This window comes from Biomphalaria glabrata, chromosome 6 (genome assembly GCF_947242115.1).
Source record: "Biomphalaria glabrata chromosome 6, xgBioGlab47.1, whole genome shotgun sequence".
Lineage (NCBI taxonomy): Eukaryota > Metazoa > Mollusca > Gastropoda > Planorbidae > Biomphalaria > Biomphalaria glabrata.
This window is the reverse complement of record NC_074716.1, coordinates 20,195,029-20,771,744: the sequence shown is the minus strand read 5'-3', so window position 1 is coordinate 20,771,744 and position 576,716 is coordinate 20,195,029. Positions and strand designations below refer to the sequence as shown.

Sequence of the window (576,716 nt, the reverse complement as noted above, 5' to 3'; positions counted from 1 at the left end):
CATTAGCATACAGGTGGAGGCGGGAGCATGCACACCACAGCGAGTCGCGGCCCTTACAATTAATAATATTCTATTCTGCTCCCCCCCCCCCCCAACCCCTTTCTTTTTTCGGACCCTAAACTTATCCATAAATCTGACTGCAGAAGTTTGTCATCTATAAATAGCTGTTTGCTGTACCAGACACCACAGAGTGTGTATACGTGTGTGTGTGTGTGTGTAAGTGAGTGTGTGTGTGTGTGTTTATACACACGCTATGACAGCATTGCGTGTTTATGCTGTGTGTATTACTCAAAGAAACAAACAACACAATTATGGCTGTCTACAGCTCTGTGCGTGTATGGGCAGAACGGTTCACTTCTCTCTGAACAAATTAGTCTAACAGTCTAACTCTAATCTCAAACCTAAACTATTCAAAAGTCGGCAGCCAAAGTCCTGAAAATTAAGTTGAAAACCTTCTGAAGCTGTATACGGAATCATATTGATGGAGTTGATAAACTTGGCCGGGTGGGGGGGGGGGTGGTACTGTGACACAGTAATGTTTTTTACTTTGCATCCATACCGACTTTTTTTAAACTGCTGAACTGTTTATCCAGTTGATTAGTTTATGGAGATCAATGTTCCAGATTTCTAATATGAACATTTTATTTTCCAAACATTATGATCCTAAAGTGGAACAAAAACCCTAGACGGTGTGACATGGCTAGTAAACAATTAAGCATGTCCTTTACTTTTGTGGAAGTTTTTAAACATCATTTTCATTTTTTTTTACAAAACAATTAAATCAATTAGATACTCATTATAAGACATCAGTTAGGCCAGGTTCACATCTAACTTCACATTCACTTTCATCTATCTCTTGGTCTGCTGGACTTGGGGCGCCACACAGGATCTGTCAGCCTTCTTTCTCCATTCTTCTCTGTCATTTGCCTTTGATAGAATTTCATTATGATATTCTTTCTGAAAATATTGATACCTGCCTTTTTACCTGCCTGGGTGGGCCTCTTCTGGTAGAATTTAATACCGATATTCTTCTGAAAATATTGAAACCTGTCTTTTTTCCTGCCGAGGTGGAGCGATTCGGGGGCCGATTTTGAGTTTGTGTTTCCACACAAACTGTCTTTGTAACCTTGTTTTTAATAAATTAAAGAACAATATTCCTACCATAAACTCTAGACGGGCAATTCTGTCACTTTTCATTGAATGTCAAACATATTAGTGACCCAATAATCTCAGTGATCAAACTTATCAGATCTAGGGGTCTTAACCACAGGCAGTTCCAAGATGTACTTAAGGATTTGGAAACAAAACATTCCGATGTTCGCTACCACAGTAGTGTCCCCTGGCTTACCCTGGGCAACGTATTGAGAAGAATATGGGATCTCAAATGCTCAAGAAAAAAATTCTTATGTTCCTTGAAGGACATTGATTGTGTAATTGCGACTTTGTTACTAATATTTCTAATGAAGAGTGGAAGAAAAATTTCATGTTTTTCCTAGGAAGTATTGCAATGGGTTTTTTGCACATGAAAAGTATGTGCATGTTAAATCTTTTCAAACAAAGCTATTATATATATATATATATATATATATATATATATATATATATATATATATATATATATATATATATATATATATATATATATATATAAAGGCCTATTATACAGGGCTTTTTTGTGATGGTACGCACCAGTACGGCGTACCGGTACCTTTTTGAATGTGGGGAAAAATTATTACTCTTCTTGAATCTTGACGTATATTATTAATTTATTAATAGTTAAAAGTTAGGCAATCAATCACTGAGTACCGGCATCTTTTCTTTTTTTTTCTACAAAAAAAAGCACTGCATATATATATATTATATATGGCCCCCATTTACATTTTTTTAATGCGACTCTTGATAGAAAAGGTTGCCACCCCTGCTCTAGGTCAGTTGTCTGATCATCAGATCTTAAGAATAAGGCAAATCATTTTTGGTGTAGTTTGTAAAATTCAGTCCAAAAAAAGTTGACCTCTGGAGCACACACTTTTTACATTATGTTTAGCCAGAATGTTTTTAACAAATATTTTGTAGGAAGAACACACACAAAAATAAATGTTACACGTTTTCTCGAGTAGTCCAATGTTCAAGATATTAGTTTTGATCAGGAGACAGTTGTAAGGTTTAAAACAAGATCGTTTTAAGTTAGTTAAAGGTATGCCATAAGGCAGGGTGGCCAACCAATGGTGGGTTAGGGATTGCAAGTGGCGCACTACACCCTTGAGATGATAGAAAGAAAAAAATGTCTGATCATAAAAAATATTTAAACCGATCTTTAGAGAATACATTAATGGAAATTTAACTCAATAGCTACTCTGATGTCATAGACACACATGGTTTTAATACTACTGGGACTCAATAGCTCCTCTGATGTCATAGACACACATGATTTGAATACTACTGGGCACCAGGCCCAGAACACCAAAAGCAAAGGATATTGCTTCCGAGTTTCAAATTTTTAGATAAGAAGGGAGGCTGGGAGGGAGGAGAGAGAAGGAAAAGTTTAGGTCACTCAAAGGGAATAGCAAAAGTGACACAGTGACCAACATGTAAGTTGTAAGTGTAAGTGTTTTAGACCTTAGGCGTGACATAGGGACCAATTAATATTTTGGTCTTTGACCTGGTGTATGCCGCCGGACAGGGGAAAATAGATGTGGTGTGCTTTATTCTACTACATTTGAATAAATTTATATTTGGTGGAAAGATTATTAAATGCAAATGAATTTGTTGTAAGAAAGAAAAATAAGTTACACTACATACTGTCATGTAATGAAAAAGAACTACAGGGACGCTTTATAAGCAATAGTCCAGTGAACATAAAAATTAGCTGAGAACAAAACACAAAACTAAACAGTGAAGTAAGATACAGGATGATTCAAGTTAGAAAAGACCAAATATTGTCCAACTTGAGAGAAAAGGTTCGAGTCCCCGAAACCTGACAATTTTTTCGATTGTACTTTAAAACAAGACTACGTGGGGTTCTTCCCCTTCTCCCACCAACACTGCACAAACATGAACAAAAGAAAACAGACATTGATATAAGTGTCAGTCAATGGAACATTAATTCTTAGACATTTCAAGTCCATTATAAATCCATTGTTTGTGAGCGCTATTTCTCGGATAGCAGAAGACATTCTATAAAATATGAAGATGCAATAGAAGAACATCAGAAGATAAAATCTGAAGTTGAAATAGAAGAACATCAGGGGATAAGGTTTAACTCGGATTTTTGCTAAGAATATGTGGTCAAGAAAAAGAGGATATAAAAGAGGTGAAAACTCTTGTCCAGAGAAGTTGTGAAAGGAGCAATACATTCTACACATTCGTTCTTTTGGTTGTCTCAATGCAGACATTTACAAGACAGATTGGGGAACTTTCTCATAATCTGAGGATTCTCTTTCTTTTTTTCCTTGAAAAAATCTGCTGATGTTTGTGATGTTGCCAATTAAACATTTTATAAAAGGAATCAATAATAATTGTAAAGGATTTGTTGACCTTAATCAATTTCATACAAAATAAGACAGCCTGTTGTGTAACTGAGTTGATTTTCTGCGTGTGTCCAGCGTGTCAGAAGGTCATGTGCAGTGTGTCACTGTGTGTGTGTTTCATGTCCAGAGTGTGTGTGTATAGTACTTCAACAGTGTTATGCCAGACGTGCTGGTTTCATTCACTGTTTACTGTAGTCTCATTTTGTCGAATAAAGCCGTGGTATTGGTAGACTAGTATTTGTTGTTTCATTACACAGCCCAATAATATTTCTTATTTTATATATTGCAGACGTTACATCGAAAAATAAGATAATTACGTACTATGCATTTCATGTGTCAATCCAGTCATGCAAGTTAATCAATGACTTATAAACTCTGTCAATAGTAGACTCGTGTTTGGAAAAGTATCAATTAAATTTTTTTCAACTCTTAAGTATCTGTATTGATGGAGCACCGCCAATGATTGCTAGATGTACGTGAACAGTCACCAAAGTGATGCCTGTCGATTCGGATCATCATTCAGATTCGAGCAAACATGTTTATCCATGAAAATAATCGAAATATAATTGAGGTCGCGATTGTCCGGTTCAAATGTGATTTCTCCTATGCTTTCAGTTGTGAATTGAAGTATTAATATTTCAGATTGATTGAAAACAAGAAATAGTCAAATCTCATTAAAAGTTCACTTGCCTGTATAAGAAATAGATTTTTATTTTAAAATGTAAACAATGTTCATATTTAATTAGTAGTATATTCAGAAAGAATTCCAATGATCAATGCTAGTTCAGACATGTCCATAGAGTAAACACAACACTTTGTTTGTGTGTATAAACGTGTTCCTCTACAGCCGCTACTTTTGCCCATACTATCATAAATGTTTATGATTTTGATAGAAACTGTTCTACTGTGTAAAACTACAAACATCTACAAATATTCATATTTCAAAGGATGTACACATTTGCGTGGCGCATCTAAATTAGGAATAAAAAGAATTTGCGAATGGAAACAAAGGTTCGCCACCCCTGCCTTAAGGATATAAGATAAGATAATTTTATAATATAATTATAAACTGAAAGAGTGTTTCATTAAGTATGGACATAAGCGGGCGCCATGATTAAAGAACTTTTAGGGTAAGAAATGTGAATAAATTGTTTCCCTAAGTATTTCCAGTATAAATCACAAAGGTAACTCTGACTTTGTTTTTAATTCACTGCGTATATGTGTGTTCTGTGTGTGAGTGTGTGTGTGTACAAGGTAGGTAGAACGATTGGTTGGATAAAGAACCTAATTCAACTTTCATTGCTTCACCTTGTGAATCCATTGATTTCAGCTCACCACAAAGATAGATTAGACCCACATCAATTGATCTTCGAGTTTTAACCCAAGATCTACATTCATACTTGGACCAGATTCAATCCATTTCACATGAAACATAACTAAGGCTATGCATATTTAAAATCTTAACTCACAGCAAATACAGGCCAAACTATGAATTTTAAAGCGAGGCTAAGTTCTGTGCAAAATACATTTTAATGAATGTATTCAAGCATCTAGTATTTTTCCCCCCATTACATTTACAAAAGTCCCATTGTGTCTTCGATGCCGTCGGGCTGTCTTGAATGAAAAGACAAACAGCATTCATCCACATTCAAGGCGTGGGCTCCATTTTCGGCATTCATCGGGGCGGCCATGTTTATCTGCTGTTATTATAGTTATTTGTAGTTGTCTCTCTTTGTTCCTTACTGACGCCGCCCTTTCATTCTGTGTGTCTGCACGTCGACTTGGAGGACGCTGTAGGCGACACTGGTTTAAAGTTAATCTAATTTAATGTTAACAAGCAGTGGTACCCAGTTACAGGAGACAAATGTAGTGGTACCCAGTCACAGGAGACACATGTAGTGGTACCCAGTCACAGGAGACACATGTAGTGGTACCCAGTCACAGGAGACACATGTAGTGGTACCCAGTCACAGGAGACACATGTAGTGGTACCCAGTCACAGGAGACACATGTAGTGGTACCCAGTCACAGGAGACACATGTAGTGGTACCCAGTCTCAGGAGACACATGTAGTGGTACCCAGTCACAGGAGACAAATGTAGTGGTACCCAGTCACAGGAGACACATGTAGTGGTACCCAGTCACAGGAGACACATGTAGAGGTACCCAGTCACAGGAGACAGATGTAGTGGTACCCAGTCACAGGAGACACATGTAGTGGTACCCAGTCACAGGAGACAAATGTAGTGGTACCCAGTCACAGGAGACAAATGTAGTGGTACCCAGTCACAGAAGACAGATGTACACAAGTCTAACGAGAAATGATATCAATTAAGACAAAAATCTGATTTCGCACTAGCTTGCATTTCCCTGATGTCGCCCCTGGTCATGAACCAAACAAAACTTGATGACGGCATTGTGAAAGTTCCTCAAAGAATTTATTTAGAGCTGTTTTAAAAACAATTTAGTCACAGAGTTTTAGTCAGAGAGTTTTAGTCACAGAGTTTTAGTCAGAGAGTTTTAGTCACAGAGTTTTAGTCAGAGAGTTTTCGATGAAGTTTGAGATTTTTTCCCCTAACACTTTTAAGGCCAATCAATCCAGCAATGTCTTCTCACGCCTCTTCCTTACCACTCACACACACACACACACACACACTTATTCTAGTCTTTTCCTTTCAGTCTTTTTTTCTTTCTATTTCTGTAGCTTCAAAGTCATTCAATTAGTCTTTGAGTTAACTATTTTGTAACTTCCCTCTCTCTCTCTCTCTCTCTCTCTCTCTCGTCCTTATGAAACTGTTTTTTAATATATTCAATACATATATGTAAGTGAAGAAACTTCAGGAGTTACTAAAAGTTCAAGGATAACCAAGACCGACGAATATCCTCTATCCTCTACTTCACTCGCAAGTAAATCTAGTAGCAGCCATGAAATTCCGGAAAAATGGAAAGTCAGGCGGAAATGACAACATTCCTGGTGAACTTTTATAGGCTGGAAGAGAAGCTACGATTTTTTATTTAAACCACCAAACATACGCTTCATTTCATTGTCTGAACCCTTTTCAAAGTTATCATTTCCTCCAAACTAGAGGGCACTCGAAAACTTGACTTGTATAGACTCACCGACAAAATCTTCTTCTGATTCCTATATTTTCTTTATCCTACCTCTACAATAGGTTTAATCTAGGAGAATGTGTGCAATGTTTCAGTCTATCATAAAGCTGCCAGTAATATTTGTCTCTAGAAACTTATCTGCACTTATAGAAATGGTAAAACCTTGTGCATAAAAGTTAGCTCACCAACAAATGGTTTAGCAAGAATTACTGAACGCTTGTAGTCTAGTTCTTCTGAACAAATTTCCACATATCTGTTGATAAATCACGAGTCTGTAGACAAGGTGGGGGTATCAATACATCAATGCAGTGCAAAAATCAAATTCTCGTGAATCTGTAGAATGTCGAGAAACCAATGCAGTATTAAGACTCGAGGCTGATCTTCGAAAGCCCCAGGACGATGATCCAGTAACTGGAGCCAGCTAAAAACGATACTTCAGGACGTGACGGCCAAAGTCGTGGGATACTGCAGTAAACCCAAGAGAGACTGGTTTTATGAGAACAATACCGCAATTCAAGAACTGTTAAAGAAAAAGCACAAATACTATCGCTCTGTTCTTGCAAACCCTAATGATAACGCAGCCAGAACTCTCTTTAAAGCGTCTTTTCACACTCTGCAGTCAAAGTTCAGAAAACTAAAACATAATTGGTGGCTTGAGCTGTCCGTAAACATGCAGAGACATGCTGACACTGGTGACACACGCTCTTTCTATGAGTCGCTTCGATGTGCCTATGGCCGAACTTACCAGACTACAGCACCGCTAAGATCATCCGATGGTTCTACCCTATTAACTAGCAAGGCGGACATACTAAATCACTGGACAGAACACTACAGTATGCTGTTTGGTGATAAAAGACTATCGCTATCTTCTTTGGCGTAATGCTGGGTCAAATGAGGCAGCGATTGCATGAAGGCATATACATCCGGGTTCGTTTAGACAGCTATGTGTTCAATCTTAGTCGTCTACTATCCCATATTAAAACAAAGGAGATGGTCATAACGGAGCTTTTCTATGCCGTTTATTGCGCCCTGCTAGCTCACAATGAACATGATCTCCAGAACGCGGTACACGAATTTGCATATGCTGCCGTCTCTTTCGGTCTATCTATAAACCTCGGGAAAACAGAAGTCATGTTCCATAAGTCACCCATTAAAACATAATCAGCCCAAGGATCATCGTAAACGGACAGCCACTTAACGTGGTAGACCACTCCACATATCTAGGTAGTATAGTGTCAAATGACGCCTCACTTTCAAGGGAAGTTGATAACCGTCTGGCCAGGGCCAGTAGCGCTTTTGGACGGCTTCAGGCGAGAGTTTGGCGGATCCGGTATGGGAGACGAACGTATGCCAAAGGCATTCTTTTTTTGGTGAGCTAAAAGGTGGTCGACGTAACAGAGGCGCTCCACGGAAACGCTTCAAAGACCAGCTTAGGCGTCAATTTTCCTTGGCTGACATAGAAGAGAGCACCTGGTTGCATGCGGCCTCAGAACGAGACAGCTGGAGGTCACTCACGAAGGCCGCGGGATACACATTTGAGACCAGAAGAAAATCCGCTGCCGAGGAGAAACGCAGACGGCGAAAAGAAAATCTAAATCGACCACCTGCGGACAATGGTTATGCTAGCCCTGGATGTGGCAAAATATGTAGGTCACAGCTGGGGCTGCGCAGTCATAGGAAATATTGCACTCCTCACTAATCTTCGGACTCGAAGACAAGCCATATTATTAAGACCAAAGTCAGAGGTGAACTAAATACAACGTAACTGAAAAATTCCAGAGAAATGGGAAATATAAGTTTAGAAACTTTTTTAAATTCTGCTATTTAACTTCAGGTTACAAATACATGCAGATGGTGCCATGGGCGTAGCCAGGATTTTTTTTCGGGGGGGGGGGGTTTGGGAGGGATTCCCCACCCCCACCCCCCCACCCCCGCAGAAAAAAAAAATATATATGTGTGTGTGTGTGTGTACATAATTAATCTTTATTACATTCTGACCCTTTCGAAAGACCTCCCGCCCTTGCTAGCAAGGGGGTCTGGGGGAGTTTGCAGTGCTCCCCCAGCGCGGGGCGAAGCCCCGCCGCCGAGCACTATTTCTGGTATTGAAAGCCAACAAAATGCATATTCTGAGGTATCTACAGTGCATTATCTTGCTATTAAAAATTTTTATTTCACAAACCTAATGTGCTATTCTTACTGACTTAGACCCTCTCGCGCCGTTCGGCGCATTTTCCGGCAAGCTGTTTCCGCAACTCTTATTATCTAATTATTGTATTAATTCATTTTGTCGGAGAACATGTCCCGCAAAACCTCATACGAAGCTTTGTCACAATCTTACTAAGGATTCGACTCCCAGTTCGACATATGATTTCTTTGATTTAGACCCGATCTCTATGACTGACTCCTAAAATCTGTCTTAGCCATCTTTGTTGAGCCACATTTAATGTTTTTCAATTTCGGCAGAAGACTATTCACACTTTATTAATGGAGCCCAAGCCACTGGTAGACATTTGTATCCTTTCTAGACTACGCTCTTGGAATTACATGCCTGTATTTCGCTTTAGATTTTATATCGAAAAGGAAATTTTTTTCGTCAAATCATCTGTTGAGGGGTTTTAAACTAAAAAAATCTCTGGAGTTTTTTTGTTGTTTTTTTTTTAATTCAAAACCCCATTTAGCTACGATCATAGAATTTGGTGACTGTTGTTTGCTTTAAAATAATATTGAAGAGAGAGGTTTTCAACTCTAAACGCTCTGTAGGGGAATTTTAAACTCAAAACACAAATCATTATATAAGAACAATCTGGTATAAACTTTGTCACATGTAAATTATGAGTGAGTCTGGTGCGAGTGTACATCTTGGTTTCTTATAGTTATAATGTCTTTTCTGTGCTGTTGGAATTTGGGGATTGTTGTTTGCATTTTTTGTTTTGTTTTGTTTTATAGAAGAGGGGGATTAACTGCAAAAACCTCTGATAGGGGGTTTAAAATTCAAAACCCCCTGTAGGGGGTTTTAAACTCAAAGCCCCCTGGTAGAGGGATTTGTATTTTAAAACCCCCTGATAGGGGTTTTTTAAATCTCAAAACCCCCTGGTAGAGGGTTTTTAACTCAAAACCCCCTCGGCTGTGCTGTGGTAAGTGATGATTTAGTATTAAAATCTCACCTAAAATAAACAAAATGAAAGCAAAAATCAGTCACTTAATTCCTCGGGGGGATTTCATTTCGGGGGGGGGGGGGGGTTGAACCCCCAAGAACCCCCCCCCCCCTGGCTACGCCCATGGATGGTGCCCTCTTAGATAGTAGCAATCAATAAAACAAGAATATTTACAAAATTCTAAATAATGTTTAGTGTAATCAATTTTCTTTCACGATCTGTTCATTGTTTTGAGTGCTGGTTTTATTATATCAAACTATTTTCAGCCATGATTTGACATTTATTTTGTTTTATTTACTTTTTTATAGCTACCAAGTGTTATTGTTTTTATTATAGCTACCAAATTTTTGTTTTCTCCTTAATGTATTTGAGTTGAATATCAAGTGTTGCGTGTTAGATTAGAGGAGCGAGAGAGTGTTTGCAATGTACTCACTAATAATCAATCATTCTCATTGCTTTCATCAGTACGCTATCATAGCTCAGTCAAGAAACTATTACAAATCTGTGAGTGTAAAGAAATTGTATTCTTTATACAATCACTATATGAGCGGACTTTAATAGCAGGAACAGGTTTCCTGATTGCGGGAATGTTAATTTTTTTTAATTTTATTATTTTATTTATTTATTTTGTAAAAAAAATATTTAAAAGCTTCTTATATGATTATCATTACCTTACGACCATTATAAAAAACAGAATAACCGAAAAAATTGTCTTCATTACATAGTTGTGGTTCCTAATGTCAGGTCATCTGCCCTTGTCAGTGTCGCTGTAGTGTAGAGTCAATTGAAGTGTATTGACCTGGAACAAATGAAGGGGCTTGACTCCACTTAACTTGCTGAGAGACGGTGGCGGTTAATGACGTCTTTAGTTGGACTAGATGTCTTGGTCTCCTGGAAACCAAATAACAACTTACTTTTTACAAGTGTTAGCCAAAAAAAAAAGCAAATGTATCCTACTGCTATGCTTGAGGCATCATGGTAAAAAAGAGCCATAAGCATAAAAAAAAAGTAATAATTTAGTGAATCGTTGTATTGAGCTCATTCCAACTCACTCAATCTGGCTGGAATCTTGTACGCATTAATTCTCACATTTCCTATTCTCTGATCAAGTAGAAACTTTGCACAATTATTCATTATCGATGACAACACATACATCAATTTAAAAAATTAACCAAATAGTTAATCACTTAGTCGTAATTAGGCCTTATTATTTTTTTTTCTTTTATACAGAGACAGTAGGGCCTTGTTTAGAGAATTAGGTCTCGTTCACACCCCAACCAATGATTTAGCAAGAATTACAGAATGCTTGTAGTCTAGTTCTTCTGAACAAATTTCCACATATCTGTTGATAAATCATGAATCTGTAGACTAAGAAGGGGGGGGGGGGCGATAGATTAATGCAGTGCAAAAATCAAATTCTGGTGAATCTGTAGAATGTCGAGAAACCAATGTCAGAGGTGAAGTGAAATGAGAAATATCATAAACTTTAGGTCAATCAAGTCATGCGTGTTAACTAATTACTTCAATTCTGCCAAGTCATTGACTTCTTATACAAAACGGTTTATTTCAATCATCCTGATCTGCTGTTTATTGCTAAAAAAAAAAAAAAAAACAAGAAAAAAAACGCTACAAACACTATCCCATAATATAAGGAAAACCAAAATGGAAAAACAAAAGAAAATATGGTAATCTAAGCTTGAAGATTAAGCGGTTATGTAAGCTGTCTAAAGTAACAAAATACTCTGAGAGGGTAATGACAATTGACTGAAGGATACCTTCAAGAAGATTCTCGTTGCCTGTCAGAGGGCGGTACTGCTGCAGACCTGCCACATCACCAGAAAATTCCTCAGGGAATACTGTAAAAGGGACTAAAATGAATTTTGTTTATTTCTAAGGGAGCTTGACCCTGGCAGTGCCAGAGAATGAATATTAGTTGTTTTTTTTTTTACATAATAATAATAATAAAAACAATAATAATAATTATAACTTATAAGCAACGTAAAAGTGCTCTATAAGATAAAATTATGTCAGTTTTTGTGTTTTTTATTGTTATTTCTTTCATTATTCTTACGGTATAGAATCACTCGTTGAATGACATGTATCAATAGTATACGATGACATTAAAGTGAATGATTCTTTATTCATCATATGCAATCCTTAAATCTGGGACAATAACTTTGGGTGATTGGTCTGGTTGCTAATTATCCTACGAATTATTAATCTATGATGCTGTATACCTCACCAGCAAGTGGATGAAGACTTTTCCAATAATTTAAAGTAATTGTGAAAATTTGACCGAAAACTGATCTCGATATCCTGACAAGATACATGAATGACCAATGACACTGACTTTCAAAAGACTAGAAGATTGAGGACCTCGTTCTGGTTTTGTAGAATATTTGTATTACACAAATAACAAACTAGTGTTTAAGAGGGAAGACATATTAGGAACTCCATTTATTACGTAAACACAAGCGGTGTTGCACTGACGCGCTAGTGTGCAAATGTACATATATTACTATTATGTTACATCTCTCTTCTTTAATTTAGAAAATCTATTTATCAGAATAACTAACAAACTAGTCAACTAAAAAGTCTAATCAGTTCATCACAAATCAAGTCTCTTGGGTTTGTTAACTATTCTGCCTGAGCGTGTTACATAAGGTTCATTTGGTCTAGAGGTGTTAGAAGAAGCAGTGTGTAGTGGCGGCTCAAAATCTAGTGTAGTTTGTAATCTTGGACTCTCTAGATTTAGTGGTTCTGGTTGTTCTGAGATGTCATCTGGAAAGTCATAAATATTGTCAAATCTGTTTGCTTTCTCAGAAGACTTTCTGATGTGTATTCTGTTTCTTCTGTAGACCTTATTTCCACTTTTGACATTATACGATCTAGGCTTAGAATGCTTCGAAACTACTGTTCCTGGTTTCCACTCAGAATTAAGTTGCATTCTGACTGCCGTTCCGTTTTGTAGTGGATTATGACTCTTAACTCCTTTCCTCTTATCATAACAATGTTTCTCAGACTGTTTCTCGGAGTCAAAGTGTTTCTTCACCACCTTGAGATCTGGTGTCTTGGTAGGTATTAGCGGTTCTGACACATTTTGATTCTGTTGTTCAGCACACCTGCTACAATCCCTAACTGTCACTTCAATGTCTGCATTCATGCCTGGCCAATACATGACTTCTCTGGCTCTCTGCTTACACTTGACTATTCCTAAGTGAGACTTGTGAATCAGATTTAGCATGTATTTACGTAAGCTTGGTGGCATGACTATTCTCAGACCTTTGTATATAATACCATCCGAAGTTGATAACTGGTCTCTTGAATCCCAATACGGCCTGACTTCAATTGGAGTCTCGCTTCTTGTGTCTGGCCAACCAGTCATAATTACTTCCAGAAGCATTGAAAGTTCCTTGCTTGTACAGTCTTTAATTTCATTGTATTTCGAATCACTTACAGAGATCATATGCACTGAATCATCTGTAAATTCACATGTCTGTGTATCAGTATTTGGTAGATGTGCACGAGAAAGTGTATCGGAGATAAACATTTCCTTGCCTTTTCTGTAACAGACTTTCAGATCATACCACTGCAGTCTTATTAGCATCTTCTGTATTCTCATTGGTGCTGACAATAGAGGTTTCTTGAAGATTTGCTCCAGAGGTTTGTGATCATTATAAACTGTTACTTCTTTACCAAATATGTAGCAGTGAAATTTGCTTGTACTATACACAATTGAGAGCATTTCCTTCTCAATTTGAGCATATCTTGTTTCTATATCTGTGAGAGCTCTTGATGCGTATGCAATTATACGACCTTCCTGGAGTAATACTGCTCCCAGTCCATCTTTACTTGCATCACATTCTATCTCTACGTTCTTGTTGACATCATAATATGCTAAAACTGGAGGGTTTGTACAAAGATGTTTCAATTCTTTGAAACTCTTGTTTTGTTCATGATTCCATTGAAATTCTATATCATCTTTTAGAAGCTTTCGTATTGGAGCATCTGCTTGACTTAGATAAGGAATAAATTTTGCTAGGTACTGAATTAAACCTAGAAATCTTCTGATTCCATCTTTGTCTTGAGGAGCTGGCATGTCAATAATTGCCTTTATCTTTGCTGGATCTGGTTCTAAACCTTTCTCTGACAAGATATGGCCCATATAAGGTACTCTGTTTTGCCTTATCTTGCACTTGTCATAGTTCAGCTTTAGATTGTACTTCGTTGCTCTTTGCATGACTTGTTTCAAAATGTGATCATGATGCTCAACATCTCTACCAGCTACTAGAATGTCGTCTATGATGACATATGCTCCTTCAATTCCTTGAAGCATTTCATCCATAATTCTTTGGTAAATTTCTGGCGCTGATTTGATACCAAAAGGTAATCGTAACCATCTATATCTTCCCAGAGGTGTGTTGAAAGTTGTGAGAAATGAAGATTCTCTTTCAAGCTTTATTTGCATAAACCCTGACTTGGCATCGAGAACTGAGAATATCTTCGAATCTGGAATATTAGTGATCACATCTTCAATAGTTTTCATCGGGTGATGTTCCCTTCTGATTGCTTTATTGAGATCTTTTGGATCAATACATATTCTAACTTTGTCATTCCTGAACGAAACAACCATGGAGCTAACCCATTCAGTAGGTTCATGTACGGCAGTAATAAATCCATCAGCTTGCATTTCTTTAAGTTTTTCTTCAACTTTATTGCGTAGAGATGCTGCTAAGCGACGTGGTGGATGAATAACTCCTTTAGCATTTTCCTGTAACTGAATCTTGTATTCTCCTGGCAGTGTTCCAGTTGTTTTCAGCATTTCAGGAAATTCTCTTTGTAACTCGTCTTCTGCCTTGGATTCTATGCTGTCTATCCGTTGTAGTAGTCCTAAACATTCTGCTGTGTCACCACTCAAAATGTTCTCTTGACTAATGTCTACTACCTCAAACCTTGCTTTCACCTCTTGGATATTATTTTTCAAAGGTAGCACTACTGCTCCTAAAGTCTTAATAACATGATTAGAGTAAGACTTGAGCGACTTTGCTGAATAAGCAAGTTTTACTTTGTCTTTGAGCTTTTCAAACTCTGACTTGACAAGAATGTTACATCTTGCACCAGTGTCGATACGAAAAATTAATGTCTTGCCATGCACGACTAGTTTTACAGTCCACTTGTCTTCGACGACATTGATGTTCTCAATATTACCCTTTCTATACTGGCTACTTGCAGTGCTAACAGGTATAATATTTTCATCACTGTGACTGTCATCTTCTACTAGATTGACGTTGCGTCTTTTTCTGCACATTTGAAACCAGTGGTTTTTCTTCTTGCAGAAATTGCATGTGGTTCCTATTGCTGGACATTTTCCCTTTTCGTGGTTCTTGCCGCATTTACTACATAATTTATCTGAGTTGTCTTTAGACTTCTGCTTGAGTACATTGTGTGACCCTCTCTTGATCGCTAGAACTTCTTGGCCCCTAAACATTTTCACTTGGCTTTGCGACATCTCATATTGTTGTCCTATTTCTATAGCCTTGTTAAGGGTCAACTTCTGTCCCTGATCAAGAAGTCTTAATTGTACCTTTTCGTGTATGACTCCACTAATGATCAAATCAATAAGCATATCGTCTGGGTTGTCATACTCACAGTCCATAATGAGAAGCTTTAGGTCTTTAACAAAGTTATCAAAACTTTCTCCTTCTACCTGCTTTCTCTGATGTGCTCTAAATCTAGACACTCTTTTATTTTGTCTTGGCCTTATGTAGTCTTCTATTTTCTTTAATAGCAATTGCGGATCTCCCTCTTCACTATCAGTAATATTTAGAGTTTTGTAAACCTCACGGCCTTGCTGGCCTATCCACATTCCCAGCCATCCGGCTTTTTGTTTACTATCGGCACCAGCTAACGGTCCTTTGAAACAAAAGCTCACCTGCTGTTGAAACCTTAAAAACTCTTGATACAGATCTTTAGCATTCCAATTCAAGATTGGTTGCTCAAAATAAAAAGAAGCCATTATTAGATTAATAAAAACCTTTGTCTGGACAGCTTTTTAAGTTTTATTCTGACACCATGTAGAATATTTATATTACACAAATAACAAACTAGTGTTTAAGAGGGAAGACATATTAGGAACTCCATTTATTACGTAAACACAAGCGGTGTTGCACTGACGCGCTAGTGTGCAAATGTACATATATTACTATTATGTTACAGGTTTAACCCATGAGGAACATGCACACTTTGCGTGTTGTCTGTCGTGTGTGTTGTTTTCTTGGAAAAGTCTCACAGTACATAATGATCAATTTGGGTTCAGTCACACTCAATTTACTGTATGGGGCCCAAAGTCATATTTCTGAACCCCCGCCCACAGGTACCAGGTGATATTTTTTTTCCTGATCAACTACATATTACACAAAGTGATCATCTATGATGTGTATCGAAGTTTTTCCTGCTACACACATGGCCTTCCTTCATGGGGTTTTGAGTTTAACCCCCCCCCCGCGCCAGCGGGGTTTGAAGCTAAAAAATATATCTTCAATATAAAAAAAAAGCAGCTTACGCACTCAAAATGCGATGAGCCTTGCCAAAAGGGGTTTTGAGTTTGATGCTAAAAAATACCTCTTGAATATAAAAAAAGCAAATTACACACTAAAATTATTTGAGCGTAGCCAAGCCAATGGGGGGTTTTGAGTTTAAACCCCTCTCCTGCAGATGGCTTTTATTAAAGTTTAAAACCCCTCCAGAAGGTTTAAAATTCCGCTACAGAGCGTTTTGAGTTGGGAAACCTCTCTCTTCAATATTATTCTAAAGCAAACTACAGTTACCAAATTCTATGACCGTAGCTAAATGGCGTTTTGAATTAAAAATAAAGATAACTCCAGAGATTTTTTAGTTTAAAACCCCCAACAGATTATTTTGACGATAAAACTTCCCTTTTCAATATAAAATCTAAAGCAAACTACAGTAACCTAATTCCAAGAGCGTAGCCAAGAGAGGTTACACATTTCTACCAGTGGCGGGGCTCCATTAATAAAGTGCAGTGAGTAGTCATCTGCCGAAATTGAAAAACACTAAATGTGGCTCAACAAAGATGGCTAAGACAGATTTTAGGAGTCAGTTATAGAGATCGGGTCTAAATCAAGGACATCCTATGCCGAACTGGGAGTCGACCCCTTAGTAAGGTTGTGACAGAGCGTCGCATGAGCTTTGCGGGACATGTTCTCCGACAAAATGAACTACGCATCATAAGAGTTGCGATGGCATCCTAGTACAATTTGGCCCCAAACTTTCATGGAGGTCCTCAGAGCAGGTGGGAAGAGGCTTCAGACATTACCAGTGACTGATTTTTGTGGAAACAGCTTGCCGGCAAAAGCGCCGAACGGCGCGGGATGGTCTAAGTCAGTAAGAATAGTACATTAGGTTTTTGAAATAAAACTTTTTAATACCAGGAAAATGCACTGTAGATACCTCAGAATGTGCATTTTGTTGGCTTTCAATACCAGAAATAGTGCTTGGCGGCGAGGATACGCCCCGCGCTGGGGAAGCTCCTAGTGCTCTCCTAGACTCCCTTGCTGGCAATGGTGGGGAGTCTACAATTTTTCCACTAACTCCAGGAAGAACCTATTCAATGGCACATTAAACGTCTTCCGAAGGAATGAAGAGTCAGAATGTAATAAAGATTAATAATGTACACACACACATACATACTTATAACATTTTTTTCGCCTGGGGGGGGGGGAGAAAGAAATCCTCCCAATTCCCCCCCCCCCCAATCCCGAATAAAATCCTGGTTACGCCCATGCTTTCTTTAATCCATATTTTGTCTAGAACGGAATACTTCTCACATTTGGAGTATGTTTCGGAACACTGTTTATTTGTTTTAGGTTAGATGTTTGTTTGTATCTGTAAAAAAACTATGTAGATCTAAACGTGTCTAGGTTCCTATCTCAGGGGCAGCTTCATGTGGGGACAATAGACCAGGTCACTAAGTAGTCACATTGGTGACCTGTCTGATCACTTCTTCTTGTTCTCAAATGTTGTGATAGTCTTCAGACAAACTCAAACAGAATTCATTTAAATGTGATTTAAATGTGATCTTTTATTTTGTTTCAAGTAGAGTTCAATCAAGGTCAGTTCAAAGTTGACAGTAATTTTATAGAACTTAATTTGTTACCAAGAAGAACTAATAAAAAAACTTTTCTGCATTTACTTGGAGATTAATTCACGTTTAGGCCTATCAGTTGATTACTCCAGTAGTTCGTGGAACACCTAGTCAGGCTTCGAGGAACACTAGAGTTCGTGGAACACAGGGAAACACTGTTTCTATGAAATTAACTTATAGTCATGTGACTTAGCTTGATGCACCAAGATAACTCTCTAAAACTATAGCCTGATAGAAGGAAGTTTTCTTGTGTTTGGTCACATTGGCAGTATTGGCCAACAAACAACTGATCTTTCAATGACTGCCTGATCATTTTGAGCTTATGTTTTCTCTTATTCAGGTCACATACATGACCTGCCCATCCTCTAGATACTTGCTGATTTCATAAGAAATAATAAAACGTATGTAAACAGAGGACCAACACTTTGACAGCACCAGGGGACAAACCCTACACTATTACACAGACTACTTTGACAGCACCAGGGGACAAACCCTACACTATTACACAGACTACTTTGACAGCACCAAAGCACAAGACCTACACTATTACACAGACTACTTTGCAAAGCACCAAAGCACAAGACCTACACTATTACACAGACTACTTTGCAAAGCACCAAAGCACAAGACCTACACTATTACACAGACTACTTTGCAAAGCACCAAAGCACAAGACCTACACTATTACACAGACTACTTTGACAGCACCAAAGCACAAGACCTACACTATTACACAGACTACTTTGCAAAGCACCAAAGCACAAGACATCCACTATTACACAGACTACTTTGCAAAGCACCAAAGCACAAGACCTACACTATTACACAGACTACTTTGCAAAGCACCAAAGCACAAGACCTACACTATTACACAGACTACTTTGCAAAGCACCAAAGCACAAGATCTACACTATTAGAACACTGCACTACTGCGGATGAAAAACATGAAGTCTCTTCATTATGAATATTAGTCACATAGTCACGGCCAATGTCCTTCAAGGAATATAACAATTTCTTCCTTGAGATCTCTTATTCTTCTCAATACCTTGCCATTGCTAACCTAGCATGTACTGCTGTGGTACCAAAAAAAACGGAATGTTTAGTTTCCAGATCTTCATATACTTCTTGGAACAGCTTGTGATTAAGTCCCCTAGCTCTGATACGTTTGATCACTGAGTAAATTGGGTCAATAACATTCTTGATATTCAATGCATCCTTGAACAAACTTTCCCATGTAGAGGTTAAGGGTGTTCTTTCATTTATTAAAAAAAAAGTTTAAGCCATGGCTCCATCAGTTGTTAAATTTGTCATCTTGTTCCAAACCAACCCAACAATTTCAAAAAAGTTCTTCATAATATTAAATAAATACTGGCCTGAGTTTTTGTCTTTGACTAAATATTTCGAAATATTGCCAAAAAGAATAATCTTCATTTACTTTAAACGTTTTAGAATGACGTGTAGAGACAATGTTAGTGATAAGAATCAGAAGCTTCATAAATTTATATAGATATTCAAAATTATTTAATTTTAATATAATTGCATTTTTTATATTTTTAATCTGTGGGCTCACTGGCTTTCTGTAAGTGTCCACGGGCCGCATGAAACACTCTGGCGGACCACATGTGGCCCGCGGTCTGTATTTTGCCCACCCCTGATGTAGGGTATTGTATTAGGATAAATGTTAAGATAGTAGAAGTGCTAACTGTATTTAGGTACAGTATGTACCTATGTTCCAACAACAAAATTCGGTTTACGACGCGACGTAGGGAAGAATCACCGACGTATCCCGAGGACCCCTATGTTGGATATAACTCAATGTAACCATTCACTGGTGGTATTGATTTCATCGATGATGGTGTTAGACTAATCTTTGTTTATTCTCTGATGGTGTTGAGATTGTTCTTTGAAAGTGTCGCATTTGTTGTCTGGTAGTGTCGCATTTTTTTATCTGGGAGTGTGGAATTTGTTCTCTGGTAGTGACGCATTTGAATTCTATGGTAGTGCCGCATTTGAATTATATGGTAGTGTCGCATTTTTTTATCTGGGAGTGTGGAGTTAGTTCTCTGGTGTGTCTCATTTGAATTCTATGGTAGTGTCTCATTTGAATTATATGGTAGTGTCGCATTTTTTTATCTGGGAGTGTGGAATTAGTTCTCTGGTGTGTCTCATTTGAATTCTATGGTAGTGTCGCATTTGAATTATATGGAAGTGTCGCATTTTTCTCTCTGGGAGTGTGGAATTTGTTCTCTGGTAGTGTGGAATTTCTTCTCTGGTGTGTCGCATTTGAATTCTCTGGTAGTGACGCATTTGAATTCTATGGTAGTGCCGCATTTGAATTATATGGTAGTGTCGCATTTTTCTCTCTGGGAGTGTAGAATTAGTTCTCTGGTGTGTCTCATTTGAATTCTATGGTAGTGTCGCATTTGAATTATATGGAAGTGTCGCATTTTTCTCTCTGGGAGTGTGGAATTTGTTCTCTGGTAGTGTGGAATTTCTTCTCTGGTGTGTCGCATTTGTTCTCTGGGAGTGTCGCATTTGTTCTCTGGTAGTGTCGCATTTGAATTCTATGGTAGTGTCGCTTTGTTTTCTCTGGGAGTGTGGAATTTGTTCTCTGGTAGTGTCGCATTTGTTCTCTGGGAGTGTCGCATTTGTTCTCTGGTAGTGTCGCATTTGAATTCTATGGTAGTGTCGTTTTGTTTTCTCTGGGAGTGTGGAATTTGTTCTCTGTTAGTATCGCTTTTGAATTCTATGGTAGTGTCGCATTTATCTCTCTGGGAGTGTGGAATTTGTTCTCTGGTAGTGTGGAATTTGTTCTCTGGTAGTGTGGAATTTGTTCTCTGGGAGTGTGGAATTTGTTCTATGGGAGTGTGGAATTTGTTCTCTGGGAGTGTGGAATTTGTTCTCTGGGAGTGTGGAATTTGTTCTCTGGTAGTGTGGAATTTGTTCTCTGGGAGTGTGGAATTTGTTCTCTGGTAGTGTGGAATTTGTTCTCTGGGAGTGTGGAATTTGTTCTCTGTTAGTATCGCTTTTGAATTCTATGGTAGTGTCGCATTTATCTCTCTGGGAGTGTGGAATTTGTTCTCTGGTAGTGTGGAATTTGTTCTCTGGTAGTGTGGAATTTGTTCTCTGGGAGTGTGGAATTTGTTCTCTGGGAGTGTGGAATTTGTTCTCTGGTAGTGTGGAATTTGTTCTCTGGTAGTGTGGAATTTGTTCTCTGGGAGTGTGGAATTTGTTCTCTGGTAGTGTGGAATTTGTTCTCTGGGAGTGTGGAATTTGTTCTCTGGGAGTGTGGAATTTGTTCTCTGGGAGTGTGGAATTTGTTCTCTGGTAGTGTGGAATTTGTTCTCTGGGAGTGTGGAATTTGTTCTCTGGTAGTGTGGAATTTGTTCTCTGGGAGTGTGGAATTTGTTCTCTGGTAGTGTGGAATTTGTTCTCTGGTAGTGTGGAATTTGTTCTCTGGGAGTGTGGAATTTGTTCTATGGGAGTGTGGAATTTGTTCTCTGGGAGTGTGGAATTTGTTCTCTGGGAGTGTGGAATTTGTTCTCTGGTAGTGTGGAATTTGTTCTCTGGGAGTGTGGAATTTGTTCTCTGGTAGTGTGGAATTTGTTCTCTGGGAGTGTGGAATTTGTTCTCTGTTAGTATCGCTTTTGAATTCTATGGTAGTGTCGCATTTATCTCTCTGGGAGTGTGGAATTTGTTCTCTGGTAGTGTGGAATTTGTTCTCTGGTAGTGTGGAATTTGTTCTCTGGGAGTGTGGAATTTGTTCTCTGGGAGTGTGGAATTTGTTCTCTGGTAGTGTGGAATTTGTTCTCTGGTAGTGTGGAATTTGTTCTCTGGGAGTGTGGAATTTGTTCTCTGGTAGTGTGGAATTTGTTCTCTGGGAGTGTGGAATTTGTTCTCTGGGAGTGTGGAATTTGTTCTCTGGGAGTGTGGAATTTGTTCTCTGGTAGTGTGGAATTTGTTCTCTGGGAGTGTGGAATTTGTTCTCTGGTAGTGTGGAATTTGTTCTCTGGGAGTGTGGAATTTGTTCTCTGGGAGTGTGGAATTTGTTCTCTGGTAGTGTGGAATTTGTTCTCTGGTAGTGTGGAATTTGTTCTCTGGTAGTGTGGAATTTGTTCTCTGGGAGTGTGGAATTTGTTCTCTGGGAGTGTGGAATTTGTTCTCTGGGAGTGTGGAATTTGTTCTCTGGTAGTGTGGAATTTGTTCTCTGGGAGTGTGGAATTTGTTCTCTGGTAGTGTGGAATTTGTTCTCTGGGAGTGTGGAATTTGTTCTCTGGTAGTGTGGAATTTGTTCTCTGGGAGTGTGGAATTTGTTCTCTGGGAGTGTGGAATTTGTTCTCTGGTAGTGTGGAATTTGTTCTCTGGTAGTGTGGAATTTGTTCTCTGGTAGTGTGGAATTTGTTCTCTGGGAGTGTGGAATTTGTTCTCTGGGAGTGTGGAATTTGTTCTCTGGGAGTGTGGAATTTGTTCTCTGGGAGTGTGGAATTTGTTCTCTGTTAGTATCGCTTTTGAATTCTATGGTAGTGTCGCATTTATCTCTCTGGGAGTGTGGAATTTGTTCTCTGTTAGTATCGCTTTTGAATTCTATGGTAGTGTCGCATTTATCTCTCTGGGAGTGTGGAATTTGTTCTCTGGGAGTGTGGAATTTGTTCTCTGGTAGTGTGGAATTTGTTCTCTGGTAGTGTGGAATTTGTTCTCTGGTAGTGTGGAATTTGTTCTCTGGTAGTGTGGAATTTGTTCTCTGGTAGTGTGGAATTTGTTCTCTGGTAGTGTGGAATTTGTTCTCTGGTAGTGTGGAATTTGTTCTCTGGTAGTGTGGAATTTGTTCTCTGGGAGTGTGGAATTTGTTCTCTGTTAGTATCGCTTTTGAATTCTATGGTAGTGTCGCATTTATCTCTCTGGGAGTGTGGAATTTGTTCTCTGGTAGTGTGGAATTTGTTCTCTGGTAGTGTGGAATTTGTTCTCTGGGAGTGTGGAATTTGTTCTCTGGGAGTGTGGAATTTGTTCTCTGGTAGTGTGAAATTTGTTCTCTGGGAGTGTGGAATTTGTTCTCTTGTAGTGTGGAATTTGTTCTCTGGTAGTGTGGAATTTGTTCTCTGGTAGTGTGGAATTTGTTCTCTGGTAGTGTGGAATTTGTTCTCTGGTAGTGTGGAATTTGTTCTCTGGTAGTGTGGAATTTGTTCTCTGGTAGTGTGGAATTTGTTTTCTGGGAGTGTGGAATTTGTTCTCTGGGAGTGTGGAATTTGTTCTCTGGGAGTGTGGAATTTGTTCTCTGGTAGTGTAGCATTTGTTTTCTGGTAGTGTCACATTTGAACTTCTTTGGTAGTGTCGTATTTCTTTTATGGTAGTGTCACATTTAGAGGCTCGGTGGCTGAGCGCTAAAGCTCGAATCCTGGTGCATACTGGGATTTTTAAACTCGGGATCTTCGGGCGCCTCTGAGTCCATCCAGCTCAAATGGGTACCTGACATTACTTGGGGAAAAGTGAAAGTGGTTGTTCGTTGTGCTGGCCACTTGACACCCTCGTTAACCGTAGGCCACAGAAAACAGATGACCTTTACATCCTCTGCCCTATAGACCACAAGGTCTGAAAGGGAAACTAGTGTCACATGGATTTTGTGGAGGCCCCTACATCTTTTCGAAATAAAGATGGAATTATGCAGAATTATACTTATAGCTAAAAGCAGGCCATAGTTTAAAAGAAAGAAATAGATTGCTTGTAAATTGAATCTCATTTTCCTTTTTAAAAAAATATTAAATATGCATTTTTTTTTACATTTTTATCTCCTATGTGGATTGTGGAGGCCCCTTTCTTGTGTGGTTGCTCCACCTGCCCTCCCTTAAATCCGGCCCTGATCCAAGTGATACTACACATTGTTTGGATAAATGCTTAACAGTTTATCAACTTTCACCATATCCTATTAAATTTAAATGAACACTTTGTTTACTAATGAAACATTGTAGGCCTATTTGTCTTCATTTTTCACAGCGAGTATAGTCACACACTTGCACAGAAACTGTTTGGTCATACCTAAACTGTTAGAAGAAGTGAACACATATTGTCAATAAATCTATAGAATGTAGAATGACTAGTAAAAAATAATTTCTATTTTTTTAAATAAGAGATAACTGACGCGGATATGTTTCTCTACTACATGTCATCTTATGGGTATTATCATTAAAAAAAAAAAAAGCCATTAAACTATAAAACCCCTTTTCGAATTATCACACACACACACAGAGTAGCGCACACAAGCACATTCAACTATTCTAAGGTCTTCATGTTTTCTAAAGCCTCATTGAGGAAATACTTCTTTTCAAATTGATTCTTTATTTGATGGTATCTTCTAAAGATTTGTTTCTTATCCCTCCCCTCCCCACGCCAAGAAAAAAAAGTCCCCCCCCCCACACCTTTTCATTTAACTCTCATTCAGTTTGGCTTCTGCCTCTCGTCCTCTCTTCCCCTCCCCTTCCCCTCCTAACCTTCCCTGTATCGCTCCATGGAGTTTTCTTGGCTATGACATAGTCTCTTGATAAGACTTTTAAGATGAGCCTGAGAGCGCGTGCGTTATGTCTTTAAGACTTGCGCACTGCCTATTGTTCTCAATGCACCTTGAGTAGACTGGGGGGGGGGGGGACCTTGAGAGAAAAAAAAGGGGGGTGTAAGGGGCGATGAATAATAGGGAACCTGCCTCTTGAAAAATCTTAGAATTTTGAAGCTTGCCAAATGCTCACTCTCTGATATCGTCTTTGTGTTGTAGACTTTTGGCGTGGCTGGCCGTGCCATAAATAGCCTCATCTTCTATAAATGACCTAAGGAAAGGACCTAACGAACAAGAAGCACTAGTCTATGTGTACCCACGTTTTGATACTCACAATGACACAATCTATTTAACTGGAAGCCACATTACATTTCTTGGACATTCAAAAAATTCGTTCGACATCGTGTGTGATAATTAAAATATTATAATAACCAGAAGTGAAAAAAAATTAAACTTTTAGGAATAAAGGTTAACAGACAATTCATCGTTATAGGTGTATGGCATTTTCCAATGGGCTAGCTATTATTATACACGTGTGAGACATTCCTATGATGTACTGATTTATTATAATATAAATTGTATAGAAGATAAATCGATCTTTTCTGAAATGTGAATGAATCATCGATGCGAAGTTTAATTGATATTCTACGCACATTGACTCTGCATCTTGCTCTATATGCTGCTATAGTGGTTCTAATTTCTTACAAATATTTCCACTACTGGATCATTACATTTGTGAAACTTACCTTGGATTCCTAACAGTTTTGTGTATTTTCAAATTAAAGTGAAAAAAATGTCTGAATTGTCTAAATATCCCTATGACAGAGGTCAGTGCATACAAGTCAAAACTGAAGATATTTCGTTTAGCCATGAACTTGACTTTCAAACTAATCCTGCATTTCGCTTTTGTTTTTCACGTAGCCCACAGAGTTACTCCTCTTGCATGTATACTACAAGTGTGTCTAATCCAACCTCTTACAAGGAAAACAATAGCCCCGCATGCAGACGCAGACTAGACTTTAGCAACACTGCCTTTTTTGATGAAACCAAAATTGGACCTTTGGCCGTTGCCAAGCGTAACGAACGAGAGAGGAACAGAGTTAAGCTGATAAACATGACGTTTCACACCCTCAGGCAACATCTACCCCACCTAAATAGTGTCTGCAAAGGGAAATCCAGAAAACTCAGCAAAGTTCAAACTTTGCGTTCCGCCATTGCCTATATACGACAACTTCAGGAGCTGGTGCATGCCAGACAGGCCGGTCACGTGACAAAGCAAGAAGATCCGCACTTTGGAGACGACGACGCCCAGTCTAATACAGACATTTCGGACAGTCCGATGTCAAGACGAGTTGACAACATGGCGGACCTCGGCAAGTCAATGGCTTATGCTTACAATGATTTCAGTAAGTTGGCATCGCAAGACCAGCTTCCAATGATGTCAGCATCCTCTCCTTCTTTTCCCGGCATCTCTTTTGATTTGTTGGTCAAATCAGACGAGGACATCTTGATTAGTACAGATGACGATGTCTTGATTAGTACAGATGAGGATGATTTTGTTGATTGGTTATAGAAAATAAATATTTTTTTTATTTCTATCCAATGATTGGTAATAGAAGGTAAACCATTTTTTTTTTCTATCCTAGAAAATAAATATAGAAACATGGTATGCAAAATAAGTAGCCTACATGTTTTCCTATAAATTCTAAGTTAATGATAAAGCCCACTAGAAGTTGGTAATCATTCTTGGGAGCAGTTTTATTGAAAGTAAGTGAAAAAAAACAACACATTAGCGGGTGTACGGCCAAGGTATTATAATATATGAGCATTACGATTTGCAGGATGTAATAAGAATAAAGGGCCCAGGCCAAAAAAGATCCTAGAGCCAATCAAATATTTTGAAATAAGAACTGAGAAGCAGAAAAAAAATCATAGAGTGTAAATAGACTACTTATTAAGGTGGAGAGTTGGGAAGGGAAAGGGAAGTGATGCTCAAATTTACGGGTCGGTCCAAGTTATAAGAAAAAAAAAGGGAGGAGGCAAAATAAACAATATATAGTCTAGGAACTAGGAACAAATCAACGGGCGTAGCAGGTAGGTAATGCTAGTCATATATATGTGTTTAATTATGGATGAATACTAAGCTTAGGCTAAGTGATTGTATATACTGTGCTCTTTGGCTAAGTTCTGTCGTTCTTGTTTTTTCCCCTTGTTAGTTTCACTACTCTTCTGCTTAAGAGTAGAAATGTAGCAATAATGTAATGGCAATATGTTCGTCCGGAGATTAATGATGAATGCAGTGTTTCAAAATGACAACGCAAACCCATTTGATAGGTGTATGTATATCTAAACGTGCATTAGGAAAATATAGATTTATATGGGACTAATATATAATATTTAAGACAAATTTACTCATGATTTACTCTTTATCTACTATGTTATTTCTATTTTTGTAACCTATTTTTTTTCTTAAATTATTTTTTTATATTTATTTTTTACCCCCCCCCCCCCCCCTTAACACTTTCATATTAAAAGTTTTGCGTACGTTATAAGCCTAGCTCAAACTAGTGAGTTTCCTAATCTCTGCATTAATTGGTATGACTTTTTGATATATTGGGCCTCCGCGGCTAAAATTAAATTGTGTAGGGTCAATCTAGTTTTTAAAAAACTAACTTCCAAATTCTGGGCCATATTTGGTGTAGACTTTGTGAATCTCATGTTGATATGCCTAAACTTTTTTTCAATTCCTGGGCCAAGATCAGTTTGGTGTTAATCATATAATAATCCTAACTGCCTGGATGACACTAGATCAAGACAACGTTGGGTCTGCGTTCAAGCATGTTGCTGTGGACCTTAAAGACCTCTGCCTATATGCCGGTGCTCACGAGGGAAATTCGAAGCTCGATATATGCATCCAGAAGTTTAGCATGAACTGTATGTGCGGCGCATCGAACAGAGAATTTAGATGCCAAGAAAACCATCAACAAAACATTTGTACTTCTGACATCATCATCGACATTGGCATAGACAAATGTCAGTCAATCCAGGCTAAATCTGAACTGGAAAGAGGAAGAATTCTTTAACTTGAACTTGAAGAGACCTATCTCCTGGACGTTAGACTATTAGCTAAGGAACACCGCGGCGCATTGGAATTCATTAGCAACGTGGCTGCATGCGAATCTGAAGTTTCCTTGAGAGGCACCTGTCGGGAGGGTCTGCTGAAACAGTGTGTCCAATCAATGGCTGTGTTTGCGAAAACAGTGTTCGTCTCTATTTCTTTGTGTGTCAACTAGGCGGCCACGTCATCGTCTCAAGAACAGCCAGTCAACCGGAGAAAGAGAAAGCGGCACCGGAGGAAAACAGTGCGGATTTGATGGCTTCTTGGGGAACACCTGAGCTTTCAAACCTCTAATGCAGTGTTTCTTTTCGGGAAGAAAAGTGCTAAGAAGGGGGCAATGTTATAACCCTACCATGCACACCGCCATCCAAGATAGTGCAGAAGGTGCGCACTATTAGAAACTAGTGTAGGGAGGGTATTTGCATTAGAAGAGAGAAGGATTTCCGCCGAAGTCTAGAGCTGATGAAGATGCTGTGTTCAAGGCAGACGTTATATGTATGTATGTATATATATATTTATATATATATATATATATATATATATATATGATGTCCTTATGTAAATAAATATCGTTGCCTCCCCTTAAGTTCTAACAATTTATTAGATCTAGATCCTCAACAAAACACTAACAGCATTTTTAGTTTTCAAAATTATATTCCTATAAGACAAGTCAGACCAGACCTATATATAGATCTATATCTTTTGTCTTCTTTCAGAACAGAAGATCGCTCAGGTGTTTTCATTCCATGTTCTGAACAACGAGAAGCATCTATCAATGACAAGAATCTAGATTTATCAAATCAATATTAGGCTACCAATTATAAGTTGTCTTCATTTTGAAGAATTATTTGTACAAATCAAATGTTGATTATTGTAAATAGATGTCATGAGTATTAGTATCTGGTCTATTAGAAGATTGTTGAAATAAATGTGTAACACTTGTAATATTCGATCGAGTCGGGGGAAGGGGGTTAAAAGATGTAGAGAAAAAAAAAGGTCTACTCCCAAGATATGTAGGAATCAAAGAGATGTAGAGGAAAAAAAAAAGTTTCTACGCCCAAGATATGTAGGAAACAAAGAGATGTAGAGAAAAAAAAAAAGGTCTACTCCCAAGATATGTAGGAAACAAAGAGATGTAGAGAAAAAAAAAGGTCTACTCCCAAGATATATAGGAAACAAAGAGATGTAGAGAAAAAAAAAACGTCTACTCCCAAGATATGTAGCAAACAAAGAGAAAGAATTTTAGCCTACGTCTTTGATTTGTAGGACATGTTGATAAAGAATAAAGGCTAAGCAATGGTCTTTTAGTTTTATTGATTTCTTACAGAATATGGCTGTAGGCCTGGGATTGTAAAAAGGCTATGAAGAGGCAGATTGCTGGTTGTGATTTTATTGTTTTAATTCTATGAGCCATGCTTGAAACTTTATATTTGAATGCGATGTAGGCCTTTGTTAAAAATGTTCAATAAGAAGGTCTATTGTAAGACATTCATTGATTTGTTTAAATTCTTACTGTTACAGTTTTCTTCATTTCATCACAATTATTTAATTATAAATCAACAATTACAATTATACAGTTTTTCGCAACTGTATAAATATCCCCCCCCCTCCCCCCCAAGTAACGTAACACTTTGTTCATTCAAGTAGCTTGGCTAACCTACACTTTGTTCATACAAGTAACCTGGCTAACCTACACTTTGTTCATACAAGTAACCTGGCTAACCTACACTTTGTTCATACAAGTAACCTGGCTAACCTACACTTTGTTCATTCCGTACCCTGGCTAACCTACAATTTGTTCATTCAAGTACCCTGGCTTACTGTTCATACAAGTACCCCGGCTAACCTACACTTTGTTCATACAAGTACCCCTGCTAACCTACACTTTGTTTATTCAAGTACTCCTGCTAACCTACACTTTGTTCATTCAAGTACCCCAGCTAACCTACTATTTGTTTATTCAAGTACCCCAGCTAACCTACAATTTGTTTATTCAAGTACCCCAGCTAACCTACAATTACTTTATTCAAGTACCCCAACTAACCTACAATTTGTTTATTCAAGTACTCCTCCCAACCCTTCGGGTAGCCTACACTTTCTTCATTCTACTTCGCAAAAATAATTTTTCTTAATTGTACAAGTGCCAAAAAAAAAAGCTTGAGTCTCTTTTCCATCCAAGGGGAATAGGACATCTGCTTGTTTTAGATGGAGACTTTAAGATTGTTTCTGTTCTGCTTGTTTTAGATGGAGACTTTAAGATTGTTTCTGTTCTGCTTGTTTTAGATGGAGACTTTAAGATTGTTTCTGTTCTGCTTGTTTTAGATGGAGACTTTAAGATTGTTTCTGTTCTGCTTGTTTTAGGTGGAGACTTTAAGATTGTTTCTGTTCTGCTTGTTTTAGATGGAGACTTTAAGATTGTTTCTGTTCTGCTTGTTTTAGATGGAGACTTTAAGATTGTTTCTGTTCTGCTTGTTTTAGGTGGAGACTTTAAGATTGTTTCTGTTCTGCTTGTTTTAGGTGGAGACTTTAAGATTGTTTCTGTTCTGCTTGTTTTAGGTGGAGACTTTAAGATTGTTTCTGTTCTGCTTGTTTTAGGTGGAGACTTTAAGATTGTTTCTGTTCTGCTTGTTTTAGGTGGAGACTTTAAGATTGTTTCTGTTCTGCTTGTTTTAGATGGAGACTTTAAGATTGTTTCTGTTCTGCTTGTTTTAGATGGAGACTTTAAGATTGTTTCTGTTCTGCTTGTTTTAGATGGAGACTTTAAGATTGTTTCTGTTCTGCTTGTTTTAGATGGAGACTTTAAGATTGTTTCTGTTCTGCTTGTTTTAGGTGGAGACTTTAAGATTGTTTCTGTTCTGCTTGTTTTAGGTGGAGACTTTAAGATTGTTTCTGTTCTGCTTGTTTTAGGTGGAGACTTTAAGATTGTTTCTGTTCTGCTTGTTTTAGATGGAGACTTTAAGATTGTTTCTGTTCTGCTTGTTTTAGATGGAGACTTTAAGATTGTTTCTGTTCTGCTTGTTTTAGATGGAGACTTTAAGATTGTTTCTGTTCTGCTTGTTTTAGATGGAGACTTTAAGATTGTTTCTGTTCTGCTTGTTTTAGATGGAGACTTTAAGATTGTTTCTGTTCTGCTTGTTTTAGGTGGAGACTTTAAGATTGTTTCTGTTCTGCTTGTTTTAGGTGGAGACTTTAAGATTGTTTCTGTTCTGCTTGTTTTAGATGGAGACTTTAAGATTGTTTCTGTTCTGCTTGTTTTAGATGGAGACTTTAAGATTGTTTCTGTTCTGCTTGTTTTAGATGGAGACTTTAAGATTGTTTCTGTTCTGCTTGTTTTAGATGGAGACTTTAAGATTGTTTCTGTTCTGCTTGTTTAAGATTAGATGTTGACTTAAAGATACACTGTGTTCTACTTATTTTAGATGGAGACTTTTAAGATACATTATTTCTGTTCTTCTTGTTTAAGAATATGGTCTCAATGTGTATCTTATTGTAATGGATGTGTCATCTGTTAGCCATTGGGGAAAAAAAAAGACTTCATGCAGTGATTCAGACTTTATTTGACCTACTCTAGTTGGTGGACATATCTATATTGGGATGTTGTGCAATAACAAATGTTCTATAGTATAATCTAAATATTTGTCTTCTAATGAACTTTCATTTTGTCATTTGTCAAAACTACATTTTGTTGTTTGTCCATTGACTAACATGTACATTTTGTTGTTTGTCCATTGACTAACATGTACATTTTGTTGTTTGTCCATTGACTAACATGTACATTTTGTTGTTTGTCCATTGACTAACATGTACATTTTGTTGTTTGTCCATTGACTAACATGTACATTTTGTTGTTTTTCCAAACTACAATGACTAACATATTCATTTTGGTACTGATAGTTTAAAGCTTGATATGTAAATATATTTTAAATTGAACATTAAATATGCATGATAATTTTATATTGTTGTTATCAAAATCAAAGACTATTACTAATATAACTTCCTCTGACAATAATTTCATTACTCTAATAGTAATATCCTTTATGTCAACTCCTGGAATGTGATGTCACTAGCAGATTAAAAAAAAAAAACATTGATTAAAGAAAACACAAACTAAAGGCAACAATTTGTTCATTTCAAATGCTAAAGAAAACACTAAATTGTTGAGATTTGAATGACTACTAGTGAATGTTTCTGTAGTGTACCAAAAAACAAAAATTGATTTGTCCAAAACTTCTAGTTGTAGTTTTAAGGACATTGTCCAGTCATCAGCATTAAATCAAGAGTTAAATCCCATTTATCTAGAGTTTTGTCAAGTCATTTTAATAAAAAGATGTCAAAAAAGTTATAATTAAATATTAAAATCTTACTTTATATTGCTACGAGTTAAAAAAAAAAGAGTAAATTCTACAAAACAATCTACCCAGATTATCCTTGGATGTTCCAGTATTTTACTTTTATATAATGCTAAATGAAACCAGATTATAACAGAATCTATTAGTTGTAATTTTGGCCAAATTGAAACCTGATCCAAACAGAATCTACTAGTTGTAGTTTGGGCTAATTGAAACCTGATCCAAACAGAATCTATTAGTTGTAGTTTGGGCTAATTGAAACCTGATCCAAACAGAATCTATTAGTTGTAGTTTGGGCTAATTGAACCTGATCCAAACAGAATCTATTAGTTATAGTTTGGGCTAAATGAAACCTGATCCAAACAGACTCTATTAGTTGTAGTTTAGGGTTACATTGACAACAAGAATCAACTTTTGATGTCAATATAACTATAGCCACTGTCGAAATAAAAGTCTAAATATATGTCTTAAAATGACTATAGCCGCTGTCCAAATTAAAGTCTAAATATATGTCTTGAGAAATACAAAACACTCTGAGAATAATACAAGATAATATTTTTATTCACATCCATGAGAATAATACAAGATAATATTTTTATTCACATCCATGTACACACTTGTATCACTTAAACAGCTTTCATCATTAGAATTGTGTTAAAGTAAATACATACACGTTGAGCACATTCAATGTCATAGATGTATACATACATACCTGTTCAGTCATCAATCATGCATACAAATGAATGTCAAGAAATATACATTAAATTATATATTCAATCATACATCAACTCATAATCTGTCTTTGTCTTTATCATCATCATCATCTTCATGTGACATAACCATTGCAGCATTGGCTGTGGCTGGCCAGGAAACATTGTAGGTACCCTGTTCACACAAAAAATAAAATATATGCAATAGTGAACATGATAATAATAATAATATTTATGTCGAGACACACCTTGTATTTATTTTTTTTTTAGTTCTGTTTTAGAATAAGTTCATAAATGAACTAAAAATAGAACCTGGCTAACATTACCTTATCATCTGACACAGCATCTATCTTGTCATGAAGATTGGCCCTTGACTGAACTATGGCCTGATGTACAAACATTTCTCTCTGTGCCCTTTCTTCCATTCGAACTCTGTTAATATTCATTTGAGCCTCGACACGACTAGCTGCTAATGCCTTAAATATACAAATGATGGTCCAATTATGTTTTAAAGCATATGCAAAAATACAATTAAATCTCTTTACAATTTAAAAGAGTAATTTTTGACCAATAAGATATGTTTTCATTCTAATAGATATATTCCAATGTCAATACATTTTATTAAATGGTTAACTTTCACTGGGTAATATAACCATATACAGTTTAGCAAGGGACTGTAAAAAAAAAAAAAGTAAAGTTTCCCCTTTCAGACCTTGCCATCTTTGGGGCAGATGATGTTATGGTCATCTGTTTCTATGGCCAACGGTTAACAAGCAGGGTGTTATGTGGCCAGCAAAACGACCAGCCCCCTTTACTGCCCCAACTAAAGTCAGGTACCCATTAGAGTTGGGTGGACTCAGGGGCGCCCTAAGAATCTTGAAATTCCAAATCCCAGTCTTGACCTAGATTCAAACTCAGGACCTCAGGTTCAGAAGCCAAGCGCTTAACCATTCGACCACCGTGCCCCCTAAGGGACTGTAAGATACACTTTAATATAACAGTGTTTGATATGATAAAGTTTGAATGGACATTGTAATTAGATATGCAAGAACCAAATACAAAAAGGTTTTATACCTCTTGCTTTTCCTTTTCCATCTGTGCTCTCTGTACTTGAAGGGCATTCTCTTTGGCAATAATACTTTGTTGCTTCACTTGATCTATCATGATCTTGAGTTGTTGGGCTTGTTGTAACAAATTGTTGGCCATCTGAAAGAGAAAAAATAATAATAATAAACATATAAGTAGCTCTACAGTAATGAGATACCTAGTAATAGATTTGAAAGTTTTGTGAATCTTCTACTTGTTAAACAAAAAACAACAAAGTTATTTAACCAATTTTAATGAAATTTGGAGAGAAGGTGTTCTTTATCTCAAGACAAACACCATAAATGTATGTTAAAATTCCCAAACCCTAACTAGATATTTATAAAATTTAAAACAACACCATCAGATAATCCTGGTTTAGATTTATCTTCCTATCTTATAGATTACAAACATTACTGCAATAGAGAAGATAATTTTTTGTGGATATAGCCTGCATATGCATATAAACCAACAAATTACAATATAAGTAAAAACAAAATCGCACAACCGACACCCTTATGATGCTATCGGGCTCCAGCTGTTGTTCCAACAAGTGACAAATATCTGTTAGACTGTTGTATACTGTTTCGACAGAAAGTTGCTGGCCTAGTTATCTATTGGAGAAAGTTTTGCTGCAGCAGCTGAGCTGGGCCCCTACAATAGGCCTGTTTATGCATCGCTGATGCAACAGGGGTCTTCTTGTAATTCGAATTAACTTATATAGTGTGCAGCAAATGCAATTAAAGTGTATTAATTATACTCAGTAATCAGTAGAGTTGAGTCTAAAAATGCTAAAGCGTAAAAACTGATTTTCAGACCTAGCGATTTATAGAGCAGATGAGGTCATCCATTTCTTTTGGCCAATGGTTTAACTAACAGGCTGTCATGTGATGGAAAGAAATGCTCCAATTTGATTCCCATTTCTGTAATTTTTTTTTTTTTGTAAAATTTCTGTATCTTGTGTTGTTTTTATTGTTCTATATATTATGCAATCATCTTCAAATAATCGGACTTTTGTTCCTGAACTAATGCAATTTGGTAGATCATTTATGTAAATTAGAAACAGTAGTGGGCCCAAGACTGTTCCTTGAGGTACACCTAAGTTTACTATTAAGATCTAATTAAAAAGTTGTCTATGCTATTTACAACCCCTTTTGATCATGATTAAACCTGCTACTCAGACTGTCTCCCTCTCACACTCAAGGGGAAGAAAGTTTTAGAGCATTACATATTCTGAAGTAGCAGTGAGGTCAAAGGTCAGGAATGTGTAAACTGAATGAATATTATGCAGAGACTGTAGAATTTGTTAGAACTCTAATGCACACTAGGTGCCCTTATGATGTAGCTATACAACATTTTGTTCAATATAAACAATTTTTTTTTAAATATTGGAAAATTAAAAATGTATTATTTGTTGACAATCTTAATCTTTATTAACCAGGGAGCCAAGTATATTATTCACCAATATAAATATATATGTATGTATGTATGTATGTATGTATGTGCATATTTTTAATCATGATATTCAGTGAATTTTTAGTCTAGATTACATGCATCATATTTTGTGTTGAAAGATTAATTGTTAAATCAACAGCCTTTATGAAAAAAAGTTAAGGTTAATAATAATGTTTTTGCTTTGTTATTACAACTGTAGACAAAAAAAATACGGATGAAAATTCATTTAGCACATACAATCTCTACAGCCTTCAATGATATTCCTAGACATCATGGTAGATTTAAAATGCAACTCTTTGGTTAGTAATAGTACCAGAAAATTAATAGCTATGATATTTCTAATGTTTCTATTATTGATGTATGTAGCAAGCATGAGACACCACATTCTTATTTTCTTTATACCCAACCACCTCATTTGTGATGCTGTCACATTAAAATACCCTTACAATTAGTCTTACATCCTAGTCCTTTGCAAGCACTTGGAAATAGTCCTTTTTTTTTGCCTTGATAGCCTACATTACAAGGCTAAGTCTTTATTTGTAGCAGATGAAGGCTTTAGTGCATAAATACATTACTTTTAATTTGCTCCAGAGGGTTTCTTATAAGGTTCACATAGGTCTCACCAGCCACACAAGCAGGCACAAAATCCCAATACAAAGCCCTCAGCCCCCCTGGAGGACAAAAGTGGTCATCACTTAACCATGATGATGATAAGGTGTAAACCACCCCAGCAAACAATGAATTCCTTAAAAAAATCCAAAGCAAACCACTTAACCTTACACAGACATGCCTACAGTCCCGCATTATGCGGAACCGTCCCGCAAAAGCATAAAAAAAGTTCACATGTTCCGCCGTTCTGCATTCACGATTTTTTGTTCCGCCAAGTCTGAATTCCGACACACACACACAAAAATCGCCGATTTTTCATTATTTATTAATAATGCGAAATGAAAATACTGAATGCAAAATAAAATATCTAGGTCTGTGTTTATTGTTTACATTTCATCTCCTCCCGGACCCGGTGTGTCCTAAATTTATGAAGATACGGTTGAGCTAGATCTAGACATAGATCTAGATCTAGTACTCTAATAAGCCAAATGTTCCATTCAAATCCCTTTCTTTTCTCACAAGTGACAATGGCTCTACTAGTCTAGACTAGATCTAGATTCTAGACTATTCAATAATTCATTATTCAACTATTCATTCATCATTGTCTTGATTTATGTATGGTCTACTATCTATGGCAATCTATGTGACACTATGTCTATGGTTACGGTATTGTCACTAGATTCTAGATCTAGTATAGTATTGTCACTATTCTAACACTAACTCAACTGGTTTCTTAGGCTTAGGTTTCTAATTACATAGAAATCTAGAATCTAATCTATCATCTTCTAAGTCTATTTCAATATAGATCTAGATTTAGTATCATCTAGTGCTAGTCCTACTTTTAGATCTAGAAACTAATAATTAATTTAGACTGTAATAATACTAATAAGTAGATCTATTCTAGTACTATACTTTACTATAGTATATATAGGCAGTATAGCCTTATTTAGGCCTTAGCCTTACTGACACTGTCACTCACTGTAGTGTGTCTAAGTTAATTAATTACATTTAGGTCTAGATCTAGGTCTTTAATAACTATTTTTAAAAAATCCTTTTCTTGGATTACTTAGACAGTATGTATCATTATTATGTAATAAATTTAGTTCTCAATAAGTCTATACTATAGATCTAGACTATAGACATTAATATTTAGATCTATAATATTATTATTATAATCTGTGTTCTTAGACTTAGAGGACTTATATTAAATGTAAGTCTAGACTAGTAAGTCACTAGTAGATCTAGAACTAGAGACAACATCTAGAGTGATTAGAGTAGAGCCATAGAAAAGGATAGATAATCAAGTAGATCTAGAATAATCTAGATCTAGTCAGTAGATTTAGATCTAGTAGTAACAAATAAAAATAGTAACATTTGAGTCTAGGTCATTAGAATACATTTTAGTTAGAATTCATCATTTAGGAGTTAGAACTATTGATTTCAAATAAAGGACATAATTATGAATTAAAGGTTTTCTTACTTTTAATTATAATATAAACATCTAATTTATAAGAAGCAAACTAGTATTGTTATTAAAGTAATTATAATTGAAGAATATAAACATCTAATTTATAAGAAGCAAACTAGTATTGTTATTAAAGTAATTATAATTGAAGTTTTATTTATATTGCGTACAGTATGGCTGACTAACATAAAAGCGTTTATGTTCCACATTGGGGCCCAAAATTCCACATTTTCAACCTGAGTGTTCCACATTCTGGGTCTTGGGGGTAGGCATGTCTGCTTACAGAATATTGAACTTACACAAATGTGTACCATTGATCAACAGCAATCCTAGGTTACAGTTGAAAGAGAACAAGTTTGGTCATAAAAAAAAAGTGTAATATATTCACAAACCTCTTCCAGTTGCCACCAATTCTTTTGTTCCATTACATCCATTGTAACAAGATGACTTTGTTTTTGATTTGTTTGTGCCAGAGTGATAGGTGTCATCATTACAGCATCTTATAAGAAAATATATTAATGTTTTAGATGTCATTATTATACTATCAAGTAAAGGAAAGATAGTTATTACACCATTAATTAATTTTAACATTTAAAGCAAAAAATTAATGAATTTTAACATTCAAAGCAAAACTAACTATTTTAACCAATTATCATATAAAAAAACAACAACACTGTATTTGTAAAATTACACCATTTAAAAAAAGAAAATAATGACCATCATATTTAACCAAAAGAGACATTGTAAAAAAATTACAAGCTATTTCTAGTCTCTTAAAACCATATTTTCCAACAGCTAATGTCAAATCAAAATCAATAAAAGCTGAATTAGGAGTTTTAGACTACTATAACTTACAATATTACTTTTCAGTCATTTTCAGAAATGCAGGATTGCAAGTCTAATTCTAGACAATCTTAATCTACAAAAAAATTTAATGTTTGAAAGCTTGTACAAGCATGTTTTTATTTTATGTCAGTTTGATGTCATATATATGTCAATTTGAGCTAAAATTTAAAATAATAATAATAATAATAATGAAAACATGACCTCCAAAAAAAAAATGCATAGGGTGAAGGAAAAAACTGCATGATTTATAGCTAACCATTCAGTAGTTAAGGAGTTAAGAAAGGCTTTAAAGAAATAAATCAAACATCAAAGACATACTAGATAATGCTTTCTGTTCCACTTGCTTGAGATAAGTTTCCTCATTGGGCCCCACAATAGTCATGCCATAAAGACATCCACCACCTGAAACCAAATTCCCTTGAGCATCAGTTGCTACAATATGGACCATTTCTCCTTTATTATCAGGGGTGGGATGTAATGAGACTGTGGCTGTAGGTTGAACTGATCCATGTCCTGATACTACAGGTAACATCACTTGCTGGGCACCTAGTCAAATTGAAAAGAAAAACATGAATAAATTAACACTCTGTTCTAACTTGTTTGTTTTTCCTCTCTACTTGATAATCTAAGATGTCGCTCCTCTAATATTTAGTGTTGTCCTTAAAATCACTTATATTGAAGGTTCCCTAATCATTTAATTTTTAATAACTTAATTACTTTAACAAGTGAGACAAAGACAAGACATTTAATACATTTTTTTTTCATTTATAAACAAAACTTAAAATTGAAACATAGAAAAGAAAAAAGTGTATAAATATTATACTGACAATAACAAAACTATACTTGTTTTGTTTTTTTAAAAAACTATGTTCTTGAAAAACGAAGTAAAACAAAATGCATCGATCTCTAATATAGTAATACTCTTCATCCATCCATCACAGTGGAGCTATGGCTCATGGAGTGCCAAAACCATTCTCATCAGTTGCAATATATATATATATATATATATATATATATATATATATATATATATATACAAGTTAAGTAGTGATTTCAAACATCACACTGTCAGCTAGGCAACCATTTGTTTTTACAAAGCTTCTATCAACTCACTCTGTCTTTCTGTCTGATTGGTAAAAAGTTTGTCCACATTTCTCCCATACACAATCTCGGATCAAACTGAAATTTTGCACAATTATTTCTTTTACCTGACAACACAAGAATCAAAAACAAAAATTAACCAATTAGTTAATTAACTATCTGTAATTAATTATTTGTTTAGTATCTTGAACAAGGGAAAGAAATTGTACTTGACTGAAGTGGTGGTATAAGTTGAATTAGTCCCATTTATAGGTTGTTGTCTGAGGCTTAGTGAACACAAACATGAAAAAAAAAAAGATAACTAACAATCTTCCATATTCATATGCTCTTCCCTAGCAGAGTGGTTACCGTGTTGGCTTGAGAAATCTGAAAAAGCTTTAACCCACTTTTTTGAAATAAAAAAGTTAAGTAAAGTTCTTCTATCAGAACTTGCAATCTATTTTTTAATAATTACATTTAAAAACAATCACCCAGATACCCCGTTCTTTCACCCCACCCCTTTCTAACTGGTCCAGACAAGTAATAGGATCATAGCGTATTGATAAAAGCATGACATTGCACTAAACCAAAAAAAAGTGGTAAAAATATTTCTAATCACACAGATTTATTATTGTTAGTCTAGTTTACTTCACTGATATAAACTGATTGATACACTTAATATAAGGTTGTTTTTTTTTTAATTATTTTTTGTTATTTTGCTTGTTAAAACTCAATAGTTAGTGGCAAATGTGTACTTAATGTTATATTACTTACACTTTCTAAAAGGAAATATATAACTAAATAACAGTTGCAACAATTTTATTTTATATTTATTGGAGATTTACATCTATGGCAGATAACTATACATAGCTAGAAATTTTATTGTATAGATCCAATGTACAGAAAATAGGCAGTGTTGACTTAGCCATGTAATTTAAAAGGTGTTTAGCACTTTAAAATCACATTTCTAAACTCTTTATTTGTAGTACAACCCAATTTTTACTATTTAGTTGGCAACAATGATCTTTTAATATAGCATCCTTTACATGGTTTAGAATTGAAAATATTTCATGAAAATATCCAATTTGTAAGCTTTGTTGCCAACTAGGAATTTTAAGTCTTTTTAACTGCAACATAAACGATTGATTACACAATTTATATAATACATATTGACATGCATAATTCCCAAAGTTTTTTCAGCAGTTAACTTTAAAACTACTTCTTAACTCTTTATATTTCACACAAAATAGTACTTGATTTTGAAAGTGATTAAAATATGAATAGTAATAGTGGGGCTCTTAACAAAGTGAACTAAATTAATTTATATATAGAGTTGTAACATTGCAATAAAAAATACCCATTTATAGCATGAGAATAAACAAACCTACTCTGATCAATTTCTATCTTTGGTACACTCAATCCAAGTTGAGAAGGAATAGACGATTTCATGGAAACAGAAGGTATGCGACTTCTTTTATTAGGAGATATGATAGGTTCATTTTCAGAATCTTTTTTCCTTCTCTTGTATGGCACAAACAAACGTACAGGTCCAGTCTAAAAATAAAATATAAAGCTAACATTTCTTCAGAAATATAGATCATAAACAAATCTAGTCATTCAAAATATAAAATCCTATTTATAGCACATCAAACATCTGATTTAGGGACTAAATTGGGGTTATGTCAAACTTGTCAAAGTTATTTCAAAAGGTCAAATCAAAACTGAATTTCTTTAAAATCCCTCAGTGAAATCTACATCACCAGAACATTCTTCATTCACCACAGAGAAAAAAAGAAAACTAAAATATGTATGGTATCACAGACTGTAACTGATTTCAGTGTTTCATCGTCAGTAGAACTTTACTATTAGTGATAACACTACAGTCTAATATCTCTCAGCCACATGTTTTAAAGGTACTGATAGAAGGTGCTGGCTACATTGATGGAGACATCAGCTTAAAAAGTGAAACCTAATTGGTAAATCACTAAGTAAGAAACCATGAGTTCAGGTGTAGCTAAACCAGTTTTTGAATTATATTTAAATAAATGAGCTAGCAACATAATTATACTTGCAATTGATACATATTTAGGATCTAAGTATTTTATTAAAACATATTAATATTTTATCCTTAAATATTTTTTGGATGACAACTTTTTCTCCCTTGACTTTTTTTTTTTTATTTAGATATATATATATAATATATATATGAAAAGGCTTTTTTTTTTTTTCATACTAACACACCATTTTCAAATCAAAACTTTTAAAATGTATATATTGTAAATATAGTGGTTGCATATAGATAGAGTAGCCTATGGAAATGAATCATTTTGTATTTTGCCTGAAAATGTCAGGCATTCTATTCCCACTTTGCTGACCACACACACACACATGTATAGAATTTGTTTCACTTACAACAGCTTCATCATCACAGCAAGAGGCACAAGTACATGATGTAGCATGAGGCTGTAGAATATTATCTTCTATAAGACACTGTAAAGTTCGACCTCCATATCGAATACTTCGCTTCCAGTCTTTACTACTAGCTCTCCCAGCAACAGCTTCAAATTCATTAGGTGTGTACCATTCATTATCAGAGCTTTTAATGCACTTTCCCCGACCACCTGCATGTTAGAAAGGACTAAAAGAATTAATTACAAATAGGCATAATTATAGATTCTTATAGATCATTATTAATATTAATAGTGTTTTTACTTAATCACAAGCAGTATCTTCATTAAGTAATAGTATTAATTAATAATAGTATTAATCAATAATAAAATGATTATAGTTCTATTTTAAATAATATTGTATTACTTAAATTCTTAAAATTAAATCACTTCTGTTTCTACTAACAGTAACTGGAATTTATAAGAGATCCCAAATAGAATGACTGGTGCAATGGGACATGTTCCAATATGTTGTGACCATGTGAAAAGTTTTTAGACATTTCAACAACTTCAGATTTATAAGATTCAACTTTAGAGCTTAAAAAAAAATAATTAATATAATTTCTTAAGGAGGTGCAATTGAAATAAAGGTAGTGTACTGTCACACTGCCTGTTTACTTCTACAGGGTTGGTAGCACTTTTTCATGACAAAATTTTAGGAGATTATATGAGTTTTTTTAAGGGGTGCTGTGACAATTTGCGTTTCACCAAATCTCTCCACTTTTCAGCAGCTGTTCTTAGCAGGATTACAAAAGAGAGGCTGGTCTACTCTTTTATTAAATGTTATCCATCCAGCTTTTGGTGATCGTTTCTTTGTGCTCCCTCCATTGTAAAACAGAATTATTGTAATGAGCATACAATGAATACTCAACACTAACAGCTTCATATTAACATCACTGGTACATTGGTTCAGTGGATATTATTTTTAAAAATAAAGGCATTGTATAACAACGCAATCTTAGCATGACACATGTATGATACATACTAAAGTAATAATTATTTTTTTTACACTGTGTCTTTTATGCTAGATCTAAATTCTAGAACAGACAATGTGTTCTAGTCCTATCCCTTTTTGTGGAAATGTGGATGGGAGAACATATTTGGGAGATTTCTAAACATTTGAATGGTCATTACTAGACTGAGGTAATTCCAGCTTTCCATAGCCTTGATGTGACACCTCTGTGAAAATGTCTGCTCGTAATACTCCTAAGCAGATCTATATCTAGGCAAACAATGGCTAGCAAACCTGGCCCACCTCAGTGTTGTTTTTTTTAACTCTTCAAAATGGGGATAAAAGAGAGGCCTGATCACTCAGTCCAAAAAGTCTCCATGTCATTACACAAAGTGACAGTCATGGGAGAGCACTGAAGTGGAGGGACCCTTTAGACTATTTTATGCTTTTTTTTTAAACTATCAATTTAGTTTAAATGTTTGTCAGGGAGACAAATAAATATGATGCCAACTTTCTGACCAACAACAAGAAAGATCCATGGGTCATAAATGGGTGGCTGTCACTGTGGACAAAATGTAGGTGTTTGTTTACATGGTATTGGGGGAGGTGGGAAGAAAAGTAGACAAATAATGTGACAGAAGTGTCTGAAGGGTATCCTTGGACCTTGTTTCCCCAATCACAAGTATTAAGAGATTCAGGCCTTAAAGTAAACTTTTGTTTCGAAAAAAAAAATGTTTGGAAATTTTGCTAATAAATTATGCAAATTAGCTTAGCTTATTTTAATAAATGTTAATATTTCAGATGGATTCTTTAAGATTGTATTAGATAAAGCTCATTCATTTCTCTTCAATAATATATTATATATATAATTATTATAATATTATATATAGTTTTGAGTATATATATATATGTAAAGTAATTAGTTTATTTGTTAAGAATTTTTTTGTAAGAGAAGTACTTAGTCTGGAAATAGTGCTCCGTCTTTTTGGCTAAAAATGCTAAAAATCTCTGTCTTAAGAGGGTTAACTTGTACAAGTACAAAAAAAAATATTTTTTTTTGGTCAAAATAATGTTTAATAAACATGTATTTATAAATTGCTTTTGTATGTTTTGTTGTCTTTTAGATACTAAAATTTTAATGATGATGTTTATTTTTGCTTTTAGCATTAAAGAAAACATTGCATAAAAATACATGAACACTGAAAAAAAAAAATGTGTTCGATATTGTAACATTTTCTAAAATGATAAACTTTATTGAACACCCCCTATAACTTGAGTATAACTCTAAATAGGTTTAATGGGAAGCAAGGGAAGTGAAATATATACACATGTTTTCCTTTCAATCCTGAATCCAAATATATATAGGAATATAGGATTATTAAATAGGTCTTGCTTGGCTAACGCACCATGGGGCTATACAGTAGCCTTAGTACCGGAAGCACCCCCATTTATGTGAACACACATTCATACTGAATCATACCAGTGTACTTTATTCCCTAGTAGAAAAACTATCTTGCATAGGAATACAAAAATAAATGTGTTAAAAAAATAGAAAAATGGAATGTGCATCATAATAGTTAATACCACAGTTTTTCTGTAATAACCATCAAAATAAAGATGCATTAATAAAAATATGTTGAGATGTCCGAAATGGTATACAAAAGGGGGGTGTTTGATATGCCATCATATGGCAGCTTTACTCCAGATACTGAGACGTATCTCTCAGAGATATGTCATAGTCATAGGTCTAGTAGAATAAGTAGATCTATCATCTAGATCTAGAGTAGTGACTATACTGTATAGTCACTATAGTGACTATACTGAGTCTTACTGACTATAGAGTTAGATTTAGATCTTGAGTAAAGGTTCTATTTTAGATCATCTAGTATAGATCTACTGATCTATCATCTAGTAGTAAATAGTAGATCAGATCTAGTAAGTTAGTTTTGTTAGTACTAGACGTCTAGTCCTAAGTAAGTAGTAGACTCTACTCTACTAGACTCTAGTAGAGTAAGACGTGTACAACTATAAGTTAGTATAAGTATGTTATCTAGATCTATGTATAAATTAAATATAATTTGTAGCAGAGTAAGAGATACATATTTTACATATAGATCTATGTATTATTGTATAATTTGTATGGAATGTCTATTAAAGCTAACCTGATCCGAACTTGGATTTGTAAAGCTCGCCATTTGTATGTTTACATCTGACGGGCAGTACTTCATTGTGCACAGAATCGTCCCATTGATACCGAAATCCTTTTTCTTTACTGAGAGGAGTGGCAGGTGTAGGGGGAGGGATAGGTGTTGTTGGTGTTTTTAAGCCACCGCTTGCGTCCGTTAATTGTTCAAGAGTCTGATCATGAATTACTATATGCGTGGTTTTAATGCCCCCAGCAGTAGATTCCTGATATTGCTGAGCACTAATTAGGCCTTGAGACGTTGCTACAAATACATGATCAGCTGACAATGAAGGCGATGTGACAGCAACTGTTGATACTTCTGGTGGAGTTTCCGTACCATGCTGATGCTCGTCAACGAAAGCTGAATCGTCACCATTCGGAATATCTCCGGCGATGTCAGCTTCACTCATCGCCAATGTAGTCTTATAGTGAAAAGGCAATATAATCACATTCTTTCTTCATATTGTCGACTCACGATGTAAAAGCCCATATTAAAAAACAAGTTATTACTGATTTTTACTGTTATAAACGTATCATAAAACAAACATGAAGCTAACTTTACGGAAATCTCCGCTGTTTTCCGAAATATGGCGGAGTGATGTACCGGAGAAGAATGTTAAATTTAGTCTCGAATCTAAGCTCTTAAAATATTTAATGTTTTACTTTATTAAAGTTATTAAATATAATTTATAAAGAAAATATTTTATTTTAATTTTCGTTATATTAATGAAGGTTGTATAAATCTAATTTACAAGTTATATTTTTCTGAAATTTTGTTCCGAGGCTATTATTAGTTCACTACACAACACAAATGGCGTAAATATGGCGTTATCACAAGATGAGCACAGATTTTTTTCTGTAAGTTTTCCTGAGTTTTTAACCTTTGAAAGCTCAAAGAAGAACTCAAGCAGAAACTCGCCCTTCATATTAGTCTAGATCTAGTAAAGTAGCTAGATTTCTTAGATCCATTAGTGACTCCTAGAGTAGATGCTCTACACTAGTCTACACTCTATATAATAATATAATAATCTAAATTCTTAGACTTAGCCTAGACTTAGGACTTAGACTGACTTAAACTTAGACGTCTTAGAGATATATAAAATAATATATTATATATAATAATATTAATATATTATAATAAAAAATATTAAATAATAAATAATTTTAAATTAACCAATTTTAATGTATAGTAACAATTACATACATAATAATAATAACATAGCCTAGTATACTAGATATCTAGATTTATACCTAGTATTATTAATTTAGTTTTAGACTATTTTAGTATTAAAAATTACACACATTGGTTATAATTATATAATTATATTAGAGTATTTAGAGATAATTATTTATTAAAATTAAATTGAGATAGATCCAGCATTTCTTTGAATTTGAAAATGGACCTCATTCACCAGTCGTAAACAAACAACATTTACTTTTTAGCCACTAAAATGTTGTTTATGATTGATGAATGAGGTCCATTCTAATCTAGAATCTAGACTAATCCTAGAGTAAAGTGTGAAGTTGAATCGCATTAAGCCTGCAGGCAGCCATTTTTACATTTGGATTTTTATAGCACCGTAATGGTCTGACCTTTGAAAAAACTGATGGTATTTCTAAATTCCTCGTCCAGTTGTCTATAAAAACAGATCCGATTTAATGTATCTCTAGGCTTAGCTAAAAATAAATTTGAGGTTAAAGAGGTGTAGGGTGGGTATTGCCAAGCGTACTTTTCCTTGATTGGATTTCTCCCCTAGTTAGTAAGCTCGATCGGGCTGATGGAAGGCTCGCGCAGATCAAAGAAAATATATCTAAAACATATTTTAATCTTTTTTTTTCTTTTTACTCCAACGCAAGAACACCATCCATTGCCACCTTTCCCACGCTCCACAACTTCAAATCTAATAGTCTCTTTGAGCTGATGAGCCATCAGACTTAAAAATAGCCATAAGCCCATGACCCATTTCCTTCACTACCGGGAGGTAAAAAAAAAATAATTCCTCACTTCTGGAGTTTGAGTTAATCGTGAACTTAGCCTTTACAAGGAAAAGAAAATGATATGTGTCGGAAGTGAAGAAAAAAGGTGCATGTGCAGTAGTAATATATAGTAATAATTTGGTAAACATTCAAAGAAAAAAGTTTTAGCAATAAAAAGTGAACTGATTGAACATCTACACAAATCGGGGCGATCGAGCTTCGCACTTTACTATAAGTCTAGAATAGAAAGTAGATCTAGAATTAGAATATGATTCTAGATCTAGACTCTAGTACATCTGACTTATTTAGGTAGTCTCCAGACTGTCGCTGTGTCTTAGACTCTAGAGGACTAGACTCTACTCAACTTCTGACTACCTTTAGTTTAGTTAGTCACACAGTTAGTGTTTTGGGGGAAAACAACCACTTTAATGACTTTATTATCTTGACTTGAGTTGTTGAGTGAGTGAGTATACCTTTGCCTTTGGGAATAATATCAATATCCCCTTTTCTTAAAAAAAAAACCCATTTCAGTGGATAGCATAAAAATAAAACATACACTTATACACTCTTCAATGAAACATCACATTTAAAAATCAATGTTCAAGAGTTCATAAAGAAACAGTCATTGAATCTTGTGGATTGTCTGTGAAAAATAAGCTTTAGTCATTGAATCCTTTCAGTCTTCAACTGATCCATTGGTCGCAGGGAATGATTAAGTAGTTTGTTGATTGTCGCTTCTAAAGTTAGCTTGTAATGACCTATGGCAGGCTATGGCTAATGTTTTTTTTATTGAGTTCTATTGTCCCGTGGGTTGTCATCAGTATCAGGAAATTATGCATCTTGTTGTTGTTTATCTGTTTGGTTTAATATGCACTCAGTTTCTTTGGTACACTGCACCATTGTCACCTCAAATAATGAAAATATATTTTCTCTGATTTACTTGGAACTGGATTCTTCCACATCTCCATGTATGGTATTTACATCAGTTCCACTGTCCATTTGAAACCTTACACGATTACCATTAATTGTCATATCTGCTGTCATCCTTTTTCATTTTGCATGAACCATTTGTTTTAGATCATCATGACTCCATCTATTGTGTCTGACTGGACTGGATGTCATCAGACATTTTCTCTGACACCTGCTGAATTTCATTTTGGCTCATTGAGGCAAAAGGATGTCTCCATTAGGCACATTTTATCTCATTCAGGGCACTTCTTCTTTAATGTATTCATGAATCCTTCCACAGTACCTGCATTTTCCTTTCCATACGTTTGTCTTTGGTGCAGGGTGTCCGTGGCCTCCTGGAATTTCAGAAAAAATAAAAAAGTCCTGGAAATCTCCTGGAATTTTAAAATATCTCCTTGAATCTCCTGGAATTTCGCCGATCGAAAAAAAAAAAAAGGTATTAAAAAAATTGGCACCGTTGCTGCGGATGTGCCGTCGCGGCGGAAATAGATTCGGAATGAGCATTTCCGAGTTTGCGCAGAATGTGTATACTGCTCCTTGACAATAGATAGATCTAATCTATAGATTAGTATTGTTATCGGATCGCTTTTTCACTGAGCACGTTGATTTCATCCAAACTACGTTCCATAAATTTTTACGGGCTGGCTGTGTCAATAAGCTGACCAGTGACGCGTCTACGCCGCCTTTCACCCACTTGTGAATCGTGTTCTCGTGATTGAAGATGGCCTTGGCTAAAAGCAAGGGCCTTTCACCTGGCATTATAATGATTATTTTTCTGAAGGGCCCTCCCTCACCTAAATTCTTGTTGTAACAGAATGTTTTTGCGTAAATCATCTAGACTCTAGCTAGAAATAGTATCTAGATTTAGATCTAGTGAAGATAATTCACACCTAACTTGAAAATTTCATGAATTTTAGTCAATTTAATGATCTCGATACATCTAATGTCTAGATTATTCTAGAAATACGCTAGATTCTAGATTTACGCTAAATCACTAGCTCTTGAATGTAGTGAAGCCTAGAAAAACTTGCAAATTTTAGTGACTTAAATTAGATCTAGAGTCTCGATTTACGGTAGATTAGGTGAAGATAATTCTCACATAGCTGTGAAAAGTCCGCGAATTTTAGTGACTTAGATCTAGAGTCTAGATTTACAGTAGATTAAGAGAAGATAATTGTCACACATTCGTGAAAAGTCCAAAAAATTTTGTGACTTAGATCTAAAGTCTTGATTTACGGTAGTTTCAAGGAAGATAATTGTCACACAGCCGCGAAAAATCCGCGAATTTAGTGACTTAGATCTAGAGTCTAAATTTACAGTAGATAGGTGAAGATAATTCTCACACAGCCGTGAAAAGTCGCGAATTTTAGTGTCTTAAATTTAGATCTAGACTCTAAATTTTACACTACATCATCAGAATCTAGTGAAGATAATTCACTCACAGCTGTGAAAAGTCCACGAATTTTGTGACTTAGATCTAGACTCTAGATCTACTGTAGATTTAAGGAAAATATTTCGCACACAGTTGTGAAAGTTGAAAAAGAAATTGTGCTTGGGAAAAAAAAACGCTAATAGGTCTAATACCCCCCCCCCCCCCCCCCCCCCGGCCCCCCAAAAAATAAATCCAAAAGCCATTATTTAGTAAGCAAATGCCAACTAAACACACAAATAGGCCTGTATGTTACAGGCTCTGTTTATGAGGAGGATTTAAGCACAGTTAATAAAACAATGAAACATTAGGCCTATATACACATACTGACATAGGAACTAAAAATGTAGCCTACATTTCCACCACAGAAAAGCCAAATCTAAGAATGTTTCTTATTTAAAAAAAAAATGGAATAGCAATCATTTGTAATGTTCTTTAATAAATCTTTGAAAAGAAAAATGTTTGTTTGAGGTTTTGGGATGACAGTCAAGTTGTTACTAGATTAAAAGATTCCGAAGATTAATAATAATAATAATCAACTATGACTTTGAATTTTATGTCCTGGAATTTTAAAGTTTCTCCTGGAAAACTCCTTGAATTTCATATTGACTTTGGTGCAGAAACCCTGTTGATGGTGTTGCTACTTTCTCAATGATTCGAGGGTGGCTTGTATTCGTCTTATCTGTTTACTGACAGCATAGGCTCTGCAATTGTCTCTGCAATGTTAGATTACTATCTAGTAATAATTTCATTTTGAGACATTCGTGCATAACTCTGAGAACTATTCTGTCTCTAATTAAGCTATCTTCAAACCTACAAGTTTTTGCTTTTCTTCTCAAATTTGAAATGTACTTTTCGATGTCCTCGCCTTCTTGCTGTTCACGATTATTGAAAACATGGCACTCATAAGTTTCATTTGTTTTTTCCAATGCAAAAACATTCAAATTTTGTTCAATATTTCTTTCATCTTTCTTTCTTTTCCTATCTCAATTTCAAGACCTTCATATACGTCCATCGCTTTTGTTCCTATTATTGTTAGAAAAGTGGCCACTCTGACCTCCTCTGATTCTTCCACCAATTTTGTGGTTAACTCATAGTTTCGCCAGCTCTTGTGAAACTTTTGCCAATTCGCTGCCATGTTACCTTCTACAACGTGCAGCTTGGGTACAGTAAGGAAATTTCTACCCGCCTTTATAATTAATATAGAATCTACTTAATACTGCAAATAATACATCTTTATCTATTGATAAATGATTACCTCTGCTCATTAATATGCCCTTGCCTCCATGTTAAATAATATCTAGGTTCATATTCAACAAGTAAACAACTAAGATATCTTGAACGAGTGCAGATTTCTAGATCTAAAAATCCACACAATGATTTAGAATCCAGATCTCTACATCTGATCACGAGTTTGAGTGTTAGACGATAGACATGCCATTAGATTTAACTCACCTAGTTTTTGGTTTAGTGATATTATTGTTTTCTGATAAACTGAATGAGCCTTGAAAATCATGGCCTTTGAAAAATGGTTAGTGGAAAGACGCTTTAAACATAGAAAGAGGTGCTTTTGTCTCTACTTGTTTAGAAGCTGTTGATTTAAAGATATTATTCTTGCTGTACATGGTAGGCTCTACTATAAAACAAGTTTTATATTTGTTTAATGAATTAGTATGTTTATACAAAATGAAAATAAACAAAATTCAAACTCGACAGGCTCTTGGAGCAGGAAAAGGTGAAGAAAATGAACTCATTCAAGCACCAGAAGAGGAGGAAGATTTTGATATTTTAAATGATGAAACATTTGGAGACTTGGGAGATGGTAATATTTGTTTTTCTTTAATCAATTACAAGTGTTAGAAATTGAAAATCTGGAGGTTATACTAAAATGTATTTTATCTAAAATATTAAATTTATTGTAAATAAAGCAAGGTTCCCACATGTCTTTGAATCCCTGGAAATTTATATATACATGACATAAAAAAAATTAAGTCTGGAAATGCCTGTTAAATCAAATTTGGAGACTGGCTAATTGCTTGCAATCTTTTTAAATTTTCACATTATTAACAGTAACAAAAAGTTTTTAGTGTTTTGCTTTGGACTATTTTTTATCTGCATTATTTTGTTTAGAATAGGGTGAATAGATTGAAACTACTGACCCTAAACAAAATTTAATGCATTAGTTTCTTGACCTAACTAGAAAAAAAAACAGATATGCTGAAATAATATATATATATTTGTGATTATTTAAATATATTTGTCAAAATAATCTGTGAAACATTTGCACCTGCCATCAAATGATGTAGGTAACATTGAATTTTAGGTCCTAATCTTGTTTGTTGTTGTTTTTTTATTTAAAAAAGTGTTAAAATTAATAAATGTCAATGCTTGTAATATTATAATAATAATTATTGAATTTTTTCTGAAGTTGGAGAGTTTGATTGGGAAGACACTCACAAACGAACAGAAGAGTTGGAGGACTCCTTTATTCCTGATCATCATGGAGAACTTACTAAAGACTCTGGTTTTATCACCATGGATAGAGGCTATTCTACTGCAACTCAGGAAGTATGAGACATCAATAGCAAATTACTTCATAATCTACATATGAAACAAATATTCTATTACCAGTAGCTAGTTAGTTTATTTCATCATACAGCACCCAGACTTTTAGGTGCTTAAAAAGATCTATAGTATAGTTTTTTTTTTCTTTTATCAGGTGAGAATGTATGTTTTTATTTTTATTTAGAAAATCATTTTTATGATGTAAGTTATATATTTATTATTTTCTCTTTCTTTTAGGAAGAGCTGGAGCAATCTATCAGTCGGCTCATGGTAGATGATGTAGATAGCAAAGGGTTTGATGTAAATGGACAGCCAATCCCAGGGGTAAAAATAGGCGGCTTATTTTTTTTTGTTGGCATGTTTCAAAACACACACACCCAAACAAAACATTTTAGTTTATACAACTAATTGTTTGAGTTCATTACACTTACCTGCTTGAAGTTCATTGACAAGTGAAATAAAAATGTTTATGCATGAGATTTATATTTCATTTGCAAGAATTGACTTTCTGATATTCAGATGTTATGATTTGGTTATACTAATGATTTATTCTATAACATTTTTATTACTTCTTCTATACTAATGAATTTGTTTTTGTTTTTTAACATTTTTATTGTTACTTCTAGGTCATGAGAAAATCTCATCTGGATAAACTGTTTGGTCCTAATTCACCTCCTGGATATATGGATTTGGAGACGCTGGTGTGTGCTTATAGTTAAACTTGACCATTGTGTGGGAAATAATAGCATTATGTAATATCATTAGAGTTAACAGAACTGTGTAGTACCATTGAGTTAAAATAATAGTGCAGTTAGAGTTAATACAACTTTAAGTACCATAGATTTATTAGAATAGTGCAGCTAGAGATATAGAATGAAACTGTGTAGTACCAAGCAGCTAGAGTTAATAAAACTGTGTTGTACCATAGAGTTAATAGGGGTAATTAAACTGTGTATTAATAGAATAGTGAAGCTAGAGCTAATAAAACTGTGTAGTACCATAGAGTTAATAGAATAGTGCAGCTTGAGTTAATAAAACTGTGTTGTATCATATAGTTAATAGAATAGTGTAGCTAGAGTTAATAAAACTGTGTAGTAGCATAGAGTTAATAGGGTTTATTAAACTGTGTATTACTGTAGAGCTAATAGAAAAGTGCAGCTAGAGTTAATAAAACTGTGTAGTAGCATAGAGTTAATAGAATAGTGTAGCTAGAGTTAATAGAACTGTGTTGTACCATAGAGGTAATAGAATAGTGTAGCTAGAGTTAATAAAACTGTGTTGTACCATAGAGGTAATAGAATAGTGTAGCTAGAGTTAATAAAACTGTGTTGTACCATAGAGGTAATAGAATAGTGTAGCTATAGTTAATAAAACTGTGTAGTACCATAGAGGTAATAGAATAGTGTAGCTAGAGTTAATAAAACTGTGTTGTACCATAGAGGTAATAGAATAGTGTAGCTATAGTTAATAGAACTGTGTTGTACCATAGAGTTAATAGAATAGTGTAGCTAGAGTTAATAAAACTGTGTTGTACCATAGAGGTAATAGAATAGTGTAGCTATAGTTAATAGAACTGTGTTGTACCATAGAGTTAATAGAATAGTGTAGCTAGAGTTAATAAAACTGTGTTGTACCATAGAGGTAATAGAATAGTGTAGCTATAGTTAATAGAACTGTGTTGTACCATAGAGGTAATAAAACTGTGTTGTACCATAGAGGTAATAGAATAGTGTAGCTAGAGTTAATAAAACTGTGTTGTACCATAGAGGTAATAGAATAGTGTAGCTAGAGTTAATAAAACTGTGTTGTACCATAGAGGTAATAGAATAGTGTAGCTAGAGTTAATAAAACTGTGTTGTACCATAGAGGTAATAGAATAGTGTAGCTATAGTTAATAAAACTGTGTAGTACCATGCAGCTAGAGTTAATAAAACTGTGTTGTACCATAGAGTTAATAGGGTTAATTAAACTGTGTATTACTGTAGAGCTAATAGAATTGTGCAGCTAAAGTTAGTAAAAGTGGGTTCATCATCATCATGTGTCCTTTGACTTTCATACTAGGGGTACTGTGATAGTTTGCATAACCTATTTCCTCCACTTTTCAGTTCAGCAGCTGTTCTTAGCAGGATATCAAGAGAAAGGCCAGCCCATTCTTTTACGTTATCCAGCCAGTTTTTCTTTGAACAACCCTTTCTTCGTGCTCCCTCCACTGTACCTTGAAGAAGATTTTTGATAGTGAGCCATGTCTTACAATACGACCAAACTAGCTCAGCTTTCGTGTCTTCGTGGTATTGAGGAGTTCCTTTATTTTGCCAGCCAGAGTTTTGACTTGTAAAAGTACAACTCATTTGTCTTCTTTTCCTGCTATCTGATACCCAGCATTTTTCTGTAGCATTTACTCTCAAAGGCTTGAAATATTCATTCAGTGTCCTATTTTCACAAACATAGAGGAGTACATAGACCACTAGCGAAAAACACACTTTTAATTTTACAGACTAGCTGAAATTACTCTTCAGGTATTTCAATAAGGTGACTTCTTATAATGTTTGGCCATTCAACAGTTTGCAACAACTCATACTCATACTATCTCCATTCCTAGCAAGTATTTGACTCTTTTCAGCACTACTTTCCATGCCAACAGCTGCAGTATCCAGTTTTAAAGCAAGATCTTTTACCTGGTCTGCATTTTTTCCAATGATATCTAGATCATATGCAAGCCTGAAATTGGAAATAAGCTGCCCATTTATGGTCAAGCTCAGAGAAAATCCTTTTAGGAGTTTCCATCTTAATATGCTCCAGAAATAAGTTAAAAAGAGCTTGGGAGAGAATGCATCCCTGCTGCTCTATGGATGTCCTAAAACTTTCTCCAATTTGTTTGGTCAGAAGTACTGAGCTATTCACATTTTGATATTGGGCTTTGATAACATCAATAATGTTTTTATCTATTTCAAACTCTCATCACTTGCCACATGCTGAACCCAGTCAAAAGCATTTTAGAAGTCTATGAAGTTGTGTACCAATTTCTTTTGGTGTTGAAAGCATTTTTCATTAAACAGTCCAATGTTAACTATTAGTTCACAGTGCTTCTACCTGCTCTGAAGCCTACATGTTCTTCGGAAAGGACCTCCTCAGTTTTTCTCTTGAGTCTGTTGAGAATTGGGTGATTCATCAGACATATCGTTCTATTGTTTTTGCATTGTCTTGGGCAGTGGAATAATTTGTGTCTAATCTTTTGTCAAGTTTTTTTTTATTCCTTATTTTCTGACAGATTGTGTGGGTTACAATAGAGTTAATAGAATTTTGCTGTTAATAAAACTGTGGACTATAATTGAGTTAATAGAATTACACAGTTAATAAAACTGGACCACAATAGAGTTAATAGAATTTATGCAGTTCATAAAAGTGTGGTTTACAGAGTCCATAGAATGGTGCAGCTAGAGATAATAATACTGGAATACAATAGTGTTAATAACACTGCACTACAGCGTTATCACTCTTTAGATTACAATAGAATGCAAACCATCATCTAGTATAGTGGAGTTAATAGCTCTTGGTGATATCATAGAATTAATACAAGCTTTGCAAAGTAACTAACTATTTCTTGTCTGTGCTGATTGGAAAAAAATGTCATTGGCTTTACCTAAATGTATTTGAATAAGCATATGTGGTTATTCATTACATACACTAATTTGTGAAACCAGCAGATTTTTATTTTATTATATCTTGTCTAACATACAAGTCCACAATGTCCAGATGATTTGCTTTACTGTTTCAATTGGCTGTCTAATCAGTAACTGTGATCTTGTATTTAAAAAAAAGTCATGCTTTGGGCTTTATTATTTCTCACATGATTTATCTAGTTTTTAAAAGGCTTTGTCTTTATGATCCCATGTGTAAGCACATTTCCAAGCCTGTGACTTCATCTAGAAACTGACTAACACACAGTAGTCTGACATATAACCCTTGTTCCTAGAACCTGCAACTTAGGTTGAATTTAGATTCATTCTTTTTTTTTTTTTTTTTTTTTAAGTTGTGTTTTTTTAACTCAACCACTAAGTTGTCAGTGTAGAGAAACTAATCTTGTCTAAAAGCATAACAACATCATCTTAATATAATTTAGAAATTAATTTTTTTTAAATGGGACATTCCATGGTGACATTTTTACCTGGTTTTTGTGAATCCTCAGTCGAAAGAAGTCATAAAATACTATTCCTTCATTTTTGATTTTCAGCTGGAATATAAATTTAGCTTTATAAGAGAATATGGGAAAAGATATTGATGAAAGTTACACATTTCTGTTAAAAATTTCTTTGTTTGCTATTTTACATGTATTTGATTTTTATTTTCCTTCTGTAGTTTTAGCTGTTTTCAAATCCTACTAGTAGTAAGTTTTGTTGAGTAGAATCAATTTGTTTGTAATCCAATTGAGATTGAACAAGCTTGCTCATGCTTCTCTCACAACTTTTTAAAATTTTACTTTTCTTTTTTTTTAATTTTAAGCATTCTCCAGGAAAAAACATATGGGGATCGCCATCTGCAGACAATCACTTTCAAAAGCCAGTCAATAATGCTCTGCAGGCCTTATTTGCTTCTGCTAAACAAGCTGCTTTTAGAGACTTTCCAGGGGTAAGGTTTAAATAGTCTTCTTATAGTTGCACCAATAATAATAATAATATTTAAATTTATGTAGTGCTGTTAACCAACATAATGTAGGCTCAAGAGGCTATGTGAACATTAAAAACAAGAGTGAAAAGGACAAACTAATCTAAATCAAAGTGAAATATGTTTGTATGAGATTTGCTCAATTTTTTCTTTAAAAAAAAAAAGATTTCAAAACCAAAAAAAAATTAAGTGTTTCAAACCATCGATGTTGTTTCCTTCCCTTGGAGTTATTCAACCATTCTATTTGCTCATTAGGTTTTCAGTGACTCCAGTTCTACTCCAGTCCAAATACCAAATTTGCCTTTACCATCTGAAGCTCAAACTTTAGCCGAAATAGAAAACAGCATGCTTGCTCGTGAGCATCATAAACCTCGAGTGCTGACCTCCGAAGAACTGGAGCGTCAGCTAAGGGGAGAGTCTCCAATACATACAGATCAGAAACCATACTCGCTGCCTGTACAGATTCCTCCTGTTGGTACATCTGTGGCTTTCCGAAAACAGGTAGTGTTAAGAAGTATATATGGAATTGTATCTTAACATCTTTTTAATACAATTAAGTTGTTTTTTTTTTATATGCTCTGTAATTGCACTTCAAAAATGTACTTTTATATCTTGAACAAAGCATAGTACTTAATTATATTTAGAGGAAAAAAAGTACCCTTTACTATTGTTTCTAAACTAATTGTATTAGTAGGCCACTTTGTACACTACTTATTTATTCATTTGCTAAGATGTGGATTAGCAAGATAAACATTTTAGTCATATATCTAATATTGTATTTTCACTAGACGTATGTAGAACATTTTATGGGAACAATTGTAAATTTAAAGATGGACTAAATATTTCTACATGATGTTTTTTGTTTCTGGGCCCTCTAATCATATATATTCCTAAAATACCTTTGACTGACTGATTCATATATGTATGTATCAAGAGATCTCAGCCACTGCCATACATATTCGCATGAAATTTTGCATACAGGTTCCTTTCACATCTTACGTGCTTGCTAAGAAATGGTTTTAATATATTACAGCCTGAAAGCCAGTTTGCAAAAAGCCCAAAGCTTTCTATTAAACCTTTGTATTTTATTGTTCATTATTTCCCTAAAAGGCATAAGTTAAAGTGATACTAGAATTTATGGCTGAAAAGTATATAAGTGGGGGGAACATTCTAAAAAAGATCATTCCACTTCAAATGAAAAGTCTGGTAGAGAACATAACAATGCTCAGGATGTAAAAAATAAAAGGAGGTTCCAGAGAGAAATAGAAGGAAAGAGAGTTGGCTATTCCAACTCAGTGTTCAGTGTATCAGATATTAGTGAAATGCAACCCGCTTATTGAAAGTTCAAAAGAGGGAAGGATGTTCCAGCCTAAACAGTCAGCTGTGTACAGTGGAATGCTAGTCTTTTATAAAAATATCATTTTAATTATAATAAACATCCCAATTCTTCTGGCCGAAAAAAATCATTAGTGTAAAAAAAATATGTTATTGAATAATCATTGTCACATTTTTATTCTTATTATAAACGCCTGTGCTGCGTCTGCCCATCCCCCCTCCTTTTTAAATAAGATCATGACAAATAGACTGCAGATTGTCATGCCAAACCCAAAATACTAACGTTAAAGCTGAAATGAATTTTTTTTCCCTTCAGGATACACCTATGATGGGTCAGATAGGAGCAAAACTTGCTAATGGAGGAAGTTCACCTATCAATATAATAAGATCTCCTCCAATGGCATTACAAGGTTTTCATGGTAAGAAGAATAAAGGGGGAGAATGTTCATAAAAAGAATAGTATGATGATTTCAATAAATGTAGGTAAATATCATTGATATGGTATACATAATTGATGCCTTTATTACTGTATATCATAAGAAATTTAGGTCCAATAATTTCTTTAAAAAAAAATATTTTTTTACTTGTTCTCTTGTTTAATATTTATGTCTCTTAATGACTTGTTTTCAGAATCTCCTGTTGTAATAGGCCGATCCCCTTCTCCATCATCCACACACTTTATGCCTCCATTACCAATGATATCTCCAAGTCTATTGCCACCTTTTCCACCTGTGTTAATGGGTATGTGGATACAGAACTTTGAAGATCAATTAGGAAGTTCAATTAACTTTTAATTCATATAACATTAGAAGTAGATTTCATTCCAAAGAGCAAGTAATGACAAAATGTGTTTAATATCTTAAGAGCAATTTTTGTTACCATTTAGCTAATTGCCTGTTTGGAAATGCATTGTCGAGACCTCCACCACCTGCAGGACTTCCACCCATCCCCAATTCTCCATTTGGAAGCCCAACTGCTGCTTATATATTACCTAGGTAGGTGCAGCATTATTGAGGCATATTTCAAGATTATGATGATATTTATAATGTCATGCTCAATTTTTCAGATAGAGCTCTAATGGAAACATTGCTATAAGTATATAAATAGTTGAACTTGGGAAATAATATTTTGTTATAAATATAGTTAGCCACTGCACAATGCAGTACCATATTTTTTTTATTTTTTTTTTATAGAGTGGACATCACTACAATTTTAATTGGCTCATTTTAATTATGTCTACATTTGTAAAAAAAGAAAAATGGTTGCTAATGATCTGTGAATTTGTTATACACTCAAAAGAAATTTGTGATCTTAATTTTTTTAAAATCTAAAACAAAACATTTTCCATAGTCCTGATAGCCTCAATATATTAAAAAGAAGCAGCTATAAAATCTGCAAATATTTTTTTAAAATTTTCCTTTGATACTGATGGCATAATATGGATACTGTCTTAACATCTTCAAATTGAATCTGCATTAATTGTAAATTTGAGCCAGATCAAGTCACCATACATTTGTTGTACTTTTAGTACTCAGTTTTTGTACCTCTTTTAAATTTAAACCAATTTCTTTTTGTCTGAAAAAGTTCAAGCTGAACATGTCTTAATGCATTGCTTTTACATTGTTTAGACAAAAACCTCCACTTCCTTATCAGCACCAACAGCAATACCCAGGGCACCATTGGGATGGAAATCATGTAGACTTCAGAGGATCAGGTGTTTACAGCAACCAGCATGGAAGAGAGCATCAGGATTATAATGTTCACAGAGGACCTGGTCAGCATGGTCATTTTAACAGGTACATTAGGTCTTAGTTCTTGTGTTTTGTGTCTATATTTCTGATTACCATTAACTCATCCGCAGCAAAGTGACTATCCAGAAAACTGAAAAGCCTCTCTATCAGATCTTGTTTTTTTATCTTACCTTTGTTTCTTGACTTTTGTTAGAGTAAACTTGAATCTAATTCTATTTTACTCCTATTAAAGTTCTCTATTCAATTCCTTTTAATTTGATACAAATATCTTGACTTGAGTAATACCATTAGTTAAATCTCTTAACTTAGACACATTCCAAGACAGAAGACTTAAAAAGTAAAATAGCAATATGTAATAGATAAAACACTGAACCATAACTTACAAATACAAAAAAACATCACTATCACTCAGTAGGACACAAATAAAGGCAAATTTCTTATTGCATGTGCTAGTACACATTTGTATAATTGCTTCTTCTTCACTAGTGTCATTGTCAGTGGGAAAGACTAAATTGTGTAAAGGAGCATGCATTTTAGACTGTTCCATGAAGGAGCAAAGCAAAGGTGTTACATTCTTAAGAGATACTTAAATTCATGCGCCACAAAATGTTGGGTGGGGGTTTCATTAGAGGTTGTTTTTAAGTCCTAATGAACAAAAAAAAACCTTAGTGTAGATAAGCACAGGTATCAGCAACATTCTTCCTCTACCAGCATTTTGCTGCTGAGCTGTAAGCTCTTTTGCAGTCTGTGCCAAAAAAAAAATAGCTTGCCATACAGTATGTTGTTGTGGAAATAGGGTCTGTCTAAGGTGAATTAAATAGGAGCATTTAAAGAGGGTACGATTGACAGTTTCATAAGGTGCCTATAGTCTACACCTTAATCAGCTATATCTAATGAACCATTGTATTTAAAGTTCTCTATGAATCTGAAACAATTTCTTTATTGATCATTGTATAAATCTTTTGTTTGTAGACATCATACACAGGACTATCAAGATAAAGATATGGAAGATGAATATGCTGGCTTGATGACCAAGAAAGAGAAAGATTGGATCATAAAGATTCAACTAATACAGCTTCAAACAGACAACCCCTATTTAGATGATTATTACTATACAGTAAGTGTGCTATGTATGTTGCTTTGGAACTAATTAAGGGCCCACTATTATGTTCAGCTATAAACTGTTTTGAAACAAAACTAATTTACCTTTTTTTTTTCCTCTAAGTTCTTCCTTGTCAGCCCTTTTTTTTTTTAGAAAAGTCAAGAAGTTTCAGTTCTTCCATTAGTGATACAACTATTGAATGAACAAAAACATTCAGTTCTTCCATTAGTGATACAACTTTTGAATGAACAAAAACATTGAGTTCTTCCATTAGTGATACAACTTTTGAATGAACAAAAACATTTAGTTCTTCCATTAGTGATACAATTTTTGAATGAACAAAAACATTCAGTTCTTCCATTAGTGGTACAACTTTTGAATGAACAAAAACATTTAGTTCTTCCATTAGTGATACAATTTTTGAATGAACAAAAACATTTAGTTCTTCCATTAGTGATACAATTTTTGAATGAACAAAAACATTCAGTTCTTCCATTAGTGGTACAACTTTTGAATGAACAAAAACATTTAGTTCTTCCATTAGTGATACAACTTTTGAATGAACAAAAACATTTAGTTCTTCCATTAGTGATACAACTTTTGAATGAACAAAAACATTCAGTTCTTCCATTAGTGATACAACTTTTGAATGAACAAAAACATTTAGTTCTTCCATTAGTGATACAATTTTTGAATGAACAAAAACATTCAGTTCTTCCATTAGTGGTACAACTTTTGAATGAACAAAAACATTTAGTTCTTCCATTAGTGATACAATTTTTGAATGAACAAAAACATTTAGTTCTTCCATTAGTGATACAATTTTTGAATGAACAAAAACATTCAGTTCTTCCATTAGTGGTACAACTTTTGAATGAACAAAAACATTTAGTTCTTCCATTAGTGATACAACTTTTGAATGAACAAAAACATTTAGTTCTTCCATTAGTGATACAACTTTTGAATGAACAAAAACATTCAGTTCTTCCATTAGTGATACAACTTTTGAATGAACAAAAACATTTAGTTCTTCCATCAGTGATACAACTTTTGAATGAACAAAAACATTCAGTTCTTCCATTAGTGGTACAACTTTTGAATGAACAAAAACATTTAGTTCTTCCATCAGTGATACAACTTTTGAATGAACAAAAACATTCAGTTCTTCCATTAGTGGTACAACTTTTGAATGAACAAAAACATTTAGTTCTTCCATTAGTGATACAACTTTTGAATGAACAAAAAAATTTAGTTCTTCCATTAGTGATACAACTTTTGAATGAACAAAAACATTTAGTTCTTCCATTAGTGAAACAACTTTCGAATGAACAAAAACATTTAGTTCTTCCATTAGTGATACAACTTCCGAATGAACAAAAACATTTAGTTCTTCCATTAGTGATACAACTTTTGAATGAACAAAAACATTTAGTTCTTCCATTAGTGAAACAACTTTCGAATGAACAAAAACATTTAGTTCTTCCATTAGTGATACAACTTCCGAATGAACAAAAACATTTAGTTCTTCCATTAGTGATACAATTTTTGAATGAACAAAAAAATTTAGGATGCTGACAGAAAAACTAAACTAGATCAAAAAGTGAATCTGAAGAAATGCAAATTCTTATTTTGATTCTCATTTTCCTAGTACTACACTATGAAGAAAAAGCTGGCAGATCGAGAGAAACAAGGTGACAAACAGAATAATGAGCTGGAACTTTTGATCCCTAACATGGTGAAGATTGAACCCAGAACTTACACACCAGGTTGGTTTCAGTGTGCTAGTATCATAGTGCAGTATAGTCATCCATTCTAAAAGCCAATAATTGCCTATGAGGAGATAAGTTAGATGACATAAATAGTTTATTGGATCAGCTGTTGTCAAAATCCTTGTGAATGATGCTATCAAGCAGTCATTAATGAAACTTGATCAGTTCATTTTTTTTGTTGTTGTTAATTGGACTTTTCCCCACATTATTGTGTGTTTGAGACTATGTCCACACAGTAACTAAATAAGAATGAGTGATCCTCCTAGTGTGTTTCTTGTTGGATTGAAATTGATTCCCATGAGTCTTACAACCAATGATTTCATCATTCTTTTTATTTGTTTTGACTTACAATAGATTATATTTGATTCAACAGCTCAATTTGAAGGTTCGTTGGGACGGCTTACTGCTGCCAGTGTACATAACCCTAGACAAATAATAGATATTTGCCGCACTGTTTCTCCCACAAATGAAGAGACTACTCCCAAAAGTGTTAGTAAAGAGTTGCGGCGCTACAGACAGTTGTTGATGGATATTGAAAAGGTTGGATACTATCATAAATGCTTCTCCTTCAGTAAACATGCATAGCACAGAATAATTATTGATCTTAGACTTAGAAGTGCATAATTTACCATATTATTAGAGCTGCTTTCTTTGTCACACTTTTTTAAAATCTTGTATAGACCTTTCAATTGATTATTGGATTGAGATCTATTTTGAAGCTAATGATGATTTTCAGGGTCATTTTGATATTAGTATATATAGTTCATCCATTGTGGTTTGACCACTTTTGTCATCCAGGTGTTGAAGGCTTTGCACTGGGGTTTTGTGCCTCCTCTTGTGGCTGGTGAGACCCATGAGAGCCCGAAATGTTAGTCTGCACACTGGTTATTTCAGCTGGAGCTAATGTCATTGGCCTTAATTTTTTTCTTTGACACATTTCTTCTTGCAGCGCTGTTCTCATGTCTTTGCAATTTGTGAGCCCATTTTCAGTCCGATGCCATGATAAGTATCTTGTGCTTCCTTCTCCCAGAAAAGCTCTAAGAGTGTCCCTAAAGCATTTTCTATGTCCACATTGTGAGCGCTTCCCTTTCTTTAATTCGGGATGAAGGAGTAGTTTAGGGATGTGGGAGTCTTCCATTCTGCTGATGTGCCCATATCAGCTGAGACTGGGTGTTTTCCAGGCCCGCTCTTTGAAGGACTTCAGTATCAGGTATTTTTTTCTTGCCAATTAACATTCAGCATTTTTCTGAGACATATCATGTGAAAATATTCAGTTGTTGTTTTTTTTTGCATGTCTTCTGTATATTCTGAGGCATAGAGCAATTTTGGGAGGTTGACAGCTCGATAGACCCCTATCTTTGTACTTGTGGTAATTTCTCATCTATTCCAAACATTTTAAGACAGACTACTATAAAGTATGCCCTGGCTTTGGCAATAGGGAAGTCAATTTCATTATTCATGTTTTCGTTTCGGGAGAGTGTGCTGCCAAGGTAGATGAATCTGTCCACTGTATTTATTTCCTGTCCATTTATCTTAATGCTTGGATCAGAGTAGGCTTTACCTGGAGCAGGCAAATGTAAGACTTCCTGTCTTTTTTTTTATGTTTATAGTGAGTTCGAAGTCTGAACATGCTCTTGAAAAGCCATTGACAATGCCCTGCAGATCGATTTCAGAGCAGGCATTAAGAGCACAGTCAGCAAATAGCAGGTCCGTGATTGTTGCTGATTTTGTTTTTTATTTTGCTTTGAGTCGCCTCGGTTTGAATAGGCCACTGTCAAATCTCTAACATATATTTATTTCAATTCTATGTCTATTTGGACTAAGATAATGTCAGCATAGAGGAGAACATGGTACTGAACTGTGTGAATGCTAAGACACAACTTTGTTTTTACCCATTTGATACTGTAAAGAGTTCTGATGGTTCTCTGCTTTTGTTAGGTCAACATTTTTTTTTTTTGGAACTGCCTTGCTGCAAAGATAATGTCAATGGTTCCACATTCCTTTCTGAAGCTGCATTGGCTTTCTGATAGTAGTCCAAATTCTAGATGAGCTGATTTAGTAGGATACATGCAAGGATATTCCCAGCAATAGGGAGAAGAGATTTCCTCTGTGGTTGTCGCAGATATGACGGTTTCCTTATCGCTTGTAAAGATGGACGATTGTGGTATCTTTTAATTCTTGTGGTATTGACTTGTGGTAAGAACAGCTCATAAAGTCTTTCAATCAGGGCTCATCCACCTTTTTTGTAGATCTCTGCAGGAATAGAGTTAGCTCCTGCGGCTTTTCCACTTGCAAGCCGTTGAATGGCAAGATCAATTTCCTTTAGCATAGAGGGTCATCCATTTTCTCATTTATTGGTACTTGCTATAGCCTGTTTATGGTCACATCATTTATAATGGAGAGTGTATTGAGAACCTTTTTAAAAATGCTTGGTCTAGTGTTTCAAGATTTCTTCCTTATCTGTCAATAGTTTTGTCTCATTAGTATTTAGTAGGGGGAATGAGCCTGAATTTGTGGACTCATAGACCTCATTTATGGCTTGGAAGATGTTCTTCATGTCATGCCAAGGGCTCATAGACCTCATTTATGGCATTGAAGATGTTCTTCATGTCATGCCAAGGGCTCATAGACCTCATTTATGGCATTGAAGATGTTCTTCATGTCATGCCAAGGGCTCATAGACCTCATTTATGGCATTGAAGATGTTCTTCATGTCATGCTAAGGGCTCATAGACCTCATTTATGGCATGGACGATGTTCTTCATGTCATAGACCTCATTTATGGCATTGAAGATGTTCTTCATGTCATAGACCTCATTTATGGCATGGACGATGTTCTTCATGTCATGCTAAGGGCTCATAGACCTCATTTATGGCATGGACGATGTTCTTCATGTCATAGACCTCATTTATGGCATGGACGATGTTCTTCATGTCATGCTAAGGGCTCATAGACCTCATTTATGGCATGGACGATGTTCTTCATGTCATGCTAAGGGCTCATAGACCTCATTTATAGCATGGACGATGTTCTTCATGTCATAGACCTCATTTATGGCATGGAAGATTTTCTTCATGTCATGCTAAGGGCTCATAGACCTCATTTATGGCATTGAAGATGATCTTCATGTCATGCTAAGGGCTCATAGATCTCATTTATGGCATTGAAGATGTTCTTCATGTCATGCTAAGGGCTCATAGACCTCATTTATGGCATGAAAGATTTTCTTCATGTCATAGACCTCATTTATGGCATGGACGATGTTCTTCATGTCATAGATCTCATTTATGGCATGGAAGATTTTCTTCATGTCATGCTAAGGGCTCATAGATCTCATTTATGGCATGGAAGATTTTCTTCATGTCATGCTAAGGGCTCATAGATCTCATTTATGGCATGGAAGATGTTCTTCATGTCATGCTAAGGGCTCATAGACCACATTTATGGCATGGAAGATGTTCTTCATGTCATGCTAAGGGCTCATAGACCACATTTATGGCATGGAAGATGTTCTTCATGTCATGCTAAGGGCTCATAGACCACATTTATGGCATGGAAGATGTTCTTCATGTCATGCTAAGGGCTCATAGACCTCATTTATGGCATTGAAGATGTTCTTCATGTCATAGGCCACATTTATGGCATGGAAGATGTTCTTCATGTCATGCTAAGGGCTCATAGACCACATTTATGGCATGGAAGATGTTCTTCATGTCATGCTAAGGGCTCATAGATCACATTTATGGCATGGAAGATGTTCATGTCATGCTAAGGGCTCATAGACCACATTTATGGCATGGAAGATGTTCTTCATGTCATAGACCTCATTTATGGCATGGAAGATGTTCTTCATGTCATGCTAAGGGCTCATAGACCTCATTTATGGCATGGAAGATTTTCTTCATGTCATAGACCTCATTTATGGCATGGAAGATGTTCTTCATGTCATAGACCTCATTTATGGCATGGAAGATGTTCTTCATGTCATGCTAAGGGCTCATAGACCACATTTATGGCATGGAAGATGTTCTTCATGTCATAGACCACATTTATGGCATGGAAGATGTTCTTCATGTCATAGACCACATTTATGGCATGGAAGATGTTCTTCATGTCATAGACCACATTTATGGCATGGAAGATGTTCTTCATGTCATAGACCTCATTTATGGCATGGACGATGTTCTTCATGTCATAGATCTCATTTATGGCATGGAAGATGTTCTTCATGTCATGCCAAGGGCTCATAGACCACATTTATGGCATGGAAGATGTTTTTCATGTCATAGACCTCATTTATGGCATGGACGATGTTCTTCAAGGTTGTGCTTGTCAGTGGATTCCTACATTGTTTCCACTTTCTTGCTGAGCAAGGTATCTTGCATTCGGCTGTTTTTGTACATTTTTGCAGATGTTGATAAATATAACTTTGATGGGCTAGGTTTTTGGGTTGTTCAAATGCAATTTATAGGGCTTATGCTTTACATCAAATAGTTCTTGTATCTCAGTACTGTTATCATCTAACCAGTTCTGATGCTTTCTCTCTAAAGGTTCCAGTGTGCTTAGTGCTAATATTTTGATACTAGTAGAAGTGAAGTGACTACCTTCATAGAAAAACATAATAATAGGGTTAATAAGTCACAATCATTTGCCATTGCTTGCATAACTTTGTCAAAGTCAAGACCTATGTACATACCATTGAGTCATACAGTTTGTAATTTATGCATTCCATATTTGTTATATACAAAATTTATATACATTTATAAAATGTATATTATATTTTTATATAATGAAGTTTTGATATATTAGTCTTGTTTGTTATATATACGCTTTTGTGAACAGTACCAAACTTAATTTGTTTAATACTGGTTGATAAATCCACAAAGTATTATATTGCTTTGTGTATTATGTTCTAAATAATTGTATATTCTAAGTGTCAGCAATTCTTAGGCAATCAAAATGTCAATAAAAAAACAATCAGGTAATGTAGGCCCACTCTGTACCTTTAAATTAAGATGCCCTGTCATGGAAGCCTTAGTTGTTTTTTTTTTATTTATTTTTTTTATTTAAATGTCCATAATGTGATTTGAAATCTTTTTTCTCTGTTTGCAGGGTTTCAATGTGATTTTGGATATTGATGACATAGAGAAAAAAGTACTTGCTCTGCCCAATGAGAACAGGTTTGTAAAGTAAAGGTTGTTTTGTTTTGTTTTTTTGTCAAAGTAATTTTTTCCAAATAGTTGTCATGCTTCACTGCACATTTTGGCTACCAAGTGTGTAGTGGAGCCTGGTCATGTGATGAGACAAGTTATGCATGTTCTGGTTCATTGGAAGAGTCTGGAAGTCATTGAAGGTATAATTATGTAACAAATAGTGGCTCACAAAGAGAAAGTTCTAAGGAAGAATTAAGAATAACATAATTGTCTAGAAAAGTCTTTTTGGGAGATTATAATTGGAAATTGAGGCAAGATATTAAGTTTCATTGATCATCAGTTTTTTAGTCATTTGATCAGTAATTATTTATGGTTTACAGTGCTTTGTTGAACATATTTAAGTCATTAAACTCTAAGCCAAATGTTTTAAACACTGCGTTTCCTCTGTATGGTACCTCCAAACTTGCAGATGTTAGGTAACTTTGAGATACAAAAGTCTTAATTGATAGTGTGAACAACACAACTCTCAAAAATGTTGACACTAGATACCACACAGATTAGACTAGACTAAAATATTTCTCATTTATAATCTTAACAAGTGAATGTGACTTTGGGAAACTGTGCACCACTACCTTAAATCCCTTTTTCAGTGCTTTGCTTGAATGATGGAACAAATACTGTTAGACATAAAAGCTATATCATTGGTTAATTCTAATGTCTGAAGATTTGCCAATTTTACATTTGTATACCTTGTGTTAGAAAATAATTTAATTTTTTTGTTATATTTAGGATGCCCTTATTTGAGGAACGTATAGAGAAAATACAAATTGTTTATGATTACTTTATGCAAGACCAGACCTATAAAAATTTTGTACCAACACTAACTGTAAGAAAAGGCCGTAAACTTTTAGCCAGATTAATGCCTCTGTTAAATAAGGTGAGTTCTTTCTTTTAGTTGCTACCCATTCTTCTTTGCTCATTCCACTCATTTAACTAGGAGGCTAGGAGTGATTTTTACTTAAGGCTTTTATTATAGTTTCAACCTGTTCTTGTCCTCATTAACAGGTCCAGTGGTTATCTATTGTTACTGTACTGCTATCACATTTACCAGTCTTGATTAAAAAAGACCAGGAAGAAGAGGTAAGCTAATATATATATATATCTTCTTCGCTCAACAGTTTGGACGAGCAAGAAGTAAAGAAAAGATCACTCTCTTATTTCTGCGCATAGTCACCCCACCAAGAAAACAACAGGGGGGGAGAACAAGTGGGTATTCACACGTCGCTACGGATGGCTGCGCGCTGGATTGTCAAACCCTGCCTGCTCCCATCCCCCTTCGTCCTGCGGGAGGTTTGGACTAAGAAGTAAACTATCTTCAACTCTGAAGGAACATACAAAAACGTAAAACATTTTACAAACACTAAATAGCAGCGCCGGACTTAACCATTGTGACCAAGAAGAGAACAAGTAATCTACAATGTATATTCACCCGTCACTAAGCATTGTGGGGACCTATGCGAAATGGATTTCGCAGGGCCAAGTTTGGGTAGGAAAGCGGACAATAAGTGAAATTTAAGAGTTTATATTAGAAAATAAATTCGTCTATGCATTTTATTCATTCTTTACTACGTACACAATTACTTTACGAGCCTTGCGTGTAGCAAAGTCATACAGTATATCATAATAATTCTGTTTCCTACATAGATCACGCTCAATAGCTTGAATTACCAAATGTTTCAATGTCTTTCAAAATTGAAGGCCTCAAGTAATTCTTCATTAGTTTGAGGCGCACGAAGCTTCTTTCACCAGATTACATAACTACAGCTTATGCATAATGTCGTTTTTATTTATCGCGCGTTGGATTTTGTCTATATATTTCCGTATATTTTAAGGACTTTTTCGTATATTTTGCAATTTTGGGAGATTTCCAGAAGCTCCTGCTAAATTGACAAGAGGGCGCGAGAAATCTGTTTTAAGTTATAAAATGGTTTAATTTGATAATTAATCCTTGAATTAGCGCGGGTCCTATGAAAGTGCGGGGCCCACTGCGGTCGCATAGGTTGCAGTGGCCTATGGCAAATAGCGGCGTATGCTACGCTGCCGGTTAACTAGTAGTAAATATAACTGCTATTAGTTATTGCTTTTTAAATTGGACATTTTTTTACATTATGCTACTGTATCATTTTAATAAACTATCCAAATATATTGATAAGATAACAAATAAAATGTTATAATTGTATTGTCAACATGCCAACTATCTATTATTATTTACATTTCAAAACCTCAAATTAATTATAATTGTAATAAATGCTTAGTGAAAAGTCACAGCAGTACATTGACAATCATATCAACTTTAAATTACCCTAATTAATGTATCCTTGACTAATTTTAAAAAGGTAATATATTAGTCTTTGCTAATACAGTAGGAATTGTATTTATTTATTTGGAAGAAAGTCCAAAAAGATTGGAAACAATAAAAATGAGATCTTAGTCAATTTAAAAAGAAACATTTTTCATTTCAATAGCATCACACATATTGTTTGTTTTGTTTGATCAAACTTTCAACTTCATCTTTTTTTTGTCTCTTTTTTACTTATTTTAACCTGTTTTCTGCACCCAGTCAAGTGTGACAATAACTTTTATTTCATTATTCATTGAATACTTTGAATCATCACAACCATAGCTGGTTAGTCTGATTGCAATATGATTCTAAAAAGTGCTCTCAATAATCATGAATTACTCAACAAATTATGGATAATTGATTTTCTTCTATAATAAAGCTTGTCCTATTTAAAAAAAATTTTTACTTAATTTCTATGGAGACAACTTGCTGCCTAATGTGCTGAAAGTATCAGTAGAATCTAAGTCGTAGTAAAGAAAATAGTTCAATCCTTGGCAGATAACCACGCTCAACTTTACAGTGTGTAATATTTCTTGAAGTTTTGTTTTTTTATTTCTACAATTTCTACATTAGTGACCCATACATTTTTTTTTTCTGTCTGAAAAGAGCATTTGTGACTTGCAGTATCCTAAATGTTATAGTATAAAAGCTTTTGATAGGTGCACTGTGCTGATATGTAGCTTGTTGTATGTTAGCACTTTTTATTCAATTATTGATTTGTGTTTTTGTCAACAGGGCTTGCAGGTTTTGTTACCTCCACTCTCTCGCCATATTGCACAATGTGATTTAGAAGTTTTGGTTCATTATGCTGCAATACTACAGAAGCATCCACAACAGAATATAGAAGGTCTTTCACTTCTGCTGCACAACTCAGTAAGTCAATTTTAATTAGTTGACTCTGTCAGTATTAGGTCAAACAATCTTAATTAGTTGACTGTCAGTATTAGGTCAACAATCTTAATAAGTTGACTCTGTCAGTATTAGGTCAAACAATCTTACAGTGGTCTTTCAATAATGGCAGGGTTCACATTTTAGAGTACCTAGTGAAAACCTGTGAAGTCAGGGCATGCAGTCCTTGGGATGAGGGCATCATGTAGCCAGCACATAAACCAATTGCCTTTAATTTTCCCAACTAATATCATTAGCTGTCACAGTCAGCAACTATTGTATTTGAAATCTTTTGTTTTATTTAAAATTGTTGCTGCTGAATTGATCATTCATTCTATTCATTCTCCCTGTTTTCCCAGTTTGGTATTTCTTTGTTATGTTGTCTGATCAAGGCTGGAGAGGATTACTTTAGGAATACATCACCTGTGGATATAGATAACCAGTTCAAGACTCAATGGTAAAGATTCACTTCTAAATCTACATAGATTACAAGGAAATAATATATTAGTTATCCCTAAGAGCTTGTGCAAAGTCCTGTCTATAAGTAAACAGTAGGCAAGTCATATTACTTAAAAATATGATATACTTTAAACAAATGCTTATTGATATTCAACTAGTTACATTACTGTTTATTGACTTAAAACAGATTCATTGATAGAGAATATGATGAGCTTTTTTTCATTGATAGAGATTTGATAGATAAGCTTTACAGAATAATAATAATAATAATAATAATAATAATCTTTATTATCCGTAAGGAAATTTGTCTTACAATTTGTGCATTACACCAAACAAAAAACATTATAACTATAAGAAACCAAAGTGTACATTCACACCAGACTCACTCATAATTTACATGTGACAAAGTTTATACCAGATTGTTCTTATTTAATGATTTGATTGCCAGGGGAACAAAAGAGTGTTTGTGTCTGTTTGTCTTTGCTATCGGTGTCTTGTATAAAACCATGAGTATTTTGTAGCAGAACTGAGTATTGTTATCCTTTATGTTTTACTGTTATATTATGGACAAAGTAGAGAAATGTTTTCCATGCATTCTTTCAATTGACTTTTTTTTTTTCTTTGTAGGACTCAGTTCATAGAAGAATTTGTTATGAGTTTGGAAAGTGTACCTAAAGAGGAACTTGCATGGCCAGATACACATCAGCCACAAATTGGAGATCATGTAGACAGATTTATAAACAATAAGTTGATTGGCTCTGTGGAAGACAAATTGGCACATTTTTCAAAGCCCCGCCCAAAGACCACCATTGAAAAATATGATGAAGGCAGTTAGTGCCTTTTTTTTTTAATTGTTTTAGTTTTTGTAAAAATAAAACTGCAAGTTTTTGTCATGTGTTTTCCAGACACTAATTTTCTATTTGTCATGTACAATTTCATTTGATGAATTGATGCAGATGAATTTCAACATGAATTAACATTGAATTCTATTTTTTTCTTTAAATAAGGATGCATTGTTTCTATGAAGCCATTGATACAAAATGTTCAAGTATCAAAAGCTTCCAAAGTTACCATTTTGGTTGCAGGTTCCTGTTTTCAAGATGATAGATTTTAAAGATAACATTATGAATGATAAGAATAAGGTTCCCCGCCTCCCCCACCCCCCTACTTTGGTTCACAATAAAAACGTGTTACTCATTGGTTTGATAGAGATAGTGTCTACTCTCTAAGCTCATTGGTTTGATAGAGATAGTGTCTACTCTCTAAGCTCATTGGTTTGATAGAGATAGTGTCTACTCTCTAAGCTCATTGGTTTGATTGAGATAGTGTCTACTCTCTAAGCTCATTGGTTTGATAGAGATAGTGTCTACTCTCTAAGCTTTCTTGTTTCATCACATTCAATCAAACTTTTGTGTTTGTTCCTGTTAACTTTTAATGTCTGACTGAGGATCATGTCAAAACTCACCAAATTGAAACTGAAACAAAAGATCTGAAGTTCACTGTGTACATCTATGCAAATAAACAAAACAAAAAAATAATAATTTTACAGTCATTGTAACTAGATACATCAGTGGACAAGTTGTCACATTTCAAATACATTTCTGAATATTTATTGTAACTTTTTTATATCAATTTAAAAGTCAAGGGCAATTTTCCTTGTAAACTTTTTTTATTAATTTTTTTTTTTAATCCTAGTTTCTGTTATTTTGTAAACTCTAAACAATTATGATTAGAGACTTGTAGACTTCATGAAGTTGAGACTTGTGCAAAGAAACATCTGTGTCTTTAGAGGAAATAGAATTGCTTTGGGAATGATTTTCAGGATGAATTGTTTGTTTCTATTTCCCAATCAGATCATCTGTTGTAGACCTAGACAATAATGTCAGTCAATGACTCACCTGATCTTGTATATATTAAATTACTTTGTTCTTATTTTCTTGGATCAAGTGTGTGTGTGTGTGTGGAAGGGCATGTAGTGGATGTAGTGACTGCATTGCATTCACTGTCACTTTGTTTGGAAATTCAAAGTCTTTTATACTAATATAAATTTCTGTGGGACAGAACCTATGTGTACAATTATGTTCAATGAATTCTGTCCAATGTGTATGAACTATGAAAGTCTTGAAATAAATTAGAGTTGTTACCATTTATTTCTTACTGCAGATTCATTGGAAGAAAACACTGGTGAAAAAAAAAAGAAATCTCATATAGTTCTTTTTTTTTTTGTTGTTGTTGTTGTTGCTTTATTTCTGTGTAGTTGTGTTGTTTGTTTTGCTTTGGTACTTTAATTAGTTGTTTGTTATTTTTAACGAATAAAAAAAAAAAAGCTGAACTGAATGTGGACCTTTAACAGACAAATGAATGACTTCTGTAATGCTCTAGAACAGGGGTGGGCAACCTTTTTCTATCGAGGGCCACATTAAAAGATTTTTAGGAATGGGGGTCCGAATACATATAGGCCTATATGTATTTACAACTTAGAAAATATACATGTATACTGTATTAAATATTTACATCTTTTTTAACACTACCAATTGAAGAATTACAACAAGATTTAGCGATTTCTGAAACTAATTTTACGAATATTTTTTTAAAATTTTGTTATGGCCTTTTTTCATCACAGCAATTCGGTTGTGCTGTTGTACATTATGTAAAATATTTAATTTTACACTCGTGCATAATGTTCTGGAACTGTGGTGGAACTAGCTAACTAGTTGTTATCCTTGTGACTGCTGTTAAATTACAGTCTATCAGCATCGAGTTAGTCTTACACTTATTTTTTTTTTCAAACAAAAAGGCTTGTTCACGATTTATGTGAACCCAAATAATGTAAAAATTTAGCATCAAGTTTTTTTTTAAAGTGTGGAAATACAGCTTCTGGCACCCATAAAACTCCCATGGAAGGTCTTACTTAGATTGAAGGTATTTCGTCTGGAGCTGAAATAGCTTCTGCACAAAATGGTGAAGTGAGGATAGTGAAAACTGGTATCAAGATCTTGATGTCTTAAAATTTGCATTGCAAATTCAACAAGTCTTGTACTTTTCAACCATTTTACTAGAAACTTTTCAGCAAAGGAAAATGATTAAACATGTTTTCCTTTTCTTGCTGGAGAAATGGGAAAGTTTTGTTTGGAAAGATGTACATACATTTCATGAGCAAACAACCCATTGATATGATGATTATGAAAAACATCAAGTCCGTCTTCAACTACTCATTAGAAATATTAGTCACAAAGTCACAGTCGATGTCCCTCATAGAACATAACAATTTCGTCCTTGAGATCCCATAATCTTCTCACTATAGTACCCATGCTGACCCAGCGGATACCACTGAGGTACCGAACATCGGAATGTTTTGTTTTCACACCTTCGAGTAGCCTACTTCTCGGAACTGCCTGTGGTTAAGGCGTCCCGATACATGACGTTAAACTGCTCTCCTCTTTCCTTAGCACTTTTGGAGCTCAAAAGTGCCCTACTTCTTTTCTATCATTGTGTCTGCCTCCTCTTTTCCTAAGTCTGCCTTTATTGATCATCACTCTGTCTCCTTATCTCTAAATATCTCACTACGTCCTAGACCAGTCCGTTTGCCGTGGACTGCGACGGGTAAGGGGGGATAAAGAGATCCTGGTGTTTGAGTGGTGGCTATCTGAGGATAAACCACCACAACACAATACTTTGGCTCCAAGTTCCCCTAGACCTGAGGCCCAGATGGCCCGCTCTGGGTCAATCGGCTGGTCATGCCGAGCTACCAGCATAGGTCGAAGACCTATGCTGGAGGGCGGTGGCTGGAGGGTCAATCAGGGAGCTGCTGTATCGGACACATGTCGGACTTCCGAATGGCCCGTCCCCTTGTTGGACTCGATGGCGGGTGGGGAGCACAGGTGCCTAATTAACAAGAATATATATGGACAAAAAAACACACACAAAATACTTGCCCCAGACCTATGTCTCCCTATGTCTGGGCAAGAAACATCGAATTGATGATAAAAAAGAGGAGGTCCCAAAAAGCTGTGCCACCTGGCCATCATTTCTGGTGGTTAGGTGCACAGAGGAGGGAAAAAGCCTGACAAAGTTGAGCCCTTTTATTATCTATAAGGGACTCAAGTCAGTAGTGGGAGAGCCCAAGAGTGTGTCTAAGCTACACAAATCAATGGAACTCCTTGTAGAAGTAGACAGCAAGACACACTCTGATGGGCTTTTAAGATGCAGAAAACTCTGTGATCTCCAAGTGGAAGTCATGCCACACAAGAGTCTGAACACCAGCAGAGGTGTAATCAGCTCTAGGGACCTACTGGAATGTTCCGAGAAGGAAATAGTGGAGGGCATTGAAGGAGTCACCCATGCCCAGCGCATTACCAGGCGCAGGGAGGGTGAGGAGGTCAAAACCGCCACTATTATCCTCACATTCGGAACTAGGACACCGCCAGAGTATGTGAAGGCAGGATACCTACGAGTTCCAGTGAGGCCCTACATACCTAACCCCATGAGGTGCTTCAAGTGCCAGGGTTATGGACACGGCGCGGCAGTCTGCCAGAGGAACACTGTGTGTGCCAGATGTGCTGGAGAGGGTCATGAGGACAAGGGCTGCACAGCCCAGTTCAAATGCCCAAACTGTCAAGCTGGCCACTCAGCCTACTCCAAGGACTGCCCTGTGTGGAAACAGGAGGTTGTCGTGCAGGAGTACAAGGCAAGAAACGGATGTACCTTTAGCCAGGTGAAATCGGCTGTACTGGCCCTACCCAAGGGCCAATTCGGCTTGACAAAGACCTACGCCCAGGCTGTTGCTAAGATAGGAAGATCCATAGCCACACAGACGGACACAATGACCCCACCACCCCCTCCTCCTCCTCCTCCAACTCAGAAGAAAACACCGCCAAAGAACACACCTCTGAAGAAACAAGAAAGCCCTGTTGTCATGCTAAAGAACAGGTTCTCTGTGCTCGCTGACTGTGGAGACTGAGCAGCATGTCAAAACCAATACTCCGGGAGAACCCGGAGACATCATGTCTGACACAGGTTCTCCTCAGAGAACCTAGCCAGACACCCCAACCTCTACCGAGTTAGAGGTTGACCAACTCCCTATGGGGAGAAATCAAAGCGGAGAGGATGCCCGAGGTGAGAGAGGAGGAAATAACCTCCGCTCTAACCAGAGGGATCTCCCCTCTCTAGAGAGAAAGACTTCTCCCAAAAGGGGGTTGTCCTCCTCTCCATCCAAACTCAAGAATAAAAATACCAAGGTCACTGGAATAAAGGGAAACCCCTCCGGGGGCCTCCCAGGGCCAAATAGCTCCAAGTAGGTCATCTAGAATAAGCCATGGATTCCAGAATTGTACAGTGGAATTGTAGAGGCCTCAAGGCCAATTACGAGGAAATGCAGCTACTGATGGACTCTGAGACTCCTGTAGCTGTCTGCTTACAGGAAACATTTCTGAAAGATTGCATCAGCTTCCGAAGCTACCGTGCTTACAGCAAGAATGTTGAGGATGCAGAGAGAGCATCGGGTGGAGTCTGTATCCTTGTGAAGGATAGCATCCCCCATGAGAGGGTAGAACTACAGACCACACTACAGGCCGTAGCAGCTAGGATAACCCTTCACAAGGTTATCACTTGCTGCAGCCTGTATCTACCACCAGGAGCTCCATTAAACCCAACAGACATGGAGGACCTATTGAAACAACTCCCCCGGCCTTATTTAATTCTTGGGGATTTCAATGCCAATAACACGATATGGGGATCCAACAATACCGACACAAGAGGTCGTATGCTGGAGGATATCTTCCTCCAACATGATTTATGCATACTTAATGATGCATCACCGACCTACTTGCACCCAGGAACTGGATCACTCACATGCATTGACCTCACCGTATGCGTCCCCGGACTTCTGGACGACTTTAAATGGTCAGTTAGCAATGATCTACGGGGAAGTGATCACTTCCCAATCATCATTACTAACAATCTCCCTTCATTAGGACGACCTCAGCGGTGGAAACTGAATAAGGCCGATTGGGAACAATTCCAAAAAAGATGCTCCGAGGATATCACAGAAAATATCCTCGATGAACAGAACCCAGCTGATACCTTTGCTAGCAAGCTACTAAGTATAGCCAGGAAAATTGTACTCCTAACCTCAGCAAATCCAAAACGGCCTAGCAAACCATGGTTTGATACAGCTTGCAAAAGTGCTATTGGCGATAGGAAAAAACGACTGGCTGCATTTATAAAGAATCCTTCCCAGGAAAACCTAAAGCTATTCAGGATAGCTAGAGAAAAGGCTAGACAAACCATACAGTCAGCCAAAAGGAATTCCTGGAGAAGTTTTGTCGGCAGTCTGGATGCCAAAACTTCTGCTAGAGCGGTTTGGAAGGCAGTAAGGCGAATCAAAGGGAAAGAATCAAATGCAATAGGGCATTTGAAAAACCAAGGACGAACTGTCACGTCCCCCAGAGAAATAGCTGACTGCCTTGCATCCTCAATAGCAGAAAAATCATCCACTGCACACTACACGCCAGAGTTCCAAAAAGTCAAAACCAGGGAGGAAAGACACCCCATTGACTTCAGGTCAGAGAACAATGAAGACTACAACAAACCGTTCTCGCTTGAGGAACTGAGGGAATCGCTGGACAAGTCACATGACACAGCGCCTGGAGAAGACGAAATCCATTACCAGTTCCTCAAGCACCTTCCCGAACCCTCATTGGCAGTTCTGCTAGGGGTCTATAACTGTGTGTGGCAAACAGGCGCTTTCCCAAACAGCTGGAGGAAAGCCACAGTTATACCGATACCTAAACCGGGAAGAGACGGCTCTGACCCAGCTAACTATCGACCAATAGCACTAACAAGCTGCATCTGCAAAACCATGGAAAGAATGATTAACAGTAGGCTGGTCTGGTACCTGGAAAGGAATAAAGTGATCTCAAACTACCAGTGCGGATTCCGGCAGGGGCGGACAACAACTGACCACCTGGTAAGGCTGGAAGCTTATATTAGAAATGCATTACTCAGAAGAGAACATCTAGTAGCTGTATTCTTCGATATAGAAAAGGCCTATGACACAACCTGGAAACATGGCATTCTACGTGACCTGGCGCTTATGGGGCTTAAGGGACACCTCCCCCGTTTTGTGGAGGAATTCCTGAAAGATCGAAAATTTCAGGTTCGAGTGGGCAACTCCGCTTCTGACACTCATGACCAGGAAATGGGTGTACCCCAGGGCAGCATTCTGTCAGTCACCCTGTTCAACATTGAAATAAATAGCATCATAAATGCGCTGTCCCCTGGCATAGAGTGCTCTTTGTATGTTGATGACTTTGTCATTCTTACTTATGGGAAAAACATGAACACCTTAGAAAGAAAATTACAGTTATGTTTAAACAAAATTCAGGGTTGGGCAAACTATAATGGTTTCAAATTCTCAGACTCCAAAACAGTTAGTATGCATTTTTGTAATCTAAGGGGAATACACCCAGACCCTGAACTATTTATACACAAAAAAAAGATCCCTGTCGTGAAAACTACAAAATTTTTAGGCCTCACCTTAGATTCCAAATTTAATTTTCTCCCCCACATTAAGGAACTTACGAAGAAATGCCAAAAGTCATTAAACATACTAAGAGTACTCAGCCATACGGACTTGGAAGCTGACAGAGATACCTTGCTGCTGCTCTATCGGAGTCTAATTCGATCCAAGCTAGACTATGGATCCATAATATATGGAGCAGCAAGGAAGTCGTACCTAAAAATACTGGAACCAATACAAAATGCTGCCCTGCGTCTCTGTCTCGGCGCGTTTCGTACATCACCTATCCCAAGTCTCCATGTGGAGGCTGGAGAACTCCCCATGGATATAAGAATGAAAAAGCTTGCAATGCAGTATATAGTCAAGCTAAAAGCCAACCCCACGAACCCTGCTTTTGACTCCATATTTAACCCCACAGAGGTAGAATTATACAATCGAAGGCCTAACGTCATACAGCCGTTGGGCCTTCGAATGAGAGAACCCATCCAAAATTTAACCCCACCCATTGACCAAATCTCTAAAATAGAAACCCCTCAGAACCCTCCTTGGCTAATGAATAAACCCAAATTAAATTTATCCCTCCTCAATTTCAAAAAAGAAAATACAGACCCAAGCATACTACAAGTCCACTTTAGGGAACTGCAGGAGAGCTAAGGAGATTGTGGCACCATCTACACAGACGGATCCAAAATGGAGGGAAAGGTCGCGTGTGCCTGCTCCATTCGGAACAAAACAATCTCCCGTAGACTCCCTGATGGCTGCTCCATCTTTACGGCTGAATTGCACGCAATATTGCTTGCACTTATGGCCGTAAAAGCATCAGAAAGGAGGACATTTATAATCTGCTCCGACTCCAAATCTGCATTGCAAGCTTTGGGGCGGATGAAGACTGACATCCCATTGGTACATAAGAGCCTGAAGCTGTTGGACCAAATAACAGCCGACCGTAGGGATGTCACCTTCATCTGGGTCCCCTCCCATGTTGGCATTGAGGGAAACGAAGCCGCAGACAGAGAAGCAAAGAGAGCCCTAAATCATGCGGTGTCAGGAACCCAAATTCCCTACTCGGACCTGAGACAAAGTATTGCCTCTGCCACCTATCGAGAGTGGCAGAACCGATGGGAGGCTGAGACTCACAGTAAACTCAGGCAGATTGTGGTGGATGTCAGGTGGCGGCCCACATCTAAGGGTCTGACAAGGCGTGGTAGCACGACCATGTCCAGACTTAGGATTGGCCACACCTACATCACGCACTCTTTTGTACTGAAGAAAGAGGAGCCCCCACTTTGTGAGTACTGTGACTCTCGCCTCACCGTGGAACATATCCTCGTTGATTGCCCCAGATACCAGGATGTCAGGGCGAAATATTTTAGAGCCACTAATTTAAATACACTATTTGATAATGTCGACCCTGGGAAGGTACTGGGCTTTATCCGGGAAGTGGGGCTATCTACGAAGATCTGATTTATGAATTTGTGAACATGCACTATTTACATTAGATTTTTACCAAATATTTAAATTTTTACTACCTTTACTATTTTAACTGTGAATAGACCTTGATTTTAATGATATGACTGTATAGAATCTGGCCCTGTTGTTTAGAGAGAGAGTAGTCCTTAAGGGACTGCAGGCACGACATGTCCTAAATTGTGCCGATGTGCCTCAAATCAAACCTGTGGTTAAGTCCCCCAGCTCTGATCAGTTTGATCGCTAATAATTGGGTCAAGAACATGTTTGTCATTCAATGCAGTTTTGTGCAAACTTTCCCATGTAGAGTTAATAGTTGGGATATTGTTTTTTAATTATTTTTTTTTTAAACGCTTTACTTATTCAAAGCACGGGCTCCATTAGTTGTTACACTTGCCATCTTGTTCCAAGCCAACCCAATACTTTCAACCCAGTTCTTCATGGCATTGAATAAATACTGGCTTGAGTAAATGTCTTTGACTAAATGGTTGGCAATATTGCAAACAAGCATAATCTTTATTTGCTTTAAACTTTTTAGAATAACATGTAGAGATAATGTTTTTTAGGCTCTTCATCATAAGAGATAAGAAGATATTTTAATTTAATTTTTTCCCTTTATTATATGTTTAATCTGTGGGCACACCTGAATTCTGTAGGTGTTCGCGGGTGCATAAAACACTCTGGCTGGCCACATGTGGCCCGCGGGCCGTAATTTGCCCATCCCTGCTCTAGAACAGTGTTTCACAAACTGAATAGGTGTTCCATGAACTACTGAAATAATGAACTAATTTCTGCTAAATGCTCAGAATGTGTGAAGTGTGCTAAATGCTCAGAATGTGTGAAGTGTGCTAAATGCTCAGAATGTGTTAGGTGTGCTAAATGCTCAGAATGTGTGAAGTGTGCTAAATGCTCAGAATGTGTGAGGTGTTCTAAATGCTCAGAATGTGTGAAGTGTGCTAAATGCTCAGAATGTGTGAGGTGTTCTAAATGCTCAGAATGTGTGAGGTGTGCTAAATGCTCAGAATGTGTGAAATGTGCTAAATGCTCAGAATGTGTGAAGTGTTCTAAATGCTCAGAATGTGTGAAGTGTTTTAAATGCTCAGAATGTGTGAGGTGTGCTAAATGCTCAGAATGTGTGAGGTGTTCTAAATGCTCAGAATGTGTGAGGTGTTCTAAATGCTCAGAATGTGTGAGGTGTGCTAAATGCTCAGAATGTGTGAGGTGTTCTAAATGCTCAGAATGTGTGAGGTGTGCTAAATGCTCAGAATGTGTGAGGTGTTCTAAATGCTCAGAATGTGAGAAGTGTACTAAATGCTCAGAATGTGTGAGGTGTGCTAAATGCTCAGAATGTGTGAGGTGTTCTAAATGCTCAGAATGTGTGAGGTGTTCTAAATGCTCAGAATGTGTGAAGTGTGCTAAATGCTCAGAATGTGTGAAGTGTGCTAAATGCTCAGAATATGTGAGGTGTGCTAAATGCTCAGAATGTGTGAAGTGTGCTAAATGCTCAGAATGTGTGAGGTGTTCTAAATGCTCAGAATGTGTGAAGTGTGCTAAATGCTCAGAATGTGTGAAGTGTGCTAAATGCTCAGAATGTGTGAGGTGTTCTAAATGCTCAGAATGTGTGAAGTGTGCTAAATGCTCAGAATGTGTGAGGTGTGCTAAATGCTCAGAATGTGTGAAGTGTGCTAAATGCTCAGAATGTGTGAGGTGTGCTAAATGCTCAGAATGTGTGAGGTGTGCTAAATGCTCAGAATGTGTGACGTGTGCTAAATGCTCAGAATGTGTGAAGTGTGCTAAATGCTCAGAATGTGTGAAGTGTGCTAAATGCTCAGAATGTGTGAAGTGTGCTAAATACTCAGAATGTGTGAGGTGTTCTAAATGCTCAGAATGTGTGAAGTGTGCTAAATGCTCAGAATGTGTGAAGTGTGCTAAATGCTCAGAATGTGTGAGGTGTTCCGTTAAGAAAAAAAGTTTAGGGAAACACTGATCTAGACTTTGGGCATGGGAAATGATGGATTTCATAATTCTGAAAGAGTTCACATGCAGTGAAACACTTGTCTTTGAATGACATGAACTAAGGCATAAAAGTATAAAATGGGAAAACACGTTCGTTTCAAATACACTATTTAATAGGTGTCATCCCACGCAACTGTATTTCTAGCCTCTATTTGGAACTTTATTTTGGTCAATATTGTTCCTCTCTAGATCTGTTTATCCCTTGTCTTGAATGGCGCGCTGGTACGCGTCGGCGTTATATCAGAGTTATAACATTAACATAACAAATTGCAATCTCTCTGTAAGATACAACTTTCATTTGGATAGAATCTACTTGAACGAAAGAAGCAACAAATAGGCTTTATAAACTCGAGAGAAGTAAAAGAACCGAAGATTCAGCATAAAATAAAACACAGAATATGTTAGACTATGAAATAATTGCAGTAAAGATATTATACTGGGTATAAAGATTCCGTCAGCACTTAACTGGATGGATGCCTGGTCGTGCTGTTTGCGCGCTGGACTGTCGTTCAGATTTATCGATGGTCCAGGGTTCAAACCCTGCCCGCTCCCATCCCCCGTCGTCCTGCGGGAGGTTTGGACTAGGAAGTAGTTATCTTCAACTCTGAAGGAACATCCGAAAACATGTCAAACAAACAAGGTAACTGGGTTATTTGAAAAATCAAAGAAGCTTTTTGCGAACCAAGACAGTGTTCGAAAACCTTGTTTTATCCCAAACGGACTAATGCTGAAAATAGTGCTGAGAATAGATTGTTTGTACTGTTTCATGTGTATACAATCTTTTCAATATCTTTTTTTTACAGCGATGAATGTTGTGATTGGCGCAACACCCATAGAATACGAAGTCATGAAGAACAGCTATAAGAAATGATGGAACTGGAACACGTTCTTAAACGGCTAGTAGAAGTTTACTTTTCATAGCAGATAAAGAAACATTTGGTTCCCCTCAGGGTGGACTTCAGAAAGTCATAATGACTCTAGCACAGAAAGGTTTACTTTTCATAGCAGATAAAGAAACATTTGGTTCTCCTCAGGGTGGACTTCAGAAAGTCATAATGACTCTAGCACAGAAAGATTTACTTTTCATAGCAGATAAAGAAACATTTGGTTCCCCTCAGGGTGGACTTCAGAAAGTCATAATGACTCTAGCACAGAAAGGTTTACTTTTCATACCAGATAAAGAAACATTTGGTTCTCCTCAGGGTGGACTTCAGAAAGTCATAATGACTCTAGCACAGAAAGGTTTACTTTTCATAGCAGATAAAGAAACATTTGGTTCCCCTCAGGGTGGACTTCAGAAAGTCATAATGACTCTAGCACAGAAAGGTTTACTTGTCATACCAGATAAAGAAACATTTGGTTCCCCTCAGGGTGGACTTCAGAAAGTCATAATGACTCTAGCACCGAAAGGTTTACTTTTCATAGCAGATAAAAAAACATTTGGTTCTCCTCAGGGTGGACTTCAGAAAGTCATAATGACTCTAGCACAGAAAGGTTTACTTTTCATAGCAGATAAAGAAACATTTGGTTCCCCTCAGGGTGGACTTCAGAAAGTCATAATGACTCTAGCACAGAAAGGTTTACTTGTCATACCAGATAAAGAAACATTTGGTTCCCCTCAGGGTGGACTTCAGAAAGTCATAATGACTCTAGCACAGAAAGGTTTACTTTTCATAGCAGATAAAGAAACATTTGGTTCCCCTCAGGGTGGACTTCAGAAAGTCATAATGACTCTAGCACAGAAAGGTTTACTTTTCATAGCAGATAAAAAAACATTTGGTTCCCCTCAGGGTGGACTTCAGAAAGTCATAATGACTCTAGCACAGAAAGGTTTACTTGTCATACCAGATAAAGAAACATTTGGTTCCCCTCAGGGTGGACTTCAGAAAGTCATAATGACTCTAGCACAGAAAGGTTTACTTGTCATACCAGATAAAGAAACATTTGGTTCCCCTCAGGGTGGACTTCAGAAAGTCATAATGACTCTAGCACAGAAAGGTTTACTTTTCATAGCAGATAAAAAAGCATTTGGTTCCCCTCAGGGTGGACTTCAGAAAGTCATAATGACTCTAGCACAGAAAGGTTTACTTTTCATAGCAGATAAAGAAACATTTGGTTCCCCTCAGGGTGGACTTCAGAAAGTCATAATGACTCTAGCACAGAAAGGTTTACTTGTCATACCAGATAAAAAAACATTTGGTTCCCCTCAGGGTGGACTTCAGAAAGTCATAATGACTCTAGCACAGAAAGGTTTACTTTTCATAGCAGATAAAGAAACATTTGGTTCCCCTCAGGGTGGACTTCAGAAAGTCATAATGACTCTAGCACAGAAAGGTTTACTTTTCATAGCAGATAAAAAAGCATTTGGTTCCCCTCAGGGTGGACTTCAGAAAGTCATAATGACTCTAGCACAGAAAGGTTTACTTTTCATACCAGATAAAAAAACATTTGGTTCTCACGGTGACAATGTCCATGGAGTACTTGAACTTGTAACAAACTTTGCTCCTTTTCTCGCTAGCCAGATACAAACTTTGGCATAGAGGATAAAGTCCCACGTATTTCTAAAACAATATGCGATTTATTTAAATAATGGCAATTTAAGAAATAAATGCCGAGACAGTCATGTCCATCAAATACAAGAGTTTGCAGTAAATAATATTGAAGATGAACAAGTATGTTAGATATATTCCATATGATTGTCCTCTTTCTCTGAATCTTGTTGGTAAATAGGCCTATAGTGCAGAAATGGATTGCAGTAGAATTGTTTAAGAACTATATAATTTCTTTTAAGATTTATTATCTCACTATCTATATAGCCTACTTCTTAATTGTTATAGTCGACCAATCTGAAAATCATATTTAATATTGACATGATATCTAAAGGCCTATATTTTAAAAAGGGTCCATATCTCAAATAGCTTAGTAGGGCGACGAAAACCTGTCATTAGGCTATTATAACGAACTTAAGAGATTCTTTTATTAATAACCTTGCTTTTAAGCATAGAGTATTATGCATTATATTGTTTTGTAGATCGAACTACACTCGTTAAATACATAATTTATTAAGAGCTTTAAGATGTTGCTTATATAGGGCCTAAGCACGAAAGCACGAAGTGTATCTAAACTTCATTAAATGGCGCACTAATATTAAGGTTGATAACCCACTGCTGGTTATCATTTAAATACCTTCAAATGTATTAGATCTATTTGATAGTCGTAGATCTCTATGCGTGTGCACGGCGGCGTTGAATAGATCTGTGTGTATTTCTCTTAGTCAGTATGGGCGAGAGCGCTCCAAAATCAATGATTTCTTGAGCTCAGGTTAGTGGCCTTAGTGTAAATATTTTCATTCATTGAGACTCGTAGAATATCAGTATCTTGTCAGTTCAATCATTTAGTAAGTGAATGAATACATGCTGTATTTAATGAAACTTCAATTATAAAAATACCGGAAGAATTTTTTTTCTCTCTATACGAAATAATCAAAGAATAACTCATGCGTGTTTTCTTCTAAATTGTTCAAATCAAGCATGACACAGAAAGAGCGAACCGCTTTGTCATGTCGCAGACGACTCCGTTCTAGAGATTTCTTTGTTCTGCTGCATCGATGAGAGGGTGAGTAATACGTCTTCATGTCGCGAGCAACGCACTGGGAGTGAGCCTGCGATAGCACTGGCCGTCATCCTCGCCGTGCTTTCTCTCTCCTTCCCTCCCCTGCCTCTCTCGTCAGATAGAATCTATCTAGTAGATAATTGAGTGGACTAAACGACAATGCTTCCCGTTTCTTTGAGTTCGGATTAGACTTGAGAGCCAGATCTAACTCCAGTCAGAAAATCATTTCTTTTCAAGGTAAACAAAAACACACGTGCACAATTTTATGGAAATTATGGGATAATTTTAATGAAAGAAAATAGAGGTAATGGATGAGTATAATGTAATTTGATGAACACAATATAGGCCTACTTTATAGAGACTAATAAGCATGACTGAACCAATCATTTGTAGGCCCTATATTGTACTTTTTGTTAGCCCCATGTTGTAATGCAATTAAACCTCTCATCAATTAGAATTCTAGCCATCACGGTTCTCAGTCTATTATGCGTAGCTAGAGATATATCTAGTTTAATTTACTTAAATTTTACGCTTGTAGGCATATTTTGCAACTTTGATTAGGTAAAGTAATTGCATTATTAAATAAAAAGTTATAAGGTTAGGCCTATTTTAATGATTTTTATTCAATTTGGTGAATAATTGATAAATAGGGAAATTCAGTCACAGTTTAAAAAAAAAATAAGCATATTGATATAGGGCCTAAATTATAGTTTACTTATAGAGGACAAAAAAGAGTGCATATTGATATTGAAAACTTCATCTAACCAATTGACAAAGAAGTCAAACTATTCAAGTTGTGCTGTTGTCTCTCAGCCTAGTTATGAACTTGTAATCTTCTTAAGCTGCAGCAGTAATCAATAAGTATAGACTTCTAGATGGCTATATATTAGGCCAAAAACTTTTAAAACATCATAGCCAAATACAATGAAGGCATTTCTTTTGTGTATTTACTTAAACCAAGGGTCTTTGGTCATCATTGTCATATGATGGATGATGACCTGCAACCACCATGATGCCATGTGACATACAGTTCTATCTGATGGTTTCAATGATTCTCAAATACTTTTTGCCTTGTGGAGGTATATGTCTTTTTTTCAGTTATTTTTATCAATCATTTTTTTTTAAATTACTTTGATGATTAGAGGCATGTAGAACTAAACATTTCTAGCCAAGAAAGAACAAAGTACATCTATAGCCAGATAAATCTATTGACTACAGAACTGCATGCCATTGCTCAAGTTTTTATTTTTAGTAGTCTCACAGCATATCATAAGATCCTTTCTTTTACTGTACTATTGCATGCCATTTGATCAATTCTTTCATTATTGCATGATTATCAATGTATTGATCCACCACAGTTCTGCATGCCATTCAATTAATATTTGTACTGTAGCATGTTCATTAGTTATTAATTTGAATACTGCAGATTTACATGCCATTTGATCAATTCTTTTACTGTAGCATATTCTCATTTGATACATTTTAACTGTACTGTACTGATATTTTACTCTAACACTAATTATCATTTGGAACACTCAAGTACTGCAATCTATTAAATATTTGTTTGATCAGATTTTCTATTTGGTTTAAAAAACATTTTTTTTTCCACTCTTCTATTATAAAAATTTGTTTTTTTATCATTATGCATATAATAAAATCAGAAAACCATGTCCAATATCTGTGAGTTAGTAAGGCCATAGTCTAAAATAAAAAAAAACAAAATTGAAAAAAATCAATTTCTTATTTATGAAGCATATAATTTATCATTCTATTCATTAACTATTGATGCTTCACTATTGCAAGGAGTCTTTCCAAAGAGCTTTGCACAATCCAGTTCTTCTATTAACAGTCCAGCTTATATTTGTACTTAGGTTGATGCACACATTTTTCTTGTATGTCTATTTAATTATTCTATTCCTTAATGAAGGGAGGTGCAGTGGTAGAGTGGTAAAGCACTTGGCTTACAAACCAAAGGGTCCCAGGTTCGAATCCTAGAGAAGAGTGGTATTTTTAATTTCGGGATATTTGGGGCGCCTCTGTGTCCACCTAGCTCTAATGGGTACCTGACATATTAATTAATTAAAATTAAGGGTGGTTGGTTGTTGTGCTCTTTAACCATAGGCCAAAGAAACAGTGACCTTTACATCATCTGCCCTATAGATTGAAAGGTCTGAAAGGGAAACTTTACTTTAATCCTTAATGAATACAAAGACACAGTTGAGTCAAGTGTGGTCATTTGGCAAGGTGGACTTGTAATAATAAACATTAAATATCTACAGTCTGCACATATATATCTAATATATATATATATATATATATATATATAAGTGTGTACATGTGTCAACATTTATGTGGTTGAGCTGACAACAATGAAATGAAATATTCGTATCTTTCAGGCACACGAAGTTGTGAATACAAATTTAGTTATTTAAATGGTGCTGAAGGAAACTTTAGCAGTCCAGGCTTTCCAGAATTTTATCCCCCCCTTCTCAGATGCACTTACTTATTTGATGCCTCTAGAAATGGAGGTGTAGAAATCAAATTTGATGCTTTTGAACTTGAAGATGAAGGAGAAGGTGAAGACATGTAAGTTTAATTATTTTCAGGTCTACTTACAGGCTTAAGAACAAAGCTTAATTTTTATTAGAGTAATATATCTTAAAAATAATAAAATAATACCAATAAGTTTGATTTAAAGGACAAAGAAATTAGATATATAATTATATGTTGATCTTTTCCTAAAATATAATTAGGTATAAGTCTTTAACTGGCTTGTTTATTTAATGAATTGTTGTTTTTTTTGGGGGGTACAAGTTCTAGTTAACTCTATGTTTAAAATTTCCCAACTCATCTGTTGCTACATTAGTATTTGTTTCTCATATTTTATATGCTTACAATCAATACAAATAACATATCTGAAACATCAAGGGGAAATAACTTTTATTCTATTTGGTCCTCAATTAAAAAAAAAACAAAAAACTATAACATATATATAGCTTCTACAATAGTCAATTAAACTCCTAAAGCCACAAACTCTTTGAATTATTTTCCCTCTATTGTGATAATTAGCATGTTTGATATTTAAAACAAACATTTTGTCAGTTGCAGGTATGATTATATTGATGTCTACACACTGGATTCTCAAGGATTTAAAACATTTCTGAATAAATTCTGTGGAAGAAAAATTCCTCAAGCAATTATTTCTCCTCAGTCAAAGCTTGAAATTGTATTTGTTACAGACCACTGGCAAAATTCTGCTATAGGATTTCTAGGCAGATACCATTTTCTTGGAGAAGGTAAATTGTTCAATTTGTAATTTAAAATTACCAATAAATAAAACAAAATGCATTATAGGAATAAAAAAAAAGCTTTTTTTTTTTAAATTGATTATTAGCAAATAATTCAAGTCTTGGAACAAAATTGGATTTAAAAAAATAAGGATGTGACTTTTTTTTTGACAAGGCATTACATTGTGTCTTGATATCACCTTTAATTAAACAGGAAACTAAAAATATCTTACTAACCCAACGTACAATGTGGTGGTTTATTACTAGCTCAGTACTGCTGTCTTTGAACCAAACTGGGTTAAGATGAATCAATATGATAATGTGTCCTTGAAGTATAGCTCCAGAATTGAAACAATGTCAACCCTTTCATGTGCCTAACACACTTTCCAATTCTATTTGTAATTGTGATATGTTGTAATATTTCAGATTGGCAGCCATTTGATCACAAGCCCACTAAATGTGGCAGTGATAGTTTATCAGGAATAGCTGGATTCATCCAATCCCCGAATTATCCAGGGATTTATCCACAGAATGTTAATTGTTCTTGGGTTATAAAAGTAGCAGAAAAACAACAAATTCTTTTAAGAGTACTGGAACTTGATATTGGCCAAGACTGTAAGTGTTGTTTTTTTTTAATTGTGTCAACTGCCCCTTTTTTAAATTCCTAAACTTTGTTAGTTAAACATTTACTGTCTGTTTACATAGTGTGCTATTCAAATGTAGAATATGGAGATTGTGGAATGTAAACTATTTCAACCAATAGGATGACTTGTCAGAAGTACCAGCAGTCTACAAAAAAACTACTTGTAGAAAAATGAGTTGTTTTAATTACTAAAAAAATAAATTGATGCTGTAAATTATATATAAAAAAAACTTTACTTAAAAATAAGATTTGTAAAAGTCTTAAAATGGTTCCTTTTTAAGAATTAAAGATAGTTTCTTGCTGCCAGATCACTAGAATTTTATTGCTTTCTGTTAACATTTTAGAAAGGAATCCTGTTTCAGTGGTGACATTTTAAATGGAAAGGCTCTAGAAATGTTCCTTATTATTATGGAAAAATAAATCTAAATGTTTTCTGATAAGCAAATGACAGGCTATGTAGCATTTGAGATATTCTTCATTTATGACTCAAACTTATCATATTTCAGTTATTAATTTGTTTGATTTACTACCCAAGTATTACTTTTCTGTTTTTTTCTCAGCACAATGCCATGATGCTAAATTATTCTTATACAATGGCTATGCAACAACAATGAGCTTACAGACCAAAGAATGGTGTGGTCAGAAGACAATGTACAATCCTGATGAACTAGAGTATGTGACAGTCACAAATAGATCTGTTCTCAGATTTTTATCTGGTTCAAGCAGCAACAAAAGACATAAGGGATTTAAACTTCTTTGGATGGCAGTCAGTTTCCCCAAGTACCCAGCAGGTGAAATTCTTTTGGTCAATTTTAATTTAAGAAAACTATGAAGCAAATACATAAGTCTATATTTTACAAGTAGTAAACAAATGTTCACTCTCAAGTTTGTTTAACCTATATCTAATAGGCTTTTCTAAAAAGTATGGTTTTTAAAAAGTTGATATCAACTTACTCTGCCTAGTAAAAAGTTTTTACACATTATTTCTCCGACTCCCAATTTTGGACCAAGCTGAAATTTTGCACAATTATTACTTTTACCTGACAACACAAGAATCAATGTAAACAATTAACCAATTAGTGATAAATTACTGGTAATTAATTATTTTGTTTGGTATCTTGAACAAGGGAAAGAAATGTACTTGACTGAAGTGGGGATATAAGCTGAATTAGTCCCCTTTGTAGGTCACTGCTTTAAAGTAAGTTTAAATCAAACAATACATAACTTTACAATCTTCTATAGTCATATTCACCTCCCTAGCAGAGTGGTTAGAATGTCGGCTTGAGGAGGCATGATTCATAAGTTGGAATTCAGTTCGTTCCCTTTTTTTCATTTTTTGTAATTGCTTTTAAAAACTAATTATGGTAAAAATCTACCCAAATATCCTTTCTTTCTCCCCCCTCCCCATTTTCCTAACTGATCCAGACAAGTGATAGGATCATATGCCTATTGAGAAAGCTAAAAGCATGAAATCGCTAACAACAACAATTGGTAAAAAATATTTCTAATTGCACAGATTTATGTTTGGTCTAGATCTAGTTTAAGATTGTGAAGTGCATTGATTTTATCCTCAGAGGTCTGTAAAACCTTTGAGTGTGAAGGAGGAAAATATTGCCAGAGTGGATTGCCATGTACAAAGTTACCTAAATATTGCATTTCTAAAAAATTGGTTTGCGATGGAGTCTACAACTGTGGACCTTATGATGACAGTGATGAACGCAAATGTGAGTTTGTTTTTTTTTAGTTTAAGCCAACTTAGTTGGATGTATTGCACAGCCATGGCTGTGGTTCTTAAAATATTAGACAAGAGAGCTATTCCTAAAGTACATCTGTGTTGCAGTTTTTAATTTTGAAATTAGACCTTGAAAATGATATTGTCTTGTTGTAACCTTGATCATTTCTGGTTTTCAGGTGAAAGAGAGATAGTGATCATTGCCACCTGTATAAGTGTTCCCAGTCTAGCAATAGTACTGTTGGTTGTATTTGTGATTTATTGTTACAAAAGTAAACGAGTAAAGAAATCAGTTTCACAAGACCAACATCTGACACACAGTCAGAGTCAGGTCAGTAGTCACCATAAAATTTGGCTTAAATTTGAGACTTAGGTCACTAGTGACTAGGGGTGCACCGGATAGTCGCTCCGGCTTCTGCCGAATATCCGGCATTTTTTACTATCCAGTACTATTCGGCTCCGGTCGGATATCACTACCGGGTAGTAAACTGGATAGTAAAAAATACACCTATTTAATATGCATAAAGTGGACCTCGTTCCATTAATATCTGATGTAGAATGTATTAATGTTTATATTAAAACAAAATAATGTGCTTAAAAATAGAGCCATTATGAATATGCACCAAACATCGTTTATTATAAAGACAAGGCGTGTTAATAACTTAATATAAATAGAAATGAAACTTTACATCATAAATGCGCTTTACATACAGATCAGCAATGGCTGACTTTTTTTTCAATTTGTCTTGACCTTTGAGTAGGTTAGTTAACATGTTAAAATGCTACATTCCTTGACTACGTCATGCTGACCAGACGTCTGTCTAGCTGTGCGGGTATATTTCCAGAGGTAGAGATGAACAACTCCCACCCCTTTTTATTTGTTTAGTCCATCACATTGAGTTTTTTTTATAGGCAGGTGACAACAAGTTAAATGCGATGGACGTAGGTTTAATGTCAGCGTATTGACACTCTCTAGAGGTCACACCTTTCGAGGGAATTGAGTTTGTTTATTTAGTAGTTAATCTTTATTACGGAGGCTGGACTACCATAGCCACACCTCTAAGGTAACCAGGTATAATTCCAGATGAACAACTCCCTCCCCCTTTTATTTGTTTAGTCCATCCCATTGAGTTCATTGATTGACAGGTGACCACAAGTCAGATATGATGGACGTAAGCACTCTCTAGAGGTCACTCGAGGGAACTATGTTTGTTTACTTAGTAGTTAATCTTAATTGGGTGGGGGGGGGGATGGACTGTACTTCAAGCCAAACATCTATACGGGTATCCGGACAAAGAGTTATTTGGAGAAAAATCTTAATCACGTGGTTGGGCTAGAGGCCACACCTTTTCAAGTGTGCCGAGTTACTTGAACATAAATCTCAATTAGTAAGCTGGACTAAAGATCACACACACACCTAAACGAATGACCTTTAGCTACACAGAACTCAAACAGCGAGATTATATAGCCCAGTAAGCCAGTAACTAATTATTTAGTAGAAGACACGACCAGGGCTATCTTTCAATGCAGAGCTAAACACCCCCTACTCTTTATTTTATTTCTTTGGTTCTTGACACCCAATTTATTGATAGTCATTGACCATTTTTTAAGCCAGAATGAAAAAACGCAACGCGCTAACAAAGGATATTACACTGTCAATAAATATTACGGTTAAATAATTTTTCTAACGTGTTAACTTGAATATTATTCCTGCAAATATGTGTCTTGATTTGATAATAATATTCTTAATAATTTGTGACAGTCAATTAACTCCTTGTTATTACTATTTTTTAACTTAAGATGCGTACTTAGCCACTGTGTATCAGGCTAGGACGACTTTTACACATAAATAATGAAAAACCTTACAGTAAATTTTAAAATCGCATAAAATAAATTGAATAATAGTACCGCAGTTAGGTCTAGCAAACAAAGAAAGTGTAAAGTGTAAAGTGGAGCGTAAAAACAAAACAACCCTTGACCTCTAACTAGTGGACGGGTATAATTTATCTACATGCTTGACTGACCATGCCAATGTGTTATCTTTTTTGACTGACACCCAACTCTATTGCGTGCATATGCTCAAGGAAAAAACAATGCATGATGGTTAACACAAACAACTATACACACTACACTAGGACTACATGTGTAGGCTCACTAGGTATATCTGACCAGGGTGTTGTTCTGAATTTCATGAACACATACATCCGACCACTATACAAGGCAGATTGCACTTTACTTATGAGATTTATATCAGTAACTAGTTAAATATATACTAACATTATTTACATTGACCTTCCTACACACATCCTTTACAGTTGGTGGCATCGTACATACACACAGACACACTCATGCTTTACAGATTTTTAGAAATAGGGCCTACTGTTTGAATAAATCAATCAGTAACAGAGTTTAAAACAATAACGTATATAAAAGGAAAATAAAACCAACCAATATAGGAATGTTATTTAACAGTTTCGTAAAATGTTCAGCAACACAAGCTATTAACAAGACACATAGGTATCTGGCTCCGGCCCCGGCCGAATATCAAATTTTACTATCCGGTCATATCCGGCCCCGGCCGGATATCAAAAAGTACTATCCGGTGCACCCCTACTAGTGACAAACTTTACCTTGCATTTGAGAGTCAGATCAGTAGTGACATAAACTTTACCTTAAACTTGAGAGTTACATCAGTAGGTTTGGAAAATGTGTACAATAATTGACAAAGAGTCAGGCTAACAGTCACAGAAAGTTAACAAATACATATTGCCAAAGTTCATTCAGAGAGTTGAGTGCTTTTTCTAAAGCATCAATAGTTCCACAGTGTTAAAGCAGGTCAGGCATTTCGGCAAGACCACTACCTAAGGCCACCATGCCTCTTAATTCAAAGTCATACATCTAGCATTCAAAAAACCAGTACTTTTGAATGGATAGGATAAAAAAAAGTGAAGATAAGAAATACAAATGTATCAATGTACAGCTTGAACATCACAAATACAGTCATCTTGAAAGATGTGGCAGCTTGACCATCACAAATACAGTCATCTTGAAAGATGTGGCAGCTTGACCATCACAAATACAGTCATCTTGAAAGATGTGGCAGCTTGACCATCACAAATACAGTCATCTTGAAAGATGTGTCAGAAAGAAAGGAGGACAAATTAATTTAGATCTCAAGCTGAACTTATTCATCTCATCTCTGCCTGTGGTCCCTTCTGGGGCATAGGCCACCATCAAGCTTCCACCAGGCATCTTGGTTCTGGGCGAATCTCTCCAACGTTCCCCATGTCTTGCCAATCTGCTTGGCATCTGCTTCTAAATCATGGCGCCATGTATTCTTAGGCCGTCCCCTCTTCTTCTTTCCTTGGGGGTTCCAGGTTAGGGCTTGCCTTGTTATGTTGGACGCAGGCTTGCGAAGGGTGTGACCTATCCATCTCCAGCATCTCTCTGAAGGATATATACTTCAATGAGCTGCTGCTTTGTTCTTTGCCACAGTTCCTCATTCGAGATCCTAAGATGGTGAGGTTGTATCGCAGTTGCCACTTGTGCTGCCTTCCCAGTCTCATACATGGTCCAGACATTCCAAGTACCGATGGTGGTGGTGGTCCTGGTAGAGATGATGGTTCTCGACCTGTTGGCTTTCAGATGACTCTAGCTTTCACCGACATGCGTCATAAACCTTCCAGCTGGAGGTCCACCCTCTCTCAGATCCATGACTTCTGTTGATTAGCTGTTTGGTGTTTCTGTAGCTAGTGGTTTTTCTACAGGGTAGGGTAGCTAGCCCTACGCTCAACCCTCCTCCTTTCTCAGCTGGGCTTGGGACCATCACATGGCAGAGTTTGAACTTATTTCTTTTTTGATAGAAATATAAACGAAACTGCTTTGATTGTTTTTATAATAGATTGATATTGTAATGCTTTGATTGTTTTTATAATAGATTGATATTGTAATGCTTTGATTGTTTTTATAATAGATTGTAATTGTTTTAAAATTTATCCACCATTGTTTCTACCATTTAACATTGTCCAAGGCTTGTTGTTGAAAAATTCTATAACATTTATAAATTCAAAATGAATAAATATATTTTCCAATTTCTTGTAGTAATATTACACAGCAAAATAATCTACCTAAATAAACACATTCTTAAAATTAAAGTCATGAAAATATTTTGTTCAAATGAAACCCATTTTCTACTTCTCTAACTAGGGTACAACATCTCATGAATCTTTCAATCGTCAACTGATATTGCAAACAAGTTTTATAGATGGTGCCAGCTCTGCTATTGTTGATAATACTCTTCTACCTGATATACTGGACCTTGACCAGGTCTGCTTTTAGAAATAATTGTAACATGTTGTCTATGGATTGATGTGAAACATACAAATTGTCTTGTTCGCAAACAACAACCTAATTCTATGGTGTAATAATAAAAAAAGACCAATGTCATTGTGACACAGTGAGTTGGTGCCTGCCTGTTTAACTTCATTTAATTATTTAACAGTTCATGATTCATCTTTTGCATCCAAGTCTTTTCTTAAAATATATATAATAGCTATTCATTGTGATGCAGAAGCATATATCTTTGTACAAGCTAATCTATTTAGTGGGCAGCTAAGGTGCTGATTTTAACACGTAATTCATAAAGTTTAATATTTTTTTTTAATATAGGATCTCAACTTTCCAAGTCCTAGTGCTTCTCTGGATGGTGATACTAGAGGTCACAAAAAAAGGCCTTCTTATCACATGATGCAACAAAATTATGAAGACAGTCACCTCATCATTTCTAACACATGATCAGTCTGATTCAAGTCTAGTAGACACCATTTTAATATTTTTAAAGCATGATTCATTCAACATGATAACAGTTGTTATAACTTATGAAATTGTACACTATTCAAGTTGCAGCCTCAGTATACATTATGTAAGTCATTTCATGTTAATGCTCTTGTGTGTTTTCTATGCTTTGTTAGCATTTCAGTATTCACCAAAGTTAGGGAAATATCATACAATACTAAACATATTTATGAAAATAAGATATTTAATAATTATATTGACACAGTAACATCCTTTCATAAACTTTAATGTTTGTATAATAAGTATATATATAGTTCTTTTACTGTTAATGGATACCATGATCAACTAGTTCAAGATTGGAATCTCATTTGTATTGGACATTCCTGACATTTTCATTGCAACTGTTTCTTTTCTTAAATGTATGTAGTGATAAGTTAGTAGTCAGCATCAATACAGTTCCACCATTTATATGAGATTTTTTTTGAGTTATCTGTCACCAATATGTCCAAGTTTTCACAAGTCACTATTAAGTTCTAATGAATCCTAGTCAAGATGAATGTATGATGTACATATTAATTTATTTCTTTGTAACTTACGTTTTAGTAGACAAAGTAAAATGCACTATTCTAGTCACCATTAGAGTTAGAGGATTGCATTCCCTTTGACCTCAGTCATTATTTGTTGCAATTCAACCCTGATGCATATTTACAGTTTCTGTTGACCATAACATTTGAACCTTTTGCATTTCCTTTTTTACTCTTAAGCCAGAATTCAGTTTGTTATCTATAGTGTAATTGTAGATAATAATGCTCTTGTTATCTATAGTGTAATTGTAGATAATAATGCTCTTGTTATCATTAACTATACCTGCAGCATTGGTTGTACTTTCTAAAATGACATTCAGCTGGATTTTTAACGCAGCAATTCATCATCATTCATAAGTTTTAAATATTATCTAATTAGTTCTAATGAAGGCTATCATTACGTTCTTAAGAACTAATTATCAATTTTAGAAAAGAATGAACATTTTATTTATTCAAATAGAAAATAATGAAAATCAATACTGATTTCTTCCCCGCAATGATAGATTCAGATGGCATTCTTGCAAATATCAAGACATATGTAAGAGTGGCTGTACTTGGGTTCGACTATTGGGGAAGATAGGGATTTTGAATTTCAGGATTTTTAGGGCACCCCTAAGTCCACCCAACTCAAATTTAGTTGGGAAAAGTAAAGGCAGTTGGTCATTGTGTTGGCCACATGACACCCTGCTCATTAACAATGGCCAAAGAAGAAGATGACCTAACATCATCTGCAAGGTCTGAAAGGGGACCTTTACTATCAAGACATTTCTAAATCAAAACAAAACCTAAACATTGGTAACAGTTGATCGTAGCTACCAAAATGTTGAACAGATTAATTTAGCATCAAAGAAAATATGTTCTCTAAATAGATAATTGATTGTAGAAAAAAATTATTGAAAAAATTTAGAAGATGAAATTACAGTGTGATTTTTTTCATCTGCCTGGCAGCCATTCCTCACAAACTATATTGCAGTCTGAATGATAAATAGGAAATATGTGTGAACTCAAAAGGGTGAAATATAATTTTATTAATTTGAAAACAGACTGCATCAACAACTATAGAGGAACTTTTATAGATAAAATGTTCAGAAATCAAATGTGTATTTTGTAAAGCAAACTAGCTACTTGTTTCTTTGCACAGTAGGTTTAGACAATGTATTTATAGATGATGTTTGCAATACATTTATATTTCACATTTAGTTTTATTTTTTTAATCCTTGTTCCCAAAAGGAAATACATTTCTGGGAGACATGTTTGTGAATATGTTTGGTCCAGAGTTTATTTCATAATTTGTTGTACTCCTATTTTTTTTATACTAGTTGATTTTTGAAAATATTTCCTAATAAACAATTTTTGAACAATAAATTATTTTGGTTTGTTTGCTTTTACTTAAAAGAAACTGACAAACTTTAATGTCTTTTTATTACAACAGGAACACTATTCTTATCATTTTAATAATCCAAATGCAGGTGATTCATAACATAGAGATTCCTAGCTGATAGATTTTTTAAAATCAAAGACTTGTAAATGGAAAGCAAAACATCACACACAATTTAAATATAAAAAAAACATACTTCAATGATATTTGATGTAAATGTATTTTTTTTTGTTTAAGTCTTTTAGGCAACTTTTATCAAATATATCATTTCATGAAAGTCAGGCAAAAAAGAAAATACAGACATAATACAAATTAAATACACCATGTTTATCTTTCATAAATTCTCCTGAAACTCTTGATACTATTTCTAGAATAATCATGTAATCATCATAAATCAACACCTGCTTTTTGACCAACACTATTATTATTTTATATAGCCAAATGAAATACAAACGTCAGTGATAATGAACAGAAACTATCCAAATTGTATGAATCAACACTTTAGCCCCAAGTTAGAGATAACTCTACTTGTGGGTGTACAGGTAAACATGGATGATAAATAATATCACAGATTCTGTTTATTAGCCATAAAATTTATTGAAAAACTTATTCTCAAGTAATGTGATTCAATCTTGTCTCTAGAATAAACATAGGGTATTCTAATTTTAAAAACAAAATTTTGAGCTCATCAAATAAATGTAATCTATTCAAGGTTAAAGGATAGATACTGTAATATCTATTGCAACTAAAATTGTCAATACACTAGGATTTCAAAAATAAAAACTGTCAGTGAGAAAGTGAATTTATATATTTTTTAAATATTTAAAATATCTAAATAATGTTAAAATCAACATTCTAATATGTCAATAATAATTAAATTTTGTTGGACCAAACACTATTCTCTCAAAAACAAATAGAAAACTATAAATTTATAAAAGATAATAATCTTAGGACAATTAAAAGTATAACATGATATATAAAATAATTTAGCTTGAAATATATAAATATATATATTACATTATTAACATTCTCTTGAACTTTGCTCTAATTATTTTACTGCAATAACATTTATGACTAGTTATATATATATATACAGAGAGAGAGAGATTAAATGTTTTGTATGTAATATAAAAAAAAAAAATTATAAATTATTATAAATATTCATTGAGGTTTTAATATTTGCATAAATGTTAGCAAAACAATTAGAATACCGGTACTAATTTTAAAAATGAAATACATAAGTTTTCATATATTGAAGTTGATATTTTGTTTAAATTTTTTAGATCCATTTGATGGTGTAAAAAATGCACACAGTTCAGAAATATAGACAATTTGTTTCTCTTTACATGCTGGATATAGAAACATATAGAAAAAAAGAAGTAAATAAATTATTCCTAGGCAGAGTTTATTTTGGCTCTTTCAACAAGTCCAGTACATCACTAGAAGCATTAATTTGGAAGTTTTCAAGATAATTTCTACTGTTTGCATCAGCATTTTCTAAATAGTATCGATAGTTGACCATCATGGTACATGATCGATTAAGACCATTGAGTGAAGTATCAGCAAGGAAATTTATACGCCATAATACAGCTCCATTCCCAAGGTGAAAATTTGCTAAGAAAAAAGGGTTAAAAATCTCTTACTCAATTTATATAAAACTTAAATAACAGGATCAAACATAAATTTCTTTATAGCCCTTACTTAAAACAAGTTTCACTAAATATTAATTGGTGCCACTTACTTGGAAAAAATAGTCAATACTATATATTAAGCTCTATCATTGGTTTAATTAAGCAAATTTATGTTTGAAACCTAACAAAACAAACATTTAACTGAAGCATTTGGTTTTAGGTTTCAAAAACACCTTCATCTAATCCAAGCATATCCTTTGCTGGATATAACAAAAAGAAAAGAAAAACTTACCAACAGGATTCAGAGCAAGGTTTCGTCTCTTTTGTTTATACAAATACTGAGCACAAAGTCTCATCAATGGCACTTTCATGACCTGTGTCAGGACAACAAAGAGAATATCATTGTACACAAGTATAGTAGTGGTCAAATTACAATAGGTTTTAGTTGATTCTTCTATCAAAATGATGAAAAGTTGAAACTACAATTAACAAAACTATGTTTAACTTTGACCCACATTTAGCTAAAGTTACACCAGTATTAAACTAAACATAAAAACACTCCAGGACATTAGAGTAAAAATTAAAGTAAAAGTATCACGTAAAACACAAAAAAAAACATAATTTACAAATACAAAATCATAATCTAATAAAACACTCAGAAAGATCCAAAGATAATGGCACATTTCAAACTCCATATCCTAGGGAGAACTCAAGTAAATAACTCTTTCTTTACAATTACCATTTGAGCATGGAAATTGTTGCCTAAATCACCCAGGAAATCCAATAATTTACAATTACCCTTTGAGCATTTAGAACAATATATTTATGGTGATAAAATGTGCAACATATTAACTGGAAACCATGAGGTGATGGTGACTATGTCAATTATGTGTTAATAAAGAAATATATTTGATAAAAATTATCACCTGCATTAATTCTTTATCTCTGTACCACTCATGTGATACAATGAGGTGCTTAAATTTATCCAAAGGTGGACTGCTACCTAACCATTTGTATCTGGCTAATGCTTCCATCTCACTTGGGTATAAAATAGGATCACCTGCTTCTGAACCTGGTTGTAAAAACAATTCATATTCTCTTAATTCAATAGTATATTATTTTTCAGGAACTGTCCCTAGATTATTAAATTCATCTATATAAATATTCTGCTCTTATGATTTATTACAAAATAGCTACAAAAGTTTGAAACTTGGCATATACTAGTAGAAAGTTTGAAAAGGGTTAACAATAAGGTAGGAATTCATTGTACAGGTTCATATGCATAGATTTTCACAGCTTAAGTGCTTATATTTTTGTATACAAGGTGTCTAAAATAAAAAAGAAATGACTTTCCACTAGAGTTTTCAGCATGATTTTTGTTCTGATTCTAGAGATGTGGATATAGTGAAACCAGAAACTCTCCTAATTTGCTTTGAGAAAGTAATCTACCAAACTTGTTTATAATGCTAAGAACAATCAAATGGAAGTTTGGTTCAAGAAACAAAATAGTACACTTAGAACAATAATAGTTTTGGTCCTGGTGGTCTTGGTTAACAAAATTTGCTGGTTTCATTAATCATTGGTCCAATTCAACACATTTAGTTGTAATAAAAAAAAAATAGATGAATTGATAAAAAAAAAAAGGTTCCTAAACTGCAGGGTCTGGATTTTGAATTAAAATGCTATTTAATGAAGGATTTGTAAAGTATCTGTGAGTAGACTCAGCTATGTGAAGGTGTAAGATATGAAAAGATTGGAATACATTGATTAAAATGATGATCGAGAGCTAAAATAGCTATACATAGAACATGTGAGGGTTTGTAAACAAGAAGTAGAACTTCAGGGCATTTTGCTCCTGTGAGGAATTAAACTTGGCTGCATAGAGTCAAATTGTACATTCTTTTATGCAGTTGTTTGCACTCATTGCTAAAAAGAGCACAACAGCTGACATTTATCTGCTATAGAGGCTTGATATTTTAGGGGAAAGTGAAGATGGATGGTAATTGTGCTGGCTATAGAAACAGGTGAACAAGTATGCCCATAGCAACAGGCGAGCTTTACATCAAGTATGGACACAGCAACAGATAAGCTTCTCATAAAGTGTTACCACAGCAAGAGGTTAGCTTTACATCAAGTATGGGCACAGCAACAGATAAGCTTCTCATAAAGTGTTATCACAAGAAGAGGTTAGCTTTACATCAAGTATGGACACAGCAACAGATAAGCTTCTCATAAAGTGTTACCACAGCAAGAAGTTAGCTTTACATCAAGTATGGACACAGCAACAGATAAGCTTCTCATAAAGTGTTACCACAGCAAGAAGTTAGCTTTACAGCAAGTATGGACACAGCAACAGATAAGCTTCTCATAAAGTGTTACCACAGCAAGAAGTTAGCTTTACATCAAGTATGGACACAGCAACAGATAAGCTTCTCATAAAGTGTTACCACAGCAAGAAGTTAGCTTTACATCAAGTATGGCCATAGCAACAGGCAAGCTTTACATCAAGTATGGACACAGCAACAGATAAGCTTCTCATAAAGTGTTACCACAGCAAGAAGTTAGCTTTACATCAAGTATGGACACAGCAACAGATAAGCTTCTCATAAAGTGTTACCACAGCAAGAAGTTAGCTTTACATCAAGTATGGACACAGCAACAGATAAGCTTCTCATAAAGTGTTACCACAGCAAGAAGTTAGCTTTACATCAAGTATGGCCATAGCAACAGGCAAGCTTTACATCAAGTATGGACACAACAACAGATAAGCTTCTCATAAAGTGTTACCACAGCAAGAAGTTAGCTTTACATCAAGTATGGACACAGCAACAGATAAGCTTCTCATAAAGTGTTACCACAGCAAGAAGTTAGCTTTACATCAAGTATGGACACAGCAACAGATAAGCTTCTCATAAAGTGTTACCACAGCAAGAGGTTAGCTTTGCATCAACTATGGCTAGAAAACTACTAGATGGTTGGATATGCAGAAGACAAATACAGATGCAGTCTTTAATGCATCATGCCACTAGACTATCTGATAAAACTGGCCTCTACCAAAAGACAAAACATTCAACGTTTTCACCACCTTCCCCCTTGGTGTCGCCCAAACATTGAAAATAGTGGACCCATTAACCAGTAAGCTAAGGCATTCATTTAAGGACCTTCAAATACTAGCACTGAAGACCATCAATGCCTTCAAGCCAAGTGCCATTTTTGCATTTACTGATGGGTGGGCATCAATAAACTCTGGAAGAGCAGAATATGGAGCCTACATTGAGTTTCTTGGCTCAGTTAAAATCTTTGGACATGTGGTAGTGTTTGCAGTTTTGATGCAGCGATCTGTGAAGCCTTAAAAGTTGATGACTCTCTACTAGGCTAGGGACATGTAAGAGCAACACAGAGTCACTTAGAACCTATACTATAGGCTTGGCAAAGTCCTGAATCATGGCCCCTCCAATACCAACACTGTCATCATGGCTTCACACAATATAAACCAAAGCTATGGCACCTCTGTAATAATGCAGTGGGTACAGAGTCACATAAGTGTGACTGGCAACATAATTACTGACTCCTTGGCCCACAAGGGAGAGCTAACACCACCTACGGAGCAGGGTGTGAGTTTCCAACATGCTCTGGCAACAATCCAAAAAATAGAAGCACATCGGGTGCCCTAATCACGTTTCCCGATGGTAGAGGCTGCCCAGGCCTGAGCAAGCTATTATAGGACTGTGCAAGACAGGCCAATGTCCCATGGACTCATATTTCACACAGCTCAAGTGAAACTTCAACTCACTGTGCCCCTGCTGCAGGGAAGAACAAGAAACCGTGTCTCATATGCTTTTTGATTGCCTCAGACTTGCTGATCTCCGTCTTGACAGGTCTGGGAAACCACAAATCCTCGACCTGTATGTTGACATACATACATGTACTTCGCAAAACAGCAGGGTTTCTGTCCAGGGCTTTTGCAAGAGATGATTTGAACCCCTCACTCACATGGAGTTTGATGATGATGATGATCAACTATGGCCATGGAAATAGGTTAGCTGTATAGCAAGTACCTCATCAACCCTTAGGTCTTTTTTATTTTCATTTTTTTAAATATGTAAATAGCAAAATATGAGAAAATATTCCCACCTCTTCTATTTAGATTTAAAAGAAGCCAATCCCTGAAACCTGGTATAGGTGACAAACTTGAGAACTGGCTTAAATCTGGAAACTCTGACTTGAGTTTTGAAACAACAGATTTGATTAGATAGTAACCTAAATCTATACCTTGTAAACCTAAAAAAATAGTTAGAAAGAATATAATAAATTATTGTTTAAAACAAAATCATAAAATATTTACAGTTTTTTTCATTTTTCATTAATATATGAATCAATAAATTGGAGGGCTATAGTGTTCTTTTTTTCTATTGGTAAGTGAGCTAAAAAGTAATCAGTACTTTGTGCACAAATGAAAAAGTCCAGACAAAGACATGACTATTTAGAAAGAGAATCTTCTGCCTCAAAGTAAGAAGAAGTCATTAGGGAGTCAACTGTTGTAAGACAAGAGAAAGAAAGGAATCCTTCCTCCTGCCTGATAACTGGCCCATGGTCCGGGAACAACACTGGCGAGTGGGTTGTTGGTCTGAAAAGTGAATAGGCAGAAAGGACCAGTACACCTAAGAACTAGGCTCTATGTGTGAAACCTTGGCTTGACAGTTATTGTTTGTGCTGCTATTCAAATAAGCATCCATTATCTTTTTAATTCACTGAGTTGCCTCTCTTAAAGTTATTACAATTGACTGGACCATTTACCTTTTTGTGTAGATGTTATAGAATAAAAAATGGCTGCTTTCACTAATTCTGGATCCTCAGTGTCAGAGTTGAAATTCATGTTATCAGAGTCACTTTGCCTAACATTCTTCTCATCTAGTCCTGAAAAATATTCTAATCCTTTCCCTATAGTCTGGTCATCAGCTATAGATGAGTATCTCAATCTGACATTTCTAAGAATACCCTGAAACATAAACATACACAGCATCTAGATGCAGTCTTGATGTGAGGGTAATATTGATACTCATATATGGATCATGGCATATTGACACCATCTTGATGGATTAGGGCTTAACATGAACAAAAAAATAGATACAAAACATATTCTGATAAAAATAATTAAAGTATGTTAATGTAATGGGCTAGAAATTATTTAAAGTATGCATTAATTTCTGTCGTATATTATTTCCATATTTTATGCCATGCTTTTAGGTTTTTTTTGTAACGCACTGAAGCCACATTTGCAGAAGTATTTTTCTAGGGAAAAAAAGACAAGGAAGATAACTTTTCACAACTTAACAGACAATCTTTCATACAAGACTTAAAGACAAGTGAAAACATGAAATCAGAAGCAATTGAAAATAATAAAAAGTCCAGAATGGAAACTAAAAAAAATAATAACATTTTTTCCCAAAAACTAACATATCAATCTCAAAATAAAATGGAAAATGAAACAAAAAAATTATGATAAAATTGTAATAGATATAGGTAGGTTCAAACAAAATAAAAAAATGAAAATGAAAAAGTTCAAATAAAAAATCTTTGAACTCATATTTTAATTTCCATTCTTCTACTAGAGAGTTCATTTTTTTGTACATCTTCTAAAAAAATTGAATTTTAGGATTTTTAGGGTGCCTTGAACCCAGCCAACTCTTATGGATAGCAGAAATTAGTTTGAAAAAAGTAAAGGAGGTTGGTCATTGTACTACTGGCCACATGACACATGTAAACACTGGGCTATAGAAACAGATGACCTTCACATTATATGCCCCAACGATTGCAAGGTCTGAAAAGAGTACTTTACTTTTAGTAAATCATTTCGTTTGTTTTTGTTAACAACAACTAAAATACAAAATAGTTTCAAATATAACAATTTTTTTGTAAATGTACAAAGCTTACAAACTCACTTGAATACTTGACGAGATCTCCTGGGTCAAAGCTGTATGTAATACTACAACAGGTTCTCTGGGCATACTGCTGTGAGTAAATATATAGCAGCGTCGATAGGGACCCACTCTCCTCTTTATATCTTCCCAATTTTTGACTTTGTGTACAGCTTCATACATTGACACCTGAGGAGAGTTGAATCTTATACAATCATCAATAAACAAGAATTTTTGTCCAAAATGGTTGTGGTCTCATTGGGCTGACTTGACAATATGAAGAGCATAAAAAAATCTCTAACCTTTTCCACCAAATCGCATGATGCAGTCCACGTAATTCTTTCTAAGTTTAACAATCCAACAGTGAACCAGAGCAAGAGGAGATCTCTCAATGCTGTGTTTAGCTCTTGATAAAGGACACCATTCAATTCAGTCTGATCCTTCTGTCTGAATTTCTATTATAAAGTTAATAGCAAGCATAAACTTAAGCTTGATAATAGTTTATATATTTATAGTCATTACATCCCAAAGTTCTCATATTTTGATAATTAAATTCAACTATTTTAGCAGATCAGAAAAAAAAGCTTAATTTGCAATAATAAATCAATAGGTCCATTTCACAAGTTTATACAAAATAATCTATTCACTAGGTAAGAAAGGTAAAACTATGATGACTTACAAGAACATCTGCTCGAAGATCCACCAGAAATTTGACTCCATCTTTTACTTTTCCAATATGTGAAAAAAGAAGCTTAAATTTAGGTTTTAAGGCCTGACGCATTCTTTCTGATGATGCTAGTATTTGCATCTGTCCCCTGTCCTATATAAACAAATTAAAAATATTTAAATACAATTTTTAATTTCTTTTTTTTTTTTAAGTTGATGGATTTTACAAGGCTATAAACTATTTTTAATTTAATCACATGATGCAGTTTAATTGAGAATCTTTTTTTTTTAATTCCCTAAGATTTTAAAATCATTTTACTGATAAGAACAAATACTGTCATTTTTATGCAAATTTGAGATAAAATGTAGCTATAATCTATATATATAATTCTCTTCTTTGCTTAACAGTTTGGATGAGCAAGAAGTAAAGGAAAGATCACTCTCTTATTTCTGCGGATAGTCACCCCACGAAAAAACAAGAAGGGGGGGGGGGAGAACAAGAGGGTATTCACATGTTGCTGGACTGTCAAACCCTTCCCGTTCCCATCCCCCTTCGTCCTTCGGGAGGTTTGGACCAAGAAGTAAACTATCTTCAACTCTGAAGAAACATCCAAAACATATAAAACATTTTACAAATAAACATTTTACAAACACTAAATAGCAGCGCCAGACTTAACCATTGTGACCAACAAGTCATGGAAAGAGAACAAGTAATCTACTATGTATATTCACCCGTCACTAAATAGCAGGGCCGGACTTAAGCATTGTGCAGACCTATGCGAAACGGATTTCGCGGGGCCAGGTTTGGGTAAGAAAGCAACAATAAATGAAATTTAAGAGTTTATATTAGAAAATAAATTCACCTATGCATTTCATTCATTCTTTACTACCTACAGAATTATTTTACGAGCCTTGCGTGTAGCAAAGTCATAAAGTATATCATAATAATTCTGTTTCCTACATAGATCACGCTCAATAGCATGAATTACCAAATGTTTCAATCTGTCTTTGAGAATTAATGACCTCAAGTAATTCTTCATTAGTTTGAGGCGCGAGAAGCTTCTTTCACCAGATTACACAATTATGGATTATGCATAATGCCGTTTTTATTTCGAAGCAGGATGTTTTGGCGCCGCCGTTTTGGCCCCGCCGTTTTGGCGCGAAGGTCGTTTTGGCGCCAGCCGTTTTGGCGACGGGACGTTTTGGCGCGATATACATTATGTACGTTTATTGTATTATTTCTTTTAAAAGAATTATTCATATCTATGTTTTGCATGAGTGTTTGTGTTAAGACATATTTTTCACGTATTAAATGTAAATGTGTGTTTGTGTTTCACATCATTTTATTTAATAAACATTTTGGCTTGTGTATGTGTGTTTATTAAGAGGCACACTTTTATTTTCAAAAAGTTTTTTTAAGATATTACTTAAAAATTTAAAAAAAAAAAATAAAAAAAAATGAAACGATGATAGACTAAAAATTGATGCAATTATTTGTTTACATTAACATTGGTTTATTTAATGACTTTGGTATGTAGACTTTGGGCCGCTCTCGGAATTAAAGATTAAGGATTATAAATTCGCACCTAGGGATGTCAAGTGGAGTGCTAGAAACAGATTATCGTCTTACGCGTGAGAGAGGGGAGGGGTGGAGGAAAGAGTATATACAAGGAGTGAAATGTGAGCAGAAGAGAGGGGGCGGGATAGGTGTCACATGTAATGACCATTCCCAAGGAGATGATCGCCAGACGCATGACGCCAACGACCAGTGCTCGGTGCTGGTCTTGTCTTCATTTGTTTAACTCTACCTGCGTCAATGCGAGATGTGTCACCCAAATCACCCCTACCCAATTTCTCAAAACATATCTTTTCAAAGTATCTTAGTGTCGTGAATTTGTTTCTATCTATTGTCGCCCAGAGTGTTTGTTTATATTGGTGGATTCACGTCAGAGTTTGTACTGACCACATTCCGAGTCTTGATCTTTACTATGTGTGGAGTTATTGTCGTCATTCAGCGTAATAGAGCGTTAGATGTTTTGTTATATTACAGTGTGAGACTTAGCTAATTCGTATATTACACTAATGTCAAATAAAAAACTAAATCTTTTGGAAAGAAATCCAAAAATGTCATCCAGTGCGATTAGCAGAACTCACATATAGCATGTCATAACCATTCAGGAATCTGACTTATTATAGGCCTATATTCATGAAATAAGCAAAACCTTTATAATTAAAAAAAAGAACAATTCGCTGAATGGTGTTAGAATTCATACTATACATACAATATTATGGTAGAGTGAAATAAACATTATTATAAAAGTTACGTGCTTATTAAATTATCGTCAAATGATATCTCGCGCCAAAACGTCCCGTCGCCAAAACGGCTCGCGCCAAAACGTCCCGTCGCCAAAACGGCGGGGCCAAAACGGCGGGGCCAAAACGTCACGTACCGTTTTTATTTATCGAGCATTGGATTGGTGAGTGACACCCCAAAATGACAACTTTTGTTTATATATTTCCAAATAATGTAAATTACAGTTTGTTCAATGATTTGACAAAGGAACAAAAGAGTTCTTGTGACTATTTATTTTTGTGATCTGTGTCTTCTATCTTATTTGTGATGGTAAAATGTTAAGGTCATGGTGATGTCTTAGACTTCAAATTATAAATAGAAACTGTCAAGAGTTGTTTCGTAGAGCAGTGCTGCCTCTTAAAGCTTTCTTAGCAATGTTTACCTCAAATAGGTGTCCAAGTATCTTACTAGCAGCACTTAGAATTTTATTTTAGAAGTTTATTTTTATTTTTACAAAGATTAAATCAACTCACTCTGTCTGTCTGTCAGGCCAAAAGTTTGTACACATTATTACTGTAAATGCATTAGTAAATTATTTGTAAAAGAAATTCTAAATCTGAGATTTACATGCTGATTCATGATTAACTTACTTCATAACTAGTCTAATTTAGATAATATGACAAATGATAGCATAAGAAGAAATCCACAATAGAAGATATTAGTCCTGGAAAAAAATCATAAAGAAAGTACAGTGAACTGAAGACAAGCTCCAATCAACACACACTAAAGACCTACTCATAGGCAAGCCACATAGGACTTGCAGTAACACAGGGACCTTGCTCATTCAAATTTTAAACTAATTTTTGTTTCTATCAGAAATTGTGTAGTTACAGGATACACCAAAAGGACACAATGAAATATGTTGTTCTAGTGTTCTTTTAGATAGACTCAACTTGATGTCATTTCTATTGACCATATTGTCATTGTAGGTGAATAGAGTGTAGAAGCATGTGAGCATCATTTCTCTCAATAACAACTGTCTTTTAATGCTACTATCATATGTTTCATATTGATGCCATTATAAATTTGTTACAGTACCTATATTCAGAAATATCTTCCTAGTATTTTAAGTTTGAAAAAAAATCAAGAAATGTTACCTATACTGAATCTAGACAATATTTTAAATTTTATTTATAATTTATGTGAATAGTAAAACTTGTATCTGTGACTTGAAGTAGTCCCTCTTTTATACCAGCATTATTTTAGTTGAAGTTATAAAAAACTTGATAGTTTGTCATTTTATATATATACATATATATATATATATATATATATATATATATATATATATATATATATATATATATTATAAATACTAATAGACACTTTATACTCCATCACAAATGCTGAAACCAAAAAACTGACAAAGTCTGGGATACTTTCTTAAAAACACCTTCTTCATAAAATACTAATTCATCATAAATAATAGAATTTATTTTTTGTTTCTCAACCTTTTATTTGTAGGGCTTTTGTTTGACCTATCTTTCATGTTCTAGCATGCTCAGTGTGCTATGGTCTAATCTCTTTTGGACCTGTAGGGGAAGGGGTACCTGGGAGAAGGTTTCTGTGTTGCCTTTAGTCCCTCAGCAAACACAACCTAACTCAAGTTGGGATAGGAGCTCAATTCCACTAGATAAGTAGCCAAGTTGTTTTTACCAGACACATCCTTATCATAATGCTTTCATAATGTTAAACCATTAAGTTAAAGAGTAATGTTTACATTTCACACTACTGAGCTTGCTCTTTCTGTAATGTGTACACATGGACTTTGAGCAGGAGGGGATTTTATCGCTGCCACCCAAACAGAAAAATAACACTGAACACAAAACCCACAATGCCATGTGGCTATACCTAAATATTGGAAAGGCTACATGACTCAACCCTGAGGAAAAAACAGAAACCAGTGACCCTGAGGCAGTTTACAAGAAGAATCATATTCAGTTTAAGACTCAAAGTAACCAACAAACACAAAGTAATATTTAGATGAATTTTCTACTGTCTATAAAGGAATATATATGTAATACAAACACTTAAGACATAGTTTTATTTCAAAGCAATTTATGAATCTAATTCTCTATTTTTCTTATTTTTGACAAGTGTAAAAATAATGCAGTCTATTTATGGTAAATTAAATTTAGAAGGTATCTACAAAGAATGTTATCAACAGAATTTTTAAATTAAATTCTGAGATCTTTTTATCTTTGAGTTATTTACCTGACCAGAGAGAGCTGCATTTAGCACAGCAACCACATTTTGAGTGTCTATTCCATAATTTCTAGCCAGGTTACATAGCAAAATCTCTTGTTCATCTGGTGAGATGGTTTTATAATATCTGATGAAGTTACTGCATTTTTCCTTAAAGAATACAGGGATGAAATGGAAACATTGGTTACTCATGCAAAGTTTACTGAAAGAAACATTTTTAAAAATTCCTTTTCCACATTTAAAAATATATTTTTAGATGTTTACCAATTCAAGCATAATTTTTTTTTTTAAATGTGTAGATTACAAAGTTGAAAGGGTCACTATACCATAAATAATGTTTCATGCTCTGTATGCCAGTTTGAACAGAAAGACACTTTCTTATTACATATATGGAAACATAAATCTAGTAGACACTGCTGAGTTTGTATTTCCATGACTTTTAAAAGGGAGGATTTGTCTCTAGCCCTCACTCAAACAATGATCAGCAACTAAAATCTGAGTTATTAGTACTTTTATGACTGTCTTTTGTGCATGCTAAATATTCTAGAGCAAACACAATTTTTTGGAATATTGAGACAATTAGTGAATTAAACTTTATTTTTTTTAATGCACTTAAAAGTGTTTTAAATGCTTTTTTTTTTCAATAAATTTAATTAAACAATCATAAATTACCTCTGATGTTAAGAGATTGGCATTTATATCTGAAAATGTTGTTTGCAAAATGTTATTTCCACTGTGAACTTTTTTCCCATTGATTAGATATGTCAACATATCTAACTGACTAGCTGACTGTCTCTGGGATGCCTGAACAAAAGGAAATAACAACATAACCAATACATTTTAATCTACACTTCAATAAATATTTTCAGAAACAAAATGATAAAGGAGTTAGAATGAGACAAACATTTTTTTTTTTTACGTATGTTTAAAAAAAAAAAAAAAAAAAAAAAAAAAAAAAAACTCACAATGCAAAGCAACAAAACATATCCATATTTATGTATAGATATTCAAATACAATTTATAAAGGCTTGTATTGTACCTAACTTTATTTAAGTCCCTGCCCTCTATTCAAACCTAGCGATTTATAGGGCAGATGATGTAAACACATTGGCGGATCGGGAAGGGGGGGGGGAGTACATCTACTGCCCTTCTCACCAAAACCCTTTGAGTGGAAGGAGGGGGGCGGTCCTATTTTTATGGAGAAATCATAGTTTGTGAACAAAATTAGTTGAATTACAATATAATTTTTATATTATGTCACTCCACTCTGGTATCAACCGATTCAGTGTGTGTGTGGGGGGGGATTGCATCTACTGCCTCCCCACTCTAGCCCTCTGAATAGGATGAATAATGAGCTGTAGATGTCAGGATAATGTGTTTCTGCAGCAAAGAATGCAAAAAAAGGCTTGGCGTTGGGGCTTTGCCCCTAACCCACTGGGGGAGCCTACAGTGCTCCCCCAAACCCTGTACTTGTCAACATGACTTTTTTTTTTTTTTCCACTTTGAGAAACACTGAGTTCTGGATCCGCCAGTGTGTAAACATCATCTGTTTCTGTAGCCAGCAAAATGACCAACCATATTTACTTTTCCACAACTTATGTAAAGTACCCATTAGAGCTGGGAGGACTCAGAGGTGCGCAAAGATCCTGAAATAAAAAATCCCAGTCTTCACAAGGATTCAAACCCAGGACCCCCAGTTCAGAAGCCAAGCGCTTTACCACTTAGCCACCATGCCTCCTAAGCTACTAAAGAATCATTCATAATTTAAGTTTATGGACTAATGGGCAGGGGATGTCCATGTTACAAGACATGAAAATATTCCCAAAACAGATTCAACACCAGCTGCGATAACTTATCATCTTGTACATTCTATTTCTTGCTATGGATGTCCTTACCAAGCTAATATTTCACCTAATGATAATATTTTGGTAGCTTTAAGCAGAGACTGTCACAACATATTTGTTCTTCGCTTGAATATCTTTGTTAGGCTCAATAGAAAACATGGTAACACAGCCAATGAAACAAAAACCTATAAAATTTAATATCCCCTCTCCAAGTACAATGCTTCAATGTAATAAAGTGAATGTATTCAAATAAATGATTACTGAATTGAATGCTTCACAATTAAAACTTCCTCCATTCTTTATTTAGTTAAATATCAGCTCTGTACTTCTGGAAGCTACAAGAAAACATTTCCATTTTCTAAACTGATATATATATATTTTGTTTTTGGAAATCCCTGCCTCCAACTTTCTATAGCTGTGTCTGTGACGTTGCATCATAATTAAAATTTTACTTACATTAATGACCAGTTTCAAGCCTGTCACTATTTTCTTTGAACAAAATGCAAGAGCCATGATCTAATAAGTATAAATTGAGAAAAATAATAATATATTAGAGTCTTAAGTCATTAATAGCCATCAACAGCATATCAATATAATAAATAGGATCTTGGAACAACTAATAGCAAAAATACATTATGCATATTAAATTGTTTTATTTTTTTTTATTTCAGTAATCTAACAGAAGCACGATATAGACGATAAAGTTAGACGAAAATATCTTATAATAATTATAATGTCCTAGAAACATACAGACTCATAATGATCAGCAATGTTATGAAAGATAATTTCATATTTTGATTTAGATTTGATGGTTATTGCTGACAAGCCAATGTTTGGGGGTAGGGGGTGAGGGGCAGGGAGCTCAGACAAGTAATTTTTCTGATTAATGAATAACAATCTTAATAAGGTTATTAAATTTTACAATATTTACATAGATACTTTATGTAGAGTTAAGTCTTTCATCACAAATCATTGTTAGGGTTACAAGATGCCTGCATGCACATAGGATGACAAAAAGAAGGACAAATGAAACATGAAAAAGTAAACTTTAAAAACTTAGCTGAGACCTAGAGTGTCTATGAAGAAACATGTCAGTCATTTCAGAGCAGTTCAACTAGTACAACATCATTTCTTAGACAAAGCAACTTTTCACATTAGTTTTTTATTCATAATGATTTTTTATTTGCGATTTCAACCCAACCTTTTTTATTTTAAATAATTACAAGATTAAACTTCTGTTTACTTTTGTGCATAATTTCCACCGATTCTAGTTACAACTGGTAAAGTATCAGACTTTAGATCAGAAGGTCAGTGGTTCAAATCTCTAATCGTACAATAACTTTTACAAAAAATAATAATGAGTTTTATTGCAATTAAAAAATTGATGATGTTTGAAAGCATCACAGAGACTTTTGAATATTTAAATAGAATGCAACAAGTCAAAGAAAACTCATATATATTGTATGTAGGACTATTTTCTAAGGTGTATAATTGTGTGTGTGTGGGGTGGGGAATAAGTGATATTGGTCATCAAAGTCATTAGCAAAAAATATGTGTTTAGGAGGAGTAGTGTTATGCAATTAGATGTACCAGATACCAGATGATAAAATTCAAGTGTATTGAGGAGCAGGGTGGAGGGCATGAAAAAAAGGAGGGGGAGAGAAAATATTGTTGAAATGAGTGCAGTTTTATTAAAAATGTGAACAAAATAAGGCACAATATATCAAAAGTTTTCTTCAAGGTACAGTGGAGGGAGCATGAAGAAAGGGTCCTCCAAAGTAAAGCTGGCTGGATAACATTAAAGAATGGAGCAGCCTCACTATTGATATACTGCTAAGAACAGCTGCTGGCGGAAAAAAAGTAGGGATTTGGTTTCGTGAACTGTCACAGCACCCTTATGACAAAAGTCAAGGGAAAGATGATGTTGAATAAGAAAGAAAAAATTATATAATTATTTTAATTAATAAATGGGCAAAGCCTTTTGGCCCACTTTGGCCTATGGGTAACTTAATAATGTTTTATATTATAAATATTAATATAGAAAGGCTAAGAATATAGATATCTATGGACATAGATGATTAGATTTAGATCTATCTGCTTAGGTCTACTTAGAATCTAGATCTAGTATAACTTTAGACTTTAGTAATATAGATCTAGTATTATTAGATTAGAGTACTATATTGTCTACAGACCAGTACGTTGAGTTACTTTTAGTACTTTTACTAAATTACTAACTACTAGTCTAGAATCTAGCTAGATCTTAGTCTTTAGATTATTATTATATTTATATCTATAGTAGTTTATTTAATTCGAACATTACATGAATTCAGACATTCACTGTTTTTGTGGTCATTAAATAATTATTTTAATATTTATTATAAAACTAGCACACTGTATAATGTGCTTGTGCATTTTCCAATGATTCTAACCCAATTTCCTTCCATTTAGCTGTCTTTTTATGTAAGAAAAACGAATTTCAAATTTGTTAGTCAGGTTGTTGTTTTTTCCTATGTTACCCGGATGACTTTACCTCTTCCTAGATTTATTTTTTGATTGGCTAGAGTTAAGACTATATTTGGTCAAGTCTATACTAATGAGTCCGGCAATATTTATTCTGTTTTTGGAGCTGATTTATTTGATTCATAAGCCAAGTTGTTTGATTCCATTAAAAAAAAAAATTAATAGGGTGTCTAAATTAAATTACGATTTTCTTACCAAAATTTATTTCGGACAGCCAGTTTTGGACATCACTGTTAATGATCTTATATTATATTTGTTTGTTTGTTGTTTTTTTAATAGAGAATAAATGGACAAATGTTTGGAGTGAGCTTGTTACATTGAATGAAGTTAAATGCTTAGATCTAGACCTACTAGAGATTTATATTGAGAGAATATAGAGGATTCAGTTAGGCAAGAATGGCTATCCTAACCTTTACTATACTATAAAAGATCATCTGTATTAGAAATGTATTAAATTAATAAACAAAAACCACAAACATTCAACACACATATAATCATGCAAACATAAAAACATGAAAAATCTTAATGATTTAATGAGAGGGATCTTAAATCCAACCACAAAGTCACACACTTAACGGGATGTACAGAAACCTCGTGCTGCTGAAGTTTATGTCATGTTAAGAGCTTACATAGAAATAGTATTTGGTATTATAAAGATGCCTGGAAAGATTTCCAAAGATATTGAGTATTATGAGAACTGTTCTGGTTTTCGAAGCTGACAGTGTCAATGGAATCTCCAATCGCGGAGCCTGGGGAGGTTGTCCCACTTGCCACCCCCTAAGGCCGCTACTGGGCATAGGCGTAGCCAGGGGGGGGGCAATAGTGTTCCCTTTTTCTTCTGAGGGATCTTAAAATTTAGTTAATGTTAATATAGAATTAAAATCTGAGTTTATTGGTGTCTAAATATAGAGACTGTCCGAAATAAATTATGGTGTCTGGAATCAAATAATGTGGGTCAAATTTTTCCGAATTAAAAATGAAAACACACGGCCTCTTGACCTTGATTTCCTTAAATATAATAACAAATATACAATTATATAGGTTAAGGGTACAAATATAACTTATTATAATATAAGTAGTCTTCCCTATTCTCCTTTAACTAAATAAGATTTTGATACTTCATTTTCTTTTCTATGTCGAACCATTGTAAAATAATGCACTGTCAAAGTCAAACTTTCAAATTTGGGCCTATAATATGATTCATGAATAATGAATATATGTATAGCCGGTAATCATGAAGATGAGCGTCAAAAATTAATGATTTGCCGAAAATTCAAAATTAAAACAAAAATACAATTAATAAATATAAATTTTTTTTTTAAAAGATTTTCTTGTAAAACAGAGAACTTTTATATTTATATGACATCAACAAAAAGCATTAGCGACGTCAATGTTGCTCAGCACGCTGCCATTTTGTTTACAATGATGTCACAGAGGTGTTGCCAACTTAGTATTCTGAGATTTTCTTTTTGTTACACTTGCTTAAACCGGTGATGCACGCTTGTTTGTAGGCGTAAATTATATAATTAATTATATAAACTCTTTTTTTTTCTAACAATTATATTAATAAAGTTGCAATAACACAAATATATGCTGAACTTGTTTTTTTTTTTGTTAATTTGCTTTTTTTTTTTGTTAAATCTATATAGCCTATATATATATTATGTTTTGTTCTGTTGTATTTGAGTCACTGGTAAAATAGTAATCCTGTAGTAGTTTCTAATATTTAGGTGATTTTGGCCAATATAGAGCTAGAAAAGATGACATTGTGACCCGCTTCTACTGAGCCACGGATAAAAGAATCGGCCATTTAAGAAGAAAGTCAAGCTGTAGTAGCCGTGTTAAAAAAAACAACGTAGAAGGAAATCCAAGTCTAGTAACTAAGTAGCTAGTAGTCGGTCGACCTGAGAGTTGTTACAAGTCTAGTAACTAAGTAGCTAGTAGTCGGTCGACCTGAGAGTTGTTACAAGTCTAGTAACTAAGTAGCTAGTAGTCAGTCGACCTGAGAGTTGTTACAAGTCTAGTAACTAAGTAGCTAGTAGTCGGTCGACCTGAGAGTTGTTACAAGTCTAGTAACTAAGTAGCTAGTAGTCGGTCGACCTGAGAGTTGTTACAAGTCTAATAACTAAGTAGGCTAGTAGTCGGTCGACCTGAGAGTTGTTACAAGTCTGGTAACTAAGTAGGCTAGTAGTCGGTCGACCTGAGAGTTGTTAGAAGATTTTAGAAAAGTAGCGATGTAAAGAGAAGTGATTAGGTCACAGTAGAAGTCACGTGAGAATTTAAGCAATTATTAAAGTCTGTATGAAGTAATTGACTAGTTTTATGTGTTGAAATTGATGTGCTCGTCTTTAATAGTAGTTAAGTATCTGAGCAACAAGCTGCTAAGAACATGTAGATTTCATTTCACATCAAGACATATTTCATTGTATATTTCATAGACAAGATATTTTGGGTGTTCATGGGCGCCCGCAGGTTTTTTTGCAGGGGGATGCAAGTTACCACCTATGGCTCAAAGTCGTAGCTTCAATTTTTTCCCCCGAGCATATTAAAGAAAAGAACTGGTGTCCCCTCCCCCCCCCCACCTATGCGATATTAATTTCACGGTAAATGCATGACGCGTAGGACGTATTCATCTTCTTTTTTGAAGTATGATATAAGATAAGAAGATAAATAGGCCTACTTGTTTCATGCTCTTGCATCGTTTTAGGATGTAAACAAAACAGGTTGAACTGAGCATTAGTATTGCTTGAAAAGAGAGATGTTAACGAAGAAAATAACGAATCCAGATACGGACAGTAAAGCAGTGTTCTTTAATAATCCCAAAATCAAAAAAAAAATGTTTTTTGCTTGGTGTGTCTGTCGACTACAAATTATCGGCAGCACTAAGTCATTACCTAGTTTGTCTGCCAATAGTCTCGCCTTCCTCAAGATGCCATCCCTGAAGTGTTCCTAACCATGGTCAGTTTGGTTTTTGATTATGTAATTAATGTGACTGCTGGTGTGAGCGGCCACTTATGCTAAGATGGACAGACTGCAACGTACAACACGGAAACTGGTTCAAGAACAGATGAATAATTGATTACAATTAAAACACACATCAGAAGCACACGAGAAGCAGGCACTGATTACAAATAAAGCAGTTTGTCTGGTTTCACTTATAGTAGGCCTAACTATTTTAAAAACTTGTTTCGGATGTTCCTTCAGAGTTGAAGATAATTACTTCCTAGTCCAAACCTCTAGCACGACGACGGGGGATGGGAGCGTGCAGGGTTTGAACCCTTGACCATCGATAAATCTAAACGACAATCCAGCGCCCAAACCGCACGACCAGGCAGCCATCCAACTTAAAGATCTTCTCAAATTGACAGCTGACTAGAATTTTTCATCCAGAGAAAAAAAGAAAATAACATTTTATCATATTCTAGGCCTTTACTAAATATAATGATAGCTATAATTATGTGCAAATGAAAAAAAAATCGTCACGACTACGTGCTACAGAATTTTGAATTGCAAGCCCATAATAAAGCGTGCATGGCCGGACATGAACTATAGATTAGCTTATTCCAGTTCATTACAATTATATAGCTTATCCTCATAAACTTTATTTCAGGGAAATCACTATATGCTAACCCTAACCTTAACCCCTAACCCAGACACCAGAACATAACATCTGGCATAGGTCTCTGTCACATACACGTTTGAGATTCAATGTGACATGAAGTGAGTTAATAGTCATTTGACTATCTCGTACCTTATTTACGAAGAAATAATTGGTCTGTATTTGACCACGGGATGAAAACCTCAGTTACCTTTTGGATTCCTGAGAGTAAAGAGATGTATGTGTGTATTGTGTAAGAGATACGTGATGTAATATAAATGGGTTCTAAGTGATGTATTTACATGGCTGGAGTTGCCAAGTTATTATGCACTATTTTATTATGATTATTAAACGTTTTGTCTGTTGAGACGATGCTTGCTTCTAAATATATGTGTTGTGGTCAAATTACTCAGTGAACATAGTGGCACTACGCAACAACAAAATTGATCAGGATAAAGTTATTTAATGTTTGCACAAAGAACATTCTAACAAGGCCAGAAGAGGCCCTAATGCTATACAAATAAACATTTGCGTTATCAGCATATGTCAAAGATATGACAGTTTCGAAACAGCTTATGGACCTGATGTAATCAGAAGAAAAAGGGAACACTATTGCCCCCCCCCTGGCTACGCCTATGCCCAGTAGCGGCCTTAGGGGGTGGCAAGTGGGACAACCTCCCCAGGCTCCGCGATTGGAGATTCCATTGACACTGTCAGCTTCGAAAACCAGAACAGTTCTCATAATACTCAATATCTTTGGAAATCTTTCCAGGCATCTTTATAATACCAAATACTATTTCTATGTAAGCTCTTAACATGACATAAACTTCAGCAGCACGAGGTTTCTGTACATCCCGTTAAGTGTGTGACTTTGTGGTTGGATTTAGCTCTGAGAATGTCAAATGGTAGCACAACGAATAACGTGATGCAAGAAAAATTAGAAAAGTAAAACTGCTGTAGCGTGCAGTCTTAACAAAAATTCTAGCGATTGTACAGTACCTTTAAGAAAACAACACCGCATATCGTGGGAGAACAGAGAAACAAACGAACAACGGTGATAGCCGAAGTCGACCCAACCATGCAAGTACATCTTCGAAGAATTAAGAACGCCGAGGCTCACGGCCATTACATCGGACATAGGATTCAAAACGAGCATATGAACATTATGGCATCAGAAGTAAAAGGGAACATTATTGATAAAATCAAACTTGCAAAATATTTTCCTGTCATTCTTGACTACACACCTGATGTTAGCCACAAAGAGCTGATGTCCCTTATATTGAGGTTTTTGGACGTATCCCAATGTTGATAACTTAACAGGAAAGGGGTTTGTCATGGCGCTTCTTGCTGCGCTGGTGAACGTTGGTCAGGACATCGCCAATTGTCGTGTCCAGGGATACAAATACAATGGTGTAAACTTGAAGGGAAAGCACCAAGGAGTTCAAGCACACAATATTCGCATCAACAATCGACCAGGGAACATGAAATGCACCAAGATCAGGAAACATGAATAGGACCAAGATGTCTGTGTGTAGTCGCTGAATGAACTCTTTATGTTGTCTGTTGTATTTATGTGTATTTTTCTGTTGTGTTGTCTTTATATGAGAAACGAGTCCTTGTAATCACAACAAATTTCCGTAAGGATCAATAAAGCAGTCTTAGTCTTAGTCTTTTGCGCTCTTCTTGCAGCGGCCATAATCTTAACCTTCAGAGTGTTTAGCAGAAATATTATTATGTAGTTTGTTGATTGTTCATGAACAAATGTCTTAATCATTAGTTACGTTGATTAAACTTTAAGGCAAAATCTATCATAAAGTACATTATGTAATGTAGTCAAACGGCCAATAGTACAGTACATACGTAAGGTACTATGTTTTGTAGCAACAATAAGACCTACAGCATTAGAGGCGGACGAGACATTAGCGTGATGTGATATGGATATATAGCCTACACTTACGGCTTAGGGCCCGCGCACTGCTAAGGCCGCCTCTGCCCATGCCTCCTTCAGTGAAGTCCAATAGGGCGTCGGCGCCATAGGCGCCATTATCCCGTTGATGGTTAGAAAGGCTTTTATCCAACCACCAGGCCTGGACATGGGGCTCTTCACCCCTGTCCTGTCTGAGGCCTCCAGAGTGTCAAAGTCCGATAGCCATCAACAAATACAAGGCAGGACTATTACAGTAGGCCTACAGACGCAAGTATCTTTTTTCCATAAATTGTGAGAAGTCACCTTCCAGGAGCTTCTTGAAAACCAGAAGACCACGGAAAATCTGTTATAAGTTATAAAATGGTTTCGTTTTAATAATTTAAACCTAGGATTAGAGTGGGTTCTATGATAGTGCGTGGCTCACTGCGGTCGCATAGGTTGCAGTGACCTAAGCCAGGCTCTGAAAAATATCGGCGTATGCTACTCACTGTATAATAAGCTTTTTTTTTTTTTACATAAATTAATTTCCCTTTTTAACATCGTTTACCGTACTTTCAAAATACAGCAAGAGAAATAAATAAATAGAAATCGCTAATTGACAAGCGTGAGAGACATAAAAGGCTTGGGCTTGTGATAGCTACATATAAAGAGGCTCAAGGTTCTCAACATCAGACTCAAATCAGAGTTGTGCTTAATGAGCAACTAAAAGCATTACTGAAAACATTGTCCCTGGATACCTCCCCCCCCCCCCCCAGTGAGCGTGAAAACAGATTGGACCATAGTGCTCTGAACATGCTATAAGCATGAAAAATGCTCTTTATGAAAATAAAAACTATTTAAAATAATATGGAATCTGGTCTAGCAATTCATAAAAGCTATTTTTTTTAAATCTCAATCCAGATCTTGTCCTATAAAATACAGACGTAGGTAATTCACACAAAAAGTATTTACTCAGAGAATGTAATAATTCATAATTCAGTGACAATGAAAAGCAACATCTATTCAGCACACACAAAAAAATGATTGCAATAAATCTTTAAAAAAAGAACTATTTTATTGTGGTCTAAATTATTTTGTCTAACATTAATACATCTGTACATAATGGGTGTTTCTCATTTTTAGTTGGCAGCACTTAATGATGCCAAAATTATTTTTGATAAACAAATCTGGATTTGTTTTTGGCCAGGAAGAGACAACAAGGAATGTCGCGAAAAATAATTTTTGATGCTCACATTCATGTTTACCTGTCTAGCCTACTATAGGCTATAGATCTAGATAGAGTCTAGTAATAAGTATACCGTTATTGACTTATTACTATGATAACTATGTAGATCTAACTATTATTAGTCTTAAGTTATTGGCCGTTATTATACGGTTATTATAATTATAGGTGTCCAAATAGCATTCTATAATATAATATACTCTAATATAGATATATTGCTTAGTTGGACGCTAACTTTAGTCAACTCAATGACACTAAACCTAGAGTAGAGATCATCTAGATTAAATGATCATGATCTAGTAGATGTAGCTTTAGTCTAGATCTAGACATCTAGAGACTAATCTTTGAGCTCTATTTATCAACAATGCAAAAATTGCTTCTTTCGATTGAAGAGCTAAGCCAGTGTGGCCAGTTCTTCATAGAAAACTTTTTCGAAAGGTGAAAATCGCCAATATAGATCTATATATATCTATCTCTATATATATTTTGTTTTCAAAAATTAAAATAAGTGAAAAACTTCTAATAGAGTTTTAAAAATCTAAATGTCAAAATAATATGACTATGCTGCACTATGCATTTTTGTATAGAAAGTTTGGTCATGATCCTCCTCAAATAATCTAGAATCTAGATACTTGCTTATTTTATCGTGCAACGATATTGTATATAAGTGTAGGCCTAACTTTTACAATTTTAAAAATCATTTGTTTAAAACTCGACAACTAGACTCTATATTTCTTTAAATAGCAATTAAAAAAATGACCAGCATTTATTTTTGGAAAAAAATCATATTTTTTGTAGATTTATTCTAGACTAGACTTTTCTAGTTTCTTGTTCTTATTAGTCTAATTACAGACGTCATTTCAAACGAGAAAATCGTGAAGAATTGTCAAAATGAATAAGTTATATAGATCTACATGACAAAATGATACATTTCTCTTAAAATTTGAAAATTCAAATGTTGTAGATCTAATATTTTATGTTTTACAAAATAAAAAAGAATTCGTCCTTTTGAAGGTTGTTACATCTCTACTTATTTGGCAACGATTATTCCGCTAAAATTGTTTAATAAAATTGCGGATCTTTTCTTTCAAGTTTTGTTTTCTTTTAAACAAGTCCAAATCTATTCCGATATTAGTCAATCATTTTTATCATTTGAAATTACCCTAAATAGATCTAGTTTACCAACCAATTAATGGTTATTTATTGTTGACAGTAAAAAATGAGTAACACCAGTGACTGACCCTGTTGCTTGACAGTAGACTTGAGACTACTCAGGACACTAGTGACTAGTCTTGTCTACAGAGTAACAGACTATACTTCATTACTTGACTATACTAGAATCTATATAGATGATTAGATCTACTTAATAGAGTGCTATAGACTAGTATAGACTAATAAGAGTCACCATAGACTTACAGACCTAAAGCTAAATCTATATACCTATATTATAGAGTCTATAATTACTATAGTTAGACTATAGTGTCACTATAGTAATAGAGATCTAGACTAATTATTTTTAAATTTCAAATATCTACATAAAATAATGCATACAGAAATGTCTGGAGATGAAATGGTTGGTCACATTTTGCTAAATTATATTTAGATTAAGGGCTATTTATTTAAAACTCAATTTAAATTTATAATAAGTAGATCTCTAGAAATAATCTACATGACTACAATGATTGATGAGGCTAAATGAGCTGTTGAAAACTACTAGATATTTAGACTCTATTTATTCTGTGTGGCATTTTACATCTCGAAAGATAATCTTTTCCCTTTGCAACTTCTTGTTTGACTAAAGAGGCCAATCCTTGATACACAGCTGCGGTCACAGGTTGGGCATATATGTAATCAATTGTAATCACTAGGCATTTTCACCCTTCTTTCTGCTGCTGTTGTGTATGGCCTGCAATCTGAGACCCTTCCTTTATGCTCTCTCTCCATATGGATCTATCCAGTGCCACTTTTTTCCCAGCTGTTAGTGGCGATTTTGAAGAGCTTCATGTCGCGTTTGCATACATCCGTATACCGTAAAAGTGGGCGACCAGCGTCTCTCCTGCCTTCTATTAGATTGCCATACAGAATGTCTTGTGGAAATCGACCTACTAGCATTCTACAAACATGGCTAAGCCAGCCAAGGCATCTGCTGCTGATAACAGAGCAGATGTCCTGGCACCCTGCTCTTCGTAGCACTACAGGGGTGCTTGGGTGCATAACACTATTTATAGATTAAGTAGATCCTATGAATATCAACTAATATTGTAATTCTTTCTTATCTTCTTAATCTAGAAAGTTTAAATTGAGTTAGTGAATCAAGGTATAGAAAAATATAGATCTAGATCTAGTCAATCTTGAACTAGAAAATCTAGATTATATATATATATATATATATATATAAATCCAAATATGCAAATATGGCTGCCTGGTCATGCAGTTTGCTCGCTGGACTGTCGTTTGGATTTATCGATGGTCCCGGGTTCAAACCCTGCCCAAGTTGGTGGGCTGAGAGAGGGATACTAGAAAGAAAGGGTGTTAAAATGGGGTATAATGCAGAAGGGTACTGATGGTAGATAACTACTACAGGGGTGCTTGGAAGCACAGCACTAACATCACATAATTTCCTTTTGGGATGAGTTGTGCCACCATGCAAAGACCTTGCAACTCTACTAACCTGAAGTTCTGTATCCCTAAATAAAATGTGTGTTTATATAAAAGACACACAGTATTCAGGTGCTTGTAATACAAGAAATGTTTTTAATTTATTTATTAGGAGCAAAATAATCACACCCAATGTGAGCCAATTAGCCAGACAAGATATATATATGCAAGATTTTATACCATTGTATTACCTATAAATCTAGCTTGAGTAGAGTAAGTGTTCTAGCTGTCCACTGGTATAAAAACATATCTTTCTTGGTTTAAAATCTCAAAATCTATATTCTTATGTAACACAAATCCCAGTCCTTAAGCTTTCTAAGGCTATATTTTACATTTTATATAATTACAAACAGTTTATTATAGTAATTGTATCATTTTTTTGAAGAAACGTTTGTGATATATGTTAGGCTCATGCTCAAAACTTCTGTACTTCCCAAGAGAAATAAAGTAACTGATGAGATGAATATCATGTAATCTTGAAATCTGTTGTCAACATTACATTATTTAATGAAATTCAAATTTAATTATTGATAGCAATATTAAAATATAATTTGTAGGCCCTAACAAATTATTTTTTGTTAATTGGGGTTAGGGAAATTTCAAATTTCTATTATTCATTCTTTGGTATCTGAAAATATACAAGTTGAAAAGTCCTTTTAAAAATAATATAAAAATTCACATTGTAAAATTCTTTTTAAAAATTTACTATCAAGATCTATTGTGCTTTACAATTTATAGGATGAAGTGTCAAGTACAACAAGCACGAAAGAAGAAGAATCACGGAGTGAAACTCCTACTTTTCGATCACGTAATGGAATAAGAAGTAAACGCCACCTGAAAAAATGTAAATTGCAGTTCAAGTGTACCAATTATTTGAAGGTTACATTTTCTTTCAATATAACTAAAGAATAATCATAAATTATGTCTTTTTTTAAAACACGCTATTGAAATCTAGTTAAAATACATTCATTAAAAAATTGTTGAGGTCTAGTTTTTAGTTTCACCATATGCACTGTCTTTTTACCATATGCACTGTCTTTTCATCATTTGCATTGTCTTATGTGTATCTCTTGAAAGATTATGTTTTTAACCAGGAAATTTTTTAATTAGCCTATGCACACAAGTATCTTTACACTAAAAAATCAAAGGAGACTTTCTTTGCTTGAATATGTCATCTGCATGTGAAGGTGGAATAATTTCCAAGGGCTGTCCAATATCAACTTATTTACTAAGGACTACTTTTATCCCTGAAAGTATGTGGGAGGAAATTGCCTTAGATCAGAATGCATGGAAACAGACTGTGTGTGCTGGTATGAACTTGGCTGAGAACAAAAGGACAGAAGCAGCATTAAACCCTAAGACATGCATCAACTGTGGCAAAATTTGCAAGTCCAGGATTGGCCTGTTAAAAGTCTCAGCAGATTCTGTCCTAATTCATGGAGAAGCAATCAACACCACTAATTCACACATATCTGTACATGTGTAAGACAGCAGGAGCCATATCTATACTTCTAGATCACCTTTGAATCATGTTCTAACAGATTGCTATCAGCATCCACAATTTAAAGACACATGAGTATTTGTACCTGGTGTGTGTTTAAACACATGAGTATTTGTACCTGGTGTGTTATTTAAAGACATGAGTATTTGTACCTGGTGTGTGTTTAAAGACACATGAGTATTTGTACCTGGTGTGTGTTTAAACACATGAGTATTTGTACCTGGTGTGTTGTTTAAAGACACATGAGTATTTGTACCTGGTGTGTGTTTAAAGACATGAGTATTTGTACCTGGTGTGTGTTCAAACACATGAGTATTTGTACCTGGTGTGTTGTTTAAATACACATGAGTATTTGTACCTGGTGTGTTGTTTAAAGACACATGAGTATTTGTACCTGGTGTGTTGTTTAAAGACATGAGTATTTGTACCTGGTGTGTGTTTAAACACATGAGTATTTGTACCTGGTGTGTTATTTAAAGACATGAGTATTTGTACCTGGTGTGTGTTTAAAGACACATGAGTATTTGTACCTGGTGTGTGTTTAAACACATGAGTATTTGTACCTGGTGTGTTGTTTAAAGACACATGAGTATTTGTACCTGGTGTGTGTTTAAAGACATGAGTATTTGTACCTGGTGTGTGTTCAAACACATGAGTATTTGTACCTGGTGTGTTGTTTAAAGACATGAGTATTTGTACCTGGTGTGTTGTTTAAAGACACATGAGTATTTGTACCTGGTGTGTTGTTTAAAGACATGAGTATTTGTACCTGGTGTGTGTTTAAAGACATGAGTATTTGTACCTGGTGTGTTGTTTAAAGACACATGAGTATTTGTACCTTGTGTGTTGTTTAAAGACATGAGTATTTGTACCTGGTGTGTGTTTAAAGACATGAGTATTTGTACCTGGTGTGTGTTTAAAGACATGAGTATTTGTACCTGGTGTGTGTTTAAAGACATGAGTATTTGTACCTGGTGTGTGTTTAAAGACATGAGTATTTGTACCTGGTGTGTGTTTAAAGACATGAGTATTTGTACCTGGTGTGTGTTTAAAGACACATGAGTATTTGTACCTGGTGTGTGTTTAAAGACATGAGTATTTGTACCTGGTGTGTGTTTAAAGACATGAGTATTTGTACCTGGTGTGTGTTTAAAGACATGAGTATTTGTACCTGGTGTGTGTTTAAAGACATGAGTATTTGTACCTGGTGTGTGTTTAAAGACACATGAGTATTTGTACCTGGTGTGTGTTTAAAGACATGAGTATTTGTACCTGGTGTTGTTTAAAGACATGAGTATTTGTACCTGGTGTGTGTTTAAAGACATATGAGTATTTGTACCTGGTGTGTTGTTTAAAGACATGAGTATTTGTACCTGGTGTGTGTTTAAAGACACATGAGTATTTGTACCTGGTGTGTGTTTAAAGACATGAGTATTTGTACCTGGTGTGTGTTTAAAGACACATGAGTATTTGTACCTGGTGTGTGTTTAAAGACATGAGTATTTGTACCTGGTGTTGTTTAAAGACATGAGTATTTGTACCTGGTGTGTGTTTAAAGACACATGAGTATTTGTACCTGGTGTGTTGTTTAAAGACATGAGTATTTGTACCTGGTGTGTGTTTAAAGACATGAGTATTTGTACCTGGTGTGTTGTTTGTAGAGGGTTGATCTGGGGAATAATTAATTGGTTAGCATGCTGCAAAGTACTAAATTATTTATCACAGAAATAGGTGAACTCTTGTTCATTCACCTGCTCAAAGAGGATAATTTTCTTACTTCATCTCCCTTCATGCTGTAGGTAGTACTCTTTGATTTGGGCTGTGATTTGCATCTTTGTTAGGAAATACATATGGATACTTAAATGTCAAAAATGCAATATTTGTGTTGTCTCATTTATTCATCAGTTTGATTATCTCCCTTTATGGAAGCAAATCTTCATACATCACCCAATCAAAAATGTATATTTGTAAGACAGCAGGATATATATATATATATTTGTTGATTTGTTAGATTTTGAAATGTACTCCAGTGTTATATTGCTAACATCCAGGAAGACCATGGTCAACCTCTGTTTGGAATACAGATCAACCTTTTGATGAAAGAAACAGATCCTGTTTTATTTGCCACAGTCGGTCACAACAGAGTAAGTCTACTATTGTTTTGTTTAAACTTTTTGTATGGCTTTTCTAAATTTCTGTTTAAATTGATAAATATTTGATTCTAACCTGTTGATCAACTTTAACCTTTATAGTATTTATTTACAGTACTATTATTTTCATGATTATCTTATGAATTTCTTTCACAATTTCTAAACTTGATAGATTGAAATTTTATTTAAAATTTAAAATTTTTCTGCTTAATTGTTCTGGAACAAAGATTTGCAAACAAAACCACTCTGTTTTACTTGTATGAATTGTTGCCATTGGACAAGTTGTTAGTGTTCTAAAAATAAACATTTTTCAGGTCACAATTTATGAATGCCATGATGGAGGGAGAATCAAATTGCTTCAGTCCTATGCTGATCCAAGTGTATCCTTTAAATCTTCTTTTTTGTTTCTTTTTGCCTTCTTGGTGTTTAGTAAATAAAAGCAAGAAAAATATGTTTTAGCAATCAATGGGAAATTTTTCAACTATAAAATTAAAAATGATCATTATTTACACAATTTAAGGTGTAAGCAAAGCAGGTTCATTTGTTTTGGCACAAAAAAAAAGATTATTTTTCCTAAATTCTTGTTGAAGACAAATGAAAACTTTTATTGCTGTGCATGGTCCTTTGATGAAGCTACAGGGCAGCCAATACTGGCAGTTGCTGGAGTGAGGGGAATCATTAGAATCATCAGTCCCACTGTTGGACTTTGCATAAAGGTTAATAGAAAAAAGTGACAAAACTTGTCATTGAAATTACATACAATACATATTGCTACCAGCTTGAAGGTTATGCAGAATTCTTGATGATATTGCTACCAGCTTGAAGGTTATGCAGAACTCTTGATGATATTGCTGGCATCATACAACCCAATCTTATATACATCTCAGTATTTTTGACCACATGTTGACTGGCTAGTATATAATCAGGACTGACTTTGGCATTGGAGCTGTGAAGATAGCAGTCTGATCAATGTAAAGATGTGACTACTTGGTGCATATTTTAAGTTTTGTTGACAAATTACTGTTTATACTTAATATAATGTATGATATTTCTCAACAAAGATTATCAACAAATATAAGGAACATAACAAAAGGAACTGGACTTATTAATTTCTTTATAATAAGAGCGTACCAAACAATCCAATACTTCATATTAATTTCATATTAGGTAGTATATAATATAATATATTGTATTGATATTAGTATTTTAGTAGTAGGATTTAATGCACTTTATAATTCAATTTGTGTATTTTTTCATAGCAATTTGTGGGCCATGGCAATGCAGTAAATGAGTTAAAATTTAAACCAAAAGACTACAATATTTTACTTTCAGTCAGCAAAGGTACAGTTTATAGTTTGCAATTTGCTTTTACTTAAGTTTTAGCTTTTTGAGATTATGGGCAAGTAAACATTTAATTTTTGGTAGATCTACTTTAACTATTCTATTTGTTACCAATTTTTTTCTTTTTGTAAAGATCATGACCTACGACTGTGGAATGTAAAAACTGGAGTTTGTGCAGTGATATTAGGAGGTGTAGATGGACACAGAGATGAGGTGCTCAGTGCTGTAAGTCTGGGGTATCCAATTAAACCTTAAACCCACATACAGTTATAGAATTATTCATTGTTTTTTTTTTTTTTTGAGTTGAACATAAAAAGTTTTTTTTCTACAGGATTTCTATTTAAGTGGAAGCAAAATTGTGTCCTGTGGGATGGACCACTCTCTCAAAATTTGGAACCTTGAAAAAGCTGACATCAAGAAAGCTTTACAAGAGTCTCATTATTATACCACATCAAAACAAGATGAGTATGTGTAGACCATTATTTCTTGGCATTTTTCATGTTGTTTCAGTTCATTACATTAGCTTTTATTAACTGCTCATTTTTTACTCGATTGTATTTATTTACAAGGCTAGAAAAGAAAATACTGCCTTTAAGATACATTGTTGTTTTTTTTAACCTTTCTTTATCAGGCCTTTCCCAACTGAATACTGTCACTTCCCAGAATTCTCCACTAGAGATATTCATAGAAACTATGTTGATTGTGTCAGATGGTTGGGAAATCTTGTTTTGTCAAAGGTACACAAGACAGTGTTGTGTTTATTTGATCAACATATATCTAGTATGTTCAGCCACTCTTGTTTTAGTGTTACATCTTTAGTCACTCAGTGTGTATAAAGTTTCTCAGAATTGTAGTGTTTAATCATGTGGAGTCTATTAGTCCTTTTAGTTGAATTGTGTTCTTTACCTTCAGTCATGTGAGAACTGTATAGTGTGTTGGAGACCAGGCAGTTCTCAGGATGCAGTCAAGATCAGAACAGATGAGAAAGAAAGTGTTTGGATATTACATAGATTTGAATATAAAGAATGTGAGATCTGGTACATGAGATTTTCACTGGACTACAATTTACAGGTAAGTGGTTCTCTACCATTCTTCTTTGTCCTAAAGGGGTATTACTTAGTATAAAATGTCTTTCCATTATATTTTCAATATTAAAGACTAAGCAATACTATGCTCCTAATAACATTTGAATATATCTACTCAACTTTATTGAAAATACTTTAGACTTGGGTAACTTAATCACAGGGGTAACTTAATCACAGCTACTTTCAACTAAGTCTTGATAGAATGATTACATTTTTTTAGAGTAATTTAGTTCTCATATCTTCAATGTTCTCTAGATGATGGCTCTAGGGAATCAAGTTGGCCACATATTTGTTTGGGACCTAGAAGTAGATGATCCAACTCAGACAAAGTAAGTGAATGAAAGAGAAACTTCTCTTTGAGTTGTAACATTTAGATGCACCCACAATTCAAACAGATTGATGTATTTTAAAAAGATCATTGATGCTAGTTCTTATTAAATGTCATAACAGTGGTTTGTAAAAAGCTATTTATATTGACTATAAATGTTGACTTTCAACAGATTCACCAAATTGTCTCATCATAAGTGTAACACAGCAATCCGCCAAACAGCTTTCTCTAAAGATGGTAATATCTTGTTGGCTGTTAGTGATGATGGTAGTATATGGCGATGGGATCGCATTAAATGATTGTCATTGGACCAATTATGTCTAATATGATCTGAACAGTTTTGTTTTTTTTAATGACACTGTAGCATTAATAAACATAATTGTTTTGTACTGTTAATTGAAATAAACTCTTCATGCAATAAAATCTTTAGAATTCAAATGTTTTATGTGAAAGAAGACAAAATGTAGGTGCTAACAAGAAAAGATGTTTGCAACAAATCACAGAATTTTTAACTTCAATGCTAATAGTTTCATAATAATAGTTTCATAATAGCTTACATATTATTCTTTTGAATTTCAACTGGCTTTATCTTCTGGGAATCAGCCATTGATCTGCTGGCAAGAAATGTTATTTAACTATATGCTCTGTTGATCCTTATAGGGCCCACTTGACCTTTTTCACCATTTCTAATATGGACTTTTAAGCAAATTAAAAATTATTTTTCCTGGTGAGAAAATGAAATTCTAAGATTCAGACAAGACCTAGGAGTGCATCTGCCAGAATTGTTGAAAGCTAGATTTGTATTTTTCCTATGTTCTGCCAGGGTCTTCATGAATGGGATTAAAAATGACAAGAAGCAAATAAAGATGTAGATTCTTTTTATTATGTCAATCAAGGATGTAAATAAGTTAAACCTTTTGTAGCAATTATAATGTGGTTCCACTGCATTAAAATCAAATTTATCAACAATGCAAAAATTGCTTCTTTCGATTGAAGGCCAGTTCTTCAAAGAAAACTTTTTTATATGTTCTGCTGCATATGACACTCTCTATTCAATGAATATTTCAAAACATTGAGAATCAACCTCCTGGTTTATCAACAAATAATTAAAATGAGAAAATAAAGTTGGGTTTTAAACATTTAGTTACTACAGAGAAATATAATTTTCACCCTTACCTAATTAAAACAATACATGAAAAAATAAGTATTGCCCATTAAAAGAATCCATCAAGATAACATTCCCTTGCAAGAAGAAAAAATGGAGTGAATAGGTTTTATTTATATAGATGGCCACTCAAATTACCTGATTATGTGTTATCATTCTCTGCATTTAAAAAAAAAATGGTGTTACATACATTGATATTGCTTCGTCATTTACTTCTAGTATCTAGCCTATCAAGGACATGAGCTATGAAGTCTGGGAGTTGTACAACAAAATTTCTAACTCTTAGAACAAGGGAGTTAAAATTGTGAATTCATTTTACAAAATGACAACTTGAATTTATCCTAATTACACTTTGAACAAATTTAAAAAAATGTATTCTATTCTAAAGATTTTACTTTACTTTGTGCATGAAAGGAAATATTTTTAGACAAAAAGATAATTCAGCATTTAATTGTTTAAATGCCAACCCATGAGAGTAATTGTAAAAATGTTTGTAAAATGTTTTACATGTTTCGGATGTTCCTTCAGGGTTGAAGATAGTTTACTTCCTAGTCCAAACCTCCCGCAGGACAACGGGGGATGGGAGCGGGCAGGGTTTGAACCCTCGACCGTCGATAAATCCGAACGACCAGGCATCCATCCGATTATTTAATTTTATTGATGAAAACTACAATTCTGGAAACAGTGCTTTACTAAAATATAGTTAAAATGAAATCACATTACAACTATCATCATTCTTTCAATAAGTAATAAAAAAATAATTTAAACTACAGTACTAACTGTAGCTCTGACAATACATGTATATACCTCAAAATATTTTATACTATACAACTCCTATGAATCAATCTTTTCAATGCCACACTGTTCAACATTATTATAATATATTTTTTTACAATGGTATTCAACAAAATTATGCAATTATATTCACTAACATTGGTAGTTCATGAAAACACAATATTTTGATAGCAAAAAGAAACAAAATTCTTAAATGCTTAAAAAAAAATATATAAATATAAAACATATTTAAATTTTCTACAATTTAGCTTTGGTCTGAGTAAGATCAATGAATGGTTTGGGCAGTGGATACAAGCCAAGGTCTCGCTTGAACTCCATTATATCTGTTATAACCTGGGGCTGCAAAGATTGCAAATTATATAAATCAGTTTAAATATTATGTTTGATGAATAATAATTTGTAAATTAATGAAAGAAAATAACAAAAAAATCTGACACTTCTGGTGATGTTTGACTGATTGAGCCACACAACTCCAACAATACATTAATACAATACCATCAATAACATTACAGGTAAAGAATTTAAAAAAAATCATGTTGATTTCTTCCAGTCTTGTTACAATATGCAGCTGAATATAATGTCATAGATATATATTTATCTTATTGGCATTTCAAGTCATAGATATCATAGACAAATTCTATGCAAACTTATTAAATAGCTGATTAAAGGGCGCTGCCATTGATATGTCCTAGCTCATCTCCTACGAATTGAAGAAGTTGAAAGATAAGCCATAATTTATTGGCTAGGACATTTTTTTCAATGCTTCAAGAAAATCATTCATATTTATTGACTGGCTCCTATATTTATGAAAAACACTAGATCGTGTTCAACAACTTATCTTATAAAATACTTCACTCTAAACTAATAAGAAACTGCACAGAAAAAAAAAGAATATCGCAACACAATGTGTGAAACTACCAGTGAGGAGAACAAAGTCATCAGCAGGGATGTTAAATAACACAAGTGACATCATTGTATGAAAACTTGTAGATCATCACTAGAGCACTGGCAAAATGAACACACAATTAAGCACATGGGACTGTTGACACCTCTAAAATAGTTAACCAGAATATTAACAGTTTCAAAAATGAAAATAACATACCAATGGCAAACTTGGTGATGGTTCAAAGCCATCAGTCCCTGTAGTTAATTCAACAGCACCAGTCTCACTATCTCTGATGCTTTGTTCATTGTTCATGGAAACACCAGACAGAACATGAACTGACAGCTTGTGACGACGAGGAGCATCAAATGCAATTTTTTCCTGAATGGCAGAAAAAGCAAAAAATAAATAAATAAATTATAAACAAAAGAAGTTCTATAAATGAGATTCAAATCAAAATCAAATCTAATGTGACAACTTCATCAAACCTTATAAAATGCCAACAAGTCATCTTTTTTCAGTTTCTGCAAATAAGCCACTTCTATCTGATCTGCAATATAGTAAGCAAGAAATCAAAATAATGTGCAGACATAATTGGACGAAATATTTGTTCAAACCTAAAATCTAAGGAAGTATGAAAATATGACAGGATCCAGAAGTCCATCAAACTCTTTGGAAGTAGTACAGTGCAAAGAAGTCAAAAGGAAGTATACAAATGTTACCAAAGAGAAGCAGTGGAATAAGACAGACAGTGTTAAGAAAAGAAACTGAAGTAATGCACTGATGTCTACCTTAATATGGTTATGGGATAGATATAGTGAGTCAGCTTTATTCATATTTAATTCACTGTCATATTTTGCTAGAAATACCTAATTAACTCTTCAAGGTTGAACAAGAGACCCAAGTCATGATTGTATTAAAAGTCTACTGACAGAGTGTTGGTAAAGTCTTGACTACAGTCAAATGTGTAAGAGATTTGTAAAAACAGTCTACTTCAGTCAATGTTGTAATGAAAGTCTTTTCTATTTCTTTAACTCTTTCTCTCCTAATTGACGATACCAACGTTGATTTGACCTCATTAAATTAAATTAATGTTTAACTTCATAAACTTTATTTTGTGTTATATAAAAAGAGCATGCATTCCCCTTCAATTCTAGACCAAATCAAACATTTTCATATAACAAACGACAAAGCTATTGAAGCTTCATTTTAACAGGGTAGTGAAATAGTAATGGGCAAAATGAAGAATTCCGTCGAAACGTGGGAAAATAATTACGGAGAGAAAGAGTTAAATCTTGTAAAGAAAGTCTTTCTCTGTCAATTGTATAATAAAAGTCCACTCCAATATCCCTAAAGGTCTCCTTTTTGGTCAATTAAAGAGAGAAGCACTCAAAAGGTACTATCATACCAAAATATCAACAAAGAAATAAAATATTCACTCTTGCCATACCTGCCCCTGACAGTGGTCATCATTGAACCATGACGGATGAGCTTAAAAAAACTTTTAAAGGTTTGGTTCTTTAATAGAGATACTTTATATCTTTATTATAAAGTAGAATGTGAGGTGTATGTATGTATATGTATGTATGTTACTTATAGACATCAAAACCGCTTGACCAATCTTGATAAAACTAGGCAGGAATGTACCTTGGGTACTAACTTAGACCGTAGTGTATGTATTGTAGCCCTAAAACAAACTTAAGACCCTCAAAAAAAAAATAAAGTTGTCCGACTCTATTACAGCTATAGTATTTTATGGATCTAGGTCATGTCTACAATGTTGACATGAGAAAAGATAGAAAGGATTTAGACCTAGATCTAATTTTAAGAAATACACTTTGCGCAGATAGTTTTTTACTTCGACACACGAAAATACAAAAGAAGATCCATTGATTTTATTATATAATAAAATTAACCTTCAATTTTGTGTTTCAAAAGCATTTTTTACATAAATTAGTTCCTTATATCTGTGACTACAGATTTCCTGACGAACATTCTTTCATTAGACAATACCGTAATGAATCGCGTACTAAATATTAATTCATTTAATTGTTTACTTTATAATCCCATCCCTAGATCTAAAACTCTAATTCAACTCTAAGATGATAAAACTTCTCTTCGCACAGATAGTTTTATACTTTAACACATTAACATATTAATTAAAGCCCATTCATTTTATATTTTGATCAAATAAACATTCAAATTTGGTTTTCTAAAGCTACATTCGTTTACGAAAGCTGCGAAGCCGAGTTAAGATAGGCCTAGATCTATATTCATTTATGAATCGCGTACTAAAAATTATTTCGTTTAATTGTTCACTTTATAATCCCATTCATTGAACAAAGCTATCGCTCTTTTCGTTTTTAATAAATAAGAATGTATCGACTTCGGGTAAACCCATTTTTGCAAAACTAATTTTATTTTCGTAGAGAAAGAGAAATAACGTGAAAGGATCATTAGCTACGTTTAACATACATCTAAATCCAATCCACTAGATTATTCAAAAGCATTTTTTACATAAATTAGTTCCTGATATCTGTGACTACAGATTTCATGGCGAACATTCTTTCATTACACAATACCAAATGGTTACACATTAACACATCTCTCTACTGAGTCTATTCCTAGGCCTAGGTCTAAAACTCTTATTGAACTCTAAGATGATAAAACTTCTTTTCGCAAAGATAGTTTTATGCTTTTACACATAAACATGCTAATTATTGTCCATTCATTTCATATTTTAATCAAATTAACATTCAAATTTGTTTTTCTAAAGCATTTTTAATACATTCGTTCGCTGTTCGCTAAAGCTGCGTAGCCGTGTTGAGATAGGCCTATATTCATTCATGAAAAAAAGTTCACGCATGCGGAGCACAAAATGAACTCTATAAAAGCCAATTTTTAACTCTAGATTAGTGTAGATTTAGATCTATGTCTACCTCAAGATCTACTTTATACTTTAACACATGAACATTAAATTTAGTCTATTCATCTCAAATTTTAATCAAATATATGTAGGCCTACAAGCAAAAGTTTTAATTTGAAAAAAAAATGGATTCAAGCCTATTAGCTATTTTGATTTGATAGCTTCATTCACACTATTTTTACATTGACACATTCGCTTTACTTATTACATTATTATTTCGTTTAATTGTTTACAAAACACTCTCAGTGACTATATCGAAAGTAATGCGCAAATAAAGACCTGCAGGTCGCGGGTAACATATGTCTATTGTATTGAATGTCTATTGTACCTCTCAATCTTGTAATAAAAGTCTACTCTACCTCTGTCAATCTTGTATTGAAAGTCTATTGTACCTCTCAATCTTGTAATAAAAGTCTACTCTACCTCTGTCAATCTTGTATTGAAAGTCTATTGTACCTCCGTCAATCTTGAATTAAAGTCTATTCTACCTATTTAAATCTTGTAATGAAAATCTTTCTCTGTCAATTTTGTAATGAAAGTCTACCCTTCTTCTGTAAATATAAAAAAAAAAGTCTATTCTACCTCTGTCAAAGTTGTAATGAAAGTCTATTCTATCTATTTAAATCTAAATCTTGTAATGAAAGTATACTCTATGATAGTAAGTGTGTTGTGTGTATGTTTTGAGAGGCTAGTAGTGTATTGTGTGTGACTGTGTATGAAAAAGTCTACTCTACCTCTGTAAATGTAACAAAAAAAAACATTACCTCTGTCAAAGTTGTAATAATTGGAGATAATCTCTGACCAATACTTCATGTTTTGTTGCAATAATTTCTTGGGTTTCTCTAGACGTTTGGTTGACAAGGCCATAACATGTTTGTTAAACTCCACTTCACTCATGTTCTCTAACATAGCCTATAGAATACATTTTTTACGTATTTGTTAAGAAGTTTCAATTTATAAATAACATTTAAAATAATCGTAAAAACTTTAATGAAACCAATATCTTAATCAAAAGAATATTTTTAGAATTAACAGAATTTTTGGAGCAAAACACAAAATTCATAAATTTAATAGAGTATCAATGGACATAACAGAATATTTATAGAATGAATAGAATACATAAGGGTATAACAATATATTTCCAGAATTAACAGAATACTTAGATTGTTTTTCTAACTAATATAACAATAATCATAGAATATGAATGTTTAATTCAAATATTTCTAAGCTTAGATAGTAATGAGTCTTTGTGAGTCTACTACTAGATTGAAGAAATGATTTCATGATCTATCATCAAAGTACCAGCCTATTAAATCTCATTTACTGCTAACTTTTCCAATGTCTTTTCCCAGCATGTATCAAATCTTGAAAGTGTGATATTTATAAATAAATATTTTCCCTATCTTGTAAAATAAAAATAAATGTTAACAGTTCATGAAATCAACTTGAGGAAAACAGAAAAATGAAACCTCTTTTAAAACAATTAAATACCTCAAATTTCATAATAAAGGCTTCAATCCTGCCTTCGACATACTGAGGAGCTTTATTAGACTGAACAATAATTCGTAAACCTTGGACACCCTTGGATCTTCTAACACCACTAAATACAATGTAGCCTGGAGATTACAACAGCATACATTACTAAACATATGGTACATTTTGGTGCTTTACAGGCATAACTGTACCGATAATATTTTGGTGCTATATACTTAAATGTACACATTGAGTTGTATTTTCTATTAAAAAGCTAATTACAGAAAGAACAATAAGCAAGAATTATATAATTATAAAATGATAATAACATTGGGACCACAAAAATTGAGGAAAAACAACAACAACAATATTTTATTCTAAATTGTGCCGCTTTAGTTTTTCATCAAGATGTTTCAAGAAGATAAATTTGATTACAAAAAAAAATTAACAAATTGATAAACATCTTTTTTACAGTATGATGAAGTCATTTAAAAGTTTATATTATATTATTATAAAACACTTATATTTTAAGTAGGGGTGCACCGGATAGTCGCTCCGGCTTCTGCCAAATATTCAGCATTTTTTCACTATTCGGCTCCGTTCAATATCACTACCAGATAGTTGGTACAATATACAAACTTGAAAATTTTTTAAAATATTTTGATTTCAGTAAAGTTTTGCTTATTTTATTTTTCAGTGTTTCATTAGACTCTGTTATATTGTATTTTTTCTACTCTATTCTATTAAATAAAATATGCATTCATGTAGACCTAAACTGCCTTGCAGTTTGACATAGATGAAGTATACATTTCTACTGAATAAGAGAAAATTGAAATGTTGAAAGACGAAAACAAATAGCATTAAATGTAGTGACATGCTTACCCAGCTGCTCCTTGGTTCGCAGTGTATCAAAGCAAGGTTCACTCATAACCTACAAATATCAGAACACATAGAGCATATAGGAATGTACAGGATATACAATACAGAATGAGAGTAAGAAATGAACCCAACCAATTCTTTTACCTGGCAAAGTAATTCTAACAACATATTACTTTCAGTGGTCTGCGGGCCACACTGGTAATACACTTCTATGCTGGAACTTTCATGGACAAGGTTCTTCTCTTGGTGAACATAGTAACAGCCTGAAGAAATAGAATACTTCAACTAAAGTTTGAAAAACAAAAAGTAAGACTTGTACAGTTCAAAGTAAACAAAGGTTATAAGGACTCACCATCAGGAATAAATAAAACACTTATACTAAAGGATGTTATTTAAAAAAAAAAAAAAAGTAAGACTGGTACAGTTCAAAGTAAAAAAAAGGTTATCAGGACTCACTGTTAGGAAGAAATAAAACACATCTACTAAAGGCTGTGTCTGTAACCTGAGTCTCGCGAGCCACATGCGGCTCTGCATGTGAAGCTGTGACTCTTAAGTTCCATAAGCAAATATTATTTATTTTATTGAAAAAAAAACATTTTAAAACTTCTGAACCAATTAACAAAAATTAGACACCAATTATGTCTCTCAGCCACTTGTACGCCTTTTTCACCGCACCCCTTCCCAATGACACGCATCGTCAGTCTGTGGAAGCTCTCGAATGATGACATTTCTATGTAAGTTTTTCTTCGTGCTTTTGGACGCAAGACAATTAGGTGTCTTCACCAGTGCTTCGGCTGTGACGTGGAGTTAGAAGCCAATTATCTTGTTTTGTATTGTCAGGTGATGTAAGCGCTTCAAGATCATATAGTTGAAAACAAATTGTTTATTTGTCACTGGTGTATCTTTAGCACAGAATAATGGACCTCATTCACCAATCGTAAACAAACAACATTAAGCCACGTGATAATATTGATAAAACAATGAAAATTACATATCACATGACAGCCTTTATGGATTGCATAATTTGTATAGAAAATATAGAGAACCATGTGGCAAAATGTTGTTTGTTTACGATTGGTGAATGAGGTCCATTGCGTAGCAAGGTCGTAGATAAAAATTCTTTACGTGTTCGTTAAAAATTGTTAAAGCAATATCACTATTAAACCAGTGCAACTCTTGACAAGAATTACTTTAACACAGAAAAAAAATAAAGATGAATTTGCTAAAAGATTTGAGCATTCAAAACCAACGAAACTATTCTAGCATCTATAGTTAATCCTCTCAACACATATTGTAACGAAATCCATATTGAGCCATTTGAAATCTATACTGGATTTTTAGAACTGCTTTTGATCGATTTAACAAATAAAGCTTTGTGGAGAGGCAATTTTACAGATTCAAAAAGCAAGTTGGAAAAGTTGGAGCTTCAGAAATGGATTTTTAGAACTGCTTTTGATCGATTTAACAAATAAAGCTTTGTGGAGAGGCAATTTTACAGAGTCAAAAAGCAAGTTGGAAAAGTTGGAGCTTCAGAAATGTATACAACGCAACAAAAGTGGACAGCTTTGAAAGAATTGCCTCAAGTTGAGGCACTTTTATTCAACGCAAGGAATAGTCTTCCAGAATGCTACAGTGAGGTGAAGAAGTTGGCATTTGGAGTACTGACTATCTTCGGATCGACAAATTTGTGCGAGCAAAAACTAAAACCAACTATTTACTAGCCTAATTTTTCCAAACTTTCTAAAACCATGCATAGCCATCGCTACCACTGAATTTGTTTGCTCAATTGTTTGTTATTGAAGTACAAGTTAGTGTTGTATGTAAAATTTTCATTGTTTTAATTTATTTACTTACATAATAAGTAATTATCTAATAATACTCTAAATATATTATCTAATTTGTTGTGAAAAACACTACTTATATAAAAATAGATATTTTTTCTTATGAATAAATAGATTAGTTTTTTTAATCAAATAACTTTATTTGTTTGAGTACTATTTATTGTTGACTTGAAAAAAATGTTATTGCTCTTTAAAAACTTTGAAATTTTGTAAATTGTCCTTTTTGGCTTTTTGACTCATAAGGTTGCCGACCCCTGTACTAAAGGATGTAATTTTAAAAACAAAAAGTAAGATTTGTACAGCTCAAAGTAAACAAAGGTTATCAGGACTCACCATCAGGAAGCTGAACCTCTCGAAGTTTTCTGTGCTGACTAGCTAACAAAGGTTTGGTTTTACAATGTTCCACCAGAATATTTTCCAAATTTTCAATCATTTGGAGTGATTGCTGAAAATCAAGTAAAGTTCATTAAGATTATATTGTTAATTGGTCAAGTTGCTTTTCCATTATAGTCTTGATTATCATATGAAACTTACCGATTTAGTTACATTTCCATAGACAAGGGCTTCTATATAAAGTCTTTCTAAAACTTTATTAATGAAGTTCTGTTGATTTTCAGGCGTCACATCTGACGTGATAAAACAGAAAGGTAAATATTGTTTTAATTTTACTCAACCTTTAACAATGATGTATCTAAGTTTAATAGATCCCTAAGTGACAATTACTATCTGGAATAAAACCAACCATCTAGAGTTTGCAGCAATTCATCTTTGCTCCAGTGAGTCTCAGATGTTAGCATATTTGTGTAATATACAGCATGTTGATGAGGTTGTTCTGCCTGAAAATTTTTGATGTTTCTTCCATGCTAGAAAAAAAAAAACAAGCAAAATTTGTTGTTTTTTTTTATATGTTTTTTTAGTATATATTATCACAAAGTTATTTTTTTTATATTATTTATTATTTTATAAGAATAAACTCATAAAATAATTAAATGTAAAAAAAGTTTTAAAAGTTACTATTTCTTTGAAGATTGCTAGCCTGCTTGGATCCACTTTGAAAGTTGCCATCTTTTTAACTATTTTCTCTAATAGTATGGGCAATTTGTCATTATAACCCCTAACAGTAAGCTGTAAGAAGAAAAACATAAATACTTTTAAAAAAAAACAAAGCTTATATTAAGAAAAAGGCTTAGCCCTTGGCACCAAAATCAGACTGACCCTGGTCATGGCCACACTTTTATATGCTTGTGAGTCTTGGACGCTGACTGCAGATCTAGAGAGGAGGATTCTAGCAATGGAATTGAGATGCTACAGAAGGATCCTAGGTATCACATTCAAAGACCGCATCAAACAAAGAGATTAGAGACAGGGTTACTGCAGCGATTGGACCCCATAAAAAAATTCAAGCTTAAAATCTATGGGCATATAACAAGATCTTCGGAGCTCGCAAAGACCTTCCTTAAGGGAACAGTACCAGGAAAAAGAAGAAGAGGCAGACAGAGAAAGCAATGGGAGGACAACATAAAAGAATGGACGGCCTGCCATTGAAAGAGGTTCTAAACAAGGCAAAAGACAGGGAGGATTGGAGAAAGACTGTCAAGTCTTGCTTGGTGCCCCAACGGTCCAACAGACTAAGGGATAGGTTAAAGTAAAATATAAAGATTAATTGTATTAATTAGTTTGGATCAGTCATGTAATTATATGTGTGAATTGACCTAGACATAATAAATCAGTGTGATTAGAAATATTTTTACCAATGGATTTTGTTTAGCTTTTAGCTTTCTCAATATGCTCTGATCCTATCACAGATAAGATACTTGTCTGGACCAGTTGGGAAAGAGGGAGGGAAGAAGGAGGGGTATCTTAAATGCATTAAAAAAATGTTCACTTAGGGCACAAGTCCTCAAGGAGAATAATGCAACTTATACCATCACATCTGTCAAGTAAGATTTCTTTCCCTTGTTCAAGATAGCAAACAAAATAGTTAATTACCAATAGTTAATTAACTAACTGGTAAATTTTTAAAATTGATTCTTGTTTTATCAGGTACTAGAAATAATTGTGCAAAATTTCAACTTGAGCCGAGATTGGGCGTGAGAGAAATAATGTGTACAAATGAACTATGCATGTTGCACAAGAGTAGCCCAACACCCTCAGTATGTTAAAGTCAACAACACTAAATCATCAACTGAGTACTATGTATGGGTGCTCCACAAGGTTGTGTACTCTCTCCTGTACTGTACACTCTTTACACTAATGACATAAGAAGCATCTATGACTCAGTTAAACTCATTAAATTCGCTGATTATACTGCCATAGTCTGTCTTATTTCAGAAGACGAAACTCAGTATCGAATCTCGATAGTAGAAGTTACAAACTGGTGCACTGACAAATTTCTAGAACTGAATGTCACAAAAACTAAAGAACTTTTTATAGATTTCAGAAAGAAAAAACAAACTATACATGAACTGCAAATAAACACTGCATCTATAGAACAAGTGAAGGCATATAATTATCTAGGCGTTATCATTAATAACACTCTTGTGGGAAGACCATCTTGGAACCCTGACAAAGAAAACAGCCCAGCGACTTTTTTTTCTATACAAACTCAATAGCTTTAAACTAAATAATAAGATCCTAAATACTTTTTACGGCGCAACTATACAAAATCTGCTAGCATATGGAATAACTTGTTGGCAAGGCAACGCTTCATCTAACCTGTTGCGCCGTCTAGAAACCATCATAAAAAGGGCATCAAAAATTACACTCACAATACCACATTTAAAGGAACTTTTTGAACAAAAGTGTCTAAGGAAAATCGAAAAAATCTTGGAAAACAATGGCCATCCGCTCCATCAGAACTATGTCTATTGGTCGCGAAGTGGGCAACTACTGTCAATCAAAACAAGAACAAAGCGATACAAAAACTCATTCGTACCTCACTCGGTCAGACTATATCACCGCCACTTGTTGATCAGGAAACATGAATAGGACCAAGATGTCTGTGTGTAGTCGCTGAATGAACTTTCTATGTTGTTTCTGTTGTATTTATGTGTATGTTTCTGTTGTGTTGTCTTTATATGAGAAAAGAGTCCTTGTAATCACAACTAATTTCCATAAGGATCAATAAAGCAGTCTTATGTCTTATAAGCCATAAAACAAAGTAGTTGAAAGAATGCAAGTGTTTTTCTAAGAAGCTCTCAATTCATAAAATAAAACATTTATTTTAATGATAATACCATAAGGCTATATAACAGAACCATTAGTTTTAATGATATCAGCACAAGTCTAGATGTAATAAAACAAAAAGGTTTAAAGATGTTACCGTCAATCCATATATAGAGTTATTCAGACTATACTTTAGTCCAGCTATCTCAGCCATGTAGGAATATTCTGTCAGAGCATCATCAAAGAGCTGTGTAAATAAGGCATTGAGATTTGTATGTAGTGGATCCATATAAGCAACTGGGCTGAGAATAAAAATTGACAGTTTGAAGCAAAATGAAGATAAATGAATACAAACTAATAATACAGATATACATTTCACAAACCAAACAAAAAAGCAAATAACATTTCAAAGATACTTTGTACCTAATGTTAATTAAATACAAATGTTAAACAAAAAAAATTCACTTAAAAAAAAAAAGGGGGGGGGGGGGTCAAGCTTTAGACATTATATAATTACTATGCAAAGTTAAACATGAAATTAAAAGATGGGTGAGTCATGCATACATAATGTCTCCAGCTAAATTAACCAGTAAATTGCAGGGGAACATCACAAATTTAAAATAAAGTTGTGAGATTCCAAAGAAAACTGCAATTTAACAAAAATTAGTTGAAAAACTGTGACTTAAATGTGGAATCAATCTGAGCTCATGGCCTTGGGAAGAGTTGACACTCCCTTATGTTCATATCTGAACTATTGCTTATGATACAAAACAATTGTGAGTTGAACTAGTACAATCTAAACAAATAATGAACCTGTAGAGCTCACCTAATAAAGTCAATATTTACACAAGCTTTGGGTTTCAAAAACTTATTGTCTTGTTTATACCACAACAAAGAATAGGGCGTAGTCTGAGAAATAAAACAAACAAAATCTATAGAGTTGAAAAAACTAAATAGTATGGACTTAAGATTTACCCATGCAATACAATATCCATTTTAAATTTCTTATGAGCTTAAATATATATATAAATAATTGGGGAGGGGGACCTTGTATATTTAGTGAAATAACCAGCATTACAAAAACATTGCTTAATTTTTTGGCATCCACCAATAGAAAACCTTAATTTCCAACCACAAACTTTTCAGCTGCCCCACTTTTTTTGGGTGCTCTTCTCAAATAAAAGGCCAGTGAAGCACAATTTTAAACAAAGCTTTGCAGCCTAGCATATAATAATGTACCCACTGTTATGGAGTGTATGTGTGTGTTTCCAAAGGAGTGTTCGTTTTTGGCAGTGTAGAATGATGAGATATGAGCTGGTTTGTCATAATTTATGTAAGTAGTTAAGGTGATATTTATATAGAGAGAGATGACCCAGAGATTGAGAGATGACCCAGAGATTTGAAAGAGTAAAGACATGTTTTTGTAGTGAGCTAGATATTGTTAGTAAAAGTTATATTAGGTTTATTAAAAAGAAGACTGTTCAAGTTTATTTCTACATTTAAGATATAATACGCCTACATCGGTTTAGTTGTACATGCTGTTTGGAGCTTCAAACCAATGACTGACCACCAACACTCACACTATACACATTTTTACCCATAAATTATAGTAAAGAAAAGTTCCCCTTTCAGACCTTGCAATCTATGGAACAGATGATGTAAAGGTCATCTGTTTCTGTGGCCCACAGTTTAAGAGGGTGGCCAGCACACAGACCAACCACCTTTACTCTTCCCAAACTAATGTCAAGTACCCATTAGAGCTGGGCAGACACTAAAAGGCGAAGATCCTAAATTCAAAATCCCAGTCTTCACCAAGATTCAGACCCAGAACCCCCAGTTTGGAAGCCAAGTGCTTTACTACTCAGCCACCGTGCCTTCCATAAATGATAGAAGTACTGATAAGTATAGTTTATTGAAGCTTGCTCAACAAATTGAAAGAAAAAATATCACTATTTGCAACTTAGTCCATATTATCTTTTTATTGTGACAGTCATAGATATAGATATTCACAGTATTTAGACAAACTTACCTCCACAAACCGTATTATCTCCCTCCCCCCTTTTCAAAAAGAAACACATACACACACTTTTAATAGGGCATATATTCACTGTGACAATTTTTAGGATTTTTAATTTAGTTGTAGATCTAGATCTAATCATTCAATAATTGTGCTACACATTATCATTAACTACACTCTTTACATTTCAAACTCTAGTAAGTTCTCCACACACACTTTATTCAAATGTTTCATGTTATTAGTAAAAACACATTTGATAATCACACTGATCTAAGGAGAATCCCTCTCACTCACACTGAAAATTATATAGATCTAGAGGAGAACTGGAGGAGAATTAGATTTAAGATCGAGATCTGTGTAGAAATAAACATAAAATATATATATATATAATGAAAGTATCCTTGTTGATTGAATATGGACTCAATATATGAATTTTGTATATATATATATATATTATATATTAAATAAAGATATATTACAATATTTATTGAAAAATGAGTCAACATAAGTAAAAAAAAATAATTTTCATATTAATTACAAATCAAAACACATTTCTTTCTTCTTGTTAGGGTCTATTAAGATGTGCATTAAATATACAGCAATACATACCTTCACTATTTCTGGTACTTCACTTGGCTGAGAATAAACAAAAAATTTTTACTGTTCAGTAATTTTTCATGAGAATTTGAAGTGGCAAAGAATTCGATTAAGTGTTAATTAAAAAAACTTTTTTTTAAAAAGACAGCAGTTTTCGATAATTGTTCAAAGCAATACTTTAATCGGAAGTAAAATTAATCCCAAGACTCAGAGCAGATATGCCAAGGTTATATCTCTGTTGCACATCTGTTAATCTCTGTTATACACTTGTTACACTACCTAACTACAGTATTGCATCACACACTTATATTTTATAATGTTTTCTTTTCTCAGAAACCTGTCATTTCATAACATATTTGTTTACAGTTTCTTAATAGTTCAAGTCAGGTACATTATATCTGGGTATGTGAATACTATTTGACATTGTTAAATCTTTTTTGATATGATAGAAAGAAAATCACAATGATTAACATTTAGCAGTGCTGCAACTTTTGACTGGAATATTATTATATTTAGTTAAACCTTAATATAAAAAAAACTTAATGGAACCAATTCTTTAAAGCTCTATGTAGGTGAACTTTTCACAAATGTATCAAGTTTCAGTGCACCTATTACCCTGAACTTGAATAGAATAAATTATTTAACCAAGTAAATATTGCAAGAGTATATTTTGGATTGTACCCAGTTTGATGTAACTGGATAAAAAGTTAAAACATTGCATTATCTGAATCTGGAAATATTGTATGAAGCATAACAAACTTTAACTGCATGCTATTTTGTCTTAGGTTTTTTTTTTCTAATGCTTTGAGCTACAGAGTGGATAGCTCCCAAGTACACATTTCAGATTGACAGATGACTGCACCAAATTATTTAAAAAAAAAAAAACAGAATTGGGATCTATGACATATTAATTTTTCTATATAGAAACCCTTTTTTGTGTATGGAAGCAACAGCTTTTTTTACCAAATAAATATAATGTTTGAAATGTATGTAAATCTATGTGCTCAACAGAATAGTTAATCATATTATAGGTAAATGAAATGTATAAATCAATGCAAATCTTGAAATATAAAAATCACCTGATGATCTGTAGGAACAAGTTCAAAGTTGGTTGGAATGAATTCATTTTTCTCTGGCAGTGCTAGTTTCTCATGAAGTTTATAGGTGGACCATTTCTAATAGAAATAACTAAAACAAGTTCTTACAAGAAATATGGAAACATTTTTCAGAATGTAGGTATTATAAAATATCCTAAAACTTTATTGGAGATTTCCATGATCAACTAAACAATGTCAAGAACACTCATTGGAACTTGAATGTTGCCAACTAAATCAAAGCTACAAATGGAAGAGCTTAGAAATGACCACTTCAATCTAAGGCTACTACTTTTTTAAACATTTGAAAAACAACAAACACTTAAAAGACATGTAACATCCTCTGACCTTAAGCTGTTTGGGTGTAAACTTGTCCACTTTGTACTGTGTCCCATACCACTTCTCTGTTTGATCTGCTACATCTTCAAATTTTTTGGATACAACAGAGATTCTGAAATCATCAGTTTTATGTCAATATTTGCTAGTGGATAACATTAACAAACCAAATTGTTCTCACAAATGTATTGCAGTCAAACTATGATATATATGTGCCTTTCTGACGAACCTTAAAGGTAATATTAGGGAGAATGTTCTTAACATTTGTTTCTCTAGAAATTCTGTGACAATGCACATGTTTATAAAAGATGTTAAAGCAAAACTTAGAAGAACATATTTTCAGAACAAGATAGTTAATGTAATATAAATGTTTTCATGCAATTAAAAAACAAAGTAAAATAAAATAAGGTTACAAAGACAGTTTGTGTGAAACACAAGCTCAAAATTGGCCCCCAAAGTGGTCCACCCAGGAAGGTAAAAAGGCAGGTTTCAATATTTTCAGAATGAATATCAGAATGAAATTCTATCAAAGGCAAATGACAGAGAAGTATGAAGAAAGAAGGTTGACAGATCTTGTGTGGTGCCCCTACGGTCCAGCAGACCAAGGGATCTTATCTTATCTTCTTATCTAATATGATACAGACGTTACTTCAAAAAAGAAGATGATTACGTCCTATGCGTCATGCATTTAGTCATGCATATTAACCAATGACCTAAATTCGGCCAAGTCACTGGTTTTCCTGGCTAGCTCAGGCAACCCATTCCATGCTCTAATAGCGCTAGGGAAGAAAGAGCTTTTGTACAAATTTGTCCTAGCATATGGAATGAGGAATGTGCCTTTATCTTTGTGTCTTTCTGAGTATTTTATCAAATTTTGTTTTTGTATTTGAAGATTATGTTTCAGTGTTTTATGTATAATTTCTACTTTACTTTTAAGTCTTCTATCCTGAAGGCTTTCTAAATTTAGTGATTTTACTAAAGGTGTTACTCTAGTCAAATGTGAATATTCATTTGTAATGAATCTCAGTGCTCTATTTTGTGTCTGTTCCAGTTTCTTAATGTTTTCTTGAGTTGAGGGGTCCCAAACAGTGGATGCATATTCTATTATTGGCCTAACCAAGGTTAAATAACATTTTAGTTTTATGTTCTTATTTGATTTATAGAAATTTCTTTTAATAAACCCAATGCTTTGTTTGATGTTTTGATAGTTTCAACAATATGGGGATTCCATGACAGTTTTTCATTTATTATAACACCTTGGTATTTTGCATTTTTAGTCTGTGTTACTGGTTTACCATGAATAAGATAAGTGGAATTAATTTGTTTTAGTTTTTTTGTTACTCTTAATAACTGACATTTTTCTGGGTGGAAAGACATTCTCCAATTTGATTCCCATTTCTGTAATTCATCTAATTCTCTTTGTAAAATATCTGTATCTTGTGTTGTTTTTATTGTTCTATATATTATGCAATCGTCTACGAATAATCTGACTTTTGTTCCTGAACTAATGCAATTAGGTAAATCATTTATGTAAACTAAAAATAGTAGTGGACCTAAGACTGTTCCTTGAGGTACACCCGAGTTTACTGTTATTGGTGTTGATTTAGAGCCATTTATTATTACAGTTTGTTCTCTCCCTATCAGAAAATCTTTAATCCACTGATGCAATGGACCAACAATGCCAAAATATTTTAATTTTTTAAGCAAACTATGGTGGTGAATTTTGTCAAAAACCTTGGAAAAATCTAGTAAGATAGCATCTTTTTGCTCACTATTATCTAAACCTTTTGAAAAATCATCAATTAACCCTATTAGTTGTGTTTCACATGATCTATATTTCCTAAAGCCATGTTGGTATGGAGTAAGGACATTATGTTTGTCCAAGTGGTTTATGATGTTGATACATATTAAGTGTTCTAGGATTTTACATGTGATGCTGGTAAGTGATACTGGTCTATAGTTCCTGGGTCAGATTTTTCTCCTTTTTTTTAAATAGGAGGGTGACATTAGCTTCTTTCCAGTCCCTTGGTACTCTGCCCTGGTTAAGAGATGCCTGGAAAAGTATTTTGAACACTGGTGATAGCTCATTGCTTAGTTCTTTGAGTAATCTAGCTGGAATATCATCAGGTCCAGATGCTTATTCGGTTTGATGTTGGTTAATAGTTTTCGGATTGGTGAAAGTGAAGGTGAAGTTTGATGTGAACCTGGTTTAAATGATTTAATATAATGACTATCTTATTGATCTAATTGTTTTGTATAGGGGCAATCTCTTATTCAAAGCCTCAATAATTTTGTAAAAACAAATTACAAATTCTTAGTTAGGTGTCCTATAGATTCCGGAATGCCCTGCAGGTCACGCGATAATATGAAAAACTACTTATTAATTGTTATTTTAAATTATGTTCCACTTATATGCCTATTAAATAGATTTTTTTCTCTTTGAAAAAAAATAGCAACCGTAGATGTTATAATGAGAGAACTTACAAAACTTAGCAATACATTTGTAAAAAATTATTTTTGACAAAAAATCTTAAACCATTTGCATAAATGTTAAAAATATGGTCAATGGCCATCTCCCCTTCTAAAGAGCCTCCCTGTTTGCTAATATTAATAGTGAATAGTTGTAAAAGTGGTGTATTTTTCGCTTTCAGAAAAGAAAAAAGTAGCCGTTGCAGCACAACTTTGAATGGTCTAAAATATTATGGTGTCAGATTTTCACTATCTTTTCTAGTTTACGAGATCTAAATGGGACGAACGGACAGACATTCCACACAAAACTAATAGCGTCTTTTCCCCTTTCGGGGGCTGCTAAAAAAATGCTTGAGGTCTCAAAACTCCATGATGGAAGGCCGACGTGCTAGCCACAGAGCTATTCAAATGCTTATAAAATATGTTTCATAGACTATTGTTAGTTTTAAGTTTTTAGTGAATGTCCCAATTCTCTACACACACTTAGTAGATTTTCAATGTAAAACAAAATTAATATTGACTAATTAATTAACTAATTGGTTAATTATGTCATTGATTCATGTGTCGTCATCAGCAATGAATAATTTTGCAAAGATTCAACTTGATCCGAGAATGGTAATTGGGAGAAAAAATATGTACGAAATTTGCACCAGACAGAGTGAGCTGTAAAAAAAAACTCAACTAAGTTGAAAGAATTTTTTAAAAAGTGTTACATCAAGATTTATGATTTATTGTAATTGCACTTTTGCAATTGAACTTGTCTCATTTGAAATCAAAGGTCAAGTGTATCATTTGATATAATCTTATACCCAGCTATAGGGTTTTCTGTATGGATATGTTAAAATTATAAAAATAATGTCCTGAAGTTTGATGTGTGCAGTTGTGCTTGCCAATCAATGGTAATGATGAAAATAAGTTCAAAATCTTGGTTCACATGTGGCTGGTTAGTTTTGTGCAGTTAAATATAAGAAAGTTAAATATGGCACTATTGACTGGATGTTATACATACATATATTAAACAGGTGCTGCTATTCATTTATGTTTAATATATGTATGTATCACATTTGTTTCAGCTCCTAGCTTCAACTCTATATTGACTGGATGTTAGTCAACAATCACAAAGAGGAGTGGCTCAACCAATGAGTATCAGGCAGAGCTATGTACAAAGAAATGACCAGAATGGGCAGTATAAATTTTCTCCCCTGCAAATAGCAGACCTGCCTACCAAAAAAAGTCCAAATGCGTAACACTTACGGTCAAAATGCGTATTTTGGCACCAGAATGCGTAACGCGATCCTCTATTTTGTCATATATATATATATATATATAATATTAGATGTCATGATTAGATCCTCTATTTTGTCATATATATATATATATATATATATATATATATATATATATATAATATTAGATGTCATGATTAGATCTACAATCTAAATCTAGATCAATAGAGATGATATCTAGGCTAGATCTGGATCTATATCTATATAATGAATATAATCTACTCTAGATCTGGGCTCAAAAGTGTTACCGATGCCGTGGATCAGCTAGATCCAAACTTTCGTAGGCCTACCTTCATACTTGATCTATTCTATACTAAGACTAAGAATCTAGTCTAGATCTAGACTAGATGGTAGTAGATGTTATCGATCTAGATCTAGTCAATCTAAATTCTAAATCATACTATAACTAGTCTGTATGGTAATGTAGAGAATCATAATGTAATGACTAGCTAGACTCGAGCTAGATCTATTCCTGTATAACAAGTTATCTAGATCTAGAATCCAGATCTAGATCTAGACTAGATATCTACAATGTCGCTCAATGTGTTTTGAATCGATAGCTCTTCGATTTTTTTTCTATACAAATGAATACGAGAATCAGGAATGCACCAACATAATTAATTTCTACTCATGAACTTACACAAAAACAAAAGTCACGTTGGTGAATCAGCTAACTGACAGTACCAACCTGGTACCAGCCTGCCACTCCCTCACTCTTGCGTTCTTCATTTCTAGACATCTAATTGCTATTAAGTACCAATCAACGTATAGATCTAGGCACATTGTGTTCACCCCACCTTTTCTGTTTCGCCCCTCTCCCCACAGGTGGGCTTAGCGTGACCTCAGTGACCGCTTGTAAGCATACGAAATGCGTAACGCGACGGGTTATCTTCCAACTAAGAACAGGACCCACACCTTTAAATTACCCCCTTAACAAAATAAATCCCACACACCAACCCCTCTAAAGACACTGTGCTCACTCTTATAAAACCCTGAACCATATTCTCTTTGAATGCCACATCTTAATAAACCTTAGGCAGACCTTACTACCACTACAGCACCACTACAGCTCAACATAACCAACACAATGTAGGGTAGTGCTGAACAACTGAAGAAAACAACACACTTTTTTCCCTTGGCACAGACAGCAAAAGAGCTTACAGCTCAGCAGCAAAAAGCTAGCCAGAAGAAGACTGAATTTTTCTATATAAATACATAAGTGCTAAATAAAGTGTGTTTGAATGTATACAAGTGCTAGGATAACTTACAATGTAGGTCTGACTAAAGCATATAATGAGTGTTTTAAATACCTCATATTCTCTGGCACAAGTTGATCTAATATCAAGTTAATAAGTTGAGGCTTGAATTCATCAAACAAAGAATATGCACTGAGGACATCTTTCATTGGAAACTCCTAATAGACAAACATAAATTTCTGACTTATAGTTGTTGATGCCAGACTCATATGTAATACACATATATATGTGATGTGTTTGAAGCCACCACTAACTCAATATTAGAACAAGCACAATTGGAACATAATCAAGTGGCCAATGTACATTTTATAACAATACTTAGGTCTACTGGTTGAGCATTAGAGGGAGGCAAGCCATACTACACATCTTTACTAAACAGGATTTTAAGCAGCCTTTTTCATCTGTCTAAATTATTCAAGTATCCCCAGCTTCCGTGAAACTGACCTCCTCTAAGTTTGTATAGGACTGCCCATTTCCTCTTTTCCTGTGAATTCCAGTCAAGTGCTTGCCTTGCAACATTGATAGTTGGTATTTGAGGGTAAGTCCTAGCCAGCTTCATTTTTGTGAAATGATAAATTTACAAATCCTGTTAGCTGCATATATGACGACCACCCAAAGCCTGCATATTTTTAAGTCTGCCTCAGATTGTATCCTAGAACTTATTTTATTACAATATAACCTAAAATACATTTTGTTATAGGACAATGTATCCAATAGGGTTTCTTTACAGAAAAATGTATTTAAATAAATATAACACTACAGGTGATACCCATTTAAATAAACCTAAAAAATGATTGGTTTAATTCATTCTCTAAATTATCTTACATGTAATTTACTTGAAATGCTACTTGTGTATGCCTTTGGAGTTTCTTTATCTTTAAAACGAAATGACATAGCAGCCAGGTCCTAAATAGGAAAAAATTATGTGGCATCAATCTGGACATCTATATATATATATCAGAAGTATAAAATAAACACAGCAGTAACATACAAATTGCATACTATTTGTATGCTATACAAGGAAGCATACAAATTGGTCCATCAGAAAGGTGTAATATATTGATGCATATCCATAAAAAAAAGTGAAAGCATAAACATGTACCTGGCATTCTTGAAAAATCCATTGTTTAGGCTGTTCTTTTCTTAACATATTGATATATTGATAGATCAGAACAATGATATCATCAATGTGGGCTTCAAAGGTTCAAACAAAAAATTAATTTGTAAGCTTAAAAACAAAATCTTCTGAGACATCAAAAGCATTATTAAAACTAAATCAACAATTTTAAGTTAGTTTGAAATGATCCTGGGAAAAATGTATAATGCATTATTAAAACTAAATCAACTATTGTAAGTTAGTTTGAAATGATCATGGGGAACAATGTATCTCCTTACAGATAAATGAAAGAACCATATGGATAAAGTCAGCTTCAACTAGTTAGAGCAAAGATAATGTGCTGTTTACAGGACACCAGTAATGTTTATACGGTACCTAAAATGTACGGATCATATAGGTAGTGTCTCTACTAGAGAGCTTATCTTTACATTTATTTCTAATCAAATTGCATCTCCCTACCAGCTTGGTTTATATTGTTTTAAGCCATTTTTTAAAATTATTCTGTTGCTAGAAATTCAAAGACATACTAATTACTAATGTAAAGATAAATTCCCAATATCAGGCTTTTGAAGTTTTTCTGCAAGTAATAAGCCTAATCCCTCCCTTTATAAACTAGACATTATTTTAAAAATTGTCAGAAAGTAGAAATATCCTAAGTAATTAAATTTTTCCAAACCAAAGTTTACCTTGACCTTCTTCGGATAGATCTACAGCAACAGAAAAGAAAGAAAAGCCTTTAGCTCCAGCTCTTTGTCCACCAACTAAAGTATTAGCCCATCCTATAAGGAAACAAAAATAGAAAGCAATGTAGTATTTATACATTTTTAAGGAAAACTGTTCAAAAAAATGAATCACATTTTTGCAGCACTTACCTCTTGCTTTTAACTCTGACAAAAGACTTCCTGCACCTTCATGACCAAGCAGATGGCCAAGGTAATGTCCAGGCTAATAATAAAAACAATATTTCATAACAACCAAAATGAACTATTTACATAGCTTAATTTTTGCTATCAGGTGTAAAATAATTGCATTGCAAGCAAACCTTTAAAAAAAAATTCAAAATTCAGAACAAAAACTTACATTAGCCCTATAAAATTCACTGACATCAGGAGTCGGCCACAAAACAGATAACTCTCTGATGTCTTTGACTGGGACAGCATACACAATACACTGAAAAAAATAAAGTTTAAAATTTTCTAAAGTAAAGATTTGAACAAATCTACACATCAGTAATCATATAAAAAATTATTGGAAATAGAAAGTTGCATTTCATTTAGATAGAATTAAAATTTAAAAGATTTTAATTGTGTATGTCAACTAAACTTTAAAAAAAAGTTTTTAAATACTATACATTGGTATTAAATTAGATGATTTAAAATTAGTTTAAGATAACTTTAAAGATGATTCAAATTACTTTTCAAATTTTTAATATGATATATAGCTTTATTATTACTTCATTTGCCATCATAACATAGTTGGATAAATATTCATTTTTTCCTATAATTTTAATTGAAATAACACTACCAGTTATAAATGAAGGTTTAAGTTTATGTAGTGTAACTAATGTATGCAAATGTACATTTAACAGGCATGCTAGTACCAAGTGTGGTGTCTATAGTAATCAAATGTAAATTTTGGTCTGACCTGTAACTCATTCTGTGTGTATGGAGGATTATCCCATCTTGGTATTTGCACTTTTTTATTCACAACATGTTCAAAGAGTGGAACCACCAATTTTTGAAGGTCGTCAAGGGATTCTTTACCAAGCACACACAGACCCATGACATTCGATGAATAATATTGTGAATGAAACTTGAGAAGTTCATCTCTTATATCAATGCCTTTAGATTTAGGTATAGTCTCAAGTGTTTCTTTATTTCCTGATAGATTCAAACATACATAGTTCTAAGGGCATAAGTTCAAACATATAATAATTTTAACAACCATTAATTCAAGCATTCACAGTTCAGATGGCCATTAATTCAACATGCATAATTGAAATGAACATCCAGCTGGGTGAACAGTTCAAGAAGCCTTTTATAAATGACAGATTCAGTGGCACACAAAATATATAAGAGATCATATTATTGTCTTAAAATTAATAAAGTGTTAATGTACAATCTAATTATACACATAGAAGAAAGGGAAGAAACTGTACTTCATAGATGTGGTGGTATAAGTTGAATTGGTTCCCTTATGGAGGCTTGAGCCTTTGAGTTTGAATTCAGGTCATACAACTTTATCTTTAATGCATTTAAGAAGTGATCACGATAACATTCACACAAATATCCACATCTCCCACCCCCACCTCCTTTCACAACTGGTCCAGACAAGTGATAGAATCATATCGCATTGAAAAAGCTAAAAGCATAAAATGGTGCTAAACAAAAAAATATTTCAAAAAATATTTCTAATTGTACAAATTTATTATATTGTTGGTTGGTCTAGATCTATTACAAATTTAATTACATGACTGATCCAAACTAACTGACACAATTACACTTAATATAAGCTTTGTTGTTGTATTTTTCATGTTTTTTCCTATTTAACAACACTTTACTTTCCTACTTTCTGTCATGTCTGATTTGGTTCAAGAACATTTGTTAACATTTTTAGGCAGCAAAAGAATTTAAACCCACTTCTAAAAGAGACTGACGCGGACGCCAGCATCACTGAACATTCAGCCATGCTTCCAGTATGTAGAAAGCTTGTAATTGTATGATCAAGATATCATGAGATTGTGTTATTAAAAATATTTTTTTTAAGCTATCCTCAAGTGTAATTGTATGATCAAGATATCATGAGATTGTGTTATTAAAAATATTTTTTTTAAGCTATCCTCAAGTGTAATTGTATGATCAAGATATCATGAGATTGTGTTATTAAAAATATTTTTTTTAAGCTATCCTCAAGTGTAATTGTATGATCAAGATATCATGAGATTGTGTTATTAAAAATATTTTTTTTAAGCTATCCTCAAGTGTAATTGTATGATCAAGATATCATGAGATTGTGTTATTAAAAATATTTTTTTTAAGCTATCCTCAAGTGTAATTGTATGATCAAGTTATCATGAGATTGTGTTATTAAAAATATTTTTTTAAGCTATCCTCAAGTGTAATTGTATTAGGGGTGCACCGGATAGTAATTTTTGATATCCGGCCGGGGCCGGATATGACCAGATAGTAAAATTTGATATTCGGCCGGGGCCGGAGCCGGATACCTAAGTGTCTTGTTAATAGCTTGTGTTGCTGAACATTTTACGAAACTGTTAAATAACATACCTATATTGGTTGGTTTTATTTTTTTTTCCTTTTATATACCTTATTGTTTTAAACTCTGTTACTGATTGATTTATTCAAACTTAACAGTATTTCTAAAAATCTGTATAGCATGAGTGTGTCTGTGTGTATGTACGATACCACCAACTGTAAAGGATGTGTGTAGGAAGGTCAATGTAAATAATGTTAGTATATATTTAACTAATTACTAATGTAAATCTCTCATAAGTAAAGTGCAATCTGCCTTATATAGTGGTCGGATGTATGTGTTCATGCATTTCAGAGCAACAACCTGGTCAGATATACCTAGTGAGTCTACACATGTAGTCCTAGAGTAGTATGTATAGTTGTTTGTGTTAACCATCAAGCATTGTTTTTTCCTTGAGCATACGCACACAATAGAGTTGGGTGTCAGTCAAAAAAGATAACACATTGGCATGGTCATTCAAGCATATAGATAAATTATACCCGTCCACTAGTTAGAGGTCAAGGGTTGTTGTTTTTTTATGCTCCAGCATATTGTTTCTTTGTTTGCTAGATCTAACTGCGGTGTTATTATTCAATTTATTTTATGCGATTTAAAAATTTACTGTAAGGTTTTCCATTATTTATTAAGTCAAAAGAATTAAATAATGAAATTAGCTTTCTTTCTAAAGGTTTTAATACAAGGCAAAAATACACACACGCAAACATGCACATCTTAGTTTTATTTTATTGTGCAAAGAACGTACGTAAGAAACATTAAATGCAAAGATCGTATGTTTGAAACATCCTTCTTAATTAATACTTATTAATTATTTTATTCGTGGTTTCAGTAACTGTTACAAAAGGGAACGATAGTAATCCTATGAATGTCAGGTGTGTAAAAGTTGTCCTAGCCTGATACACAGTGGCTAAGTACGCATCTTAAGTAAAATAAAATAATAATAACAAGGAGTTAATTGACTGTCACAAATTATTAAGAATATTGTTATCAAATCAAGACCCTTAACTGCAGGAGTAATATTCAAGTTAACACGTTAGAAAAATTATTTAACGTTAATATTTATTGACAGTGTTATATCCTTTGTTAGCACGTTGTGTTTTTTTCATTCTGGCTAAAAATGGTCAATGTCTATCAATAAATTGGGTGTCAATGACCAAAGAAATAAAATAAAGAGTAGGGGGTGTTTAGCTCTCCATTTAAAGATAGCCCTGGTCGTGTCTTCTACAAAATAATTAGTTACTGGCTTACTGGGCTATATAATCTCGTGGTTTGTGTTCTGTGTAGCTAAATGTCACTCGTTTAGGTGCGTGTGATCTTTAATCCAGCTTACTAATTGAGATTTATGTTCAAGTAACTTAGCACACTTGAAAAGGTGTGGCCTCTAGACCAACCACGTGATTAAGATTTTTCTCCAAATAAGCAAACTCTTTGTCCGGATACCCGTGTATATGTTTTGCTTGAAGTCCAGTCCACCCCCCCCCCCAATTAAGATTAACTACTAAGTAAACAAACATAGTTCCCTCGTGTGACCTCTAGAGAGTGCTTACGTCCATCGTATCTGACTTGGGGTCACCTGTCAATCAATGAACTCAATGTAATGGACTAAACAAATAAAAGGGGGAGGGAGTTGTTCATCTGGAATTATACCTGGTTACCTTAGAGGTAAGGCTCTTGTAGTCCAGCCCCCCTAATAAAGATTAACTACTAAAACAAACTCAGTTCCCTCGAAAGGTGTGACCTCTAGAGAGTGTCAATACGCTGACATTAAACCTACGTCCATCGTATTTAACTTGTGGTCAACTGCCTATAAAAAAAAAACTCAATGTGATGGACTAAACAAATAAAAAGGGGTGGGAGTTGTTCATCTCTACCTCTGGAGATATACTCGCACAGCTAGACAGACGTCTGGTCAGCATGTCGTAGTCAAGGAATGTAGCATTTTAACATGATAACTAACCTACTCAAAGGTCAAGACAAATTGAAAAAAGTGTCAGCCATTGCTGCTCTGTATGTAAAGCGCATTTATGATGTAAAGTTTCATTTCTATTTATATTAAGTTATTAACACGCCTTGTTTTTATAATAAACGATGTTTGGTGCATATTCATATTGGCTCTATTTTTAAGCACATTATTTTGTTTTAATATAAACATTAATACATTCTACAATAGGTGTATTTTTTACTATCCGGTAGTGATATCCGACCGGAGCCGAATAGCACCGGATAGTAAAAAATGCCAGATATTCGGCAGAAGCCGGAGCCGGATGGACTATCCGGTGCACCCCTAAATTGTATGATCAAGATATCATGAGATTGTGTTATTAAAAATATTTTTTTAGGCTATCCTTAAGTGTAATTGTATGATCAAGATATCATGAGATTGTGTTATTAAAAATATTTTTTTACTCTATCCTCAAGTGTAATTGTATGATCAAGATATCATGAGATTGTGTTATTAAAAATATTATTTTAGGCTATCCTCAAGTGTAATTGTATGATCAAGATATCATGAGATTGTGTTATTAAAAATATTTTTTTAGGCTATCCTTAAGTCTTATTTGAGTGTTTATAAGTCGATTTTTTTGTACAAGCAACAAAAAACATTTAAGGGCATTTTTTAATAATATGGAGATTTTTTTAAAAAAGAAATAAAGTGTTGTTTTTTTTTTTCATTGTTCACCATGTTTAAAGGGTTGTCAATCTATGGCTTTGGTTGTATACATCTGTTTTTTCCTAGAAATAAGTTCAAATGGTACCACTGGCTAAAAAGTGAAATATATATAATTATTATTATTATATTCCATGAAACTATTAGTATTATACAGGATTTCCAAATTTGGCTAGAACAAAATGATATCCAAACAAAAAAAATGAAAAAAAATTAATTTTTTAACTAGATTACAAAGCGAGTTTGATACAAACTCAGAGAAGGACTCAATAGGTTCACCACCTATGTGTCTGATGTTTGTTAAGTATTGCAGGTAAAAAGACAGGTTTTAATTTTTCAGAATAAATATCTGAAGCAATAACTTACAAATACCAACACTCACAATTATCTGCACCTAATACACAAGATCCTGCTTGCTTCTGCCTGAATCTGGCCATCATAAACATTGAATGATTTTCTACATGTAGACAAAGAGATGAGAATTTTCTGGCAATGTTGAGTGTGTACTACGTTTAAATAATAGAATCAACTGCCAATCAAATCTATTTTTTGTTGTTGTTGTAAAATTCAATAGTTGGCAACATCTATCCCCGCACACACTGGGGCACCTTCTTGGAAACATACATAAAAGTAAATAGGCCAAAATGGGCTTTAAAGTACCTTGTCCCATCCATTACAATGTTCATCACAGGCATTACATACTGTGGCAGACGCATTCTCAGAGTTAGTTGTGACACAACTTAAGAATATGTAGGACTCCCTTGTGAGACTCTGCTTTGGGATCTTTAAAATTATTGCACTTAATATTAATACAGGTACACAACTGCTTGAAAAGAAGATATACTTTTTAAAAATTACCTGTTCCAAATTTACTAAAGTCATGTTCAGGTCTAGCCAATGATTTCTCTAACTGAAACAATCTCCATGGATCACTCTGTAGATTTCGACTATTTTCACTGTCCACTGCATTCACTTCTCTACTGGTGGCAGATGGTGTAAATAATGGACTTGTAAAGAACTGTGCAAATCTGATGGGAAAAAAATAAAAATATTACAAAATGTCTTTTATCCCAACATTTTATAATAATACTACCTTTAATAGTTGAAAATGAAAATGGAGTTATTAGACAAACCAGTTAAAAATCACTGCATTAGTGTCATGATTTATTTGAGTTTGTTTTTTTTATAGTATTTGCAAATTAAGATTTTCGGCACTGGTAAATCAATTTTTCTGAAGTATACTGTACTAAACAGGAGGCGCGGTGGCTGAGCGGTTAAGTGCTTGGCTTCCGAATTGGGGTTCGAATCCTGGTGAAGAGTGGGATTTTTAATTTCGGGATCTTCGGGCGCCTTTAAGTCCACCCAGCTCTAATGGGTACCTGACGTTAGTTGGGGAAAAGTAAAGGCAGTTGGTCGTTGTGCTGGCCACATGACACCCTCGTTAACTGTAGGCCACAAAACAAATAAGCTTTACATCATCTGCCCAATAGACCACAAGGTCTGAAAGGGAAACTTTACTTTTTACTTTTATATTGTACTAAACAAGGGGGTAAATGAAGCTACTGGGAAGACATTTCCATCAAGTGGAGATCTTACCTATCTAATGCTCCAGCTAGATGATCTGGTGAAATGTCAAAATAGTAGTTTGTATGCTCTAAAGTTGTAAATGCATTTGATGCTCCTCCATGCTCATTAAGGAACTGAAAAAATGTTTGTTTGGTATAAACATTCTTAAATTGTATTGCAAACTAAATTCAGGCCTGGTTTTAATTAGTAATAGAATTTGTTTAAATTTGAATATATATTTACTATATAAATAGTCCTACATGCACACACACACACACAGACCCAACATGGAACATTAAAATCAACTGAGTACCAACAAAAAAATTTTAGTAACTATTGTATTACTATTAGTAGCATAAAACAAATATGACAAATAGTGAAAAACCCATGGGAAAGCAGGAGAACTATGATAAACAAAAAAAGTTTGAAACTTCAAAAACTGTGTCATAACTTTTCAAAAATCTCAACTTATGATATGAGAGCTTAAAATTGTATGTCTCAAATGTTATCAGACACAAATCTTACCTTATTATATTCATTTTCCTCGGGATACTGAAAAGCAAAATATATCATACAGACAATTGTTTTTCTAAAATACATTTTTAAAAATTCCATTTCTACTATTTTAATAATAATAACAAAGATTATTCAAATAAATAATATCACATTCCCAGAGATAAACTAATATTTTTAAATTGTTTTGTTTTTATCTTCCTGGTTGAAATAATATGGCTGACTGGAGGAGGCTCTCTACACATATAAAATAAAAAAGTGACTTAAAAGCAGCTCTGAGATGATGGTTTCATTTCATTTTATTCAACAATGAAAGCTCTAATTTTTCTTGTTTTATTTTTATATGAGTAGAGCACATAATTTGAAACTCACAGATTTGTACATAAGTATTACAAAATGTTTGCTAGTATTATTGCTGTAATTAATGTAATGAAACTTATTTAGACAGATATTCCTTTAAGAAAGATTATTACATTATATTGCCAATACTCCTACTAGCCATCAAAGTGCTGATAATCTAAGACATTTATTGCAAAAATAGTCTGTTAGCCCAGTAGAAAGTAGTAAATAGAAAATTGCTAAATGTGTGGCTAAAAGGCCAAGCACACTTGAACTTGGCTTAGCTACCTATCTAAGAGGCTCGAGGTTTGACACCCACCACGAGCAGAGTTGTGTTTACTGAGCACCTAAAGGCAGCACAGAAAATTTTTCCCCAGATACCCCCTCTCCAAATGGTCCATTAATGAGATTGGACCATAGCATTTTGAGCATGCTATAAGCATGACAATTAATCTATATAAAACCTATTAAAAAAAAAATAATAATAATAATTTGTGAAACTGCAACTCTAAAAAACAAACTTTGCTTCTTTCAGAGGAACTGGTTGAGAATAGTTAGCCCATCCCTCATTACAGGTCCTGCTGAGCTTTTACTATGAAAAACAATTTCTTAGCTACACACACTTCCTGCCAAGTTTACAAATAGAATTGCATTCAACATTCATACACAAGACTATCAAGCATAACAATTTTCAAAATCTGATTTGACCGGTAGGCCAATTATTACTGGCATATTTTTTGCCTTATTTTTGTTCTAGCTATTGATAGCAGTAGTTCACACCTTTTTTTTTTTTTTGAAAGATAATTATTGTTTCATATTGACTTTTCCAGATTTAAAGGACCTTGTTAAAAAGAAAAACAAAATTAGTTTAGTTTGGCTATTATGATGCAAGACAATTTTGATCCAAATCTGGTGCATCTGGTGATGCCATCACTTATCATATCTACACAAAATAAATAACTATGTATATCACAATATAATGGTATTATAAAACCAAATGAACTAGCTATAATATAATATTAACTTAACCAAAAAAAATGGATCAACTAAAAAAGCTTGTCATTGAGTCTGTAGATTATGAAGGAGTACAGCATTTCACATAGGTATGCTATCCTAGCTGTGATCTACATATTTTGCTACATCCAATGCAGAGATATAGTCATCCAACTTACCTTTTCTGTTCCTAAAAAAAGCATATGTTCACAGAAATGAGCTAAGCCAGGAAGGTCACTTGGATCTTTTAAATGACCTAAAACAAAACAAAACAAAATATATATAAATAAGTTTTCAGAATAATATAAATATAAGTAGGCTTTTAAAGTAATAATGAAGAGGGTAAAATATTTGAGCCCATCTTGTAAACAACATGGAAGTAATTATTCTTTTGAACTCGGTTTTATGATAGTCAGAATCAATTAAGTTTGAAGCAGATTCTCACCAATGTGAACATCCATTGCAGCTGAAGACTTGTCTGTCTCTGGATCGGATATCAAGAGAATTTTCATGCCATTTTTCAATTCCAGCCCTCTATACTGTCTGGGATCGGAAGCAGACTTGACTATATGATTACTCTCATACACATGAGCCACATTGGCCATTACAGCAGTTCTTGGTGGAAAACAAAATGTTTTAATAATAAATAAAAAGCAAAATATAAATAATCCTTTAAAAATAAACACAAATTTGCTAAGGGAAAGAACTATGCGCTTACAACTAAATATTTTAATAATGTAGAAGTCATTTCTCTTACTTAATACCAAACAACATAATTAATTGCTTAATTTTTTTATTGATTCATGTTTTGTTAGGTACAATAAATAATTATTTAAAGTTTCAACTTTATCCAAGAATGGGTTTGGAGAATAATGAGTTCAATTATTTAAGGAAATAAAACTCTACATATTTAGTCGTATCTGTGAATTCCGAAGGATTAATTTTCCTTGTTGGTAAAAAACAAAATAATTAATTATCTGTAATTAATTGACAAATTGTTTAATTTTTTTTTTATTGCTTCATGTCTTGTCTATGCCGATTAATAATTGTGTAAAGTTTCAACTTGATCTGAGAATGGGTATGGAAGAAATAACATGGCCAAACATTTGGCAGACAGAGTGAAATGATATAAAAGCTTGCAGATATTCTACTTATAATTGTTTTATATTTAGGTTAAAAATACATATATACATATATATATATATAAATACATACACATATATATATATATATATATATATATATATATATATATATATATATATATATATATATATATATATATATATATATATATATATATATATATACATATATATATATTCAATTTAATCTTTTGGGGATTACTGATAAATATACATTCTAAACAGATATGGCTGTCTGGTCTTGTAGTATGAATTCAGGATTGTTGTCTTGATGGTTTAGAACCTTTATCTAATGATCCCCATTTAATTTCCCAAAATATATTTTCCTTAAAATCTACAAAGTAAAGTTAGCATTAAGGATAGGCTAAAAATTCCCAAATTGGTTAGTATTAATGAACTTTAATGTTATATAAGAGTAATTCACAATGATACTATATTATATGATATCTAATAGACATACACTGCAATATTATAATGTCTAAATCAAGATATTAAATCTAATCTATCTATAATAGTACAATTGATATAAATATAGTAAAATAAAGAAATAGGCAGTGCATTAATACCTTAGAAAAATAAAAGATGAATACCGCTGTGCCTGTTTTAGAACAGGAAAAATGAATTTCCTAATGCTAATAGTGCAGCGAAAGCCGAATGCTAACATAACAGGCCAGTGGGGTGACTTTTTATTTTGATGATAGATCTAGAAACTAGAAGTAGTCTATAATAGATAACATATACATAAATAAAAGACTACACATATGATTATGATATCTAGATCAATATTATATGAAGGTAACTGTTTAAATTATTATTTATCAAATTTATAACTAGATAGTTACTAGATCTAGTAAAAGAATCTTGTAGATTTAGATCTACTGACAAAATAACTAATTTAGTTACTTAAGTAACTAGATCTGGATATACTATACTATACTGATTCCATATATGATGATAATGTGATACACTATCATATATATAATAATAATAATAATAATCTTTATTGTCCGTATGGAAATTTGTCTTACAATTTGTGCATTACACCAAACAAAAAACATTATAACTATAAGAAACCAAAGTGTACATTCACTTATATATATATAAGTTTAAAAGTAAATAAGTAAAAATATTTAAGTATAAAATTATAATCATCTAACTATCGAAAATAAATCTACTCTCTGCTAAATCTAGATATATCATATATATATAAATATTAGTGACTGTGTCAGACACTTTGATCTAATTTCTAGTAGTCCTAAGTAGTCTACACTACTCTACTCTCTAGACTCTAACTCTAGCACTAGTGTCTAGACCTAGATCTATATATAATATATCATTATCATTTAGTATCATCATCTTTCCTTTGCATTCCTCAAGGAACATAGGGCCTTAGTAAAAACATGCCACTCTTCACTGTCTATTGCTAGTTTTTTAATGGCTTCCCAGCTCTTTCCTGCCCGCTCAGTTTCATCTAGTATACTGTGTCGCCACATTCTTTTTGGTCTTCCTAAACGTCTTGTAAGTCTTGTTACCTGAGGGTTCCACTCTAAGGTAGGGGTGCACCGGATAGTACTTTTTGATATCCGGCCGGAGCCGGATATAACCGGATAGTAAAATTAGATATTCGGCCGGAGCCGGATACCTACATGACTCAAACAGCTCGTTTTACTGAAGTTTTTGCAAAATCTTCTATATAAACATACCTATATTCATATTATTTTGTTATTTACTTTCTTACTTTAAACTCTATCACTAATTGATAAATTAAAATGAACAGCATTTTTTTTTACAGATATGCTTATCACAAACTAATCTTTGTAACATGAGATGGTGTGTGCGTATGTATTGTAAAGTAGAATGTGGGATAACTCATGCAGAATATATAAACTTATATGTAACTAATGTAAATCTTTCAAAGGTAAAGTTCACTCTTGGTTTTATTGCGTAAATCTTTCTTAGGTACAATCTAAGTTGTATAGTGGGTAGATGTTTGTGTTCATGTATTTGACACCATCAACTTGTCATTAGGCTCGTGTTTTAAAGGCCACAAACCGCTTCTGGTTTGTATCTAATACAGATAATGGCTTAGTAAATATCTTAGGTACAGCAAATTTGCAGCCGTATGCTGGCCATTAAATTTTGTACAATGCAAAACATAGCTGCTTCGGTCAAATGACTCATTCAACCAATAGGCAGTTAAACCAAAATATGATTCGGTGGTATTATCAGCTGTCCAAGTGTCCGTTGAGAAAGCGATGCTTTTAGCATCAGATAGCATTTCACGAAGTTTTGAGGAAATATTGTCGTAGATATCTGGAATAACACGTTCTGTAAAATATTTGCGACTAGGCACAGTGTATCTTTTCTCCAGTACTTGTAAAAGTCCAATAAATCCAGGCTTCTCAACTACTTGGTAAGGTTCCATGTCAGTTGCAATCATCTTTGCTATGGCCAAGTGAACGCGTTTAGCATTATCACTATTAATATCCCACAATTTAGCTTTGTCTAAGACCTCTTTAATCCCTGGTTGCTGCTTGTGTGTGAGGCTTGACGAATCACTGGAGCTCGTAGACGTACTGGCACAGGCAATGATATTACTTGATGCTGATTTCAATGCAGTCATTTCGTTGAATAAGTCTGGATGTTTCGAGCGTAGATGACTAATCATAGTGGTGGTTGAGAAGTCTTTAGGTTTGCCTGGTTTACCACGTGACATTACTATTTTACAAGCATTGCAAACTGCTTTAGAGTTGTCCATTTTTTTGACAATAAAGTAACGCCATATAAGTGATGACTTTTTATCAGCCATTATTATTACTATTTAATTTACTAAATGCCCTTGCAAGCCACTTTTATACCCGTGGCTTGTGTAACAAAATACTTGTAGGGGTGTGTCCTGTAGTTCAGCGCTCTAATTTACATTTCTCTTCAAGTAAACAAACTTAGTGTCATCATCTAGTGACCTCTAGACAGTGTCAATATGTCTTAACAATTTGGTTTGTGGTCCAGACCCTTGATTGACAACCTATCTCATAATAAACAAACTCATACCAGATTAACCTTATAGAGATTTGGCTTGTAGTCCCGCCCCTAATAAAAATTCTACTCCAAGTAAACAAACTCAGTTCCCTCATAAGATGTGACCTCTAGAAAGTGTCAACACGTTGACATCTGGCTTAATGTGGTCAGCTGCCTATCCGTGAACTCAATGTTATGGACTAAACAAACAAAAGAAGGTGGGGGTGCTCATCTCTACCTCTGGAGATATACTCGCACATCTAGACAGATTATCAGCGTGACGTAGTTAAGGAATATTACGTGTTTACAAGACCACTCAAAGGTCAGGACAAGCTTTTAAAATGTGCCAGACATCGGTGCTACGTATGTAATACGAATTTATAATGTAAAGTCTAGTCCACCCCCCCTCCCCCCAATAACAAACCTAGTTCCCTCGTGTGATTTAAGTCATTGGTTAATATGCATGACTAAATGCATGACGCGTAGGACGTAATCATCTTCTTTTTTGAAGTAACGTCTGTATTATATAAGATAAGATAAGAAGATAAGACCTCTAGAGAGTGCTTACGTCCATCGTATCTGACTTGGGGTCACCTGTCAATCAATGAACTCAATGTGATGGGCTAAACAAATAAAAGGGGGAGGGAGTTGTTCATCTAGAAATATACCTGGTTACCTTAGAGGTGTGGCTCTTGTAGTCCAGCCCCCCCCCCCCCCCCCCGCCCCCCTAGTAAAGATTAACTACTAAGTAAACAAACTCAGTTCCGTCGAAAGGTGTGACCACTAGAGAGTGTCAATACGCTGACATTAAACCTACGTCCATCGTATTTAACTTGTGGTTACCCACCCATAAAAAACTCAATGTGATGGACTAAACAAATAAAAGGGGGTGGGAGTTGTTCATCTCTACCTCTGGAGATATATCCGCACAGCTAGACAGACGTCTGGTCAGCATGACGTAGTCAAGGAATGTAGCATTTTAACATGTTAACTAACTTACTCAAAGGTCAAGACAAATTGAAAAAAGTGCCAGCCATTGCTGCTCTGTATGTAAAGCGCATTTATGATGTAAAGTTTCATCTCTATTTATATTAAGTTATTAACACGCCTTGTCTTTATAATAAACGATGTTTGGTGCATATTCATAATGGCTCTATTTTTAAGCACATTATTTTGTTTTCATATAAACATTAATACATTCTACAACAGGCATAAATGGAACGAGGTCCACTTTATGCATATTAAATAGGTGTATTTTTTACTATCCGGTAGTGATATCCGACCGGAGCCGAATAGCACTGGATAGTAAAAAATGCCGGATATTCGGCCGGAGCCGGAGCGACTATCCGGTGCACCCCTACTCTAAGGCCTTTCTAGCCCTGTTGTTGGTATCTTTTCTAAAGGTGTGACCAATCCATCTCCACTTCCTCTCTAAAATCTGCACCTCTAAATTTTTCTGTCCACTCATCTCCCACAGTTTGGTGTTTTCTAGTTTGTCGTACCAGTGTATTTTTAAGATATTTCTCAGACACCTGTTGATGAAGGTCTGAACCTTTTTTTGTTGTTGCTTCAGCTGTTTCAGAACCATACACTGATACAGTAGAACCGCCTTGACATTAAGAGCTAGAGTAACTTAAGAGTCTAGAGAGTAGAGTACTCAGAGTAGTGCAGACCTGCCTACCAAAAAAAGTCCAAATGCGTAACACTTACGGTCAAAATGCGTATTTTGGCACCAGAATGCGTAACACTTACGCAATCCACTATTTTGTCACATATATATATATATATTAGATGTAATGATTAGATCTACAATCTAAATCTAGATCATTAGAGATGATATCTAGACTAGATCTGGAACAATGTCTAAGACTTTATGTCTATATAATGAATATAATCTACTCTAGATCTAGGCTCAAGAGTGTTACCGATGCCGTGGATCCGCTACAAACGTAGACCGTAGGTCTATTCTATACTAAGACTAAGAATCTAGCCTAGATCTAGACTATATGGTAGTTATCGATCTAGATCTAGTCAATCTAAATTTTAAATCATACTAAAACTAATTTCTACTAATGAACTTACAAAAAAAAAAAAAGTCACGTTGGTGTTTCAGCTGACGGTACCAACCCGCTACTCCCTCACTCTCACGTTCTTCATTTCTAGACATCTAATTGCTATTTAGAACCAATCAACGTATAGATCTGGGCACATTGTGTTCACCCCACCTTTTCTGTTTCCCCCCCCTCTCCCCACAGGTGGGCTTAGCGTGACCTCCTTGACCGCTTGTAAGCTAGTCTAGAGAGGAGAAAAAAAAAAGGATCCGAAATGCATAACGCGACGGGTTAAAAGCGTATTTGCGTACTGGCGGTCATTTTTGGGAGATTTTGCGTAACGAATACGCATTTTGAGTAACGGTAGGCAGGTCTGGTAGTGTAGACTACTTAGGACTACTAGAAATTAGATCAAAAAGTGTCACACACTATAGATCTAGTGATCTAGTTACACTATAGTACGTATAGTATATCTCTATGATGATAATGACAAATAATTTAAATAATGATAAAGTGAATCTAACTCTTCAGAGGGTAAATTTTAGCAGGTTCGCCGCTCGTATATTATCATTATAATAAATTATATCATTATATGAATATATCATCATATTTCATATTCATAATTAATGTAGAGATAAGAGAGATAACTAGAAGTTCTAGATTCTAGTAGTATAGAGTAATAGATCTAGTAATAATAGTAGTAGTAGTAGTTATCACTAGTTAGAGTCAGATATGACATATGATTAGAATCATTAGATAGATCTAGATCTGAGTAATCTGACTAGATCATAACATCATTTAACATGATAATTATAACCTAACTCAGTAACTGTCATAGATCTAAATGATAAGGATAAGACAAGATCATGAAGTTCAAGATGTATAGACTTCTAGAATTTAAATTTAGAATAGAATCTAATCTAGAAGATAGATCTAGATCTAGACATTCTCGATCTAAACAATCTAGATTTGCTAGATTTTCTATTACATAAAAAAAAATAACGTTTCTTTCAATTAACCGTATACTGACCCATATATTATAGATCTACATTAGAACTTTTTAAAAGATCACCTAGATCTAGATCTAGTCCTATTATCTATTATGATCCAGATCTATGACCCATATCAACCATGACCTAGATATATCAGTTATCACTATTTTTAGCATATTATATATATCATGGCATATGTCTTGACTTGATCTAGTCTAGAATCTATTAAAAACTGCCAATGTTTAAAATCTCTATTTTAAAGAAATTATGTAAATACAAAATATACAATAAATAGTATCTGCATATTTTGTTTATTTAAAATAAATACGTACATCTAGATAATGCTATTACAAAATCTACAATCAATTGGTTGCTTAGCCACATCTACAATCGTAAAATGTAATGAAGTCACAACAAAATAATATATAGGTTAGTAGTTGGCCAAATAGCATACTTTTGTACCTTTATCTTCTGAAGAGAGTTCCGATGCACTAACCTTCATAGTTAATTTAACCGAGATTTTTTGTAGAAGATAGAATATCTACTATCTTCTAGAATCTAGATCTAGTCTTCTAAAATCTAGATCTAGATCTAGAATTTAGCTAGACTAATGTAAGAGTAAGAGTAGACAATCGTCTAGAGTCTAGATCTATTCTATATATATTATAGAATCTAGACTATATGAAGTAGATCTATATCACCATAGACACTATAGTATAGTACTATAGTTAACTATAGTATAGTTGTATAATAGTATATATATTATATGGGTCTAGATCTAAATCTATATAGATTATAGTAGATCTAGACAAGTTACTATATAGAATAGATCTAGATCTATATTCTATTCTAGAGTAGAGCTACCAGGATCTGAGCCTGTCTGAGGATGATAATTCAGATAATGATACTAATGATAGGCAGATAGGCTAGTCGCTAGATAATAGATTGAAGATTCTAATAAAATAAATTAATAAATAATTCAAAACTGCAGTGTTAGTAGAGTAGAGTAGAAGAAAAAAAAAGAATAATATTAATGTATTAGTATACTGTGACTCTATGTACTCTAGTCACTGTACTATAGTTATAGAGTATTATAGACTATAACTATAGATCTTGATTCTAGATTTAAGATTATTCTCTAGAGATCAATCTAGAATTCTAGATCTAGTTAGTAATAAATTCTAGTAATTATCTAGTTTAGATTGGTTATTCAAAAGTTATTGATTAACTTATTGGTAACTTAAGTAACTAGATCTTAGATTTAGATGATACTAGTACTACTACTACTAGATAGATCTAGATATAGAAACTTAAGAAACTAGTGACTTTCTAGTCTAGGCCTGGGTCCTAGACCTAGTACTAGAATTAGAAGCTAGAGTAGATCTAGAATCTATCATATAATGATGATGATTGTATCATCTCTTCTAGATTATTTTAGATTAGATATCTACTCTAGTCAGAGTCATATTGATAGATTCTAGAACTATAATAAATAATAGATAGTTTCTAATAATACTAATATATAATAATATAATAAATATATAATAGATTTAGAATATATATAGATCTACATTATTCTAGATATTGACTATAGACAGTATTGACTAGTCACTATCTAGATGTATGATTGTAGATGCTAGAAATAACTATTAATTAACTTCAAAGTTCAATTCAAATAATTTCAAATCAATAATTCAATACCAATAGTAAACAAAACACAAGAGTGTCAAGAGTAGTACTTAGACTTAGAAAGTACCGGTAGTAGATTCTATCTAAATAGAAGATCACATCTCTAAATAATCTTCAGAATCTTAGTGAATCTAGATTGACGAGACATGAATCTAGATCTATATTCTATAGATAGTACCGGTACAATGATATAGATCTCTAGAGATAAACAGTGAATACTTGAATACAACTGAATCTGAATGTCTGAAATACAGAAATAGTAGAGAAACAATTTTAAAAAATTAAAATGGACTGGTCACCATCATATCAATGACAATGATCATGGATTCTTGTATTCCTACTATTCTAGATTTGTATTTTTGAGTGAGGCTGCTGAGGTGAGGATTGTCCTACATCATGCCTTGTCTTTTATTTGATTGACACTCTGACTGTGCCAACTCTGAATTTGAATTAAGAGCTTCTCTGCTATATATCTATAAAAGACTATCACTATGTCTATACTACTAAGTATAAGATTTAAATTTTAGTAATGAAAACACTGTAATTGGTGTAGATTGTAGACATAATAATTTTAATAGTCTATTACTATTAAGTATTTTAAAATCTAGAATAAATATAATTTATATGTAAATAAAATAATATATATATAGAATAGATGATAGGTCTAGACTATAAAAATACATACAATATTACAGTATTGATCTATTGAATATAAAGTAGAGTCTATGTAGAAAATTATTTTTTAAGTCTGGATTACTTGCATTTATGTGCTAGTTTGTACAGATGCATTTTTTGTGTTCCTTAATGCCAAACATAGGAAAAAATAAAACTATTTTGGAACTCCCTATCTATTTAATTTTGTTGCTATGTTGCTTAATTTTGCCTTGCTTATTTAAATTAATGTTCAGGCCAACTAGCGATAGGGTCAGTCAAATTCAGCTATTGCAATTTTGCGAAGTAAAAGTGTGCATGTATTGATAAAAATGTACAAGCATATATATAGATAGCTCCCTGGTCAGGTGGTAAGGGCACTGGAAGGTCATCTTGATGTTCCCAGCTTCTAACCCTTCCTGTCACCATCTCCAGCCATGTGTGTGGTTTGGGCTAAGATGTAATAGTCTTCAGTTCTGAAGGAACATCTAAAATGTGAAGAAAAAAATTAAGATTTAGATATAGAGGATGATATATATATATATAATAAATTATAAAATCCTTGAATTCCTTCCTTCAACCTTTAAAGTAATTTTCTTACTATACAAGTTTAAAACACTTAATTTGTTGCTCTTCTGACGTCCGGCCTCTCCATTCTCTGCTGGTATCTGACATCACACCAATCCAAGGTCATTGGTCAGACCAGTTTTACCTGTACTTGATCAATAAATATTTATTTGGTGGTCCCACCTTCTCCCCTGTAGTCTACATCATTCTTGTTACCAAGGCAATTGTTACCTTGGTTGGGTTTTCTTTTCTTTTAGTGCTTCTGGAATGCCCAGTCATAGTGGGTCAATTCTTTGGCCACATTGTGAAATGAGGAGGGGGTGAATTTTGTGCTGCATTTATGTCCTCAGCAAACATGTTTTGTTTTCATGTTTTTCTTTTTTTTATTCTTAGAGTTATTCTCCTTGGCATTTGACTCAAGCATTTTCAGGCATTGACCCTCTCACAGTTTTCAGAGGATTTAATGCCTCTCAGCCACACAGTGACTTAATGGGTTGGATTTCTTGACACACGTGTCATTACCTCTCAGCCACACACTGACTTAATGGGTTGGATTTCTTGACACACGTGTCATTACCTCTCAGCCACACACTGACTTAATGGGTTGGATTTCTTGATACACCTGTCATTGCCTCCCAGACACACAATGACTTAATGGGGTTGGATTTTTTGACACACCTGTCATTACCTCTCAGCCACACACTGACTTAATGGGTTGGATTTCTTGACACACCTGTCATTGCCTCTCAGACACACAATGACTTAATGGGTTGGATTTCTTGACACACCTGTCATTGCCTCCCAGACACACAATGACTTAATGGGGTTGGATTTCTTGACACACCTGTCATTACCTCTCAGCCACACACTGACTTAATGGGTTGGATTTCTTGACACACCTGTCATTGCCTCCCAGACACACAATGACTTAATGGGGTTGGATTTCTTGACACACCTGTCATTGCCTCTCAGACACACAATGACTTAATGGGTTGGATTTCTTGTCATTGTCAGCTATGCAACTAACAAAGGCAAACAAACAAAAATGCTTTGCTTTAAATATTTATTCTTATTCTCTAGGCATACATATATGTACAAAATTTAATGCCTAATGGCTGCCTGGTCGTGAGGTTTGCGCACTGGACTGTCGTTCAGATTTATCAACAGTCGAGGGTTCAAACCCTGCCCGCTCCCATCCCCCATCGTCCTGCGGGAGGTTTGGACTAGGAAGTAAACTATCTTCAACTCTGAAGGAACATCCGAATTATGTAAAACAAAACAAAATTATGAAGATATTTATACAAAATCATTTACATTTTTGTATACAAGTGTGTATACTAGTTCATATTTGTATACAAAAGGGACATTGCAGATTTATAATTTAGATCTACAGCATATATTTAAACATTTTAATTCTATAGATATTTATATTAAAAGAAGATAAAAAGATTAAATCAATCACTAAATAATCTTTTAGGGAACTGAAGCCTGATAAACTGTTGCCTGCAATGCATACCATAGATGTATTTATATATAAAGAGGGATTTTTATTTGCTGTGGAATGGAATATCACATTATCTATGAGTTGTCAGCTAATGGGAGAGATCATTCTATTCTATAAGGGCAGTCCATATTCCTCCACTGTACTGCCTTTAGTTCAAAGACATAACTTAATTACTTTGTTAAACATTCATGCACCTTTTTTAAAATCATCTTTTTTTTTTTTTTTTTTTACAGGAACAAATTGTGCAATGTCCAATAAATTAAATAATAAAGAATTAACAAATGTACCTGGTAAGTGCTTGGTATTGTAAGATACGGTTATTAACTATTGGTGTAAAAATGTATTTATATTTTATATGTTTACTCAAATTTGAATGATGACACAGAGACAAAAGTTAGTACTAGGTATACTGTAGGCTGTCATACAAGCAACTTACAATACAGTAGTTAAGTGACAAAAGACATAAGAATAAAGACCTGTTGTGTTCTTCATATACAGACTCATAAGAATAATATGCAATGTGCAAATACCATCAAGAATACAACTTAAGTTTCAGTTGATTGTCATCTAAATTTGTCTCATATTTTGCATTTGTTAATATATTTTGCAATCTTAAGTATATTTCCATTATATCAAAGCTCTGATTATTTTAACATTTAAGTCCTGAGAAACCTCTGCTGTAATAAATGGGCCTTTCTTTTCTTTATTTTTTCTAGCTCATTTGATTTTAACACTCATTCAAATTTTTTTTTAAACATTCAATTATATACCAAAACGTGGGCATGACTGAAGTCATTTGAGAATATCAAATTCTTGTATTTTTATTACAGCAGAGCTTTCAGAAGTCTTTTTTAAAATATTAGGTGTCTACGTAATATTTTCTAAAATTAAGTCTTAAAAGCTTTCTTGCTAAAAAAAAAAGGGGGGGGGATATTTATTGGAAACAAGAAAAAGGATGGTCTCTTAATGGCCTTATTCTTGTAACACCTGAAAATCAGAATTGCAATTCCAAACTATTAAACTTTACCTTTGGCCACATAACTTTCTTCTTTGTAAGAAAAAAAAATGTGTTTTAGTTTTGATGAAAAGTTGTTTAAGCATGTGGATGTAGTGTGTAACATTGATTGATTGAAATTAAGTAACTTCTGCCCGACTAGAAATGTGAAACTATCTTATGTTTTCATACATTTGTCAATATTTAGCCTTTTCAGATATTCAAGTATTATATTCTTTTATTATTTTTGTTTAAGACTACCAAAAACTTAGTAGTGCAGCAGCTGCTGTTGGTAATCCAGAAGTACAGTTGGCAGGTGAGTGCTCCCATAATTAATGACATATTTGTTAACAATGAACACACTGTAAGTTGTGCTGCAAATTAACCAAGACACATATGTTCAAAAATCAAGTTGTAGTTATTGCTTTGCTTTCTTTCATTGAGGTATTTATAAAAGTACTTTAAAAAAAGATGATAAATATAAAATAAGTTGTTACATGTGGTCTGTTTAACTAAATTGTTATATAATTTATAAGGACTGTAAAGTGGGCATAAACAATTTAATCTTTTAGTTTAGTTGTAATACAAAATAGTTGGCTTATAAGTAGAAGTCTATCTTTAGTCCTGAGTGACAGTTATTAATAGACTTCAAATATCTTAAGACCAATGATGTTTTTGTTGTTTTTTTTCAAGTGTATTATTTAAGGTATTTTAGCAGAATGGTAAATCACATGTGAAAAAACAATTTTGTTGGAGGATAGGATTCTGTATTCAAAGTATTTTTACAGCTCTGATTTCTCCCATTCATAATAAATACTTGACATTTTTGGAAAGCAGAGGAGTGTCTTTATGTTGTCTACATTATTTATTTATTTATTTTTTAAGTTTATATCGACTGCACCATGACTTCATTTGGTCTCATAAGAACTTTTTAAATTTTATTTAGTGGTCTAGTACTAAAATTTAAGATTTTATCCATCAATCCATCAGATGAATTTATGGCTATGAAAACGTATGTTTAAATGATGTAGTTTCAAATCTATATTTGATGTCTCTTTTCCAGGTTGGGATGCTGATGTGGAAATGCTGGTACCATCCCCAATCATCCATCCTCCAGGCAGTCAACAGTATTACTTAGCTGAAAATTCATTATCCTATGGCAGAGTTTCCCCAGGAGTTTCAGAGCACAAAAAAGGCAGTGGCAACATTAAGATGTTTCCTAGAGCATCTTTGGATTCACAACAACATGGCTTTGTAAAACGGAACAGCACACTCCCTAGTAAATATGTGTATCCAGTATATGCAAATGAATCAAAATACATTAGAACAAATCAAATGGCTAAAAGGTCTTTTTACATTGGTGGATTTTCTAGTCAAAGGGAAATTCCATCACCTACTTTGAATCAAAAACAACATGATAAGCAGGATCTTGATCACTATAAAGACAGTCAAGGTTATTCTCAAGACAACTCAGAGTATTCAGGAGAACATTTCATTTCAGAACACTGGAATGAAGGTGGTCCCATGAGTTCTACTAACAAATCATCCCAGGGGGATCTGAGAGCTTGGCAGCAGCAGCACCAGGAGGAACTGATACATCAACATTTAGAAGCTGATGCATTATATCAAAGTCCCAGTGCTCAGCCACAGATAAGTCATTTAGAGTCAGGACTGAACAAAGTTAGTATGGATGAAAGGTGGGATCCTGTAAGACGAGCTGCAGACAGTATTATTAGAGAGAAAAATATGATTATTGAAAAATTAAAGAACAGAATTTTCCAACTTGAAGAAGATTGTAATTTATCTGAAAGTAAACTCAGGCAATCACTCCTTTCTAAAGATGATACTACTGATATTTTAAAGCAAAAATTACAAGAACTTCAGCACAAAAATACCTCATTAAAAGAACAACTCAGTGAAGAAAGAACAAAAAAGCATTCTGAAATTGATGACCTGGAAGTTAAGTTGGGGGGTACTGAGTATGAATTAAAGCAGTTAAAATCTAGCATGTCAAAAAAAGAAGAAAGCATTTCAGAAATAATGGACCAGTTGTCAAAGAAAACTGAAGAAGCTAAGCATTGGAAGGAAAAGTTTAACGACTGCTGCAACAGTCACCTTGAGATGAAGAAAAAACTTGATAGCATTCAGAGATATTTTGAAGAACTCCCTACACTTGAAGAAAGCAAACAACAAGCTGAAGAACTTGTTAGTTTCAAAGAAGAAGTCAAGAATTGGAAATCAAGAACTGAAGACCTAGAAAAGAAAAATAGTCATATGAGGAAAGTTATTACTGCACGAGATTTTAGAATTCATGAACTGGAAGAAAAAAACAAAGACTTACAAGCAGAAATTGAAACAGCTCACCAACATCTTGAAGCCTTAGGCTATACCAAAGCTGAGCAAGAATTGAGGCAAGCTCTTACTGACAAAGAAAAACTTGCATCAGACTTGGACAAAGCCAAAAAGGTAATTTTATTGTAATACAAATGATATATATATTTTCTATGTTGTTTCAACTTGCTATCTTAGTTTATTAATTGTATCTACTAAACGTTGTGACCTGTACATCATGTAATTTTGTCTTGTGTGATCAGTATAATAACCAGACATTTTGACTTCCTGCATCATCACAAGAATTAAAGATGTCAAAAGTTCTAAATATCAAAACCTCATCATGTGCCATTTATTGAATAGCTGTTCTTTTTAGAAACATAATGGATTTTTTTTTGTTTCTAAAATGAGAAATATTTTATTATTGTATGATTCACATTATTATTTTATAATGTATACATTTTTTTAGGAATTGAATTCTATTTACAATACTGTCTGTTCATTACTTAGCCATAGGCAGTGTGTAGAGTAGAATACAAAGTCTAATATAAATAATATAACTTGTGAGTTATGAATGTATTTCAGTTGTTAGAGACAACTCTGAGCAAGTTGAAAAATGTTGAAGTGAAGCATGTAGCTGAAATCAGAACTTGTCATGAGAAACTTACACAGGAAGAAGAAATGGTCATGACTTTAAAGACTGAAGTGGCCAGTAAAGAAGAACAAATTGAAAAAATGAAAAAGACAATAAAAGAGGTAACATGTATATATTTCTCACACATTGTTGAAATGGTTTTCTTTATTTTGTATTCTTTAATTAAATGTATGGTTTCATTTATAATCATTTAACTAGAAAATTTTTCATAAATACTTATGTTGATTATAAGGCAAAATGTATAAAAATAATAAAAAAAAATTAGTTCAATTATGACAAAAAGTACAATTATTTTTTTTACCCCCTTGTTTCTATTTCTGGTTTGAAAAATACCCTATATTGACTAAAAAGACAGAGAACTCTGAATTTTAACACAGGGTTCGTAGCCACCTTGAAAACCTGGAAAACACCTTGAATTTCATATTAAATTCAAGGCCTTGAAAAAACCTTGAATTTCGTAAAAAACGGGGAAAAAAACTTGAATTTTAAAACTGGACCTTGAGTTCTTTCCCTCCCGATACCTGGTGTTTATTTTCGTATTTTCCCCGGTTACATTGAGCTGACCAGTGACGACGCGTCTACATGCACCGCCTTTCACCCACTTGTGAAGCGCGACCTCGTGATTGAAAACGACCTTGGCTCAAGCAAACATTTCACTTAGCATTGTTTTCCTTTCACTGTTACGACTGAAGACGCGCTAGATCTAGTCTGTAGTGAATATTGTCTATAACTAGAGCAATTAGCAGCCTAATGTGAAGGCTACACCCCTCCGGGCCCTCCCTCGCCGAAAATCTTCTTGTTGTAACAGTAAGAGTGACTTCGCGTGGAAAGTCCGTATATCATCTTATCTTTGTGTCTTTCTGAGTATTTTATTAGATTTTGTATTTGGAGATTATGATTCAGTGTTTAAGTATAATTGCTACCGGTACTTTACTTTTGAGTCTTCTCACGATCCATCCTTCTCATCTAGCTAGAAATAGTATCTAAATTTATATTTAAGTTAGATCTAGTGAAGATAATTCGCGCTTAACGTGAAAACTCCGTGAATTTTAGTTAATTTAAGGATCTAGATGCAGGTACATCTAATGTCTAGATTGCTCTAAAAATATTGTAGATTTACGCTAAATCACTAGAATCTAGTGAAGATAATTCCCTCACAGCCGTTAAAAGTCCGCGAAGTTTAGTGACATTGAGTTAGAATCTATAGAGTCTGGATCTACGATAGATTCAGTGAAGATAATTCGCACACAGCCGTGAAAAGTCCGCCAATGTAGTGACTTAATTAGATCTAGACTGTAGAAGCAGTGACAGCCGTGAAAAGTCCGCGAAGTTAGTGACTTAGATCTAGACTCTAGATTTACGGTTGATTCAATGAAAATAATTCGCACACAGCCGTGAAAAGTCCGCGAAGTTAGTGACTTAGATCTAGACTCTAGATTTACGGTAGATTCAGTGAAAATAATTCGCACACAGCTGTGAAAAGTCCGCGAATTTTAGGCACTAGATTTATGTTGATTCAGTGAAGATAATTCGAAAAAGTCCGCGAATTTAGTGCCATAGACTTAGATCGAGACTTAATTTACGCTAATCCAATAGAATAGAGTGAAGATAATTCTCTCACAGCCGTGAAAAGTCCGCGAATTTAGTGACTTAAATTTAGATCTACTGTAGATTTAACGAAAATATTTCGCACACAGCTGTAGAAAAGCCAGTAGAGTTATTTTGGTTAAAACTGATGGAAAGCAAGTCAACTGCTATAGTAAGAATGAAATATTATTTGTACAAATCTATGTCAATTTAAGAAAATTTCCAACTTCAGATTGTGACAGTTTTAGCTGAATTACATCTCCATATTTTAAAAAAGTTATTCTTCTGTAATGCAAGCTTGTGTGTGTTTTTAAATGTATTAGTAAAGTTTCCCTTTTCAGACCTTGCGATCTATGGGGCAGATGATGTTAAGGTCATCTGTTTCTTTGGCCAATGGTTCATGAGCAGGGTGTTATGTGGCCAGCACAACGACCAACCGCCTTTACTTCCCCCAACTATAAGTCAGGTACCCATTAGAGTTGGGTTGACTCAGGGGCGCCCTAAAAATCCAGAAATTCAAAATCCCAGTCTTCACCGGGATTCGAACCCAGGACCTCAGGTTCGGAAGCCAATCGCTTAACCATTTGACCACCGCGCCCCCTAAAGTAAAGTTTCCCTTTTCAGACCTTTCGATCTATGGGGCAGATGATGTTAAGTTCATCTGTGTCTTTGGCCAACGGTTAATGAGCAGGGTGTTATATGGCCAGCACAAAGCCCAACCGCCTTTACTTTCCCCAACTAAAGTCAGGTACCCATTAGAGTTGAGTTGACTCAGGGGCACCCTAAAAATCCAGAAATTCAAAATCCCAGTCTTCACCGGGATTCGAACCCAGGACCTCAGGTTGGGAAGCCAAGCGCTTAACCATTCGACCACTGTGCCCCCTTTTAAATGTATTAAAAAGTTAAAAAGTTGCATTTAAATGCTTAGGAAACACTAGAGATGAATTATTTTTTTTTTGGAGGTATGATTTCAACTTATCAGCATACATTTTAATGAGGGTTTTTTAATTTAATATTTATATATATATATATATATATTGTTCTTTTTACATATTTATGTCATATGTATGTAAATATTTATACATATATATTGCTTGCTATGGTGCGATGCATACCTTGAAAATCTTAAACTCTACCTTGAAAACCTGGAAAATACCTGGAAAATCGTTCATGAAATTGGCTATGAACCCTGTTAACAAATACTTTTTTTAAAATCTAAAATAAAATATTATTATTAAAAAAAAAATCAATAAATACATTTACAAAAGTGGAAAAAATGTGTCTTTGAAAGTATTCAATAAAATTTAAAAAGTAGAAAAATATGTCTAGTTAGAAAAAATACACTCTAACCCTAATATCTTTAAAACTTAAACAAACTTAAAAATACTTGATTTCCCCAGTAGGTCTTATACACTAAGGTATCAGCACATTCATTTCAAAGAATTTCAAAGTTAATAAAATGGCCATGCTCTTGTTCTCATTCAAATTAGACATGATGACCTTCTCTTATATGAGAGTTTAAAAAACAAGTGTTCTAACGCATCCTACCGCATTAGGCAAATACTGTAAACAGTGCATCGTACCACTATAGGCACTACTCTGGTTTAAGTTGTTTTTTTTTTTAACTTCTTCTCTTGATTACTTTAAAAAGATAAATATATGAAGTGTGGATTTTTTTTTTCTATAAAGATGACAGATCTGCTTAATGCTCAAATATTATGCAGTGTCAAAAAAATAAACTCTCTGTTTTTGTTGTAGCCGTTGTTGTTTTTTTTTTTTTGGTTTGTTTTCTCTGTGATTTGTTAGGATTCCAAATGTTTCTATCTACATGATTGTGTGTTTATTGGTCTTCAGCTGGGCTCACAGAATCAAGACTTCTTACAGCAAAGTTTGATGTTTAAAGAAGAACTACGCTCCTTAGAATCCCACAATTCAACCGCCAACAAGGAGCTGCAGCAGAACATAATGATACAATTAAGTTACTGCTTCTCTGAGCTAAGAGCACTGGTTCAAATATGTACACAAAGGTTACGAGGGCAAGACCCTGATATCTCACTACTTCTGGGACTTGAAGGTAAACATGCTACCATAGCAAGTTGTATTAGATCATTGATTTTCATTAGCTGTTTTATTGTTTAATTATCTCATATAGAATGATGTAATAAATGAAAAGATGAAAGGGGAGAGATAACTATGGAGGAGGAAACAACAAGATTAAGTAAATGTGAATAAATTCCCTCATAAACTGCTGATACTGCTGCGTTCCATATGCTAGGACAAATTTGTACAAATACTCCTTCTTCCCTAGTGCTATTAGATCATGGAATGGTTTACCAGAACCAGCCAGAAAAACCAGTGACTTAATAGAATTTAAGTCATTGGTTAACATACATGACTAGATGCATTATGCATAGGATGTAATCTTCTTTTTTTGAAGTAACGTCTGTATTATATAAGATAAGATAATAATGCACTTTACGCAGATGACCTCTTAATTTGGACCACAGAGAAATATCCAGTGCTAATTAGATCCAAATTAAACAGAGCCTTGCAACCATCTCTACATATTTGAAATTAAGTAAAATGGACATAAACAAAGAATAGTTGGTTTGTTCAATCTTTAGCCACAGCATCAAAGTGGCAAAAAGAAACTACATTCTAAAATAAATTCACAGCCAATAAATAAGGAAGAAAATCCCACTAGATCAAAGACTGTCTTTAACATATTTTATGGCCAATCTAAAAGAAAAGGAAAGAACATCCTGGGGCAGTGAAAACTCTTTTAAGACTGGATATGTCATGGATAACTCTTTCTATTCAAATACCAAAACCTATAAATCCAAAATGAAATCAATCAAGCCTTATGTCTAATCAGTAGAGGTATGAGAAAAACTCCTACAGCAGCCTGTGAAATAGACTCCAATATTGAACCACTTAAAGGGAAACTCCGATAGTTTTTTAAATTTTATTTATTGACTTATTAAAATTCTGCGTAAAAAGTTGTAATGGTAAACATTAAATCATTTTTTATTTAAATGCTCAGAAAATTTTATATTTAATAAATTAGACAGAAAATTCTTCACATCCCAAAAAAATCGAGGTTCTGCGAGATGTTTTTAGTATTTGAAAACGTGATGTCACAAGGGTGCTGGCTAAATTTAGATCTAGACCTATATAACCGATAAACTCTCTAGATCTAGACCTATCGGATCACATTTATTGTTACGCTTCACAGCTAGATGTAGTCTCCACGTTGATTTATAATCGGTATTTGTTTATAAATAATATTCTAGATCTAAACCTCTATTTCTACTTGAAGAAAATGAAATACTGTTCTTCAGCTTGTTGCAGTAGTTCCAATCGCAAAGATAAAATCAGCAAGTATGCTAACACAGAAATTAGTGTCTAATTTCATTTGTTTCCAAGAGATGAAGTTTTAAAGGGAAAATGGGAACAATTTATTTGTCTGAAGAGCAAATCTTTTACAAAGGCATTAGCTAATTCCTATTTAAGCTCAAACCATTTTGAGAGAAGCTGTTTCAGCAACTTTATTGCTGTGGAAATGGGATTTGAAAAAAAAATGAAGCTAATACCAGGTGCCAACAATACATTGGATTTCCAGGACAAAGAATTCAATTATAGGATTTGAGTTCACCCTTGTGACGTCGCACAGAAATTCGGTGAAAGTCTTGACTGTTTTGGATGCGCAGAAAAAATATGTCACAAAAACATCAATTACTAAGTTATTCTTGCAAATAAAAAAAAAAAGAAGAATATATTCATTATCTATAAATCAAAACACATATTATATCAAAAATTGTCAAAACCATCGGAGTTTCCCTTTAAGAGCAGAGCAGCACTAGAGAGCTTCAGAAGGTTGGAGGATGACCATCCTTAGAAACTACTGACATTCTTCTTCTTCTTCTTCTTCTTCTTCTAGCCAGCTTTATTGCTGCTGAGCTGTGAGCTCTTTTGCAGACTGTGGCAAGGAAAAAAAGTGTGCTGTTTTCTTCAGCTGTTCAGCACTGCCGTACAGGGTGTTGGTTATGTTGGGCTGTAGTGGAAGTAGAGTCTGCCTAAGGTGGATTAGGGAGGGGCATTCAAAGAGGATATGGTTTACGGTTTCAAAGGGGTGGGCGCAATGTCTGCAAAGGGGTAGTTGTGTGGAGTTTATTTTGTTCAGGTGGTAATTTAATAGTGGTGTGTGTCCTGTTCTTAGTTGGAAGATTGTAGATTGTTCTTTGCGGGGGAGGAAGTTAATACTGTCCAGTTTGTTAGGCGTAGTCATTTCTCTGTACATGGCTCTGCCTGTGTTTCCTGATGCCCATTGGTTGAGCCACTCCTCTTTGTGATTGTTGACTAACATTGACCTTAGGGTGAGGTAGTTAACAGGTCTATCTGGTTGTTCCATAGATGAACCTGCCTTTGATAGCTTATCTGCCTTTTCATTTCCCATGATGCCAATGTGTCCAGGGATCCACTGTAGTGTAATATTGATATTTAATTTTGATATCATCTGGTGGATTATCACAATGAGTGTTGTCAACTCTCTTGGGCTGTTTGAGGTGCTGCTGTTAAGTGCTTGCAGAGTAGATTGGGAGTCTGTAAAGACAACAATATCTGATGGTGGTTGCACTCCTTCATATAATTTGTTTTCCACTGTCTGGAGTGCTATGGTAATTGCCTCAATTTTGGCTTGGAAGTTTGAGCAGTAATCACCACAGGGTGCGCTTATCTCAAAGTGTTTATTTTTAGGGAAGACCAGGAAGGCACCAAGACCAGCATTGATGGTAGCTTTAAAATCCGATCCGTCTGTATAAATATGGATAGCTGTTTTTTGATAGCTTTCGATTGTTTCAAGCGTGCCTACTTTGAGCTCCAGTGGATTTGATTCTTTTGTTAAGGTGTTATTTAGTAAATGTGTTTTGATGGTTGGTTGTTTGTAGTTTAGTCCGGGTGTAATGTTTGAAAACCTGGTAATTTTTTCTCTGTTATTGGGTAGGTGGTGTTTTAGGGCTAGTTCGTCAGTAAGTTGGATCAGAGTCCTTTGCTTTTTTTGGTTGTTTTTCCTATTTCTCTGTGTTAGTAATTTATTTGGATGATCGTCCTCCAACCTTCTGTATCTCTCAATGATGATTGATAGGTTTTGTTGGCAGCTACTTGTATGGAGAGACAGTTATCCATTACAGATCTGACATATCCAGTGTATAACTGTCTTAAGGTTTTCTTTTCAGCTCCCCAGGATGTTCCTGCTAGGTGTTTTATTATGTTTAATCTTTGTGATGCCTTTTCTTTTAAATCTGCCATAAAGTGTTTTAGAGACAGTCTTTGGTCTAGTTTTACACCAAGATATGTTGGATTTTCTTCTTTATTTATTGGCTGAGAGTCTATTTTTAGGATGTAGTTTCTTTTTGCTGTTTGGGTTAGGGTTACTGACATAGAGAAAGTGGAAAAATGAACAAAAGAAGAAAAGAACTTTGATCCAAATTTCTGATGAACTAGACCCAAAACACCATTAAAAAAAAGCTTTTATATAGCGCTACTTTCATGCTTTTAGTATGCTCAGAGGGCTATGGTCCAATCTCATTTGTGGACCAGTGGAGGGGAGGGATATCTTGGAGAAGGTTTTCCATGCTGCTTTTAGGCGCTCAGTAAGCACAGCTCTACCCAAGTCAGGTGTCGAACCTCAAGCCCCCTTCATAGGTAGCCAAGCCAAGTTCAAGTGTACTTAGCCCCTCGACCATGATTCACCACACATCAACCAAACAATAGAGAGAAAAAATTTCAAACATAGTCCCGGACTTGACCTCAAACAACCCATCATTAAAACATTTAATAAACAAAGGAATCAAATCCACTGGAGTTCAAAGTAGATACGCTAGAAACAATTTTAAAAACAGCTATCCATATGTACACCTATGCATCATCCTTCAAAGTCACCATAAATGCTGGTCTTTGTGTCCTCCAGATTTTTTACAAAAATAAGCATCTTGAGATAAGTGCACCTTGTGGAGATTATTGCACAAAATTTCTGGCTGAAATTGAAGCTATCACCTTAGCTTTGCAGACCATTGAAAACAAGCTCTATGACAGAACACAAGTGCCACCAGATATTGTCTTCACAGATTCTCAATCCACTTTCTAAGCAGTGTCTGGCAACACCTCATTTAACACAAGAGAGTTCTAAAGAGTAATCATGAGAATCCATCATATAATATCAAAATGTAATATACCTGTCACATTACAAAGGATCCCTGCATACATTTGCATTATAGGCATTAAGGGAAATGAAAAGGATGATAGTCAAAAGGAAAGGGTAGTGATAGGATAACGAGCTGCTTCTTATCAGGACAAGTGGTGCTTGAGATCATGTTCTCTTAGAAGGTGTATTACTAGTAATAACCACATTCAGTCACAAGGTGTAAGCATAGGTAAATCACCTTCACCTATCCCTTAGTCTTTTGAACTGTTGGGGCACCACTCAAGACCTGTCAACCATATTTCTCCATTCCTCTCTGTCCTTTGCCTTGATTAGAATTTCATTCAATGACAGACCTGTCCATACTTTGATGTTGTTTTCCTCTATCTTCCTCTTCTTCCTGGTACTGTCCCCTGAAGGAATATCTTTACAAGCCCTGAGGACCTTGTGATGTGGTCATAGAGTTGGAGTTTACATTTTTTGACAGTGATTAGCATGTCATTGTGGGGTCCAACTGCTGTATTAATCCTGTTTCTAATCTCTTCATTTGTGATGCAGTCTTGTATAAGTGACACCTAGGATCTTTCTGTAGCATCTTAGTTCCATTGCTAGGTAAATCACATTGAGTCACAAAGTGTAAGTATAGGTAAATCACATTGAGTCACAAAGTGTAAGTATAGGTAAATCACATTGAGTCACAAAATGTAAGTATAGGTAAATCACATTCAGTCACAAAGTGTAAGTATAGGTAAATCACATTGAGTCACAAAGTGTAAGTATAGGTAAATCACATTGAGTCACAAAGTGTAAGTATAGGTAAATCACATTCAGTCACAAAGTGTAAGTATAGGTAAATCACATTGAGTCACAAAGTGTAAGTATAGGTAAATCACATTCAGTCACAAAGTGTAGATTTAGAAAAAAACAAGCTGTGTAAAACAAGCAATTAGCAACTCTTGCTTTTAAAAGTGGTACATTTAATGTGTTTGAATGAGATCAAATAAACATGACAGCCAATAGGGGAGATAATTCACAAATAGGTAGAGGGTATAATAAAGAGACAGAGAGGAATGGAGAAAGATGGTTGACAGATCTTGCGTGGGGCCCCAACACTCCAATAGACTAAGGAATAGTTGAAGGTGATAATAAAGAAAAAGTCAAATAAATAAGCATTACTACTTGTATAATGGTTACATATTGTGATGGGGAAGTTACTGAACACCTCATTGTGAACACCAACCTGTATTCAGATGTTTTGTAATCAATGAAGGAAGTATAGAGTGCTTATACCACCAACAGTGGGGGATAGGAATACATTTCTAGACTCAAAAATTAGCTTAGCTATGTGGCATCCTGAAGCAAAGAGTCTTCTTGTGTGACAGCCTTGATTGGCCACCCACTTGACGAGCCCTATCATGTGACTTGATCATGCTGAGTGAAGATTAATCATATTTTAGATAAGACCATTTCATATACACAGATAGTCTATATTTTTTGTTAGACTACATTTACTTTAAATCTTCAGATTCTGTCAAACAAGACCAGTCCTCCAGTGGGGCAGGTGTGAGAGGGACTGACACAAGAGCAGGTAGTAAATCTCTTCCTCTTAGCCAGTGGCTCTCAACCATTAAAGAGATGAGAAAAGAAATGACCACAATAAGGACACACATATGCAACAAGTATGCCGAAGACATGGGTGACAACATGACTTGTGCCACTCAGTGATCACCTTTATCTACTACCTACTCTTGTTACACTTGGCTATGCAAGTTAAATGGTGCCTCAAACAGTTGACTATGCATCTCATTAGCAAACTAATTGTCAAATCTATGTTATTGGCTGCTGTAATCAATTTGTTACTATATGTGAAGGAAGTGCGAGTAATTAGCATCATCAGATTCTCATGTTTAAACTGCTGTTGATGACAATTACTACATAGGTTTATTATGCATAATCAAACATATTGTCATCCTCCATTATTATGTTATCCTAGCCATAATGTCATGAGTAAATCTATTCCCCACTTCACACAAGTCACTTCTCCACACTCAGTTATTTGTTGTCACTTTATTTCCATATTTATTCCACTCTGTTTTATTATTTATAATCTTTATATCTCATTTTGTTTGGATGATGTGTACATATAATATCACAAGTCTGTATATTACATTATTAGATAAAATGTTGAAACAAGTATGTTTGTATGTGTAGATACTTTGTATATATATATATATATATATATTTATAGAATTGTTTGGACATGAAATGTTTTTTAAAATGGCTTGATCAAAACCAATAATTTATTATTATCTACAACTTTTTAATGACCCCAATTTTGCATTAGCAATATATGTAGGTCACAGATGGGTATTCATAGCCAGTTGAAATTATCACTTTTTCCAAATCTTAGGGCTTAATGCAATGGCTTAAGCTGATACAAAAAATATACCATTGTCATTTTTTTTTTAATTCTTTTCTAATCATAGAAAACAAAATTTTAAAACATGGCATATTTTTTTTATATAAAAATATATTTATTGCAAAAAAATATTTTTATAATGTCAAAAATTATCTTAGAAATTACTATTTCTAAGTCCATAATGTGTTAAATGTATTACAATTAAGCAAAGCACTAGATCTGATAATTTCATAATATTTCTCTAACTTTCACAATGTTTTCCTGTTTATTAGATTTATTTTTTTTGAAAGCCAAAATCAATTTTATACATGACTTTATTTAATCTTTCCATGTTTTTACTTTAACATGACTATTGACTATTGCCAAAAAGATTATGATTTACATTCAATGACAAATACCAAAAGTTTGTTTTATTTTATGAACACTTGTCTTGTCTTGTTTTTTTTTCTGTTGACTTTCATTTTGTTCTATAAATAACAATAACATATTCAAACTTCTCATTTGGGTTTTAATTTAATGACAATATTCACCAGAACAAAATGAACACATTTTGTTGTTTTTTTCAGCACTTAGCATTTATCTATGTAATCATTTGTTTTCCTCCTGAACTACTTTAATGCTTACTTTGACCCAAATGCTTTTTATAACGTACAAGAAAACTATCATTTCAAACAAGTCATTACATCTACTTAAAATTGCATGCTTATAATATTCTGTTGTTAAAATATAATCAACTTGTCCAAATTACTTTAAAAAACATAAAGAAAAAATAAATTAAATAAAATTAAGATTGATCCTATTTGTCAGGGCATAATTCTCTTTCTCTATAAAAACATTTGTAAGATTAACAACTGTAACTTATTGGAGACTATGTTTAGCCCAGGACAAAAGCAAAAATGTTATCACATTAGAATCTGTTGTTGTTACTGTAAGCCTTAGTTTAATTATTAAAATGATATGAAACCAAATGTTCAAATGCACCATCCAATGACATGTACATTCTTTACCACAACAGAAGCATTACATAGTGTAAATAGCATTTAAATGTTCAAAACAATTGAACAAGTATATTTATTGTTATTTAAACAAAAAACAAGATTCAGACATTTTGATTCCTTTTGTTGAGAAAGTCCTTTGTGTTAAAAATATTGTTTTGTGTCCAAATAACCTTCAGAGTTGCAGGCTAGTAGCCTCAGTGTGTTTTATTGATCTAGGGACAACTTCATGGTGCAACCAAAGTACTGCCACCATTATAGTTCATTGAAACATTTTTCTTTTTCCCCATTTTTACTCACATGTATTGTGCCGCTTTGTAACCAGAGTATAACTCATAGTTACATTCATTTCAGTATTGTTTATTATATCTATTATGTTGAACACTAAAGTATTGCAGTTTCTGTGATAATAGACTCTAGTGCTAAAAGTACTCAAGTCACAGTACCAACATTGATAACTATTTATGTAGTTGGATGTCCTTACATCAAAAACATAAAGATGTAGCCTACTCTAAAAACACTGGCTGAATTTTATTTTTATTGATTATTACCAGATACTGTTTTTGTGAAAAAAAAAGTACTTTTAGCATTTGTGCTAATATTTATTTGTATTTGCTATGAAAAGCTGAAATGGCTGATTAATTAAGTCTAAAAAGAAAATCCTTACTCTCCTCTCCTTACTGTGGTGGCAACTTTCCATATAGCTAAATGTGAGAATTCTGATTTAGAATGTAAGAACTAAATGGTTCACCCAGTTTACAATAGAAAGGTCAAAGAAAGGAGAGTAGGTTTATGTGCTGGCCTTTGATAAGCAGGGCTGAAATAAATGACCACTCAGAAGCCAACTGCCTTATGAAGTTTCCAATGAAAACATGTTTGTGTTTCTTTGACTACTTAAACTTGAACTAATTTCCATGAACATGATGTAGCCAATTCATTATTTCTTCATTTTATACAACCAAAATATGTTCTCATTGCTTTGTTTTAAAATTCTAATAAAATGTTGAGTTTGTTCCATGTTTTTATTTGTTTGTTATTTTGAAGAAATATTTCTAAACAAAATTTACAGATGTTATGTTACACTACTATTTGAATAGTCATTGGTGCAGTTTTAAAAAAAAGTATTTGGATATATTTTTTTTTTAAGTTACAGAGATGTATTGAAGTTTTCCGAAGAAGATTCAAGACACTAATGTACAATATTCCTTGCTAGATAACATAGCAACATTCCAGTTGGGATTCATTTTTTTTTTAGATAACATAGAAAGATTCCAAGAAGGATTTAATTTGTGTGCAAGACAACATAGAAAGATTAATGGTAAGATTTAAATGTGTTGCAATATTCCAGGAAGGATTCAATTGTTATGCAAGATAACAGATAAGGATTCCTGGTGGGATTCAAATCTCTCGTTGGCAGTGTCAAGTGAGATTCACATGGTTTGAACCATTCCTAATTTGTATCACATGAACTGCAGCCACTTGGGGTGGATTGTAGTGTATCTTATTTTTCTATTTTAGTTTGTGTGATTTTAAATTTATTACATTTGATCTTTCACTCTTACTGTGAAGTCATAGATCATATGATCTTCCACATTCACTTTGAAGCAATAGATTATATGATCTTCCACATTCATTTTGAATTAACAGATCATATGATCTTTCACGTTCACTTAGATTATATAATCTTTCCTACTAACTTTGAATTAATAAATGTAAATTGAGTCCACGTTTTGATAACGATAGATTCCCTTCTCTCTCCAGATGTCATGAACAAATCAGTTGAATTAGTTCAATTAATTAGAAAGCAAGAGAGGACAACTCCCGTGAGACTTCAACTATTTCAATCTTAACGGTATAACAAAGAAGCGTGGCTCCCGATCGCAGCTACATTTTTTGTTCGATCTCTCTCATACTAATACATCTTTCCATATGATCATATACCGGTACATCTTTCCATATGATCATATACTGTACATCTTTCCATATGATCATATACTGTACATCTTTCCATATGATCATATACCTGTACATCTTTCCATATAATCATATACCTGTACATCTTTCCATATGATCATATACCTGTACATCTTTCCATATAATCATATACCTGTACATCTTTCCATATGATCATATACCGGTACATCTTTCCATATGATCATATACTGTACATCTTTCCATATGATCATATACCTGTACATCTTTCCATATAATCATATACCTGTACATCTTTCCATATGATCATATACCGGTACATCTTTCCATATAATCATATACCTGTACATAATAATCTTTATTGTCCGTATGGAAATTTGTCTTACAATTTGTGCATTACACCAAACAAAAAACATTATAACTATAAGAAACCAAAGTGTACATTCACACCAGACTCACTCATAATTTACATGTGACAAAGTTTATACCAGATTGTTCTTATTTAATGATTTGATTGCCAGGGGAATAAAAGAGTGTTTGTGTCTGTTTGTCTTTGCTATCGGTGTCTTGTATCTCTTTTGTGATGGTAAAATCACAAAATCATGACACATCTTTCCATATAATCATATACCTGTACATCTTTCCATATAATCATATACCTTAACATCTTTCCATATAATCATATACCGGTACATCTTTCCATATAATCATATACATGTACATCTTTCCATATAATCATATACCGGTATATCTTTCCATATAATCATATACCGGTACATCTTTCCATATAATCATATACCGGTACATCTTTCCATATAATCATATACCTGTATATCTTTCCATATAATCATATACCGGTACATCTTTCCATATAATCATATACCTGTACATCTTTCCATATGATCATATACCTGTACATCTTTCCATATGATCATATACCTGTACATCTTTCCATATGATCATATACCTGTACATCTTTCCATATAATCATATACCTGTACATCTTTCCATATAATCATATACCGGTACATCTTTTCATATAATCATATACCTGTACATCTTGTCTTCGTATCTTTTAAACTCATCATTTCTTTCTATTTCCATTGTAGTGATTTAGACGTGATCAATTAATCTCTCTCACACACACACAAAACTCCTTTCCTTATTTATCCCTTTTACAATTTCTGAACTGATTATTGGACAACATTTCCTTGTGTGATTTGTTTTCATTTTTCGTAATGGCCATTAACGAGTGCGTCATTCCATTACACCGGAAAACATTTTCTGTTTTGACTGACAATAACTTTCAATTATCAAGTTCAAAACTAACAATCTCGTTTTAATGTGTGCTATGCGTATAGCTCAGTGTCCTCCATTAAGAGACCAGGCCATAGTGTGCCGATGACCTAGTGACCTATCATCGTCAATGTTAATATAAATACATATCATAACCTCATGTTAAACCATGTACTTGTAATACCACTCATGTTAACCGTGCATCTGTGTTAACCGTGCACTAATTAAGTAGCCTACTTATCATCATTTGTATCAACTGTCTACATCTTGTATCCTTGTGGCAACATCTAGTTATATCCTGAGTGATAGGCTACATCTAGTTATTTCCTTGATGTTATAGTTCGTTCATCGTGGTTCGATGATGACCACTTTCGTCATCCAGGGCCTATGTGGCAGGTCAGACCTAAGTTAGCCTGGAATGTTCGATTGTACACTGGACAGATTAGTCCTGCTGGAGGATGTGTCGGTTGTCTTGATTTATTTCTTTGACGCTTTTCTTCTGCCATCGCTTTTCTGTTCTTGTCCTCTTCAATGTTTGCGCCAGTTTGCAAGCGCAACGCCTTGATGCTGTAACAAAAAAAGTGCCTCCGTCTCCCAGGTGGACCAAAGTTGAAGGCTTCCAAAGACGCCTTGATTGTGTCCCTGAAGCGTTTTCTTTGTCCACCTTGTGATCGCTACCCTTTCTTTAATGGTCCATAAAAGAGTCTTCTAGGGAGTCTCCAGTCCCGCAGACGTGGCCTGCCCATCCAAGTGAGAATGCATAAAGACTGTGATTGCTTTGCAGGCACGCTTTTAGGAAGAATTCGGTGTCATGTATTTTGACTTGCCATTCAACATTCAGTTCTTTTCTGGGCTGGTCATGTGGAAGTAGTTCAGTTGTTGTTTTTTTTTTGTTTGTTTGTTGTTGTTTTTTTTGCATTTCTTCTGTACACTTTCCATGTTTCTGAGGCATACAGCAACGTGGGAAGGATAACAGCCCTATAGACTCCTAACTTAGTCTGTTTCACACATTTTTAGTCAAGTCTACCATAGGATGCAGTGGCCTTGGCGATTTGCAAGTCGATTTCATTATCGATGTTTTCGGTCCGGTCCAAGGGAGGTGAATCTGTCCACTGTATTTATTTCCTGCTCTTTTATCGTGGTGTTTGGACCCGAGTAGGCTTTACATAGAGCTGGCAAGTACAAGACTTCAGTTGTGTGTTTATTATGAGGCCGAAGTCTTAACATGCTCTTGAAAAGTTACAAACGATGCTCTGTAGATTAGTTTGGAGCAGGCAAATAGTCGTCAGCAAATAACAGGTCCCTGATTGTTGCTACTTTTGTTTTTGATTTCGCTTTGAGCCGACTCGGGTTGAATAGACCACCATCAAGTCTATATGTTAAATTTATTCCTTTGCTACCATTATCTCTGAATAGATCTGCCAGCATAGTGGAGAAGATGATACTGAACAGTGTGGGTGCTAGGACACAACCTTGTTTTAGCCCGTTGGATACTGCAAAGTCTCTGATGGTTCTCCACTCTTGTAAACACGAGCATTCATGCCATCATGAAATAGTCTCACCATGGTTAGGAATTGTTGTGGGCATCAGTAGACATGATCTTTCAGAGTCCTTCTCTGCTAACAGTGTCGAGAGCTTTTGTTAGAAATATTGAGAATAAGTCAGTATTCTGCTACTGTCATTTTTCCTGAAGCTGCCTTGTCGCAAAGATCATGTCAATGGTTACATGCTCTTTCTGAAGCTGCATTGACTTTCTGTTAGTAGTCCATGTTCTAAATAGTGTATAAGCCGAATTATAGAATACCTGCGAGCATTTTCCCAGTTGTCGCAGATTTGTCGGTTTCCTTTGTATAGTCATCATCATCATCTCATCTCTGCATGTGCTCCCTTCTGGGGTATAAGCCACCAACCAGCTTCCTCCAGGCCTCTCGGTTCTGGGCGAGTCTCTGCAACTGTCCCCACGTCTTGCCCATCTGCTTGGCATTTGCTTCCTCTTCCTCTTTCCTTGGGGGTTCCAGACTAGGGTTTGCCTTGTTATGTTGGGTGCAGGCTTGCAAAGGGTGTGACCTATCCATCTCCAGCGTCTCTGAAGGATATCTACTTCAATGGGCTGCTGTTTTGTTCTTTGCCACAGTTCCTCATTCGATATCTTGTCTGGCAAGCGGATCGTAAGAATCTTCCTCAGGCAGGTATTGATGAATTACTGGATTTTTTTTTTCATGGTGGTGATGGTGGTTCTCCAGGTCTCTGCTCCGTAAAGTAGTATCGGCTTAACAATGGTGTTAAAGAGCCTAATCTTGGTGGTGGTGCTTATTTCTCTAGATCCCCATGTGTTCTTCAGCTGATGGAAGGCTGCTCGAGCTTTACCAATGCGGGTTCTGACATCTACATCTGTTCCTTCATTGGTCTATGATACTGCCAAGATAGTTGAAGCTTTCCACCTCTTCCAGCGCCTCACCTTGGACTGTAATGGGTGTATTGTTGGATGTATCTTGAACACCTTGCTATTCCCTCTGTTTATGGTAAGATCCATTCTCAATGAATTGTCAGCAACAACGCTTATCTTTTCCTGCATCTGCTGCTGTGTATGAGAAAGAAGAGCCAAGTCATCTGCAAAGTCAAGGTCATCTAGCTGTTTCCACAGTGTCCACTGTATAGTATAGACTATAGATGGACAATTGTGGTAGGCTATTTTAAAAGTCTTGTGGTATACCGGTAGTCTCTTGTTCCCACATAAGTAAAAACAGCTCGTGGAGTCTTTCAGTCAGGGCTTGTCTGCCTTTTTATAGACCTACATCTAGTTAACTTCTGAGTGACAACTTTAGTTGCTTCATTAGGGCCTCATCTACTAGCATTCTGAATTTACATTGAAACACTTCCTGAGGCTTCTACTAGTCTAAACTTAGGCCTACTCGCGTCCACTCTTGATATTCATTATACTCAGACGCGTTATCTGGGCCCTGTCCACAGCGTCTCTTTCGCAGTCCCCGCTAATGATTGACCCATCACTGTCTATCTTCAATCTTGACAAGACCGGAACTGACCACTGGACGCAGCTATCGGACTCTCACGTGAATTAAGTTAATGTTGAATCAAGTTATTGTTTCTTTTTCTTTGTGATATTTTTTATAGCCACCCTCTTTTTTTAGCCCTACTTTCCCCTAGCAAGGTGTTACAAGATTACAATTAATTACAAATCTTTATTCTGCTCTTCAACTAAGAAATTAGAAAAACACACACACATATGCTCACCTGCTTCTCTTTAAGATTTCTGTACAAATTATCATTTTGTTTTGTTTCCTTTCTGATAGTTTTTAAAGTCACTTCATTTTCATGCAGAATCTTTTTTTTTTTAATCAGCTTTTCTTTTTAATGATACGTTATGAAGTTGCATGCATCGATGATTTCGTCCATCTGCCAAGCAGAAACGCAAATCACAAATCTTCAATTGTTGCCCTCACATTTTGCTAGCTACTTGTATCAGGCTATTGAATGTAGCACAAAGGTAGCTCTACAGGGCGAGAATATTGAAATCTTATTAATGCAAATCAAGGTTAGTAAATAGAACAGCTGCAATCCTTCCTCCCAACATCCAGTCTATATACACGTGTTGAGAGTCTTTCTTTGTAGCACAATAGGACAGTTTTTACACAGGGTAGAATGCCGCAGAAAGCGTTTTTCATACCCAATCCCATTTCCCCGTTTAATCTTTTTAAGAAAAGACTGCCGCAAAGTAGTTCTAAAAGTAGGAGATATATGAGGTCTAAATTATAGAAGGATATATAAGGTATATTTAAGGTCTAAATTATAGAAAGATATATAAGGTATATATAAGGTCTAAATTATAGAAAGATATATAAGGTATATGTAAGGTCTAAATTATAGAAAGATATATAAGTTATATGTAAGGTCTAAATTATAGAAAGATATATAAGGTATTTATACAAGGTCTAAATTATAGAAAGATATATAAGGTATATATATAAGGTCTAAAATATAGAAAGATATATAAGGTATTTATATAAGGTCAAAATTATATATAATTATTATGATTATTATTATATATAGTTAAATTCTTCTTCACTTCACATAACCCTTAGTCCTTTGAACAGTTGGGGCACCACACAAGATCTGTTGACCGTCTTTCTCCATTCCTCTCTTTGCCTTCGATAGAATTTTTCAATGACAGGCCTGTCCATTCTTTTATGTTGTCTTCCCTCACTTTCTCTTTCTGCCTCTTCTTCTTTTTCCTGGTACTGTTCCTGGAAGGTTTTTTCTAGCCCTGTTTCTAATCTCTTCATTTATGATGCGATTTTTGTAAGTGACACCTTGGATCTTTCTGAAGCATCTCAATTCCATTGTTAGGATCCTCCTCGGCCAAGATTCGCAAGCATATAAGAATGTGGTCGTGACTTTGTCTTCCATATTGTTTTAAGTTTTTCAAGTGAATAGTGCAATTCTGGTCAGTAGTTTAGGTTTGGTTTCTTTATCTGAGACGATAGCTCCGAGGTATTTAAAACTACGTACACTTGTCAGCATTTCGCCTCCAATAGCCTACTAATGTCTCTTTTAAAGCCCTGTTGGCTATTGGTCATTGATTTGCATACCATAAGCTGCGAAAGTCTTGTCTATGCGCATCACCAAGTCAGCTAGTTTTCTTCTGTCCCTGCCAGACCATCTATGTCGTCTGCAAATTCTTCCTTCAATGCATTCAGGATCTTTAGCCATCAAGAGCTTCTTCCGTTATCCTTTCAAAGGAAGATATTGAAAAGAGTTTGTGAAAGTAGCCTTGTAGTTCAGGGCGCTTCTGAGTCCACCCAGCTCTTATGGGTACCTGACATTAGTTGGTAAAAGTTAAGGCGGTTGGTTGTTGTGCTGACCACATGACACCCAATGTGTTTTTAAACCAGTCTCCAGTGCTGTTGTTGAAGTGCAGCGCACTAGTCTCTCAGATTGGCGCACTTATTTTAATTGATATACTTTCAAACAACAGTACAGTACATGTATCATTTATGGTGCAGTGGCTGAGTGGTAACGTGCTTGGCTTCTAATCCGGGGGTCCCGGGTTCTAATGCTGGTAAAAATTGTGATTTTTTAATTTCGGGATCTTCAGTGCGCTTCTGAGCCCACCCAGCTCTAATGAGTACCTGACATTAGTTGGGGAAAATAAAGACGGTTGGTTGTTGTGCTGGCCACATGACACCCTCGTTAACTGTGGGCCACAGAAACAAATGACCTTTACATCATCTGCCCTATAGATCGCAAAAATTAAGGTCTTAAAGAGGAACTTTACTTTTTCTTTACTTTTTGTATCATTTATCGACATCATTTTGTAAAAAAAACAAAACACAAATCTTAGTGAACGCTTGTGCCTATGAAGATTATTTAATAAGAGCCGTTAACAAAGGAATATGATGAACACCTTAATCTTGAACTACTTTGCACATAAATACGTTGGTTATCTAAATGTGCACATTTATATCGATTTTATACTCTGCTTAACACTGCTCTTCGTGCAGACCTGAACCAAAGATTATTCACTTGGGTATTCGAATCCAGAATGAATTTTGAACTTTTTAAGATCCCTAACACAGATACACTTAAACTAATACGGGAGCAGCTTAATGAAATAGCCACACATGAGGAACTCGAACACATTCTGATAGCAAATAGAGATCCCAAATTTATATCTTGCATAATGGGTTATTGTACATACTGCTGCTTTCCCGTCTTCCTAGGGCGTGTATTCTCTGCCAATTGAAGCTCATCACACACACACACACACACACACACACACAAAGAAACCGACTAGAAATTAGTGCTCTTCAGGATTTGCGGTTGCTACACACAAATGTTGAGCCAGACAACTAGCCTATATAGGCTACTAAAACCTATCACATTCATCCAAATCATATATTTATTTTTACAAAAGTTATAATTTCAATAATCATTTCATCAACTAAAGGTTTTTATTTGCATAATATGCATTCATGTATTTGTGTAGCTTTTTTTTATTAGGTGTCCGTGAGCACGTTTTGACTTAAAATGGGTCCATCTGATATAAGAAGAGCGAATGAGACGGTATGAGTTGTAAAACAAAAACATCTCTACATTAGTTGGACTACAAGCTCAAATTTCAAAGACAAACAGCGTTCAAATATTTAATTATGCTCTAACTGTAGGTCATTTGATTGTTACTAAAAAAAATTAGCCATATTATAACCCCCCCCCCCCCCCAAAAAAAAAAAAAAACGCACAAAAAGGAAAAGGAGTGCGGGGAAAATAACTTAAAAGTGGGTGCGGCACCTGGAAAAAAAACACCTATGGCCTTTGACCTTTCATCCATGCATATTTATATATCTTTGTACTTCTGTTCACGTGATACTAAAAGAAGGTGTGGCATAAAAATTGTTTGGGGTCTACTTTCTTACAAGTCGTTAGTTCAATTCGTCCTTGACCCAAACAAAATACATGCTTAAGTAGTTAGTAGGCCTATATTATTCTAACTCGTTAATCTTATTGTTTCAGCGTTATATAGTGTGGATTTTTTTTTCTGTGCTTCCACTGCACACAAATGTCTTTGATTTTAAAAAAATATACGAAATATAGATCTAGAAGTTTTTAGTAGGTGCAAGATATAGCCTACATTTTATTCATGTGGGTCTGAGCATGATAAAGTCATAAAGAATGCTATTCTATATAAAATCTGTTAGACCTAGATCAATAATTAGTCATAATTTAATTAGTGAAGTGGCCCTTATTACGTATTGGTATACCTAAACGCAGCTAGGGACGCATAATTTTTTTTGAAGATGGTAAAGCTAGACCTTAGCCTTAGTCCTTTGTACTTATGAACATAAATATTGCTAGTACTAATAGTTTGCATTTGGGCATTTTCATTTTTTTAACTGCGAAATTTGTTTAACGCCAAACTTCTTTGTCATCCACTACTGTGGTATTATTATGTATTGGCAAATCTGTGGTTTCCGCTGCCAGCCTACACACTTCCTAAATTATTGAGCCTGGTAGTCAGACAATTTGATCACCGCATCAAATTCTTTCTTCTTTGTTATAAAAACCTTAGAACAGCCTTAGAATCATGCCTTCTTCCGAATAAAAATAAAACCCAACATCCCACAGCCTAAATATTAGTTGAATCATAAATTTCGTTAGGTATGAATTACTACTGAAGTTTTATTTTAGAATAATAAAATGTTTAATGATAAATATAATAAACAAATAACATCGAAAGTGGCATTAAGTATGTCATAAACAGTATTAGCGTAATGATACATGCCAAACTATGTAGGAGCGTGTTGTGAAGTTGCGGGGGAGTGGCTTCGCGGCCTACAACCGCTTTTGTGGCCCACCGAGAGGCGGACTGTCAACACACACACATCGGATCTCACTCTCACACGACAAACCGCATGGCTTCGCGGCTGAACAGTCGGTGTGGCTTATGAGTAAACAGCCGCCGGCTTCCTTGAGTCTGGGCTATTACAGATAAACACGAAATAACTCACAAAAGGAAGATAAAGAAAAACAAACACATGCATTTACCTGCAGATTTGAAAGGTTTTAAACCATTTCAAGATAAATTTTACAACATGTCCGACTCAGACCTGGATTCCGTGTCTACAGGATTAAATGACCATCACGGAGATCAGCTCGTGAAAACTGGGAGCCCCAATTTCTTATGCTCTATCCTGCCATCTCATTGGAGATCCAATAAAACCCTGCCTATCCCTTTCAAAGTGGTTGCTGTTGGTGAAGTGAAAGATGGTACTAAAGTGTGTATTACTGCAGGCAATGATGAAAATTTTTGTTCAGAACTCAGGAATAATACAGCAACAATGAAAAATCAAGTGGCGAAATTCAACGATTTGCGATTTGTCGGAAGGAGTGGCCGAGGTAAGAATGCTTGTTTAGTTTAACTTTTCTTAATTAACATGTGGCATGTATATTTGCATAATGATTAGGCTATATTTTACATAAGATTAAACTAAAATTTCAACTTTCTTATTAATAAAAATAGTAATGGTAAGTTATGCCTTTAATTCAATTCTAGAGTCTAGATTTAGTCTACATATCAGCCTACTCCTATAGGCCTATAATACTCATAGACATAAAAGTTAGAAGGCTTATCTAGATTTAGCGTTATAATGTAAATGTATAGTCAATATTTTAATCTTGGCTTTGTTGATATAGATCTAGAATCTAGATAGATTTAGAATCTATAGGCCTACTCGATATCATCCTATAATCTATAAATAATATTACAAATAGCAATAGGCCTACTTTAATCATAAAGTTAGAGTTTAGAACCAAATCAGATCTTTCTACGTGCGTAGGCCTATATCAGCCTAGACTTTATTTAAATCTATAGATATCAAGATTTATTTTATAATTATATATAATTATTTAAAATAATATCTGTCTAGTTTTAAATCTAAACATTATAATTTATGTTACCAATAGTTTGAATTAAAAACACTAGAATCTACATTAGATAAGCACATATATCTATTCATCTACTTTCTTCTTGAAAAAATGCAACACATTTTCCGATATTGCATTAAACGTTTAAACATATAGATCTAGATCTATGTGTGTTATAAGTCGATGTGATGTTCTACAAAATTAATTCATCATCAACTAACTTGGGTTAAACCCAATCACTAGTATTCTGAAGCGGGCATTTTGACTGGGAATTTTTGCTTGTATGTAGGTCATTACGTTCTCTTTTAATATACACATTTATAAAGCGGTAGTAGGCCTATATACATAGATCTAGGTCGTAGCTACTCATAGACTAGTTGTGTGGGAGAGTGGCTACGTTTAAAGTTAACTAGAAGATCTGTTCTTGTTCTCAGTATTCAGTAGAGACCTACGAAAAACTTTACAAACAACATAGGCCTTGTAAGCACTTACATATTTTGTTAACATTCATTTCTCCGTCCTTCACGTGTCCAAACTGCCAGACAATATCATAATTGTTGAGATGTTAAACAAAAAGTTGTGACTATGGCTTTTTCATATCGTGGTTGTAATAGATCTCCTTATGAATGGTCTCAACACCCTGATATACAGTCTCTAGATATATTAGCATACGTATGTTATTCGTATCGAAGTTTAAACAAACCCCTTGGAAACATTTTTTTTTAGCATTGACAATTTGTGAGGGAAAGCAGTTCTGATAGAATGGAAAAGCACTAGCAACATAAATAATATAATAGGCCTTTTTTTTTTTTTTTTTTCAATTTGCCTGAAGCAACCAGAAAAACCTACGACTTAGCAGAGTATAATTAAGTCACTGATTAACATGCATGGCTACATTGACGCATGAAATGCGTTGGACGTAATTATCTTTTCTTTTGAAGTAACGTCTGTAATCTATAAGATATGAATAAAGAAATGTTTCTTAAAGTAGTGCTTTAAATATACCATATATAATATACCATATACCATAACAGTAAAACGATAACAAACGAAATGTAAAATCTGAACCACTAATTCACTCAAACATAACATGGTGAAAGTTGGCTATTATTCAATAACTTAATTGCCAAGGGTTCTTGTGTCTTTTTGGTTTTGTGATTGATGCCTTGTATGATCTCTTAGATGGTTAAATTATACTTCAAAGGGTGTTTTTAATGTTTGAAACATTTATTTTTATTTTCTATGTTCGAATTGGCATGCTTTTCAATTGCCAAATCCATGCCGATACAACTGATGTGAGCATGGTAAAACATTGACATGGCTTTTTATGCTAACACTAAATGAGGAAATTTTACTTTGTTGTCTTAATCCTTGTACTTTTTGGGTAATATGTTTTTGTAGTGGAATACGGCTCATGTCTATCAAAGCAATTAGGTTGTTTTTTTTTCCTTCCCCATTCTTTAGCGGTGAGTCTTTTTCAATTCAAAGCATCGCTTCACATTGTAGTCTATCATGAAGATATAAAAGAAGCCGATTCTTATTTTACGTGCATCTGTGAGCAAGGCTAGTTCATTGTAACACACTACTTACTTACAGTCGAGTGTTTTTTTAAAGTTCTTTGAAATTGAGCTAAACTAAGTAATCTACATCAATGAGTTTGTTATCAACAACAGGATAGCTAAGTCAATGGGCATCATGTCACGGCTGCAGAATAGAGTTTGGGACAATACCTTGCTGATTATCAATAGCCTACTGTTTAATACCAAAGCCCTAGTCTATCGGACATATGTGATCAGATCTCTGCCATATTTTGTGATGGTCATCTATAGAAGGCAGGAGAGCTGCAGGTCGTCCACTTTGAAGATATACTGATTGATTTAAGCGGCGACACAAAATCAACACACAAACAGTTGGTAGAAAGAAGCACTGGATAGATCCACATGCAGCGCAAGCATAAAGGAAGGGTCCTGAATTGCGGATGGCTCACACATCAGTTAGAAGGATGAAAGTGCTACAGCGCCTGGTGATTACAGATGCCCAACCCGTGACCGTAGTTGTGTATCAAGGATTGGCCTCTTAGTCACATGAGAAGTTGCAAAGGCAAAAAAGATTATCTCCCGAGACCTAAAATACCACAGACATAATCCAACTTCGCGACAGCAAGTCAACCCTATTGGTCTACTGGATACATAGTCATCGAAATGTATCATTCTTTGCGAGCTTGACTAACACACGCACATCTAGATCACTCTTTTACTCATCAGTTTGTTTTTTTAGTAGTGTTCAAGAAATATGGTTTATAGTTAGCGTGTCAGTAATGTTCGTTCCAACAGTCAGTGGCTCGCGTCATGATCAAGTATTGTATGGGATTTTACTGTGTCTGAGTAAAAGGGGGGGGGGGGAGGTTCGTGTTATCCCTGTTAATCTTGTAAGACTTATTCCTCTAGATTCTAGAATAATCTAGATCGTAATTATAATTGATTAGGGGTAAGTTAAGATGGGAAGGCATTCTACTTTACCACTTGCACAATTGCTGCCATTTTAAAAGGATAAACTATTTTCTTCCCGACGTTTGTAAAGTCAACGTGTTTGTCACGACGCACGTGTATATTTATACAAATCTTCCTTTATAGCAAACAATGAACACTCGAAGCTTGCCTAAATTGTATACCTCCGCTCCCTTTGCTTTGGGTACTCTAATGGTAAGATGACCAAATGAAGACGAATGATAGAATATGGGTATTAGTGACAAGAAAGGGATAGGGTGAACGGAGGACAGAGTATCAGTCAATAGACACGATTGTATATCTACCATACTTTAGAACAGCGTTTCTCAAACTTTGCCCCCCACCCCTCCCCGCCTCCAAAGGGAGAGAGTGAGACGTTTAGAAAAGATGCCCGCGAGATATTAAGGCAGTGTTTCTCTTTCTCGATTAGAAAACAACGGAACTTTTTTTTTTGGGGGGGGGGGGCAGCTTACCCCGCCCCCTCTCCCCGATAAAAAAAATCCTTGGTTCACTTTCTACTATTCCAATGATAGTCCTTTACACTTCGAAGACGATGCGCTAAATGTTCTTGAACATTTATTCAACTTACATTCGGAAATTCCCAAAAGCTATAGTCGTTTGAAGAATGCGATAGTCATGGCGATAGTCCTTTCCAAACCGATATTGCATATAGACCTAGATCTCTAGCCAAATTTAGATTTAGTTCATTTTTTACATGAAAAATGATAACGGTCAAATCCTATTTCAAAACGATTTTCTCGAATTTCTCTCCATTGCCCTACATCGTTATATTGACGACTTTAGCGAACAAAAATTAAAATGATTTGCGACGCTTGGCTTACAGCGCTCCACCAGACCCCCACCCCCGAGGGTAACCTGCTGATGCTTCAAAATATTTTTGACTAGTTAACACTTAAAAGGTTATCTATAAAATACTTGTTCAGACAAAAAAAAAAAAGACTAGATGGTCTAGGTTTTATGAACATTCATTACATACCTTTGTATTTTAAACAATGTAATTATATATGCAGAGAAAAAAAAACGGAATTGTGTTATAATTCTAGGTCTCTGAGTTTTATTTTCTTTTTTCATTACATTCGTAAGGTCTGAAAGGGGAACTTTATTTTATTTTTTTACATTCTTCAAAGTCTCCGGGACTCTACTGTGAGGGCTTACATTGCTCCACCAGACCACACCTGGCTAAAGGGAGTCCCGAAAGAATTTATTTTATAGTTGTGGGAGGGGTGTCACTGGTTACAGTTTGAGAAACACTGCTAGGCACAGAAAAGTAATATTTTTGAACAATTGTTTGTAAACATGTTGTACATGTTTCGGATGTTCCTTCAGAATTGAAGATAATTACTTCCTAGTCCAAACCTCCCGCAGGACGAGGGGGGTTGGGAGCGGAGAGGGTTTGAACCCGAGACCATCGATAAATCCGAACGACAGTCCAGCGCGCAAACCGCACCACCAGGCAGCCATCCAATTGATTCATTCACTGGGCTTTTTTTTTTTTTTTCAAAATAAAATTAGAAAAGAAAAAGTAAAGTGCCACTTCAAGACCTATAGGGCAGTAGATGTAAAGGTCATCTATTTCTATAGTCGACTGTAAACGAAGGTGTCATGTGGCCAGAACAACGACCAACTGCTTTACTTTTCTCAACTAATGTCAGGTACCCCGAAAAAAAAATCCCAGTCTTCACCCTCGGTTCGGAAGCCATGCCTTTTAGAACTCGGTTCCAAAATCAAAGTCGTCAAGTAAAATCATTACATTCTGGCATAGATATTGTCAATCTCAATTCATTCCATTTTTTTTTCAACCCTCCCTCCCTCTGTATGACAGACTGAATGTTAAATTTGTTAATTAGCATAAATTTGCTGAGTCCGTAGAACTACCCTCCCCTCCGCTTTTCTTTTGTGTATTGAACAATTCTCCTTCTGGCTTCCTTCTGGCTTGGTTTCTTTGTTTCATTTCCACACACACACACACTTTCAACTCTTTCTTCAATCTCACGCATGATTGATCACCACTAAATGTGGTGGACGGTGTGGCTGAGCTATTCATCAAATGTGCCAATTAAAACCAAGGGGAGTGAGGATAACGTATTAGCATGCATATATGTCGACTCCCTATATCGCTGACTAGATATCTATAGAGATAGATCGATACAGCTACATAGATAGATACAGCTATAGAGATAGATCGATACAGCTACATAGATAGATACATAGAGATAGATCGATACAGCTACATAGATACATATATCTTACTCATCTTATGACTCAGCCTATTTATATGATTACATGCTATTAACATGCGCATCCTAAGACTCAACAAAGTCATACAGACATGATCATTTCATTATGTTTTAGAAAATGTTTTTAAAATAATTATACTTCATTGTTTTTAAATCCATAAAGAATCTTAGGTCATTGCTTAGGTCATCGCTTAGGTCATTGCTTCAGATATATGTAAGGTGTGTCTATATTTATTGTTGTAGTTTTTTTCTGTTGCTCTGAGCTATTTAAAAAGTTCTATTTTGTTATATTACTAGTTTAGAACTTTAGAATGTGTCACTTGAATTATGACATGCATATATAATGTTTAGACCATAGGCGTATATATATAAGTCTATGGTGCAGACGTATTCCTTATTGTACCAACAGCTGTTTGTTTCATCGCTTAGACATTTGTTATAACATTACTTCAAGGAAGTAGAAAACAAGAAAATAAAACATTTTAAAAAATACTTTTAAAAAAAACAACAAGAAGAAGCTTATATTAAGTGTAATTGTATCAATTAGTGTGGGTCAGTCATGTCATTACATTTTAGGCTAATAGAAAGAAGGCTAACAATAAATCTGTGCAATTTTTTTTTTTTACTAATTGTTTTGGTTTAGAGCAATTTCATGCTTTTAGCTTTCTCAATGCGCTTTGATCCTATCATTTTTCTGGACCAGTTGGGTGTGGCAGAAATAACGTGTATGCCTACAAACTTTTTACCAGACAGACAGAGTGAGTTGATAGAAGCTTTGTAAATAGAAAGTAGGCTACCTTATTTTTCTTAGAGGGATAAGAAGTACTGATGCCTATTCTAGCTTGTTCTATTTTCCTATATTTACACTAGGCAAAAGAGTTGTTTCCCTTACGTATTGATTTACAAATCAGCACATTTCAGTGTTTTTAGGGACGATAACCCCATCGATCAACTTTTTTTTTCGTATACTGTGACTTGGCTGGAAAGTGATTTATTTTTAAAACTATTTACCTCTACGACAAGAGAGCGATCAAGAAATTCATCACTCCCTAGCTTTAGTGATGGTGCGTAAGTGTTTGTCTCTATGGTACATCAGACTTTCGCATTTCTATTAGTAATATCCAAGCCCGATGAGTCTCCGTGTAGTCTATATATAGTCTCTATATAGACATATCTACTTTATATTGGGAGAAGATCATGCTTAGAACAAATAAACACCAAGGTTTAATTCGCTTTGATGCTGAACACATCAGAATACGTCTTCAAGAGTTGCATTGAACCAAGCAGTTCAGATTTAGAGGCATACTTTCAAAGAAGACATTCGTTTTTTTCTACTTGCATGTTGTCTCCCTTTGTTGACAACCAGAGGTATACGAGCACCGGACCGGCAGACGTGGACCTGATCTTCCCATCCAATTGCACAGGTGTAATTTATTAGTTAGTCTTGATTGATTTTCGCTGGTACTTACTTTTTAGTCCGGAAAAATAAAATCTATATTTAATGTTAGTTTTTAAAGTAGCAACCAAAATTACATCGAAAAGAATTTTCCTGATCGTCGAAATTTTATCTAAGTAAAAATGTCATACACCTTGGTAGGCCATCCATTCGATGATTGATGAGTTATATATGCCAACGCTTAATATGTGTCGAAATTTGAAATGTTTGTATTTGGGTTCTTGTTTCAGCCAATCAAAATATGTGCATTCCATCTCAGCAGATGTGGTGCTCCTAGCCAGGAGTTACTCATCAGTCCCTTACCTATGTAAATCAAATCAATGTCCCCTCCATCTCCTGTGTCAACTTCAACATGCTCACTCACTGGATCGTGGACTTCAACCTGGATAGGCTTATGGTGAGAGCAAAACTGCCCCTCCCCCGCCCTTTTTTTTTTCCAAAGTGGTTTACCACATCGCGTAAGAAGTACTAACAAGTCTAATTGTGTGGTGTGGAGTTCGAACAAGTTACTTGGGAGATATCTCAAGAAGTTGAGCGAATAGGATATAACAACACTCTCCTCTCGTTGGCCACTTAAGGGACAAGCTCGAAGCCAAGAGGGAGCGATTGAGGAACGACTATGAGATAAATATGAATATTGTCACTACAACACTCTCGACCATAGAGGAAACCTCAGACCTTTCCAGTAGCAAACGTTTTTACACGGTCCTGGCGATAGTTCCAACCCTTCATCTACTTCTAAGCTAATGGTAAAATGACGCGTCCATACAACACGCGATATTTTAAAATAGTTTTTGAGTGTGTGAATTGAGGGTTCACTATGCCATTGTTTTGTGAGTGATTTTGTTCTCAGAAAATGTTACGATGTCGACTACGCCTGCTGGTCTAGTGAAAGTTGAAAGTGTTGGGTGAGATCAGGGTTTTAAATATAGGCCTACATACGCTAGACAATTTCTTGATGTCAGCAAGTGCTCACTTACCCCGCCCTGCCCCACCGAGCATTTGAAAGAATATACGCGTATCGTAGAGAGGAAAAAAAGCCAAAGTGGCATCAAAACCAACGCTCTCAACATCTCTCAACTTCCTTGTAAGAAAATCAATGGCTCCAAGTGTACACAGCCAAACGACACGCGGTATTGATCCGACCACTGCCCTAATTATCATTCCCAGTAGCTCTTTCTTTTTGTGTGTCCACCCTTGACGTCGGTTCTCATTGTCCTGTGGTCTGTGGGTTTCGCTGCCATTATTCATAGTCAGCCTTTTCCCAAACTACAACCCTACCCCCCTTCCTCAAGACTTTTTTTTTCTTTCTCCCTCCAGTCCATTTAATCTCCGCTCCCCAACCCCCCATATCTGATTAAAAGGGGAACAGCGTGTTTGGGGAAAAAAGCGCTTATAATTAATGTTGAGAGTTGTCTCTTCCTGGTCTAATAAACTAAGATATGCTGGCTTTGGAAAATCTAGATCATGCTCATCAACAGAGATGGAGTGTCTTCCTAGATCTACATATAGTTAATAATAGACAAACAATGGGAAGAAGAAAAACTGATTTGACCATATTTTCAAATACTTGTAATATCAGTGTCTTATTTGTTTTGAGCATTTCATGATTAACATAGGCCTATATAAGAAAATAATAGTTTAAAGTAAGTGTGTGTGTCATGAGATGTGTATATATATATATATATATATATATATATGTGTGTGTGTGTGTGTATAAATTGTTTTGTTTTTAATAAAATATTACATTGTAGCCCTATTAGGTCCTATATTTACATTTGATTTTGATTAGGTTATAGAATGTAGGTTTATGAAAATAATTTAATTATTTAAAAAATAATAATTTTTCTTTCCCCAGGCAAAAGTTTTACTTTGACTATTTCTGTTTTTACCAACCCACCTCAAATAGCACTTTACCAGAAAGCTATAAAAGTAACAGTAGATGGACCAAGAGAACCTCGGAGCAAACCTAGTAAGAAACATGGTGTTAGAATATTAACAGTAACACTTAATCATTTATCAAAACAAGAGTTTAGCCTACTCTCTCTTTTAATTAAAAAAAAAACTCATTCTAGGAATGTTAATCAATGTTATTTAAATATGTTTATTCTTAGAATTACACACAGATGATCGGCACATTCATCGTCCCAGTCCTGTGGATGTTAGCCTGAAGCGTCCAATTATACCTAATCCTTTAAGAGAACATCAGTTATCCCACCTAGCTGACCTAGAAGTTCTTCGCCAGCAGCATGCTAATGATGTTACACACTTGGACACCAGAAATCATTTGAATGACTTCAACAGGAACTATGGTGATCACTCTCATCATCTAGATCAGTCACATCGAATTCTTTCCCAAAATCAAACAACAGATTCTGAGTCAGGTTTGGAGTCCCATACTAATGAAGTTCTAACTGAACCTAGTGAACAAATTTCCCCTACAGGTTAGTGGCTTTTATTTGGTTGTTAATAAAACATTAAAACATTATTTTTCTTTTTTATTTTCATACTAGAACACAGTAAAACTATCCAATGTATTTTTTTTCTTAACCTGTATTAAGTTTTTTTTTTAGATTACAGGACTATTTTCATTTTAAAGATAAATACTATATAATGTATTAATGATCTTTCCAATAAAAAGAAACTTGTTAACATTTTGTTATAATTGAAATTCACCAAAATATAAAAAAAACAATAAAAATTGACTTACTTATGACTTTTTAGGTCAGAGGTCATGGAGCTATGATCCACCTTTCAGTAATGAAACTATTCACCATGTTACTCGAGATGAACATTTAAGTATAAAAGGTATTGGTAGCTCACTATTATAATTGATATTTCTATTGGTAGCTAAATATGAAATATTTTATTGGTAATAAAGTTCCCCTTTCAGACCATGTGGTCTGTCTATAGGGCAGATGAGGGTGCCATGTGGCCAGCATAATGACCAACTAATGTTGGTTACCCATTAGAGCTGGTTGGACTCAGAGGTGCCCTTAAGATCCCAAAATTAAAAATCCCAGTGGTTACCAAGATTCAAACCCAGGACCCTCCTGTTCTGAAGCCAAGTGCTTTACCACTCAGCCTCCATTTTATTGGTAGTAAATACACAAGTTTTGTTTTGGTTACTCATTTTTTAAATTTTGTGTTCACCAGTTAGCATTCATCATCAAATATATTTTTTGTTAAGAAATTTTTAAAAATTATTTCAAATTATAATTTTCTATCTTAAGAATGTCAATTGCTATTATACTCATCTATCTCCAGATACATCCAGTGATGTGCCAGATCATGATGAAAGAATGGAAGCATTGTCTGTATCTTCTAGCTATGACTCTAGATCTGCTGGACTGACTTCTTATCATAGAAAGAATCCATTTAGCAATATTTCACCTAAGTCTCCTGTTGCGCCATGTTCTGACCCTAGATTGTCAGTTTATGACAGACATGAACCATCACCATTTTCAGTCTTAAGCTCATCATCAGAAGATCGTTTGGAATCATATCACCATTCAATCCAAATTACTGAAGACAGACAGTCTCATTTGTCTGATGAAAGATTGGTTAGACACTACGATTCTGAAAGACTAACTAACAGATATGAACCTTTGCTGCCAAAGCAGCTATCTGAAGAGAGATTAGCTAGTCATTATGATTCTGGACCTTATCTTACAAATGAAGACAGGTTAATAAACAGATACAATGTTGGGTCTGTTCACTCTCCTGATGAAAGGTTGACCATTCGTTATGAAACAGGACAACAGCATCTAGGCAATGAAAGATTTGATCTTAAAAAAGCTTTATCTTCTAGATTTGCAAGATCAGGCTTTGAGCCATTTTCTAAATGTAATTTGCCTTCTCAGCTGACAGCTCAACATCCAGGAGAAGGAGATTGTGACAGAAGATTTCCTTCAACTTTTTATCCAACTTCTCAATCTCCAAATCAAATTCCTTTAGAAGAAAACTTTTTCTCTACAAACCGAAATCGCTCATCTGGATTTCTAGATGTCAATAGATCCATGATACCCGAATCAGTTGACACCAAATCTAGAACTTTTGAGAACCCTAGAATTTTATTTCGATCTGATCCAAGAACTCAAATTTCTACTCTTTATCCTGTTTATGGCTCACGGCTTGGTTCAGAAAACACTGCCATTAATTTTTCTTTATCTGAGAGCAATGACAACATTATGGTTCTTCCAGAAAATCAAATCAGAATTTTACAGGAATCTGGTCATAGCCTACACTCCAATCAAGGTGAATCTGATATAAAGTCATACCGAGCACTTGATCCAATTCATGCTGGTCGAAACCTTTCTCATTCCAATTTTCCTATCCTGACTATCTCATCAGTAAGTAATTCCAGTGACACCCTCTCTTACCTTTCTGTGTCACCATCTCATTTTCTACAGAGTTCCTTTATCTATCCTCAAAAATATCAACCAAATCAGTTAATAATACCTGCTGGTGAAAAAACGTATGAAATTTTGGGCTATCAGAAATCCAATAACAAAAGTGAGTTGAGTGAGGAATATCAAGACCAGTCACGATCATCAACTGATGCCAAATATTTCAAAAGGCGTCTTTCCAAAAATCATGAAGATAAAATGTTAGATCCAGTCACTCCCAATGAAACTGGGGAAATGGAAAAAAAGATTTATGATCATGGGTCATCTAAGTATGTGAAGAATAGTCGACCTATAGAACGACCCATTCCAATAGTCCTATCCTCCACAACAGTCACAAATAAAAAAATATCAGTTCATGGAGAGGGCACTGTAGAGACATCTAGCAGTGACCATGTGCTGTCACCATTGTCTTCATCTCAAGAGTGGAGGTCAGCCAACAGTAGACAAAATAGTGAGGAGCATACTGACATGATAAGTGTATGGCGACCTTATTGACATTTTCAATTAAATTCATATTTAAACAAAATGTAACAAACAAAAATTGGGGATAGGAAAATTCTTCACACACAAGATTCACTGATAGAAAAAATAATGTAAGAAAAACATGAAAATAAAATGAAACAAACTATTTCTAGTATTATCATTACATGTACTACATCTAAATAAGAGTACCAATACATAGTTCTAAATAGATATTTTCTAATTATAATAATATTGGAAGTAAGAATTTAAAGCTTTAATTCAATTATTTGATCCACAGAAATATGTTTTTTTTTTTGTTTGTTTTTTTATAGACTTTTTATTATCTGCCCCTCATGTACATTTTACCCCCACCCCTTGATTTTTCTCTAATTTGTTTTTTTGAAAAAGTAATTGTTGTAACCAAGTTTGTTTGTTTTGGTCGTTTTTTGTACACTGTTGATGTCACCATGACTTTCACTCAATGTTCCACACATGTCTATCTACAATACACTGGTCACTTTCTACATTTCCAGTTGAGTTGACCGTCATATATGTTGCTCCAGTATTGGTGAATGACATTCTGACATAGTTTGGGATCCATCTGACTTTAAAAAACATTCTTCTGTTCCAATGAGCTTCTTATGGAGGTAGAAATCCCGTGAAAATAGGAAATATCCGATGCTCCATGCAACGAAAAGTCCAGACATGACCAGAGTTTCGCCTTGACATCCAAATGTCACAAAACTTGGAACATTGTGTTCAATAGAATAAAGTGGAACTTAGTATTAATATAGTTTGTGCATATTTAATTCAATGATATTTATCTATCTGGTGCCATGAGAATTAGCCATAGAATAATAGCCAATAAAATAATCCAAATGTTTTCTAGAGTATGTACTTTTATTTGTTTATATTTCACTCAATGATATTTATAAAATCTAGTGCCATGTTTTTAAATATACATTTGTTCAACTTTTGGAAATTCAATCAAAATTTGTACTTATGAAACTACTTGTACTTATGAAACTATTTTAGTCAATTAAAACTGTAAATGTCACCACTTGAGTATTTCTTTTTTTCTGACACCATGTAGAATCATTGTGTTATACAATTAACAAAACCAGTGTTGATGAGACATTTTAAGAACTCCATTTATTATAGAAACACAAACGGAGTCGCATTGACGCTTTAGTATGCAAATGTATATACATTCCAATATGTTACATACACTTAGATATTTCTTTATACTTGTGGTATAATCCTGGATAATGAAGTAAAACTGCAAGCAAGACAAAGTACTTCCAACTTAACAGACGTCAATGTACGAAAACAAGCCACTAGTGGAGTTTCTATGTGACATTGCATACAAATTAACTTTATGAAAGTTTTGTGTAAATCTGACAAGTATGGAAGTATCTTTGCGTGTTTTTGAAGTGCATTTTTGGAATTTAAAAAAAAAAGCTATATTTTGAAATTATTCATTTTAGCTTATTATAATGTTTGCCTAATCCTATTTCAAGATCTCTCGAAAGTGTTTCCTGCAAAATGACAGAAAAATAACGAGAACATTGAAATAACAAAAGTATTTCCTTTATTCATTTTTTACGATATCGAAGTAGTTCTTGCAAAATGACTGAAACAAAATGTTTTTTTCCGTGCTATTTTTGTTGAGTTGACTGTCTGTGTTAACCAGACGACATGACGCTGACTGTTTGTCTGTGTTAACCAGACGACATGACGCATGCTAACATTTACCTTCACTAGCCTAACTCACTATCATCATCACTCCTTTGAGTTCCTCGTGGAACATAGGGCCTCGACAAAAACACGCCACTCTCCACGGTCTCTTGCTAGTTTTTTGATGGTTTCACAGCTCTTCTCGGCTTCTTCTAGTACACTGCTTCGCCATGTTCTTTTTGGTCTTCCTCTGCGTCTTGTTCCCTGGGGGTTCCACTCTAAGGCCTGCCTAGCTCTGTTGCTGGTATCTTTTCTTAGGGTGTGACCAATTCATCTCCACTTCCTCTCTAAGATCTGCACTTCTATATTTTTCTGTCCACTCATCTCCCACAGTTTGGTGTTTTCTACTCTCTATCACAATATATATTTCACCATCACTAGACTATCTTTAACGTTCTGTGTTTCAAGGTCATTCGTCGTCACAGAAAAGTAAAAAGTAAACAAATTCATCAAGCGTTGGATCTGTGTAGGCCCTATGTTGTTTTTATTTAAAAGTTCGCATTTCAGACCTTGTGATGTAAAGATCACCTGTTTCTGTGGCCTACGGTTAACGAGGGTGTCATGTGGGCAGCACAACGACCAACAGCCTTTACTTTTTCCCGACTAATGCCAAGTCCCCTTAAGAGTTAGGTGGACTCAGAGGCGCCCAAGGATCCCGAAATTAAAAATACAGGATTAGAACCCGGGACCCTCGGTTCGGAAGCCAAGCGCTTTACCGCTCAGCCACCGATCCTCCTGTTTTTATTTGCATCTATATTAAAGCTGTATTCTTTGCAGGCAACATTATATAATAGGAATACATCTTTCCTCGCTTTTGACCGTAGGCCTAATGCTTACTCTACACCAGGGGTGGGCAAATAACGGACTGCGGGTAACATGCGGCCCGCAGAAGTGTTTTATGCGGCCCGCGAATACCTACAGAAATCAAGTATATACAAATAAAAATGCAAATATATTAAAAATAATATCTATAAATTATTGAAACTGTCTCATTACAAAAAGTTTCAAGTAAACAAAGATTATGCTTATTGGCTATACTTCAATACACTCAGTCTAAGACACAATCTCTAGTCAGTATTTATTCAATGCTATGAAGAACTGTGTTGAGTGTTGGGTATGCTTGGAACAAGATGGCAAGTAACAACTGATGAAGCTCGATCTTTGACTGAGAAAAACAGTAGTTGTTTTTTTTATTTAATAAAGAATATCCCAACCATAAACTGTAAATAGGAAACTGCACTAAGCTGCGTAAAATATAAACGTATTACTGACTACAACATACTACTAACCAAAATAATCTGAGGTAAGGGTCTTAACCACAGGTAGTTCCGACAAGTACATGAAGATTTAGAAACAAAATATTCCGATGTATCCGCTGGCTTAGCATGGGCAAGGTTAAGAGAAGAATATAAAATCCCAAGGAAGAAAGGTGTATATAAACATTGACTGTGACTTTGTAACTAATATTTCTAGTGAAGAGTGGAAAACAGATTTCATGTTTATCATAATTGCTATTGCAATGAGTTGTTTACATATGAAATGTAAGTGCATGTTAAATCTTTTCAAACCAAGATGCCCTCCATTTCTCCAGGCTAACAAAAGAAAACGCGTTTTGTCATTTTCCTTTGCTGAAAGGTTGAAACTATTTCTAGTGAAATGATTCAAAGTACAAGACTTGTTTATATTCCTTAATTGTGAAATGCAAATTTTATGAAGCTGTATTTACACACTTTAAAAAAACTTTGCTGCTAAACGTACACATTATTTGGGTCCAAATACATCTGTAAGTATTTATTGTGGGAACTAAACAAGTGTAATCGAAGGTCGATAGTGACTGACTGTCATTTGACAGCAGTCACAAGGATAAAAACTAGTGAGCTAGTTTCACAGTTCCGGAACGAGTCTTAACAGTTAAATACTTTACATTATGAGTGAGTCTGGTGTGAATGTACATTTTGGTTTCTTATAGTTATAATGTTTTTTGTTTGGTGTAATGCACAAATTGTAAGACAAATTTCCATACGGACAATAAAGATTATTATTATTATTAAGTACCGGTACAGCTGCACATTTGTGGTGAAATGTTGTGATGTAAAAAGACAATAGCAATTTTTAAAAATAAAAATCATAAAATTGGTCTCAGAAATTGCTAACTCTTGTACTAATTCCTCAATTGGTAGTGTAAAAAAAAAAGAAAAGTTAATATATAAATAAAATTAAATATGTATAAATATGAATCAAAAAACATTATACACAGTTAGCTGGCGTATCTTTCTAAGTTGTAAGTAGTAAAAGTAAAGCTCCCCTTTAAGACCATACGGTCTATAGGGCAGATGATGTTAAGGTCATCAGTTTCTTTGGCCAGCGGTTAACGAACAGGGTGTCATGTGACCAACCGCCTTTACTTTCCCCAACTAAAGACAGGTACCCATTAGAGTTGGGTGCACCCAACTAAGTAGTAAGTACATATATAAGTATATATGTGGTCCCCCATTCCCAATTTTTTTTATGCGGCCCTCGATACAAAACGGTTGCACACCCCTGCTCTACACTAAGTGGTTTCCAGGCATCATGTAGATGTAAAGACGAAATATAACCCAGAGTGTGTATAGTAGGCGCTAGATGCTATCGCCCCCCCCCCCTTTCCCCGATCGATTCTAATCATTTGGGGGGGGGGGGTTCTACTCTATTTCGTTGCTGAAATTAGCGTACCAATAATATGTTTATTTAATTTAATTAATACTTATGCTATAGTTATTAAATTATTGCAGGGGCGTAACTAGGGATTTGGGGTCCCTGGGGGGATTTACCTCTTTGGGCCCCCCACCCCTGCATTATGACATTCGACATCATGACATAAGATAATGTACTTACTAAATATATAAACCTACATTCACATTGGTACAGTATATCAGTAAAATTAACAAGATTCAGAAAGTTTCTCCAACAGCTTGATGATATAGTTGAGATGCAAGGAAACCGCCGACGTAGCTCCTTCTCTTGTATTACTCTCCTTTTTAAAACTCCAGCCTCCAGCTTCTTTCAGTTTGGCCTTTCAGTAGACCCCCCCCCCCAAGGATCTTTCGGGTGAGTTGGGAAAAAAAGTTGAACAATTGATGTACATTCTCAAAAAAAAGATGACAATCGCTGGATCTATCTCAGCAGAATGAAGAGCTGCCAGGTTGATAAAGTGATTATCACAGTTCAGAAATGTTGCCTTTGGATTTATGTCTAAGAGACAGACGGCCACTCATTGTGGCTGCGTTATCATAGGTTTGACCTCTGCACAGATCAAAGTCCAGTCCAATGTCTTTAAGAGTTTTCAGAACAAGTTTTTCATAATGTTGTCCTTCAGGTTTCAAACTTTCAAAGTAACTAATGAATGACTCTTTTATTTTGAAATTATCAACATCCAAGTAACGAACTATTAGGGATACCTGTTCTTGATGAGAAACATCTGGGGTGGAATCAAGCATCAGAGAAAAGTATCAAACTTGTTTGACTTTCCCAGCAATTGATTCCCTGACTTTATTGCCCATCATTTTGAATTTCTGGTGACAAATAATGTGTCTTCCCATATTCGATTCTATGTAAGTGGTGTTTGAAACTTTATCAAATTCTGCAAGAAATTTCAAAGATGCTAGGAATTTCCCAGGATTGGGTGAATTCAGTTTTTGGTTGTGACCACGTAACCTTGAGTTTGTTTTTGCTAAGTACTAAATAGCTGCTGCTACGCGCTTCAGAATATCTCCCCAATACTGCTGATTTTTTCAAAATTTGCGCATGAAACATATGAGACAGTTCCTCTGGTTCTGCCTTAAGCTTTTCTTTTTCTAGCTTCCACTTCAAAAAAGCTTGTCAGTGGTGGACTCCTTCATGTTCTTTCAGTCCCTCAGGTTTCTTCCATTTGGTGAAACCAACTCCTGGTTTACCCAATGCACTAGATGTCTTTTTTGATGCCTCGGAAAACAGAACACATGCAAAACAAAATAGACATCCCAAGTGTGGAGAGAAGAGAAGCAAAGATCTCTCCTGTTGGAAGCTTTCCAGTGAACCATGATGTCAAACTTCGTGATTTATTTTGGGTAAACTCTATTGAAAACAATACCCTTCATCTTTGTTTTGGAAAAAATAGGCTACCCTTTAACAGAATTTTGCTCACAGTTTCTCAGATAAAATTCCAGGATGGATATATCCGAAGTCTTTGTACTTAATTACAGCTTCTTCCACTTCTGGAGAAAGTGATTTTAGAAGACTATCACTTGACTCATCATCTGTATCACTTACCTTAGATGTTTTCTCTGACTGTGGCAAAAGGGTATTCCCTTGGAGTTTCTTCAGCACTACTTCTCTCCTCAAGAGACATTTTCACTTCTTCGACTGCTGTATCTTTGTATGAATCATCTGAATAGTGATACTTTTTTTTCGACACGTTCATGGTCTTCTTTGTTTTCAGTGCTTATCAGGTTTCTTTTTAAATGATAAGGATGATGAAATAAACTACTCTATATACCAAGTTCCTTTCTGAGAGTAACACGGCACTAGTCAGCGCTATAGTGACCGGGGTATGAAGTGACCAGGGGATGAAGTGACCGGGGATGAAGTGACCGGTGAAAAAGTGACCGGGGATGAAATGACCGGTCACCATAACTGTTTCATTTGTTCCAACAGTTTGCTGTTCATTGTCTTCATCGGTATCATAGCACCCAGAGATGTCTTCATCGAAACTCTTGTTCAAAAAGCATTGATTTCGTCTGTAGGTTTTTTCGTCGTTTTTTTTTATGATGTAAGATCTGGGTGATGATTTTTTTTGACGACAACTGCTTTCTGCGATGTTTGTTCTAGACGAACTCTCACTTTCTCTCCGACAGAGTATTATTTATGTGAGCTGGCGCTCCTAGATCTATTTTTTAAATCTATTTTTATCTGCTGCTTACTGCCTTACTCTCGTTATTTCTACTGCCTGTCTGTTGTAGTTCTGCTTTACTGCCGCTAGTAGCTTACTGTTTAGTGTTGGGGTAATTTAGAGTGGTTTATTGTTTTGTAGTGGGTATATTTGTTTTATTACTGTTTTTTTTTTGGTCAATGTAAATAAAGTGTATATAAGTTTTGTTTTATAAATTTAGTTTAGTTTGTTCTTTTAGTTAGCTAGATTAGTTTAGTTTAGTTTAATTGTGCTGTCTGGTTGCTTAGGCGACTCTAGCCCCTTGGTCGCAGACCGAGGTGCACAGATTGGGCCCACCCAGTAGAGCTACCAACTGCCTACTGTTATAAATGAATAAATGTTGAGCAGCAGATAATAATAAAAAGGGCCTCACTCAGTAGCGCACACCCTGACCTGCTCACATTTAGGTAGTCTTGCTTTTGCATCGTATTTCACTTTGCTTCTCATCTGTCGTTCTTTTAGTAATTTCTCTGCATTTTCAGCTGTCGATGGACTGATCAAGCCCATTCTGGAGCGGCATTGTTTGCATGCATGCATGTATATGCATCTGTCCTAGGGCTGACAGGGCTGCTTTCTTTTTCTTTCTCTTGGCAGACTCAGCTTCGTTTCTTTTGCATTCGGCGAAATTCGTACCAGCAAGTAAAGTACCATGCTGTCCGGTCTTGAGCTATTTCCACCCACATACTTTGGTCGATGCCCGTGACTCTCATGTCTCGCTTGCAGACATCTCTGTAGGTTAGTCTTGTGCGGCTCAGCGTATAGAATGTCTTTAGGGATTCTTCCATCTGGTATGCGAGTGACATGACAGAGCCAGCGTAGTCTTCTCTGTTGAAGGAGCGCATAGATGCTGTGCATATTGGCCCGTTTCAAAACTTCCTGGTTGGTGACACGATCCCTCCAGGAGATGCACATTATGCGTCGCAAGCAGCGTATGTGGAACCTTTTTAATCTGTGTTCTTGACGCATGTAAGTTGCTCAGCTCAGCTCTCACTGCCATAAAGAACGCAGGCATTGTAGACCAGGATTTTTGTAACCGTAATCAATTGGGTATTTTCCCACATGCGCTTCGAGAGTTTTGCCATTGCTGCAGAAGCCTTTATTTCCTATTCTTTTTGTCAGCTCAGTGTCTAAATCTAGGTTGCTGGCTATTGTTGTTCCCAAATATGTGAATTCCTGCACCATCGTAAGTGTGTAATTTCCAATATGTATCACTGGTATTTCTGCGACATCTTGTGCCAGGATTTCGGTCTTGGATAGGCTTATTGTAAGTCTAAACTCTTGACAAGCAGCTGCCAGAGCATTCACAAGCCTCTGCAATTCTTCCTGTGAATGAGATATGAGTGCTACATCATCGTCTCTTTGTTTTGGCTTTAAGGCGTGCCAGGTTAAATACTTTTCCATCGGATCTACTGTGGATATATACTCCACCTTCCAGGGATTTAAAAGCGCTGATGAGTACAACTGAAAAAAAGATGCCGAATAGTGTTGGAGCCAGAACACATCCTTGTTTTTCTCCGCTCTTGATGGAGAATGGCCTATAGGCGGAACTGTCAAACTGTACGGTGCCCTGCATATTTTCATGAAACGCTGACACTAGTTTTGGGCAGCCGATTCTCTCTAATATGGCAAACAAGCCGGTTCTACTGACATGGTCAAATGCCTTGGTCAAGCCAATTAAAGCTATGAAGAGGGACTGCCTTTGGTCTCTGCTTTTCTCCTGTAGCTGCCGCAGGGAGAAGATCATATCTGTTGAAGCAATTATACATAAAACACTGAACCATAATATTCAAATACAAAATCTAATTAAATACTCAGAAAGACACAACGATAAAGGCAAATTCTTCGATCAATATGCTAGGACAAATGTGTACAAATGCTCCTTCTTCCTTAGAGCTATAAGATAATAAGAGCATGAAATGGGTTGCCTGAGCCAGCCAGGAAAACCAGTGACCTGGTAGAATTTAAGTCATTGGTTAACATGCATGACTAGATGCATGACGCGTAGGACGTAATCATCTTTTTTTTTTTTTTTTTTGAAGTAACGTCTTTATTAGATCTATATAAGAAAATAAGAACTATATAGAAGAAGAGCTTTGAAAAGTCACAGACCTATATATATATATAGATCTAGTATATATAGGTGTGTGCCACAGACCTATAGAGCTGTTTGTTTTGTTTTTTTATTGATTCTTTCTACAGGAGAAGTAAAATATGGCGGACGACACGAACAGCATGGATGAGGATGAGCTTGTAAGTTTCAAAAGTTATCACGCAATGATCTAAAATCATTAATCTATTTTATGTTTGACTATATATCTAGATCATCATCATTTGTCCCTTGCTGTGTCACTCACTCACTCAGTGAGTGTGAGTCAGTCTCAGTTCTGAGTTAAGTGTCACTGACTCACAACAGTCAGAGTTACACTTACAGTGACTGAGTGAGTGAGTCTGAATACTCTGAACTTGTCTGAGCCTGGGTAATTCTGCAGGAGTAAAAATGTTTTACATAATTCGGATGTTCCTTCAGAGTTTACTTCCCGCAGGACGACAGGGGATGGGAGCGGGCAGGGTTTGAACCCTCGACCGTCGATAAATCCGAACGACAGTCCAGCGCGCAAACCGCACGACCAGGCAGCCATCTTTGTTATTCTGACTAGACTGTAATCTTATATCTTGGGTTTTACTCTCAGATTTGGGTTTTTGTTTGTAGCTAAAAAATATGCTAGATCTAGCTATACCGGTATCATCTAGTCCTAATAAGTCTATTAATTTGACTCATAATCTAATACTTACTAATAGACACCAAAACAGGTAATGCTTGACTCCCAATGGGGGAGGTAACAGGGCTCCCACAAGACTCCCCCTTTTTTAGCATAAGCCATGATTGGCATGATAAGCCCATAAGGCAAGCGAAATTCTAATACTTCATAGCCTTAATTGGCTTAATAGGCTTAGATTTACATATAAAACAAGTTAATAGAAAAATGAGTATTAAAAAGTACAAACATTTGTTAAAAAACAACAAAGATAACAACATATATATTAGATCTATACATATATATAGATCTAGATTTATAGAGATTTAAATTTATAGATCTAGATCTAATTTATAGGCTAGAACTAAATTGCCTAAATCTAAATTTAAGATCCATACATTTAGTTTAGTCATTTAGTCTGGGTCATTTCAAAAGACATATATATAAAGGACGATAAAAATACTTAAATAGTGGTAAAAAAAAATCAGAATAATTCAGAATAGATACAGACAATATTTAACAATTAAAAAGAAGACAGAACGATAAGAAACGTATTGTATTGACACCAAGTCAAAATTAAAAGAAAAAATAGCATTGCTTTGAAAACACAGATGTAATGTTAATTCTTGGTATTTTTTAAGACACTATCTTGGGATTTCTTTGGAACATAAACAATAACAAAATAGTAACAAAGATGGCTGCCCCTTGAAATCCTGCAGAATTACCCTTGTCTGAAGTACTGAAGTCTGAAGTGACACTAATTTCACTGAAGAAGACTGAAGACAGTGAAGTCACACAAGACAAGTGACAAGTCCAGTGAAGTGACTGTACTGAGTCAGTGAGTCACTGAGTGACTTACTAAACTTAATATGTCACTTAGATCTACTATGATCTAGTGTCTAGCTAGTTATGTCTTGGTCTTAGTACTTATCATAATTATGAATTATGATCATTTTTCACTATCAATAATTTGAATAATTAAATAATATTCATTCATTGACTCTAGTAGTCTCTACTCACTGTCTGTGAATGTGAGTGACAGGTTGAGATTCAGAGCTGTTCTTCTCTTGTCTTATTGAAGTCAGAGGCTGGTCCATTATTAAATTATTAAATCCAGCCAGCTTTTCTTCACTTTGTGCTCCCTCCACTGTACCTTATCTTGACACTTGAAGAATTACTTTTGATAGTGTGAGTCATGTCTTACAATATTAACCTTCCTAAGATGACATGGCCGATCTATTGGCCCAAGGTAGAGAGGTGAAATAAAAAATTTATCTTTGAAAAAAACAATTTGGTAATTCTGAATGAGTTCACGGGTCTGCCATCTTTGTTACTATTTGTTATTGTTTATGTTCCAAAGAAATCCCAAGATAGTGTCTTAAAATATACCAAGTATTAACATTTCTTCTGTGTTTTCAAAGCAATGCTAGACTATTTTCTTTTAATTTTGACTTGGTGTCAATACAATATATACGTTTCTTGTCTATAATTAGAGTAATTACCAGCCTAATATGTAGGCTACACCCCTCCAGGCCCTCCCTCACCTAAAATCTTTTTTTTTTTTGTAACACTAAGAGTGTCTGCGAATTTTAGTGACTTAGATCAAGAGTGTAGATCTACGATAGATTCAGTAAAGATAATTCTCACACAGCCGTGAATTTAGTGACTTAGACTTTGATCTAGACTCTAGATTTACGCTTAATCACTAGATTCTAGTGTAGATAATTCTCTCGCATCCTTGAAAACTGTGAATTTTAGTGACATAGAATCTAGATTTAGTGTAGATTTAACGAAAATATTTTGCATACAGCAGTGAAAAGTCTGTAAAAGTTATTTCGGTCGTAAAAGCGAAGGAAACAAGTTGAAAAAGAAATTGTGCTTAAAAAACAACAACACTTGGTCTAATCCCCCCCCCCCCCCCCCAAGCCATTATTTAGTAAGCAAATTTCAACTAAACATACAAATAGGCCTGAATATTACAGGCTCTGTTTATGAGGAGGATTTAAGCACAGTTAATAATTCTGAGAGAAAACCCAAGATTTACAGTCAAAACAATAACAAAGATGGCTGACCCGTGAACTCATTCAGAATTACCAACAATTTTTTATTAGTACATCATTAAAATACTTTCTGCAGAACTTTCCAATGGCAATGGTGTATAAATTATGACTGTATGTTTAACAGTTAAAAAGTTATGATTTTTTTTTTTTTTTTGTGGCGTTTGGACCTAACATTGGTTGACATGGAACAAGAGAGAGGAGAGCTTGTCGCTGGCTAAGCCAGGCGAGACACACCCCTAGCTCAAAAGTTAAAAAGTTGAAATTGGGTTTCGTAGACGATAGATCTACTTATTAATTAAGAAATTTAATAGTAGATCTAGTATTAGTAGTAAATTTCTAGCTCACAAAGCTGATTTCATTTATATTTATGAACTTTATTTGTTTAGAATGTAAATATTGAAGGAAATAACCAAATTATTGGGTCTTGAGCTTTAAGAAATGTCAGAGAGGTGTGGACAAAATGGTAATGTTGTTATGGCAGAAAATAACAAAATATTTAAAAAGTGGAATCAAAATCGTTGTGCATATATATATTTAGTACACCAAAACTAATTGAATATATGCAGAATATTAGGCTTTACTAAGCCTAACATGTTTTTTTTTTTCAAAAAAAATGTTCTATATAGACTATCACTAAAACTGTCCATGGCAACTCCATGGCCATTATTTTCTTTGTTAAATGGCATTCTCCACTTTGTAAGCACCACATAAGACTTACAGCGATAAAACTTGGTAGAATTATGGCCAGGCATGATATCTGTCACGTACACTATGACCATATATGGTAACAGTTTCGAGTTGTTTGCCGACATAGCTTGACATAGCTGGGAAAAAAAAACAAGCATGTAATTAAATGAACTCCATTGGTTCTGAAAGTTAATTATTGTACATTAGACTGCAATGATTGGTTGGTCTGGGAGAGGTAAGTTGTTGATCACGTGATTACGAGCTGAAGCCCGGATGAAGCGTGTAGCTCCCGGCCAGTCTTGTCTTGGAAGTTGGAATGTTAAGATCTAACTTGTACGTAACGTGAAATTAAGAATATATATTTTTATTTGTATCAAGACTCAGATATACTATAGTGTAGATTCAATTCAAGTACATTTTAACCATTGTAACTATTTGTGATTTCAAGTTATTAATTAAAGTAATTGTTTTTGGACAAAGAGAAGTTTCTTCATTGAATTTAGAACGTACTTAGATCATATTTGTCAAGTAGTAACTCCTAGACCTAGATGATCCTCTTATCAATTGGCGACATTCTGTATGATCGTATTATCAACATAGATCTGTCTACTTCTACACGATCATCTTATCGAAAGATCATTTCAAGATCCTCGGCAATCACGATCATTGATGGTGCAATATAGTTCAAGTCTGATCGTGACAGTAGCACCATCTTAGAGTGTGACATCAACACCATTGATGATCGTGACAATATCTAATATGAAAAAAAAAATTAACCTTTGTACTCTATCCTAACTTCTGTATTGGTGAAAACAAAAAAAAGTGATATTTTTATTAACTTAAAAAAAAAAATCCTCATTAGACATTTTAAAGGCCATCTAATAGTCTAAAGTAGTCAATAACACATCATTAAGCCTCTTATATTTCATAAATAAAATATAATCTATTTCTAAGTGCAACCTGTGAAAAAAAAAATAAAGAAAAGTTTTTAGGTCATTTTCTACTCCACTTTTCTGGTTTTTTTTCCCCATACCTACCCATGGTTATTTACAATGTATATTTACTCTGATAGTGATAGCCCTAAGCCCTAGCCTAATGCCCTAATAAAAATCAGGGCAGTATTGAGGAAAGCTTGTGTAAACTTTAGATCTAGGTTTACACTAGTATTAGATTTAGTAATAAGTATACTAGTATAGTGTTGACGATGCCCATCCATGGTAACATGGTTTAGAGTTAAGGGTGAGGAGCTGGATATAGAAGACCCATTTGAGCCCGAAGGGATTAGCACCTTGTAGACTTGTTTTATCCTTTTTTTTAAATATCAATTTAGTTCAAATGTTTGTCAGGGAGACTCATAAATATGATGCCAACTTTCTGACCAACAAACAGTTCACAAGAAGATCCCTGGGTCATAAGTGGGTGGCTGTCACTGTGGACAAAATGTAGGTGTTTCCCATGGGGGGATGGGAAGAAAAGTAATCAAATAATGTAACTGAAGGGTCTCCATGGGCCTTGTTTCCCCAAACACAAGTATTAGGACTTATTCAGGCCTAAAACTTCTTTAAAAACGCGTCACATATATATATAATATATATGGATTATCATCAACTATGGCAATGGCCTATCTCAGTATCTGAGGCTATCTAAGACTAAAACTGTCTACAGTATTCTAGACTAGAGTACTCTTGACTTTAGAGTAGATCAAGCAATCTTATAGATCTATCTCTTATCCAGCTTTAGATCTGTCTAGGACTAGATATAGAATCTACATATTTTTGGATCTTTTTTTCTTAAGACTAAGACATCACAAAATGAAATGTTATGACATGATCTTTAATTTTAAAGGGAAACTCTGATGATTTTTCAAATTTGAGTAATTGACATCAAAAGTACTTTTATGATAGACCTATCTGGATTATCTCCTATTTAAATTCTGAGTAAAAAGTTGTAAATGTAAACTTTTGAATAATTTAGATGCTTTGACATTTGGGGGGGAATTTAAATTTAGAGTTTGTTGTTCTTCAATATAACAAAAAGCCTTGTTAACATCTAAAGCTTTATTACACTGAATGACGAAAGTAACTACACACATAGCAAAGGTCAATACACGGAATATGGTCAATACACAATCTCACATGAATTCACAAATGTTATCAAATACTAGGGGAGACATTATCGAAATAAACAAACATTCTCGACAGAGTTATATGTTTATTTATGTTGAACTAAATTCTTCAAAGGTCAACGAAACAAAATATATAGCAGAAATATGCAGAGGTGCCCAACGGAAACACTTTAAAGACTAGCTTAGGTGCCAACTTGCTTTAGCTGACATAGAAGAGAGCACCTGGTTGTATACGGCCTCAGAACAAGACAGCTGGAGATCACTCAAAAAGACAGCTGGATACACATTTGAGACCAAAAGAAAATCCACTGCCGAGGACAGACACAGATGGCGAAAAGAAAATCTTAATCAACCACCGTGGACAATGGATATGCTTGCCCTGGAAGTGGCAAAATATGTAGGTCACAGCTGGGGCTGCGTATTCATAGGAAATACTGCATTCCTCGTTAATCTTCGGACTCGCAGACAAGCCTTATTAATTAATTAATGACAATAAAAGTGCAGTGATGAAATGTACAGTAAGATGAAATGTTGTGTGTGAATGCATCTTTACTCTAAATTTCATGATTCTGAAGACCAATTTAAATAAGTGGAAAGTTGTTTTTATATATATATATATATATATATTAATATTAAACAGAAAAAAAGATGTTTTATTGTAGACATTTGGTAAAAATTTCATGTAGTGATTTTCATTATTTTTTTTTTGCTCTTTAGGAAGAGGAGGAGGCTATTGATGGCGTGGCTCACCAAAAACTTATTAATTCCTTATTTGCATTAGATGGAAAAAAAAACAAAAAGTAATTATATTTTTCTTTTTTTTCTAAATTACTTGAGCCCTAAACCTATCTGTTTTAATTTTTGCGCATTATTATTTGATCAGATTCAAGGTTAATTTATTTGAAAGTCCCACAGTCATGCTCCTTTGTGTTTTTCAGACAAAGTGTGACCTTACGTACATCCAATATCTCCAACAACTTGGACATGGCTATACATGCTAGTAGAGGTCAGATTTTGTTTTATTAATAACCTGTGTGGCCCTAAGTTAATGACTCATGTAATTTGAGACACTGGTGATTAGGAAGAAGCTCTTTTTTTATTTTCTCACCCTGTTTTTTAATTTTCATTTGGTATATGACCCATGCACATATTATGGAGTATTCAACTAGATTGAAATATATATGCATCATAAAAACTAACATTTGTGTATGTTCGTATCACAGACACATTGAAAATTCATCCTCAAGACCTGAAGTTAAAACAAAAACATGTATCTGCACAGCTACAGAAGCCTTTAAGTGCTCTAGAAATGGAAAAGGTTTGCCTTTTAATTTTTATTAAAGATTTATGTATATGTGATCATTTACACTTAAATTAAGTGATTGTAATCTAGCGTAGTTCAGGGCGATATTATTGTAGAACTAGAACAATAGTCAGACTATTTCTTTCACTAGCACTTATTCATTTATTCACTTATCACTCTCACTTTTGCACCTTCCTGTCACATGTTCACATTGTTACTATTTCTAGTGTCACTGTTTAACCTGTGAAAGTTCTCATTGTGCGTGCTTATTTATTATTTGATTGTCTTGTCACCTTGTTATAAATTATTAACATGATTGTGTTATAATTATTAAGATGATAGTCTTGTCACCTTGTTATAAATTATTAAGATAATTGTCTAGTCACCTTGTTATTCTGATAAAATAACTTTTTTTCCAGACAAAAAGAAAGTTAGCAAGAGATACAGTACATTCAGAAATGACCAAATGGGAGCCTGTTGTCAATGAAATAAGAAGTGTAAATATTCCCATTTATTATTTGTACAGTTGAGCATTTATTACATTTGTAGTAACATCATTAGAATTTTTCTGGAACCCTGTGAGGAAATTGCTGGTGCACAAATTTTCACTCAAGTATTTTGTCCTTTTAAGAGAATATTTGCTTTATTCTTTTAGGATAGTCGTTTCTGATCTTCATAATGTTTACAGCCTTTATTCTTTTACAATCTTTCTACAGCTCTATAATTTCATTTCTTGCTCTTTTATGTTATTGGCTAAATGTGGCTGTGATTATGTTGTAATATAATTAATACAAACAATAAAGTTGAGTGAAGAAATTAATATTTTCTACTTTCTAATATGTTCTTTGCAGGCAACTCAAACTGCATTTTCCAACAGACCTCATGGTTTACAAATGTTTCAGTCAATGCAGCCAAAATCTTTCACAGTGAGTGTGTTTTTTATTATAGTGATTATAATATTAAAACATATTTCTCATTATCTGTTATCATTTTTTTTTTAATGACTCAAACTGATAAAAAAAAAAATGTCTTTCCTTTTAGCCAAGAACACCATTGGAGCAAGAAATCTATGCTGCTTTAGGGAAAGATGAAAGTCTTGTCAAACAAAATCAGGCTCTCTCAGTGGCTGAAACAAAAGCTTTAAAAGCAATGTCTGTCAAAGAGGTAAACTATCCTAACAATAGAGAACATTGCCCTTAATCCTGGATTACAATGTATATACTTTTCAGGTACTTAAGAAGTATTAACAAAAATTACATAAAAGATTGTTTCCCTTCCCTCCCCCTTTTACCAATTATATAACTATATATATAAAATAGTTATATATATATTGCTATGGCTTAACATTTTAGCATTACTACATTTTGTTATATCACTTTTAGGCTTTAGCTAGAAGAGCTGAACTAATGAAACATCACACATTGCTTTCAAGAATGGAATTAAAAGCTAAACGTCAGAAAAAAATTAAAAGTAAAAGGTATTTGTCTTTTTTTTTTAATGTCTACTATTATTTGTAATTTTAAATGAATCAAGGTAGTATGAGATATTAATTAACTTGGTAGTCAAGTAGGCATGAGTATTGATTCACTTGATAGTCAAGTTGACATGAGTATTAATTCGCTTGATAGTCAAGTTGACATGAGTATTGATTCACTTGATAGTCAAGTTGACATGAGTATCGATTCACTTGACAGGCACGACATGGCCTAAATTGTGCCGATGTGCCTCAAATCAAACAAACATCGATTCACTTGATAGTCAAGTTGACATGAGTATTGATTCACTTGATAGTCAAGTTGACATGAGTATTAATTCGCTTGATAGTCAAGCTGACATGAGTATTAATTCGCTTGATAGTCAACTTATTCACTTGATAGTCAAGTTGACATGAGTATTAATTCGCTTGATAGTCAACTTATTCACTTGATAGTCAAGTTGACATGAGTATTAATTCGCTTGATAGTCAAGTTGACATGAGTATTGATTCACTTGATAGTCAAGTTGACATGAGTATTGATTCACTTGATAGTCAAGTTGACATGAGTATTAATTCGCTTGATAGTCAACTTATTCACTTGATAGTCAAGTTGACATGAGTATTAATTCGCTTGATAGTCAAGTTGACATGAGTATTAATTCGCTTGATAGTCAACTTATTCACTTAATAGTCAGGTTGACATGAGTATTAATTCGCTTGATAGTCAAGTTGACATGAGTATTAATTTGCTTGATAGTCAACTTATTCACTTGATAGTCAAGTTGACATGAGTATTAATTCGCTTGATAGTCAAGTTGACATGAGTATTGATTCACTTGATAGTCAAGTTGACATGAGTATCGATTCACTTGATAGTCAAGTTGACATGAGTATTGATTCACTTGATAGTCAAGTTGACATGAGTATTGATTCACTTGATAGTCAAGTTGACATGAGTATTAATTCGCTTGATAGTCAAGTTGACATGAGTATTAATTCGCTTGATAGTCAACTTATTCACTTGATAGTCAACTTATTCACTTGATAGTCAAGTTGACATGAGTATTAATTCGCTTGATAGTCAAGTTGACATGAGTATTAATTCGCTTGATAGACAACTTATTCACTTGATAGTCAAGTTGACATGAGTATTAATTCGCTTGATAGTCAAGTTGACATGAGTATTGATTCACTTGATAGTCAAGTTGACATGAGTATTGATTCACTTGATAGTCAAGTTGACATGAGTATTAATTCACTTGATAGTCAAGTTGACATGAGATCTTGAATCACTTTGTACTCAGGTTGACATTAGATATTGATTCACATTGTTCTCAAGGTAATGAAGAAAATGAGATATTTATGAGAATCAGTACCCGGGTATTCATCTTCTTCAACAGTTTGACTAATCTTTTTGGCATTATTAATGAATATTAATTTTGAATCTTTTTATTTGCTGTTTTTGATATTGTTTGCTAGCCTGTTCATTTGATCTCCAGGTATCGCAAAGTCTTACAGAAAGAAAGAGTCGCTGCAGAAAAAAAAGAGCTAGAACACCTTAGACAAAATGATCCAGGTGCATTTCTTGAGAAGATAGAGCTGATGGAGAAAAACAGAATGGAAGTAAGCTCTTTGTAAACACTTTGTATTTGATAATTTATAATTTAGATAATTAGCATGACCATATCAACATATATTCTGATCTATACTTAATTAATCCATTCTTTGTATAAAGCATAAAACCAAACCTAAGGCTGTTTTCAATGTACTCATTAAAAATATGATTTAGCTGTCAAGTAAACAAGTCATCATGTCTACATTAATCTAAAAAAGTATTTTACTGTGGCTTGTAAAGCTTGAAATAAAAAATTGATCTGTATATTAATTCTTATAAATTGTTTTTGCTTATTGTATTGTCTTTTTTTTTTGTAAACAGTTATTATTGCAAATTATGATTACTCTTAAGTTTACAAATAAATATTAGGAGGTGCGGTGGTTGAGCGGTAAAGTGCTTGGCTTCCGAACCAGTTTGAATCCTGGTGAAGACTGGGATTTTTAATTTCAGTATCTTTGGGTGTCTCTTAGTCCACTCTAATGGGTACCTGACATTAGTTGGGGAAAAGTAAAGGCAGTTGGTCATTGTGCTGTCCACATGACACCCTCAATAACCATAGGCCACAGAAACAGATGACCTATAGATCACAAGGTCTGAAAGGGGAACTTTACTTTTTTTTTTTATCAGATAAATATTACTAATGGATGTGAGTATCTATATTTCATAAAAAACATTGATAATCTTTTTTTATAAACTTTTTTTAAAAGGAACGCTTGACACTCAAACACAAAGGAGGAGGAAAATTTTCAAGGCTTCATAAGGCATATAGTAAATTTGATGATAAAGTAAGTGTGCTGTTTATCATATTGTTTTATAAGACATGTATGTTAACAATAGGTTTGTGCTTCTGTGGTAAATATTAATTAAAGCAGATTCAAAGCTCTTTCACACTTCTGTGTTCCCTAACACTAATAATAGTGAATAAGAGAGAGCATTACCAGACTGGGAGTCGGATAACTGCTGCAAGCATTGCTAAGTAAAAATGTGCAGACATAAGTGTGATATTTGTCACATAAAACCAATATGCAATGTCCCACAGGTGGATGGGTAATATTTTTTTCAATGCAAAGCTGTTTTAAATAAATTGATGGAACACAATAAATGAAGCAGGAAGTTTTCACAATGTGGTCATTTTGACGCTTTTTTAGATATCTTATACATGTTCATTTTATTTTGCCTCTAAAAAGAATGATCATTTTTATATGTGTTCTTGTGTTCAAACTATATTTAGAGTAGAGGTATAATATTTTCCAAAAATCTTTTGTTTCGTAATAGGCAACTATTAATGTACATGACTTAGAATAATGTTCTACTAATTAGGCCCATTTGTATAATTAAACAAAAATGTTTAGCATAATAATAATTTTTTTAAAATTTTGGTTTAAACCTCTAGCACCAAAATGAACATTGTCAAAATGTCGCGTACATGAAACAAAACTTGAAATGTAATAAAGAAAACAGTGTGTATATATAAAAAGGCACAGTAGTTTCTCTAAATACAGTTATTTTGTATAATAAAATATAATAAAATTAATTTTATTTATTGAAGGAATCACTAGATTCACAATTAATTATTGACAGCTTCTAATTTCTTTCTTTTCCCCTGTATGGCAACTTTTATGCTTGTAGAAGCTACTTAGAGACAAAATAAACTTCTTTTCTTCTATATTTAATATTTGGAAATTCCCAACTCATTTGGTAATGTTATTGATTAATGATCTCAACTGTTATAGGAATACTAATTGGAGTAACCAATATGTTTTTGCTTTGCTATGTTTCTTTGAGACAGTAGTATCTGCACTACTAGAGGTACTCTTCAGAAGCTTTCAAAAGTTGAGCCAGTTCTGCATTACAAATAGATATAGTGTTGATACCTTAAGGATTTAAGCTTCATGCAGAACTGTCTAATCCTTTTAATCTATCAAGGACTCTGGAAAAATGTTAAAAATTATATTAGTTTCAAACTTTGCAGTTCCTATTGTTTTTTTTTGTTGTTGTTTTTTCTCTCTAGAGCCGTGATGCTATTCAAGCCATGTTGGAAAAAAGTAAAGAGCTTACTAAAAAACTTGAAAGTCTAAGTGATGAGGAGGAGGAGGAAGAAGAGGTGAATATTGTGAAGACAGTGGAGTCAACGAAAACTAGTGATAGCGTTATTGATGACCAGATGGTTGATTCTATTATTAAAGGGAAATTTGGTCAGCTAAAGACAAGTACAAATATGTGGCTGAATTCAACCAATCAGTTTCAGACTGCATCAACTTCAAATTCACAGCTTGCATCAACATCAAATTCAAATGCTGATGGTAAAAATCCTGATATTGGTACATGTCACAATGTCAATACTCATACCAGTTCTATTGACACATGTACAGATTCACTTCCACTAAAAGTCACAGAAAATCTATCTGCTAACAGTGAACAATCTTTGACTGCACCAGACAAAAAAAGTCAAGAGACTTCAGAAAAACCCAAATCTAGTGATGTGAATGTTGTTAAGAAAACATCTGTTTCAAAAAAACAAGACAAAAAGAAAAAGTGCAATGAGTCAAACAAAGCAGACATTTCAAAACCTGTGGTCTTCCTTGAATCTGCTGATCAGTTAACTGTTAATGGGGATGAATTGAAAGTGACAATGGAAGAACTTTTTGAAGATGAAGATGTTGTAGAGGAGTTCAGTAAAGAGAAAGCCGAGATGGAAAATAAAAATGTGGTGAAACATGAAAGTAAACTTCCTGGCTGGGGAAGCTGGGCTGGTCCTGATTATAAACATATTCAAGAGAAACACTCTAAAAAGAGGTAATTCTTCTGTTGATCAGTATTTTAAACTTTTACTTTTACTAATACAAATATATTTATATAAATATCAATACATTTGTGAAGAACAATACAATGATTTTCACACAAACTCATGGTTGATCCTTATGAGTTTACTGTTTGTCTAGAAAGCAATGTGCAGGCCAAAAAGCATGCTTTGATATATGTAACAATAAACATGAGAGTGAGATCAGATTACAAAAGTTTTTTTTTAAACAGATGAAAATGTCAGTAATGATTTTTAATAGTAGTTATTGTCACTATATAGAGCTAAGTGTACCTTTGAGGAAATCATCATGTATGGATATCAGAAACTAGGAACTACCAACTATCATTTACCATAATCTTCCAATTTTAGTGTTGAACTGTTAACTACATATTAACTGCGTTCACTCACATTCAATACATGACGTCCTGGTTGTCACCAGTATGGAATATGGCTAGCATTAATTTCTACATGCAGACAAAGACATGAACCAGATGGTGTGAAAACTTAGTGTTAATTTATAGATGTATTTTATACTAATTAGTATATAATAATAATTTTTAATTATCTGTGAGGACATTTGTCAGCTGTAGGATTGCTAGAAGTGAAGTTGTATCCTATTTTATTTATTTGAAATTACTAATGTATATATTTTATCAAAACAAATTCGGTTAAATTTCGTCACATAACAGGTGTTCAAAATATGCATATTGTTAATTTTTTTAGCGTATTCTGATACACATCAATCCTTCATTATATTTGTTCAAAATAACAATTATTGCAAATCATGTCATTACTTTTTAATAGCGACTGTTCAAAAATAGGATTATGTGATATTATGTCTTCAATAGCATATTAATAATGATCATTTTTATCTATTTTAAATTTTTACAAAAAAAAACAAAATAGATCTCAAGCTCAACTCAAGGATCAAAAAGTGAAAAAGCCATATGCACCATATGTTTGGATCAATCCTAATAAAGATCAGGGAATTAGGAAACTTTTGGTTAGTACAATTTCAGTATTCTTTGCATTAAAAGCTTTTTCATAATACACAATAATAAAACTAATATATCTTCAAATTTAAATAATTTTTAAGATATTTTTTTATGAATCAAGTACTAATTTTTATTTAATTTTCTTTTACAGCCAAAATCTGTGCCATTTCCCTTTTCATCCGTTCGGCAGTATGAATTGTCTGTTAGTCAACCTGTATCACGTGGACTTGTGCCTGAAACTGCCACAAAATTATTAACCAAACCAGAGGTTGTGACCAAACTTGGTCACATTATAAAACCTCTCAACAAAGAGGAGTACATGAGCAAAAAGGAAGACATTGACATGGAAGAAATCAAAACAAAAAGTACAGAATTTAGAAAATAAAAACCATTGATTAAATACAGTTTATTTATTTACTTTAATAATTCTACTATATTTAATAAAGCCCAAAAGGTCTTGATGAAAAGTGTAGCAATATACAAATATAATTTGCTTTTTTTGCAGTAGTTCTATAAGGTGATCCTAAATTCTTAAACCATGATGTTATGTTTTTTAAGAAAAGTTAATAAGAGTTGTCTGTCTGTGCCAAAGAAAAGGAAAAGTGTGATGTTTTCTTCAGCACTCCCATACAGGGTGTTGGTTAGGTGAAACTGTACTCATTGTAGGGTCTGGCTAATATGGATTAAAATAGGACATTCAAATAAGATAGGAGTCACAGTTTTGTAAGGGTGGATAGTGGGATTTATTGTTATGGTGATCATTTAAAGGTGTGTAGATTACTCTTGGAGAGGTGGTGGGGATTGATTCATCAACTTTGTTTGGTGGGCTCATTTCCAATATTTCTCACTTAAAGAGAAAGGGTTATTTGCCATAAAAAAAATAGTATTAACAATTGTAGAATGAATTCATATTTACTGATAATGTTGTATGCAATGCTTATATAATTTGTGTAGCCTCATTGAGTAGGCTTCAGCCTTGTACAAACTTAAGTTAAATGTATACATTTGTTTATGCAAATAATAAAATGTTAACAATTTAAAAAACAGTTTTAACAAAATTATATGAAAATTTAGAGTTATTGGAATAATTGTGTCTCATACAGTTTATTGACTACACATAGAAATTAATAACAATATGTGAGACTGTGAGATGTTTGATTATAAAATATTCAAGGGCAACGGCACTAACTTAGGGGAAAAGTGTAAAGCTTATGTCAGATGCTTTATCTAATATTGACAGATCTTCTCACATATACCCTGAACCTTCAGATAGGAATAACAAGCGAGCAGATCAAGTTAATATGTGAAGTATTTAATACAACATAAATATGTACTATGCCAATATTCATACATTCATGTAGCAATTGACAGTCCATATTTACTCTGTGAACTATTATTGTTAAGGAAAAGGTCCTTGACATTATCTCCCCTATACATTGCAAGGTCTGAAAGGGAAACTATTATTGTGTACATGTTTGGTAAATTGCAAATAGGAAATACTATTTAGAAAAGTAATCAACAGAAAACTAAACAATCCACACCTTGCCAATTACATGAATTGAGATGTACATTTGGACCAGCGCCAAACAATGGGTGCATAAGAAACTTTTAGGACCAACATTGATGTAGCATGTGTTTATTATGTTTATTTGACTTGAAGATCTTGATGATATAAACTTGTGACATAAGCGGGTCCGGAGGTGCCTTGATTATAGTTGAAACACTCAAACACTTTAATAATCAATGAAGTAACAAAGTGCTGATATGTTTTTCTTGAGTTTTAATTAATGTAAATGTAAACTTGAACTTGAAATAATAAATGTATGTACAAAAATATATATAACAGATACAGGATTCAGTGAAAATGATCAATAAACTGGGTAACTATTTACTTTAAAAACTAGCAACTTCTAAGTCTAACTTTCTAGCTCTCTCCCGTCTCAAGCTAACACTCCTCCTTTTATATCTTTCTTTAGAATAAAGAACCGTGACATCTCAATACCCATCCTTGACCCGTTTACATTTAATTTTCCTTTTAATTGTGTTTTTGTAATTTAACCTACATTAATTATGTTTCCCTGCTGTAGCCTTGAACTAAGTTTTAATCTGCGTCTTTCTGGCATTTAAGCGTGGGTACGTTGACCTTATTTGAGATAGGTACAATGTCCTCATTTTGTGAACAATGAGGTTTCACTAGGGACTTGACAGCAAGGTCCAATTCAAATTCACTTGATAATGGTCTTGCACAAGCTGGGTCCCAATCATCATCATCATCATTCCTTTGAGTTCCTCATGGAACATAGGGCCTCAGCAAAAACACTCCACTCTATATGATCTCTTGCTAGTTTTTTTTATGGCTTCCCAGCTGTTTCCGTCCTCTAGGCCTGCCTAGCTCTGTTGTTGGTATCTTTTCTAAGGGTGTGACCAATCTATCTTCACTTTCTCTCTAAGATCTGCACCTCTAGTCTATATTTTTCTGCCTTCTCATCTTCCACAGTTTGGTGTTTTCTACTTTGTCATACCTGTGTATTTTTAGGATATTTCTCAGGCATCTGTTGATGAAGGGCTGTGCTTTTTTTGTTGTTGCTTCAGTTGTTCTCCATGTTTCAGAACCATACAGTAGGACAGCCTTGACATTAGAGTTTAATATTCTTATTTTAGTCTTGTTTGAGATGTGAGGAGATTTCCAGGTTGGTTTTAGCTGTGTAAAGTCTGACACGCTAGATTTATATGACGACGTCCCAAGGTATGTAAACTTATCTACTTGATCTGTGGTCTGAGAGCCACTTCTATGTCTCCAATTTGTTTGTTGTTTACTTTAAGTACTTTTGTTTTTTTGGTGGTTTATTTTGAGGTCTACTCTTTTTCCTACTTCACTTAAAGCTGTGACCTTTTCTTGCATATCCTGTAGTCTGTGTGATAATAGGGCTATGTCATCAGCGAATTCCAGATCTTCCAGCTTTTGTGTGAGAGTCCATTGGATTCCTTTCCCTGTGTTAGAGTAGGCTTCTTTTGTGACCCAATCCAATACTAGAAGGAACAGGAGTGGTGAAAGAAGACATCCATGTTTGACTCCTGTTGTGACTGGAAATTCCTCTGACAGCTTGCCACAGTGGGCTACTTGACAGGTGAAACCATCATAAAGGTTTATAATTATTGTTATGGGTCCTAATGAGGTGTGCTAAAACTACACTAACAATTTGTGCACAAGAAATAAAAACTAAGTATGACAGTCAAAAGCTTCTAAATGCCATAGCAATGAAATATAACATCATATTAGGATTTTAACAGGGTCATACAATAGAAAATATTAAGAATATGTCATTTTAATGTCTAGTTTTGTTTTTTCTGTATATCTTAATCTTTTAAGTAAGGAATCATAATGTCATAATCATCATACATGATATATATGATATTTAGTATTAAATTTTAAAAATAAAAAAAAATATGCAACTGAACATTGTCAAAATATTAATATCACATTATGTCATATTAAGGGAGGTGCGGTGGCTGAGCGGTAAAGTGGTTGGCTACCAAACCAGGGTCCTGGGTTCGAATCCTGGTGAGTCCACCCAACTCTAATGGGTACCTGACATTAGTGGGGGAAAAGTAAAGGCGGTTGGTCGTTGTGCTGGCCACATGACACCCTCATTAACCGTAGGCCACATAATCAGATGACCTTTACATCATCTGCCCTATAGACCACAAGGTCTGAAAGGGGAATTTAACTTAATGTCATCTAAGGCTCATCTCTGACTACATTGTTTCTAAAAGTTGAAATTATATGACAATAATCTTTTTTTTTTTTTTTTTTTTTGTCATTATTCTTCATGATTCTTATAGACTGTCACTGTCAATGTTCAAAGAATTTTAAGTGCTTAGTCTTCTTCTTTTTTTATACCGGTATATATATATTTGCATTAAACAAATTTTTTTACACAAAATTGTAAATAATCAAATATCCTATGCACTGTTTAAAATGATAAAACTTGCACATCTTATTAAGTACAGACGTTCCTTCAAAACTGAAGATGTGGATCCAATCTTCTGACTTCATGTAATTTATGAACAGATAATAGCTAGCCTTTTACACAATTACAGATTTGTAATAGAGTATACATTGGGTGGCTGTGAATTATTTCATGGTACCAGTATATTTCTTCTTGTTCTGGTAGCTAGCAGTCAGTAGTTTATTAACTATATTAGCTCACACTTTTGTCTTGGTTAATTAATTGTTCATTCTGAGAACTTTTCATTCTCCTATCAAGCTCATCAATACACAACAAAGTAATACAACAAAGTGCATAAATTTCCTTAATTGTGTTCACCACAAGAAAGTCACGCTATTTCTATTGATCCTTATATAGACTACCACTGAGAAGTAGGTGTGTGGGCTCTGAATGTGAAAGGGGTGTTCCTATCAGACTACAAGTGGCGGAGAAGTAGGTGTGTGGGCTCTGAATGTGAAAGGGGTGTTCCTATCAGACTACAAGTGAAGGAGAAGTAGGTGTGTGGGCTCTGAATGTGAAAGGGGTGTTCCTATCAGACTACAAGTGAAGGAGAAGTAGGTGTGTGGGCTCTGAATGTGAAGGGGTGTTCCTATCAGACTACAAGTGAAGGAGAAGTAGGTGTGTGGGCTCTGAATGTGAAGGGGTGTTCCTATCAGACTACAAGTGAAGGAGAAGTAGGTGTGTGGGCTCTGAATGTGAAGGGGTGTTCCTATCAGACCACAAGTGGCGGAGAAGTAGGTGTGTGGGCTCTGAATGTGAAAGGGGTGTTCCTATCAGACTACAAGTGAAGGAGAAGTAGGTGTGTGGGCTCTGAATGTGAAAGGGGTGTTCCTATCAGACTACAAGTGAAGGAGAAGTAGGTGTGTGGGCTCTGAATGTGAAAAGGGTGTTCCTATCAGACTACAAGTGAATGAGAAGTAGGTGTGTGGGCTCTGAATGTGAAGGGGTGTTCCTATCAGACCACAAGTGAAGGAGAAGTAGGTGTGTGGGCTCTGAATGTGAAGGGGTGTTCCTATCAGACCACAAGTGAAGGAGAAGTAGGTGTGTGGGCTCTGAATGTGAAGGGGTGTTCCTATCAGACTACAAGTGAATGAGAAGTAGGTATGTGGGCTCTGAATGTTACAGGGGTGTTCCTATCAGACTACAAGTGAAGGAGAAGTAGGTGTGTGGGCTCTGAATGTTACAGGGGTGTTCCTATCAGACTACAAGTGAATGAGAAGTAGGTGTGTGGGCTCTGAATGTGAAGGGGTGTTCCTATCAGACTACAAGTGAAGGAGAAGTAGGTGTGTGGGCTCTGAATGTGAAGGGGTGTTCCTATCAGACCACAAGTGGCGGAGAAGTAGGTGTGTGGGCTCTGAATGTGAAAGGGGTGTTCCTATCAGACCACAAGTGAAGGAGAAGTAGGTGTGTGGGCTCTGAATGTGAAAGGGGTGTTCCTATCAGACTACAAGTGAATGAGAAGTAGGTGTGTGGGCTCTGAATGTTACAGGGGTGTTTCTATCAGACCACAAGTGAAGGAGAAGTAGGTGTGTGGGCTCTGAATGTGAAGGGGTGTTTCTATCAGACAAGTGGCGGAGAAGTAGGTGTGTGGGCTCTGAATGTTACAGGGGTGTTCCTATCAGACTACAAGTGAATGAGAAGTAGGTGTGTGGGCTCTGAATGTGAAAGGGGTGTTCCTATCAGACCACAAGTGAAGGAGAAGTAGGTGTGTGGGCTCTGAATGTGAAAAGGGTGTTCCTATCAGACTACAAGTGGCGGAGAAGTAGGTGTGTGGGCTCTAAATGTGAAAAGGGTGTTCCTATCAGACCACAAGTGGCGGAGAAGTAGGTGTGTGGGCTCTGAATGTGAAGGGGTGTTCCTATCAGACTACAAGTGAAGGAGAAGTAGGTGTGTGGGCTCTGAATGTGAAAAGGGTGTTCCTATCAGACCACAAGTGGCGGAGAAGTAGGTGTGTGGGCTCTGAATGTGAAAGGGGTGTTCCTATCAGACCACAAGTGAAGGAGAAGTAGGTGTGTGGGCTCTGAATGTGAAAAGGGTGTTCCTATCAGACTACAAGTGAATGAGAAGTAGGTGTGTGGGCTCTGAATGTGAAAAGGGTGTTCCTATCAGACTACAAGTGAATGAGAAGTAGGTGTGTGGGCTCTGAATGTGAAAAGGGTGTTCCTATCAGACTACAAGTGAATGAGAAGTAGGTGTGTGGGCTCTGAATGTGAAAGGGGTGTTCCTATCAGACTACAAGTGAAGGAGAAGTAGGTGTGTGGGCTCTGAATGTGAAGGGGTGTTCCTATCAGACTACAAGTGAAGGAGAAGTAGGTGTGTGGGCTCTGAATGTGAAAAGGGTGTTCCTATCAGACTACAAGTGAATGAGAAGTAGGTGTGTGGGCTCTGAATGTTACAGGGGTGTTCCTATCAGACTACAAGTGAATGAGAAGTAGGTGTGTGGGCTCTGAATGTGAAAAGGGTGTTCCTATCAGACTACAAGTGAAGGAGAAGTAGGTGTGTGGGCTCTGAATGTGAAAAGGGTGTTCCTATCAGACTACAAGTGAATGAGAAGTAGGTGTGTGGGCTCTGAATGTGAAAAGGGTGTTCCTATCAGACTACAAGTGAAGGAGAAGTAGGTGTGTGGGCTCTGAATGTGAAAAGGGTGTTCCTATCAGACTACAAGTGAAGGAGAAGTAGGTGTGTGGGCTCTGAATGTGAAAAGGGTGTTCCTATCAGACTACAAGTGAATGAGAAGTAGGTGTGTGGGCTCTGAATGTGAAAAGGGTGTTCCTATCAGACTACACGTGAAGGAGAAGTAGGTGTGTGGGCTCTGAATGTGAAGGGGTGTTCCTATTAGACAAGTGGCGGAGAAGTAGGTGTGTGGGCTCTAAATGTGAAGGGGTGTTCCTATCAGACTACACGTGAAGGAGAAGTAGGTGTGTGGGCTCTGAATGTGAAAAGGGTGTTCCTATCAGACTACAAGTGAATGAGAAGTAGGTGTGTGGGCTCTGAATGTGAAGGGGTGTTCCTATCAGACTACACGTGAAGGAGAAGTAGGTGTGTGGGCTCTGAATGTGAAGGGGTGTTCCTATCAGACCACAAGTGGCGGAGAAGTAGGTGTGTGGGCTCTGAATGTGAAGGGGTGTTCCTATCAGACTACACGTGAAGGAGAAGTAGGTGTGTGGGCTCTGAATGTGAAGGGGTGTTCCTATCAGACCACAAGTGGCGGAGAAGTAGGTGTGTGGGCTCTGAATGTGAAGGGGTGTTTCTATCAGACAAGTGGCGGAGAAGTAGGTGTGTGGGCTCTGAATGTGAAGGGGTGTTCCTATCAGACCACAAGTGGCGGAGAAGTAGGTGTGTGGGCTCTGAATGTGAAGGGGTGTTCCTATCAGACTACAAGAGATGGAGAAGATTCTATGCTGTGTTCAGTTTTGAGAGTTGCAATGTTTATTATTCAAGTTGTAGCTCTCAATTCACGCACAAACCTTACACTGTGATTCCGTTAGAGTTGAATACTTTCAAATCATAGAAGGATTACAGCGATTATATTCCACGATGACCTTCTAACTACTGTAAAACAAACAAAAAACCCCAAATTAATACTCTTTGACCATATAAAGTCTTCAGGGCTTTGGGCACAGTACGGTACCAGAAAAAAAAAGAGGTAGAAAAACGGTCGACAAATCTTGTGTGGTGCCCCAACAGACTAAGGGATATGTGAAAGTACCGGTAATCATAGAAAATTAATAATCCGTCTATGAATAAAATTTTTTTTTAAGTACCGGCATTTCCTTGACCCTTCAAAGCCAATGTGTCTTTTTTTTTCCACATACCAAAAAGTGACAGTTACCCAGTTTATTGATCACTGTACAACTTTATGTCATTTTACAGGCTTGATCTATCAACTTAGATCGCCTTGTGTATTTACTTACTAGCGACAAGTAATTGCTTTTCATATTGCCTAATCAAGACGCAACTACTATTTACTATAACCTACAAGTGACCACAAGAATCATCTTATAACAACGATTTATAAGGTGAAACATTGAACTATTGTGTATCTTCTAAATAAAAATAACAAGCATCAGGTCTACCTGAAGAACAATACTCCAGAACTTTAATGAGCCTTCTTACGGGTAAAGCCATAGACATTTGTATTCAACTTCCAGCGCACGAACTAGACAACTATAGCAATGTCAAAGAAGCACTCCTGAGACAGTATGGCGCTACACAAGACACATACAGAAAAAAATTCTATACAGAAAGGCCTCGACAAGAAGATGATCCATTAATATTTATATCAAACATGACCACGTGGTTTGATAGGTGGATCTCCTTGTCAAAAATAGAAAATTCAGACGAAAATCTGAGAGAGCATGTCATCATAGATGCCATTACACATGCACACTCAGAAGATATTCAATCGTTTATCATTGAAAGACAACCAAAAGACATTCAAACTTTGACTCGAATAGTACGACAATACAGGGCAGCATATCCAAACAAACCTATTCAACAGTCTGCAGAAGAAAATTTCATCTGTTATACAAAAGAAACCAGAACACCACGATTCTCAAGACCTGAAAAAAAACGCCAATATGTACAAACTGTAATTTCAAAGGACATTATCATATTTTATATAATACAGACGTTATTTCAAAAAAGAAGATGATTACGTCCTACGCGTCATGCATTTAGTGTGTGTGTGTGTGTGCGGGGGGGGGGGGGTCGCGGCAGAGTGGGGGATTGTAAAAAGGGGTCGCCGAGCATAAAATGTTGAGAACCGCTGCTATAGATGTTATTCGTTTGACCTGCGCATTACATAGTGATTTAGATTATTGGAGTTTAAATATGAGTTTATGAGTAATATAAATTTAAAAACATTTAGAGAATAATATTACATATTATATAGATGATTACCAGACGTCCAGCAAAAAGAGGAAAACTCATAGGCCTAATATCAAATAATATCTTATATATAATATTAATATAACAAAAAAATAGAATGAAAAATAAAACCTAGTAAGGAAAATCAGGGTAGTGTGACGTCAATTAAATTAAAGAAGAGATATGTTGTCTTAAGCTTTAATAAAATAAAATTAATGTAAAGGATAATGTGTTCGTTTTATATAAAGACTAATAAATATAGGCTTTATATTGGCTTTGTTCCAACATTTTTACCGTGTTCCGCAATTGTGACTTCTTAAAAAATCCTGTTCCGTAATTGTGACTGACCATATCTCGGTCGATTTGAATGTAAAATTTAAATACCGTATGTGTTGAAAAACTATAAACAATGCGTCTATTTTTATCTGAAAATGGATGGGCAATGCCTAGATACTTTTAGTTTTTCCATAGGTCTAACCATGGACTAACCATTACGGAGCAAAAAATTTAAAACTTAAAGTGTAGAAATATGAATCGACAACAAATAGTAATAGGCTACAACGTTCAAAATAATGAAATTAAAAAATTAATCGGCGCACAATGTGGCAAATTAGCTCTTTGTATCATGGCTCATCAAAAATAAAAAAAAAAACAAGGTTACAAAAGACAGTTTGTGTGGAAACACAAACTCAAAATCGGCCCCCGAAGTAAAATGTTTTACATAATTCGGATAATCCTTCAGAGTTGAAGATAGTTTACTTCCTAGTCCAAACCTCCCACAGGACGACGGGGGATGGGAGCAGGCGGTCGTCGATAAATCCAAACGACAGTCCAGCGCGCAAACCGCACGACCAGTGGTCCACCCAGGTAGGCTTCAATATTTTCAGAAAGAACATCCGAATGAAATTATATCAAAGACAAATGAGAGATAGAAATGGAGAAAGAAGGTTAACAGATCTTGTGTAGTGCCCCAACCGTCCAGCAGATCAAAGGATACGTGAAAATGAATCTAAAGTTAGATGTGAACCTGGCCTAACTAGTTTGTGGTCTATAGGGCAGATGATGTAAAGTTCATCTGTTTTTGTGGCCTACGGTTAACGAGGGTGTCATGTAGCCAGCACAACGACCAACCGCCTTTGCTTTTCCCCAACTAATGTCAGGTACCCATTAGAGCTGGGTAGACTCAGAAGTTGAAAATCCCAGTCTTCACCAGGATTCGAACCCGGGACCCTCGGTTCGAACTAAATAAGTTAATTGTTTTGAAAAGGCTCAAACTCATATTCGAATCCTCAAAAAAAAAAAAAAAAAAAAAAAAAAAAAAAATCCGCTATATAGAAAAAAATGTTCACAAAAATGATGTTTATAAGATTACTATTCGTCTTAAATTAGGTCTAACATATAATGCATACTAATTCGCTTTTTCTTATAAAAAAAACTGCTTGCATAATTCATTTTAAAAATTAGAATTTTCGCTTTCAGGAAAAAAAAAAGTAGCCGTTGCATCAGAACTTTGAATGGTCTAAAATATTGTGAAGTCGGATTTTCAATATCTCTTCTAGTTTACGAGATCTAAACGGGACGGACGGACAGACGGACAGACATTTCGCACAAAACTAATAGCGTCTTTTCCCCTTTCGGGGGCCGCTAAAAATAAAACATTGGGAAAGTTTATTTTAAAGGAAGGGGCAGTGGTGTAGCTAGTGTATAAGATACCCAGTGCGGCAGCTCCTCGTGATGCCCCCTTCTACAAAAAGCGAAATGACTTTCTTTTTTTTTTTTTTACCTAATGTGTATTTATTGTTAAAGTATTGCTAATTTGCAAAAAAAAAAAAAAATATTTTAAAAAATCAATTTAACAACATGTAAGTATTTGGTCTGGAACTAAGCTTAGTTCGATGTACATGTTCTATCAGGAGTGGATTGAACTTGGATAGTAATTTCACAAACCCCCTAGAAATGACCTAGATTTTGTCTTTGTCAATCTTCTTCAACTTGTTCGCAATGCCCATTAAGTGCCAGTACTGAACAATGAAGTAACAAAATGTGCCCCAGAAGAAAGTGTAAAAGTGCGTTATGCCTTCAGGTATTTAAACAAATCTAGTAAACTTGATTCAACCTGGTTAACAGCTTACGTTTAATTTAAGAAAAAAAGGAGACTAACAAAAGTATCAAAGTAAATTAATTTCTAGTAAACATTTCAAATTCAGAAGTTTGTCTTTGTTCATATATGTACCCTACAATGCGTTGATTTCATTGAGAAAATGTATCCTTAGTTTGATGCCCCTCAAAACATTTTAAAAGTTCTTTTTTATGAAGTCTTTTTTTAAATCCAGTATCAGGACTAGCTTTTTAAATTTTTTTTTATACAGGTTAAAAGAAAAACGATCATAATAATACCATAATTTGTGTTTTATTTCAATATCGATCAAAATAAATACAAATCAAAACGAAACAGTTGACCAGTTTCTGTAGTTTATTGTTTTGTTTTAAATATTTCAGACGATCCTACAGAACTAAGACCGGGTTCAAGAATATGTTGATAAGCCCCTCCTCTCCCCCCCCCAGTATGACAAATATTTTGTATGACAAAGAAATCCAGTAGTTTGTATCTGTACATTTACTAAAAGGCATTCCTATGCAAGTTCATGAGCTCAGCTGATAGAATAATTTAAATCCATGTTTCAGTACTGTTTAGCACAGTGAACATTATGCGCAAGCTTTTGTTGAAACAATCATTGCCTTGGCATCGTAAGTAATTACTTAAGAGCATTTGTTTAGTCAACCCTGCAGACTCCTGGTTCTTGCAAATATAAAAAAAAAACTTACAAAAGACTCTCTGGTTGCAATTCTTTTGTGTATCTCGTCTGGTCTCGACATAGGAGTTCACAAAACGATTTCAGAAATAATGCTAATTTAATCAACTTGTAATACTTTTAGTGTTCTGTCAATCATGATTGAGAAAAATGGCGCAGATTGATTCTCCTAAAATATATTTACTAACATTGCATTGCACAACAGGCCTATTATCTCGTTTTGAATCTGTGGGTCGAGGTAAATTTAAGGATTGTGTTTTTGTTTTTATCAAGAATTGTCGTTGTTATTTGTGTCACTTCAACGATACTCCTTAATTTAGTGGTCATCGGGTGTGGGCCCGTAAATGGTCGAGGGCCCGGGTTCATTGAACCCCTTCGCGCCATGGATGCTACGCCACTGCCTAGCTTACTCTAATACAGACCTCCTGTAGGACGGCAGGGCCTCGCAGAAAAGTGGATTCGAACTCCTAACCATTATCACATGACGACAGTGAGGAGCACATTTCACACCACTGTGTCACTGCCAGGCGGTTTATGTTTGCGTTGACGAATTCGCATGCAAGTGGCAGGTAAGTGCACTCTTACAAATCGAGTTACCATTATTTTTTTTTTACACGATTCGGCTGTCTAATTCATTGGGCTGGACTATTGACTAACAGTCCGCCTAGGATAAAATAAAAATTAGATCTAAATAATTAAAAAAAAAAACGGATTCAATAAAATAGGGGAGATTACTGTAATGTATTTTTCGTCAATAAAAATCGACTTGCACATTTATTTTATATTTTTATAGGGTTTGCCATGGATCCAGAAGAAGTGGAAGGCGATGAGTATGTTTTTAATTTGTACAACTTTTTAAAAATCTGATCTAGATCTAGATCTAAAATCGACTTTAGTACTTGTACTGTAATTTTGGTAGACCTAGAATGTCTAGATTTACTATACTAGTTACTACTAATACTAGATAATACTAATACTAGTAAGTGACTTTCTTCTTCTTCATCGTTCTCATTGTTATGTTGGAGTGTTCATATGACTAGACCAATACATGAGATGAACTGCGCAGTGGTTTCCAAATCAGGGAGCTCTCCATATAGTATAGTTTTCTTTCTATTGGGGTGATTTGGGGCCAATGTCTTATACGGGCCTCTTGGTAGAGAGAGCAGTTTTGGAGGACGTGGTCGGCATTTTCTGGTGATACTCCACATGGGCAGATTTCACTGGTGCCAATTTTGAGCTTCCGGAACATGTGTTGTCGCATTCTATTGTGTCCGGTCCTGAGTCGAAAGATTAGACGTTGGTCTTGTCGGGATAGCTTATAGTAAGCATCATCTTTCTTGTGATTTGGATGGGAGCTCGTCCATTTCTCATTTATTTTATCTACAATTAATTTCTTCATTTCTTCTGGATAGAGTGCAGATGCAGAGTTTACTTGTGAGTTTGTTCTCCCACTCTTGGCGAGTGTGTCAGCCTTCTCATTTCCTGCTAGTTGTATGTGAGCTGGTATCCATTGAATAACAGTTTTTTTGCTGTTGTGGTTGAGCTTTGTGAGTGCTGTTCTGAGGTTTTTAATATAAGGGGAATCAGAGTTTTGCAGGCTTTGGAGGGTTGTTTTTGCGTCTGTTAGAAAGACAATCTGACTGTGAGGGGAACTTGGATGATTTGCTAGCATGGTAGCAGCTAGTGCTAGTGCTTCCCTTTCTGCTCTGTGACTGTCAGAGAGCTCTCCAGTTGCAATGGATTTTTCTAGTTTTCCTCCATCTGGCCATTCGATAAGTATTCCAGCTCCTCCTTTTGTGGTGGCTTTATGGGATGAGCCATCCGTGTAAACTCTGATCCACTGATTGCTAGGGTAATTGGTATGTAGAAAACAGTTCACTATTTCCTTGAGCTCTGTTGGTCTGTAATCAGATTTTCTTTTTATGTTTTCAATATGGTCCCTTACAGAAGGAAGAGGGCTTTCGTCCCAGGGTGGAGATTCATTATAGTGTATCGAGGATTCCAGAGTAATTTTTTCAAGTTGGTGTTTCTTTTTTAGGTTTAGAGATTCCTGTATGAAATTGGTCCTTTTGAGACGTTTTTTTGTGCCAGTTTTGTGGATTTTTGTTCTGAGTGGGTGCCTCTCCAAGGTTTCCAATTTAGTGAATTGGGAAAGGATTTTTATTTCTCTTCTTTCATCCAGAGAGATCAGGGCAGCAGTTTCCTCCATAGCTCTTATGGGTGTTGTTTTGATTGCTCCTGTCATTATCCTTAGACCAATATTTTGAACCTTGTCTATTTTTCTTAGGTTGGTTTGGGCTGCTGAGCCCCATGTTGTGGCACCATATTCTAGTACAGGTCTTACATAACTGGTATAGGTCTTTTTCAGGATGTTGTGATTAGCTCCCCAATCTGTGCCAGCTAATTTTTTCAAGAGGGATAGTCTCTGGATGCCTTTACTCTGTGTTTTATCTATTTGGTTTTTCCAGGTTAGTCTCAGGTCATAGGTGACTCCAAGATAAGTAGGGCTGTCATTTTTTTCTAAAGCTTCCTTATCTAATGTTAATTTTATTGTTTGTTGTTTTGTTGACAGTGAGAATATGGTATATGTTGTCTTTTTTGTGTTAATGGACATGCCCCAGTCTTTGGACCAATTATTGAGTTTATCAAGTTTATTAGTAAGTGACTAAGTCTAGTAATACTAGATATAATATATAACTTACTAGATCTAAGTAACTAAGACACTAGGACTAGGTGACTAGTCAGACTAGTGTCGAGTAGTGACTAAACTAAGTCAAGTAGAGTCTATTTAGCTAGAATTAGAAATACTGAATTTGAATACATGTCATGATCATGATACTGACTACTGAGTCCTGGACAACAGTCACAGTGTCAACGGTGAATAGTAAATACTAAATAGTCAGAGTCAGACATACTTTATCTTATATAATATAGACATATGTTACCCGCGACCCGCGGGTCTTTATTTGCGCATTACTGTCGATATAGTCACTGAGAGTGTTTTGTAAACAATTAAACGAAATAATAATGTAATAAGTAAAGCGAATGTGTCAGTGTAAAAATAGTGTGAATGAAGCTATCAAATCAAAATAGCTAATAGGCTTAAATCCATTTTTTTCAAATTAAAACATTTGCTTGTAGGCCTACATATATTTGATTAAAATTTGAGATGAATAGACTAAATTTTGTATGTTCATGTGTATAAAGTATAAAGTAGATCTTGAGGTAGATATAGATCTAAGTTAAAAATTCTGTGCTGCGCATGCGTGAACTTTTTTTCATGAATGAATATAGGCCTATCTCAACACGGCTACGCAGCTTTAGCGAACAGCAAACGAATGTATTAAAAATACTTTAGAAAAACAAATTTGAATGCTAATTTAATTAAAATATGAAATGAATGGACAATAATTAGTATGTTTATGTGTTAAAGCATAAAACTATCTTTATCATCTTAGAGTTCAATAAGAAATTTAGACCTAGGCCTAGGAATAGACTCAGTAGAGAGATGTGTTAATCACTGTTAATGTGTAACCATTTGGTAATGTCTAATGAAAGGATGTTCGCCAGACATTACCCGCGGCCTGCGGGTCTAAGTTTGTGTTTACTAATATAGTGGATTGGATTTAGATGTATGTTAAACTTAACTAATGATTCTTTCAAGTTTTTTCTCTTTCGCTACGAAAATAAAATTAGATTTGCGAAAATGGGATTACCCGAAGCCGATACATTCATATCTATTAAAAACGAAAAGAGCGATAGCATTGTTAAATTATATAATAAAATCAATGGATCTTCTTTTGTATTTTCGTGTGTCGAAGTAAAAAACTATCTGCGCAAAGTGTATTTCTTAAAATTAGATCTAGGTCTAAATCCTTTCGATCTTTTCTCATGTCAACATTGTAGACATGGCCTAGATCCATAAAATACTATAGCTGTAATAGAGTCGGACAACTTTATTTTTTTTGAGGGTCTTAAGTTTGTTTTAGGGCTACAATACATACACTACGGTCTAAGTTGGTACCCAAGGAACATTCCTGCCTAGTTTTATCAAGATTGGTCAAGCGGTTTTGATGTCTATAAGTAACATACATCCATACATACACCACACATTCTACTTTATAATATAGATATAGTTCTAGAGTAAAGTTCGTAGCGCGGACCCTTTTGGTGGTTTTGGCAACTTTTGCACCCGTTTTCAGTTGAATTTTTCTCTGAAATGGGGAAAAAAGTGAAAGTTGAAAGTATCAGAATACTCCTCCGCTATTGGCTAATAATTATATTATTTATTATTAGATCTATATACCACTTTTGAATGTAGAGAAATGACAATAGATCTAGATCTATTTTCTTATGCTATTAGCAAGTATTAGGATTAGTTTAAAGGGAAGCGGAAGTGATTTAAGATAAGTTTTAAAAGTTCACTTCTCTTAAGGTGAAAAGAGATAATATACAGGAAGTCCTATTTTCATGCTATTTTTTTTAAAGCTTTATATATTGACTGATGCCTTTTGGGGAAATACCGAAAATAAAATATAAAGGTTTGATAGAAAGCTTGTTTGTTATTTTTAAGAATAGCAGTCATCAGGTTGCACATCTGTCAAAACCATTTCTTAGCAAGCGCCTAGGAGACAAAAGGAAACTGTACAAAATTTTATGTAGATCCATACAACAGTTGATGAGATTTCTTGATCAATGAAACAGTGAATCAGTGGTATTTTATGTATATATGTATTTGTAAAGTATATATATAAATAGTTCATTTTTGTTCTCTTATTGCAGTTTTGAAGATGGCCCAGATGTAGAAGATGATGAGCCTTTAGATGAACCAATAGACAATGACCAGGTACACACATTATACACTAGCTACAGTACCAGTAGGAATTTTATGACAGACCAAATAGAGTACATACTTTTAAGGGAATCATTGTCCTAATTAAATGGTATAAATAAGTTATCTAAAAGTAATGTCATTTGACTCAGTTTGAATGAGTCTCAAATGCATGCTTTATGACACTGGAATTAACAAATGACCATTGTTTCATTTAGGGAGACAGAATAGAAATTATAACAGATGGAGCAGTAGGACAAGTGGAGCCACAAAAAAGGATCACAACAAAGTACATGACCAAATATGAAAGAGCCAGGGTACTTGGGACACGAGCACTTCAGATAGCGTAAATATTTGTTGCATACTCTTAGAATAGATATATATATATATATATATAAAATAAAATTTGAAACTAGCAAATTAGCATGATTAAAGTACACTGACATTTTACCTTTTAACTGGTTACCAAGAAATAGTTTTCAGTTTTCATAGATTCCCAGACTAGGGACCTTCACTAAAAAAAACTTGAAGCCTACAATTACCATTTGTATTACCTTTTTGTTTTTTGGATATTTCCCAAAATGGCAACAGTACCTTAAAAAAAAAGTGCAAGAACTCAGTAAAAAAAAAATAAAAAAAATTATCTGTATTTACCGAAAATGGCTGCAGTCTATATCATATAAGAATAGATTGGCTCTTCCTTTTTCTTTAACACTTTCTCTCCTAATCGACAATATCATCATAGATTTCACCTCATTAAATTACATTAATGTTTAATTTTTTAAACTTGACTTTGTATTATATAAAAAGAGCATGCATTTCCCTTTAATTCTATATCAAATTCAACATTTTTTGATAACAAACAAGAAATCTATTGAAGCCCAATCATAACAAGGTAGTGAGATAGTAATGAGTAAATTGTAGAATTCCTTCAAAACATGGACAAATAATAACGGAGAGAAAGAGTTAAGTAAGCACTAGAGCGTCACTGCCATATAAAGAGTGGTTCAAATAGGACAAATTGATGTGAAACAGACTTGATTCTGATTTCAGACCACCTAAAGGTAGTGTAAAATATTTCAGCATTTAGAGGGGGGAAAAAAAAAAGATCCCACATTGACACACAAAAAAAGCTTTACTGTGCCAGTACTTGATGGTTCTGTACAATTAAGTTTTACATTCATTTCTTTGATTTGTCAGCTATTTAGAAAATTTGTCATTTACAAAGATAACTAAGTAGTTCTTTCATTTAGTAGTAATATTTAAACAGATGTGAGTATATTACAGATTATATGAATACTTATGTTCTATTTAATTCATTAGGATGTGTGCACCTGTTATGGTGGAGTTGGAAGGTGAAACAGATCCACTAGTGATTGCAATGAAAGAATTAAAGTAAACAATGTTTTAGTACATTTATGTTAGTAGTAACAAGTAAAAGGATGATTTATTTTATAACTTTTTTTTTTTTGCAAGCAGTAATTGGACCTAGTTTTTTTTTTTTTAGATTTGTTATTTTTTTTATATCTAGTACTGAACTAAACTTTTCAACAAGTTATCACTGAAAACAGGATGATAAAGATAATCTATTTGTATTGTTGGTCTAAGCCATCTTTTTTTTTTTTTTTTTTTTAGATTAAGATAAAAATGTGTCAAATCTTGTAATATCAATGTTATGGGCTTTTTTTTTTCTTTTCACAGAGCCAGAAAAGTTCCATTTATCATAAGACGTTATTTACCTGATGGCAGTTTTGAGGATTGGGCTCTTGATGAATTAATTATTGATTAACTTTGTTCTTTGTTTCATGTCATTCTATTGTCCACATTTTTAAATAAACCTGCACATTTTTGCTATACAACTTTTATCAAAACATCTTTTGTCTAAACATAAGCCAAGAAGCTTAAGGTTATGATTACATACAGATGTGTAACTCCTAAATGTAGATAAGAACAAACAAGCTGAGACTACATGTTTAGTTTTTTTTTTTATATATATATATACATACAGCACATAAAGAATAACAGTCAGTCAAGTCAAAGAAAATAAATTAAATATGTAAAATGTACACAATCCAATTCTATCTTACATAAGAGAAACCCACAGGCAAGATTTATACCATGACAACCATTCAGATACATATGCATAAAATTATCTTTTTGATTTTTACAGACAAAGACAAAATTCTAATATTCAATGGTTGTAAAACTTTTTTCAATACATTAATATAAGTAAAAATAAAATTACAACTACCAGTATAAATATTTTAGACATGAATCAACTTGATATGCAATGAAACACAATCTAGCCACTGACAAAGGCCTGTTTCTTAGACATGAATCAATTTGATATGCAATGAACCATGAGCTAACAAACAGACCTATTTTATTTTGTTTTTATTTAAGAAAATGTTTAAGACATAAACAATTTGATATGCATTGAAACAAGATTTAGCAACTGACAAACAGGACTATTTTATTTCTTTGAGAAAATGTTTCTAGACAATTTGTTGTCTTAAAAAGTCTGTCTCTATTAAAAATTACATAACTTGATTCTGATTGATACAAGCTAAATCTTACACGAAAAAATTCTCAGACACACACAATCACTCATTTGAAACAGCAAATTAAATCAATGCATTTTTCTTTTTAAAAAAGCCAGTTAAACCAAATAGACTAAGACAAACTTTTGATACAAAAGTACTTGTTGAGCTACAGACACATCATCTAAAACAGCTAAGTACTTTCACCATGGCTCACCGTTTCTTCTGTTTAGTCAATGTTCAAATAGATACACACATTATGCCATATAGATAAATGTATTAATATCATCTTCATCTCGCCTCATGTACTTGTGTTCTATCAGCCACTCTATTTGCTCCTTGATCAACTTCTTGGAAGGTAGAAACATATTTTTCAGAATTTCCACAAGTTCTGTTTGTAAAGCAGCATTAGTCATTTTCTTTCTCATCTTCATGATTTTCACGATAGCCTCCTAAAGAAAGGAAACAAAAAGTTACACCTCTAGGATAAGAAAAATGTATGTTCCTACAATAAGCTGCAAAGTTAATATTTTGATACAGGTACTGAAATACTCAATATTGTTTCTCTAATAAATGTTGAAACTTTTCAATGAATACAAAACAGTATGCTTTCTCTCTCATTACCTGAACTCTTAAAATTCTAAGCTGCATAATTCCCTCATTGTCTTCTTCTCTGCTCTTTTCTGTAGTCAATTGAAGTCGTCCAATCAAATTAGTTTTTCCTCTCTTCTGGGCTTTACCAAATTTTCTAATACACAAAATAAAAACAAAAACACACTGCCTTATCATGAGTTACATACAATAACAGTTTTGAAATCAACCACCTGAATTGCCCCCCTTCTCCTCTACAGTAAACAGGAGACCCAGGCTGACCAGAACTCAGTCCTGACACAGAGTAATCTCATTAACAAAGAAGAAGGACAAACACATTGTAAACCAACCCTGATCTCCTTATCTAGAGATTTAGTGCCAGCAAATTTAGTCCATTTGAAATCTACACCTAATGAGTAGTAGGCCACTGCAACTCAAAAAGTAAGAATAGCTATTTGTAAGAAATTAGGTAAAAGAAATGTCTACAGCCTAATAAGACTTGATGATTCAAAAATCATTTCTTCCAAAAAGTAGAAACCAAGTAATGTTCTGCAGTATACTAGTGAAAGGTTTCACCATTCTTGTTATTGAATCACTCCAACTGCTCTGCCTGAAAAGATTCCATCAACAGACATAACAAATACAAAGCTATAGGAAAAAAAGGCAGAGAGAAATAAATGTAATCATTTTGTACAGTTCTGGTTGGACAACTAAAGGAAAGAAAGTACTTTACATTACAATGGTAGGTGTTATACAAGTAATCTAAAGAAAATCAGAATATAAAAGAACTCCTAATGAATGACCAATAACTCTTGGTGCAGCAATTAATTGAAGTGTTAAAACCACAAGCCATTACATAATTGTAAAATAAATAAGTTCAGTCTCAGTGTCTAAACTGGTTGACTTTTACTAGTCATAGTGATCACTTAAAGTATAGTCAGTCAGATGGTTACCTTAACTGTTACAGGTATAAGTTAGTAGAACTGTTACAGGTATAAGTTAGTAGAAGACCAAGTCCAAGAGTGTCTATCTAGGAGAACTTACGTAAATGCATACTGTTGGTTGATCCAAAACTCTGTGTTGTCATTGAAATCTCTCAATGTTTTCATTTCATGAGAGCTCAGTAAAATTTTGTTTTTGGATGACATGAGAGACTGTTGAATGAAAATAAAAATTGAATGGAAATCAATAAAAAAAAAAAATGTTTTAGGTACTACTTCAACAAGAACAAGTCCAGTGTATGAATCAGGATTACAAAGTTAAAGCCTAACTTACCATTAATGTTTTCCTCAATTCATTATCAGGCAGCTCTGTTGCTAATTTCAGACTTTCATAAGAAAGTTTTTCCTGAGGTCTTTGGTTCCAAGCAAAGAGTACAGCCATCTGAAATGTTGTAACCTCTAGCTCATAACGGCCAACCTCATTTGAAAAAGTAATCTGCAGAAATATGAATGGGAATACTAGCATTGCTGAATTCTTCTATTGCTGTCTGGTGCATTCTTAACACATCTACATCATCTAGGGTACCTTAATGTTCAGTAAATTAAGAGCATATGAAAAAGTGTAGGAACTTCTCATGAAGGCCTACTTACAACTCCATTAGACATAGCATGATGCCACTGAAGCTTCCTACCACTGTGCTTGTGTTTATAGAACTCTTCTACCTAAAAGATAGAAATTGTAAAAAAAAGTAAAACTACCAAATTATTGCGCATATAATGCATATACTTCACTCCACACAAACTACATAATAAGTTAAAAAAAATAAACTTAAAACCCGCACCCTTGTATACCCAGCATGTGCAAAGTGTGACTTCACGCAAACTTGGTATATTGAAGATTTTCTGCTGCATCAGTACTATTTGTTTTCCTGAGGTTTCTAATGAGATGTTCATAAAGCCTTCCAATGTACATTACACAACCACACAGCAAACTATAGGAAGTATAAAGACCAGCTACGCTATATTTATGAGTAAAATAATTTTTTACACCCTGCACAGCTGCCATTCATTTGTAAAAATTTGTATAACACACGAGTTACATGCGTAAAAATATGGTAACCTATAAGGACCCAACAATAAAACAATCAATTTCTAAATAAAAAAAGACCTATTGCTCCTAAATACAGACATGCCTACCCCCAATACACAGAATGTGGAACACTGGGTTGAAAATGTGGAATTTTGGGCACCAATGTGGTACATAAACGCATTTATTTTCGCAGCCATATTGCGTGCAATAAATAAAACTTCAATTATTATTTAAATAACAATGCAAGTTTGTTTCTTATACATAGATATGTAAATAGTATAATATAATTAAAACTAAGAAAACCTGTAAATCTTAATTATGTCCTTTGTTTGAAATCATTAGTTCTATCTAACTCTATTACTCTTTTAAAGAGTCTTTATGATGAATTCCATGGCCTTAACTAGATTTAATGGCTGAAAAAAAAAAAAAAAAATATATATATATATATATTGAGTCTAAGAGTCATTATAGATCTACATTACAGAAATAGATCTAGATTTACTTACTATAACAGTAAGATTATTCTAGATCTAGATTCTTAGTGATTCTATGTGTAGAATATTCTAGAAGTTAAAGAATTTATTCTAGAATGTCTAGATCTAATCATTAACTATATACTTTTCTTTAGTCTAATGACCTAATGTTACTATCTATTTTTTTTTTTTACTACCAGATCTAGATTATTCTAGATATACTTGATTATCCATGGCTCTACTCTTAGTCACTCTTATTCTAGATCTAAATTCTAGAATTAATTAAGACTAAGAGTGTACTAATCTAGATTTAGGTCCTCTTGGCTCTAAGTCTAATGACACAGATTATAATAATTATATTATAAATATGTCTATTTATCTCTTGATCTACTGACTTATTGAGAACTAAATTTATTACAGACCTAGAAATCTAGATCTAAGATCATCTACATCTAATTCTAGTCCTACTTCTAATTTTCTGGATTCTAGATCTAGTAACTAGTTTAGACTTAGACTAAGTCCTTAGTAATAAGTAGATCTCATTCTATAGCCTTATTTAGGCCTTAGCCTTACTAGTAACTAGATCTATGCCTTAATTGGATTAATTACTTTTAGATCTAGATTCTAAAGTATTTTAAAAATCTTTTTCCTTTACTTAGAAACAGGTTAGATAAGAGTTAGATGGTAGATCTATATAGACTAGACAGTCTAAGAATATAATTATAACAGACCTGCCTACCAAAAAAAGTCCAAATGCGTAACGCTGATGGTCAAAATGCGTATTTTGGCACCAGAATGCGTAACACGCGAACCACTATTTTGTCATATATATATATATATATATATATATATATATATATATATATATATATATAATATTAGATCTAAATGTCATGATTAGATCTAAAATCTAAATCAATACGACAATAGAGATGATATCTAGACTAGATTTGGATCTATGTCTATATAATGAATATAATCTACTCTAGATCTGGGCTCAAGAGTGTTACCGATGCCGTGGATCCGCTACAAACGTAGGTCTACTCCAAACTTTCGTAAGCCTACCTTCATCCTTGATCTATTCTATACTAAGACTAAGAATTTAATCTAGTCTAGATCTAGACTAGATGGTAGTAGATGTTATCGATCTAGATCTAGTCAATCTAAATCATACTGCAACTAAATTGGATCTAGATTGTAGAGTAATGTAGAGACTCATGACATAACGTAATCATCAGTCGTAATGTCTAGCTAGATCTATTCCTGTATAACAAGTTATCTAGATTCTAGATCTAGAATCCAGATCTAGACTAGATATCTACAATGTCACTCAATGTGTTTTGAATCGATAGCACTTCGATATTTTTTTTCTATACAAATGAATACGGGAATCAGGGATTCAACATAATTATTTTCTACTAATGAATTTACAAAAAAAAAAAGTCACGTTGGTGTATCAGCTAACTGACAGTACCAACCCGCCACTCCCTCACTGTCACATTCTTCATTTCTAGACTAAATCTAATTGCTTTTAAGAACCAATCAACGTATAGATCTGGACTCAATGTGTTCCCCCACCTTTTCTGTTCCCCCCCCCTCAACAGGACGGCTTAGCGTGACCTCCGTGACCGATGGTAAGCTAGGCAAGAGGGGGGGGGGGGGGGGAACGCGACGGGTTAAATGCGTATATGCGTACTGACGGTCATTTTTGGGAGATTTTGCGTAACGAATACGCATTTTTCGTAACGGTAGGCAGGTCTGTTATAAGAATACGTTAATAAGATAGATAGATCTAAATAAAAGATCTAATCTATTTTTTATCTAACTAGACTATATGATCACGATCTAGTTCTCTAGATCTAGATCGGGACCATTGTCAGGAAAAGAAAGGATTTTTAATGGAGCATTTGGCTTATAATAGTAGAGCTTACTAGATTCTAAGAATAGATCTAATCTATCTCAACTATATCTTCGTAATTCTATGACATACTGGGTCTGGGAGGAGACAAAATGTAAAAAATAAACACAGACCTATATATATTATTTATTTGGCATTCAGTATTTTCATTTCGGATAATTAATAAATAATGAAAATAACGGCAATTTTTCAGTCGGACTTGGTGGGACAAAAAATTGAGAATGTGGACCGGTCGAACATGTGAGCTTTTTTGATGATTCTGCGGGACAATTCCACATAATGCAGGATGGTAGGCATGTCTGTAATATATTGAAATTATTTTTAAAAATTCATAAATGAATGATTTAGTAACAGAGTTTTCAAAGAGTCTAATCATCAACTGCATAAAGTAAAAAAGCACAAGTCCCCCATTACAGTAAAGCTATACTCTATGTAAAGATTCCAGAAACTTAAATGTTAAAACCATTCTACTACCTGAGGTATATAGTCCTCCAACTCTAATGGTAAAGATACAGGAATTCTTTCACTAGATCTGGCCCATGCACCAGCATTTAAAATTTTTATATTTATTGCATCTGAAGAAAATGAAAGTCACATTATAAACATTAATGATCTTAATTTAATAAAGACAATTTTATTGGTCTAAGCAAATGGAAATTCAGTTTCACTACAATTGACCACCTAACAATAATAATATAGATGTAAACATGAACAACAGTCACATATGTAAACATATGCCCACATACACACACTCAAGCACTGCTTTATGAATTAGACTTCTATGTACTTCTTGGTGATAAGTGACCTTGAAACACCCTGACTGAAAGTGGAATTAAGTTTAAGATTCTTAGTCTGTGTAACTGGTTTACCATGAATAAAATAAAATAGTGGAATTGGTTTTATTATTTTTTTGTTACTCTTAATAACTGACATTTTTCTAGGTGGAAAGACATGCTCCAATTTGATTCTCATTTCTGTAATTCTTCTAATTCTCTTAGTTTACATGCACAACTGGACATGACTGTAATTAAAATTGGTGGCAGCCTATGCCGCATACAGGACCACAAGCAGAGAGATGAGAAAATTTGCTTTAAAAACAAAAATCAACTTTGAGACTGATGTATCAATAATTCTCTTAATACAACACATTTAAGCTAAAGTGGAATAGTAAAAAAACAAGATTACAAAGAGAGTTTGTGTTACACAAACTCAGAGGCGGCCCCCGTCGAAGTCGGATCCCTGTCGGATCTGCATATTCGCAAATAATATTCAAGAGGTGATTTAATTTTGATGTAAAATGTTTTACACGTTTCGGATGTTCCTTCAGAGTTGAAGATAATTACTTCCTAGTCCAAACCTCCCGCAGGACGACGGGGGATGGGAGCGGGCAGGGTTTGAACCCTGGGCCATCCATAAATCTGAACGACAGTCCAGCGCGCAAACCGCACGACCAGGCAGCCATCCGATGGTCAAAAGTAATAATGTTTCAAAGATTCATTTGCCGTAAATTTAAATTTAATAAAAAAATAGTAGATTAGTTTTAGTATATTAAAACATTACAATATTGATCAAAAAGTTTGGAAATGAAAATCTACACTTTTTTTTACACTTTAAGTTTAGAAATTGAAATTCTACATCTTAATCTAGTCTATTTTAGTCTAAACTAGATCTAGAAATTCTAGATCTAGACTCTAAAATAATTTTAATTAGAATATAAATCCAGATCTTGATATACTGTAATAAAAATCTAGATCTAGTTTAAAAAATCTAGATTAGATCTAAATCAAGATATCATTCCTTTTTTAAACGCGATTCACATAACGAGGCTTAATAAACATTACTATACCGAGTTCTTTTTTCATTTCATTTGAAGAATTAATTCCATATAACGTCAGAGGGAAAAAAAAAACACTACGTCACACGGCCTAGCTAGACTAAAAATCGCCTTCATCTATAAGAGCCATTTATCGAGTGTTCATAGACTTTGGTGCACCGAGTGCGTTCTTTAAGCATTTCATTTAAAGAATTCATTCCATATGACGTCAAAGGAAAAAAAACACTACGTCACACGGCCTAGCTAGAATAAAAATCGCCTTCATCATTACGAGCCTTTTATCGAGTGTTCATAGACATTGGTGCACCGAGTGCGTTCTTTTAGCATTTCATTTAAAGAATTCATTCCATATGACGTCAAAGGAAAAAAAAACACTAGGTCACAAGGCCTAGCTAGACTAAAAATCACCTTTATCAACACGAGCCATTTCTCGAGTGTTCATAGACATTGGTGCACCGAGTGCGTTCTTTTAGCATTTCATTTAAAGAATTCATTCCATGTGACGTCAAAGGAAAAAAAAAACACTACGTCACACGGCTTAGTTAGACTAAAATATGTTTTCATTAATACAATCAATTTTTTCGAGGGTTAATAGACATTGGTGCACCGAGTGCGTTCTTTTAACATTACATTTAAAGAGTCCATTCATATGACGTCAAAGAAAAAAAATTCCATTACCTCACAATAGGCTAGTACCGGTACCATACAAAAAAAATGTCTTTATTTACACGAGATATTTAACGAGGGTTCATAGACATTGGTGCACTGAGTTCTAATAGATATTATTTAAAAAGGATCAAAGCCACATTGTTTTTGCGTTTTGTCTGTCAGTCGGTCTGTCCGTTATCTTGATATAAAAAAAAACAACTAAAAGTTATTAAAAATTGATTAACCTTTATTTTACGTTTCAAAACATCGCAATAATTTTTAGGTATGAACACAATTGAAAAGTTTATATAATAGATTGTTCCGGATGTTTGTATAAATAGTAAAAGAAAAAGAGAATTTCAGATAAATGTAATACCGTTAATTAAATTTTTTGGATGGTCTCGTATAAAAATTAGATGTACTACAGCCACGTGGAGAGATTTTCATACCTTACTTTGGTGTTTGGATTCTGTTTTCCTTAAAAATCGGAACATAATATTAACGATAATTAGATTTTTTAATGTTTTAGGTAGAAAGTTAAATGTACTGTAAGAGAGTAGTGAGTTAAAATATTTTTCATAAAAATCCGTAAAAACATTATTTCGTAAATGAGAAGATTATTTGTTTATTAATTAGAAGAGGGAGTTCAAACAATTATTTGGCGTTAGTAGATTTTTAAATAAATTCGGAAATTTCTGGCGACGATTTGTAAGAAACAAAATCCGGAACTTTCTTTATCGATTACAAAACTTCTATGTTATGTTTTACAAGAAAATTAAATGTCTAAAAAGTAATTTTCAGTAATCAATTCTAGTAAATTACTTTTTTTAAAAGCCTTATGCGATTTCAAACAATCATTAGGCATAATTCATGTTTTATAAAACAATATCCGGAACATTTTTACACTTAATGAAATATAAGTCAGTATAGAGATTATGATTTAGCATTAATATGCTATTTACATAAAAAACGGAACAACATATAATTGATAATGTGTTTTTGCAACGTTTAAGCATGGAAATTGAATGTAATATAAGTTAGAAGAGCAAACAAACATTTGTTGGCGTTGATTAGTTTTGCACAAAAAATCCGGAACAATCAATTTTAGATACTTAAAACTATTGAGATGTTATGGGAGGAACATTAAAGGGTAAATCAGATTTTCAATAGCTTTTAGAGTTCTAGTTTTTTAAATCTAATCGTGACGGACAGACCGACCAACAGACAAAACGCACAAAAATAAGCTTCTTTTATTCGGATGGGGGCACTAAACAAAAAATAAATAAAATCTGATTTTTAAAAAAAGTTTAAGGAATTGGTTTAGCACCTGATCATGTTGCGACGTTACGCTACTGCACGAAAATCGCTGCATAAAAAGTCCATTTAAAAAAATGTGCGTGATATTTACATACAAAGTGCATTATTAGCCTTTATAAACAAACAGAAATGTTTTCTTTTAATTTTAGCAGCTAGTTGACTAGAAAAAACGTCTTTAACTATTATTTGTATTTGTTGTAAACATTTCCTGTACATTTTAAAAATATATTTGACTTAGTGATACTGAAAATACACAAAAATTGTCCATCTTTGTTAGCATATTGTAACATTGCCTCCCTTACATTTACATAATTGTTTTAGAATTGGTGTATTTTTATGAAAAAATCGCTTGCATAATTAATTTTATAAATTAAACGGTTTGCTTTTAGAAAACCAAAAGTAGCCGTTGCACCTAAACTTTTCAAGCCGGATTTAATGATGAAATAATATTTTTCATATCTCTTCTAGTTTTCGAGATCTGAGTGTGACAGACGGACATTTTGCACAAACCTAACAGCGGCTTTTTCCCCTTACGGGGGCCGCTAAAAATGTTACTATGGGAGAAAAAAATCTTGATCAATAAAATGCAAGCACCTAATTGTAATTTTTGAATTTTAATAACAACTTTTTATTGATTGAAAGTTGACAATGCTGTTTCTGATTGGGTGTAAGACCTGCCACTTTACACACTGACAATTTTTCAGCAACTTGCTGGATAATGAATTAAAAAATGTATATATTTGAACATTTTCATCTATTTTTTTCTTCTTGGAAGTTAATCAATGGTCTGCGGGGACCATGATAAGCCAAGATAAACCCTGTAACTAACTAGATTTATGTGAATAGTACATCTAGAAAAGTGAATTAACTATTCTACTCAGTAACTAACTAGATTGATGTGAATAGGGCAAGAAACCATTCTACTTTGTACCTGCAATGCCTTCATTATTATTTCTGTGAGCCTCTTTAAATTCATAATTTAAATCCTCAGACACTTTGATGTCTTGAAACATTCTCTGTAATTTATTGACAAAATCTGCTGGCATACCAACATCCTAAATAGAGACATAAATGAAAGTAATGGGTGTCTAAAATCTTATGTCCAATCTTACTTCCAACTAGATACAGAATCAGAAAAAAGAGATGGAAAAACAAACTTTTAATTCCTAGAACCAGCTACTTGTAGTAACTAAGCAACCATTGTACTACACTTTAACAATAAAGCTCAGAATGTGCTAGAGAAGTAAATTTAAACTATTGTACAGTACTAAAAGTTTAAAGTGAAACAAATAAATTTACTCTGAGCCATTCCACCATGTTTTCTTCTTTTTCATTATCTGCTGAAGAGTCTAGAATAAGTCTTCTTGTTAGATGAGCTTTATGGTACCGCATGAAGACATCTTTGTTTTGAACATACTTTAATACAAGCAACTAGAACAAACAAATAATGGGAAGAATTAAACAGAACCAAAAACACATTTATTTATATTAGAGTAGAACAAACAAGAAAGCTGTTATCAGCTAAGTAAAAATGATCTAAATGGTAAACAGAACCAAAGACACAATTATTTTTATTAGAGTTGAACAAACAAGAAATATGTTATCAGCTAAGTAAAAATGATCTAAATCAGTGTTTCTCAAACTTTTTTGTCTGACGGCACAGTAAAAAAACTACAAAAATTTCGCGGCACACCACGAAGAGCAACAGTTGTTTTATAATAAAAAAGAAAAAAGATTTTACCCGTTTTTAAGTATCACATTTAATGTGAAGGGTGTGCCTGTTTTTGAGAGCAAATTCGATCTAATCGAGACTCCAGAGCCGACAAACAAATTCGCATTTCATCGTCTATTGTAAGAAGTCTTTCTCTTTTCTTAGACTTGATTTCAGTCAGTGCTGAAAATCCAAACTCACAAAACCATGAAGATGCAAATGGAAGAATTATTTTGATTGCTTTTAAACTGATTGCAGGATATAACTTGTTGATTGAAATCCAAAAGACATCCAGGCTTTTCTCTACAAAACTTGACTTAAGAACTGCATCGTTTTTTAAATCTATGAGCTGTTCTGCTTCTTCAGTTGTCAGATTTGTAGCTTCATTGTTTCCAAATGGATAGCTGACCCATCCATATTCATTACTTCCAATTGTTGGAAAGTAATGCTGCAATGCTGACTGCAGGTGTGTCAAAGTGTCCAAAATTTCGGGGGTGATTTCTTCATTTGAAGCACATTCATTGTAAGTAGGAAAGCAGTCGAAGACTCCTTTCGAGATCTTACTTTGCCACAAAGACAATTTTTCCCCAAATGACTTCAGTTTTGAGGATGCAGTGATGATGGTTTCCGATGGTCCTTGAAGACTTAAATTCAATGAATTTAATTTATCAAATAAATCAGAGAGAAATGTCACCTTAACCCTCCAGATCTCGTCATGAATTGAAAATCCAAAGTCTTTTTTTTCAGCCTCCAAGAATGATATCAACTCGGCCTTGAGTTGGACGACACGTTTTAACACTTTTCCCCTGGAGAGCCAAAGAACGTTGGTATGATACAGCAGACATTTGTAGTCTGAGTCCATTGCTTCACAGAGCTGAGAGAAAAGTCGGGATGCAAGCGGTCGAGATTTGATAAAGTTTACAACTTCCATCACTTGATCCAGAACAGACATAAAATTTTTCGGCAAAGATTTGAAGGCAAGAGCTTCTCTGTGAATCATGCAGTGAACAACTAATACATTTGGATTTTCTTGACGCACAAGAGTGACGAATCTCTTTCTATTTCCTTTCATGGAAGGACAGCCATCGGTGCAAACGCTGACACAGTTTCTCCACTGTAGTTTGAATAGCAAAATGTTTTCGTTCACCACTTTGAAAATATCTTCGCCTTTGGTCGTAGTTTGTAAGTCTTTTCAAAATAAGAATTTGTTGACACATTTTTCATCCTTTATGAACCAAATAAAAGCTAGCAGCTGGGCTTTGTCGCTAACGTCTGTGGATTCATCAACTTGAAGAGACCACAGCAGAGACACTTCATTGTCAGTCACGTCGAAGTGTTCGCAGATTTGATCTTGTAAATCTGACGATAAGTCTTCAATTCTGCGTGAGATAGTATCATTTGACAAAGGAAATTTTTTAACTTTTTCGGCGGCATCGGGTCCAAGGATAGTTTCAACAACTATTGCTAAAGCTGGTGCAATGACTGATTCAGCCTCTGTGTATGCTTTCTTGCGTTTTGCTAATAACTGAGCTATATTATAACTTGCAATTAATCCCTTTTCTGGCAGCTTTAGGTAGTTCGTAAGTTTCTTAGCTTGTTTATTTTGTTGAGCCCTGATGTTTTCAAAGTATTCCTTCGGTTGCGCTTTTACAGCTGGATGTTTTGTTTCCATGTGTCTCTTCAATTTGCTTGGAACAAGTGCCTCATTCGACAGAGTTGCATTGCAGATCAGACAGAATGGCAATGGAACATCTTCAGGTCCCGAAGATATGAAACCATATCCGATGTAATCTTCTTTGTACCTTCGTTTGGTTCCTTGCTTTTCATTTAACGCTTGCGAAGTTTCATTCTTGCTAACGTATTTCTCCATGGATAACAATGAATAATGCTTATTGATAATTTGTTATTATTAAAATTCACCTAAACAATTTACATGAAACACATCGCTTATTATTTGTAATAGTAGGCTAGTACAGACTAACAAACACTTTCTTATCTGTTTAAAGTTTAAATGCTGGTTTATTCAAGTTAGATCGTCCATATATATAGGCTTAAAAGGAATTCAATTACCCCCCCCCCCCCCCTATCTGTTAATGAGCACATTCTTTCAACATGCCAGCATTGTGGGTTACTGGGTTACACTAACAGGACGGGGCTGACAAAACAATAACATTTACTATCACATTATTATCGTAACCAATTCAAGAACTGACGTGAGTCTGCTAAGGCGGCCTACATTTGAGTCACTATAATAATATTTGTATAGTGGACAATGCCATAACGGCCATAACCTGAAGAGCTAACAACCCTTTCCGTCAATATGGAGCGACCCACTACTATTACTGGTCATTGCAAGTGGGGATGTCATCGCAACGTAAAAAAAAATTAATAGTAGCAGACTTGTGTAACGCTGCACTTGTGGCTTTCTGAAAACTCCCGCGGCACACCTGCAAATCTTCGGCGGCACACTAGTGTGCCGCGGCACACAGTTTGAGAAACACTGATCTAAATGGATTCAATGACCAATCCATAAACCTTTCAACTATTTACAAATTTCATGTGCCATGTCAGACTGACAAAATATAATGAAACTTTAAGGCTAAACCTTCTAAAGAATTTCTTCAAGGACAAAGCGGGAGGACTTACACAACAAAACTATTTTATTTATGTAAAAAAAAAAAAAAATTATATATATCCCGTTATCATTTGTAATTCTATGAAATTTTAAGTCACAAGAATCATCAGTAAACAAGGAATGCCTTTAAATGAAATGTTTTTATTTTTAACATACCAAAATGAATGGACAATACTTAAGACTTGATATATAAGGAACTTTTAAGCTAAGTTCCAAGTGATACAATTTGCACATAATATTTTAAAGCTTTTCCATTCACAATGTTGTACATAAAGAATTTTACAGAAAATAGCTTACCACATTTTTTAACTTTTTATCAACTTCCTCTGGAGTCAGACGTTTACTTATTGTTGTTTTCCTCAAGAGCATATCACAGAAGTTTGCCAAAAGTTCAGGACACTTGGATTCAGGCTGAGATTTTGCACCAAGTCTTTTAGGATGGAAACATCAATAAAATCATGTGCTTAAAAAAGCCAAAAAGCATCACACTATCTTTAGATACACACACACAATTGTTAGTTTCTTACCCTTTATTTTTAACAGGTATTTCCAGCTTAAATACTGATGTATCATTCACAACTGTTTTATAGGCCTGAAAATAGCAAGTATGACAAAGATCTAGGCTGTTAATCATACATAAACAAATTCTAGCACATCAAAACAGATTTGATTCCTATTATGAACATGAAGTATGTATTGTAGACTTACTTTATCTCTGGATGTTAAAAATCGTGGATCATCATTGAAGGCATCAGAAACTAACTGGCTAAATCTATTGAAAAGTTCTAGGAGTTGTTCTACATACTTTTCTGAGTCCTAGATGGAAGCAAATCAAAATAAATGTAAATTAATTTGTACCAAATGTTTCTAATGAACTATCATCACAAAGATACATTTTGGTAGGAAATATTTTTAAAAAGTTGCGGTAAAAATCTTACTGTTGTTATTGTTTCAGCAGCAGCCATCATATCAGCAAGACCTTGACTGACTATATGGCTTTCAAGATCTTGCAACATTGGCTGTATACCCTCTGGTACTCTGTCCATTAAACTAAACATTAGTCTCAACTCTGAAAAAAAAAAGTGGATCTTAACTCATTTTAACTGCTATGAACAATCCCTTTATTTTGCATTATATGATTGCAAGAACTAATAGCAGCTTTTGCTAATGGTATAAAATGTAATCCAAATGTGAATAATTGTTATGGATAGTCTGGAAAACCCATGCATAAAAAAAATAATTTTTTATTGAAAATGAACGCACACTGGCCTTAACAGTAAAGGAAAAGCAGAAATAGAGGAATGTTGCATTATCACTATCCCAAGAAACTGGGAGTGACAGCCAATCAAAAATAGGTCTTTTCAGCCACCACAGATTAGCCCAAACTTCAATGACACATTGACCAATATTGTAAAATGTTTAAAAGAAGAAATATATTATGTTTAATTTACTTAAGGTATAAAAAAAAGATTTTAATAAAGATGGTTTTTTTTAAAACAAAGAAAATCTATAAAGCATTTCAAAGCAACAAGATCTAGAGCGTTGTACTTACTTTCTGTTTCATTCTGTTTAATCATGTTGGCACATTCTGCAAGGATCGTATCTTTAAAACTGGTCACAAGCACTCCTACACAACAATCTATTAGCTGAAAAAAAAATTCACAAAGTACACTAAGAATGTTGGATAAAAAATGTTGGTCTTTTAATGATATTTGAACAAAATGAGGAGTTGAAACAAACATTATGGACAAAGCAAAAAAGATCACAACTCTGAAGAGGAAAAAGCATGAAGAAATTAAATTTAGCAAGAACTGTAGTAGCTCAACTAGAACAAAAATACAGGACTGATTTACACAAGAAGTGTCAAAGTACAAGCATGTTTAGTTTAATATTAACCATTCAACTGTATTTATTTATACTCAATTTATTTCATTACAAAAATACATTACTAAATACTTACACTATTGACAGAGTTACAACCATAACCAGTTTCAAGATACCGTTTAGCCCTGGCCTCTTCCTCTTTCAATTTATTATCTGCATACCTCATATAATTTTGAACTCCATTTTGTTCTAAGTATGTGGGTGCATTCTGTTTGTAAAAGTTTTCAGCTGCTGCCAGGTAGGCCTTTTCAAAATTTTCACAATAAATTTTTAGCTTGTCCTCTGTATCAGAGCTCAGATTTACTATGGAAAGACAAATGATAGAAATAGTCAACTATCAAAACTTAGATCGATTGATTGATTGATCAATCGGTCGGTCTGTCTGTCTATCTATCTATAACCCTAACCCTAAGTCATATATATAGATGGTCAGTAGGTAGGTCTACTAGAATACTAGATCTTATAATTCTTATAATAGATCTAGATGTCTAAATCTAATCCTATTTGAACTCATGGAAGTCGGCAGGCAGGGTTCAAATTAGAAAAATCTAGGGGTCATCGTAACAGGAGAGCAAAAATTGATAGCGCATAGCGGCCGGGCATCATGATACTCTACCCTGATACATTTCTGAACTTTTCAAATCTGGCAAGCAGCCATTGAAGTCTGTACGCTCTAGATAATCTAGATCAAAAGTATTCAAATTAAAGCAGCCATTGAAGTCTGTACGCTCTAGATAATCTAGATCAAAAGTATTCAAATTAAAGAAACTAGATATCTTATCTAGAATATATCTATCTAGACTGATTCAAACCACTCTAGTCTAGACTTATAGGACAATACAGTAACACACAATTTTTTTTAAAAATAGAAATTTAACTGTCTCAAAAGACAGGATGTGCGCATGTTCAAAATAAATAAAAAATCTTTTTTTTTCACATTCTTCCGATAATGGAAAAATAATAAAATCGGGGGAGGGGAGGTGGGTGGGTGTGTGTGTTTGACAAAGAAAAATTGGAAAAAAAAATTCTGATTTAAAAAAAAAAATGGCGGGAAAATTTCTGATTTTTTTTTTTTTGCTAGAAAATTGGATAAGAACATTTTTTCGGAAAATTCCCATCACTGTTTATTGGGAAAATCTCAACAGAGTAATAAGGTAAAATATGACTCTGATAAGATTTAAGCAGTGATTGCTGGTAAAATTGGGAAATCAGATTTATTGACATCAGAACTGTTTTGGGACCACCATCACAAATGCAATTATATTCACATGAAATTTGATTAAAGGAAAGTTGATAAGAAAGCTCAGGAACATTCTAAAACTAATTATATAATTATAAATATAATTATTTATCTAAAGCAATAAGGACAAATCCATTTATAAACCAAAGTAAAGGACATTACTAACCATAAGACTCTCTGACTCCAATAACAAGCTGAGTGTCAAATGCTTCACCATGTCGCTCAGCATGAACAAGTTTCATTGCACTGTACTGAAGTTTATCTTTTATATTTGAAAAAATACTGGAATTCCAGCTATCTAACATCAACTGAAACAACACCAACAGGTTAAAGGACATACAAATATTACTTCTATATTAATTTTAAAGTTGTTTTTTTTTAAATATACTGATAACAATTGAAAACATACAATTTTTCTTTATATCTTTTAAAAATATTACCTTTCTAACTAAACTTTCATCAGGCGCCTGTGATTTCTTGGGCATACTGCTGTGTAGTTTCCCCATGAGATTAGCTTCAAGCTGAGTGAAAGGTTTGGGCAGGTAATCACATTGAGTAAAGAATTTACCCCATTCTGCTATATAAGCGCGAAGCAGAGCTGACTCTTCTTTATGTTGAAGTACTCTCTGAAAAAAACAAAACAACTTAATATAGTTAAAGTATGCTCTCAAAGAATGCATCTTTAATACAATGGAATAGCTCTCTAATATCTAGGAAGCCTAACATTTTTGTCTCTACTCACTTACACTTTGAGCTTGTTTTATGAATTCTAAAATATCTTTTTCAAGAGCTTCATAAATATGAGTTGGACCTTCCTTTTCATCCCACATACAAACTGAATGTACATACCTGGAAAAAGAAATTTATTATTTTTTTTTGAAGATGAATATATGTCAAGCTCTTAAATATATAACAAAAAAAAAAAAAACAGACACTTCTTTTGTTGTTGTTTAAATATTAAAAAGTGCATACCAAAACAAATCTTGCCATTCTTGTCTAGGTACTGATTCTTGACGTAAAAGTTTTAAGACAGTAGGTCGCATGTAGGGCCATTTTTCATCAAATTTACACTGACCTTGTTGCTATTGGAACAAAAAAAATAAATAAATAAAAGAATGTTAAGAAATAATGTTGACGAATTAAAATAAAGTTGACATTTTAAGGTACTAATAAGCAACTCAAAGCACTCTCGTTTTCTTCAGTTAATATGCTAGCATAGATCTAATAGCTATCAAGAACAAATCAACGCAAGGATCTTCATCCCAGATTTTATGCTAATTTTTTTCCCGTAGAATGACTAAGCTAGTTTAGTGAAGAAAAAAGGATGTAATATGATATATATATGATTTTGCATAACGTAGGCAGATCTGAAATATAGTGAAATGAATAGTGTACATACATGTTTTTACATTTTGTAATTTTATCATAATGCTATGTCATGTCACTTAATACATGAGTAGTTAGTTCTAGGCTACTTGCAAAAAATATGTAACATACACAACAGTCACCAGTGTGAGTGATCAGTAAGCTGAATAATTCTAATTGGATATAATCCAGTAATTGAATAAGTCTATAGTAGTGTGATAATAAGACTAAGTCTAAGACATAAGACTAATATTATGAAATAAGGCACCTGCCTAACTACTACTAAGACTAAGACAATAGTAAAAGACGAATAAGACTACAGAGTTACTAAGACTAAAAGACTTATGACTAAGACTAAGAAAGACTCTAGGAGACAGTATCAAGATCTAGATTAGTCATTCTAGTCTAGATTCTAGCTGGCCAATCCTTGACACACATCTGCGATCGCAGGTTGGGTATATGTAATCACCAGGCGCTGTTGCATTTTCACCCTTCTTTCTGCTTCTGTTGTGTATGGCATCTGCAATCCGACACCATTGCTTTATGCTCTCTCTCCATGTGGATCTATCCAGTGCTACGTTTTCCCAGCTGCTAGTGTCAATTTTGAAGAGCTTTATGTCGGGTTTGCACACATCCGTATACAGTACAAGTAGGTGACCAGCCGCTATCATGCCTTCTATTAGATTGCCATACAGAATGTCTTGTGGAAGTCGACCTACTGGCATTCTATGAACTTGGCCAAGCCAGCCAAGGTGTCTGCTGCTGATAACAGAGTGGATGTCCTGGCACCCTGCTCTTTGTAGCACTTCCTCATTGGTCACTATATCTTGCCACCCTACTCCAAAACCCGCCACAGGCACCGGAGGTGAAAGACACTCAGCCCTTCTTCAGGCCATGAGCAGGCTGACCATGCCTCACCTTTGCACAGCAAAGCGCTCAACACACAGGTCGCGGTAGACCAAGGCTCCAGCACTGCCAGCCTTAGCATATGGAACGAGAAATGTGCCTTTATCTTTGTGTCTTTCTGAGTATTTTATAATTAAATTTTGTTTTTGTATTTGAAGATTATGGTTGTGTTTTATGTATAATTGCTACTTTACTTTTAAGTCTTCTATCCTGAAGGCTTTCTAAATTTATTGATTTTACTAAAGGCATTACTCTAGTCAAATGTGAATATTCGTTTGTTATCAATCTCACTGCTCTATTTTGTGTCTGTTCCAGTTTCTTAATGTTTTCTTGAGTTGAGGGGTCCCAAACAGTGGATGCATATTCTATTATTGGCCTAACCAAGGTTAAATAACATTTTAGTTTTATGTTCTTATTTGATTTATAGAAATTTCTTTTAATAAATCCTAATGCTTTGTTTGATTTTTTGATAGTTTCATCATCAATATGGGAATTCCATGACAGTTTTTCATTTATTATAACACCTAGCAGGTATTTTGCATTTTTAGACTGTGTTACTGGTTTACCATGAATAAGATAAGTGGAATTAATTTGTTTTAGGTTTTTTTTGTTACTCTTAATATAACTGTCATTTTTCTGGGTGGAAAGACATGCTCTAGGGAGGTGAAATTCCGGAAATTCCAGTGTCCAAAAATAGCGTAAAATCTTGAGACAGTTTTCCTTACTGCTACATTTTAATTTTTACTGATACTCATTACAGGAAAGTTTTACAGTGTTTATTTTTTTCCTGCTAATAGTACAATGTCTGGCTATATTCCTACCAATTTTCAGATTGATCCATCGCAACATCATACAAAATTGAAAAAAAACAAAATCACAGTAACCTCAATGGGCATTTCAGTTTTTAATTAATTTTTTTTTATAGAAGATATTGTGTTTCAACAACAAGTGAAATTATAATCTTGTAGCAGATATTATTAGCTATAGATCTAGATACTGTTTTTTAAAGAGTTTTTATCTTGCAATTTGAAAAAAATTTGTTTCAGGCGATCTTGATCCCAATTTTTTAATAATTTGTTATTTTCTGCCATCACAGCGCCGTCATTTTGTCCACGCCTCTCTGACATTTCTTGTAGCTCTAGACCCGATAATTTGTTTATTTCATCAATATTTACATTTTAAACAAGTGAAGTTCATAAATATTTAAAAGAAATCAGATTTGTGAGCTAGAAATTTACTATGATTACTAGATCTAGATCTACTATTAAATTTCGGTAAAACTTTACATCGAAGGCCCCTAGTTTAACTCAATTTCAACTTTTTAACTTTTGAGCTTGTAGTGTGTCTCACCCGGCTGAGCCAGCGACAAGCTCTCCTCACTTGTTCCATGTCATAGTCAACAATGTTAGGTCAAACCGACACAAAAAAATCATATACATAACTTTCTATACACCATTGGAAAGTTCTTTTAAAGTATTTTAATGATGTACTAAAGAAAAATTGTTTTTTCAAAGATATGTTTTTATTTCACCTCCCTACATTCTACATGCTCCAATTTGATTACCATTTCTGTAATTCATCTAATAGAATTCTCTTTGTAAAATCTGTATCTTGAGTTGTTTTTATTGTTTTATACTAGTTACTAGATTTAGATCTATCTCTAGACTAGAGTGACTATCTAGAATCTAGATCTATCTAGAGTCTGGCCTCTAGACTAGATTTAATAAATGATCAGTCAAAAGACTAAGACTAAGACTGCTTTATAAATTGGTCCTTACGGAAATTTGTTGTGATTACAAGGACTCGTTTCTCACATAATTAATATAATATAAAGACAACACAACAGAAAAATACACATAAATACAACAGACAACATAAAGAGTTCATTCAGCGACAATGTGACAATGGAATGAAAAATGAAATGGATGGCCCAGGCCCAGGGCTACATAGATCTAGAATGATAGATCTAGCTAGACCTTCTAGTACTCAGTAGTCTAGACTAGTTAGTAGACTAGTCACTAGTCTAGTACTGTACGTTGAACATTCTCACTACAGTGACTTACAGTCACTTACACATACTTACAGACTTACACTTACAGTGCTACACAGAAACTTGGACTTGAGAAACGCAAAAAAAAAAACAAATATGGTTCTCGTTATAGATCTAGAAATCAGAAAAAAAAAGCAGATTCCTTTAACAGGATTAGATCTATGGAACACACAAAACTAAGAAATATACATTACCGAGATATATCGTTATGGAAAAAAATGTTTTAACAATGTTTTTACTTACCCCAAGCATAGTCATTTTTCCCCTTGTTATTAGAAGTTTGCCAGATTTCTTAAGCGCGTCGGACTAACAACTAATTTGGCTGACATATTGATTAGGAACATATTTAGTAATCTACAAGATTGAAAGTTAATAAATAATATATAATAGGCCTATATCTATATAAATATAATATATATATAAATAAAATATAAATAAATAATATAAATATTTTCAAGCGTTATCATAGATCTGTCTTGATGATCTGTTTAGTATTTGAAAAACATATTCATACTGCAAAAGAAACTAAGTCAAGAAATGTGAACAATAAATGTTATATTATATAAGATGCTGATGGTTCCAATATAGCAGGGATGTGTAAATTACAACCTGCAGACACACACACACACACGTATATAATAAGGCTTGTCTTCGAGTCCGAAGATTAGTGAGGAGTACAGTATTTCCCGTGGCTGTGCAGCCCCAGCTGTGACCTACATATTTTGCCATATTTTGATAGTTATTCATACAGTTCATACAGCCCACCCGCCTGTAATCGTGTGTTGAGGTTGAAACACTCTAGACACTTGAATTGTGACGTAAACGTAAACGTGTATATCTATCTATCTATCTATCTATCTATCTATCTATCTATCTATCTATCTATCTATCTATCTAATCTATCTATCTTATCTTATAATATAATACAGACTTTTCTTCAAAAAAGAAGATGATTACGTCCTACGCGTCATGCATTTAGTCATGCATGTTAGCCAATGACTTCAATTCTGCCAAGTCACTGGTTTTCCTGGCTAGCTCAGGCAACCCATTCCATGCTCTATATAGTCTGATAAGTCTGATTCAGATCTACTTGATCTAAATTTCTAAAAACTAATATATAAGGCAAAAATTAGACCTATTTCTACCAATTTTATAATATACGAAATATAGATTTTGTTACACTTTACGTAAATATATTAGGCTAATTAGACCATAATATATATTTCTATAAATCTACATGTAAAAATTGAATTTTCATTTGTCCCACGTTTGATTGATATGTTGATTGGAATACAATCATTAGAAAGTTAAGCCTTTAAATTGTGTTTAGGATATAAATAATAAAAGATTATCCTACTGGAAAAGGAGTTTTTTTTTTCTTTTCTCTGGGATGTCAGGGAAGTGGAAAATAAATTGTAGTATCAATATAATATTAAATTATTTAGTAATGATTAGGCTACAGTTGGTCTTTAATATTGTAATAAAGTAGATCTAGATTTCATTTGAACTATATGATTTAGAAGAAAAAATAGATCTAGATTTATAAATTTATATAGATCTCGAATTTAGTCTTTTGCCACACTTTGCGTTAACTAAAATAAACGTGACAATAGATCTAGATCCGTGAAATATTAAATCATATTGAAATCTTCGTTTACCGTCTCGATAGCCTGTAATCTAAAAATTTGTTACTTGTTCCTGTCTCAGCATGGCTACCGAGACAACCGAACTAACTGTGTCTCCAAATTTGGCTGGTGTTCCACGGGTCGATTTTGTGGTAGTCTAAATTTAAACTTTTCGTTTAAATAAATTAGATCTAGATACATTATCAAATAATTTTATCTCTAGACTTAATAATAAATTAGTTGTTTCTTAATAAAAAAAAAAGGCTTGTGAGGATGTGTCACTATCATACTGTACCTATGTATAGACTATAACTTTATGACTTTATTAACTTTATAACTATTAATAGTATTAACTATTATTAAAATTAATAGTATCACTACTAACTATGTCACTATAATAATTAATAATGATACACTAATAATTCTAAATAATAAATACAGTGACTATAGTATAAGTTACAATAAGTGAATAAGTATAAATAAAATAATAAATAAATATAAAATTTAACAAATTTAAATTTTAATAAAATAATAATCAAATATTGATATTAATTTATTATAATTCAAATTAAAATATATATTAGAGTAAAGGATGGTTGTCGGACACCCAGGTTTCGTCTTGCATATCGGACACCTCGATGTATTATTATTAAATCTTCTTTATTTGAATGTTTACTACCAAACTTCCGCTTAAATATTGCGCATGGACTATTTTGTCACACTTCCGACACATACAGCTCCCTTTTATATTGAGAGAAAGTAATTTTATCTGGGGTCAAAGTAGACTACTGTAAAACTTAGCTTTTTTTCTCCCAAGGGGAAGAACGAGATAGGGTCTGGAGCTAAGACGATTTTTAAGCCCCTAGATGCATTACCCAATTAAAACCCAGATATAATGCTTCTAAATAGGCACTAGAAACAGATATATTGTACAACCCAGACTCTCCTTTCCCACTTAAACATGTAAATAGGGGGTGGCCAACAAGACGCTAGTCATCAAAGGGAAATAACTTGACACAGTACTTATGGGGAAATAAACAAATTGTTTTTTTTTTTAAACATTTACAAGAATAATTTTGTTGTTTGTTAAAATAATATAGTAGAAAATGTATATTTAAGTTATGTATGTGTTCTTGTGTGTGTTTGTTACATGTTTCACAAAAAAAAATTCGTAACATATTTATAAAAAAAAAAGTTAATGTGGTGTATGCAAAACGTATAACCATTTATTTTAAACCATTTAATATGCAACAAATATGTACAAATGTTATAGCGCTTAAGTGCACATATATATACAATAATAAATTGGCATCAATGGGCAGCTGAAAAAAAAAAAGTCACAATAGCAATATCATTGTAGACCTCGAGCCTACAATTATTGATCGACCAGGTGCGCTAAATGGCCATTGTGTGAAACATCAACATTCTAAGAGATTGTCAAAATCAAAAGAGAGTATACTACATGAAGTCCCCCCCCCCCCTTTTCCCTTTTTCCACGTCTCTTAAGCATACCATTACACGCTCTAAAAAAAAAAGCAGGTGAGAGAGAGAGCAGGAGACTAGCAATTATCTGACTGGTACCATAAAGGCTAAGGTGAGACAGGCACGCACTGCGCTAGTGGAGCTGTGCTACGGGGGAGAAAAAAACGTGCCCCGTAGGTAGACTAGAGAGTATACTCCTCCTCTTCTCCCCCCCCCCCCCCAACAGAGGCGATTTTTTCCCCTAGCGCGACTATCTAGGCTAGGCCCAAAGTAGTGGCCGTGGTGTGACGTCAGTTACAAGCCGAGAATGAAAGCGTGGAGCGTTGGAAAAGTGATAATATGGGTTGTGTCGTTGCGCTAATGTACAGAATAATAAAATTAAGGATGAAATGTCTTAATAATAACATGTTTAATATATAGAAGACATCTATTTCCTTTGAAGTGTCCGATAAATCTCCAAACCGGCCAACAACTTTTACAGCGACAAAAATCATGACGAAAACTTTTACGCATCAGAAAACCTTACCTACCCCTCTTCACATCAGATCTAATTTTAACTATGCGTAGTGATACATTACAAATTAGCTATTTTTATAGACAAAAGGATGACAAATTCATTGACACCATCACTTTATTCTTAGGTTAGACCATTGCGGAGTTATGAATTTTGAAACTTAAAAATGGCCGGAGAATGGCTTAGCGTGTCCGACAACCAACCTTTACTCTATAATATATATATAAATTTATATCGTTTATAGTTTATTATTTATATAGGCCTACCTATGTAATCTAATTATCTATGTTTAGAATGTAGAAACAGACAGAAATAAATCTATATAGATTATTATTGATTATATTGATTATATTAATTATAATAGATCTATAAATTAATTATTATAATTAATAAACTTTATAAACATATTTTCAACTAGGCTACATTGGCTACATGTATTTTCTCTTTCTTTTAATTCCCATCCATGGACCCTCTTCTTGTTTTCATAATTTGAATGTTCGTTTTGTGACACATTAACACCCCCTCCTACCCTTATATGCTTACAATTCTTTTCATGACTCTCCCCCCTTCCCTCCACTGCCTGTTTGATAGTTTGTGACACTAAATGCTTAGTGTATACCTCTCCTCATCGCCAGCTCATCTGGAGTGATCACCTGCAGTGCCGCAGTGGGCATGGTCTCTGGCTTCAAATTAGCAGCCTGCATTTTTTCTTTCATTCATAAATTATATATTATAGATATCTTGATCTAGGTCATGTTTATTCATTGAAAAAATCATAGATTTATTAATCCCAATAAAATTTCTTATTACGATTTTGCTGTGTCCAAGGAAGGAGAATGAGCTGAATTCATTATTATTCGTTGGACACCCCCATTTTATTTAACAGCTAACGGTATAAATGTGATTGGAATGTCTTTCTAAAGATGTTTGGAAGCTTATTTTGATATGCCCATCAGCCTACGATCAAACAGGCTCATAATATAGCCTTCATCCCTTATATGGATATGAATTGCCGGGGGATGTTAAAATAACAGCTTTACATACATGGTTACCGAAAATCTAAAAAAAACTGCCATCTGCTTTGGAAAAATGGAACAAAATTACCGGAACTTATCTAAAATTGGACTTGCGCAGTCCCGAATCGTCGATTTTTGCTCCAAACATAAAAATAAATGAATTACAAACAAAAAATGCAACACGTTCAAGGAAGGAGAATGTGATAAAGTGTTCAAAATATAAGAACCTCCTCTAGATTAGATCTAGATCTAAAACATATCTAAAATTGGACATGTGCAGTCCCGAAACGCCGATTTTTGCTCCAAACCTAAAAATAAATGAATTAAAAACAAAAAAAGTGACGTGTTCAATGAAGGAGAATTTGATGGGGTGTCCAAAATATAAGAGCCTCCTCTAGTTATAGATCTATAACTTAGTGATTTTAGTATTTTTAGTGCTATAATATTTTCATTATTGCAATTGTGAATTGAATTGCATTTCCTCCACTTGAAACACCTTATTTTATTGAGGCCTTTTGAAACTATTCTCAGCATCAGTAGATCTAATTCTAGATTTTGATCTAGATTCTAGATATAATAAATAAAAATCTAGATCTAGATCTGTATGATTATGAGTAAACTCAGTATTTTTAAAGTGGTAATTGGGTTGCCCAGATTTAGAAATACTCTTTATACATTTATTGAGTATATAAATCTTGAATAGAAATGTCGTTCGCAGTGGCATAGAAGTCTGAGACAGCTGTAAACAACAGATAAAATAGATCAAGGAAATCGCACAATTAATTATTGAATTGGTCAGTCACTGCCTGTGATTAAACAAACGTTTGAGATTAAACCAATGCCCTGGTTTGATCAAAGAGATATGCTGCAGATAATCAAGATTTGTAAAATTATACTATTAAACACATGTGTGTAACATACACATCATCATACCTAACCTCTGAAGGTGGTCACCACATTTCAGATACATAGTTTTTAGTTATTCATTTTAAACATTGGTAAAAAAAAGGCATACTTTTAGATCTATTAATATTAAAGAATATAGAGACCTCAACAAAAAATGCTTCCCAGGACCTTCAATTACTAAAATCTATTTATTAATTTATATACAGATTATATATAAGTCAGCACTATTTTATCTGGAAATTTCATGCTATTTTGTCCAATCTATTTTACCAGGTCACCATGGTGTGGTGATTGATAATGATTTTTTAATGTTTCATTTTTTTTTATTTATTTATTTGGGGTTGAGTAAGATCTGTTCAATCAGTGCAACTGTCCCGAGACATGACGTTAAACTGCGCTCCTCTTTCCTTAGCACTTTTGGAGCTCAAAAGTGCCCTACTTCTTTTCTATCATTGTGTCTGCCTCCTCTTTTCCTCAGTCTGCCTTCATTGATCATCACTCTGTCTCCTTATCTCTAAATATCTCACTACGTCCTAGACCAGTCCGTTTGCCGTGGACTGCGACGGGTAAGGGGGGATAAAGAGATCCTGGTGTTTGAGTGGTGGCTATCTGAGGATAAACCACCACAACACAATACGTTGGCTCCAAGTTCCCCTAGACCTGAGGCCCAGATTCCCGCTCTGGGTCAATTGGCTGGTCATGTCTTCGACCTATGCTGGAGGGCGGTGGCTGGAGGGTCAATCAGGGAGCTGCTGTATCGGACACATGTCCGATGCAGCAGCTGACTGAGTATAGCACCTGTGTAGCCCTGGCGGGCTCATTCTGGACTTCCGAATGGCCCGTCCCCTTGTTGGACTCGATGGTGGGTGGGGAGCACAGGTGCCGAATTAACAAGAATATACATGGACAAAAAACCCCCCAACAAACTACTTGCCCCAGATTTAAGTCTGGGCAAGAGACGCCGCATTGAGGCAAAAAAGGAGGAGGCCACAAAAAGCTGTACTACCTGGCCATCATTTTTGGTGGTCAGGTGCACAGAGGAGGGGGAAAGTCTGACAAAGCTGAGCCCTTTCCTTATCTATAAGGGACTCAAGTCAGTAGTGGGAGAGCCCAAGAGTGTGTCTAAGCTACACAAATCAATGGAACCTTGTAGAAGTAGATGGCAAGACACGCTCTGATGGGCTTTTAAGATGCAGAAGACTCTGTGATCTCCAAGTGGAAGTCATGCCACACAAGAGTCTGAACACCAGCAGAGGTGTAATCAGCTCTAGGGACCTACTGGAATGTTCCGAGAAGGAAATAGTGGAGGGCATTGAAGGAGTCACCCATGCCCGGCGCATTACCAAGCGCAGGGATGGTGAGGAGGTCAAAACCGCCACTATTATCCTCACATTCGGAACTAGGACACCGCCAGAGTATGTGAAGGCAGGATACCTACGAGTTCCAGTGAGGCCCTACATACCTAACCCCATGAGGTGCTTCAAGTGCCAGGGTTATGGACACGGCGCGGCAGTCTGCAAGAGGAACACTGTGTGTGCCAGATGTGCTGGAGAGGGTCATGAGGACAAGGGCTGCTCAGCCCAGTTCAAGTGCCCAAACTGTCAAGCTGGCCACTCAGCCTACTCCAAGGACTGCCCTGTGTGGAAACAGGAGGTTGCCGTGCAGGAGTACAAGGCAAGAAATGGATGTACCTTCAGCCAGGCGAAATCGTCCGTACTGGCCCTACCCAACGGCCGATTCGGCTTGACAAAGACCTACGCCCAGGCTGTTGCTAAGATAGGAAGATCCATAGCCACACAGACGGACACATTGACCCCACCACCCCCTCCTCCTTCTCCAACTCAGAAGAAAACACCGCCAAAGAACACACCTCTGAAGAAACAAGAAAGCCCTGTTGTCATGCTAAAGAACAGGTTCTCTGTGCTCGCTGATGAGAGCATGGAGACTGAGCAGCATGTCAAAACCAATACTCCGGGAGAACCCGGAGACATCATGTCTGACACAGGTTCTCCTCAGAGAACCCAGCCAGACACCCCAACCTCTACCGAATTAGAGGTTGACCAACTCCCTAAGGGGAGAAATCAAAGCGGAGAGGATGCCCGAGGCGAGAGAGGAGGAAATGACCTCCGCTCTAACCAGAGGGATCTCCCCTACTCCAGAGAGAAAGACTTCCCCCAAAAGGGGGTTGTCCTCCTCTCCATCCAAACCCAAGAATAAAAATACCAAGGTCACTGGAATAAAGGGAAACCCCTCCGGGGGCCTCCCAAGGCCAAATAGCTCCAAGTAGGTCATCTAGAATAAGCCATGGATTCCAGAATTGTACAGTGGAATTGTAGAGGCCTCAAGGCCAATTACGAGGAAATGCAGCTACTGATGGACTCTGAGACTCCTGTAGATGTCTGCTTACAGGAAACATTTCTGAAAGATTGCATCAGCTTCCGAAGCTACCGTGCTTATAGCAAGAATGCTGAGGATGCAGAGAGAGCATCAGGTGGAGTCTGTATCCTTGTGAAGGATAGCATCCCCCATGAGAGGGTAGAACTACAGACCACACTGCAGGCCGTAGCAGCTAGGATAACCCTTCACAAGGTTATCACTTGCTGCAGCCTGTATCTACCACCAGGCGCTCCATTAAACCGAACAGACATGGAGGACCTATTGAAACAACTCCCCCGGCCTTATTTAATCCTTGGGGATTTCAATGCCCATAACACCATGTGGGGATCCAACAATACCGACACAAGAGGTCGTATGCTGGAGGATATCTTCCTCCAACATGATTTATGCATACTTAATGATGCATCACCGACCTACTTGCACCCAGGAACTGGATCACTCACATGCATTGACCTCACCGTATGCGTCCCCAGACTTCTGGACGATTTTAAATGGTCAGTTAGCAATGATCTACGGGGAAGTGATCACTTCCCAATCATCATTACTAACAATCTCCCTTCATTGGGACGACCTCAGCGGTGGAAACTGAATAAGGCCGATTGGGAACAATTCCAAAAAAGATGCTCCGAGGATATCACTGAAAAAAAAACCTAAAGCTATTCAGGATAGCTAGAGCAAAGGCTAGACAAACCATACAGTCAGCCAAAAGGAATTCCTGGAGAAGTTTTGTCGGCAGTCTGGATGCCAAAACTTCTGCTAGAGCGGTTTGGAAGGCAGTAAGGTGAATCAAAGGGAAAGAATCAAATGCAATAGGGCATTTGAAAAACCAAGGACGAACTGTCATGTCCCCCAGAGAAATAGCTGACTGCCTTGCATCCTCAATAGCAGAAAAATCATCCACTGCACACTACACGCCAGAGTTCCAAAAAGTCAAAACCAGGGAGGAAAGACACCCCATTGATTTCAGGTCAGAGAACAATGAAGACTACAACAAACCGTTCTCGCTTGAGGAACTGAGGGAATCGCTGGACAAGTCACATGACACAGCGCCTGGAGAAGACGAAATCCATTACCAGTTCCTCAAGCACCTTCCCGAACCCTCATTGGCAGTCCTGCTAGGGGTCTATAACTGTGTGTGGCAAACAGGCGCTTTCCCAAACAGCTGGAGGAAAGCCACAGTTATACCGATACCTAAACCGGGAAGAGACGGCTCTGACCCAGCTAACTATCGACCAATAGCACTAACAAGCTGCATCTGCAAAACCATGGAAAGAATGATTAACAGTAGGCTGGTCTGGTACCTGGAAAGGAATAAAGTGATCTCAAACTACCAGTGCGGATTCCGGCAGGGGCGGACAACAACTGACCACCTGGTAAGGCTGGAAGCTTATATAAGAAATGCATTACTCAGAAGAGAACATCTAGTAGCTGTATTCTTCGATATAGAAAAGGCCTATGGCACAACCTGGAAACATGGCATTCTACGTGACCTGGCGCTTATGGGGCTTAAGGGACACCTCCCCCATTTTGTGGAGGAATTCCTGAAAGATCGAAAATTTCAGGTTCGAGTGGGCAACTCCGCTTCTGACACTCATGACCAGGAAATGGGTGTACCCCAGGGCAGCATTCTGTCAGTCACCCTGTTCAACATTAAAATAAATAACATCATAAATGCGCTGTCCCCTGGCATAGAGTGCTCTTTGTATGTTGATGACTTTGTCATTCTTACTTATGGGAAAAACATGAACACCTTAGAAAGAAAATTACAGTTATGTTTAAACAAAATTCAGGGTTGGGCAAACTATAATGGTTTCAAATTCTCAGACTCCAAAACAGTTAGTATGCATTTTTGTAATCTAAGGGGACTCCACCCAGACCCTGAACTATTTATACACAAAAAGAAGATCCCTGTCCTGAAAACTACAAAATTTTTAGGCCTCACCTTAGATTCCAAATTTAATTTTCTCCCCCACATTAAGGAACTTAAGAAGAAATGCCAAAAGTCATTAAACATACTAAGAGTACTTAGCCATACGGACTGGGGAGCTGACAGAGATACCTTGCTGCTGCTCTATCGGAGTCTAATTCGATCCAAGCTAGACTACGGATCCATAATATATGGAGCAGCAAGGAAGTCGTACCTAAAAATACTGGAACCAATACAAAATGCTGCCCTGCGTCTCTGTCTCGGCGCGTTTCGTACATCACCTATCCCAAGTCTCCATGTGGAGGCTGGAGAACTCCCCATGGATATAAGAATGAAAAAGCTTGCAATGCAGTATATAGTCAAGCTAAAATCCAACCCCACGAACCCTGCTTTTGACTCCATATTTAACCCCACAGAGGTAGAATTATACAATCGAAGGCCTAACGTCATACAGCCGTTGGGCCTTCGAATGAGAGAACCCATCCAAAATTTAACCCCACCCATTGACCAAATCTCTAAAATATAAACCCCTCAGAACCTTCCTTGGCTAATGAATAAACCCAAATTAAATTTATCCCTCCTTAATTTCAAAAAAGAAAATACAGCCATCTACACAGGCGGATCCAAAATGGAGAGAAAGGTTGCGTGTGCCTGCTCCTTTCAGAACAAAACAATCTCCCGTAGACTCCCCGATGGCTGCTCCATCTTTACGGCCGAATTGCACGCAATATTGCTTGCACTTATGGCCGTAAAAGCATCAGAAAGGAGGAAATTTATAATCTGCTCCGACTCCAAATCTGCATTGCAAGCTTTGGGGCGGATGAAGACTGACATCCCATTGGTACATAAGAGCCTGAAGCTGTTGGACCAAATAACAGCCGACCGTAGGGATGTCACCTTCATCTGGGTCCCCTCCCATGTTGGCATTGAGGGAAACGAAGCCGCAGACAGAGAAGCAAAGAGAGCCCTAAATCATGCGGTGTCAGGAACCCAAATTCCCTACTCGGACCTGAGACAAAGTATTGCCTCTGCCACCTATCGAGAGTGGCAGAACCGATGGGAGGCTGAGACTCACAGTAAACTCAGGCAGATTGTGGCGGATGTCAGGTGGCAGCCCACATCTAAGGGTCTGACAAGGCGTGGTAGCACGACCATGTCCAGACTTAGGATTGGCCACACCTACATCACGCACTCTTTTTTACTGAAGAGAGAGGAGCCCCCACTTTGTGAGTACTGTGACTCTCGCCTCACCGTGGAACATATCCTCGTTGATTGCCCCAGATACCAGGATGTCAGGGCGAAATATTTTAGAGCCACTAATTTAAAAACACTATTTGATAATGTCGACCCTGGGAAGGTACTGGGCTTTATTCGGGAAGTGGGGCTATCTACGAAGATCTGATTTATGAATTTGTGAACATGCACTATTTACATTAGATTTTTACCAAATATTTAAATTTTTACTACCTTTACTATTTTAACTGTGAATAGACCTTGATTTTAATGATATGACTGTATAGAATCTGGCCCTTGTTGTTTAGAGAGAGAGTAGTCCTTGGGGGACTGCAGGCACGACATGGCCTAAATTGTGCCGATGTGCCTCAAATCAAAAATCAAAATCAAATCAATCAGTGCATATTTAAAGAGATGACCAAATACCATTTCCACCTATCTAGACTCTAGATGTACTTATATCTCTTAATGACTGTTATTTAGATTGATATAGAGTTAAAGTAGTCTAGATCTAAATTATATTTAAATCTTAGCTCTAAATTCAACTAAGCCTACTTTTAGACTCTAGTCAGCCATTCTTAACATTATTTTGTCAAATAGCAAAATTATATAAATGTAAATCTATAACTTTCTTGTATAACTTAACAAATAAAAGGATTTCCCTTTATTTTTATTTTATTCCATTATTCATATTGCATGTTTTAGACATTTATAAATTTTATAAATTACTTTTTAAGTGAATGTTGCAATGGTAGCAACACACTGATAAAATGTGTCTTTTTAAATTAGGAAGATGTTGATGATTTCATGAAGAAACCTGAAAATGACGCAGCAGAAACTGTTTTAAAAAGGCAAGAGGAGCTCCATAATAAGTTTAAATTTATGGAGTACAATCTAAATCTAAAAAAAACAAGGTATGCTCATATATATAACATATTTTTAGTAATATAATTTTACTATATGAGATATGAGATCCAGTGCTTTTGTAAAAAGATACTTTTTTTGGTATTTGGTGACAAATTGCTTATATTTAAAAAATTTGATGAGAATTACTTGGATTTAAGGAGTACAATCTAAATCTGAAAAAAAAAGGTATGCTCATAAATATATATTTTTAATAATATAATTTTGTTATATGAGATTATATGAGATCCAGTGCTTTTGTAAAAAGATACTCTTTTGGTATTTGGTGACAAATCTGTTTATACTTTTAAAATTTGATGAGAATTACTTTTTCATTTTGACTATTTTTTTTATTTCAGAGTCATCCTGTAATTATTTAATCACTGACTTATAGTTTTATAAACTATGTTAATCTATTAAAATAATTCTTAGAAACAAGTGGGAATGACTGTAGTTAGGAGCTAATTGATAATTGGCACCACTGTGACCACCCACAAGCAAGGAAATTAGTGCATTTTAAGTTTACAATTTTTGCTGCTAGACTATCTAGTATTCACCACACAATACAAAAGAATGTATTGTATCATATATTATGGATTTTTTTTTTCAATTTATTATATTTGGGAACTATTTCTACTTTCATTGAATTAGAATAACAGTGAATATTTTAAATCTTATAAATAATTTCCAAAGGCCCTGACTCACTCATCATAAATTCTCCCACTTGCATAGACAAAAAATATAAAAATGTATCACTTTTGTCTATTTGATTTGTTCATGAAGGGTTCACTCTAGAAAAGTGTTGGTTTTTTTTTCATTATTGAGAATATTCTCTGAAGTTTGTTTGATTGTATAGATGCATAACTTAGAAACATTATTATATAAATAGTTTTTTAGTTCTGCTTTTATTTAGCTTTCACTTGGTTAGTTTTATTCCTGATGATATTTTTACAATTTCTTGTTATATTTTCTATGAATATTCGTAACTCCATTTATTTAGTTTCTTTTTTAAATGCATGTACTTTTTATGTCTGCAAGCTAGTTTCTTAAATAAACTTTTTTTTTCAGATTAAAAAATCAAATTCCAGATATCAAGAGTTCTTTAGATATAGTAAAACATTTAATGATCAAAAAGGTAATTTTTTGCATTTTAATCATTCTAATATACAGTCAGTCTTTGCTTTTTTTAATTTCATAGGACAGACAAAATTTGTAGGTTACCTTACAACTGGACTTGCATGGCCATGTGAAATAATGCATTCATCCTTATCCTTGGAATCAAAGACAATGCCTTATATATGTACCCATTTATGAAAAGAAGTGGCAGACTTATGAGGTTTTATAGTTATCTTATTTTGTTTCAAACATTAATCTGTTCACCAAATGGAAATCATAGTAAGTGATCAAGATAATGATGCTATCACTATTTTCAGAAATTTTAAACAATGTTTCACTTTGAGCTCAAGTGAAGACAGAAGTGTGTGTGTCACCTAAACAAGAATTGTTTTGCCCCCCTGTCCCATGGCACTAGTCGCTTTCCTAACATGATTTGGTGATAGCCTCATTGTATGTATATATGAGCCAGCTATTGTACTATTGATGTCTCTTAACATCTTTGGTTTCCAGCCTGTTCAAATTATAGATGAATTTCCAAATAAAAAATGTTTGGTATTATTTTGCAATATATCAAAGTTACTAAAAGAATAACATACATCAATTTATTATACCTCTGTAGTTGAGGATTGTAAGCGTAATCATAATAATTTTAAAATTTACATAATGTGTCTACTATGCATCCTTTTTTAGAATCAGATGGCCAAAATAGAGTGATCTGCATATATAACAAAGATAATTGTTTAGTATAAAATTCAAAGCTCCTTTTCTGCTATCAAATGAAATAATTTTAGTGAGTCCTGGCTTAACAAAGACTTTCCCGAAAAACTATTAATTCCATTTAATTCCGGTATATGACCAAATGTTTAAGATACGACGAATGGCAGAGATATTTTTTATTTCACCCAGAGCAGTGTCAGCACATTGGTGGTGTGTTGTGTATGATAAGCTGGGTTGAGACAGCTCATCTTGGTAATGCGATTGTTCTTTCTCATACAGTACATATCATATGCACAAGACCTTTTGATAGTTGGTTGTTGGTTTTTTTTTACAATCAAAATGTATCCCATCAACATGGCTGAGAAGCCCAGAAAAATCATCAACCTAAGACACAAAAGATGATCATACAGAAGTATAAATGTGGAATGAAAGTCTTAGTGATTGCATGGGGCTTTCTCATTCCACCATTTCAACAATACTTATAGAGAAAGTGAAGGAGATGACTAAGAGTACTGTAGGACATAAGGCTGTTATCTCCAGGGGAGTGTTAGGGCCTGATCCATGAAATGGAGAACCTGTTGATGATTTGGTGTATGCAGTACTGTATCAAGGGGAAAAAAAGTTACTACATACTCTAATATTATAAAATGATTAATACCTAACCCAAATCTAGGTTCACACTTAACGATGAAATATACTTAATGTATTTTCCTAACCCCGTTGTTAAGCGGGGACTCATTGTACATACTCATCTGTATAACATGAGAAATGGCTGTGAATGTGTAAACTAGTTTATAATATGCTCCAGGATTTATAATTGATGCAAGCTACATATTTATTTATCAGAATTTTCTTCCTGCTATTTTAACTTATCTTATACTTAGATTAAAAATTAGCAATCTAGTTTGGGTTGGATATTTTCATGGATTAAGGTTCCTAATACATTATTGGCTTATAATAATATATATGTGTGTGTGTGTATATATATATCTTTGCCAACCTTAAGTACTATTTCATGTGCCCAAGTAGTATTTTTCTGAAAAAAAATATAATAAAAAAGGAATCCATTTATTCGAAATATAATTCTAACACGAGTCTGTTTTTGTAATAAATTTATCTGTCTTAAATATTTTTGTTTATCTCACTTATTGCTTTGAAAAATATCCTCAGGATAATACAGAGCCAATGAACACAAGTTTCTTACTATCTGACAATGTCTATGCCAAGGCTGTCATACCACCAACTGACAAAGTTTGTCTTTGGCTTGGGGTAATACTTTTTTTTTTAATCACCTACTAGTATTAGTTCATTTTTTTCTTCATAGTCAAAAATGGTGGAAGTTGTTCAAAAGAATTAAAAAAAAATTGAATCATTTATTTCAAGCTAAAATTTTTGCAGTAATAATAACATTCTTTTTTTTTTTAATTTTAAATAAAATATTTGCATTATTTGAACATAAAGTAGGAATTTATTTTTAAAATAAATATTGTAATGCTTATTTATGATTATAATTATGCATTAGCTTCAAGAAATTACTTAAAAGAAAAGTTAATACTATTTTTTAAACTATTTAAAAAAAAATAATTTTTGTCATGTTCTGTAGTTTGCAGGGCATTAAGACTTAAGAGAAGAGGAAAAAGTATTTGAAAAGAGTGCCATTTAAAAAATGCTAGCCTGCATTCCTCAAAACCTGTCATATTATAAAATAGATATTTACCAAGATACAATATGACTTATTGATACATATTGATGTAGCAAAACGATTCATTGATTTTGTTAAATAGGTTATACCATAGGGCTAAGAATCACATCTTTTTTTTAATGTAATAATCATGCTTATTCCTAGGCTAATGTTATGCTGGAGTATGAAATTAGTGAAGCTGATGATGTATTAATGAAGAATCTTGATGCTGCTAAGAAATCTCTAGTGCAGGTAGAAGATGACCTGCTCTATATTAGGGATCAAATGACTACTTTAGAAGTCAGTATCCTTTTGAATTTAGTGTCATATGTGATGAATGTCTATATGTTTCTAAGCATAGCAGGGTTAACATTGGAATATAACTATAGAGTATTGTGTTGCTAAACTATGTTAAGATAATATGTGAAAACAAAGAAAAAAAATCGTAGTGCTGATAAAGTTAATCCTAATAACTCTTTTGAGTTTTTCAAGTATAAGTTTTCAGTATAAAGTTAAATTTTGTTTTGTAAGAATATTTTGTTATAGAACCATTGTCTTAATACAACTAAAGAATCAGCAAATAATGGTTTGTTCCAAAATAGATATTGAAAATGATTGATACTAAGTATTATATCTATAGTCCATATATATTTTACTGGCAAAATGAGAAAACCATTCAGGCAAAGGAGGAAATGACTTCTCCATTTTGTACATTGCTTAGACATTCCCTAGAATGACTAGCTCTATGTCCTGTCATGTAGAAAATGTTCTTATTTTTATCTAGGAAAATATTTATCAATAAAATTTAGATAAAAGTAAAGATAAAAAATATGACAACAGGATATCTTTACATTTAACTACATTTGTGTGTTTCTATACTATATCCAATTTTCAGATTATCTATTAATTCTTTACAGGAATATTTTAAAATAGTAAAACACAAGTCAAGTCAAATCATTTTGTTTAGCTTATTCTATGTATCTAACATTTTGCATATATATATAGTTCGTCCATCGTGGTTCGATGATGACCACTGTCATCCAGGGGGCTGAGGGCTTTGCACTGGGGTTTTATGCCTCCTCATGTGGCTTGTGAGCCCGGAATGTTCGGCCGCACACTGGGCAGGTTATTTCAGCTGGAGCTGGTGTTGTGGGCCTTGCTTTTCTTTTCTGGCGTTTTTCTTCTGCCAGCGTTGTTCTTTTTTCCTCAGCAACCTGTGCGCCAGTTTTCACAGCGCAACGCCATGATGCTCTGTCATGTGCCTCTGTCTCCCAGGTGCCTGGGTCTATGCTGAACGCCTTCAGAGAAGCTTTGAGGGTGTCCCTGAAGCGCTTTCTTTGACCACCTTGCGAGCGCTTTCCTTCACTTAGTTGGCCATACAAGAGTCGTTTAGGGATGCGGTGGTCTTCCATTCTGTAGACGTGACCTGCCCATCACAGCTGGGACTGCATCAGGATTGTGTGGATGCTTTGCAGACACGCTCTTCGAAGGACTTGTGTATCTGGTATTTTGTCTTGCCATTTGCCATTTAGTATTTTTCTCAGACATGTCATGTGGAAGTGGTTTAGTTTCTTTGCATGTTTACTGTACACTGTCCATGTTTCTGAGGCATATAGCAATGTAGGGAGGATGACGGCTCTATAGACCCCTAGCTTGGTGTTTGTGGTGATACCACGTCTGTTCCAGACATTTGTAGACAGACTGCCGTAGGATGCACTGGCCTTGGCGATACGCAGGTCGATTTCACTATCGATTTTTCCATTTCTGGAGAGTGTGCTACCAAGATATGTGAATTTTGCATACTTAGCAGGTAAAACACATACAGAAGTACAAAGTAATTCAAAGTACTCAAAGTAGAAAGCTACTTATTTCTAAAAAAATATTTACACAAATTTATAAAAATATAAATATCGAGATAACTATGTTCTAATCAGTTTCTTAAATTTTTTTTTATTATGAAAGGATAATTTTTAAAAAAAAAAGTTTCTTCTACCTCTTATTCTGTTTGTATGCTTTTCTTATTAATATTTCCCAACTCTTCATTAGTCTTAACTAATATCTTGTGGGTACATAAAACTTATTGTTACCAAACACATGCATGTCCAAGGAAAACAAGCAAAATACAAAAAAATACCTTAAAAAAACAAAAACGAAAGCTTATATTAAGTGTATCAATTAGTTAATATCAGTCATTTAATTAACTTTGTAATAAATCTAAAGTAACAATAATAAATCTGTGCGAAAATAGAAATATTTTTACAAATTGTTTTTGTTTAGTGCAATTTTACGCTTTTAGCTTTCTCAATATGCTATGATCCTATCACTTGTCTGGACCAGTTGGAAAGGGGTATCTGGGTGATCATTTTTAAATGTATTTATATATAAAAAAAAGTCAATTAATTGAATTCGTGGGCTAAAGCCTTCTCAAGCCAACACGGTAACCACTCTGCTAACGAAGATCATATAAACATCTATTGTTTCTAAGTAATGTTTGTGTTTACTAAGCCTCAGATCACGACCAATAAAGATGACTAATTCAGCTTATACCACCACTCCAGTCAAGTACAATTTCTTTCCTTTGTTCGAGATACCAAACAAACTAATTGATTACCAATAATTGGTAAATTTTTTTTATTGATTCTTGTGTTGTAAAAAAAATGATTGTGCAAAATTTCAGCTTGATCCTAGATTGGGTGTGGGAGAAATTCTTATTCTTCTTCATCGTTCTCATTGTTATGTTGGAGTGTTCATATGACTAGACCAATACATGAGATGAACTGCGCAGTGGTTTCCAAATCAGGGAGCTCTCCATATAGTTTTCTTTCTATTGGGGTGATTTGGGACCAATGTCTTATACGGGCCTCTTGGTAGAGAGAGCAGTTTTGGAGGACGTGGTCGGCATTTTCTGGTGATACTCCACATGGGCAGATTTCACTGGTTCCAATTTTGAGCTTCCGGAACATGTGTTGTCGCATTCTGTTGTGTCCGGTCCTGAGTCGAAAGATTAGACATTGGTCTTGTCAGGATAGCTTATAGTAAGCGTCATCTTTCTTGTGATTTGGATGGGAGCTCGTCCATTTCTCATTTATTTTATCTACAATTATTTTCTTCATTTCTTCTGGATAGAGTGCAGAGTTTACTTGTGAGTTTGTTCTCCCACTCTTGGCGAGTGTGTCAGCCTTCTCATTTCCTGCTAGTTGTATGTGAGCTGGTATCCATTATTAACAGTTTTTTTGCTGTTGTTGTTGAGCTTTGTAAGTGCTGTTCTGAGGTTTTTAATATAAGGGGAATCAGAGTTTTGCAAGCTTTGGAGGGTTGTTTTCGCGTCTGTTAGAAAGACAATCGGACTGTGAGGGGAACTTGGATGATTTGCTAGCATGGTAGCAGCTAGTGCTTCCCTTTCTGCTCTGTGACTGTCAGAGAGCTCTCCAGTTGCAATGGATTTTTCTAGTTTTCCTCCATCTGGCCATTCGATAAGTATTCCAGCTCCTCCTTTTGTGGTGGCTTTATGGGATGAGCCATCCGTGTAAACTCTGATCCACTGATTGCTAGGGTAATTGGTATGTAGAAAACAGTTCACTATTTCCTTGAGCTCTGTTGGTCTGTAATCAGATTTTCTTTTTATGTTTTCAATATGGTCCCTTACAGAAGGAAGAGGGCTTTCGTCCCAGGGTGGAGATTCATTATAGTGTATCGAGGATTCCAGAGTAATTTTTTCAAGTTGGTGTTTCTTTTTTAGGTTTAGAGATTCCTGTATGAAATTGGTCCTTTTGAGACGTTTTTTTGTGCCAGTTTTGTGGATTTTTGTTCTGAGTGGGTGCCTCTCCAAGGTTTCCAATTTAGTGAATTGGGAAAGGATTTTTATTTTTCTTCTTTCATCCAGAGAGATTAGGGCAGCGGTTTCCTCCATAGCTCTTATGGGTGTTGTTTTGATTGCTCCTGTCATTATCCTTAGACCAATATTTTGAACCTTGTCTATTTTTCTTAGGTTGGTTTGGGCTGCTGAGCCCCATGCTGTGGCACCATAGGGACGCCATTTTTTATATCCACTGTGTGGCTTCTTTGTCCTTGCATGCAAACTAAGGCTTTTCTATTATTTAGGTATTCCTTTATCCAGTTGTACATTATGTGGGATATGTGATGCTGGATTAGCTTGAGCAAGAGACCTTGTTCCCAGACTTTGTCAAATGCTTTTTCTAAGTCAACCCACACAATTGTTTTTGGTTTCTTTTCTTGAAAGCCGTCTTCTATTTCTTGTGTGATGAAGGCAATTTGATCTTCTGTTGATCTGCCTTTTCTAAAGCCAGCCTGGGCTTCAGTGAGTAGGTTATTTGACTCAAGGATCCATGTCAGCCTTCTATTTATCACTCTTTCCATCAGTTTGCAAGTACAGCTAGTGAGGCTGATGGGATGGTAGTTATCCAGTTTATTTCTTGGTTTTCCGTGCTTTAGTATAGGGATCATAATGGCTTTTTTCCAGATGTTTGGAATTCTGCCAGATTTCCAGCTAGCATTGAATAATTGTAGCAGTTTTCTTTTGGCTTGAGGACCCAAGTGAAGAAGCATGTCATTTGATATTTTGTCTGGGCCCGGGGCTTGTTTTGGTTTGAGGACTTTTAGGGATTCATCTAGTTCCTTCATTTTAAGATTAGTGGTCATTCCCAAGGAGTAAGCTGGATTGTTTTTTTTTATTTTATCTTGAATTTCTGAGTTTACATCTTTATTTCTACTTTCATTAATTTGCATTTGTCCTACGCTTTGGAAAAACTTAATGAATTCATTTGCTGCTTCTTGGCCTTTCAGGGGTTTGTTGTCCTTTTCTATTACTATAGGAGTTGTTCTGTTTTCTTCCTGGTTGAGACATTTGGCTATACGCCAGAGTTTGTGGCCATCTCTATCTACGTTTAGCTGTTCTGTTTTTTCATGCCAACTTTTCTTCATGGCGGAAAGGTAATTTTTCCTGAAAACTGCGTTAGCTGCTTTTAGATTTATGTTATTTTCTATACAAGGGTTATTTTCTACTGTGTTTCTGGCTTCAATAGTGGCATTGTGGAGTTGTTGAAGGTGATCAGACCATAATCTTTTCTTGCTCCTCTAGGAATTGATTCCTTAGCTGCTAGGAGGATTGCTTTGGAGTAAGCTGAGAATGACTTATTAACCTGATTTGATTTGCAGTTTATTGAAGTTGTGTATAGGTCTGTGAGCTTTGAGAATAGGTGCCAATTGGCTTTTTTGTAGTTCCATCTGGGGATGGTGGAGTTTTCTGATATTTTGAAGGAGGTATCGATTCTGATCAATATGGGTCTGTGGTCACTGGTGGCTAGCTGGTCTGCAACTTCTCTGGTGCACTTTTTGGATAAGTTGTGTGTTGCAAAGGCTAGATCTGGAGTGGTTGATGTTAGCCAGGCTCTTGAGAAAAAGGTTGGTTTGTCCTCAGGTTTATTTAGCAAGATAAGTCTGTTCTCTGCTTGCCATTCTTCAATTTCTTCTCCCCTGGCATTTAGGTCTGGGTATCCCCAGCTCTGAGAGTGACTATTCATATCTCCTAAGATTAGACAGTCTTCTTGGTCAGGTATTTGTATGTGGTCAATCTCTATTTCCTTGTCTGGTGGGAAGTAGTAGTTAAATAGATTAATATTTCCATCTGGGAGAATTAGCTTAGTTCCCATTATTTCTGATTCTGAGGAGTTGGGGATAGTTATGTCTGTGGTAGGAATGTCATTTTTTATTAGGGTGAGGATTCCTCCTTTGGGTCTGATTTCTCTATCTTGTCTGATGTAGGTGTAGCCTCTAATGGAGAAACGAAGATTACTGTTCAAATGAGTTTCTTGGATGCAAGCTACATCAATTTCTTTCTCATGCAGAAATATTTTTAGAGCTTCTTTTTTCTTTTGGATGCCCTCTGCGTTCCATTGTAAGATTTTTACCACCAGCTCGCTTGTGTGGGCTCCTTTGAGGCGGAGAGCCCGGCCCCCTACCTGCGCGGCGGGATTCCACAGGCAGGACGCCACATCTATTAAAATTTGTTACTGAACTCCAACATAGATGAGGTTGCGTGTCAATGTGTTATGCACCAGGAGGCCCATTGACGCCGACTTCAGCCTGCTTTTCTTTCTGGGTGTGCTCCCATAGCCTTTGATCATCCAAGATCATCTGCAAGGCAGCAGGTGTTTATTTTCGGAGTTTTCTCTCCTAGATGAACTGCTATCCCTAGCTAACGGGTTTCATCTACCCGGGTTTAGAGTTAGAGCGCCCTATACTCGCTTTTTGCAATCATTTCCCTGGATTTCTGAGATGTTTTTAGTAAATATTCTAACCACTGGAATACTTCACCCCATCCTCCATGACTGCAAACCAGTTGGTCCGCGGCTGTTTATTTGCTATTCACAGCTAACCCTTATATCTAAGGGTCTTTCCCCTATCCGCCACCTGGGGACGCGCTTGGTAGAAGGTGGTAGCTCCCACAAGGTGGGAGAAATAACTTGTACAAACTTTTTACCAGACAGTGAGTTGATAGCTTTATAAAAATAAAAATGGTTCACAGAGGAGGCAAAAAAAAAAAAAAACAGGACAATGTAAACTTTAAAAACTTGCAATGTATTTAATGTAACATCATAGGCTGTACAACAATAGTAAGTATATCTTCAATAATATTTCTCAGATGATGACTTTTTACATTAGTTTATCCACGCAGGTAAAGTTTATGCTTGGAACTTCAAGCCTGACATTTTCCCAATAGTCTTTAGTAATAAAAATGCCTCTCACTGGAGAATCTATTTGTATCTTTTCTTTACCTAGATGGAACTTAATGTCGAATAAATTAAACCAGAAAACACCTTATTATAATTTTTAAACAGATTCTGTTTCCTCTATAGGCCTAAAGCTCACACAGTTGATTATAAAGTGATGACACTTGAGGTTCTAGTTTTTGGATACATACTATTTAATTTCAACATTCTCTCTTTTCCTTAATGGCCATCTTAAATTGTGTCATATGTTCCAAATGATAATTTATCTAGATCATCTCAACAAATGTTTTCAGCAGCTTATAGATTTAGTCACATGGATTGTTCTTATTCATAGTAACCTTGATTGGATATCATTCTTTTCTCCCATCTTTCTTACTAAGAAACATCTTCTGTATTAATAATTTGCCTGGCATAATAAAGTTGTACACAGCACACTTTTTTAAGAATATGGCAAAATTGTTCCTATTGCTGGCAAATAGAAATATTATTCCTAGAAACTTATAAATGTTATTAGTAAAATACTTAAAGCAGCATGAAATTAGAATCTATATATCCCATCAACAGGGTGGCTGTTGGTCGTGCGGTTTGCGCGCTGGACTGTCGTTTGGATTTGTTGAGGGTTCAAACACTGCCCGCTCCCACCCCCCGTCGTCCTGCGGGAGGTTTGGACTAGGAAGTAAACTATCTTCAACTCTGAAGGAACATTCGAAACATGTAAAACATTTTACAAACAAACAATAAATTACTCAAATATTGTACAGAAATGTTCACATATATCAGCCATATCAACTACAGATCTATGTGACCGGCAAAGCTGAAATAATTGAACTTTTAAAGACCTCAGTTCAAGAATCATAGGACTTTGTGTGATAAATAGTATTGAGTGATATATATAAGGACATAAAATATGAAGCACAACTTGTGTAACGTTTTTTTACTTTCTTTAATTTTATAATTAATTTATTTAATTTTATAAAATTTACACTGTCAATTTCTAATAATTCTCTGAGAAAAAGATATATTGATCCTTGCAATATACATCTGTTTAGGTAGTTAAAATACTCAGTTACTATTATTATTTATTTACTTTGAAAATACAGCATTCTATCCTTAATCCCTTCTAAGATATGGCCAGAGTATATAACTGGGACGTAAAGCGCAGACAAGCAGAAAAAAGTAACAAGTCCTAGTAACTTGTTTAAGACATGATGATTTTGTATACTATACAGTTTTTTTTTTGCTACTTGATACTCTAAATGTATTAGTGATGTTTTCAATTGAGTAATTTATGCTTTGATATTGATGGTCCTTGATATTTGTGCACCATATGTTTGCCAAAACATAGAAACCCTCTTTTAACATTTTTGTTTAATTGAACTTTTCATTTTTAAATATGACTGCATTGATTTTACAAAATAAAGAAGATATAAACTCAACGATTTTGATTGTTTTATTTGCATATGTTTACCAAAATATTTTGAGGTAACATTACAAAGACAAAAAAAAAGTGGAGCTCTGTAAAAATTAATTAAAAAGATAAATAATGAACATTATTAGAAACCACCTTAGTTTCAAAGCTAAAAAAACAATTATGTGAAATTTACTCCCACCCCCATTTTCCCAATCTTCTAACATTTAAACAAAATATTCAAGACAATCTAATGGACTAATTTTTTTAGGGAGACTGAATTTTATCTCTTTGGATCATGGTCTCAACTAGCCTAATTTTAAAAGAAATCTGCTTTGAAGATGAATGAATTATTTTTGTTTATTAGAAATATGGTGTTTAAAAAAAATTATGGTTTCATTCTATATTTTGTAACATTAAGAATAGATCATTCAAATCAAACTATATGAACACAAAATTATGTTATGGTATGACATAATGTTTAAAAAACAACTTAGAAGTAATTTCTTTAATATCATTTTCTATTTTAACTAAAAAGTAAAATTCATCATGTACACATTTGTATTCCTGTCTATATTTGTAAAACTTTTAATTACTGGTACATGTATTAAAATTTCAAAAGTTAAAGCTTTTTGTTTAAAAAGGCTTTAAATCTCATGACACGAAAAACTGTATTTTGTTTTCACCTATAAAGAAAACATTTTAACCAAACATCCAATACTCTTTGTACAACAGCTTTCAAAAACTATAAAACAAAGACTTCACACAGCCATTCAGTTTTCAGGAACTTCAGGTTCTAATGCTGGTTCTAGTTGTTGAATCTGAAAATACAAAATGAGATGAGAATTATTTTGTGGCTATTTAGTCACATACATACTGGATTTTAAATATACTTGAATAGTAGAACTCTCTATATATAAAAGTTTTAAAAAATGAAATAATTAACTATGGTGAACATGTCCATGCAAAGCACTCATTAAATGAGCAAAACATCCACTTCAGCATATCCCTTACACTTAATGAGATGTAACTTCTAGTTACAATTTATCACTAATCAAAAGCTTTAAAAAAAATTATCTAATATACCAAGTTATAGCTTGAGTGCTGACTGGACTTTTTGGACTACAGAAAAAGGTATTTTAAGATCTTATGAATAGAAATAATTATAGTAAAAAAAGGGAAGGGTGGAATTTATTTTTACTAAAATTTTATTATCCAGCAATGCAGGTTTCATTTGATTAGAAGATAGAATGCACAAAAAAACAACAAAAAAAACTTAAAAAAATACCTTGGCTTTTAATTCATTATTCTCTTCCTGCAACTGTTCACATTTCTGTCTTAGTTCTGAAATTTCTAGCTTTAAGGCTTCAATATCAGCTGTATCAGGTCCAGTAACATTAAGATGTTGTTTCAAAAAACTTATTTTCTTTCAGGAAAAAGATATTAAACATTATCTTTAAAATGAAAAAAAAAAAAAGATCAACAGACAGTGCATATTTAAAACACCCTCCCCCACAAATACTCTTTGGCCAGAGAATTCACTTTTGGCCAGTGAATTCTAGTACCAATACTCCTTACGTTGAAATATTTGATAGGTTGATAGGATCTGTATATATTATATGTTTTGTGTTAATTTTCAAGGTTTGATTGTGAATCTATGAAAACCATTTCTTAGTGAGTACCCAATACCGAAAAGGAACCTGTGTACAAAATTTCTTGCTAATCCTTTTAGCAGCAAGAGATTTTTGATGAGTCAATCAATCAGTAAGTTGTATTTTAGACACCAAGGGCATATTCCAGCAGAGCCAGAACAAACAAAAAATGGTTTGTAAAGGATACTCCAAAGCATTATTGGGTTTCTCTGGCTCTTCATAAAGTACAACTAAAACTGTAAACAGAAAGAAAAAGCACTCATTATGTTATTGTTTAATTTGTTGTGAAGTAACAAATCATGAAATGTACACAAATTAGAAGTCAATATCCTGTGTTTATGTTTTAATATTCTAATAACATTTTATCATTCTAAAATTTAAAAAAAATCATTTGTTGTTTAAAAATCCTACAAACTAATACTGCAAAACTTGTATGATCAAAATGTAAATAACTGTGTATTTCGAGCAATGTCTCTAATAATTTGAAGCACATGTTGCTATGAAAAGCACTAATGACTAGAAACAAAAGTATTTGAGCTGTTTATTTTACCTTTTGTGAGAGTGTCTAATACTCCTGCCTTTTCTAAATATTTCCTGAACTCTTCTCTCTTACAGTCTCCAGCCTGATGAAAAAGATCAAGATATTTTTAACAAATGAGGTGCATTTTGATTTTTTTTAAGGGGGGTACTACTGTATGTGGTACAGTACCGAACATGAAAAAAAAAAAGAGAAATGTTAGGTATTGTTATTCTCAAAAGCTACTGTGTAATTTGACATTAAAAATATTAATATAATTAAAAGTAAAAGAAGCTTTCAAAATTTACTATTCCATAGCAATTTTTTTTTTTTAATTTACAATTTAAATTGGTAATTAAAATGAGTTTTTATATTCTAATCTCACTGTAGTTACTAGTGTTAATATTTCATTATAATATGTTGGCATCATAGTCATGCAAATGGATTCTGCAGAATCTCCTTCTTCATAGAGAAAGTATTTAATTAGATGAGCCAAGGTCATACTACAAATGAAGATTGCCAGCAATACTGGCCTCATAGATGACATAAATTGCAAATAATGAACTGAGTAACTTCTTACTTATCATCTTTGAAAAACATTCAGCAGTATAGTAACTTTTCAGTTGAATTAGCAGCTAAAAGTAAGAAACTATGCATCATCTAAATGTCTACTATACAAATGTCAAGAATAGCAAATACAGTATAAGCCTAAGCAATAATTGTAGCCTTCTAATTATTTTAGAAACACCTTGAGTTTCTGCTTTACAATTCAGCTTTTCATTTTTCCTTTAGATTTTGCTTCTCAGGTCTATTGGTCAATATTAACCAAACAGCAAGGTGGGTGATATATGTCAATTAGATTTAAATATTCTAGAATCTTAGAAAAATCTAGTGGTTAATTCCAAGTCAGTTATGCATGGCTCCTGTTAATTTGAATAAAACACAAAATTTTCTGTGTGTGCTATTTTACTCGCACATAAAAAGTCAGCTGTCACCTGTAGCACTCACTAATCTTTTAGTAGTTTTATGTTTTTATTTAATTTGTTAAAAAAATTACTTTTACTAAACCCTAATGCTTGTTTGATTTTATTTATTATTTCATCGTTATTGAGACTCCATAGCTTTTCAATTATTATTGCACCTTGTATTTTGAGACTGAGTAACTGTTTTACCATGAATAAGATAGACAGATCTAGATACTGTTATCTAGTCTTTAGTGTTTTATTAGTTTCATAGCTTAAGATATATATATATATAAATATGCTCTAGACCAAACATTCTGCAGGACAGCAGAAGTTGGAAAGAAGCAGGGTTCAAATACAGGAGCATTGTCTCGTGCTTGTGAAAACAGTATTAACTGAGTTTTCTATAAGTATACCATCTAGAGCAGTGATGCCCAACTTTATTCATCCTGCGGACCATTTATATTTCCGACACTCGTGTCGCGGGCCACATGACCGATAAGGTACAAAAACGAAATGAAATTGACTTGAAACTATTTGATTAGAAACTTACATTAATGATTAGACATTGGAAGTTTTTCTTTTTTTACGCCTCGGAAAGTGGCTTCATTTCTCTACTTGAAATATGAGCAACATTGTAGCTAGTTTTACCACCAACTAATTTTCTTTTCTCTTTTTCATAATTTTCCCCATCAATCATCTTTTATTTGCAGCTCATACCAAGAGTGCCGTCATATTTGTTCATAATACCGTTATACATGTGGTTGTTTTTTTAAAGAGACACTTTTTATTTACAAATCAAATATGTTGGCATATTATTATGTTTCAATAGCAAAGATCAGTTCACTTTTCCTGGTAAATTCTACATTTAGAGTCCCATTTCGTAAACGAAAAATGATAAAGGTCTTGTTACAAACCTATGAGAGCCCTAAAATTGTAGAAATATTTCAACCTTTTTTTTATGAAGGGGGCATTGTCTACAATTTGTGCTGACGTTTCAGTGGGCCTGATAGAACCACATCGCTGGCCGGATCTGGCCCGCGAGCCATACTTTGGGCACCACTGATCTAGAGAGTCTTGGTTTAGATATAAGTATATAATGTCTATTTTATAATAGGGACCAGAAAATTCTACATTCTACTACGATATCCAGATTTAGACTTCCTAGACTTTAGAACTAAAATTCTATCTAATGGCTGGTACTGTAGATCATAAAGTACATCTATCTAGATATACCAGTACCGTACATAAATGGAGGCGCTGTGGCTAAGTTGTTAAGGGCTAGGCTTCTGAATTGGAGGATCCCTGGTTCAAATCCTGATGAAGACTGGGATTATTATTTCGGGATTTTTATGGGAAACTTTAAGTTCACTCAGCTCTAATGGGGGTACCTGACATTTGTGGGAAAAAGTAAAGGTGGTTGTTCATTTTGCTGACCCCAAGACACCGTCATTAACCATGTCCACAGAAAAGATGACCTTTACATCATCTATCCTATAGACTACATGGTCTGAAAGCGGAACCTAACTTTTTTTTTTGTGTATATAAATATTAAACAATTTTATAATACTGTATAAGTGTATTATATTTAGAGTCTAGTAGTTTATTAAATATTATTATTTATTAATTTATAAGTACCAGGTGACCTAGCCTCGCTCTGTTCAATGCTATGTTAGCTTGTTGGGGAAGATTTTCATGAACTCCTATTTCTCATGTACTCATTTTCATCTTTCCATTATAAATTGTTTACTAAACACTGTAGATCTAGGTGGCTAATACTTTTGGTGTAAATGCTATTAGACTTTACATAAGATTATGCACAAATGAATATTTAGCCTACATTAGGTCAAATGATTCATTAAAATGCTCATGTTTAGATTCATCATCTCATCACTGCCTGTGGTCCTGTTTTGGGCATAGACCACTAACCAGCATCCTCTAGGCGTCTCAGTTCTGGGCAAATCTCTACAACTGTTAATTGTTCCATGTCTCTCCCATCTGTTTGGCATATGCTTCCAATCATATTGTCATGTATTTCTGGGCCATCACCTCTTTCTCTTTCCTTTCATTTGGGGGTTCCGGGTTATTAATAATTTAATAGACTACTAGACTCTATAATATTTATCTATCTAGTATAATATAGGTAGATCTACTCTTTACTTACACTGTCGCTATGATCTAAAGTCTAAAGTAGAGCCAATAGGATAGAGTTCTAGATATACAATATATATTAATTTACTAATTACCAACATATCAATTTTTTAATAACCTCTATCCACTAAAAAAAAAGGCATTATTATTATAGAACAGAACTAGTCTAGATTTAGACTGACTAGAGTATTTTTCAACTATATTAAAAATATAATACTATACATAATACTCTATTAAGGTACTCAATACTACTATTACTAGAACTAGATCTGATCTAGTATCATCTAGATTAGGACTGGACTAGAACTTAACTAGAGATAATAGTTAGAATTAACTGGTGGGTGTGGGACGCTGATGTACAGGATTACCCTATAACTATAATAAATCTATAGTCTATAGTCTATTATACTCTATAATATATAGATCTATATTGCACTCTAACCTATATCATAGTATCTAGAATATTGATAGATCTACCTTTCTACGTAGCCATAGGGCATAGCCCATGCCATAGCTCTTTTATTAACTTTTAAGTTTTAGCTAGACCTATAACTTTAATGACTTTATTACAAGACAGAAGACTAACAAATTTAACTATATATATATTATATATATCTAGATTCTAAGTCGACTAAGTGTGGGTTTTACATTCCCATCATTATATTATTTATATATATAAGTATATTATAAAATTATAACAATTTAACATTAGTGTCATTAGACTCATTAGTATCATTAGTTACTAGTATTATTATTATAATTATTAATATAATTATTATAAATATAATATTAATAGATCTATTTTTTGGTTTAGTCTATAATAAAAGTATAATTATTATAGATCTAATAAAAATTAAATGATTAATGAAATGAAATATTATATTAGAATTAGATCTACTATCATGATCTACTACACTACTAGATAGATCTAGATTAGATTTAGATTATTTTAGATTCTAGACCCTAATCAGGCTAATCCTAGATTAAATAATAAGATTAGATCTATAATTAGTATAATCTATATTTTATAATATAATGCGATCTATCATGATCTAGTCAATCTAGATTATACTTATGACTTATAGTGAGTCTATATTATTGACTCTATAAGAGTCTATATAGAAAATATAGATAGACCTATCTTAGCTAGTAGATCTCTATAGAGTCTAGATAAAGATCCACTTCTTACTTTATATGTTGTCATTTTGAAATTGGTGTAGATTAGATCTAGACTAAAATCTAGCGTAGTCACAAAGGCTGATTTCCAAATTTACTCCAACAGGCTCAATAGCCAGACTCTAAAATATAGCAGGTTGTCATGGAGTGAATCTCGCAGTCTCGCGCTTGTTTGGTATGGTTGAGCACTTAGCTATATGTATAATAATAGATCTCTCTCTCCATATATATATATCTTGCCCAGGCAACCCATTCCATGCTCTTATAGCGCTAGGGAAGCAAGAGCATTTGTACAAATTTGTCCTAGCATATGGAACTAGGAATGTGCCTTTATCTTTGTGTCTTTCTAGAGTATTTTATTAAATTTTGTTTTCGTATTTGAAGATTATGGTAAAGTGTTTTATGTATAATGGCTACTTTACTTTTAAGTATTCTTTCCTGAAGGCTTTCTAAATTTAGTGATTTTACTAAAGGCGTTACTCGAGTCAAATGTGAATATTCGTTTGTTATCAATCTCACCGCTCTATTTTGTGTCTGTTCCAGTTTCTTAATGTTTTCTTGGGTTGAGGGGTCCCAAACAGTGGATGCATATTCTATTATTGGCCTAACCAAGGTTAAACAACATTTTAGTTTTATGTTCTTATTTGATTTACAGAAATTTCTTGTAATAAACCCTAATGCTTTGTTTGACCTTGTTGCTATTGGAACAAAAAATAAATAAATAAAAGAATGTTAAGAAATAATGTTGACGAATTAAAATAAAGTTGACATTTTAAGGTACTAATAAGCAACTCAAAGCACTCTCGTTTTCTTCAGTTAATATGCTAGATCTAATAGCTATCAAGAACAAATCAACGCAAGGATCTTCACCCCAGATTTTATGCTAATTTTTTTCCCATAGAATGACTAAGCTAGTTTAGTGAAGAAAAAAGGATGTAACATGATTGGCTAAATTTTGCATAACGTAGGCAGATCTGAAATATAGTGAAATGAATAGTGTACATACATGTTTTTACATTTTGTAATTTTATCATAATGCTGTCATGTCACTTAAATTGAGACATGGGTAGTTAGTTCTAGGCTACTTGCATAAAATATGTAACATACACAACAGTCACCAGTGTGAGTGATCAGTAAGCTGAATAATTCTAATTGGATATAATCCAGTAATTGAATAAGTCTATAGTAGTGTGATAATAAGACTAAGTCTAAGACATAAGACTAATATTATGAAATAAGGCACCTGCCTAACTACTACTAAGACTAAGACAATAGTAAAAGACGAATAAGACTAAAGAGTTACTAAGACTAAAAGACTTATGACTAAGACTAAGAAAGACTCTAGGAGACAGTATCAAGATCTAGATTAGTAATTCTAGTCTAGATTCTAGCTGGCCAATCCTTGACACACATCTGCGATCGCAGGTTGGGTATATGTAATCACCAGGCGCTGTTGCATTTTCACCCTTCTTCAACTCACAGGTCCCGGTAGACCAAGGCTCCAGCACTGCCAGCCAGCAACACGTTGTCCCACACTGCCCTCCACATTTTTTTTTAGACTCTACTATCTTCTTATCTTATATGATACAGACGTTACTTTAAAAAAGAAAATGATTACGTCCTACAAGTCATGCATTTAGTCATGCATATTAACCAATGACCTAAATTCGGCCAAGTCACTGTTTTTTTTGGCTAGCTCAGGAAACCCATTCCATGCTCTAATAGCACTAGAGAAGAAAGAGCATTTGTACAAATTTGTCTTAGCATATGGAACGAGAAATGTGCCTTTATCTTTGTGTCTTTCTGAGTATTTCATAATTAAATTTTGTTTTTGTATTTGAAGATTATGGTTGTGTTTTATGTATAATTGCTACTTTACTTTTAAGTCTTCTATCCTGAAGGCTCCCTAAATTTAGTGATTTTACTAAAGGCGTTACTCTAGTCAAATGTGAATATTCGTTTGTTATCAATCTCACTGCTCTATTTTGTGTCTGTTCCAGTTTCTTAATGTTTTCTTGAGTTGAGGGGTCCCAAACAGTGGATGCATATTCTATTATTGCCATATTGGCCTAACCAAGGTTAAATAACATTTTAGTTTTATGTTCTTATTTGATTTATAGAAATTTCTTTTAATAAATCCTAATGCTTTGTTTGATTTTTTGATAATTTCATCAATATGGGAATTCCATGACAGTTTTTCATTTATTATAACACCTAGGTATTTTGCGTTTTTAGTCTGTGTTACTTGTTTACCTTGGATAAGATAAGTAGAATTAATTTGTTTTAGTTTTTTTGTTACTCTTAATAACTGACATTTTTCTGGGTGGAAAGACATGCTCAAATTTGATTTACATTTCTGTAATTCATCTAATTCTCTTTGTAAAATTTCTGTATCTTGTGTTGTTTTTATTGTTCTATATAATGTTACGAATCTCCCTATCCAGGATCGCTGCAAATTGCACCAAACGACACCACCAACTTAAAGAACTTGACAACTCTGGGCTTGAAAATAATGTAATAGTTTAATGTCAATAAATAACAGCCAATACTGTACAATTGGCAGCACGTAACACAAGACTGTACAAATATCTCTCCGCCGTATCAACTCTTGCACTGGTCTCTCTGTCTCGTCTCGGACTTGTACTGAGCCGTTGTAACGAACTGTAGATCGGGAAGTTGTGATTGACTGGTTTCTGATACCTTCGGTCTTTATATAGGGTCCCTGCTGGCCTTCTAGAACCGGACAGAACTTCGCTCGACCATTCTGGGTGGTCAGATGACTACATCCCTCGTGACACTCCTGAGCTCTGTTCACGACGTCGATCCTTCCCGAACCATCGTGTTGACACTCGTCTCGGCCGATCGTCGTAGCTCGTCACGGTTGACCGCTCGTCTAGCGCTGGCCTGGGGCGATTTGCGTCGGCTGACTACACACACACACCACTACCCCCATCTGTGCCACCACCAGGTTTATAACACTGCCCCCTCCTTAGATCTGTCCGTCCCGGGCAGATCCAGCTTCACCATAGTACTTGTTGAGTCTGTCGATGTGGACGACCTTCAGTTTCGACCTTGGGCTCTTCTGTATTCGATACACAACATCGTTTATCTCGACTGTTATGTCGATCAGGCCTTTTATGGGCATCAGTTCTCCACTGGCTGTTTTCAACGAGTAGGCTCTAACTGGCGTTTTCTTGCTACTGTCCACTTTATCCGTCCGGATGACTGATCGTGAGGCACCAGTATGAAGAAGGAAGTGATAATTTTGACTTCCAATTTTCCGATGATTTTCAGACTCTTACTCTGTCCTAGCACGGCGACCGGGATGATGGTTGTAGGGGCTCTCATTCTCTATGTCGCCGGGTTCCCCCCATTGAAGCCGGCGCGTGCTAGTTTCCCTGGTAGCCCCGAGAACTTGGTCGTGCATACCTTTCTGATCTGTAATGGGTTCCAGTTTGTGGAAATCTTCTAGTGCAGCTTCTTTGTATATGACCGAGTTCACCACAATTCCAGCACCGTACATGAACCCTAGGTTGATGTTCTGGTATCTGGTTTGTTCGTCGTTCATCTAGTGCCTCTGTCACCCTTCTCACAAGTTGTGCGAATTCTTCTTCTTTGACTTCCAACTTTCGGCCTTGATGAACGCCCCCAGATGCGTCTTTAGCGGCTTCATATGAGAGAGCGTATACGAGGGCTTCACTGGCCTTACGTCTACCACTAACTCTGGTGGCTTTCTTTAACTCGGGGTCTCGAAGCGCATCAATGAAGGCGTCTGTGATAATGACCTCCAGAAAATCTTGTGCGGCTGTTGGGTATGCCAGATGTGCGAGGCGTTCGATGTCTTTCTCTAGTTCCTGTAGTGTTTCATCGGGGCGCTGTTGTCTGGTCTTTAGTTGCACACGATATAATTCTTGCAGATGTTCATCCCAGTATCGGAGTTCCATAGCCTGGACAAGGGCGGCGAAGTCTTGCTGGTTCGGTAGAGACTGTAGCAATTCGGAGGCTTTTCCTCTTAGGGATAACACAAGGGCTTTTGCTTTCTTCTCCTCACTGTTCCATTTGTTAACTTTGGCTGCTGCGTCAAATTGTTTCTTGTATACTGACCAGGACACGGAACCATCAAATACGGGGGGGCTTCATTTTCCCGGAGACTTCAGGTACAAATGACGTCATATCTGCTGCTGGTACATTTGTGTGCTTGCGTTGGACTTGTATCTTCATTTCGTCGATGGCCTTCTCTACTGCGTCGACCCCCTGATTCATCTGCTCGTCAATGTTGGTGATTCTCTCCTCCACATTGCCAATAACTCCGTTTTGATTCCCAAGTCCATGGCGTCTATCTTGTAATTGGTGTTTTCTAGCCCCGAGTTCATAGCTGCCATCTGCTCCTGTTTGCTACTGGTGACCTGTCCCTGCATAGCTGCCATCTGTTCCTGCATGATACTGGTACTGGTGATCTGTTGCTGCATGCTACTGGTGAGCTGTTCCAGCAAGTCCGGTTCGACTTCAAAAAGATATGTGTCCGGATCTTCTTTTTCCTTCACCAGTTCTTCCCGAAGGCGTGCTTGTAAGGTTTCTTTGTTGCCGCTCGTCTTCAGATCTCGACCACGGAGCTCTTCCTTCAGTTCCTTCACAAGGAGTTGGTCTAGCGTTTTCGTAGTAGCCATAGCAGATCCGATCCCACTTACACTGACACCAGTTGTTACGAATCTCCCTATCCAGGCTCGCTGCAAATTGCACTAAACGACACCACCAACTTAAAGAACTTGACAACTCTGGGCTTGAAAATAACGTAATAGTTTAATGTCAATAAATAACAGCCAATACTGTACAATTGGCAGCACGTAACACAAGATTGTACAAATATCTCTCCGCCTTATCAACTCTTGCACTGGTCTCTCTGTCTCGTCTCGGACTTGTACTGAGCCGTTGTAACGAACTGTAGATCGGGAAGTTGTGATTGACTGGTCTCTGATACCTTCGGTCTTTATATAGGGTCCCTGCTGGCCTTCTAGAACCGGACAGAACTTCGCTCGACCATTCTGGGTGGTCAGATGACTACATCCCTCGTGACACTCCTGAGCTCTGTTCACGACGTCGATCCTTCCAGAACCATCATGTTGACACTCGTCTCGGCCGATCGTCGTAACTCGTCACGGTTGACCGCTCGTCTAGCGCTGGCCTGGGGCGATTTGCGTCGGCTGACTACACACACACACACCACTACCCCCATCTGTGCCACCACCAGGTTTATAACAATATTATGCAATCGTCTGCGAATAATCTGACTTTTGTTCCTGATCTAATGCAATTTGGTAAATCATTTATGTAAATTAAAAATAGTAGTGGACCTAACTCACTAAGACTCTTCCTTGAGGCACACCTGAGTTTACTGTTATTGGTGTTGATTTAGAGCTATTTATTATTACAGTTTGTTCACTCCCTATCAGAAAATCTTTAATCCACTGATGCATTGTACCATAAATGCCAAAAAAATAATTTTTTAAAGCAAACTATGGTGGTGAACTTTGTCAAAAGCCTCGGAAAAAATCTAGTAAGATGGCATCTATTTGCTATCATCTAAACCTTTTGAAAAAACCATCAATTAGTCCTATTAGTTGCATTTCAAATGATCTATAATTCCTAAAGCCATGTTGGTATGGAGTAAGAACATTATGTTTGTCTTAGTGGTTTATGATGTTGCTACATATTACGTGTTCTAGGATTTTACTTGTGATGCTGGTAAGTGATACTGGTCTGTAGTTTCCTGGGTCAGATTTTTCTCCTTTTTTTAAATAGGGGAGTGACATTAGCTTCTTTCCAGTCCCTTGGTACTCTGCCCTGGTTAAGAGATGCCTGAAAAAGTATTTTGAACACTGGTGCAACCTCATTGCCTAGTTCTTTTAGTAATCTAGCTGGAATATCATCAGGTCCAGATGCTTTATTCGGTTTGATTTTGGCTAATAGTTTTTGAATTCCCTTTTCTAGTACTTCTATATCGCCTATGTTGTCCACTTGGTTCAAATTAAGTAATATGTCTTTGTCTCATGGGGCTGAGAATGCTGATGCAAAGTATTTGTTTAGGATGTTAGCTTTTTTTTTTCATTATCATTATGTGGTAAGTTGTCTTCTTCTTTTAATGGCGCTATGCCTGTTGTTTCCATTTTCTCAGACTTAATGTATGACCATAGGTTTTTGTTGTTATCTTTAGATATTACATTGTTTATTTATTCAATCTGCAGCTGTCTGCTTACTTTTTTGGGTTAGGTGTTTAATTTTTATGTACTTTTTATAAACTCTTTCTGCCTTAGTTTCTTTAAATTTTCTGTATAGGTTTTCCTTCTGTTTACAAAGCTTCTTTAATCAAAGTACTGAACTTCTTACTACTGGGACTAGTTTCTCAGCACTATGGTTACTTGTGTCTGCTACGTAGTCCTTTTGTAACAGTGTGAGGACCAATGACATTTCTTTTTATGATTATCTTAGCAGTTTCCTAATCTTAAAACATTGTCCCTATTACGTAGCAGTAGCATATTGACTTACAAGACTAATGATGAGTGTCATAAGAAAATGTTCATTCAGAAGAGTGAGCCTTCATGCATTAAAAAAAAGTTTGTTTCGGTTGTAAATAGATGTTCTTATCATGTTACGGTGTTTTTCGCTGGCAACATTGTACTCTAAATCAGTTGTGCCCTTGTTTGCTGGCAACATTGTATTCTAAATCAGTTGCTGCCCTTGTTTGCTGGCAACATTGTATTGTAAATCAGTTGCTTCCCTTGTTTTCTGGCAACATTGTATTCTAAATCAGTTGTGCCCTTGTTTGCTGGCAACATTGTACTCTAAATCAGTTGTGCCCTTGTTTTCTGGCAACATTGTATTCTAAATCAGTTGCTGCCCTTGTTTGAAGCTGACACGTACAAATCTCAAACAACACGCACCTAGCATCATTTTCTGGTCGCCCATCCCTAAAACACCGAGTACTTAGTATTTATTTGATGAGAATTTTATTCTTTATTTCAATAGGCCTACTAGCTACTAAAGTTAGTCTTGAATACTAATTCTAATTATTATATATAAAAAACACCAATAAGACAACGTAACGTTCTTGAATTGATGTTATGTGTCATTATCTTATTCATTTATCATGCCGCTCATCATTTAGAGGTTATACTAAACAACATAGTGAACACAAAACATACTGTGAAGTGTGAAGCTTTACATCTTTTGATCTTTGTAAGTTAAAGGAGTGTTTAGGCTTATATTTAAACCAGAAGATATGAAGTATTGCATTCGATTAACAAATTATATACATTTACAGTAAGTAGAAATGAAAAAGACGGACATTTTCACACTTTAGGCTAATCCCGGTCGCATGGAGGACAAGACCGTCTGGTAACCCTTAGACCCTGAGTCTAAGTCTCTTTGAACTCTAGGCATATGAAAGCTTGCCTCTGTTGTGGGCTAATCTAATCTGACTTCGACTATGTATCAATTATTACTTTATATTAGCCACAGAACATTACTAGTTGAATATAGTTGATAACAACATTCAGTTCTATAAAATAAGACTTTATTAACCACTGGGAAATCCGTCCAGTCTTCCTAAAACGTCACTATATCTATTCTATATATTACTATTCAACTACTATTCAAAACACAACCTACTTCTAACATAACGCCATGCATGTTGGTCTCTTGTTCGCCTAAGTCTACTACGTCATTAGTCTGTCTTACTACGTCATTACTTTTACCGTCGTTAAAACTATACACAATATATTTATCTAACAAAACTAACCTACTCTCTAAACTAGTACATTACACCACCATCTGCCTGTCTGAACAAACTTCTGTCTGGGAAAGATCCAAGCAGATGTACATTTTTACATCCTTTTTACCAATGGCTCGTAGCCGATACGCTCATGTTATAAGGGAAACTCCAGCATATTCATTATCACACCAGCCATAAAAAACGACCCTTAGGAACGGTGATTGAATAGTGTCATGTTTGTTGGGGGTCTCTATGCTTCCATCACCACCAGTGCAGAGATGTGAGGGGGGGGGGAGAAGAGGTGAGATACTACAGGCCTTATGATGATTGCCGGAGCGCAGGACTATAATTCTCATTATCAGCGAGCTAGTCGTTCTAACTTGTTCTACATATTATCAGTATTATAATTACAGTCTTTACATTTTAAACTTTAATACTTTTCTGCACACACACACACACACACTATGACACTTATGATAAATTATCTAGATCTAGATGAGAAATAGATTATTATATTAAATTATGCGATGTTATTGTAATGCTGGCTTTTCCACTGTGTTTTGTTGGGCAGAGGCTGTTGATTATGTGTATGAGGGGGAGACGAGAGAACTACAACTGATGGGTCTAATAAGAGCTTGTACATATTATATATACCGGGTTTCAACCTAGCGCAGCACGGGTATCTGCTCGTTAAATAATAAATGTAATAATAATATAATTTCAGCAACTTCAACGAAATCTGCCGAAATGAAATCACGAAAATAAGTAACACTTCCGGTTAATGTAAAATAGTATTTGACCTCAGAAGATATTTACAAATCACACAAATTCCCAATCCTGACCCTAGCCAAGAATGCAGTTCTTTAGAACATTTCGTCCACTTGGCAATAACACGGTTAGTTCATAATAATAATAATTTTATTTATAAAGCGCTGTTACTGTTAACAAACAAAATGTAGGCTCAAGGCGCTGTAATAAATAACAATAGTCAATACTAATCAATTACAAACATGACAGCTAAACTGAGTAAAACTTAGCCATACTAAAAGTTAGTAAAATGACAAACAAACAAACAAAGACAAGAGAAAGAGTGAAGATTAATGTCGTAATGAACAGTAATGATCATTTAAATTTAATTATAATATGATTTAATTTAACAGTGAGTCTAATCTAAAAAAAAATTTAACAGGTAGGTATTAATGTTCCTCTTCACGGCACTCTTGAAAGTAGAGTATCATGTTGTCTGTCTGAGATCAATGTGGAGTGGAGTGAGTTCCAAACCTTTGGCTTTGGTCTGTGCACTGAAAAGGCCCGCAGACCGTAGCTTTTGAGTGAGAAACCCTAGCCAAGAATGCAGTTCTTTAGAATATTTCGTCCACTTGGCAATAATAGGGTTAGTTCATAATAATAATAATTGTATTTATAAACTATTATAAAGCACTGTTAGTGTTAACAAACAAAATGTAGGCTCAAAGCGCTGTAATAACATTACAAACACGACAGCTAAAATGACAAACAAACTAACTAACTTAGAGTGAAGACTTATGATCATTTAAATTTAATTATAATATGATTTAATTTAACAGTGAGTCTACTCTAATCTAAAAAAAAATTTAACAGGTAGGTATTAATGTACCTCTTGAATGTAGAGTCATGTTGTCTCTCTGAGATCAATGTGGACTGTGGAGTGAGTTCCAAACCTTTGGTCTGTGCACTGAAAAAGCCCGCAGACAGTAGCCATGATGTCACTGTCAGTAGTGTCAGATCATTACTGATACTGACATTACTTTAGAACTAGATCTATCTAGATTTAATAATACAGTTCTACTAATAATAGACAATAGTTCGATCTAGAATTTAGATTTTTAATAAATTTATTTTAGTAGATTCTAGATTAGTTCTTAATGATAGATCTACTGATCTATATTATGTACAGAGCATTGTTTCCCCAAATTTTTTTCTCTAACAGAACACTTCGCACATTCTAGTAGTTTGTAGAACACCTAATCAGACCTCACATATCAAAAAAGTGTCATGATCTAAATAGTAAAGTAAAGTTGAAATTTTTGGTTTCATTTCAAGTGTATTCACTTCTTCAGCCATTGTATTGTAATAATTGAAGGGAGGCAACTCAACAAGATATATAGGTGTTTATTTACATGGAAACATGACAAAGGCATAGGATATCTGCCATGAACACAGCATCTTCGTATCGGTTCTAGACTTGGGCGGAAATCATTCTCTAATGTCAACATCCTTCTTAGACTAGTCTCTAATAGTGCGCACCTTCTGCACTATCTTGGAAGGCAGTGTGCATGGCAAGGTTATAACATTGCCTCCTTCTTAGTGTTTTTCATCCCGAAAAGAAACAGTGCAGTGGAGGTTTGACAGTTCAGGTGGAGATCGATCGGTGGAAGCCACAGGCTCACGGAGTGTGTTACCCATGAAGCCATCCGCACTGTTTTCCTCCAGTGCCGCTTTCTCTTTCTTCAGTTCATCAGGCTGTTCTTGAGACAATGACGTGGCCATTTGGCACACAAAGAGATAGTGTCGAGCACTGTTTTCTTCAACACAGCCGTTGATCGGACACACTGTATCAGCAGACCATCCTGTCAGACGCCTCTTAAGGGAGCTTCAGGTTCACATGCAGGCACATTGCAAACCAAGTTGAAGCTGTCTTCCTCTTGAGAGCTCAGATTTAGCCTGGATTGACTGACATTCTTCTATGCCAATGTCGATTATGATGGCAGAAGTACAAATGCTTTGTTGGTTGTTTTCTTGACATCCACATTCGCTGTGTGAAGTTCTGCAAGTACAGTTCATGCTAAACTTCTGGATTTATTGAGCTTCAAATTTCTCTCGTGAGCACCGGCAGATAAACAGAGGTCTTTAAGATCCTTAGCAACAGGCTTGGACGCAGACCCAACGTTGTCTTGATCTGACCGGCTCATTGAGGTACTCATAACAGGTCCAACAGGAACAAAAGCTTCAGGCACATAACAGACTCCAGTTTCTTCATTTGTCTCTTTTCTTTTGATTTGATATATCCCGTTGAGATCATTGCAGCACGTTTCTCGTCTTTAAATTCACACCCACAAGACTTGCCCACAAAACAGTCAAAGACAACGCTTCAATCCCCAGCGTCTCAGTCACCACTGTTTGTGCAGCCACAGCCCTGACCATGCAACTTCACCAACGAGTCTACGGGCAACTGCTCCTTCATCAACGAGTCTATTCCTTCTTTCGCTTGTGATACCATGTTGTCTACCTTGTTCCCCATCCTTTTTATTTATTGCATCAATACCTTCCTGTATCTTGCCAATGAGCTCAACAATCTCTGGCTCAATTTCAAATAGGTAGGTCTCCAGATCTTCTTCTTCATCGATCAGGGCTTGCCAAAGAGGAGCTGTAAGCACCTCCTTGCTACCACCAAGCTTAAGACGTTGGTAACGAAGTTCCTGCTTAAGCTCTTTAACTAAGAGTTGGTCTAGTTGTTTCAAAGATGTCATTGTGATCAAATCTACCTCCACTTGTTGAGTTGCCTATAATGCCACTTCCAGACAATGTAATAACTGAAGGAAGGCAACTCAACGAGATATATAGGTGTTTTTTTACACAAGGACATCACATACATGTAGAACATCTGCCTTATGCACAGCATCTTCATATCGGTTCTAGATAATGTCAACATCCTTCTTAGACTAGTCTCTAATAGTGCGCACCTTCTGCACTATCTTGGATGGTGGTGTGCATGCCAGGGTTATAACAGTATCAATAGTGAAAAAAATATGAATTTGAATATGTACATTTCCTCAGCAGTGCTGGTTTAGGGGTACTGGTACCCACTTTTGTCTTCTTTCAGGTGCATCACTGGGACACCATTAATGATTAAAGTACAACTAACTTTATTGTTTGTTATTTTAGTATAATTTGAATTTCTCTTGTATTTAGCAGCTAGATAGAGAAATGAAAGCTTTTGAGCACTTTGGGAGGTTATGTTTGGGCTCAGTTTAAAAAATGGGATACCGTAGCATGTGTAACACTACTGATAAAAGTTTTTAAAATAAGATTTTAAAGATAATAGTCAGTAACCTATTAGTAAAGTCTGTGACTAAAATATTTTAACTAGACTTCGACTACATTCTATTTTTTTTAGAAGACAAAAATAAAACATGTCACAAATCACATGTGGTACAATTTTTTCCCCCATCAAGCAGCATCCAAACTAGTCTGAACAAGTTAATAAAACGTAAATCTTGCATTAGAATCAATAATTTGGAATATCTGAGAAATAAATACAATGTCCTGTACAATCTCAAATAATGACAAAAACTTTTATTATTTTAAAAATTTCTGTTTCCTTTCAGGTTCCCCTCAAGGCACTTCAAGGATGTTCTTACTCAACGGCGACTGAAGCTGTTCATAATGTTACTGTAAGTAATTGATAAAGGGTTCATTTATTTATCTATGAAGTATATATATTTAAAGTAAGCAACATTTGTTATTGTTATTAATATTATCTCTGTAACATCTACAAACTTTGTTCACTTTAAGATTGGATAATTATTATTTTTATTCTTACAGGGAAAAAAAATCTTTTTTTTTTTTTTCATGAACTGGTTACATTTATTTAATGCTATAACATGAACATAGTTTAAAAAATCTAAGGATGTCATTTTTCTTACTATTTGTATTACCATTGTATTGTTGTATTTAGAGTTTAACAAAACTTAGTTTCATTTTTTAAAAATAATGTTTTTAATAGTGTGTGTACTTTTCCAAAACTATTTTTAGCCCTATAAATTACATCGCCTGGAGGAGGGTCCCAAGACAACAGTAACATATGGTCGAGATGAAGCCCTCAAATATTACAGACAAATGAGAACCATTAGGGTCTTGGAAACTACAGCTGCCAACTTATATAAGTCTAAAATCATTCGTGGGTTTTGTCATCTTTATTCTGGGCAGGTTGTTCACAATTTTTTTAAATGTTTGTTTTCTAAGAATGTAATTATATTGCTTATCTTACTTGTTCTAAATAATGATTAAAAATATTAGGTATGAATAAGATTATTTTATTTAATGTACTGAATCTGCCAAGTTGCCCTTTTTTGGAAGCTTTACAATCACTCCCTTTTGCCAGTCCTCTGGGACTTTTGAAGTTCGCCAACAGAGATTTAAGAGATCAGTCATTCTGTTAACAATGCACTGTCCCCCATATTTTAGCATTTCTGCTGATATCATGTCTAGTCCTGGTGCTTTGTTATTCTTTAGCACTGCTATGGCCATGGTAACCTCCTCAGCAGTTATTGGGTCTGTCTTGACCTTGAGATCATTGTCTGGAGAGGGGTCCTTGAATATGTAAGTTAGGTCTGGCGACAGTTGGTTAAGGGTCTCTTTAAAGTGCTCTACCCATCTTGCATCCTGTTCTTCTTTGGTTAACAAAGTTTTGCCTTGCTTGTCTTTTATTGGTGCCCCATGTCCACTCTTTGCTCCAGTGAGATCTCGGACAATACGATGGAGGGTTTTTGTGTCATTTCTGCTTGCAGCTGCTTGTGCATCTTGTCCCTTCTGCTCAATCCAGTCCCGTTTATCTTGCCGACAGCTTCTCTTTACTTTCAGATCTGCTTCCCTATAGGCTTCTTCCGCTAGGCTGCGATCCTGTGTTTCATTTTTCTGATCTCGTCTACGTTTGGCCTCTTTCCTCTCATCTATCAATTTCCATGTTCTGTCTTGTATCCACCGTTCCTTGTATGAGCCTCGCCTCCTTCCGATAACTTCTTCCGCGCATCCAATAGTGGTATCTTTGAAGTTGGCCCACTCTTCTTCAAGGGTCAATATATCTGCAAGAGCCTCAAAGCGGTTCGTTAGTTTCAATTGGAACTGTGCTGCAGTATTGCCGTCTTTAAGCTTCTCTACATTAAATGGGCGGGGTCGTGTGGTTTGTTTTGGTTGGCGTTTCAATCGGAGCTTACATTTGCCACTGACAAGGTAGTGGTCTGAGCCGATATCAGCTCCTCTGCGGGTCCGCACGTCTAACAGAGATGACCTCCATCGTTTGGAGATGCAAATGTAATCTATCTCGTTGAAGGTTTCTCCATTTGGTGATCGCCATGTTTTTTTGTGTATTTGTTTGTGCTTAAAATATGTGTTTCCAATTGAAAGGCTGTTGGATGCGCAGAGAGAAATCAAGCGCTCGCCATTATCACTGATGTTTTCTGCAGAGCCATATGGTCCCATTACATATTCAAAGCCAGTTCGGTTGGGATTGATTTTGGCGTTAAAGTCTCCCATCAGTAGAATTAGGTCGTGAGTAGGTGTTTCATCAAGAGTGGTTTGTAGTTGATTATAGAAATGATCTTTGATGGTATCTTCTGCATCCTCTGTAGGAGCATAAGCTTGGATGGTAGTGACTTTAATTTGCTTTGTTTGGAGTCGAGCTGTAATGATGCGGTCACTGACCGGCTTCCAAGCAATTAGCGCTGAAGCTGCTATTTTAGACATGATGATTCCTACACCACCAATGTGCTCCTTGTCATGTCTCTCCTCTCTGTCCCAGGCAAAGTTTTCAGCACTGTTTTGTTGAGACGGCTTCAACAGTCTGTAGATGAAAGGCTCAGAGAAGAACAAGCAGGTTTCCGAAGAGGCAGATCATGTACAGAGCAGATTTTCGTTTTACGAAATATCATAGAACAAAGTCTTGAGTACCAACAACGGCTAATGATCAGTTTTGTGGACTTCAAAAAAGCGTTTGATAGTGTCCACCGAGAATCACTATGGAAAATAGTTAGAGAATACGGTATCCCAGAAAAATTCGTCCAGATCCTACGACGCCTTTACAGTCAGTCTAGTTGCTGCATTAAAACAGAAGAGGGAACAACAGAGTTTTTTACAATCGAGACAGGTGTGAGACAGGGGTGCATCTTATCTCCCTTCCTTTTCCTCCTAGCCATCGACTACATAATGAGGAGAGCAATGAACCAGACTGCCTTTGGTATTCCATGGCATGAACAACTCCGATTGATGGACTTGGACTTTGCTGATGATGTTGCACTACTCGGGGCTACAAATAAATGCATTCAAGAAATGACGGAGAGCCTAGACAGAGAGGCACCCAAAATTGGCCTCCGCATAAACTTGGATAAGACTAAAATTATGCGAGTGGGATATAAGGCAAAGAGTGTCCCCATCAGACTTGGCGAGTCAAAGCTTGAAGAGCTGGACAAGTTCACGTACCTTGGCAGCATCATAACAAATGATGGAGATGCTTACCATGATGTAGCATGTCGAATAGGAAAGGCAGGGAGCATTTTCCAAAGGCTGCAGCCTATTTGGACTAGCCAAGCCATTGGACTCGAGACAAAAATACACCTTCTCAACACAATCGTCATTCCAACTGCTACATATGCATGTGAGACGTGGAAGTCATCTGTCAAAATTGAGAAAAGACTAAATGTGGCTCAACAGAGATGGCTGAGACGGATTTTGGGAGTCAGTTACACAGACCGGATCTCAAACAAGGAAATCCTATGCCGAACTGGGAGTCGAACACTTAGTGAGGTTGTGACTGAGCGTCGCATGAGGTTTGCGGGACATGTTCTACGTCAAAATGAATTACGCACACCAAGAGTTGCGATAACCTGGAAGCCAAAACGAGGAAAGCGCAAACAGGGACGTCCTCGTATTACCTGGCGACACACCTTCATGGAGGACCTCAGAACAGTGGACACCAGATGGGAGGAGGCTCCAGACATTGCCAGTGACAGATCATTATGGAGACAGCTTGCCGCCCAATGCGCCGAACGGCGCGGGAGGACCTAAGTCTAAGTCTAAGTAATGTACTGAATGATTTATGCTTTCTTGTTTTTCAATGGGAATTTTAATTTAGAATAACTTGTTTTTATAAATATGAGATCATTTGTATACAGGAAGCTGTAGCTGTTGGGATGGAAGGAGCCATTACACATGAAGATTCTGTCATTACTGCTTACAGAGCCCATGGTTGGACCTACACTAGGGGGGCTGATGTTCGTAGTGTACTTGCAGAGCTTACAGGTGAACTTTTCTCTTAGAAACAGTTTCTTCTTTGAATGTACCGCTACCAGTAGTGACAAACAATTTATACAGTGCAAGTGAACAAAACAAAATTATACCCATCAAAATGTTAAGTAAAATCCTGTCTGCCAAATTTAATTCTTATCATTTTTTTTCTTTTACAAATATTCTCCATGTTTTACTAGTTGTCCAACATAAGAAGTTATTAGTAGACCTAGTGCCAGTGAGTCTCTATCTTTATAACACTGTAGTCTTGATTTTTCATCACTCATTTTTATTTAAAAGCAGTTTGTGTTTTGTAAAAAATTATATTAAACAGGAAGAAAGACTGGTTGTGCTAATGGTAAAGGCGGCTCTATGCATATGTATGCCAAAAATTTTTATGGTGGAAATGGAATAGTTGGTGCACAGGTGATCACATATTTATTACCTTTACAAACATGTCATTAACACAGGTCCTTTTTAGTACCACTTAAATATTTATTTTAAAAGTAGTTGTTGATTTAGTTTGCTTGTAAGTATGCTTGTAAATATTCAAACTAACTCCTTTTTTTGTGATATAATTTTTCTAGGTGCCGCTAGGTGCTGGTATAGCTTTTGCTCATAAATACAAAAATGAAGAAAAAGTGTGCATTGCTCTGTATGGTGATGGTGCAGCAAATCAGGGACAGATTTTTGAAGCTTACAATATTGCCAAGCTTTGGAATTTGCCATGTATTTTTGTGTGTGAAAATAATGGCTACGGTATGGGGACATCAATGGCTAGATCTTCAGCTAGCGTAGACTACTATTCAAGGGGAGACTATATTCCTGGAATTTGGGTAATGTGTTTTTCATAGTTACAAGTAAATAAAAGTAATGTACATAGATTTCATGTAGATTAAAAAAAAAAAGACTCAAGGAAGTGTGGTTTGAATTAAAGATGAACATAATTAAATACAAATACCAAATAAACAGAAAATTGCAGCAAACATTTCCTGTTCTCTTGGTATCAGTCCTCCATTAGAGTACATCTATAAAAGCATTTATTCCCCTCCCCCCAACCCCTCAAGTGCTTCTAACCACATTTACATCAATAGATATAGGTGTGAAGCTGAAACCTTTCATCACAAACAAAGCCATACCTCAACACTTTATTTTACTCTTTGTTTCTTTGGTATTCCTGGTAAACTTACAATAACATGATTCTTTCTCTTTTATTACCAAAATACAAATGAAAAAAAAGACACTGACAAAGCGTGGTCTTTTTGAAAGAATTTCATAATTAGTTCTGTTAATTAGGGGTGCACCGGATAGTAATTTTTGATATTCGTCCGGAGCCAAATATTGCTGGATAATGAAATTTGATATTCGGCCCTACATGTCTTGTGTTGCTGAGCATTTTGCAAAACTGTTAAATGACATACTTATATTCGTAATAATGGTTTTCCTTTTATTTACCTCCCATGTTGCTTTAAACTCTGTTTATGATTGATGAATTAAAGCTTAACAGTATTTATAAACAGATCTATCACAAACTAATCTGTGTAGCATGAGTGTGTGTATATGTACGAGTCCACCAACTGTAAAGGGGTGAGTGGCGTGGACAATGTAAAATACATAAATATATATTGAACTAGTTACTAATGTAAATCTCTCTAAGGTAAAGTGCAATCTGGCTTGTGTAGTGTTCGGATGTATATGTGTTCATGAATTTCAGACCAACGACTGGTCAGGCTTCTGGTTCTGGCTTCAAGGGCTTAATACTGACAGTAACTTCTTGTTAATAGTTGGAATCTGAAGTGTTGTAGGTTAATATTTATTATTTTAGATTCATTCATTTGCAGTAAAAGATATTTTATTAACCTATTTATAGCTTGAACCTTAGATGATGCCGAAGCATAGATTAAATTGTAATCTGGTCTATTATTACATTTACATTATTTACATTATTACATATTATGTGTAAATCTACAGTTCTATAGATCTAAGAGTATTAGGAAAAGCAATTAGAGAAGAAAATAACTCCTCCACACCCTCAACAGATTTTAACAACCTGGTCAGATAGATGTTGTGGGCCAACACATGTAGTCCTGGTATAGTGTGTATAGTTGATGGTGTTGACCATCACATGTGTTTTTTTCTCGAGCATAGGCAAAGTATGTTAGAAACCTCTTCCTGATTTTATCATTGTTTTTGTAATAAAAAAGCACGGAATTAGGCCTTTGGGTGTAAAAAGTCGACCTGGCCTGATACACAGTGGCAAAGTATGCATTGTAAGTTTACAAAATCTGAAATAAGGAGTTACTTGACACTCTCAAATTATTAAGAATATCGTCATCAAATCAAGACACTTAAGGCGGTAGTAATATTCAAGTTAACATGCTAGGAAAAGAGATTTATATCCAAGTAAGCAAACTAGGCATTTGTGAAGAGGTGTGGCCTTTGGTCCAGCTACATGATTGAGATTTTTCTCAGAATAAGCAAACTCATTGTCCGGTTACCCCTGTTAAGGTGTGGCTTGAAGTCCAGCCCCCTAATTAAGTAAAAAAACTCAGTTCTCTGGTGTGACCTCTAGAGTGTACCAACCTCTATGGTATTTGACTTGGTGGTCAGCTGTCTATCAATGAACTCAATGTGATGGGCTAAACATATAAAAGGGGGTGGGAGTTGTTCATCTCTACCCTTGTTACCTGCGTAGAGGTGTGGCTTGAAGTCCAGACCCCACCCCCTAATAAAGATTCTTCTCCAAGCTAACAAACTCAGTTCCCTTGTAAAGTGTGACCTCTAGACAGTGTCAACATGTTGACATCTGGTATAATGTGGTCACCTGTCTATCTATGAACTCATTGTTATGGACTAAACAAACAAAAGAAGGTGGGGGTTGTTCATCTCTAGCTCTGGAGATATACCCGCACATCTAGATATATGTCTGGTCAGCATGATATAGTTAAGGAATATTACACGTTAACTAGCCCACTCAAAGTTAAAGTTAAAATTTTAAAATGTGCCAGCCATGTAATGCGAATTTAAAATGTAAAGTTTTATTTCTATTTAGATGAACACACCTTGTCTTTGTACTAAATGATGGTGCATAGTCATAGTTTTAAAAGCATATTCTTTTATTTGAAACATAAATGTTAATGTATTTCAGAACTGACATTATTGAATCATGTCCACTTTATGAATATTGGCAAGTTTTTATTGATGTAGAGATTTAGTTTGACAACATTCGACTGTTCCCTTCATTAAGTGTTAAACTTCTTGTTCGACATCGTTTATCAGCGTTGACTGCCCTTATATTGTTTGTCTTTCGCCTGCGTTGTTTCGTTTTTTAAGTATTTGATGCATCTGTAAAAGACTTAGCGCTGAGGCATCTAACAATATTAATAGAAATATAGGTACTACAGTGTAGTTTTTATTATCCTGCCAACTATTCGGCAGTGATATTCAGCCAAAGCCAAAGGGACTATCCGGTGAACCCTTACTGTTAATATAGACAGTGTTACAACGCTGCACTGCACACTATTATCATTATGAACTAAGCGTGCAGAAGTGCACCATTCAGAACAGAGATGAGGTGAAGGACTAGTAGTTAAAGTCCTTTTATTGTGCAGTCATTGAAGCTAGTGGTGCAGTGTTGTGGAAGTCACTCCTGGGAAATTGAAAGCATTCCTGCTATTGCCTTGTTGTTGTACCCTTTCATTTGCTGTAAATTGGCAACAGACATGAGAGCCTAGAATTCAAGACCGATTACAGCTGTGTGTTTGATGTCTTATCATCTCATCATCATTCTCATTTGTAGTCATCTTGTAGATAAACATCCCCATCAACTTTGAATCCTTGTTATTCATTGGGTCCAGTTGCCATAAATTTTCAACAATATAAGTATGTATGTATGTTAAGACATTTTTTTTATTAATAGCCTGTTTGTAGACACTACTTTATGTATATAGCTTTATTATTATCATCAATACAAATATAATAAAGAATAATGCAAACAAAAATTTTAGAGACATTGGAGAATGAAAAAAAAAATTTCTAATACATTTACATTTTTGTTGACATTTTAAAACTTTTCTTTCAATTAGGTGGATGGTATGGATGTACTTGCTGTTAGAGAAGCCACACGATTCGCTAAAGATTATGCTCTTAAAAATGGTCCTATTGTAATTGAAGCATTTACCTACAGATATCATGGTCACAGTATGAGTGACCCAGGTACCAGGTAATACCTTTATAAGTACTTTTTTTCCTATCTATAATTTTTCTTCAAAGTAAATCTTTGTGATTATCACAGTTCAGTAATGTTGCCTTTGGATTTATGTCTAAGAGAAGTTTCTGCAGGCCTGACAGACAGCCACTCAATGCGTTATCATAGGTTTGACCTCTGCACAGAGCAAAGTCCAGTCCAATGTCTGTTAAGAGTTTTCAGAACAAGTTTTTCATAATGTTGTCCACTAGGTTTCAAACTTTCAAAGTAACCAATGAATGACTCTTTTATTTTGAAATTATCAACATCCAAGTAACGAACTATTAGGGATACCTGTTCTTGATGAGAAACATTTGGGGTGGAATCAAGCATCAGAGAAAAGTATCAAACTTGCTTGACTTTCCCAGCAATTAATTCCCTAATGCCCATCAAGTTTATGAACTCATTTCGAATTTCTGGTGACAAATAATGTGTCTTCCCATATTCAATTCTATGTAAGTGGTGTTTCTTAACTTCATCAAATTCTGCAAGAAATTTCAAAGATGCTAGGATTGGGTGAATTCAGTTTTTCTTTGTGACCACGTAAGCTTGAGTTTGTTTTTGCTAAGTACTTAATAGCTGCTGCTACACGCTTCAGAATATCTCTACAATACTGCTGATTTTTCAAAAATTTGCGCATTAAACATATGTGACAGTTCATCTGGTTCTGCCTTAAGCTTTTCTTCTTCTAACTTCCACTTCAAAAGAGCTTGTCTGTAATGGACTCCTTCTTCATGTTCTTTCAGTCTTTCAGGTTTCTTCCATTTGGTGAAACCAACTCCAGGTTTGCTCAATGCACTAGATGTCTTTTTTGATGCCTCAGAAAACAGTACCCATGCAAAACAAAATAAAGAGAAAATTTCTTCTGTTGGAAGCTTTCTAGTGAATCATAATGTCAAACTTTGTGATTTATCAAATTTGGGTGAACTCTACTGGAAACAAATATCGTTCATCTTTGTTTTGGAAAAATAAGCGACACTTTAGCACAATTTTTGCTCGCAGTTCCTCAGATAAAATTCCAGGCTTGATATATCCGAAGTCTTTGTACTTAATTACAGCTTCTTCTACTTCTGGAGAAAGTGATTTTGGAAGACCATCACTTGACTCATCATCACTTCAGATGTTTTCTCTGACTGTGGTAAAAGGTATTCCCCTGAAGTCTCTTCAGTACCACTACCTTCATCAAGACACTTTCACTTTTTGCTGTACCTTTGTATGAATCACCTGAATAGTAATACTTTTCTTCGACACGTCCATGGTCTTCTTTGTTTTTAGTGCTTTCTTTTTAAATGATAAGGATGATGAAATAAACTACCCTATATACCAAGTTACTTCCTAAGAGTAACACGGCACTATTCCGCGCTATGGAAGCTACTCCTTTGAAATTGAGAGTAACCCCGCATGGAAGTGTTAATAATCTGTGTGGAGTAAATAGAACAAGGTCACTAAATTAAATAACAACGTGAAAAGCAAGATTACAAGACAGTGACGTAATATTTAATTTATTCAAAACAAATTTTGGACACCCATTTGGGGGCCCCCCTCAAGTGGGGGAACGGGGATCTTCAAATTCTCCCCCCACCCTAGTTACGCCACTGAAGTCATTATAAATATATTGTTGTAACCCTGTTCCTCCCTGACTAACCATTTTTTGTTTCCACATGCAAAGTAAGGTGATTTTCGTTTATGCTGTTGGGTGTAAATGACCTTGACTAAGGTAAAATGTGTGAAGAGACTTTAGTTATGACCGAGAATTTTTTTTAACGGAGGATTGTTTTTCTTGAATCGGTTTTTGTGAATAGTTGGATGTACATTTGATTAGGTGAACTGTGAAATTATTTCGATTACTTGGATTATTGACTGTTTGTAGTGGATTGTGCTTCTGCAACCAGAAGGATATCGGCGACCTGACAATCGGTGAGTTAACTTTCTTTAGTCTACTCAAAAGTCGTAACAACTGGTGTCGAAGCGGGATAGCGCCTACTCTACTTACCAACATGTCTACTTCTAAACGCCTACATGAGCTCCAGATTAACGAAATCTGTAGGAGTTAAAGAAGCGGGACATTGCAGCGTCAGGAAACAAAGAAGCCCTTGTTAGCAGTCTGAGAGATGCTTTGAAAGAAGACTGGTTTGACCCGGACACTTACGAGTTTGAAATGAAGGCTGATCTCGGCAGAATGTTGAGTGAAATAAAAGAGGAACTTCTAGGGTCAATGCGAGCAATGGCGACTGGTCTGAAAACAGATCTGGAGGAATTCAGAAGTAAGTTAAGGGAGGAAATCGCCGCTGTGAAGTCACAGCTTACAGCAGAGATGGAGCAAAAGATTAAAGCCCTTAACGACGAGGTCCAGGCAGTCAAGGTCGAGCTGGGCAAGGTTCAACGCATAAAAACAAATTCAGGATCGAGCAAAGCAACTTGGAAAGTCAAGCCACCTATTTTTGATGGTACAGTCTCATGGTCAGTCTATAAAAGACAATTTGAGGCAGCTGCTAAAGTGAACAACTGGAGTACGAACGAGGAAAAAGCAACTGGATTAATGTTAGCATTGCGAGGGAAAGCCTCTGAATTGCTACAGATAGTTAACGACCAGCAAGATTACGAGGTCATTGTTAGAACAATGAAAGGAAGTTTAGTGAAGACTCGGCAGCAAAAACCAGGAGAGACACTACAGGAGTTAATGGCAGATATTGAATGACTGGCACGCCTGGCTTATCCAACGTTGACCCAGGAGATCTTAGAAGTTCTCATAACAGACGCGTTTATTGATGGTGTTCGTGACCTCGAATTGAAGAAGGCTATCAGATTAAGTGGAAAAAGAGAGGCAAGCGATGCTTTGGTATACACCTTATCTTTTGAGGCAGCTAAAGACGCATCAAAAATGACCCATTTCAGTCGGGGGCTTCATGTTCAGGAGGAGGACCTCACGGATATCATCAGACAAGTAGTGGAAACTATAGATGACCGACGGTCTCGGCAAATGCCCAGACCAAATAGACCGGTCGTTCACTGTTGGAATAGCAATGCTCCTGGCCACATTCAGAGAAATTGTACCCGAGGATATGCAGGCCCACCAAGAGAGAGACAGGGATTGGGTAGTCACCAGGCCAGTATCCAATCTCAGAACCAGGAAAACTAGATTCTGTCAGTCTCGTGGGGCGGAGACAGGCAGCGAGATTCACAGGAAGCCCTAGGCTTATCATCCCAGTAGCTGTGCTAGGAAAAAATAGAAGTCTTAGAGTGCAAGGGAAAATAGGAGTTCGTTTTTGCAGATTTCTATTAGATACAGGCGCATCGAGATCGATAATTCATCCTAGTCTCATTGAGAATAACGTAATACATGAAATAAGTGGCTATTCTATAAAAACATCTAGTGGAGAACTTTTGCCAGTTGTAGGACAGATCACTGTAAACATTGAGATTGCAAATCAACATTTTAGTCATGAATTCTTGGACGCCAATATCATGGATGAGTGTATTCTGGGACTAGACTTCATGCAGTTATTTGGACTCTCCTTGAACACTGAGGGTGGCACAGTGCAATATGGAAATCTTGAAATTCCGTTGCTGGGGAACGACATGGAAGAAGAACAGATAAAGAGGGTATTGATAACGAAAGGTACCAGGAAACCCGCACAGTCTGAAGCCATTAGTTGTGACATAATAGACGGTAATGGTCCTGTGTCTGTCGCAAGCCTTATAGAGCAGTCAAAGGAAGCATGCAGTAGACTGCCTGTGGGGAGAATACTGGCTGTTAAAAGAAACGACCGAAGGGTACCTGGTCGGGTTTTGAAGTTTGACACTCAAGCTTACAACCTTCAGAAGAAGACTGTTATCGCCACTTGTTGTCCAATGGAACTTATTGCATCGTGTGATGCGGTGGCCCCTGTAGCTAGTGCCTTGTCATGTGATTCTTGAGTTGATCGGATATTTGGAGATGAGGGTGAGGACCTATCGGAGGTAGAATGCGGTGGGGGTAGGCAAATGTTGCTGGAGTTTGCGGACGTCGTGCCAGACAGTGAAAATGGGCTCGGCCAGACTGGTTTGGTGTTCCAGGACGAGGTTGTGCACCTGCATCGGTTGCACCAGTATTGTGAGGAGACCAGGGTCTGTTCAGGACGAACAGAAATAGGGAGGGGGCAGTGTTGTAACCCTGTTCCTCCCTGACTAACCATTTTTTGTTTCCACGTGCAAAGTAGGGTGATTTTTGTTTATGCTGTTGGGCGTAAATGACCTTGACTAAGGTAAAATGTGTGAAGAGACTTTAGTTAAGACCGAGGATTTTTTTAAACGGCGGATTGTTTTTCTTGAATCAGTTTTTGTGAATAGTTGGATGTACATTTGATTAGGTGAACTGTGAAATTATTTCGATTACTTGGATTATTGACTGTTCGTAGTGGATTGTGCTTCTGCAACCAGAAGGATATCAGCGACCTGACAATCGGTGAGTTAACTTTCTTTAGTCTACTCCAAAGTCGTAACAATATAATTTATTGAAGGAGTTAATATATTGTTTCAGTTACCGTACTCGAGAAGAGGTTCAAGAAGTCAGGCAGAAAAGAGATCCCATTGGAAAATTCAAAGATGTCATTGTACAAGCTGGAGTGGTCTCTGAAGCTGAAATTAAGGTACCAGTATAATAGTGTAAATTATTTCTCTTACAATATAGTTTAGCTCAATTTAGTAATAAATTACTTAAAATTAACTAAATTAAATTTGCTTACTTTAAAAAAAAATTAATTTAGCAGAGATGTTTAAGAAAAGACAACCAAAAGTGAACTAATAGTTTTTTGTTGTTTACAGAAAATAGAAGAAGAAATAAAGAAAGAAGTCGCTGATGCTGCAGAGCTTGCCAAGAATGATCCAGAACTTCCACCAGAAGAACTCTACACCCATGTCTATATGGATCCACCTCCCAACTTCAAAATTCGTGGCTGTGATGATTCCATATTGGCTGCTACTAGATAAATGCTCAACATAGTTATAAAAATTAGACTTATTATTGATTAAACATTGATATTTTTATATAAAAATTAGACTTATTATTGAATAAACACTGATATTTTTTTTAACCTTCTGGAAGCTGACCATTTTAAAGATCATATTTTACAAATATGTCTACAAAATAGTCTACATTTCTAAATGTGTTAATAAAAAAAAGAAGAGGACTAATTATGGACTGTTAAACAATTTTGTGTTTCTTGCAATCTGTGTGAATGAGTCATTTTCCCATTTTTATAGTTGTTTTTTTTTTTTTTAAGTGTAGATTAATGTTTGTCTCTCTTTTTTTTTTTATATGTTGATAATATGTCTTGCCTTCTCCACTGTACATATAGTTAGTGAAGTTTAATGTGAATAGATGTCTTAAAAATATTAAAATTTGTCATCTTTAACTATTCTTTGCCTTTTAGAGTTTTTTGTTTTGTAGGTTAACATGAACTCCAGTGCATCAGAAAAGTGGGATAAAATCTTAGTAGGTATTTTTACAAGAAATTGGGATAAAATGTTAAGTTTTTTTTGTTTTCTAGAAATTGGCACAATTTATTTTATAATAAAAATTAAATTGGATTCTTTTCATACTATTTAAGGTTTTCACCTTAAAAAAAAACTACTATTCAAACCAGGTGTATGTTCCACCTTCCATAAATACACCATTCTGATTTTTTTCGTAACACACAAAGGTGTAAGTGTAAAAGTCTTACTACAAAAGTAATTGTGGTTGGTTAGATCGCTGGCTATTGTAACTTTCATTGTCTATGTGGATCCACCCCCAACTTCAAAATTCATGACTGTGATGATTCCATATTGGCTGCTACTAGATATATGCTCAACATAGTTGTAAAAATTAGACTTATTATTGATCAGATTTGGAACTCCATTATCTAGATTAGCGAGGCATTAACTCTAACATGCACACTAAGTAGTGTTATCTGGCCCCTTCAAACTTTTACCCACAGTGGATAATAAAGCAGATTGTAATGGACCCATGGCACATGTCAGAAATGTATTTGACCCCCATCCTGTCACAGGGAAGAAAAAGGTTAGACACTAGATGCTTTCATCTTGGTATAATTTATATCATTCTAAAATACAAGATACAGCCCTGGAGACTCACCTTTTCTGAAGTTCTTTTCTTTTTTTTATTTTATCAAAGCTTATATCAACTCTTGTCTGTCTGTCTTTGTCTGGTAAAAGTTTGTAAATGTTATTTTCTGACACCTAATCTCGGATTTTGCACAATTATTTCTTTTACCTCAGAACACAAGAATCAATTTAAAAAAATTAACTAATTAGTTAATTAACTATCAGTAATTTTGTTTGGTATCTTGAACAATGAAAAGAAATTGTACACGACTGAAGTGGTGGTATAACCTGAATCCATCCCATTTATAGGTCGCCCGTCTAATTTGAAACAGAATACAATCTTCCCCAGTTATAAGTACCTCACTAGCAGAGTTGTCCCCCCCCCCCTTTTTTTTTTAAAATTATAAATGCTTTTAAAAACCAATTATGGTAAAATCTACCCAAATATCCTTTCCTTTCTTTCACCCCTCCCAATTTTCCCAACTGGTCCAGATAAGTGATAGTGATATGCCTATTGAGAAATCTAAAAGCATGAAATAACGCTAAACAAAAATAATTGGTAAAAATATTAACCGCACAGATTTATTGTTGGTCTAGATCTAGTACAAATTTAATTACATGACAGATCCAAACTAATTGAAACAATTACACTTTGTATAAGCTTTTTTTTTTTTTAAATGTTTTTTTTTTTCTTGTTTTGCATTGCCTTTGTGTACTATGCTCAGTGCACTCTGGTCCAATCTCTTTTCTGAACAATTAAACTCAAGTCTCTTGTTAGGAAGCCAAGTAAAACTGAGAATATAGACTACCAGTATACTTTTCTTATAAACCTTTGCTAGAGTCGACTGTTTTTCAAAGGATAACTGAATTATTTTTTATCATTGTCATAACTGCTGGTAATAGTGAGTGCAAAAGTTGAAACTAAAACAACTAAATTTTTTATTTGTATGGAATGAAGTTAAAATACTTAATCTTATGTGTGAGTAAAACTGATTCACAAAGGCTGCCAATTAGTTTCTGTCTAAAACTTACTCTCTATGGTGATTAGAATGTCTCCCATTTACATTGCAAAGGGACATGAAATTCAGGTCAGGATTTCTACTCAAATTTGAATTAAAAACTAAACATTGGTGGACAAATCTTAATGATATAGTAACAAATTTTGATTGTGAACATAAAACATAAATAAAGATCATACTATTATTGCCTATATTTTATTCAAGAAGTCTATTTAAAATTTATCACAAATTTAAAGTTCGTGAAATGATTGTCAACCACATTTTATAATAGAATGATTAGGCATTTCAAAATATCCAATTAGCATTGATTGGCTTAAAACGTTCTATACATTTCAACTCTTAACATTAAACTTAAATAATCTATTTAGCTTAAATCATAGTGCACAGTAGACTAGAAGATGCTATTGAACAAAATTAGTAAAACAAGGATTCATAAAAAGGATCTTTCATTTATAAATATATTTGTAATTATCTAGTCCAAATCTATGATTGATATGGTTTTCAATGACAGTATAAGCTCAATACTTTAAGAACTTTTAACTTTTTTTAAAGATTAAAAAAAAATAGTATTAACAAAATAACTAAGTAAATATGCACAAAAATAAAAAAAAAACTGATCAAATCATTGCCTAAAATTTGGCACAATATACTATGACCCAAATCTTGGTAGACTTGATTTTGATTTTCTTGCTACTGGTATTGATAAGGTCCATTTTGGATGAAGTTTTCAGTGGTCATCTTTTACAGCTAATTTCTGCTTAACATCTCCAAGACCATTACTTTCATCAAGCACCAACTACAGTTCACAAGACATTGAAAGCTGTTTCTTTTCTAGAAGTGGGGAAACAGATTTTTGTTCACTTTTGGTCAAAATGTTATGATCTTGTCAGTGTTTGTTTCAGTTGAGTTATATTCAATGTGGATACCAAGCAATGAGGTCAGCTGTAAAAGTAAAATGGTGAAATATCTATTTACAATCCGCTATATGCATTGTGTAAACTAGTCTAAAATAAAAACACAAAATAAATGTGTAATTAGTCTACATTTTTTGTAACAGTTACTGTTGACTTGGTTGTTAATAATACTAAAGAACACTGATCCCAGAGAGTAACTGCAATACTAGTCAGTGGTTTACTTTTGTACCTTCAGAACAAAAATACAAAGGATTTTACACTTATAATTTTCAATACAATACCTGTATGCATGGGCGTAGCCAGGGGGGGGGGGGGGGGATACGGAATTTAGTGACTGATTTTTTTGCTTCGATTTTGTTTATTTTAGGTGAGATTTTAATACTAAACTATCACTTGCCACAACACAGCAAAGGAGGTTTTGAGTTTAAAACCCCTTACCAGTGGGGTTCGAGTTTAAAACCCCCTACAAGGGGGGTTTGAGTTTAAAACCCCCTACTAGGGGTTTTCGCATTTAAATTTCCCTCTTCTATAAAACAAAACAAAATTAATGCAAACGACAATCCCCAAATTTCACGAGCACAGTTAAGGAAGATTTTGATTTTTAAACTCCCTCCAAAATTTATGATAAACCCCTCTTCAATATGAAAAAAGAAAATTACTCACTCAAAATTCTATGAGCGTAGCCAAAGGGGTTTTGAGTTAACCCCCACCCCCTCTTCAGTAGGGTTTGAAGCTAAAAAATACCTCTTCAATACCCGGTATAAAAAAAAACCCCGCTAATTACGCACTTAAAATGTTATGAGCGTAGCTAAATGGGTTTTGACTCAGTTTTGAATTTAAACTCCCCTTCAGCGGGGTTTGAGGCTAAAAATACCTCTTCAATATGAAAAAAAAAGCAAATTATGCACTCAAAATGTTATGAGCGTAGCTAAATGGGTTTTGACTCAGTTTGGAGTTTAAACCCCCCTTCAGCGGGGTTTAAAGGTAAAAAATACCTCTTTAATATTAAAAACAAAGCAAATTATACACTCAACATGTTATGAGTGTATTCAAAGGGGTTTTGAGTTTAAATTCCCCTCCAGTGGAGTTTGAAGCTAAAAATTACATCTTCAATATAAAAAAAGAAAATAATACACTCAGAAATCTATGAGCGTTGCCAAAAGGAGTTTAAAGTTTAAACCCCCCTTCAGAGTGGTTAATGCTAAAAAATACCTCTTCAATATAAAAAAAAAGCAAATTACTCACTAAAATTATTTGAGCGTAGCCAAGACAATTGGGGGTTTTGAGTTTAAATCCCTCTCCTACAGATGGCTTTTTTAAAAGTTTAAAACCCCTCCAGATGGTTTTGAGTTTAAAATTCCCCTACAGAACATTTTCAGGTGGATAACCTCTATCATCCAATTTATTCTAAAGCAAACTACAGTTACTAAATTCTATGACCGTAGCTAAATGGGGTTTTGAATTTAAAAAAAAACAACAACTCCAGAGATTTTTTAGTTTAAAACCCCCAACAGATGATTTTGATGATATAACTTCCCTTTTCGATATAAAATCTAAAGCAAACTATAGTCACTTAATTCCAAGAGCGTACTCAAGAGAGGTTACATATTTCTACCAGTGGCGGGGCTCAATTAATTAAGTGAATAGTCAGTCATCTGCCGAAATTGAAAACACTAAATGTGGCTCAACAAAGATGGCTAAGACAGATTTTAGGAGTCAGTTATAGAGATTGGGTCTAAATCAAGGAAATCCTATGCCGAACTGGGAGTCGACCCCTTAGTAAGATTATGACAGCGTCGCATGAGGTTTGCAGGACATGTTTTCCGACAAAATGAATTACACATAAGAAGAGTTGCGATGACATCCTAGTACAACTCGGCGCCACACATTCTTGGAGGTCCTCGGAGCAGGTGGGAAGAGGCTTCAGACATTACCAGTGACACATTTTTGTGGAAACAGCTTGACGGCAAATGCGCCGATCGGCGCAGAGGGTCTAAGTCAGTAAGAATAGCACATTAGGTTTTTGAAATAAAACTTTTTAATAGCATTAAAATGCACTGTAGATACCTCAGAATATGCATTTTGTTGGCTTTCAATATCAGAAATAGTGCATGGCGGCGGGGCTCCGCCCCGTGCTGGGGGAGCTCCTAGCGCTCCCCCAGATCCCATTGGTAGCAATGGCGGGGAGTCTACAATTTTCCCACTAACTCCATGAAGAACCTATTCTAGGGCACAATAAGCGTCTTCCGAAAGAATGATGGGTTAGAATGTAATAAAGATTATATATATACACACACATACATACATATAAAAATATTTTTTTTCGCGGGGTGGGGTGGGGGGGGGGTGGGGGATCAAAACCCCCTCTGAAAAAAAATCCTGGCTACGCCCATGCCTGTATGTAAAATTAAATTTGGTACACCTATAAAGTTTAGTTTAAATATGATTCTGCTCCATGAAAAGAACAGAATTGTACATGGTCCTTTTAATTTTTTTTATGCTGCTTTTGTTTCAATGACTTTTCAGTGGACTATTTTTCCTTCTCTAGCATGCTCAGTATGCTTTGGTCTTTATTTTGTAGACATTGGGGAGAGGGATGTATAAAGGAGGTTTTTGTCCTGCCTTTAGGCACACAGCAAACATAACTCAGTTCAAATTGGGACTCAAACTCAAGCTTCCTTGATGGATGCCAAATTGTCAATGCCACACAGTCATACATCCCTATTATATTTGTTTGCTGTTTTGGTTTTAGGCACATCAGCACAATTTAGGCCATGTCGTGCCATCCCTATTATATAGCTCCTCCCTCATGGTAGGGGATGAGCACATTTCTCATTTCCTCTGAACACGAAGATGACTATGAAGTCCGATCCTCGCTTTAAATGTCCGATTGCAAATGTGGCATAGGTAGGTTTGGTCAGCTGCAGATAGGCCTGCTTCTTTTCTCAGGCTTTTGTTAATCAGCACTCTTTCATGCTGGCCACTCTCTGTCAGGACTGAGTTCTGGTCAGCCTGGGTCTCCTGTTTACTGTAGAGGAGAAGGGGGGCAATTCAGGTTGTTGATTTCAAAACTGTTATTGTTTTGGGTTGTTTTTATTTGGTGAGATGTTTTGTTGAACACAATGTAACTCATGATAAGGCAGAGTGTGTTTTTTGTTCCTAGTCCAGGACAGTTGGACTTTTTGGATATATAGTCTAAGTGTAGACTCTAACTATTTTTCTGTATTATAGTGCAAATAATGTAATTAAACATGTTATATGTCGGTAAAGTGGCATTCTGAATCTTATTTTGTTGTTGTATGTGTCATTATGGTATTGTCCAGGACTTGGGTACATTTAGCATGACACATACATATATTAGAGAGAAAATGAGTCTTGACATTTTGGGGGCCTGTCCAAAACAACTACATGCGATGGATGCATCAAACTCCAGTGAAGTATCTGCTGTATCCAGACAGCATATATCTCTGAGTACTGCAACCTGAAGTATCTACTGCACCCAGACAACGCATATCTCTAAGTACAGTAACCTGAAGTATCTGCTGCACCCAGACAGCGCATATCTCCAAGTGTGTACTAATGAAAGAGTTCAAGTCCTTAAGGAGCGGAAACTCGTCGTCTGTATTTTAGGCTGTTACTATCTAATAATAATGATTTAACATGCCGAATGTGTTCACTATTAGCAAGTAATAGTAGCACCCCTTCGTACGTCTAAACATAAGTGTATATGCATGGCCAATTTCGTTCCTCATAATTGGATTACCAATACGCTCATTCCTTGGATTATACTGAAGAAGCTGTTGCTGGATCTCATACTTATATGAATTTAACTTTTGTGGTACATTCTATTTGGATTATACTGAAGAAGCTACTGCTGGATATAATACTTATATGAATTTAACTTTTGTGATACATTCCAAGTACCGGTACCGCGCGTAAGTATAAAGCCATGTTGGGATTACCTGTTGGATTATCTACTTATATGAATTTAACTTTTGTGGTACATTCTATTTGGATTATACTGAAGAAGCTACTGCTGGATATAATAATTATATGAATTTAACTTTTGTGATACATTCCAAGTACCGGTACTGCGCGTAGGTATAAAGCCATGTTGGGATTACCAGTTGGATTATCTACCTGAAATAGACTAAGAGAAATCACATTATTGGATAACCTTGGACTATTGTCTTTAACCTGTTGGAGTACCAGTTGAACAACATAAGTAGGAGCTGAGGTATTAGTATTATTTTAATTTTGCTTTAATTGTTTTTGTATGTATATCATTTTGTGAGGTAATATTGTAATAAAGGACACTGCGCTAGGAAAATGTCAGAGTTTATACCTCGTCCATTTGAGGAGATAGTAGCCCAGGCTCAGATGTTGGGGTTTAAGGGCAAAACGTTAAAGAAATTTATAGAGGCCCAACAGAAAATTGACTTAGATAGACTGACAAGGGAAGCAGAGGAGAGAAGACATATAAGAGAGATGGAGGACAAACAACTAGCAAGACAACATGAAATGGATAAGAAAGACATGACAGTTAACGACAACCCCCAACAGAATAAACAGTTAGACAAAAACCTAAAATGCATGACAGACAACGAGGACTTGTTATTCTACTTAGAACTGTTCGAAACGACTGCTACTGCTAACGACATACCCAAGACAAGATGGCCACTTGTCCTCACTCACAAGTTAAATGAAAAACTAAAATTGTTTATGATACAAACAAAACTGATACATAACACTGACTATGATTTTGTTAAGGGGGAGCTCCTAAAACAAGCCCAACTCACAGAAGAAGCCTGCCGAACACTGTGGCATGAACTTTCCCCAAAGACGGACGATATGAAAGATTTTTATGTCCATTTGAAAAGGACATTTGACAACTGGCTTAAAACATCACAAACCCCAATGACAGTAGACGGTATAATTGACCTTATAATGAGAGACAGACTTTACAGTGTGCTATCTTCTGAGGCCCTGAAAGATATTTTGCTACCAAAGCCTACTTCAGCCCAAGAGGTCTTAGACTGTATTGATCAATTTAGAGATGCCACGAAAGGCTCCACACATATTGTAAAGGGAAGTAACAAAGTAACTAGTAACGATATCCCATATGTAGCTTTTGGTGCCACTGGTCAATCTAACAGTCATCGCCCGAATAATATAAACACAGAGGGTACACAAGTGATATGCTATAGATGTGGAAAGGGCGGACACATTGCTCGATGGTGTCGGGTAAAGATAAATGAGAATAGAGGTCCAACACAGCAATGACTAAGAGTATTACCAGAAAGGGGGCAACAAGTGGGATTGTTTGCATGTCACACTGATACATTTAATTTCCTAGATTATAAAGATAAATCAGTTGGTGGATTGAAAATAGTTGAGGGATTTTTAGGAGATCGAAGGGTATCTGTCCTACGAGATACAGGGGTGAGCATAATTGGGGTCCGAGAAAGTTTGATAGAAGAAAGTCAGAAGATAGATGGGTTTTTCACTTTAAAATTAATAGATGGACAAACTTTTCAGTATCCACTTGCTTGGATAGACATTGATACTCCATTTTTAAAAGGAGTCTTTGTAGCGGTCATGTTCAAGGACCCAATAGCAGATATTATTATTGGAAATGTTAATCAGGCTAAAGCATTTTTATATGGGAATGCTGTTACTAGGGCAATGGCGAAAGCAGAAGACAATAGGGTCAAATCGGAAGATAATGACAGGATTGGTTTAAGTAAGTGGATGGAATTGGACAGTGATTTTAGAGAGGATCAAAGAAATGATAGTTCGTTAGTTAGATTATGGGAAAAGGCGAAAGCAGGAACGGTCGAAGATAAGAAAAAGGGATTGGTATCATTTATAGTGGAAGAAGGTCTACTTTACAAAGAATTTGAGAGAAAAGATACCCCTGGGGTAATAGAACGACAACTTGTAATCCCTACGAATAGACGTGAACTAATATTAGAAATAGCACACTCTACACCTTTAGCTGGACATATGTCTATAAATAGAACCAGGTATCGGGTATATTCGCATTTCTTTTGGCCTGGGGTAGATAAAGATATAAAAACATACATTAAATGTGTGACCTTTGTCAAAGAGGTAGACACCCAGGAAAAGCTGGAAAGGTAGAACTAGGGCGCATGAATATTATTTCCACTCCATTTGCTAAAGTTGCTATTGATATCATAGGACCACTCCAAATGACAGATCGGAAGAATAGATTCATTTTAACGTTGGTTGATTTGGCAACAAGATGGCCGGAAGCTATACCACTACCTGATACAACAACACCAGTAGTAATAGAAGCTCTAAGTGCTATTTTTACTAGAATAGGATTCCCGGAACAGATACTCTCTGATAATGGATCTCAGTTCAGATCCGAATTATACAAAGAAATATGTCAGTTTTTTAAAATAAAGATTGTTAAATCAACACCATTTCACGCCATGTCAAATGGGGGCGTAGAACGCTTTAACGGGACTTTGAAGTGCATGCTGAGAAAGACGGCCGAAGCAGAACCTAAGAATTGGGATAGAGTTATAAATGCACTTCTGTTTGCGTACAGAGAGGTACCAAATGAGTCTACTAACATTTCCCCTTATGAAATGTTGTATGGAAGGAAAGTCAGGGGGCCTATGTCAATTCTAAAAGATCTTTTTACTAATCAACAGGTAGAACCAGAAATAAAGAATGTGTTTGACTATTTATTAGACCTAAAAAGTAGGCTGGCTGTGGCTTGTCAAATAGCTCAGAATAATAGCTCAAAACGTAAGGAAAATTATAAAAGGTATTATGATAGAAATAGCAAAGAAAAAGATATTCAAACAGGTGATTCTGTGCTTTTACTGAAACCACAGAGACAGAATAAGTTAGCCTTGCACTGGGAGGGGCCTTATAAAGTAGAAAAAAGAATTAACAAGTTTAATGTAAAAATAAAGAAAGGCAATCGAGTAAAAATTCTTCATGTTAACAGATTAGTAAAATATCATGAAAAAAAACAACACGGAATGTACGGGTAAGGAAAATAGTGATCTACAACTCTCGGGAAGTGTGTCTCATGTCTTGTATGGGGGTCAAGGGGAAGAATTATTACATGCGTGCATAGCGTCCCTTGTAACCGACCAGGAAGATGATAACCAAGAGGATGAAGTTACTGAGTTACCTACTCTTGAGAGTACAAATTCCAGGGAACATATTAGTATCAATACTGAATTAACCGAATCCCAAAGAGAACAGATTCAGACGCTAGTTGAGAAGTATAAAGATATAATTACTGATATACCGGGTAAAGCGAAGGTTAAATCATTCAACATTGAGCTCACAACAGAAAAGCCTATTACACTGAGGCCATACGCAGTTCCTATTCATATGAGAGATGTCTTAGACAAGGAGATAGAGAACATGATTCAAATGGACATTATTGAAGAGTCTCAATCGCCCTATGCATTTCCGTCATTTTGGTTAAGAAAAAAGATTCAACAGTACGTACTTGCATAGATTTTCGGAAATTAAACGCGGTTACCAAATTTGACGCAGAGGCTATTCCAGACCAAGAAGATCTTTTCTTACAACTTAATAGTGCCAAATTTTTTACAAAGATAGATCTAACAAAAGGCTTCTGGCAAATACCAATAGAAGAGAATAGTTGGAAGTACACTGCATTCAGGGTACCAAGTGGTCACTTTCAATTTAAATATCTACCGTTTGGTCTGCTTAATTCTCCTAGTTTTTTTAATTGGACTGTTAGGACCATTCTTAAAGGACTGGAAAATGTTGTGTTTTATTTTGATGACATTTGTGTATTCGGGCATGACTGGTCATCACACTTAATAGCACTAGAGAATGTTGTCCAGGCTAAAAGAATATGGGTTTACTATCAAGCCAAGCAAACTTGAAATCGCGTATCCTAAAATAACTTTCTTGGGTAATATTGTAGGTGAAGGAAACATTTACCCAGAACCCAATAACAGAGACAAGGTATTAAATATAAAAGCACCAAAAACGAAAAAAGAGGTTCAATGTTTGCTAAGTATTGCTAATTTTTATAGCAGATTTATTCCAGCGTTCGCAGAAATAGTATTTCCAATTACTGGATTGTTAAAAAAAGGGACACAGACGAGGGTCAATTGGACTCCAGAATGTGACCGGGCATTAAGAAAAATTCAAATGTGCATGACACGGGATCCTATACTGAAATTACCAGACGTTAATAGACCATTTATTGTGCAAACAGACGCGTCGGACATAGCCATATCATGTTGCCTTTTGCAGGAAGTAAAAGGAATATTCCATCCTGTTAAGTTCTTGAGCAGAAAACTGTTGCCCAGAGAACAATGGTATTCAGTAATAGAGAGAGAATGCCTTGCCATTGTTTGGGGGGTGCAACGCTTGTCCAGATATTTATATGGCGCTAAATTCACAATTCAGTGTGACCATAGACCACTGGCCTTTTTGAAGAGCGCAACATATGGGAATAATAGAATTTGTCGTTGGGCTCTATCATTACAATCATTTAACTTTAATGTAGAACATCTAAAGGGCAAACTAAATGTAATTGCTGACTTTCTATCTAGGACTAACAGAATAGACCAACATGACATTGATTACAGATAACTGACATTTAATATCTATTCATTTCAAAGTTATTTGTTTGCTAGGATTGGGGATATGTAATTAACCGCCTTTACAAAAGGTAGAATATATGTTTGCACACTATTTTTTTTTTACATGTTGATATATATATATATATATATATATATATATATATATATATATATATATATATATATATATATATATATATATATATATATATATATATATATATATATAATTATAATTGCTTAGTATGTTGTATATAACATTTACATTTCGGAAAATATGCTTGTTCACTGACTATTTTTTTTTGTTTACATGTTGATATATATATATATATACATATAATTATTATTGCCTAGCAGGTTGTGTATAGTATTGACATTTCATGTGGATACTTCATGTGGATACATCGTTTTTTTTTGTGGGTTTTTTTTTTTACAAACTGTAGGCTATGTTTTAGTACCAAGATTACTTTTGTTTGCATGTTGATATATGTACGTTTGGAAAATTTTATTGGAAGTTTGTCTGTTTTAAATGAACCCAGAAACAGACAAAAATTAGAGGGGGGAGAAATGTCAGGACTGAGTTCTGGTCAGCCTGGGTCTCCTGTTTACTGTAGAGGAGAAGGGGGGCAATTCAGGTTGTTGATTTCAAAACTGTTATTGTTTTGGGTTGTTTTTATTTGGTGAGATGTTTTGTTGAACACAATGTAAACTCATGATAAGGCAGAGTGTGTTTTTTGTTCCTAGTCCAGGACAGTTGGACTTTTTGGATATATAGTCTAAGTGTAAACTCTAACTATTTTTCTGTATTATAGTGCAAATAATGTAATTAAACATGTTATATGTCGATAAAGTGGCATTCTGAATCTTATTTTGTTGTTGTATGTGTCATTATGGTATTGTCCAGGACTTGGGTACATTTAGCATGACACATACATATATTAGAGAGAAAATGAGTCTTGACACTCTCCTTGCTTTGTATCTTTTGTGACTCAGACACTCACAGCTTCACACCATGAAAAGCATTCAAGAGCTAGTGCTTCCCAGCTTTAAATGTCAATATCACAATCCTTGAAGGAGCTCTTAAGGGTGTTATTATAGCTCTTGTATTGACCCCCCCCCCCCCCGAGCGCTTTCCTGGAGTGTTGTGTGCAGGAAAACATCCCTATTATTATGTTGATGTCAGTAGGTAAAAATAATTTAATTAATTCGCAAATTTGAGTTTACAGAAAAAGTATAGGAAGCCTAGTATGATATAAGTGTTGACAGAAAAAGTATGGGAAATCTAGTATGATATTACTGCTTACAGAATAAGCATGGGAGGTCCAGTATGATATTAGTCAATGGTATAAAAATCTAATCTAAAAATCAGCTAGCAATAAATTATACACGTTCAAAACATTGTAATATATCCAGAAGAAATGAAGAAACTAATAGCCTATAATAAGCTATCCCGACAAGATCAACGTCTAATCTTTCGCCTCAGAACCAGACACAACAGAATGAGACAAAGAGTGCTAAATACTCATTATTTTAAAATCAAATCCTCAAGTGTAGGTCCCTAAAATGGTGAAAACTATTAAAGTATCTAAAGAACCTATCACAGATGTATAGTGTTTCAGAAATTCTGGATGAGTAAAAAGAAGAATATGAAAAAAAAAACAACTATTTTTGAGTTTGTGAATCATCTATTAAACTTTCAAGTCACAATTATTGCCTGAATTCCAGGATTTCTATAGGACATGCTCAACAGATATACAACTCAATAGTCAAACCTCCCATTGCACATGTGATATTGGGTACTATCACATTACTTTGCATATAGATTTAGATAAAACTACTTCAACTTTTAAAATATACAATAATACAAATAATCCCTAAATTATATACATTATAATATATAATTATGTTGCAGGGATTTCAATTTACTAATATTTTATGGCCAAAAATATCCATAGCAAGAATGCACATTGTTTATTAAAGGTCTTTTGAAATTTATTTAAATGACTTATAACTAAATAACTCTTTTAAATTTGTGTCTCAATCACTCCATCTATATCAATACACTTTCACTATGTACAGCTAAAGCTTATTCCCTGTGTTCAAAATTAACCTTAATGATAATAAGTGAGAGATCTGAAAATTCTTTATAATTATAAATCTAGTTAGTTCCCATACAGAGGCAGAAGTAGCAGCAGAGTTAATGATGAAAGTAGTTCAATATTTCACAATTCTAAAATCCTTTTTACCTGTTTGAATTTTCCTTTTATTTTACTCAGATTAAGAGAAAGCTCTTCACTAGTTGGGTCAAGGTTCAGAAAATCTTTACCAAGATCTAAGATTGCTTCACAAACTTTAGCAATGCTGCAAAAAAATCAATTAATTAAAATGTGTTTTCTGAATTATTTTTTTTTTGGTTTAATTGCAGAAATTTAGATATTTTGGAATAAAAAACAACAACAACAAAAAAACTAAAAAAAAAACAACAGAAAACAAAAACAAATGAATAAGCATCCAATTAAAAAAAAAGAGCTTGTTACCGTGATTCAGATGAGCTGTGCTTATTTAAAACACTTGCTGCATATCCTGTGTAAAATCCAACCTGTAAATAAATGAAAACTTGTATAATTTAGATCAATATTAACTAATTAAATATACAATTGATAAAATATTGATATCTATTACACCAAAAACATTAGCCATCATCTGAGATTGTATAGTTAGGCCTATTTATATAATTGCTGTTTTCTTTTTAAATACAGATTTATATGTCATTACCAAACAGTAGATGGTACATTTTGGAAGAGAAGGGTTCACTGAGGTCAACACTTAACAATACAATAGTATAGAAGAACTGATAGTATGAATAATTGTAGAGCTACCTCTGCTCCAAGCTCAATGCCTTTTATTGCTCCAAGTCCATAGCCTTCTAGAAAGCCTTTTTTATTACCTTCACTTAAACCAACTTTATAACCTTCTTGCCATGACCTAAATCAAAGTTAAAAAAAAAAAGAAATAATAAGATGACAATTTCAATAGGAGTAGAACAGAAAAATTTAACTGGCAACATTATTTCTGGTGAAACTGAAGCTAAACAAAAATTAGATGAATAAATTAACAAATATGCCACTGAGAAAGTACCAAAGACTCACATGAATGGAGACACACCTGTAACAGGTTTCAAAGGTAAACACTACACAGCATATGTACCTTGGGCAAGAAACTTTTGACTACACCTCCACCAATATCACAGAAAGTTTAGAGGATCCACATGGAGTACACTCAAACTTATGTGAGCCTCTGCAAGAGGTATCTTCAACATTCCTACATATAGATTCTACTACTTGTCAGAGGGTGGTACTGGTGCAGACCTGTGACATCATCCCGTGGGAGTGACATGCTGACAATGGGGCTCCAAGGAATTCAATTTAATTTTTAAGGAGCATATAAATAACAACAGTTATCATTTTAACCAAGTAAAGACATTTTAACAATGTTTGAAAAAAAAAATTTAAGGAAGGACTGTCATTTCATCTTCTATGTAGGACCTTTTAAAATGTATTTGTGTACTATTTTCATGAGGCATTTTTTTAATACTTATTAATTTATTATTTTTTAAATAGAATGATAAGACTACAGGAGAATCCTAATCACAATGATTTATGTATATCTGCAGCTTAGAACAGGGGTAAAACTTTACATCGCAGGACCCTAGTTTTTCAGGTCAATTATTTGGCAGTTGTCTATCCGCACGTATGATGACGTACTGACGTGACCTCACCTGCTCGCGCGCAGAGCGCGCCCGGTCACTGCCCTCTCTCTCTCTCTTCTTTTAGTACGTTAAATCGTAGATCTATGTAATATAGATCTAGATTTTTTTGTACAATTTATTCTTGGAATAACTATTAATGTTTAGATGGTATTTTATGTTTTTAATTGGGGAATTTTTATTAATATATTATTAATTAATTACAGACCTACGTATCTTTGCTAAAAAAAATAATATTATAAATCTAATCGTGATAAATCTAATCGTGTGTTAACTGTTTTGTTTCTTTAAAATACGTATTGAAATACATTTTTTTCTGCTCTCGTTTTTTTTTTAGAATATGTAATCTTATTTTTCTACTTTAAAAATAATTATAATTATTAAATATGCAAGCAAAAAATGTGTATTTTGTATATTTTTATGTTTGCGGAAATATAGGCACAGGGTTGACGTACTGCCGTAAATCCATAACTGGATTTTTATATTACGAGTACGCTACAAATGGACATATTGTTAACCATGACGAAGTTGCCGACCGTAATATGTCTCCTTCTGTCTTGAAAGACAAAGGATGTAAATAATGTACTCACATGAAAAACTAGTTTGTGTTTCTTTTTGAGTCCACGAACAATCGGATCCTACTAAGTAAGCCGATCCCGAAGCGGCAAAGTTAGCCACTGTTCGTATGTCTGAATGCTCCTGTTTTAGGGCTATCTAACAGGGCTGCTTTTTTGTGCATCCCCTTTTTTATGGCAACTTCATTTCTTTCGCTATCGGCGAGGTTCGTACCAGTACGCTCAGTTTGTTCTGTTGTCCATCCTGTGCGATGTTCTCAAACTATTTGTTTATACCTGTAGTCGTCAAGATAGGGACGGCCCAGGAATATATGGTGCCGCAATTTGGAAGCAGATGTCAAGCAGATGGGCAAGACGTGGGGACAGTTGGAGAGAGTCTAACTTGACTCGCTGATTCTTAAGATGAAGGTTTATGTTTCTCATCTTGCTGCCACTTGCAGTTTTCTCAGTCTCGTAAATGGTCCTGACGTTCCTTGTACTGATGATGGTGAAGGTCGGATAATCCTGGCGCCGAACAGCTGGAGATCCATCTTCTTCCAGGTCCGCTGTTTGGTTTTTCAAGTTCTTTATTGTTTAGGTCAAGTGACCCTAGCATCATATAAGTAGGTAAAATTTTTACGGAATAGGCTACTTCCAAATATTTGAGATTTTCTCTACTCCTCGACTAAGCTAAGCCGAAATAAACTAAGATACACGTCCAAAAATCTCTATAAAATGTTTACAAAGCTGTGCGTTTTCTAGTTTGTGAACCTAGTATAAAATGCAAAGGTTTATAGACGCCAATTAAATTAGGTAACCTTTGGTGTGCTTGGAGTGAATGAAAAAATTCAAATCCAGCAGTGCGCGGGGACCTGGGCGCGTGTCTTGTGGGGGTGGGGGGGGGGGGCCTGAGCCGTAAGGGTAAACTACAGGGTGCGTCAAAAAAATGGTTCAAAGTTCCTCTAGTCCTGTAGCCCAGATGGCCCGCTCTGAGTCAATCGGCTGGTCGAGCTGAGCTACCAGCATAGGTCATCGACCTAAAGGGTCAATCAGGGAGCTGCTGTATCCAGTTTCAAAGTTCCTGATTTGAAACACGATCCTCCAAGAATTACACATTATGGTATAATGCTGTCTAAGCGGGCTCAGGGGGCACTTATAGGATGAGAAGCGCATGGACCACGGATAATAACAGCCTCATTCCATTCAGTGAAGAAGAGGATTAACTTAGATATTGTCTTAACAACAAATGACAGTGAAGAGGAAGAGAAGGATAATATTTACAACAGACTGACTATCATCATACTCGACAGACTTAAAAAGAGAAAGATAGGGACGGCCCAGGAATATATGGCGCCGCAATTTGGAAGCAGATGTCAAGCAGATGGGCAAGACGTGGGGACAGTTGGAGAGACACGCCCAGAACCGAGACGCCTTGAAGAAGCTGGCTGGTGGCCTATGTCCCATAAGGGACCACAGGCAGAGATGAGATGATGATGGCCAACCATGTACATCTAATAATAGGCTTGCAATTCTTTGCACTATAAAAGGTATATTAGAAAGTTCTTCAACTTCGTACGAGTCAAAACGTTGATTTGGAATAAATAAATAAAAAAATACGAGCAAGAGCATTATGAATCAACTGAATTTGCCGGGTATATAGGTGGTGAAACGCAGATATCTCAGGCCCTGCTCAGTCACGGTGAAAGACAGGGCATTTGAATACTTTTGTCCAAGCATAAACAAGCAGGCTTCCAAAGAGGCAGAACATGTGCAGAGCAGATCTTCATTCTACGAAATATCATAGAACAAAGTATTGAGAACCAATAATGGCTAACGATCAGTTTCGTAGACTTTAAGAAAGCGTTTGATAGTGTCCACCGAGAATCAGTATGGAAAATAGCACCGGTATAGCCCTGGTGGGTTCATTCTGAACACCCGAATGGCTCGACCCTTGTTGGACTCGATGGCGGGTGGGGAGCACAAGTGATGAACAGCCACAATTGTCTATGGACAACAGAAAAAAAAAACTACTTGCCCCAGATTTATGTCTGGGCAAGAAAGGAAGAAAGAAAGAAGGAGGGCACAAGAAACTCTATCAGGCTATCATTTCTGGTGGCCAGGTGTACAGAAGAGGGGAAAAGCCTAACAAAGATGAGACCTTTTCTCATCTACAATGCATTTAAGGCAGTAGCTGGAGAGCCCAAGAGTGTATCAAAGTTGCACGAGTCATCTGAACTTCTCGTAGAAGTTGATAGCAAGATACACTCTAATGGGCTTCTACGATGCAGAAAAATCTGTGATCTCCATGTGGAAGTCATGCCACACAAGAGTATGAACATTCGATGTCTATGCACCTGAGATGAACCCCAATTGGTAACAAGACTGGAAGGATTAGTCCTCCCGTAGAGCCTTGGCGAGAAACTCTTCTGTTAGGCGTAGTACCTTCAAGCTCCCATACAGGTTAAGTGACTGCAGACAAACTATCCCGCAGCTCTCGGAGCTGCATACACTCTTGCAAGAGACGCGCCACTGTCTCCACCGACTCTCCACAGTGTCGGCAACGGGCATCAAAATTTGGCCGGAACCTAGCAAAGTAAGCACCAACAGGGCAGTGCCCCGTTTTACACTGCGCAATGATAGATTGTTTCGACCTTTTTAGCCTCCACCATGGATCGTCACGACAGATTTGCATGATTGGTTTGTTTGTCTTAAGTCATGTGTCCACGTTTTAGTTAGGGCAGTTTATTATCAAGCTATCCAACAGTGAACATCGCATCGTCGCTTTCAATTTTTTATTCCTGATTGATTCGGATACAATATGACATTTGCGAAGTCTATGTGGACATAAAAGTAGTCGATATAGTTTAAATATATCATTCTTCATACATATAATTAATGATGTAGCTCGAAACTATGTCTATCCCAAATTAATACCGAGCGCTCATTTATTATCGGTTCCCGAAGACAAAAGTGGACATCATGGTCATGGTAATCTATGTATCTTTCTTTACACAAAAGCCTCTATACAATTAATATTTGAGCGTTGTATGTTTTACGGTGGATTTCACAACTTGAAATAATTAAAAAAAAAAAAACATTTGTAGAGATCTGGCAGAAATAAGACCACTGTTCAATGAAACTGGATTTTTTTTAGTTGTGGGGTAAATTTTTAGCGTGTTTTTTCCACTGTGACTCCAGTGTAGGCCTACTTTCTTAAATTTTATGCTTGAGAGCCACACGTTAGAACTGAATCACAAATATTCTTATATTTGAACATCTTCTAGTTTAGGCTTAGCTTTCATCTCTTTTTTTTATATCTATATTCGTTTATACGGTTTAAATGCAACTGCAACTTATTTCATTTACATCAGCACTGAGCCTTTGTATTGTATAGCATATGTCTCCTCTACCGGCTTTAAATATAAAAAAAAACAAAAACAGTTACATTTTAGTTAAAATGCCGGTAACTCCTCCGTTGTCTGGTTCCAAGTCCAGAATGTGAAAGGAGGAGGGGCGAGCATATGTTAGGCTACACACTACTCTTCATAAACATCTAGCGGTATACCCATCTAGCTACTGTTATTGAAAATGCGTGGATTTCAGATAAATATAATAAAATAAAATAAAGAATATGTTGCACATATACGAAACCCAATATGATTGGTTTACTTCATAGACTATGGTTTACTTTAATTTTAAAGTAAAATTACATTAAATCAATAAATTAAAAAATAATAATTTAGGTCTGTAAAACATTACAAATGAAAAAAAAAAAATAGTGTCAGCAAAAATATATAAATATAGGCCTATAACCCGTACATATATAGGATAACGGTACCATACATTTGTGACACAAACAAACAAAAAAAAAAACAAATTAAAAAAATAAAGATTAATTCATTCTCATTATTTATTTTTTATAGCCTTTTAAATATTTTTTTTATTACATAATATAGATCCAGAGTTTTCATATCATTAGCGAATGACTAGATCTATCACGAACTATTAGGCCTACATGATACTACCGACACCGTCTAGCCGGTAGTGACCTTGTGACCTGATTACCGTAGCGATAGACAGCGCGGTGCTGCCACTTGCGTAACATTCTTCATAAGGGTCCTGCGATGTAAAGTTTTACCTAGAACAGGTATAATAAGTTTCAATATATTATAATGTTACTAGCTGGTTATGACCTACTAATCTTAGTTTTTGTATCACTGATGTAGTCACAATGTAGTGCATTGGATTCACATGAAAGTAGGCTGAGATGAAAATGGGGTTTACCAGTTTAGTAGACTTATTCATAGCTAATAGTATTATCTTCCAGACCTGCCTACCAAAAAAAGTCCAAATGCGTAACGCTGATGGTCAAAATGCGTATTTTGGCACCAGAATGCGTAACACTTACGCGAACCACTATTTTGTCATATATATATATATATACATATATATATACATATATATATATATACATATATATATACATATATATATATATACATATATATATATATATTATATATATAATATTAGATCTAGATGTCATGATTAGATCTACAATCTAAATCAATACGACAATAGAGATGATATCTAGACTAGATTTGGATCTATGTCTATATATATAATGAATATAATCTACTCTAGATCTGGGCTCAAGAGTGTTAGCGATGCCGTGGATCCGCTACAAACGTAGGTCTACTCCAAACTTTCATAAGCCTACCTTCATCCTTGATCTATTATATACTATGACTAAGAATTTAATCTAGTCTAGATCTAGATTAGATGGTAGTAGATGTTATCGATCTAGATCTAGTCAATCTAAATCATACTGCAACTAAATTGGATCTAGATTGTAGAGTAATGTAGAGACTCATGACATAACGTAATCATCAATCGTAATGTCTAGCTAGATCTATTCCTGTATAACAAGTTATCTAGATTCTAGATCTAGAATCCAGATCTAGATCTAGACTAGATATCTACAATGTCACTCAATGTGTTTTGAATCGATAGCACTTCGATATTTTTTTCTATACAAATGAATACGGGAATCAGGGATTCAACATAATTAATTTCTACTAATGAACTTACAAAAAAAAAAAAGTCACGTTGGTGTATCAGCTAACTAATAGTACCAACCTGGTACCAACCCGCCACTCCCTCACTCTCGCGTTCTTCATTTCTAGACTTTTAAGAACCAATCAACGTATAGATCTGGACACAATGTTTTCCCCCACCTTTTCTGTTCCCCCTCCCCCCGGCCAACAAAACAAAATGGCTTAGCGTGACCTCCGTGACCGCTCGTAAGCTAGTCAAGAGAGGGGGGAAAAAGGATACGAAAAGCGTAACGCGACGGGTTCAATGCGTATTTGCGTACTGACGGTCATTTTTGGGAGATTTTGCGTAACGAATACGCATTTTGCGTAACGGTAGGCAGGTCTGATCTTCTATAAAATACTGCGAAAATCATATGGGTTTACCAGATTTGTTATTCATCATTTCATGTAATGTCCCGATTAAATAAACTACTAGTACTAGAATAAGATCTATAATACTATAATAAATATATAGTGAAGTGTTATAGTTTTAGTCTTGGTCTTGAGTATAGATTACATTTATTATGATTTATGATAAGATAATTAAAGATAAGCATAAATATTTTATAAACATGAGATAGAGTCTAAGTCTAGTAAATAGATTTATAGATCTTTGTCGTCTTTGATCTACACTCTACACAGATTAGATCTAATCAATTCTAATCTAGATCTATAAAAGAATCTAAATCTAGATAGTCTAAGACTCGCTGACTGTTTAAAAAAGTACTTCTGTAAAGTGAGGGGAGAGCATTCTCAGATCCATTTATTGAAAATAAAACTCATTAAAAGTACTGTCAAAAAAACATTGAAACTTACACGTCCTCAGTCATGGTAACTGAATGAAATATATCTGTATCATCACAATTTGTTTTCATTTTCACCAAAGAACCTTTTGTCATTAGATCTAAATAGATATGAATTAAGTTCAGTTGTCACGATCCGAATATCTAGTCTAGATCTAGACTTTAATCTGATAATTTCTGTATCAAATTAGATCTGGATCTAGACTAGTCTAGAGTTAGTGCCACTTGATCTGAATCAGTTTGGGCTTTGCTGTTTTTCGCCTTTTAAGTTTTTTTTTTCTCAAATAATTAAAATTAGATGAATGTCTTCACCAATATGCCCTTAGTTAGTCTGTTGTAGCAACACACAAAATCTGTTGACCGTCTTTCTCCATTTCTCTCTGTCTTTTGTCATGGCTCTGTCCATTCTTTTTATGTTGTCTTCCCATCGCTTTCTCTGTGAATTTGTAGAAGTAGAATTTGAATGCCCCATCTTAATCCACCTTAGGCAGACCTCACGATATAGCCAACCTTACTACCACTACAGCCCATCATAACCAAAACTCTGTGAGGCAGTGCTGGAAAACTGAAGAAAAAAAAAAGCACAATATTTTTCCTTGGCACAGTCTGCAAAATAGCTGTCTATAAGAAGGAGTAGAGGCTAAAAGCTTTTTTTTTTTTTTAGTACGTTAAAACTGGTGTTCATAAAAAAATTGGGCAATACATAAAACGTGATCTCACAATTTGTATAGAAGTCAATTGTTCTAAATTCTAACCCATAGACTTATATATACCTTTTCAAAATGCGCAGGTGTTTTAGTGTAAATTGTGTTATATAAGTAGATATAAATAATTTGAAAAACATTTTTTATTATTTAGGAATCAATGAACAAAGCTGTATATAAAGTGAATTTGTCAGATGCTTTTAAGCTCCTTGTACATGATGATGCTGTCTTTTGTAGTGGAGATCTATTTTACTACCATTATGGATGCGATGGTGTTGATGACAGGGTAAAAAATCTATATTTAGATGCATCAAATTCGCATGACATTGTTAATGACTAAATAAATAAATGGAATCAATTAATATTATTGTAACTCTGCCCTGCATTGATGCTTATTGTGCACACCAAAGCACTATTCAATCAACATTGAATAAGAACACACTGTTTATAGAGAAAAGCCTTTTCTGACTTGTACAGAAGTAATCAAGGAGTTCTAGAACTGCAAAAGGGAAGAGATATTTTTTGTGTCAATGAAATTGTGAATCTGGAGTGACAGTGGGACAGGTGTTTTTGCTTTGTTGGTCTGGGAAGAAGTTTGGCAGAAAGGACAGGTGAAAACTAAGGACTAGATTCAGTGTAATGAAGGCTTGACTGTATTTATTGTCATTACTAATAAACATGCATGATCTTTTCCTGTTAACCCTTTTTTTTAGTTGCCTCCCTTAAATCTATTACAGTATGATGTAGAAGTAAATATTGGTGTGATGGTGTATGTCATTAAAATTTGTGCACACAATTAAAAAACAAATACATTTTGTTGAAGTTGACACAAAATAGTGCATTTTTCAACAGCTATGATATTTTCTTTTGTTTACATAGCTGGTAAAATTTTTGGAAATCAGTGAATTTCTGTGTGGCACATTGACCATATTTATCTTTGCTGTATTTTCTATTTTGTTCTCAGATATGTTCATGAATATTGAATATAAATGTAAATAATAAATTATCTGTAGAGTATAATCAGTATAAAGCATAAACTTGGTGGATGATGTATTTAAAAATAAGATGATTTGAACTTTTTGAAATTTCCTCTACCTGTAATGTATTATTGTATATTAAATTATATTTATCTTGATGCATCACAACTCAAATGATGATATATTCTTATATAATATACTAGGTGTCCCCCAAAAATGTGTAGATAATTTAAATAATTAAATATCCTCCACCTAAAAGACAATGTTTACACTATTAATATGAACTGGCAATGGGTGTTGAATTGAGAGGAGCCATTGAACATGTATGTGGCAAAGTAACAAGGGGATTGTTTCATGATGTATGTGATTTCTTCATGATGTGTGAGATTCCATTGCATTGCCGGCAGTGTGTGGATCAAAATGGGCTTTTGTTTGAGAACAGAAAAAATATAATAATATTATATTCAAATATTTTAAAAAATCATAATAAACACTAATTTACAAATATTTTAACTGTGTATACATTTGGGGGGGGGGGGGGGGGGGCGGAGGGGAGACCCTTTATATCCAAGATTCAAAATAATCAAGAGGGCCAAATCTATAATTTACTGTGTCACACATGTTTACAAATATTTGAATGATTCCTATTACTATGCTGAAAACTAAACACAATGCCAAGGTCCTTATTAAATTTAAACTGTTTTGAAAATGAAAATTAATCACCTTATATCTTACAAATTACAAAATTTCAAAAAAGAAGATTAATACAGCTTGCTTTATATTAGTCATTAATTATAGAGCTAATTAAAAACAAGAAAAAACTAACAGGGAAGTATTGATTTCCGTCTATTTCTGTCTACAAATAGAAGTCCTTATCTATCATAATAACATTTCATCTCTCAGGAAGTATTATTTCAATATAATTGGCCATTGACTACTATAATATGGTTCATTTATTAAAACCAATCAAAAACTGTCAGATGGTTTTGTTTATTATTCTTTTATTCCTTACTCAATTTTAGTGCAGCACACATGTCAAGTGTACAGATTCATGACATTTCAATTTGCAGAATGCCATTTTAGTAAATTTAAAAAGCAGATTGAGTTCAGTAATTCAGGCTAGGAACATTTGCCTTTTTAAATTTTAAAAACTAACAGTTTCAAACTTTGAAAAAAAAAATTCTTAAGTGAATGTTCAGAATTCAACTATAGAAAAAGCTTTGGTAAAGACTTGAAAAAAAAAAGGGAAATAAATGGCATGTTCAAATAAAAATTTGACATTGACAAATTTATAAAGCATTTAATCTTTGTGTCCTCAGGGTTGGGGTTGTGGATACAGAACCCTGCAAACTTTATGCTCATGGGTAGAATCATTGAACAAAGTGGCTACTGGTACTACTAGCCCAACTTCAGTACCAAGCATTAACCAAATACAGACTGCACTGGTTGACATTGGTGACAAGCCAAGCAATTTCAGACACTCTAAGCAGTGGATTGGAAGTGTAGAAATATGTCTCTGTCTAGATGTTTTCTATGACGTAAGTTGGTCTTTGTTTTTTTTTTGTATTATGTAGTTATGTAGTAAATGAATTTCATAATTTAGTTCTTTGTTTAAAAAAAAGGTTAAGTTTATATACGGATGGAATTTGAATGTTTTCTATAGTTTTCTGCAAGTAACATTTCTTCCAGATTCCTTGCAAAATCATTCACATTGAAAAAGGATCACAGTTCAAACAATATTGTTCCGAGATTTTTCATCATTTTGTCAATGTTGGAGCTCCCATAATGATGGGTAATTTCATATGTACACTAAATGACTTCATTTTTTAAACATTTTAATATGAAACTGAAAGTTAAAAAGGATTCTATAGAATTAGTTTGTCTATGTTATTTGGCTAAGTGATATGTATTAATTTCTTAACTTTAGTCACAATAAAACTACTTCTATATATGTTAAGGCTAAATCCTGACCTTGATTGAATTGGGAAATGCCTTATGTTGTTGTTATTTTAATGATTGGCCAATCTATGATCTTTATTTTGAAACTTGTCTGACAAGTTTTCCAAAATGGTATTGGGTAACTACGAAAGAAGAAACAAATCTTAGGCAGATTTTGGTAGTTCTTTGAAATTTCATACTTTATATTTATTACAAAACTTATATTAACTAAATCCATTCGTCTCTCTGGGTGAATTCTTCCCCCCCCCCCCCCCTTTTCCCATTGTTGGATCAAGTTGAAATTTCACAAAATTATTCAATGTTAATGACAACACATGAATTTAATGAAAATTATACAGTGAAATAAAAAAATGGTGCTAAAAAGGTCAAGTTTTAACAATGAGATATGTACTTATCGAAATATTTTTTATATTACCATCTTAATTACTTTAATTTAAAGAGGCTTTATTTAAAAAAAAAACATTAAAAAAAACTTGGAATAAGTGGTTTTAAATTTTATCTGTGAAAAAAACAACCCAACAAACTTTTTTTGGTTTGGAAGCCGGTGAAATTAGAAAATGCATTTTTTTTTTTGCTATCTAATACTTTGAAAAGTAGATTTCAGAATGAAAAAAGATTAACGGACATGAAAGAAATAATATTTGTGATTTATCCACTACAGGAGGAGAAACAGATAATAGTTCAAAAGGAATCATTGGAGTCAGATTAAAAAACCCTGCTTTACTTATTGCTGTGAGTAGTATTGTTAAAAATATAGAATTACTTACCACTTGATTGATAAAGAAGAAATCTTTATCTAATAAATTACAAAAATGACTTAATGACACAAGTAAAACAAAGAATAAATGCAAACAATGGACAGGTTACAGTTAGAAATAAAATCAGGAGTGGTGTTTGCAATACTGAGAACCCCCCTTCCCCCAGAAAACCAAATAGAAGAAAGGAAAATTCTTCAAAACACTGAATGGAGGAAGCACAATAGAGAAGCATGCACTACTGAAAAGGTTTTACTCTGATAAATTCAAGGTTGTATAGTTTCATAAAATATTTTCAACTGCGAAAACCTCTCATCCAAATATGCTTTAAAGTTTAAGACATATAATAGTGTTCATAGTCTATATATATGTCATAACTCTTTTTTCTCCCTTTTCTGGCAGGATCCCCATTATTTTGGCACTGTTAACTCAGCTAAGCATCTTTTGGAATTGGGATTCATTCATTGGTTACCAGTCTCAGAACTACATGAAGATTCTTTCTATAATCTCTGTTTACCTCAAGCAAGAACACCTGTCAAGTCCAACAAGTCATAACCTACATTACAACAGGAACACTACTCTAAATTCTCTTTGCTTATTCATTGAACCAGATTAGTCTTGTTTGTTGCTGTTCATTGTGGTTTCAGCCAACCCACATCAATTGAAAACAAATACTTGTCAAACAAAAGAAGACTAGGAAGTACGTCATTATGCTTATTAAATTTATTTATGAACATAGAACAAATGTAAGTCAATATATGAGCAAGTTTTAAAACTACAACAATGGGACCATTATTTATACAGCACCAGTGTGAAACATATTAGTGCAAATAGCATAATAGTGAACTCATTAGTTTTACTATCAGTTCTAGAGTGCATTTGTTCATTAGTTAAGTACAAAATAATTTATTAACAATATCTTTAGTTTTTTTAGTATGATTTGTTCATACACAATTTCTATATTAAGAATCTATATTTTTAAAAAATAAAATACAATAGGAAACCCATGATTGATTTTACATTAAAAGAAATCACATTTTATTTACATCAATTGGAAGATACAATGTAGGAAAACAAAATTATATTTAGAACTAATTATGTTTGATATGTGGGAAAAACTGTTCAGCTGCAAAGTTACTTAGATTTTATAACACTTGAGAATAAGGTCCTTAAGGTCTTATGAAACTTTTTATTCAAATGATTGGAATGCTCTGATCTTAGTTGTAAAAAAACATTTTTTTTCAAAATAAACTTTTCAATACAAAGATAAGTAGCCTAAAGGATAATACATAAATAATTCCCCTCAGCTATACTGAAACATCATTTAGCAATATAAACTCAGAAGCAATGATTCAGTTCAAGGATTTCTGGGCATTTAGAATACAAACAAGGTATTTGATTAACAAATTATTTTTTTTACATAAATAAACAATGAAATATTAAGTTATATCTCTTTAAAACTGGCACTTGTTCAAATTGCATATTCAAAATTTACAATCTAAATTAAGCAACTATAATATTTGAAATCAAAGAGATCAGCAGTACTGAGACTTGTATGGCAGAAATGTTTCTAGAATACTGATGATGTATTACCTTAGAATAGCCTGACAAAGAACTATCAATTATGTCTCTTGACCAACTGTACCAATGGTTCTACTGCCTACTCCTCTGACAATGGCCTCAAAGACATTTATTGCAGTGAAATGGTGTGAATACTGCAATGAGATTACTGTGGTGGTAGTTTCAAAGAAAATCAATAAAAAAAAAAAAAACTTCTAGATGCAGCTAACTCAAAATGTAGCTACAAGAATCACAAACCTAAATCCAAAAATAGGCTGCAAGAAGTAACAATAGAAAACATTCAACTCTGATCTCAAATGTCACTATGAAAAGACAAAGACCTTGTACATCAACTTAGTGTCAAGTACACAAACAAAAGACAACAAAGTAGGTTTACAGTTTGGCAAATGACAGTGGCAGAACTGGAACAGAAGTAGTTCCAGCTACTTTAAATGGATTGATAGTTTATAACTAATATGCATACATTTTGAATTATTATTTTTTATAAATTTTATTTTCTTCTTCTTCTGGATTCTAATACATTTTCTTTTCTTCAGACAATCTTCCTAGTTTTTGTTAAGAGAACATTGGCTTAGATAATTGTACGAGATTTGGAATACAAGCAACTTTTCATACACTATGTCTAGCTCTGAAGATTTCACTGTATATAGTTGTGGTGATTGAAATGTTATTCCAGTTTCTGAGGTAGTTGAGTATAACAATTTCATTGACTCCAGCACTGACATATATTTCTTTTACAAAGTTTCTATAATATTATGGTAATAAGAGTCTAAATCAAGTTTAAGAATTTGCTAACAAAATGTACATTTCTATTTTATATTATAAAGATAATATCTATTTTAAAAAATTAATACTACTTGATGTCTGAGTATACAAACTGACAAACATTAATCCAAGTTGTAATTATTGTGGTAGGCATCTTAAACGTATTCTTAATAACAAGCATTGTTTTTTTTTCAGCAGAAGAGTCACGAATTGGCTTAAAATTATTACTAAGTTAGACAACTATTCAATCATAAATACATAACATGACTTTCCTTTATTCCTGTAATTATTTGTATCAAGACATTTAAAGATGAAGGCTACACCTTGTGACTAAGGATATTACATAAGAATGTAATGTTTCTGTTCAGAAACAAGTATTGCAACATGTGTGGGATACATCAATATTAAAGAGTATTGTTTGTATAATTGTTAACAACAGAATAAATAAATACAAAGAATGGGACATTTGGAAAGAGTAATTGATACAATTAGACATCAAAGTACAAAGTAACTTTCTCCCCAATTGGCAAAGAAAAAGTTATTGTTGGTTACCCTGAATAGAATAAATAATAGAAAGATACTGGAATATACAAACTAATTTGACCACTTTTATGTATGCAAATTTAACTAAATATTGAATAGTTACTTATTTTCCATTAAATATGAATATGAAGCTATGGCAAACGCAATGCTATCCTTAAATAACCACAGTCAGCGCAGTATATCTCCCTTACTTTGTCCTAAAGTGCTGTAACAATGCATGGAACCAAGGTTGTCCTTTTGTCTCTTTCAAAAGCCATTAGCTCTGTTCAAAACCAGCTGTTCTTTTGTAACTTTTCTTCATTTTTCTCTTATGAACACAGGATGATGATCTTGGCCAAGGAATGAAATCTCTGTATCCAAACCACCAGTTTCAATTAGCCATTTATTAAAATGTAAAAACCTGTTTCATTCTAACTTGTTCCAGCATGCTTAGACTATGGAAAACAGTCATTATTCCAGATAATTTAAAACAGCACCCATCATATGGTTTCAAAAGTTGAAAGGCTAATGCAATCCTTTAAAAGTAAACGCTATAGAAGAGAATTGTCTTTATGATATCAGGGGAAGGAAACAAAGAGTTTTGTCCTGCTAATTATCATTAGGACAAGAGCTCTTCAATGATATGACATTGAAAATGATACACATAAAGATATGCTGCCAACAATCTCTTTGTATAGATGTAATCTCACAGCCCTATGCTGTACATGGAAACATGGGAATGTCACTGAATTAATTCTTTTAAAAGTCAGAAATGATCAAATAGGATGTATAATCATACACATCTATAGATCCTAAGGAAGTTGAAAGTGAATCTTCGTAACTGTCTTTGCATATACATTTTGTTTTGAATATCACATATTATGATGGAATGTTCTTAAGTTTTTTGTCAAATATTAAACAATGAACTATAAACAAATTTTGATTGTCAAATACAAAACTACAGAATCTGAAAATGTATACATGCATTATGCTATAAAGGGGCATCAAACCAACAACAAACACAACCGACATCATTGTCTTAGCTTGAATTTTCTCTTGATTTTCGAGCAACAAACGATCTACTTCTTTCTGATAAACTTTCATAAGTAAATATTTGGGTTTATTTTGTTGTTAATATCTCTAATCTTTGATGAATTTAAAGAGGATAAATTTTGTTGAGAAGCTGAAGTAACATTATTTGGGTTTATTTTGTTGTCAACATCTCTAATAATCTTTGTTGAATTTAAAGAGGATAAGTTTTGTTCAGAAGCTGAAACAGAATTAGTTTTAAAAGAGTTGCTGCTAAATAAAGGCTTTGAACTTCCTTTGTCCCATTGTGATTTCAGATTTTTAACACTCCAGGGTAACTCTGCCTTTGTTTTACTTATGTTATCATGGTCTCTTAAATTAGAAAGCTCAATGGTGGACACAGATTTGTGCCTGGAAGCAGAAAGTGGGGTTTCAATCACCCTATGTTTAGAATTCAGCACAGGGTCTTCAATTGTCTGAAATTTGGAAGCAGTTAGAGGATTGGCATCTGCTTTATTTTGAGCAGGTGGAAGAGTTTCAATTTTATAGTTGCCAATCAAAGGTGATGTCTTGGAGAGCAGCCTTTCATTTGAAGACTTGAAAGGATTGGTAGGGGACATGTACGCACGTTCAGCCTTTCCTTGTTGACTCACAGTTTGAAAAACATTTTTGGCTCTTAAAAAGTTTTGATGCAAGTCCTCTGAAGTAATTTCAAACTCCTTGCTTCTATTTATAGCTTCTGTTTCAACATCTTGTAGATTTTCATCGAATGTTTTATTGTTCAATTTTTCTGAAACCTGATTTTTAACTTTAAAATCCCTAGCATCACTCTGACTTCTGTGCAAGTCATTGACTATACTCTTAAAAATACTGGGGCCATCTGATGATACAGGCTTTGAACACTGTTCTGATGAGTTTGGGGGTAATTTACTGAATACATTTGGCAATGATGATTGAAGTGATAGCTTGCCTTTCATCTGGTTATGTGGAATGCCTTCTGTGACCTGGATTTGTTTAATGCTCTCCAAATAAAGTTCCTTAGGACTTTTTTTAACATTTAAATTCACATTCTCATTTGAAGTGTTTGAAATATGTGCAGATGAATCCAATGTAAGTCGTTCTGGGTTGTCTGACATTGATTGGTTAAGGGTTGAATAAGAACCTTTGTCAGATTCTTCCTTCAGAAGTAAACTGTTTGAAGGAGACTCTACTGAACAGTCAAATATCACATTATTGTCTTTGGGTTTAAGGTTATCCCTTTGAACCATTTTAGGCCTTTGCCCTTTTTTAACATGAAATAAAACATCTGAAGATATTGTTTCACTTTTTTCATAATACTTTTGTAAGGAGTCTTCATAAATTGCCTTTGCTCTGGCACTGATTTCTTTTTGTTTTTCCCTTTCATATTCAGTTATTTCTATTGGCTCTCTGCAATTTCCCAAGACATGCTGTGAAACACTCTGCATATCTTGGGGAGTCTGTCCACTTTGGAAATTATGAGCATTGATTTTGAAACTAGATTTCTTCTGAATGGCATCCTTCATAAAAACTCCATCTAAACTCTTAGAAGAGGAAACGGCTTTCTTGTGTATCTCATGAGGATTTGAATGTGAACTTTGATGAAAGCTTTGAAGAATAACATTTGGAGGTGGAGAACCTTTAATATGATCCACTGGAATGTTATGCTTGAGAGGAGTTTTGGGCTCTGCAAAAGAAGGTGATGGACTTGATTCATCCACAGATATCTCTCTGGGAGGAAGAACAAGTCGAGGCTGATACCTCCTACGAGTCATCACCTCTTCAGCTTCATGTGATTTCCAGTTTCTCTTCACTTTGCGTTTGTCATTTTTCAAAGCAAGCACTTTCTTCTCATTATTTTGATCATACTCACTGCTTTCCATTTTTAAATTGGATTCAGATTTGCTGAAATTGGACAAACTGAAGTAAGATTCATGGATTTCTAATTGATTTGGGCTATCATTAGCTTTCCAATCCAATGATCTTGTATGGAAATCATCAGGAGTTTGGGGTGCTGAATGAACTGAGCCCTCCTCAGACTGGGAGAATATACTAGCATGAGTAGATACAGGGGAAACAGATTCATCCACAGAAGTCTGTGTTAGCATTTTATGTTGCTGTGAAGATAAATAGAGATGGTTTGGAGAAAAGGATGCTTCATTATGGGAATCTTCAGTCAACATGTGATCATTTCCCAATGAATATGTCAAATCTGATGAAGTAGCGGAAGAATTGTTCATGAATTTCTGAGTTCTGTTTAATGAATCAAGACCTTTGTCCCTTTCTTTAGATTTATTTTTGTAATATCTTCTTGGCGTCAGGGCACGACTAAAAACAGGAGAATCTTTGATGACTTTAAAATTGGCTGTGAAATCCAATCCCGCATCTTCATCATAAAGTTGTGTATCACTTAAAGTAAGACCAGAGTCTCTACTCAAGTTAGTTGGTGACAGATGAGATTTGATAACAGTTGGACTGGATTCTATTTCATTAGAAAAGTCTTCCTTGTCAACCAAGCTGTCTATAGAGGATGTATCTTGCTGTATGCCACCTGTAAACGGAACGAAAAATAAAAAATTAATAAGCCATACAAACTAGTTTAAGTTTTTGCAATTTATCTATAAAGAAAATATTGCATTCAATTTCTATAGACAAATGTTAACATTTTGCACACCACTCTAAGATTAAAATCAGATTTTGAAACTCTTTACTTTTCCTCAACAGTTTATGTGTGCATATAAAAAAAATTAAATATAACTTCAAATGAACAAAGAAATGGAAATAATTGAACTTTCTCTCTTAGATCATTTCACTTCAAACTATGTTACTCTTTTCTTAAAGTCATTGTCAACAAGCTGTACAAATATGTTGATACATTTTTATCTTTTTAAAAAGTCACATGTCTGTCTAGTCTATATTTCATTAGGATTTATTACTTTGTATGTAAATGAGTTACACAGAATAATTTATTTCCTTTTTGCCAAAAAAAAACAACAACTGACAACCCTTAAATTGTACAATTCAAGTAACAACACATGCAGCTAAAATTGTGTTCCTTCTCCTTTAACCAAACTGTAGAATGATTAGATCAATTACAGACAGATGTTCCTTCAAAAGAGATGAAAATTAATCCCTACACAAGCATGGTCGAGAGGCCAATTGCGCTTGAACTTGGCTTGGCTACCTAGAAGGGGGCTCCGAGGTTCGACACCCGACTTGGGCAGAGTTGTGTTTACTGAGCCCCTAAAGGCAGCACGGAAAACCAACTCCTTGATACCTCCTCCCCCCCACTGGTCCACAAATGAGATTGGACCAAAAGCGCTCTGAGCATGCTATAAGCATGAAAGTAGCGCTATATAAAAGCTATAATAATAATAATAATATTATTGTTATTCTAGTCCTGTTAATTAGAGACTTGATCTTGCTAAGTCATTGGTTTTCCTGGCTGATTCAGGCAACACATTCCATGCACTAATGATGTAGTAATTAGTTGTTTGTTTTTTTCCGATGCTATAAGGCTATAATTTGAAAAGTGCAATTAGAAACCAATGACTTTAGTACTGGTATAACATTTCCACACAAGTAAAATAGTAAGCTTCTTATTAAGTTACCAACATTTATTAGGGTTGAATGAGTAAAATTGTTAATTTTTTAAAAACTTTCAATTGAAAGATAAGATAAACTAAACTAGGATCTAGGCTAAAACTTACTGCGAGTGTCTGTAGGTAAACTTAAGACACTGTGAAGACTGTCAGAGTCTGTGCCAGAATTAGAATCTGGAAAACCTGGCCTTTCCTGAACTTTTAATTTAGTTTCATTGTTCATGTCCTCATCATCAAAACTTTCCTCTTCTTGTTCTGCTATTTGTGAAGAATGAAGTGGACTTTTGTCTTCTGTGATATGCACTACAGGAGACTGCTTACAGCCATATTTGTCAAACATGGTCAAAACATCCTCTCCAAAGATTTCCAAATGTTTGTTGATCATAAAGGTGATGAGAGGTGTCAAAAATTGTGTGATTTCATGGAAAGTTTTTTCCAGATTTTCATGTTCTTTTTTGCTCTTCCGAGCCTCACTGGCACCATGAGAAAAAAATGATGGTGCAATACATGTGGCTAGATTGCTTGGTCCCATCTGAGTAAATGAACTATGCTTGGCTAAATGTTGAAGTAAACACATTGTCATCTTCAGTAGATTAAAATGAGCAGGTGGCAATTGGTCCAACACCCTTATTAAAAAAAAACACACACAAAAAAAACAACATAAGTATTGCTGTATAAATTAAAGACAATTAAATTGAAAATTTTATTTTAGCCTAAACATTGTAAAAAATAATTTTCTCCTGTGGTTAACCTCACACCACTAACTCAGCAAGGTGGTTCAATAGTTAAGGACAAATTACTTTTTTTTTTTTTTTATATAGCCAGTGTTTTGCTGCCCAACTTAGTCTCTTTGCAGCCTGTGCCAGTAAAAAGTGATGAGCTGTTGTTCTTATAAGTAATACAGTGTAGAGAGACTTGATGGTTGAAGCTTTAGAGGTGAGCAAATGAACGTTGTTACTCCAGTAGGGGAAAACTGAGCTAATATAACTGGCCATTTTATGTTTCTAAGCCTAAAACAAGCAAACTACAAAAAAAAAAAAAAACTTAAAAAAAAAAGTGTATCAATTAGTTTGGATCAGTCATGTAATTAAATTTGTAATAATCTATAAAGGGGATAATTCAGCTTATAACACTACTTAAGTCAAATACTATTTCTTTCCCTTGAAAAGTGGACTAATTCAGTTTATACCAGCACTTTAGTCAAGTACTATTTTTTTTCCTTGTTTGAAATACCAAACAAAATAATTTATTACCAATAGTTAATTAATTAATTCATTAATATTTTAAACTGATTCTTGTGTTATCAGGTAAAAGAAATAATTGTGCGAAATTTCAGCTTGATCTGAGATCGGGTGTCGGACAAATAACGTGTACAAACAGAGTGAGTTTATATAAGCTTTGCAAAAACAAACTATTTTACATTACATTTTAAAAATAACTGTTTTTATTTACTTTTTTATTTGTTGAATTTTTTCATTATCTGGGTCATCAATCTTTATCTTTATCCATTCTGTGTGCAGTTCTTTAAGCATAAGTCCTTCTGGGATATGCCGAATAAACTCCTGTAAGCACAAAATAACTATGGGTGAGAATTTTTCAAGTGCAACAGAGTTAAACTTAGTCGTAGAGTAGAAAACAGGAAACATTAAATTGTTCCCTAAAAAATGAGGGCATAACAACCAAAACTAGCTGATGAAGAATGTATATCAGATCACCTTAAATACTGATGCAGCTGTGGGAGTCAGACTGTCATCTAGTTCAAATGCTATTCCATTGTCAATTTTTTCACGAAGTTCTTTGCCTATAGAGGCATTGTTTCCACGGCGAAGAATTCCAACTTTAGAAGGTCCATATTGATAAATCCAAATCATCAGTTTCTAAGAAAAATAAAAAGGATTAGATAATTAATTACGGTAAAAGATCGTTAAAAAGCATATGTGTATCACTCTCAAATATATATATATATATATATATATATATATATAGTTACGATCTTCTCTATTAGGCCTTCTGTAAACACTGCTAAACATAACATAGCACATCTAACATAAGAACTTGACAACAAGAGCTTCAATAAACAATGTGGCATTTTAATTACAATTACATCGACAGCCAATTCAAGACAATTGGCTACACTAACTTCAAATGCTTTCTTGCACTTAACAGAACTGCCTAACTTAACATTACAAGTCTTTCTAGCTCGTGCAGCTACATTCTCGAGGACTCACAGTATTGCATCGTCCTTATTGTCTTGCTGTCATGAAGGCTTTCGGTCACATGACCATAATACTGGTCATATTTGCGTGAACTAGCAGTACTGTCCCTTGTCTATCGACAGCATGTATTAAAACTTTTTTTAGTGAGTAAATTAAAATTTATGTATATTTCTTCAAAGATCTAGATCTTAAATCTAATTCTCCTGTAGGTGTGGATAATTATCAGAGTGAATTTGAGGATTTTATCCTTAGATCAGTGTAAATATCAAATGTGTTTTTACATATCTGTATGAAAGCATGTGTGTGTGTGTGTGTGGAGAAAACCACTACAACTTAAAATGTATATAGGCCTACTATAGTTAACTATAATGTGTAGCACAATTTTAAAACGTCTACATCTAGATCTACAAGTAGGCCTCTATTATAAATAAAAAATTTGAAGTCCTAAAATTGTCACAGTGAATATAAGGGCCTTTTAGAAGTGCGGCTGTGTATGTTTGTTTTGAGGAGATGGTGTATCATACTGTTTGTGAAGATGGATTCTTCTAAACAAGTTATCTCTTTAGGTCTAGATCTAAGACTGACAAAATTAATATGTAAAGAGTAAACAAGGTTGTGACTGGTGATGCTTCTTCTTTCAAGCTGTTTTGTGGCATGAACAAAGCTTAAACAAAAATATTTATTAGTTAAGTACTTCCACTATTTACAGGTAAAAATTGTGTGTAGTGCAGGTGCATTATTATATGCTAGGAGCATACGCTTTGTTTCAAATTGTGTTTTATTGGCCTTTTATTTTAAGGATAAAAAAGGATGAAAGAGTGAAAAATAAAGGAGACAGAGAATTTGAAGGCTAGAAAATTGTGTTAGTTGTGTTCAAAATGTAATGTGGGCCATTTTATTGTTGGATTTAAAAGTATTCCAGGCAATATACACATAAACCAAATGGGTATTAAGTTTAATTATGTCAGTTAAGAATTCAACACTGTTTCACTAGAAGATACAATGGCCAATAAGTGTTTTGTTGAGGGAGGGGCATTTCATTTGAAAATATTGGGGGGGGGGGGGGGCCTATAGAGTAGGGAGAAGGAAGTCTACAACTAATGGGCCTAAGAAGTGTTTGTGCATACTCTATAATAGCGGGTTACAGGGGCTTTGTTTATAGATGAAAGAGAAAAAAAAAGGACATAGAATTTGAGGGCTAGAAAAAATGTGTTGGGGGTGGAGGAGCATTGTAATGCAGGCCATTTTATTGATGGGTTTAAGAGTGTTCTGTGCAAAATAAATATATTTCTATATAGAACAACTTCAACCCTAGTGTAGCATGGGTATTAGCTAGTATTTTTTTTAAATTAATTTATTTGAGTTTAAGCTTTCTCTCACTGATTTAAATGATGACCATACTAAAGCCGAAAAAAAAAATTTTTTGTAAAACCATGAGTAGCAATAATTTTGATTAAAAGCTGTAATTGAATTAAATGTGTATCATTTTCTTCCCGACTTAATAGCAGCTAAATTGTATGCAGGGCCACATCTTGAAGTCAAAAACTTAATTAAAAACAACAAACAAATTACAATTAACTCAGAGGGGAAGAGCAACAAGGCAACAACAATTATGCAAACCCTAGAATACTTACAACAAATAATGCACTGTATACAGCATATCTTAGAATACTTTAAAAAGACTAATAATGTAGGGTAAACAGTAAAGCTTATAGTGTACTTACAATAATAGCATCAGGAGGGTTGTGATTCTCATCACATATATTATCCAATGCCTGTCCAAAGACTGATGGTTGAGCTGGACGGAGTCTTTTCAAAAAATTGTTGATAAAGTTTGTAGATCTTCGAGTTTTCTTCATGGATTTTTGAAAGGTATTCTCTGTAGAGAACAAAATGTTCAGAACAAGTAAGATCAATATTTGTGAAAAGTTATTTGTAAAGAATTGATAAGTAGAAGTAGGAATTGCTTTCAACACAATTTATAGACAAAATAATACAGCAAGAGAGCCTAACAAAAATGGGCTAAATGCCATTCATAATGTATTTACAGACCAACAATGATAAACTATGTAGGACTTGCCTAAAAATTTTTTCTGACTCTTCTTTTGCTTGATGAAAAATTCACATTTTGGATTTTCTTCTGCTATGAAGGCTGCACTAGTGGATGTTCTCAGTCTGTCATCTCTAGATTTTGTCTTGGACGTTTCATGAAGTAGATTGAATTTGATAGAAAATGGTGTTTCATGACCTAACAAAGAATAGAAAATGGTGTTTCATGACCTAACAAAGAACAGAAAATGGTGTTTCATGACCTAACAAAGAACAGAAAATGGTGTTTCATGACCTAACAAAGAACAGAAAATGGTGTTTCATGACCTAACAAAGAACAGAAAATGGTGTTTCATGACCTAACAAAGGACAGAAAATGGTGTTTCATGACCTAACAAAGAACAGAAAATGGTGTTTCATGACCTAACAAAGAACAGAAAATGGTGTTTCATGACCTAACAAAGGACAGAAAATGGTGTTTCATGACCTAACAAAGAACAGAAAATGGTGTTTCATGACCTAACAAAGAACAGAAAATGGTGTTTCGTGACCTAACAAAGAACAGAAAATGGTGTTTCGTGACCTAACAAAGAACAGAAATGTTAATAATTTTAAATAGGATTGTTTAAAAGGAAATAAAGAAAACAAATGTATCATTAATGATCTTCTTATATTTTATTTTTTTCGGTCAAGCAATGTTTCTAGCCAATATTTTGTAACACACACACACATACACACACACAGGGCTTATTCTCAAAGGAATACCACATCAAAACATGGAGTAGATCACATTTCATAACATTATATGATCACTGATAAACTAATGTGAAAATAGAATAACAAATACATGAAGACTTTCTATTACCAGCTATGTGCAAACTTGAAAACTTCAGCAAAATGAACATAGCAAAGTTTCATGCAATAAATTGCCATCTTTATTCTATATCTATAATTATTATCATCATCACACTAATAATGTCCTGCTATCATAGTGCAGATAGTAGATCTTGTTGTATATTTGGTAATCAGCTTATAGCTTATCAATCATTTAAAACTTTTTATTATTATGAAATATTAAAGTGTGCTGTGTTAAACTGATTTAAAAAAAAAAAACATGATAAGGGATGATGACGAGATTTAAAGCCATTAAAGGCCATTGGACATGACATCTAAACTAGATCTAAATCTCTACATATGAGGGGGGCGTGAAAGTTAGATGCTTTAAATGTTTATACATTGATCCAATGTATAGAGTTTTATGTAAAGCTATATAGGACTCACTTTTAGGCCTACTTTACACTAGAATCTACATAATATCTTCAATGGACCAATGTCTTGAAACTTCAACTGGATTTTTTTAGTAATTAAAAATTCGTATGACTCTCAAAAGAAGAAGGCGAATAACACTTTAAAAAAAAAAAAGGCAAAACTTGATTCGGCTTCGTTATTTTTAAATGTACCGTACCGGTACTAGACATTTTGACTGGGATAAGTCTACCGTACTCTCTTATTAAATGTCTATTATGCACATTCCAACTTAAACACACACAAAGTCATTTGAACCATTCTGCTAACTAGAGAGTTGTTTGTACATAAACACAGACAAATCCTGATGATCGCTATGATAGTAGGCATGTTGGCCTATAGGGCTAGTGATGCTAGATTCTAAATGCTAGAGATTTATACTTACTTTTGTTTTGATGACTTTTGTTTTCTTGGAAATTGTTCAAAAAGTTGAGAGAAGGCAGACTGAGAGCATGTTTTAGAGATTTTTTTGCCATCTTTTCAATTTTGGCAACTGTTGCGGTGTACTATAGACTATTATATAGTAGGCCTACTGGAACAACGAAATGATTACTATCACTAGTCTAGTCTCACACTATCAAGTTTATTAAGACACGCCAGCGAAATCCACACAGTAGACATTTCACTGAATACTCTTAAAGCCAAATATCAAACTATTTTGAAACCTGCAGAAGATTTTCTAACACATGTGTTGTTGTGACAGTGACAAGTTGAAGTCCAATCAACAATGATCTAGACGTCATTTTAGTATTCCTTTAAGTAACTCAATAACAACGAAACTTTAATCCATGGATGTTAATCCATTGAAATCACACATTCGATAAATAGAACATAAAGCAGACGAGTATGGAAACAAATCTCAGAGTCATCGTGCAATCCACTCGACAAGAAAGGCTCAAGTTTCAGTAGCTAGTCACATCTTCCAAATACACCACGGGACGTGCAGGTCGGCACTTACTACCGATGTGTTGAGAATCACCGAGGCGTGACGCGGTCAGGGTTGACTATTGTCCAGTGTCCGCCCATGGTGACCAGCACAATGATTTCACGTGGTTAGTTCACCCCCTTAAGGCGCACACCTGCCCGCACCCCTCCTCCACAGTAGTTCAAATCAAAAGGGAAAAAAATGAACACACGTAAGGGGGTCAATATTGGACATGATTACGTTACCGACTCTAGCTAATCAAACTATCAGTGGTGTCCACACACTGTGCTCGCACTGGACTATAAGCCTAGATTTGAAAGAAGATCCTGCCATTATCACGCCTAGGATCGACAACATTACGTTCAATGTGAGAACCAATAGAGCTCCAAAAAGACTAAGCATAGCAAATTCATAAATAAATATATAGGCCTATATATATAGGCCTATATAATATATAGGCAGTGATTATGTTATATATATATATATATATATATATATATATATATATATATATATATATATATATATATATATATATATAGAGAGAGAGAGAGAGAGAGAGAGAGAGAGAGAGAGAGAGAGAGAGAGAGAGAGGGAGGGAGAATTTTATTCCGTTTCAAAGTCAATTGAGATTTTTTATTTCTTCATTAAGCAATCACATTCGCAGTTTCAGACAACCTTCAGTTTAATAATATGGAAGACAACGTCACAAAAAGCTTGTTAAGATTTTGGAGCGTTGATTTCTTCAGACTCAGGCAAAACAAACAAGACAATATGGTAGATCTTTCTTAAAATCTATAAGTAGTTATTCTCTTAATCTCCCTCTTCCATAAATATTTGAAACTCGGTCAAATGAAGATTAAGATCGTGTCGAAACAACGTAAAAACTGCCCAAAGCCAAATAAAACTGCCCAAAGCCAATGTTCACGAATAGATACATCACAAAAAAAAGTGAAGCTATTTGTCCAGATGGCAAGATGTGGTCGATCTATTTGGGCCAAGAAGGGGAGGAGAGTTTCTAATGAAAACAATGACTAGACACACATCGTGTACGACAGCTGGGTCATCGTGCTCTCAAGAGGCAGTAGTCAGACAACAAACCATTGACACTTGTGACTGTCGACTAGAGCAGCTAGGCAATAGTGTCAACAGTACAGGCTCTACCTAGAGATCTATTACATGGCTGGAAAATTGATGTAGGATTAGTCATAGACCATATACTTGTAGACATGTGCACTTCTCACAGATGGCGGATTCCAAGGCGGATTGTACTAGTGTCACAGACTGACAAACCTAAACACTACTAGGCTGTTATATCAAAGTAGAGTTCAGTAAAAGTTTCAGACCTTGCGATATCATGGGCAGATGACGTAAATGTAATCTGTGGCCTATGGTTAGCGAGGGTGTCATGTGGCCAGTACAACGACCAATCTGCTTTACTTTTCCCCAACTAATATCATGTAGGCTCCCTAAAGATCCTGAAATAAAAAGTCCCAGTCTTCACCTGGATTCGAATCCAGGAACACCTCAATTCGGAAGCCAAGAGCTTTACCACTCAGCCACCGGTCATTAAAAAACAATTTTAGTTAAACATAGGCCTATATGATGACCGTATAATTCAGTGGTACGATTACTGTAGTCACTAAAGAACAGAATTGTAACAGCATCAATACCGAGTTGGACTGGAACGCTAAAATATAGTACAGTTCGTGAAATTAATGTTTAGAAAAATCCATTGACACTCAAGTAGATCTACATAGTCGTTACGGAAAAGGAAAACCCTACCTGGGCAAGTACCCCGAATAAAAATAAAGCCCATTTCTGGTAAAGGCTTTAGATCTTTGTTTCTGTCCAACACGTTTCCTTACATCTCTTGAACTCACCCCCCCCCCCCCAACAACACATACGGCGTAAATCTGTTCATTGCTACCAATGACTATCGACTTTTATCAAATGAAAATTTAATAGAACAGAAAACAACAACAAAAAAAAAAAACTTGCCACAAATAAGTGTGTGTGTGCATGGTAAAGAAGTTGGTTCATATTCTTACTCCACAGCTTGTTAAATATATAGGGCAGTGCTATCTTTATTAGGTTTATAACAAGATCAAAGACAAAATAAGTCATTAATATAAAATTCTTTACATTGCGGTACCACAGAGCTGACATGTATATATATACACATATATAAATGTATATAAATGTGCAGTACATTCAGTATTGCGGTCGGTCAATGGCGTAAAACAATAACTTTTATGTGAAGTCAGTAGACAGGAGAAGACAAGTCGTGTAAGTAAAAGTTGCTTGACAATAGAAGGTACGTTTCAAATCCACTACTGAAACCACTGAACCAGAAACTTAATTGGAGTTGTTCTTCTTTAATGGTCTAGGAATGGTTTCTGTAGCAGCAAGCGTCTAAAGTTTCAAGAAGTAACTCCTTGAAGTCAACTGACTTTCCCAAAAAAACAAAATACCTTACAAGTCAACCATTTCATTAACTTCTGCTGGTGTGTGTCTCAGTGTGAAGTAGTCCCAAGCATAACGAGTGTCTACAACAAGGGAGGTAAACAACGCCTGGCCACTAAGTCTCAGAGTCAGAGGGGACAGAGGTAAGGCCGATCTCCCCCCCCCCCTCTTTTAGCAATGAATTAAAACAAAATGGTGATAGGGGTCGAGCAGAGAGGCCTGATGATGTTTCTCTTTTTTTTTAAACAATTTATACTATTATTAAATATAGCAGTTTATAAACTTGTTTAGGCCTATATTTTGTCCTCTATATGTCAACTAATAGAATAATTTCTTTTGTTTTCTCTTCTTTCTCTCTAGTTACTCTTTCTCATAGCCGAGTCAAATAATTATTGTATAAAAACAATTTTTAAGCTCTAATTATTTGCTAAAATTACGTAGAATGAAGTCATAATTTTCCCACATTGTCGCCCTTTGGAATAGGCGCGTTTTGCAACTGCTCTTCTGGCTCATGGACTGCACACGTCCCGAGCTGCTACCTAGCCGAGGTGACGAATTAGGATGGCAGAAAGATTTAATGGCTTTCAATATAAATGTTAACACAAATTAACATATTGTCCACTTCCGCCAGCCTATTCCAATGTACATTTTCATTGAAATATAGTCCGTGCTAACTCTTGTCATCAGTTGAGCTTGCAAGGGGGTCTCCTTGTCTTATCCAATGTTGTCATTGTTTGAATCTCAGGCTAGACATTTTTCTTTCGATTCATAGTGCCAGTCAGGAGAGGGGGGGGGGCAATGGAGTCCAATGATTATTAATAAAGACCCAGACATCTTACAGATAAAAATTTCCTAAAGTGACAGACTTTCTCCCTGAGATACTCAGAAACGTCATCATTGGGTTACCAGACGTTCCGTAAAAACTTTTGGGTTTGTTTCCTGAATCCCGAAGGCATTGGTCTAAAATGTGTCAATGTCCCGCATTCACTTTGTTCTTGAATTCTATACCATTTTTTAATCAATCAATCGAATTTCATCTTTCCAATCTTGTGGTTCACTTTTAACACAACAGAATGTTCATGAACCTTTTATTTTGTAGAGTCAAAACTGTTTGTAGTTCAGATGACTCAGAATTTTTTAAATTTTTTTTTATTTTCGGGCATACAACGTATTCGCATCAGTTAAGAAGGTTGAATACTGCGAAAAGTTACTTCGTGTATGAAATAGGAAAGGGTCTACTTAATATATTCGTTTCAGACTAGGATTTACTGACATATTTCATGAAATACAATGTAAGCTTTTTTTTTTAAAGTTAACTTTGTCTTGTTTTGTCTTCATTTTGTAAGGTTTGTCTTCCTTTTTGTCTTCCAGTGGACCAGCTAGCTTCAACATGCACTCGGCCACCTGGAAGACGGAAGTAAAGAACAGAGCAACATGGCGTCGCACTCAGAAAACTGGCGCGAAATGGCCGAGGACAAGAAAACAGCATTGGTTTGAGAAAAGCGCCAGAGAAGAAACATCAAGGCAACTTACACAAGTTCCAGCTGCAATAGAGTGCCCAGCGTGCTGCAGAACATTTCGGACCCATAACGTCTCAGGTCACAGGAGAAGGCACACAAAGCAATGCAATGCCAAGTCCTCAGCCCCCTGTGGGACAAAATTGGTCACCATCGAACCACGAAGGATGAACCATGTATATATATATATATATTTAATGTTAAACTTTACTAGATGACATTAAATCAGTCTGCCACTATTACATTAAATGAGTCTGCCACTTCGAGGTGACATTTAATACGTCTGCCACTAATAGATGACATTACTACAACATGACATTAAATCAGTTAAATCAGTCTGGTACTACTAAATGACATTAAATCAGTCTGCTACTACTAGATGACATTAAATCAGTCTGCTACTACTAGATGACATTAAATCAGTCTGCCACTACTAGATGACATTAAATCAGTCTGCCACTACCAGATGACATTAAATCAGTCTGCCACTACTAGATGACGTTAAATCAGTCTGCTACTACAACATGACGTTAAATCAGTCTGCTACTACTAGATGACATTAAATCAGTCTGCTACTACTAGATGACGTTAAATCAGTCTGCTACTACTAGATGACATTAAATCAGTCTGCTACTACAACATGACGTTAAATCAGTCTGCTACTACTAGATGACGTTAAATCAGTCTGCTACTACTAGATGACGTTAAATCAGTCTGCCACTACAAGATGACATTAAATCAGTCTGCCACTACAAGATGACATTAAATCAGTCTGCTACTACTAGATGACATTAAATCAGTCTGCCACTACTAGATGACATTAAATCAGTCTGCCACTACCAGATGACATTAAATCAGTCTGCCACTACTAGATGACGTTAAATCAGTCTGCTACTACAACATGACGTTAAATCAGTCTGCTACTACTAGATGACATTAAATCAGTCTGCTACTACTAGATGACGTTAAATCAGTCTGCTACTACTAGATGACATTAAATCAGTCTGCTACTACAACATGACGTTAAATCAGTCTGCTACTACTAGATGACGTTAAATCAGTCTGCTACTACTAGATGACGTTAAATCAGTCTGCCACTACAAGATGACATTAAATCAGTCTGCCACTACAAGATGACATTAAATCAGTCTGCTACTACTAGATGACGTTAAATCAGTCTGCTACTACAACATGACGTTAAATCAGTCTGCCACTACTAGATGACATTAAATCAGTCTGCTACTACAACATGACATTAAATCAGTCTGCTACTACAACATGACATTAAATCAGTCTGCTACTACTAGATGACATTAAATCAGTCTGCTACTACAACATGACATTAAATCAGTCTGCTACTACAACATGACATTAAATCAGTCTGCCACTACTAGAAGACATTAAATCAGTCTGCTACTACTAGATGACGTTAAATCAGTCTGCTACTACAACATGACGTTATATCAGTCTGCCACTACAACATGACGTTAAATCGGTCTGCCACTACTAGATGACATTAAATCAGTCTGCTACTACTAGATGACATTAAATCAGTCTGCCACTACTAAATGGCATTAAATCAGTCTGCTACTACTAGATGACACTAAATCAGTCTGCTACTACAACATGACATTAAATCAGTCTGCTACTACAAGATGACGTTATATCAGTCTGCCACTACTAGATAACATTAAATCAGTCTGCTACTACAACATGACATTAAATCAGTCTGCCACTACAACATGACATTAAATCAGAATGCTACTACAACATGACATTAAATCAGTCTGCTACTACAACATGACGTTAAATCAGTCTGCTACTACTAGATGACATTAAATCAGTCTGCTACTACTAGATGACATTAAATCAGTCTGCTACTACTAGATGACATTAAATCAGTCTGCTACTACAACATGACATTAAATCAGTCTGCTACTACAACATAACATTAAATCAGTCTGCTACTACAACATGACATTAAATCAGTCTGCCACTACTAGATGACATTAAATCAGTCTGCCATTACTAGATGACATTAAATCAGTCTGCCACTACTAGTTTACATTAAATCAGTCTGTTACTACTAGATGACGTTAAATCAGTCTGCCACTACTAGATGCCATTAAATCAGTCTGCTACTACTAGATGACATTAAATCAGTCTGTTACTACTAGATGACGTTAAATCAGTCTGCCACTACAAGATGACATTAAATCAGTCTGTTACTACTAGATGACATTAAATCAGTCTGCCACTACTAGATGACATTAAATCAGTCTGCTACTACTAGATGACGTTAAATCAGTCTGCTACTACAACATGACGTTATATCAGTCTGCCACTACAACATGACGTTAAATCGGTCTGCCACTACTAGATGACATTAAATCAGTCTGCTACTACTAGATGACATTAAATCAGTCTGCCACTACTAAATGGCATTAAATCAGTCTGCTACTACTAGATGACACTAAATCAGTCTGCTACTACAACATGACATTAAATCAGTCTGCTACTACAAGGTGACGTTAAATCAGTCTGCCACTACTAGATAACATTAAATCAGTCTGCTACTACAACATGACATTAAATCAGTCTGCCACTACAACATGACATTAAATCAGTCTGCTACTACAACATGACATTAAATCAGTCTGCTACTACAACATGACGTTAAATCAGTCTGCTACTACTAGATGACATTAAATCAGTCTGCTACTACAACATGACATTAAATAAGTCTGCTACTACTAGATGACATTAAATCAGTCTGCTACTACAACATGACATTAAATCAGTCTGCTACTACAACATGACATTAAATCAGTCTGCTACTACAACATGACATTAAATCAGTCTGCCACTACTAGATGACATTAAATCAGTCTGCCATTACTAGATGACATTAAATCAGTCTGCCACTACTAGTTTACATTAAATCAGTCTGTTACTACTAGATGACGTTAAATCAGTCTGCCACTACTAGATGCCATTAAATCAGTCTGCTACTACTAGATGACATTAAATCAGTCTGTTACTACTAGATGACGTTAAATCAGTCTGCCACTACTAGATGACATTAAATCAGTCTGTTACTACTAGATGACATTAAATCAGTCTGCCACTACTAGATGACATTAAATCAGTCTGCTACTACTAGATGACGTTAAATCAGTCTGCTACTACAACATGACGTTAAATCAGTCTGCCACTACAACATGACGTTAAATCGGTCTGCCACTACTAGATGACATTAAATCAGTCTGCTACTACTAGATGACATTAAATCACTCTGCCACTACTAAATGGCATTAAATCAGTCTGCTACTACTAGATGACACTAAATCAGTCTGCTACTACAACATGACATTAAATCAGTCTGCTACTACAAGATGACGTTAAATCAGTCTGCCACTACTAGATAACATTAAATCAGTCTGCTACTACAACATGACATTAAATCAGTCTGCCACTACAACATGACATTAAATCAGTCTGCTACTACAACATGACATTAAATCAGTCTGCTACTACAACATGACGTTAAATCAGTCTGCTACTACTAGATGACATTAAATCAGTCTGCTACTACAACATGACATTAAATCAGTCTGCTACTACTAGATTACATTAAATCAGTCTGCTACTACAACATGACATTTAATCAGTCTGCTACTACAACATGACATTAAATCAGTCTGCTACTACAACATGACATTAAATCAGTCTGCCACTACTAGATGACATTAAATCAGTCTGCCATTACTAGATGACATTAAATCAGTCTGCCACTACTAGTTTACATTAAATCAGTCTGTTACTACTAGATGACGTTAAATCAGTCTGCCACTACTAGATGCCATTAAATCAGTCTGCTATTACTAGATGACATTAAATCAGTCTGTTACTACTAGATGACGTTAAATCAGTCTGCCACTACTAGATGACATTAAATCAGTCTGTTACTACTAGATGACATTAAATCAGTCTGCCACTACTAGATGACATTAAATCAGTCTGTTACTACTAGATGACGTTAAATCAGTCTGCCACTACTAGATGACATTAAATCAGTCTGCCACTACTAAATGACATTAAATCAGTCTGCTACTACTAGATGACACTAAATCAGTCTGCTATTCCAACATGACATTAAATCAGTCTGCTACTACAACATGACGTTAAATCAGTCTGCCACTACTAGATGACATTAAATAAGTCTGCTACTACAACATGACATTAAATCAGTCTGCTACTACTAGATGACATTAAATAAGTCTGCTACTACAACATGACATTAAATCAGTCTGCTACTACAACATGACATTAAATCAGTCTGCTACTACAACATGACGTTAAATCAGTCTGCCACTACTAGATGACATTAAATCAGTCTGCCACTACTAGATGACATTAAATAAGTCTGCTACTACAACATGACATTAAATCAGTCTGCTACTACAACATGACATTAAATCAGTCTGCCACTACTAGATGACATTAAATCAGTCTGCCACTACAACATGACATTAAATCAGTCTGCCACTACTAGATGACATTAAATCAGTCTGCCACTACTAGATGACATTAAATCAGTCTGCCACTACTAGATGACATTAAATCAGTCTGCTACTACTAGATGACACTAAATCAGTCTGCTATTCCAACATGACATTAAATCAGTCTGCTACTACTAGATGACACTAAATCAGTCTGCTACTACAACATGACATTAAATCAGTCTGCTACTACAACATGACGTTAAATCAGTCTGCCACTACTAGATGACATTAAACCAGTCTGCTACAACAACATGACATTAAATCGGTCTGCTACTACTAGATGACGTTAAATCAGTCTGCTACTACAACATGACATTAAATCAGTCTGCTACTACTAGATGACATTAAATCAGTCTGCTACTACAACATGACATTAAATCAGTCTGCCACTACTAGATGACATTAAATCAGTCTGTTACTACTAGATGACATTAAATCAGTCTGCCACTACTAGATGACATTAAATCAGTCTGTTACTACTAGATGACGTTAAATCAGTCTGCCACTACTAGATGACATTAAATCAGTCTACCACTACTAGATAACATTAAATCAGTCTGCCACTACTAAATGACATTAAATCAGTCTGCTACTACTAGATGACACTAAATCAGTCTGCTATTCCAACATGACATTAAATCAGTCTGCTACTACAACATGACGTTAAATCAGTCTGCCACTACTAGATGACATTAAATAAGTCTGTTACTACAACATGAAATTAAATCAGTCTGCTACTACTAGATGACATTAAATAAGTCTGCTACTACAACATGACATTAAATCAGTCTGCTACTACAACATGACATTAAATCAGTCTGCTACTACAACATGACGTTAAATCAGTCTGCCACTACTAGATGACATTAAATCAGTCTGCCACTACTAGATGACATTAAATAAGTCTGCTACTACAACATGACATTAAATCAGTCTGCTACTACAACATGACATTAAATCAGTCTGCCACTACTAGATGACATTAAATCAGTCTGCCACTACAACATGACATTAAATCAGTCTGCCACTACTAGATGACATTAAATCAGTCTGCCACTACTAGATGACATTAAATCAGTCTGCCACTACTAGATGACATTAAATCAGTCTGCTACTACTAGATGACGTTAAATCAGTCTGCCACTACTAAATGACATTAAATCAGTCTGCTACTACTAGATGACACTAAATCAGTCTGCTACTACAACATGACATTAAATCAGTCTGCTACTACAACATGACGTTAAATCAGTCTGCCACTACTAGATGACATTAAACCAGTCTGCTACAACAACATGACATTAAATCGGTCTGCTACTACTAGATGACGTTAAATCAGTCTGCTACTACAACATGACATTAAATCAGTCTGCTACTACTAGATGACATTAAATCAGTCTGCTACTACAACATGACATTAAATCAGTCTGCCACTACTAGATGACATTAAATCAGTCTGCTACTACTAGATGATATTAAATCAGTCTGTCACTACTAGATGACATTAAATCAGTCTGCTACTACAACATGACATTAAATCAGTCTGCTACTACAACATGACATTAAATCAGTCTGCTACTACTAGATGACGTTAAATCAGTCTGCTACTACTAGATGACATTAAATCAGTCTGCTACTAATAGATGCCATTAAATCAGTCTGCTACTACTAGATGACGTTAAATCATTCTGCTACTACAACATGACTTTAAATCAGTCTGCTACTACTAGATGACGTTAAATCAGTCTTCTACTACTAGATGACCTTAAATCAGTCTGCTACTACTAGATGACGTTAAATCAGTCTGCCACTACTAGATGACATTAAATCAGTCTGCTTCTTCTAGATGACATTAAATCAGTCTGCTACTACTAGATGACATTAAATCAGTCTGGTACTACAACATGACATTAAATCAGTCTGCTACTACAACATGACGTTAAATCAGTCTGCTACTACTAGATGACATTAAATCAGTCTGCCACTACTAGATGACATTAAATCAGTCTGCTACTACAACATGACGTTAAATCAGTCTGCTACTACTAGATGACGTTAAATCAGTCTGCTACTACTAGATGACATTAAATCAGTCTGCTACTACTAGATGACATTAAATCAGTATGCTACTACTAGATGACATTAAATCAGTCTGCTACTACTAGATGACATTAAATCAGTCTGCTACTACTAGATGACATTAAATCAGTCTGCCACTACTAGATGACATTAAATCAGTCTGCTACTACTAGATGACATTAAATCAGTCTGCTACTACTAGATGACATTAAATCAGTCTGTTACTACAGCATGACGTCAAATCAGTCTGCTAATATACTACTAGATATAAATCAAATAAGAATGTTAAGTAAAATGTTATTTAACCTTGGTTAGGCCAATAATAGAATACGCAACCTCTGTTTGGGACCCTTCAACTAAAGAAAATATTATGAAACTGGAACAGACACAAAATGGAGCAGTGAGGTTCATAACAAACGAATATTCACATTTGACTAGAGTAACACCTTTAGTAAAATCACTAAATTTAGAAAGCCTTCAGGACAGAAGTCTCAAAAGTAAAGTAGTAATTATACATAAAACACTGAACCATAATCATCAAATACAAAAACAAATTTAATAAAATACTCAGACACAAAGATAAAGGCACATTCCTCATCCCATATGCTAGGACAAATTTGTACAAATACTCCTTCTTCCCTAGTGCTATTAGAGCACGGAATGGGTTGCCTGAGCTAGCCAGGAAAACCAGTGACTTGTCAGAATTTAAGTCATTGGTTAGTATGCATGACTGAATGCATGACGCGTAGGACGTAATCATCTTCTTTTTTGAAGTAACGTCTATATTATATAAGATAAGATAGATGACATTTAGCCTATTAGCACTGAAACAAAGAGCCGTACTTACATGAAATATAAAAACAGAGACTGCCTAAGCTACACATGAAATAATCCGAGAGACTCCAAAAACATGTATCCATTCATTCGATCGAAAATACACATAATAGCCTTATAGTCAATATACAACAGATTCTTTTTTTCTGACACAAAATTTAATACTGCTGAGACTGTATAACTAGTTGTTTTTTTCTTTCGTAAATACGAAGCCTGGAGAAAAAGTTGACAATAGTTCCCAATGTTATTAGAGGTTTTAGTGCTGTCAAGTTTGTTTGTTTTGTAAATTGTATACTGCAACATTGGCAGCTTTGAAATTTAGTGTTTTTTTAATGGGAAAATTTAAGCCAAATACCGTAAAAGGGAAGTAAGCCACTGGGTTGAGGGTGCACGGGATGAATGAATGGGGTGGGTTGTATGACATCACTGTTGTTTTCCTCAGAAAAAGTGTCTGGTGTGAAGTTTTGTTAATGTTCAACTTGACTACAAAGAAAAGAGTGTGGTCGTTGGACTAGTGTTCCGACTATTTGGTCGTATTGTTAGGGAAATGAGTCAAGTATCATTAGCAACTGTCTAAGAAAGACATATACACTATAGCCATCCTAGGGTTATCGGTAATGAATGATTTCAACACAAAGTAAGACATATACACTATAGCCATCCTAGGGTTATCGGTAATGAATGATTCAAACACAAAGAAAGACATATACAATATAGCCATCCTAGGGTTATCGGTAATGAATGATTCAAACACAAAGTAAGACATATACACTATATCCATCCTAGGGTTATCGGTAATGAATGATTCAAACACAAAGTAAGACATATACACTATATCCATCCTAGGGTTATCGGTAATGAATGATTCAAACACAAAGTAAGACATATACAATATAGCCATCATAGGGTTATCGGTAATTAATGATTTAAACACAAAGTACAAGTCAGAGAATTATATCCCAGTAAAGTTATAGAGAAGTGATCATAGCTAGAAGCGCCCAGTCGGTAGGCTTCAGTTTTAGTGAATTTCACTAAGCATACACACATGTATACTAATCACTAAGTTAATGCCTTTAGTGTTTCCATGGTAGTTCCCCTTGCAGAACTTGCGACATATAGGGCAGATGATGTTAAGGTCATATGCTTCTTTGGCCAACGGTTAACGAGCAGGGGCCATATTGCCAGCACAACGACCAACTGCCTTTACTTTCCCCAAAGTTAGGTACCCATTAGAAATTCGAAATCCAAGTCTTCACCAAGATTCGAACCCAGGACCCCAGGTGAACCACTTAACCAACCAGTCACCTTTTCACTGGTAGATCTATTGTTAAATGTTTCCCATGTTTCAGAGTCTAATGTAGGCTACTAAGTCCGAGTTTCCCAAACGTTGTCTGTAACAGAACAATTCCGGGACAATTGCAGATTTGAGCTCAACACTTGGCTTCTTTTTTTAGGCTGGATTATTTCCTACCTATTGAAATGACATTACCATATTTTAACCATATTCTAAATTTAGCTTTATTATTTATTTTCAAGTATATAACTAGGCCTACAATAAAATAAATACAAAAACATATGAACAAATTAGGTTGATTAACTTTGATGATATTGTGCACTCGAAGATCATACGTTTTTGATATCAGGCGCGAACGCGCGATATTGGTCATATTGGTCTGATAAATTCTAAAATCTAGTGTGGTGTTTGTGGTGTAGTGTTTGTAGACTTTAACTTTGTTGCGAAACACAGTTTGGGAAACATTGTACTAACACAGTTTGGGAAACATTGTACTAACACAGTTTGGGAAACACTGTACTAACACAGTTTGGGAAACACTGTACTAACACAGTTTGGGAAACACTGTACTAACACAGTTTGGGAAACATTGTACTAACACAGTTTGGGAAACACTGTACTAACACAGTTTGGGAAACATTGTACTAACACAGTTTGGGAAACACTGTACTAACACAGTTTGGGAAACACTGTACTAACACAGTTTGGGAAACACTGTACTAACACAGTTTGGGAAACACTGTACTGACATAGTTTGGGAAACATTGTACTAACACAGTTTGGGAAACATTGTACTAACACAGTTTGGGAAACACTGTACTAACACAGTTTGGGGAACATTGTACTAACACAGTTTGGGAAACACTGTACTAACACAGTTTGGGAAACATTGTACTAACACAGTTTGGGAAACATTGTACTAACACAGTTTGGGAAACATTGTACTAACACAGTTTGGGAAACACTGTACTAACACAGTTTGGGGAACATTGTACTAACACAGTTTGGGAAACACTGTACTAACACAGTTTGGGAAACATTGTACTAACACAGTTTGGGAAACATTGTACTAACACAGTTTGGGAAACATTGTACTAACACAGTTTGGGAAACATTGTACTAACACAGTTTGGGAAACATTGTACTAACACAGTTTGGGAAACATTGTACTAACACAGTTTGGGAAACACTGTACTAACACAGTTTGGGAAACATTGTACTAACACAGTTTGGGAAACACTGTACTAACACAGTTTGGGAAACATTGTACTAACACAGTTTGGGAAACATTGTACTAACACAGTTTGGGAAACACTGTACTAAGTTAATGTCTCTACTGTTTCGCAGATAGGTCTATTGTAAAATGTTTGTAAAATGTTTTAGATGTTTCAGATATTCACTCAGGGCCGGATTTATGTAAGTGGAAGCCCTAGGACTTTTGTGGAGGCCCCTACACTTTTTGGAAAGTTTGAATAAAAACCCATTTATGAATACAAATGCTTATAGCTAAAAGCAGGCCAATTTTTGAGCAGAAGACAAGGAAGTAGGTGTACATTTTATACCATTTCATTCTTTGACAAAAATAATTTAATATGCAAATTTGTGTACAACAAATTTGTCTATTTTTGAATTTGTAGAGGGTAAGACAATCGATCCCGAACAGCAATTATATATGGGCCTAACCACGACAGTGTGGCTAAGTATAAAGAGTTAAAGTATTAACCACCACAGTGTGGATAAATATTAAAAGTTAAAGTATTAACCACGACAGTGTGGAACATTTTTTAAAGCTAAAGTATTACCTAACTACGGCAGTGTCGCTAAGTATTAAGAGTTAAAGTATTAACCACGGCAGTGTTGTTAAGTATTAAGAGTTTAAGTATTAACCACGGCAGTGTTGCTAAGTATTAAAAGTTAAAGTATTAACCACGGCAGTGTTGCTAAGTATTAAGAGTTAAAGTATTAACTACGCAGTGTCGCTAAGTATAAAGAGTTAAAGTATTAACTACGGCAGTGTCGTTAAGTATTAAGAGTTAAAGTATTAACTACGGCAGTGTCGCTAAGTATTAAGACTTAAAGTATTAACTAAGGCAGTGTGACTAAGTATTAAAAGTTAAAGTATTAACCACGACAGTATGGCTAAGTATTAAAAGTTAAAGTATTAACCACGACAGTGTGGCTAAGTATTAAAAGTTAAAGTATTAACCACGACAGTGTGGCTAAGTATTAAAAGTTAAAGTATTAACCACGACAGTGTGGCTAAGTATTAAAAGTTAAAGTATTAACCACGACAGTGTGGCTAAGTATTAAAAGTTAAAGTATTAACCACGACAGTGTGACTAAGTATTAAAAGTTAAAGTATTAACCACGACAGTGTGGCTAAGTATTAAAAGTTAACGTATTAGCCATAGAAATGAAAAAAAATGTTAAAAAAAAAATTATGACCTATCGAAATTCTATGATTTTGAAACAAAAATTTCTATTCTGGTTGTTCCCGTGGCAGTAGCCCCTAATACCCTCCCTTAACTCCGCCCCTGGCAGGGTATGAACCCAGGACTATTGAGACGACCGACCGACAGCCCAGCGCGCATACCCACGACCAAGCAGCCAAATAATACAAACATACTAACAAGTCTGTGGTTGCCGACAAGGGTTGTAAACTTCAAAACGTTTAGAAATCAAACTAAGTTTTCCATATGTGCTACAAGATCTATTTTGTTTCAATCTCAACTGATAGGTGTGTGAGTGTGTGTTTTCCTCATATGTCCACAGACAAAGCCCACGTGATACTACTCGGCAGGACATATTTGTCCCGCAGGTCATAGATTAACTTGAGAGCTACATGCTTGCTTAACGCTCCACTGAATCACGAACAGACGACAATGTGTTACATTGTAGTTTCCACATGTAGAAAGATCTAATAGTGGTCCATGTATTATTAATGTAAAACCAGGTGTACAGATCTAGACTAGTAATCGACCATCAATACCAATGTAAAACCAGTTGTACTGACGCAATAAAGTCAGAATTAAAGAGTTGAAGAGCATGCTATAAAAATTAAATTTATATTCCAACAAGACCGCTTTTATAACAAAAAAAACTAGTGTATTTAAAGACTAAAGCAATTATCCAAAAAGTTTACGAAAATGATAATGAACATCAATGACAGCACATATCCAGTGACAGCTACTATAAAATGACATCAGCCATGAGCATCTTTCTCTCTCTAGGCACCATCAAAATATAATATATATGATCCATTTCCCTTTACACACACATGGTCCATTCCCTCACATAAACACACACATTTAGCTAACGTCTTTACAACTGACATAAGTTGTCTACTTACCAAACAAAGGGTACTGCCCTAGGTTGTCTACTTACCAAACAAAGGGTACTGCCCTAGGTTGTCTACTTACCAAACAAAGGGTACTGCCCTAGGTTGTCTACTTACCAAACAAAGGGTACTGCCCTAGGTTGTCTACTTACCAAACAAAGGGTACTGCCCTAGGTTGTCTACTTACCAAACAAAGGGTACTGCCCTAGGTTGTCTACTTACCAAACAAAAGGTACTGCCCTAGGTTGTCTACTTACCAAACAAAGGGTACTGCCCTAGGTTGTCTACTTACCAAACAAAGGGTACTGCCTTAGGTTGTCTACTTACCAAACAAAGGGTACTGCCCTAGGTTGTCTACTTACCAAACAAAGGGTACTGCCTTAGGTTGTCTACTTACCAAACAAAGGGTACTGCCTTAGGTTGTCTACTTACCAAACAAAGGGTACTGCCCTAGGTTGTCTACTTACCAAACAAAGGGTACTGCCTTAGGTTGTCTACTTACCAAACAAAGGGTACTGCCTTAGGTTGTCTACTTACCAAACAAAGGGTACTGCCCTAGGTTGTCTACTTACCAAACAAAGGGTACTGCCCTAGGTTGTCTACTTACCAAACAAAGGGTACTGCCCTAGGTTGTCTACTTACCAAACAAAGGGTACTGACTTAGGTTGTCTACTTACCAAACAAAGGGTACTGCCCTAGGTTGTCTACTTACCAAACAAAGGGTACTGCCCTAGGTTGTCTACTTACCAAACAAAGGGTACTGCCTTAGGTTGTCTACTTACCAAACAAAGGGTACTGCCCTAGGTTGTCTACTTACCAAACAAAGGGTACTGCCCTAGGTTGTCTACTTACCAAACAAAGGGTACTGCCCTAGGTTGTCTACTTACCAAACAAAGGGTACTGACTTAGGTTGTCTACTTACCAAACAAAGGGTACTGCCTTAGGTTGTCTACTTACCAAACAAAGGGTACGGGGATCCATCTTTGCCGCTTCTGACCCAGAGTTGAAAGTTCTGTACTTCATTTGGCTAAAGTGAGACAAATTAGGAAACCTAATATTAGTCAGGAATTATAGTTGTGTTTGAGACAGGAAGAGGAAAGGTCAAAGTTCAAAGAGTCTTAGACTCAACTCTTAGGACAATTACGAAGAAGAAGAAGAAGAATAGCTTGCACTAATTGAAACTAATTATCTAATTAACCACTGTTACGTGCGCATGTTAGTGTAAATGTGGAACGGTGCGAATGCGTGTTGAAAGGAGAGCAGAACCAAAATGGAGAAATAGAAACGAAATAGTGTTCTAGTGTTCATGGACATTAAATGAGTTCTAAACGATGACGTTGTTGTTTTAGTGTTCATGTACTGTTCAAAGAGTCGCATCTCAGAAAGGAACGTAACAAGTAGCGCCCAATGTAAAGGTAAAACCTACGTAGTCCTTTATACACAGTTGATCTCCTGTCAGCAGACAGTAGAGATATTATAGTCTAGATCTAGCGACAGGATACTATTCAATTTGATTAGTAGTAATAGAAAATGGCGGACAAGGCTGAGGTAGCAGCATTGAAAGAAGAAGGGAGGTTATTGGAGCTTGAAGGGGCGGAACTAAGAAAATACGTACAAGAAAGGTTGATGGAGAGGGAGAGATTAGCAATGGAAAGAGAAAAAGAAAAGGAGAGATTAGACATGGAGGACAAAAGAGAAAGAGAAAAAGAAGAGGAGAGATTAGACAAGGAGGACAAAAGAGAAAGAGAAAACGAAAAGGAGAGATTAGACAAGGAGGACTAAAGAGAAAGAGAAAAAGAAAAGGAGAGATTAGACAAGGAGGACAAAAAAGAAAAGGAAAGAAAGAGAAGAGTTAGCTATGAAGGACAAAAGAGAAAGAGAAGAGTTAGCTATGAAGGACAAAAGAGAAAGAGAAGAGTTAGCTATGAAGGACAAAAGAGAAAGAGAAAAGTTAGCTATGAAGGACAAAAGAGAAAGAGAAGAGTTAGCTATGAAGGACAAAAGAGAAAGAGAAAAGTTAGCTATGAAGGACAAAAGAGAAAGAGAAGAGTTAGCTATGAAGGACAAAAGAGAAAGAGAAAAGTTAGCTATGAAGGACAAAAGAAAAAGTTGAAAACAGACCAAGGAAAAGAGAGTGATAAAAGAAAGAGTGACACTACAGGAAATAAACTGGCAAAATATAAAGGTTTGATATTCAACGAAGACAAAATGGACATTGACATTTTCCTGAAAAGGTTCGAAATAGAAATGAGAGAACTGGGAAAACCCTGAAGACAAATGGACATTCTTATTGTCAAGATCATTTACAGCGGAGGTGCCGTCAAAAATATGTATGAACCAGGGTAACTATAGTGTTGTGAAAGAACAACTACTTCGAACTTTCGGGAAAACAGAGGCTTTCTATCGCCAACAGTTTGTCCATTGTGAATTAGAACCAGAAGATGACCCGCAGACATTCCTGGACAGAATGAGCAGCTATTTCGATAACTGGATAGAAACCGCTGAGGTAGAAAAAAACCTTTGACACGTGCGCATGTTAGTGTAAATGTGGAACGGTGCGAATGCGTGTTGAAAGGAGAGCAGAACCAAAATGGAGAGATAGAAACGAAATAGTGTTCTAGTGTTCATGGAAATTAAAATGAGTTCTAAACGATGACGTTGTTGTTTTAGTGTTCATGTACTGTTCAAAGAGTCGCATCTTAGAAAGGAACATAACAACCACATATCTGCATCTAGAGGTGAATACACAAAATAATATTTTTTTTTTATTTTCTAGTTTCAATAGTAAGAGTAAGTGGAATACTTACTATGTATTTGAAAACTTGTATATAGATATCACAAGGCTAATGATTAGTGATAGTTTCATACACTACGACAACTGTAGTCTGCACTACACGAGATTTAGATACATTTTTAAAACAGTGAATCTAAACACAAAGGGGCAGAATATTGATGCTCAGTCTGAGTAAAGACAAACATGGAGAATGAAATTCTCTCCTGCTATTGCTAGCTGCTATTTTAAAGGGCAAAAAATTAACCCGCCAATAGGTCAACATAAACAAAATGCTCTTTGATTTTCGATGGTTAGTTTGGGGATTTGTGGAAGAAATGAAGTCCTTGATGACCCCCCCCCCCCAAGTGGTTAAAGAGTGTTCTCGAAGGGTTTGGTTTTGTGTGTGTGTGTGACTTGAAATCAATCTTGACACTGGTTACAAGAAGAGGAGATGAGAAGACAACAAATTCTATGGAATGTTGAGTGTGTATGTGTGTGTGTGTGTGTGACTTGAAATCAATCTTGACACTGGTTACAAGAAGAGGAGATGAGAAGACAACAAATTCTATGGAATGTTGAGTGTGTATGTGTGTGTGTGTGTGTGACTTGAAATCAATCTTGACACTGGTTACAAGAAGAGGAGATGAGAAGACAACAAATTCTATGAAATGTTGAGTGTGTATGTGTGTGTGTGTGTGTGTGTGTGACTTGAAATCAATCTTGACACTGGTTACAAGAAGAGGAGATGAGAAGACAACAAATTCTATGGAATGTTGAGTGTGTATGTGTGTGTGTGTGTGTGTGACTTGAAATCAATCTTGACACTGGTTACAAGAAGAGGAGATGAGAAGACAACAAATTCTATGGAATGTTGAGTGTGTATGTAGGTGTGTGTGTGTGACTTGAAATCAATCTTGACACTGGTTACAAGAAGAGGAGATGAGAAGACAACAAATTCTATGGAATGTTGAGTGTGTGTGTGTGTGTGTGTGTGTGACTTGAAATCAATCTTGACACTGGTTACAAGAAGAGGAGATGAGAAGACAACAAATTCTATGGAATGTTGAGTGTGTATGTGTGTGTGACTTGAAATCAATCTTGACACTGGTTACAAGAAGAGGAGATGAGAAGACAACAAATTCTATGGAATGTTGAGTGTGTATGTGTGTGTGTGACTTGAAATCAATCTTGACACTGGTTACAAGAAGAGGAGATGAGAAGACAACAAATTCTATGGAATGTTGAGTGTGTATGTGTGTGTGTGTGTGACTTGAAATCAATCTTGACACTGGTTACAAGAAGAGGAGATGAGAAGACAACAAATTCTATGGAATGTTGAGTGTGTATGTGTGTGTGTGTGTGTGACTTGAAATCAATCTTGACACTGGTTACAAGAAGAGGAGATGAGAAGACAACAAATTCTATGGAATGTTGAGTGTGTATGTGTGTGTGTGACTTGAAATCAATCTTGACACTGGTTACAAGAAGAGGAGATGAGAAGACAACAAATTCTATGGAATGTTGAGTGTGTATGTGTGTGTGTGTGTGTGACTTGAAATCAATCTTGACACTGGTTACAAGAAGAGGAGATGAGAAGACAACAAATTCTATGGAATGTTGAGTGTGTATGTGTGTGTGTGTGTGTGAAGGGTGAAGAGGGGAACAAGAGAAGGAAGAAACATAGAACTTTTAAATTTAAAAAAAAACTTTTACAAATTGCGGAATGATCATGGAATCAAACCTTACATCATAATCCATCTGCTCCAGACAAGCTTGTAAGACAGAGTTGGCAGTAGTTGTATTGGTGATAGTAATCTCACAGGTTTTCTGAAATAGTAGTAAATGATATATCTAGTCAGCACATGTATTAGATATATCTAGTCAACACATGCTCTGTATGTACCTCAGTTCCTAGGAACTTCATAACAAAAGATCATTGACATTTGTTTTGAAAATGTTATGCTACTTTGTGTTCTAAAAGACCAACATTCCGCCAAGTCCTTTTCCCACTTTTATTTATTGTGTGGCCTTTCTCTGTAGTTTTCTCTCTTTGTGAAGTCTGTCTGTTCCACACCCTTTTCTCTTCTTCTTTTCATTTCCTACTGGCAGGAGAAACCCAAGTTCTGACTCTATAACCAGGCCTAACATGAGTTTATATTCCTCGTAGCTAGTGACTCTATAATTAGGCCTAACATGAGTTTATATTCCTCGTAGCTAGTGACTCTATAACTAGGCCTAACATGAGTTTATATTCATTTAAAACCCAAAATGGCAGACACCACACAGCAACAAGAGCAGACACCACACAGCAACAAGAGCAGACCACTCAGCAACAAGAGCAGACACCACACAGCAACAAGAGCAGACACTACACAGCAACAAGAGCAGACACTACACAGCAACAAGAGCAGACACCACACAGCATCAAGAGCAGACCACACAGCAACAAGAGCAGACACTACACAGCAACAAGAGCAGACACTACACAGCAACAAGAGCAGACACTACACAGCAACAAGAGCAGACACCACACTACACAGCAACAAGAGCAGACACCACACAGCAACAAGAGCAGACACTACACAGCAACAAGAGCAGAAAATACACAGCAACAAGAGCAGACACTACACAGCAACAAGAGCAGACACTACACAGCAACAAGAGCAGACACTACACAGCAACAAGAGCAGACACTACACAGCAACAAGAGCAGACACCACACAGCAACAAGAGCAGACACTACACAGCAACAAGAGCAGACCACACAGCAACAAGAGCAGACACCACACAGCAACAAGAGCAGACACTACACAGCAACAAGAGCAGACACTACACAGCAACAAGAGCAGACACTACACAGCAACAAGAGCAGACACCACACAGCAACAAGAGCAGACACTACACAGCAACAAGAGCAGACACTACACAGCAACAAGAGCAGACCACACAGCAACAAGAGCAGACACCACACAGCAACAAGAGCAGACACTACACAGCAACAAGAGCAGACACTACACAGCAACAAGAGCAGACACCGAAGCAACAAGAGCAGACACCACACAGCAACAAGAGCAGACACCACACAGCAACAAGAGCAGACACCACACAGCAACAAGAGCAGACACCACACAGCAACAAGAGCAGACACCGAAGCAACAAGAGCAGACACCACACAGAAACAAGAGCAGACACTACACAGCAACAAGAGCAGACACTACACAGCAACAAGAGCAGACACTACACAGCAACAAGAGCAGACACTACACAGCAACAAGAGCAGACACCGAAGCAACAAGAGCAGACACTACACAGCAACAAGAGCAGACACTACACAGCAACAAGAGCAGACACTACACAGCAACAAGAGCAGACACTACACAGCAACAAGAGCAGACACCACACAGCAACAAGAGCAGACACTACACAGCAACAAGAGCAGACCACACAGCAACAAGAGCAGACACCACACAGCAACAAGAGCAGACACCACACAGCAACAAGAGCAGACACCACACAGCAACAAGAGCAGACACTACACAGCAACAAGAGCAGACACCACACAGCAACAAGAGCAGACACCACACAGCAACAAGAGCAGACACTACACAGCAACAAGAGCAGACACTACACAGCAACAAGAGCAGACACTACACAGCAACAAGAGCAGACACCACACAGCAACAAGAGCAGACACCACACAGCAACAAGAGCAGACACTACACAGCAACAAGAGCAGACACCACACAGCAAGAAGAGCAGACACTACACAGCAACAAGAGCAGACACTACACAGCAACAAGAGCAGACACCACACAGCAACAAGAGCAGACACCACACAGCAACAAGAGCAGACACTACACAGCAACAAGAGCAGACACCACACAGCAACAAGAGCAGACACCACACAGCAACAAGAGCAGACACCACACAGCAACAAGAGCAGACACTACACAGCAACAAGAGCAGACACTACACAGCAACAAGAGCAGACACCACACAGCAACAAGAGCAGACACTACACAGCAACAAGAGCAGACACCACACAGCAACAAGAGCAGACACTACACAGCAACAAGAGCAGACACCACACAGCAACAAGAGCAGACACTACACAGCAACAAGAGCAGACACTACACAGCAACAAGAGCAGACACCACACAGCAACAAGAGCAGACACCACACAGCAACAAGAGCAGACACTACACAGCAACAAGAGCAGACACCACACAGCAACAAGAGCAGACACCACACAGCAACAAGAGCAGACACTACACAGCAACAAGAGCAGACACTACACAGCAACAAGAGCAGACACTACACAGCAACAAGAGCAGACACCACACAGCAACAAGAGCAGACACCACACAGCAACAAGAGCAGACACTACACAGCAACAAGAGCAGACACCACACAGCAAGAAGAGCAGACACTACACAGCAACAAGAGCAGACACTACACAGCAACAAGAGCAGACACCACACAGCAACAAGAGCAGACACTACACAGCAACAAGAGCAGACACCACACAGCAACAAGAGCAGACACTACACAGCAACAAGAGCAGACACTACACAGCAACAAGAGCAGACACCACACAGCAACAAGAGCAGACACTACACAGCAACAAGAGCAGACACCACACAGCAACAAGAGCAGACACTACACAGCAACAAGAGCATACACTACACAGCAACAAGAGCAGACACCACACAGCAACAAGAGCAGACACCACACAGCAACAAGAGCAGACACTACACAGCAACAAGAGCAGACACTACACAGCAACAAGAGCAGACACTACACAGCAACAAGAGCAGATACCGAAGCAACAAGAGCAGACACCACACAGAAACAAGAGCAGACACCACACAGCAACAAGAGCAGACACTACACAGCAACAAGAGCAGACACTACACAGCAACAAGAGCAGACACCACACAGCAACAAGAGCAGACACTACACAGCAACAAGAGCAGACACTACACAGCAACAAGAGCAGACACTACACAGCAACAAGAGCAGACACTACACAGCAACAAGAGCAGACACTACACAGCAACAAGAGCAGATACCGAAGCAACAAGAGCAGACACCACACAGCAACAAGAGCAGACACCACACAGCAACAAGAGCAGACACTACACAGCAACAAGAGCAGACACTACACAGCAACAAGAGCAGACACTACACAGCAACAAGAGCAGACACCGAAGCAACAAGAGCAGACACCACACAGAAACAAGAGCAGACACCACACAGCAACAAGAGCAGACACTACACAGCAACAAGAGCAGACACTACACAGCAACAAGAGCAGACACTACACAGCAACAAGAGCAGACACCACACAGCAACAAGAGCAGACACCACACAGACACAAGAGCATACACCGAAGCAACAAGAGCAGACACCACACAGCAACAAGAGCAGACACCAGAAATTCAACAATCATCAGTAAACACTAGAATGCCCAATCACAGTAACTGATAACAATAAGCTTTTTTTTTAAATTTAAATTTATGAAACATGTACATACATACACATTTTAATAACAATACTCATTGTAGAGGGGGAGACCATTTGTGTAATGGCTAAAATGGCTGTGTGCCAGTTACCTAAGACCTAACCAATCATATGTTTCACTTTATTAACTGCGTTGTTGTTTTTTTAGCGTCATCTTGGACTTCATTGTTGTAATGTGATACAGCAAGCTTGGAGGGCGCTGCCTGTAATGTGAGGCTTAGTGAAGATATTTCCAAATACCAGTCTGGTAACGTCATATAACAATGGTTAGTGTTTGACATGTTTCGAATGTTTCACAAAGTACAAAGATTATCACATCCTAGCCAAAACCTCCTGCAGGACGGCGGTGGATGGAGTTCAAACCTGGGACCATCTTACACAATCCAGAACGTATTCCACAAGACCAGATTCCTCTGCTGCCCGAGAAGTAAGTTCAGATCAAGTGTGATTCCTAATTTGAATGTCCTTCAATACAAATCTGTTAATACAATGAATGACTGTGTTTGGGCACAAAAAGGTTCTTGTTCATAAATTTTCTATCATTTTATCCCTTGAGTTCCAGTGTCTTCTCTAGCTTTCAACTTGCATCCCATGTAATTGGGAAACACTAAGTAGATGATTGTGACTCTTATAGTAACTCTTAGCATCTAGTGTGTCAACAAAAAGGAAATCTTACCTTCAGTAAATCTCGTGAGACAACAGTCAGTGGAACACAGACATTGGAGTCTTTGGATTTCTCTTCTGTCATTCGTCTGATAGAAACAGTCAATAGTTAAGAGACTAGACACTCATACCAAGATATTTTTCAAAACAATCATTCAAAGAATCCACTAGTCAGAAACTTACTCAGATAAGACCTTGAACCAATCGCCCTTGACCTCTTCACTGGGAAATATGGCTACGTAGTTAGTTGTGGGCCAGCCCAGAACAAAAGATCGTTCTGCTGGTGTGGAACTCTCAAAGACTTCATCATTGCCTGCAGCTAGCCACAAATCTCGCAGAGATACTTTATACTTCAACTTGAACACAGTGTTGGTTCTAGAAGGGCAAACAACAAGAATGACGCACACTTTAATAAGTGTCTAGGTTTATTAACCATTATCTGCTTTGATAGGAAGGGGAACAGAAAGAAGGGAAGCAATACATATAGTATAAAGTTTGACCTTTTCTTGTTGTCATTCTTTAAAGACTTTTACGTTTTTTGATCTTTCTAGACTTCACCTAAGTTGTGGCCTATCTGGCAGTTTGTCATGAAATGATCTATTCATTTTGATCTTTCTAGACTTCACTTAAGTTGTGGCCTATCTGGCAGTTTGTCATGAAATGATCTATTCATTTTGATCTTTCTAGACTTCACTTAAGTTGTGGCCTATCTGGAGTTTGTCATGAAATGATCTATTCATTTTGATCTTTCTAGACTTCACTTAAGTTGTGGCCTATCTGGCAGTTTGTCATGAAATGATCTATTCATTTTGATCTTTCTAGACTTCACATAAGTTGTGGCATATCTGGCAGTTTGTCATGAAATGATCTATTCATTTTGATCTTTCTAGACTTCACATAAGTTGTGGCCTATCTGGAGTTTGTCATGAAATGATCTATTCATTTTGATCTTTCTAGACTTCACATAAGTTGTGGCATATCTGGCAGTTTGTCATAAAATGATCTATTCTTTTAGATATTAACCCAATTCTCGTCCAGTCAGAAGGTTGGCTTGTTCAGTGTATCCATCATGCCTAGATTGCTATGAATAGAATCTAGTAGACCATCTCATCATTTCATCCACTGTAATGTTTCAAGGTGACCTGGTAGAGATGGGAGTCAATTCTAGCCAGAACATGAGCAAGTATTTCCAGCAGAAACTGCAAGTAAAGCCAAACACTTATATATCATCATATTAACTCAATACTATTAGAACATTGAGAGGTGCTGTGGTTGAGTGGTAAAGCGCTTGGCCTCTGAACCGAGCTGTCCTGGGTTCGAATCTTGGCAAACAATGGGATTTTTAAATTTGGGATCTTGAGGGCGCCTGTGAGTCAACCCAGCTCTAATGGGTACCTGACATTGTTAACCTTAGGCAACAGAAACAGATGGCCTTTACATCATATGTCCTGTAAAGTCTGAAAAGGGTACTTTACTTTTTTTTTATTAGAACATAGAGATTTTGTTGAATACTTTGGCTTTTAAAAAAACTACAATGTTAACTTCTGTTTTGACTTACTTGCATTTAGCAACCAGCAGAAGATCAGATAATAAAAACAAATAGCGTTCTTGTGTTTGCATTCCCTACAGAGAAAGAAAGAAATGTGCCCATGATACTTTCATAGGAAAGTTTCAAGTCAAGTAGCAACATTGAAATATATAACATAATAATAAGTATGCACTCAAAAAAAAAAAAGAAACATTTATGTGTCTAAATATAAAGAAAGTTCAGTGTAATCTAACTGATCAAAGTATTTTCTCTAGAACTCACAGCTGCTAGTCTGACGGAGGTTTCTTTAACCAACAAGCGACTGAAATCTCTGGATGTTTTGATTAATTGAAAATCTGATTTTTGTGGTATGCCTGACGTGGACCTAAACAAAACAAAAGATAATTATAATTCTATTTTTACGTTAATGATGCTTTAATTAGCTATTCAAATGAACTTTTGAACTTTCAACATTTGTTACACATACCAGCGTGAACCAGCAGGTGGTTTGAACAAAACGGCACTTGAAAAAGATGAGTTGCTTGGTGAATGATCCATTTCAATAACCTGCAGAAATAGATTGAAACATCAACTGACAGTGGTGCATTGCAGCTAATGAGATTTCACTCATTGTATCTGTAGTTTTTTTTTTAAAGGATGCTACTTGCAGGGGGAAAAATGAAACAAATGATTCTCTATCTTATAGCCTACATGTGTGACAACATGACCGTGACAACATGGCCACAGATAGAAATATGAGCTCTGTGGGCACATTCCAAAGTATGGGTTTAATGAGACGCATACATTCAACAAATAGTATTACTGAATCAACGCAAAAAAAAAAAAAAAAATGGCCAGTATTTAAAATGTACTTGTTCCTCCAGGAAGGACATTATCTAGGTGACTGGTGACTGTAAAAAATTACTGAAGTTGAGAACCAAACTAACTACAGTTCCAAGTACCATGCAAACCTAATAATACTAAGGCTTGTCTTTAAGTACCAAGATTAATGAGGAATGCAGTATTTACCATGGCTACGCAATACAACTGCCACCTACATATTCTGTTACATCCAGGGGCAGACATAAACATTTTCCGCCGGTGGTCGATCTAGATTCTTCTTTTACCGCCTACTTCCGTCCAAAGCAGTGGATTTTCTATGGGCCTCAAATGTGTATCCAGCGGACTTTGTAAGTAATCTTCAGCTGTCTCATTCCGAAGTCGCCTGCAGCCAGGTGCTCTCTTTTATGTCAGTTAAAGCAAGTTGGCGCCTAAGCTGGTCTTTAAAGCGTTTCCGTGGGGCATTTCTGTTACTTCGACCCACTTTCAGCTCACCTAGAAGGACAGCTTTTGGTATACGTTGGTCCCCATACGGAATACATGCTCTGCCCAGCGTAACTCTAGGACTATAAGAACTATAATAACTATAAGACTATACTGTTAATACCAGCGCTCGCAATGACATCGCTGTTTGTAGTGCGATCTTGCCACAGTATGTCAATGACGGAGCGCAAGCATCTTTGGTGAAAGCGTTAAAGAAGTTTTAGTTGATTTCTGTATAACGCCCATGTCTCAGATCCATATAGAAGGGTTGAGAGAACCACCGCTTGGTAGACACTGATTTGTGTACGTAGGTGGAACGATTTATTCCACCAAACTCTCGCCTGGGGGCGTCCAAAAACACTAATGGCTCTGTGAAGTGGTCTACCACGATAAGAGGGTGTGATTTTGATTCTAAGTAGATTTTATTGTGTGACTTCTGGAACATGACTTCTGTTTTCCTGAGGTTTATGGATAAATCAAAAGAGCAACAGCGTATGCAAATTTCTTTTCAGATCGAGTGTATAAACTCCTGAAACCTATCGAGTGTCAATGACATTTTGATATCAATTTGACATTTGAACTTATCACATATTTTAACTTACCACAGAGATGTCATTTGATCTGACATCAAGACTTGAAGTGTCACTCCTGTAGCTATTGGAATCTTCTCGATTATCCACATTACTCTCATGGATTATGTCGCTACCTCTGCTGACAGAGTCATCCATGCTCCTGTCATCCACGTCATTGCCAGTTGTGACATCTATTTCACTTGTCAGGGTTGAACTTGAAATCAAGCTAGCATTATTGTCAATGACCATCTACCGAAAACAAAAACATTAAAAAACTCTTGCATTTTCAGGGGCCATCGTAAAGGGACAAGCGGCTATTAGTTTTGTATAGTCTGTTTGTCAGTCCGTCTGACACGTTTTGATTTTAATCACTAGAAGAGCTAGATATTATTTCACTATTTATTTATTTTTTTTTTTTTGGCTTGCAAAGTTGAGGTGCAAGGGCTACTACTTCTGACAGCGATCCGTTTCATTGTTTAAATGAAATATTCAAGCCTATTTTTTAAAAATACATCTCTTTTAAAACAGTAGCACTGGCGGATCCAGGGGGGGGCGGTAGGGGCGATCGCCCCCCCCCCACTCGGCCGACCCCCCCCCCCAAAGGGGGGAGCGGACGAACTTTAGTATGGGATTCACACAATTTGTATACGAATTTATTACTTATGTTAAAAATATATACTAATTATTTATATTTCAACCTATTTTTAGATTATTTCGCCCCCCCCCTCTAGTATGTTGGCCGATTTGGTGGGGTCGGGAGGGGGCGATGGTATCAATCCCGCCCCCTCCCCCCTTAACTTTCGAGTGGGGGGGGCGGTCCAATTTATTGATAGAAATCACAGCCTGCTAACAAAATCAATTAAATATCTATATCCTTGTAACTTGTTATTGATATTTTAACCGATCTTTATATTATGTCGTTCCCTGTTTGCCGATTGGTGGGGGGAGGGGACGAATACCTCTTCTGCCATTCCCACCTAAACCCTTTGAGTGGGGGGGGGGGCCGGTCCGTTTTTATTGAGAAATCATAGTTTGTGAACAAAATTAGTTGAATTAATATATAAATTTTATATTATGTCGCTCCCTTTCTGGTATTTTGGCCGATTCGGTGGGGTGAGGGGGGGTGGCGATTGCATGTACTGCCCTTCCCACTCTAGCCCTCTGAGTGCTGGGGGGGGGCGGTCCTATTTTTGTGGAGAATCATAGTTTGTGAATAAAATTAGTTGAATATCTATATAATATAAACTACGTATTGATATGTGACCCATTGTAAATATGTCGTACCACACTCTAATCTCAAATTGTATCATTAGTAAATTTAAATGAAAAAGGGTTATACCAGGTGGGAGGGGCGATACATGCAATCGCATTTCCCCCATCGGACAAATCAATACTTTTTAGCGGCCCCCGAAAGGGGAAAAGACGCTATTAGTTTTGTGCGAAATGTCTGTCCGTCTGTCCCGTTTAGATCTCGTAAACTAGAAGAGATATTGAAAATCCGACTTCACAATATTTTAGACCATTCAAAGTTCTGATGCAACGGCTACTTTTTTTTTTCCTGAAAGCGAAAATTCTAATTTTTAAAAATCAATTATGCAAGAAGTTTTTTATAAGAAAAAGCTAATTAGTATGCATTATATGTTACACCTAATTTAAGACGAATAGTAATCTTATAAACATCATTTTCGTAAACACTTTTTTATATAGCGGAAATTTTTTTTTTTTTTTTTTTTTTTGAGAATTCGAAAATGAGATTGAACCTTTTCAAAGAAATTAACTTACTTAGTTCGAACCGAGGGTCCCGGGTTCGAATCCTGGTGAAGACTGGGATTTTCAACTTCTGAGTCTACCCAGCTCTAATGGGTACCTGACATTAGTTGGGGAAAAGCAAAGGCGGTTGGTCGTTGTGCTGGCTACATGACACCCTCGTTAACCGTAGGCCACAACGACAGATGAACTTTACATCATCTGCCCTATAGACCACAAACTAGTTAGGCCAGGTTCACATCTAACTTTACATTCACTTTCACGTATCCTTTGATCTGCGGGACGGTTGGGGCACTACACAAGATCTGTTAACCTTCTTTCTCCATTCTTATCTTTCATTTGTCTTTGATATAATTTCATTCGGATGTTCTTTCTGAAAATATTGAAGCCTACCTGGGTGGACCACTGGTCGTGCGATTTGCGCGCTGGACTGTCGTTTGGATTTATCGACGATCGAAGGTTCAAACCCTGCCTGCTCCCATCCCCCGTCGTCCTGCGGGAGGTTTGGACTAGGAAGTAAACTATCTTCAACTCTGAAGGATTATCCGAATTATGTAAAACATTTTACTTCGGGGGCCGATTTTGAGTTTGTGTTTCCACACAAACTTTCTTTTGTAATTCTTTTTGTATTATAGTTAAGAAATTACAAAATTAAAAAAATCTGTCACTAATATAATTTATATATACTATAAATTAAATTCTTATATCGAGTCGCCCCATACCTATTCTTTAATGCCAAATGCAATCTTTAGCAGAAATTAGTAAAGGAGCGAGGATTAATCGTTTTCACTCTACCGCCATTCCCATTTCCAGACAGAGTTTTTGTAATTTCACATGAAGTTATCATAAGTATTTTAAGAAAGACTTTGCATTGGAAAAGTTAGAATTCAAACGAAATTTTTCAGTATAAGAGTCATGATTGAGATGAGTTCTAAACTCAAATAACGTTTTCATAGTCGCCTTTTCCCAACCTTTACTCAATCTGATATTTTTCTAGCTAAATAAATTTGGGACTATAACTCACAATTTATGCTAGAGTTTTCTTGAATACTATTTATCGAATAAGTTTTTTTTCGGCGGCGATCCTCAAAGCAAAAATCTAAATACGTGGAGTATCCTATCTTTTCAAGGAACAAATCGGTTTTATTTGCAATGTATTATGGGTCTATAAATTCAAATTAGAATATTTTTCAAGTACAACATTATTCGAAAGGTCGTTTTTTAATAGTATGAATAATGAGCTTCAGGTCAGGAGAATGCGTTTCTGCAGTGAAGAATGCAAGAAAACGCTTTTGGCGTCGGGGGCTTCGCCCCAAACTCCATTTATGAGTAATGAGTTGTAGATGTCAGGAGAATGCGTTTCTGCAGTGAAAAAAGCAAGAAAACGCTTATGGCGTCGGGGCTTCGCCCCGAACTTCACCAGAGAACCTTATAGCGCTGCCCCAGTTGTTTTGTTTTTCTCCGAAGGTTTAGAAATGCTGCTTTTTTATTCTCATATATATATATATATATATTTATATATATGTATATATATATATATATATATATATATATATATACATATATATGTGTGTGCGTGTCTGTGTGTGTGTGTGCGCGCGCGCGCTGTATGCACGTTTATGCGTAGGGTTAGGGTTTACTGGGCGTTAGGGTTAGGGTTTACTGGGCGTTAGGGTTAGGGTTTGGAAAAAAATCGCCCCCCCACTCCAAAGTTCTGGATCCGCTAGTGAACAGTAGGCCTACATAAATACCAAAGAAAGATAATTTGAATACACTTCGCCATCGTGTGGCATTTATACGTCAGTTGTCAAAATAATGTTACACAAATATAACTGTATTACTTATATATCTGTTAATAAAACAGCACCAAAGAATGCAGACTGTATTTACATATCTTGAATCATTTCCAGCGAGATTTATGATGCAGTGATTCTTTTGACAAAGTCTGTCTGTCTGTCTGATACAAATTTCGTAAACGTTTTTTTTTTGTCCCACTTGCCATTCTCGGATCAAGTTGAAATTTTGCTCAATTATGAATGAGTCAATAAAAAAAAAAGTAACCAAAATAGTTAATTAACTAGTGATAATTAATTAATTTTCTTTATATAGAAAAAGGGAGTAAAATCTTGCAGCGATTATATATGGCTGTGATTTTGCGGTTCTTCCCCTTAGATAAATTTCTTTTGTCTACTTGTTTAAAAAAATGTTCACGCCGGTGACAAGCAGGACCTTGCGCCTTGTTTGTGATCGCAGGCTGTTGTGATTTAAATTCACATTTTTGTAGGGAGGGAGTTTGAATTTTGGTTCGCTTGGTGTTAATAGCTTTTGATATTCGTGCAGAAAATGTCGAAACCTATCTGTCTACTGAGTTGCCAAGTAATGTTAAAATACAGACGTTCAAAAATAATCTAACTCACGGCTCGAACTCTTCTTATGATTTGACTCAAGAAATCACATTCTTCAGGTGTTCGTTCTGGTTCTTGTACCAAATCTTCCAGGAACTTGCCATAATCAGAGACTTTGGTTATCTGGTCAACAAAGTATGTATCGGTAAGACTGAATGGTTCTCAAAGAGTTTTGAGATATATAAAAAGTTAGTGACACATTACTTGTACAAACAGATCAAAATAATTATTAGCGGTGTTTACAATAGAAATGATTTATATCAATACCGTAACAGAATTTTTTGGTTCAATTAGGAACAGCCTGTTTAAAATGAGCTTTAATTAAAACTGTCATTGGGGCCTCCGTTGCCTATTTGTACAGGACCTCAATATTCACAAGGCCAGGCCTGACAGATCCACCAAAAAAAAAAAGGTTGTTTTCAAATTTTATGGCACTTTTGTGACATCTTGCTCAGAAATTATTTTATTTCTGATCTGATATAGAGGAGTCATGAAGAAGTTTCCAAAGTAAAAACATTTTTACTAGTCAAGAAAATTTCAGAATTTATTTTCGAGACGAATAAACAAAAAATGGGACAGAGCTATTTTCAAGTTATTTCAGTTTTCAAATGAAACTTTATAAATGTCTTCATCTACTTTAAAATTGTGTTCATTCAAACATTCACATTGGGCAGGAATGATGATGTATTATTGAAACTTTAATTTGAGTTGGAAAATTAAATTTTGTTGTATTCAAAACTGAAGATAACCATCAAGCAAGTTGTAAGTTCAGAAAGTCTTTGGCTTGTAGTCTGTCATCTCAGTGCAGTGGAATGACAGACGTTCTTGATGGGTTACTGCCAACTTCACAGCATACCAATTTGAAATAATCTGGAGTGAAGTGTTTTTTTTTCAAAGCTTATATATCAACTCACTCTATCTGTCTATCTGTCTGCCTGTTCGTCTGGTAAAAAAGTGTGTACATGTTATTTCTCCCACACCCATTCTCGGATCAAGTTGAAACTTCACAACTTATTTATTGGCATTCAATGCATGAATCAATAGAAAAGAAAAAGTACAAGGGAAACTAATACTTCAGTATTCACAGATATGGCTAAATTAGTTGGGTTAAGTCCCCTTAAATAATTGTTTCTCCCTCACGCATTCTCCGATCAAGTTAATACTTTAAACAATTATTTACTGTACCTAACAAAACATGAATTTAAAAAAAACCACCGAATTAGTCAATAATTAATTATTTTGTTTCATATTAAACAAGGAAATAAATAGTACATATAGTTTTAAGGGCGGAGTTCTTCCCCTTTAAATAATCTGTGTTTTTAAATATAATTTTAAAAAATATTTTGCTTGTTATTATATAGGATTTGTAACTTTTATAATCCGTAACAATGTGTCAATTTGTTGAAAAGTTGTAAATCACCAGTGCTTGCCTACATAACTCTTATTGATTGCTAATACTCTTGTGGTTTCTTAATCGACACGTGATACGAAACGATTCATCTTAAAATATCTCGAGCACCACCAGCACAAGTATCAAAACACTTCTAATTGCCCAGCTCTTAATCTGTAACATATATCTAACATTGTTGAATATAGATCGGGAGTTTTAAAAAAAAGTCAGCAGTTCAAGGAAAATTGTGTTTCCATTACCGAAAACAGCAGATGTATTATGGAAGAGACCCTAATCCTAACACAGACGACACAGGCCTGTCTATGGAAGAGACCCTAATCCTAACACAGACGACACGGGCCTGTCTATGGAAGAGACCCTAATCCTAACACAGACGACACGGGCCTGTCTATGGAAGAGACCCTAATCCTAACACAGACGACACGGGCCTGTCTATGGAAGAGACCCTAATCCTAACACAGACGACACGGGCCTGTCTATGGAAGAGACCCTAATCCTAACACAGACGACACGGGCCTGTCTATGGAAGAGACCCTAATCCTAACACAGACGACACGGGCCTGTCTATGGAAGAGACCCTAATCCTAACACAGACGACACGGGCCTGTCTATGGAAGAGACCCTAATCCTAACACAGACGACACGGGCCTGTCTATGGAAGAGACCCTAATCCTAACACAGACGACACGGGCCTGTCTATGGAAGAGACCCTAATCCTAACACAGACGGGAGATTTTCGTGACTTTTTCGTATATTTTACAATTTCAGGAGAATTCCAGAAATCCTTTAATAATTAATAATAAGTAAAAATGGCTATGAAAGTGTGGAGCCCACTGCGGCCGCACAGGTTGCAGTGGCCTAAGACCAGCCCTGCATACATACATCCATTACCTAAAGACAAAATGCTGGACTATATTCTGTCGGCTGGTTCTCACGATAGAACAATAAGAAAGAATGACACATACGACGGCTGACCTACTAAACAGTCAAGAGGTGAATGAGATTTTCTGTTCCGGAACACTGATGAAATATAAGCGACATTTTGTTTGAAGACAAGGCGTTGATAGATCAACTGTCGTGACTCATTGGGACAGAGCACAGTGAGGTCAACTATAGACTCAAGTCTGTGGAACATGGAACAGTGAAGTCAACTATAGACTCAAGTCTGTGGAACATGGAACAGTGAGGTCAAGTACAGATTCAAGTCTGTGACACATGGCACAGTGAGGTCAACTCCAGACTCAAGTCTGTGACACATGGCACAGTGAGGTCAACTATAGACTCAACTCTGTGACACATGGCACAGTGAGGTCAACTACAGATTCAAGTCTGTGGATTGATTTGATTTGTTGATTTGAGGCACATCGGCACAATTTAGGCCATGTCGTGCCTGCAGTCCCCTAAGGACTACTCTCTCTCTAAACAACAAGGCCAGATTCTATACAGTAATATAATTAAAATTAAGGTCTATTCACAGTTAAAATAGTAAAGGTAGTAAAAATTTAAATATTTGGTAAAAATCTAATGTAAATAGTGCATGTTCACAAATTCAGAAATCAGATCTTCGTAGATAGCCCCACTTCCCGAATAAAGCCCAGTACCTTCCCAGGGTCGACATTATTAAATAGTGTTTTTAGATTAGTGGCTCTAAAATGTTTCGCCCTGACATCCTGGTAACTGGGGCAATCAACGAGGATATGTTCCACGGTGAGGCGAGAGTCACAGTACTCGCAAAGTGGGGGCTCCTCTCTCTTCAGTACAAAAGAGTGCGTGATGTAGGTGTGGCCAATCCTAAGTCTGGACATGGTTGTGCTACCACGCCTTGTCAGACCCTTAGATGTGGGCCGCCACCTGACATCCGCCACAATCTGCCTGAGTTTACTGTGAGTCTCAGCCTCCCATCGGTTCTGCCACTCTCGATAGGTGGCAGAGGCAATACTTTGTCTCAGGTCCGAGTAGGGAATTTGGGTTCCTGACACCGCATGATTTAGGGCTCTCTTTGCTTCTCTGTCTGCGGCTTCGTTTCCCTCAATGCCAACATGGGAGGGGACCCAGATGAAGGTGACATCCCTACGGTCGGCTGTTATTAGGTCCAACAGCTTCAGGCACTTATGTACCAATGGGATGTCAGTCTTCATCCGCCCCAAAGCTTGCAATGCAGATTTGGAGTCGGAGCAGATTATAAATTTACTCCTTTCTGATGCTTTTACGGCCATAAGTGCAAGCAATATTGCGTGCAATTCGGCCGTAAAGATGGAGCAGCCATCGGGGAGTCTACGGGAGATTGTTTTGTTCCGAAAGGAGCAGGCACACGCGACCTTTCCCTCCATTTTGGATCCGTCTGTGTAGATGGTGCCACAATCTCCGTAGCTCTCCTGCAGTTCCCTAAAGTGGACTTGTAGTATGCTTGGGTCTGTATTTTCTTTTTTGAAATTAAGGAGGGATAAATTTAATTTAGGTTTATTCATTAGCCAAGGAGGATTCTGAGGGGTTTCTATTTTAGAGATTTGGTCAATGGGTGGGGTTAAATTTTGGATGGGTTCTCTCATTCGAAGGCCCAACGGCTGTATGACGTTAGGCCTTCGATTGTATAATTCTACCTCTGTGGGGTTAAATATGGAGTCAAAAGCAGGGTTCGTGGGGTTGGATTTTAGCTTGACTATATACTGCATTGCAAGCTTTTTCATTCTTATATCCATGGGGAGTTCTCCAGCCTCCACATGGAGACTTGGGATAGGTGATGTACGAAACGCGCCAAGACAGAGACGCAGGGCAGCATTTTGTATTGGTTCCAGTATTTTTAGGTACGACTTCCTTGCTGCTCCATATATTATGGATCCGTAGTCTAGCTTGGATCGAATTAGACTCCGATAGAGCAGCAGCAAGGTACAGCTCCCCAGTCCGTATGGCTGAGTACTCTTAGTATGTTTAATGACTTTTGGCATTTCTTCTTAAGTTCCTTAATGTGGGGGAGAAAATTAAATTTGGAATCTAAGGTGAGGCCTAAAGATTTTGTAGTTTTCACGACAGGGATCTTCTTTTTGTGTATAAATAGTTCAGGGTCTGGGTGGAGCCCCCTTAGATTACAAAAATGCATACTAACTGTTTTGGAGTCAGAGAATTTGAAACCATTATAGTTTGCCCAACCCTGAATTTTGTTTAAACATAACTGTAATTTCCTTTCTAAGGTGTTCATGTTTTTCCCATAAGTAAGAATGACAAAGTCATCAACATACAAAGAGCACTCTATGCCAGGGGACAGCGCATTTATGATGCTATTTATTTTAATGTTGAACAGGGTGACTGACAGAATGCTGCCCTGGGGTACACCCATTTCCTGGTCATGAGTGTCAGACGCGGAGTTGCCCACTCGGACCTGAAATTTTCGATCTTTCAGGAATTCCTCCACAAAACGGGGGAGGTGTCCCTTAAGCCCCATAAGCGCCAGGTCACGTAGAATGCCATGTTTCCAGGTTGTGTCATAGGCCTTTTCTATATCGAAGAATACAGCTACTAGATGTTCTCTTCTGAGTAATGCATTTCTAATATAAGCTTCCAGCCTTACCAGGTGGTCAGTTGTTGTCCGCCCCTGCCGGAATCCGCACTGGTAGTTTGAGATCACTTTATTCCTTTCCAGGTACCAGACCAGCCTACTGTTAATCATTCTTTCCATGGTTTTGCAGATGCAGCTTGTTAGTGCTATTGGTCGATAGTTAGCTGGGTCAGAGCCGTCTCTTCCCGGTTTAGGTATCGGTATAACTGTGGCTTTCCTCCAGCTGTTTGGGAAAGCGCCTGTTTGCCACACACAGTTATAGACCCCTAGTAGGACTGCCAATGAGGGTTCGGGAAGGTGCTTGAGGAACTGGTAATGGATTTCGTCTTCTCCAGGCGCTGTGTCATGTGACTTGTCCAGCGATTCCCTCAGTTCCTCAAGCGAGAACGGTTTGTTGTAGTCTTCATTGTTCTCTGACCTGAAATCAATGGGGTGTCTTTCCTCCCTGGTTTTGACTTTATGGAACTCTGGCGTGTAGTGTGCAGTGGATGATTTTTCTGCTATTGAGGATGCAAGGCAGTCAGCTATTTCTCTGGGGGACGTGACAGTTCGTCCTTGGTTTTTCAAATGCCCTATTGCATTTGATTCTTTCCCTTTGATTCGCCTTACTGCCTTCCAAACCGCTCTAGCAGAAGTTTTGGCATCCAGACTGCCGACAAAACTTCTCCAGGAATTCCTTTTGGCTGACCGTATGGTTTGTCTAGCCTTTGCTCTAGCTATCCTGAATAGCTTTAGGTTTTCCTGGGAAGGATTCTTTATAAATGCAGCCAGTCGTTTTTTCCTATCACCAATAGCACTTTTGCAAGCTGTATCAAACCATGGTTTGCTAGGCCGTTTTGGATTTGCAGAGGTTAGGGGTACAACTTTCCTGGCTATACTTAGTAGCTTGCTAGCAAAGGTATCAGCTGGGTTCTGTTCATGGAGGATATTTTCTGTGATATCCTCATAGCATCTTTTTTGGAATTGTTCCCAATCGGCCTTATTCAGTTTCCACCGCTGAGGTCGTCCCAATGAAGGGAGATTGTTAGTAATGATGATTGGGAAGTGATCACTTCCCCGTAGATCATTGCTAACTGACCATTTAAAATCGTCCAGAAGTCCGGGGACGCATACGGTGAGGTCAATGCATGTGAATGATCCAGTTCCTGGGTGCAAGTAGGTCGGTGATGCATCATTAAGTATGCATAAATCATGTTGGAGGAAGATATCCTCCAGCATACGACCTCTTGTGTCGGTATTGTTGGATCCCCACATGGTGTTATGGGCATTGAAATCCCCAAGGATTAAATAAGGCCGGGGGAGTTGTTTCAATAGGTCCTCCATGTCTGTTCGGTTTAATGGAGCGCCTGGTGGTAGATACAGGCTGCAGCAAGTGATAACCTTGTGAAGGGTTATCCTAGCTGCTACGGCCTGTAGTGTGGTCTGTAGTTCTACCCTCTCATGGGGGATGCTATCCTTCACAAGGATACAGACTCCACCTGATGCTCTCTCTGCATCCTCAACATTCTTGGTGTAAGCACGGTAGCTTCGGAAGCTGATGCAATCTTTTAGAAATGTTTCCTGTAAGCAGACAGCTACAGGAGTCTCAGAGTCCATCAGTAGCTGCATTTCCTCGTAATTGGCCTTGAGGCCTCTACAATTCCACTGTACAATTCTGGAATCCATGGCTTATTCTAGATGACCTACTTGGAGCTATTTGGCCTTGGGAGGCCCCCGGAGGGGTTTCCCTTTATTCCAGTGACCTTGGTATTTTTATTCTTGGGTTTGGATGGAGAGGAGGACAACCCCCTTTTGGGGGAAGTCTTTCTCTCTGGAGAGGGGAGATCCCTCTGGTTAGAGCGGAGGTTATTTCCTCCTCTCTCACCTCGGGCATCCTCTCCGCTTTGATTTCTCCCCTTAGGGAGTTGGTCAACCTCCAACTCAGTAGAGGTTGGGATGTCTGGCTGGGTTCTCTGAGGAGAACCTGTGTCAGACATGATGTCTCCGGGTTCTCCCGGAGTATTGGTTTTGACATGCTGCTCAGTCTCCATGCTCTCATCAGCGAGCACAGAGAACCTGTTCTTTAGCATGACAACAGGGCTTTCTTGTTTCTTCAGAGGTGTGTTCTTTGGCGGTGTTTTCTTCTGAGTTGGGAGAGGAGGAGGGGGTGGTGGGGTCAATGTGTCCGTCTGTGTGGCTATGGATCTTCCTTTCTTAGCAACAGCCTGGGCGTAGGTCTTTGTCAAGCCGAATTGGCCCTTGGGTAGGGCCAGTACAGCCGATTTCGCCTGGCTAAAGGTACATCCGTTTCTTGCCTTGTACTCCTGCACGGCAACCTCCTGTTTCCACACAGGGCAGTCCTTGGAGTAGGCTGAGTGGCCAGCTTGACAGTTTGGGCATTTGAACTGGGCTGTGCAGCCCTTGTCCTCATGACCCTCTCCAGCACATCTGGCACACACAGTGTTCCTCTTACAGACTGCCGCGCCGTGTCCATAACCCTGGCACTTGAAGCACCTCATGGGGTTAGGTATGTAGGGCCTCACTGGAACTCGTAGGTATCCTGCCTTCACATACTCTGGCGGTGTCCTAGTTCCGAATGTGAGGATAATAGTGGCGGTTTTGACCTCCTCACCCTCCCTGCGCCTGGTAATGCGCCGGGCATGGGTGACTCCTTCAATGCCCTCCACTATTTCCTTCTCGGAACATTCCAGTAGGTCCCTAGAGCTGATTACACCTCTGCTGGTGTTCAGACTCTTGTGTGGCATGACTTCCACTTGGAGATCACAGAGTCTTCTGCATCTTAAAAGCCCATCAGAGTGTGTCTTGCTGTCTACTTCTACAAGGAGTTCCATTGTTTTGTGTAGCTTAGACACACTCTTGGGCTCTCCCACTACTGACTTGAGTCCCTTATAGATAATAAAAGGGCTCAACTTGGTCAGGCTTTTCCCCTCCTCTGTGCATCTAACCACCAGAAATGATGGCCAGGTGGCACAGCTTTTTGGGACCTCCTCTTTTTTATCGTCAATTCGTCGTTTCTTGCCCAGACATAGGTCTGGGGCAAGTAGTTTTGTGTGTGTTTTTTTGTCCATATATATTTTGGTTAATTCGGCACCTGTGCTCCCCACCCGCCATCGAGTCCAACAAGGGGACGGGCCATTCGGATGTCCAGAATGAGCCCGCCAGGGCTACACAGGTGCTATACTCAGTCAGCTGCTACATCGGACATGTGTCCGATACAGCAGCTCCCTGATTGACCCTCCAGCCACCGCCCTCCAGCATAGGTCGACGACCTATGCTGGTAGCTCGGCATGACCAGCCGGTTGACCCAGAGCGGGCCATCTGGGTCTCAGGTCTAGGGGAACTTGGAGCCAAAGTATTGTGTTGTTGTGGTTTATCCTCAGATAGCCACCACTCAAACACCAGGATCTCTTTATCCCCCCTTACCCGTCGCAGTCCACGGCAAACGGACTGGTCTAGGACGTAGTGAGAATTTAAAGTTAAGGAGACAGTGTGATGATCAATGAAGACAGACTTAGGAAAAGAGGAGGCAGACACAATGATAGAAAAGAAGTAGGGCACTTTTGAGCTCCAAAAGTGCTAAGGAAAGAGGAGCGCAGTTTAACGTCATGTCTCGGGACGGGCAAGTCTGTGGAACATGGAACAGTGAGGTCAACTATAGACTCAAGTCTGTGGAACATGGAACAGTGAGGTCAACTACAGACTCAAGTCTGTGACACATGGCACAGTGAGGTCAACTATAGACTCAAGTCTGTGACACATGGCACAGTGAGGTCAACTATAGACTCAAGTCTGTGACACATGGCACAGTGAGATCAACTATAGACTCAAGTTTGTGGAACATGGAACAGTGAGGTCAACTATAGAAACATGTCTGTGACACATGGCACAGTGAGGTCAACTATAGACTCAAGTCTGTGGAACATGGAACAGTGAGGTCAACTATAGACTCAAGTCTGTGACACATGGCACAGTGAGGTCAACTACAGACTCAAGTCTGTGGAACATGGAACAGTGAGGTCAACTATAGACTCAAGTCTGTGACACATGGCACAGTGAGGTCAACTATAGACTCAAGTCTATGAAATATGGAACAGTGAGGTCAACTATAGACTTAAGTCTGTGGAACATGGAACAGTGAAGTCAACTATATTGTCTGTGGGACATGGTACACCCTGGTCAACTATAATAATTTTTTATACTGCTGTTATTCTCTAATTATCTCTACTACTACAACTAAACTGGTTTTGGCGTATTATATTCTTAATGTAGAAAACCCGTGGTGTCAACAGAATCCATTCAGCCTAAACAACCAAACCATCAGCCCACCTTTACTCATGGTTTCATCAGAATCCATTTAGCCTACACAACCAAACCATCCGCCCACATTTACTCGTGGTATCATCAGAAACAGATTCATATACTCTAAAACAAGGGACTTAAGTTTGTTTGGCATGGCACAGGGATGTCAACTATATTCATCTAGATATTCCGGTCATTGGTTGGTAGCTCCAAAACAACAAGCTAATGTTAATGTCCCCCATACTTAGCGACTTCAAAATGAGTTTATTTTCAACACGTTCTAGCAACAACCCAACAGTAGTTGTACTTGTGGGAAAGGAGGGGGCAGTAATCATTTCTCGGCAGATTTTTGTTTCACCGTAGACTATGTCGCCTCTAATTACCGCCACACCTTGACCTTACTAAAAATTTAAGTTTCACATGGAGATAAAAGTTGCGAAAAGAATCTGCAAGCATTAAGTTTATGAAAAATCAAAATTGAAGCGTAGCGCTTACATTTATCTAGTTCAGTGTAATTTATTCAGGTCAGGTGTCTAGGTTTTTTCCCCCAGAAACATAATTCAATAAAGCTAGATCGAGGCAGAAAAGTTTGAACTAAAAAGTGCATTCTATACAGTTACATTAAAAGACTCCCTGCTGTTTCTTCCCATTAGAAATCTGGCCAGTATAAGGCTGAAGTATTCTGTATGCAATCCTAAATTATTTATTTTATGTCTACATTGAAGTTTCACTGAACCAACAATAAAACCATTCGACTTGCCACATTGACACCTTCTTTCTTCAGCGTCTCTCTACACCTTCCTCTCCCCTCACCCATTCTTTATCAAATGGCTGGATTTCAAAGGCCGGGATCGTTATTTTCTTTGTCACGTGCAGACACAAAGAGAAGAAATGTAAAATTAACACAGCAGTCTCCAGTATCAATGTCTACATTCCAACTACAGACCAATTCAAATAGATCTATAGAACTAGTTCTGGGACATCACTAGAGTCTTCAGTGAGTTTATAAATGTTTCTTAAAGCTTGTGTCACGCGCAGTTTACCAACAGAGACAACTTTCATTTCCAATAACTGGTCCTAAATACAAGCAACACTTCAGTGACCAGATGGATTATATGGAAGACTTACGTGACCAGATGAAATATATGAAAGACTTAAGTGGCCAGATGAAATATATGAAAGACTTAAGTGGCCAGATGAAATATATGAAAGACTTAAGTGACAAGATGAAATATACTAAAGACTTAAGTGACAAGATGAAATATATGAAAGACTTAAGTGACAAGATGAAATATACTAAAGACTTAAGTGGCCAGATGAAATATATGAAAGACTTAAGTGACCAGATGAAATATATGAAAGACTTAAGTGACCAGATGAAATATATGAAAGACTTAAGTGACCAGATGAAATATATGAAAGACTTAAGTGACAAGATGAAATATATGAAAGACTTAAGTGACCAGATGAAATATATGAAAGACTTAAGTGGCCAGATGAAATATATGAAAGACTTAAGTGACCAGATAAAATATATGAAAGACTTAAGTGACCAGATGAAATATATGAAAGACTTAAGTGGCCAGATGAAATATATGAAAGACTTAAGTGACCAGATGAAATATATGAAAGACTTAAGTGACAAGATGAAATATACTAAAGACTTAAGTGGCCAGATGAAATATATGAAAGACTTAAGTGACCAGATGAAATATATGAAAGATTAAGTGACCAGATGAAATATATGAAAGACTTAAGTGGCCAGATGAAATATATGAAAGACTTAAGTGACCAGATGAAATATATGAAAGACTTAAGTGACCAGATGAAATATATGAAAGTCTTAAGTGACCAGATGAAATATATGAAAGATTAAGTGACCAGATGAAATATATGAAAGACTTAAGTGGCCAGATGAAATATATGAAAGACTTAAGTGACCAGATGAAATATATGAAAGACTTAAGTGACCAGATAAAATATATGAAAGACTTAAGTGACCAGATGAAATATATGAAAGATTAAGTGACCAGATGAAATATATGAAAGACTTAAGTGGCCAGATGAAATATATGAAAGACTTAAGTGACCAGATGAAATATATGAAAGACTTAAGTGACAAGATGAAATATACTAAAGACTTAAGTGGCCAGATGAAATATATGAAAGACTTAAGTGGCCAGATGAAATATATGAAAGACTTAAGTGACCAGATGAAATATATGAAAGACTTAAGTGACCAGATGAAATATATGAAAGACTTAAGTGACAAGATGAAATATATGAAAGACTTAAGTGACCAGATGAAATATATGAAAGACTTAAGTGACAAGATGAAATATACTTAAGACTTAAGTGGCCAGATGAAATATATGAAAGACTTAAGTGACCAGATAAAATATATGAAAGACTTAAGTGACCAGATGAAATATATGAAAGATTAAGTGACCAGATGAAATATATGAAAGACTTAAGTGGCCAGATGAAATATATGAAAGACTTAAGTGGCCAGATAAAATATATGAAAGACTTAAGTGGCCAGATGAAATATATGAAAGACTTAAGTGGCAAAGATGAAATATATGAAAGACTTAAGTGGCCAGATGAAATATATGAAAGACTTAAGTGGCAAAGATGAAATATATGAAAGACTTAAGTGGCCAGATGAAATATATGAAAGACTTAAGTGGCCAGATGAAATATATGAAAGACTTAAGTGGCCAGATGAAATATATGAAAGACTTAAGTGGCCAGATGAAATATATGAAAGACTTAAGTGGCCAGATGAAATATATGAAAGACTTAAGTGGCCAGATAAAATATATGAAAGACTTAAGTGGCCAGATGAAATATATGAAAGACTTAAGTGGCAAAGATGAAATATATGAAAGACTTAAGTGGCCAGATGAAATATATGAAAGACTTAAGTGGCAAAGATGAAATATATGAAAGACTTAAGTGGCCAGATGAAATATATGAAAGACTTAAGTGGCCAGATGAAATATATGAAAGACTTAAGTGGCCAGATGAAATATATGAAAGACTTAAGTGGCCAGATGAAATATATGAAAGACTTAAGTGGCCAGATGAAATATATGAAAGACTTAAGTGGCCAGATGAAATATATGAAAGACTTAAGTGGCCAGATGAAATATATGAAAGACTTAAGTGGCCAGATGAAATATATGAAAGACTTAAGTGGCCAGATAAAATATATGAAAGACTTAAGTGGCCAGATGAAATATATGAAAGACTTAAGTGGCAAAGATGAAATATATGAAAGACTTAAGTGGCCAGATGAAATATATGAAAGACTTAAGTGGCAAAGATGAAATATATGAAAGACTTAAGTGGCCAGATGAAATATATGAAAGACTTAAGTGACCAGATGAAATATATGAAAGACTTAAGTGGCCAGATGAAATATATGAAAGACTTAAGTGACCAGATGAAATATATGAAAGACTTAAGTGGCCAGATGAAATATATGAAAGACTTAAGTGACCAGATAGAATATATGAAAGACTTAAGTGGCCAGATGAAATATATGAAAGACTTAAGTGACCAGATGAAATATATGAAAGACTTAAGTGGCCAGATGAAATATATGAAAGACTTAAGTGGCCAGATGAAATATATGAAAGACTTAAGTGACCAGATAGAATATATGAAAGACTTCAGTGACCAGATAGAATATATGAAAGACTTCAGTGACCAGATAGAATATATGAAAGACTTCAGTGACCAGATAGAATATATGAAAGACTTTAGTGACCAGATAGAATAATAAAATAATCAGAAATATTTCCAAGACATGTAACAAGTACATACTTGCCTCAACTAGTAACACTGTTTAGTTTAACGGATCAACAGAATAAAATATAAAACCAAAATCTGACGAGAAGAGTAAGAGAGAGAGAAAGAGAGAGAGAGACAGAAAGACAGACAGAGAGAAAGGGAAAATGTCCTATTTCATTTGATTTAGGGTGAAGCACTTGGAATAGGAATTAAGTTCTACGCACTCTTTTATTTCTGAAATGTATACACTTCATATTCACATTTTTAAGCACTTAAATACAAATGGTGTTAATAAAATATTTTCAAATTAATTTTTTTTAAAGAATGGCCGAGAAGTGAGAAAATTAGAAATGAAAGAACATGTTTCATGCATCTTAAATTGTAAGCAGTCACTGTAGCACAGTAGTCACTATAGCACAGTAGTCACTATAGAACATTAACACAACAAATCAGCTAGAACACAACTAGTTAACATTGTCAGCTAGGCAACATCTAGTCAACATTATTTCATCCAGTCAATATTATTTCATCTAGTCCCATCTGGTCAACATTATTTCATGTAGTCGACATTATTTCATCAAGTCCCATCTAGTCAACATTATTTCATGTAGTCGACATTATTTCATCAAGTCCCATCTAGTCAACATTATTTCAAGTAGTCGACATTATTTCATCAAGTCCCATCTAGACAACATTATTTCATGTAGTCGACATTATTTCATCAAGTCCCATCTAGTCAACATTATGTCATGTAGTCGACATTATTTAATCTAGTTCCATCTAGTCAACATTATTTCATGTAGTCGACATTATTTCCTCAAGTCCCATTTAGTCAACATTATGTCATGTAGTCGACATTATTTCATCAAGTCCCATCTAGACAACATTATTTCATGTAGTCGACATTATTTCATCAAGTCCCATCTAGTCAACATTATTTCATGTAGTCGACATTATTTCATCAAGTCCCATCTAGTCAACATTATTTCATGTAGTCGACATTATTTCATCAAGTCCCATCTAGACAACATTATTTCATGTAGTCGACATTATTTCATCAAGTCCCATCTAGACAACATTATTTCATGTAGTCGACATTATTTCATCAAGTCCCATCTAGTCAACATTATTTCATGTAGTCGACATTATTTCATCAAGTCCCATCTAGTCAACATTATTTCATGTAGTCGACATTATTTCATCAAGTCCCATCTAGTCAACATTATTTCATGTAGTCGACATTATTTAATCTAGTTCCATCTAGTCAACATTATTTCATGTAGTCGACATTATTTCATCAAGTCCCATCTAGTCAACATTATTTCATGTAGTCGACATTATTTCATCAAGTCCCATATAGTCAACATTATTTCATGTAGTCGACATTATTTCATCAAGTCCCATCTAGTCAACATTATTTCATGTAGTCGACATTATTTCATCAAGTCCCATATAGTCAACATTATTTCATGTAGTCGACATTATTTCATCAAGTCCCATCTAGTCAACATTATTTCATGTAGTCGACATTATTTCATCAAGTCCCATATAGTCAACATTATTTCATGTAGTCGACATTATTAATCTAGTTCCATCTAGTCAACATTATTTCATGTAGTCGACATTATTTCATCAAGTCCCATCTAGTCAACATTTTTCCATCTAGTCGACATTATTTAATCTAGTTCCATCTAGTCAACATTTTCCCATCTAGTCCCATCAAGTCAACATTCAACTAGAGCTTAGAGTTGAACATTTGTTCTCACAACACACTGGAGCGTGGTGGTCGAGTTGTTAAGCGCCTGACATTAATTGGGAAAGTAAAGAGGTTCGTCGTTGTGCTGGCCACACTACACCATCGTTAACCGTCGGTCAGAGAAACAGAAGGTTTGAAAGTTGTTTGTTTACATTCCACATTCATCAAACGTAGAAAACAACAACAACAAAGAAGTTGGTTTCGATCTTTGAAAAGAGAGTTTAAAAAGACCAAATATTTAGACATTTAGTCACTCCGAGTTTTATTGTCTGCAAATTACGCGTGAAGAATTTTAACAAATTCTTCATCACGCAGACGGGTGAAAAATGTGAGACAACGAACTGGAGGTTTTTAGTTGTCTAGTTGTTGTTTTTTTCCTCCAGACAATCTGTACTGCGGTTTTGGGGGATAGGTGAAGGTTGGGAGACGTTGCAATCATGAGTGGAGGGGAAGGTTACCGCAGCACTAAGATGTCAAATACCAGTGTTTAGGGGGGGAGGAGAGAGACAGAGGGGGTGGGGGTGGGAGAGAAATTCGTTCAGCTTTACGCCACAGTTGTGGGGTGTAGAAACTTTATGTGGGTTGACTCTACTTACCGAGATACAACAAAAGATCTGAAAAATGTCTTTAAAGATTACGATGGACTTTCAATGTGCACAACGAATGGAATAAGATGAAGGGAAATAAATCTTGTACTGAACATAGACAGAACTGAACAAGAAAAACACAAACTAAATATTTTGTTACAAAAGCTTTTATGTTAAGTGTCTTTGTATGGCTTAGGCCAGTCATGTACATTTGTACTGGATCTAGACCAGTGATTCCCAAAGTGGTCTATATAGACCTCCAGGGGTCTACCACGACTGCCAAGGGGTCTACGAGAATAAAAAATGAATTGCGGGTCTATGAATACATCTCAAGACCCCCACTTCATTTCTTCACTCTCGTAGACAGGGGTCCAGAAGGTCCTGACTTTAATTTTGATTTCCCATTAATGAAAATACATCAAAGGCACATGTATGATTTGAACATGTTACTTTTAATAAAAAAAAAAGCTATTTTAAAGTTAATAACTTAATTAAACAGCAAAAGTTTTCCTATCTAGTCTAAAGATGTTTCAACACGATAGCGAATCAACTAATACAAACAAATTGACATCACTAGCCACGTTTCAACCTAAATTAAAGCCATACATTGAATTTTATAATGGGAGCATCTCCATCGTACTATCCTCTAGCTACCTTTTATTCTTTTGTGAGGTGAATTCATGTAACTTTGCTTGGTTTTAATTTGAATTTCATTTTTAATGTAGAAATTTACAACTTCATATGTTGTTGTTAAACTTGAAATCACTACAGTTAGAACGCGGTTAAAAAAAAAGTGATGTATGTAATTAACTAATGCAATATTATTTAAGAAGGGAGTCTACCGAAAACATTGCAAGGGGTCTACCGAAAACATTGCAAGGGGTCTAATGAAAACATTGCAAGGGGTCTACTGAAAACATTGCAAGGGGTCTAATGAAAACATTGCAAGGGGTCTACCGAAAACATTGCAAGGGGTCTAATGAAAACATTGCAAGGGGTCTACTGAAAACATTGCAAGGGGTCTACCGAAAACATTGCAAGGGGTCTACTGAAAACATTGCAAGGGGTCTACCGAAAACATTGCAAGGAGTCTACCGAAAACATTGCAAGGGGTCTAATGAAAACATTGCAAGGGGTCTACTGAAAACATTGCAAGGGGTCTACCGAAAACATTGCAAGGGGTCTACCGAAAACATTGCAAGGGGTCTACCGAAAACATTGCAAGGGGTCTACCGAAAACATTGCAAGGAGTCTACCGAAAACACTGCAAGGGGTCTACTGAAAACATTGCAAGGGGTCTACTGAAAACATTGCAAGGAATCTACTGAAAACATTGCAAAGGGTCTACTGAAAACACTGCAAGGGGTCTAATGAAAACATTGCAAGGGGTCTACCGAAAACATTGCAAGGGGTCTACTGAAAACATTGCAAGGGGTCTACTGAAAACATTGCAAGGGGTCTAATGAAAACATTGCAAGGGGTCTAATGAAAAAATTGCAAGGGGTCTACTGAAAACATTGCAAGGGGTCTACCGAAAACATTGCAAGGGGTCTACTGAAAACATTGCAAGGGGTCTACCGAAAACATTGCAAGGAATCTACTGAAAACATTGCAAGGGGTCTACAGAAAACATTGCAAGGAATCTACTGAAAACATTGCAAGGGGTCTACTGAAAACATTGCAAGGGGTTTAATGAAAACACTGCAAGGGGTCTAATGAAAACATTGCAAGGGGTCTACCGAAAACATTGCAAGGAATCTACTGAAAACATTGCAAGGGGTCTACAGAAAACATTGCAAGGAATCTACTGAAAACATTGCAAGGGGTCTACTGAAAACATTGCAAGGGGTTTAATGAAAACACTGCAAGGGGTCTAATGAAAACATTGCAAGGGGTCTAATGAAAACATTGCAAGGAGTCTACTGAAAACATTGCCAGGGGTCTACTGAAAACACTGCAAGGGGTCTAATGAAAACATTGCAAGGGGTCTACTGAAAACATTGCAAGGGGTCTACCGAAAACATTGCAAGGGGTCTACCGAAAACATTGCAAGGGGTCTACTGAAAACATTGAAAGGGGTCTACCGAAAACATTGAAAGGGGTCTACGAGACAAAAACGTTTGGGAACCACTGATCTAGACCAACACTAAATAATATGTGCGATTAGAAATATTATTTACAATTATTTTTCTTTAGCGCAATTTCAGCTTTTAGCATCCTCACTGCGCTCTGATCCTATCACGTGTTTGAACCAGTTTGGAAAAAAAGAGGTGGAGGAGACAAAACGAGGTATCTACTAAGTATCTAGTGATCGCTTCTAAATGCATTTTATAACAAAAAGTTAGACGACTAGAGTTCGAACTCGCGGGCTCAAGCTTCCTCAAGCCAATACACTAACCTTTGTGCAGCGAAAGACATGAAAAATAGAAGGATTCATAGCTATTGTTATGACATGATTAGGATTTAGTTATTTGTTTCGGGAATAAGGGGAAAGTTTTCATTAGCGACAAGTGACGTGACAGATCTTTTAAAAATAAGAACGCTCTAAGTGACGCTAAAAGACTAAGACTAAGACTGCTTTATTGATCCTTACTGAAATTTGTTGTGATTACAAGGACTCGTTTCTCATATAAAGAGGAAGACGCTTCTTGTAGAGTAGTAGACTTGAGTACGACATTATTGACATCGGACGATTCCCTTCTTGAGTATTAAACATATTTGTAGAACAACATATCAGCGTCGACTACATATTTGATTGTTTCGGCCTTTCGCCGGTGTTACTGAAGTGTTGAGTTCAGCGTTACTTCCAGTCAGATCTACACTAGACAGATTGCCAAGAATCAACACCGCGCGGAGGCCTTTAACACTATCTATTGTTAGTTTAAAGCTCTTTAACGACGACTCAATTCTCTATACAAAGTTTGAAGGGAACCAATTCAACTTATACCACCACATCTGTCAAGTACAATTTCTTTCCCTTGTTCGATACCAAACAAAAAAATTAATTACAAATAGTTCAAATAGTTCATTAACTAATTTGATATTTTTTTTAGCCTAATAGATTCTTGTTTTGTCAGATTGAAGAAACAAGTGTGCACAATTTCAGCTGGATCCGAGACTGGGTGTGGGAGAAGTCACCTGGACACATTTTGTACCAGACAGACAGACTGTTGATAGAAGCTTTCTAAAAAGTGTTCTCATTTATTTTTGTCTTTTCATTGTGCCGTTTTATTTGTGTATTTTTGTTAATCTTCATAGTTGACTGTGTTAGAGTCTGTTAAGGTATCAGTTACAGTCTGTTAAGGTATTAGGGACAGTGTAGGCGTATCAAACTAAATGACACACCTTCATTGACTAAACGGTATTTGAAGTTTAATGAGCAAACAACAAGAATGGAATGTCTCAAGGTGACATGTTGGCCACTCCATTCACTTCGAGAGGATCCTAGTAGGGACATGTTTGAGTCACTCCATTCACTTCATGATATCTGCTCTGTTATCAACTCCTTGAGAGGCTTTTAAAAAATTGCGTCGTTTAAAACCAAAATCCGGGTTTTATACTCGTGCCCCCACCCCCACCCCCTTTTCATAGAACCCAAAAAAATGGAGATATTCCATTGTTTCAAGGGTGCAGGAATGTGTTCAATTTAGAAAGATTGTGTGTGTGTGTCTACTTTTAAGACTAATGTGGATGAAGAGCTAATAGAGAAGATGATTAGAGAAGAGAGAGAGAGAGAGAGAGAAAGTTAGAGAGTGTGAGAGAGAAATAAAGAGTGATAGAGTGAGAAAGAGGGAGAGAGAGTGCAAAAGAGAGAGAGAGTGTGTGTGAGAGAGAGAGTGCTAAAGAGAGAAAGAGAGAGAGAGGATGAACTGTAAGAAATAAATACCATGAACTTACACCAATCAGATTTATTCCAATTAGATTTACACCAATGAGATTTACTTGATTTGTCATAGGTCATGTCGTGGGAGAATGTACCTAGGGGTTGTCTCTAATTAAACAGGACATGCAGTTCAGGCTTTACCTTAGCGCTAAATCTTTACAAAGCTTCTATCAACTACCTCTGTCCGTCTGGTCAAAAGTTTAACCCTTTTTTTTTCTCCCACTTCCCATTCTCGGATCAGTTGAACATTTTGCAAAATGTTTCCTAGTCGATGACAATAGACGAATCAATCCAACCAATAACCATTTTGTTGTAGAGCTCAACCTTTCTGTCTTGAGATAAATGCAGGCAATTAGCGTTTCTTTTCCTTAGAAAAGCTTTTTTTTTAAAGTATTCTTTTTATTTTGCTCGTTATATTTGTAGTGATATAAGACTTTTATGTGTGTGTGTGTGTGTGTGTGTGTATAATAACGACGATGTGTTATCCTAGAAGACATTATACTAGAGAGCCCAATCGACGTCAGTCTGTATACGCAGGTCGCTGAGATTAAAAACTAATTTCTTGTATACAGACCTCACCGACATGCTAAGTTCTGACGTGAATGTATATTTGGTTATCTTATCTTCTTCTTCTTATCTTATTTGAGACGTTATTTCCAAAAAGGGAGATAATTACGTCCTTCGCATTTCATTTTTTTTCTCATGCATTTCTAGGGTTCTAATGTTTTGTTTGGTGTAATGCACGAGTTGTAAGACAAACTTCCTTCTCATTATTAGTGTGTTAGTCTTATTTGTATTCTATTTCTAACCTGTACTTCTTTTCTGAGTTATTGGGTCGTATTTATTATTAAGAAAAAAAAAACAGACAAACAAGTTATTCATCATATATTATTAATACAGCTACAGTCCCTTATCTTATATCGCCATAACAGCATTTAGGCCTTCTTATTGAAGTAATCAGCTAGTCAGAATGAAGCAAGACGTCTTAGGGTTAGGGTTTGTCTTTTGTCATGCACAAGTCATCAACACAACGATAGTCGGGAGAAATTCAACCTTTCTGAAAGTCTTGTAGAATCGCGTTAGCGACGTATGGAGATGACCTCTACAAAAAGAAAAACGTCAGGAGTCGACCTAGTTGCAGACGACTCTTGTGAATAAATTCTTTAAGGTCATACTTAGAAGACAAAACGACGTCTCTTACATTTTTAATATTTTTGCAACATTGGTTATTAATATTCAAATATGGATCCATTGGGTCAAAAATACACTGTAAATACATTTTGTTTGTAGCTTAAACAATAAATGGAACGCCTTCACGCCCCTTTATCAGCAGGTCGCGCCCCCCCCCCATTAGAATCCAACTTTTGGAGACAATTTCTTTCTGGTTAACAACATGGCTCAAAACGTTTTCTCCTGTAGGTGTCCACTTTGTGCTGACTTGATGTTCAACCTGACATGTCGGACCTGGACATTTAGCCGCCTAGCCCTTCCAGTCATCTTTTGTTTACCTTTTTTTTTTGTCTTTGTGGTAAATATTTGGAGTCTCTTTCTCTCTGGTCTCTAGTGACGTAAGAACTGGAGTCTCTTTCTCTCTGGTCTCTAGTGACGTAAGAACTGGAGTCTCTTTCTCTCTGGTCTCTAGTGACGTAAGAACTGGAGTCTCTTTCTCTCTGGTCTCTAGTGACGTAAGAACTGGAGTCTCTTTCTATCTGGTCTCTAGTGACGTAAGAACTGGAGTCTCTTTCTATCTGGTCCCTAGTGACGTAAGAACTGGAGTCTGTTTCTATCTGGTCTCTAGTGACGTAAGAACTGGAGTCTCTTTCTCTCTGGTCTCTAGTGACGTAAGAACTGGTGTCTGTTTCTCTCTGGTCTCTAGTGACGTAAGAACTGGAGTCTGTTTCTCTCTGGTCTCTAGTGGCGTAAGAACTGGAGTCTCTTTCTATCTGGTCCCTAGTGACGTAAGAACTGGAGTCTGTTTCTCTCTGGTCTCTAGTGACGTAAGAACTGGAGTCTCTTTCTCTCTGGTCTCTAGTGACGTAAGAACTGGAGTCTCTTTCTATCTGGTCTCTAGTGACGTAAGAACTGGAGTCTCTTTCTATCTGGTCTCTAGTGACGTAAGAACTGGAGTCTCTTTCTCTCTGGTCTCTAGTGACGTAAGAACTGGAGTCTGTTTCTCTCTGGTCTCTAGTGACGTAAGAACTGGAGTCTGTTTCTCTCTGGTCTCTAGTGACGTAAGAACTGGAGTCTGTTTCTCTCTGGTCTCTAGTGACGTAAGAACTGGAGTCTGTTTCTCTCTGGTCTCTAGTGGCGTAAGAACTGGAGTCTGTTTCTCTCTGGTCTCTAGTGACGTAAGAACTGGAGTCTCTTTCTCTCTGGTCTCTAGTGACGTAAGAACTGGAGTCTCTTTCTCTCTGGTCTCTAGTGACGTAAGAACTGGAGTCTCTTTCTCTCTGGTCTCTAGTGACGTAAGAACTGGAGTCTGTTTCTCTCTGGTCTCTAGTGACGTAAGAACTGGAGTCTGTTTCTCTCTGGTCTCTAGTGGCCTAAGAACTGGAGTCTGTTTCTCTCTGGTCTCTAGTGACGTAAGAACTGGAGTCTGTTTCTCTCTGGTCTCTTGTGACGTAAGAACTGGAGTCTGTTTCTCTCTGGTCTCTAGTGACGTAAGAACTGGAGTCTCTTTCTCTCTGGTCTCTAGTGACGTAAGAACTGGAGTCTGTTTCTCTCTGGTCTCTAGTGGCCTAAGAACTGGAGTCTCTTTCTATCTGGTCTCTAGTAACGTAAGAACTGGAGTCTGTTTCTCTCTGGTCTCTAGTGACGTAAGAACTGGAGTCTCTTTCTCTCTGGTCTCTAGTGACGTAAGAACTGGAGTCTCTTTCTCTCTGGTCTCTAGTGACGTAAGAACTGGAGTCTCTTTCTCTCTGGTCTCTAGTGACGTAAGAACTGGAGTCTGATTCTCTCTGGTCTCTAGTGGCCTAAGAACTGGAGTCTGTTTCTATCTGGTCTCTAGTGGCTTAAGAACTGGAGTCTCTTTCTCTCTGGTCTCTAGTGACGTAAGAACTGGAGTCTGTTTCTCTCTGGTCTCTAGTGGCCTAAGAACTGGAGTCTGTTTCTATCTGGTCTCTAGTGGCCTAAGAACTGGAGTCAGCTAAGACTTTTCATTACGAACCAGGAGGCAGACATTTGAAGGAAGAAAATGTTTTGAGAATATCAACATTTAGAGAAGAGAGACATTTTCTGAAGAGGACAACTCTTTTAGGAGGACCGCTCTGTTAGAGTGAAAACTCTTTTAGGAGGACTATTATTTATAGGAGAACAAGTCCTTGAAGAGGTTAACATTTAGAGGTGAAAAAACCCAGAAATGACAACTCTGAGTTGGATAACATGGGGGGGGGGGGGGAACTCTTTGAAGAGCGCATCTTTTCAAGAAGAGAGAATGAGAGCAAGGGGCACAACTCGACCTGCGGAGTAAATAAATAACATCCCGTTTCATTTTTTTTTACAAAGCTTCAAGTCACTCTGTGTACACATTTAGAACAAAGCTTCAAGTCACTCTGTCTACACATTTAGAACAAAGCTTCAAGTCACTCTGTGTACACATTTAGAACAAAGCTTCAAGTCACTCTGTGTACACATTTAGAACAAAGCTTCAAGTCACTCTGTGTACACATTTAGAACAAAGCTTCAAGTCACTCTGTGTACACATTTAGAACAAAGCTTCAAGTCACTCTGTCTACACATTTAGAACAAAGCTTCAAGTCACTCTGTGTACACATTTAGAACAAAGCTTCAAGTCACTCTGTGTACACATTTAGAACAAAGCTTCAAGTCACTCTGTGTACACATTTAGAACAAAGCTTCAAGTCACTCTGTGTACACATTTAGAACAAAGCTTCAAGTCACTCTGTGTACACATTTAGAACAAAGCTTCAAGTCACTCTGTGTACACATTTAGAACAAAGCTTCAAGTCACTCTGTCTACACATTTAGAACAAAGCTTCAAGTCACTCTGTGTACACATTTAGAACAAAGCTTCAAGTCACTCTGTGTACACATTTAGAACAAAGCTTCAAGTCACTCTGTGTACACATTTAGAACAAAGCTTCAAGTCACTCTGTGTACACATTTAGAACAAAGCTTCAACTCACTCTGTGTACACATTTAGAACAAAGCTTCAACTCACTCTGTGTACACATTTAGAACAAAGCTTCAACTCACTCTGTGTACACATTTAGTACAAAGCTTCAACTCACTCTGTGTACACATTTAGAACAAAGCTTCAACTCACTCTGTGTACACATTTAGAACAAAGCTTATATCAACTCACTCTCTGTACACATTTAGAACAAAGCTTATATCAACTCACTCTCTGTAAACATTTAGAACAAAGCTTATATCAACTCACTCTCTGTAAACATTTAGAACAAAGCTTATATCAACTCACTCTGTGTACACATTTAGAACAAAGCTTATATCAACTCACTCTCTGTACACATTTAGAACAAAGCTTATATCAACTCACTCTCTGTAAACATTTAGAACAAAGCTTATATCAACTCACTCTCTGTAAACATTTAGAACAAAGCTTATATCAACTCACTCTCTGTAAACATTTAGAACAAAGCTTATATCAACTCACTCTCTGTAAACATTTAGAACAAAGCTTATATCAACTCACTCTCTGTAAACATTTAGAACAAAGCTTATATCAAGTCACTCTCTGTACACATTTAGAACAAGTTTCTCCCATTTTCCATTTTTGAATAAAATTGAAAACTTTGCATAATTATTTATTGTTCCTAAGGAAACAAGAATCAATCTAATTAGTTAATCAAATAACGATAATTAATTAGATTTGTTTGATATTAAAAAAGGAGAAATCTTACAGTATTGAGATATATCGATGTAAATGTGGAGTTCTTTTCATTAGATAAACTTTGTTGTTGTTTTTAAGTATTTTTATATTTTACTAACATTTAAAATATTGTTATTTTTTGTTTTTCTTGAACAACCGAACCCACAGAACGCGTTAATAGGATACCAAAGAAAGTAGACACAACATACCTCAAGAATTTGTCTTGGTGACATAATCTAAATATTTGGTCACATAATCTAGATATCTGGTGACATAATCTAAATATTTGGTGGCATAATCTAGATATCTTATGACATAATCTAAATATTTGGTGATAATAATCTAGATATCTGGTGACATAATCTAAATATTTGGTGGCAAAATCTAGATATCTGGTGACATAATCTAAATATTTGGTGACATAATCTAGATATCTGGTGGCATAATCTAAATATTTGGTGACATAATCTAAATATTTGGTGGCATAATCTAGATATCTGGTGACATAATCTAAATATTTGGTGACATAATCTAGATATCTGGTGGCATAATCTAAATATTTGGTGACATAATCTAGATATCTGGTGACATAATCTAAGTATTTGGTGATAATAATCTAGATATCTGGTGACATAATCTAAATATTTGGTGGCATAATCTAGATATCTGGTGACATAATCTAAATATTTGGTGACATAATCTAAATATTTGGTGGCATAATCTAGATATCTGGTGACATAATCTAAATATTTGGTGACATAATCTAGATATCTGGTGGCATAATCTAAATATTTGGTGACATAATCTAGATATCTGGTGGCATAATCTAGATATCTGGTGGCATTAGATATTTGGTGACATAATCTAGATATCCTGTGACATAATCTAGATATCTGGTGACATAATCTAGATATTTGGTGACATAATCTAAATATTTGATGACATAATCTAAATATTTGGTGACATAATCTAGATATTTGGTGACATAATCTAAATATTTGGTGACATAATCTAGATATTTGGTGACATAATCTAGATATTTATCTCATCTTATTTGGTGACAATCTAGATATTTGGTGATATGATCTAGAATAATGGTGATGTAATCTAGATATTTGGTGGCATAATCTAGATATTTGGTGCCATAATCTAGACATTTGGTGACATAATCTTGATATTTGGAGACATCATCTAGATATTTGGAGACATAATCTAGATATTTGGTGACATAATCTAGATATTTGGAGACATAATCTAGATATTTGGAGACATAATCTATATATTTATCTTATCTTATTTGGTGACATAATCTAAATATTAGGTGACATAATCTAGATATTTGGTGACATAATCTAGATATTTATCTTATCTCATCTTATTTAGTGACATAATCTAGATATTTGGAGATATAATCTAGATATTTGTAATTTTTGCTGTTTGGGACCCCTCAACATTAAGAAACTGGAACACACACAAAATAGAGCAGTGAGATTCATAACAAAAGAATATTCACATTTGACTAGAGGACCTTTAGTAAAATCACTAAATTTAGAAAGCCTTCAGGACAAAAGACTCAAAAGTAAAGTAGCAATTATGCATAAAACACTGAACCATAATCTTCAAATACAAAAACCAAAAAAAAGACACAAAGATAAAGGCATATTCCTCGTCCCATATGCTAGGACAAATCTGTACAAATACTCCTTCTTCCCTAGTGCTATTAGAGCATGAAATGAGTTGCCTGAGCTAGACACGAAAACCAATTACTTGGCAGAATTTAAGTCATTGGTTAATATGCATGACTAAATGCATGACGCGTAGTACGTAATCATCTTCTTTTTTGAAGTAACGTCTGTATTATATAAGATAAGATATTTGGTGCCATAATCTAAATATTTGGTGGCATAATCTAGATATCTGGTGGCATAATCTAAATATTTGGTGACATAATCTAGATATCTGGTGACATAATCTAGATATTTGGTGACTTAATCTAAATATTTGGTGACATAATCTAGATATTTGGTGACATAATCTAGATTTGGTGACATAATCTAAATATTTGGTGACATAATCTAGATATTTGGTGACATAATCTAGATATTTGGTGACATAATCTAGATATCTTGTGACATAATCTAGATATCTTGTGACATAATCTAGATATTTGGTGCCATAATCTAAATATTTGGTGGCATAATCTAGATATCTGGTGGCATAATCTAAATATTTGGTGACATAATCTAGATATCTGGTGACATAATCTAGATATTTGGTGACTTAATCTAAATATTTGGTGACATAATCTAGATATTTGGTGACATAATCTAGATTTGGTGACATAATCTAAATATTTGGTGACATAATCTAGATATTTGGTGACATAATCTAGATATTTGGTGACATAATCTAAATATTTGGTGACATAATCTAGATATTTGGTGACATAATCTAGATATTTGGTGGCATAATCTAGATATCTGGTGGCATAATCTAAATATTTGGTGACATAATCTAGATATCTGGTGACATAATCTAGATATTTGGTGACTTAATCTAAATATTTGGTGACATAATCTAGATATTTGGTGACATAATCTAGATTTGGTGACATAATCTAAATATTTGGTGACATAATCTAGATATCTGGTGACATAATCTAGATATCTGGTGACATAACCTAGATATTTGGTGACATAATCTAGATATTTGGTGACATAATCTAGATATTTGGTGCCATAATTTAGATATTTGGTGACATAATCTAGATATTTGGTGACATAATCTAAATATTTGGTGACATAATCTAAATATTTGGTGACATAATCTAGATATTTGGTGACATAATCTAGATATTTGGTGACATAATTTAGATATTTGGTGACATAATTTAGATATTTGGTGACAATCTAGATATTTGGTGACAATCTAGATATTTGGTGACATAATCTAGATATTTGGTGACATAATCTACATATCCATGCTGAGAATCGGGGGGACAAAGAGAAATGTCAACAGACAATATATAAACTGATGTTATAGACTCATATATAGACTCTGATGTTATAGACTCATATATAGACTGATGTTATAGACTCATATATAGACTGATGTTAAAGACATATATAGACTCTGATGCTATAGACTCATATATAGACTCTGATGTTACAGGCTCTTATGTCGGGTGCATTATTAGGATCATTTGTTCATTCTTATGTATTCCTACGTGGCGAGTATTTTTTTAAGTTAATTTTGTTAGGGTTCAAATGTTTTCGTTTGGGGTCAAGGTCATTGCGTCTCTAATTGAAAAGATGGAGAAATAAACGTCACAAGAGAGAGAGAGAGAGAGAGAGAGAGAGAGAGAGAGAAAACAGAGAAAGAGAGAGAGAGAGGGAGATCGACAGACTGTTTACAGGACTGACTGAAAGTGTTAGAAACTTCTGCAGCAGTCTGACATCAGCTGTGACACACCCACTTTGTCACTAACACACACTGCAACTGGCCCCTAACATACCTCACAGGGCCCGAACCAAATCCCAGTACACACTGACAGACACATTCATAAGTCTATCAATTCCACGCACAGCCCATAACACACACAGCATGAAAAAAACTATTAAAGTAGGGCCCTTCGCCATCGTGGATTACTTTTGTAACAGTACTCCAGCTTACACTACTGAATAGCCTGGTCTCAATGATATGTAAAGCCGACATAATGGAGTGCAGGGGAGATACACGATATATTCAACTCCCTACCTACATATCTATCACTCTCCCTCCTTACCCCGCCCTCATCTGCCTCCCTCAATGTATCTCCAGCTACTTCTCCCCACCTTCCTGTCCCCTCTAAAGTGTTGTTGAAGTAGTCCCAACAGTCAGTTATCATTTATTTATTCCCCGTGTTATCTAGCTAGAGTAGGGCATAGTGTCACCAAAGCCATTCAAGAGTCTTCCAGTTTAGAATCAATTGGTGACGCAGTGAACAAAACAATGGTAACAAAAACAAACAACAGTGAATTAGTACCGCCACCATTCCATAACAAAGGGAATGTCATAAATATTTTTCTATAGATAGTTACATTGATATTGAGAGATATTGACATTTTGATACTGAATACAGCCACATTTTAATAGTATAATGAATATAGTCTCATTACAAAGCTGATATCAACTCACTCTGTCGGAATCTTTTACACATTATTTCTGTCACTTCTCATTCTCGGGTCAAGTTGACACTTGACCTGAACATTTTCGATGACAACACTCGAACCAATAGACAAATCGACCACAAATTGGCCACTTCTTTAAAGAATTCAATACAAAATCTAATAATTAAAGACCAACATGACTACAGCGAGCACGCAACGTTGACTGGCTGATGCTATGTATCTCTGGTTAGCCTCCTTCAGGCCTAGAGAGACTATTGTTCATCTCCTATTGCACTTTTTTTTTGTCACTGTAGAGTAGAATCCTACTCGTGAAGAGAAATTCTGGTCCACATATATCACAGGTAAATGTGGCATTCGATTTGGTGGTACAGGCACCAGCCATTTTTCGTTTGGCTTGCTTTCTTACAGAGCTAATGCCTGTAGCTTTCTTAGTCACCATCTCTCTCCACTTAGTGCGGTCCAGGGCTATGTCTTCCTAGTAGTCACCATCTCTCTCCACATAGTGCGGTCCAGGGCTATGTCTTCCTAGTAGTCACCATCTCTCTCCACATAGTGCGGTCCAGGGCTATGTCTTCCTAGTAGTCACCATCTCTCTCCACTTAGTGCGGTCCAGGGCTATGTCTTCCTAGAAGTCAACATCTCTCTTCACTTAGTGCGGTCCAGGGCTATGTCTTCATAGTAGTCAACATCTCTCTCCACATAGTGCGGTCCAGGGCTATGTCTTCCTAGAAGTCACCATCAATGTTCACTACTTTGAGGTCCCGTTTGATTACATCCACATATCGGAGATAGAGACATCCAGATTTTCTTGAGCCCATCGCAAGTTGCCCTTAAAGGATGACTCATAATACAGCCGTGACAGGCCACATTGTCTAAGTTAAGATGCTGGTAAGATCCGTTCGAGCGAGTATCTCAAAGTGTTACACTCTTTCATGCCATCACTCACGTGTATTTATCTGGTACTCATGCGCTGAAAATTTTACATCTTTTAATGTTAAGTCTTTGGATTTAAACCAGATGAAGTATTTCATTCAATTAAAAGTAATTATATGCCAGTGCAGTAAACAACAGCCGGACATTTTCATATTTTAGGCTAATGCGGGCCGAGGGAGGTCAAGACCCCAAAAAGGAGGACTGGCCTCCTTTTGCAGGACGTCTGGTAACCCTATCTTGATTCTAGCTGCGTTATGGCGTATAATTGGTCAGCATAATCTTATTATCCAACGATACACTATGTCAAGTGAGGAAGTAGCCACAGGCAGTGAAGAAGTCATGGTGACAAGAGAAACAAAATCCCATTATAATAAAAAAAAACAGAAATGTTAGTTACAAAAGGAAGATTCGCTACAGCACCGCCAGTATTTTGTTATTACATCAGAGCTCCCATCTTGCTACACACAGTCTGCTCTATCTGACCACAACATCAGAGCTCCCATCTTGCTACACACAGTCTGCTCTGTCTGACCACAACATCAGAGCTCCCATCTTGCTACACACAGTCTGCTCTGTCTGACCACAACATCAGAGCTCCCATCTTGCTACACACAGTCTGCTCTGTCTGACCACAACATCAGAGCTCCCATCTTGCTACACACAGTCTGCTCTGTCTGACCACAACATCAGAGCTCCCATCTTGCTACACACAGTCTGCTCTATCTGATCACAACATCAGAGCTCCCATCTTGCTACACACAGTCTGCTCTGTCTGACCACAACATCAGAGCTCCCATCTTGCTACACACAGTCTGCTCTGTCTGACCACAACATCAGAGCTCCCATCTTGCTACACACAGTCTGCTCTATCTGACCACAACATCAGAGCTCCCATCTTGCTACAGACAGTCTGCTCTGTCTGACCACAACATCAGAGCTCCCATCTTGCTACACACAGTCTGCTCTGTCTGACCACAACATCAGAGCTCCCATCTTGCTACACACAGTCTGCTCTGTCTGACCACAACATCAGAGCTCCCATCTTGCTACACACAGTCTGCTCTATCTGACCACAACATCAGAGCTCCCATCTTGCTACACACAGTCTGCTCTGTCTGACCACAACATCAGAGCTCCCATCTTGCTACACACAGTCTGCTCTATCTGACCACAACATGAGAGCTCCCATCTTGCTACACACAGTCTGCTCTGTCTGACCACAACATCAGAGCTCCCATCTTGCTACACACAGTCTGCTCTGTCTGACCACAACATCAGAGCTCCCATCTTGCTACACACAGTCTGCTCTATCTGACCACAACATCAGAGCTCCCATCTTGCTACACACAGTCTGCTCTGTCTGACCACAACGACTTTCCAGATAGACACGTAGAAAAAAGTACTTTAGTACCTATGTACGGTGCACTTCATTCCATGCAGCTAGTTCAGTACACATTTCTTGTCATCAAATATTTCAGTTGTTAAAAGATAGAAAACATCGTAGCACTCTGTCTGGGTGGAATCTTGTACACGTTAGTTCTCCCAGGTACATTTCTCGGATCAAGTTAAAACTTGGCAAATTCATTCAATGTCAAAAACAACACACGAATCAATTAAAAAGTACCCAATTAATTTTGTTTTATAAATGGTAGATAACCCTTGTGTAGAGAATTAGGTCGTTCGCTTAAAATTTGTTTAATTATATAGTTTTTTTAGACTAAAAAAAACTAATATTTTTTAAAATACTTGAATAGCTCATTGGCTAACGCGTCGGCCCTCCAACATGTAGATCTCGAGTTTGAATTCAGACTCTCGAGCAATTTAAACAAAAAAACTTTTGAAAAAGCAGCACGTAATCCTTCTTGACTAAAGTCACTGGACCAAAGTCACTGGACCAAAGTCACTGGACCAAAGTCACTGGACCAAAGCGCTCTGAACATTCTAGAAGCATAAAAGTAGCGCTCAACAAAAACAATAAAAATATTTCCAATCGCACTGGAACTATAGTTAGTCTAGATCTAAAAAAAATAATTTCTTGATTGATACAAAATAATTGATTTAATTTCAGTCAATATAAGCTTTTCCTTTAAAAATATATTTCATTTGCTTCAAACATGTGATCAGCATGTCAATGAGAATCACGTGTTCAAATGGGTAATCTATTTAAAAGTGGAGGCAATGGATCTATATAAGACAAAGATGGAAACAATTTAAAAAGGGTAACAATAACTAATGTAGCCCTTTATATATATATATATATATACACACACACACACAGTCACGCACACACACGTACGAACACACACTTTGTAATTGTTCTAACTCTTAGTCTCTACCCCAAATGTTTTGTCTGAAAACCAGGTCAAACTATGTTAGATCAAGTCTATGATTGGCTTAACAGAGCTCGTATCGAGTCCTGGGCTGTAAGAACTATTGGCAATAGACACTTACCTCAAAATCTTGCTCGGTCTCAACATCATCACAGCCTACAGCTATTATCCACTTGGACATTGTTATTACTGGATCCATGGCCTCCCCTTGTCGAAACTTGGGAGACGACTTTTCCGAGTCGCTGGCGTTGTTCCTCCTCTTCACACTGGACTCGTCTTCAGCGATTGATCTGATCGTCATCGATCTGCTGAACTCGCGCTTTTCCTTCTTGGACCTGCTCCGGCCGATTTGTGGTGAGCGGAGCGCGTACCGAAACTTGTGAAATCTGGAGCGCTCTTTTTGTGGGGTAAGAGTGTTTTGGTCAGAGTCGGAGAGTTGAAGGGAGCTCCGAGATAACGCGGGCAGGCTGTCGCTCTCCGTGGAAGTGTTAGGGCTCTGATTATCGGATGAGTCGGTGGAATTGATCGATCGGAGCAATTGCTTAGTTGGTTCCGCCGTGGAAGTAAGCGGAGGTAGAGGCGCCTGCCGTTTCTTTCTAAGGGTGACTTCCTGCTGCCCAGGGGACACATCCAAAGAAGGCTTATTAGCCTCCACAACCTTGACGGAATAAACGGATTCGTCGCCGTCAGAGCCATCGTCGTCACCAAACTCTGGATTGAGCCCCGTCACCACGTACGTGTTATCCCCAACGGCTAACAAAGTGGGCGCAGACTGGTACCTCTGAAAGAAGGCCATACTTAGACTACATCATGCCAGTGGGTCACAGCGCAGCTATGGTACCCTAAAGTCAATCATAGTCTAAGTCACTCATCCTGAAAGTGTGACTTCATACAGAATTTACTCCTGCTCGTGTGTTCAACGAAATCGAATACGATTGGTTTAAACATTGATCCATATCAAATAATGATACAGAAACAAGTTGCTCCTTCGATACTGCTGATCAGTTACATTTTACTCAATGTTACACTATTATCACAAGTTTTCAGAGTTATACTAGTTCCTTTTTGAGCCCGTCTTAAGTATGAGTAGAGATTATATATTGAAATAAGTATATAAACACTTTCAGAATGTATAATGATCTGTTTGGAGAAGACACCTATAAGATATTTAGAGCTGTGATATATGTAGTCATGGGAAACCCTGCACTCAAACTTAATATTCAGAATGACAGAAAATAATTAATATAAACTCGAATCGTGTAACACTAGAAGACACGGATACAGGAAGATACAGGTATTGGGAGATAGTTACAGGAAGATACAGATACTGGAAGATACAGATACTGGAAGATACAGATACTAGGAGATACTATTACAGAAAGATACAGATACTGGAAGATACAGATACTAGGAGATACTGTTACAGAAAGATACAGGTACTGGAAGATACAGATACTGGAAGATACAGATACTAGGAGATACTGTTACAGAAAGATACAGGTACTGGAAGATACAGTAATAGATACAGATATTGGGATATACAGATAACGGAAGATACAAAAAGAGGAAGATACAGTAACAGATACAGGACAATACGGTACTGAAAGATACAGTAACAGATACTGGAAGATATAGGTTCTGGATGATACAGTAACAGATTCAAGAAGATACAGATACAGGAAGATAAAGATAATGGCGGGTACAGACACTGGAAGACACAGATACTGTAAGAATGAGATACTTGAAGATAAGAATACTGGAAGATACAGATACTTGAAGATAAGAATACTGGCAGATACAGATACTTGAAGATAAGAATACTGGAAGATACAGATACTTGAAGATACGGATACTGGAAGATACAGATACTTGAAGATACAGATACTTGAAGATAAGGACATTGGAAGATACAGATACTTATACTTGAAGATAATGATACTGGAAGATACAGATACTTGAAGATAAGAATACTGGAATATACAGATACTGAAGATAAGGATACTGGAAGATACAGATACTTGAAGATAAGGATACTGGAAGATACATATACTTGAAGATAATGATACTGGAAGATACAGATACTTGATGATAAGGATACTGGAAGATACAGATACTTGAAGATAAGGATACTGGAAGATACAGATACTTGAAGATAAGGATACTGGAAGATACAGATACTTGAAGATAAGGATACTGGAAGATACAGATACTTGAAGATAAGGATACTGGAAGATACAGATACTTGAAGATAAGGATACTGGAAGATACAGATACTTGAAGATAAGAATACTGGAAGATACAGATACTTGAAGATAAGGATACTGGAAGATACAGATACTTGAAGATAAAAATACTGGAAGATACAGATACTTGAAGATAAGGATACTGGAAGATACAGATCGAAGACAACGATACTCAATTCAACGTTCCATGGTGTTGATCAACAAATCGTTATTTGATTGGTGTTGAGGTCAAATCAGAAAATCTAGATCTAGATCTATCAATAAAATCGATACAAGACTGGACTATAAAACGTAAACACAACAGAAAACTAATCTCAAAGAAAAGAAATCTGAAGACGGTTGACTTGTTTGGCAAGACTTCGTCTCTTGATCACGTGTGAATGTACACTACTTCCAATACACAGTAGCAACAAAGAGATGACCTGCAGACAGGATCGACTGACAATGACAGAACTCGGCAGAATGACAGAAGATTTAGTCATTTAGTGAAATTACTTTTACAACTCGACCTCCAGTAAGTTTTCAATGGTGCTACAGAGTCATTGAACTGAAAGCCGTGTTAGTCATGCTATTGTATAACTTTCGAGTTGGTCACAACATACTATTAATATTTCGAGTTGGTCACAACAGACTCTTGTTATTGCATTCCTTAGAATGATACGAAGATACACTGGCCTAATGAAACACAGAGAGTACATCAGTATTACACTACCAGACGAAAACATAGAAGAAAGAAACCATAATGAATGATGATTATGTAAATCACAGACGTCTATTGACAAACAAAATGTTGTGGCCAAACAAACTTAGATTTAGTTCTATAATTATTAGATTAATTACAAGGAATAATTAAAGGATATATAATTCAGAGTATTTATGGACAAACTGGCATTAGGTGGCCATGTTACAATGAATCAATTTGACATAGCCGTCTATCGTACTTCAACAGTCATCACTACAGGCTGATACATTGTAGCCATGAAAGGGAAGGGCTCTGAGTTTAACAGGTTAAACAATAGTCGGACGGTGGCGGGGGGGAGGTTCTTGGTTTACCAAGCTAAACAGCGCCACAGAATATTTAGTTCACCAAGTAAACAATGCCTAGTCTAACAAAACATGATCTTTCCAACGTATTCTGCTAGGCCTATTGCTACTATTGTTTTTCTCTGTTTAGTTGTCCCCCAAAGTTCTACAATCCACTCTTAAGATTTGTCGACTGGTTTACATTCATCCGTGATACACTTTAGTATTTACCTGTAGAAGTCTGACCCTGGCTCTGTCTTTAATGTGTATGTGTGTTGGATTAATTACTATCTAGTGCGAAGTATAAAAAATTAACGTAGAAGCTATGTGGATCTCTGGAGTCATCTGTCATTCTTTAGTAGTAAAATCTTTGACTTTGATTCTGTCTACTTTCAAAATGTAATTTAGTTCTATTGCACACAGGGAATAAACTCTAGTGTGATGTAGTTCTCATACGATGTGTATATAGAAAGAGAGCAGAGTCTAGAGCTGAAAGTTTTTAGAAATTGATGAAGTGATGTATCGTGGATGTAGGACTATAACGCAAGTATTAAACATATTTATAGAACACATCTGGATCTAGATAGGTCTACAGAAGTCACAGTCTACTAAATAGTCCACTTGAGTCAAACCTGCACTGTGGTCTTGCTCAAATCGTAGATTTGCATCAAAATGTTAACAACTAACTATACACTAACTTTTTAAAAATTAATAAGTTAAAATTAACTTTAATGAAATTAATCTCTAAGTCTGGACTTAGAGATGTATGTAGAAGTAGACCTAGAATCTAAATATAGATCTAGATATCTAAATGAGTTGATGAGTCTATTTGACTAACTCAGTGACAACAAAGAGAGTCTAATAATCATTAGCCTCGTAGCGTTAGATCTTTCCCAATAAATAATGGAATACTTGAAGCACACACAAGAACAGGAAAGTGAAAAAAAAAACCCCGTCTCTACACTAGCCAGCGCGGACTAACACATCCCAACACAAAATCCAATTCACGAAAATCACTTGCATTGGTTGCATCCCTTGAGATACTTGTACCAGTTCTCGGGGAGTGATAGACTAACAAGGGGAGATCACAGCAGACCGGTGTCACCGGTGCATCTTCTATGGGCACACCACTCTAATCCCGGTCGCGGGTTAACACATTTATCTACCCTTAACGTTTTTGGTATGTAGGGCACAGCTCGGTGTCCTCCACACACAGCAAACGGGGCCAGTGTCCCCACTGCGCTCTGCTTGTCAACTCCAGTTGTTTAGAAAGACACTGTACCCCAGCGGCAACAAGTTTAAAAGCAAACTCGATTCTATGAAGTGAACACACCTAGCTCTAGAGAGAGAACAACATTCAGATAGCTAGGTACGACTTAGAGCTATGCTTTAAAAGATAAGTGTCTTTTCATTCAGACAGGGAAGAGAGAGAGAAAGAAAAAAAAAAGGGGGGGGGGAGAGAGCGAGAGAAATAGTAATTATTGGCTCAACTGCCGCTCAACAGTTTTGCCTGCTAAAGGTCTAGACCTAGATCTACATGTTTACATAGATTGGATCTATTGAGTAGGCCTATAAGTATTGCTTTCAGTTGAATGAGATATAGCGAGGTTAGTAAAGGTACTAGAGAAATGACGACAAAATCAATCTTGCGGCGATTATTCTTATTTCTCTGACACCCAATCTCAGATCAAGCTAAAATGTTGCACAATTATTTCTTTTACCTGACAACACACAAATAAAATGAGAAAGTGATAGGATCATAGCGTAGGGAGATAAGTTTACCTCTATGAATGTATCATAGCGTAGGGAGATAAGTTTACCTCTATGAATGTATCATAGCGTAGGGAGATAAGTTTACCTCTATGAATGTACCATAGCGTAGGGAGATAAGTTTACCTCTATGAATGTACCATAGCGTAGGGAGATAAGTTTACCTCTATGAATGTACCATAGCGTAGGGAGATAAGTTTACCACTATGAATGTATCATAGCGTAGGGAGATAAGTTTACCTCTATGAATGTACCATAGCGTAGGGAGATAAGTTTACCTCTATGAATGTACCATAGCGTAGGGAGATAAGTTTACCTCTATGAATGTGTTCTTCAATTTGAATTCTGGAGTCTAGTATTGCTTGACAGTGTGTGCTCTCTATTTCTATGTTTTCATTTTAAGAACTTCCACTACTTCAACTCGCTTATTTCTACAGGAGCCCTGGCAGACTAGTGGCTCATCAGATTGAACTTTGAAACAGACAGATATTGAAATACCACCCAATGCCATTGTAACAAAACCTATTGTTTTACCGGTCGTTGACTTGTAGCACCAAACTGCTGGTAGACAACCTAACCATTGTAGACGTAATAGATCTGAACTAATAACACTTGAAATGACTTGAGTAACTTCCCTTTGTGAACAAGACTAAATAGAACTGTATTTATAATGTAGACCAAATCAACTTGGGATCCAATGAAATAAATGGAGTAGACTTGAGTAATAATATCTTTGAACCAAATCTAACTCATTACAATAGCCCAAACTTTCAATCTCACGTTCTGGAGTCGTCTCCCTTAACTAAGACGAAATGACGACAATGCCATCTATGTTGCATCATTCACAACCAATCGCTAACCTCTTTCCACTGTCACATAGACACACACAAACACACACACACACACTGCGTAACACCTATACATCTAGATTACTAGAGGTTTTATTTGTACAAACCTCATATGACCTCTTTCTGTCTGGTATAAATGTGAACACGTTATTTCTCCCACTTCCCAGTCCCGGAGCAATTTGAAACTTTGTGCTATATTTCATTGTCCGAAACAAAACATGAATCAATCAAATGTAACAAATGAGTTCATTAAATAGTGGTAGTTAATTAATTTTGTTGATATCGAGCAGGGGATATATATATATATATTCTTCTCATAAGGATCACGGGGTTCCTGAAGGAGGAGTAGTGCCTGTGTGTGTGTGTTTCATTATTTGATTTATTATCTGATCATTGTATATTGAACAAACAAATGGAATTATCGAATGTTTTTGTTACTTTGCATCAAAACTGATTGAAATGATATTGAAGTGAATTTCTTCGTGTATTTTTTTTCTTTTCAAACAAAAAGGATTACGGCTCGGATAATCTCAGCAGGCTCTCCCAACCAGAGAAATTTAATCTTCAGTTCAAGGGCGATACATAGGCTTACTTACCAACATTGATACTATTTCCTCAAGAGTGACACCCCCAGTGACGTCAGGCCTCCTGAATGTCGCCAGCAAACTTCCATCAGCGGTATTTTGGTGGAAGACATGACTGGAAATAGAAACATATATAATTATCATGGGCGTAGCCAGGACTTTTTTTCGGGAAGGGGAGTTAGGGGGGGGATTTTTTTATCCCCCCTCCCACCGCTCCCCCCCCCCCGATAATTTTTATATATATATATATGTTTCTATGGATGAATGTGTGTGTGTGTGTACATATTTAATCTCTATTACATTCTGACGCTTCGTTCTTTTGGAAGACGTTTATTGTGCCCTAGAATAGGTTCTTCATGGAGTTAGTGAAAAAAATTGTAGACTCCTCGCCCTTGACAGCAAGGGGTCTGGGGGAGCACTGAGAGCTCCCCCAACGCAGGACGGAGCCCCGCCGCCAAGCACTATTTCTGTTATTGAAAGCCAACTAAATGCATATTCTGAGGTACCTACAATGCATTATTTTGCTATTAAAAAGTTTTATTTCAAAAACCTAATGTGCTTTTCTTACTGACTTAGACCCTTCCGCGTCGTTCGGCGCATTTGCTGGCAAGTTTTTTCCACAAAAATCTGACACTGGCAATGTCTAAAGCCTCTTCCCACCTGCTCTGAGGACCTCCATGAAAGTGTGGCACCAAGTTGTACTAGGATGTCATCGCAACTCTTATTATGCTTATTTCATTTTGTCGGAGAACAAGTCCCGCAAACCTCATGTGACGCTCTGTCACAATCTTACTAAGGGGTCGACTCCCAATTTGTCATAGGATTTCCTTGATTGAGACCCGATCTCTATAACTGACTCCTAAAATCTGTCTTAGCCATCTTTGTTGAGCCACATTTAGTGCTTTTCAATTTCATTGCACTTTATTAATGGAGCCCAGCCACTGGTAGGCATGTTTAACTTCTCTTGACTACGATCTTGGAATTAGGTGACTATTTTGCTTTAGATGTTATATCGAAAAGGGAAGTTTTATCGTCAAAATCATCTGTTGGGGGGGTGGGGGTAAACTAAAATATATCTGGAGTTGTTTTTTTTTTAAATTCAAAACCACATTTAGCTACGGTCATATAATTTGGTGACTGTAGTTTGCTTTAGAAATAATATTTAAGAGAGAGGTTTTCAACCTTAAAACGCTCTGTAAGAGGATTTTAAACTCAAAACTATCTTGAGTGGTTTTGAACTTTTAAAAAAGCCATCTGGAGGAGAGGGGTTGAAACTCACCCCCCCCCCCATTGTCTTGGCTACGCTCAAAGAATTTTAGTGTGTAATTTGCTTTTTTTTATATTGAAGAGGTATTTTTTAGCATCAAACCCCTCTGAAGGGAAATTTAAACTCAAAATACCCAATAGGCTTGGCTACGCTCATAACATTTTAATAGTGAAATTTTTTTTTTTTTTAATTTTGAAGATTTATTTTTTAGGTTCAAACCCCGCTAGCGGGGGGTTTAAACTAAAAACCCCTTTGGCTATGCTCATAGCATTTTGAGTGCGTAATTTGCTTTTTTTAAATGTTGAAGATGTATTTTTAGCTTCAAACCCAGTTGAAGAGGGGTTTAAACTCAAAACCCCCTTTGACTACGCTCATACAATTTTGAGTGTGTAATTTACGTTTTTATATTGAAGAGGGGTTTATCGTAAATTTTAGAGAGGGGTTTGAAATCAAAATCTTCCTTAGATGTGCTCTTGGAATTTTGGGATTGTCGTTAGCATTTTTTTTTGTTTTATAGAAGAGGAGGATTTAAATGCCAAACTCAAAACTCCTTGGTAGGGGGTTTCAAACTCAAGACCCCCTGGTAGGGGGTTTTAAACTTAAAACATCCTGGTAGGGGTTTTCAAACTCAAAACCCCTGGTAGGGGGTTTCAAAATCAAAACCCCTGGTAGGGGGTTTCAAAATCAAAACCCCTGGTAGGGGGTTTCAAAATCAAAACCCCTGGTAGGGGGTTTCAAACTCAAGACCCTCTAGTAGGGGGTTTTAAACTCAAGACCCCCTGGTAGGGGGTTTTAAAATCAAAACCCCTGGTAGGAGGTTTCAAAATCAAAACCCCTGGTAGGGGGGTTCAAACTCAAGACCCCCTGGTAGGGGGTTTTAAACTTAAAACACCCTGGTAGGGGTTTTCAAACTCAAAACCCTGGTAAGGGGTTTAAAATCAAAACCCCTGGTAGGGGGTTTTAAACTTAAAACCCCCTGGTAGGGGTTTTCAAACTTAACACCCCCTGGTAGGGGGTTTTAAACTCAAAACTCCTGGTAGGGGGTTTCAAACTCAAAACCCCTTGGTAGGCGTTTCAAACTCAAAGCCCCCTGGTATGGGGTTTTCAACTCAAAATCCCCTGGTAGGGGGTTTTAAACTCAAAACTCCCTTGGCTGTACTAGGGCAAGTGATGGTTTAGTATTAAAATTTCACCTAAATTAAACAAAATTAAAGCCAAAGATCAGTCACTAAACTCCGACACCCCCCCCCCGCAGGGGGGATCTCATTTGGGGGGGGGGTTGAACCCCAAACATCCCCCCCCCGGCTACGCCCATGATAATTATAAATATAGATATCAACAAGATCTTAAATCTGAGTCAAGCAACTTTCTCATAGAAGACATGCGCACGCAACACACACACATATATACACATATGTATACCAGACACACACACACATTTATGTATACCAGACACACACACATACATTTATGTATACCAGAAACACACACACATTTATGTATACCAGAAACACACACACATTTATGTATACCAAACACACACACATTTATGTATACCAGACACACACACACATTTATGTATACCAGAAACACACACACATTTATGTATACCAGATACACACACACATTTATGTATACCAGAAACACACACATTTATGTATACCAGAAACACACACATTTATGTATACCAGAAACACACACATTTATGTATACCAGAAACACACACATTTATGTATACCAGACACACCCACACACATTTATGTATACCAGAAACACACACACATTTATGTATACCAGAAACACACACATTTATGTATACCAGAAACACACACATTTATGTATACCAGAAACACACACATTTATGTATACCAGAAACACACACATTTATGTATACCAGAAACACACACATTTATGTCCAGACACACACACACACATTTATGTATACCAGAAACACACACATTTATGTATACCAGACACACACACATTTATGTATACCAGAAACACACACATTTATGTATACCAGACACACCCACACACATTTACTTCACCAAAAACAACTCTTACGCATTCTTCCTCTTCCTTCAATGGCGCCACAAAAGATTTATTTCTAACCCAGAGACAGAGAGAGAGAGTGCTAGTACTAGAAAGGGAAATAACAGTTTCCAGAGACAGAGAGAGAGTGCTAGTACTAGAAAGGGAAATAACAGTTTCCAGAGACAGAGAGAGAGTGCTAGTACTAGAAAGGGAAATAACAGTTTCCAGAGACAGAGACAGTGTGCTAGTACTAGAAAGGGAAATAACAGTTTCCAGAGACAGAGAGAGAGTGCTAGTACTAGAAAGGGAAATAACAGTTTCCAGAGACAGAGACAGTGTGCTAGTACTAGAAAGGGAAATAACAGTTTCCAGAGACAGAGAGAGAGTGCTAGTACTAGAAAGGGAAATAACAGTTTCCAGAGACAGAGAGAGAGTGCTAGTACTAGAAAGGGAAATAAACTGTACAGTTGCCAGAGACAGAGAGACAGTGTGCTAGTACTAGAAAGGGAAATAACAGTTTCCAGAGACAGAGAGAGAGTGCTAGTACTAGAAAGGGAAATAAACTATACAGTTGCCAGAGACAGAGAGAGAGATTGCTAGTACTAGAAAGGGAAATAACAGTTTCCAGAGACAGAGAGAGAGAGTGCTAGTACTAGAAAGGGAAATAACAGTTTCCAGAGACAGAGAGAGAGTGCTAGTACTAGAAAGGGAAATAACAGTTTCCAGAGACAGAGAGAGAGTGCTAGTACTAGAAAGGGAAATAACAGTTTCCAGAGACAGAGAGAGAGTGCTAGTACTAGAAAGGGAAATAACAGTTTCCAGAGACAGAGAGAGAGTGCTAGTACTAGAAAGGGAAATAAACTGTACAGTTGACAGAGACAGAGAGACAGTGTGTTAGTACTAGAAAGGGAAATAACAGTTTCCAGAGACAGAGAGAGAGATTGCTAGTACTAGAAAGGGAAATAACAGTTTCCAGAGACAGAGAGAGAGAGTGCTAGTACTAGAAAGGGAAATAAACTGTACAGTTGCCAGAGACAGAGAGAGAGAGTGCTAGTACTAGAAAGGGAAATAAACTGTACAGTTGCCAGAGACAGAGAGAGAGTGCTAGTACTAGAAAGGGAAATAAACTGTACAGTTGACAGAGACAGAGAGAGAGAGTGCTAGTACTAGAAAGGGAAATAAACTGTACAGTTGCCAGAGACAGAGAGAGAGAGTGCTAGTACTAGAAAGGGAAATAAACTGTACAGTGTCCAGAGACAGAGACAGTGTGCTAGTACTAGAAAGGATGGGAAATAAACTGTACAGTTTCCAGAGACAGAGAGAGAGTGCTAGTACTAGAAAGGGAAATAAACTGTACAGTTGACAGAGACAGAGAGAGAGAGAGTGCTAGTACTAGAAAGGGAAATAAACTGTACAGTTGACAGAGACAGAGAGAGAGACAGTGTGCTAGTACTAGAAAGGGAAATAAACTGTACAGTTTCCAGAGACAGAGAGAGAGTGCTAGTACTAGAAAGGGAAATAAACTGTACAGTTTCCAGAGACAGACAGAGAGACAGTGTGCTAGTACTAGAAAGGGAAATAAACTGTACAGTTTCCAGAGACAGAGAGAGAGTGCTAGTACTAGAAAGGGAAATAAACTGTACAGTTGCCAGAGACAGACAGAGAGAGAGAGTGCTAGTACTAGAAAGGGAAATAAACTGTACAGTTTCCAGAGACAGAGAGAGAGAGTGCTAGTACTAGAAAGGGAAATAAACTGTACAGTTGACAGAGACAGAGAGAGAGTGCTAGTACTAGAAAGGGAAATAAACTGTACAGTTGACAGAGACAGAGAGAGAGAGTGCTAGTACTAGAAAGGGAAATAAACTGTATAGTTGCCAGAGACAGAGAGAGAGAGTGCTAGTACTAGAAAGGGAAATAAACTGTATAGTTGCCAGAGACAGACAGAGAGAGTGCTAGTACTAGAAAGGGAAATAAACTGTACAGTTGACAGAGACAGAGAGAGAGAGTGCTAGTACTAGAAAGGGAAATAAACTGTACAGTTGACAGAGACAGAGAGAGAGAGTGCTAGTACTAGAAAGGGAAATAAACTGTACAGTTGCCAGAGACAGAGAGACAGTGTGCTAGTACTAGAAAGGGAAATAAACTGTACAGTTGCCAGAGACAGAGAGAGAGTGCTAGTACTAGAAAGGGAAATAAACTGTACAGTTGCCAGAGACAGAGAGAGAGAGTGCTAGTACTAGAAAGGGAAATAAACTGTACAGTTGCCAGAGACAGAGAGAGAGAGTGCTAGTACTAGAAAGGGAAATAAACTGTACAGTTTCCAGAGACAGAGAGAGAGTGCTAGTACTAGAAAGGGAAATAAACTGTACAGTTGCCAGAGACAGACAGAGAGAGAGAGTGCTAGTACTAGAAAGGGAAATAAACTGTACAGTTTCCAGAGACAGAGAGAGAGAGTGCTAGTACTAGAAAGGGAAATAAACTGTACAGTTGACAGAGACAGAGAGAGAGTGCTAGTACTAGAAAGGGAAATAAACTGTACAGTTGACAGAGACAGAGAGAGAGAGTGCTAGTACTAGAAAGGATGGGAAATAAACTGTACAGTTGCCAGAGACAGAGAGAGAGAGAGTGCTAGTACTAGAAAGGGAAATAAACTGTACAGTTGACAGAGACAGAGAGAGAGAGTGCTAGTACTAGAAAGGGAAATAAACTGTATAGTTGCCAGAGACAGAGAGAGAGTGCTAGTACTAGAAAGGGAAATAAACTGTATAGTTGCCAGAGACAGACAGAGAGAGTGCTAGTACTAGAAAGGGAAATAAACTGTACAGTTGACAGAGACAGAGAGAGAGAGTGCTAGTACTAGAAAGGGAAATAAACTGTACAGTTGACAGAGACAGAGAGAGAGAGTGCTAGTACTAGAAAGGGAAATAAACTGTACAGTTGCCAGAGACAGAGAGACAGTGTGCTAGTACTAGAAAGGGAAATAAACTGTACAGTTGCCAGAGACAGAGAGAGAGTGCTAGTACTAGAAAGGGAAATAAACTGTACAGTTGACAGAGACAGAGAGAGAGAGTGCTAGTACTAGAAAGGGAAATAAACTGTACAGTTGCCAGAGACAGAGAGAGAGAGTGCTAGTACTAGAAAGGGAAATAAACTGTACAGTTGCCAGAGACAGAGAGAGAGTGCTAGTACTAGAAAGGGAAATAAACTGTACAGTTTCCAGAGACAGAGAGAGAGTGCTAGTACTAGAAAGGGAAATAAACTGTACAGTTGCCAGAGACAGACAGAGAGAGAGAGTGCTAGTACTAGAAAGGGAAATAAACTGTACAGTTGACAGAGACAGAGAGAGAGAGTGCTAGTACTAGAAAGGGAAATAAACTGTACAGTTGACAGAGACAGAGAGAGAGTGCTAGTACTAGAAAGGGAAATAACAGTTTCCAGAGACAGAGAGAGAGAGTGCTAGTACTAGAAAGGATGGGAAATAAACTGTACAGTTTCCAGAGACAGAGAGAGTGCTAGTACTAGAAAGGGAAATAAACTGTACAGTTGACAGAGACAGAGAGAGAGAGTGCTAGTACTAGAAAGGGAAATAAACTGTACAGTTTCCAGAGACAGAGAGAGAGTGCTAGTACTAGAAAGGGAAATAAACTGTACAGTTTCCAGAGACAGAGAGAGAGTGCTAGTACTAGAAAGGGAAATAAACTGTACAGTTTCCAGAGACAGAGAGAGAGTGCTAGTACTAGAAAGGGAAATAAACTGTACAGTTTCCAGAGACAGACAGAGAGAGAGAGTGCTAGTACTAGAAAGGGAAATAAACTGTACAGTTTCCAGAGACAGAGAGAGAGTGCTAGTACTAGAAAGGGAAATAAACTGTACAGTTGCCAGAGACAGACAGAGAGTGGTAGTACTAGAAAGGGAAATAAACTGTACAGTTGACAGAGACAGAGAGAGAGAGTGCTAGTACTAGAAAGGGAAATAAACTGTACAGTTGACAGAGACAGAGAGAGAGAGTGCTAGTACTAGAAAGGGAAATAAACTGTACAGTTGACAGAGACAGAGAGAGAGTGCTAGTACTAGAAAGGGAAATAAACTGTACAGTTGACAGATACAGAGAGAGAGAGAGTGCTAGTACTAGAAAGGGAAATAAACTGTACAGTTGCCAGAGACAGAGAGAGAGTGCTAGTACTAGAAAGGGAAATAAACTTTACAGTTGAGGCGATCTCATACTTGACATTGTTACTGATCCAGGCTAGAGATAAACATTTGAATGTAAAGAATGGATGTGAAATGCTTTTAATGTTGTCATAAAGAGAGAGATCAAGTAAGAAAAATAGTGACATTTCAAGTAAACAAAGACAGTGTCATCATGTAGACACAGAGTCGGCATGTAAAGTAAGCAAGACACACAGTCACCACATAAAGTAAGCAAGACACACAGTCACCACATAAAGTAAGCAAGACACACAGTCATCACGTAAAGTAAGCAAGACACATCATGTAAAGTAAGCAAGACACAAAGTTACCACGTAAAGTAAGCAAGACACACAGTCACCACGTAAAGTAAGCAAGACACACAGTCATCACGTAAAGTAAGCAAGACACACAGTCACCACATAAAGTAAGCAAGACACAGTCACCACATAAAGTAAGCAAGACACACAGTCACCACGTAATGTAAGCAAGACACACAGTCACCACGTAAAGTAAGCAAGACACACAGTTACCACGTAAAGTAAGCAAGACACACAGTCATCACGTAAAGTAAGCAAGACACACAGTCATCACGTAAAGTAAGCAAGACACACAGTCATCACGTAAAGTACGCAAGACACACAGTCACCACGTAAAGTAAGCAAGACACATCATGTAAAGTAAGCAAGACACACAGTCACCACGTAAATTAAGCAAGACACACAGTTACCACGTAAAGTAAGCAAGACACACAGTCACCACGTAAAGTTAAAAAAAAAAACGTGTCGCCCTGTCAAATAAAAAAATATTAACTAAGAGACACATTGTCACAATGTCAGGTAAGAGACACATTGTCAGGTAAGAAATATATTGTCACAATGTGACACAATGTCAGGTAAGAGACACATTGTCACAATGTCCGGTAAGAGACACAATCTCAGGTAAGAGACATAGTCACTCACAATGTCAAGTAGCAGACCTAAGAATAATCAGGACTGAGTTCTGGTCAGCCTGGTTCTCCTGTTAACTTTAGAAAAGGAAAGGAGGCAATTCAGGTGGTTGACTTCAAAACTGTTTTTGTTTTGGATTGTTTTACTTTATGAGATGTTTTTTGGAATGGAATGGAACTTGTAGTAAAACAGTGTGGTTTTTGTTCCTAGTCCAGTCAGTTGGATTTTAGACAAGTAGGGTTGAAGTATAGACTCGAATTATTTCTGTATAGCTATTATTCAATCTATCTCTCAATTTTATCTTATTTTATATATATTAATTGATACTGGATGTTGTATTTGTCAGAATTGTGCCTGTACTTTAGGGAACTACCTAAAAACTAAGGTCCATGTCCGTGTATTGGCATTCTGAATCTTTAGTCTGTCGTTACGTATTGTGTTTAAGGCTTGGTTACATTTGGTATTCAGCATTGAACTAAACTTTACGTCTATTAGCGAAGAAAAGAACTTGGACAAGAATCTTCTGGGATAGTTTTGTATTTTTTGTTCTCTCTTTCCCCTCTCTTCAGAACTGTGTAGTTCTCTCCCCCTCTATCCTCCACTGGAAATGGCTATACCTTGTGTCTGAGTGTGAACTGTCTTATTGTTGTCTTGTATTTTCTTAAGACACCCGGGACATTGTACATCACTCCATCAGTCAATACATGTCCTAGCTACTTAACATGTCCCAAGGACAGAAAGAGGACATTCTCAAATAGACATTTTTTTTTTCTAATCAATATTCACTCGCTTTGTTTTGTCCTGAACTTCAGCTGCAGTTTTTTTTTTCTTGTACAAAAAATGAATGTGTATATTTATAAAAAGAAATCGTTCGATGAGTTTATTACAAGGTATCCTAGAGACATAGTTTGAGCTTTTTTTTTTAAACCTAGATATGTAAAATAATTTACAGAGCAGTTCTAAAAACACTTGAAGTTTTAACTCTTTCTCTCCCTAATTATTTACCACATTCTGGTGGAATCAACGCTCGTATCGTCAGTTAGGAGAGAAAGAGTTAAATTCTTGAGCACTATAAACTACCATTTTAAAATGATGTTAATCTTTGCTGGCTATCTGGTCGTCTCTTGGTCATAGGTGCAAACCCTTGGCCGCTGACGTCCCTCGTCGTCAAGTCAGTTATTTGGGCTGGGATGTAAGAAAATTAAAATCTAAAGGGAAATCCGAAACAAATAGAACAAGTAACTTGTGAGAAAAGCAGCTTGAAGATTTCATTGACTTCAAACAGTCCGAAGCAATCAACTCACTCTGGTACACATTTGGTGTACACATTAGTTCTTCCACTTCCCAGTCTCGGGTCAAGCTGAAACTTTGTACAATTATTTATTGTTTCTACCAATCAATCAAAAAATTAACCAATTAATTAATTAATTAGTGGTAATTAATTTTTTTGCTTTTTGTTGCCAACTGATTGAATAGATCATTGACAAAGGCTAAAAAAAAAAGTAATTGTAAAACTGTGTACAGACAATAAATGAACAATGTCATCATGACTCGCACATTGGACATTAAACTAGAGTAGCACCATGAGTAAACTAGAGTAGCACCATGAGTAAACTAGAGTAGCACCATGAGTAAACTAGAGTAGCACCATGAGTAAACTAGAGTAGCACCATGAGTAAACTAGAGTAGCACCATGAGTAAACTAGAGTAGCACCATGAGTAAACTAAAGTAGCACCATGAGTAAACTAGAGTAGCACCATGAGTAAACTAGAGTAGCACCATGAGTAGAATCACTAAATACTTCAGGACAGTAGAGCAAAAAGTCAAGTAGCCCTAATACATACAACACTGAACCATAACTTACACAAAGAAAAACACAGCCTTATAAAATACTCAGACTCAAAGATAAAGGCAAATTTCTTATTCCATACGCTAGGACAAAGTCGTACAAGTGCTTCGTCCCTAATACCATTAGATTGAAGGGGTTGCGTGAATCAGCCAAGGACACCAAGGACTTAGCAGAGTTAATGTCTCAAACAAACATGCACGCTTAGATAGACACACTGACATGCGTATGACCTCATTATTTTCTCTTTCGAAGGAATAAATCATTTATAAGATAACTTTGTATTCAAACGCTATAGGTAATGAATATGTCTAGACACAACATAGACAGAGGGTCAGACGTGAAGACCTGGACAGAAACAAAATGTGGGCGATAGAGGAACAGCACGGACAAAGTCTGGAGAGAGAGGAACAGCACGGACAAAGTCTGGAGAGAGAGGAACAGCACGGACAAAGTCTGGAGAGAGAGGAACAGCACGGACAAAGTCTGGAGAGAGAGGAACAGCACGGACAAAGTCTGGAGAGAGAGGAACAGGACGGACAAAGTCTGGAGAGAGAGGAACAGCACGGACAAAGTCTGGAGAGAGAGAAAAAAAAGTAAGAAACACACATACACACAAGTTGACTAGATAGTGATCTCCCCTGGCAATGTTTTCTCTGACCAGGCGTGGGTTTGTATCTGGTATAACATGGACTATAATAGAGAAGAGTTAAGTATTGTTGGAGACTGTTTTTTACCCATTGTATTCTTTAACTAACGTTTTAGTAGAACAGTCATCCAAGATTGTCAAGTAAATTACCCCCCAACTATCAACTATGAGGCAGATGATGTAAAGGTCATCGGTTTCTTTGGTCAACGAGCAAGGTGTATTGTCAGCACAACGACCTACCACCTTGACTTTCCTCCAATTAAAGTCAGGTACCCAACAACGGGGTCCTTAAAATCCCAAAATCACATAAGCATAGTCATAGAGACATGAAGATTAACATAAATATGAACCCAAACATTAACATAAATATGAACACGAAGAACGAGGCGAGTATTTGGTTGAATTCTTTAGATTTGGATGTTTTGTACCTAACTTCTCACACTTCAACACTACCTGACTTCGAGGGGCTTGTTATTTAATATTCAATATAAACAAGATGACATGTTGACAAAGTCACGTGACTGATATGTAACACACAACAACAAAAAAAGTGAACAGTTCAGAATAGGAACAACAAAATCATTTCTAAATACGTGACGCGTGTTTGTAAGTGGGAATATACAAAGTACGTGACGCGTGTTTGTAAGTGGGAATATACAAAGTACGTGACGCGTGTTTGTAAGTGGGAATATACAAAGTACGTGACGCGTGTTTGTAAGTGGGAATATAGAAAGTACGTGACGCGTGTTTGTAAGTGGGAATATACAAAGTACGTGACGCGTGTTTGTAAGTGGGAATATACAAAGTACGTGACGCGTGTTTGTAAGTGGGAATATAGAAAGTACGTGACGCGTGTTTGTAAGTGGGAATATAGAAAGTACGTGACGCGTGTTTGTAAGTGGGAATATAGAAAGTACGTGACGCGTGTTTGTAAGTGGGAATATACAAAGTACGTGACGCGTGTTTGTAAGTGGGAATATACAAAGTACGTGACGCGTGTTTGTAAGTGGGAATATAGAAAGTACGTGACGCGTGTTTGTAAGTGGGAATATAGAAAGTACGTGACGCTTGGCCTAGCCTATATAAATCAACATGGTCATTAAGAAAAGTGGCAACTTTCTCATTAGGACAAAGATACCGATTGGTCAGATCTGCAATGTTGCACAATGAAGAAGAAAAACGTTTTAATTCGTTGCATTGAATATTAAAGACCGATAACACGAAATGTAAAAACTCAAATCATACATTTATTGAAAAATTTAGACTTGTTTCTTGTTTGTCAAATGTTTGACATGTTTCGGATGTTCGTTCTTCAGAGTTGAAACAAATTTACGTCCTAGTCCAAACCTCCTGCAGGACTACGGAGGATGGCAGCGGGCAGAGTAGGAACCAGGGACCATCGAGAAATCCTAACGACAGTCCAGCGCACAAACCGTTCATCAGGCAGACTTAAGCTTTTTTTTCATTATTATTTATTATAACAAAACATTTGTAATGACGGTGAGATGCTTAGAATTTCTGTGACATCACACATTTATTTTACAAAGCTTGTAACAACTCACTTGTTCTACCTGTCTGTCTGGTACACATTTTGTACACGTTATTTCTACCACACCTTATCTTGGATCAAACTGAGATTTTGTACACGTTATTTCTACCGCACCTTATCTCGGATCAAACTGACAATTTGTACACGTTATTTCTACCACACCTTATCTTGGATCAAACTGACATTTTGTACACGTTATTTCTACCTCACCTTATCTCGGATCAAACTGACATTTTGTACACGTTATTTCTACCACACCTTATGTTGGATCAAACTGACATTTTGTACACGTTATTTCTACTACACCTTATCTCGGATCAAACTGACATTTTGTACACGTTATTTCTACCGCACCTTATCTCGGATCAAACTGACATTTTGTACACGTTATTTCTACTACACCTTATCTCGGATCAAACTGACATTTTGCACAATTATTTCTTGTACCTTACAAGACTAGCATCAATTTAAAAAAAAAAGCCAATTTGTTAATTAACTATCGGTAATTAATTATTTTGTTTCGTATATCTTAGTGAACACATTTTTTTTATAAATAAATGCATTCAAGAAATGACGGAGAGACTAGACCCAAAATTGGCCTCCGTATAAACTTGGATAAGACTAAAATTATGCGAGTGGGATATAAGGCAAAGGGTGTCCCCGTCAGACTTGGCGAGTCAAAGCTTGAAGAGCTGGACAAGTTCACGTACCTTGGCAGCATCATAACAAATGATGGAGATGCTTACCATGATGTAGCGTGCCGAATAGGAAAGGCAGGGAGCGTTTTCCAAAGACTGCAGCCTATTTGGACTAGCCAAGCCATTGGACTCGAGACAAAAATACACCTTCTCAACACAATCGTCATTCCAACTGCTACATATGCATGTGAGACGTGGAAGTCATCTGTCAAAATTGAGAAAAGACTAAATGTGGCTCAACAGAGATGGCTGAGACGGATTTTGGGAGTCAGTTACACAGATCGGGTCTCAAACAAGGAAATCCTATGCTGAACTGGGGAGTCGAACACTTAGTGAGGTTGTGACTGAGCGTCGCATGAGGTTTGCGGGACATGTTCTACGTCAAAATGAATTACGCACACCAAGAGTTGCGATAACATGGAAGTCAAAACGAGGAAAGCGCAAACGGGGACGTCCTCGTATTACTTGGCGACACACCTTCATGGAGGACCTCAGAACAGTGGACACCAGGTGGGAGGAGGCTTCAGACATTGCCAGTGACAGATCTTTATGGAGACAGCTTGCCGCCCAATGCGCCGAACGGCGCGGGAGGACCTAAGTCTAAGTAAGTGAACACAACATGAACAATAGGATGAGACTATAGAAACAAGAGATAACTAGACAATCGTCCATGTTCATTGGCTCTCCACTAGCAGAGTGGTTACCGTGTTGACCTGAGAAGGCTAAAGGCCTGAGCCGTGAGTTCGAATTTTGTTATTTTTAAAAAAAGCTTTTTTACTGTTAGTCTAGATTTAGATCTATTACAAATTTAACTGCTTGACTGATTCAAATGAGTTGATACAACTGTGCTTAATATAAGCTTTGTTTTTTTGTGTTGTTGTTTTTTTGTAAAAGTATTTTAAAAATATTTTCTTGTTTATATGTGTTACGTTCCTTTCTAAGATGCGACTCTTTGAACAGTACATGAACACTAAAACAACCACGTCATCGTTTAGAACTCATTTTAATTTCCATGAACACTAGAACACTATTTCGTTTCTATCTCTCCATTTTGGTTCTGCTCTCCTTTCAACACGCATTCGCACCGTTTCACATTTACACTAACATGCGCACGTAACAATATGACAAACCCGGAGGGGCTCCCTAAGATTTTCTGTAATACACACACTCCCTTGTCAGGTTGTTTCATAATGAAAAAGAGCTACATCCTAAGTATTAGCCTGAAAGGATTTCTGTCCTAATTGTTGTAGAACGTCTTCTCACTCAAATCAAATATGCCAGATTTCTGCCAAGTTTCTGATCATCTTGTTAGTCTAAACTATAAATGTAGCTAAAAAGAATAAAATAAACCAACAATCATTCGTTTGTCTCTCTCCAATATAACATTTGTGTGTCTTGATATATCTGTACAAAAGTATCTCTGATATGGAAAAACATCTAAAAACACTCATCTGTGCTTAATAGCTGCATTACAAAAATAAAGTCATAGTGTCCAATGTTAAACACAAAGCTGCGACCCCTGACAACTTCACATGAAGGGCGATCCATTATATTTTATGACATTAAAATACATAATGTGACAACAAAAAGAGACAATGGAGCTTGTTTTTCTCAATCTAAACCTGCCTTGTAGATATGAATGTAGAAAATGAAACACGTAGAAGGCTTGGAAATGATGCATCTATGTGTATTATGACTATTAAGAAGAAAGTGTCTTACGTTCTTTAGACCACGTGACACAGCAATGCCTTACTTTTTCATCGGCATAAGAAGGGGGCATTTACATTTCCCAAACGGAGATGGCGGACCGATACAAAAAAAACATTTTTCATCACCATGACGATTGTGGGTACTAGTCACGCTGTCAATCACATACACACACGTCACGCTTTCAGTCACATACACTCAAGTCACGCTGTCAGTCGCATACACACACGTCACGCTGTCAGTCACATACACACAAGTCACGCTGTCAGTCGCATACACACTAGTCACGCTCTCAGTCGCATACACACTAGTCACGCTGTCAGTCACATATACATACAAGTCACGCTGTCAATCACAAAAAACAAGTCACGCTGTCAGTCACAAACAAATAAATCACGCTGTCAGTCACATACACATACAAGTCACACTGTCAGTCACAAACAAACAAGTCACGCTGTCAGTCACAAACAAGTCACGCTGTCAGTAACATACACATACAAGTCACGCTATTAAAAACAAAAAAACAAGTTACGCTGTCAGTCACATACACATACAACTGTTAATGTGTAACCATTTGGTAATAGTAATGTCTAATGAAAGAATGTTCGCCACGAAATCTGTAGTCACAGATATAAAGTACTAATTTATGTAAAAAATGCTTTTGAATAATCTAGTGGATTGGATTTAGATGTATGTTAAACGTAGCTAATGATCCTTTCACGCTATTTCTCTTTCGCTACGAAAATAAAATTAGTTTTGCGAAAATGGGTTTACCCGAAGTCGATACATTCTTATCTATTAAAAACGAAAAGAGCGATAGCTTTGTTAAATGAATGGGATTATAAAGTAAACAATTAAACGAAATAATATTTAGTACGCAATTCATGAATGAATATATATCTAGGCCTATCTCAACTCGGCTTCGCAGCTTTCATGTGTGAATGTAGCTTTAGAAAACCAAATTTGAATGTTTATTTTATCAAAATATGAAATAAATGGACTTTAATTAATATGTTTATGTGTTAAAGTATAAAACTATCTGTGCGAAGAGAAGTTTTATCATCTTAGAGTTGAATTAGAGTTTTAGATCTAGGGATGGGATTATAAAGTAAACAATTAAACGAATTGATTTTTAGTACGCGATTCATTGCGGTATTGTCTAATGAAAAAAAGTTCGCCAGGAAATCTGTAGTCACAGATATCAGTAATTAATTTATGTAAAAAATGCTTTTGAAACACAAAATTGAAGGTTAATTTTATTTTATAATGAAATCAATTGACCTTCCTTTGTATTTTCATGTGTCAAAGTAAAAAACTATCTGCGCAAAGTGTATTTCTTAAAATTAGATCTAGGTCTAAATCCTTTCGATCTTTTCTCATGTCAACATTGTAGACATGGCCTAGATCCATAAAATACTATAGCTGTAACAGAGTCGGACAACTTTATTTTTTTTGAGGGTCTTAAGTTTGTTTTAGGGCTACAATACATACACTACGGTCTAAGTTAGTACCCAAGGAACATTCCTGCCTAGTTTTATCAAGATTGGTCAAGCGGTTTTGATGTCTATAAGTAACATACATACATACATACATACATACATACATACATACATACATACATACATACACCTCACATTCTACTTTATAATATAGATAATTCATGAAAAAAGGTTCACGCATGCGCATCACAGAATGAACTCTATAAAAGCCTCTAACTCTAGATTAGTGTAGATTTAGATCTTTGTCTACCTCTACTTTATACTTTATACACATGAACATACAAAATTTAGTCTATTCATCTCAAATTTTAATCAAATATATGTAGGCCTACAAGCAAATGTTTTAATTTGAAAAAAAAAAAAATTTAAGCCTATTATCTATTTTGATTTGATATCTTCATTCACACCATTTTTACATTGACACATTCGCTTTACTTATTACATTATTATTTCGTTTAATTGTTACAAAACACTATCAGTGACTATATCGAAAGTAATGCGCAAATAAAGACCCCCGGGTCGCGGGTAACATATGTCTAGTGTTCATATATATTTTTAAGATTCCAGCTTTTTTTTTTGTTTGTTTTGTTTGGATAAATTGCTTCAGAATAGAGTGCGTCTAAAGGGGAAAAGTGAACAGATTAAAAACATAAATCACGAAGCTAAAGAGATTTTAATAAAAATTACTTTGCTGTAATGATAATCCAAATAAGTCTAGAAATAATCTGAGATTTCGTAACTATAAATTGGAGCAGAACTGAAAATTCTGAGTCTCTGTTTATTGTGCTTTATAATAAGACTGTCTCTGTGGCTGTATCACTGACACTTATTTATATCTCAAGTACCAAATGTGATTATTTATTAATTAAATGAATTAAGTTTGTGCTGGAGTTTAAATAGACCTATTCAATATTCTCAAGTGGATTTTGATTTATAAACTACACCTTCACGAATCCTCGACTATGTTTTGATCTTGTGTCACTAGAGTGACATCTGGAGGCGCGATGGTTGAGTGCTAAAGCGCTTGACTTGCGAACTGGTGGGGGGCGGTAATTTTTTTTTAAATTTGTAATTTAGGGATCTTTAGGGTGCCTCTGAGTCCAACGAGCTTTAATGGGTACCTGACATTAGTTGGGGAAAAGTAAAGGCGGTTGGTCGTTGTGCTGGTCACATGACACACTCGTTAACCGTGGGGCACAGAAATAGATGACCTTGACATCATCTGTCCTATAGACCGCATGGTCTGAAAGTTAATTCTTACTCTTTGTGTTCTAGATTTATATTTAGAATTGAACATTTACAAGAGCCACGCCATACCATCGTCACATGTTGTAGGCTCCCCCTCTTACCTCCCTCCCATACTGCCTCCCCTTTTACATCCCTCCCATACTCCCCATTTTACCTCCCTCCCATACTGCCTTCCCTCTTACCTCCATCCCATACTTCCCATTTTACCTCCCTCCCATACTCCCCCTCTTACCTCGCTCTCATACTCCCCCTCTTACCTCCCTTCCATACTGCCTTCCCTCTTACCTCCTTCTCATAATACCCCTCTTACCTCCCTCCCATTCTGCCTCCCCTGTTACCTCCCTCCTATACAGCCTTCCCTCTTACCTCCTTCCCATACTCCCACTCTCACCTCCTTCCCATACTGCCTCCTTCTCTTACTTCCCTCCATACTACCTTCCCTTTTACCTCCTTCCCATACTCCCCCTCTTATCTCCCTCCCATACTCCCCCTCTTATCTCCCTCCCATACTCCCCTTCTTACCTCCTTCACATACTCCCCTTCTTACCTCCTTCCCATACTCCCCCTCTTATCTCCCTCCCATACTCCCCTTCTTACCTCCTTCCCATACTCCCCTTCTTACCTCCCTCCCATACTTCCCATCTTACCTCCCTCCCATACTCCCCCATCTTACCTCCCTCCCATACTCCCCCATCTTATCTCCCTCCCATACCGCCTCCCCCCCCCAAATAAAAAGTTGTGAAGTTCAATAAGCAAATATTGTGTTGATATTAGAAAGGTGGTTGGATAAAGTGGTCTATTTGTGTCTCTGTATGCTTGTGTGGGGTGGGGTGTGAGTTTTATCTCTGATCATGTCTGGTAGTTTATCGATCTATTGTATCGTTCTTTATCCCCCCTCCCTCCCTTCACTTGTATGTTTTCATCGTCAATATTTGTCCGTCCATCATCTCTGTACATATCGCTGACCTGTGTCTAGACCTGTGTCAATGTGATAGACCTTTGTCAATGTTGTAGACCTGTGTCAATGTTGTAGATCTTTTGTGGACTTGTGTCGATGTTGCCGACCTGTGTCAATGTCGTCGAACTGTGTCAAAGTTGTTGACCTGTGTCAATGTTGTTGACCTGTGTCAATATTGTAGACCTGTGTCGATGTTGTAGATCTGTGTCAATGTTGTAGACCTGTTTTGGACCTGCGTCAATGTTGTAGACATGTGTCAGTGTTGTAGACCTGTGTCAATGTTGTGGAGGTGTGTCAATGCGTTGTAGTTTGTTGTAGAACACATTGATACATACACGTGTGTAAACAATGGCTACGAGTGTGTGTATGCCTGTGTTTATATAAGTTATTCTAATGAGTGGCGAACACTCTAACAACCGGTTCAACAAGTTTTTTTTTTCCTTCGACGACCCTCTCCGAAAATTGTGCTTTATGTAATAAAAAAGAAAATCGACAACTCCTTCTTGGATTTTTATTTTAGAGTGTTGTCTCCCTTGTTTATTCTTTTTATGACATTGAGTCTTTCTCTATGAAATGTAGAGTGCGTTTATGTAGTATATATATATATATATTTGTGTGTGTGTTTGTGTGTGGAGATGAAGAAAGTGTGTGTATGTGGGTGAGGGAAAATAGACTGCCTGGACTTTGCTTTTTTAAATAATATTTTAATGCACCAATTGTAAGACAAATTTCTTACGGACAATAAAGATTATTAGTAGTAGTAGTAGTATGAACACATTGTTATTCTTTTTTTTTTTTTTTGCTGGTTAAAATAATGACTTGAATTTTCTTTTAACTCAATAAAAAACAAAACAATTATATTCCAATCGAAAACATGATTTCTACTTTCTATTTGACAATCAACCTTTATGTGTGTTCTACAATAGGAAGGCTGTCTAATGGAGTGGAGGATCTTCTAGCTGGCCAGTGTAATTCTATTACGGTGTCTAACAGATGTACACTGATGTGGCTATGAAATTTAAGATTGTGTGGCTGTGTATAAGATTGTATGACTATTTGATGTAAGATTGTGTGGATATGTGACATAAGATTGTCTGGCTATGTGCACAACTGTGTTGCTATTTGTAAGATTGTGTAGAATGAAGGTAGAATGTAAGTAGAATGTAAATAGAATGTAAGTAGAATGTTGGCCAACAATTGTGACGTTTAGTAATATTTCATTTCAGAAATATGAATTAAATAAATTGAAATTAATAAAATAATTAATAATAATAATTAATTAATTAATTGTATATCCAGTCCGAGTCCAGGACCATTCGCAGTATAGCTACCGGAATATCATTGATAACTAAGTCTGCCCACTAAAGTATTTCATTAGATCTGCGAGTTCTCCTTAGAGACGTACTTGCTAGCAGCCTAGGATCAATGTCTGATGCTATTACTCGTTACTACTGCTGGTTCTTATGAGCCAGAGAAATTCAATAGATTACAAGCACCTCTAGGAATGAGGCATGTAGTAGAATTAGAGATTTTTATTTCTCTATCCAGGTGTCCTGGCCATACAACTGAACAGGTGCTTTGGTTTAAGACTATAACCAGGGGCGGACTGGTTATATTGGCATTCGGGCCAATACTTGGTGAGCCGGTACCCTAATGGACCGCTGACTGGTCACTTTGAATGACAGCAAGTTCCACTAACGTGATAAACCCCTCACTTTACCTTTCATACAAGACCTTAACAGACATTACTGTTCGACCGTAGGTACACCGTCTGTACGCCTATACCGTCATGTTGGGAGGTTTCAACCCTTTATACACTCTAAGCACGGTCTGTACGCCTATACCGTCATGTTGGGAGGTTTCAATCCTTTATACACTCTAAGCACGGTCTGTACGCCTATACCGTCATGTTGGGAGGTTTCAATCCTTTATACACTCTAAGCACGGTCTGTACGCCTATACCGTCATGTTGGGAGGTTTCAATCCTTTATACACTCTAAGCACGGTCTGTACGCCTATACCGTCATGTTGGGAGGTTTCAATCCTTTATACACTCTAAGCACGGTCTGTACGCCTATACCGTCATGTTGGGAGGTTTCAACCCTTTATACACTCTAAGCACGGTCTGTACGCCTATACCGTCATGTTGGGAGGTTTCAATCCTTTATACACTCTAAGCACGGTCTGTACTTCTATACCGTCATGTTGGGAGGTTTCAATCCTTTATACACTCTAAGCACGGTCTGTACGCCTATACCGTCATGTTGGGAGGTTTCAACCCTTTATACACTCTAAGCACGGTCTGTACGCCTATACCGTCATGTTGGGAGGTTTCAATCCTTTATACACTCTAAGCACGGTCTGTACGCCTATACCGTCATGTTGGGAGGTTTCAATCCTTTATACACTCTAAGCACGGTCTGTACTTCTATACCGTCATGTTGGGAGGTTTCAATCCTTTATACACTCTAAGCACGGTCTGTACGCCTATACCGTCATGTTGGGAGGTTTCAACCCTTTATACACTCTAAGCACGGTCTGTACGCCTATACCGTCATGTTGGGAGGTTTCAATCCTTTATACACTCTAAGCACGGTCTGTACGCCTATACCGTCATGTTGGGAGGTTTCAACCCTTTATACACTCTAAGCACGGTCTGTACTTCTATACCGTCATGTTGGGAGGTTTCAATCCTTTATACACTCTAAGCACGGTCTGTACGCCTATACCGTCATGTTGGGAGGTTTCAATCCTTTATACACTCTAAGCACGGTCTGTACGCCTATACCGTCATGTTGGGAGGTTTCAATCCTTTATACACTCTAAGCACGGTCTGTACGCCTATACCGTCATGTTGGGAGGTTTCAATCCTTTATACACTCTAAGCACGGTCTGTACGCCTATACCGTCATGTTGGGAGGTTTCAATCCTTTATACACTCTAAGCTATTAACAAACAACAGAACGTCACATTTGTTGCTGTCCCATAGACGTCGTGTTATATTACAACTACTTATACTTTTTATTCTTCTGTCCTGAAGTGTCTATAAGTTTAGTCATTTTACTAATGGTGTTTTTTTTCTATTCGAATGTGAATATTCGTAGAAATATGAAATAGTTTCTAAATGATTAAGTTTGCGATTGTATCTTAAGTTGTTTTTTTTTTTTTTTTTGGTACACATTGACATTTAACTAGCCTCTTAGCCTCATAGCCTCTTTAGCCTTGACCTCCACATTGAAATGGAAAACGTGACGGAATACCACGCTTGTATTCATGCTTAACTTTTAGTTGCATTTTCAAACTGTATATATAATGAGGGCAGGTACCAATAGATGCACATCATGACTCGCTACTTCTGAGGGCAGGTACCAATAGATGCACATCATGACTCGCTACTTCTGAGGGCAGGTACCAATAGATGCACATCATGACTGGCTACTTCTGAGGGCAGGTACCAATAGATGCACATCATGACTCGCTACTTCTGAGGGCAGGTACCAATAGATGCACATCATGACTCGCTACTTCTGAGGACAGGTACCAATAGATGCACATCATGACTCGCTACTTCTGAGGGCAGGTACCAATAGATGCACATCATGACTCGCTACTTCTGAGGGCAGGTACCAATAGATGCACATCATGACTCGCTACTTCTGAGGGCAGGTACCAATAGATGCACATCATGACTCGCTACTTCTGAGGGCAGGTACCAATAGATGCACATCATGACTCGCTACTTCTGAGGGCAGGTACCAATAGATGCACATCATGACTCGCTACTTCTGAGGGCAGGTACCAATAGATGCACATCATGACTCGCTCTGAACCGTTCTTTTGGTAATGCCAGGCTCGACCCAAACAGCCCCCTGACTATAACAATTGTAAATGTGAGAGACTTTCCTAATAATATTTACTTCGAACGAATCTCTGACTACATCAGTGAAAGTCAAGGTCATTTGTTAATATTGTCTTCGTTGCCTCAAACCCGAGTCAGATTTATTCGCTAGTCCTCAACGTCATTTCTTTGAGTTAGAAAAAAAAAAACAACAACAAAAGTTTTTTAAATTGCTATTTCTAATGCTGTAAGAAGGAGCCGAGGAGAAGTTCAAGAAAGTCTCGTGTGAAGTGTTTAGCTCAGTCAAAGTTTATAAGTGTAGTCTCCTTCTCTAACACCATTCAATAGTGGTCGCCTGGTGCCACTGAAGAACAGTTCACATTGAATTATCTTTCTTTTGCCTGTTATGGCTGCGGTATTTTTTCAAATGTCAAAACAAATCATTTACTCCAAGTTTATTTAATACATTAACTTGTATCTAAAGTATAAAGATAAATTAGCCAGTGTAATGTTGTCCCACTATATTATAGATCTAACCTTCTCCTTTTAAGTATTGATTTTTGAAAATTGTAAATAGTTGCGTCTTCAAATGCACAAAGAATGGAAGTCAGATATTATAATAAATGTCAACCAAAATAAATGTGAATTACTTACATAACCAAATATATTACAGCATGAACATACTTCAATAAAACAAAGTAATAAGACAGATGGACTACCGAATCTAAAACCTTTACGACAGGGGAGATGGACATGTAAACCTGTACGACAGGGGAGATGGACATGTGAACCTGTACGACAGGGGAGATGGACATGTAAACCTGTACGACAGGGGAGATGGACATGTGAACCTGTACGACAGGGGAGATGGACATGTGAACCTGTACGACAGGGGAGATGGACATGTGAACCTGTACGACAGGGGAGATGGACATGTGAGTCTGTACGACAGGGGAGATGGACATGTGAACCTGTACGACAGGGGAGATGGACATGTGAACCTGTACGACAGGGGAGATGGACATGTGAACCTGTACGGCAGGGGAGATGGACATGTGAACCTGTACGACAGGGGAGATGGACATGTAAACCTGTACGACAGGGGAGATGGACATGTGAGTCTGTACGACAGGGGAGATGGACATGTGAACCTGTACGACAGGGTAGATGGACATGTAAACCTGTACGACAAGACAGATGGACTACCAAATCTAGAACCTGTACGACAGGGTAGATGGACATGTGAACCTGTACGACAAGACAGATGGACTACCGAATCTATAACCTGTACGACAGGGGAGATGGACATGTGAACCTGTACGACAGGGGAGATGGACTACCGAATCTAGAACCTGTACTACAGAGGAGATGGACATGTAAACCTGTAGGACAGGGGAGATGGACATGTAAACCTGTACGACAGGGCCGATAGACTATTGAACCTGTAGGACAATGCACGTGAATCTTTGTGACAAGGCATATGTATCATTGAACCTCTATGGCAGGGCAGATGGACAATTGAATCGGTATGTTAGGACAGAAGGACAATGAAACCTGTATAACAGGGGAAATGGACAAGTGAAGCTGTGTGCCAGGACAGATGGACAATAGGATGAGACTAGTTTTTATGCACTCCCTCCCTGATATGCAGAATTAGTGCGAGCAAAGAGTTCGCACCTTGAATCTATTCAAAGTCAAACTGGTCTAGTTCTCTTCTGATCTACCTTCTCTTTGAAATGTTCACGTGTTTTTAAAAAGCTTCCTAAGACTCAGTTTAATTATCTAGTCGATTACAGAAACTGACATCAAAACGCTGCTGAAAACTTTTATTTCTAAATCAAATGTAAAAGACTGAACAGAATATCAAACAAGAATTGAATTTAAAAAAAAAAAACAAGAATAAGATGATCAAGAAAATAAATGAACATTTAGTTCAAGTAACGTTTAGATAAAGCGAAGACAAAACGTTTCTTATGGCTGCCTAGAGTCTTGTACAAGTAAGAATAAACAGGATGAAGAAATATCAACAAAATCGTGTAGACTCGTTGGTTTGTGTGCTTGTGTGTGTAAGACCGCGCGCGTATGTGTGTGTGTGAGTGTGTTGAGCTTATTATTCTAAACCTACTTTCTTTCCGCTATCATTGTTAGTGGAGTATTTTTTTTTTAATGTACGAAGTTACAATTTATTTATTCACTTGAATTTAATAGAGAAAAAATTTGAGCTCTTCGTTTCTCTTGTACTTAGAGTTAGTACGTATGCCAAAGTACACAGTACTTATACCAAAGTACACAGTCAAACGTGTTGCCGGATATGATCCGCAAGCCTTAGTTTGTGTATCACTGATCTAGTTCCATGTTCCCTTCTTGTTGTGGGAGAGACATTGAACATACACTACGGTCTCCGCCATGATCTAAGGAACATTCATGACTATCAACATTAGTCAAACGGTTTTGATTTCTTATCGCGACATACATACATACATATAAACTCCTTACATTATTCTTTATATATTAGAGAAAGAAAGAGAGAGAGAGAGAGAGAGAAAATAAACTTGCACATTCTTCATGCTGGAACCTAAAACCTGCCTAGGCATGGATCTCGAAACTACGCTAACGATTTCTCTAGAAATTTGACAATTTATGTTTTTGAAAACAATTAGAGCCTATTCAATAACATTGTAGTCTAAACTACTGACTTGTAATGTTTCCAAGTCTCGATCTATATCACCATACTAGAATGGAGTAGATTTATAAAAAAAGATTATATATGGGCGTAACCATGATTTTTTTGTTCGGCGTAGTGTGGTTTTTTTTTTTGGGGGGGGGGTGGGGGGTGGGGGGTGGGTGGGGGTGGAGGGAAGGTATCTATTACTTATGAGTTCTTGAGAGCGAAGTTTTGGTCTCGCAAAAAGTCATCAGCTTCATCAAGGAAGAAATGTCTTTTTGTTTTTCCAATTACAAAATTATTCTCAATTTTATTCTGTTGGATTTATTTTATCGTTGCCTCTAATTAATGTTTTAAATCACGCATTAATCTACCCTCTAGTTGAACATTGAGCGAACTAATGCAAGTGTGGACAATGACAGAAGTGTGGACAATGACAGAAGTATGACATGTAGACCTGGTACAAAATTGATTTGAACTCCTCTAGAGCTGGACATAGTAGAACAAGATATAGACCTGGTGCCACCAATGTGGTAGATGAATAGAACAAGATATAGACCTGGTGCCACCAATGTGGTAGGTGAATAGAACAAGATATAGACCTGGTGCCACCAATGTGGTAGGTGAATAGAACAAGATATAGACCTGGTGCCACCAATGTGGTAGGTGAATAGAACAAGATATAGACCTGGTGCCACCAATGTGGTAGATGAATAGAACAAGATATAGACCTGGTGCCACCAATGTGGTAGGTGAATAGAACAAGATATAGACCTGGTGCCACCAATGTGGTAGATGAATAGAACAAGATATAAACCTAGTGCCACCAATGTGGGGGATGAATAGAACAACATATAGACCTGGTGCCACCAATGTGGTAGGTGAATAGAACAAGATATAGACCTGGTGCCACCAATGTGGGGGATGAATAGAACAACATATAGACCTGGTGCCACCAATGTGGTAGGTGAATAGAACAAGATATAGACCTGGTGCCACCAATGTGGTAGGTGAATAGAACAAGATATAGACCTGGTGCCACCAATGTGGTAGATGAATAGAACAAGATATAGACCTGGTGCCACCAATGTGGTAGATGAATAGAACAAGATATAGACCTGGTGCCACCAATGTGGGGGATGAATAGAACAAGATATAGACCTGGTGCCACCAATGTGGTAGGTGAATAGAACAAGATATAGACCTGGTGCCACCAATGTGGTAGATGAATAGAACAAGATATAGACCTGGTGCCACCAATGTGGTAGGTGAATAGAACAAGATATAGACCTGGTGCCACCAATGTGGTAGGTGAATAGAACAAGATATAGACCTGGTGCCACCAATGTGGTAGGTGAATAGAACAAGATATAGACCTGGTGCCACCAATGTGGTAGATGAATAGAACAACATATAGACCTGGTGCCACCAATGTGGTAGGTGAATAGAACAAGATATAGACCTGGTGCCACCAATGTGGGGGATGAATAGAACAAGATATAGACCTGGTGCCACCAATGTGGTAGGTGAATAGAACAACATATAGACCTGGTGCCACCAATGTGGTAGATGAATAGAACAACATATAGACCTGGTGCCACCAATGTGGTAGGTGAATAGAACAACATATAGACCTGGTGCCACCAATGTGGTAGATGAATAGAACAAGATATAAACCTGGTGCCACCAATGTGGTAGGTGATTAGAACAAGATATAGACCTGGTGCCACCAATGTGGTAGATGAATAGAACAACATATAGACCTGGTGCCACCAATGTGGTAGGTGAATAGAACAACATATAGACCTGGTGCCACCAATGTGGTAGATGAATAGAACAAGATATAAACCTGGTGCCACCAATGTGGTAGGTGAATAGAACAAGATATAGACCTGGTGCCACCAATGTGGTAGATGAATAGAACAAGATATAAACCTGGTGCCACCAATGTGGTAGGTGAATAGAACAAGATATAGACCTGGTGCCTCCAATGTGGGGGATGAAGAGAACAACATATAGACCTGGTGCCACCAATGTGGTAGATGAATAGAACAAGATATAAACCTGGTGCCACCAATGTGGTAGATGAATAGAACAAGATATAAACCTGGTGCCACCAATGTGGGGGATGAAGAGAACAACATATAGACCTGGTGCCACCAATGTGGTAGATGAATAGAACAACATATAGACCTGGTGCCACCAATGTGGTAGATGAATAGAACAACATATAGACCTGGTGCCACCAATGTGGGGGATGAAGAGAACAAAGGTGAGCTTTACAAAACATTGTTGTAGGTTTTTCTAAATCACTGAATATCAACTCTGACCAAATGTTACTCTTACCTCAGAAGCTCAAAACATTCTTGAGATTTCCAAACGGAATTGAATATCACGAGACCTGAAGGTGAAGAAATAACAGAGAGAGAGCGAGAGTTTGGCGAGGATACACTTTGGTTATATATTTATAATGAATTAAGATAGCCTATAGAAATATCTGCTTCTAAATTAACAAATAAAATGTTGGAACATAAAGTTACCTAGCAACAAACAATTGCTGTTCCATGTCTCTATGGTTACCAGATACTAGTGAGAGGAGATAAGAAGGAAAATATTAAAATCTTTAAAATGAAACATTTTATATTCCACAATACACATAATTATCTTAACATTTGCATATTTGTTTTTTTTTTTAGGAGTGGGGGATGGGGAGGACTCTAATCCTTGCACATATTAAATGATAGAAAGAAAGAAAGAAAAAAAAAAGAAGAAAAAAAAATTGGTGTATATTGGAAAGTCAGATTCGAAGCAGGGGGGGGCGGGGGGGATGGGATGCGCGCATGAAGTCACACTACACACGTCTGTTTTAGATTCTATCACAGCTCGCTCAACCCCCAAATCTGTGCTGCCATGGGGTAACACTACCTATCGCCATTTAATGCAGTATGATGTATGAGATAATATAGTAACAAAACAGTTTCTAAACTAAAGCGAAACTATATCTTTAATATCTCCTAATATCTTTACCATTTGAATAAGTGAAGCGCATCGTGACGTAATAGATTCCATGGTCATCATCAGCACTACATTGTTTTTAGAACTAGAAAAAAAAATTATAATTAAATAAAAAAAAATTTTTTTAGAATTCTTCACACAATGTAGAGTTGTCTAACCTTACACAATAATCTAATGCTTGTTAAGACAGCTCAATGATTGTCATAACATTTTCTACCGGATCGAGATCTAGATTTGGTTTCTTTCGTAAAATTCTTATTATACAAATTTATGATTTCATAATAAATTTAAAATAAATGTTTATGCAATTTTTGTCTCATATTTATTTTAAAAGTCTACTCTACACATCTTTTGATATCAACGCAGGCTGTGTAGGTATCTCTAAAAAAAAAAAAAAATCCCACAATACATTACCAGCCTAAGCCTTGCTTGAAACACTGACAGGTTGTGTACATCTCTCTCCAATAAATTAATTCTTGAATTAAAACTTCTGGAATATTTTCGTACTCTTCTTCTAAAAGGTGAAAAAAAAGTTTCATCGATCTGCTTCAATATTTGGGAAGAACATTTTATAACACACAGACACAGACACGCACGCACGTAAACACACACACAATGGAGGGGTTGAAGGAGAACAACAGAAGAAAATGATTTCATGAGTTTTCTATTCAAATCCAAACCAAGTGACCATGAACTGACCTGTTAGCGCAGTAATAACTTCACAGGCAAGGAATCACCAAGCACATAACTATTCATTAATAGTCTAGAAATCATCTATAGATTCTATACAATATTTAAGTCTTATACAATCTTTAAATAATTAGAGAAGGGCTTATCTATAGAAACTTTTAACAATAAAAGAGATCTTCTTATCTAATAAAGTCTTTTAACAAATAGAGAAGTTATTATATAATAGAATCTTTCAACAATTAGAGTTCTTGTTAGAGAAGATCAAAAAGTTATCAATCATTGAGTAGGGAACAAACGCGTAACGTTCGATTTTAGCCTTAATGGACAAAAGTCAGCTTTTAAGAATATTCGTAACACATGATAATTGATAAGTGCCAACTGGCTATTGACAGCCATTTTAAAAAAATACCTTCTAAATCAGATAAAAGTGTATATTCACTCTTGGCTTTCTTGATCTGCTTCCATTCTTGTTTCCCTTTCAGACGTCTGCTCCAATCAAGTTCCCATTTGACGGCGTTCTTACTAGCAGGCGTGATTAACCTACAGACTTGGACGTGAGGGTCAGTTGTTAAGATATTTGTGACCATTAGATTAACATGGTCATCCACGTCAAGCAGTTCCTGGTCAATGGGACAAACAAAGAAATGAAATGTCAAACAAAGAAATGAAATATCAAACACAATGCCAAAATAATGAAAATAAATTCACATTTTCCATTCACAAAAATGTACCAGTCGTGTAGCTAAAGTGAAGATCAACTAATCAAAATTTGTATCAAATGTTCAAATCTAACGGATATACACGCTTTGACTAGTCAATTCAAAGAAATGTTTGGTAGATTTTTTATACACATTGATGTATATATAACTCGTTAGAAGAAATTTGTACAACGATAAAGTGTCATCTTATAATTTAAATAGCTCTAAGTTCTTGGAAAAAAAAACTGCACTGCCCTTTCACTTAAGACTTGGAAACTAAATTTGTATTCCTGTGTCCTGGTTTGGAATCCACGTTAAAGATGGGTGTATCTGTCATGAGAACAAAAGTCACGTGGTCGCTAAGTGTTTGGACATTGAAAAAGAAGAGAAAGACTTGTAAGAAGTGGACGTTTAATGAACATTGGACTCTCTCCAACAGAAGTTCAAGAATACATTCTCAAAGGTCGAGAGCACACAAACTTGTTTAGACTGGTTCACTATGTGAGCTGTACAGACTACAACCTGACAGTCACGTGAGTAAGAAACACATTTCAAGAAGGAAACCTACTTGGTGGTCTAGAAGAAATCAGTCACACGAATGTTTTTATTGATTGAATTATAATCATTGAAATGAAATTCAAGTGAAGATATTTCATTGACATTGAACTGTCGTTTGATCGATGCTTGTAGTCCGAAGGTTTAATTTTTCACTGCAAGAAACTGTTTGCAATGTGTCCACAATAACTTTCACAAAGGTAAAGACGAAGCTCAGATTGTATCAGCTGCTAGAGATATCCGTCTTTTTTTTTTTAAAGAAACGGTAATCACATGATCTTTGAATGTCTTTGATGTGTATAAGCAAAAATGTATTATTGACTAGTGAAAAAGTCCAATTTCCAGTATTAAATTGTTAGCACACAATATTGGATCATTTCAAGAATCTTCTCTACAATAAGTACGCATACTTCACTCACATACAACGGATCTATCCAGGCGAGAAATAAGCGACTAGGATTCATTGTACAGTATTATATAGATCATGGAGACTCCCAACTAGCGAGTTTTTGACCGGCACAATAAGAACGATTTAAAATTTCAAGAGAAATAACAAATATTAAAATTGTTTCATTCAGTCTACTCGCTTGTGTCCCTTATGAACAATATTTTTTTTAAAGCTATTTTTAAAATATATTTATTTCTGGTGTCCGGCTATAAATGTAATGTGATAAGAACTAAAGAAACACTGCAGAGTCACCTAAAACAAGGTTTTATTCAACTAGAACCACATAGGAACTGACGAAAGAGACTTGGACAGTAGCACACTACATCAATGTTGTGAACACATTCTCACGACGTTACACAAACATAAACAAATAGTAACTATTTCACCACATTCACCCCGCCTAGAATTAAAATAGCAAGTATAGCAAGTAGGCCATAGCATAAATAAAAAGAGAATGCCAGTGCCTGTAATACCATAGATCAATAAATAGTGTCGAAATATTAGTTTCTCTTGTAAACAATAGTGAATGGTGATACAAAGAAACCTAAACACCAGTCTTTGTAGTATGACATAAACAATGACTAGTTTCTGTTTTAAGCAATAACAAATAGTGTAGTAAGTAAACATGTATTTAAGTAAGTGAACAAGTAAACTCTAGTATCAGCAGCAAGAGATAAACAATGCCAGTTTATGTAGTCAGTTTTAAGTAGTGCTATAAATGAATAAACAACTCTAGACCCTATAGTTCGGTCTGGTTCTTCTCTCTCTTAAAATGTAACGGGGTTGACTATCATGTTCTACAGTTTGAGAGTCACGAGTGAGTTCCTGAGTGTCAAGTAGGGTATGATGGTTCTGTGTATTTTCAAGCGCTCGGAGGTCCTCAGAGCCTTCCAGGGATTTTTTCCTTTCTTGAATCACCGTAGGGGTGTTGACTACTTCCGTATTTTGAGCTTCTGGAGGATATTCATTATCCTCACCCTGAGCGAAGAACGAAGGTTCACTTGTTGTTGAGGATGGGGAGGGGGTGGGAGCCAAGCGTCTTAGAGAGACCGTCTTCTCTTTACCGCTGGGCAACCGTACCACGGCATATTGGGGGTTACACATCAGGAATTCGACTTCTTCCGTGAGAGGATCATACTTTGAAGATCAGTTCTCTCTTCTCAGCAATACTCGACCTGGGCTAGATAGCCAAGTGGGGATAGATATCCCGAAGGAGGATTTCCGGTTGAACGGGAAAACTCTCTCATGTGGAGTTTCGTTTGTTGCCGTAGATAGTAATGATCTAATCGAGTATAGGGCCTGGTTCAAGACAAGCTCCCATCTTGAGATCGGGAGATCGAGGTCTTTCAGTGCTAAAGTAACAGCGTTCCACAGAGTTTTGTTTAGTCGTTCAATTTGCCAGTTGCCTGAAGGATTAAAAGGGGTTGTTCTACTTGTAGCTATTCCCCTCTCGTGCAGAAAGGATTGCACCTCCCTCGACATAAAGGACGCACCTCTATCAGAATGAACGTACTCTGGCATTCCAACTAAGGAAAACAGCTGACAGTAGATGAGGACATATCGGGACATGGGTAAGCAAAGCGTGAGTACTCATCCACCATTGTTAATAAATATTTATTGTGAGTAGCAGATGGGAGTGGCCCCTTAAAATCGATGCTTACTCTCTGAAATGGTTGGGTAGCCTTGATGAGGGTGCCTGAAAAATTATATTGATAACAGATGTCATAATAGACAAGTAGGTCTAGTTACAAATGTCAAGGACACGGTGCTAGCCTGCCCTGAGATGACTGACGGGTCTTTGTTTACAGTTATCACTTTTGTTAGTGCTGAGCTGCTGCACTATTCACAAGATAACGTTGTTTTTGTGTGTGTGTGTGTGTGTGTGTGTTGATGAGGTATCTATATTAGCCAAAATGGAATCAAACACAGGCTAGAGATAATGAGGTATCTATATTAGCCAAAGTGGAATCAAACACAGGCTAGAGATAATGAGGTATCTATATTAGCCAAAGTGGAATCAAACACAGGCTAGAGATATATAAACCTTACATTACACTCGATTACTGTCAAATATTTGACCTTTCGCCACTATCCCCTGTGTGTTTCAATGTAGGTATATAGCTGGTAGCTACCTAGAAGTCACTGTGTGTGTGTGTCGAGTCAGGCTTGGCGCGTGGACCAAAAAGTCTGGGAGATAAAAAGAAAACAAAAATGTCTCCGCAGACTGGAGAGGGAGGAGGTGTTATTTTTTAGTTCAGTTTTAAAAAATGTTTTTTTGTGTGGGCGGAGAGAAATATAAATGCTATTATAAATAAATGAATAAATAATTTGCCGTTATTTTAATTTAAAGAGATAAAGTGATAAGCCGCCCCTAGCGCCGAAGCTTAGGTGGCGCCTAATTGAAGACAAAAACACTACATATGATAAATCGACGTTATGAAAAGGGGACGCCAAGGCGTGGTCAGCAGGTCGCGCTCCCATGGAAAGTGAAAAGTGATTGGACAAAAGACTGTCGTACATTGTTATGAAGATAAAAAGGTCCGCGACAAGATGTCTTACATTAAGAACACGAAGATGACGTTAAACTGAACACGTTCATTACAGACGTACTTGCGCTATTTATACCTCAAACATCCGTCAAATAATAGAAACGATTAGTCAGCGCTACCTCCTTCTTGAATAGACTTAATTTGACTTGCATGCTAGACACAAGCAGAAACTATTTCTCAGCTCGGATTGCAACAAATATCGTCACGTCCTACACTTATTTACTTTAACCTTTTTGACTTGCTCTTCGGGGAAAAAGTGCGCTGTAGACTCCAAGAGAATACATTTCTAAAGCTCAGAACGCAAGAAAACACTTGATGCAAGTCAAGATCTTCGAAGATAAAAAAGACTTTCTTCAACTAACAGTTATGGTTTAAATGTGGAATAAAGACACATATTTTGAGCACTGGATAGATCTCCCCAAGACATACAACACCACACTAGATCTACTCACCAAGACATGCAACAACACTAGATCTACTCACCAAGACATGCAACAACACTAGATCTACTCACAAGACATACAACACCACACTAGATCTACTCACCAAGACATGCAACAACACTAGATCTACTCACCAAGACATACAACAACACACTAGATCTACTCACCAAGACATGCAACAACACTAGATCTACTCACCAAGACATACAACACCACACTAGATCTACTCACCAAGACATGCAACACCACACTAGATCTACTCACCAAGACATACAACAACACACTAGATCTACTCACCAAGACATGCAACACTAGATCTACTCACCAAGACATACAACAACACACTAGATCTACTCACCAAGACATGCAACACCACACTAGATCTACTCACCAAGACATACAACAACACACTAGATCTACTCACCAAGACATACAACACCACACTAGATCTACTCACCAAGACATACAACACCACACTAGATCTACTCACCAAGACATGCAACACCACACTAGATCTACTCACCAAGACATACAACAACACACTAGATCTACTCACCAAGACATGCAACACCACACTAGATCTACTCACCAAGACATGCAACACCACACTAGATCTACTCACCAAGACATGCAACAACACTAGATCTACTCACCAAGACATGCAACAACACTAGATCTACTCACCAAGACATGCAACAACACTAGATCTACTCACAAGACATACAACACCACACTAGATCTACTCACCAAGACATGCAACAACACTAGATCTACTCACCAAGACATGCAACAACACACTAGATCTACTCACCAAGACATACAACACCACACTAGATCTACTCACCAAGACATACAACAACACACTAGATCTACTCACCAAGACATACAACAACACACTAGATCTACTCACCAAGACATACAACAACACACTAGATCTACTCACCAAGACATACAACAACACACTAGATCTACTCACCAAGATATGCAACAACACACTAGATCTACTCACCAAGACATATTTGTACAGGCCATCATCCAACAGTAAGTAAACCACATGAACAACTTCCTGGCCAGATTTGAGAAACTTGAATTGCTTACTCCCCTCCAAGAGGCCAAAAGATTTGCCAGGCAATTGTTGAAGCTCCAAATTCACGGCTGGAGTTGAAAGTCTTTTCACGTTCCAAAATGTCCGAGTTGCTATGACATCCGTTGACCAACGCCTGGCTTTCTCGTAGAAGTTTAGGCCTGGATCTCGAACTTTTTTAACCATTGCTTGTTGCTTTTCTATCTGTGTACAGCAATACAACACTTAGTTCAAGACATAACAGCTAGGATCAAGTTTCTATCTGTGTACAGCAATACAACACTTAGTTCAAGACATAACAGCTAGGATCAAGTTTCTATCTATGTGTACAGCAATACAACACTTAGTTCAAGACATAACAGCTAGGATCAAGTTTCTATCTATGTGTACAGCAATACAACACTTAGTTCAAGACATAACAGCTAGGATCAAGTTTCTATCTATATGTACAGCAATACAACACTTAGTTCAAGACATAACAGCTAGGATCAAGTTTCTATCTATGTGTACAGCAATACAACACTTAGTTCAAGACATAACAGCTAGGATCAAGTTTCTATCTATGTGTACAGCAATACAAAACTTAGTTCAAGACATAACAGCTAGGATCAAGTTTCTATCTATGTACAGCAATACAAAACTTAGTTCAAGACATAACAGCTAGGATCAAGTTATTTTTTATCCCTACACCAAATATTGTGTTAACATATGTACGTTAGAAAAAATGTCAAACGTGTAACATACATAGGTCTTGATCATTGATTGACACAATTTTGACCAACTATAGATTAAACATATTCACTCTTATCTTCTTATCTTATATAATACAGACGTTACTTCAAAAAAGAAGATGATTACGTCCTACGCGTCATGCATTCAGTCATGCAAATTAACCAATGACTTAAATTCTGCCAAGTCACTGGTTTTCCTGGCTAGCTCAGGCTACCCATTCCATGCTCTAATAGCACTAGGGAAGAAGGAGTATTTATACAAATTTGTCCTAGCATATGTGTCTGTTCCAGTTTCTTAATGTTTCTTGAGTTGAGGGGTCCCAAACAGAGGATGCATATTCTATTATTGGCCTAACCAAGGTTAAATAACATTTTATTTTTATGTTCTTATTTGATTTATAGATATTTCTTTTAAACCCTAATGCTTTGTTTGACTTTTTGATAAGATAAGTGGAATTAATTTGTTTTAGTTTTTTTGTTACTCTTAATAACTGACATTTTTCTGGGTGGAAAGACATTCTCCAATTTGATTCCCATTTCTGTAATTCATCTAATTCTCTTTGTAAAATTTCTGTATCTTGTGTTGTTTTTATTGTTCTATATATTATGCAATCGTCTACGAATAATCTGACTTTTGTTCCTGAAGCAATTAGATAAATCGTTTATGTAAATTAAAAATAGTAGTGGACCTAAGACTGTTCCTTGAGGTACACCTGAGTTTACTGTTATTGGTGTTGATTTAGAGCCATTTATTATTACAGTTTGTTCTCTCCCTATCAGAAAATCTTTAATCCACTGATGCAATGGAACATCAATACCAAAATATTTTTTTTAAGCAAACTTTGATGATGAACTTTGTCAAAAGCCTTGGAAAAATCTAGTAAGATAGCATCTATTTGTTCACTGTTATCTAAACTTTTTAAAAAAATCATCAATTAGTCCTATTAGTTGTGTTTCACGTGATCTATATTTCCTAAAGCCATGTTGGTATGGAGTAAGGACATTATGTTGTCTAAGTGGTTTATGATGTTGCTACATATTATGTGTTCTAGGATTTTACATGTGATGCTGGTAAGTGATACTGGTCTCTTTGTTTCCTGGGTCTGATGTTTCTCCACTATGATGTATTTGATGCGGTTAACAGAAATATCCCCCCCCCTTATTAGTTGATATTTACCATGGGCGTTGTCAACGTTTTGGTTTATTTTTTCATGTCATTCAGAACCAAGTTACATTTTTTTTTTAAATCAAGCAAAGTTCAAGCAAAGTTCATGCAAAGTTCAAGCAAAGTTCATTCAAAGTTCTGATTGTGAGTAAAAACAAGCAAAGTTCTGATTGTCGATAAAAAAAACATTAAGCAAAGTTCTGACTGTCGATAAAAAAACATATGCAACTCGAAGTATCGTATAAAGAAATTTAAGGGCAGGTCATGTCAAGGTCATCTGTTTCTATGACCAGCACAACAACCAACCGCCTTTTCTTTTCCCCGTTTAATGTCGGACCTAAAAATCCTGAAATTCAAAGTCCCAGTCTTCACCAAGATTTGAACCAAGACCTCTAGGTATGAAAACCAAGTGCTTTACCACTCAACCACCAAGTCTTATAGTCATAACAAAAAAAAAGAAGAAAAATGACTTGCCCCTTTTAGGAATACTAATGACTAGAAATAACATGATATGTCTGTCCATTTTAGGAATACTAATGACTAGAAATAACATGATATGTCTGTCCATTTTAGGAATACTAATGACGAGAAATAACATGATATGTCTGTCCATTTTAGGAATACTAATGACTAGAAATAACATGATATGTCTGTCCATTTTAGGAATACTAATGACTAGGAATAACATTTTCAAGATTTTAAAATATTTTTTTTTATTTCGTCGAACTATAGTTTGTTCACAAGTTGTGCCCTGCCAGCTTTGGGAAACCGATACTATTTGGAGAGGAAACTAATTGAAGGTTTGAGTCCATGACATGTATTTATGTCTTTGTTATCAAGCTATCTCTCAGTTGATACGTCTGCTCTCTTATGTCAATAAACTGACAACATGAGCATGGCCTTATGGGTCAACCTAGAGCTCTGTGATGTGTTCTTTGACAAGTGTTTTGATAGCTAGTCATCCCATGTGGTGGGATGATGCCTGGCATGAAAATAAGTTTATTTTCTATCTGATGACGTTTTGTTATCTTCTTCTTGTTGTCTGTAATGAGGAGATCAGTGCCCCCCCCCTGTTTTGCAGTATAAAGATAGCTATAGATCTAGTCTTAGTTGAGGTCTTATGGATGTCTCTAGGTCCCAGGTTGTTCCTGCAGTCGTCTATTCAACACATCTTTCAAATCATAGCAATAGGTATTCATAGTAACTTTGAACAAGAATTGCTACAAACACAAAAAGGTCTCTACTTTGTCTTCATTAAGAAGTTTCATACAAAGGATCGGCTTTTATATGCACAAGAATTACACTAGTGTATTCATTACCAAGCATAGTAGTGTTGTGTACATTAACTAGTGTATTCATTTCTCAAGCATAGTAGTTAGTGAATGGTATCCTGGTGTTTTGTCGTATAAATTGAATAATTTATTTTGACTAGTTTTCTTTTTTTTTTTTTTGTTTTAATCAAGCTGAAGTTTGGCACAAGCATCAATTCTGTGTGACAACACATTTCATTAGAATTTCAGAAAGATTACTTCATTAATTGTTGATTTAATTTAAAAAAAAATGACCATTAAAGCCCCAGAATTCCATCGCTAGGACTCCTGGGAACTAAGAATTACACTGTATTTTTCTTATTATTCAGTAACAGTAATATTCGCCGCCCCCCCCCCCGCTCTGCAAAGATAAGACAACCTTTCGTTTGTTTACTTGACTCTATTATCTGAACATAAAGTAAGAATGGATTGTTTAGATGACTCTATTAGTTGAACATAAAGTAAGAATGGATTGTTTACTTGACTCTATTATCTGAACATAAAGTAAGAATGGATTGTTTAGTTGACTCTATTATCTGAACATAAAGTAAGAATGGATTGTTTAGTTGACTCTATTAGTTGAACATAAAGTAAGAATGGATTGTTTAGTTGACTCTATTAGTTGAACATAAAGTAAGAATGGATTGTTTAGTTGACTCTATTATCTGAACATAAAGTAAGAATGGATTGTTTAGTTGACTCTATTAGTTGAACATAAAGTAAGAATGGATTGTTTAGTTGACTCTATTAGTTGAACATAAAGTAAGAATGGATTGTTTACTTGACTCTATTATCTGAACATAAAGTAAGAATGGATTGTTTAGTTGACTCTATTAGTTGAACATAAAGTAAGAATGGATTGTTTACTTGACTCTATTAGTTGAACATAAAGTAAGAATGGATTGTTTAGTTGACTCTATTATCTGAACATAAAGTAAGAATGGATTGTTTAGTTGACTCTATCAGCTGAACATAAAGTAAGAATGGATTGTTTACTTGACTCTATTATCTGAACATAAAGTAAGAATGGATTGTTTAGTTGACTCTATTAGTTGAACATAAAGTAAAAATGGATTGTTTAGTTGACTCTATTAGTTGAACATAAAGTAAGAATGGATTGTTTAGTTGACTCTATCAGTTGAACATAAAGTAAGAATGGATTGTTTACTTGACTCTATTATCTGAACATAAAGTAAGAATGGATTGTTTAGTTGACTCTATTAGTTGAACATAAAGTAAGAATGGATTGTTTAGTTGACTCTATTATCTGAACATAAAGTAAGAATGGATTGTTTAGTTGACTCTATTAGTTGAACATAAAGTAAGAATGGATTGTTTAGTTGACTCTATTAGTGGAACATAAAGTAAGAATGGATTGTTTAGTTGACTCTATTAGTGGAACATAAAGTAAGAATGGATTGTTTAGTTGACTCTATTAGTTGAACATAAAGTAAGAATGGATTGTTTAGTTGACTCTATTATCTGAACATAAAGTAAGAATGGATTGTTTAGTTGACTCTATTAGTTGAACATAAAGTAAGAATGGATTGTTTAGTTGACTCTATTAGTTGAACATAAAGTAAGAATGGATTGTTTAGTTGACTCTATTAGTGGAACATAAAGTAAGAATGGATTGTTTAGTTGAATCTATTAGTGGAACATAAATTAAGAATGGATTGTTTACTTGACTCTATTATCTGAACATAAAGTAAGAATGGATTGTTTAGTTGACTCTATTAGTTGAACATAAAGTAAGAATGGATTGTTTAGTTGACTCTATTATCTGAAAATAAAGTAAGAATGGATTGTTTAGTTGACTCTATTAGTTGAAGATAAAGTAAGAATGGATTGTTTAGTTGACTCTATTATCTGAACATAAAGTAAGAATGGATTGTTTAGTTGACTCTATTAGTGGAACATAAAGTAAGAATGGATTGTTTACTTGACTCTATTATCTGAACATAAAGTAAGAATGGATTGTTTAGTTGACTCTATTAGTGGAACATAAAGTAAGAATGGATTGTTTACTTGACTCTATTATCTGAACATAAAGTAAGAATGGATTGTTTAGTTGACTCTATTAGTGGAACATAAAGTAAGAATGGATTGTTTAGTTGACTCTATTAGTGGAACATAAAGTAAGAATGGATTGTTTAGTTGACTCTATTATCTGAACATAAAGTAAGAATGGATTGTTTACTTGACTCTATTATCTGAACATAAAGTAAGAATGGATTGTTTAGTTGACTCTATTAGTGGAACATAAAGTAAGAACGGATTGTTTACTCGACTCTATCAGTTGAACAAAAAGTAAGAATGGATTGTTTAGTTGACTCTATTAGTGGAACATAAAGTAAGAATGGATTGTTTAGTTGACTCTATTAGTTGAACATAAGGTAAGAACGGATTTAAAATATTTGTATAGATCTATTAACATCTAATAGAAAATCTGCCTACAAACTGAATTGAAGTTACTTACAATTGCTAATGCTGTCATTGTTGATTCTGTTCTCAAGTACGAATAGAGATTATAGGGTTAGTTTTTTAATGTTAGTATTATAATGAGCAGTATCCAACAATAAACAAAAAAGAACATAAGAATCGTAATGTGATCTGTCTTGCTGCTTCACAGTGATGGAGAGTACAATTGTATCACACTGGTCAGAATAGAAAAACAATAAAAATCGTCGAAATTATTTCATCCAAAATTTAATTTGTCGTTTTAGTGAACTGCTCTTTGTATCTACCCGTCCATTGGGAATGAATAGACAACTTGCCCTATGTCACAGGCGTAGCGCCCATCTTGATTAGCGCACTGAGCACACACACATACGCATTTACACACACTCGTAATATTTTATCAGCACTTTACTAATTACGGGTTCCAGCAAACTGCAGTGTGTGTTTGAGTTGATTGTGTTTGATACATTACGACTAAAAATGGGCTGTGTGCGACACTCTGGACGTGTGACGAATGATATCAAGCCCCTGATTAGATAACAGTAGCCTTGGCCATGCTTTACATCATCAAACACACATCCACACAACTTGTTGTTAGAGTGACAATACACTGGCCCATGTCGATACAACCGTTTATTATTTGAGTCGTTTCGTAGGTGATAGCTTTAGCTAACAGGTAAAGAAATCTTGAAATCATTTCCAGGGCAACGTTTCGGAAACCTCTGTGACTCATAGCAGATGCTAATTTAAGGGGCAAAAAGTAACAGAGTGGTGGCAGGTTTCCAAAAGTAAAAACTTAGCGCCTGAGCTACCAATCAAACCGTTTCTTTTGTCGAATCACTTTTCGGCGGGGCTCAGTTCCGCGCTGGGGGAGCTCACAGCCAGATCCCCTTGCTGGCAATGGCGGGGAGTCTACAATTTTTCCACTAACTCCAAGAAGAACCTATTCTAGTGTACAATAAACGTCTTCCGAAAGAATGAAGGGTCAGAATGTAATAAAGTTTAATTATGTACACACACACATATTTTTTTTTTGCTGGGGGGGGGGAGAAAAAAATCCCCCTCCCCGAAAACAAAACCTTGCTACGCCCATGTATATCACATATACACCCATATATTAAACGTGCGATAAGTATGTTTGGGTGGCTATCTAGCTACAGTCACTCATTGTTCAAACTTGACTGCTTTAGTCAAAGTGCATTTTTTTACTTTTTTTTTTTTTGTACACTCGTTGGGTGTTACCCGGTGCGGACTAAACCCACCTCCCCCCCCCCGCCCGATTATAATGAATTCCCTAGAGGCGACTGAAAAAAAAAGATGTTCTCGTGTATCTCAGGTCACAACTGTCGAAATTCTTCTTCAGATCTCTTTTGCAAGACAAAAACAGACCCGCTCGTTGTCAGCTCAGAATTCAAGTAAATGAAGGCAGCAATATTTGTTGGAAGTATTTAGAAATTCTCTTTAGACATTAGAAATAACGTGTCCAATAAAACATGCGGGAACAAAGATAGATCCTTCTTCAACCACCACCATTTCTTTAGTCAATAAGACGTCACGTGACACCGGCGCACCGCTACGATATGAGCCGGTGGTACAGACGTGGTGAATGTTGTAACTAAACAACAGCGCCAACTTCTGTAAACTCTGTAAACACAAGAGTGTTAAATGAAGTTGACTCAGCCTCATTACTGTTGAAATCTGATGAGAAAGTCTACAACTGGGTCAGCACGTGAAATCAATAGTTCTGATATTTGTTTCACAGGCAAGAGATGAGAACTTGATGCGAGAGATCAAGGGTTCGACTGAACATGGAAAGAAAATTTGCATTTGGAGACCAAATTCAGGTGACAAGTACTGACAAGGCTCAGTTCGACGAGGTAAAAGTCCGACATGAAGGCAACGAGTCTACAGTTGAAATAGGAAAATATAAGATTTAGTAGAAGTAGAGGAATATCTTCTTTATTTTAAAGACAGAGGTGTTTCTTTATATCTTAGAGACAGAGGTGTTTCTCTTTATCTTAGAGACAGAGGTGTTTCTTTTTATCTTAGAGACAGAGGTGTTTCTTTTTATCTTAGAGACAAGAGGTGTATAATTTCTTCTGACATCTCTGTCTGACAATTGAGACATACTTGTAATAACTTACTCTGCGACAGTCGCACAACAGAGGGCACTGTCATAGTGCTACCTGCTGATGTCTTGAATGATCAAGTCTGGCTCTCTTCATCACTAATCCAATTTGATACTGAGATCTCGACATAAAAAAAACACAACAAAACACTAAAACTCGGTTCTAATAGAAACAGTTGAAGCTTCCTTTGACCTTGTTGTAAAGAAACCAACAAAAATCAGACATTCCAAACATATATGTTAATGTCTTTGCCAACGTTTCCTTGATAACTGGAAGAAAAGACTCCGCATGGTAATTGACTTCTTGTCAACCAATAGACCACTAAGAGTAAACAAGGGATAAACACCAGAAACAAGAGACTCTATGTACACATTGAGTGTATAGTCTCAGTGTTATTTGTTTACTGGTTGAGGAGTCTAAGATTACGTAGATCTATCTCTATATATAGTCAGGTGAAACCTTGCGTTGAGTCGTGTTTGAAGTGGAGATATGTACAGAACAACGTTTGAAGAGTTCAGTGAAAGCAGTCAACCTGCAGAGTGTACGGGTGTAGCGCTACTCATGGACCAAAACAGGTAAAACATAGTTGGATTCAGTAAATACTGTTCTACAGTGTCTTAACAAAGTAGTGGGTCAACCTATCTCTGGACTACATTGTTTAAAGAACATGACCAGGAGTGTCATGGTTGATCGATGAAGCCTTGAAGATAAAATTCAGAATCTCCTTGACGATCAAGATTTCGGAATTCAATGTTAATGAAAGTTCACCTAGTTGTAATTTGCACCGTCAATTACAAGACTTTGAACTGAGCATCAATTAGAAGTTTTTGAACTGTACGTCAATAAGAAGTTTTTGAACTGTACGTCAATAAGAATTTTTTTTAACTGTAAGTCAATTAGAAGTTTTTGAACTGTACGTCAATTAGAAGTTTTTGAACTGTAAGTCAATTAGAAGTTTTTGAACTGTAAGTCAATTAGAAGTTTTTGAACTGTACGTCAATTAGAAGTTTTTGAACTGTACGTCAATTAGAAGTTTTTGAACTGTTTGTCAATTAGAAGTTTTTGAACTGTACGTCAATTAGAAGTTTTTGAACGGTAAGTCAATTAGAAGTTTTTGAACTGTAAGTCAATTAGAAGTTTTTGAACTGTACGTCAATTAGAAGTTTTTGAACTGTACGTCAATAAGAAGTTTTTTTTAACTGTATGTCAATTAGAAGTTTTTGAACTGTAAGTCAATTAGAAGTTTTTGAACTGTACGTCATTTAGAAGTTTTTGAACTGTAAGTCAATTAGAAGTTTTTGAACTGTTCATCAATTAGAAGTTTTTGAACTGTACGTCAATTAGAAGTTTTTGAACTGTACGTCAATTAGAAGTTTTTGAACTGTACGTCAATTAGAAGTTTTTGAACGGTAAGTCAATTAGAAGTTTTTGAACTGTAAGTCAATTAGAAGTTTTTGAACTGTACGTCAATTAGAAGTTTTTGAACTGTAAGTCAATTAGAAGTTTTTGAACTGTTCATCAATTAGAAGTTTTTGAACTGTACGTCAATTAGAAGTTTTTGAACTGTACGTCAATTAGAAGTTTTTGAACTGTACGTCAATTAGAAGTTTTTGAACTGTACGTCAATTAGAAGTTTTTGAACTGTAAGTCAATTAGAAGTTTTTGAACTGTACGTCAATTAGAAGTTTTTGAACTGTTTGTCAATTAGAAGTTTTTGAACTGTACGTCAATTAGAAGTTTTTGAACGGTAAGTCAATTAGAAGTTTTTGAACTGTAAGTCAATTAGAAGTTTTTGAACTGTACGTCAATTAGAAGTTTTTGAACTGCACGTGATATTGTTGTGCATACAAGAGTCAGACTGCTTCTTCTTTGAAGTGCTTTTTTTTTTGTTTATGAAGAATAATTAGGACAATTTTAATTGTATTTTTATCGTTTTTCTTGAATAGAGTCTCCAAATTCACTGTGGATTTTTACAAAGCTTCTATCAACTCACTCTGTTGTCTGTCTGTCTGGTCAAAGTTTGAACATGATTTTTTCTCCTATTTTCAATTCTCGGATCAAGTTGAAACTTTGCACAATTATTCATTGTACCGAACAAGACATGAATCAATAAAAAAAAAAAGTGACCAATTAGTTAATTAATTATTGGTGATTAGGCTTATTATTTTGTTTGATATCGAAATACGGGGAATAACAGCTACTTAATGTGAGATGTAGATGTATACAGATTTATTCCCCTTATTATGTTTTGACATGTTTTTTTCCCTATTTCTCATTCTCGGATCAAGTTGAAATTTTGCATAATTATTTATAGTCGATGACAATACACGAATCAATCCAAAAAATAATTAATTAGAACTAGTTAATTGATTTTGTTTTATATCACAGAAAGGACATTTTGTTTAAATAAATTGCATTAATTAGCTGTTCTTTCCCTTAGATAACCTTTGCTGATGTTTTTTTTTTCTTTTGCTCGTTCTGAATTCCGGTCACTCCAGAAGATAAGCTTCATCTATTACTCTGCTTCGCCACGTTCTTTTTTACCTTCCTCTGTGTCTTGTGCCCTGGAGGGGGGTCCACTCTAAGGCCTGCCTAGCTCTGTTGTTCGTATCTTTTTTAAAGGTGAGACCAATCCATCTCCACTTTCTAAGATCTGCAACTCTAAATTTCCCTGTCCACCTATCACAGTTTGGTGTTTTCTATTTTGTCCCAATACTGTGAGATTTATTTTATTAGATATCTTATTGGTGACTATAACTAGCAACCCATAGCAACCCATAGCAACCCTCCATGAATTACGTTCTAATATTGACAACTCTTCACACCATTGAAATGTTAGACTCATTGGTGACGTCCTGCGAGGCTAGTTCGTAGATTCTAAGGTCTTTCTACAACTAATATATCGAGCACTGTTCCTATCTATAAATATGACTTTAGAACAACAAATCTAGTAACTCCCTCCGTCTGGGTGGAATCTTGTCACATGATTTCTTCCGCTACCCAATCCTGGATCAATATGAAACTTTGCACCATTATTTATTGTCGATGGCAAAAATAAAATGAATCAATTTAAAATATTAACCACTTAAGTTATCAAGTAGTCGTAATTAAGTAATATTTTTTTAATAGAAATGTACTTCGCTATGGATAGATAGATCTTTGTCGTTCGCTAAAAAAAATGTAATCTCAGATTAGACAATAAAACCTTGTACTTGTTTAATTACTTGAATAGCTCAGTCGCTAAAGAAGTCGACTTGCAATCATGGAGCTTAGAGAACCGAGTTCAATCAACTTGAGTGCGGTTGGTCGTAATGCTGGCCACATGACATCCTCGTTATCCGTAGGTCAAAGAAACAGATGACCTTTACATCATCTGCCCTATAGAACTTAATCATCTTCTTTTTTGAAGTAACGCCTGTACTATATATGATAAGGTCTGGAATGGGTAGGAGGACTACTTGTGAAAAGGCAGCATGGAAACCTTCTCCCAGATACCGCTCCCAGATTGGACCATAGAGCCCAGAGCATGCTTTAAGCATGAAAGTTGCGCTAAACAATTACTAAAAATATTTACAATCTCACAAATTTAGTATCTATTAAAAAAAAACATGACTGATTCAAAATAATTGATTCCATTTCACTAAATATATGCTTTTTAAAAAGTATATGTATATTACTTGTTATACACTTAGTCTTTAGAATGACTTTGACTGCTAAAGACTGTCAGAATGATGTCAACATAAATTCTATGGGTTCGAGGATTGTCTGTTTATTTTCATTAGCAAGTAACAACAGAAAAAGAATGTAGTTATAACCAGTGACCTACAACCAATAGGGCTTGGGGGCCACATGGGCCATTGGGCCTTGTAAGAAAACAAAAACAAAAATGTGTTGACTTAAGTTGACTGAGAGTTTAGATGTGTCAAGTTCTGACATAATTTTATTTAGCATCCACTGTATAGTCATTGTGATCAAATTATATCTCCACTAAAATACGCCCACCCCCCCCCCCCCTCCAAAAGATGAGTCTGTCTGTGGGTGGTTAACTGAACCAACCACCCGTGCCGCGGTCTTACTGACCAGCATCTTTCATTTAATATTTACTAATGGTTGAATTTGAGATTAAAGTGTACTGCAACATAATTTACAAATGGGTAAAAATAACAATTTGTCGCAAATGTAATGTATATATTTAACTCATTTTTTTTTAAATAAAATGTTATTTCTGTAGATACTAACCCTTTAAATTTTGTTACAGGAACTTTTAATTTTTCTTTTTTTTTCCCAGAAGACCTGCAGAGACTAACTACATAGATCCTTACTCCCCAATGTGTCAGGTACCACTGCCTGGTCATTGGTCTGATTACAACAACGTCAGAAGACGCAACCAAAGGGAACGTGATCGAGTCCGTTACGTCAATGAGAGTTATGAAACATTGAAACAACGCCTTCCACTAGACAACAACAGAAGAATTAGTAAGGTACAGTCAATCAATAATAGGGTACAGTCAATCATTAGTAAGGTACAGTCAATCATTAGTAAAGTGCAGTCAATTATTAGTACAGTACAGTCAACCATTAGTAAGGTAGTCAGTCAATCATTAGTAGAATACAGTCAATAATTAGTAAGGTACAGTCAATCATTAATAAGGTACTATCACACACCTACCCCTTTGTAGACACTGCGCCCACCCTTATGAAACCATAAACCAAATCCACTTCGAATGCTCCTTCCTAATCCACCCTACTTCCACTACAGCCCAACAACACCCTATACGGCAGAGCTGAACAACTGAAGAGAACAGCACACAATTTCTCCTTGGCAGTCTACAGAAGAGCTTACAGCTCAGCAGCGCTGGCTAGAAGAAGAATAATTAATGAACTATCTCTCATTAGTAGTATTTTTTTAAATATCTTTTTTTTTAATTTAGTTGGATACATTTTAGTTTGATTCGGAGTCCTTGACATTGTTTAGTTTATCGTTATAAATCCTCTTGAAGTCTGTTTCTACTTGACCTGAACTGCTGAGCTGTTCCATAGACATACATCTGCTTCCATAGATCTCGAGCTTTGTTGTTGAGACTTGTTTGTTTTTTTTTTGTCTTTAGGTTCAGACGTTGAGGTATGCCATTGAGTACATTCGTCGGCTCCAGAAGATCTTGACAGATATGTAGACACTTACTTCGCCATCACGACATTGTTATCTATGATACTCTACATTGAACTTTGACAGATATGTAGCACATACTTCGCCATCACGACATTGTTATCTATGATACTCTACATTGAACTCTGACAGATATGTAGACACATACTTCGCCATCACGACATTGTTATCTATGATACTCTACATTGAACTTTGACAGATATGTAGACACATACTTCGCCATGACGACATTGTTATCTATGATACTCTACATTGAACTCTGACAGATATGTAGACACTTACTTCGCCATGACCACATTGTTATCTATGATACTCTACATTGAACTCTGACAGATATGTAGACACTTACTTCGCCATCACGACATTGTTATCTATGATACTCTACATTGAACTCTGACAGATATGTAGACACTTACTTCGCCATGACGACATTGTTATCTATGATACTCTACATTGAACTCTGACAGATATGTAGACACATACTTCGCCATGACCACATTGTTATCTATGATACTCTACATTGAACTCTGACAGATATGTAGACACTTACTTCGCCATCACGACATTGTTATCTATGATACTCTACATTGAACTCTGACAGATATGTAGAAACTTACTTCGCCATGACGACATTGTTATCTATGATACTCTACATTGAACTCTGACAGATATGTAGACACATACTTCGCCATGACGACATTGTTATCTATGATACTCTACATTGAACTCTGACAGATATGTAGACACTTACTTCGCCATCACGACATTGTTATCTATGATACTCTACATTGAACTCTGACAGATATGTAGACACTTACTTCGCCATGACCACATTGTTATCTATGATACTCTACATTGAACTCTGACAGATATGTAGACACTTACTTCGCCATGACGACATTGTTATCTATGATACTCTACATTGAACTCTGACAGATATGTAGACACTTACTTCGCCATGACCACATTGTTATCTATGATACTCTACATTGAACTCTGACAGATATGTAGACACTTACTTCGCCATGACGACATTGTTATCTATGATACTCTACATTGAACTCTGACAGATATGTAGACACTTACTTCGCCATGACCACATTGTTATCTATGATACTCTACATTGAACTCTGACAGATATGTAGACACTTACTTCGCCATGACGACATTGTTATCTATGATACTCTACATTGAACTCTGACAGATATGTAGACACTTACTTCGCCATCACGACATTGTTATCTATGATACTCTACATTGAACTCTGACAGATATGTAGACACTTACTTCGCCATCACGACATTGTTATCTATGATACTCTACATTGAACTCTGACAGATATGTAGACACTTACTTCGCCATGACGACATTGTTATCTATGATACTCTACATTGAACTTTGACAGATATGTAGCACATACTTCGCCATCACGACATTGTTATCTATGATACTCTACATTGAACTCTGACAGATATGTAGACACATACTTCGCCATCACGACATTGTTATCTATGATACTCTACATTGAACTTTGACAGATATGTAGCACATACTTCGCCATGACGACATTGTTATCTATGATACTCTACATTGAACTCTGACAGATATGTAGACACTTACTTCGCCATGACCACATTGTTATCTATGATACTCTACATTGAACTCTGACAGATATGTAGACACTTACTTCGCCATGACCACATTGTTATCTATGATACTCTACATTGAACTCTGACAGATATGTAGACACTTACTTCGCCATGACCACATTGTTATCTATGATACTCTACATTGAACTCTGACAGATATGTAGACACTTACTTCGCCATGACGACATTGTTATCTATGATACTCTACATTGAACTCTGACAGATATGTAGACACTTACTTCGCCATCACGACATTGTTATCTATGATACTCTACATTGAACTCTGACAGATATGTAGACACTTACTTCGCCATCACGACATTGTTATCTATGATACTCTACATTGAACTCTGACAGATATGTAGACACTTACTTCGCCATGACGACATTGTTATCTATGATACTCTACATTGAACTCTGACAGATATGTAGACACTTACTTCGCCATGACGACATTGTTATCTATGATACTCTACATTGAACTCTGACAGATATGTAGACACTTACTTCGCCATGACGACATTGTTATCTATGATACTCTACATTGAACTCTGACAGATATGTAGACACTTACTTCGCCATGACGACATTGTTATCTATGATACTCTACATTGAACTCTGACAGATATGTAGACACTTACTTCGCCATGACGACATTGTTATCTATGATACTCTACATTGAACTCTGACAGATATGTAGACACTTACTTCGCCATGACGACATTGTTATCTATGATACTCTACATTGAACTCTGACAGATATGTAGACACTTACTTCGCCATGACGACATTGTTATCTATGATACTCTACATTGAACTCTGACAGATATGTAGACACTTACTTCGCCATCACGACATTGTTATCTATGATACTCTACATTGAACTCTGACAGATATGTAGACACTTACTTCGCCATCACGACATTGTTATCTATGATACTCTACATTGAACTCTGACAGATATGTAGACACTTACTTCGCCATCACGACATTGTTATCTATGATACTCTACATTGAACTCTGACAGATATGTAGCACATACTTCGCCATGACGACATTGTTATCTATGATACTCTACATTTAACTCTGACAGATATGTAGACACTTACTTCGCCATGACCACATTGTTATCTATGATACTCTACATTGAACTCTGACAGATATGTAGACACTTACTTCGCCATCACGACATTGTTATCTATGATATTCTACATTGAACTCTGACAGATATGTAGACACTTACTTCGCCATGACGACATTGTTATCTATGATACTCTACATTGAACTCTGACAGATATGTAGACACTTACTTCGCCATGACCACATTGTTATCTATGATACTCTACATTGAACTCTGACAGATATGTAGACACTTACTTCGCCATCACGACATTGTTATCTATGATACTCTACATTGAACTCTGACAGATATGTAGACACTTACTTCGCCATGACGACATTGTTATCTATGATACTCTACATTGAACTCTGACAGATATGTAGACACTTACTTCGCCATCACGACATTGTTATCTATGATACTCTACATTGAACTCTGACAGATATGTAGACACATACTTCGCCATGACGACATTGTTATCTATGATATTCTACATTGAACTCTGACAGATATGTAGACACTTACTTCGCCATCACGACATTGTTATCTATGATACTCTACATTGAACTCTGACAGATATGTAGACACTTACTTCGCCATGACGACATTGTTATCTATGATACTCTACATTGAACTCTGACAGATATGTAGCACATACTTCGCCATGACGACATTGTTATCTATGATACTCTACATTGAACTCTGACAGATATGTAGACACATACTTCGCCATGACGACATTGTTATCTATGATACTCTACATTGAACTCTGACAGATATGTAGACACTTACTTCGCCATGACGACATTGTTATCTATGATACTCTACATTGAACTCTGACAGATATGTAGCACATACTTCGCCATGACGACATTGTTATCTATGATACTCTACATTGAACTCTGACAGATATGTAGACACATACTTCGCCATGACGACATTGTTATCTATGATACTCTACATTGAACTCTGACAGATATGTAGACACTTACTTCGCCATCACGACATTGTTATCTATGATACTCTACATTGAACTCTGACAGATATGTAGACACATACTTCGCCATGACGACATTGTTATCTATGATACTCTACATTGAACTCTGACAGATATGTAGACACTTACTTCGCCATGACGACATTGTTATCTATGATACTCTACATTGAACTCTGACAGATATGTAGACACTTACTTCGCCATCACGACATTGTTATCTATGATACTCTACATTGAACTCTGACAGATATGTAGACACTTACTTCGCCATGACCACATACAACTAGCAGGAAATGAGAAGGCTGACACACTCGCCAAGAGTGGGAGAACAAACTCACAAGTAAACTCTGCTCTCTATCCAGAAGAAATGAAGAAATTAATTGTAGATAAAATAAATGAGAAATGGACGAGCTCCCATCCAAATCACAAGAAAGATGATGCTTACTATAAGCTATCCCGACAAGACCAGCGTCTAATCTTTCGACTCAGGACCGGACACAACAGAATGCGACAACACATGTTCCGGAAGCTCAAAATTGGAACCAGTGAAATCTGCCCATGTGGAGTATCACCAGAAAATGCCGACCACGTCCTCCAAAACTGCTCTCTCTACCAAGAGGCCCGTATAAGACATTGGCCCCAAATCACCCCAATAGAAAGAAAACTATATGGAGAGCTCCCTGATTTGGAAACCACTGCGCAGTTCATCTCATGTATTGGTCTAGTCATATGAACACTCCAACATAACAATGAGAACGATGAAGAAGAAGAAGAAGAAGAACTCTGACAGATATGTAGACACTTACTTCGCCATGACCACATTGTTATCTATGATATTCTACATTGAACTCTGACAGATATGTAGACACATACTTCGCCATCACGACATTGTTATCTATGATACTCTACATTGAACTTTGACAGATATGTAGCACATACTTCGCCATGACGACATTGTTATCTATGATACTCTACATTGAACTCTGACAGATATGTAGACACTTACTTCGCCATGACCACATTGTTATCTATGATACTCTACATTGAACTCTGACAGATATGTAGACACTTACTTCGCCATGACGACATTGTTATCTATGATACTCTACATTGAACTCTGACAGATATGTAGACACTTACTTCGCCATGACCACATTGTTATCTATGATACTCTACATTGAACTCTGACAGATATGTAGACACTTACTTCGCCATGACGACATTGTTATCTATGATACTCTACATTGAACTCTGACAGATATGTAGACACTTACTTCGCCATCACGACATTGTTATCTATGATACTCTACATTGAACTCTGACAGATATGTAGACACTTACTTCGCCATCACGACATTGTTATCTATGATACTCTACATTGAACTCTGACAGATATGTAGACACTTACTTCGCCATGACGACATTGTTATCTATGATACTCTACATTGAACTTTGACAGATATGTAGCACATACTTCGCCATCACGACATTGTTATCTATGATACTCTACATTGAACTCTGACAGATATGTAGACACATACTTCGCCATCACGACATTGTTATCTATGATACTCTACATTGAACTTTGACAGATATGTAGCACATACTTCGCCATGACGACATTGTTATCTATGATACTCTACATTGAACTCTGACAGATATGTAGACACTTACTTCGCCATGACCACATTGTTATCTATGATACTCTACATTGAACTCTGACAGATATGTAGACACTTACTTCGCCATGACCACATTGTTATCTATGATACTCTACATTGAACTCTGACAGATATGTAGACACTTACTTCGCCATGACGACATTGTTATCTATGATACTCTACATTGAACTCTGACAGATATGTAGACACTTACTTCGCCATGACCACATTGTTATCTATGATACTCTACATTGAACTCTGACAGATATGTAGACACTTACTTCGCCATGACGACATTGTTATCTATGATACTCTACATTGAACTCTGACAGATATGTAGACACTTACTTCGCCATCACGACATTGTTATCTATGATACTCTACATTGAACTCTGACAGATATGTAGACACTTACTTCGCCATCACGACATTGTTATCTATGATACTCTACATTGAACTCTGACAGATATGTAGACACTTACTTCGCCATGACGACATTGTTATCTATGATACTCTACATTGAACTTTGACATATATGTAGACACATACTTCGCCATCACGACATTGTTATCTATGATACTCTACATTGAACTCTGACAGATATGTAGACACTTACTTCGCCATGACGACATTGTTATCTATGATACTCTACATTGAACTCTGACAGATATGTAGACACTTACTTCGCCATGACGACATTGTTATCTATGATACTCTACATTGAACTCTGACAGATATGTAGACACTTACTTCGCCATGACGACATTGTTATCTATGATACTCTACATTGAACTCTGACAGATATGTAGACACTTACTTCGCCATCACGACATTGTTATCTATGATACTCTACATTGAACTCTGACAGATATGTAGACACTTACTTCGCCATGACGACATTGTTATCTATGATACTCTACATTGAACTCTGACAGATATGTAGACACTTACTTCGCCATGACCACATTGTTATCTATGATACTCTACATTGAACTCTGACAGATATGTAGACACTTACTTCGCCATCACGACATTGTTATCTATGATACTCTACATTGAACTCTGACAGATATGTAGACACTTACTTCGCCATCACGACATTGTTATCTATGATACTCTACATTGAACTCTGACAGATATGTAGACACTTACTTCGCCATCACGACATTGTTATCTATGATACTCTACATTGAACTCTGACAGATATGTAGCACATACTTCGCCATGACGACATTGTTATCTATGATACTCTACATTGAACTCTGACAGATATGTAGACACTTACTTCGCCATGACCACATTGTTATCTATGATACTCTACATTGAACTCTGACAGATATGTAGACACTTACTTCGCCATGACGACATTGTTATCTATGATACTCTACATTGAACTTTGACAGATATGTAGACACTTACTTCGCCATCACGACATTGTTATCTATGATACTCTACATTGAACTCTGACAGATATGTAGACACTTACTTCGCCATGACGACATTGTTATCTATGATACTCTACATTGAACTCTGACAGATATGTAGACACTTACTTCGCCATGACGACATTGTTATCTATGATACTCTACATTGAACTCTGACAGATATGTAGACACTTACTTCGCCATGACCACATTGTTATCTATGATACTCTACATTGAACTCTGACAGATATGTAGACACTTACTTCGCCATCACGACATTGTTATCTATGATACTCTACATTGAACTCTGACAGATATGTAGACACTTACTTCGCCATGACGACATTGTTATCTATGATACTCTACATTGAACTCTGACAGATATGTAGACACTTACTTCGCCATCACGACATTGTTATCTATGATACTCTACATTGAACTCTGACAGATATGTAGACACATACTTCGCCATGACGACATTGTTATCTATGATATTCTACATTGAACTCTGACAGATATGTAGACACTTACTTCGCCATCACGACATTGTTATCTATGATACTCTACATTGAACTCTGACAGATATGTAGACACTTACTTCGCCATGACGACATTGTTATCTATGATACTCTACATTGAACTCTGACAGATATGTAGCACATACTTCGCCATGACGACATTGTTATCTATGATACTCTACATTGAACTCTGACAGATATGTAGACACATACTTCGCCATGACGACATTGTTATCTATGATACTCTACATTGAACTCTGACAGATATGTAGACACTTACTTCGCCATGACGACATTGTTATCTATGATACTCTACATTGAACTCTGACAGATATGTAGCACATACTTCGCCATGACGACATTGTTATCTATGATACTCTACATTGAACTATGACAGATATGTAGACACATACTTCGCCATGACGACATTGTTATCTATGATACTCTACATTGAACTCTGACAGATATGTAGACACTTACTTCGCCATGACGACATTGTTATCTATGATACTCTACATTGAACTCTGACAGATATGTAGACACTTACTTCGCCATGACGACATTGTTATCTATGATACTCTACATTGAACTCTGACAGATATGTAGACACTTACTTCGCCATCACGACATTGTTATCTATGATACTCTACATTGAACTCTGACAGATATGTAGACACTTACTTCGCCATGACCACATTGTTATCTATGATATTCTACATTGAACTCTGACAGATATGTAGACACTTACTTCGCCATCACGACATTGTTATCTATGATACTCTACATTGAACTCTGACAGATATGTAGACACTTACTTCGCCATCACGACATTGTTATCTATGATACTCTACATTGAACTCTGACAGATATGTAGACACTTACTTCGCCATCACGACATTGTTATCTATGATACTCTACATTGAACTCTGACAGATATGTAGACACTTACTTCGCCATGACCACATTGTTATCTATGATACTCTACATTGAACTCTGACAGATATGTAGCACATACTTCGCCATCACCACATTGTTATCTATGATACTCTACATTGAACTCTGACAGATATGTAGACACTTACTTCGCCATCACCACATTGTTATCTATGATACTCTACATTGAACTCTGACAGATATGTAGACACATACTTCGCCATGACCACATTGTTATCTATGATACTCTACATTGAACTCTGACAGATATGTAGACACTTACTTCGCCATGACGACATTGTTATCTATGATACTCTACATTGAACTCTGACAGATATGTAGACACTTACTTCGCCATGACGACATTGTTATCTATGATACTCTACATTGAACTCTGACAGATATGTAGACACTTACTTCGCCATCACGACATTGTTATCTATGATACTCTACATTGAACTCTGACAGATATGTAGACACTTACTTCGCCATGACGACATTGTTATCTATGATACTCTACATTGAACTCTGACAGATATGTAGACACTTACTTCGCCATGACGACATTGTTATCTATGATACTCTACATTGAACTCTGACAGATATGTAGACACTTACTTCGCCATGACGACATTGTTATCTATGATACTCTACATTGAACTCTGACAGATATGTAGACACTTACTTCGCCATGACGACATTGTTATCTATGATACTCTACATTGAACTCTGACAGATATGTAGACACTTACTTCGCCATCACCACATTGTTATCTATGATACTCTACATTGAACTCTGACAGATATGTAGACACTTACTTCGCCATGACGACATTGTTATCTATGATACTCTACATTGAACTCTGACAGATATGTAGACACTTACTTCGCCATGACGACATTGTTATCTATGATACTCTACATTGAACTCTGACAGATATGTAGACACTTACTTCGCCATCACGACATTGTTATCTATGATACTCTACATTGAACTCTGACAGATATGTAGACACTTACTTCGCCATCACGACATTGTTATCTATGATACTCTACATTGAACTCTGACAGATATGTAGACACTTACTTCGCCATGACGACATTGTTATCTATGATACTCTACATTGAACTCTGACAGATATGTAGACACTTACTTCGCCATGACGACATTGTTATCTATGATACTCTACATTGAACTCTGACAGATATGTAGACACTTACTTCGCCATCACGACATTGTTATCTATGATACTCTACATTGAACTCTGACAGATATGTAGACACTTACTTCGCCATCACGACATTGTTATCTATGATACTCTACATTGAACTCTGACAGATATGTAGACACTTACTTCGCCATCACGACATTGTTATCTATGATACTCTACATTGAACTCTGACAGATATGTAGACACTTACTTTGCCATGACCACATTGTTATCTATGATATTCTACATTGAACTTTGACAGATATGTAGACACTTACTTCGCCATGACGACATTGTTATCTATGATACTCTACATTGAACTCTGACAGATATGTAGCACATACTTCGCCATCACCACATTGTTATCTATGATACTCTACATTGAACTCTGACAGATATGTAGACACTTACTTCGCCATCACCACATTGTTATCTATGATACTCTACATTGAACTCTGACAGATATGTAGACACTTACTTCGCCATGACGACATTGTTATCTATGATACTCTACATTGAACTCTGACAGATATGTAGACACTTACTTCGCCATCACGACATTGTTATCTATGATACTCTACATTGAACTCTGACAGATATGTAGACACTTACTTCGCCATCACGACATTGTTATCTATGATACTCTACATTGAACTCTGACAGATATGTAGACACTTACTTCGCCATGACCACATTGTTATCTATGATATTCTACATTGAACTTTGACAGATATGTAGACACTTACTTCGCCATGACGACATTGTTATCTATGATACTCTACATTGAACTCTGACAGATATGTAGCACATACTTCGCCATCACCACATTGTTATCTATGATACTCTACATTGAACTCTGACAGATATGTAGACACTTACTTCGCCATCACCACATTGTTATCTATGATACTCTACATTGAACTCTGACAGATATGTAGACACTTACTTCGCCATGACGACATTGTTATCTATGATACTCTACATTGAACTCTGACAGATATGTAGACACTTACTTCGCCATCACGACATTGTTATCTATGATACTCTACATTGAACTCTGACAGATATGTAGACACTTACTTCGCCATGACGACATTGTTATCTATGATACTCTACATTGAACTCTGACAGATATGTAGACACTTACTTCGCCATCACGACATTGTTATCTATGATACTCTACATTGAACTCTGACAGATATGTAGACACTTACTTCGCCATGACGACATTGTTATCTATGATACTCTACATTGAACTCTGACAGATATGTAGACACTTACTTCGCCATCACGACATTGTTATCTATGATACTCTACATTGAACTCTGACAGATATGTAGACACTTACTTCGCCATGACGACATTGTTATCTATGATACTCTACATTGAACTCTGACAGATATGTAGACACTTACTTCGCCATGACGACATTGTTATCTATGATACTCTACATTGAACTCTGACAGATATGTAGACACTTACTTCGCCATGACGACATTGTTATCTATGATACTCTACATTGAACTCTGACAGATATGTAGACACTTACTTCGCCATCACGACATTGTTATCTATGATATTCTACATTGAACTTTGACAGATATGTAGCACATACTTCGCCATGACGACATTGTTATCTATGATATTCTACATTGAACTCTGACAGATATGTAGACACTTACTTCGCCATGACCACATTGTTATCTATGATACTCTACATTGAACTTTGACAGATATGTAGCACATACTTCGCCATGACCACATTGTTATCTATGATACTCTACATTGAACTCTGACAGATATGTAGACACTTACTTCGCCATGACGACATTGTTATCTATGATACTCTACATTGAACTCTGACAGATATGTAGACACTTACTTCGCCATGACGACATTGTTATCTACTATACTCTACATTGAACTCTGACAGATATGTAGCACATACTTCGCCATCACGACATTGTTATCTATGATACTCTACATTGAACTCTGACAGATATGTAGACACTTACTTCGCCATGACGACATTGTTATCTATGATACTCTACATTGAACTCTGACAGATATGTAGACACTTACTTCGCCATCACGACATTGTTATCTATGATACTCTACATTGAACTCTGACAGATATGTAGACACTTACTTCGCCATCACGACATTGTTATCTATGATACTCTACATTGAACTCTGACAGATATGTAGACACTTACTTCGCCATGACCACATTGTTATCTATGATACTCTACATTGAACTCTGACAGATATGTAGACACTTACTTCGCCATCACGACATTGTTATCTATGATACTCTACATTGAACTCTGACAGATATGTAGACACTTACTTCGCCATGACGACATTGTTATCTATGATACTCTACATTGAACTCTGACAGATATGTAGACACTTACTTCGCCATCACGACATTGTTATCTATGATACTCTACATTGAACTCTGACAGATATGTAGACACTTACTTCGCCATCACGACATTGTTATCTATGATACTCTACATTGAACTCTGACAGATATGTAGACACTTACTTCGCCATCACGACATTGTTATCTATGATACTCTACATTGAACTCTGACAGATATGTAGACACTTACTTCGCCATCACGACATTGTTATCTATGATACTCTACATTGAACTCTGACAGATATGTAGACACTTACTTCGCCATGACCACATTGTTATCTATGATACTCTACATTGAACTCTGACAGATATGTAGACACTTACTTCGCCATCACGACATTGTTATCTATGATACTCTACATTGAACTCTGACAGATATGTAGACACTTACTTCGCCATCACGACATTGTTATCTATGATACTCTACATTGAACTCTGACAGATATGTAGACACTTACTTCGCCATGACCACATTGTTATCTATGATACTCTACATTGAACTTTGACAGATATGTAGACACTTACTTCGCCATCACGACATTGTTATCTATGATACTCTACATTGAACTCTGACAGATATGTAGACACTTACTTCGCCATGATACTCTACATTGTACTTAAACTAAATCTTTCTAGTTGAATAGGACATTAGGTCTATTATAGTCATACAGTTTGTGAATTTATTTATTTTTTGTTTTCAAACTTGTATCTTGCCAACTTAGTTCATTTAGAAAGAGAAGCAATTTATTGAGCTATAGTGTTTTTTAATAATTTAGCACCAATCAATCAACCTACCTACCAAATGACAGACAGCAAGCCAGATAAATAAATAAATATAGATAGATTAAATAGATAGATTAGATAGATAGATAGATAGATAGATAGATAGATAGATAGATAGATAGATAGATAGATAGATAGATAGATAGATAGATAGATAGATAGATAGATAGATAGATAGATAGATAGATAGATAGATAGATAGATAGATAGAGAGACAGACAGACAGACAGACATACATACATACACACACACATACATACATACATACATACATACATACATACATACATACATACATACATACATACATACATACATACATACATACATACATACATACATACATAGAACGATGCGCTATTTAGATATTGAACAGCTTTGAGCAAGGTGTCCAACCTATGGTGCATGCGCCAAAAGGGGTGTATTGATCCATTCTAAGTGGCGCACTATACCCCAGAGATAAAATAATAACAATTAAAACATGAGTGCTGTTGACAAGTAAAAAACTGATTTCAAAAAGGACAACAGGAATTGAGCTATCACGACACCAGAATCGACTCTTATAGTTTTCATACTAATAGGCCCAACTCCCAGAAGACGTTGGTTTATGTTATTTCTAGGAAGAACGTGAACAAAAGAACAGCAGAAATGATTCTTTTAATAAGTTCGAGTCCTTCTGGAAAACCAATAAGCACTGTTTGTGAACGCACTTTCTTAGAATAACAGAAGACATGATTTTAGCAGACAACATATGAAACGTCAAGTTGAAATAGAAGAAAACCACAAGCTCTGAGTTACATAAAGAATATGTGGTCAAGAAAAACAAGCAAAATATAAAATATCTTTAAAAAAAACAACTTATCTAAATGGGGAGAACTCCGTCCTTAAAACTATATCTACCAATAATGTACAAGTTATTTTCCTTATTCGATATCAAACAAAATAATTAATTACCAATAATTACTTCACTAATTGAGTTTTTGTTTGTTTATTGATTCATGTTTTGTTAGGAACAATAGATAATTGTTTAAAGCAGCGGTTCTCAACCATTTTGTTGCCGCGACCCCCTAATACGATTCCCTACTAGACACCGACCCCCAACTGTATTTTTTCTTGTTCATAGGTCAATGGAAATTTTCTAATGTTTATATCTTATCTTATATAATACAGACGTTACTTCAAAAAAGAAGATGATTACGTCTTACGCGTCATGCATTTAGTCATGCATATTAACCAATGACCTAAATTCTGCTAAGTCATTGGTTTTCCTGGCTAGCTCAGGCAACCTATTCCATGCCCTAATAGCACTAGGGAAGAAGGAGTATTTGTACAAATTTGTCCTAGCATATGGGACGAGGAATGTGCCTTTATCTTTGTGTCTTTCTTAGTATTTTATTAGATTTTGTTTTTGTATTTGAAGATTATGGTTCAGTGTTTTATGTATGATTGCTACGTTACTTTTAAGTCTTCTGTCCTGAAGGCTTTCTAAATTTAGTGATTTTACTAAAGGTGTTACTCTAGTCAAATGTGAATATTCGTTTGTTATGAATCTCACTGCTCTATTTTGTGTCTGTTCCAGTATGTATTTTCATAAGTAGAAGTTTAACACAGCAAAAAAAAAAAAACTTTATGTAATTGTAATTAGTGTAAAATACATATTTTATAAATAAATTGCTAACAGAAAGTTTATCTTAAAGACTTGCATTGATTAACTTTTCTATTGCGTATGTACCATAAACATGTGCATATTTGACTTTAGGCCTACTTGTGTTACAATTTGAAAAGTATGGCAAACCATGGATGAAAGTAAAAAGGTCAACTCCATGGCTACACATTGTAAATAAGCCAACGTTAGTGCGAAGGTTGGATTCGTGTGGGAGTCTTTGTAAGAGCACAATGAATGCCATCTTCTGCATCAAGTCCACTTCTTTAGTTAGACTTGATAACTAACAGGCTGGAAAAATTTGCTCCGCAAAGATGTTAGAAATGGATGAAGAAGGCGCAACACAATTTCAAAATGGCTGCCAACACGTGATCCAGAATCGTGTCACTGACATTGAAAAGCAATCATTTTTAGCAGCATCGCTTTTGATGAGCTTAATAAACTCTGTCTGTCTCTGCAACATCTTCAACTTTGACTTATAGAAACTGTAAACAAGATGTCAGTAGATTTGGAAGTTTGGTGAAACTTCACTCACACGCTACTAGTGCAAATGTTCTTGGACAGAAATCCCCAGTTCGTCTCAGTCTGTCCTAATCAATGTCCCCTGTCCCATGAAGCAGTGGGGGCAAGATCTACGTTTTATTTTCATCCAGTTTTTGTTGGCCAAAGTTTGAAGTTTCATTTAGAAGAACGGATTTTTGTCAGTAATTGTGGTCCAGTGTATTTCAATCATTGCAATGAATTTTTTTATTTTTTTTTTTAAATTAAATTTATGGTTATGATCGTTACATAATTTGCGAAATTAAAATCAATTTGAGTAATGTCCCTTTGCTTTGTGAACAGAGAATGTAGATCACCTAGAGTACAAATAAGCTTGTTAAATACGAAAACAAAACAAAAGGTGAGAGATAGAAAAAAAAAACGCTAATTTCCGATGGTCTTAGGCGACCCCTGAAAAATGGTCATTCGATCCCTAAAGGAGTCGCAAACCCTTGGTTTAAGATATCAACTTGATCAATGAATGCGTGAGGGATAAATAGCGGTAATGTTTGAGGGAACGCTAAAACCAAAAACTTTAGACCACTTATATTAAGTGTATGTGTACATTTGTAATAGATCTAGACTATTCTAGACTAACAATAATAATTCTATGCTATTAGAAATATTTTTACCTAATGCTTTTGTTTAGCGCCTTTTTTTTTTAGCTTTATCAATACGCAATGATCCTATCACTTGTCTGGATCATTTGGAAAGGGGTAGGGGAGAAAAAACATGGTATCTGGGCGATCGCTTTTTAAATGTATTTTTTTTTAAAGTGAGCGACCTGAATACGAACTCGTAGACTAACACCTTCTCAAGCCAACATTCTCACCACTCTGCTGGTGAAGAGCTAATAAACAGGGAAGATTGTAGAGTTATCTATTGTTCTATTTCATGTTTATGTAGAGTTATCTATTGTTCTATTTCATGTTTATGTTCGCTAAGCCGACGACGACGACCTATAAAGGGTAGGCCTACTAATTTAGCTTATACCACCACTTCAGTCAAGTACCATTTCTTTCCCTTGTTCAAGATACCAAACAAAATAATTAATTACATAATTACCTACTTAATTAACTAATTTGGTAGGCCTACCTTTTTTTTTTTATTGATTCTTGTGTTGTCGGGTAAAAGAAATAATTGTGCAAAACTTCAGCTTGATCCGAGATTGGGCATTGAAGAAATAACGTGTACAAACTTTTGACCAGACAGACAGAGAGTTGATAGAAGCTTTGGAGTAAATGGCGCGCAGTCTACCTTCAAAAACAATGATTGTCAATTCAAAACTGCCAATTTAAACTAAAAAAAAACATTCAATGCAATTTTAACTAATAGTTGGAAAAACATCTCTGAGGCCAGTATAACCTTTGCCAAAAGCATGTGCTAATATCTGGGTATTAGTGCAAAGCCTATTGGTCGCAAGAAAAAGATGACAGACAAAAAAGGTAAAGACTCTATATTAACGCACAAGAGTTACGGACCCGATGGAAATGTAGGTATTATTCATTGGACCGGATTTTTTAAGAAATAATCATTCGATTTGAGCAACTTCATGGTGTGGCGGATAAATATGAATTTTTGTCACCATCTCAACTATTGAATCATCAGATCCTAAACCAGGGCTGTCGAACCTTTTTCAGTCCGAGTGCCAATTATTTCAATTTAAAAACAATGAAGATTGTTGCGTGCCCAGTAGGTCTACTAGTGGCGCCGCTATATAAAAGAAGTGCTACAGCCAGTAAGTCAACTGCATGTATAAAAACAGCTTAGTAACAATATTACTTGTTTATTCAATTTTATTATCCTGACCTACAGATTTGAAGTCTTAGGGCAGGTCAATCAGTGCGACTTCTGCTGTTGTGTGGTAGACGATAACAGTTTGATATCTGGTGTATACCGTGTATTCTTCAAAGTTACACACGCCGCACTTAGTTCATCGGTCAAGCAACTTCTGGCATCTGATTTAATATAATTCATTGTAGAAAATAAAGATTCGCATGAGTAAGTAGACGAGAAAATTAACAGAATGGATGTTGCTACTTTTATCAGAGAATTGAAAGTTTTAGGCAGGTCATTCCAAACTTGAAGAATCTCATTTTATGCTAATATCTGAGGTTCTAATGATCCATTTAACCATTCACGTTCAATTAATTCAAGTCGTATTCGTAAATCAATAAATTTCTGTCTTCAAATTGCGCTGGACTGAAACTCAACAAGTTGCATTTCAAAGTCGTGTAATCCCATCCAAGAAAACATGGTCAAAGCCAGAGCTTCAAAATCTACTGTATCTGGATATTTTATAAATTTGGAGGTGTACTCGAATTTTCGAAATTGTTCAAAACGCAGTGAAAATTGTTCAGCAGTTGTGTCAATTATCAAAACAATCTTTTCTGATAATCATTGCCGGTAGTACCATGAACTTTTAAATCATCATAAAATTTCTTCAATTTGTTAAAATGTTTTAATTCTTCCTCCTCTATGTCACGTTTGTAAATCTTCAACTTTTTCTCAAATGCTGTCAAGATGTCAAAGGCCTGATCGACAGATTTTCCGAAACCTTGCAACTTCGTATTAAGTTCATTGAAATGGGATGAAAAATCGGTAAAAAACATTAGTCTGATAAGCCAGTCAACATTTGTCAATTCTGAGCAATTTTGTTTGTTATCATCCATAAAGATTCGAATTTCATCAAGGCATTCCACAAACCGTTCCAGAACGTGACCTCGGCTTAGCCAACGTACGTTGTTGTACATTAATAAGCCAGAGTAACTGGACTGAACTTCATTTAGCAGCTGTTCAAATTTTCTCTTATTCAAAGCACGGGCAGTAATGAAGTTTACGGTTTTTGTTACACATTTCATAATCTCTTCAAGTTCGTTTAAGCCGTTTTTTGAACATAGGGCTTGTTGGTGCACAATGCAGTGAAAAGTTATTTGTGGGTGTCCAACATGTCCTGTAAACAAAGTAACGAAACCTGCATCTTTTCCAGTCATACTTGGAGCACCATCAGTTGTAACAGAAACTATTTTTGTGAGATCTACACCTGCATTTCTGAGTTCAGTCACAACAGTTTGACATATAAGACTAAGACTAAGACTGCTTTATTGATCCTTACGGAAATTTGTTGTGATTACAAGGACTCGTTTCTCATATAAAGACAACACAACAGAAAAATACACATAAATACAACAGACAACATAAAGAGTTCATTCAGCGACTACACACAGGTATCTTGGTGCATTTCATGTTCCCTGATCAATGATTGGCGGTGATAGAGTCTGGCCGAGTGAGGAACGAACGAGTTTTTGTACCGCTCCGTTCTTGTTTTGATTGACAGCAGTCGCCCACTTCGCGACGACCTGACGTAGTTCTGATGGAGCGGGTGGCCGTTGTCTTCCAAAATTTTTTCGATTTTTCTTAGGCACGTTTGTTCAAAAAGTTCCTTTAAATGTGGTAATGTTGTGAGTGTAATTTTTTATGCTTTTTTAATGATGTTTTCTAGACGTTGCAACAGTTTAGATGAGGCACCTGTTGTTGTCGTTGGTAAAGTTGCTAATTGTATTAGTTCTTCGTGTATTTCATTTCCTTTGCTATATTTGGCAATGATGGCCAGTCTAGCGGACGATGTCACATCAGTACTTTCATCGAGGCAAATAGAATAGGCTTGACATGCATTAATATCCTTCTTTACTTGTTCTTGAATATTAACTCTCGCTTTAACCGTGTTTCGGCTTATTGGCAAATCCTTTATTCTCTGAACGACTTTATCCTTGTTTTGAAAGTCTTCAAACAAAAAAGATGCACATTCTAACATTGCTTCCTTGATATAATCACCGTCATTTAAAGGTTTTCCATGCTTAGCTATAATTTTTGAAGCTTCAAAACTTGCAGCCACTAAGTTAGAAGAACTTTTAACAAAGTTTACAAAAGAACTGGATTGTGAAATCGCTTTTTTTAACTCCCACGATATATGTTCTTTTTGTTCATCCTCGCTTTTGCCTAAAAGCCAGCTGTGATTGGACTCATAATGACGTTTTACTGATGATGTCCGACAAGCAACACTTTCCAAACACATGGCACATAAGGCTTCTTGTTTTCTCTGTGAATCATTCCATATCTTTCAGTCCACCACTCTTGAAAAGGTCGGCCACTTCCTTCTTCTTCATTAAGTTTTATTTTTTTTTTATTTTTGAGAATGACATGTTATGGTAATTATTCTGATACAAATTTATTGATGGCAACGCTAGCAATCGATGTAAGACCAACACGTTTTAAGTATCAACAAAATGGCGGAAGCTAAGGAGATCTCGTTCAAATACGAGATTTGTCTTGAAAAAATTTATTATGCCCTATGCTCCCCAAATGAAACACAGTCATATGAACAAATTATATGGAATATGATCCACTAGCGCTTCCTCCATATTATTTACAGTTCTCGGAAATAATTGAACGTTATTAATTATAGTAATTTGAGATATCCGTGATTTTTCCAATGAACACATTTCTTAATGTGAGTAGGTCAGGCTGGTGCGAGTGAGAGAGGACCTTTTCTCTGCTCAACATTAAATTTAAACAGTAGGCAGATGTTAGCGCTACTTCAATAATAAAATAATATATTATATACACTAACCACTATAAACAATCCTCTAAATCTACGCCACTACAAACACTAACAAACTAACCAAACCAACTATCTAACATAAACTGATCAAACCAACTATCTAACTAAAGAGAACTAAATCACAACAAGACAACTACTATACTAGACCTAGATCTGCACAAACACACCAGAATAAACTAGTTTAGATCTACAATATTCTACTACTATAACCAACCCATAACTAAAACCAAAACAAGAACACCTTAGCCTTAGTACCTTACTATTAGTATTCACTAAGAACAGAAACAGACTATAAGTAAGCCACTAAGTCTTGACTAAGGCTATACTAAACTAGTACAGAAACAAAATAAATCTAGATCTACAACAGAGTAATATCAGTTATAATAGCACAGCAGTGTAATAGCAGCATGTATTCCAGCAGAGCAATTTCAGCAGCTATAATCTATAGCAGTTTAAAACAGCAGTTACATTCAGCAGCTAAAAGCAGCTATATTCACTAAATCAGCAGAGTAATACAGCAGTTAAAACAGCAGTTACATTCAGCAGTAATCATAGCAGGCCGTCCCAGGTACAGAATATATGGCTCCTTTTGTCTCGAAAGGCAATGGATGCGCCCAAGTGAGTCACTGGTTTTGGCTTAATCTTGAGACGGGGCAGAATCTGGTGTGGCTAATCAAGCCAATTCTAGAACGGCAGACTTTGCCACAATTCGTACATTTGTATGCCTCTGATTTAGGGCTAGCAGACAGGGCAGCTTTCTTTTTTTCCCTCTTGATTAAAGCCGCTTCAATTCTTTTGTTCTCAGCAAGGGTTGTCCCAGCACGCACAGTCTGTCTCCATGCACTCCGGTCTTTGGCTATGTTTTCCCACATACTTTCACTGATGCCTGAGGCTCTCATATCTCGCTTGCAGACATCTCTATATGTTAGTCTTGGGCGGCCCTTGGGTCTGACTCCTTCCACAAGCTCAGCATATAAGATATCTTTCGGGATTCTACCATCTGGCATGCGGGTGACATGTCCGAGCCAGCGTAATCTCCTTTGTGTCAGGAGAGCATACATGCTGTTCATATTGGCCAGTCTCAAAACTTCCTGATTTGAGACATGGTCCCTCCAAGAGATGCCCATTATGCGTCTCAGGCAGCGCAAGTGGAAACTATTCAATCTGTGCTCTTGGTACATGTATGTTGACCAGCTTTCACTGCCATAAAGGAGAGTGCTCACAACACAGGCGTTGTAGACTAGGATTTTGGTCGCTGTGGTCAATTTACCATTTTCCCAGACGCGCTTGGAGAGTTTTGCCAATGCTGTGGTAGCTTTTCCTATCCTTTTTGTCAGCTCGATGTCTAAGTCTAAGTTACTGACAATTGTTGAACCCAAGTAGGTAAATTCCTGCACCACTGGAAGGGTGTGGTTCCCAATTTGTATTATAGGTATTTCTGCAACGTCTTGTGCCAGGATTTCGGTCTTGGAGAGACTTATAGTAAGGCTAAACTCTTGACAAGCAGCTGCTAAGGCGTTCACTAGCTTCTGTAGACCTCCTTGTGAGTGAGATACGAGTGCCGCGTCATCGGCAAACAGCAGCTCCCTTATCAAGATACGACGCCTTTTCGTTTTGGCTTTAAGACGTGCCAGGTTAAAGAGCCTTCCATCGGATCTGCTATGGATGTATATTCCGTCTTCCAGGGATTTAAAAGCACTGGATAGTACGACTGAGAAGAAGATGCCAAAAAGTGTAGGGGCCAGTACACATCCTTGTTTTACACCGCTCTTAATGGAAAATGGCCTGGAGGAAGAACTTTCAAACTGAACGGTGCCCTGCATATTTTCGTGAAAAGCTGACACTAGTTTTCTTAACTTATTTGGACAGCCGATTCTCTCTAGTACAGCAAACAGACCGCTTCTGCTAACAAGGTCAAAGGCCTTGGTCAAATCAATAAAAGCTATGAAGAGGGGCTGCTTTTGTTCTCTGCTCTTCTCCTGTAGCTGCCGCAGAGAGAAAATCATATCTGTTGTAGATCTTCCTGCCCTAAAGCCACACTGCGACTCTGGATAAACACGATCTGCCAGGATCTGTAATCGCTTTAGTAACACTCTAGCAAAAGCCTTTCCGACTATGCTAAGCAGTGAGATGCCTCTGTAATTGTTACAATCAGAGCGGTCGCCTTTATTTTTATAAATTGTAACAATGTTGGAGTCTTTCAATTCCTGGGGGACCATTCCTTGTTCCCAGCACAAGCTTAGCAGTTCATGGTCAGGTACAGAATAATAAAATAATTACACGTCAGACCACAAAGATCTTCAGCTGTCACACAGACATACTATATTGACCACTGGTCAACTGTACATTTAACTGTTTTTAGACAGCATGTAGTACATCACTTTTATACTATCCCGCACTAACCTGTATAAATATGCGGAAGTACAATTATAAAATCTGACACTAACCTATAAAAATAAAATATATAAAAATAGCTCTAACCTATACAACAAAAATACATATAAAACTAGCTCAGGAAGCGCAAGCTCACATTAATATCATCGTCGTCGCGTGCCACACAAAATCGTTTCGCGTGCCACCGTGGGCACGCGTTCCATAGGTTCGCCAGCCCTGGACTAAACCAATCTCAATAGTGCTCCTTGACAAAAACGAATTTTGTCTGAAATTTCAACGGTTTGTCGCAGTTTCTTTCGAAGCCTTTAAATTTCTGAAGTAAGGATCTGTTAAGCTCTAAATTTAAAAAAAAATATGGGCTAGATGATTCACTCCTGAATATCGTCATCTTGATTTGTATAATTCTGACAATTGCGACTTTTTTTCTAAACCAAAATCCATTTTTTTTTTTTTAATTTTATATTTTATTTTTATAATCAACGATGACAGATGTACGATTTACTAATTTGACCATAGGCCTAAAAACTGATGGGAAAAAATATTTAGGCTTATATAAAATTATTGATAAGGCCTATTTAGGCAGACGAAAGGAGATTTATTTGTAGTAAATTTTGTAGTGTTTTTTTTTTTATTATTATTATTTGAATGAAGGATTCAAAAGTAATCATTTGAAACTATAAAAACTGCTACTTTTTTTTCTACTAATTGTCATAAGTTCAGTATCATCATGGGTCACATATGCCTAGATGCATGGTGGTGTGAGTTGCTTATTTCACATGCTTGAAGTAATAGTCTACTTGTACAAGTTATAAATTACTACATACCAACTGATGCACTGACTATAGCCTATACTATAAGGCTACTGTTAATGGTTTGATGTCAGAAAACGATCATTTTGGTGTGTAAGAAGAAAATTAAAAAAAAAAAAAAAACAGGGTTACAAGACAGTTTGTGTGGAAACACAAACTAAAAATCGGCCCCCGAAGTGGTCCACCAAGGAAGGTAAAAAGGCAGGTTTCAATATTATCAGAATGATATTCTATCAAATACAAATGACAGAAAATAATGGAGAAAAAAAGATCAACAGATCTTGTGTGGTGCCTCAGCGATCCAGTAAACCAAAGGATAGGTGAAATTGAATTTGAAGTTAGCTATAGATGTGAACCTGGCCTAATTGATGTCTTATAATGAATATCTAATTGATCTAATTGTTTTATAATGGGCCAATCTCTTATTCCTCAAGAATAAAACATTTCCGTAAAAAAAAAATTCTTTGGTTTGGTGTTCTATAGTAATGGTTGGCTGTACTGTAGTTCACGCGATAATATGAAAAACTACTTATTAATTGTTGTTTTAAATTATGTCTGACTTATATGTATAATAAAAAGATTTTTTCTCTTAAAAAAATAATAGGCCTAAACATTGTTTGTGTGTAAATATAGTACTTAGTATAACAGAACTTACATAGCTTAACAATAAAAATATTTAAAATAAATTTTGACAAAAAATCTACAACTGTTTGCTATAGCTGCGATGCCGTGTTGACAGACATTTTAATAGTTCCATTCATGTGTCACTCAAACCTTACATGCGCAGTGAAAACACGCTGTGATTGGACAGGCAAATGAGGCTCTATATGGGTGATATTAAATATACTAACATAAAATAATTAATAAGTTTATATTGAACCTTAAATTCAATCTAATTATCTAGTAACTAGTCTTGTAAATCTAGACATTCTAGGTCTACCAAGCCAAGTTCAAGCGTACTCATCCTCTCGACCACGCTTCCCACAAACTATTCTAATGTACTATATCAGTGACACGCATATTGAGACCCGCGGGCCGCAGATAACATATGGCCAGTATGGTGACCCGTCAAAATAGCGCGGACAAAATAGCGCGTACAAAATAGCGCCGACAAAATAGCGCGAAATTTCCCGACAAAATAGCGCAAGACAGAATAGCGAGGACTTATATATAATATGATGTTTATAAAAGTACCGGATTATTAGTAATTTAATGTCATGGGCATCATTTTTGTTGATGTCTCTATCTTTTTCAATATTAATACATCTGAAATTATGTCATATTTGCAGAGAACGAGAGTACTTTAAATTTTATATAAAATTATACTATAATCAGAAATCTGCGGCATCTTTCTTTAATCAAAACAGGGCGTAAGGAATTTGTATGACTATTGGTAGGACAACTCTATTGGTCGCCAGAGACGAAACCGCAGAGTGACTCCAAGATTTCCGATAGCATTATGGAATGTTAGGGATCGTGTACAGGAGAATCTACCACGAACAAACAATTCAGTGGCGGGATGGCACGCAGGCATTTCAGCTGTCTATTGACGGTCTACAAGTTAATCTCTCACTTCCTCAGAGAACAGGAAAACACTGAGAACACGATTCTGAGATACAATGCTGGAGAACGAAGTAAAGCTGCAAGGAAGACAAAGTACCTCCAACTTAACAGACGACTTGAAGCTATATTACCAATGTACGGAAACAAGTCAGTGATGGAATCTCTACATGATATTTTCTACAATTTAACTTTGTGAAAGTTTGTGTGTGTATGTGTAAATTTGACAAGTATCTTTGCGTGTTTTCTAAGTACACTTTTATAATGTAAATAGATGTTTTATTTTGAAATTATTCCTTTTACCTTATTATGATTTTTCCTTATTTATATTTTAAGATGTCTAAAGTGTTTCCTGCAAAATGATTGAAAAATTATGATAACTTTAAAACAAAAAAAAATATTGGCTCTATTAATATTTTACGATACCTAAAGTATTTCTTTCAAAATGACTAAAATATATTTTTTCTGCGCTATTTTGTCGGCGCTATTTTGTTTGCGCTATTTTGACGGGGTAACGCGCTAGTATATATATATATAAACTGATACCGTATATTTCTTTGAGAAATATGATTTATGTTGGTTATTTCCCTTTTATTAAAAAAAAAAACTCCAATTGTCGAAACATTAAGTATCCAGCAGTTAATATAATATATCTAGATCTCTTTGGCAAATGAAATGCTTGAGATTGGATATTATAACAAATATCAACAGCTTTAAAAAAAAACTACAGCTCTAAATAAGTTCTAAATTAATATTTAGATTTATATTCACTTAATCTGTTGAAATGTTTCAAATTTTGATTTTTTTAAAATATGTTTAGACAAGTAGAGGCACCCTGCTAGATAAATAAACAACCTAGATCTAACCATGGCATGACCTGACCTAATACTTAGTAATACTAGACTCCAAACCTAGATTCTAGATCTATTACTATCAGATCGAGTCTACTTATTATTAGAAGAGTGTAGATATATTGACTGCTAGAATGCGATAAAGAAAAAAAAGGAAGCTAACAAAAATGCAGTCACATGCGTTAGAAAGCATATTTTTTAAACTTTATTCAGAAACATCATTGGTGTATTTGACTAAGTACTTAAATGTAATACCAAAAATAAGATCAAACCAATGTCATTGCCTTCACTTTCCAAATAGAAATATAATTCAGACTCGAAAGTATGCGTCGCATCGAGATGCACCAAAAAGTTTTAGTAAAGCTGTTTCAGATGCTGAAAAACTTGTTGGCTATCCTACATCGTTCCTTAGTCTCAGATGCCTCTTGTCAGATGAAGTTTCCAACATAGCGTACCACATGAGGAAGTTGGTAGGCACCAAACATCCACTTCTTAAAACAGCAAGGTTATTTTGTTATGGAAATAAATAATAATAAAATTAAAAGATGTTTTTGTTAAATCTAGAATTAATAAAATTGTAACATAACCATATGAGGCATATGACCAATAATTTTTAATAATGTACTCACTTATGTAGACTTTGTAGATTTAATCTAATCATAGAGATCTATTTTAGGATGTGGTGACCAAGATTTTAAGTTGCAAGAATTAAAAAAAAAAATTGTTTGGCTGTCTAATCATAAGGAATGATCCTGAGCTTCAATTCTGATTTGATGGTTGTTTTTTTAAATAATTATATCTCTTATATGGATTCCCTAATTTCCCCCAGCTTTAATGGGTAACTGGCATCTGTTGTTGAGAGGCCTTAATTAGTTTGTCATTGTTGTCCATACTGTACGCAGGTGTACTATATTTAGATACAGAAACAAGTAAAATTGACCTGCCCCTATAATGCTTCCTATGCGTATTGAAGGGACATTTAATGTTTGTGTCTCTATATTAATTTTGTTCTCTATATTATAAATTAGTGTTTCTTAGCATGTTTATCATAACATGTCGATTCCAGTTAATTGGACAACATCCTGACACAATCATATTGGTCCAAATAACTGTCTTAACTTGCTATACACAACATGCAGTCATACTTCTTTATTGTGTAACATACTCTTATTAAAGACTGTTCCCATTATTGTGTTATAACAGTATTGCAGATGCGGAGATGGGTAATCATGAATATATATATATGTATGTAATCAGTTAACTTACATAACACTAGCCAGCGATGGGCAAGGGATCAATGGTGATGAGTCGTGACGCTTCTGGAAAGATCTGTGTTATTCACAGCAAGCAAGCCGGTCACGTTGGATATGGTCATTTCATCATCCAGAACAGATTAGCAATGTTCCATCATTTTCGAGAAAGTTTGGGGACCCTATGTAAATAGCAAAGGTGTCACAGTCAAGATTGTTTAGTTTGGATTGAGAGTTACTTCAAGAGTAGTAGAAGTCACGATTCACAACTTCGGCACAGTGAGTCCAGTGTGAAGTTGGTCCAGAACAGTTGAGCCCAGGGAGAGGCCAATAGAGTTTGGTACAGCAGTACGGTTATCTACAGAGAAGCTTTTGTGAAGTCAGTTTTACATATTCCCAATTCTACAGTATTGGCTGGGATTTTTTAGACATTAAAGTGTCACATATTTTTTGAGCCCTAAGTTGTCAAGTTCTTCGAGTTGATTGTGTCGTGTGATGCAGTGTTTGCAGAGAGTCTGGATAGAGAGAGTCATTACAATAGATTTACATGGCTGAAAATAAAGACAAGAACTAATCGTCACAGACTATTGCTTGATGATTGTTTGATTTCATGCAGGTAACCAATCAAGTTTTTCAGCTAATGTTAATTCTGACTGAGGTTTATACTTGGTATATATGCAGAGGAGACAAGACTTGCTTAGTTCGCTCTGATACATTGTGTTTTGGGGTCAAGGGTTACATCATTTTTGTCTTTTTTTAATTGAAGAAAACTTTAATTGTGCTTGACAGAAATATTCCTTGTGCACATGAGGAAGACTTTTTCTCAAAAAACATTTATATGCAAGAATTAACTTTCTTCTGAAAAATAAATTCAAAATTTAATTTTAATAATTTTATGTTGTATTAATATGGATCATGGTTTCAAGATTTGGTTGTATTATCTTTTGTATTCTACCCAAATAAACAAACTTTCATACAAGGCATTTAAATAAAAGTAAAAATAGTATTTTCAAAATGTTTGTAATTGTTATAAATTAAAATGTTTAAGTTTTCAACAAAAACATCAATTTAAATAAGAATGGATGTATTTTTTAAGTTTAATTTCTGTAAACTTTTTACTATTACTTTTTACAGAGGAATGGTCTTTGACGGAAAAAATAATCTTCAAATTAGGGGACTCCTCGTAATGCTAGTATCAAAGGCTGCAGGTCCAAATTCACAAGCACCTTACACAGAACAAGACATGATAAGTGGGGTTTACCCAAGGTTACTATAATTATGGTTGTTAGCGCTGATTATAATTTATGAATATTGAAAAAATAATTTTTGTAGCTTATTTTCTTAATTCATTGAGACTTAATAAAGTTTTACTAGCTTTAGTGTTAAAAATTTAGTTAAAATAATTGACAGAAATTTTGTGTTCCTTTAAGTTCACAATCAAAAACATTCTAAATACTTGAGCCACTCTAATTTTTATCTATCTTCAGTCAAAGAGCTCTTGCAGAGATTACTGAGGTAATTTATACTGCCAGCCTGATCCATAAAGGTATAGTCAATCTGAAAGACATTGTGCCAGAGGATGGACCACTCATAGATATGGAGTTTGGCAACAAGATGGCTGTACTGAGTGGCGATTATTTATTGTCATCAGCTTGCAGTGGTCTAGCTAAGCTTGGGAATCCTGATGTGAGTTGATTTATTTGATTCAAATCCTAGTTTCTGTACATGGTCAATATAAATATTTACTTCATTAGGCCAGCACTGAAAACTACTGTGTGTAATTAGACACATATCTATTGCATACTTAGTTGTCCTTCTTTTCTGAAGAATGCAGTAGATGGCAATATGTTTTGTTATTTAATGAACTTTGTCAAATTCTAGCTCATCCATTGTAGTCAGTGATGACCACTTCTGTCATCTAGGGGGTTGTGGCCTTAACTCTGCATTTCATGTGGCTGGTGAAGCCTATATATATATTAGCACTACACACTGGCTAAGCCTTGTTGTTTATTTCGTCCAGAACCTCTTTCAAACTGACTATTGTTTTGCACATACCAATAGTTTTATGACTTGACTATTGATTGACTTTATTTGATATAGGTTGTTGACCTTGTTGCTAGAGCTATAGGTGACATGATGACAGCCGAGTTCACAGAGACATTTGAGACAACAAATACATCTCAAATCAGTACAAGATTCACAGATTGGTTGAAACAGACACGTTTGTCTTTAGGGAGTCTTCTAGCACACAGCTGCCGGTCAGCTATGACATTGGCAGGGCATTCCAAATATTTAGAAGAAATGGCATTCTCCTTTGGGGAAAATGTTATCTATGCTCAACAAGTAAGTTATAATTTGACAAGGGATTATGGTTTTTAATATGAAATGTCTTTTTATATGACACTGAATCATTGGCTCTACGTGTGGTAAATGATAATATGCTAAAACCATCTTCTAAGGCAAGTAGACAATGTAAGTAAGAGGGCTATTGAGATAAATGAAGTCATGTAATACAAGTTAGAGAGTCATTTTGTTGTCTACTCAGTTACAATGTTTTCAATGATGTTGTAGTTCTAGCAGTCTCCAATGTATTTTTTTTTTTAAATATGATGTCTCTAATGATTGTATTTAATGCACACTTGTTTTGCTAAGATGTAGCAAATTACATTGATTCTCCTTGTATTTCTAGCTTATTATAATATTTTCAATGCATTTTATTTTTAGCTGTGTAAAGAAATTACTTCATTCACCAACCAAGATGAGCAAACATCCCAGTCACCAGGATCTTTAGCTCCTGTTGTTCTATTCAGAGAGTTGGCATCAGAAGATGAAATGAGTTACTTATTAAATTATAGTCCTGATAGTGTTTATAGTTATAATAAGGTAATTTGGATTCAGTTTTCATATTTAGCTGTGTATATATATATATATATATATTAACATGTGTTTTTAATTAATGGTACTGGTATCTGTTAAACACTGCATACTGAACTCTTCAAAAAGATATTAACTTCTTTGAATTATATTCATTTACAAATTATGATTTCACATTTAATTACTAGTTAATTTTTTATGTACATTTTTTACAGTAGAAATCATTTGTTCCCATTGATCTTTAAATAAAATACTTTTTTTTTTTCAGCTTTTAAATGTGGTCAGAAGAACTGGTGCCCTAGAGAAATGTCAAGATTTATGTGTACAGTACAGAAACAAAGCTATTGCTTCCCTTGATTGCTTCAAGGAGTCAGATGCTAAATTAGCTCTTATTAATATGGTTACTGCGATTAGCAGTATCAAATGAAATGCTTCAAATAAACTATTTCAAAAATACATATCTTATTAGTAACATTATATTCAGACACACATTATGATAGTGAAGATTGACAGGTTTTCAAAGAACATAACCTGACCTACAAATAAGATATCCCATTGATTAGAGATGTCCATTGTACAAAACTGGCTGATCTGTTCTGCTTAGTCAATCCATATGGATTTGTTCACAAATTTGGCTATACTTTCTAAATAGCACTTAATCTTTTTTTTTTAAAGATAAAAGATTAGTAAATGTTATATATATTTTTTAAAGAAAAACAAAAAATCAGTCTTTTCATTTAAATGACTTTGCTCAAATTAAAAGTTTGAGAAACACTACTTATATTTTAACAAATTATAATTTAACAAATTATACATTAATTTTTTACTTCATTTTAAAAGTGGAGAATTATTCAACCTAAAAGATAATGCAAGTGTTTAGCTACAGTTTCTGAATGTTCAATGTGTTCTGCTACAATTTCTGTAGTGCAATATGTTTTGTTGCACAAAAAATTAGGGAAACCCTCATCTAGTTATTCAAAACGAGACCCATTGAAGACAAAATTATATGAAACAAAAATGGCAATACTGGAGGATGTTTTAGTTACAGTCTAGTAGAGAAATACAGTATTCCTACTTACACTTTGTCAATGTGGTCTAGTAGAGAAATACAGTATTCCTACTTACACTTTGTCAATGTGGTCTAGTAGAGACATACAGTATTCCTGCTAACACTCTGTCAATGTGGTCTAGTAGAGACATACAGTATTCCTACTTACACTGTCAATGTCTTCTAGTAGACATACAGTATTCCTACTTACACTGTCAATGTCTTCTAGTAGACATACAGTATTCCTGCTAACACTCTGTTAATGTCTTCTAGTAGAGAAATACAGTATTCCTACTTGCACTCTTGTCAATGTGGTCTAGTAGAGAAATACAGTATGCCTGCTAACATTCTGTCAATGTCTTCTAGTAGAGAAATACAGTATTCCTGCTAACATGCTAACACTCTGTCAATGTGGTCTAGTAGATACATACAATATTCCTACATACACTGTCAGTGTCTTCTAGTAGAGAAATACAGTATTCCTGCTCTCTTTCAATGTCTTCTAGTAGAGACATACAGTATTCCTGCTAACACTCTGTCAATGTGGTCTAGTAGAGACAGAATTCCTGCTAACAATCTGTCAATGGGGTCTAGTAGAGACAGTATTCCTGCTAACACTCTGTCAATGTGGTCTAGTAGAGACAGTATTCTTGCTAACACTCTGTCAATGTGGTCTAGTAGAGACAGTATTCCTGCTAACACTCTGTCAATGTGGTCTAGTAGAGACAGTATTCCTGCTAACACTCTGTCAATGTGGTCTAGTAGAGACAGTATTCCTGCTAACACTCTGTCAATGGGGTCTAGTAGACATAGTATTCCTGCTAACACTCTGTCAATGGGGTCTAGTAGAGACAGTATTCCTGCTAACACTTTGTCAATGTGGTCTAGTAGACATAGTATTCCTGCTAACACTGTCAATGTGGTCTAGTAGAGACAGTATTCCTGCTAACACTCTATCAATGGGGTCTAGTAGACATAGTATTCGTGCTAACACTCTGTCAATGTGGTCTAGTAGACATAGTATTCCTGCTAACACTGTCAATGTGGTCTAGTAGAGAAATACAGTAGTTTTACTTACACACACTCTCTCAATGATATACAAACAACATAATCTATGAGATGATCCATAGTCGCTTCCCGAACAAATGAGGCCCTAATTATGATGTTGAAAAACAAAAAACAAATGTACACTTTTTGAAAGATATTTTTTTTTAGAGAATTTTTTACAATTGCTTCACTTGAATTAGAATCTACATTCATCTAGTGTTTTTTTTAAACTAAGCAAACAGATGTAGGTTACATTCTGGTTTGAAAATAGTTTTGTTACAATGCCACTTTGAAAACATTATGTTCTTAAAATAAGAAAGGACTACAATGAGAGAATAAATTTGTTTGTTGAAATAAAACAAAATGTTAAACAGAGAATACATCACAGGTGTGTTTGCATAACCATCGTACCAACGAAAGATTACCAGTAGTGAACAGGAGTCTGATTCAAGCAGTAACATGTTTATACACAAGTTGATGTGTGTGTGATTTAAAATGTTTTTTTTCTTGCATATTGTCATATTGAGAGGAAATAGTGAATGTTTATTGTAATTGAATTAAGACCTACCTGAGCCTTAAAGGGACATCCACTTACACAATAAGCCCCCCACATACATACTTCTGTTGTCCATAAAGATTTTTAAAAATAATAAGTTATTTATCAAGTTTTCATAGCAACTGATGATTGTGGAATTGAGAATATTAGCAATTAAGAAAGAAACCAAATTGGAATGATATTGGCCTGATTAAGGCAGTAATTGATAATTAAATAAGTTTTGTACAATGATGATAAACATTCCATTGATGGTACTCAATATTCTTATTAAAAGTAATAATATGAGCCCTGCCTAAATGATCAATAGTTTTGCTTCAAATATCTAGCACAATTAAGTCAAATAAGTTACAAAAGACTTTTGATAAGGGTCTATTTCATAATAGTTGAATTTGAGGAGTACAAATTTGTAATAAATAAATTAATATGAAGCAGTTCACCACTTTCAAACACTAGTTTTTTAGTTACAAAGACTAATTGCTTTCAGCTAAAATTTACATTAAATGAAGTCATTCCACAATGTAGCATTTTGATGTACAAAGATGCAAACTTGGCTAAACTGAAGACGTAACAGGTTTTTAATCTGTTGGTATGACAAATGCAGAATGTATGTTATGTACATATTACAAATATAGTGTGTAGGCCTAATATCTGTAGTATTCTCCATACACATATATATATATATATATATATATATATATATATATATATATATATATATGCCTAGTAAAGGTGTTTTTTTTTTTAAGTTACACTACTTACATTTAGGAATTGTTTAAAATGTCAAAAGGTAAATATACATTGTACTGATAAAACCAATACAATGATTATGTGTGCAAGTTTTTGTGCTAAAAATGCGTGACTAAAAAGCTTTTTTTTAAATAAAAAAAAAATTAAAATGGGAGAGTGAAATGTTGTAGGTTTCAATTTACAAATATGAATTGAACATTTTTTCAGGTCTTCAGCTAATTCATAAAACTAAGAAACATATGTAGTACATTGAACCAAATTGAATATTTTATCCTAGATTTCATTGTTCTCATATCCAGTGATTACATAGAAAGTTTTCAAATCTAACATTACTAACATTGTTTATGTTGTCTGATTACAGTCCATGTGTTACATACCCCAACCAGAACTAACACAGGAGTAATGCTGAATGCATAGATTTACAGTATTTTAAACACAAAAAAAATCATCTTAAAAATCAAGTCCCTTATTTTTCAAATTACACTGCAGTTGTAAACACTGTACATAACATGCAATGAATACTTCATCAAACTAAACAAGTTACATCAAAGATGTACTGATAAAAATTGTATACCAAAGTAAAATTGAACACAAAGAGATTTTTAACAATAATAATAGCATAACAGAAGATAGGAAAATAAAGAAGATAATTAAAGGTAAATGCATTCATTAGTAAAAATACAAAATAATGTAATGTGAGCTAAGAACAATAATCATAAACCAAGACATGTGCTCTGCAAACAATCCACAGTCTAGAATCTGGCCCCAGAGCTACCAAATGGGGATCATTGAAGTTGACATTTTCCAAGTTTTTAGTCAGCAGTGGTTGCATGCAATATTTGTGAGTAAAGTTGTCTCGAGATAGACGTAAAACAGAATTGTTGTCAGGGTCAGTCACAATGATGCGTCCATAGTTGTCATAACATAAACCATATGGACCAAATACTGAGTTCAAAGGTTCACGGCCATCCTGAATGAATGAGCTAGGAAGACCAAGATTCACCCTGAAAAATGTACAATTCATAAATTAATTAATAAGAAAATGGATATTTTTGGTTTAATTTGCTCATATGGAGTATGGCAGTAAATTAGTTAATGAGCTAGGAAAATAGAGATTCTGAGAAGTACTGAATTTATTCAATCTTCAGCATATTATAAGTTTCCATTGAATCTACACCCAATTTTTTTGCGGGTGAATATCTGAAAAAAATATAAATGCTGGTCTAAGCTATTCTATTCTTGGAGAATGAAGAAAAACAATGGCCAAATATGCCACTCTGAGGGGCAAGGAAGCAGAAAATGGACAAGTTAGTTATCAAACTATTGCTTTTTAGAGAAGGCGCCAATTTGTAATTTAAAGAATTCTAATATAAGACCTATTTGTGAAATAAGGCTAGAATCTCTAAGGCATACTTTATGTTATTGACTGGGTTCTACAGTTTCTTTTTGTCACTTGTAATCTTGCCTTTAATCAAGAAGGTCTTTGCAGTAGGCAAGTCCCATCAAAGCGTGAGGTGTCTTGCTGATTTTTTTTTAGTCATTGGCTGCTGATGAATTAAGGGGTAGTCATGATCTTACTCCCTTAATCTATTGCTTGTTAGCAACTGTTTGTAATCTTAGATGCTGATTAACCTTTTTTGACATGTATAATCCAATTTTGACGGTCTGCTGGATTTTATTTGCTATAGTGAGGAAAACTACTTATGTTATTGTGAAGCCGAAATTGTACTGAGATAATGTAAAGCAGTGGTTCTCAACCGTTTTAGCTGGGAGACCCCTTACACAAGTCCACACTAAGCAGCGACCCCAGACAGTAAAATTATTATCATTCATAAGTATTAGTAATTGCTTTTGCTAATGTTATGGACTAATACATCCATTGTAAATATCTGATATGCATTGTCAAAGCTTTATGTTTAATCACAAAAATTATTATATTCTTGAAATAAATATTTCTCCTAATGATTAAATGACAAATAAATGAGATTTGATCTTTGCCTTAAATTTAATTACTCTTCTATTTCTTATTCACCATATTCATGTTGTAGGTTTATGTGACAATTTGAAAAGCATGACGGAGAACCAATAGTAATCAAAGCAATAATTAACTACATTGCTACAATATTGCTGCGACAGTCTAAGCTTGTTTCACCAAATCAGGACTTGTCAGGATAGTCTTTAAGAAAAGATCACAACGGACGTCATCTTCTGAATCAAATCTTTTTCTGTATTTAGACTTTATAACTAACAGTCTGGAAAACCATGTTTTGCAAAAAATATATTATTGGAAATTGAAGAAGGCACAACACAAACAAATCAGGATAAGACTCCAAACACTTGATCCAGATTTGTATAACTGACATTAATGAAAAATCATTTTTGCTACATCACTATTAATGAATTCAATAAACTTTCAGTCTCCGGAATGTCTTCAACTTTGACTGCGAATGGACTTCTGGCAAGTGCAAACAGGATGCCAGGTAAATTTGAAAAGTATGATGAAATTTCATCTGCATGCATGCGCAAATGTTCTTTCGCAGAAATTATCCATTTTTCAGGTTCAATGTCATTTATATACAGAGCAGATAAGATTGTCAACATGTAAATATTATTTTTGTCCAATTTTTCTTGCCAATTTGAAGTTTCATTTTGAAGGGTCAATTTGTTTCTGAAAACTAGAGGCATGTTGCATTATATTCTTGCATTGAAGTTTGACATTGCTTTTTGTAATTCATGTAGCAGTGTCTTCGTTAATAATATTCGTCCATGAATCATGAGTTCTGATGAATTTCTGTGCCTCATATTCTGTTTGACTGCCCCAGACTTGCTGATCTCGGTCTTGACAGGTCTGGGAAACCCAAAATTCTCAACCTGTATGGCAACATTTATGCACTACGCAATGCAGCAGGGTTTCTGTCCAGGGCTTTTGCAAGAGAGGATTTGAGCCTTTCAAGCCCTCACTCTAATAGAGTTTGATGATGATGATGATAATGAATTTCTGTGACTTATTCAGAACCAAACATTGAAATCTAGACCAAAATAGTAGCAAATTGGAGCACCACAAATATTTGTGAAAGATGTCTTACACTTTTCCCAAAATATAAGCAAACTTTCTCTTATACTAAGTTATACATTACATGCTACTGTAATTTTTTCAAGAGGTTGGTGAAAGAGAAACTTGCCTTAAAATCATCATCATTTATATCCCTAACCTTAACTTTAAAATAATTAGTATTCTGTTGAAAAACCTCAGATGTTATCAAAATGACGTTAAAATAATTTCGGTTTCATAGCTTCAACTCTTAGAACTTCCTTATAAATGATGAACTGGGGTTTTTAAATTCCTGAAAATTAATTGACATTATCTTTTCTTAACATTATTTTATGCGGGATCGATTATCAAGGGTATACCAAAATGAAAATATTACCTTCAATAACATGGACAATTAAATGAAGGAGTATTATAACTATTAACGAATAAATTTTTTTTTCATTTCATCACTATGTCACCATAGAGATAATATCTATGATTTCGCAATGATGTAAAATTTTGTTATGCATTTATTTACATTAATTTAAACTGTTAAAAATATTTTTGCTGCGACAATTAAAAGATTCAATTGTCTTCAACATCTATCCTCAAATGACAATTTAAAAAAAAAAAGTAACTTTCAATGAAAAAAACTTTGTAGAATCTAAGTTTTACACAATTGAATAGAAAAAAAATCCATAATTTTGATCCTGGCAAATCAACAATCGACCTCCAAGAAGGTCGCAACATACAGGTTGAGAACCCCTGATCTAAAGACAAATGATGGTGTAAATAATTATCAATACTAATATTTTGACCATTAATATCATATGAATATTTTAGATACTATATGATTGAAATGTATTTAATCAGGTAACTGATTATTTGAATTTTACAAAATCTAATTTTTTCTTTTTATCATCATATTACAAATATTAAAAAATTTATTATTACAATTTCTCAATTCAGCTTTCAAATTCATGGGTTTGTGGGTGGAAAAGGTTATCGAAAACGGCTCTAAGGATTTTCTGAGAAATTAGACAGTTGATGTATATCTTTGTATAAAGAATTACTAGTTACTTAGCAACAGTGAAAAACTCTAGTTTGAGTTAATGAATGATAGATTTACCCCACCCCTATTCTCCCTCCCTTGAAAAATGCTCAGAGTTGATAAAATACTAATGATAATCTTATAGATCTAGACTTAGAAGACGGTGTGCAAAATGTTCTTGAATGTCTATTTACTTATTAAATACTTTATTGAATATGGCCTACATGTGGAAATACCCGAAGACATGTCTGTTCAAGATAAAGATTTTCAGGACCAAATTTAATTTTAGAAGATATTTTAAAAAAGTATAACTAATTCATAACTAATGTATACTTTTAGGGGCAGAGTAAATCTATCATTCATTAGTTATTAAGAGCAAAATAATCATACAGATATATGACACAATAAACAAAAAAATATAAAAGCTTACATACCTTTCACAGACTTTCAGGTCTTTATCCAGTATGACTACACTGTTTCCAATTGAGTCACTCACAGCTATTTCACCTGTATTACTGACTGTCACATAACTATATCAAATAAAACAAACCTTTAATTTAAAAAAAAAGGCAATTAAAATTCAATGAATTGTAACAAATAAAAAATAGATACTATACTATGACTGATGTAAGGAATACCTACCGAGGGCACTGCAAATTAGAATTTGGTTCCTCATACGTATCTTTCAGAACTTTACCTTGTAATGAGAGTTTTAAAATGCCATTCACATCCTGAAAAAGGGAAGAAAATCTTTAACAATGTTTCTTGTAGCAATATAAATTCTTCTATTGGCTTCATTTTTAATTATGAATGTTTTCAAATTAGTTTTACCTTTTTTTCTGCTATTTGGTAGCAAATGATAACTTTGTCATCATTGGTGGTTGCAATACCATAGGCAGGATAGTCCATCTCTTTAATGGTTGTGAATCTGAGATTCATCTCTGCCCCATTACCTTCAAGAAAGCGACCATCATTGTATTGTATATAATGTTTCTGATCTTTTGAATATGAGACAACAATTGATCCATCGGAAGTCTGTGCAATTAAGTAGCGGCCTGACAGAGAATAAGAGTTAAGCTGACATTCATTTCATTGATGTTGAACACACATCTATCATTGATTGTTTTTTTTTCAAAGGTTATCATAAATGTCCCCATTTGTCTACTCATCACAATACTTTTTTTGGTGTAATTTTTATTTGGAAGGAAAATCCATAATACTTTTTTTTTTAATACCGGCTTTTGAAGGAACTTATGAATTAAACAAATGGAATTTGAAAGCCAATCCCTTTTTTCTGATTTCTTCACTCAAAGTAAATTTTTTTCTTAATGTTTTTTTTAGAATACATATTTTTATACCTTACTGTTATTTAAAATACATGTCCTTTATTGTGTTTAAAATCAAATTTTTATATTCTTGGAATGCTCTCCACCTGACTTTCCAAAATATTTTATATGACCCTTATTTTTTTTAGAATGTACAACTTTTAATAGTACTATAACAATAAGCTTATGTTTTAAATAAATATAGTACTATGACAATAAGCTTATGTTTTGAATAAATATAGTACTATAACAATAAGCTTATGTTTTGAATAAATATAGTACTATAACAATAAGCTTATGTTTTGAATAAATATAGTACTATAACAATAAGCTTATGTTTTGAATAAACTTTGCTTTGGTGCAATGACTTAAGTGCTTTTGGTTTCATATTTAAGGGAATCATTTTTATGTCCCCACCACATAAATTTTAATATGGACCTCTTCTTTTATCCCTAACTTATATCAAAATACTTGTAATTTAAGTGCCTATGTGAGACAATACATTTATCTAAGCCAACAAAGAAAATTGCTCCTCCCCTTTTCAAAAGTTCTAGATAAGCTGCTGAAAGTAAATTAATACAAAATAACTTGTTGCTATATAAATAAAAACTTTTACCTTTATTCACATCATGAAATGTTACATTTGTTCTGTCGTAGTATACAATAGCATCATTATCACTATTGGCCATCTGATTAGCAAAATACAAGAAAACAAGTAAAACATTTTTTTTAAAAATATTTTTTAAAAAGACAATACCTCCAATATTAAACTTCAAATATAATAAAATAATTAAAAAGAAATAATTTAAAAAAATGATTGGTTCAATTCGGGTATCAAACCCCTGACACCTTAAGCTGCTAGGAAAAGTGCATTTTCTGATTCTGCAAGAGAGGAAGGTATATTTGTGTGATTATCTATAGGTATGTTCATTATATGGACATCTAGGTCTAACACTAGATCTAAAGTTCTGATTGTTTATTTGTTTTACATATTTCGGATGTTCCTTCAGAGTTGAAGATAGTTTACTTTCTAGTCGAAACCTCCTGCAGGACAACGGGGGATGGGAGCGGGCAGGGTTTGAAACCGGGACCATCGATAAATCCAATCGACAGTCCAGCGCACAAACCGCATGACCAGGCACTCTTAAGATATAGTCTAGATCAACTTCTAGATCTAGAATCTAGATTTTATCTATATTAGATTTAATTTGGATAGAAAATTTGAAAGTATTTGTTCCATTTGTTGAAATCTAACATTCAATAGTTATTAAGAGAAAACTTATCCCTCACTATGTTGTATTAAGGAAGCAGTCTTTTAAAAAAATAAAGGTAGTTTTTATGTTTATCTTCTTTATGTTCTACTCATCATTATTCTTATTTATTACATAGATAAGTAATACAATATTTAATCTTCTTACTTTTGGTTTAAGACTAGAATATAATAAATATAATATATATATAATATAAAACCTAATTTATTGTCTATAAGTAAATGTTCTGTTCATCGTGTACAAATAACAAAGTTTTTAAACTACACAATATGCAGATAGATCTTAAAGGTCAATAGCAACAACCTGGCATGTTAGAAGACACTGCTCGCTGCCAATGACTACAATACTATGAACAAATCTAACTTCAGCCTCAAGAGGAATTGTAAAGGCTAGTTTCAAATGTTTCCATTCTGTGCCAGCTCGAGCCAGTGTTAACATTGGTGTTGTCATAATTTCAGGAAGAACAAGACTGTGACAAAAAAAGTTTCAAGTAGAGTCACATAAAGAATTAATATTGTAATATCCTGATATTGTAAATATATATATAATGAAACAGTAAGTGCATGTTGCTTTATTATGAGAAGTTTTATTCAGGGAGTTTTGACCCAGGGATAATTCTAAAGAATTATAAATAAGTTTAAATATATATACACCTATTAATTAGATAAATGTATCATAAAAATGCATTCCTGGTTCATACTTTTCAGTTGTTGTTTTTTTTTTGTTTAAAGTACAACATAAAACAATGTAAACATTTGTTTGTACAATTTGATCTTACATCCTTTCTTCCAGTCTGCATAGGTAAGACACCATGGAATTGATATCAGTTATAAATGTGTCTACATCTTGTTGACATTGAAAGACATGATTGTATTGAGGGATATTCAAATTATCATCAACCTGCAGAGAATACCAAATAAAATGTTTTTAATAACATGATCCAGACAGGGGAAGGATGAAGAAATTGAATTTGAAAATGATATTTCTTAGAACATTTATTAGAATATTATTACAAATTGTTGCATATATATTGTTGTCAGGAGAGGTGCATGGTTAGATGAAGGGTCTTTAATTACACAATGAATGAGATGATGAACAAACACACACACAGTCTTTCAGTCTTCAACTCATGTAATCCTAATTGCTAACATTCTGAATCTTCAAAACAAAAATAAGAGAGCGTTTCTTTTTAAAGAAAAGTTCTCACCTTTAATTTATCAAGAGCTCCTTGGAACAAGTTAAGCAGTTTTCTACAATTTTCAATTTTTTGAAGCTTCTCTTGATACTCTTGAAATATGTTTTTCCCTGTAAAAACAAATTGTTGTTTAATATGCATTCCAATATCTAGACATGGCTTCAAATAATTGTAATATTGAGAACTGTTGGTAGGATATCCAACAAATATAAAGATCTTTAGACTAACTAAATCTAATAAGAATTAAACATATTTCTTGTATCAGATAATTGTTTTCATGAACTAAAAGCTGTTTAAAAGATCAAATCTCTAATTCAACTTATTGAATTTCAGAAATTGGTTAATACATTTGATAAGACATACCCTGCAATTCAACTTCTTGCACCACAGCATTAAAGGCATCTGTTGCTTCCTCTATTATCTGAATTTGAAAAAAAAAATTAAGTTAGAAATACTCTACGATATATTAAGGCATGTTTGTAGATTTACATCTTTACTTAAAATGTTTCTATGAATATATCTTATAGAGCAAACAAAATTGTAATGTTTTTGGTATAAAACACTTAGTTGAATACATACTTTATATTTTCTGCTTTTTATTTCATTGTCAGTTTCTTCTAAATGTTTCTTCAGGCTTCCTTCAACTGCTTTATATTCTGTGATGTCAAACTCTAGTTTTTTATCAAACATTGTAAATTTAGAATGACTCTTCAGAATAGAATCCTTCAAATACGTCTTCAGATGAACTAAATCACTTACTTTGTGCAACTTATGATCACCTGAACAACAAACACAAAAAAAATATTCTAAAAGTGTTTGTGTAAAATAACTTCAATTAGCAGAATCAAATTTCTCCATTAGAATTTATTTTTAATTAATAACTAGTTATATTTTTAGGTCATTCTAATGTATATTTATAAAAAAAATATAGAAATGAAAAAATAGCTACTGATGAATTACCTCTTTGGCTACAATCCCCACAAACTGGTTTCCAGCAAGCCAGACAGAAGAACTTTAACTCATTCTGTTGACCATGATTAGCATGACCTTCTATCTCACAAAGGCCATCTGAAACACTTATCTGTTTGGAAAGCTTTTCCAAAACCTTCAAGTGCTTGCAGTCAAGATCACTGCAAAGTGGGCAAATAGAGCCCCCATCAATGGCCTCAACCTCTAATATGGGAGGTGCTTGTCTTGATTCCATACTCACTTGAGGGCTTTCATTTGCAAACAATTTCTGGTTCAATGCTACAGTGGGTTGTGGAAGAAGTGACAGCTGATGGCCTTTGTTACCATTGGCATTGTCATGCTTGGGTCGGCAAGATGCACAAAAGTATTTAGCACAGATAAAACAATTCCAAAGGGCTACCTTATCACAGTAATCACAGCGACTGTAGCTACGAAAGGTGTCATCCATACCTGCAATGCTTTTTAAAATACTGGGTCTAGCATTCTGCTGGTTACATTTAGGGCAGATGATGTTACTGATCTGTGTTGTTTCTAGCTCATGAAAACAGGATGAGCATAAGATGTGAAGGCATGCTGACAGCTGAGTTGGGTGCTTCAAAACATTGCGACACTTTGCACATTTTAAGTAGCGTTCTACAGCACAGCTTTCAATCGTAGCCTCTTCATACATCTTCTGGAATCAAGACAGAAATATGAAAACATTTTCCTATTCCCAAAACAAGAAGCTGATTTTTGTTTTCTGAGGATAGACTGAACTAGCAAAGTATATACAATGACATTAAGTATATATATATGCATATGTGTGTGGATGCACATGTGTATGTATGTGCGTCGGCAGATGATCTAAAGGTAGGTTACAGTTTAAATCTTAAAATAATTGGTTATGGGACATCTCGGAATTTCAAATAAGTATTAATCAACCCAATGGATGAGTTCAAATTATTTGGATCTATCACTGTGATATATATTCAATCAAAATAGTATGCTTTTGGAAGACTTTGAGTGACCTCTTCTTCTCTTTCCATCATGAACAAGATTGAAAGGCTATTGAATTTTTTTTATGGTGCACTAAGTTTTTAAAATAGACTTGAGCTTTAAACTTAGTTGTGTTAACGGTTAATATGTATGAGCATACAATTTGCTTGTTTATTTTAAAAACTTAAGTCTGTGCTTTTAGCAGATCAAAAGTAGTTACTGTATTTCAAGAACAAAGGAAAGTGATGGTGAGAAGAACTTTTCAAAAGGACTTTATGGTTTTTGAAAATTAAAGGGGATAAACAGCACAAACTAGTTTACAATTGTATTCTTCAGAAGAACCATATGTGAAGCAATCGTTTATAAAGTTTTGGACCCTATATAAGTAAAGAATCATGTTAGTGATGTCCAGTTTGTGACAACTTTCACAGATGCTTTGATTCCACAATAAAATGAAACTGTTTCCCCTGAAGATACAAATCTTTGTGCCACTGTTTGTGAGAAATATTTTTTTTAAAAAAAGCAAATTTGTCTATTTAGAAGAATTTTGGGCTACATAAAAACCAGCTGGTTAGCTCTGAAGCCAACGGTTGAGAGACTTTTTAAATTATAGCCTGCTTGGAAATCATATTTCTAATCTTTTCTCAAGAGAAGTTTCCCACCATAATCAAAAAAAGATTCTTTGAAAACCCATGTGCTGAATTATGGATGTATTTCGTACATAACATTGTGGCAATATTTAATAACATGCAGTATTTTTGCTTATTGAGGGACAGAATGTCAGTGCTGATGAAGTATCTCTATCATTGATGAATTGGATCACAAATGCACAAATAGAAGCATGATTCAAATGTTCCACCAAATGAAGTATACAACTTTCTGCTTTGGATGATGCAAGTTTCATAAGAAGAAATGATAGAGTTGCAACCTATGTAAGCTTTATGAAAATTGTGCCAAATATCTCAGAGAGAGAAGTGGTCTATTTGACTGGTTAACGCTTTATGAAGAATCACACAGAAAGATGATATATCCTGGAAAAATATTTCAGAAAGCCTGCAAAATGTTTTTAAAATGTGACTGTACATTGTGATGTATTGAAGATGAAAATTGTGCCAAATATCTCAGAGAGAGAAGTGGTCTATTTGACTGGTTTTATTCTTTCTGAAGAATCACACAGAAAGATGATATATCCTGGAAAAATATTTCAGAAAGCCTGAAAAATGTTTTTAAAATGTGACTGTACATTGTGATGTATTGAAGATGAAAATTGTGCCAAATATCTCAGAGAGAGAAGTGGTCTATTTGACTGGTTTTATTCTTTCTGAAGAATCACACAGAAAGATGATATATCCTGGAAAAATAGAAAGCCTGCAAAATGTTTTTAAAATGTGACTGTATATTGTGATGTAGGCCTTTTGTAATAATGCTATTAGATCTAGATCTAGTTGAAAGCAATATTGCTCAGAAAAAATAGGAGCTTGTTCTTTTTACACCCCAAGATCAACTTATGATTTGCGTCCTGCTTTGGCTCACCAAATATCTTGTCACCTTATCTAGAGTCTAGATTTATATAGCCTAATTGTAAGGTTTCTCACTTAGATTTAGTCAATTTAGAATATACAGTCTTAAAATCTACATAGATTGTCATAGATCTAAATCTAGATCTACCAACTCAGTATCAGTAGGCTGAGTAGGCTACTGACTGTAACTGTGTTACCTAGCTATAATTATAATAGGCTATATAGAAACTAGCATCCAACTTCTAAGCCTAATCCTGGATAAGCTTTACTAAATTTTAGTATTTCTAGATCTAGAATAGGCTAGCGGCTAATTAAATTGGCTTTACCTAATTAAGCCTCATAGTAATATAATAACTAATAGATCTACATAGATCTATAATATTATATTTATTATATATAGTATATAGATCTAGTAAAGTAAAAGTACTTAAAGTAGTATTAGTATTAGTAGAGTAAGTAGACTAAGTAGTCTAATAGTAATAGACAAGAATTCAAAATTGTAAAAGACCTCTAGTTATAATTTGGTAATTTAAATTACTCACCTTACGATTTATGTGTTATTGTGTAATAACCTACTATTAATTACTAAGTAATACTAGTAATAGTAATACTAATAATAGCCCTAATGGTAATTAGATCTATATACTAATATAGACTTTATAACTTTATATGTTATACTATTTATAGAGTCTCTGTTATTACTAATATTGACTAGGTCGTCTAGGTTCTAAAGCCTTTATTTTTTAAAATGCCTAAAATTAAAAATACTAAAAGTAAAAGGTCTTACTCTTATTAACTTATTAATACTATTTTAATAGACAATCTTAAATAATACTAAATTGACTAAATACTAGATTTAGAGACAGTCTATATTAATTTTAATAATTTATAGTAGGCTACTAGTCTGACTAGTCTAGAATAGTCTAGGTCTAGATCTACTTACTAGACTCTACTTACTAGTACTAACACAGTTAGTAACTAACTAGATCTAGTAGTGGTGGTCTATCTCTATTATTATTAAATATTATTAGACTAGATCTAGTATAGATCTATATTATCATTAGATCGAATAATCAATGTACCTATAGTACGGTATCTATTATATTTTATTTTCTATTAACTTAAATTGACTAGGTTCCGGGGTCGCTAAAGACAGAGTTGACAGAGTAACGTAGTCTTAATACTAAATAATACTCTCATTGTCATTAGGGATTTTCACATTTAAAGGAAATCACAGTAATCTGCTCTTTGCTTACACTTTTTATTCAGTCAAGTAGCCTACAATTTCTTTCCCTTGTTTGAGATAACTAACAAAATAATTAATTACCAATAGTCAGGGGCGGACTGGGTGTCAAAATCGGCCCGGGCATCACCATATATAATTCGGCCCATAACTTGATTACTTTTGCATAAAACTGAACGAAAGTGTGCAAATGTGGGTTTCAATAACGTATGTAGGCCTATTGTATTTCTCCATGTAAATAGGTTTAGGGACTATAGGAAATCACCAAACAACTCGCTTACATTATGTTTTTGTCCATAACAATTTCTTGTGAACGTCTTGATCACATCTTCAGCATGAGATCCTAGGCTGTCAGGGTTAATGTGTCATCCAACTCATCATGCTATTTAGCCTCTACGTGCAGAAACGTGAAGAAACTTGATTTCACTAGTTACTTGCGATTATTACATTAAAACTAACTCAAACGTCTGAAGATTTCGAAAATAAACATCCATCTTGTACCCTCAATTCATTAACAGGATATATATCCTTTAGGACAGTGATTACAGGTCAGCACTCTTTGCTATCAACTCCATACAACTATCTCCACAAGAGCCATATGTCAATGTCATAGTTCTAGTCATCAGTTCGTTACGTCAATTGTTAATGCCTACTGGGATAAGTCAACGTTAACTAACATTATAAGACACTTCTATACTGTTTCGTGATTGCATTTAGACACTAAATGGAGTTGTGAATTACCCTTCTTGAACGAGATTCAGCAACGCTCCTGAAATGTCTGTGCCCAACTGGCCAGGAAGTAACTAATTATACTGCATCTCTTGGCAGAGGATTTCAGTATTTTTGTGCTTTTCATTTCTGTTTTTTTTTTTTGTTACCTTTTACTTTCAATGTATATTTGGTGACATGTTTGACTAGAATCATAATTGTGATTTCGTATGACGAATGACTTTGTGGCGAAACGACCAACCTAATTATATAATTAGACAGTACATGTCCATCAGAGTTTATTTTGGTAACAGCGAAACTACAGACTGCAGTAAACATAACTACATCATACCATCAAGAATTACTTCCTAATGTTTAAGTTCCGTTCTAGAATCACACGAGTAGGTTCACTGACATTTCAAGTGATCCGACGTCCAAATCATTAGCCCGGTTGACCATATACCCAGTCCACCCCTATCCCACACCCATTCTTGGATAAATTTGAAACCTTGAACAATTATTTATTGTACCTAACAAAACATAAATTAATTAAAATTAGTCAATTAATTATTGGTATTTAATTGTTTGATATCGAATAAGGGAAATAAATTCTACATTATTGTGTGACACAGTTGTAGCCTAAGTGCGGAATTCTTTCCCTTAGATAAGCTTTGTTCTTTAAAAAGGATTTTTTTTTTTTAAATTGCTTGTTTCTCAAAGCAGCTTAAAGAGAAATTCTAAGTATCGAGTCCTTAGTATTTCTACAATATACCGCTGCCGTGAAAAGGCCGCCACGATAAATGCGGTAAAAGAATACATAGGCACCTGATTGTCAGGTTCTGTTTGATGACAAAATACAATTTAAAAAATACATATAGAAAACCTGATGTACGAAACAAAAAACAAACAAAGAAGTTTGGACCACGACTTCTAATTACAAAGTATATTCCAACTCACTGTGTCTGTCTGAGTGGAATCTTGTTCGGTAGGCCTACATGTTATTTCTCCCACTTCCCTTTCTCGGATCAAGCTGAAACTTTGCAAATCAAATGGCCAAGTTCAAAAGCAGATTGTTAAAATTTTTGTAGTTCATAGCTTTTGATATAGAAATGTACCCAAACAGCATGGTTGAACCCATTAGAGTACCTCTGAAATCTTATTTATACGGCTACTGTAAGTAGCTTTATTAAATTCGACATCAAAAGTTACCAAACACCATATCATGTAGTACCTTGTAAAACTCTTCTGACAATAGCAACTGATTGCTAACCCTAACCCTAACCCTTAACATAAATCTAAATAGACTCTCTGTCTGTCTGTCTAGGTGGATTCTTGTATACTGCTTGTCCTCCCACTTCCTATTTTCGGATCAAGTAAAAAATTAGTTCAATCATTCATTGTTGATGACAACTGACAACACAAGAATCAACAAAACAATTAACCAATCAATTAATCGATTAGTTGTAATTAATTAATTTGGTTTTATATAGAAAAGGGGGAGATAAAACTTGTAATACTGAGAGATATGGCAGCGATTGAATGGTCTCTTCCTTCACTCAATAAAAGCTTTTTTTTTTTTTTTTTTTAAGTATTTTGCTTGGATACGGTAACAGGGTTTATTTGTATCCTGGACACGCTTTCAAGACTCCACCATAATGGTGTCCGCCTGGAAACGTTCTGAGAGGAGACTATCATGAAGAAAAACAAACTGTTATATGAAACTGAGATCACTGTTCTTAGCGGAGATGAGAGTAAGCCCTAATAGCCTGTCTGATCCATCACAACGTTCCTCAAAAGAGCTGTTTTTTCTTTGGCGGACCCTTGGCAGTAGTGGTATTGAGAAAGACGAACATAGAGATGGTCTCCTCGGGGTGCTCAACCCTCGGCCTCGATCCCTGGACACGCTATCTAATCCCTTGTGTCGTTGGATTAGAGACACCGAAAGAAAAAAAAAACAGGTGTAAAACTGCCCCTACTTTGAACGCTCAGAGCTTCAGACAGTAAGTTGGCTTTCATCCAGGAAAAAGGAGTTAGGCCAATATTAGAATATGCATCCTCAACTCAAGAAAACAAAGAAACTAGAACAAATTCAAAACAGAGCAGTGAGATTTATAACAAAAGAATAATGCACCATTAGTATCTTATCTTATATAATACAGATGTTACTTCAAAAAAGATGATTACGTCCTACGCGTCATGCATTTAGTCATGCATATTAACCAATGACTTAAATTCTGCCAAGTCATTGGTTTTCCTGGCTAGCTCAGGCAACCCATTCAATGCTCTAATAGCACTAGGGAAGAAGGAGTATTTGTACAAATTTGTCCTAGCATATGGGACGAGGAATGTGCTTTTATCTTTGTGTCTTTCAGAATATTTTATTAAATTTTGTTTTTGTATTTGAAGATTATGGTTCAGTGTTTTATGTATAATTGCTACTTTACTTTTGAGTCTTCTGTCCTGAAGGCTTTCTAAATTTAGTGATTTTACTAAAGGTGTTACTCTAGTCAAATGTGAATATTCGTTTGTTATGAATATCACTGCTCTATTTTGTGTCTGTTCCAGTTTCTTAATGTTTTCTTGAGTCTTAGTAGCCTAAAATCCCTAAACTTAGGGACACTAGAGTAACAGAAGAATAAAAGTAAAGTAGCTATAATACATAAAACACTTAACAATAACTTACTAATAGAAAAACTAAACCTACTGAAATACTCAGAAAGACACAAAGAGGCACACTTCTTATTCCAAACACTTTTTTGTACAAGTGCTCCTTCTTCCATATAGTGCCATTACAGAATGGAATAGGTTGCCTGAATCAGCCAGAAAAACCCACGACTTAGCAGAGTTTAAGTCATTAATTAGCATGCATGACTAGATTGATACATGAAATGCGTAGGTCGTAATTACCATTTTTTTTTTCGAAGTAACGTCTGTAATATTTAAGATTAGAAGTCGCGGTTAGATTTAGTATGGTATATATGGTTCGTCCATCGTGGTTCGATGATGACCACTATTGTCATCCAGGGGGCTGAGGGCTTTGCACTGGGGTTTTGTGCCTCCTTATGTGGCTGGTGAGACCTATGTGAGCCCGGAGTGTTCGGCCGCACACTGGGCAGGTTATTCCAGCTGGAGCTAGTGTTTTTCTTCTCTGGCGTTTTTTCTTCTGCCAGCGTGGTTCTCTTTTCCTCAGCAAACTGTGCGTCAGTTTTCACGGCGCGACGCCATGATGCTCTGTCATGTGCCTCTATCTCCCAGGTGGCTGAGTCTATGCTGAACGCCTTCAGAGAAGCTTTAAGGGTGTCCCAGAAGCGTTTTCTTTGTCCACCTTGCGAACGCTTTCCTTCCCTTAATTGGCCATACAGGAGTCTTTTAGGGATGTGTCAGTCTTCCATTCTGCAGTCTAATTATTGTTGATCAACATATCACTGTTAATTAATTATCATTGGTGAAACAGATCAATAACAATGTTCAAACAATGTCACTATATCTGACATACCTTGACTGGTGAAACAGATCAATCATAATGTTCAGACAATATTGTCACTGTATCTGACAGACCTTGACTGGTGAAACAGATCAATCATAATGTTCAGACAATGTTGTCACTGTATCTGACATACCTTGACTGGTGAAACAGATCAATCATAATGATCAGACAATGTTGTCACTGTATCTGACATACCTTGACTGGTGAAACAGATCAATCATAATGTTCAGACAATGTTGTCACTGTATCTGACAGACCTTGACTGGTGAAACAGATCAAGCACAATGTTCAGACAATGTTGTCACTGTATCTGACATACCTTGACTGGTGAAACAGATCAATCATAATGTTCAGACAATGTTGTCACTGTATCTGACATACCTTGACTGGTGAAACAGATCAAGCACAATGTTCAGACAATGTTGTCACTGTATCTGACATACCTTGACTGGTGAAACAGATCAAGCACAATGTTCAGACAATGTTGTCACTGTATCTGACAGACCATGACTGGTGAAAAAGATCAAGCACAATGTTCAGACAATGTTGTCACTGTATCTGACAGACCTTGACTGGTGAAACAGATCAAGCACAATGTTCAGACAATGTTGTCACTGTATCTGACAGACCTTGACTGGTGAAACAGATCAAGCATAATGTTCAGACAATGTTGTCACTGTATCTGACATACCCTGACTGGTGAAACAAATTAGTGACATATTCAGATTAAAACTTGTAGCCTATATCCTCAGTCAGCGTCAGAGTTGATACATGTTAATAACACTAAACAATACAATTGTCACACACTCTCTTGTAAGACAGATCAATATCTATCTTCAGTCTTTATCTACACTCTTTTGTGTGGAACAGATCAATATCTGTATTCAATCTTTATCTACAGTCTCTTGTGGAACAGATCAATATCTATGTTCAATCTTTATCTACAATCTGTTGTAAAACAGATCAATATCTATTTTCAATCTTTATCTACTGTATTTTATGAAACAGATCAATATCTGCGTTCAGTCTTTATCTACACGCTCTTGTGGAACAGATCAATATCTATGTTCAATCTTTATCTACTGTATTTTATGAAACAGATCAATATCTGCGTTCAGTCTTTATCTACACTCTCTTGTGGAACAGATCAATATCTGTGTTCAGTCTTTATCTACACTCTCTTGTGAAAGAGATCGATAACACGACTCAGCTCAATGACCATGCTAACATATGACCACGAGATTCGCGCACTCACTGCTAGGCGACACAACACATGGCAGAAAAGAGAGAGAGAGAGAGAGAGATGGACTTGTCTCCTTATTGCGCCAGTTCAGTGTTCTAACGAATGTCTAGCTAGATCTTGATCTGAATGTAACATAAGCTCAGTCCTCTATTTAGTAGGCTATTAGTGTATATCTAAATATATTCTGTAAGAAATATTATTAGCTAAGATTGGCGGAAAACACAGCTTCCGGGGAAATGTAGTGGTTCGCACCGGTTAGATAAAGCTGGTGTAACAAAATGTATAATAATTCAGGGAGCCTGTTATCGGATATGCCCTACTAATTGATCATTCGATTATAATTTGATAATTATAATATCCGCTGTTCATGGAAACTACCGCTGTAAAAAAAAAATCACTCCCGTTATTTAAAATAATAATACATAAGCACAATTTAAGGATGCTTGTTTTTGAGATTATTAAGTCTTATTAGGGCATGATTCAAAGGGTCCAATTGGTTTACATTCGACACAGTTATGTTTTAGAAATAAATCATGAATCTCGTTATGATAATATCAGCCTATCAATTGCCTGATTTTAAGTCTAAATATATTGCCTATTGCTGTAACATTGCTATACTTTGGTGAATTATTCTTCAAAAAAATTCAAAGGATTCAACAAGAATATTTAGCTTAGCTAGTCAAACAACACATTTTTAAAGGCTTGCTTGGTTATTTGTTTAAGAAGTTTCGGATGTTCCTTTAGACTTGAAACTCCCGCGAGACAGCGGGGGATTCCGGAGAAAATGTTAGTGTATCAGCAATGACTCTTAAAATCAACAACTAATATGCAGGCTTAAATGACGTGGTTGGCATAATCTTGTGTCATCTCTAGGGTCTTCGTTGATTGTCATTTTTCTAAAACAAATAGGCCTATACTATGCTTCTTCCTCCCGTGTCCTGTTCAGAGGTGAGAGCATCGCGGGACAACCTGTAGCGAACATAATTGTTGCTGTAGTTGAAATGAGTCAGAGAAGCATTTTTCTTTTACATTGAACGCCTTTTTCCATGCTTCTTGATTGCTACTTAGCTTGTTTATCTGCCAATTTATTTCTCTGTGAAGGTTTGTGAATCAAGATTGTTTCTTCTAGCCAGCTTTATGCTCCAGAGCCGTGAGTTCTTTTGCAGACTGTGCCAAAAAAAGCTTGCAGTTGTTTTTTTTTTTTTCAGCTGTTCGTTATAAAGGATGTGAAATTAGATTTAAGGATAAAGTCCTTGCTCTGACTGTTTGGGGTTGGTTTGTACTGCTTGAAATCTGAGTTTGTTTATGGGTAATACTAAAGAGTTATGCATCACGAAGTCAATCTGATATTTTGATGGATAAAGTGATTATATGGCTACATGGTGATGCTCAGCTGTGTAGGTTAGCTGTTGGGCAGACTGGAGCAACAGAGAGTTCTCTATCAATATCATCAATTTCAGGCTAGTGCCTATTTGAGATGAACTTCCTGTGTAACTTAGGTCGATCTAGTCTTAATGTTGTCAGAAGTGGTGAAGATGTTTCAAGGGAAGGGAGGTCACTCTAACCCATCGATATTGTGTGTGAAAGTTTTTGGTTGAATTCTTTAAAAAAATTGTGTGTAATTAGATGGCCTGAAAACTGAATACAAAATGAAAACAGAGATATCTAAAAGCAATGAAGTATTAAGTGGTTCAAGTCTTTGATGTGTGTCTAAATGCTGTATATTGCTATTTATTTGTCTTCCTCTTTTAACAGAACTAGATCAAAGTATACATGAAATGAAAATATACATGAGATGAAAGTATACATGAGATGAAATTATACATGAGATGAAAGTATATAGCTCCTCCTTCGTGATCGAAGATAATCACATTTCTCATTTCCTATGGACTTGAAGATGACTGTAAAGTCCAATTCTCGCTTTAAAAAGCCAGCCGCATACGTGGCATGAGTATATTTGGTCAGTTGCAGATAGACCTGCTTCTTCTCTCAGCTTTTTGTTTGTTCGGCGCTCTTTCACCCTGGCAACTCTTCTTGCTTGAAATCTCGAGACTCCGAGACTAAGCTTCACGCCATGAGAGGCGATCAAGAGTTAGTGCTTCCCAGTTATGATAGTCGATATCGCATTCCTTGAAGGGGCTCTTGAGAGTGTCTTTATAGCGTTTGTATTGACCTCCCTGTGAGCGCTTTCCTGCACATAACTCCCCGTACAGAAGTCGTTTGGGAAGGCGATTGTTTGGCATACGGACTACATGTCTCGCCCATCGAAGTTGGGACCTTTTCACTATCGCATTGATACTGTTCATGTTGGACAATGGACAGCTCTAAGATTTCTGTGTCTGGTATGTGGTCGGACCAACGCACCTTATGGCTACTCCTTAGACAGCGTAGGTGAAAGGAGTTTAACTTTTTGATGTGGCGGGAATACAGGGCCCAGGACTCTGAGTGACGGGAGGACTACAGCACTGTAGACTTTCAGTTTTGTGGATATGCTTAGTCCTCTCTGTTGCCACACTTGTCCTTGAAGTCTGCCAAGAGCATCACTGGCACGAGCAACACGGAGGTCTATCTCATCATCTAGGTTGGCGTTTGCTGATATAGTGCTTCCCATAGAGATATTTTTGATATTTGCTAATTTTTGGTCATCTATAACAATGAGATGAAAGTATCTGGTATTAACGTGCTTGACACGATGTGATCACCTGCCCATGACATAAAATACAAAGTGATGTAGCATCTTAGTTTGATCTACTTTATTATTCTCTTTACTTTTTACTTATAAAGAACTTACACGCGCGCACAGACATGCATATATACATTGTTTCATTTATATAGGGCAGAGGGTGCGAGGTGAGATTCTTTGGGTAACAAAAAACAATTGTCCAACTCAAATGAAATAATGCTAGTACAAGTGTAACCATTTTACCGATACATTCAAAGGATAGCGATGTACTATTTATACATATGCCATGAAAACTGCACTAATTTGTTTCCCAAATAACATATAGGCCTAGTGTTTGCTTGTGTGTCCTAACAATACACTTTACGACCAAGTGTTGTACAGAGACTTGTGTGGTCTCAAAACACACTCTATGACCAAATGTCCATAGACTTATGTGTTCTCAAAACACACTCTATGACCAAATGTCCATAGATTTATGTGTTCTCAAAACACACTCTGACCAAATGTCCATAGACTTATGTGTTCTTAAAACACTCCATAACCAAATGTGGTAGCCTACTTTATAGACCTGTGTATTCTAACAACTTACTCTATGACCAAGTGTAGGACTTGTGTGTCCTTATAAAACACACTCTATGACCAAGTGTTGCAGGATTTCTTTATCATGGATGGAAATAGAACCTCAACACTTAACAGAGCAGACTCACTCTGTCTTGAATATTATCTTTCTCATTACACTCGTATAGCTTTATTCATATCTAATAGGCCTATGCTAAGGGCGCCTAAAGGTATCTAGATCTATACGTTAAGTAGGCTTACTGAAAGGGTAGAAGGAAAGAACACAACTAGAGCCAAGTCTAAATGTGGTTTGAAAGACTGACTCCCGGTGTCTCGTAAGAAAACGCCTGGATAAAAACCAAGAACAAAGAATTAAGCTTAGAAAGGAGAGTGCGAGGAGTAAGCGAGAAGGAACGATGCTAGCGACCCGCCGTTACGCACAAAATGATATGTGTCGACTAGCGGACGGCGATCGAACTCATGCGAGGCAACCGAGTCGCTGCGAAGCAACTGATGTGAAGGCGCTAGCACTTGTTGTTCGCTCTAAATATTTTTTTTTAGTGTCATCGGAGTAATCTTTTCTGTTCTACTGGCTGTTGTTTTTAAAAAAACAAACACTGAACTACTTCTTTTCTACCTTTGATCACTAGCGAGAGTTTCTACCATTGGGATATCTACCAAGATAGAGGTTTGTAAGATGTGCTCATTCTCAACAAGGGTCATACACAAGCTCTTCCTGTACTTCGTGTTGTAAAGATGTGTATTCCATCACAACTGTAGTGAGCTGATCGCGGACCAGTTGTAACGAAATTGTCTCGATCACAGATGCTGAGGTGGTTGTCTTAAGTAGACTAATTGCGATCTGCTTTAGTCATTATAGGCAATGTTGCCTCGACATTTTCACCACATTGATATTATTGTGGTCTTGGCGTCTCAATGGAACGATTATCATAGTTTAGTAAAATCGATTATGGACTCACCCTTCGGAACAGATCTATTTGTGTCTATTTTAAGAGTAGGAAACTACGGGTCAAAACATTGGTGTGGTGCCGTACTTGGCGACATGGAAAAATGGTATCAGGTGTAGCAACAGTGTAGCATTAGATCTATATGCTACCTACAGTTATTTTCGTCAGACAAGTGAAATGATAGGCCTACATGACCTTGCATCAAAATGCAGTTCATTTTATTGTTCAAACGTCATAGGCGCAGGGCGTGTTTTTTTTTTTGTTTGTTTGTTTAATAATTAAACATATTTAGGCCTAATGAGTCTAAAGTCATGTTAACACACATACAGGGAAGTAGACTATTAGATCTATGTAAACAAAAATAATGTAGGCCTATGCGGATTGATGTTAGACAGGAAAAGGATTCAATGTGTTGGAAGTTAGCCCACAGAACGTCTAGGAATGTGTGTATGTGAAACTAACACAGAATATTCAGGGGAGACAAAGCTTATAAATATACTATGAAATGATCTAAATATATCAATATAGACTATACATACGGTACCAATTACTGCAATTTAAATTCTGGTCATGTTTGTAAATTAAAAGTGCCAGTAACTTTCTTTTTTCACACCAGGAATAATATAACTCCTTAAGTAGGCATGCAAATATTGATTTTTATTACTTTTATCATTTCTAGATCTATTTAGGCCTAATTGTTTATTTCAACAAGAATTATTATTATTATTTTTTTTTTTTTAACTTCCATATTTCCTGTATGCAATAAGGTTAAATCCAAAATAATAAGATCCAGACTAGAATTTTAAGTTATCAGATTATCCCTTCTAGTTTGAACACACTGAACTTGACTGAACCCTACTTGCTGTCACCATTTAGGTCTCCTCATGTCTCTATTATAGTTGTCTCATTTATCATCTTCCTTTCTTCAAGCCCACCTTTACGTGGTAATCCATCATGTTCTTAAAAGCATACCCTCAACCAGAGTCATTGCTAAAATTCATGTCATCTTCCACAAAACAAACTTTACCAAAGAAAAGCTTCTTCAGATAATTTAACTAGCTAAGGTCTATTCTTTAAAAAAAATACTCATAGCTTTTGCATTAAAAAAAAACATTTTTTCCACCCACATTTTTACAGAAAGGTCACTCTGTGCAATCTGTACTGGCCTGTAGATTCCCTAAATTCCTATTGTTACATCATTCCAAAAGCTTCTTGCACACACTGTTCAAAAATATCTTAATCTTAAGTAAGCCTATCTTTGAGGAACAGGAGGGGGCCAGTTAGACAATACAGTGATGACTTAAGTAAGTTTACATTTCACTTCTACTTTGTGACACAATGTCTTCAAATAGTTCACTAGAGGACATTTGAATCCACAATGTTATTCTTTTTGTCTCAAGACACAGAATTTTTTATTTTTTGTCAACTTTTTTATTCAGAATAAGAGTATTTATTAATTGTTTCTTTATTAGTACTACTACAATTAATGACAACGCCTTTGTCAAATGAGACTTTTTGCAGATGATTGCATAATATGTAGATAAAAAAAACACACAAGATAATGTAAGAGAATTAAAAGAATTAAATAAATGTCAATCAAGTTGGAACATGTCTTTCCACCCAGAAAAAATGCTAATGATTAAGAGTAATAACAAACTAAAACAAATTTTATCTTATTAATTGTGTGTACAGATTTTACTTTAAAAGAGAATACAATTACATACTATGCATTTCATGTGTCAAACTAATCATGCATGTTATGCATTGGTTTTCCTGGCTGATTCAGGCATCCTATTCCATGCTCTATTGGCACTAGGGAAGAAGAAACACATACATGTTCAAATTTGTCCTATCATATGAAATAAGAAATGTGCCTTTATCTTTAGTCTTTCTGAGTATTTTATTAGGTTTTGTTTTTCTATATGTAAATTATGGTTCAGTGTTTTATGTATAACCGGTATTGCTACTTTACTTTTTATTCTTCTGTACTGAAGTGTCACTAAATTTTGTGATGATACTAATGGTGTTATTCTAATATAATGAGAATATTCGTTTGTTATAAAACTCTTAGCTCTATTTTGGGTCTGTTTTAATTTCTTTATGTTTTATTGAGTTGAGGGATCCCAAACTGAGTATGCTTATTCTAATATTGGCCTGACTAAAGTTAAATAGCATTTTAGATTTATAATTTTGTTTAATCTGTAGTTAGTGTAAACATATATTAGCTTTTTTTAGATTTTTAAACAATTTCATCAATATGGGAGTTTCATAACTTTTTATTTATTATTACTCTTACCAGTATATATTTTGAGTTTTTAGTCTGCTATCTTCTCTTTTGAAAGGACACTTGAATTTTGTAAGTTCGATGTATTCTCTTTATGTTACATGGTTCACTTCAATTTTTTTGACAAAATTTAGTTTGTATTTTTGAAATTATAACTATAAATAATTTAAATAAGTTTTGTATTTTCTTGTTTTGAAGGGGACACTGATTTACTTGTGGCTTCAAACCTGTAAAATATCAATAATATTTCAGTTTCAACCATAAAAATTGATTGAGAGAATCTAAACACAAAAGATACAGAGTGAGTTAATATAAGAATTGTAAAAAAAATTGATTAATAATCATCATTGATTGGATTTATCTGACAGATGAAATTAGTTTTTATTATTCAATAAGTGGATTCCTCTGGCTGATGAAATTAATTCTTAATCATTTAATTAGTGGATTCATCTGACTACTATAAACAGTAACTTAAAAATTATTTTTTTTCTACAACAAATTGACTGGAACATTTGATATATATATATTACTGCATCTTACAAGTTATCCAGATCTTACCAGCGTGTTGTGTCAATGATGCCATACTCTTACTAGCACCACGAAGGTCACAACGCACAACGAGTGTAAAATCTTCGACGCCACGTGCGTTGAATGCGGGGATGTTACCTCGCAAAGGGCAGCCATGCCCTCACCTAGCCCCATCAGTAATAAAAGTTCTCCAGATCCTGGTGCTCAATCGGAGCAGCATCCTCTCAAGAGAGCATCCAGTGATGAAAGCTGCCAGAGTATGAACTTAGAGATTGGGTCTACTACAGGTGGACAGTCACCGGTCTCATGTGTGGCAGGTGCACTTCCTGTCATTATTGACAATGCAGCAAGCATACGGAAAAGAGAAGCACTCTGTTTACAGGTGAGGTGTTTTAGCTATTAAATAGAAATCACTAAAAGTTTTAGTTTTATTTAAAGAATTTCTCTTACCAATCTTAGCAATATTAATTAATGTAAATCAAACTATATATATAACTCAGAAAAACATGTTTAATATTAAGAGCATGATAAACTTTTTGAGAAAATTAATTTCACATTAATTTTACAAATGATTATCACTGTTGACCTGGTTTATAAAATGTCCAATTCATACTTGACTTGAACATGTCAGATATTACTAACTTCACTATGTGCTTGTTTGATCAGGATGTGAAACCTGTTAGCCTTGTTGACTTGGGGGACTTCTACCCTGATGGAGGCTGGGGATGGATAGTACTTGGGGCTGCTACTCTTGTCCATATGATGTGCAATGGATTTCACCTGGCTTATGGCACCCTCTTTCTAGAGATAAAGAAAAAATTTACCATCACTGACCTATCAACAGGTAAAGTTTATGTAATATTTCATAGCTGATGATGGCTTATAGAACTATTGGTAAGGGAAGTATGAAAAAAAAAATAGAGTAATGAAGAGTAAACATACGTTGCTAAGGGCAAAATATTTTAAAAAAAAATAATAAAAGGATTTCTTTTTTTTTTTTTTAATCTTTTAATGGAATCATATTATAAAATATCTTGACTCATATATTTTACTTTTAAAATAATACTTTCAGAAATTACTTTGAAACATACAAAACTTTTAAAAATATGATTATATTTATATATATATATATATATATATATATATATATATATATATATATATATATATATATAATATGCACTTAGACCGTAGAAATATATGCTAGCTAACTGTGTATAATGTCTTTTAATTCTAATTTATACTATTTTCTACATTTACATTTAATTTTTTTACACTCCCAGTTGTTGAATTAAAGAGTTAGAAATTTCTGAAACTAATTTTACGAATATCTAAAATAAAAATGTTATTGTCTTTTTATATCAACAACATTTCACCACAAATGTACGGTTGCACTTATAATGTGAAGTATTTAACTGGATGCAAAATGTTCCTGAACTGCTGAACTAGCTTAGTAGTTGTTATCCTTGTGATTGCATTCAAATTACAGTCAGTCAGCAATGATCTGTTCCAGTTCTTACACTTATTTTCAAAAAGATATAAATGCTTGTTGACACATGTATGTGGGCTCATAAAGTAAAAGTTTAACAGCAAAGCTGTTTTAAGTGTGTAAATACAGCTTCTGGCACCCAAAAAACTCCAGCAGAAGAATGTACTGGAACATCTTTTTCAGGTCATAATTGCTTGGAGGTATGTCTTCTGGAGCTGAATCAGCTTGTGCACTAAATCTGAGGGCATTGAAAACTGATTCCAGATCCTCAGACATCTTAAAATTTGCTTTCAAGGAATCCAAATAAGTGTTGTACTTTTCAACCATTTCACTAGAAATAGTTTTAATTCTCAGCAAAGGAAAAGGACAAAATTGTTTTCACTTGCTTGCCTTGTAATCACAACAAATTTCCGTAAGGATCAATAAAGCAGTCTTAGTCTTAGTCTTAGTCTTAGAGAAATGGGATAGCTTTGTATGAAAAGATTTAAAGATGCACATGCATTTCATTGCAATAGTGAATGTGAAAAACATGAAGACGGTCTTCCACTCTTCATTAGAAATATTAGTAACAAAGTCACAATCAATATCCATAACATTAACATTTCTTCCTTGAGATTCCCTATTCTTCTCAATACCTTGCCCATGCTAAGCCAGCGGATACTACCGTGGTACCAAACATAGGAATGTTTTGTTTCCAAATCTTCAAGTACTTATAGGAACCACCTGTGGTAAAGATCCCTAGTTCTGATAAGTTTGATCAAATTCATAAAGCACTGGTTGTAAATGCGTATGTGTTTGTGTGTGAATGTTGTTCGAATTTTTCATCTATACTGTTATTGTTATTGTACAGTAGTTACGCTGATATTGTCAATTGTAGTCAAACTGAATTTCCATTTGATTGGATCAATAAAATTATCTTATCTTAATAAGAGTAATCTTCATTTACATTCAATGTTTTAGAATGGCATGTAGAGACAATGTTTATTTAAGCTCTTCATAAGTGATAAGAATCAGAAGTTTTAATAATTTATATAGATATTTACAATTATCTATTTTTAATATATATGCATTTTATATATATAATTAGTGGAGCACCTGATTTCTGTAGGTGTCTGTGGACCGCATAAATCACTCAAGCGGGCCGCATATGGCCTGCATGACATAATTTGCCCACCCCTTGTCTATAGTGAACACACATTTTTGCTCTTTAAATTATCTGAATTCTAAAAAATATATTTGAGATTTTTGTTTTTAGCTTTACATGGCATATATGCTATCTAAAAATCAAAATAAAAAACATAACAACTTAACCTTATTAAAAAGAAGATCTTTATCTGTTTTTCTTTATTTTCTTTTCCCCAGCATGGCTAGGCAGTCTAGGTATTGCCATTTCACTCTTCACAGCACCCATTGTAACCATCATTTGTCGACGCAAGTCTCCTCGACTCTTTGCTGTTATTGGTGGTTTGATATGTGCCCTTGGATGTCTCTTCCTAGCTTTCTCAGACCAGCAGGAGCAGCTGTATACTAGCCATTGTGTGGTGTTATCTCTAGGCACTGGTCTCACCATAGTCACAGCCAATATTATGGTGGGACGATACTTTCGTAAAAAAAGAGAACTGGCTGAAATGATTTTGGTATCTGGAAGTGGAATAGGCACAGCTCTTATGGCAACTATGTTCAAGCACCTCATAAGGTAAGCTCACAAATTTCAGTTATTTATGGGGTGTTTTTTATTTTTATTATTTTTGTAAAGCACATCTTTCATGCTTATAGTATGCTCAGTGGGCTATAGTCCAATCTCTTGTGTGTACCTATGGGAGAAGAGAGTGTCTCTAGGCACTCAGCAAACACAACTCAGCTGGAGCTCAGTGGGCTATAGTCCAATCTCTTGTGTGTACCTATGGGAGAAGAGAGTGTCTCTAGGCACTCAGCAAACACAACTCAGCTGGAGCTCAGTGGGCTATAGTCCAATCTCTTGTGTGTACCTATGGGAGAAGAGAGTGTCTCTAGGCACTCAGCAAACACAACTCAGCTGGAGCTCAGTGGGCTATAGTCCAATCTCTTGTGTGTACCTATGGGAGAAGAGAGTGTCTCTAGGCACTCAGCAAACACAACTCAGCTGGAGCTCAGTGGGCTATAGTCCAATCTCTTGTGTGTACCTATGGGAGAAGAGAGTGTCTCTAGGCACTCAGCAAACACAACTCAGCTGGAGCTCAGTGGGCTATAGTCCAATCTCTTGTGTGTACCTATGGGAGAAGAGGGTGTCTCTAGGCACTCAGCAAACACAACTCAGCTGGAGCTCAGTGGGCTATAGTCCAATCTCTTGTGTGTACCTATGGGAGAAGAGGGTGTCTCTAGGCACTCAGCAAACACAACTCAGCTGGAGCTCAGTGGGCTATAGTCCAATCTCTTGTGTGTACCTATGGGAGAAGAGAGTGTCTCTAGGCACTCAGCAAACACAACTCAGCTGGAGCTCAGTGGGCTATAGTCCAATCTCTTGTGTGTACCTATGGGAGAAGAGAGTGTCTCTAGGCACTCAGCAAACACAACTCAGCTGGAGCTCAGTGGGCTATAGTCCAATCTCTTGTGTGTACCTATGGGAGAAGAGAGTGTCTCTAGGCACTCAGCAAACACAACTCAGCTGGAGCTCAGTGGGCTATAGTCCAATCTCTTGTGTGTACCTATGGGAGAAGAGAGTGTCTCTAGGCACTCAGCAAACACAACTCAGCTGGAGCTCAGTGGGCTATAGTCCAATCTCTTGTGTGTACCTATGGGAGAAGAGAGTGTCTCTAGGCACTCAGCAAACACAACTCAGCTGGAGCTCAGTGGGCTATAGTCCAATCTCTTGTGTGTACCTATGGGAGAAGAGAGTGTCTCTAGGCACTCAGCAAACACAACTCAGCTGGAGCTCAGTGGGCTATAGTCCAATCTCTTGTGTGTACCTATGGGAGAAGAGGGTGTCTCTAGGCACTCAGCAAACACAACTCAGCTGGAGCTCAGTGGGCTATAGTCCAATCTCTTGTGTGTACCTATGGGAGAAGAGAGTGTCTCTAGGCACTCAGCAAACACAACTCAGCTGGAGCTCAGTGGGCTATAGTCCAATCTCTTGTGTGTACCTATGGGAGAAGAGAGTGTCTCTAGGCACTCAGCAAACACAACTCAGCTGGAGCTCAGTGGGCTATAGTCCAATCTCTTGTGTGTACCTATGGGAGAAGAGAGTGTCTCTAGGCACTCAGCAAACACAACTCAGCTGGAGCTCAGTGGGCTATAGTCCAATCTCTTGTGTGTACCTATGGGAGAAGAGAGTGTCTCTAGGCACTCAGCAAACACAACTCAGCTGGAGCTCAGTGGGCTATAGTCCAATCTCTTGTGTGTACCTATGGGAGAAGAGAGTGTCTCTAGGCACTCAGCAAACACAACTCAGCTGGAGCTCAGTGGGCTATAGTCCAATCTCTTGTGTGTACCTATGGGAGAAGAGAGTGTCTCTAGGCACTCAGCAAACACAACTCAGCTGGAGCTCAGTGGGCTATAGTCCAATCTCTTGTGTGTACCTATGGGAGAAGAGAGTGTCTCTAGGCACTCAGCAAACACAACTCAGCTGGAGCTCAGTGGGCTATAGTCCAATCTCTTGTGTGTACCTATGGGAGAAGAGAGTGTCTCTAGGCACTCAGCAAACACAACTCAGCTGGAGCTCAGTGGGCTATAGTCCAATCTCTTGTGTGTACCTATGGGAGAAGAGAGTGTCTCTAGGCACTCAGCAAACACAACTCAGCTGGAGCTCAGTGGGCTATAGTCCAATCTCTTGTGTGTACCTATGGGAGAAGAGAGTGTCTCTAGGCACTCAGCAAACACAACTCAGCTGGAGCTCAGTGGGCTATAGTCCAATCTCTTGTGTGTACCTATGGGAGAAGAGAGTGTCTCTAGGCACTCAGCAAACACAACTCAGCTGGAGCTCAGTGGGCTATAGTCCAATCTCTTGTGTGTACCTATGGGAGAAGAGAGTGTCTCTAGGCACTCAGCAAACACAACTCAGCTGGAGCTCAGTGGGCTATAGTCCAATCTCTTGTGTGTACCTATGGGAGAAGAGAGTGTCTCTAGGCACTCAGCAAACACAACTCAGCTGGAGCTCAGTGGGCTATAGTCCAATCTCTTGTGTGTACCTATGGGAGAAGAGAGTGTCTCTAGGCACTCAGCAAACACAACTCAGCTGGAGCTCAGTGGGCTATAGTCCAATCTCTTGTGTGTACCTATGGGAGAAGAGAGTGTCTCTAGGCACTCAGCAAACACAACTCAGCTGGAGCTCAGTGGGCTATAGTCCAATCTCTTGTGTGTACCTATGGGAGAAGAGAGTGTCTCTAGGCACTCAGCAAACACAACTCAGCTGGAGCTCAGTGGGCTATAGTCCAATCTCTTGTGTGTACCTATGGGAGAAGAGAGTGTCTCTAGGCACTCAGCAAACACAACTCAGCTGGAGCTCAGTGGGCTATAGTCCAATCTCTTGTGTGTACCTATGGGAGAAGAGAGTGTCTCTAGGCACTCAGCAAACACAACTCAGCTGGAGCTCAGTGGGCTATAGTCCAATCTCTTGTGTGTACCTATGGGAGAAGAGAGTGTCTCTAGGCACTCAGCAAACACAACTCAGCTGGAGCTCAGTGGGCTATAGTCCAATCTCTTGTGTGTACCTATGGGAGAAGAGAGTGTCTCTAGGCACTCAGCAAACACAACTCAGCTGGAGCTCCTTTGGTAGGTAGCCACACACACACACACACACACACACACACACATATTTCTCAGATCAAAAGAAATAAATTTTACTTCACAAATTTGTTGAAAGAAAAGTTGTATTTTATAGGTATTCCTTATCAAAATCTCAAAAAAAAAAAGGAAAAAAAGAAATTGAAACAAAGAAAAAATCAGTTGCACTGTAGTTTTAATAAATGAATTACCAAATTTAAATAGTTCTATCTGTGGCCACAATTTTTAATTTTCTGGGATTTATTTTAAGAATCACTCATTTTGAGTGTATTTTTGTTTTGGTGGGTTTAGAATAAATTATTCTATTCTTTATTGTTTATTGCTAGAAATGCTCTAATATATGACAGTCTAAATTAATGTAACAACATAGTATAGTGAAATAAAAATAAATTGTATTCATAGGCTCAAACAACTGCTTACATTTTTTGTATTGATATTTTGATAGTTATCCACTTCTTTAGACACAAGTATATATATTTATATCCCATTGAAAAAGGAACCCAATGATTTTGCTTTTAGCTTTTTATCTCTTGTAGCAACACTTATTGAAAATACTTTGGAAATGTAATGAATGATGAATGCTTATGAACTGTTCACTATTCAGTTAACATATTTTTTTTTCTTACCATTAAACATTCCCTTGCATGGTAGGCCTACTTAGCAGACTGACAGATAGAATATACATGAATATATATATATATATTGGCCATTTAAAACAATCAATTATAAAACAATTATTTAAATTAAATTGTTTAAATTATTAGTTGGATTAAATTAATTTCTCTTACGAGCTGCCTGCTTCTGTTGCACAGACGTTGTTAATCGATCTTTATTTTAAAAAATATTCAATCAATAAAATATATTCAGAATTTGTTTTGCCTTTTTTTTTAAAAGTTAATGTTGAAAACATTTTTTTTTTAATTTACTATCTTTATTTTAGTATGCTATTCAACACTAAAAAAAAAAGGCATGTTAGTTTAGCACAGGCACTAGTATACAGTCATCGGTGCAAAAATAGTAAATGCAGTATTTAATAAATTACCTTTTAGTGAAAACTGGTTAGGTATTAATATGTTTATAAAAGAAAAGTCATTTCATTTAAGAATGCCCGCAGTCAATCAATCATAACTCTAAACTGACATATATATACAGAGGGTTCTAGAAAGATTAGGAGATGGAGATCAGAAACCAATCGCACCAATGGGTCATTAATCAAGGCCACAGAAGTGTGTTAAAAATCATGTATAGAGTATGAATCCTAGCGAAGACAAAAGACTAGATCTATAGATAAAGTTGGCCTTAAGATCAGAGGTCATAGGAAACGTGTTTCAGGCACTCTTTTGTTGGAACTAGGTCAATCAATAGAGGCTACCCAATAAACTAGGCTGCGTGGTCAACTCAAGGGAGGGAATAAATTAGGCCATAGTCTCAGACATACTTACCAAATTGAAACATATTTTTATAAAAAATTATCCTTAAATAAATTTAACTTCGTCGGCTACTGGGGTAGGATACATACATGTAGATCTAGATCTGTTACAAATGGAAAAAGATTATAACTTGGCCAGTCAGACCAGACACTGACCCTAAGATGACCTTTGTGTGATTTAGTTTTCAGATTTGGTGACCTACTTAGTGACCAGACGTCCCGACATTGACGTGACAGTCCCGCTTTTCATAAAATGTCCGGGCGGGACGGCCAATGTCCCACTTTCATACAAAAGTCGATCAATGTCACGCTTTTATTTTAAAATCCCTCTTACTCCTTTGACTAATAAACATAAAGGTACCACCTTTTGTCGTTTTCTTCTTGGTCCTTATTTCATGTTCACTGTCTAGCAAACTCCTTGTGTTGAGGCTTGAGTAGTGCTTTTATTTTACAGCATCCTGCCTTCTTCTCAGAAACTGACGTCAGCACGTTTTCTTTCGAGCGTGTTGTCGTTCGGCATGTTTCTCGCTGATTCTGTGAACCAGCATACAGTATTCCTTGGCTTGGCTTTCAGTTCAAGTGGATGACAGGGAAAGGGATGTCCTACACAAAACATCGAAGGTCATATGAACTTACAACAGAGTTCTTATTTATAAAGAGGGCACGAAAAATCACAGTGAAGCACGATACATCTATGTAGCGGAGGTGGGGGCGACCAGTTTTTTTTGAGCCAGTGGCGAGTTGTCCGTAGAGGATGACTTTCGGGATGCGATTGTCCTCCATCCGGCGAACATGTCCAAGCCAGCGCAAGCAGCGTTGTCTTAGGGCTGTAAAGATGCTGGGAATACATAGATGTAATTAAACGGGACCTCAAATCAGTTAACATCAATACTGACCATTGGGGAGACATAGCTCTAGACCGCATCAAATGGAGAGAGACAGTGACCAAGAAAGCTATGGACAGTGAAAGAACATGGGTCTCAGCTCAGAAAGAAAAACGAACAATACGGGCTGTAAAGATGCTGGGAATACCTGTTCGTGCAAGGATATCAGTATTGCACATTTTTTCTTTCCATGTCATTTTCAAGATCCTACGGAGACATCTCAAATGGAATGAGTTCAGTTTTCTCTCTTGCTTTACGTAGGTGGTCCATGTTTCACTGCCATACAATAGTATACTCATAACGCATGCCTTGTAGACTTCCATTTTGGTCACTGTAGTGAGCTTCTGGTTTTCCCAAACTCTTGGCCTGAGTCTAGCGAAGGTCGATGCAGCCTTCCCTATGCGTTTTTTTTTTAAATCTCCTCTTCTAGAGACAGGTCATCTTGAATTGTGGATCCCAGATAGCAGAATTCATTTATGGCGTCCAGCTTGTTATCCTCTATGAGGATGGAGCTGTAGCAGGTGGTCCCATAACATTTGTTTTCTTCATGCTAATAGTTAAATCATATTCTTTACAGGCCTGGGAGAAGCGGGACATTAGTGACTGAAGTTCCTCTTGTGTGTGTGCCACTACCGCTGCGTCATCCGCGAATAACTTATCTCTTACGAGGGTGGTTCAGATTTTAGTTTTGGCCCTCAGTCTGGCAATATTTAGGAGTTTGCCATCAAATCTGGAATGGAGATAGATGCTTTCGGTGGATTTGTCAAACGCGTTGTGGATTAGCAGTGAAAATAGTATTCCAAAGAGGTTTGGGACCAGGACACATCTTTGTTTAATTTCACTGTTTATACTGAAACTTTCGGAGCTGGCACCCATCATATTTTGTTGCAAAAATACTATTACATTTAGTAGCTTGGGTGTACAGCCTATTATCTGTAAAATTTTAAAGAGGCCATCTCTGCTGACTAGATCGAAGGCCTTTGTCAGGTCAATGAACGTAATATACAAAGGCATCCTTTGTTCTCTGCACTTTTTCTGAAGTTGGCGGATGGAGAAAATCATGTCAACCGAGGATCTTCCTGAGCGAAAGCCGCACTGTGATTCTGGATAAGCCCGATCAGCGAATTTTTGTGGAAAATATCAACTCGAGCAAAGTCTTTGCCTACAATACTTAGATTCCCCTGTAATTGTTGCAGTCGCTTCTGTCACCTTTGTTCTTATACAGTGTAACGATTTTAGCATCCCGCAGGTCTTGTGGCACAGCACCTTCTTGCCAACATTTGCAAACAAATTGTGTGTGTGTGTTTACATTGTGATGTATTGTACTAACGTCAAATTGTGGATATATTTGCTCACAAAAATATCTGGTCACCTTATTTAACTTCAATGAATGATATAGGTCACCATTGACCCTAAGATGACCTTTGTGTGATTTAGTTTTCAGGCTTGGTGATCTACTTAGTCGATCCTATAACTTCATAAATGATATAAATTCCCCGCTCTTATGTCATCATTTCGGGGGCTTGTAATTTGTATCCCAAGGCGCATGGGCGTAATCGGAGGGGAGTCACCCCCCCCCCTCATTGAAATTTGGTTTAACTTTATCTTTTTATTAGAGTTTTTTTTTTGATCAGATTGATTTTCTTTGTATTTTTTATGAACTCGTTTACACTTTTATACATGTCAGTGTAGGCTATGTTTATCGAATGCATCAATATTCACTTGAACCAATAAATAAATAGTACCAAATTAGTTGTTTCAGTTCGGTCATTGCTTATGGATTGTTGACATTTTCATCCACTTCTATCAAAGCATCGTACACTACTGCTGATCGAAAACGAACAGCTTTGATACTATCAATCCTGCATTCCTAACGTGTTTGTGTTTTACTGTCAATTATTTTTGCATAACAATGAAAAATATAAAGTAGAATTTAAATATCAATGGCAATCGCCACCAACACATGACTACGCACAATCACGAAAATACGTCTGTAAGAAAATACGACTGTAAGAAAATACGTCTGTAAGAAAATGGCGACTTTCTCTACCGATTGTTTGCTCATCAACTTCGTGTACATTATATGTAAGTTTTAGTTTTGTATTGCTGACTTAGTAAGTCGTTCTTGTGCTAAATACGTAGAGCAGTCTTTCTGAAACTTTCTAAGGGGAACGATGACATGACTATGGGGGAACGATGACATGACTATGGGGGAACGATGTCATGACTAGGAGGGAACGACGACATGACTAGGGGGAACGACGACATGACTAGGGGGGAACGATGACATGACTAGGGGGGAACGATGACATGACTAGGGGGGAACGACGACATGACTTGGGGGAACGAAGACATGACTGGGGGGAACGATGACATGACTAGGGGGAACGATGACATGACTAGGGGGGAACGACGACATGACTAGGGGGAACGATGACATGACTAGGGGGAAACGACGACATGACTAGGGGGGAACGATGACATGACTAGGGGAAAACGACGACATGACTAGGGGGGGGAACGATGACATGACTAGGGGGGAATGATGTCATGACTAGGGGGGAACGATGTCATGACTAGGGGGGAACGACAACATGACTAGGGGGAACGATGTCATGACTAGGGGGAACGACGACATGACTAGGGGAACGACGGCATTACTAGGAGGAGTGACGACATGACTAGGAGGAGCGACGGCATTACTAGGAGGAGTGACGACATAACTAAGGGGGAACGACGACATGACTATGGGGAAACGACGTCATGACTAGGGGGAACGACGACATGACTAGGAGGAGTGACGACATGACTAGGAGGAGCGACGACATGACTAGGGGGGAAAGGTTAAATGACTAGAGGGAACGACGACATGACTAGAGGGAACGACACATGACTAGGGGGGAACGACGACATGACTTGGGAGAACGAAGTCATGACTAGGGGGAACGATGTCATGACTAGAAGGGATCGATGTCATGACTGGGGGGAATGACGTCATGACTTGGAGGAGTGACGACATGACTAGGAGGAGCGACGGCATTACTAGGAGGAGTGACGACATGACTAGGAGGAGTGACAACATGACTAGGAGGAGCGACGGCATTATTAGGAGGAGTGACGACATGATTAGGAGGAGCGACGGCATCACTAGGAGGAGCGACGACATGATTAGGAGGAGTGACGACATGACTAGGAGGAGCGACGGCATGACTAGGAGGAGCGACGGCATTACTATGAGGAGTGACGACATGACTATGAGGAGTGACGACATGACTAGGAGGAGTGACGACATGACTAGGAGGAGCGAAGACATGACTAGGAGGAGTGACGACATGACTAGGAGTGACGACATGACTAGGAGGAGCAAAGACATGACTAGGGGGAACGACGACATGACTAGGGGGAACGACGACATGACTAGGAGGAGTGATGACATGACTAGGGGGAACGACGACATGACTAGGAGGAGTGACGACATGACTAGGGGGAACGACGACATGTGTAGGGGGAACGACGACATGACTAGGAGGAGTGACGACATGACTAGGGGGAACGACGACATGACTAGGAGGAGTGACGACATGACTAGGAGGAGCGAAGACATGACTAGGAGGAGTGACGACATGACTAGGAGGAGCGACGGCATTACTAGGAGAAGACGACATGACTAGAGTGGAAGTCTATAGCGTTGTCCCAGACGGCTTATGGGGCGCTAATTAAATTTTTTGTCGTCTAGGGCAGTGATTCTCAAAGTGATCTATATAGACCCCCAGGGGTCTACAAAGACTTCCAGGGGGTCTACGAAAGTGAAAAAATAAATTGGGTGTCTTTGAGATGTCCACGGTAATAGATTTCATTTAAGCAGATCGTGACTTTAATTTTTACATTCATTTAATGTAATTATTTTATACACTAATATATGATTTGTACCTTGGTAAATCCTTTAAATATTTATCCTGCTAATCAAACCAAAGAATTGTGGTATTTAGTCTCAATACTTATTTAAAAAGCTTAATTTTGTCTACATGTAACAAATGTTTAACAAAAAGAAATGTACACTGTCCAGCGTTGATTTTTTAAAACTGGGATTCATTCCTTCCTTGTCAAGCAAGCGGTTGCCTAAGTGACTTTTTTTAAAATAATGATACGAAACCAATTACATCAGAGTGCGGCTAAGGATCATCTGAGACAATATCACCCTGACAAATTAGATAAAGATTTGAAAATTTTCTAACACTCAAAGATAAAGTTCTGAATAGACCCACACAATCTCTCTTCAACATCATATAGAGAAGATGTTGGTTTGTGAGTGTCTTACAATATCTCTTACTTATAGCAAAATACGGAAAACACTAAAGGTAAAACATTGATTTTACCAGCCGTTGTAGTTGTGAAAACTGTTTTACACACACCTACATCTGATGTTATTAAAAGAATTTCTTTAAGCAACAATACAGTTCAAAGGCACATCGGTGGCATGAGCTATCAAATTAAGTGATTCTTTGCAGTGGCGTCACAGGCTCTGACAGGGTGTAGCGCTGTGTGCTGCAAACTGCCTAAGGGTCGCAAGCTCCTTATTTTTCCTCAGGGTTGACCCACGACAGCTTTCCCATTTTTGGGAATAGTTGCAAGGCAGCAGAGTTTTGAATTCAGTTTTCCTTCTCCTATGTGGCTAATGAGCCCTTTCTGTTTGAAGCCAGTTACTCGCCTTCGCCCCTTCTCCGAGTGAAAACAGTTCCGCGGACACGTGAAAGATCCAAAAATAAAAAAATAAATTACCACGGTAGTTTAGTCTGGATCAAGGTAACAATTAACAAAAAGAAAATTTAAAAAAAAAATTTTGTAAAAAAGCTTAAATTAAGCTTAGTTGTATCAATTAGCTTTAAATTAAATTTGTAATAGATCTAGATATCTAAACTAACAATAAAGGATCTGTGCGATTAGAAATATTTTTTACATATTGTTTAGCGCAATTTCATGCTTTTAGCTTTCTCATACACTATAATTCTATCTCTTGTCTTGACCAGTTGTGAAAGTGGTGGGGGTGTGAGAAAGAACCGAGTATTTGTGTCAATGTTACAGTGTTCGCTTTTTTTTAAATGCAAAAAGTTCAACGGCCTCAATTGGAACTTGAGGGGTCAAGCCTCATCAAGCCATCAGACTAACCATTTTGCTGGCGAGGTGATTATGAAAATAGAAAATTTTATAGTTATCTATTGTTAGTTTCAACTTTAAAGCGGCGACTTTAGAGGAGAATAATTTAACTTACACGCTACCACCAAATAAGTCAAGTATAATTTCTTTCCCTTGTTCGATACTAAGCACAATAATTAATTACCAATAGTTAATTAACAAAATTGGTTAATTCTTTTTTATTGATTCTTGTTTTATCAGTTAAAGAAATGGGGCTACTTGTGCAAAATTGTAGCTTGATCCGAGGTTGGGTGTGGGAGCAATAACGTGTACAAACGTTTTAACAGTCAAACAGAGTGGATATTTTGAAGCTTTTTAAAACAACAACAACAATATATTGTATGAATTCCTTCTTTCTGGGTTGAAAGCCTGGCAGAGCACATTACCGTGAAACTGAACCGAGCATCTCTGACTTCATTGAATGCACTTTCCAAGGGACATTTATATGAGCAACTGAATATGGCCAGCAAAGCTAAGTTTGGGAACCACTGCGGGTTTAGGGAGATCCTTCATGTGGGCCCAGGCAGTTACTCCAAGGGGTGAAAGAGTTGCTCGATTAGGTGCTAGAAAGTTAGGTGAGCGGAAATGAGCGCAGACTTCTAAGAATCGTACACGTCGCCTACTCCTTCCCCCCCCCCCCCCCTTTCTCCTTTCCTCTCTCTTTCATTGTGTCAGTGAAGTCTTCATCGGCCACTTAAACCTTTGTGTTTTCTTTCACTCCTTTTTGTTCGCCTTATCTCTTTAAACCCAAAAGTTCATACCAGGTTAGTATTTTCCCCCTCTACTACTGCAGCAAGAAAATATAGGCATCAGTCGCTTAGCGTCACGTTTCCTAGGTAACGGTGACCCGGGCCTTGAGCGTGACGTCAATTTGTGTCCAGATTTAGCCTGTGAGAGCTCAGATGTCGGCTATCTATGGCAAGAAAAGATCATTTTGTTGTTGTTCCCAGATTGGAGCAGGGGGGAGGGGACACGTGTCGGCAGCTCACTCGTAAAATAGACTCGGGGGGGGGGGATCACCGGAAGGTTATACAATCGTTTCTCTTAGAAAACAGACCCGTAACTTGAGAGGCGGTGTAAAATTAGAAATAGATAATCATGAAATAATATCACATCTTGTAAACAAGAATGAATGAGAACATTTTGAAAACATTAAATGCCAATAAACAACTTAGCTAAGTATGGAAATAATTGATTGGTTGGATTCAATTCAATCTGTTGGCCTACAGAACATAGACTCTTTTCCTTGTGTATTGGCATACTGTACACATACTTAGGTTTAGGCTACAGTAGCCTACATAGACTCTTTGCCTCGTGTATTGGCATACTGTACACATACTTAGGTTTAGGCTACAGTAGCCTACATAGACTCTTTGCCTCGTGTATTGGCATACTGTACACATACTTAGGTTTAGGCTACAGTACATAAGACTCTTTGCCTCGTGTATTGGCCTACTGTACACATGCGTAGGTTTAGGCTACAGTACATAGACTCTTTGCCTCGTGTATTGGCCTACTGTACACATACTTAGGTTTAGGCTACAGTACATAGACTCTTTGCTTCGTGTATTGGCCTACTGTACACATACTTAGGTTTAGGCTACAGTACATAAGACTCTTTGCCTCGTGTATTGGCATACTGTACACATACTTAGGTTTAGGCTACAGTACATAGACTCTTTGCCTCGTGTATTGGCCTACTGTACACATACTTAGGTTTAGGCTACAGTACATAAGACTCTTTGCCTCGTGTATTGGCATACTGTACACATACTTAGGTTTATTCTACAGTACATAAGACTCTTTGCCTCGTGTATTGGCATACTGTACACATACTTAGGTTTAGGCTACAGTACATAGACTCTTTGCTTCGTGTATTGGCATACTGTACACATACTTAGGTTTAGGCTACAGTACATAAGACTCTTTGCCTCGTGTATTGGCCTACTGTACACATGCGTAGGTTTAGGCTACAGTACATAGACTCTTTGCCTCGTGTATTGGCATACTGTACACATACTTAGGTTTAGGCTACAGTACGTAGACTCTTTGCCTTGTGTATTGGCCTACTGTACACATACTTAGGTTTAGGCTACAGTACATAAGACTCTTTGCCTCGTGTATTGGCATACTGTACACATGCGTAGGTTTAGGCTACAGTACATAGACTCTTTGCCTTGTGTATTGGCCTACAGTATAGTGTCTTTTTGTCTAGTGTATGCTGTTGATGCGTTGAACTAGGATTTACCTATGGAAACCTTTTGATGAAACTTGGCAGATTTGTCTTGTTTCTATATGTTGAAGCTATGACTTGGTTTTGTCTTGCGATGTTTGTATATGTTGATGTTATGACTATTGGTTTTATCTTGTGATGTCTGTATATGTTGATGCTATTACTATTGGTATTGTGATATTTGTATATAATGATGTTATGACTATTGGTTTTGTCTTGTGATTTTGTATATGTTGATGTTATAATTATTAATTGTTTCTTGTGATGTTTACATATGTTGATGCTATGATAATATACTGGTTTTGTCTTGTAATGGTTGCAAATGTTGATGTCATGTATACTGCTATTGTTTTATAATATTATAAGAAAAGAAATGTTGGGTTACTTTTTACAAAGCTTCTATCAACTCAATTCAAATGAAGCTTGGAATTATTGCTCCAAAGAGTTTTGGAGCTTGCTTCTTTATTCCTCAAAAAATTGAAAGGAAACCTTTTGACCCTAGTAAAAAAATTACATGATTTGCTTTAACTACAGATCAATATAGCATTGTTTTAATGAGTAAATCCAAGGTTAGAAATTTAAAAGAATCAAATTGTTTGTTTGGTTTACATGTTTTGGATGCTCCTTCATAATTGGAGAGCAGGGTTTGAGTTGACAGTCCTGAGCATCAGTCATCCATTGCACTATATATTTCTCTATTAATCTATTGCACACCTTTTTTAAATTTCTAAACTTGAAATTTTTGGACCTACCAGTTATTCTTTTAACACCAGTCTATCTAGCCCTAATTAATTTTCTAAAATGATCTATGTGGGACTACAATATTATCTTAACATTACATATGAAATGACGTTTGAGTCATTGAAATATAAAGTAACAAAATATTCTGTATAAAGTGTGCTTGTAGGTTAAATGAAAAAATTGAATCTGCTTTCTTTCAATTGAAATACATCACAATGAGAACAAATGATGCTCTGAAGTATTAGTTGTAACATGAATGACTATGTGTTACCACAAGTTGTTGTTTTAAAACACATTCCTCCTAAACAATGCTTAAGCTAACACAGGATGTCGTTAGATATCAGTATTATTATAAATAGTTGGAAATGTAAGTCAGAAATTGAAAAAAAAAATTAAACATCAATTTGTGCTTCGTACAGGCTTATTCATAACTTAAAATGTTTGTAAAAGAAAATTTAGTTGATCAATTAGTCTGTATTTCATTGAATATTTTCATGCTCAGAGGCTTATTAGCCTACATTAAATTATATGTTTTGAATATTTTTTTTAGTTAACACTTTACTGTCATCATTGACCCATGTAAGGCTGTTAGCACATTGATTACTTTTATTTAAAGTTCTCTTTTTCTTGTAGTAGGCCATATATATTTTACTTTGAAGTACCTCCTGCTTGTAATGTTTTTTTCACACCATTACATCTTCCCCTATCACAGATAAACATTGACAAGAAAGTTAAAATGACTTTTCAGTCATCATGAAAGCACTTCAAATGACATTACATGGGCTACATTGCAATATGTAATTCACATTGAGTAGACTATATTTTAGCCCATATTGATTATATTACATCAATGACTACAAAACATGACACTAATAGCTAAGAAAAAAATTAAGGTTGGGTTACTTAACTTACATTGTTGTAAGTAAATCTACTCATGTCTTAGTCTAAACTATTTCAATGTTTTTGTTGACAGAGCCATAGACTGGATGCATGGCCTAGAGTGTGTGGCAGGTCTGCTGGTGTTGACAATCCTTGCTGGTGCAATGTATCGTTCTGCCAACTTGTACCATCCAAGGCGCAAAGTTATCTTGCACCTGAAAAGCCAGAAAAAGAGCAGACGTGAAAGAGAATCAGAGAAACCTCCATACTTGGATTTCAGTGCACTTAGAATGAGATCACTTCGAGCTCTTATTGTTATCTCTGCTGTCATTGCTATAGGCATTCATGTTCCTTTTGTACTTTTGGTAAATATTTCATCCTCTTGATTTAGAATTGAGCAGCATACTTCAACAAAAACCTGTGACTATGATCTGCTTGAAAAAAACAGTTGCAGTCAAACCTTGTTTAATTGAATCAAATTGGTTGTGAATATAAGTACTTAGATCACTGTTCCCATTGGCAAGTAAATTGCCAAACACCCACAAGCACACTTAAATATTTCTATATTATTTTTTAAATGCTACAACCACAATTTTATACTTGTGGGGCTCCCGCCAAACACACACACACAATTTCTGACAAATAGAGTCATTTTCTTTTTTAAAGTTTCTCTTATCTGTATTATTGACATTCACTCACATTGTAACAATAAAATATACTAAGATGAAGTATTGACTTATTTTGCTAAGAACATTTTGTTTTACATGCGTCCCAATTTTAGGTAGAGTAACTTTGATGTTGCAAATACTGCCATGTTAAGGACACCAAACCAATTTACTTTAGCTTTAGAGTTATGTACAAAACCACTGCGTTTTGCTTAGTCACAGATGTACTTGTGCTAAATGTGTTTACAATATCTTTCACACTTCAGTATCGATCAATATCTATGCTAATTCATCCCACTCCTTTCTTTTTTTTGACCTGAATTTTGTTTTAAATAACTAAATGTGCACAGAAAATGTCTGGCAAATGAATTTCTGCAGCTCAGAATGCAGGATATTGCTTGGCACCAAAATTCTACCCCTGACAAGGCTGGAGGTCTTCACAGGGATCTCCAGAACCCTTAACCAACTAAAGAGGGCTCTGAGACTCAAAGCTAGACATTTTTTTTTTGGTGCAGCCAGCAGCCATTATGGTGCAATGGTTGCTTGGCATAACCATTTTGGCACAGTACATTTTGGAGCAAAATGCTTTATTCACATCATACATGTTCATTTTATTATGAATGATACATATATATGCTTTGTATGTGTGTTTTATAAATTATTGTCAAAAACTCTTCTCCAAAACTACCATTGTACCAATATGGCAGCACAAAAACATCGAACTTACCTTTTTTTAGGGAGTCACAATTAAAAGACAGAATATTTTTAAGCAAAAAGGTCCTTTACCTGTCCCTTTGTCTGTTGGACCACTGGGGCACCATGCATGATTCATCAACCATCTGTCTGCATTTCTTTCTGTTTTTTTGCTAGTATCAGAGTCTCTCTCATTGAAAGGCCTATATATTCCTTGATGTTGTCCTCCCATCAATCAACATGTGTATTTTTTTTGTATGTGTTCTTTTTAAGGTATCTACTGCTTCAGCACAGTCAGCACCAAATCAAACTGAGCACTATTTCCTTCTGAGTGTGTACATGGGCATAGGCTTTGTGATTGGATGTGTTGGTCTCAGCTATATCACAATCAGAAACAGCACAGAATGTTACATAGCAAGGTTTGATAGTAGCTTAACTTCATTTTAAGGAAACATTCACTAATATTAGAAACATTATAGGAAATGTTGTAATCCGATCCTAACAAGAATGTTACAATGTGCAGACATAAAAAAGTTGTTTATCTAAGTGTTACATTTTATTTTACTAGACGCCACTTATGCCAGACTTCTGCATTGTTGTGTGGTTTGTTCACACTTCTGCTTATATTGGCTACTAATGAAAGCTCTCACATTCTGTATGCATGGGCATATGGAATTTGTTGTGGAAGTTATTATTATAGGTCAGTATGGGGTTAATTTTTCTATAGTATACTATAGCAGTAGTATTATATTATTAGAATACTTATTTGCTTTAGATAATTTTAATATACAAATAATTTCTACTTTTTTTTTTTAATTTAGTTTAAAGACATATGTTTATGAGCTAGTAAAAATTAAGCTTATGGAAAGAGCCTGGAGTTTTCTAAGTGCAGCCAACAGTTTCCCAATGTTATTTGGTGCCCCAGTAGCAGGTGAAGTATTGAATAGTAATAAATCTGCCTAGTTGTGTGGTATTGTTGTGTGGTTGTGTGGTATTGTTGTGTGGTATTTGTTATCTGGACTGTTGTCTTGATGTTCTCTGCCATCCAAACCTGTCCTACAGGAGTTTTTTTTATTAGGATCTAATAATCTTCTGTTCTGAAGAAACATCTTTATCATGTAAAACAAAAGAAACAAGTGTACTGGTGACAAGTGTCCTCCAGTTAAAAAGAAATTTAATACCCATCCAAAGTGGAGCCAGAAGCTAGTTTAAAATGTGTCAAAGATTTTCCACATATCCTTGTGATTTTAGTTATCCTAGATAAAGGCTTATTAATATTAAACACACTTCATACTTGCTATATCTCTATAACAATCAAAATAAAAATTAGCAAATGCATTATTTAATGAAATAAAACAATTTGCTTATTTTATTTCAGCTTATCTAAATGAGAGCTACAAGTCCAATGTGGCTGGCTATATCTTAGCAGGAGTGGCTATGATTGTTGGAGGACTGATGTTTTACATTATGCCTTTCTTTGAAAGACATCCATCAAATCAAGAAGTTCTTCAGAAACACAGCAGTTGCCAGTATAATGCCCACATCACTGAAGCTGCTGCTCTTTTAGACATTGATTTCTCAGAAGGGTGTCCAGCTGGCAAGCATAACCATCAAACTAACAATGGACATGCGCCATTCAAACTTACCAGACAATGCATCCCAGGCTCCAACAATAAAACAGAAGGTGGAGGAGTTCGTGTGCAGCTTCAGTGTTTTGTCCAGCACAAAGAGAGAGAGAAACCCAAACAGGCAACACTCACTAAAATTGCTGAAGAGAAAGATGCCATGAAAAATAATGGATCCACAACAGAATTGCTGAAAAAGGGAGGTGGAGGAAACTCAAGTAATCAAATAGAACTGAGCATAACCAAGGCAGATTACTCTGATTATCTGTCAGATGGTCCATCAGATAGCAACTTCTCCAATGCCACAGAGAAGTCCAGCAGTAAAGACAATGCTGAACGAGGGCACGGGAAACTGGAAGGCAAGAAAAGTAAGAAGAATGATGTGAGAATAGATTTATTTGATCCACCAAGCCAAGAGAAAGAGTCCACAGCAACAGTGTCTTACGACAGTGACTTGTACATAAACTTATGTGAAGCCCAGGTCTAAGAAACTCAAAAGGCAATTGGTGCCTTAACATTGAATTTTTTTGGTTTGCCTCAAATTTTTTGTTACAACCATAATTTTTTTTTTGTATTTAGATACTGACATTTTGTACATTCCAGCATTGGGGAGCATGTCATAGTTTTAATTCATATTTTTTTTACTGGTGGAAACTTATGATAAATGTTTGTGTAAAACTCTTCTTGTCATAGTCAGTGTAAATAGTTCATTCATTCTGAAGACATAATTGTTTGTAGAAAAGTCATTATATTTACATAAATAGAAAAACAAACATAACATATATATATATATATATATATATATATATATATATATATATACACAGGTCCTAGGTATATAATGTTTATTTCCTTGGTATTTTAATCTCTCTTGAGTGAACAAAGGATAGCCAACTGTCATTTCTATTTAAAAAAGAAAAACAATGCAAAAAAAAATTAAAAAATTATGCGCTAAGTTAGGTTTTTACGTCAAAAGGCAGAGGATTGTCAGTAAAAAGTTAATTTTATCAACTTTATTATTGTCTCCAAAGTTATTTTACATATCCTAATGAAATTATTCACTCTGCCTTTTTGTCCTTCACAACTGTGTTTAAATTAACATAGCAAATTTGCTTTTTATCAGAAAATGTTAATTTTGGTATAAAATAAAAGGAGAATGCATGATATAGATTTTAAAAATCTGTATTATTTTGAAGCATGAAAATTTAAAATTCAAAATGAAAATTCATCAACAATGGACAAAATGATAATTAAATGTAATATAGATCTAGAAAGTTTTTTATTATCCAAATTAAATAAATAAAAAAAAATTCAAATGTTCACAAAAAGTATATAAATCATTAAAACACAATTGAAAAGTGGAGCTGTTTATCATATGTCATAACCACCAGAAAAACTTATTTGAAAAATAAGATGGAAGTAACCGCTTTAAACACATTTTTCTTAGTAAAAATATGTAGAAAGAAAAAAAATTTAACAAAGGGAAACTATTCATGATGAAGTTTAAGAAAATTATATAAACATAGTGAAGAAAGTAAAAAAAAAAAAAGAATTTAAAAGCATCACAATTAGTGCATATTTCACATCTCAGCGTATAAAAGAACTGTATTAAACATCTGAATCATATTGAAATACAGTACTAAAATAATTTTTACTTCGAAAAGATGTTTGATGTAAAAAAAATATTCTCATTATCAGCTGGCTTTCTTTGTTTGTGTAATAGTCACATTTTTGCTTTTTTAAAATTTATAATTAATACGCTTTACTGACACAATGAGTTACTTTTAGGTGTCCTTTTCTAAATACTTTGTTGAATATTATTTAAAATTTACTTTTTTAAAGTTATAATTCTTTGAAATATTTCTTCAAAAAAAAAAATAATTTTCAGCATACAAATTCAACAAGACATGATGAATATGAATATCTATTTAAAAAATGTAATAAACCATTTTTAAATGATTTTTTGAAAACAAAAAACATGTCACCCAACAAAAACTACTCAAAGATCACCATGAATGGACACTCCCCTCAACATTGTAGACCCCTTTACATACCTGGGAAGCTTGATATCCAATGGCAAATCATGTTCAAGAGAAGCTGATAACCATCTTGCTAAATTATGAAGGGCTTTTGGGCTCCTTCAAGTGAGAGTGTGGCTAAATAAATTGCTCCACCTGCCTTCAAAAAATCAGTATCTAACAAGCAGTGCTTCTCACCACACTTTTGTATGGCTCTGAGATCTGGGTGCTTTATAGAAGGCATCTAAGGCTCTTTGAACTCTTCAATCAAAGGTGTCTCAACTCTATAATGGGCATACACTGGCACGACTATCTCACAAATAACCATGTTCTGCTGGAGGCTCATGTGAACAGTAAAGAAACACCACTTACCATTCCACAGCTGTGCTGGATCAGACACTTATCCTGCATGGGGGACAACCGCATACCAAAGATGATCTTTTTTAGCCAGCTTTAGCAAGATGGTCTTACAGAGTTAACCCGCTTCTCCAATGTGAGCACTATAAAGGTCAACTCAGCGCCATTTTACCCTCATTGGCATAGAGGAAAGTTGAAAAGCTCACATGAAGGCCACACATTTGAAGCCCAAGAAAAGCAATTTTAGAAGACAGGCGCAGATAACATAAAGAAAACCTAAAAAGACCTCCACCCCATGAGATGTGGGAAAATATGGATATGTGTGGCCATGTAAAGCACTGCACTCATCCTAAATCTTTGGAATCAAAGACATTGCCATTCATTTATATATATATATATATTTGTATTCCATTCCTTTTCAAACCAGTTTTTTTTTTTTAAATAAATTTTGGTAGTGCCTCTATTTCTTGTTTGAGTTCTAGTCCTGTGAAATAAATAATAGTCCTGTTATGAAAATGAAAATAAATCTTTTAAAAAATTATATATATATATATATATATATATATATATATATATATATATATATATATATATATATATATATATATATATATATAATTGAAATAAAATGTGCAATCTGTTTTAACACTTCTTTCTTTCACCTGAGAATACTTAAGAATTATATTGCTGGTCAAATAATGTCTTATTTACTTGGAGTAATTGAAATCTCATGTTAAATTATTCTAAAATATTCTTTATTCTATTTGTTGTTTTCTTGTTAAATTGGTGTAATTTTTTAAAAAAGGATCATTGATAAGATAATATTTCTGCTATTGAATTTCTCCTCATAGAACAAGAGACCATTCATTTCTTGTCTGCATTCACTTTTATTGTTTCTGGTTAAGAAAGGCTTCTAAAACATTATCAAGAGATTAAAAAAAATGCATAATGTGGCTGTCAGCTAATTTATAATGCTTATTTGCTTTAAAATTATAAACATTTCTGAATATTGTAAAAAGCATAATATCTATTATAAAATATTGATAATTGGAAACAGCCTTTGTTTTAGTTTTATTGGAGTCCAATGGGACAGCCTTATAGCTTTATTGAAATTCATGCAGAACTTTCAAAATGAAATGTACACAAATATTTTTTTTATGTTGTGAATACAAATAGTATGTTTTGCTTTGTTTTTTGGTTGGGAAGGGGGAGGGGTAATTTTGGATAGGATTTAGAATACATGCATCTGTGCAGTCCTTTTTTTTTTTATACCTTGGAAATATTTCTACATTCCGAACATATTTTAAAGCATTCATTTGTACATTATTACAGATAACATTTTATTGAAGACTTGAATTCAGCTTTAGTTGAGGAATAAAGTTTTTTTCACTGTCAAAATTATATTTTTCAATGTTAATTTATTCTCTAAATGTCTCTTTGATTAATTCAGTTCTATTTATTTCAAAGACATTATTATTTTTTAACATAAAAATCTATTCTTTTTTATCCTACTTATGGCCACTTTATTAGTCCTAAAACTTTATTTTAAAGAATGTACACTTTCTGTAGGTATTGGCATTAATAAGATTGTAGTTAAAATTAATATTAGATAATGTTTAACAAATGTTATTGCCAAAAATATTTGTAAAACTTGATTATTTTTCATTGGTGTTAACATTTTTTCATTGTAATAATATTTTTAAAAATTAAAATCTTAAAGTAATTTAAAAGAAAATGACAAGGGAATAGGCTCATTCAAAATGGTAGCAGACAAGTGAGTACTAACAATTTTTTACATTATGCCTTTTTTTCTTCTGAATTTGTTCTCATTTTTTTTATTTCATTCAATTGAATGAGCTACTGCTGACAGACACTTTTATAGTGTAATCTAAATTTAATTCAACACATATCTTTGTATAGTTTTGTACAATTTATTGTTTTTTTTTCCTTTAAACTTAAGTCAGATAAAAAAAATTGTCTTCCATCTAAAATTGTAGATTTTCAAACTAGCCAGCTATGTTTAGTACATTGTAGCATGTTTTGATACATCTCTTTAATCCAACTTGGCCTACGTAGATCTAATTTTTTTTATACATATTTTTATGTTCAATATATTTACTTCTTGTTGTTGTTTTTTTTTTTGTAAAACTCATATTACTTAGAAGGGCCTACAAATTATGAACAATAATTACATTACTAGGGTCTTGAATCACAGGGCAAAATATGAATTAATGCATAATCACTTTAAATATATATATATATATAGCCTATATATATATATATATATATATATATATATATATATATATATATATATATAGGCCTATATATATATTTTGTATCTGGCATGATTCTGTGGATAAATGTTTTGATAAGGAAATGTTAGTCATAAATTATATCATATTAATGTACTGTGTGAAACTGTAAGGGAATTTTAAACAATGTTTCGTTGCTTTTGTCCATGTTGTTGTTTTTAATGTATCATTTCAATAAATGAAAAAAATCAATGAAAAGACATTTTTACTTTCTCTATAATATAAGACATATCCTTTGCATTGGTTAGCTGTTTCAGGTCCTACGTTTTAAGAAATCGTTACACTAGCTGTCTTGTCAAGTATTCTTATGCAGTTCGATATAAATTTTCAAGTTTTTTTTTATGTTGTTCTTTTTTTCCCCAATGTTGTGCCATTTACTTTATTTTTCTTCTCTTATATGACCTTTACTGTAGCCTTGACATCATCATTTTCCCTTTAAAATGAAAGGTGTGAAAAGGGTAGGCCTACTTTACAATTCATGCAAGAAGATATATAAGCTCAATTACAACTTAATAGGCCTACTTCTTTTCAAAGTTCTAGTAGGGTCTACAGTTTAATATACTAGGGCAAATTCGTACTAATATATTGCTCCTTCTTCCCTAGTGCTATTAGAGCATGGATATGGGTTGCCAGAGATAGCCAGGAAAACTATTGGTTAATATGCATGTAGGACGTAATCATCATCTTTTTTGAAGTAACGTCTGTATTTCATAAGATAAGATTTTTTCCCTATGTTATTTCTCGGACATTGGCTTGTAGGTAGCTCCAGACAGCCAGCTGCCTACAACGTAGCCTACTCAACCAATGTAGGCGTAGCCTATTATATTTTATAGAGATGGACTGCTTCTTATGGTCCGACATTTACGCTGGGCAGTGCATGTATCCTGTATGTAGCACGAACGCATGTCAAAAGCAGTCCTTTTTTTTTTTTGTGAGCTGAAAGATGGTCGACGTAACAGAGGCGCCCCACGGAAACGCTTAAGCGTCAACTTAGAAGAGTGCACCTGACTGCAATCGGCTTTGGAACGAGACAGCTGGAGATCACTTACAATGGCCGCGGGATACAAAACTTCTTTTGAACAAAAGCTCAATATAACTTTTATTAACAATATACACAGATTCAACTAGAGATAAAATATAGATATTTGAACAGAACTCGCTACAAAGACTAGTACTAGACTTTACTCTCTTGCGTCTCTTTTTCTAGCTGTCTTTTACAAATACGGACGTTACTTTAAAAAAAAAAATCATAACGCCCTGCGCGTGTCCCTATAGGTCAATCTAGTCATGCATGTTAAATCAATGACTTAAACTATGTCAACTTGTTGGTTGTCCTGGCTTATTCAGGCATCCCATCCCGTGCTCTACATTAGCACCAGGGGTCGGACTGGCTATATGGGCATTCGGGCAAATGCCCGGTGGGCTGGTACCCAATTGGGTAGGTAGGGCCATGAAAGGGCCACATGGTAGCCACTATTATAAGACTTGTATTAATTTGTAAAAAGATTTTATAATAGTCTTTTATAAAAGAATGTTCTGTTTTCACAGAGAATAAATATATTACTGTAGACAATTAAACATAACAATTAATTAACAGAAACTTCGTGATAAAAGTAGACATTGATAACTATCATTTTATTACGTCACATCCTTTTAAATAGTTTTTCACAAAAACATCCACAACAAATTATGACGGAATATAAACATTAGCGCACGTTGTTAAATCTCATGCTGAAAGAGTCTATGAATGAACAAAAAAAAAGTTATTCCCAGAGATCAAGCCATGTTATCCAACGAAGAAGCATACACTTAAACCGAAATACAAAGAGACTGCTAAAATATGAAACAATCTTGACCGTATTTGTTTTCCACAAGGGTATTAGCATATATCATTGTCTGTAGTCAACTCGAATGTAGATTTGTAGACACTCGAACAGGCAGTGGCGTAGCAAGGGTGGGGGAGGATAGGGAGAATTTGAAAATCCCCCCGGGCCTCCACTTGAGGTGGGGTCCAAATGAGTGGGGTTTATTTATTAAAAATTAAAATATTACGCAAAATGCAGGGGCTCCCAAAAGTCCCCCGGGCCCTTAAACAATGAAAATTTCCTAGCTAAGCCCCCCCCCCCTGCGAACATGATCTACAAATTATTAAGAAAGCAGCAGATAACCTTGTGAGGTGGGCGGACAAAAGAATTGAGGATGAAGAGTTGGATTTGTACATTTAATTCCATATACACAAGAACATGGCTAGGAGCGAAACCGAATCAGAGGAGAACATGAAGATGGTGCGATAGATAGCCTACAGAATTTTAAAGATGTAAAATTTATTGACAGGGATATACCTTGTTATTATGCTGTCTTTGTCTTATATGAACGAATGAAGTCAGTGCATATTAAAGATGTGTTAAAGTAGGCTAAGAAGCATCATGAAAAGAGGCATTTGGTAAAGACTTTCTGCGAGTAACCTATTTGGACACATTCGAATAGTTCGTTGATCATGGGGGGTCTTAACGAGCCTTTTATGTGAATATCAAGGCCTATATATGGTAGCATTTTTTTTTTCACCTTATAAAAAATCCAATTCAAGTGTCATTCAGTAGTAGCCTACCAAATAGTAAAAAAATATGAAGGGAATTTCTTCATATAGCTGCAGCTAGCCATGAAGGCTACCTACTAGTTACTAGTAGAAATGCATTGTTAAGTAAACCCAGTTTTCGTCACATTATCAAACTTAGCATACTGATTTTGAGGATATTCGATGCCCCTCATATGACATGTAATTTTGGGGCCGGATTGCATAGAAATGTCTGGGCCGATTTTGACACCCAGTCCGCCCCTGATAGCACTAGGGAAGAATTAAGAAGTCTCTCGTTCAACTATCACCCATCTGACTTCTCAACATAAATTATGTTTTCATCATTTTGTTCATCACAAAAAACTAATACCCCCCTTTCCTCATCGTTACTCTGGAAACACACACTCCATAACACCAAGGTCCATTACAACCTAATACTTCCTACCTTGGTTCTATTACAACCTAGTTCTTCTTTGTGTAGGTTCCAATATGTATGATTAAGACCAAATATTTCTTTTACAAGTTCTATAATACTTCTATTGCAAGTTTCATTAAGACCTAAAACTTCTTTCCCAAGTTCTAATAGGGCCTACTTCTTGTGCAAGTTTCATTAATACACAATACTATACTTCTTTTTGCCAATGGCTGGAGAGCTCTAACATCGCAAAGCTAATTGTGATAAAGTCTAATTGATAGTGGACCTACGGAAAAAGGTTAGTGAATGGCCAATATCTTATTCACAGCCACTGAAAGTGAGCTTTCCTTTTGATGACGTGTCTAAGAGATATTCTAGTCATATATTATGGTTATGGTTCATTATTGTTTTTTTTTTGCATACACTGATGGATCGGCATCAATAGATTCTGGAAGAGCAGGCTATGGAGCCTACATCGACTTTCTTGGCTCTCACACAGTCAAAATCTTTGGACCATGTGGTAGTGTTTGCAGTTTTGATGCGGAGACCATGGCAGTCTGTGAAGCCTTAAAAGTCATTGACTCTCAACTCGGCGAGGGAAATTTGAGGGCAACACAGATTGTTGTGGTCACTGACTCAAAATCTGTACTACATGCTTTGCAAAGCCCCGGACCATGGCCCCCCAATATCAACACTGTCATCATGGCTTCACATAACATCAAACAACGCTATGGCACCCCTGTAATAATGCAGTGGGTACCGAGTCACATAGGTGTGACTGGCAACACAATCGCAGACTCTTTGGCCCACCAGGGAGGGCAAATTCCACCCACTGATCAGGCTGTAAGCTTTCATCAAGCCCTGGCTATAATACAAAAAACAGAAATGGAAAAGTGGTTTGAGTGCTGGGACAAGTCCCAAAAAGCCCGTGGAGTCTGGGAGCGCATGAGGCGCCCTGACCGCACTTCCCCGTGGTGGAGGCTGTCCAGGCCTGAGCAAGCTATCATAGCACAGTGCAGGACAGGCCACTGTCCTGTTGGCTCATATTTCTCGCGGCTATGGCCAAATTTCGATTCACGGTGCCCTCGCTGCGGGGAAGAAGAGGAAACCGTGCCTCATATTCTGTTTGACTGCCCCAGACTTGCTGATCTCCGTCTCGACAGGTCTGGGAAACCCAAAATTCTCGACCTGTATGGCGACATTCATGCACTACGCAAGACAGCAGGGTTTCTGTCCAGGGCTTTTGCAAGAGAGGATTTGAGCCTCTCAAGCCCTCACTCTAATGGAGTTTGATGATGATGATTGTTTTTTTTTTAATAGTAATATATATATATAATATGCATATGAAAAGCATTTATTACTTTTTTAAAAAGAAAAATTAAACATTTTGGTAAATTAATTTAATGCTTGAATAATATTTAATATAAAATACAAAATTTTACAATAG

At 35.6% G+C, this 576,716-nt stretch overlaps 25 protein-coding genes and 1 long non-coding RNA gene across 73 annotated transcripts; 14 read left to right on the top strand and 12 right to left on the bottom strand.

Moving 5' to 3' along the window:
- Positions 1 to 21,009: 21,009 nt before the first annotated feature.
- Positions 21,010 to 23,244, bottom strand: LOC129926839 (serine/arginine repetitive matrix protein 2-like). The gene is made up of 2 exons (XM_056033297.1): positions 22,846 to 23,244; positions 21,010 to 22,764 (listed from the first exon to the last, which is right to left on the bottom strand). The coding sequence occupies exons 1-2, from the start codon at positions 23,242 to 23,244 to the stop codon at positions 21,010 to 21,012; spliced, it is 2,154 nt and encodes a 717-aa protein (XP_055889272.1).
- A 1,467-nt stretch (positions 23,245 to 24,711) lies between these two features.
- LOC106070716 (achaete-scute homolog 1-like) lies at positions 24,712 to 29,104 on the top strand. 2 transcript variants are annotated; one of them, XM_056032006.1, is made up of 2 exons: positions 24,712 to 26,117; positions 28,338 to 29,104. In XM_056032006.1, the coding sequence occupies exon 1, from the start codon at positions 25,292 to 25,294 to the stop codon at positions 26,069 to 26,071; it is 780 nt and encodes a 259-aa protein (XP_055887981.1). In that variant the 5' UTR covers positions 24,712 to 25,291; the 3' UTR covers positions 26,072 to 26,117; positions 28,338 to 29,104. The 2 variants fall into 2 exon arrangements, with proteins under 2 accessions (XP_055887981.1, XP_055887980.1); XM_056032005.1 differs by having other exon boundaries at positions 28,333 to 29,104.
- Positions 29,105 to 29,744: 640 nt separating this feature from the next.
- On the bottom strand, positions 29,745 to 31,496 carry LOC129926838 (protein FAM47A-like). Its single transcript, XM_056033296.1, has 2 exons — positions 31,489 to 31,496; positions 29,745 to 30,978 (listed from the first exon to the last, which is right to left on the bottom strand). The coding sequence occupies exons 1-2, from the start codon at positions 31,494 to 31,496 to the stop codon at positions 29,745 to 29,747; spliced, it is 1,242 nt and encodes a 413-aa protein (XP_055889271.1).
- A 1,006-nt stretch (positions 31,497 to 32,502) lies between these two features.
- On the bottom strand, positions 32,503 to 45,406 carry LOC106070719 (deformed epidermal autoregulatory factor 1 homolog). Its single transcript, XM_013230677.2, has 8 exons — positions 44,775 to 45,406; positions 41,626 to 41,834; positions 40,602 to 40,767; positions 38,452 to 38,679; positions 37,680 to 37,786; positions 33,750 to 33,881; positions 33,002 to 33,151; positions 32,503 to 32,850 (listed from the first exon to the last, which is right to left on the bottom strand). The coding sequence occupies exons 1-8, from the start codon at positions 45,205 to 45,207 to the stop codon at positions 32,755 to 32,757; spliced, it is 1,521 nt and encodes a 506-aa protein (XP_013086131.2). The 5' UTR covers positions 45,208 to 45,406; the 3' UTR covers positions 32,503 to 32,754.
- A 108-nt stretch (positions 45,407 to 45,514) lies between these two features.
- On the top strand, positions 45,515 to 73,408 carry LOC106070717 (protein PAT1 homolog 1-like). Of its 2 annotated transcripts, XM_013230675.2 has the most exons (20): positions 45,515 to 45,655; positions 50,889 to 50,994; positions 51,601 to 51,740; positions 51,975 to 52,061; positions 52,364 to 52,438; positions 56,238 to 56,363; positions 56,655 to 56,900; positions 58,051 to 58,153; positions 58,365 to 58,475; positions 58,621 to 58,729; positions 59,363 to 59,530; positions 60,458 to 60,602; positions 62,236 to 62,353; positions 62,730 to 62,896; positions 67,470 to 67,537; positions 68,300 to 68,447; positions 68,576 to 68,650; positions 70,647 to 70,784; positions 71,159 to 71,256; positions 71,886 to 73,408. In XM_013230675.2, exons 1-20 carry the CDS (start codon positions 45,620 to 45,622, stop codon positions 72,091 to 72,093), a joined length of 2,472 nt encoding a protein of 823 aa, XP_013086129.2. In that variant the 5' UTR covers positions 45,515 to 45,619; the 3' UTR covers positions 72,094 to 73,408. The 2 variants fall into 2 exon arrangements, with proteins under 2 accessions (XP_013086129.2, XP_013086130.2); XM_013230676.2 differs by lacking the exon at positions 52,364 to 52,438.
- A 12,536-nt stretch (positions 73,409 to 85,944) lies between these two features.
- Positions 85,945 to 98,277, top strand: LOC106059920 (membrane frizzled-related protein-like). Of its 3 annotated transcripts, none has more exons than XM_056033110.1 (10): positions 85,945 to 86,176; positions 86,834 to 86,951; positions 88,269 to 88,458; positions 88,975 to 89,168; positions 89,586 to 89,774; positions 90,363 to 90,593; positions 91,377 to 91,526; positions 91,714 to 91,865; positions 95,741 to 95,860; positions 96,203 to 98,277. In XM_056033110.1, exons 2-10 carry the CDS (start codon positions 86,882 to 86,884, stop codon positions 96,326 to 96,328), a joined length of 1,422 nt encoding a protein of 473 aa, XP_055889085.1. In that variant the 5' UTR covers positions 85,945 to 86,176; positions 86,834 to 86,881; the 3' UTR covers positions 96,329 to 98,277. The 3 variants fall into 3 exon arrangements, with proteins under 3 accessions (XP_055889085.1, XP_013073084.1, XP_013073082.1); XM_013217630.2 differs by having other exon boundaries at positions 85,946 to 86,109; positions 88,981 to 89,168; XM_013217628.2 differs by having other exon boundaries at positions 85,946 to 86,109.
- Positions 98,278 to 98,491: 214 nt separating this feature from the next.
- LOC106059919 (malonyl-CoA decarboxylase, mitochondrial-like) lies at positions 98,492 to 122,581 on the bottom strand. 7 transcript variants are annotated; one of them, XM_013217625.2, is made up of 12 exons: positions 122,435 to 122,581; positions 113,364 to 113,423; positions 111,736 to 111,867; positions 111,073 to 111,213; positions 106,519 to 106,659; positions 106,142 to 106,294; positions 105,864 to 106,028; positions 104,719 to 104,920; positions 104,056 to 104,202; positions 100,848 to 100,993; positions 100,214 to 100,295; positions 98,492 to 99,904 (listed from the first exon to the last, which is right to left on the bottom strand). In XM_013217625.2, the coding sequence occupies exons 2-12, from the start codon at positions 113,418 to 113,420 to the stop codon at positions 99,696 to 99,698; spliced, it is 1,575 nt and encodes a 524-aa protein (XP_013073079.1). In that variant the 5' UTR covers positions 113,421 to 113,423; positions 122,435 to 122,581; the 3' UTR covers positions 98,492 to 99,695. The 7 variants fall into 7 exon arrangements, with proteins under 7 accessions (XP_013073079.1, XP_013073080.1, XP_055889084.1 ...); XM_013217626.2 differs by having other exon boundaries at positions 122,410 to 122,548; XM_056033109.1 differs by lacking the exon at positions 122,435 to 122,581 and adding an exon at positions 122,197 to 122,318.
- A 641-nt stretch (positions 122,582 to 123,222) lies between these two features.
- On the top strand, positions 123,223 to 131,662 carry LOC106059918 (polycomb protein EED-like). 4 transcript variants are annotated; one of them, XM_013217624.2, is made up of 13 exons: positions 123,223 to 123,308; positions 123,728 to 123,747; positions 125,571 to 125,711; positions 128,385 to 128,477; positions 128,798 to 128,863; positions 129,074 to 129,199; positions 129,743 to 129,824; positions 129,958 to 130,049; positions 130,156 to 130,289; positions 130,456 to 130,561; positions 130,737 to 130,895; positions 131,165 to 131,238; positions 131,410 to 131,662. In XM_013217624.2, the coding sequence occupies exons 2-13, from the start codon at positions 123,730 to 123,732 to the stop codon at positions 131,534 to 131,536; spliced, it is 1,218 nt and encodes a 405-aa protein (XP_013073078.2). In that variant the 5' UTR covers positions 123,223 to 123,308; positions 123,728 to 123,729; the 3' UTR covers positions 131,537 to 131,662. The 4 variants fall into 4 exon arrangements, with proteins under 4 accessions (XP_013073078.2, XP_013073077.2, XP_055889087.1 ...); XM_013217623.2 differs by having other exon boundaries at positions 123,234 to 123,477; XM_056033113.1 differs by having other exon boundaries at positions 123,269 to 123,286.
- A 436-nt stretch (positions 131,663 to 132,098) lies between these two features.
- On the bottom strand, positions 132,099 to 171,522 carry LOC106059917 (insulin-degrading enzyme-like). Of its 5 annotated transcripts, none has more exons than XM_056033098.1 (30): positions 171,421 to 171,510; positions 165,594 to 165,748; positions 164,328 to 164,497; positions 164,062 to 164,138; positions 162,563 to 162,589; positions 162,068 to 162,171; positions 161,330 to 161,499; positions 156,181 to 156,416; positions 155,617 to 155,706; positions 155,409 to 155,481; positions 155,223 to 155,315; positions 154,522 to 154,613; positions 154,245 to 154,325; positions 153,474 to 153,577; positions 148,421 to 148,523; positions 148,058 to 148,153; positions 146,991 to 147,017; positions 145,191 to 145,273; positions 144,522 to 144,666; positions 142,214 to 142,324; positions 141,942 to 142,062; positions 141,734 to 141,825; positions 141,533 to 141,644; positions 139,503 to 139,621; positions 139,362 to 139,410; positions 138,498 to 138,622; positions 137,771 to 137,918; positions 134,569 to 134,630; positions 134,300 to 134,461; positions 132,099 to 133,536 (listed from the first exon to the last, which is right to left on the bottom strand). In XM_056033098.1, exons 2-30 carry the CDS (start codon positions 165,689 to 165,691, stop codon positions 133,435 to 133,437), a joined length of 3,072 nt encoding a protein of 1,023 aa, XP_055889073.1. In that variant the 5' UTR covers positions 165,692 to 165,748; positions 171,421 to 171,510; the 3' UTR covers positions 132,099 to 133,434. The 5 variants fall into 5 exon arrangements, with proteins under 5 accessions (XP_055889073.1, XP_055889072.1, XP_055889074.1 ...); XM_056033097.1 differs by lacking the exon at positions 171,421 to 171,510 and adding an exon at positions 171,127 to 171,199; XM_056033099.1 differs by lacking the exon at positions 171,421 to 171,510 and adding an exon at positions 170,621 to 170,810.
- On the top strand, positions 171,404 to 191,696 carry LOC106059916 (centrosomal protein of 85 kDa-like). 3 transcript variants are annotated; one of them, XM_056033103.1, is made up of 7 exons: positions 171,404 to 171,517; positions 175,733 to 175,789; positions 176,750 to 176,809; positions 177,557 to 178,959; positions 179,410 to 179,580; positions 182,921 to 183,140; positions 188,791 to 191,696. In XM_056033103.1, exons 2-7 carry the CDS (start codon positions 175,747 to 175,749, stop codon positions 188,988 to 188,990), a joined length of 2,097 nt encoding a protein of 698 aa, XP_055889078.1. In that variant the 5' UTR covers positions 171,404 to 171,517; positions 175,733 to 175,746; the 3' UTR covers positions 188,991 to 191,696. The 3 variants fall into 3 exon arrangements, with proteins under 3 accessions (XP_055889078.1, XP_055889077.1, XP_055889076.1); XM_056033102.1 differs by lacking the exon at positions 171,404 to 171,517 and adding an exon at positions 171,571 to 171,700; XM_056033101.1 differs by lacking the exon at positions 171,404 to 171,517 and adding an exon at positions 173,015 to 173,154.
- Positions 173,149 to 201,566, bottom strand: LOC129926819 (uncharacterized). Its single transcript, XR_008778572.1, has 3 exons — positions 201,468 to 201,566; positions 197,160 to 197,321; positions 173,149 to 173,916 (listed from the first exon to the last, which is right to left on the bottom strand). It is a non-coding gene; the product is annotated as an uncharacterized LOC129926819 (long non-coding RNA).
- On the top strand, positions 200,859 to 214,495 carry LOC106059914 (uncharacterized). 2 transcript variants are annotated; one of them, XM_013217615.2, is made up of 5 exons: positions 200,859 to 201,818; positions 210,426 to 210,539; positions 210,682 to 211,011; positions 211,292 to 211,375; positions 211,835 to 214,495. In XM_013217615.2, the coding sequence occupies exons 1-5, from the start codon at positions 201,458 to 201,460 to the stop codon at positions 213,469 to 213,471; spliced, it is 2,526 nt and encodes an 841-aa protein (XP_013073069.2). In that variant the 5' UTR covers positions 200,859 to 201,457; the 3' UTR covers positions 213,472 to 214,495. The 2 variants fall into 2 exon arrangements, with proteins under 2 accessions (XP_013073069.2, XP_055889075.1); XM_056033100.1 differs by lacking the exon at positions 200,859 to 201,818 and adding an exon at positions 207,512 to 208,535.
- A 7,777-nt stretch (positions 214,496 to 222,272) lies between these two features.
- Positions 222,273 to 236,985, top strand: LOC106059913 (U3 small nucleolar RNA-associated protein 14 homolog B-like). Of its 3 annotated transcripts, none has more exons than XM_013217613.2 (13): positions 222,273 to 222,370; positions 228,466 to 228,548; positions 228,687 to 228,754; positions 228,972 to 229,066; positions 229,471 to 229,548; positions 229,903 to 229,977; positions 230,093 to 230,215; positions 230,434 to 230,528; positions 232,028 to 232,151; positions 232,851 to 232,928; positions 234,155 to 234,939; positions 235,853 to 235,949; positions 236,093 to 236,985. In XM_013217613.2, exons 1-13 carry the CDS (start codon positions 222,332 to 222,334, stop codon positions 236,324 to 236,326), a joined length of 1,974 nt encoding a protein of 657 aa, XP_013073067.2. In that variant the 5' UTR covers positions 222,273 to 222,331; the 3' UTR covers positions 236,327 to 236,985. The 3 variants fall into 3 exon arrangements, with proteins under 3 accessions (XP_013073067.2, XP_055889071.1, XP_055889070.1); XM_056033096.1 differs by lacking the exon at positions 222,273 to 222,370 and adding an exon at positions 223,496 to 223,710; XM_056033095.1 differs by lacking the exon at positions 222,273 to 222,370 and adding an exon at positions 223,496 to 223,714.
- An 11,142-nt stretch (positions 236,986 to 248,127) lies between these two features.
- Positions 248,128 to 254,432, top strand: LOC106059912 (DNA-directed RNA polymerases I, II, and III subunit RPABC2-like). 3 transcript variants are annotated; one of them, XM_013217612.2, is made up of 5 exons: positions 248,128 to 248,202; positions 252,416 to 252,479; positions 252,683 to 252,810; positions 253,788 to 253,859; positions 254,166 to 254,432. In XM_013217612.2, exons 1-5 carry the CDS (start codon positions 248,168 to 248,170, stop codon positions 254,251 to 254,253), a joined length of 387 nt encoding a protein of 128 aa, XP_013073066.1. In that variant the 5' UTR covers positions 248,128 to 248,167; the 3' UTR covers positions 254,254 to 254,432. The 3 variants fall into 3 exon arrangements, with proteins under 3 accessions (XP_013073066.1, XP_013073064.2, XP_055888618.1); XM_013217610.2 differs by lacking the exon at positions 248,128 to 248,202 and adding an exon at positions 248,315 to 248,463; XM_056032643.1 differs by lacking the exon at positions 248,128 to 248,202 and adding an exon at positions 248,866 to 248,954.
- A 202-nt stretch (positions 254,433 to 254,634) lies between these two features.
- LOC106059911 (cullin-5-like) lies at positions 254,635 to 275,962 on the bottom strand. Its single transcript, XM_013217609.2, has 19 exons — positions 275,851 to 275,962; positions 272,259 to 272,368; positions 272,033 to 272,135; positions 271,727 to 271,912; positions 271,453 to 271,594; positions 270,123 to 270,349; positions 269,715 to 269,808; positions 269,101 to 269,231; positions 268,871 to 268,978; positions 268,690 to 268,754; positions 268,460 to 268,592; positions 265,116 to 265,247; positions 264,748 to 264,871; positions 260,492 to 260,592; positions 257,188 to 257,259; positions 256,871 to 257,032; positions 256,640 to 256,749; positions 255,629 to 255,752; positions 254,635 to 255,456 (listed from the first exon to the last, which is right to left on the bottom strand). Exons 1-19 carry the CDS (start codon positions 275,863 to 275,865, stop codon positions 255,262 to 255,264), a joined length of 2,334 nt encoding a protein of 777 aa, XP_013073063.1. The 5' UTR covers positions 275,866 to 275,962; the 3' UTR covers positions 254,635 to 255,261.
- A 1,263-nt stretch (positions 275,963 to 277,225) lies between these two features.
- LOC106059909 (prefoldin subunit 3-like) lies at positions 277,226 to 299,309 on the top strand. The gene is made up of 6 exons (XM_013217606.2): positions 277,226 to 277,384; positions 287,497 to 287,621; positions 288,679 to 288,745; positions 290,614 to 290,712; positions 291,290 to 291,428; positions 298,999 to 299,309. The coding sequence occupies exons 1-6, from the start codon at positions 277,316 to 277,318 to the stop codon at positions 299,061 to 299,063; spliced, it is 564 nt and encodes a 187-aa protein (XP_013073060.2). The 5' UTR covers positions 277,226 to 277,315; the 3' UTR covers positions 299,064 to 299,309.
- LOC106059910 (c-Myc-binding protein-like) lies at positions 299,309 to 305,912 on the bottom strand. The gene is made up of 5 exons (XM_013217608.2): positions 305,753 to 305,912; positions 301,484 to 301,556; positions 301,121 to 301,169; positions 300,570 to 300,699; positions 299,309 to 300,102 (listed from the first exon to the last, which is right to left on the bottom strand). Exons 1-5 carry the CDS (start codon positions 305,765 to 305,767, stop codon positions 300,055 to 300,057), a joined length of 315 nt encoding a protein of 104 aa, XP_013073062.1. The 5' UTR covers positions 305,768 to 305,912; the 3' UTR covers positions 299,309 to 300,054.
- An 8,340-nt stretch (positions 305,913 to 314,252) lies between these two features.
- On the top strand, positions 314,253 to 331,189 carry LOC106059908 (pyruvate dehydrogenase E1 component subunit alpha, mitochondrial-like). Of its 2 annotated transcripts, none has more exons than XM_013217605.2 (9): positions 314,253 to 314,402; positions 317,875 to 317,940; positions 318,302 to 318,475; positions 321,436 to 321,562; positions 321,882 to 321,973; positions 322,135 to 322,383; positions 325,633 to 325,769; positions 330,313 to 330,421; positions 330,597 to 331,189. In XM_013217605.2, exons 1-9 carry the CDS (start codon positions 314,361 to 314,363, stop codon positions 330,759 to 330,761), a joined length of 1,161 nt encoding a protein of 386 aa, XP_013073059.2. In that variant the 5' UTR covers positions 314,253 to 314,360; the 3' UTR covers positions 330,762 to 331,189. The 2 variants fall into 2 exon arrangements, with proteins under 2 accessions (XP_013073059.2, XP_055888741.1); XM_056032766.1 differs by lacking the exon at positions 314,253 to 314,402 and adding an exon at positions 314,761 to 314,900.
- On the bottom strand, positions 331,015 to 352,884 carry LOC106059906 (protein LTO1 homolog). Of its 2 annotated transcripts, none has more exons than XM_056032769.1 (5): positions 352,658 to 352,884; positions 345,305 to 345,410; positions 344,963 to 345,024; positions 344,672 to 344,786; positions 331,015 to 333,838 (listed from the first exon to the last, which is right to left on the bottom strand). In XM_056032769.1, the coding sequence occupies exons 1-5, from the start codon at positions 352,738 to 352,740 to the stop codon at positions 333,764 to 333,766; spliced, it is 441 nt and encodes a 146-aa protein (XP_055888744.1). In that variant the 5' UTR covers positions 352,741 to 352,884; the 3' UTR covers positions 331,015 to 333,763. The 2 variants fall into 2 exon arrangements, with proteins under 2 accessions (XP_055888744.1, XP_013073058.2); XM_013217604.2 differs by lacking the exon at positions 352,658 to 352,884 and adding an exon at positions 345,575 to 345,996.
- On the top strand, positions 352,578 to 357,696 carry LOC106059905 (ufm1-specific protease 1-like). 2 transcript variants are annotated; one of them, XM_013217603.2, is made up of 6 exons: positions 352,578 to 352,672; positions 353,503 to 353,634; positions 355,645 to 355,863; positions 356,015 to 356,117; positions 356,946 to 357,016; positions 357,442 to 357,696. In XM_013217603.2, exons 1-6 carry the CDS (start codon positions 352,670 to 352,672, stop codon positions 357,592 to 357,594), a joined length of 681 nt encoding a protein of 226 aa, XP_013073057.2. In that variant the 5' UTR covers positions 352,578 to 352,669; the 3' UTR covers positions 357,595 to 357,696. The 2 variants fall into 2 exon arrangements, with proteins under 2 accessions (XP_013073057.2, XP_055888743.1); XM_056032768.1 differs by lacking the exon at positions 353,503 to 353,634 and having other exon boundaries at positions 352,608 to 352,672.
- A 51-nt stretch (positions 357,697 to 357,747) lies between these two features.
- LOC106051067 (uncharacterized) lies at positions 357,748 to 482,365 on the bottom strand. Of its 10 annotated transcripts, XM_056032755.1 has the most exons (23): positions 482,001 to 482,365; positions 476,241 to 476,519; positions 470,948 to 471,158; positions 470,263 to 470,362; positions 469,861 to 469,933; positions 469,374 to 469,419; positions 469,180 to 469,234; positions 441,749 to 441,851; positions 403,710 to 403,820; positions 399,556 to 399,774; positions 398,118 to 398,197; positions 397,913 to 398,015; positions 397,661 to 397,725; positions 396,286 to 396,477; positions 396,116 to 396,191; positions 391,663 to 391,743; positions 388,101 to 388,170; positions 368,853 to 369,020; positions 368,497 to 368,651; positions 366,272 to 366,433; positions 366,009 to 366,118; positions 364,665 to 365,182; positions 357,748 to 363,505 (listed from the first exon to the last, which is right to left on the bottom strand). In XM_056032755.1, exons 1-23 carry the CDS (start codon positions 482,016 to 482,018, stop codon positions 361,008 to 361,010), a joined length of 5,493 nt encoding a protein of 1,830 aa, XP_055888730.1. In that variant the 5' UTR covers positions 482,019 to 482,365; the 3' UTR covers positions 357,748 to 361,007. The 10 variants fall into 10 exon arrangements, with proteins under 10 accessions (XP_055888730.1, XP_055888731.1, XP_055888732.1 ...); XM_056032756.1 differs by lacking the exons at positions 441,749 to 441,851; positions 469,180 to 469,234; positions 469,374 to 469,419; ... (3 more) ...; positions 476,241 to 476,519; positions 482,001 to 482,365 and adding exons at positions 435,390 to 436,425; positions 439,373 to 439,545; XM_056032757.1 differs by lacking the exons at positions 441,749 to 441,851; positions 469,180 to 469,234; positions 469,374 to 469,419; ... (3 more) ...; positions 476,241 to 476,519; positions 482,001 to 482,365 and adding exons at positions 435,390 to 436,408; positions 439,373 to 439,545.
- A 2,225-nt stretch (positions 482,366 to 484,590) lies between these two features.
- LOC106070679 (helix-loop-helix protein 6-like) lies at positions 484,591 to 489,764 on the top strand. Its single transcript, XM_013230633.2, has 3 exons — positions 484,591 to 484,685; positions 488,399 to 488,591; positions 489,219 to 489,764. The coding sequence occupies exons 1-3, from the start codon at positions 484,600 to 484,602 to the stop codon at positions 489,282 to 489,284; spliced, it is 345 nt and encodes a 114-aa protein (XP_013086087.2). The 5' UTR covers positions 484,591 to 484,599; the 3' UTR covers positions 489,285 to 489,764.
- Positions 489,765 to 506,579: 16,815 nt separating this feature from the next.
- Positions 506,580 to 507,197, bottom strand: LOC129926837 (general transcription factor II-I repeat domain-containing protein 2B-like). The gene has a single exon (XM_056033294.1). The coding sequence runs from the start codon at positions 507,195 to 507,197 to the stop codon at positions 506,580 to 506,582; it is 618 nt and encodes a 205-aa protein (XP_055889269.1).
- Positions 507,198 to 514,357: 7,160 nt separating this feature from the next.
- LOC106070678 (all trans-polyprenyl-diphosphate synthase PDSS2-like) lies at positions 514,358 to 519,019 on the top strand. The gene is made up of 6 exons (XM_013230632.2): positions 514,358 to 514,944; positions 516,824 to 516,955; positions 517,177 to 517,375; positions 517,790 to 518,032; positions 518,414 to 518,572; positions 518,832 to 519,019. The coding sequence occupies exons 1-6, from the start codon at positions 514,607 to 514,609 to the stop codon at positions 518,988 to 518,990; spliced, it is 1,230 nt and encodes a 409-aa protein (XP_013086086.2). The 5' UTR covers positions 514,358 to 514,606; the 3' UTR covers positions 518,991 to 519,019.
- Positions 519,020 to 520,797: 1,778 nt separating this feature from the next.
- Positions 520,798 to 535,303, bottom strand: LOC106070676 (uncharacterized). Of its 4 annotated transcripts, none has more exons than XM_056032329.1 (12): positions 534,823 to 535,303; positions 530,795 to 531,476; positions 530,414 to 530,613; positions 530,198 to 530,255; positions 529,847 to 529,944; positions 529,418 to 529,539; positions 528,943 to 529,108; positions 527,985 to 528,057; positions 526,875 to 527,098; positions 526,686 to 526,774; positions 526,478 to 526,573; positions 520,798 to 522,965 (listed from the first exon to the last, which is right to left on the bottom strand). In XM_056032329.1, the coding sequence occupies exons 2-12, from the start codon at positions 531,471 to 531,473 to the stop codon at positions 522,662 to 522,664; spliced, it is 2,109 nt and encodes a 702-aa protein (XP_055888304.1). In that variant the 5' UTR covers positions 531,474 to 531,476; positions 534,823 to 535,303; the 3' UTR covers positions 520,798 to 522,661. The 4 variants fall into 4 exon arrangements, with proteins under 4 accessions (XP_055888304.1, XP_013086082.2, XP_013086081.2 ...); XM_013230628.2 differs by lacking the exon at positions 534,823 to 535,303 and adding an exon at positions 534,381 to 534,526; XM_013230627.2 differs by lacking the exon at positions 534,823 to 535,303 and adding an exon at positions 533,841 to 534,220.
- An 8,362-nt stretch (positions 535,304 to 543,665) lies between these two features.
- Positions 543,666 to 572,615, top strand: LOC106070674 (monocarboxylate transporter 2-like). 9 transcript variants are annotated; one of them, XM_056032836.1, is made up of 10 exons: positions 543,666 to 543,908; positions 546,671 to 546,773; positions 546,914 to 547,382; positions 547,667 to 547,844; positions 549,852 to 550,185; positions 564,701 to 564,971; positions 566,238 to 566,383; positions 566,533 to 566,664; positions 566,786 to 566,895; positions 567,343 to 572,615. In XM_056032836.1, the coding sequence occupies exons 3-10, from the start codon at positions 547,155 to 547,157 to the stop codon at positions 568,074 to 568,076; spliced, it is 2,133 nt and encodes a 710-aa protein (XP_055888811.1). In that variant the 5' UTR covers positions 543,666 to 543,908; positions 546,671 to 546,773; positions 546,914 to 547,154; the 3' UTR covers positions 568,077 to 572,615. The 9 variants fall into 9 exon arrangements, with proteins under 9 accessions (XP_055888811.1, XP_013086080.1, XP_013086078.1 ...); XM_013230626.2 differs by lacking the exon at positions 546,671 to 546,773; XM_013230624.2 differs by lacking the exon at positions 546,671 to 546,773 and having other exon boundaries at positions 546,841 to 547,382.
- The last annotated feature ends 4,101 nt before the right edge of the window (positions 572,616 to 576,716 follow it).

Bases quoted from the DNA above. Each gene is read 5' to 3' on its own strand.
- LOC129926839 (XM_056033297.1), bottom strand. From the start codon at position 23,244: ATGCTACACTACCAGAGAACAAATTCCACACTCCCAGAGAACAAATTC. The intron at 22,765-22,845 runs GCGACACTACCA...CCACACTACCAG, and splicing joins ACACTCCCAGAGAGATAAAT to AGAACAAATTCCACACTACC.
- LOC106070716 (XM_056032006.1), top strand. From the start codon at position 25,292: ATGTCTGAATTGTCTAAATATCCCTATGACAGAGGTCAGTGCATACAA.
- LOC106070719 (XM_013230677.2), bottom strand. From the start codon at position 45,207: ATGAGTGAAGCTGACATCGCCGGAGATATTCCGAATGGTGACGATTCA. The intron at 40,768-41,625 runs GTAAGTGAAACA...TTTTATTTTTAG, and splicing joins GCTGTGATGATGAAGCTGTT to ACTGGACCTGTACGTTTGTT. The intron at 33,152-33,749 runs GTATAAAACCTT...TGTATATTTAAG, and splicing joins TGGAAAAGGAAAAGCAAGAG to GCATTAGCAGCTAGTCGTGT.
- LOC106070717 (XM_013230675.2), top strand. From the start codon at position 45,620: ATGGCGTTATCACAAGATGAGCACAGATTTTTTTCT. The intron at 51,741-51,974 runs GTATGAGACATC...TCTTTCTTTTAG, and splicing joins ATTCTACTGCAACTCAGGAA to GAAGAGCTGGAGCAATCTAT. The intron at 68,448-68,575 runs GTGAGTTCTTTC...CCTCATTAACAG, and splicing joins TAATGCCTCTGTTAAATAAG to GTCCAGTGGTTATCTATTGT.
- LOC106059920 (XM_056033110.1), top strand. From the start codon at position 86,882: ATGATGCCATGTGACATACAGTTCTATCTGATGGTTTCAATGATTCTC. The intron at 86,952-88,268 runs GTATATGTCTTT...CGTATCTTTCAG, and splicing joins ATACTTTTTGCCTTGTGGAG to GCACACGAAGTTGTGAATAC. The intron at 88,459-88,974 runs GTAAGTTTAATT...ACATTTTGTCAG, and splicing joins GAAGGAGAAGGTGAAGACAT to TTGCAGGTATGATTATATTG.
- LOC106059919 (XM_056033105.1), bottom strand. The intron at 104,203-104,718 runs GTAAATGGTCCA...CTATTTTTTTAG, and splicing joins TATAACATCTACACAAAAAG to GTTTACAAGGTATAGATTTA. The intron at 99,905-100,213 runs GTAAGTTTTTCT...CTTTTTTCTTAG, and splicing joins CCTTGCTCTGAATCCTGTTG to CAAATTTTCACCTTGGGAAT.
- LOC106059918 (XM_056033112.1), top strand. From the start codon at position 123,718: ATGCATACAGAAATGTCTGGAGATGAAATG. The intron at 128,478-128,797 runs GTAAGTCTACTA...AACATTTTTCAG, and splicing joins CCACAGTCGGTCACAACAGA to GTCACAATTTATGAATGCCA. The intron at 128,864-129,073 runs GTATCCTTTAAA...TTCTTGTTGAAG, and splicing joins AGTCCTATGCTGATCCAAGT to ACAAATGAAAACTTTTATTG.
- LOC106059917 (XM_056033098.1), bottom strand. From the start codon at position 165,691: ATGTTAGCATTCGGCTTTCGCTGCACTATTAGCATTAGGAAATTCATT. The intron at 147,018-148,057 runs GTGATTTTTATA...GTTTATTCTCAG, and splicing joins TTGTTCCTACAGATCATCAG to CCAAGTGAAGTACCAGAAAT. The intron at 142,325-144,521 runs GTAACATCTTTA...TTCTTCTTACAG, and splicing joins ACTCTATATATGGATTGACG to CTTACTGTTAGGGGTTATAA.
- LOC106059916 (XM_056033103.1), top strand. From the start codon at position 175,747: ATGTCCAATAAATTAAATAATAAAGAATTAACAAATGTACCTG. The intron at 176,810-177,556 runs GTGAGTGCTCCC...TCTCTTTTCCAG, and splicing joins TCCAGAAGTACAGTTGGCAG to GTTGGGATGCTGATGTGGAA. The intron at 179,581-182,920 runs GTAACATGTATA...ATTGGTCTTCAG, and splicing joins TGAAAAAGACAATAAAAGAG to CTGGGCTCACAGAATCAAGA.
- LOC106059914 (XM_013217615.2), top strand. From the start codon at position 201,458: ATGCATTTACCTGCAGATTTGAAAGGTTTTAAACCATTTCAAGATAAA. The intron at 210,540-210,681 runs GTAAGAAACATG...GTTTATTCTTAG, and splicing joins AGAACCTCGGAGCAAACCTA to AATTACACACAGATGATCGG. The intron at 211,012-211,291 runs GTTAGTGGCTTT...ATGACTTTTTAG, and splicing joins TGAACAAATTTCCCCTACAG to GTCAGAGGTCATGGAGCTAT.
- LOC106059913 (XM_013217613.2), top strand. From the start codon at position 222,332: ATGGCGGACGACACGAACAGCATGGATGAGGATGAGCTT. The intron at 232,152-232,850 runs GTAAGCTCTTTG...TTTTTTTAAAAG, and splicing joins TGGAGAAAAACAGAATGGAA to GAACGCTTGACACTCAAACA. The intron at 235,950-236,092 runs GTTAGTACAATT...TTTCTTTTACAG, and splicing joins AGGGAATTAGGAAACTTTTG to CCAAAATCTGTGCCATTTCC.
- LOC106059912 (XM_056032643.1), top strand. From the start codon at position 248,881: ATGTGTTGTCGCATTCTATTGTGTCCGGTCCTGAGTCGAAAGATTAGA. The intron at 248,955-252,415 runs GTAAGCATCATC...CTCTTATTGCAG, and splicing joins TCTTGTCGGGATAGCTTATA to TTTTGAAGATGGCCCAGATG. The intron at 253,860-254,165 runs GTAAACAATGTT...TTCTTTTCACAG, and splicing joins ATTGCAATGAAAGAATTAAA to AGCCAGAAAAGTTCCATTTA.
- LOC106059911 (XM_013217609.2), bottom strand. The intron at 271,913-272,032 runs GTAAGTGAGTAG...TGTTTTTTTCAG, and splicing joins TCATAAAACAAGCTCAAAGT to AGAGTACTTCAACATAAAGA. The intron at 257,033-257,187 runs GTAAGTAGGCCT...ATATTTCTGCAG, and splicing joins ATGCTATGTCTAATGGAGTT to ATTACTTTTTCAAATGAGGT.
- LOC106059909 (XM_013217606.2), top strand. From the start codon at position 277,316: ATGGCTACCGAGACAACCGAACTAACTGTGTCTCCAAATTTGGCTGGT. The intron at 287,622-288,678 runs GTATGCTCATAT...TTTTTTTTTCAG, and splicing joins CTAAATCTAAAAAAAACAAG to ATTAAAAAATCAAATTCCAG. The intron at 291,429-298,998 runs GTATCCTTTTGA...ATCCCTTCTAAG, and splicing joins AATGACTACTTTAGAAGTCA to ATATGGCCAGAGTATATAAC.
- LOC106059910 (XM_013217608.2), bottom strand. The intron at 300,700-301,120 runs GTATCCTTTACA...AAAGAAAATAAG, and splicing joins AAACCCAATAATGCTTTGGA to TTTTTTGAAACAACATCTTA. The intron at 300,103-300,569 runs GTATTTTTTTAA...TTGTATTTTCAG, and splicing joins ATAATGAATTAAAAGCCAAG to ATTCAACAACTAGAACCAGC.
- LOC106059908 (XM_013217605.2), top strand. From the start codon at position 314,361: ATGCAGTTCTTTAGAACATTTCGTCCACTTGGCAATAACACG. The intron at 318,476-321,435 runs GTTGTTCACAAT...ATTTGTATACAG, and splicing joins GTCATCTTTATTCTGGGCAG to GAAGCTGTAGCTGTTGGGAT. The intron at 325,770-330,312 runs GTAATACCTTTA...ATATTGTTTCAG, and splicing joins ATGAGTGACCCAGGTACCAG to TTACCGTACTCGAGAAGAGG.
- LOC106059905 (XM_013217603.2), top strand. The intron at 355,864-356,014 runs GTAAGTTGGTCT...CATTTCTTCCAG, and splicing joins GTCTAGATGTTTTCTATGAC to ATTCCTTGCAAAATCATTCA. The intron at 357,017-357,441 runs GTGAGTAGTATT...CTTTTCTGGCAG, and splicing joins ACCCTGCTTTACTTATTGCT to GATCCCCATTATTTTGGCAC.
- LOC106059906 (XM_056032769.1), bottom strand. From the start codon at position 352,740: ATGACAAAAGGTTCTTTGGTGAAAATGAAAACAAATTGTGATGATACA. The intron at 345,411-352,657 runs GTAAGTTTCAAT...ACTTTGATTTAG, and splicing joins GTTACCATGACTGAGGACGT to GTCATGGCAAGAAGGTTATA. The intron at 345,025-345,304 runs GTAGCTCTACAA...ATTTATTTACAG, and splicing joins GCATTGAGCTTGGAGCAGAG to GTTGGATTTTACACAGGATA.
- LOC106051067 (XM_056032755.1), bottom strand. The intron at 366,119-366,271 runs GTGATCTGATAT...TTGTGCTTACAG, and splicing joins CAGCTGCATCAGTATTTAAG to GAGTTTATTCGGCATATCCC. The intron at 363,506-364,664 runs GTAAGTTTTAGC...TTCCGTTTACAG, and splicing joins TTTACCTACAGACACTCGCA to GTGGCATACAGCAAGATACA.
- LOC106070679 (XM_013230633.2), top strand. From the start codon at position 484,600: ATGTACAGAACAACGTTTGAAGAGTTCAGTGAAAGCAGTCAACCTGCA. The intron at 484,686-488,398 runs GTAAAACATAGT...TTTTTTTCCCAG, and splicing joins CTACTCATGGACCAAAACAG to AAGACCTGCAGAGACTAACT. The intron at 488,592-489,218 runs GTACAGTCAATC...TTTTGTCTTTAG, and splicing joins ACAACAGAAGAATTAGTAAG to GTTCAGACGTTGAGGTATGC.
- LOC129926837 (XM_056033294.1), bottom strand. From the start codon at position 507,197: ATGACTGGAAAAGATGCAGGTTTCGTTACTTTGTTTACAGGACATGTT.
- LOC106070678 (XM_013230632.2), top strand. From the start codon at position 514,607: ATGCAGTCACATGCGTTAGAAAGCATATTTTTTAAACTTTATTCAGAA. The intron at 516,956-517,176 runs GTTACTATAATT...ATCTATCTTCAG, and splicing joins ATAAGTGGGGTTTACCCAAG to TCAAAGAGCTCTTGCAGAGA. The intron at 518,033-518,413 runs GTAAGTTATAAT...TTTTATTTTTAG, and splicing joins ATGTTATCTATGCTCAACAA to CTGTGTAAAGAAATTACTTC.
- LOC106070676 (XM_056032329.1), bottom strand. From the start codon at position 531,473: ATGTATGAAGAGGCTACGATTGAAAGCTGTGCTGTAGAACGCTACTTA. The intron at 527,099-527,984 runs GTAAAAGTTTTT...ATTCTCTGTCAG, and splicing joins ATTTCATGATGTGAATAAAG to GCCGCTACTTAATTGCACAG. The intron at 526,574-526,685 runs GTAGGTATTCCT...TATTTGATATAG, and splicing joins TCTAATTTGCAGTGCCCTCG to TTATGTGACAGTCAGTAATA.
- LOC106070674 (XM_013230626.2), top strand. From the start codon at position 547,155: ATGCCCTCACCTAGCCCCATCAGTAATAAAAGTTCTCCAGATCCTGGT. The intron at 550,186-564,700 runs GTAAGCTCACAA...TTTTGTTGACAG, and splicing joins ATGTTCAAGCACCTCATAAG to AGCCATAGACTGGATGCATG. The intron at 564,972-566,237 runs GTAAATATTTCA...GTTCTTTTTAAG, and splicing joins ATGTTCCTTTTGTACTTTTG to GTATCTACTGCTTCAGCACA.